Source organism: Phocoena phocoena, chromosome 5 (assembly GCF_963924675.1).
Source record: "Phocoena phocoena chromosome 5, mPhoPho1.1, whole genome shotgun sequence".
NCBI lineage: Eukaryota > Metazoa > Chordata > Mammalia > Artiodactyla > Phocoenidae > Phocoena > Phocoena phocoena.
In genome coordinates, this window is record NC_089223.1 from 36,325,041 (window position 1) to 36,901,756 (window position 576,716).

At 38.2% G+C, this 576,716-nt stretch overlaps 4 protein-coding genes and 2 pseudogenes across 9 annotated transcripts; 3 read left to right on the top strand and 3 right to left on the bottom strand.

The window, feature by feature from the left end:
• The first annotated feature begins 37,898 nt into the window (after positions 1–37,898).
• C5H4orf36 (chromosome 5 C4orf36 homolog) lies at positions 37,899–43,311 on the top strand. Its single transcript, XM_065878311.1, has 3 exons — positions 37,899–37,963; positions 42,610–42,764; positions 43,178–43,311. The coding sequence occupies exons 1-3, from the start codon at positions 37,899–37,901 to the stop codon at positions 43,309–43,311; spliced, it is 354 nt and encodes a 117-aa protein (XP_065734383.1).
• Positions 43,312–69,645: 26,334 nt separating this feature from the next.
• Positions 69,646–70,085, bottom strand: LOC136123434 (ubiquitin-conjugating enzyme E2 D3 pseudogene; annotated as a pseudogene).
• A 6,337-nt stretch (positions 70,086–76,422) lies between these two features.
• On the top strand, positions 76,423–95,481 carry SLC10A6 (solute carrier family 10 member 6). Its single transcript, XM_065877825.1, has 6 exons — positions 76,423–76,799; positions 87,166–87,284; positions 88,855–88,943; positions 91,957–92,132; positions 93,987–94,144; positions 95,264–95,481. Exons 1-6 carry the CDS (start codon positions 76,423–76,425, stop codon positions 95,479–95,481), a joined length of 1,137 nt encoding a protein of 378 aa, XP_065733897.1.
• Positions 95,482–109,885: 14,404 nt separating this feature from the next.
• Positions 109,886–344,280, bottom strand: PTPN13 (protein tyrosine phosphatase non-receptor type 13). 5 transcript variants are annotated; one of them, XM_065877905.1, is made up of 48 exons: positions 343,905–344,280; positions 285,573–285,692; positions 264,245–264,423; positions 250,046–250,111; positions 247,751–247,936; positions 243,655–243,742; positions 232,683–233,249; positions 216,895–216,990; positions 216,427–216,520; positions 209,978–210,197; positions 206,309–206,383; positions 206,013–206,187; positions 203,948–204,101; positions 203,399–203,537; positions 202,380–202,532; positions 199,300–199,482; positions 196,377–196,539; positions 190,235–190,652; positions 189,996–190,093; positions 188,344–188,400; positions 169,660–169,749; positions 169,000–169,107; positions 168,688–168,819; positions 166,852–167,315; positions 165,696–165,827; positions 164,308–164,401; positions 161,533–161,618; positions 160,671–160,833; positions 159,101–159,315; positions 158,888–158,986; positions 157,136–157,503; positions 155,784–155,964; positions 154,361–154,522; positions 153,676–153,847; positions 153,364–153,574; positions 149,933–150,003; positions 147,485–147,546; positions 145,118–145,211; positions 144,265–144,402; positions 144,077–144,165; positions 125,342–125,397; positions 121,906–122,012; positions 120,221–120,369; positions 118,323–118,413; positions 115,504–115,841; positions 113,825–114,040; positions 112,946–113,008; positions 109,886–110,596 (listed from the first exon to the last, which is right to left on the bottom strand). In XM_065877905.1, the coding sequence occupies exons 1-48, from the start codon at positions 343,981–343,983 to the stop codon at positions 110,501–110,503; spliced, it is 7,557 nt and encodes a 2,518-aa protein (XP_065733977.1). In that variant the 5' UTR covers positions 343,984–344,280; the 3' UTR covers positions 109,886–110,500. The 5 variants fall into 5 exon arrangements, with proteins under 5 accessions (XP_065733977.1, XP_065733979.1, XP_065733978.1 ...); XM_065877907.1 differs by lacking the exon at positions 343,905–344,280 and having other exon boundaries at positions 110,501–110,596; positions 154,361–154,519; positions 209,978–210,200; positions 285,573–285,687; XM_065877906.1 differs by lacking the exon at positions 343,905–344,280 and having other exon boundaries at positions 110,501–110,596; positions 154,361–154,519; positions 165,681–165,827; positions 209,978–210,200; positions 285,573–285,687.
• LOC136123914 (transcription initiation factor TFIID subunit 13 pseudogene) lies at positions 127,851–128,224 on the bottom strand (annotated as a pseudogene).
• Positions 140,298–142,280, top strand: LOC136123610 (etoposide-induced protein 2.4 homolog). 2 transcript variants are annotated; one of them, XM_065877939.1, is made up of 2 exons: positions 140,373–141,043; positions 141,156–141,273. In XM_065877939.1, exons 1-2 carry the CDS (start codon positions 140,373–140,375, stop codon positions 141,271–141,273), a joined length of 789 nt encoding a protein of 262 aa, XP_065734011.1. The 2 variants fall into 2 exon arrangements, with proteins under 2 accessions (XP_065734010.1, XP_065734011.1); XM_065877938.1 differs by having other exon boundaries at positions 140,298–142,280.
• Positions 344,281–576,716: the final 232,436 nt, after the last annotated feature.

The following is a 576,716-nucleotide window of genomic DNA, read 5'->3' on the forward strand; positions in this document are numbered from 1 at the left end:
AAGTCATACTTAACTTTCCTTTTGTATATCTCACTACCCTACAAGTTCCCTTCTTATTTTTGTTTTTTTTCTCCATTTCACTGAATAGCTACTAAGTGTCAGGTACTAATTCTGATCAATTACAGGGATATAAAGACAAATATGAGACTCTCCTTGTCCTTGGAAGGTTCACATCTCGAAGGAGAGTGTCGAAGGCAGAATTCTAAGATGGCCCGGAAGATTCCCACTCCTGGTGTGTATTTGCCGTTTAATTTCTTCTCTTTGAGTGTGGGTGAGTCTGACCTAACCAGGTGAGCTCTTTTTTAAAAAGAAGATGTAGGGGTCAAAGAAGGAGGAAGTCAGAGAGATTCAAAGCTACAGCAGATGCTCACCTTTGGCCTTGAAGGAACAAATTACTATCTTGTGTAGAGGGCCATATAACAAGAAACTGAGAGAGGCCTCTGGGAACTGGGAGTGGTTTTGGGCCTCCAGTTGGCAAAAAAATAGGAACCTCAGTCAGACACTGCAAGGAAATGAATTCTGCCAAGGAACTTGGAAACAGATCTTTCCCTAGTTAAGACTCCAAATGAAGATACACCTGGACAGCACCTTGACTTCAGCCTGGTAAGATCCCGAGCAGTGACCCCGGTAAAACATGCTGGCCTTCTGACTTACAGAAGCTGTGAGGTAATAAATGGGTGTTGTTTTAGACTGCTCAGTTTGTGGTAATTCGTTATGCAGCAATAGAAAACTAATACAGAGAGATCAAAGAATAAATAGATCATTGTCACACAGCCTGCTTAGTGCTATGGTACAGGCATGCACAAGTATGCTCTCAGAGCCTAGACAGAGGCATCTAACAAACACTAATGAACTCAGGGAAGGCATCCTGCCAGAGTTAGAACCTAGGATGAATCACAAAGGGAAAGACGGAGTTGGGGGATGTATGACTGGGGAGGGCAGAGTGCTGTGTGTGCAGAGGGAGTTAATATGCACAAGTCCCAGAGTATAGAGCAAGGATAGAGATGTAAGATAGGGTAATAAAAGAATAACACTTACTATTTACTAATTGTATACTATGTAGTAGTTCAGTGTGTAACCTCATCTGAGGTGTTCACAGTAACCTTGTGTGTGCTGGTGAGTCGCCCATTTGCCTCAAATCCAGTCCCTGCTCTTCCTCTACTGTGCTGTGAATCACAAGGGGTTGATTCTTGAAACTACCTTTTCGAGACTTCTTGCTGGGCAACACGATTTTGCCTGGGTTGAGCCAATGGATGGCACGGGGAGGAGACTGGAGGCAGGAAGAGAGGAGACTCCAGGGTGCTTCTCTTCTCTCTCTGCTCTGGGCAATGGCTCTGGCCCAGCGGCTGCACCTCCTCCCTAGGCTAGCTCCCACAGACCCTGAGTGGCTCTGCCTCCTGGGCTCCAGGAATACTATGTCTTCCCCTTAGTCCCAGCCTTGGGTGTGGCTGTTAGTTGCTTCCTGCAGTTGCTTAATCCCTGGGTAGTCTCACCTTCCCCTGTTTGCTCTAACAGCTCTTCAGCCTGTACCTTTTAACGAGTTCCCTTATTAAATTCTCTCTATTGAAATTACCACCTGGCAGGAGGGTTATTTTCCTAAATGCATGTTACTGAATCACCATAGGACAAGTCTGTGACTCTGAAGTATATCACTTTCTAACAAGCTGCCTTGTGTCTCCAAATTTACCATCATCACCATATTGAGTCAGCTCCTTTTCATTTCACTGTTACAGTAGCCTCTGAACCGTTCTCCATCTCTCCTCCCTCCTTTCTCTCTAATGTGTTCTCCACAGTGCTGCCACATGAGTCCTCTTTAAGCATATCTCTGGTCATGTGACATATCTGGCAATTGCAAAGAGAAGTAAGCACCAACTCCCCATTCTAGACTCAAGACTCCCTAGAATAGTTTTTAAATCAGTCTTTTCGGCCTCACTTTTGTTAAATATTTTGCTCTACTGAAAATCTACCCCAGATTTTCACTTCTTTATCTTTCCTTATACTGTTTCTGTTCCCTTTAGCTAGAATGCTCTATTTCTACCTTTTGAAATAATCTCTCTCTGTTCTATCTTTTGAAATATCTGCCCTTCAAGGGTTATTCATCTATTCATTCATTCAACAAACCTGGGCAAGTTACATTCTAGGTCTTCAGGATAAAAAGAAGAACAAAATTATTCCTACCCTCTAGAATAAGTGCTGGCAAATGTTTTCTGCAAGGGGCCAGATGGTAATATATTTTTTTAAATTAATTAATTAATTAACTTATATTTGACTGCGTTGGGTCTTTGTTGCTGCACGTGGGCTTTCTCTAGTTGTGGAGAGCAGGGACTACTCTTCGTGGCGGTGCACAGGCTTTTCATTGCGGTGGCTTCTCTTGTTGTGCAGCCCGGGCTCTAGGCACGCGGGCTTCAGTAGTTGTGGCATGCAGGCTCAGTAGTTGTGGCTCGCGGGCTCTAGAGCACAGGCTCAGTAGTTGCGGTGCACAGGCTTAGTTGCTCTGTGGCGTGTGGGATCTTCCCGGACCACAGCTCAAACCTGTGTCCCCTGCACTGGCAGGTGGATTCTTAACCACTTAGCCACCAGGGAAGCCCCCAGATGATAAATATTTTAAGCTTTGTGGGTCACATGATCTCCTTTGCAACTACTGAACTCTGCCTCTGCCATTGTAGCACAAAGGATAGTACATAAATGAGTATGGCTATACCAGTAAAACTTTATTTACAAAAACAGGTGGCAAGCTGGATTTGGTCTATGGGTTGTAGTTTGCTGACCTCTCCTCTAGAAACTCGCATCAAAGCAAATGGGAAAGCTAGCAGGAAATGATAATGAATAAAAAGTAGAGAAGGGATGTGGAGAAAAGAAGTACAAGTGCCAGCATCTATGTAAGAGGAGTTTCAAATGACAAAATTAAAAAGAATATGGAAGAGGGTGATATATTTGAAGAAAAAATAAAAATTCTCATAACTAATGAAAGATGAATGCTTTCAGATCATAAAATGCCAAAGAGAAGAGATAAGGAAAAACCAGACCAAGACATAAAGAGAAAGCTTTGAAACTTTCTAGAAAGAGAGGGCATATGATCTACAAAGGAACAAGAATCATATTGATATTAGACCTCTCAACAGCACCCTGGCTGCAGGAAGACAAAGGAGTAATATATACTAAATACTGAAAAAAACTTGAGCCTAGAATGTTGTATTCAGCCAAAGTGTCATTCAGAAATAAAAGCATAGGAAAAGTGATACTCAGCCCCAGGCATACAAGTTCTCAGAAAATATACCACACAAAGACCCACATTGAAAATATATTTGAGGAAGTACAGAAATAATAATAAGAAAAAAATCCTTTCTGAACTCCCTGGGTGGGGGTGGGGGGGTGGGGTGGATCTTGATGTGTTTTACAAGGTATCAGAAGTTAAGAATACTATATACTTAAGTAAACTTTTTATAAACTTAAAAAAGAAAAAGCAACTAGGGCCAAAGGAAAGAGAAAGAGAAAATATATCCACTACAACACAAAACTAAAATTCTGGATATTATTGATATGATGGACACTTTGGGAGAAAGTGAAAGGGACAGGAGACCATGCTAATATATATTTCTTTTGTTACAGTAATAATTTGGTTGTGACACATTTAAGAAATAAATAAGGAGAAAATAACTAAGGTTATGGTTGTATCGGTCAAGACACAGAAACCACATCAGTAATTTATCAGGGAACATTTAATGTAATAGTTATGATCTAACAGAGAAGGTGGTTCAACTTTTAACAAAGTTAATAAAACTATTGAGAGAGGTAGCAGACAACTATAGAATAGCAAATGTAAGCAGCACTACTACCACTAAAGTTAAGGAAGAATACCCAAGGGAGGAAAAAACTTGGAAGAGGCCCCATCCCCAAGGCTGAGATTCAGACCTCCTTGGAGAGGGCAAGGAGCTCACTAGATGACAGAATTTCACTGGAGAGCTGCAGCTCCCAGCTGGGGTGCAGCCTGCAGGCCAGAGGTGGCCAGCTGGAAGGCGTCCACTAGGGTGGCGATGAAATTTGCTGGGGAGTGAGTGCCACGGGGTCGCCACAGGAGACGTCACAGAAACCGGAAGATCCAGGAAGGGAAGCCACCTTCTCTGCTCTGCCTTGCAGTGTCCCTCCAGTGCCCTCTGCTGAGAAGGCCTAACATTGTACCAGCTGGCAAATGAGAATGTTCACAGGGTCCAGTTCTAGGTGGCACTGGAGCCGACAAACAAGACATTGATACCTGGCACAGTCCTCCACCATTTTTTTCCCGCTCAGTGCTATATTGTCAATATTCATCTATGTTCTATGTGTATAGTATGCCTTGAGCACGCTTCCTGGTTATCTTTTTCTTCCATTGTTTTTGGACTGTTTTACAGTTCTGTAAGCTGTAGAAAATGAATAATAATGCAAACAATTTTAGCCTGTAGAAATGGAAATGAATTGTGTCCAGTGAAATACAACTGATTATTTTCCTATGGTTAGACCATTTTGTATCTTTTTGTAAATTCATTCTAGCATTCCTAGTGGCCTATATATGTGTGATTGAGTTCTCCTTTGATCTAGTTGTAACATTTTACTGGTTTCCTCATTAATTAATGAGGGAAGTAAAACCTCTGACACATATTTATTTTGTATTTGTATGTGAGTTATGATCTTAACTTTCAAAAAAATTATATCTTAAATAAGCCAGTCCTAGAGTAGTCAAGTTCATCAAGATAGAAAGTAGAATAGTGTTTGCCACACCTGGGGGAAGGAGGGCATGGGGAGTTATTATTTAACTGGTACCAAGTATCAGTTGGAGAAGATGAAAAAGTTCTGCAGATGGATAGTGGTGATGGTTGCACAAAAAATGTGCATGCTTAATGCCACTGAACTGTATGTTTTTAAATGGTTAAAATGGTAAATTTTGTGTTATGTATATTTTACCACAATTTTTAAAATTAAAAATTATACTTTAACATCGGCTATATTAATTGCTTCTCAAATTCACTCACAGTTCTGCTAAATATTCTATTACCTAAAGACTAAATTGTAAAGTTAGCCACCAACAACTTGTATGTGAAATAATGGGAAAAAGAAGAAAATATTTAATATTTACAAATAAACACATACATACAAGCAAAGAGAAAGCTACTATAGTCCTTGTTTTTGTAATGGGTCATGAGCTATAGTTGATATTTATGACCCCCTTCTTTCATTACCTATTTCATATTTCCTTTGCTCTCAGCTAGAAGCTTAGCTGGTCAGTTTCCTAGTAGAGTGACCTAACCTTCATTCTTGAAGCATATCAGTCTTTGAAATCCCTGCCTCTTTTTGGTTACATTTCCTTAATTAATGCTTCCTATTGGGCATGGAAGTATTAAGAGATACCCCAGGAAATGCCCTGGGTTCCAGATATAGTCCTGTTTGTACTCAGTGGTTAGCAGTAATCTAAGTTTCCCCTTGGTAGTTGGGATCAATAACTGCAGCAGTACAGAGACCCCTTTTACTGCCTGTTACTTTGTGACATAATAAGTTCAAGATGGCCAGCTGGCAGCCTCATCTTCCAATTCAGTGCATGCACTGTTGTGTTCCCTGGTGGAAGCATTTCCCCTTTGGGAACAAAGACCTTTAAAGCAGCAAATCTCAGAGTTGCCAGGATGGGAAGCAAAAATTTGTGAGTGGGTTATTTGATACAATAGTGAGAGAAGCCACTCCTACTTACACCCCTTGATTCCTGAACCCATGTGTTCTGGGATATGGAGGTGATACTACTACATATTGATCTCTGATTCAAAGCATATACAGCATCTTGCAGGACAGAACCCTGTCTTTAAAGTTGTCTCATAACTGGCACCATAACTTAGTTTTCAGTAAGCAATTCTACCTTTAAGCTAGAGCAGCCACTTCTAGATGATGGAGTATATGGTAAGATCAGTTAATTCCATAGGTATAAGTTCACTGCTGCATTTCTATTGCTGTGAGATGAGTTTCTTGATCAGAAGCAATGCTGTGGGGAATACCACAATGGTGGATAAGGCATTCTGTGAGTCTGTTGATAAGAGGTCCTGGCAGAATTATTACGAGTAGAGAAGGCATCTGTACTCAGAATATGTGTCTATTCTAATGAGGAAGATTTTTCCACTCTCTCAACAATGGAAAAGTTCCAATGTAATCAGCCTGCTACTAGGTGGCTGCTCATCACCCTGAGAAATGGTACCTTATCAGGGAGGGCCAGTGCTGGTCTCTGCTGTTGGCAGATAAGGCACTCAGCAACAGCATTAGCCAGGTCAGCCTTGGTAAGGAGAATTCTGTGTTGTAGAGTCCATGGCTAGCCTCCATCTCTGACATGACCATTTTGTTCACGGGCCCATCACTGGGTATCTGGAGAAACAGGTTGTTTGACATCCACAGAGCCTATCGTTTCCACTCGATTATTAAGAGCCTCCTCTGCAGTGAATCCCCTTTGGGGAGCATTCAAATATCTTTACAGTCTGTCCTTTCCAAGATCATTGACATTCCTATTCTCTGTATGTCTTCGTTGCCCACCTTTCAATCTGCTCCCTTCCCTAACCATCCAACCAAACTGTTAACAACCACACACGAATTAGTGTACGTACATCTGTCTTCTCACATCAGACAAAGCAGATATATTAGTTTCCTAGGGCTTCCAAAACAAATTACCACAAATCAGGTGCCTTAGAACAACAGAAGTTTATTGTCTCATAGTTCTGGAGGCTAGGAGTCTGAAATCAGAGTGTCAGCAAGGCCGTGCTCTGTCTCTGAAGGCCCTAGGGGAGGATTATTTCTCACCTCTTCCTAGCTTCTGGTGGTTGCTGGCAATCCTTAGCGTTCCTTGACTTGTAGATGCATCACTCCAATCTCTGCATCTGCTGTCCCATGGCGTTTTCCCTGTGTATTGTGTCCAAATTTCCTTCTTATAAGGACACCAGTCACTGGCTTAGGGCTCACCTTAATCCAATATGACCTTATCTTAACTTGACGACATCTGCAAAGATGCCACTTCCAAATAAAGTCACATTCACAGATTCTGGGTGGACATGCATTTTTGGGGAGAACACTACTGAAGCCAGTACAGAGGATAATCCTGCTGGGAAGATTTCCTTTTGCCACTGTCCATTAGGGTCATTTCTGGCCCTAAGCACGTTGCAATGAAGTTAAAATTTAATTACAGGGCTTCCCTGGTGGCACAGTGGTTGAGAGTCTGTCTGCCGATGCAGGGGACACGGGTTCGTGCCCTGGTCTGGGAAGATCCCACATGCAGCTGAGCGGCTGGGCCTGTGAGCCGTGGCCGCTGAGCCTGCGCATCCGGAGCCTGTGCTCCACAACGGGAGAGGCCACAACAGTGAGAAGCCTGCATACTGCAAAAAAAAAAAAAAAAAAAATTAATTACAAAAGGATAGATAAAATTTCACATATTTGAAAATTAAGTTATGTAATACTGAATAACCTTTATGTTAAAAAAGAAAGTGCAAGAAAAAAAGAAAAGAAAAAAAGTGCAAAGTAAGTTGATACTTAGAAATAAATAGCAATGAAAACAATACATGTGAATACATATATTTATTAAGAAACAAGATAGTTTTAAAACAAAGCAGCTAAGCATTTAACTATGGTATTTGAATAAAAGTAATATCCAAAGAAACAAGAAGGAGGCAAAAAATAAAAATAAGCACTAAAAATAAAGGGAAGAAATAAAAGCAACAACATTTTTTAAAAGACGGAAAATAATAATGAAATAATAGATAAGAAAGGCAGATCTATGGCAAGATTGATGAAAAGAGAGAGAGACAGAGAGAAAATGCAAATAAATAACAATGTGAAAGAAGGGAAATTAACCACAGTCTCAACAGAAATTAAAACTTAGCAAACAGTATTATGAATAACTGTGTGTAAATAAATATGAAAACCTGAATTAAATGGACAAAACTCAAGAAGAAATACAAAACTGCAAAAATATTTCAAGGAAAAAGAACTTGAATAGATCAATAAAGATTAAACAAAACAAAATAAAACCTCAAGGCCTAGATGGTTATACAGACAATTTCTACCCAAGTTTTAATGTATAATTAATGTGTAGCATATTCTCAGCAGCAAACATGAAAACAAACGGAGAAATCTTAAATGTATATCTTTGAGATCAGGAAAAGGAAAAATGTGTCCAATACTACTGGTGATATTTAGTATAGAATAACTGGTCTTGGCCAATGGTATTAGGAAATATTTTTTAAAGTTGAAGGGCTAGGGACTTCCCTGGTGGCGCAGTGGTTAAGAATCTGCCTGCCAATGCAGGGGACACAGGTTTGAGCCCTAGTCCGGGAAGATCCCACATGTTGTGGAGCACCTAAGCCCATGTGCCACAACTACTGAGCCCGTGTGCCACAATTACTGAAGCCCACGTGCCTAGAGCCCCTCCTCCGCAACAAGAGAAGCCACTGCAATGAGAAGCCCAAGCCCTGCAATGCAGAGTAGCCGCCGCTCAATGCAACTAGACAAAGCCCGCGTGCAGCAACAAAGACCCAATGCAGCCATAAATAGATAAATAAGTAAATAAATAAATTTATATAAAAAAAGAAAAGACACCATTTAAAATAGCAACAATACATCTGTGAAGAAAAATGTAAAACTGCAATAGAGAGCATAGAGGATGATCTGAACAAATGAGAGGACATTCCTTGTTTGGGGGTGAGATAACTTAATATTACTAAGATATTAATTTTCCCAAATTAGTCTATAAATTCAATATAAGCCCAATCAAGGTTTTTTTTTTTTTTTAATTAATTCATTTATTTATTTATATTTTTGGCTGTGTAGGGTCTTCGTTTCTGTGCGAGGGCTTTCTCTAGTTGCGGCGAGCGGGGGCCACTCTTCATCGCCGTGCACGGGCCTCTCACTGTCGTGGCCTCTCTTGTTGCGGAGCACAGGTTCCAGACACACAGGCTCAGTAGTTGTGGCTCACGGGCCCAGTCGCTCCGTGGCATGTGGGATCTTCCCAGACCAGGGCTCGAACCCGTGTCCCCTGCATTGGCAGGCAGATTCTCAACCACTGCGCCACCAGGGAAGCCCCCAATCAAGGTTTTAGTTGAAAAATTTAAGGAACTTGAGTAACTCACAGAGAGGAGTAAAAGTCTATAAATAGCTAAGTCAACCTTGGAAAAGTAGAATAAAAAGTAGGTCTTGCCCCATCAGATATTAGGGCATATTACGAAAATATAGCAATAAATACTGGATGTTGTTGGCACAGGAATAGACAAATAGATAAATGGGGGAATTCCCTGGCAGTCCAGTGGTTAGGACTCTGCACTTTCACTGACAAGGGCCGGGGTTTGATCCTTGGTCGGGGAACTAAGATCCCACAAGCCACACAGCCACATAAATAAATAAATAAATGGAAAACTGGATCGCCATATGGAGACAATAAAACTGGATCCCTTCCTAATATTATGTACAAAGGTAAACTACAGATGATCTAAGAGCATAAATGTGAATGACAAAACTCTATATTAATAGAAGAAAATGTAGGAGAAGTTTTTTTTTTGAGCAAGGAACTTGGAAGGTGAAAGCTAAACACACACAGTGACAGTAAGGATGAAGGAAGATATTTCCTAAATATCTTCAGATGGAAGATATTTAGGAGGTTAACACTGACAGACTCCTTAACTTTCCCTTGTACTGCTGTCTCAAAGTTTAGAGGAGATAGGTGAAATGGGTATAAAATGCACATATATTGCTTTATATTATGTAGTTACTTACGATAATTTTGTAGCACAGTGTTATAAAGGGGATAAAATAAGGGGATAAAATTTGGAGTCAGAAGACCTGAGTTTAAGTCATGGCTCTTTCACTTACTAAGTGTGACCATGAGCCTTACTGTTCTTATCTCCATAGATCGCATGGTTAAAAAAGATAAAACTTGCAATGTACAGTACTAAATATAGAGCTCAACCCTACCAATACCTGTTTTTCCCACTTGCACAGCCTTCTTCCTGTTATAGTTGGTCTTTGGTCTATGTCTGTATCTGGGAGTATTCTTTAATTCACACATTATAGATAGGCCAGTTCAAACAGGATTAAACCAAACAGCAAAACAAAAAGAGGAGGGGGAATTATTAGCTCTTGTAGATGTAAAGTCCATGGGTAGATAGATCTAACTTCTAGCACGGCTGAATTCAGGTGCTCAAAAAGTGTTTCAGAAAGCTGTCTCTCAGGGCTTCCCTGGTGGCGCAGTGGTTAAGAATCTGTCTGCAAATGCAGGGGACACGGGTTCCAGCCCTGGTCCGGGAAGATTCCCACATGCTGCTGAGCAGCTAAGCCCACGTGCCACAACTACTGAGCCTGCGCTCTAGAGCCCACAAACCACAACTATTGAAGCCCACGCGCCTAGAGCCCGTGCTCCACAACAAGAGAAGCCACTGCAATGAAAAGCCCATGCACTGCAACGAGAAGTCCATGCACTGCAACGAGGAGTAGCCCCCGCTCGCTGCAACTAGAGAAAGCTCACTCACAGCAATGAAGAACCAATGCAGCCCCCCCCCCAAAAAAAAGACTATAAAAAAGAAAGCTGTCTCTCTCCACCTCCTGGCTCGATTCATCATGGATCAGGTGTGCCCTGGCCTGTGTTCCCAGTGGTTTCATACTTGTACCTTCACAGTTTCAAGAAGAGCTTCTTTTGCTGTAAACTCTCACAGAAGTTCCGGATATACATATGCTGGTTGGGTTAAATTTATTCCTTTTTTCATCTTTGAGCCAATCACTGTAGCCAGACAAGTGGCACTTGTTTTGATTAGCTTAAGCCAGTGTCACATGATCATTCTTGGAGTCAGGTGCACCCAAACTATGAGTACTAAAGGTGGGTTGGGGTAGTTTGCCAAGGAAATGGGATTCTGTAATAAAAAGGGAGAGAAGGAGGTGCTTGGCAGAGAAAAACAATAGATATTTATTATATCTCTTCCCTTTCCTTTGTCTTTATTGTTCACTCTGACAAGAGAACACATATATGAAACCATTGCAGGAACCAGAGACCTGGTGATTAGCCCTTAGGGAGGACCTTGACTTGAATTCAAGGATGGCTGGGTATATAAGACACTGGGCTGTGTAGGAAGAGTAACTTGGAAATTGGAAGAGTCACTTCCTCGCCTCCTTATCACACAATCAGAGGGCTTTTTTACTTTTATTGTTTAAATTTTAAATTAATTAATTTATTTTTGGCTGTGTTGGGTCTTCGTTTCTGTGTGAAGGTTTTCTCTAGTTGCGGTGAGCAGGGGCCATTCTTCATCGCGGTGTGCGGGCCTCTCACTATCGCGGCCTCTCTTGTTGCGGAGCACAGGCTCCAGACGCACAGGCTCAGTAGTTGTGGCTCACAGGCCTAGTTGCTCCGTGGCATGTGGAATCCTCCCAGACCAGGGCTCAAACTTGTGTCCCCTACATTGGCAGACAGATTCTCAACCACTGCGCCACCAGGGAAGCCCTACTTTTATTTTTATTTAAAAATTTTTTTTAAAAATGTGGACCAGTTTTAAAGTCTTTATTGAATTTGTTACAATATTACTTCTGTTGTATGTTTTGGTTTTTTGGCTGCAAGGCATGTGGGATCTTAGTTCCCCGACCAGGTATCGAATCCACACCCCCTGCATTGGAAGGCGAAGTCTTAACCACTAGACCACCAGGGAAGTCCCCAGAGGGCTTTTAAATTTTATTTATAAAATTTATTTATTTATTTTTGGCTGTGTTGGGTCTTTGTTGCTGAGCGCGGGCTTTCTCTAGTTGAGGTGAGTGGGGGCTCCTCTTCGTTGTGGAGCATGGGCTCTAGGCATGTGGGCTTCAGTAGCTGTGGTTTCCAGGCTCTAGAGCGCAGGCTCAGTAGTTGTGGTGCTCGGGCTCAGTTGCTCAGCGGCATGTAGGATCTTCCCAGGCCAGGGCTTGAACCCGTGTCTCCTATATTCACAGGCGGATTCTTAACCACTGTGCCACCAGGGAAGTCCCCAGAGGGCTTTTTTAAAAAAAGAACTTTATTGAGATATAGTTCACGCCATACAATTCGTTCATTTACAATGCACAATTCAATAGCTTTTTGTAATTCATAGAGTTGTGCAAATATCATCACAATCAATTTTAGAACATTTCATCATCTATGTACCCTTTAGCTATCATTTCTCCTCCCTTAATTTCCTCATCCCCACCAGCCTTAGCAACCATTAATCTACTTTTTGTCTCTATAGATTCTTCTATTCTGGATATTTAATATAAATGGAATAATATAATATGTGATCTTTTATAACTAGATCTTTCACTCAGTATAATATTTTCAAGGTTCATCTGTATTGTAGCATATATCAATACTTCATTCTTTTTTATGACTGACTATTCCATTATGTAGATATAACATGCTTTTAAAAATCCCATTCTTGGGCTTCCCTGGTGGCGCAGTGGTTGAGAGTCCGCCTGCTGATGAAGGGGACGTGGGTTCGTGCCCCGGTCCGGGAAAATCCCACATGCCGCGGAGCGGCTGGGTCCATGAGCCATGTGAGCCATAGCCGCTGAGCCTGCACGTCCGGAGCCTGTGCTCCGCAGCAGGAGAGGCTGCAACAGTGAGAGGCCCGCATAACGCAAAAAAAAAAAAAAAAAAAAAAAAATCCCATTCTTTAGTTTATGAACATATGGGTTGTTTCCACATTTTGGTATGTTTTTGGGTGGCAATGTATTTTCATTTCTCTTTGGTATATACCTAAGGGTGGAATTTCTGGGTCAAATGGTAACACTATGTTTAACTTTTTGAGGAACTGCTAGACTGTTTTCCAAAGTGGCTGTACCAGACTTCCTTGGTGGTCCAGAGGCTAAGACTCCGCGCTCCCAATACAGGGGGCCCGGGTTCGATCCCTGGTCAGGGAACTAGGTCTCACATGCCACAACTGAGTTCGCATGCCACAACTAAGGATCCTGCATGCTGCAACTTAAGATCCCGCGTGCCGCAACTAAGGCCCGGCACAGCCAAATTAAAAAAAAATTGGCTTGAAAGCAGATTTCAATAATACAAATTATGTTAAAAGAAAAAAAAAGAAAAAGAAGACCAGGACATCCCTGGTGACACAGTGGTTAAGAATCTGCCTGCCAATGCAGGGGACATGGGTTTGAGCCCTGGTCCGGGAAGATCCCACATGCTGTGGAGCAACTAAGCCGGTGCACCACAACTACTGAGTCTATGCTCTAGAGCCCACGGGCCACAACTTCTGAGCCTGAGAGCCACAACTACTGAAGCCTGAATGCCTAGAGCCTGTGCTCCACAAGAGAAGCCATCACAATGAGAAGCCTGTGCACTAAAACGAAGTGTAGCCCCCACTCGCAGCAACTAGAAAAAGCCCACACACAGCAACAAAGACCCAAAGCGGCCAAAAATAAATAAATAAATAAACACATTTATTAGAAATAAAAACCCCACCAAAAACAAAAAACAAGTGGCTGTACCACTTTACACTCACAATAAGCGTATATGAAGGTTCCAATTTCTCCACATCCTAGCTGGATCTTTTTATTATCTGTCTTTTTAAAAATTACAGCCATCCTAGTAAATGTTAGGTAGTGTATCTCATGGTTCTGATTTGTATTTCCCTAATGGCTAATGATGTTGAGCATCTTTTTTTTTTTTTTTTTTTTTTTTTGCGGTACGTGGGCCTCTCACTGTTGTGGCCCCTCCCGCTGCGGAGCACAGGCTCCAGACGCGCAGGCCCAGCGGCCATGGCTCACGGGCCCAGCCGCTCCGCGGCATGTGGGATCCTCCCGGACCGGGGCACGAACCCGTGTCCCCTGCATCGGTAGGTGGGCTCTCAACCACTGCGCCACCAGGGAAGCCCCTGAGTATCTTTTTATGTACTTATTGGCCATTCATAAATCTCCATTGGAAGAAGGTGTTTTCAGATGATATATTATTTGCAAATTTTTTCCCCCATTCTGTGGGTTGTCTTTTTACTTTCTTGATAGTGTCCTTTGAAGCACAAATTTAAAAATTTCGATGAAGTCCAATTTATCCATTTTTTCTTTCATTTTTTGATTTTTTAAAATGCCACCCTTGCTGCTTCTAAACCTGGTACTTTATACAAAAGCTTATCTCTGTTTTATTTTATACATAAAAACCTCACAAGCACTTTAGGCAAATCCTAGGAACGTTTTTGAAAAAAAATGACTCACCAGCATGGGACATCAGAGCCTGAATAAGGTGAGGAGGACATCCACATGGGGGTGATGTGATGTGAAGGATCAGAGCCCACATGGGGCTAGGAGGACGTCCATGCATGAGGATGGCCCAGCTCTGGGTGTTGGAGCCCAAAAAAGGGAGGAAGGGCATCCACCTATGGGAGCAGCCTTGGCTAGGGAGTCAGACTTTGAATGAGCTGTGAGTTCACGCAGGGGACAGCTCTGGGCAAGTGAGAGACCAAATGGAGTGAGAGGGCTTTCATACAGGGGGTGGGGTGGTCAGGCCTAGAGTACTGGGATATAGGTGAGATGGGGAGGGTTTCTGCATGCGGAAGAGGACAGCAGAGGTGATGGGAGATTGATTATATTAGGAGGAATGATCAAATATTAAGGATAATGAGGGCCAGTTTTCTCACTATTGGAGAAAGGATTAAAAGTATAGAAAGGAAGAAAACTAGACTGAACCTTATGGTTGTGAATTAGAATTGGAGGTATTGGTGTGAACTCATGGTTTTTAATATAGAGAGATATAGAAATACAGATGTAACGTATACAGGTATACACACATTTACATATATGTATGCATACACGTGTCCATATAGACATAAATACACATATACACACATGTATTGATTAGATCTGTCCTCTTAAAGAACCTGGGAGTAGTGACATCTCAGAAGCAATGAGCAAAACTGGTACCCAGATATTGATTTCTAAATACCGTTTTGAGGGCTTCCCTGGTGGCGCAGTGGTTGAGAGTCCACCTGCCGGTGCAGGGGACGCGGGTTCGTGCCCCGGTCCAGGAAGATCCCACAGGCCGCGGAGCGGCTGGGCCCGTGAGCCTATGGCCACTGGGCTTGCGCGTCCGGAGCCTGTGCTCCGCGGCGGGAGAGGCCGCGGCAGTGAGAGGCCCGCGTACCGCAAAAAAAAAAAAAAATTTTTTTTTTAAATTTTAAAAATAAATAAATAAATACCATTTTGAGAGCAGGCAAAGAATTTGGCTCATAAATGAAGGTGGGCATGGACTATTGGGAGACCTGTCAATTCCAGGAAGGCAGAGAGTGGAGCCACATACAGTGAGAGTACAGGGACCTGCAGTAGTTTCAGGACCAAGCTTTGGGTCTACGCCAAGAGTGAGTAGGATCCCGGCCCTGGATTTGCTAGCTAAGCGATGTATCAGCATCGGGTTCCTTAACATTTCTGAGCCTCAGCTCTTCATTTGTAAACAGGATAGTACAATGGTAGAAAGGGACAATAAAGTCAAATGCCTGGCATGTTCTGAGCACTCAGAATTCTTGGGAACACCAGGAAGGCATGCTGTAGCAGCAAAAATCAAAGAAATAAAAAGTCTGTGAAAACTTTCCAAAATCTTCATCTTAGCTCAGAAGGCCAGGAACTTGGTGGCATTCCAGGGGCTTTCCAGTCCCATATACCAGCCTTGAAATCAATATGTAACATTTTGATGTTTATTAAGCCTATTAATAAAATTTGTGGTAAGAGATCTGACCTGTGTGTTGGATATTCCCAAGAGTGGGGTGTTGGATGGGGGTGGGATGAGAGGAATTATGCCACTTTGATTTTGTTCCACAGAACTAATGAGCTGGGGAAATTCCTATGAAAATAGACAGCCACTGGGATCTCACTACTGCTCAAACCAGAGTATTCTGAGTTTCCTCCCTCTCCCAGCAGTGCTTACATCCGATGAGTCGCCAAGACATCCTTCCCAATTTCCCACAGTTGTTCTGTTTCTCTTCACCTCCCCTCTTTGGTTCCAGCCCTCAGTTCTGACTTGATTAATTTGTGCAAAAGTTTCTAACTGGCCTTCCTGCCCCTAGTTTTGATGTTCTCCAAACCATTCTCCATCCTGCCATGTAGTTATTTCCCTTTTTCCAAGCATTAATCTGATTATGTCACGCCCACAAAACTCCCCGAATCCTTTCTTCCAGGATAAAATTGTGCACTTCTTAGATGTCATTCAAGGACCTCCTGCCATACAGTCAGCTAAAACCAATAGAGACCATTTATTCCCTGTCCTTTGGGATGGTGTTCTCACATTTCTACCTAAACTTTTTACCTAAGCCTTCCTTTTCCTTTTTGCAATGATAGTTTCTTTTTATATCCTGCTGTTAAAATATTTTTAATCACATTTTAAAATGCCCATAGAAAAACAAAGAGTCTACACAGACTTAGAGAATGAACTTATGGTTACCAAGAGGGAAGGAAGGGGGAAGGATAGTTAGGGAGTTTGGGATTGACATGTACACATTGCTATATTTAAAATGGATAACCAGCAAGGACCTAATATATAGTCCCGGGAACTCTGCTCAATATTTTGTAACAACCTAAATGGGAAAAAATTTTGCAAAAGAACTAGATACATGTAAATGTATAACTGAATCACTTTGTTGCACACCTGAGACTAACACAATATTGCTAATCAACTATACTCTAATATAAAAGTAAAACAAACAAAAAACAAAAAAAAAACAAAGAGTCTAAAAGATTGCTGTGTAAACTTCAGTCCCCTGCCCCTGTGCATCACAACTTCCCTCTCCTCAGAGGTTACAACTTTCACTCGTGTTGATTATTTTCGTATCTTCCTCCATATGGTTGCTACTCAATTTTAAAATTTAAACTTTCTACTACTGAAGATTTTGCTCTTTTATACACACACACACACACACCCTTGCTGTGCACACATCTTGCCAGTAAAATTATATAATAATTTTGCACAAATACATGTTCATGCAAATGCTAATCCAATTTGAGATGTAGTATATTATGACAACTTTTCCTTTTCTGCTTAATTCCCCCATTTCCTGTCAGTTTTATAAAATTCCTCCCACCATATTCAGAAGCATCAATTAAAAGAAAATCATTTCACTTCCTTCTGCTTTATCTCTTGTAGAAGTACCCTTGAAGTTTGTCTACAGTTGTTGTTATGGGACCTCTCTTCACTTCTCATGACGGAGGTCTTGTCTACTGAATCTAGTCTTGTCATCTTCTTTTTTGGTTTACTTCCTCATTTTGGAGAAGCACATTCTTTCTAGTTTCCTAGAGAGAATTCAGTGTACGTATATATTTTTTGAGACCTTGTGTGTACTAAAATATTCTTATTCTATTTCATACTTGAATGATAATTTGGCTGAGCAGAAAATTTTATACTGAAAAAATATTTTCCTTTACAATCTCATCATCTAGCTTTCAGGGTTGTTGCTGAGAAGTCTGATTCCATTCTGACTCTTGATTCTGTACGTAGGATCAATTTACTTGCCTTTAAGGGCTTAATTCCCACCATATCCTCTGCTTTAGTTAGGATGCCTTCAGCAGCAAGTGAGTGGAAATCAACTCCAGGTGGCTTAAAAAATAAGAAAATTTATCTCATATAAGAAGTCCAAAGTAGGATGGCTCCCAGGATACTTAACTCAGTGATAAATGGCTTTATCATTAACCTTAATCTTTCCATTTTCCAGCTTTTCCCCTCTTGTCTTTTTTCCTTACATTAGCTCTCGTTATGGTCACAAGATGGCTGCAGCAATTCTAAGTGTATCAAATATCCAGACACAAGAGGGTGTAAGGGAGAAAAAGATAATTGCTTCATAATGTGTCTTCTCTAGGAGTGAAGAAACCTTTTCTAGAAACTCCTAGTCAATTTTACTTCATGTTTCTTTGGTGAGAATGTATCACCTGCCCAAGCCTAAAAATATCTATAATAAAGGGAATGGTATTACCTTGACTGTTTTAGATTAATCAGGAGCAAGCACATGACCAAGTGGAGGAAGTAGATGCCTGAACAAAACCGGAGCTGTAACAGCAAGGAAGAAGGGGAAATTGTTTTGGAAGGCAATCAACAACATCTACTGCACTCCTGGACATACTTTAATTGATCCTGACTTTATTACAGTTCCTTCAATGCTCATATTTTTAGGCTCTGACTTTGGATTGACTCCTGCTGTTTCTGCCACTGTCTATAGAAAGCTGAAGAGTAGGCTTGATTTTTGGAGTCTTCCTAGGAAATCATTTACCTCTGTGCACTTGACTGTCATTAGATTAACCTTGTATCCTCTATAACTAAAGTTACAGTGTTGATATTGGGTGCTCCCCTATTCCCTGAGATGGGGCCCTGGCTGCAGGTTTGTACTGAAGCTCCCCGCTACTCCCATCATCACCAAGGCTAATTGGTCCAAGGAGAGGACACTGAACCCAAGTTTAACCAATCAGATTCTCTCTGTATTTGGTATCAGAATGGAAAGAAAGTCAGTCTCCATTTGCTTCAAACTCAAGAGAGGCAGCTGTATTTCAACTTGTGCTTTGAGGATGAGAAAAATCAGCTTGCAAAAAATCAGCAAATGCACAGAGAGAAGCAGAAATGAGATGGAGTGGAGTGCTCCTGGCTTCCCACTTCTTGATTTCAGTCCCTGCCTGAGGGCTGGCTGCATTCCTACCATTGGGTCTCATGAGATAAGCCAGTATCCCCATCCCCCTTTCCATTTAAACTATAGTTCCCTGGAAGTTCTGCTATTTTTAACCAAATTACAACTAAGGGGATTATGACCAGTCCTTCTGGACTAAGGCAATAAAACTTCAGAGCTTGTGACTTTATCATGTGGCTCAGGGCCTCTTTCTCTCTGCCTTATCACCAGGTTGTATTTATTGGTGTACCTTGTGGGGAATCTGGTATGGTCGGGAAAGGGATCTGAGGTGTTGTAAACAAGAACTGGTAGAGAGGGTGTGTGTCTGGTTCATGCAGAGACTAGTAGGATATTTCACTTTTCTTTTGAAAAATATTTATTTATTTATTATTTGGCTGAGTCGAGTCTTAGTTGCAGCATGTGCGCTCTTCGTTGTGGTGCAAGGTCTTCTCTCTAGTTGTGGCACACAGGCTCCAGAGCACATGGGCTCAGTAACTGTGGCACATGGGCTCTCTAGTTGTGGCGCGCAGGCTTAGTTGCCCTGCAGCATGTGGGATCTTAGTTCCCCAACAAGGGATCAAACCCAGGTTCCCTGCAATGGAAGGCAGATTCTTTTTTTAAAAAATTAATTAATTAATTAATCAATCACTCTTTGGCTGCGTTGGGTCTTCGTTGCTGCGTGTGGGCTTTCTCTAGTTGCGGTGAGCGGGGGTTACTCTTCATTGTGGTGCACAGGCTTCTCATTGAGGTGGCTTCTCTTTGTTGCAGAGCACGGGCCCTAGGCATGCGGACTCAGTAGTTGTGGCTTGTAGGCTCTAGAGTACAGGCTCAGCAGTTGTGGCGCATGGGCTTGGTTGCTCCACAGCATGTGGGATCTTCCTGGACCAGGGCTGGAACTTGTCTCCTCTGCACTGGCAGGCAGATTCTTAACCACTGCGGGGAGATGGATTCTTAACCACTGGACGTTTCTTTCATGTGGCAGGTATACAGTAAACATTAATAAATATTTGAACAGATGAGCATTCGATACCTCCTAAATCTGAATTTGATAAAAGATTAAATTTTAAACTGATGGTTAATAGCTGTTGCTATTAGACACCATATAAAAACTCAGCAACCATCCTTAATTGTTGCACCTGTGGTCGCTGTGTTGGGGTGTCAGCCTTGCATTTACCAGCTGACTTCCATCTACATGTTATGCAGCCAGTTTGCTGTGGGTAGGACAATTTTAGGGCTGACATAGGAGACCACTGAGAGAAGTCCTGTGGAGTTACCAACAGCTTAGGACCCACTTGAACAAGCACTTTTGCTCAGAATCTTGGCATTGATTGTGTCACCTTGGATATGTGTTTGCCTTCTGGCCAACTTTCATCACTTCTTGACCCAAATCTTCCTATACATGGTGTTTTGGACAAGTTGGAACTACGGTTCCTAGAGTCCCTTTCCTTGTGTGACTTGTGTTAGAGTTGGAGAAAAAGAAGCTGGTATGAGATTTGGTAGGTAGAAGTGAAACAGCAGCCATGCACTGGGAGAAGCATGCAGAGAGGTTGGCATGTCCCAGCTGGTCCCCACTCTCCACCATACTGGTGCAGGTTCCATAGGTCCTTGCTCTCCCCTGCTCCACACCCAGCTCTTCTCTCAAGTGCAGGCCCTGCTGACCACCAGTAACTCCAGGTTAGGTGGTTCCACTCTGATGACTGAAGTGCCTGGCTTTCCAGACGAGTTGACCAGCTCCATCTTGCCCACCTGTGCCAGCACTAAAGGAGGGCTGTTTAGTGACTTTTCTCTGATCCTTCAGCTTCTGCTTTCATACCCTTAATTTCCCAGCTTCTCCAACAATAGTGGGTAGTAACTATGTCTTGTTTGCTATCCCAGAAGTCATCATACCTTCTGGCATATAATGAATCCTCAGTAGACATTTACTAAATGAACGATCTTTAGTTTACAGAAAGAAGGAAAGAAAGAAAAAAAGAAATTATTTATTTTCTTTAAAATTAATTAATTATTTATTTATTTTTGGCTGCATTGGGTCTTCATTGCTGTGCACAGGCTTTCTCTAGTTGCGATGAGCAGGGGCTACTCTTCATTGTGGTGTGTGGGCTTCTCATTGCAGTGGCTTCTCTTGTTGTGGAGCATGGGCTTTAGGTGCACAGACTCAGTAGTTGTGGCTCATGGGCTCTAGAGTTCAGGCTCAGTAGTTGTGGTGCATGGGCTTAGTTGCTCCATGGCATGTGGGATCTTAGTTCCCTGACCAGGGCTCAAACCCGCATCCTCTGCATTGGCAGGCAGATTCTTAACCACTGCGCCACCAGGGAAGCCCAGAAAGAAACTATTTCTGACATTGAACTGGTCCAATTCTCGTCTGCATAATTTTAGCTATGAGGAAAAGGTGCTTTCCAATCTCTTCTTACTTCTTAAAATAATTCCACAGTCATATTCCTTTAAAAAAAATTAAAAAGGCACGGTTGAAATAGAGAAATGAGGGACTCCCCTGGTGGTCCAGTGGTAGAGAACCTGCCTTCCAATGCAAGGAACTTCCAATGCAAGGAACGTGGGTTCGATCCCTGGTCAGGGAACTAAGATCCCACATGCAGTGGGGCCACTAGGACTGTGCCCCGCAACTACTGAGATCGCATGCCTCAACAAGAGAGCCCACATGCCACAAACGACAGAGCCCATGTGCCCTGGAGCCCGCACACCACAACTAGAGAGAGAAAACCCACATGCCTCAACAAGAGAGAAACCCAACCAGACCGCATGCCGTAATGAAAAAGATCCTGCATGCCTCAACAAAGATCCCATGTGCTGCAACTAAGACCCGACGCAGCCAAAAATAAATAAATAAATAAGGAAAATAAATAAAATATTTTTTAAAATCTTAAAAAAAAAAAGAAATAGAGAAATGAAAGTAGCTTGCTTAAGATCCCAGGGCAAGACAGGAAATAAACCAAAATTAGAACTTGTATTGATACTTATGTTCCCCCTAACTACAACTTAAGCCTACTTAGCAACCCACTGAATTTTATCTTCCTTCCTTTGTCCAGTCCACTTTTGTGCACCACCACCTCTTCTGCCCCTTGCCCATATACACATGTATACTTGTCCAAATGCCAGCACTAAAAAATAAACAAAAGTACTGGTTGAAAGTATGGCTCTCCAAAGGGGAATACATTCAAGTCAATTTAATGGGTATTTATTGAGCATCCTGATGTAAGAAAACTTGCTCTACAGGCAAAGTAATGATGAACAAGAGGGCAAATGTGGTGTACTGTTGCTGCTGGGAAACCTGACAAAAAAATCTTTGATGTGGAACCATTGTTGGTTATTACTTAATTCCTATTCTCAGTACTGTGTCTTTTTCTCATTCATCATTTGAGTTTTGGGGTTGTGGTTTCCTCATGAACATACACCCAAAGTAGCTTAATAACATTCAGCAGAAATAGGTCTTCCAGCCCATGGCCCACCTAAGAGAACATTTTGTTATTCCCTAGGCCGGTGGTTCTTAAAACTTACCAGTAAACCTTCACCTGGGTAGCCTCTTTAAAATGCAGACGGCTGGGCTTCCTCGGTGGCACAGGGGTTGAGTGTCCGCCTGCCGATACAGGGGACACGGGTTCGTGCCCCGGTCTGGGAAGATCCCACATACCATGGAGCGGCTAGGCCCGTGAGCCATGGCCGCTGAGCCTGCACGTCCGGAGCCTGTGCTCCGCAACGGGAGAGGCCAGAACAGTGAGAGTCCCGTGTACAGCAAAAAAAAAAAAAAAAAAATGCAGATGGCTGGGCTTCCTTCCTCACTTTCCCCCTCCAACCCTGCCCCTGGAGATTGAAAGTTCAGGATATCCACGAAATTTGTATTTTTCACAAGACACCAGGTGCTCATCTGACACAGTGGTCTTCAGGCCACTTTTGAAGAAATGTGCAAAAACACCTGAAAAGAGAATCACCTGGGAACTTATTTTTGAAAAGCTAATTCTTGATCCCTACCTCCCACACCATCTGAATTAGAATTTTGGCAGCAAGGACTGGGTTATGCATATTAAATTAATTCTCCACTTGATTCTTATGGCTCCACAGATTCCCCCTTTGAGAAGTATTGTTAGATCTCCCAGTCTACATTTAAAGGCCAATTTAGACATAGAATCCTCTGGACGGAGAAACAGAAAAAAAAGGCAAGGCCTTCCTCTCTAATAAACATTGATTTTAGATTCATCCTTTCTTAACTTTTAGAATCTGTTCCCAGCTTATTGCTGATCTGAGCATTTCCTGGGAAATGGCTGGGTTCCCGAGGTCGGGCAGCACTCACACCCTCCGGGGTGGTCAGGACTGCTGAGGGGACCATACTAGCTAGCCCTGATTTGCAGACGAGATATTATCTGCAGGCCCATCAAACAGTAATGGGAACCTCAGAAGCCTAGGGGGTGTTGGGAACTGCCTTCCTGGATAATGGGGGCCGTGATCTTTCTGGGGCCAACCTCCGGTCACCAGTCTGTTTCCCACCCCACCCCCTGGCATCTCCCATTCCCAAAGCCGTGTCTAACCCGTCATACCACATGCCAGTTTTGTAAAAAATAACTCTTATTCAGATCATTTGCAAAGGGCACGATGTGGCTGTGTGGAACAGAACAAGGATCCCGAGGTGGCTGTGGGTTTGAATCTTGACCTCATGCAGTACTAGCCTAAGTTTGGACAAGCTACGGACCCCCAAGGCTAAGTGCAGAGTGCTAACTGCTGGAAGGGGCTGTGTGAATCACGAGAGAGCACGGAAAGCCGCAGGGTGATCGCCTCTCTTCCTGACTCCACACTTCCTTTCGACCTTGTGCTTATCTCTTCAGTCCACTCTTCACTCTCCCGGCTCCCGGACTCATTTGCAAATTTGAGAACGCTTCCTTGCGCCCCCTCCGCCCTCCTCCCCGCTTTGTGGAGGACTCTGCCCCATAAGGCACTACTTTTTCTCACCAACCTCTCATAACCGGGGCCGCCACTTCGTCGTCTTTACCGCTGGAATACCTCCTAGGACTGGAAGGGAACATTTACTGAGCGCTGCGCATGGGCCAAAAGCCAAGGATTAAAGATACTGCAGGAAAAGTGCTTAGGGAAGGGCTTGGCGGCTTTAGTAATTATAGCTATTATTCACCACTGTTTTGCCATTTATTTCTTACAGTGACCCTGGAGAATGGGTCCTGACTGCTGATCTGCTCCTCTTTGCCGGTGAAAAAACTGGGGCTCAGAGAAAGTTAAGTAATTTGCTCCTGATCACATAGCTAGGAAGTGGTGGAACTGGGATTAAAAAAACCCAGTCTAGAGATGGCTCCAAATCCATACTTTTCAACTGCCATTATTAAGACCTCAGTCTGAGTTACATTCAAAATAAATATAGGAAAACTCTTAAAAAATGCTAGTTTTGGAGATATATACACATATTTAATTATTCTGGTGAAATTACAGTGACTTATCAATGACTTCAAAAAAATTACCCAGTATTTACTGGGAAAGTGATAGGTTAAACAAGCTTTGCAGATGTGTTGATAGCTGCTGACACTGGGTAATGGAGATTCAGTATTTGAGTCTCTTTGCTTTTGTATCTGTTTGAAATTTTTTTCACTTAAGGGTTAAGAACTAAATTCATTCTACATCTGCCCAAGATCTACTAATTACAGCAGCAGATTACCTGTAGGCCCTAAATTGGTAGTTGATAGGCTTCACATTTCGTGAGGATTCTCTTGTTTTTCAAGATTTTGAATACGAAGTTTTTACTTTTTAAACTCTCAAAATAATGAGAATTTGTATTATTATATAATATGGGCAAGGCAGTCTTTTAAGTAATGTGTGTTCTCAGTTAATGACCCTGACAGTCCTGTGATGGAAGCATAATTGTCTCCACCTTATGGATGGAAAACGGAGGCACTGACAAGTTACCTTCCTAACTTCAGGGCTCCTTGCTGCTGTGGAAGGAGATTTTGAACACAGTTCGTCTCATGCCCACACATATTATGTTGACCCGCTGGAGGGCACCACCTTTAAGCAAATATTCATCTTAGTGTCAGTTAGGAATGGTTTTACCACAAGTAACAGAAAACCATACTAGTCGTAGCTTGTGTGGTCAGTCATGGCTCCAGGGTTCCAGCCATTTTTTGTCCTGATGCTCAGCCACCTTCTGCGTGATACCTTTCCACCTTTAGGCTTGTCTTCTTGGCACAAGATGGAGGCCTCTTGCAACCTTTCAAGACACCTAAGACAGGAAGAAAAGTCAGGAGCAGTGCTAGCAAATTCTTAAGTATGTTTCTCTCCTCAGCAGAAAACAAAATATTTCCCAGAAACTCCCAGCAGACTTCCTCCCATGTCTCATTGGCCAGAGCTTTGTCTGTGGTCACCCGAGTTATAAGGAAAACTGGGATGTTGAGGATGTAGGATAAAATTATGAGGGTTGACTTAAATAAGTGGTTCATGAGCCTGGGGACACTAAATCACTGGTCAGTGTTAGATTAGTATTATTTATTATTATTATTTAAAATATATAGATCTTTACTTAAAGTTTTTCAGGAACACAGGGGAGAGATTTATACAACATAGCCAAGCAAAATTTCCTAAATATACTTTTTATTTTTTTTTTTGCAGTACGCGGGCCTCTCACTGTTGTGGCCTCTCCCGTTGCGGAGCATAGGCTCCGGATGCGCAGGCTCAGCGGCCATGGCTCACGGGCCTAGCCGCTCCGTGGCATGTGGGATCTTCCCAGACCGGGGCATGAACCCGTGTCCCCTGCATCGGCAGGCAGACTCCCAACCATGGCGCCACCAGGGAAGCCCCCCTCTTTTTTTTTTTTAAATAAATAAATAAATTTATTTATTTTTGGCTGCATTTGGTCTTTATTGCTGTGCACGGGCTTTCTCCAGTTGCGGTGAACGGGGGCTACTCTTCGTTGTACTGCATAGGCTTCTCATTGCAGTGGTTTCTCTTGTTGTGGAGCATGGACTCTAGACGCACAGACTTCAGTAGTTGTGGCTCGTGGGCTCTAGAGTGCAGGCTCAGTAGTTGTGGCGCATGGGCTTAGTTGCTCCGTGGCACATGGGATCTTCCCAGACCAGGTCTTGAACTCATGTCCCCTGCATTGCCAGGCGGATTCTTAACCACTGCTCCACCAGGGAAGTCCCTTCTTTCTCCTCTTAACTCCTCCTCATTTCCAGCTCTTTCCTTCTGTGTTTATTTCTTTTTCATGTAAGAGTAATCTAGTCTATTGTGTTAGTTATCTACTGGAATAACAAATTACTCCAAATTAAAAATAAATAAATAAATAAATTTATTTACTTATTTATATTTTTGGCTGCATTGGGTCTTTGTTGCTGCACATGTGCATTCTCTAGTTGCTGCAAGTGGGGGCTACTCTTCATTGTGGTGCATGGGCTTCTCATTGCAGTGGCTTCTCTTGTTGCGGAGCATGGGCTCTAGGCACATGGGCTTCAGTAGTTGTGGCACACAGGCTCAGTAGTTGTGGCTCGTGGGCTCTAGAGCACAGGCTCAGTAGTTGTGGTACATGGGCTTAGTTGCTCTGCGGCATGTGGGATCTTCCCAGACCAGGACTCAGACCCATGTCCCCTGTATTGCCAGGTGGATTCTTAACCACTGTGCCACCACGGAAGTCCCTACTCCAAATTTAGTGGCTTAAAATTGACATGTTATCTCACAGTTGCTGTGGGTTAGGAATTTGAGAGCAGCTTAGTTGGATGTTTCTGGCCCAGGGTCTCTGATGAGATGGCAGTCAAGATGTTGGCAAGGGCTGTAGTCATCTGAAAGCTTAACTGGGGCCAGAGGATCCACTTCTTAAGATGGCTCACTCATATGGCTGTTGACCTGAGGCCTCAGTTTTTCATTCCATGGTATCTCCATAGGACTGCTCAACAGGGTGGCTGGCTTCCCCCAAAGCAAGTGATCTGAGAAGGACATGCAGGCAGCCACATGTGCCTTTTATGATGGAGTCTCTGAGTCATACACAGTCACTTCTACTGTCTTCTATTTGTTAGAAGAGAGTCACTCAGTCCAGCCCACAGTCAAGGGGATGGAAATTAAGCTCCACATCTATACATATTACCTGCTTTAGATTCCAAAATCCAGGAGGGAGCCAAGAACAGGGTAGAGGATGTGCCCTGACCAATGGGGCCAGAGAGGGAGGAGTTTGGTCTTTTTGTAGTGCAAGGTAAGCCCTATTTCCCCTCAAAACTCATACAGGCACATTCTTCAATAAAGGAAGCAGAGCAGATCTTGGGCAGCCAAAAAATGAAAACTGTCCGCTATTAATTCTGAACGAACATTGTAGTACTTGAAACGGGAAGGGGAAATTTCAACTTAGAATTCTAATAAAAAAATATCAGGGACTTATTAAGACACCATGGGAAAAAGAGAGATCCTCCTGGGCGCCTTGTCTTCTCTGAGGTGTTATAAATTAAGTGACCTTGAATCACACACAGTGACGACCCAACTCTTGGGTTTGCAGTTGCATTCATACCATGTTGGTTTTCTGTGCTGCAAATCAGTACTACAAAACTTTAGCAGTCTAAGAGACCACCCAATTATTATCTCCCAGATCGGACGCTTGGGCTTGGCACAGCTGGTTCTCTGCTTAGAACTTCACAAGGCTGAAATGAAGGTGTCAGCTAGGCCACATTCTATCCTTTCTATCACAGGTTCTTCAGAGCCTCTTCCAAGCTCACAGAGGCTGTTGGCAGAATTGAGTTCCTTGTAGTTTAAGATTGGGGTCCCCGTTATCTTGCTGGCTGTCAGCAGTGGTTACTCTTGACTCTTGGAGGCCAGCCTTATGTTCTAGCCACAACATGGCAGCTCACTTCCATGGCAGCTTATACAGAGTGTGTACATAGGTAGGTGGGAATTTTGGGAGCTGTATTAGTTTGCTAGATCTGCCATAATGAAGTACCGCAGCCTATGTGGCTTAAACAACATAAATTTACTTCCTTGTCATTTCTAGAGGCTAGAATTCTGAGATCAAGCTGTCAGCAGGGCTGGTTTTCATTCTGAGACTATTCTCCTTTGCTTTTATATGGTCATCTTCTCCTCCCTGTGTCCACACATTGTTTTCCCTCTGTGCATGTCTGAGTTCTAATATTCTTTTCTTATAAGGACACTGGTCACATTGGATTAAGGCTGACTCATATAACCTCAATTTACCTTAATTACCTTTTTTAAAGGCCCTATGTCTAAATACAGTCATTCTAAGGTACTAGGTGTTAGAACTTCAACATATATAGTATTGTGTATATGTCAATCCTTAACTCCCAATCTAGCCCTCCCCCACCTTTCCCCCCCCCCCCCGGTAACCATGTTTGTTTTCTATACCTGTGATTCTATTTCTGTTTTGTAAATAAGTTCATTTGTACTATTTTTTTAGATTCCACATAGAAGTGATGTCATATGATATTTGTCTTTCTCTGACTTGCTTTACTTAGTATGATAATCTCTAGGCCCATCCATGTTGCTGCAAATGGTATTATTTTGTTCTTTTTCATGGCCAAGTAATATTCCATTGTATGTATGTGCCACATCTTCTTTATCCATTCATCTGTCGATGGACACTTAGGTTGCTTTCATGTCCTGGCTATCGTAAATAGTGCTGCAGTGAACACTGGGGTGCATGTATCTTTTTGAACTACGGTTTTGCCTGGATATATGCCCAGGAGAGGGATTGCTGGGTCATATGGTAGCTCTATTTTTAGTTTTTAGGGGAACTCCATACTGCTTCCCATAGTGGCTGCACCATTTACATTCCCACCAGCAGCGCAGGAGGGCTCCCTTCTCTCTACACCCAGGGATCATTTTAGAATTCTGCCTCCCATACATTCATTTTGGCTAAAGGTGTAAGGCCAATGTTGGCTCTTATAAACATTACTAGAAAATCATTAATTGTCACTCTGCTGTGGGGTTTCAAGTCTTCTTTGAAAGACTCACAACTTGCAAAGTATAAAGCACCCCCTGGAATATGAAGTATTATTCTGAACATTTCCAATTCCTGAGATTTAGAATAGAATACTTGTTTTAGATATTCAAGGAAACTGTAAAGCTACTTAGATACATTTGAGAGAATTTGCTTAACTTTGGCATAGAAATGAGTTTGTCCTAACATTGTTTTGTCTCTGTTATTTCCTTTCTCAAATATACAATATATATGAAATAAACCTGAAAAAATTAAAAGCATTTTTTAACGTTTTTATTGGAGTATAATTGCTTTACAATGGTGTGTTAGTTTCTGCTTTATAACAAAGTGAATCAGTTTCAATTTCATTTCTTTTTTATGGCTGAGTAATATTCCATTGTATATATGTGCCACATCTTCTTTATCCATTCAACTGTCGATGGACACTTAGGTTGCTTCCATGTCCTGGCTATTGTAAATAGAGCTGCAATGAACATTGTGGTACATGACGGTTTTGGATTATGGTTTTCTCAGGGTATATGCCCAGTAGTGGGATGGCTGGGTCGTTTGGTAGCTCTATTTTTAGTTTTTTAATGAAATTGAGTTATTTGTAGTGAGGTGGATGGACCTAGAGTCTGTCATACAGAGTGAAGTAAGTCAGAAAGAGAAAAACAAATACCGTATGCTAACACATATATATGGAATCTAAAGAAAAAAAATGGTTATGAAGAACCTAGGGGCAGGACAGGAATAAAGACACAGACGTAGAGAATGGACTTGAGGACATGGGGAGGGGGAAGGGTAAGCTGAGACAAAGTGAGAGAGTGGCATGGACTTATATATACTACCAAATGTAAAATAGATAGCTAGTGGGAAGCAGTCGCATAGCACAGGGAGATCAGCTCAGTGCTTTGTGACCACCTAGAAGGGTGGGATAGGGAGGGTGGGAGGGAGACGCAAGAGGGAGGAGATATGGGGATATATGTATATGTATAGCTGATTCACTTTGTTATAAAGCAGAAACTAACACACCATTGTAAAGCAATTATACTCTAATAAAGATTCTTTTTTAAAAAAAAGCATCACGGGGCTTCCCTGGTGGCGCAGTGGTTGAGAGTCCGCCTGCCGATGCAGGGGACACGGGTTCATGCCCCGGTCCGGGAAGATCCCACATGCCACGGAGCGTCTAGGCCCGTGAGCCATGGCCGCTGAGCCTGCGCGTCCGGAGCCTGTGCTCCGCAACGGGAGAGGCTACAACAGTGAGAGGCCCGCGTACCGCAAAAAAAAAAAAAAAAAAAAGAAATCACGTTAGGGTGCAGTGCCTACTAATAAGCTGCAGGGGGTGTCCTTTGACTTATTGTTAGTATATTGAAAGTAGAAATGGAAGCTGAGAAACAATTAAGGATCGGTGACTACAGACATAGAGATCAGACTGGTGGTTGCCAAGTGGGAGGGGGTTGGGGGAAGGATAGAAAGGGAGGTTGGAAAAAAAAAAAAAAAGAAAGGGAGGTTGGGGTTAGCAGATGTAAGCTTTTGTACACAGAATGATAAACAGCAAGGTCCTACTGTTATAGCACAGAGAGCTATATTCAATATTCTATGATAAACCATAATGGAAAAGAATATTTTTAAAAAATGTATATATATGTATAACTGAATTGCTTTCCTGTACAGCAGTAATTAATACATCATTGTAAATCAACTATGCTTCAATAAAAAAATAAATATAAGAATTTGTGACTATAGGGGCTTCCCTGGTGGAGCAGTGGCTGACAGTCCACCTGCCAATGCAGGGGACATAGGTTCGAGCCCTGGTCCAGGAAGATCCCACATGTCGTGGAGCAACTAAGCCCATGTGCCACAACTACTGAGCCTGTGCTCTAGAGCCTGTGAGCCACAACTACTGAGCCCATGTGCCATAACTACTGAAGCATGTGCGCCTAGAGCCCATGTTCTGCAACAAGAGAAGCCACCGCAATGAGAAGCCCGTGCACCATGGCGAGGAGTAGCCCCCGCTCACTGCAACTAGAGAAAAGCCTGCACACAGCAACGAAGACCCAACGCAGCCAAAAATTAAAAAAATAAATAAAGTGAAAAAAAAAAAGATAGGATAATCTGAGCACGTAAAAGCTATTGCAGTGGACTGAAACAGTGATTGTAGGTAAAGCTTCCAAAGTGAAAAAATGAAAAAAAAAGAATTGGTGATTATAGTTAGTAATACAGTATTGTATACTTGAAAGTTGCTGAAAGTAGATCTTAAGCATTCTAAACAAACACACACACACACAGAGTTAATGTGTTCACTATGTGGGGTGATGGATGCATTAATTTTCTTGACCTTGGCAATCATTTTATAATGTATATGCGTATCAAAAGCATCACTTTGTATATCTTAAATACATACAATTATATTTGTCAATTATCCCATGATAAAGTTTAAAAAAAGAGAATTTGTCTTAGAGGTTCAAGCAGATGACAAAAAATTAAGGAGTAAAATTCACAGATAGGTTTAACATTAGGAAGTCAGTGTTTGAGCAAGTATAAGAAATTCTATGCTTTGAAATAATTCCTTTTTTTAAAATCCAGAATTTTAGTAGATTGATATTTATTGCCTATGGGAGCTTATATGCATTCTAATTTTAGATTTTGTCTTAAAAAAGGAATCTTAATTATTTCAAGACAACTTTCACAACTGACAGAAAGAGAGGCAATGATTTCTTTTTTCCATATTTCTCCAAGCTGAGAATGTATCTTTTTCATAACTGACTTAAATCTTCAAGGGAAAAGAGCTTTTCTTCCATGTGGGGGGAGGGAGGAAAGGGAGTACAAAGTTCAAACTGTAGGGGCCAATCACAGAACCCTGCATACAGAAAGTGCTCAATAGATATGTGTTAAATTGCCTTAAGTTTAACTTAATTAAAGCTTAAGATGAAATATGAATCACTGAAATGAATAAAGTTAAAGAGTTTATGGATACGGTAAACCTGGGATATTAGTCTTCAAAAGAAAAAGTTTTAGGACAAACAAAATTTATAACCTTTTACATACTAACTTTAATGAATTCTTTACACAAATATGCCAAAATATAAAATAGGTAAAATTATTGTCCTTTACTAACTTATTAATGACTTAGCACTGAAATATTTATGTGAAGGATTTAGACAAATTCATGGACTCAATCATAAAACTATTTCTGAGAGCTACATATTAGGTTTCATAAATTATACAAAGGCTTAGAAACCATTCATATTTATGAACAGAGTCTACAGTCCAGGTGTTTTGGATTCCTAGTTAGACCCTTTCTATCAGAGCATACCACCTCTTCAGATGGTCTCTACCTCCTCAGGAAAGGAGTTCAATTGATGTGATTTATAATATATTTGAAAAATCAACAAACTGTGAATCATTTTAACAAATATTTAATGAATAATGAGAGATCTCATCTATTGTTTACTGATTGCTTCTAATTTCCTACTTACTCGTAAAGTAACATTATGAATTAGCATGAAATTGAAATGTCAATTGGACTGAAGCAGATAAATTCTTTGTTTTAATTTGAACCTTATAGGGTGATGCTGTATGTAACATCCCAAAGGCCTCATATATTAAGCTGTGCAAATTCTTCCCATTCTTACAACAAATGTTTTATGCTTGTGCAATGGAGGATTTCAAGTGTTGCTGTCAGGGGCTGAGCTCTTCTGGTGTAAACAGCTCCATGGTAGATGCAGTTTCTGGTGCCCTCCTGAGAGCCAGCCAGGGATCCCCACTAGTCCAGATTTTGTCCTGGGGAGAATCCTGGGCTGTAAATCACATGTCATAGTCTTGGATCAGGATAACGGATTCTGATCTGCTTTGACTCCCAAAGAACAGGAGAATTCGGTACCTAGAAAATTGTAATTTCTGCCTCTAAGCAGAGCAAAGAAGACACTAGCTGAGGCTATTATTCTTTGTTCTGGTCAGAAAATCATGTGTTTAAGGTACAGAAACATACTCCATTGACCTCAAATAAAATGGGTGGGTAGTGAATGTTGTAAGGATACAATGATGGACAAAAAGACATAGAGTCCAGTCATAAGATCCGGAGAACTCAAGGAGGTAGGTCAGGAGTGAAACAGACCTGGGTTAAATTTGACTCTGCAACTTACTAGTTGTGTTATTGTAAGCAAGTCATCTTGTAACCCTACAAACTCTTTCCCCCTTTACTGTATAGGGAAACTATTTTCTTCTTCCCTCCTAAGCTGTGAGGATCAGATGTCATGTAAGACGGCCAAGAACGATGGCTGGCATGGACTAGCTACCCAACAATATGCTTTAAAATGGCTTGATGCCCTAAGTGTGGCTCATGGGAGACTCCTGGGGCATCCCCAGAAATAGAAACAGAAGAGATGGTTTAGGGAGTAGGTGATGAATTACATTTTGGATATGCTGAAATTTTCAGCTGAACAGGATATTCAGGTAGGAAGTTCCCACAAACCAGTGGAAATGCAGGATATGAATTCAGAAAGAAGGCAAGGCTGGCTAGAGATCAGATTTGGGGTTCATCCAAAGAGAAGTGATAATTACATTACTGAGAGTAGAGCCACTGAGAGTACTGCGGTAGAACAAATAGAGGAAGAAGGGCATCAAAACTACGGGCATAAGCCAATTTAAGTAGAGGAACAAAGAGGGAAACACGGGAGGGAGTAGCTAGAGAAGTGAGAGAATTAGGAAGGTGATAGTACAGAAGGGTTGAGAACATTTAGGGTTTTCAGTGCTGTTAAGTTCTTTGGTGATTGTAAAGTTTTTGCAGATGAATTACTTTATCACTGTCTTCGAGTTGGTATCATTCCTAGAGAAGTTTTGGGTGTAGCCATGAAAAAAGTGTAGGTTGCATCTATGATTTACATAATGTTAAAAGAAATAAAACATCGCTCTTTGAAAGTAGAACGGATACATATATACTGTATATATGATGAGAAATTAACAGAATGTTCGAAAAGGGCAGTTTCAAAAATATTTACAAGTATATACTCTAACACTTTGCCCTAATTACAATCCTGGGAGGATGTATAGTGCGGTAGAGAGAGCAGAAAATCAGAATCATAGTCTTGGGTCAAATCCTGTGACCTGCTTGAAGGGTCTGTTTTTTCCTTCTCTAATAACCGGAAGATTATATCACTAAATAATAGCATCTATTATTGTGATAATTAAATGAGACAATGTATATGAAGTACCTAGAACAGTGCCCAAAGTACAGTAAATGTTATCACACTAGTATTGTTTTTGTGTTACGATTATTGTCTCCTTTACAGTCCTCCTTGTACTTTAATTTTATCACTAGGTGGCAGCAATGTTCTCTTAACCAGTTTAGTGGCAACTTTCTGGAATAGATGAGATCAGTGAAGGCTTATCCAACAGGAGGATGTGTGTAGGGCACCAGAAAAACAGGGGGAGAGAGGTCATAGATAGAGATAGAGACAGAGTGAGAAAAGGAGGGAGGGGAGGAGGGAGGGAGAGGGAAAGACAGAGAGGGAGAGAGAGACATTGAGAGAGATGTTTAGAAATAATTTGATATTTCAAAAGAAAATACTGAAATAGTGATAATGGGGTGCGGGTAGAACTAGATCTATATTGGATATCCTTCCACATTCTATAGGATTTAGTGTTATTTTTGTTTATAAATCCATGTGGAGGAGTGGTGGTTACCATACACTGTTGACCCTTGAACAATGTGGGCTCAGGGACACTGACCCCTGCACAGTCAAAAACCTGAGTATAACTTATAGTCGGCCCTCCATATCTGTGGTTCCTCTGTTTCCAAAGATTTATCCATCCTTGGATCATGTAGTACTGTAGTATTTACTACTGAAAAAATCCACATATAAGTGGACCTGCACAGTTCAAACCCCTGTTGTTCAAGGGTCAAGTGTATTTTCTCTGCTGATGGTTTTTAAGGATCTATACTGGTCCTAGATGAGATTTAGTAAAATCAGCTGCCTAGTAAATGTCAGTAAAGCATAATGTGTTTTACTGTTCATTTGAATCAAACCATTAATCTCAATTATAAAAATATGGCTATTTTCTTCTATGTAAAATATTCCTTTTACAATAAGATACTTAATGGTACATTAGTTAGCTATTGCTCTGTAACAAATATCCCTAAGGTTGGTGGCTTAAAATGATGAACATTTGTTATCTTGTTTTTTCTCAGGGCCAGGAATCCTGAAGTGGCTTAGTTAAGTGGTTCTGGCTTAGGATCTCCCATGAAGTTTCAGTGAGGACATCAGCTGGGACTAGTCATCTGAAGGCTTGCCTGAGCCTTGGAGGACCTGCTTCCAAGATGTTTCACTCACATGGTTGGTAGCAAGAGGCCTCAGCTCCTCACCAGTTGTTGGTTAGAGGCCTTGATTCCTTTGCATGTCAATAAGCTGAATTGAGTGTTCTCCCAACATGGCAGTCGACCTCTTCCAGGGTTAGTGATCTAAGAGACAGGGCAAGAAGGAAGCCACAATACCTTTTATGAGCTAGTTTGAGAAGTCACGCTCTAACTTCCACCACATTTATTCAAAGTGAGTCATATAGGAAATAACTAAACACAATTTTCAGGAATAATATATGTATACAGGAAATGGAGTTCCCAAATGGAGAAATCACAGACTGATTTCTCTCAGCGTGACCCTGGACCCACCACATTCTCTCCCTGCGTCTTCGTTTCTTCATCTATAAAAAGAAAACAGGCCACGAAACCATGGCCACTTCAGCTGTAAGGTGGCCTATCTCTGCCCCATCCGGGTGTGACCTCAGTTAACACCTTGGTCTCTGTTTTGTCTCTAAAATGAAATGATCCTAGATGGTGGATTTGAAACTTTTTAGATCCACTGAGAGAACTGTATTTTACACTGAAACTTCACATACACACAGGTATGTGTATGAGTACATATGTATAACAGAAATGAAACTTCCACAAAATGATACTTAAAAACACTTATTTGCATGTTATATTCTCATTATCCCTTCCCGTCATTCTACGTTAATCCATTAAAAATATTCGGGTGAAAATCTACTGCTTTGATTTCACAATCCATTAATGGCTTCACCATTCCTTGCGTTAAAATACCAACACCTCCTTTCACTCCTGGCTGCTCCTTTTTCATTGCTACTAGAACAGAAATGTTAAAGAGCAAGGGAGTCCTCATCTTGTTTCTGGGAGGCACAAAAGTATCCTCTACAGGTGGGTCAACACTACCAGCCAGCTCTAATTAGGCAGGAGTTAGTATCAGAAGTAGCTTGTCAGGGTGGAAAGGGTACCACGTTTAGCTTCAAAAGTTGGCCCTGTAACTCACTAGCTATATGACCTTGGGCAGTCCTTTAACCTCTCTAGTTCATTCCTCCTCTCTACAATTGGAATTAGTAATCCCTCGCCTATTGCATAAAGTTGGTACTAGGCTCAAAATTATATAATTGGGCACTTACCCTGTAGCAGAGAATTTACAGACCCGATCTTTGAACCTCACAACAACCCCGTAAGATATAGAATATTACACTTGTTTTATAGGTGAAGAAATTAAGGCTTAGAGAACTTACGTAGGCAAGATCTAAAGTCAGCAAGTGGCAGAACTAGAATTCCAAACCAGTTCTGACTCCAAAACCGTCACACAAAAGAGGTAAACTATTAATATTTTCATTTGATGTTAAGTGGTGGCCACCTGACGTACTAAAATATAGGCTCATCCCGAATCACCACAGTGTAGTGACTTCAGAAACTAGTCCATCAGGCCACGTTTTCAGATCCTATTTCGCCCTTAACACACATGAGGTGTTTCGAGCTTTAGGGTTTAAAGCGGCCCTGACGCACCGGGGCCCGCGGGCACTAACAGCTCTTCCGCTCTTGCAGGGCACCAGTGAGACTCACGCACTGTCAGCACGTTAGAACCGGGCGCGTTTCTACAAGTGCTGCCCCCAAACCAACACCTCAGGTCGCTTCACACAACCTCCTCACACTCATAAGCGTTGTTTTTAGGGAAAGGCCTCGCTTACAGCCCTTTCTGTCGCTGTGGGCTTTGTCCCGTCAAGCGTGAGCCAGCCCTCGGCTGTGGGACGTGGAGCCTCCGCCCCGAGGGGACCCCGCGGGGCGCGTGTCCCAGGCCCGGCGCCCAGGCCTCCTCGCGGTCGGGGCCGGCGCCACAAAGCCCTTTATTGAGGCTGGGGCTTGACACAGGGCCGCCCGCAGCTACCGGCACGAGAAGGAAGGAGGAGCGGGACCGCGGCGTGTGCGCGGCCATGGGCGACTAGATGGGCGCGCGCTCTGCCCTCGATCCCCAGGGGACCGCGACCCTCCCGGACCCCAGAGCGTCGGTAACCGGGCGTCGGCGGACTCTCCCAGGACCCGTCTCGCGAGGCCCGGGCGGAGTGGACGCGCCCGCCGCATGTGTGGTGCGGCTGGGAGGGGGGGTGGTTTGAGGCGCGGGCGGCGAGGGCCTGCCCTCACCTTCTTTTCTCTCTCCCCTCACCTCTCCTCCCCTTCCCCCTCCTTTCCCCATACCCTTAATTCCGCCGCTCCCGGCTCCGGGCCCTGTTGGCCGCGGGTTCCTCCAGGGGTCTCCGCGTCCGGCGAGGGGGAGACTCATCCCGAAGAAGTGTGCGCTGGAAGGGAAGTGGGAGTGGTGCTTGAAGTGGGCCACGTTTTAAGTTCAGAGGATTTATTTATTTATTTTTTTGCGGTACGCGGGCCTCTCACTGCTGTGGCCTCTGCCGTTGCGGAGCGACGCGCAGGCTCAGCGGCCATGGCTTACGGGCCCAGCTGCTCCGCGGCATGTGGGATCTTCCCGGACCGGGCCACGAACCTGTGTTCCCTGCATCGGCAGGCAGATTCTCAACCACTGCGCCACCAGGGAAACCCCTAAGTTCAGATTTTTGAGAAAGGAAAAACCTGGGAAGGTTTGTATCCTTTAAAGGGCTCGGGCGGAGGACGGGAAGTTCCTGTGTCCGCAGAGCTATTTGTCGCTTAACATTGCCACAGTCAGACACCTTTTGGTGATGAGGTATTTGAGTCAGTTTGGTAGACTTAGGCAATGACATTATACCGGGCCGGAATGCCGATGCTGTTCACCTGGCATCTTCTCCTTACATGGGAAGACATGATAAAGTGAGTTCGTGGAAAATAAAAGAACACAGTTCTACATTAGGAATTAAGTTCAGTGAACGTTGATTAGGGACGTTCTTACATTCAGAAAATATTTTTCTGAATCTTTTTTATTATTTGGATATTAAAAATATTCAAGTGAATATTTTATTTTAATATTAATTAGTTGCATTGCAATCATTTCAGACAAAGTGAACAGAATATCTGAGTCATTACATCAGACAATTAGGAAATTGGACTGTAATAATTCACCATGGCTTATGGCTTGCCAAGAAAGAACGCAGTGGAAACCATTTTGAGGTGCAATTGTTATAAAGTGTAAGTATATTTATCCTGGTAAGCGTTGACTTGGGCTGGGGAGTATCCTTGTTAAAATAAAAGTATTGGACACCCTTACGTTCCCCATGAGATACCGGACTATATGAGGCATTCTCAGGTGTCTGGGTACTGATATTTTTAAAAGGAAAATGCTTTTGTAAGGATTTATAAATTTTCTTACTTGGTTTTTAGAACAAAACAACACTGTGAAATGAGGAAACTGAGGTTTGAAGAAGTGGTATGATCCAGGTCCCACAGTCATGTAGTAAGAAAGTGACAGGGTTAGAAGTCTGAGTCTTCTTTACTCCAAAGCAACATTTTCCAATGCAGACAACCACTTTAAAATCCCTCTTTAGATAGTGTAAATCTACCTAAAAACGCCTTGGTGTCAGATATATCTTAACAGAACACTTAATTAGCTGGTACAGAGAGTCAGTTTTGCATCCTGTACATTTTGTCAGGTGATGTGTGGACATCAAGAAGACCTGGGTTCAAAGCCTGGCCCTGCCACTGGCTCCCCATGCTGCCTTGAACAAATTACTTAACTTCTCTGTACCTTGGCTTCCACATCTGTGAAATGGACATATCAATACCTACATATATGGTGTGGAATACAAATGAAGTAATGTATGTAAGGTACTTGCATGTTGCCTGACATAATAGTAAACCCATAATAAACATGTGTTGCTACTACATGGTAATTTCACTCTGTTACCTTTTTAAAAATTTTTGGACTTGTTTTTTTAAACCTCTCTGCCACAATGTATGACCTATTAGCGTGGTGAGTCAATTGAATTTTACTTTTTGACAGTGTTCTAAGAAGTAAATGGAGACACCCCACGGGGTTGTAATACCAGAGATATGGGAAAACCAGAGAGAACTCATCATTGCATTCTATTTAGATTTGTTATTTCAGTATGTATTTAGACATTGAACTATAGATAAATACCACTGTAGTCATTATTGTAAACATAATTTTTATAACAAAGATATTCCTGTATCTGGAGAATGATTTAAAGCACTGATTCTGTGGTTTTGGCTATATAGCATTTTATGTCACGAATAATATCTGCAAAACCAGTATCTTTATCACTCTCACAGAAAGTATTTGATATTCTATTTATAAGAGCAGCTAAATTAAGAGGAATAGAATGGTAGTAGCAGTCTTTGGAGTTCACTAGCTCAGGTAGCTCCTCACCTTGGGCTTTTTTTGGTTAAGTATTTTTAGAAGATTATAAAAAAATACACTAAAAAACATTCAAACAGTATAGAAGCATTTGAAAGGAAGATAAAAATGTTACCTCTCAAAAAAAAAAAAAATGTTACCTCTCACATCCGCATTGCCATCCCTGCCCTACCCACCCAATCCTGCTCAGGTAAAATGTTTTATATATTTTTTAGAATTTCTGTCTGTTACATAAGATACACACACACATATGTATATATACACACATGTTTTTACACATGGGATTATATTGCTCCCTCCGCACCTATATTGTGTGTAGCCTAGTGGTTAAGAGCACAGATTCTACAGTCTGACTTTCTGGGTTGAAATTTCAGACCCAAGCCTTGTGACCTTGAGCAAGTTGGTCTCTGTTCTTGTTTCCTAATCTGTAAAATGAGCATAACAGTAGCATCTGTCTACTTCATAGGGTTACTCTGGTAATTAAATGTGTTTATATATGTATACTGATTAAAACAGTGTCTTGCATGTAGTAGGTGCTAGGTAAGCACTAGCTGTTTTTTTTTTTCTTTCTTTCTTTTTTTTGGCTGCGCCATGTGGGTTGTGGGATCTTAGTTCCCTGACCAGGGATTGAATCCCGGCCCTTGGCAGTGAGAGAGTGGAGTCCTAACCAATCGACCGCCAGGGAATTCCCAGCATTAGCTGTTTTATTGCTCATCTTTCCAAATCAATATATAAGGATAAATCTCATTCTTTCATTACATGTATGTACTACAGTTTGTTTAACCAGGCTGCTCTTTTTTTGGGGGGGGGAGGGGGGTGTAGAATTGCTTTACAGTGCTGTGTTAGTTTCATCCACACAGGGAAGTGAATCAGCCATATGCATACACACATCCCCTCCCTCTTCTATCCCCTCTCATCCCACCCAGCTAGGCCATCACAGAGCACCAAGCTATGCTATACAGCAGGTTCCCACTAGCTATCTATTTTACACATGGTAGTGTATTTATGTCAAACCTAATCTCCCAATTCATCCCACCCTCCCCTTCCCCCACTGTGTCCACAAGTCCGTTCTCTATGTCTGCCTTTCTATACCTGCCCTGCAAATAGGTTCATCTTTACCATTTTGCTAGATTCCACATATATGCATTAATATACGATATTTGTTTTTCTCTTTCTCACTTAATTCACTCTGTATGCAGACTCTAGGTCCGTCCACATCTCTACAAATGACTCAATTTCATTTCTTTTTATGGCTGAGTAATATTCCATTATATATACCTACCACCTCTTCTTTATCCATTCATCTGTCAATGGACATTTAGGTTGTTTCCATGTCCTGGCTATTGTAAATAGTGCTACAATGAACATTGGAGTACATGTGTCTTTTTGAATTATGGTTTTCTCAGGATATATGCCCAGTAGTGGGATTGCTGGGTCATATGTTAGTTCTATTTTTAGTTTTTTAAGGAACCTCCATACTGTTCTCACAGTGGCTTTTATCAATTTACATTCCCACCAACAGTGCAAAGGGTTCCCTTTTCTCCACACCCTCTCCAGCATTTGTTGTTTGTAGATTTTTTGATGTTGCCCATTCTGACCAGTGTGAGGTGATACCTCATTGTAGTTTTGATTTTCGTTTCTCTCATAATTAGTGCTGTTGAGCATCTTTTCATGTGACTCTTGGCCAGCTGTATGTCGTCTTTGGAGAAATGTCTATTTAGGTCTTCCACCCATTTTTTGATTGGGTTGTTTTTTTGATATTGAGCTGCATGAGCTGTTTGTATATTTTGGAGATTAATATTTTGTCTGTTGCTTCATTTGCAAATATTTTCTCCCATTCTGTGGGTTGTCTTTTCATCTTGTTTATGGTTTCCTTTGCTGTGCAAAAGCTTTTAAGTTTAATTAGGTCCCATTTGCTTATTTTTCTTTTTATTTTCATTACTAGGAGGTGGGTCATAAAAGATCTTGCTGTGATTTATGTCAGAGTGTTTTACCTGTATTTTCCTCTAAGAGTTTTATAGTGTTTGGTGTTACATTGAGGTGTTTAATCCATTTTGAGTTTATTTTTGTGTATGGGGTTAGGTAGTGTTCTAATTTCATTCTTTTACATGTAGTTGTCCAGTTTTCCCAGCACCACTTATTGAAGAGGCTGTCTTGTCTCCGTTGTATATTCTTGAACCAGGCTCTTCTTGATAGATATTAAGGTTATTTTGTGGAGTTTTTTTGGGACAAACAATGCTTCAATGAGCATTCTTGTAAATACATCTTTGTGTATTTGTTCAAGTGCATTTATAATAATTATAGACTTCAAGTCACTCCTTAAAGTTAGATGATAAAGTAAGAATTAAGTTGGAGGAGGAAAACAGATGGCATGTGTGTAATACACTCACTTCCCCTACTTGTACCAAAGCAGGTCTTTCATCTTTCCTCATGCATATGAACTCACGTTGACTGTAGATGAGAAACATAGCTGATATTTTAAAGTTCCAAATTAGGATACATAAAACAATCCATTAAAATTTCATTGTGATTATTTTTAAATATTGTAGTTTGGGGTTTCATTCCCTTTTCCAATTTTCTAAGGATTCTCTTGGTACTAGTGCTTCTATATACACCTAGGTTACATCCCAGCTCTGGTTCTCTGTTAACTTCTGAGTCTTTGTTTTCCTTTTCTACCTCCATGGTAGTTGTAAAGATTAAAGTCAGATCACACACTCAAAGCCTTAGTGTGTGCCAAGCTCTCTGCTCAACATGTGAGTATTCCCTTTGTCCCTTCCCTAATGTAATCATATTTTTGATCAACCAAAAAAGACTTGGAGCTTAGTTTTTTTTTTCTTTTTTTAAAAAATTAATTAATTTTTGGCTGTGTTGGGTCTTCGTTGCTGCGCACAGGCTTTCTCTAGTTGCGGCAAGCAGAGGCTACTCTTTGCTGCGTTTCACGGGCTTCTCATTGCAGTGGCTTCTCTTTGTTGTGGAGCATGGGCTCTAGGAACATGGGCTTCAGTAGTTGTGGCTTGCAGGCTCTAGAGCGCAGACTCAGTAGTTGTGGCACTCGTGCTTAGTTGCTCCGCAACATGTGGGATCTTCCCGGACCAGGGCTCGAACCCATGTCCCCTACATTGGCAGGCGGATTCTTAACCACTGTGCCACCAGGGAAGTCCCAAGCTTACAGTTTTTAACTACATCCTCTTTAAGGACATGTAAAGATTGGATTGACTCCAAAGAGGCTGTTTTTTGAGCAAAAATGTCTGTCATCATAATTTATGGTCATTTTCAGTATATCTCTACATTAGTTAATATAAGCCTCCTTTTCCTGGCTAGGTTTGCAACTCTGAAAAATCCTGAATACTCTCCTTTAAACCAAAATGTCTAGTGGAAAATAGAACTGAGAATTCAAATGTCTTCTCTATATCCTGCAGTAGATGTCTATAAATATTTATTGAATGAATTTTTCCCCTAGACAGGAACCGTGGGAACTTGTATTATTCACAAAGACCTGGTACACAAACCTAGCCAACATCAAGTTGCCTTTCTTGGAAGAAATTGCATTTGGTAGTTCTATACACCTCAAAAAATGTAAAACCATTAAGGATGGTGTGCTCCCTTCAGCAGAATGTAAGTTCTGAAGGAACTACTTTATTATACTTTTTAATTTGAATTTTATTTACTTATTTATTTTTATACAGCAGGTTCTTATTAGTTATCTATTTTATACATATTAGTGTATATATATCAATCCCAACCTTTCATCCCATCACCACCTGCCCCCTCCCTCTGGGCTTTCCCCCCTTGGTGTCCCTATGTTTCTGTAGGAAGTGTTTCAATAAATTGCAAACTCTGTGTGTTATTTTAATTATTAGACAAATGTTTAAATCTGATCATTCACACCCATACTCCCTATCTATGTAGCCCTGTCTTGTTTAGTATTCAAGAATGTGAATTTTTCTGTGTGCTAAATATTCAGTTTTGACTAAATTATGCCTGGTGAAAAATGTCAATTGGATTGCATCATGTATTTTATTTTTCAGCCATCCAACTTGAAAGGGAGTATGAAATGAAGCGCTTGAATAACCTGAAATGTGAGGAAAATGTAGCCGAGGAAATTCAGTTTTCCCTAAGGGAAAGGCCAGTTGGTTTGAGAAGACCTCTCCCACCTAAGTGACAGTCATCTACAGTTGAATCTGTACTCTGTGCTTTCTGCATCCAAAGAGGATGAAGGACTCTGACCTTCCACTGTGTGAAGTTTGGTGCAGTCATCTGAATGCCCCCTGGTGGATAAGCCAGCTCCCGTGGGTTAGTTGACAGCTCTGAACAGATCTTCTGGGTCCCAGTCACGTATTTGTACCTTTGTATCACAAGCAACAGTACTGTAAGTAAATGAAAATGTAGCTGGCATCGAGTCATTTGTGCTATTCATTTTGATTTTTGTAAAGTTGCACTAAGGAAAGAAGAAACTCCTTGTCAGAGGCGTCCCCCCACCAAGAGACATTATTTTGAAGAATATTTTGAATTTTCGTCTTTGAGACCCCAAGGAGGTACCAAGGAAGGAGAGAGGGAAATTATTTATAAAATGATTAACTTTGAAAAATTTTGTTTGATTAAGAAAAATTGTAGGTTTCATTTTAGTAACTCTTTAGTTTCCAGTTTTCAATGAAACATCATTTACTATTCTCATGTGGTACTTTATTTTTTTAAAACATCTTTATTGGAGTATAATTGCTTTACAATGTTGTGTTAGTTTCTGCTGTACAACAAAGTGAATCAGCTATATGTATACATATATCCCCATATCCCCTCCCTCTTGAGCCTCCCTCCCACCCTCCCGATCCCACCCCTCTAGGTGGTCACAAAGCACTGAGCTGATCTCCCTGTGCTATGCAGCTGCTTCCCACTAGCTGTGTATATATGTCAATGCTACTCTCTCATTATGTCCTAGCTTCTCCTCCACCCTCTGTGTCCTCAGGTCTGTTTTCAACTCATGTGGTACTTTAAAGTGGCAAGTAGAACTTACTTCATTTTTGTTCTTCTAAAAAACCGTCTTTTTTCCTTTTGCCTAATTTCATATTGTCTTTCTGGGATACCCTCTGGAGCATGTGGAACACACATACATATGTGAAAATGATATGAAAATACAAAGACAGCATCTGTGAGGAAAACTCTTATTTGTACAGAGTGGTTGGAGAATGGGGAATTAACTGGAAAGAACTGGATTTGCATGAACAAATTTTCCTAGAATTCGAATCCAGTAAAGCACGCTTGGATGTGAAAGTTATATTTAAGCACAATTTAGTGTTAGATGACCCAGTAGGCATTTTATGATCTTCTGGTATTTTAACCTCATTATGAAAGGCATTATGGCATAGTATTTAAGAGTACATACTTTAGACCTGGCTGCCTTCTTCAGATCCCAGCTTGGCTACTGCTAGTGGTGTGACCTGGGGTGAGTTACCTTACATCCTGAGCTTCAGTTATCTTACATCATGTAAGATAAGGGTAATACTGGTACTACTTCATAGAATTGTCATGATTAAATGAAAACTGCCTGGTACACAGTGAGAATTACTCTAGTGTTAGCTATTAGTGTGATCAACATTTCCTTTGTACTGCTGTAATCTTAGTATCGAAGATGTGTGACATTGGGCTGACTCTGTTGACCTTTGTGGAGACCAGAAATCTTGAATTTTCAAAAATTTGGTTTTATGCTTGTCAATGTATATGTACTTGCCAGACCGTATGACCTAATTTTTTAAAATTTAATTTTTATTTTATATTGGAGTACAGTTGATTTACAATGTTGTGTTAGTTTTAGGTGTACAGCAAAGTGATTCAGTTATACATCTACATAGATCCATTTTTTTTCGGATTCTTTTCCCATGTAGGTTTTTACAGAGTACTGAATAGAGTTCCCTGTGCTATATAGTAGGTTCTTATTAGTTATATATTTTATATATAGTAGTGTATATATGTCAATCCCAAACTCCCAATTTATCTCTCCCTCCCTTCCCCCTTGGTAACCATAAGTTTGTTTCTATATCTGTGACTCCATTTCTGTTTTGTAAATAGGTTCATTCGTACCATTTTTTTAGATTCCACATATAAGCGACATCATAGGATAATTGTCTTTCTCTGTCTGACTTCACTTAGTGTGATAATCTCTAGGTCCATCCATGTTGTTGCAAGTGGCATTATTTCATTCCAGCCTGACATTTTAGTTCAAAATCTGGCCACTGTACCTATGGCATATCCTGATCTTTCTGTTTATAAACGACAATCTATGATAATCAGCTTGTCACTTATGTCTTTCTCTTAAAAGAAGCATGGAAAATTTGTGTGAAAAAAGCCACTGTGTAACTCAGAAGCATATGTATTGGTTTATGTCTGCTCTTAGGAGCCACCAGGGGACCTTAAGCATCTTACTCCTCACCTCAGAGCCTTACACCCCTAGTTAGAAACATTAATTGGGGGTATGAGTTACATGCTTCCATACTTCTTCAGAGCCGTTGTGAAAATGGATAAATATGTATCTGTTTGCAAAAAGCTTTCTGGAATTAAACATTTTAATATTCCTTAGGAAAAGGTGGGATTTGAGAAAACTTCAGTTTCCCATCATTCTCTTGGGAGAAAAATCTCTGCTTGCAGCTTTAAGATTCTTCTAATTGTGTTTTTAGGTATATATTTCTGAGCCTGCTTTAAACTGTACGTATTTAAGTAAAATTACATCACAAAATATATGTAATATGTGTATGTACATCTCTCTCCTGAAATGACATAAGAAGAGGAACAGTTTCTTACTTATGTTTGTACTCTGGTGCCTTATCTTGATGCCTAACTCATGTAGCCCCTTAATAAACATTTATTGATCATTGATTGAAAATTTCCATATGGTCAAAGTTTCATAATAGAAAGTACTTCATAGTTGTATTTACTTTTTGCAGTAGGATAATTTTTATGGAGAGGTAGCCATGGTGTCATTGAATATGGGCTCAAACAGTTCAAGACAAAGATAAGAATGAACAAATATACAATTTTACATAAAATGTGTTAAAGTTATAAAAATTTGTTTTAAACTGTAACAATTTTATTTGCATACTAAAATTTTGCTCCTTTACATCTCTGACCCCTTCCACTTTGTTATTGATGTCACAAGTTACATATTTTTATATTGTATACCCATTCGTATAGATTTATAGTTACTTTTTATGCTTTGTCTTTTAAATTCTTTACCAGCATTCAAAGAGCACCACCATTACAGTATCACAGTATTTTGTGTTTGTCTATATATTTACTTTCACCAGTGACATTTATACTTTCAGATGCTTTCATGTTACTATCTAGTGTCATTTTGTTTCAACTTGAAGGACTCCCTCTAGCATTTCTTGTAGGGCAGGTCTAGTGGTGATGGACTCCCTTAATTCTGTTTATCTGGGAAAGTCTTAATTTCTCCTTAATTTTTTTCTTTTTTTTGTGGTACGCGGGCCTCTCACTGTTGTGGCCTCTCCCGTTGCGGAGCATAGGCTCAGGACGCGCAGGCTCATGGGCCTAGCCGCTCCACGGCATGTGGTATCTTCCCGAACCAGGGCATGAACCGATGTTCCCTGCATCGGCAGGCGGACTCTCAACCACTGCGCCACCAGGGAAGCCCTGTCCTTAATTTTTTTTTTTTTTTTTTTTGCGGTACCTGGGCCTCTCACTGTTGTGGCCTCTCCCGCTGCGGAGCACAGGCTCCAGACACGCAGGCCCAGCGGCCATGGCTCACGGGCCCAGCCGCTCCGCGGCATGTGGGATCCTCCCGGACCGGGGCACGAACCTGCGTCCCCTGCATTGGTAGGCGGACTCTCAACCACTGCACCACCAGGGAAGCCCCCTCTCCTTAATTTTTGAAGGTCAGTTTTGCCAGATATAGAATTCCCAGCTGGTAGTTTTTTTCTTTTCAGCACTTTGAATATATTATCCCATTCCCTTCTGGCCTGCAAGGTTTCTGCTGAGAAATCTGCTAATAATTTAACAGGAGCTCCTTTATACATGATGAGTTGCTTTTCTCTCACTACTTTCAAGATTCTCTCTTTGTGACTTTTAACAGTTTTTTTTTATAATGCATCTCAATGAAAATCTCTTTGGTTGAGCCTAGATGGCGTTTTTTGAGCTTTTTGAAGTTGAATATCCATTTTCTTTCTCAAAGTTGGGAAGTTTTTGGTCATTATTTCTTCAAGTAGGCTTTCTTCTTCTGGGACTCCCACAATGTATATCAAGTTGGTCTTCCTGGTACCCCACAAAGTCTCTTAGACTCTCTTCACTTTTCTTCATTCTTTTTTCTTTTTACTCCTCTGACTCAGTAATTTCAAATGATCTTTCTTCAAATTCAGTGATTCTTTCTTATGCTTGATCAACTCTGTTGTTGAACCTCTCTAGTGAATTTTTCAGCTCAGTTATTGTATTCTTCAGCTCCAGCATTTGTTTTCTTTCTTTTTGTGTAGTTTTTCTTTGTTGATATTCTCATTTTGTTCATGCATCACTTTCCTAATTTGGTTTAGTTCTCTATCTGTGTTCTCTTTTTAGCTCACTGAACGTCTTTTTTTTTTTTTTTTTTGTGGTACGTGGGCCTCTCACTGCTGTGGTCCCTCCCGCCACAGAGCACAGGCTCCAGACGTGCAGGCTCAGCAGCCATGGCTCATGGGCCCGGCCACTCCGTGGCATGTGGGATCTTCCTGGACCAGGGAACAAACCCGTGTCCCCTGCATTGGCAGGCGGACTCTCAACCACTGCACCACCAGGGAAGCCCAAAATCTGCAATTTTTTTAGGATCAGTTTGAGATTTATTTTGTTTATTTGAATGGGCCATGTTTACTTGTGTCTTTGTAGGCTTTGCGATCTTTGGTGAGATTTTGGCATTTGAAAAGCCAGTCTTTACAGACTGACTTTGTATGGGGGAAGAACTTCAACATATGGGGGAAGAACTTTAACAATCAGCCTGGCTAGAGATTTTGTGGACCTCTCAAACCTTTCTGGAGATACATCTTCTCTGGGTTTGTGTGTATAATTTCCAGGTAAAAGAGGTTTGTCCACTTCCTCACTGGAGCCTGTAATCTCTTGCTCCCACTGTTGTCTGTCTGTGATAGTACACTGTCTCTGGTGCTGTAGCAAACTGCAGTGCTTGTGTTCATTCTCTGTGGCCTCCAACATGGTATCCAAACTGCTGTCCTCATCAGTGTTCTGAGTCAGGTGAGACAGAATCCCTTGAGGAGCCCCTGAAAAGAACACTGGATACACAGTTACTCTTCTCTTTCCTTCCTGAGGGAGAAGCTGGGAGTTGGGATTTTTCTTTTGATCATCCTATACTGTGCCAGGGAGAGGGAGTGGCTAGGGTGGGTAAATGTCATGAGTTCTCCTACTTGCTTTGATGCATCTCTTCTTGGCTTTGTGTTCACCTGAGGTGGTACAACATCTTAACTGGTTTCTGGAGTTCCCACAAGGGCAGTTTGGTCTGTCTATTGTTAAGTCAGTGTCTTCTGAGGGATCAAGAGCCTAGGGCTTCCTATTCTATGATTTTGCTGACATCACTCTACAAATATGCGATTTCTGTTATGTTGATAGTACACCGGGATTTTAGGGTTACGTATAAGGATGAGGTTGCAAACCCATGCATCCCAATATCAAGTAGGTAACATAAATGAACAAAATGGGCCAGTGAAGCCATAAAGGGAATCCAGAGACAGGAGAAGTGGAGAGCATGCATCTCCTTCAAAGGGGCAGCAGCTTCTTAGCTCTTGCCTATTGATGCCATTCTAGAATGGCACCAGGGGGAAAATCTTCCAATTCAATTTTCCCCAGAGGGTAAATCTTCCAATTTTTCAAGAGAAAATGGAAATAAAGATGAAGAAGAGCACAACTTGTTATTGTGGAAAATTTCAAACATACCTAAGTAGTAAGAGTAAGAAAATGAACTTCCATGTTTCCATCATCCAGCAGCACTTATCAGCTCATGGCCAATTTTATTTCACTTATGCTCTCTCACTTTCCACACCATCCCAAGCCCCCATAACTGGGTTATTTTGAAGTAATTTCTAGATATCATATCAGTTCATCTGTAATTACAGAAATGCAGATTTTATAAATGTGAACATTTCCAATTTTATAAAGGATAGACCAATCAAAGCATACATAAGGGGGCCATAATCCACCTGTAGGTCCAGTTTGGTTTCTCATTAGGGAGTTGTATCTGGTGGTTGGTGCTTTAAAATATTTAGAAGCTATTGTCTGAATTAAAATATTTAGAAGCTATTGTCTGAATTATCTTGAGATACTTTCTTCTATCTGTGACATGATGGCTCAAATGGAGATTGTTGCTCTTAAGAGTTTTTATGTGGGTGACCCATTTGACTTGGTGATCCTCAGACCTGGGAAAAGTTGTCAGAAACTTAGGGTCTGTATGCAGCCTTGGTTGTATAACTTTGAGGAGGTGGAACTTCCACATTCCTAGTTCAAGTTTGCCTTTATAAAATTCAGATGTGCTTTGTGTAAGATGTTTATCTGCTGAGACTTCCCTGGCAGTCCAGCCGTTAAGACTCTGTGCTTCCACTGCAGGGGGTGTGGGTTTTGATCCCTGGTTGGGGAACTAAGATCCCACAAGCTGTGAGGTACACGGCCAAAAAAGTTAAAAAAAAAAAAAAAAAAAAGATGCTTATCTGCCAACCAGAACCACTCCCAAAGTTTCTTGGCTGAAAGTCTGGGAGTTGGGACTTTCACTCTGTTACACAATTCTACCTCTTCTTTCCACATCTGTCCCTTCCAATTGTTCTTTCTCCCATTTGACTAGTTTTTTTTTTTCCTCCACCTAGGTTTTAATCATTAATATGGCAGCCAGGTTGTTAACTGCTTAAAATGTGGAAAATACCATTTTATGATTGTACAACCAAAGATCAGTCTTCAGCAAAAATTCAGTGTGTTTCTATTTCTTTAGAAATCAAAACCAATTTGCTGTTTTCTTTAAAAAAAATTTAATCACATCCAGCTGCATCAACATATATTTTGGACAGTAGTGGAATTAATTTTGTGTTTATTTTTGTAGTTCACATCCCACCAAGTAGCTTATACTCTTCCCTTTTAGGGTCATTGTCACTAATCCTCCAACAGTTTCCTTGAGAACTGTAAATATCTTCTTATTTAAAGTCCAGAAATATATTGTACAATGTGTCTAACGCTGTTGTATTAGTAAGTTTTAATTTCTTAAAAATCAGGTATGTAAGACAGTGGTAGAAACAAAACTCTAGGTTTTAGTTAACAGGTCTGAGTTCTAGTCCCCTCCCTCCTTTCCCCAATTCATTATGTATCCTTGAGAAAATTTCTTAATTTCAATGGAACCCAGTTCATTTCTCTTTAAAAAAATTATCAGTTTTAAATGTATTTTAAAGGGTAAAATAAAGATTTGTTTTCAAAAGCAGTAGTTCTGTGTATCCCCAACACTCATTTCCATTTCTCAGAGGCAACTAATTTTACCTGTTTCACCTATTTTGTTTTTTACCTCCATGTCTCTAAATAACACTTTTATTTTGCTACTTCTTGGTTTTTTTCCTTTTTAGGCATAATTATGACTTTTTGGGCATAATCTATTGACTTCCCAATGTTGAAGATAGCATTTTGTTTCTTTTCTTTCCTCCATCCTCACCACACATACATAACATTTCCATCTCCCTCTAAATAGAGATGATAATTTTGCTTAGATCTATCTATCTATATAGATATATATACAAAGATATATAGATCAAAGCAAAATTATTATATATATATATACATATATGGCCGTGGCATGCAGCATGCAGGATCTTAGTTCCCCAACCAGGGATAAAACCTGTGCCCCCTGCATTGGGGGCACAGAGTCTTAAACACTGGACCGCCAGGGAAGTCCCCTAGCTCAATATTAAGTGTTGACATTATTATGTGTAAACTCTTCACAGCTGAACCATGTAGTAAACTATGATTATTTTTCCATTCCTGCCACTTATATATGTGTATGTGTGCAGTATTTAGTAATCAAATTAGTAATTAGTTTTCAATGTATTTATTGCTAAATCAACCCCAAGCTCTTTGCCAGTTGTCAGTGTTCTCAAAACATTTCTATATATTCTATCATTTCATCTTCCTAGGAAGTCCTCTGAGAAGGACTTGCTCTAACCTGAACTGTTTATTTCTTCACTCAGAACTAGCTGTCCTGTGATTTCTACATTACCATCTTGGGAATCCACTTCATACTCTGTAGTGTAGGTACTTCTGTTTCTTGTATGTCTAATCACCCTCTTTCTTGCTTTATTCATTTATCATAGTAGAGCATATCCTCCAATAGTTACCTGAGAAAGGGTATATGTGAGGAAAATTTTTTGAGGTCTTATTGTCCAAAGTCTTTATTTTACTCTCAGACTTCATTGATAGATTGGCTGGGTATGGAATTCTAGGTTGAACATATGTTCCTCTAACATTTTGAAGGCCTTGTTTATTCTTTTTAGTTTTTTGTATTGTTAGTGAACATTCCTAAAGCCATTTTTACTCTGGATCCTTTCCTTGAGACCTGCTTTTTTTTTTTTTTCCCCTCTCTGGAAACTATGGCATACTCTGAGAGTAAAATAAATGTGGTAGCTGAAATGAGAACCTTATAAATGTTAGAAGATAAAACAGAGTTTCTCTCAGAAATTCATGTACCTCAGTTCTGGGAAATTACTTTAAATTATTTCATGGATCTTTCCATCTTTTCATTTTCTATATACTTTTTAGATTACTGTTATTCATATACTATACCTTCTGTACTGGCCTTCTAATTTTTAAATCTTTTTTCTCCTGTTTTTTATCCCTTTGTCTTTTGCTCCAATTTCTGAGAGAAACTCTGGTTTATCTTCTAACCATTATAAGGTTCTCATTTCTGCTATCATATTTTTTTCCCTCTGAAGGCTTGCCTGTCTCCTTTTAAAAAAGTAACCTGGGGCCTTCCCTGGTGGCGCAGTGGTTGAGAGTCCACCTGCCGATGCAGGGGACATGGGTTCGTGCCCCGGTCCGGGAAGATCCCACATGCCGCGGAGCGGCTGGGCCCGTGAGCCATGGCCACTGAGCCTGCACGTCTGGAGCCTGTGCTCCGCAGCGGGAGAGGCCACAACAGTGAGAGGCCCACGTACCGCAAAAAAATAAAAATAAAAAAGTAACCTGTTTTATTCATAATGGCTTATCTTCTCTTATCTCTCTGAGAACACAAAATAGATTTTTTCTCCCAGCATTCTACACATTTCCTCAACACTGTTTTTGTTTGTTTACTTTTATTTCTATCTTTTTATGTTAAAGGCTCTCACAGTAATCCAGGCGTGATGAACAGCATAACTTAAGGAAATAATGGTGGGACAGATAATACAGGTCTGGCTCAGGAGTCATGGAAGAAGTAGAAACCATAGGATAATGTCATCGATTGGATGTGTCTGAGTGAAAGAATATGAGAATTTAGGATGACTTCCAGATTGTGAGCTTGGGAAAGGAAGAATTGTCTTGGGTGTGTAGGAGATACATTTAGTCTTAGATATGTTGGTGTCTGAAGTTCTTGGGAGACATTTGAGTGGAGATTGCCAGTAGTAGTGGGCTTTACAGGTGTGCTGCTCAGGAAGGAGATTGTGTAGAGATGAAAGGTGAAACCATAGATATCTTTAAGCTCATCCACGGGGCGTACGTAGAACAAAAGAGGAGAGGTAGTGAACATTCTGAAACTTTGGTTGGCAGTGCAGAAGAGGCAGAACTTTAGGGGAAAAAATGGACTAGATACCTAAATCCTAAATGAATTGCATACTACATTTTATTTTTAATGAAAAATATTCTGGCATAGAAATTTAATAGTAAATAATTGAAATTTTTGGAGAGAATCTTTATTTTTTTTCAGTTGATGAAGGTTCCTCAATGAAATTTCTTCAGTGAAAACATTTAATCAGGGTCAGAGGAGGAAGACAGAAGGCAGGAGAGGAAAGAGAAAAAAAAATTTAATAAGAACTTAGATGCAAAAATTATTTTAGGTGCTCTATTCATACCCTGTAGTCCTCACAACAGCCCTGCAAGGAAGAAAGGGCAAGAACAGAGCAGAGCAGAGTTCTAGCATCAGGGGAAGAAAGTCTAGGGACAGAACTGGGTCAGGGTTTTGACGAAGCAGATCTTATGCCGACAGTTGACAGGGCAGCAAATATGGAGGAGGAAACAAAGGCTTCTCCTTTCTCTCACAGTCTCTAAGTATCTTAGTCTCTAAGTACGTCTTGTTTTCACTCAGTTTCTCTAACGTCTTTTCATCAGAGTCTTAAGAACAATTATCTTCTTTTCTGTTCCAGTAAACGGCACCATTTCCATTCCTTTGTGTAGTTCAGAAGCCTAGGAATCATCTGTGACTCCTCTGTGTTCCTCATCTCCTCTTCCCTCCCAGTCCAATGCATCAGCAACTCTTGTTGGCTCTACCTTCAGAATATGTTCCAAATGTACTACTTCTTTCTCCACCTCTATCACCCTTGTCTGAAACTCCATTGTCTCTTGTTTGGAATATGGAGAAAGCTGCTTAACTGACCTCGTTGCTTCCATTCTTGCCTTCCTACTGTAGTCTATACTCAGCTGCCATAGCAATCTTTAAAAAATGGCAACCGTGTCGGGCTTCCCTGGTGGTGCAGTGGTTGAGAGTCCGCCTGCCAATGCAGGGGACATGGGTTCGTGCCCTGGTCCAGGAAGATCCCACATGCCGTGGAGCGGCTGGGCCCGTGAGCCCTGACCGCTGAGCCTGCACGTCCGGAGCCTGTGCTCCGCAACGGGAGAGGCCACAACAGTGAGAGGCCCAAGTACCGAAAAAAAAAGGCAACCGTGTCATTGCCAAAAAGATCATGTCCCTCCCCTGAGTAACATCCTTTCCCATGGCCCATGAGGCTCTATATTATCTGACACTTGCCTTCCTCTTTGACCTCATTTCTCCCACTCATCATCCAGCCCTACTGGGTGCAAGCACATTAACCTACTTCTTGTTCTCTGACATATCAGACTTGTTTCTGCCTTGGAACCTTTGACCTTACTGTTTACTTTTCCCCAAATTCTCTTCCCTCAGATTTTCATAGTGATGTCTCCTAGTTTTTTAGGACTTAGCTCAAATGACATCTCCTGAGGGAGGCCTCCTGTGACCACCCTAGATAAATTGGCCTTTCCTTTTACTCATTTACAATGATAGCGTTCTGCTTTAATTCCTTTATAGCACTCAGTATCTGCAATTATTTATTTGCTTACTTATTTATTTGCCTATATTATTTCTCTGTGGTGGCTCTACTGTCTATAATAGTATCTACCCATAGTAGCCACTCTATCAATATTTGTTGAGTGAATGAATGTATTACCTTAAAAATTGTTGAGAAGGTACCATTTCTTTTTTTTTTTTGCCACGCCCCGAATGTGGGATCCTAGTTCCCTGACCAGGGATAGAACCCATGCCCCCTGCATTTGAAGCGTGTACTCTTAACCACTGGACTCAGGGAAGTCCCAAGGTACCACTTTTTAAAATCAGTGTTTCTAATGCTTTAAACAAAATTTTTTTAATTAAAAATTTAAATCGAAGTATAACATACATGAAGTGCACAAATCTTAAGTGATAGATTTTTTTTAAATAAATTTATTTATTTATTATTTTTGGCTGTGTTGGGTCTTCATTGCTGTGTGTGGGCTTTCTCTAGTTGCAACGAGCTGATGGTACTCTGTTGTAGTGCGTGGGTTTCTCATTGCGGTGGCTTCTCTTGTTGTGGAGCGCAGACTGTAGGTGCGTGGGCTTCAGTAGTTGTGGCACATGGGCTCAGTAGTTGTGGTGCATGGGCTTAGTTGCTCCATGGCATGTGGGATCTTCCCGGACCAGGGCTGGAACCCATGTTCCCTGCGTTGGCAGGCATATTCTTAAACACTGTGCCACCAGGGAAGCCCTAGATTTTTACATATGTGTACACTCATGTAACCACCATCCAGATCAAGATATAGAACATTCCCAGCACCTAGCAGTCTCCCTCATGCCCCCTCCCAGTTAATACTTTTTTCCTTCTGAAAATTTAATTTTTTTGTTTTGTGAAAGACTTCAGTGCTGTTGTGTTTTCTAATGTGGTTTTGATATTTTGTGGCGGCTTGAAGTAGGATCTGTTTCCTGACTGGGAATCAAATCCAGGCCTCGGTGGTAAGAGTGCTGAATCCTAGCCACTAGACGAACAGGGACTAGTATAGTTTAACCTGTTTTTGAACTTTATATAAGTGGAGTCATACAGCATGTACTCTTTAGTGTCTCTTTAATTTTGCTCAACAATCGTGTCTGTGAGATGGTTCCACATTGTTGCATGAAGCTGCAATTTGTTCATTTTCACTACTGTGTAGTATTCCATTGTACATCTAGTACAATTTCTTTTTTTAATTGAAGTATAGTTGACTTACAATGTTGTGTTAGTTTCAGGTGTACAGCAAAGTGACTCAGTTATATATATTTTTTTCAGATTATTTTCCATTATAGGTTATTACAAGATATTGAATATAGTTCCCTCTGCTATACTGTAGGTCTTCGTTGTTTATCTGCTTTATATACAGTAGTGTGTATCTGTTAATCCCAAACCCTAATTTATCCCTCCCCTCCTTTCCCCTTTGGTAACCATAAATTTGTTTTCTATGTCTGTGAGTCTGTTTCTGCTTTGTAAATAAGGTCATTTGTAATATTATTTAGATTCCACATATATGTGATATCATATAATATTTGTCTTTGACTTACTTCACTTAATATCATAATCCCTAGGTCCATCCATGTTGCTGCAAATGGCAGTATTTCATTCTTTTTTATGGCTGAGTAATATTCAATGTATATATATACCACATGTTCTTTGTCCATTCTTCTGTTGATGGACACTTAGGTTGCTTTCATTTCTTGGCTATTGTAAATAGTGCTGCTATGAACATTGAGGTGCATGTATCTTTTCAAATTAGTGTTTTCATCTTTTCTGGATATATGGCCAGGAGTGGGATTGCTGGATCATATGGTAACTCTTATTTCTAGTTTTTAAAGGAACCTCCATACTGTTTTCCATAGTGGCTGTACCAATTTACATTCCTACCAACAGTGTAGGAGTGTTCCCTCTTCTCCACACCCTCTCCAGCTTTTGTTATTTGTTGACTTTTTAATGATGGCCTTTGTGACTACAGTGATGGTGATACCTCACTGTAGTTTTGATTTGCATTTCTTTAATAATTAATGATGTTGAGCATCTTTTCATGTGCCTGTTGGCCATCTGTATGTCTTCTTTGGAGAAATGTCTGTTTCGGTCTTCTGCCCATTTTTTTGATTGGGTTGTTTGGGTTTTTTTGTTTTGTTTTGTTTTTGACATTCAGCTGTATGAGCTGTTTGTATATTTTGGAAGTTAATCCATTGTTGGTCACACTGTTGCAAATTTTTTCTCCCAATCCATAGGTTGTCTTTTTGTTTTGTTTATGGTTTCCTTTGCTGTGCAAAAGCTTATAAGTTGGATTAGGTCCCATTTGTTTATTTTTTCTTTTATTTCTTTTGCTTTGGGAGACTGATCTAAGAAAATACTGCTATGATTTATGTCAGAGAATGTTTTGCCTATGTTCTCTTCTAGGAGTTTTATAGAGTCATGTCTTATATTTAAGTCTTTAAGCCATTTCAATTTTATTTTTGGGTATGGTGTGAGGGAGTGTTCTCTCATTGATTTCATGTGGCTATCCAGCTTTCCAAACACCACTTGCTGAAGAGACTGTCTTTTTTCCATTGTATATTCTTGCTTCCTTTGTCAAAGATTAGTTAACCATAGGTGTGTGGGTTTATTTCTGGGCTCTCTATTCTGTTCCATTGATCTATATGTTTGTCATTGTGCCAATACCATGCTTTTTTGATTACTTTAGCTTTGTAGTATTGTCTGAAGTCTGGGAGGGTTATGCCTTCAGTGTTTTTTCTTTTTCCTCAGGATTGCTTTGGCAATTCCGGGTATTTTGTTGTTCCATATAAATTTTACGATTATTTGTTCTAGTTGTGAAAAATGTCATGGGTAATTTGATAGGGATTGCATTAAATCTGTATCTTGCTTTGGATAGTATGGCCATTTTAACAATGTTAATTCTTCCAATCCAAGAGCATGAGATATCTTTCCATTTCTCTGAATCATCTTTAGTTTCACTTATCAGTGTTTTATAATTCTCAGCATATAATTCTTTCAACTCCTTGGTTACATTTATTCTTACGGGTTTTTTTTTTGTGTGTGATTTTTAAATAGGATTTTTAAAACTTTCTCTTTCTGATATTTCATTGTTAGTGTAAAGAAATGCAACAGATTTTTGTATATTAATTTTGTATCCTGCTACCTTTCTGAATTCATTTATCGGTTCTAATAATTTTTGTGTGGAGTCATTAGGGTTTTCTAAATAGAGTATCATGTCATCTGCATATAATGACAATTCTACCTCTTCTCTTCCAACTCAGATACCTTTTATTTCTTTTTCTTACCTGATAACTGTGACTAGGACTTCCAATGTTATGTTGAATAGAAGTGGTGAGAGTGGGCATCCTTGTCTTGTTCCAGAATTTAGTGGGAAGGCTTTCAGCTTTTCACCATTGAGTATTATGTTGGCTGTGGGTTTGTCATAAATGATTTTTTATTTTGTTGAGATATGTTCCTGCTGTACCCACTTTTGTGAGAGTTTTTATTATGAATGGATTTTGAATTTTTTCAAAAGTTTTTTCTACATCTATTGAGATGATCATGTAGTTTTTGTCTTTTCTTTTGTTGATGTGGTATATCACATTGATTGATTTGCATATTTTGAACCATCCTTGTGACCCTGGAATGAATCCAACTTGATCATGGCATGTGATTCTTTTTATGTGTGGTTGGATTCTGCTTGCTAATTTTTTTATTTTTTATTTTTTAACATCTTTATTGGAGTATAATTCTTTACAATGGTGTGTTAGTTTCTGCTTTATAACAAAGTGAATCAGCTATACATATACATATATCCCCATTCTCTTCCCTCTTGCGTCTCCCTCCCTCCCACCCTCCCTATGCTGCCCCTCTAGGTGGTCACAAGGCACTGAGCTGATCTCCCTGTGCTATGCGGCTGCTTCCCACTAGCTATCGGTTTTACATTTGGTAGTGTATATATGTACATGCCACTCTCTCACTTTGTCCCAGCTTACCCTTCCCCCTCCCCATGTCCTCATGTTTACTAATATTTTGTTGAGGATTTTTGCATTGATATTCGTCAAAGATATTGGCGTGTACTTTTCTTTTTTGGTAGTGTCTTTGTCTGGTTTTAGTATTAGGGTGATGATAGCTTCATAAAATGACTTTGGGAGTGCTCCCTCCTCTTCAATCTTTTGGAAGAGTTTGAGAAGGATAGGTGTAAGTTCTTCTCTGTATGTTTGGTAGAATTTGCCTGTGAAGCCATCTGGTCCTGGGCTTTTGTTTGTAGGGAGTTTTTAAATTACAGATTCTATATCACTTCTAATGATTGGTGTGTTCAGATTATCTATTTCTTCTTGATTCAATTTTGGTGGGCTGTATGTTTCTAGAAACCTGTCCATTTCTTCTTGGTTGTCCATTTTGTTGGCATATAACTGTTCATAGTATTTTCTTATGATTTTTTATATTTCTGTGGTATTGATTGTTATTTCTCACCTTTTATTTCTTATTTTATTTGTTTGGGTCCTCTCTCTTTTCTTCTTGGTGAGCCTGGCCAGAGGTTTTTTGATTTAAAAAAAACACATTTTTTTTTTACTGAAGTATAGCTGATTGAAAACGTGCCACTTTTAGGAAGAGTGATTAGGGGATTTGATTCCTGCTGTTTCTTCCCTATATATGCTTTGACACACATTTTTTCCCCCAGTTTTATTGGAGTGTCTTTGGCTATACCATAAACTGCACATATTTAAAGTACAATTTGATGAGCTTTGACACCTGTCGGATCATCATAACAATTAAGATAATGAACATATCCATCCCCTCAAGAGTTTTCTTGTACCCTTCTTAATTCATCCTTTCTCATTGCTCTTCTCGCATCCCCCGCCTCCCCCAGGGAACCACTGATCTAGCTGCTTCCTGGTACTATAGATTGATTTGTAATTTTGAAAATTTTATATAAATGCAAAAATACAATATATACTTTTTTTTTAGTCTGGCTTCTTTTGCTCAGCATAATTATTTTAAGAGTTATCCATGTTGTTGCGTATATGTTCCTTTTTATTGCTGAGTGGTATTCTATTGTATGAATGTACCACTTTGTTTATCCATGAACTCATTGATAAACATGTGCGTTGTTTCCAGTTGAGTGCTTACAAATGAAGCTGCTCTGAGCATTGTATGGACATATGTTTTAATTTCTCTTGGGTGGATACTTCAAGGAGAGGAATGGCTAGGTTGTATATTAGGTGTATGTTTAACTGGCCTATTTTCAAATCCTTATTTTAGTTTTGAAGGAATCGGGGGCTAGATGAAGGATATGTAACTTCCCCAAGATGACACAGCTTTTCAAGGAGTGGAACTGAGATGCGATTTTAGATCTGTGTGAATTCAAAGTACAACCTTTTCCAGAAACCTGTGCTGTTAAGCCATCTGCTTGGTCCAGTTTGGCCTGGCTGCCTGTATGACCTATCGAGAAAGCTCATATCAGAGAATATGGCTGGTATGGGGCAAGTAGGAATTTGGAATGAGACAGATTTCCTCATTTCATTACTGGCAGCCCTGGGCCACAGCAAGCCTTCTGGACAGCAGGGTGATTTCCAATAAGTGTACTGTGTGCCGAGTTAAGAACATATGGTTTCTCTAGGATGTTAGCTTCCAAGGAGAAGAAAGAGTGAAGAAATTGGGCCACATGTGCCCACTTTTTCCCTCCAAACTTATCAGTTAGCTCCTCTTCCCTTGGGGTGGAGTGAATAAGGGGGCAGAAGGAAACACCCAGAATAGAAAAGTGTTCCTTGTCAGCACCTTTATGTGTGATAACATACAAGACAGATAAGATCTTCTTGAGACAGAGTAGGAAAAAAGATGGTCTGAGTCAAGGTGAAATTTAGGAGGTAAGATTGAAGCACATTTCTTTGCCTTCCCTCATTTGGCTCACTCTAGACCCCGTGACTTTTGTTCTGTATATTTGGACAGTTCCCAGGTGGTCTTCTGTATGAAGAACATATTGAGACCATTCTTAAATCCTTTGTGACTTTTAGGAGCGCCACTTCCAGGCGATCTGGCAAGACCCACATCATTTTAGATCTCATATGACTCTGGTAGATAATAAATCCTGAGAGAGCCTCACATTCCATCAGAAAGTGGTGGGAACCAACATTCACTGAATGTATTCTATGAGCCAGGGACTGCAAGGTGCTAGTGCTTCTGAACAGTTTTCATGTCATGGCACATGTAGAAAATTATAATATTTTATCCTGGAGTAAAAGATGAATGAGGTTGCTCAAGGCCAGAGGTGACTGGCCCAGGGGCTCTAGGCAACCCAAAGGCTGAGGGATCACCTCCTTGCCATGTGCATCATTTAGTCACAGTGCAGCATTGCACCCAATGGTTGGGAAGCCCTACACTACATATCCAGGATCCCTTATCCCATTAATCCTCTTATTTATAGACAAGGAAATTGAGGCCCAGGGGTTAAACACCTTGTCCTAGGTTGCACAAGCAGAAGCTTTTTCATAACCTAAAACAGACATTTTTTTGCACCACATTGTGCTTTCTTCTAAAGGATCTGTGAATATTTTGGTCCAGTCCTGCATATCACTCACTGGATAATTTCTGATTGGCAGTTCATTCAACTGTTGTTCATTTCAATAAATATTTATTTGATTCTGATAATCTGTCAGCAGTGCTTGGTGCTAGAATTTAAAGATGAGCAAGACCCAGTCTTGTCCATTTTTAAAATGATAAATCTTTAGCTTGTTTCCAGTTTTCATTATTATAGATAATGCTTCAGTGAACATACTTAAACATGTCTCTTTATGCACATTGTGTGGGAATTTCAATCCAGACTCTATGCCTAGAAATGGAATTTCTGCATCATAGGATACGTATGTTAGTTCTACAACATAATGCCAAATTGCTCTCCAAGTGGCTGTACCAATATATGCTTCTTCTAGTGGTTTATGAATATATTGGACATTTGCCTTTTTGTTTGTTCATTTTTGGACTGCCCAGAATCTAACCTCATTTCTGTGGTTTTGTGAGCTGAAAAGCCAGGTTCTTGCTCTACCTGATCCCAAGAGCCTGGGCATAAGCATGTGGCCAAAATATGCCAACTGGATGCTTCCTCCTGGGATATTGAATCTGGAGTGAGAGAGACACAGAAGCCAGGCTGGTTTGGCATTGATTTCAGTGACAGTGTCATGGATCCAGTGTCCAGAGGCAGAGGTGGAAGTAACATCAACAGTGGTGTCAGGTGCATCTTAACAGACCCTTCCCATGACAAGATTTTAGCTGTGATTCTGGGTTTCCTGAAGTCCTTGGACCTACCTGTTTTCTGAATCTTATTTTCTAGCCTTCTTATTCATACAGTTCATACCGTGAGCTCTCCAATGGCCTTCCAACAAATTCTAATTCTCCTACTAGAATTGAGTGTAGTGTACTGTTTTCATACTGTTAATCACAGTACATTGGAGGGTTATGAAATCAATTTAGTGGGTATGACCAACATTTAAAAAATGAAATAGTATAGAATCGAATAGAAACATTAGTGTTCATTGACTGTGGTAAGGGTAGGGATTGTTTCATGAAACATACACACATGTAACGTGTACAGATATACACATATGTGTACTAAGTTGCTAAGTAAAGTGCTTTTCTTATTTTAGGTTATCATTCAGAGATTTGAAAAGTAGTGATATAGTGTTTAAGATCATGGGCTCTGGAATTATCTGCTTGTGTTCCAGTCCCACTTGCCAGCCATATGGCATTGGGCAAGTTACCTTAGCTCTGTACCTTGCTTTCCTCATTTGTAACATGGTAATATGTAGAGACTGCTAGTTTTCTACCAAAATTATTTCCCCTTCTTTCAAAGCTAGGGTATTTTTTAAGTCAGTTCAAGCTGCTATAACAGAATACCAAAGACTGGGTGGCTTAGACAATGAACGTTTATTTCTCACATTTCTGGAGGCTGGAAGTCCAAGATCAGGGTGCCAGCATTGTCAGATTCTTAGTGAGTGCCCATTTCCTGGTTTACAGATGGTCACCTTTTGCTCTGTCCTCACATGACAGAGAAAGAGATCATCTCTCCTGTTTCTCATAAGGGCACTAATCTCATTCATGAGGGCTCCACCATCATGACCTAAATACCTCCCAAAGGCCCTACCTCCAAATAATATCACAGTAAGGATTAGGGATTCAACATGAATTTTGGGGAACACAAACATTCGATCCACAGTTGTGTTGTAGCTGAGAACATGACAGTGCAGCAAGGCCATATTTGCTGGTTGACTTATAATTAAGTGTGGGGATGCAGCTAAGTTCTTGCCAATGGAATGTATGACAATAATGTGTACCACTTTCACATCTGAACCTTGAAAGGCATTGTGTATACTTCCTCCATTACCTTTTCCTTTTCTTGGTGGGTGGAACCCTGATGTGATGGTCATCCAGCTTTGGCCATGTAGACAATGATAATGTGGACCAAATAGACAACAAAATGGAAGGGGCTTGGGTCCTTAAATGACTGTAGAATTCCACTAACATGTGCTACTTACATCAAGACCATTGAATATGAGAGAAATGTCCTTGTTCTCTAAGCCATTGCATTTTGGGATCTCTTTGTTATATAAACCTTATCTTTACCCTAACTAGTACACGATATCATGGAGCTGCTGAGGATTATTTGAGCAATTCCTCATGTATAATAAATACTAAATCAGGTATACCTGTTATTAATTTTTTTTTTTTCCGGTACGCGGGCCTCTCACTGTTGTGGCCCCTCCCGTTGTGGAGCACAGGCTCCAGACGCGCAGGCTCAGCGGCCATGGCTCACGGGCCCAGCCGCTCTGCGGCATGTGGGATCTTCCTGGACCAGGGCACGAACCTGTGTTCCCTGGATCAGCAGGCGGACTCTCAACGACTGCGCCACCAGGGAAGCCTGATGTTATTAATTTTTTGAAATCAAGAACCCTGATTAGTAAAATGAGGGGTGAGTTTAGCTCAGTGGTTCTCTATGAGGGGTGATTTTTTCCCTCTTCCCTCTCCCCCTCAGGGGACATTTGGCAATGCCTAGAAATATTTTTGGTTATCTTAACTGTAGGGTATCATAAAGGCATCTAGTGGGTGGAGCCCAGTGATACTGCTAAATATTCTACAATACACAGGACAGCCCCCCATAACATAGAGCCCCAAACGTCAGTAGTTCCAAGGCTGAAACCCTGATTTAGCTGATTGGTTTAAGCTACTCGGGGTACATTGCTGAAACAGAAGTTTGAGTCAAACTGCAAGGCCGAGAATCATGAGGTGGGGTATTTCCCCAAAAGAAATGACATGCTATTTCACTATGGCAGGAGGAGAATGAATGCTGGGCAGAATGAATAGATGTCTCCAGTACCTTTTTGACTACTCATGTTCATTCACACCTTCTTTCCATATATAAACCCACTCACTTATTCCTCAAAATCATATCCAGCTACTGCATCAGCTGCAAGTCCAGGATTTCAGGGTGATACACAGTCCTTGTCTTTAGTCTGGATCTTGCAACCAATAGCTAAATAATATGCCATTAACTCTAACACAATTATTATACCATGATGGAGAGAGAACAAGATAACTACATACAAGACCATCTTGTAGATAGATGGTCTTAGATCACAAAGCTACCATTCCTTCCTTGGTATTTGGGGACAGACAGCAGAGGAGTTGCTGAATCTATTCAGACTTCATTGAGCCACCAATCCAATATTATGGAGCCCAAGGTGAAATCCAATTACAATTTTCTTTTGCTTCATTTGGGAGTTAAAGGGGTAGGAAACAAGACAATAAAGGCATTGACAGGGAGGCTTAGAAATGTTTTCATTGTCCCTCAGAACAGATACAACCAATGAAAAGAACCTAGTGACCTTGGCTTACTTTATTTATAATTATGGGCATAATCTATTACTCTTAATTGATCCCTAGAGAAGGAAAATGTTGCCAATGTACCAGGCATCTCAGTCTATTTTGGAATTTTCTACTAATAGGCTCCTACCCTCCATTCATGTGCTCCTTTTAGTTTCAATCCCTCTCCTTCTCTTTAAAGCATCTAGCTCCACTCTAAAGACTTGTTTTTCACTTTGAGACTTTCACAGTATTAGAATGTAGGTGTAACCTCCTTCATGCACTGCAAGTGTAGGTGCCATTTTTCCTACAGCGAATCAGCTCTGTCAAAATAACTTCTTCCGGGCTTCCCTGGTGGCGCAGTGGTTGAGAGTCTGCCTGCCAATGCAGGGGACACGGGTTCAAGCCCTGGTCTGGGAAGATCCCACGTGCCACAGAGCAGCTGGGCCCGTGAGCTACAAATACTGAGCTCTGCGCGTCTGGAGCCTGTGCTCCGCAGCAAGAGAGGCTGCGACAGTGAGAGGCCCGCGCACCGCGATGAAGAGTGGCCCCTGCTTGCCACAACTAGAGAAAGCCCTCACACAGAAACGAAGACCCAACACAGCCAAAAATAAATAAATGAATAAATAAATTTAAAAAAAAAAAAAAAATAAATAACTTCTTCCAAATGCCAAAAACAAACTCCCTCTCTCATTGTTTTAGAGATTGCTCACCATATGGATATTTCCTGTTGGAACTTAGTTTCTTGCTCTCACCACATATGTAGAGCAGCTAAGAAAAGAATAACCTGAACCTAACAAATGACCAAACATTTCCTGGGCTTCATGACCTGTACCACCTCCTTTCCCAGGAGCTCTGTTGCATCAGACCTTGGGTGTTCCCACAAGAGTAATTGTCAGAACTTGATCACTGCAGTTTAACAGTATCAAAATTACTTTACATACATAGTGGAAGTAGCTGACTTCATTTCCTTCAAGAGAAGAGGAGAACTGTTTCATAATGGTGGTCTCCTTTCATTATGGAATTGCATGGCTTTAGCATTTGAAAGAAATCACTAAATTTTACTAACAAAAGTCTTTGAAAAGCAAATCAGAAAATTGGAAGCAGGAGCAAAGAAGAATTTATTTATTTTTGATACTGACAGCTATTTTTTGGGGTTATATGTAACAGATGTTATTAATAATAATAACTAATAATAACACAATAGCTGATATTTGTTGAGCACTTAAATGTCCCAGGCATAGTAGCTAGAAATGGTCAGATCAAAAACCTAGAAATTTGTACCAGATGCTTGAGATTGATCCCTGATTTTCCTATGAAATACCTGAGCTCAGCAGCACTCTTTATTTTGATTAATTTTGGCTATTGTACTAGGTACGTGACCTCCTGGCCTAGGAATTGAGAGTAGAGAAAAAATAGCCATAGCTTTGGGGTTTAACCTCTGTTGAAAGTATATAAAGAAGGGATAAATGGCCACTTTCATCATGACTGTAAAATGTCTGATTTGCCTGGTTCCACCCATGTTTGGTGGTTGATTGTTGAGGTCAAGGATCTATTTTGCTTATGTATTTTTTTAGAGAGGACACTATAAAGTAGCTTATAACCCACAGTGAGTGCTGGGAAATATTCTTTTTATTTAAGATCATGAATGTTTGAATCAGGTAATTATTTCAAAATAAAAGAGTTATTCAGACATGTAAATCAGGATATTACCTTTTTAGCATGGATATTATTCTTTCATAATGTCAGTTAACACATGTTTACTGTGCACCTGTATTCAGCACCTGATAAAGCACATGAGTTAAGGGTTTAGGAAGGTGAATAATAGCGACCAGGATGTGATATTTAGTTTGAGTAGCAAGAAAATATTTTATACAAGGGAAACTTATGAACTTTTATTAATTTTTCATATACAGTATGAGCCCTGGAGTTGATTTCCATCATCTTGCCTTGTCATTTACTAGCTTAGCCCATGACAGGTCGTTTAACCTCTATAAGCCTCTCAACATTCACAGGTAAATGAGGATAATAATGGTACCTGCATGACAGGGTTGTTGGATGGATTAAATATGTGTAGGGGAGAAAAAAATCTTTTTCTCTCTCCGTCTTGGGTTCTCCAGCTGGGACCTTGTAAGTTAGACTACAGACAGATTAATAAGAGAAAGACAAGTTTATTAACATATGCGTCACACATATACATGGGAGCACTCAGAAATGAGTGACTCAAAGAGGTGGTTAGAACTTCACCTTATATACCATCTTAAAAGAACAATACATTTTTAAAAATAATTAATTAATTAATTTTTGGCTACATTGGGTCTTCATTGCTGCGTGTGGGCTTTCTCTAGTTGCAGTGGGGGGGGCTACTCTTTGTTGTGCGTGGGCTTCTCATCGCGGTGGCTTCTCTTGTTGCAGAGCACAGGCTCTATGCGCATGGGCTTCAGTAGTTGTGGCTCGCAAGGTCTAGAGTGCAGTCTCAGTAGTTGTGGCACACGGGCTTAGTTGCTCCGTGGCATGTGGGATCTTCCCAGACCAGGGCTCGAACCCGTGTCCCCTGCATTTGGCAGGCGGATTCTTAACCACTGTGCCACCAGGGAAGTCCAGAACAACACATTTTTAAAGACATGACAAGACAAAGGAAAAGGACTTTGAGTTTCTTAGGGGTGAGAAGGCAAATATATAGGGAAACCAGTGGTAGCAAAGTTTTGTTAGGTAGGTTCCTCTGGACTGGTAAGGGTCTAGAGTTGTCTCCAGTGATTAACTGCTGTCCTTCCTGGTAGAGAGGGGAGAGGAGACACTTTTACATATTTATGTCCTGCTTTTAGGCAAATAGGGGGAGGGTAAGGAACTCTTCTTGTATCTGCTGCTTCTTAATTGCCTTCGTTCAAAATAATCCTTATGCCAAAGTGGCATATTTTGGGGTGGCAAATTCTGTTACCCTTCATATATAAGGGAACTATCACAAGGCCTGGCATTTTTAGGAAGAACTCAGTAAATGGTAGTTGTTGTTACTGTTATTATCACGGAAAATCAGAATCAGACGTTTGCTTTCATGGCTGACAAACCCCATGATCACACTTGTTACAATTTGTGGATGTTCTTCTTATAATTCTAGGATTTAGACAGGCTATGAGAGTTTATGGCTATAATCTTAACTACGTCTGATCTGATGAGCTGAGGCCAGAAAAGGTCATGGGAAAAGGACTGCAAGTACTATTATAAATAGCAAGGTACCAGTGCAGGGTAAACAGGTCTTTCCAGTTGGTTGTGTTGATGAGCTTGCTTCATTTTCCCTTCTGGCTATTTTATTCTGAAGGTGGAGCAGATGCTGTTTCAGTATAACCCCTTTGGGAGTCCATTACCACCCTTCTCTAGATCCTACTCAGCCCATCTCTAGTCCTTCCCATGCCCATGCATTCCATTTTTGCAGGTATCTCTTACCTGGAAGCTTTGGTATTTGTTAGCCTTTCTTATAGAAACCTATGAACAAAGACAATGGTTGAATCATCTCAACAGTCTGGCTCCTCCTGGAGTCATCAGGTTGTTAACTTTTAGGGAGCTGCTTGAAATAACCACAACTTACTCTATCTTTCCTCCTTTTTTTTTCAGTTCCCCTTTTCTTGATTACAAAAATAGTAATTGATAGCCATTTCAAAGATAGTACGAAACATATAAAGAAGGAAAAAATAAATCATCCATAGTCGTACATACAGAAGTAGTCACTATGAGGACTTCGGAGCCTTTCGATTTGGTCTCTTTCTGGGCTATTTTAACATGGCTGGGAGCAGTCTATCTACGCCATTTGATCTTGATTTCTCTTGCTTACACACTTCTAACATAAGCATTTCTCACTGTTAAAATGTTTACATTTCAAAGAACTCCCATATCTCATGGTACCATAATTTACTTAAAATTGGACTCACTTTGGGCATTTAAGTTGTTCCCAGTTTTCTGCTTTTATAAATAATAATGCTGTTATAAATAATAATGTGTTTATAAATAAGAGTGCTATTATAAACAGGAACATTTGTAGTAATAATAAAATTTTTGCAAGTATTGCAGCTTATTTATTATGACAGCTTCTTAGACATATAGTGACAAGGTTATCAGTGCATATTGCCAGACTTTTTCCAGAAAGGTTGTGTGAATTTTCACTCCTACCTGCAGCATATGAGAATGTCTCTTTCACTCGACTCTTATTTACTAACAAGTAATATTCACCTTAAAATTGTTCCGTTCTTATTTATAGGAAACACGTTATCTTAATGTATCTAAAAAATTATTAGTGATGTTGATTACGAGCCTTGTTAACTGTTTTGTGAATTTTCTGTTCAAGTATTGGGTTTTTTCTGTGAGGTGATAGTATTTTTTTTTATCAGTTTGTGCAACTTTAAATCTTTTTTTTTTTTTTTTTTTTTTTGGTGGTACGTGGTCCTCTCACTGCTGTGGCCTCTCCCATTGTGGAGCACAGGCTCTGGACGCACAGGCTCGGTGGCCATGGCTCACCGGCCCAGCCGCTCCGCAGCATGTGGGATCTTCCCAGACCGGGGCACGAACCCATGTCCCCTGCATCGGCAGGCGGACTCCCAACCACTGCGCCGCCAGGGAAGCCCTGTGCAACTTTAATGAAGAAAAATAAATCAATTACCAGCAGAGCTATTAGTTGATCACTTATCCATTGACAACTTGCATCATTTATTCAGGGCTATATTAAACAGTATATTATTGGAAAATAGATTAACTAATAGCTTCAAGCCATCTAACAATTTAAATGAAAATTACAAGATGTTTGAGTCCCCATTTTGGAATATGAAGGGTGTTTGACTTCCAATTTCCATTCTCTGTAGAACAAGAACAGGCCATTCCTTTATTGACATGCATAAAATACATCACATTTTCTGTTCTGCTGATCCTATCAATTCAATACCAATCCTCTAGCCACATCAGTTATGAGCATAAAGTATATCATGTAACCTCAAATCTCTAACAGTGGAAGACTTAAACAAGAATGGATGCTGCTAGAATAATGCTGCTTCCTTTGATGTGACAACTGAGCATCCATCTCCCTCCCCCTCAAATGCTTCTTCAGTATGTTAGAGCTGTGAGTAATGGTTTTAGTCTTATAACCAAATTAGAGTGAAGACTTTGGCCATATAATATACATGCTCCATTTAAAAAAAATTTTTGAATCTTGGCCACTGTTCTCTTGTAACTACTTTACAGTTTCTAAAAGCAGTTATTGTCCAAAGCTGGAAGAGCTTAAGTCTTCTCAGATGAACATGTGAATGAATGGAGGGAGGTAAACAGAAAATAAAATTTAAAAAGACAAGGTCTGATAGGGGAGCAGCTGGATAAGAAAATCAAAAAAGGAACAGTAATTTAAAGTTTGTTCCAGCTGTAATGTGGGCTATTCTGACCTTAAGGCAGCATCACATGACATACTTCTGAGTCCATTCCTGAGATATTCTGTCGTACTTATCTCTGTCTGTCTTATAGATCCATGCAATCTCTGGTATTAGGGGGTCATCTGGGTTTGGATCACACAGCAGTGAACAAATGGATAAAAGAACTTGAAAAATAGTTAAAGCAGGTGACAACTGTGATCTTAGAATATCAAAACAGATGTAGCCATTCCTGTTGATATTTTGATGATAAATTCTTATGGTAAATGCAACCTGGTTTGAAGGGAGAGTAGTCTGTAGGAAGATGAATTGTCAAAAAGAATACACCACCTTGATATGGGTTGTCATTAAGTCCCATAATTGTGACTTGTCAATGAAACATCATCCCCAACTGGACCTGCAGAACATTGTGCTGGGGGGTCATGGGCCAAATCACTAAGTTCCTTATTAATTCGTTTCAGCGCCATAATCTCTGCTTTTCTTCTGGCTCCTCACTATCTTGGTGTCTGCTCAAAGGTCCGGCCCAAACTCTTGATTTTCCGGGCTGCTCAGAAGGGTTGCCTCTTTATCTCACACTGGTTCTGCCAGACATAGACGTAGAGGGGCTGGGGCGTCCCTCACGCTGTGGGCTCAGTCTCTTCCCCGCCCACCTGACAGCTGCTGTATCCCTGACCCTATGGTGCTCATGCACATGACATGAGGTGACAGTATTTTTCAATACTATCAAAAGGTTTCTTTTTGTATTTTGGTTGCACCCGGCCCCTTGTGGGATCTTAGTTCCCCAACCAGGGATTGAACCCGGGCCTTGGGCAGAGTCTTAACCACTGGACCACGAGGGACTTCCCAAGGTTTGATTTTTTTCAAAATATAGAATTAGGGGCTTCCGTGGTGGCGCAGTGGTTGAGAGTCCGCTAGCCGATGCAGGGGACACAGGTTTGTGCCCTGGTCCGGGAAGATCCCACATGCCGCAGAGCGGCTGGGCCTGTGAGCCATGGCCGCTGAGCCTGCGCGTCCGGAGCCTGCGCTCCACAACGGCAGAGGCCACAGCAGTGAGAGGCCCGCGTACCGCAAAAAAAAAAAAAAAAAAAAATATATATATATATATATATATATATAAAATTGGGCTTTTTATCTTGTGTCATGTAACCGTCTATTTCCTTACCACCAATTTATTTTAATTTTGGATTAAATAAATAATTTTCTTTTAATTTTCTTTTGTTTTGGATCTATCTCTCATGAGTTTCCCTAAACTCTTTTGGAACCTATAGGATTTTTTTTTTTTTGGCCACACTGCACCATGGCTTGTGGGATTGCAGTTCCCTGACCAGGGATTGAACCCCGGCCTGGAATCCTAACCACTAGGCCACCAGGGAACTCCCTATAGGATTTTTATTTTATTTATTTTCATTTCATTTCATTTTTTTGGCTGCACTGCACGCAGCATGTGAGATCTTAATTCCCCAACCAGGGATGGAACCCATGCCCCCTGCAGTGGAAGCATGGAGTCTTAACTGGACCACCAGGGAAGTCCCCCAAATTGATTTTATTAAAGTATAGTCGATTTACAATGTTGTGTTGGTCTCTGATGTACAGAAAAATGACTCAGTTATATATATATATAATACATATATTCTTTTTCATATTCTTTTCCATTATGGTTTAATTACAGGATATTGAATATAGTTGCCTGTACTATATAGTAAGACTAATCCCAACTCCCAATCCATCCCTCCCCCATTCCCCCTCCCCCTTGGCAACAACAAGTCTGTTCTCCATGTCTGTGTGTCTGTTTCATAGATAAGTTCATTTGTGTCATATTTTAGATTTCACATATAAGTGATATCATATGGTATTTGTCTTACTCTTTCTGACTGACTTTAATTAGTAGGATAATCTCTAGGGCCATCCATGTTGCTGCATTATTTTATTGTTTTTTTATGGCTGAGTAATATTCCATTGTATATATGTACCACATCTTCTTTATCCATTCATTTGTCAATGGACATTTAGGTTGTTTCCATGTCTTGGCTATTGTAAATAGTACTATTATGAACACAGCGGTGCCTGTATCTTTTCAAATTATGGTTTTGTCCAGATATATGCCCAGGAGTGGGATTGCTGGATCATATGGTAACTCTGTTTTTAGGTTTTTTTAAATTAATCTTTATTGGAGTATAGTTGCTTTACAATGTTGTGTTAGTTTCTTGCTGTGCAGCAAAGTGAATCAGTCATATGTATACATATATCCACTCTTTTTAAATTTATTTTTAATTTATTTTATTATTATTATTTTTTAATGTGGCTGCCATTTCCTCAATTCTGGGAAAGGATCTTTTTTTTTAAAAAAATTATTTATTTTTGGCTGCGCTGGGTCTTTGTTGCTGCACGTGGGCTTTCTCTAGTTGTGGTCAGCGGGGGCTACTCTTCATTGTGGTGCGCGGGCTTCTCCTTGTGGTGGCTTCTCTTGTTGCGGAGCATGGGCTCTAGGCGCACAGGCTTCAGTAGTGGTGCTGCATGGGCTTCGGTAGTTGTGGCTCGTGGGCTCTAGAGCACAGGCTCGGTAGTTGTGGCACACGGGCTTAGTTGCTCCGCAGCATGTGGGATCTTCCCAGACCAGGGCTCGAACCTGCGTCCCCTGCATTGGCAGGAGGATTCTTAACCACTGCACCACCAGGGAAAGCCCCCACTCTTTTTATATTTCCTTCCCATTTAGGTCACCACAGAGCACTGAGTAGAGTTCCCTGTGCTGTACTACAGGTTCTCATTAGTTATCTAGTTTATACATAGCAGTGTATATATGTCAGTCCCAGTCTCCCAATTCATCCCACCCCCTTACCCCCTTGGTAACCATTCATTTGTTCTCTACATCTGTGACTCTACTTCTGCTTTGCAAATAATTTCATCTTTACCATTTTTCTAGATTCCACATGTAAGCAATATTATATGATATTTGTTTTTCTCTTTCTGACTTATCTCACTCTGTATGACAATCTCTTGGTCCATCCACGTCTCTGCAAATGGCACTATTTCGTTCCTTTTTAAGGCTGAGTAATATTCCATTGTATATATGTACCACATCTTCTTTATCCATTCCTCTGTTGATAGACATTTAGGTTGCTTCCATGTCCTGGCTATTGTAAATAGTGCTGCAATAAACATCGGGGTGCATGCATCCTCTTTTTTAAAAAAAATTTTATTTATTTATCTATCTATTTATTTATTTTTGGCTGAGTTTGGTCTTTTGTTGCTGCGCGCAGGCTTTTTCTAGTTGTGGCAAGTGGGGGCTACCCTTTGTTGCGGTGCACAGGCTTCTCATTGCGGTGGCTTCTCTTGTTGCGGAGCACGGGCTCTAGGCGCGTGGGCTTCAGTAGTTGTGGCATGTGGGCTCAGTAGTTGTGGCTCACGGGCTCTAGAGTGCAGGCTCAGTAGTTGTGGCGAATGGGCTCATTTGCTCCGCAGCATATGGGATCCTCCCAGAGCAGGGTCGAACCCTTGTCCCCTGCACTGGCAGGCAGACTCCCAGCCACTGTGCCACCAGGGAAGCCCGCATGCATCCTTTTGAATTATGGTTTTCTCTGGATATATGCCCAGGAGTGGGATTGCTGCGTCATATGGTAGCTCTATTTTTAATTTTTTAAGGAACCTCTGTACTGTTCTCCATAGTGGCTGTACCAATTTACATTCCCATCACTGTATAGGAGGTGGATTTTTTACGTTCTTCAAGCTTCTAGAAGTTTCCTGTTGTGCTAATTCTCAGAGTTTGGCAAACAATTCCTTAGCCATATTTAATCACCTTTCTTTTTGGCACTTTCCCTTCTGCCTTTACATTCTCAGCCTGAAGAAACCAGGCTTTTCCTGAAGAATATCTTTAACCTCTAATTCTATCTGCGGAGAATAGAAATACATTCCTGTGGTTTGTAGAATTGGATCTCAAAATTAAGGTGCATATATGTTGAACATATTCAGGTGCATTTTAAGCTTGTGAGCATATGAGAAAAATTTAGAGATTAGGGATTAACTGGTTTCTTTCTCCATCTTAATGCAAATAGTGGTGTTTCATCCCTGAGCTATGTCTAAGTGTTGCCAGTCTTTTCAGCGTGATCCTGCTGCCAACTACTTTCATTGTTTCCACTTTGCTGTGCTCCAGGGAAATGAGGACAAGCTGAGAATTAGACTGGGATTTAATATCCCAGGGTTACAACTTACTTGCTTAATAACCTTGGACAAATCACAGAGGCCTCACTAGTGCTTTGTTTCCTTATCTGTGAAGTGGGGAATGATAGTACATACCTCTTAGTTTGGATGTGAAGATTCAGTGGGATCTCATGATCCACCTCGCTAGCACGGGGTGTAAGTTTGGCTTTTGAAATTTTCTAATTAATCACTAGAATCTCTACATGTCAATATGTTTGGGATCCCCTATTTAAAATCTCCTTTACAAATTTACTAAGAACTCTAGGTGCTTACTCTTCCGAAGGAGGCTCCTTCTCAACCCCAAATGGAGAGAAACTCAGAAAAGCCCAACCAGTCCACTGGTAGGCCCTGGTCTCAGCTGTTGTTGTTTTGTTGGGACCTGTTGAATAAATTGGTACTACTGAGGCCAGTGGGTCCTCACCCACTGCTGCCATGCCCCTTCTGGTCCAGATCCTTGCACACAACTTGGTGGCGCCCAGGCTTGGCCCCTCAAGGTTACTTCTCTTCTGGTTACATCCACATACTCAGTTGTGTGTCCTGTATCACCCTGTGACATCTGTGCCCAGACAACTGGATCCAGAGGAACTTGTCACCTGTCCAGACATCCCTTCCTTTCTGGATGTGTAATTAGATTTTATTTTCTACCAGTGGACCTCAGTTGTAATCATCCTAATTCATTTGAGAAATTCTGCTAACACTGAGTTTCAAAAGGCAAGTGGCCAAGGACACCTTCCCCTTTGGAGACTCCTTAAGTCCACTTTGCAAATTTAGTCCCCTCCTCCAATCTATTAGAGCTGAGTACCAAGCAAATCACCAAAGTTCCTATCACTGTCATCTATCAGGAATGGCTTACTAAACCTAAATTTGTATAATTAAGAAGGGTCATTCAAGTGATTATTTCAGGAACAAAGAAGGACTGCCAAGGGACTTTTTTTTTTTTTTAGCCAAGGGACTTTTTGACATTACCCAGACAGAAATAATCTGATACCTTCTTACTAAATAAGGTTAAAAAAAAACTTCTGCTTCACCAGACACAGCCACATATGTGTAAAGTACCTAGCATGCCTGTCACTTAGTAGGTGCTCAAAAAATGTTAGTTCTCTCTTTCCTCCATTTCTCCTCAGCTCGACCACCCCTCAGCATCATTTAGCTGGGAACACGTAGCTTTCCAGAGACCTAACCCACTCCTAAATGTTCATTTCTCTGCTTGGCTCTGTATGAACACAATATAGATGGTTCTGGGTTGCCTCCTGACAGGCTCACCAAGCTTGGTGTAGACATTGGCTTGTTCTCGGGCATAAAACAAGAATTGGTGGCAGCAGGTCCTCATGCTGACCTCTGATGACCTCCAGCAAGGTTCTACCTTCAGAGCTGCTTTTGGGGGGTTTGCCTCAGGCAGTTTATACTTTCTGCAAATAGTTAGATTTCATTTTACATTTGTATTCAACTTTTTTTTAATACAGCAAACATGCCTGGAGCATTTTGTCATGGAAAATAATTTGCCAAATCCAAAAATAAACAATGCATAGCTAGTGTCCCTCCTTGTCCCACAAATATACTTCCTGCTTTCTGTGAGAAGGGGTGTGGCATCTGCTGTTTTGGAGCTTCAGTTTCATGGAACTATGTTTTCCTTGTCTGGTTTTGCCAACAAAACACGTGTCCATGTGGTTAAGGCACACAGAGGGGCCCTGGGCCACTGCAGTCAGAGGCTGACCTCAGACTCTGTCTTCAGCCTTCCAGACAAGCTCTTTACTACATTTTTTTTGCTGAATTCCCAGACCTCACTACAAGACCTGGGGTGAGGCATCTCAAAAAGAAAGTGACAGGCTCCCTTGAATTACTTTGTGTTCAGAAGTGAGTTTCCACATGTTTCATGAGGCAAATATCATTATTTTTACAGGTGTTTAATTATTGGCTTCAGACACAAATTCTAATAGAAATAGAAAGAAGAAAAAGTGAGACTAATTCCAAAGCTCTTTTGAAATTATCCTTAGTCCCTCCTGACATTTCCTTAACTGGCCTTTTGTTTTAATGTCTTCAACAGAAGAGTTCTCCTAATGCTGTGAGGTGTGGCTTTGGCTTAGCTGCCTTTCTTTTTTCCAGAGTTAGCCTTTGTCTCTGCAGAACATTGCATCCTAGCTTTTGGAAATCCCCACTGAACTTGGAGAAATTATGCCTTGCCATCCAACCTCTCTCCTGGAACACAATGTGATTTCTGACGGCATACCAGTTGCTCCACTTGACAGTGTTTGCTTGTCTCATTTCACTTGAATATTCACTGGTGAGTAAGAACAGAAGTGGAAAGTAATTACCACAGTTTATTATATGTTATTATATTATTATAAATAATATTATTTATTATATTTATAATATATATTTATAATAATATTATAAATATTATTTATTATATGTTTCATGCCCATGATAATTACTTTTATAATGCCACTTGTGAATAAATTGATCAGATTAGGATGAATCACCTGACTGGCCAACAGCTATTGGAATGGTCCTCCATGTGTGACTTGGAATTATTACAAAACGTGGCAGGATAGACCTGCCCAGCCATCGCGGCAGATGTTCATTTGTAATGCTGCCTTAAGGAATAAGAAGATGAGAGCAAATTGTTCCAGCAGCTCAGCCTGCCCTGCCAACAGTTCAGAGGAGGAGTTGCCAATGGGGCTGGAGGTCTATGGGAACCTGGAACTTGTTTTCACAGTGGTGTCAGCCGTGATGATCGGCCTGCTCATGTTCTCCTTGGGATGCTCTGTGGAGATCCGGAGGCTCTGGTCGCACATCAGGAGACCCTGGGGCATTGCTGTGGGACTGCTCTGCCAGTTTGGGCTCATGCCTCTTACTGCCTATCTCCTGGTCATCAGCTTCTCTCTGAAGCCAGTCCAAGCTATGGCTATCCTCATCATGGGGTGCTGCCCAGGGGGAACCATCTCGAACATTTTCACCTACTGGGTTGATGGAGACATGGATCTCAGGTAAGTTACACTAGGGAAGCTCAGCTGTCTTCCCCTGATAGCACTCTGCCAGGGATGGGGGTGGGGATGGGGGGGGACTGACACCTTCGCGTTAAAAACTCTGCCAATCTAGGTAGACATTCCATTGGGAAACATTTTACACAGACTTGTTCGGTCCCAGAAGGACTTTCCTTTCTGAACTTAAAATTTACTTTGCTGTGATTGTCCTCCGTTTTACTGTCAACTACTTTTCTGAGTAGAGGGGTTGGGTTCATATGCAACAGTGAAAGCAGGTCTCCTTCCTCACCCAATGGCCCTTCCTAGGCGTGAACCCATTCTCACCCACACTGATGGCTTTAACAACAGTCCTGGTTTCACAGTCTCCCAGGACATAGGTTCAGAATCCCAGGAAGCTAAGGATACTGGTTGGTAGCTATTGTAGTGGTGGTGGTGGCAGCAGCATAACCAGAATGAGGGCCTCATGGCTCTAATCAGCAAGTGATGCCCGAGCACCTACTTTATGAGATAAGTATTTTGAGGGACGGGATAAGGGAGCTTTAGGGGTATGTGATAGATGTATCCTGTTTTAAGTGGCTATTGAGCTGACTTGGGGAGCAACACAAAGACTTATGACTAAAACTGTTCTTTCTTGTTGTTTTGCAGATGTTTAACATTCATTACTAGAATCTCATTCCTTTCATTTAAGCCAGTGACCTTATTTCCAATTATGGTGTAGATAAATACCCCAGGAAGCATTAAGCTTTATCATTCATTTACATTTTAATGAGATTGAATTAGTCACAGGTATTTTGGAGTATTGTTTTGATGGGGAAAAGAGCATTTGAGGAAAAAACAGAGGAGTCACAACTGGAGAAAATGACAGGGCTAAAAACAGTGGTCTTTCTAGAATCTTTGCTTACTTCTGAACAAACTGTTTCACCTTTTGCCCAGAGAAAGAACTACTTATAAAATTAAATCTCTGTTCAATGTGTATGTCATTTAGTTGAGATTTATTATACAATGAATGAATCAGAGGTGCTGACTGTGCTGGGAGTTGACGTTAGTGAGTCAGCGGCAGGTATGGGTTTCTAGTTTCCTGCATGTGCTGAATGTTTAGCATATGGAACTTATTTCACCTATAAATTTTAATGGGTTCATGCCAAACAGACCAATAATTAATTTTCATATGGCTATGTTTCTAGTTACCCACTTATCAAAGATTTGAAATGAATCACTTGCATCGCTAATTTAACCCTCCCCCCCATGGAAAGTGGCGGGGGGTGGGGTGGTGGTGGTGTGATGAATTGGGAGATTGGGATTGACATGTATACACTAATATGTCTAAAATGGATAACTAATAAGAACCTGCTGTATGAAAAATAAATAAAATTAAATTAAAAAAAAACCCTAATGTGCACTGCTAATTCAAATTCAATTAAGTTGACCATTAACATAATAATTGGGAAATGATAAATATTCTTTACACAAAGTCCATATAACAGTGATAAATTCCAGGGCCTGAAAGTTTTTGGAAAGAAAAAGGAAACATAGTTATTAAGTACCCTGACAGGCATGGGGTCTATGCTTTCATGTATTTTCTTTCCCTTCTTTCTTGGCTCTCAAAATAACCTTGTAAATGGCCTTTTATTATTCTGAATTTTACAGCTGAGAAAATTGTGTCTCAGATTGGTTAAGTATGTTGCCAAATGCTACAAATGAGTATGGCAGAACTCAGATTTAAAAGCACATCTGTTTCTCATCAGCCTGAAATTTAGGCACTTTCTTCAATGCCATTTATTAACACAACTAGATCTTCTGAGCAGGAACATAAATCGTTAAGCAGTGTTCTCAAGCACTTCTGTTCTGGGAAAGAGAACATTTATTACCTTCATCTCTTATTAGCCAAAATTATAATAAAAACACCAATTAATAGGAAGTCTATAAAAGATAAAGCTCATTTTACTTCCCTTAATTAGCTTTTAACTTTGGTCAAATTATTTAACCTATAAGCGTCATTTGTAAAACATGTTAAAATTGCCTATTCCCCACAAGGATGTATTTTAAGGAGGAAATATGTATGTTGGATGCCAGGCACATAGTAGGTATGTAGTAAATATTAGCTACTTTCCCATTTTTCTTATAAAATTTTGATTTTGAGACTCACAAACAAAACAAAAAACAAGCATAAAATTTAAATTCTAAGAAATGAAAATTTAAAATGGGGACTAAATATTAGATTTTCAAAAGCTTATAGATACAAGAGTAATAAATCTTAATTCTCAGTAAAAATTGCAAATAGGAAATTCAGTATTATCAAGTGAAACAATCTACAAGTTCACTATGTTTTTCTTACTTGATTACCAACAAAAATAACTTAAGCAAAACTCACTAGGCAGTCATTGATAGAAATTTTGTTTTTCATACTGGATAAAATCCAAGAGCATTTAGTACAACATCTTCATTTTACAAACGAGGAGATTTAGATTTAGTGCTCTTGAGATGAGCGCTAAACCTAAATGTGTTTCTCATGCCTTAACTCCGTGCTTCATTCAATTTACTTGCAGTTCTCCATGCGTTCACACCAAACAAGGAGTTTCACAATCAACATGTTTGAACCAGTTTCTGCCTTCTGAGTATCTGATGCTGACACCAGTCATCCTCCCAGTCACCTGGACTCATCATCTTCGCAGTCCCTCCCCACCCCATGACTCCCCTTCATGCTTCACTTTCTTTAGTCAGTCCTCTGGCTAGTACTGTAGCCCACCCTCTTGATGTCACCCATAGCTATTGCTTCCTGTCTGTCCACTGCCATCACCTCAGGTCAGGCACCACAGTTTCTTTCTTGGCCAATTGCAGTATCTTCTCAATGTTCTCTCTACCTTCAGTCTTTCCTTCATGGTTTTGTAGTAAGTGGATAAGGCAGGCTCTGGGGTCAGACTGCCTGTCTTTATATCCTGACTTGGGACCTCTTTCTGTAACTGGAAATCGTAGTACTTCCTTCATGGTATTGTGAGGAGAAAAGGAACATATTATACATGTAAAGGCTTCTCAACACCTGTTAAATTGGATAGAACCTAAGCCGGGTCTAACTGACTCCTGCAGGTTTATTTACCATTAAACCCTTAAGCATAACAGGTCTTTGGTCAAAATGGACTATTAACTGTTTTTTTTTTCAAGATTTTATTTTTATTTATTTATTTATTTAGGCTGTGCTGGGTCTTAGTTGTGGCACGCGGGATCTTTGTTGCAGCATGTGGGATCTAGTTCGCTGAACAGGGATTGAACCCCGGCCCCCTGCATTGGGAGCAGAGAGTCTTACCCACTGGACCACCAGGGAAGTCCCTAGTAACTGTTCTTTAAACATACCCAGCACTTTTCCAACTTTCTTTTGCCCATTGTCTTCACAGGCTGCAACAACAGCTGGCCTGATCTGTCTCCTCCAATCATCCATTATAACTGTTCTGGAAAACAGTTGGCCCACATGTATGAAGAGCCTTAAAATTATCTTGCCCTTGGACTGAGCTCTGCTGATCTTGGCAGGGCTCTCTCACATGTCTGGGGACTGGCTAAATGTGGACTGATCTTGGATGGCCTCAGCTGGGACAATTGGGCTCTCCTCCCTGTGGCCTCTCATTCTCCAGCAGGCTAGCCTAGACCTAACCACATGACAGTGTCTGGGAAGCTTACAAGGTCTCTTGAGGCCTGAGCTTGAAAGCAGTTCACCATCACTTCCACCACATTCCAGTGGCTAATGCAAATTGCAAGGCTAGCCCAGATACAAGGACTGGAGAAGTAGATTCTGCCTCTCAATGGGGTGAGCTGCAAAGTCACAGTGCAGAGGGCATGGAAAAGAGCGGGAGAAAGAACTGGGGACATTTTTGCAATCTACTATACTAAGGATGGACAGAATTCTTGCCTTGGACAGTAGGACATGAAAACTGAGATCTGGCAGTACAGTGTCATAGTTAAGTGCACCAGTCTGGAGCCAGAACGTAGATCCATCCCTTACTATCTGGGTCCTCTTGGCAGGTTATGTAAATTCTCTATGCTTTAGTTTCCTCAGTTCTAAAATAGGGAGAAACATAAGTTACCTCATGGATTGTTGTAAGGATTGAATGAGTTAATATATATAAAGTGCTTAGAGTCTTACTGGCACAAAATGCTGTATGAGTTATTATTATTATTACATGGGTCAGGCAAAAGAGCACTGTGTCAGGGGCCTGTGTTTTAGTCTCTGCTCAAGGAGCTGTGTGTCTTTGAGCATACCTTTCTGGACCTGTTTCCTCATTTGTAAAATCATTGGGTTAGACTTTCTGAGGTCCCTTTTTCTTTTACTTTTCCATTATGGTTTATTACAGGATATTGAATATATTTCCCTGTGCTATACAGTAGGACCTTATTGTTTATCCATTCTACATGTAATAGTTTGCATCTGCTAATCCCAAACTCCCAATCCATCCTTCCCCTGCCTGCTTCCCCCTTGCAATCCCAAGTGTGTTCTCTATGTTTGTGAGTCTGTTCTGTTTCTTAGATAAGTTCATTTGTGTCATGTGTCTTTTTTCTACTGTGGTAAAATATACATAACATAGCATGTACCATCTTAACATTTTTAAGTGTACAGTTCAATGGCATTAAGTACATTCACATTGTTGTACAATCATCACCACCATCCACCTCTAGAACTTTTTCATCTTCCCAAATTGAAACTCTGTATCCCTTAAACAATAATTCCTCCTTCCCTTTAGGCCCTGGCAACCGCCATGCTACTTTCTGTTTCTATGAATTTGACTACTTTAGGTATCTCATATTAGTGAAGTCATAAAACACTTGTCCTTTTGTGTCTGGCCTATTTCACTTAGCATGATGTCTTCAAAGTGCAGCTATGTCGTAGCTTGTGTCAGAATTTCCTTTCTTTTTAAGGCTGAATAATAATCTATTGTATGCATATAAGACATTTTATTTATCCATTTTTCCATTGATGGACACTTGGGTTGCTTCTTCCTTTTGGCTATTGTAAGTAATGCTTCCATGAACGCGGGTGTGCGAACATCTGTTGGAGTCCTTACTTTCAGTTCTTTTGGGTATAATCCAGAAATGGATCTGAGGCTTTTTTAAGTTTTAAGTATTTTGTGACAATAGGAAAAGAAAAGCAAATTATAAAGTCTAAGCATCCCCCTCTCCCACCCCAGTTTTTAGTGTTTCTCTGGAAACTATTTGGCAGAGATGCCTCTCCTCTGTCCCATAGCACTAAATATGCAATGCTTTCTTGTCATCTATCAGAGGACACTGCAGTAGCTGGGCTACTTTCAGCCTCACTAGGTCTCTGAGCTCCTCCAGGGCTTGTTCCTCTGCATGCTTAGAGCCAGCCTGGTGGTGGCAGGGGCTTGATAGATGAGGGTGAATGACTGAAGGAAAGTTTCTGATTGCTCGTGTGTGTCACAAAAACTTCTCTTGAAATGCAATCAGTTTACTGGTACAACTCAGGACAGCTCCCACTGTCTTTAGTTTGATAACTTTTTTTTTTGGCCGTACCATGTGGCTTGTGGGATCTCAGTTCCCTGACCATGGATTGAACCCTGGCCCCAGCATTGAAATCCTGGAATCCTAACCACTAGGCCACCAGGGAATTCTTAGTTTGATAACTTTTGTTATACGAGGTCTAGTCTTCTGAGAGGACGTGTTTGTGTCCTCAGCGGCAGAGAAAGGATTCTGACCACTGGTGGTGGTAGAGCCTGAGGGATTCAGTGGCCAAATTTGACTTTTGAACTTTAAAGGAGCTCCTGATCCTTTAGCAGAAACCCTGAAACTGGGACTTCAGATTCTTCAGATCTGTCTGACAGGGCCTGGTGGAGAACTGAAGATCATCTTGAGAGACAGAACTTAGATTGAATCCATGTGACTTAGTGTGTTTCTATAATGCTATATACCTTAATTTCCTTGTCTATAAAATGAAAATAATACCTACCCATAGGGTTGTTTTATAGACGAAAAGAGAAAATGTATGTAATGAGGTCTGATACTTAGCAGGTGGTGCTCAATAAATGCTGGTTACCGTTCTTGAGAAGCAGCAGACAGGAGTAACATTTATATTTAGGGATAGAAAACCTGGCCTTGAACTCTTCTCTAGGCCCAAGTCTGTTGATCTGATCTTATAGCATATTCCATGTCCATCTGACTGCCTAGATAATTTAAAAGTTTTTTTTCAGTGGGGAAGCAAGTGTGTACTTTCATAGTTTTGAGTGTCAGAGTTCCTGAGTTTATTGGTTTCAAACTAAAACAACAGGCATATAATTTAAACCCCAATTGCAAAATGGTATACTTATCGACACTACATTTTAATATAATGCATATATATGTAATTTCCATGTTTTAAAGGAGGTTCAGGATTTACCTGTTTGTCCAGACTTGCTTAATCTGTCCCATTATTCTCTGTAACAGTTTGCAGATGGTGACACCATTCTTCTTAGTGCAAGTGGAATCTTGTTATACTGAAATCAGATTTTGTCAGCAATTTTCCTATATGTGAACAGCCAAGAGACCCAGTTGACCACATCCTCTGTTTATGCTACATTGGAATTTCATGGCAGTAAAACAAAAGGTGTGACTCTCCAATGCATTCAGACACGTTCACTTGTGCTTTTCCAGCTTGGCAGAGCACCAAGGTCATCTGTTGCCTTCCTTGACCATTACTGTGAACATTATGGGCGTGAAGTTGTATAAAGGGTGGAAGTAGTAACCTATGTAATCAAGGATATAGAATCAGTCTGATATAATCTCACACTTTGCTTCCCACAGTCATGAATCTTACCTTTCTGGTGTTTGAGCCATAGCCATAGAGGAGGAAAATTCTCTGCTAGTTCTCCAGAAGTTCAAGATCAAAGTGATGTAATATGGAATTCCTTTCAGGATGTGGTGATATGAAGAGCCAAGAATGTAGCACTATCATAGACTAGGAATTTGGAAAAGCGTTCCAGACACACACTATTCTTGAATACAAAGTTTTGAGAGCTGTGGCAAGCTGTTTTTCTTCGTTAATCTGCTCTCTAGTTAGGAAGAAGACTTTGCTCAAAGTAAGCATTCTTTATTTGTTTTTTTTTTTGGTACGCGGGCCCCTCACTGCCATGGCCCTTCCCGTTGCGGAGCACAGGCTCCAGACGCGCAGGCCCAGCGGCCACGGCTCACGGGCCTAGCCGCTTCGCGGCATATGGGATCCTCCCGGACCGGGGCACGAACCCATGTCCCCTGCATCGGCAGGCGGACTCCCAACCACTGCGCCACCAGGGAAGCCCAAAGTAAGCATTCTTAATAGAATAAGATGATTTAAAATCTCATATGGAGTGAAATATATGCAAGAACTGCTCAGAAAAGTTTGAAAAGAAAGACTTATGTGGAAGTGTCTGCTCTGTCGTATACAAAAATACACTATGAAAACACCATAATTAAAACAGTCTGAAAAAAAAAAAACCAAAAACAGTCTGATATTTGCTTAGGAAAAAAGGACATTTTGAACACACTTGAACGTATATATAATATATAATGAAGTTGGCACTTCAGTTTAGTGAAAAATTGTTTATTTGGAAAATTTAACACACTTGCCTCTCAATATAGAAGACAATAGATTAGTTTGATACCTTATACAATATAAATTTTAGATAAGTTAAAGATATAAATGTAAAATATAAACCTATGAAAAAGTAAAAAGTGGGGGCAATATTTGAATAACCTCAGGAGAGGGGGAAATCTTTAACAAGGCAAGGAACTTAGAAACCAGGAAAAAAAAAGGACAGATGGACAGATTTGACTATCTCACTGTTATTTATTATGGCAAAAGTCATAAGCGTAGTAAAAATATAGAATAACCTTGGCAAAAATATTTGTATTACATTTGATGATATGTACCCTAATTTTAAAGTAGCTCCTACAGGTTGAGAAAAGAAAAATCAGACAAGAAAGGCTGTTGAGAGGGGATATCCAAGAGGTTAATAAACATGAAAGAAAGCACAACCTTGTAGAGAGTCAGGTGTATAACAAAAGAAGAATGAGATGCAGTTTTCAATGTTCTCATGAGAATTAAAAGGGATTGATTGGGCTTCCCTGGTGGCGCAGTGGTTGAGAGTCCGCCTGCCGATGCAGGGGACGCGGGTTCGTGCCCCGGTCCGGGAGGATCCCGCGTGCCGTGGAGCGGCTGGGCCCGTGAGCCGTGGCCGCTGAGCCTGCGCGTCTGGAGCCTGTGCTCCGCAATGGGAGGGGCCACAGCGGTGAGAGGCCCGCGTACCGCAAAAAGTAAAAAAAAAAAAAAAAAAAAAAAAGGGATTGATTGCCTCCAGTGCAGGCAAGATTGTGAAATGCAACAAGGTCTTCTGAAAATAATCTAGAAGTATCTATGAAAATAAAAAACAAACTTTTGACACAGCGATTCCACTTTGGAGAATCTATTTTACAGAAAGAGAAGAATTATTTCAAGTGAAATATATATAAGAATGTTTAATACATTGCTTATAATGAAAGAAAACTCAAACAATATTTTCAGCATTGATGGAGTGATTGAAGAACTTATGGCATATTTATGTTGTACTCTGCAGTTCTTTTAAAAAAAAATGAGTTTGTTATATCTGTTGCCCTGAAACATGCCTATGATATTAAGTGGAGAAAAAAACAAAAGCAACCAAGCTGCAGAGTAAGTTGCTTTGAAAAGAAAACGACAAAGCCTCTGTTCTCTAAACAGCAGCTATGAAACAGGATTGTTTAAATGAAAACAAAGAGGAGAAGGGATATATACAAATATTTGTGAATTACCTAAGTCTGGTTTTCTGAAAGGGTCACCAATTAGTTAAATATCTGACAGTGCATCTTTGGGCTGGATTCCCAGATGGGAGATTGTTGGGTCAAAGAGTAAACACATGTGTAATTTTGCTAGATATTACCAAACTCCCTCCAGGGGTTGTGCCATTTTGCATTTAAAAAAATAATAAATTTATTTATTTATTTATTTTTGGCTGCGTTGGGTCTTCATTGCTGCACACGGTCTTTCTCTAGTTGTGGCAAGTGGGGGCTACTCTTCGTTGCGGTGTGCGAGCTTCTCATTGCGGTGGCTTCTCTTGTTGCGGCACACACGGGCTTACTTGCTCCGCAGCATGTGGGATCTTCCCAGACCAGGGCTCGAACCCGTGTCCCCTGCACTGGCAGGCAGATTCTTAACCACTGCACCACCAGGGAAATCCTCATTTCACCAGCAGTGATTGAGAGTACAGAAGGAGTATTTTTAATATCATTGAAATATAATGGTTGCTGCTTTGCTGGGTATATAAACATTCTTCTGATAGAAAATGTCAAAGTTATCACAGACAGATTATTTTATAGACAGGGTAATTAGATGGAAACATTGGTGATTCATATTATGAGGAAGAATGATGTGTAACTTGCAGGCCTGATCAAGTGCTGGAGGACCCTTGCTATCTCTGCAGCAGACCTTAGTCCTACGAAGGGTCTCCTTCCCCTCCTCGCTGGGCTGGGAGGTAGTGAGCCTCAGTTTCTAGGCCATTTGTACCGTTAACACAGGTTGGGCATATACTATGTGCAAGGCAGTCTGCTGTGAGAATTTAAACTATGAATATTAAAACCTTCCAAGACTCTTGAAGCCTAGTGTTGAAGGGAATAAACACTTGCTTTACCCCTGGGTTGTGTTGTATAATGTTCCGTGTGCCTCACCTCATCTGTAGAGCAGCATTAATCATGTCTATAAACAGTTTGTATGTGCTTAAACAGATTGTGTAATTTTCCCCAGTGATTTAAACATAAGTATTTTGTTGGCCTGAAGAATATCTCATTTCCATTTACCTTATTTCCCCTAATTTTACTGATTGATTTTGTTGCTGGTTTTATCACCCAGATAGGGACAAAATCCTATAAAGACAGAAAATAGATTCCTGGTTATCAGGGGCTGGGGGGAGAAGGGAATGGGGAGGGACTGCTAATGGGGTGGAGCTTCTTTTTGGGGTGATGAAAATATCCTGGAAATAGAATAGTACAGTCACATATACTAAAGATACTTTAAAATGAATGAATTTTATGGTCCATGAATTATATATCAATAAAGAAGAACTGTACAAGGAAAAAAATGAATCCTTATAGTGACTAGCAGAATGTTTAGGACGAGTAAATGCTCATAAAATATGAGTTAATTGATAGATGGCAAGAACTGCAGGAAATCTTTTTCTAGACCACAAATACAGTCATCATTTGTTGAATAATAAAACAGGAGACAGTTTCAAGTAAGTTACCCTACATAATCTCTAAGAAGTTGTACCCCAGGAGTTGTTTTTGGTAAGGACTAAATTCTTCATTTCAAACTTTCCCTCTTAAGCATCTACTTTAATTTTACTTTCAGCATCAGTATGACAACTTGTTCCACAGTGGTTGCCCTGGGAATGATGCCACTCTGCCTTTATCTCTACACCTTGTCCTGGAATCTTGAGCAGAATCTCACCATTCCATATCAGAACATAGGTCTGTATTGGGCTTGTGACATGAAATAGTAACTGTAATGGTGATGGTAATAATAATAGCTGTTGTTTACTATGTGTCTCCTTTATACAGGGGTTTAAATATGTTATCTAATTTAATTCTCCAAATAACCCTACAGTATAGATTCTATTACCAGTCCCATATCCTGTATTTTCAGAATTAGGGAGGTGAAGTAACTCAACCAAGGTCATGCAGCTGGTAAGTGCAGACTGGAATTCTGACTCGCGAATCTGACTGCAAAGTCCAAGCTCTTAACCCCTACAACGGTTCACTTTTGAAAACAAAGCCAGAAAACTTACTTACTAAAAAAACCAAACAACCGTTATATAATTCACTAGAAAGCAGTTAGACTCATTATGACCCACAGGTGAACTGAATCACAGTGGCTCTAATGAGACCTTAGTTCCCTCAGCCCCACCTTTTATATCACCTGTGGCCTTGACTTCTTTACTGATCAACATAAATGATTCCTATTGAGTATTAAAGCATATCCACATGTCACAACCACACCCATAGCTCTTTCATTATCTCCTTAAACTCTGAGAGCTCTGTGGACTCACTAGGATTGGAAGAAAAACTTGGTGAGATGATATGTCTATTCTGGTTTTATCAGAGTCTTTGGAGAATTGGTAGAAACCATGATTCGTAAACTCCAAAGTGTTAACCTGGAGTCTCAAGTAATCACTTGGAGAGCTTACAACCCATGGCCTATAGTTCAGAACCATGAATAGAGCCATGTCCCGATAACAGGTGAAGCCCACTGAATTTGTAAAATTTGAGTGAAATCTTCATTTAGAAATCATGATTTTATGTGCAACTTTTTCTTATCACTAAATTAGTTAATATATTCTATTTTAATAGTATACTCTAAAAGGCACTTGTAAACAATTAAAGCCCCAAATATGAGCAACTCATACGACTTTGGAGCTAGTATTGCAAGTGAGCAGATTTGGAAAGTAGCACTGGAAAATGTCAGTGTATGGATCCTGTTGGCAAGTAGACCTCTGCTCTGTTGAGCCTGTCTTTAGTCACTTGTGTTAATTAAAAGATGTATTTCTCTACCTGCCTTTGGGTTACCTGGCTACACTTGGAAATATAAGAACTTCCTTTGGTTTCTGTAACAAATGCTGTTTTTGTCTTGTAATAGATATTCTTTACCTTGCGAAGCAAATCACCCATTGGCTTCAAATGGAGAAATAATAGCTATAGTTGTAGAGTGGTGACCCCATACACAGCAACCAAAGAATTTTGCAGACATAAAAGGGTCCTCCTGTTTTCTAATCTTTACATTCTCAGTTGTCTCTAAAATTCCATGTGGTTGTTGAGGGATTCTGAGGGAAATGAGAGACTGTTTGTGACGGCATTCAGTGGTATCATATACCCTTCAAAGATTGTCTTCTAAACATTAACAAACATTTTTTTGGAGGTGGATGCAGAAATAAAATGCATCTTGAATTAAAGCTTTTATCTAATTGAAATAGACATAAACTGTTGAGAAATGGGTGGTCAGGGTGAGAGGGGATACCATCTGACAGATTTTTCTTCTCTTCAGGAATTACCCTTGTGTGCCTGACCATTCCTGTGGCCTTTGGTGTCTATGTGAATTATAGGTGGCCCAAACAATCCAAAATTATTCTTAAGGTAAGCAACTCCATGGGACAGTTAGCACACTTCAGAATCAGAGACTTCACAAATAGACATAGGCAATGACCAGAACAAAGGGGCCAGTCAGACACGGCCCCACACCTAGCAATTTTCTTTATGTATTCTGCATTTTTGGATCCAGCCACCATATTTCCTCCACTCTAAGCCTTGCTTTGTCACTCCCATGGGCCCCTACACTGAGGCGTATGACACCCTGCAAAGCATGGAACTCGTGCTTTAGTGACAGAAAAGCTTAGGCCTGCGTGTGGCCAGAGAGCACCCATTTGTTCATAAGGCTTCACACAGGTGCTCTCAAACAAAGGCTGTTCAAATCTGCATGAAATGGGGCCCACTGTTTATGAGTGTGGCTGGCTTCCTGGAACAGCAGGATGAAGGGCTGTCTTTCAGAAACATTCCTGGGTGAGCCTCTAAAGATGGAGTTTGTACACACAAACAAGGGCTGCTGACCACACGAATAACTGTCAGAATGAAATCCAGAATGCACTGCGGAGTCTGGCCCTGGAATGATGGGAGCTGGAACCCTCTACCTCCTCTTGACTTTCCAGGGTTGTCTTTTGTCTGCTGGGGAAACAAGCCAATGTCCTTGTTAAATGGCTTTTAAAATTATGTGGCTTACACAGCACAGGGAGATCAGCTCCGTGCTTTGTGACCACCTAGAGGGGTGGGATAGGGAGGGTGGGAGGGAGACGCAAGAGGGAGGAGATAGGGGGATATATGTATATGTATAGCTGATTCACTTTGTCATACAGCAGCAACTAACACACCATTGTAAAGCAATTATCCTCCAATAAAGATGTTTAAAAAAATAAATAAATAAAAGAGGTTTTTAAAGACGGAAGAAAAAAGTTATGTGGCTTGAGAGGAGGTGTTCTCAACAATGGTGTCCATCTCCTAGGGTGTTGTCCATTTTTCTGATTATGTATTGTTTTAGAAGATATATACTTTTATTATATACTGCTTTCATGAAGATTTAAAAAATGTTTTAGTTATTTTTTGCATTTGTAAAAAAAGACGTTTGGAGCTGATTGGAGGTTTGGCAAATAAATGTCAGTTCATTTTAGTTTGGGGTTTATGGTTTGGTTCAGTTTAAGCTCTTGATGTTTGGCTCTACCTGACAGAACATGCCACTCCATTTGCCTGCACGAATGGATGCTGCTTCCCCAGTTTGGCACAAGACTGAACAACTCCCCCTAGTCCTCCGATGAGATGGAGAACGAGAAGAGGGGTTGACAAGCAGACAAATTAGCTGGACACAGGGAGCTGGAGGAGGGCTTGGATGCTGTGCGTCCGGATTGCACATGATGACTTTACTGTTATTTCAGTAGGAGAAAATTTCCAGTGTGGCAGCGTGTGGTTATAATTTTGTTTACAAAACAGGAGGAGAGAGTATGATCATGGGAACCTCTTACTTTTCAAGTACTCTATCTTGCAGTACTTTCTTAAAAGGGCATCTAACAAAAAAAATAATGATTTTGGTGTTTCCAGATCCTCTACTAGGCCATCAGTGTCAGTGGAGAAATCAGATACATTTTCTGTATGTCTGTAAAGAGCAAATTAAAAACCATTTGGCTGGACTTCCCTGGTGGCGCAGTGCTTAAGAATCCTCCTGCCAGTGCAGGGGACACGGGTTCGAGCCCTGGTCCAGGAAGATCCCACATGCTGCGGAGCAACTAAGCCCGTGCGCCACAACTACTGAGCCCACATGTGATAACTACTGAAGCCCGTGCACCTAGAGCCCGTGCTCCGTGACAAGAGAAGTCACCGCAATAAGGAGACCGTGCACTGCAACGAAGAGTAGCCCCTGCTCACTGCAACTAGAGAAAAGCCAACATGCAGCAACAAAGACCCAACACAGCCAAAAATAAATAAATAAATAAATACACCCCCCCCCCCAAAGAACTACCCAGCTGAGCCCAGCCCAAATAAAAAAAACAAAAAAAACCCAACAACAACAAAAAAAACCATTTGGCTATTCCAGAGGTGCTGTGGCAGAAAATATTTAATAATATGGTAGAAAGTTGACCGAGGATTTTTACAATCAGAGGCCTTTGTGTGTTCCAGCATCTTCCCATTAGGCAGAGGCCCAGTCTTTCCCTGTATTTGAGCAGTAAAAATGATCCCAGAACACATCTTTGGTACATTGGGTTGTTTTTATTTTGTTTCGGTTCCCCATGACCGTCTTTCTCCACACCCTGAATCACTTCAAATCAAGGTTGATGCTGAACTGGGCACATAGTTTGCTGTTTACATGATGTGAATGGGAGCTTGCCAAGATCCTGACTTTCCCCCACATATTCTGGGTCTTGCTTCCTCTTTATCTGGTTTAAAACTCTGACCACTGGGAAAAATTTTTGTTGAATTTTGTTTGTTTCTATTAAACAACAAAAGCAAGAGACAGTATTCATTTGGGAGAAGATATCAGTATCTTCAATAGTATCTCGTTTTACATTAATATTAGCTCAGGTTGTCTAATGAAGAATGGGTCAATTTCATTTGGAGGAGAGAAGAACAGGGAGCAGAGCAGTCAAGAAGGCATTGGTGGTTGAAGGGGTGGTAGGGAGAGAGTGGTGGATGGTCAGGCAGGGCAGATCTCAGGCAAGAGGTTACCAGCGCGGGGCCTGCAAGGTTGTGTATAGAGGTGTTGGATGCTTATTATCAGAATTTTCACTTATTTCACAAATTTGTCCTATCCACAAAAAACTCCACTACCCAACCCTTCTGGCAGAATCCTCCATTTGAGAGGGAAAGATACTGATCGTAAAATAAGAAGACTTAGATTTGTGTTGAGCTTCATCAAATCTAGCTCAGTCAAGTCACTTGACCACTTTGGACCTCAGGTTTCTTCTCTGTAAAATGAGATTGGATTCGGTGGTCTCTAAGTCCTCTCTTTGTTCTAAAACCTTCTAGGTTCCAAGGCTTTTGGAGCAGTGATGGACTTTGCAAAAAGACTGTGATATTTACCTGTGCCTCTTTTATTGGTTTGCCTTAGGTTGGAGCCATTGTTGGTGGGGTCCTCCTTTTGGTGGTTGCAGTTGCTGGTGTGGTGCTGGCGAAAGGATCTTGGAATTCAGATATCATTCCTCTGACCATCAGCTTCATCTTTCCTTTGATTGGCCATGTCACAGGCTTTCTCCTGGCACTTCTTACCCACCAATCTTGGCAGAGGTACAGTTAAATTATCCATAAACTTTTATAAGGAGGACAAATTGAACACACTGCCATTGACAGGCTTTGCTGCCTGGCTATGTCTGGAAGCACAAAGAGTTTTGACTTACAAGGTGGGTGGTGTTGTCCACTTGGGGAACATTTAGGGTAGTAACCAAGTACTTGGTGAGGCTCTGCCAAGGGTATCTCATTTCCTTCTTACTACAAGTCTGAGGGGCAGATACTCTGGGTATCTCATTCTACATTCTACAGATGAGCAAACCCTTCAGGGAGCTTAAGTAACCTGACCAAGGTCATGGAGCCAGAATGTGGTGGACTTAAGATTTGGGCCTTAGGTCCGTACAGTCATATCCGCAGGGCATTTGTTCCAGAGGCCCCTGCAGATACCAGAATCCAAGGATGCTCAACTCCCTATTATAAAATGGCATAGTATTTGCATATAACCTACATCCTCCATATACTTTAAATCATCTCTAGATTACTTATAATACCTAATGTAATGCTATATAAATAGTTGCCTGCATGGCAAATTTAAGTTTTGCTTTTTGGAACCTTGTAGAATTTTTCTTTTCCCAAATATTTTTGATCCGAGGTTGGTTGAATCTGTGGATATAGAACCTGCAGATACAGAGGGACGACTGTAATTAGGAACACGGACTGCTGAGGAGTTGAAATATAATTGGATCTGGAGAGAAGGTATTCCTATGGCAAAGTGTAGTCAGCAATCCTGTTTTTCCACACCTGATGGCTTGAGAAAGATCAGGACTGAGATGCTGCATTTGCCTTGTGAATGGTCCAGGTGTGAGGTTCAGCTGTGTCACTTAATCTTGTCAGGTTACGGACAGGGCTCTGAAAGAAGTGAGGGTGGTTTGGAGAAAGTGTAGTGTGCAACAGGGTGACTAGAAATAAAATAAGAGGCACTGAATTTGCCCTGTACTAGTGACGATATTTTCACTCCCACATTCCACACCCTTGTTACCTCCACATCCCAGTCCAGTCTGCAAAGAGAAGCCGGTTTATCAAACGTCTCTTTTCCTCTTCTGCCATCTGTAAAAGCCTCAAGATGCCCTTTGTATTCAATAAATTGGAGAAGATGAAACTGCCTAACCCAGCCTCCAAGGTCCTGCCTAGGTTTTCCTTCTTCTCCCTCCTGCTTTTTCTTTTTCAAGTGAGGTTTATTTTTCTTTTCTCTTCTGTTCTTTTCTCTTTTTTTGTAATTAGAAAATGAATAAAATATAGAAAAGGAGAAAGCAGAAAAAACTTATTACTAAACCATTTCACCAAAGAAACCATTTTAGACATTTTGTTTTCATGTAGGGTTTTTATGTTTATTTTCAAGTGTTTATACTGTTTTGTGTCTGACTCAACTTTCCATTCTCATCTCCTTCAATCCTCCACTCCCCGCAGGTTGGCTTAGAGCATAAGCAATGCTTACTGAATAGGCCAAGCTCATACGTGTCCCCAGAACTTTAATTTCAATCACTTCCCCACATTAAATGCCTCTTTCCATTCTTTAGTTTCACCCTTCCTCTGTGAAGCCTTCTCTAACCATTTATGCCACTTTTCTGAATTTCTAAAGCATTTCCCTGACCTTCGATCATACTTTGTCTTGTGCTGTTTCTATGTGTATATCTCTTGTCTTTTCACCCAGATTCTCAGGGCAGAGTTCATAGGGCCCTATTCAGAGGTGCCTCTCAAGAGGCCACCTATAGAGTAGGCACTCAGCAAATAATTATTGAATGGATAAACATTTTTAGTGGTCTCAGCTCATAGCTTGCACTTATCGCTATACGTAAAATTTAAAAATAGTCCTTATTTTTAAAGGACTAGTATGTAAAATTTTTCCATTGGTAGTTGCAGGACGATTTCCTTAGAAACTGGAGCTCAGAATATTCAGATGTGCATCACCATGCTGCACCTATCTTTCACTGCCGAGCAATTAGTCCAGATGCTTAGCTTCCCATTGGCCTATGGACTCTTCCAGCTGTTGGATGGGTTTCTCATTGTTGCAGGTAGGTAAAGCCCCCATTGAGTGGACTTGACTGAAAATTGTTCACCCAGCTTACTAACTCCTTTTTCAATCTGAATATACATGTGCTGCCCTTGTGATACATTTTTAGCCTGACATTTCTGGGGAAAATAAAATGTATAAACAAGATCTTTTGCCACAAGTGGAAGTTTCACAGAAAAATATTTTTAAAAACCTGTGAAAGTGAGCTTATAATTGTAAACAATCTTCACAAAAACAATGCACTATCAGAACTCCCCATGAACAAATTATTTATCTCAAAAATGACATTTGTTATGTTTTATTAAGAGCCTTGAAAGTCTTCCAAATGTTATTTCACAGTACTTATGTGACTAAGAATTGTGCTGAATGTCTGTGAAATGTTTTTTAACTATGAAATATAATACATACAGATATTAAAAAATATATACGCTTATCTATCCCTACAGCCAAAAATACATCATTTTGCAGGCAGTCATTATGTAGGTTCACAGAAGGTAAATTTAAAATATATAGATCGATAGATATGTACACAAACATACGTATATTTTAATCTTGGCCATTGTAAATTTTTTATTGTCTCAGAACGTAAGGCTCAATGATTACTGATATAAATAATTATATACTGATTACAGACAATTAATATAAGGAACACTTGGGGTTTAATTTTCCCACAAGATAAAGTCTAGCAGAATAAAACTCCTGGTCTTAAATCCAGGTTTTAATTCCTTCTCATGGTGAGACTGTGATGGAAGGAGTATGCTTGGCCCATTCCTAGCTACCTCCCAGCACCCGGGGGGGCACCTGACCCATATTAAGCCCTCCACAGGAGTTGCTGACTGACTGGATGGATGGATGGACAGACGGACAGATGGACGGACAAGCTGTCAGCCACCTGATGAATGTCTCAATCACAATAGGTCCATTCCAGACAGAAATAGCCATCTTGATACACTGAATTATTTTGCTCTGTAGTTTTTTCTTTTCCCCTTCTTTTTCCTGTGTGTTTATACATATACGATCCAAAGCAAACAAACCCCCAAAGTATTGACAAGTGCACAATGTCACCAAATTATAGTCTTTGCTAAAGTGATTTTTAATACTGGTATGTTTTAACACCTAGCATATAAGATGTACAAGAGGACACTGAAGATCAAACACAGAATAAAGAACCCCGCTTTAAGGGTAGAAGCCCGCTTTAAGAAGAAATCCACTTCTCCCAAAGAGACCAGTGCTTTCTTGGAGGTGAATGAAGAAGCTGCTCTAACTCCTGGGCCATCAGGGCCCATGGATCTCCACAGGGCTGTCATGCCAACTGGCCAGATCTCATGTGCCAAGTAGGGGTTTGTTGGCTTGACTGGTCCCTGTCTTCCTCAGTGGCCAGTAAAGACAGTGCAGAGCTGATGAGTGAATCTTGTTGGCAGGGCTAATGGGAATGTTTGCGTGTCAGAGGTCAACATATTTATATTTCTGTGTGGACTGTGATTTGTCATAGGATCCCCTTTTGAGAATATGCTCTGCCTATTTCAGGTTCTTTCTTTGGGGGTTTACACAACAGATTTATTAGCTACTTTGTGTGTTCTTGTCTTCCCATACAGTGAAGAGTGATCCCCATTGTTATGTGAAGTCGTCAAGCTGTGAATTTTAACCTCACAAGAGTTAGAACTCTGTGTAGAGGAGATGTCACCTCATACTGCAGGGCAAGGACAGAGTCTGGACCCACTTGACTTCTCGACTTTGGGCAAGTCCTTTGGGGCATTGGGGAGGAAGCATATAGCTCTTATAAAAATGGGGTCTTTTCTCAAATGATTGTTTTTTTTAAGGGCTTGAAAATCTTTTTAGATTTATAGATGTAATCACGAGCCTCAAGGGAATTTAATGAACACTTGAAGTTAATATTTTTACTCCCTAGAGATAGACACAATGTATATTCTTCTAATATACATTTATGCATTATGTCATTTTAAAAACATTGAGGGCTTCCCTGGTGGCGCAGTCGTTGGGAGTCCGCCTGCCGATGCAGGGGACGCGGGTTCGTGCCCCGGTCCGGGAGGATCCCCCATGCCGCGGAGCGTCTGGGCCTGTGGGCCTTGGCCGCTGGGCCTGTGCATCCGGAGCTTGTGCTCCGCGGTGGGAGAGGCCGGGGCAGTGAGAGGCCCGTGTACCGCAAAAAAAAAAAAACCAAACAAAACCCAAAAAACATTAAGATCATTCCACATATACTGTTTCATAAGTCACTTCATGAAATATTGTGGAGCATCTTTACATGGCAGTCTATGTTGACCTACCTCATTCCTTAGAACAGTGGCTTTACAGAAGTATTCCAGTGCATGAAAGGTCTATAATTTATTTAACCATCCCTTAGTCATGGACACTTAGATAGCTTTCAACTTGGTGTTACAGTGCCGCTACACACACTTGTGCCTTCATGCAAGTGTTTCTGTAGGATCATTCTCTAGACTTGAAAATGTGCAACCAGGCTGATGGAACATTAAAATGTTGGGCAGTGAGCTCTCTGGCAACACTGTTCAGCAGTGCCTGAGAGTGTCTGGTTTTTCCACAGTCACACCAGTCTGAAGAATGATCATTCTGCTTTGTGAAAATACCTCATTTAAAGTTGCATTGTTAAAATTATACAATGAAGTGAAGCAGAGTATTTTTCACGGATGCTTGCTTGTTCATGTACTTTGCCTGCTTTTTTTTTTTTTTAAAGAAATGGCCTTTGATTGATTAATTAGTTAATTAATTTTTTGGCTGCCTTGGGTCTTCGTTGCTGCGTGCGGGCTTTCTCTAGTTGCGGCGAGCAGGGGCTGCTTTTCCTTATGGTGTGCGAGCTTCTCATGGCGGTGGCTTCTCTTGTTGCAGAGCACGGGCTCTAAGGCGCATGGGCTTCAGTAGTTGTGGCTCGTGGCTCTAGAGCGCAGGCTCAGTAGTTGTGGCACATGGGCTTAGTTGCTCCATGGCATGTGGGATCTTCCCGGACCAGGGCTCAAACTCATGTCCCCTGCATTGGCAGGCAGATTCTTAACCACTGTGCTACCAGGGAAGTCCCTTTGCCTGCTTTTCTATTGCAGTTTTTCCTTTTTAACTGATAAACCAGACAGTGACCCTTTGTTCTATGTTTTGTCAATATTTTACCTACTCGTTTGTCTTTTTATTTTTGTATAATTTCTTTTGCTGTACGGAAGTTTTATATTTTTTATACATACCACTTTATTAGTCTTTTAAAAAATGTTTTTTGACCTTAATATCTGTCAAATGTTAGACTATTTATAATTTTGTGTGGATTGTGAATTGGAAAAGGACGTACCCCTCTTTGAGAATGTATTTGGCCCCTTTTCAGGGAGTTCTTTTTTGGGGTTAATACACATATTTACTAGCTGCTGTGTATACTGTCAGTAGATAAAACCCATCCTCCTTCTCTATTCTGACATTATTAAAAATATGTCCCATATATTTCTCTATAACTTTGGACTAAATATGTACATGTTTATTCCATTTTGAATTTATTTTTCTCTATGGCGTGTTAAGAATCTAATTGTCCTAACATCATACATTGAATGATTCATCTTTTCTCTACTGATATGAAATGCCACCTTCATCACATAACTTCCTATATAATATGTTTTTGTTGGACTCCATTTGGTTCCATTTTTTCTATTTGTAAATTTTGGAGTGTGAGAAAGTGTATTGTCTGAGATTTAGTGCTTTACAATTTTATTTTGTAAGTATACTCAAGAACTTGTGGGTTATATATATAATGACAATGATTATTATGGTATTTTCACAAGTAAGGACATCTTTGTGGTAGTACAGAAAGAGCCCCATTGGGTGTCACAAGTATATTTATATGGAAAAGAAGTACACACATGTGTGACATGATTGTTAATTCTCAACTGCTGCAGTGAACATAGTAGAATTATATGTTCAGAGAGCCCTAGTTCTAAAATAAGCATTACCATGAGGGAGTTTTAAAGGATCCACAAAAAAGGAATTTCTAAATTGTTCCTCTACATAGGCACCTAACATAAAATGGTAAATTCCAGTGTTCCATTCTGAAGTATTAACTGCATGGTCAGTATTTACCACAATCAGGACAGGTCTGGAGAGAAGTCTACCAAAAGCCATCCCTTAAGACAGAAACAACACAAATCAATGTAAGGGTTTGAAAGTAGTCACATTGGAAGACTGCCATTTCCAGAGATGGTATGTAAATGTGTTACTGAGAAGAACTAGAAATAGCAAGTTGTCCAGGAGGCCACACATTATCTTTAAAAAGAAGAATGTAACTAAACAAAAGCTCTAACTGAATAAATTGTATTCTAACTGATCTCAATAATCATGCTTTCATAAAAGCAGGGCCTATATGAAGCTCAGAGGGGGGGCCAGAGAAATAATGTTAAGCAGAATGAGTCCAGCTCTGTGTCTGGAAAAGAGCCAGGTGGATATTTGAGGTAGCAAGTGTAAAGAACACAGTCTTTGCCAGGGCTACTTGTTGTGATCCACTTAAAGAGCTAGGACGCTTCAGGACTTGTGGGTTGAAGTCACGTAGTCCTAGCATTGAATCCCAGCTCTGTTATTTGGACAACGTTGAGCAAGTGATAATCCCCCTGAACTTCAGTTTCCTTTCTTAAAAAGGATGATATGCTGCCCACTAGCGGGTTGGAACCAGTCCTGCGATGCCCTGGGCTCTGCAGCCAGCTGCTCTGAGACCCTGCCCAGTCTACCAACGGGCTGGCACTGGTTTTGGCAGTCTCTAGGCTCTGCAGCCAACCACACTGGGACCTAACACTGCCCACCAGTGGGCCAGCAGCCACTGCACTAGGCAGGGCCTGGCAGGCAACCAGGCCAGCACCAGCCTCGCCTAACAGCGTGCCCACTGTAGTCAGCCCTGGCATAGAAAAAGGGCCCATGCAGTCAACAGAGGGGGAACCCGTAGAGCATATAGCTCTGGTGAACAGAGAGGAGTGTGCTGCTCAGACCCATAGAATGTCTCCGACATAAGGGCACTTCTCTAAGATTGGGAAACATAACCAACCTACCTAATACATACAAATACATACAAACACAGAGAATTAGGCAAAATGAAGAGACAAAGAAATATGTTCCAAATGAGGAACAAGACAAAATCCCAGAAAAACTAAGTGGAGATAAGCAGTGTACCCAATAAAGTTTAAGGTAACGATCATAAAGATGCTCAACAAACTCAAGAGAAAAATGGATGAACACAGTGAGAAGTTTAACAAAGAGCTAGAAAATATAAAGAACGAAACAGAGCTGAAGAGTACGAGAACAGAAATAAAAAAAATACTAGAAGGAATCAACAGTAGATTAGATGATATGAAAGAATGGATCAGTGAACTGGAAGACAGCAGAGGAAATCACTTAAGCTGAAAAGAAAAAGAAAAACAAACAAACGAAAAAACAGTTTAAGAGACCTCCAGGACAACATCGAGCATGCTAACATTCACATTATGGGGTCACAGAGGAAGAGAGAGAGAGAGAAAGGCGCAGAGAACATATTTGAAGACATAATAGCTGAAAATTTCCCTAAACTGGGAAGAAAAAATCAGGCATTCAGGTTCAGGAATCACAGAGAGTCCCAAACAAGATCAACCTAAAGAGGTCCACATTAAGACACTCTGTAAGTAAAATGACAGAAGTTAAAGTGAGAATCTTAAAAACAGCAAGGGAAAAGCAATTAGTTATGTACAAGGAAATTCCCATAAGACTGTCAGCTGACATTTTAGTAGACACTCTGCAGGCCAGAAGGGAGTGGCATGATATATTCAAAGTGATGGAGAAAACCTACAACCAAGAGTACCCTACCCAGCAAGGCTATCGTTCCGATTTGAAGGAGAGAGAAAGAGTTTTACAGAGAAGTTTTAAAAGCTAAGAGAGTTCAGCACAACTAAATCAGCTGTACAAGAAATGTTAAAGAGATGTCTCTAAGTGGAAAAGAAAAGGCCACAGTAGAAATATGAAAATTACAAAAGGAAAAATCTCATTGGTAAAGGCAAATATACAGTAAAGGTAGTAGATCAACTACTTATAAAGCTAGTAGGAAAGTTAAAAGACAAAAGTATTAAAATCATCCATATCCAAAATAATTAGTTAAGGGATACACAAAACCAAAAGATGTGAAATATGATGTCAAACACATTAAATGTGGGGAGAGGGAGCAAATATGTAGGGCTGTTACAATGCATTTGAACTTGAGATCAACTTAAATTTATATATATGTTTATATATATATGTGTGTGTACAGAGCTTGTTATATTTAAACCTCATGGTAATGACAAAACAAAAAATCCAAAATAGATACACACACAAAAAAGATAAAGGAGTCCAAACATTAAAGATAATCATCAAATTCTAAGGGAAGAGGACAAAAGAAGAAGAAAGGAACAAAAAGGAGCTTCAAAACAACCAGAAAACAATGAACAAAATGCCAGTAAGTATATACCTATTAATAATTACTTTAAATATAAATGGACTAAATGCTTCAATCAAAAGACATAAAGTGGCTGAATGGATTTAAAAAGATAAAAGACACATATATATGCTGCCTACAAGAGACCCACTTCAGATCAAAAGACATACATAGACTGAAAGCGAGGGGACTGAAAAAGGTATTGCATGCAAATAGAAAACGAAAGAAAGTTGGGGTATCAATACTTAGTCAAGATAGACTTTATTTTTATTTTTTTATTTTAAAAATTTTCTTAGTATCTTTATTGGAGTATAATTGCTTTACAATGGTGTGTTAGTTTCTGCTTTATAACAAAGTGAATCAGTTATACATATACATATGTTCCCATATCTCTTCCCTCTTGCATCTCCCTCCCTCCCATCCTCCCTATCCCACCACAAAGCACAGAGCTGATCTCCCTGTGCTATGTGGCTGCATCCCACTAGCTATCTATTTTACATTTGGTAGTGTATATATGTCCATGCCACTCTCTCACCTTGTCACAGCTTACCCTTTCCCCTCCCCGTATCCTCAAGTCCATTCTCTAGTAGGTGTGTGTCTTTATTCCTGTCTTGCCCCTAGGTTCTTCATGACCTTTTTTTTTCCCCCTAAGATTCCATATATATGTGTTAGCATATGGTATTTCTTTTTCTCTTTCTGACTTACTTCACTCTGTATGACAGACTCTAGGTCCATCCACCTCACTACAAATAACTCAATTTTGTTTCTTTTTATGGCTGAGTAATATTCCATTGTATATATGTGCCACATCTTCTTTATCCATTCATCTGTGGATGGACACTTAGGTGGCTTCCATGTCCTGGCTATTGTAAATAGAGCTGCAATGAACATTTTGGTACATGACTCTTTTTGAATTATGGTATTCTCCGGGTATATGCCCAGTAGTGGGATTGCTGGGTCATATGGTACTTCTATTTTTAGTTTTTTAAGGAAAATCCATACTGTTTTCCACAGTGGCTGTATCAATTCACATTCCCACCAACAGTGCAAGAGTGCTCCCTTTTCTCCACACCCTCTCCAGCATTTATTGTTTCTAGATTTTTTGATGATGGCCATTCTGACCAGTGTGAGATGATAGCTCATTGTTGTTTTGATTTGCATTTCTCTAATGATTAATGATGTTGAGCATTCTTTCATGTGTTTGTTGGCAGTCTGTATATCTTCTTTGGAGAAATGTCTGTTTAGGTCTTCTGCCCATTTTTGGATTGGGTTGTTTGTTTTTTTGTTATTGAGCTGCATGAGCTGCTTGTAAATTTTGGAGATTAATCCTTTGTCAGTTGCTTCATTTGCAAATATTTTCTCCCATTCTGAGGGTTGTCTTTTGGTCTTGTTTATGGTTTCCTTTGCTGTGCAAAGGCTTTGAAGTTTCAATAGGTCCCATTTGTTTATTTTTGTTCTTATTTCCATTTCTCTAGGAGGTGGGTCAGAAAGGATCTTGCTGTGATTTATGTCATAGAGTGTTCTGCCTATGTTTTCCTCTAAGAGTTTGATAGTGTCTGGCCTTACATTTAGGTCTTTAATCCATTTTGAGCTTATTTTTGTGTATGGTGTTAGGGAGTGATCTAATCTCATACTTTTACATGTATCTGTCCAGTTTTCCCAGCACCACTTATTGAAGAGGCTGTCCTTTCTCCACTGTACATTCCTGCCACCTTTATCAAAGATAAGGTGTCCATATGTGCGTGGGTTTATCTCTGAGCTTTCTATCCTGTTCCATTGATCTATCTTTCTGTTTTTGTGCCAGTACCATACTATCTTCATTACTGTAGCTTTGTAGTATAGTCTGAAGTCAGGGAGCCTGATTCTTCCAGCTCCTTTTTTTGTTCTCAAGATTGCTTTGGCTATTCGGGGTCTTTTGTGTTTCCGTATAAATTGTGAAATTTTTTGTTTTAGTTCTGTGAAAAATGCCAGTGGTAGTTTGATAGGGATTGCATTGAATCTGTAGATTGCTTTGGGTAGTAGAGTCATTTTCACAATGTTGATTTTTCCAATCCAAGGACATGGTATATCTCTCCACCTATTTGTATCATCTTTAATTTCTTTCATCAGTGTCTTATAATTTTCTGCATACAGGTCTTTTGTCTCCTTAGGTAGGTTTATTCCTAGATATTTTATTCTTTTTGTTGCAATGGTAAATGAGAGTGTTTTCTTAATTTCACTTTCACATTTTTCATCATTAGTTTATAAGAATGCCAGAAATTTCTGTGCATTAATTTTGTATCCTGCTACTTTACCAAATTCATTGATTAGCTCTAGTAGTTTTCTGGTAGCATCTTTAGGATTCTCTATGTATAGTATCATGTCATCTGCAAACAGTGACAGCTTTACTTCTTTTTTCCGATTTGGATTCCTTTTCTTTTTCTTCTCTGATTACTGTGGCTAAAACTTCGAAAACTATGTTGAATAAGAGTGGTGAGAAACAAAAGAAAGTTGGGGTACCAATACTTATATCAGACAAGATAGACTTTAAAACAAAGATTGTAACAAGAGACAAAGAAGGACATTACATAATGATAAAGGGATCCATCCCACAGGAAGATATAAAAATTGTAATTATGTATGCACCCTACATAGGAGCACCTAAATACTTACAGCAAATATTAACAAACATTAAGGGAGAAATTGACAGTTACACAATAATAGTAGGGGACTTTAACACCTTACTTACCTCAATGGATAGATCATCCAGATGGAACATCAGTAAGGAAACACTGGCTTTAAATGATGCATTAGACAAGATGGACTTAATAGATATTTATATAGAACATTCCATCCAAAGGCAGAATACAGTCTTTTCAAGGGCACATACACAGAACATTCTCCAGCATAGATCAAATGCTAGGCCACAAAACAAGTCTCAGTAAATTTAAGAAAACTGAAATCATATCAAATATCTTTTTTGACCACACTGCTATGAGACTAGAAATTAACTACAAGAAAAAAAAACAAAACCTGCAAAACCTACAAATGTGGACATTAAACAATGTGCTACTAAACAGCCAGTGGGTCACTGAAGAAATCAAAGAGGAAATGAAATAATACCTGGAGACAAGTGAAAATAACACAATGATCCAAAATCTTTTAGCAGAAGCAGTTCTAAGAGGGAAGTTTATGGTGATACAAGCCTACCTCAGTAACCAAGTAAAATCTCAAACAACCTAACCTCATTCCTAAAGGAAAAAAAAAAAAAGACCAACATAACCCAAAGTTAGTAGGAGGAAGGAAATAATAAAAATCAGAGCAGATATAAATGAAATAGAGACTTAAAAAAATAGAAAAGTTCAATGAAACTAAAAGCTATTTCTTTGAAAGAATAAACAAAATTGATAAAACTTTAGATTCATCAAGAAAAAAAGAGGGCCCAAATCAGGAATGAAAAAGAAGTTACAACCAACACCACAGAAATACAAAGGATCATAAGTGGGAATTCCCTGGCAGTCGAGTGGTTAGGACTCTGCGCTTCCACTGCAGGGGGCACGAGTTCAATCCCTGGGTGGGGGAACTAAGATCCCACATGCCGTGCAGTGTGGCAAAAAAGAAAAAAAAAAAGAAAAAAAAAAAAAAAAGGGGCTTCCCTGGTGGCGCAGTGGTTGAGAGTCCGCCTTCTGATGCAGGGGACACGGGTTTGTGCCCCAGTCTGGAAAGATCCCACATGCTGTGGAGCGGCTGGGCCCATAAGCCTGCGCATCTGGAGCCTGTGCTCTGCGACGGGAGAGGCCACAGCAGTGAGGGGCCCGCATACCACAAAAAAAAAAAAAAAAAAAAGGATCATAAGAGATTCCTAAGAATAATTACACACCAATAAAATGGACAACCTAGAAGAAACTGACAAAGCCCTAGAAATGCACAATATCTCAAGACTGAATCAGGAAAAAATAGAAAATATGAACGCCCCAATTATCTCAATTATCAATGAAATTGAATCAGTATTTTAAAAATCCCAACAAACAAAAGTCCAGAGCCAGACAGTTTCACAGGTGAGTTCTACTAAACATGTAAAGAAGAGTTAAGGGACTTCCCTGGTGGCACAGTGGTTAAGACTCCACACTCCCAATGCAGGGGGCCTAGGTTCGATCCCTGGTCAGAGAACTAGATCCCACATGTATGCTGCAACTAAGAGTTTGTATGCCACAACTAAGGAGCCCACATGCCACAACTAAGCCCTGGTGCAACCAAATAAATAAATAAATATTTTTTAAAAAAAGAAGAAGAGTTAACACCTATCCTTCTCAAACTCGTCCAAAAAATTACAGAGGAAGGAACACTTCTGAACTTATTCTATAAGGCCAGTGTCCCCTTGTACTAAAACCAGACAAAGATACACCCCCTCCACACACACACAAACACAAACATTACAGGCCACTATTACGGATGACCATAAATGCAAAAATCCTCAACCAAATTCAACAGTACATTAAAGGATCATACACCATGATCAAGTGGGATTTATTCCAGAGATGCAAGGATGGCTCAATATCCACAAATCAATCAATGTGATACACCACATTAACAAACTGAAGAATAAAAATCATATTATCATTTCAATAGATGCAGGAAAAGCTTTTGACAAAATTTAACATCCATTTATGATAAAAACTCTCCAGAAAGTGGGTATAGAGGGAACATACCTCAACATCATAAAGGCCATATATGACAAGCACATGGCTATCATCATTCTCAATGGTAAAAAGCTGAAAGTATTTCCTCTAAGATCAGGAACAAGACAAGGATGCCCACTCTTGCCACTTTCATTCAACATAGTATTGGAAGTCCTAGTCATAAAAATCAGACAAGAAAAAGAAATAAAAGAAATCCAACTTGGAAAGGAAGAAGTAAAACTGTCACTGTTTGCCTATAGCATGATACTATACATAGAAAATCCTAAAGACAACACCAGAAAACTGGTGTTTCTAGAACTAGAGCTCATCAATGAATTCAGTAAAGTTACAGGATACAAAATTAATATATAGAAATCTGTTGTGTTTCTATATGCCAACAACAAACTATCAGAAGCAGAAATTAAGAAAATAATTCCATTTACAATCACATCAAAAAAGAATAAAATACTTAGGTATAGGGCTTCCCTGGTGGCACAGTTGTTGAGAGTCTGCCTGCCGATGCAGGGGACACGGGTTCGTGCCCTGGTTTGGGAAGATCCCACATGCTGTGGAGTGGCTGGGCCCGTGAGCCATGGCCACTGAGCCTGTGTGTCCAGAGCCTGTGCTCCGCAACGGGAGAGGCCACAACAGTGAGAGGCCCGCGTACCGGTAAACAAAAAAACAAAAAAACAAAAAACTTAGGTATAAATCTAAGGAGGTAAAAGACCATTAACTCAGAAAACTGTAAGATACTGATGAAAGAAAGTGAAGATGACACAAACAAATGGAAAGATATACTGTACTCATGGATTGGAAAAATTAATATTGTTAGTGACTGTACTACCCAAAGGCAATCCTTATCAAAATACCAGTGGACTTTTCATTGAGCTAGAACAAATAATTGTAAAATTTGTATTAAACTCAAAAGAACCTGAATAGCCAAAACAATATTGAGAAAGAACAGAGGTGAAAGCATCACACACTTTGATTTCAAACTATTCTACAAAGCTACAGTAATAAAACAGTATGGTACTAGCACAAAAACAGACATAGATAATGGAACAGAATAGAGAGCTCAGAAATGATCCCACACTCATATGTGGCATTAATCTACAACAAATGAGGCAAGAATATACAATGGGAAAAAGACAGCCTCTTCAATAAATGGTGTTGGGAAAACTGGACAGCTAAATGCAAAAGAATCAAGCTAGACTATTTCTCATGCCATATACAAAAATAAACTCAAAATGGATTAAAGACTTAAATATAAGACCTAAAACGATAAAAATTCTAGAAGAAGACATAGGTGGTATGCTCTTTGACATGGGTCTTAGCAATAATGTTTTGGCTATGTCTCCTCAGGAAAGGAAAAAAAAAGCAGAAATAAACAAATGGGACTATATCTGACATTATCGAACTGTAGAATCAATCCCAGCAATTGTCTACTTCTGAACTTGTTTTCTTAAAGAAAGAAACCTCTAATTTGTGTAAGTCTGTAGGGCTAGTTTTTGCTTACTTGCAGTCAACTGTAATTCAAAATTGATATATTAAAATTTAGATTGGCTTTAAAATATTATGTAGGTCAATGCAATATTTGTTACATTTATCTCCTCCATAACAAGGTACCCTGAATTATGTAAAATGGGAACACATTGTCCACCATCAAGACATCTGACTGAAAGACTGCTTTGGTGAGTTGTTCATTTCTTGGATGTATCACATTGCATTTAGATAACTAGACATTTTTTTTTTTTGTGGCTGCCTTTTTTTTTTTTTTTTGTGGCTGTCTTGTATCCTTGTTGCTGTGCGTGGGTTTTCTCTAGTTGTGGCAAGCAGGGGCTACTCTTTGTTGTGGTGTGCGAGTTTCTCATTGTGGTGGCTTTTCTTGTTGTGGAGCACAGGCTCTGGGCACACGGGCTTCAGTAGTTGTAGCCTGTGGGCTCAGTAGTTGCGGCACACAGGCCCTAGCGTGCGCAGGCTTTGGTAGTTGTGCCGTGTGGGCTCAGTAGTTGAGGTACATGGGCTCTAGGGCACATGGGCTTCAGTAGTAGTTGTGGCGTGCAGGCTCAGTAGTTGTGGCTCACAGGCTCTAGAGTTCAGGCTCAGTAGTTGTGGCACATGGGCTTAGTTGCTCCACAGCATGTGGGATCTTCCTGCTCCAGGGACCAAACCTGTGTCCCCTGCATTGGCAGGCAGATTCTTAACCACTGCGCCACCAGGGAAGTCCCAAACAGACTTAAAACCAATAGATCTAGCAGGCTGTTTGGAACCACAGATGTGAATACCTGACCTTTTCTCAATAGCCATTTCTCTTCTTTTTATCATAATACAGAAATATTTCTACTAATGACATATACCAAACTTAGGGACAAAATGATGTATCCAATCTTGCAGTGACTATATTAAGATATTCTTTTAAATTAAGATATTCTTTTAAAATATACTTTAGTTCAGTTTTATAAATAGATTCCATCACGACTTGTGGTTCTTCTATAGCAGAGAGTTGTCTGTCACTGGGAATCAGCTGCTCAGCCAACTCATTTCCCAGCTTCCTTGTGCGTAGGGCCACCATTTGGCCAGTCCTTGCTGATAGAATGAATGGCAGTGATGTGCTTTGTTTCCAGGCCTGCCCAGCTCAAAGAATCCCCCACAGGTGTCCCTAATCTTTCCCCCGTTTCTGGCTGGGGAAGTGGAAACGATTCCCAGGATGACCTTGGAAGCTATGTGTTGATTACAGAAACTCCATCAGCCTGGGTTCCTAACAGTCAGAGGGAGGAGAGCTGCCCTGCTGAGCTGTTCTCTTGCCCAGATCTCTTAGATAAACTTCTATTATGTATGAGCCATTATACGTTTGGGTGTATATTTTATAGTACTTAGCTATCTAATGTGCGTTAGAGCCAAGTAGTATTTATTCATTCATTGGCTATTGGAGTGTCTCCACGTGCCACCCTGGCTCTGTGGCTTCGCCATGCTTTCTAACCAGCGTGGCCCTAGCAAATGGCTCACCTCATTCCATGGTAGTGGAGCCACATCCCAGATGAGGGCAGTAACATTTTTACTGTAATTATGTTTCCAGGGCTTCCCTGTTGGCGCAGTGGTTAAGAATCCGCCTGCCAATGCAGAGGACATGGGTTCAAGCCCTGGTCCAGGAAGATCCCACATGCCATGGAGCGACTAAGCCCATGTGCCACAACTACTGAGCCTATGCTCTAGAGCCCGCAAGCCACAACTACTGAGCCTGAGTGCCACAACTACTGGAGCCCACGTGCCTAGAGCCCGTGCTCCACAACAAGAGAAGCCACTGCAATGAGAAGCCCGTGCACGCAACAAAGACCTAACATGGCCAAAAATAAATAAAATAAATAAATTTATTAAAAAAAAAAGTTTCCATTCAGGGTTTGTAAATCGAAACCCACATTTTCTTCCCACAGTTTCCATTTCCTAGCTACATTCTTTCCAGACAAAGGATCCTTCTCCAGCTTTCCCCCTCTATTTCTGTTGACTTCACATGGTAGCTAATCACCTCCAGCTGTACTGGCTCCTGGACCCTGCTGGCCTTGTTTCCTGTGCTTATGACAGGAAAACAAGGTCTCATGATTCCAACTCACTCAGTAGTTTCTAAAAATCTTTTAAAGCAATAGAAACCTTTTTTCCAAATCTTTAGCTACAACTCAGTCTGTAGAAACTGTTCTGATTGAAGTGGAAGTGATGGTGGTGATACTTCTCTTGCCAGATTCAGAGCCACTTCTGAGGTAGGATTCAAACTTGCTACCCGGCGAGGAGTCATACATATCCCTGTGGGGTTTTGTGCATTTCCTGACACTGTCTTCTGCCCTTAAATAGCCTCAGCTCTTCAGGAGTAGGTCCCAGAAAATCGTTGCACTTGGGTAAGATCAGAAATTCCAGTTAACTAGCTCAGAATTGGTCAATCTGATGAGAAGGAACCAAGCAGTTTCTGGGGTCTTGGGATGGCGTCACTCACGACTGAGTGGAGGAATGCTGTCACAATTAGGAGTTAGCGAAATACATTCAGTACTGAGAATCAGAAGCAGGTTCTTTGAAGCTGATCTCTTCCTTTTAGGCAGAATCAAATATAAACCTCCCAGGTAGTGTGATATTGTTTTGTTTCATGAGATAGTCTGAGTTTTACAACAACTAACACTTGAAAATTCTGACTTATGTACCAGTCAGGCTCACAGGAAGGCAGCAGGAAGGGAGAATGAATTTCTTAGCCACTGTTAGTCAGTACTTGATCCTCACCATCAGAGCCTGGAGAAGATCTACCAGGGGTTCTGACAACACTCCCAGGGCCTGTGGCTGGCACAACCGGCACCCAGTAGGGATATGGAAGTTGGGGTCCAGAAGTTCCTGCCTTCCCAGAGGCCTGGAATGTTGTTAAAAAATAGCGCACTGGGCTTCCCTGGTGGCGCAGTGGTTGAGAGTCCGCCTGCTGATGCAGGGGACACAGGTTCGTGCCCCGGTCCGGGAAGATCCCACATGCCGCGGAGTGGCTAGGCCCGTGAGCCATGGCCGCTGAGCCTGCGCGTCCGGAGCCTGTGCTCCGCAACGGGAGAGGCCACAGCAGTGAGAGGCCCGCGTACCACAAAAAAAAAAAAAAAAGCACACCGAAAATGTTTAACTTGTCTGCACACACTTTTGGCTTGTTCATGTTTTAATGTGTATTTTTATTTACAAAGTGAGATGATGTATAACATGATGCAGTTACAAACATTTGATATGTCCATTTTCATGAAAAAGTATATAAATATATTACAGGAAGTTCTAGATAGTAAACATTAGAAATTGATATAGTAAACATTTGCTACCTTTTTCTCTATGCCAATATTACTGTCATTTAAAGCTTAAATACTGGTTTCAAGTATCCCCTATAAAATAGCTCTAGTTTTTAAAAAATACTGGAAAATAATTTCGCTATAAACAAGATTGGTGCATTAAAAATAGTCTCAGTGTGTCCTTGTAACAATGTCAACTATAGTCAAATGCTGCCTTAATCATCCCTAAGATATGCATTATTCAGTTAGTGTTAAAAAATCTTTGATAATTATCACAGGTTAAAGTAGCTGTAAAAATACAGCATTTACCATTATTTATTGTTATTAAGAATGCCCCTCTAAGGTAGAGGAGAATAAGCATAATGATGTTTTATGGACTTACTGCCCTGTGATCTTTATTTTAAATAGACAGCAGGAGCATCTGCTGGAAGTTAGGAGAGAAGTGGACAGACATCCAGAAGGCTGTTCTTGTCATGTCATTTCAGAGGCTGGGCCTGCTCTTTCTCCTCTTCTTCAGCTTGAAGACGTGTCAGGACATAAAGGATGACTTGATAGCAGAAAATATACTGATCCTATAACACCACCCCCCAAAAAAAAAAAAAGAAAAGAGGAAAAAAAAAAGAGAGGGAGAGAAGACTTTAGATGTATAATGTGAATATATATATATATATATACATACATACATATATATATATATAACTTCACCACTACTGGAAGTGATGCTTGAGTACTTTTGAAAACATGAAAAATTATGTCATAGGGTTGAATGTAAGAAGCAGGACATAGAATTGTGCACTGTCACAAAAATTATAAGAAACAGAAACCAGATTGACAAAATGTGGAGGGAAGAAGCCTTGGGGGTGGGTGGTGAGTGCTAACTGAAGTTGTCTCTGATGGGTGGACCACTTCTATTTTTTTGTGCTTTGGTGATTTTTATGATTTGCTTTTATAATGGAAAAATAAATTTCCTACAAAATTTCCTCTAGACTTATTGAACTCGTCTTGATGTTTTGAAATGTCAAGAAATTAATACCCAAGAAACTACACAAAATAACTGTCTTTAAATATTTTGGAACAAAAGAATATTTTTGATTTCAAAAATTAATGTGTTTTTGAAAATTAACTTTTTCAGTGAAATTAACTCTCTACTAAGTTGATAGTGCAGGGATCTGAGTTTTCCTGTTATTTGGCAAGGAATTAATGAGCCTGAAAATAAATGGGAGAAATTTACAGTATACTAAGTGGAAAGTAACAGTAATAACTACAGTTGAATCTCATTTAAAACAGCTGTGTGCATGTGAGCACACACACTGTGCACTAAAGAATGTTCGGAATGTTGCCTAAAATGTTAACAACTCTGAAGAAGAAGAATACAAGTAACCCTTTTTTTTCCTTTTGCCCATCTGAATTTTAATTTGCCCACATTTTCCACACATTTATCCTTGACTTTCTCTCATGCCACAAACAATCCATTAGCAAACACTTCACATAATGCCCTTTTCTCCCTACATCCACACTCACCACTCCAATCTGGGCCACCACTGCTTGCTACGTAACCAACCTCCTGCTTCTAACCCTGCACCCTCCTTCCTAATTCAATTTGGTCCTGTTTTAACACAGCAGCCAGAGTGGTCCTTTAAAATGGGAGTCAGATCATGTCACTTTATACAGACAGTCCTGCGATGGCCCCATCTCACTCAGAGGAAAGCCCAGGTCCTGGCCCCGTCACCTCCTCTTGCACTTCCCCTCCTGCTGCCTCCACCTCAGACACCCTGGCCATGATTATTCTCGAACACACAAGACCCACTCTCACCTTGGACCTCCTCGCAGGTGGTTCTGTCTGCCTGAAAGGCTCTTACCCCCAGACATCTGTGTGACCACCTGCTTCACGGCCTTCAAATCTTTGCTCAAGGGTTACATCCTCAGTGGTGCCACTCTATTTAAAATAGCACCCCAACCTTCCATGACTCATCCTCTTTACCCTACTTTTTCCCTCTAAAGCACTTATCAATTTCAAAGATCCTATATCGTCTACTCAGTTAATGGGTTTATTGTCTGCCTTCCTCATCACCACCCACTAGAAGATCTCTGTTATTCCATCAGCGATCTTCATCTTATTCATTGATACGCTCCAAGCATCTAGAAAAGTGCCTGGCATATAGTAGGCACTTAATAAACATCTGTTAAACAAGTGAACTTCCTGGGTCTAAAGAACTGCTTATACAGATCAGTATGTTTTTGTTACCTAGAAAAATATGACTGTGAATCAGCTTAATATTTAGGAGACTTAATTTGAATTAAAAAGGTATATGAAGGGAAAGTAGGCAAATTTAAATTTTAAAAATAGTAATAAACTTCTATACTCTTCAAGAGGTAGAGATAAATGAATTTATAGATATATGAAACTAGCTTCCACATCCCTCCCCCAATACAAACAACAAGGATAATGGAACTATGCAGACACTCTAAGTAATGCAGTCCCTGGGAAGGACCCAAGTCTGTAGGTCAGTGGGTGATTTAACCCATGTTTTGTCTTTAGGTAAGAGAAATGAAAATGATCAAAACAGAGGATAAATGAACACTTTCCCAAGAGTGCCTTCTCCAAGCTAAACAACTCCATCCTCCCTTCCTGCCTTCTGGTCAATGCTGTTGAATCCATTCCCTCTCAGGAAATTTCTGTAGCAAGAAGATTACCTTTTATCTCTTTTTTAGGTTGGAAATGGGGAAGGAATGCCACTAATTACCTGCTATTTTGTACCACCCCAAATTTTTGCCCCCAATATACCATCCTATTCTCTGTAATCTATTCATTGTAGATATTGCATTTCCTCATTTTTTAAACTAAAAGGCAGCATTTAAAAAAGATAGTCTAGAAATATTTTCACAAAAATCTTCATTAGAAGGCACCAGCCAACACTAACCTCTGTCTGAACCATTCCATGTCTTTGTAGTCTCATGCATCGCACTAAATCAGAGATGTCAAACTGCCAAAGGAAACAGAATCTGTATGTTAAATAAAAAGGATAACTGAATTTGAACCCCAAAGATTCACTAAGGAGTGGCTTACATAGATTTCTGCACCCCAATCTCCTTCCCCTTCTAGCAGTCTTGAGAAACTGTTCTGGACAAAATTAAGTTGGTGAACTGACTTTGCCATCATTTGATAATTTTATTTATGATTTTTTTAAGAATTAGGACGGTTATTCTATTTGAAAATCCCCAACAGAAATGCTCTTCCCTCTGAAATTTGACTTTCTAATATCTCCATTAAAAAAAAGAAAAGGCAAAGTATTTTTCCTACATTTTGCTGTTCAGAATAAAATTCCTGATCTTTTTATTTTCCCAAGGGAGAAACAGACTATTTCATTTGTCCTACTTAAATTATCATGAGAGTGTGAAGAGCAAGACAGAACTGTTTTTCAGCAAATTCTTCAAGAGGTAATGATTTTAATTACATATTATGTGTACTAAGATATTCTAACATTCTAAGCGTGATTTATACTAATTTAGGTTTTAAGTAAGATTATACTCTTATTAGCTTTGTTTACTTAGTAATAATTTTAAAAATTGGGAGTAATTGTTTAAGATAGACTATTTAGCATCAATCTGCATAACAAAAGTATTTCCTACCTATAGGTAACAATAACAAAAAACCCAGTAAAATAAATATAAGTTTGAAGTATTATTTCTTCTTGATCATGGCCTATGCAGTTTTGAACGTTTACTAAAATACAATTCTATGGAGTAAAAAAATTGTCATTCATACAAACTGATAAATAAAAAAAATTCCAAGTACTCACTTCAAGATCTTGACTGATTAATCCTAGAACCACATCTATGCATATCAGGGTCCCTGAACGTCCAATGCCGGCGCTGCAGTGTGTGGTGATTGGGCCTGATCTATGAATGTGTCTCATGTAAGAGATAAAAGTGAGCAAGTCGTCTGGCTGAGAAGGTGTAGCATGGTCTGGCCAGGCAGTGAAATTCAGATGAGAAATATGTCGCACCTCTCCCGTCTGAAATTGTACAACAGAATAAGTAGATAAAGGCATACTACGTTGTTCACATATAATTAATTCTTATTATTATTTTGTCCTTTTAAATTTTGACTTGGCCATTGGATTAGATACAAGGAAAAGTGAAAGACAGACTCCATCAAACAACACACTGAGGGCCTTTATCAAGGAGGTTACTAGATCCACACTTTAAATACTGGTAAAAACGACTTTTTGGAAACCCTAAAAGCAAATTTACGTTTTGATATGAATAGCAACCTTTTTTTAATGATCCCATTTCAAATTCACCTTAGATAAAAGCCACAGTCATTGCAGTGGCTTAAAAGTGCTACATGATGTGGCCCAGCTACCTCTCAGACCTAACCTCTTGCTCCTGGCCACTTTGCTCCAGCCATAGGGACCTCTCTGGTTCTTTAAAAACACTAGGCATAGTTCAGTCTCAGGGCCTTTGCACTTGCTCTTTCTAACTGAAATGCTTCCCTCCCCTCAGATATCCCTGTGATGATGTTTTTCTCACAGCATCATCAACACCAGTATCTTTTCATTAGAAAGTAAGGTCCATGAGGTCAGGGATTTCCTTTTGTTTGTGTTGTTAACTTCTGAATCCCTATATTCCATAACAGGGCCTAACTAAGCTCTATAAACATGTGTTGATTAAATAAACAAGTCATTTAAGGAATATTGAACAATTGTGCTAGCATAAGTAATGGGTAGGCTGGTGTAAATGAATAAGGAAGTATAATCTTTAATTCTTTGTAAAACCACAAATCAAAAATCATGAAGGAATTTCTCAGGCTATGTTTACATGCCACCAATAACACTGAGTCAGTAAGTTTTGTTTCTATGAAAGTAAAATTATTCTGTTTCTTTAACAAAGTTAAAATGCCAATAGGAAACACATTACTTAAACTGAGTATTACTGGGTGGAGGAAAGAAATAAAGTGAAGGGGTGTGGAGGTGAGGAAACAGTAGCAGCTTTACTTAAGGTATACCCACTTATCTAATTCAAGCTAAATTTATTCAGTGCTTAGGTGGGTGCAATAGGAATTACGTGAATAACAAACATTTATGCTACAATTGTTCCTGTATTACCAAATACATTGTCTTTATGGGGGAATATTTGCTACTTAGAGGGTTTTAAAAAACAGTTTTATTGAGTCTACTTAGAGGTTTGACCTGAAAAATATGTTTCCAGCACATAGCTTCTGAGCCATTCTGTGCTATCTATCACAAAGCAAAGGATGATGGTTGATCCTGTAAAAGTCCTGTATTATCATTTTCATTTAATACAGTACATAATGGAGGAGACTATTTGGCAGAATTCATGAAGAGGGTCACATTTAAGCTTATATTAGATTAAGGATAGTAGATGGAATTAGTTCCACTGAAATGGGACCCAAGAAGTCACTGGCTTTTATTCAGAAACACATTGACGTAATCATGGAAAGAGTTAATCCACGTACCTGAATGTCTTCTAGGGTCATTGCCCTTACTACAAAGCCCTTTAGCTGCTGCACTCTCATAAGAGCCAGTCGAAGCCTGGTGCTGACCATTGTTGTTTTGCCTAGGACATTAGGCCAATAGCGCTGGCATTTGATTTTTTCCCCTTCTACTTCTTGGGTCATCATGGCTATCACTGTGGATTTTTGTTCCCAAATCATCTGCCAGAAATCTCCAACGGTTGTAGGGAGAGGTCCTTGGCAGGCAATGTAGACGAATTCTTCTCTCCCCACTGGTATCTTAATGAAGCTGGCGTTGATATATCCACCTTCATCTCCAAGAGGCACTCTGGTAGCATCGTCTGTGAATTTCCAACCACAAAACAGAGCCATCTATATCATGCATTTTTAAACAAGAGCCCTATAGACAAGGTGAGTCAAAGATTATTAGAATTTCCTAATAACCATAGATGAAATCATAAAAACATTTTAATAAAGGCATATTTTCAAACTGCAGTACAGTCAAATCATTTTGCACATTTCCCTCATGTTATAAGTATATTTAAGATGTCAGCTCAGTTTTGGAAAAAATTAGATATTGTTCACATAGATTTGCTTGGAAAAAATCAAAATTAATAAATTAATGAATGCATTTAGCACTTCTTAATAACTAGGGAAACACAACTTTGCTACTTCTCCATTGTTATTGTAATAATGATGACAATGGTAAATTTAATATGAATAAAAATTTCAAAAATTATTTCATAAGACAAAAATAAGTATTACAGTGAAACTATTAAAGTACTTATTACAAATATAATTGGCACAATTAATTCTTGCTTATCTAATTATAGTCTTTTGAGTAAGCAGCCAAAATAATAAACTAACTCAATAAATAAAAAGGTAGCTCACTTTATTCTCCAGGCATTGTAACTTCATATAGTCAAAATACATTTTCAAACCAAGCTCCCCCAGTAAAAAGTGTATATAAACCACCTCATCCAAGAGAATTAATCTGTATGTACTTATACATTAGAAGTCATTTCAATCTCAAATATAACTGGTTATTTCTGTGATTACCAAATTATGACATTTAGTAATAGATTTCAAAATCCTCCATCAATTGCCCTTCTATTATTTGACTTCTATCTCTCTTTTTTTTTTGTGTGTGTTACGGGGGCCTCTCACTGCCGTGGCCTCTCCCGTTGCGGAGCACAGGCTCCGGACGCGCAGGTTCAGCAGCCATGGCTCACGGGCCCAGCCGCTCCGTGGCATGTGGGATCTTCCCAGACCGGGGCACGAACCCGCGTCCTCTGCATCGGCAGGCGGACTCCCAACCACTGCGCCACCAGGGAAGCCCCCTTGACTTCTATCTCTTGATCCACGGAAACAAATCTACTCAGTAGTTTTGGATTTATGGCTTATCCCATTCTACTTTGAGATACTAGTCTGCCATTTTTTTGCCTGAAACAATTAGCACCTACTTTATGCCAAACCATGATCTATTCCATTTTAAAAATCCTGTCTAAGATTCAATTCTTTTTTTTTTTGCGGTACACGGGCCTCTCACTGTTGTGGCCTCTCCCATTGCGGAGCACAGGCTCCGGACGCGCAGGCTCAGCGGCCATGGCTCACGGGCCCAGCCGCTCCACGGCATGTGGGATCCTCCCAGACTGGGGCACGAACCCGTGTACCCTGCATTGGCAGGCAGACTCCCCAACCACTGCGCCACCAGGGAAGCCCTAAGATTCAATTCTTAAAGGAAGTTTTCTAAAATGAATTTTGTCTTCCACCTTGATTGAAAAAATTCAATTGTATTATTATTTATTGCATGATTTGTCACTATTGGTTATGTTATTTATCTTTGAATTTATGACTTCCTGGCAAAGATAAGGTCAGTATGTCATATCATGTAATCCAACATGATTATATATGTAAATGTGGCTTGTGATTATTATAAGAAGTTGCTAGATGTTAAAATTTTAGCTATATACATATATTCATATATATATATTTTTAAAAAAACACGGTGAAATGGGTGAAATATAGGTAAAAAGAATTGCTATTTTTTTCTTCCTGTTATCTTAAACAATTCAAAGAACAATGTAACTTGGTAGTCCCATGGTGGCCACACACACGTATACAGCTGTTATGTACCACAGACATTCCTCTAAACTTAAAATAGTAGAATAAATAGATTTGATTGTGACACATGAACTAAGAAATTGCTTATCTAGAAGCCAATTCCAATTTTTAAAAAGACTTTAAAAATTCATCAATGTCTGAAGAAATGTTTAAGATGCCTCTAATCAATTTTCAGAATACACAGATAATTTTATAAATTTTATTTATTTATTTTTGGCTGCATTGGGTCTTTGTTGCTGTGCACGGGCTTTCTCTAGTTGCAGTGAGCAGGGGCTACTCTTCATTGCGGTGCGCGGGCTTCTCACTGCGGTGGCTTCTCTTGTTGCAGAGCACTGGCTCTAGGTGCATGGGCTCAGTAATTGTGGTTCGTGGGCTGTAGAGCGCAGGCTCAGTAGTTGTGGCACGCAGGCTTAGCTGCTCTGCAGCATGTGGGATCCTCCCGGACCAGGGCTTGAATCTTTGTCCCCTGCACTGGCAGGCAGATTCTTAACCACTGCACCACCAGGGAAGCCCCACAGATAATTTTAAAAGAATTCAGGTTGTATATATAAATTTATTTGTTACTGATATAAATCTCTGAATGTGTGTGTCTGCGTGTGTGCACACTTACGTGAGAGATAAGGTAAACTAGCACATAAGTTTTAAATGTTTAAATTATATTAAAAATACATTTGATTTGAAGCCAAATTGGAACTTACAGGGAAGTATATTTTTATATCGGTTCTTCCTTCTGTTTTCCTTAGTCTGTCCAATTAGACACTGATCCAGAGGTTTTAATTCTTGAAGATTCTGTAAAGCAAAAGTGGAAATAAAATTAAATTCGTTGAGATAAACAGTAATTCAGTAATGATTGCAAATGCTTTTTTAAAAAATAAATTATTTTATTTATTTTTATTTTTGGCTGCCTTGGTTTTTCATTGCTGTGCGTGGGCTTTCTCTAGTTGCAGCGAGTGGGGGCTACTCTTCGTTGCGGTGTACGGGCTTCTCATTGTGGTGGCTTCTCTTGTTGCGGAGCATGGGCTCTAGGCACGTGGGCTTCAGTAGTTGTGGCTGACGGGCTCTAGAGCACAGGCTCAGTAGTTGTGGCGCACAGGTTTAGTTGTCCCGTGGCATGTGGGATCTCCCGGACCAGGGCTTGAACCTGTGTCCCCTGCATTGGCAGGTGGATTCTTAACCACTGAACCACCAGGGAAGCCCCTGCAAATGCTTTAAATGTGCAGGGTGAAAAACTGACTATTGATCAGGGCAAATTTGACCGTTAAGAAACAGATATGTCCTGTCAAGACAAATAAGCCTGCAATCCCAATACTAATTCAATATATCAGTTGTTGAAATATATTGTTGCAAATATCTTTAACATGTTATAGTCAACTAATTAATTTTAAATTTCAGCTTAAAGATGTGTATAATTTCATTTTAGAAGAAAAAAACACAATTCATGAAAACAATTTTGGCTTAAAGTAATGAGCTGGAGCAGAATTTCTTGCATTATTGTCTCTGGGGTCACAGAATATTCCACGTGGTAGAATTGTGGTAAGATAGTCCTAAATTCTAAAGCCAACTCTTTCTCACTTTTCATTCACTCATTAATTAATCCATCCATCTAGCCATCCAAGTCAACCAATATACATTGAAAATGCCTACTATATACAAGGCACTGTAATAAGTGCTAGGAATACATTAGAGAGAAAGAAGATATGATTTGGGCTGTCCTGGAGACCACAGGCTACTGGGAGAAAGAGGCAGTAAAAGAGTAAACAAACAAATATTGCGATATATGCTTTGAAGAAATTAACAAGCTGCTGTGATACAGAAAAATAAACATCTGCTTTATAAAGGGTTGTGATGGAAAGTCTCTGAGATGGTAACATTTAAACTTAAGACCTTAAAGAAGAAATCACTTCTGCAAAATGGAGAGAAAGAGTATAACTTAACATTGTGAACCTGTTTCCAAATCCATACAATGGGATTTAAAATATTTTGAGCATTATACACAAAGCATCTAGCACACTGTTGAAGCTCTCAGTAGAAGTTAGCTCCTTTCACTTCAGGGTCTACGAAAAGCTCAGGATGTGGGCAAGTAAGCAGATGGTTTGAGGGAGATGGGCAAGGTAGACCCCCAAACCACAGTGGTGCTACATTATTCTTTGGCCTAGTGGTAAGTAATGGATGGGGCCAGCAAGACCACAGGAGCAAGGCCTCTGAAGCACTGCTGTTTTGAACTGGGGGGCACATTCTTGGAGCTGTATTAAAATAAAAACTGTTGCTAACGATGAATCACATCTTTAGTGTATTAACTATGAAGTTTAGTGGATGGTTGGAGTTGATACTTGACTTTTTTAAAAAACTCTTTAGCCTTACATATGAGGATAATCTTCAGGGAGATTTATCAAGCTCCGAAGCTGCTAAAGAGATCCCTTTAAATCAATACTATTAGGATCCTAATTAGAAAAATTAATTTACTGCTAGAAATGACAAGATGGTACTTTTATAGTTGGAAGTTGTAAAGTAATAGACATTTTCAAGATTCTTAAAATTTCTCCTAACCTTGCAGAAAACTTTGTTGGAGAAAGAACAATTGTCAAAAGCCCCTTACCTCTACCTCCTTAGACGGAATTCCTTGATCTAGTAAACCCCGCAACATTCGAATGACTGATTTCAACTCCGTACCGGTGTATTTACTGGAGGGAAGCACTTTGACAATGGGGAGTGTGGTGAGCTCCTCATTTGTCAGAAAGGGATGACCTAACAAGAAGATGGCAGTTGATTAAAAAAAAAAAACAATTCCCCCCAGAATTGATTTAGCCAATAAGAGAGCTAATTTTAGCCAGTAAGAGAACAAATTTTATCCTATTCTCACCTCATCTGTTTTTTACAAAAGTGAGAGTCTTTGACTTAATAAGGCAATAGAACTAACAAGTAGGCAGATAACTACAATCATCAAAGGAAAATCCTGGCCATAGCAAGATCCTTGTACCCAAACCTTAAGGGAACACCTCACTGACTGTTCAGAGTTCTTAAGGCTCTTGGCTGTCAATTACTTATAGCTTCTAAAGGAGTTTAAATCGTTTCTCTTTGCTTCTCTGGACCCAAATGGCACTGTTTACTTGATAAGAATGTATTTAGTCCTGTTTTTATTTTGCATTTAAATTAGCCTCCAAGCACATGGAGAAAAGATGAAGGGAGATGCTTCAGAAATTCCTTACAAGGGGACATGGCACTGGAAACACTGATTTCTCCCCTCTCTACCCACCCTTGGTACTCAGTGCCACTATCTCTGTCATTTGATAGTTTTCTCCATGCAAATGAAATCCTAAGGGTCTTTAGGAGTTTATCAAACAAGTGCTATCAATGTCTAAGAAGAGGTATGTGTCTAATTTAGTACCTGCTCTACCTATGGAAAACGCTGATAACAGAAGGCAACTGTTATCCTGGAAAAAAGTAGGAGAGACTTCTTGCTATAGTCTGCACAAGTGTAGCTTTAATTACATCAATCAGTTGATAAAAGCATTTTGATGATGCAGCTACTATGCACGCAACAGTAATTCCAGACACTGGGGGATCTCAAGAAGCTTAAGTTCTGTCTGGGGCAAAAACTAGCTGTGAATACAAAATCCAATCATATGAAATAACTGTAAACTTTCACAGAACTGAGTGTGAATGCAACAGGAGCTCAGAGGCTGGAGAGATGAACCTGGGTTACAGGATTTGAGCATTTCCATTGACACCAACAATCCAACTAAGTCAAAAAAGTGTTAATTCGACTCCTTTAATTTCTTTCAACAATGACTTCAAATTACAAAACTGTGTTCTTTCACTGCATTAATATAACATTTCTTTATACGAAAAAAAAAGAAATAAAACGCTGGATAGAACTTCATTTATCTACTGGCTCAGTATAAAACAAGAGAGGCAGTAATAGTGAGGACAGACCAACTGACTCCTGCTCTTAAAAATTTTCCTATCTTTGAGCTATTCTTCCTACCTTAAATAAAATGTGCTCCTAGATTTCTTATTCTTGTTTCCATTTAAAGTATTTACACATCTATTTACATATTTTACTCCAAGCCACTGAGAATTTTAGCCTAATAACTGTGCAAATATCTGGTCAATAAATGAATGTTGATGTTTGTCTATGTGATTTAACTTTATGTATAGAACTTAATAATGTAGACATATGGTGAAATAACATATCCATATATTCTGAAAACTGTAATTTTCAAACACTTATTTTTTCTACCTATAGTTTTTGATTTAAAAAGTTGCTAATAAATTTCTTGCCTTTATTGGAATCTTCGTGGTTTGTCACTTCTATTGGCAATTCATCACTTCCCCATGTTATTTCATCATCATCATCAGTCTTCTTTTCTGCTGACTTGTGAATTAAGCTATGACAACAAAACACATTTATATTTTCTTCAGTTCTGTGTCCAAAATAAATTGAAATATTATGTCCTTGAATATTTGGAAATATGTCCTACATATTTCCACTACAATTATTATGGTATTGAAAATAGATTATCTGATTAAAAAAACCTTAAATCCACAATTCCTAAAATTTATTGGTAGATATAAATTAAACTGAGGTACAGAATTGTTTAATATAGTTTAAATTTTATCCTCAAACAAATCCCAAGTCTTTGAACCTTAGGTTGAAGGAGTCATCTTGGGGATGGAGAAAGTAGTGGTTTGTTTCCACCCTTCCACTTGGATGCATGATTACAACTGTGTAAGTATAGCTCTCTTTTTTTTTTTTAACAGCTGTCTACTATTGTACTGTATGAATGATTCTTCATTTAATTACAGAAGTCCCTACTGATGGACATCAGTCTTTCACTACAATTGGGGGTGAAAAGGACACTCCAGTATCTGGGCACTCACTTAATGTAATAAAACTCAGTACAAGTTCTCATTATTCTAGGGGTGCACAGCAGATGCCATCTCTCGGGTAAGGTGGGTGGCTAGAAAAGAGAAACTAGGTAGAAGAATAACATTTAGCGATCAGATGAGATGAAAAAGGAGAATGCAAAGGCCTGAATACATTTTAAACTTTCTGATGCTCAGAAAGTTTAAACTTTCTGATACTCAGAAAGTAGTGAGGGCCACCATAAACTTCGCAGGAGTTCCTTCAAAGGCATTTCTGTTACCCGTACCCTTCTGAGATCTACATGTCCTTTGAGTTCCTTTGAGGCTGTTTTTGTCTGTTTTGTGGCCTTTTCCCCCTTCATCGTTATTTAAAAAATAAAATAGTTTATATATACGTCAGCAAGCAGAAGAGTGTTTAGACTTCTCTTCTTTTTGGCAGATGAAGTATGGGAAGCAAAAGCCTTCTGAGGTTCTAGTCTAGTTATATTATAAAGTTGAGCGTGGCCCTGCGTGCCGGAACTCTTAAACAGGTCAGCTGCCATCACCCCATTTTTTCACACAATGCCCAGGAGACAGGCTCCCAACAGGCCACTCTGAGGCCAACCTTCTTTGGCAGAGAGGGAGTCTGTGAAGTCCCAGGCATTTAGGGCTGCGTGAGTGGGACTAGGGCAAGGTGGTGGTTAGGGGTGGACAAGTGGATGAGTCTCGGGGCCCGGCCCGCCCACCCCCAGCTTTAATCAGAGCAGTCCAGTATTTGTCTGTTTCTAGGTAGTAGCTGTGTAGCCTTGGGCCACAGCACATTCCTGTGTGCCAGATACCACTCTAAATTCTTTTTTTTTTTTTTTGCGGTACGCAGGCCTCTCACTGTTGTGGCCTCTCCTGTTGTGGAGCACAGGCTCCGGACGCACAGGCTCAGCGGCCATGGCTCATGGGCCCAGCCGCTCTGCGGCATGTGGGATCTTCCCGAACCAGGGCACGAACCCGTGTCCCCTGCGTCGGCAGGCGGACTCTCAACCACTGCGCCACCAGGGAAGCCCCACTCTAAATTCTTGAGGTGTATTGGTCATTTAATCCTCACACAATCTAGGAGGTAGACAGATACTATCCCTGTTTTAGAGATGAGCTCAGGTAATTTGCTCAAGATCACAGAGTAAGTGACAAAGCCAGGACACAAACTGGGCAGCCTGATTCCAAGCCCATGTTCTTAATCTCTACCAGTTTGCCTCCCAACTGACATGGGGTTGCTCTCACCCTCTCATTTTCTCTCTTTTCCTTCTACTTATCTCCCATGTTGGCCTCTGCACTTCCCCTCTGGCCCTCTCCAGTTCATTCTCCACAGTACACACCTTATCATGTCAGTCCCCTGCTTCAAAAACTCCATGGCCCCCATTTCTCTCGGGATAAAGGCCAAGGTCCTTACCCTGCTCCCTTCTCATCTCGGGCCCCTCTCCTGTTTGCTCTGCTGTCAGCCACTCTGGTCTAGTTCAGGCCCTCAGGTGCTCTGTGCCCTCTCCCGCCCTGGGGTCTTTGCACACGCTGCTCCTCTGCTTGGACAGCTCCACGCTGTCTTTCCCATACCCCTACCCCTGTCCTAGGCGACTCCTGTTCATGCTTCAGAACGTAAATGTCTCTTCAAGGAGAAACCTCACCTACTACTTACTGTCTGAGAACATTAAGCCCCCAGGTGATATCCTCTCACAGTTCGTCATGACTTTTTACAATAAACAGCATTTTTCATGGTCTATGATGATTTATTTGTGGGATTATTTGATTAATATTTGCCTTTATGCTAGACTGTGAGTTCCTTGGGTTAAGGAGCTTCTTTGTCTTGTTAACAGTGTATTTCAAGCACACTGTCTGGTTTACATTAGGTGCTCAATAAATATCTGGATAATAATAATAATAATAAAAATACACTATTACTTTGCTTACATTAAGAAATAATATCAGACTATAATTTTATGACCCTTCATGAGACGTTAAAAATTGTTTCCAAGAATCAGTAACATGTTAATAAAATCTGTATGTTAATAGTGTTTTCAATTTGCCACCCAAAGAATTTACACTAATTTATTCTTCCTCCCTTCCCCTGTTGACAGGGAAGAGCCTGTATCTTATTACTACTGGTGGCTGGCCCAGATATTTGCTGATCTTTTAAATATAAGACTATGCATTTCTATGTTAACAATATGTACCCCCTGTCTAACTTAGTGAAAAATTCACTGTCAATTTGCTTTTCTAGGAAAATGGAAATAGCTCCCTTTGACTGTTTGGTTATCATTTAATATGAAGCAAAATTTATGTACAACCACTTTGTTGGCCAACAATATATATAAACTCTTCCTGAGACATCATTTAGTGTTACAAAAATATCTTATTTTATATTAGAAACCGTTTTCAAAAAGAAAAACATTTGTGGGGGGTTTAAAATGTTTCTTACCTTCTTTGGTTTTATTTTCTTATTAAAGAATGAAATTTGTGAAGTATAGAAAAATTTAGAGAAACAGAAAAATAGGTTACCTATAATCACACCAGGAGAAGGTACTATCATCATTGTTGGCACATTTCCTTTTAGACTTTTCTTGGATTTTTTCTGATGGTCAAGAGAATACATTGCTTTTTTTGAAGCAATGTCATAACAAACACATTGTCACATGTCCCTAGAACCTCCATGTAACAACATTCAGGAACATTTTTAATATTCAACCATAGTTCCATAATCTACTCAATAAGTCTCATTTGACTGGAAAAGACACATTAATTTAAAAATCAACATCTAAATGGAAATCTTCAGAGCACTTCTAAAAAGAGAATGAAAGTGTTATAAATATTTGAAAAATAGTTTTTTTACCTTTCAGTTTTTACTTTTTCTTCACAATATTCTTCACAGCCATTCATTTTGGTAGACTACAACAAAGAGAAACCAAAATCAAATTAGCCCATTGTACCAAACAAACAAACAAACCAAAAACAATCCTATATAATGTTCAATTTTATTTCCTATATTTACTGTTATTATTCATCATCATGTTACAAAGACACATGACATTCAATCAATGCATGCCAAACTGTGGCTAAGGCATCTGCAGTGGCACAAGAGTTTTGGCTGGCTCCACTTATTCACCTCACACTCATCTTGGCTTTTCATTAATTTCTTTTTTTATATATATAAATTTATTTTATTTATTTATTTTTGGCTGCATTGGGTCTTCATTGCTGCGCGCGGGCTTTCTCTAGTTGTGGCAAGTGGGGGCTACTCTTCCTTGCGGTGCACAGGCTTCTCATTGCGGTGGCTTCTCCTGTTGCAGAGCACGGGCTCTAGGCGCGTGGACTTCAGTAGTTGTGGCTCGTGGGCTCTAGAGCGCAGGCTCAGTAGTTGTGGTGCACGGGCTTAGTTGCTCTGCGGCATGGGGGATCTTCCCAGACCAGGGCTCGAACCCGCATCCCCTGCATCGGCAGGTGGATTCTTAACCACTGCGCCACCAGGGAAGTCCCTTTCATTTCTTATATAAGGGATATGAATGTATAGAGGTAAGGAAAAAGAAAAATCTAAAGTAACAATTATTTAGATGTGCATACATGGCATATGTTTTTACACTACTTCAATTTTTTTTTTTTTTTTTTTTGCCGTACGCAGGCCTCTCACTGTTGTGGCCTCTCCCATTGAGGAGCACAGGCTCTGGATGCACAGGCTCAGTGGCCATGGCTCATGGGCCCAGCCACTCCATGGCATGTGGGATCTTCCTAGACCGGGGCATGAACCCACATCCCCTGCATCGGCAGGCGGACTCTCAACCACTGCGCCACCAGGGAAGCCCACTACTTCAATTTTAAAATCTAAAATTTCCAATGTGTTATCTTGCCCATTTATTTAATTTTTTAAAATTTTAATTAAAGTATAGTTGATTTACAATGTTTTGTTAGTTCCTGGTGTACAGCAAAGTGATTCACATGCACACACACATATATATATACACACACATGTATATTCTTTTTCATGTTCTTTTCCATTATGGTTTATTACAGAATATTGAATATAGTTCCCTGTGCTATACAGTAGGACGTTGTTGTTTATCTGTTTTATATATAGTAGTTTGTATATGCTGATACCAAACTCCTAATTTATCCCTCTCCCACCCCTTTTGCCCTTTGGTAACCATCAAGTTTTCTATATCTGTGAGTCTGTTTCTGTTTTGTAAATAAGTTCATTTGTATCATATATTTTTCTTTTTAATTTTTCATACTTTATTCCTTATACTGATAGGTTAAGAAAGTAAAATTTTCCTAAGTACTAATTCATAGATAATGTTTATAAGCGGGACACAAAACATTCAGTTTCACAAACAGTAATATCCAATGATCCCTTAAATGCAATTTTAATCCTTACTTTAAGCTAAGTGCAAGAATAATACAATAAGCTAAATACGAACAAAACCTGTATATGCTGAACTACAAAAGTGGTTTCCATGGCCACACATGGTCTTAGTCAAGTACACATTTCCACAATGAACAAGTACTAACAAATAAGTTAATAAACACTACCAAATGCTTATCCTGCTACTGAAAGCACTTATTTTTAGAAGCTTTGACCTGGGAAAATGAGTTATCTTAAAAACTGACAAATAGTATAAGCCCTGAAGATTTTAAGTCAAATAAGTCTTCCAACACAGAAGCATTCATAGGGAAGTTTTAGTTTCTCAAAAAATAAAAAATTAAAATGAAAAAATCACTCTTGTTATCTAAAGAGTATTAAAACAAATTATCTTAAGACAAACACTCCTAAAAAAGGTTGTATTTTCTATCATTTTCTCCTTAAAGGTTGTATTTTTTATCATTTTTTCCTTAAAAGTCTTTTAATAACTTAAGACTACTGTAATCTAAAAACTTTAGAATACATGAAGCACATGTCTTCGCTATCAAAGGTACCATTTAGATTTCACATATTAAACAGCTACAGTACAGCCTACAATGGCACAAGTACTCTTGTGGCTCTAGAGCGCAGGCTCAGTAGTTGTGGTGCACGGGCTTAGTTGCTCTGCGGCATGTGGGATCTTCCCAGACCAGGGCTCGACCCCTTTTAGATGGTCAAAAGTCAGAAGGAACTGAATGGTTTGCAAGGTACTTTGACTTACATGTGGTCATTAAAATCCAGTAATTAATTCAAAGTATGGTAATATAATGGCAGGCAATTAAAGGCTCAAATATCACTCTAAAATTGGAGACATGAAAATAAAGACTGAAAACGTTGTGGTTCTCCATTTTTCATTCACATGGCTAGATATCAGAACCTTACTGTGGAAAATAGTTATTAAATATGGTTTCCCCAGAAAATCATGAAGCTTCAGAAAGTACAAAAAGTGTCAAGATCCATAGTTTGCTTCATCAAATGCTTTTCTAGCTCGTTTCAATTCTTCATTCATAGTAAGCAAGTCTTTAACCCTAGCAAACTTTCTTGGGTCCTTTCGAATCAAGAAGACGATATCTTCAACTTGTACCCATCTTGTCTTCCAATTGACATTGCCTTGTGAGTCATTTCGGTGATGAACTCTATGATAAGGTCTTCAAGAATATCTACTGACTCAGTATAAGGATTCTGGTCATCCCCAAACCCATACATCATACACTGTAATGCTTTAGAAAAAAGTCTCTTTCTTTTACCCTGTCCACCTTCTGCACCTCCTCCAATTTCTTCATTTTCTTCCTCAAAGGTGGGGTTTTCTTCTTCATCTGCCATCCCAGCAGCCAGCCACCTCCAGGGCCTGTATCATATTTTAGATTCCACACATAAGGGCTATCATATTTGCCCTTTTATTTTTTAAAGCGAGGGGTGTCTCCCTAGGAAACTGAGATCAATCAGGTCATACTTTAACTGAGTATGGTGTCACAGAGACCCAAGTCCTGCAGAAGCAGTTTGCTACAATCAGGAGATGCCAAGTTGCATTCTTACATGGTTAATCTTACATTTAATTCTTCATTAGGACAAATTATCTTAAATGAGAAATTCCTTCCATTTCAAGATCCTGCATTATCTGGCCTCTGTCTACCTCTACAATCCATCTGGTTTTACTCTCCTCTTCACTAACTAGGATTCAAACTGATGGGCCTTTCTTTTAGCTCTTCAAAATCGCTCTTTTTTCACTTTTTCCTTGTTTAATCTAAGTGTCTTTACCTTCTGAGGATGTTTCCTAACCACCCAGTCTAAAAGTGGGTCTCCTTGGTATTCTCTTTCATAGCACTTTTTTAAACTTCATAGACCGTATCACAACTTGTAATTGCGTGTTTATTTGATCTTTTAGGTACAGACTCTGTAGAGTTAAAAAGTATCTATAATAAAGTGACTCTGATATCATTTTCAGTTTATCTGAGGGAGACACAGAACTTCTATGGTGGAAGAAATAAAGTAGATTGTTCACTGACAACTGAAAAAAAACCTTCTTAGACCTTATCCATTTTTAAAAAAAAATAAATTTGTTTTTCGCTGTGTTCGGTCTTCGTTGCTGCGTGCGGGCTTTCTTTAGTTGCAGCGAGTGGGGGCTGCTCTTCGTTACAGTGCGCAGGCTTCTCATTGTGGTGGCTTCTCTTGTTGTGGAGCATGGGCTCTAGGTGCACGGGCTTCAACAGTTGCGGCATGCGGGCTTAGTTGCTCTGCGGCATGTGGGATCTTCCCAGACCAGGGCTTGAACGCAACAGGCTCCGGACGCACAGGCTCAGTGGCCATGGCCCACGGGCGCAGCCACTCCGCGGCATGTGGGATCTTCCCGGACCGGGGCACGAACCCACGTCCCCTGCATCGGCAGGCGGACTCTCAACCACTGCGCCACCCGGGAAGCCCATGGCAGGCGGATTCTTAACCACTGCGCCACCAGGGAAGCCCTCCTTATCCGTTTTTAGAAGCTGATAATTTTAGTCTGGGTTAAAACTTTTTTCCAAGTAGTCATTTGGATTTCTTATTCCCCATCATAATCCTGATCTAGGAATCACCATGTGTGCAATCATTTTGCAAAGTATACAGCCTTTTATAAAGGTGTTACTGGGCTTCCCTGGTGGCACAGTGGTTAAGAATCTGCCTGCCAATGCAGGGGGCCCAGGTTCGAGCCCTGGGCCTGGAAGATCCCACATGCCATGGAGCAACTAAGCCCGTGCGCCACAACTACTGAGCCTGCGCTCTAGAGCCTGTGAGCCACAACTACTGAAGCCCACGCACCTAGATCCCGTGCTCTGCAACAAGAGAAGCCACCACAATGAGAAGCCCTCAGACCACAACAAAGAGAAAGCCCGCGCACAGCAACGAAGACTCAATGCAGCCAAAAATAAATAAATTTATTAAAAAAGTGTTATTATTAATATTAAAATAATGAGATAAAGCCCAATTGGAAATACACTATAGCAATACTTGTATTAACCAATTTTTCACTATTTTTGCAAAGTTTACCTATGTATGGTTTGGGGGTGGGTCGGTCAGTCTTCTCGTTCTGGATTGTAGGCTCTTTGGAAGAGGAGGAGGCTGTAGTACTGCCTCAAGGAAAAGATTTAAGGTTTTTATCATGGCCAGCCTGTTTGAAGGTTAGTTTGTAATCCTACTGCTCAAAGAATCCAGATCCAGCAACTTGAAGAGTAGAGGAGGTATCTGCTGGATCTAGGACCAGCTACATAATTTGTAGTGCCCAGTGCCAGATGAAAACAAGGGCTCTTTCTTTGGCATGGCATGTAAGTCATCTCATGAACCCATCCCTATCTCTTAAGCCTTAGCTTTCAAGACACCATGTGATACCCTAATAGCAATGATTTAGTGCCCTGAATTTTCCATGTTGATCCAGACCTTTGTACCTTTGCTGAGAAGTTCCTCGGTAAGGAATGCTCTTTCCCATTTTATCTCACCTATCAAAATCTTTAAAATGCTAATTCTCTAGGAGGTTTTAATAACCATACCCACATACTCCTGTATAGCCCCTATATTCCCTAATTCTTTATAATCCTCTCTGAACTCCACATAGACACTCCATAAAAAAGCAGGATATGTTTTTTTACTATAGCTTTTTGTAGAGTTGAAAGTAAAATTAAGTTATTCTGATATTAATTTCAATTTATTTGTGGGAAATCAGAGCTTCCATGGAGAAAGAAAATTTACTTATTTGCATGTGTACATCTCCCAAATTGACTGCTAGATTGCACAAACAAATTTAGGACGGACACCCTGACGTCCCATCTTACCCTGTTATCCCCAAAATAAACAAGTTCAGCAACAGCTGAAGTGAAGAGTTTTGAAACTTTCGGTAGTAATTTACAATAATGTGTATGACTGGCATTCATTCACAAATAACACACAGACATTGGCCTGAAGTACTTCGCTAAGAGGTATAGTAGTACCCCTTTATCTGAGGGGTGATACGTTCCAAGACACCCAGTGAATGCCTGATACCACGGAAAGTGCTGAACTCTGTTTTCTGTTCATGTCTTCCACTCACAAATTGAATGCCTCTTCCATCTTAACTAAGCATTTTTCATGCACTGTGGCCTTAACTTTTGCAGTTTGAGGTGCAACAGCAAAACCAGCACAAATTTCTTTTTCCTTCTTCACAATTTCGCAGATAGATTTGTTCTTACCGTAGATTTTAGCAACTAACCTCAGCATACAATTTTTCTCTTTCCTTATGAAGTAGAGAACTTTCACCTTTTCACTTAAAGGAAGCACTTATGGCTTCTCTTTAGCAACATCCAGATTGCCAGCATCACTACTCTTGTACTGCAGGGCCATCATTGAATAAGAGTTACATGAACACAAACACTTGGATACTGCCATGACCACTCCGATAACCAAGATGCCTACTAAGTGACTAATGGGCAAGATACACTGGACAAAAGGATGATTTATGTCCTGGGTGGGACGGAGTGAGACGGAGCAAGACTTCATCTCACTGCTTAGAATGGCACATCATTTAAAACTTATGAATTGTTTATTTCTGGAATTTCCACTTAACATTTTCCAACTGTGGTTGACCGTAAGTAACTGAAACCCCCGAAAGTGAAACTGTAGATGCGGGGCCGGGGGCTACTATAGTTAAGTATAGAGACAATTAATTGCAGCAGAGGGACAAATGCAACGACTTACACAAGTAGCTAGAGGGATTAATCTTTCTTTTTAAAAAGGACATTCCTCTACTTTTTATAATACCAGTGGATAGCACCTTAACTTCTGGCACATGATAAAACTTTCAGGGTTGCAAAATATACTGTTAAGAACCAATTCAGTAAATAATCATTTGTTTAGGGTGATTCCCAACGTGGCACACTTACAAATTTCTGAATATTTAAAAAAACTCTATGGAACTCTTTAAAACTACTCAAATGTAGGTAATATTCGAGAAACGTTAAGATGAAACAAAACTTTTCTAGAATACTGGTTCAGTCTTTCTTTCAGAGATGAAGATTAGTCATATTTGTCTCTTGAATTTGCCTTCTTATGAATATAATTAACATTGTGACTTTAACACATTTAGATTTTGAAACACATGAAACTTTTTCATGTTTTTATTTCAGTACCTTGTGTCCTCTTTTCCTAAATTTGTTTTCTGCTTTCTTTGTTTTGCTTACCATTAGTCAAAATCTCTTCTAAAGCAGAAGTCTCACCTATTCAAGTGCTAATTTGTTTTTCAGGATCAACTGGCCCGAAATACTTAGTCTTAAACATCTTGAATTCTCAAGACACAAATTTGTGGGCTCTATACTTCGGTGGCAGGACAACTTACGTATTATTTACATAATATTTCCTAATAACTGGTAGGAATATTCTCCCTCCAAGAACCTTAGTTTTTAGATTTGTTCTGGATAGATTTACATCCTAATTCTACTATGTAAACTTTAGAATCATTTCACAAAGCCACCCTGCCTCTTATTAAAACAAACAACAAAACAAAACAGAAACCTCAAAATATTTTATGGGACCATATTTAATTTAGGGGTGAATCTAGGGAGAACTTAAATTTTAGATTTTTTTCTATCAAAGAACAAGGAATGTTTTTGATACTTCTTTTGTGCTTCTCTGTAGAGTTTTAAAGTATTCATAATATAAATATGTACATTCTTGGTTGAATTTATGCCTAGAGCTCTTGTTTTGTAACTATTGTGAATAAAATTTGATTACACATATATAATTAAATTTTCCATATCCACACAAAGACGTGCACATGAGTGTTCTTTTTTCTTCTTTTAAAAATTTTATTTATTTATTTATTTTTGGCTGCATTGGGTCTTCGTTGCTGCGCACGGACTTTCTCCAGTTGTGGCAAGCAGGGACTACTCTTTGTTGTGGTGCACGGGCTTCTCGTTGCGGTGGCTTCTCTTTTTGCAGAGCACAGGCTCTAGGCATGTGGGCTTCAGTAGCTGTGGCATGCAGGCTCAGTACTTGTGGTGCACAGGCTCAGTTGCTCCACGGCATGTGGGATCCTTCCAGACCAGGGATCAAACCTGTGTCCCCTGCATTGGCAGGTGGGTTTTCAACCACTGTGCCACCCAGGAAGCCCTTGATTATATTTTATAAGTGGCTAAGACAAAGACTGTGTTATGAACTGACCTGTGTCCCGCCAAAGTTCACAGGTTGAAGCCCTAACCCCCAATGGGACTGTATTTGGAAATAGGGTCTTTATGGAGATAACTGAGGCTAAATGAGGTCATGAGGATGGGGCTCTAATCCAATAGGATTGGTGTCCTTATAAGAAGAGGAAGAGACACCAGGAGTGTGTGCACACAAAGGAAAGACCATGTGAGGACACAGCTAGAAGAGAGCTGCCTACAAGCCAAGGAGAGAGGTCTTGCCAGAAACCAAACCTTCTAACACCTTGATTGTAGAAGTCCAGCCTCCAGAACTGTGAAAAGATAAATTTTCTCTCTCTTTTTTTAAGCCACTCAGGTTGTGGTGTTTTGTTATGGCAGCCCAAGCAAACTAGAACAGACTACAAACTCAAATGCCTGCAGGAATCAGAAAAATAATATAAACCTTTGAAATGCTCGGGTTGAGGGCATAATTCTGTCTTGTGAGACCTAGAATTTACATTATAAAGAAATAGGAACCTTTGCTGCATTACTGTTTATAATAAATTTAATACTCATAATATATAGTCAACTTAATAAATTATGGTATATCTATGCAAGAGAATAATAGGGAAGCATTAGAAAGTATGAGACAGAGAGGGCAGACAACAGAAGCAAGAACTACAGTCCTGAAGCCTGTGGAACAAAAACCACATTTGCAGAAAGACAGACAAGATGAAAACGCAGAAGGCTATGTACCAGATGAAGGAACAAGATAAAACCCCAGAAAAACAACTAAATGAAGTGGAGATAGGCAACCTTCACAAAAGAATTCAGAATAATGATAGTGAAGATGATCCAGGACCTCGGAAAAAGAATGGAGGCAAAGATCAATAAGGTGCAAGAAATGTTTAACAAAGACCTAGAAGAATTAAAGAACAAACAAACAGACATGAACAATACGATAACTGAAATGAAAACTACACTAGAAGGAATCAACAGCAGAATAACTGAGGCAGAAAAACGGATAAGTGACCTGGAAGACAGAACGGTGGAATGCACTGCTGAACAGAATAAAGAAAAAAGAATGAAAAGAAATGAAGACAGCCTAACAGACCTCTGGGACAACATTAAACGCAACAACATTCGTATTATAGGTGTCCCAGAAGGAGAAGAGAGAGAGAAAGGAGCTGAGAAAATAGATTATAGTCAAAACTTCCCTAACATGGGAAAGGAAATAGCCACTCAAGTCCAGGAAGCCCAGCGAGTCCCATACAGGATAAACCCAAGGAGAAACATGCCGAGACACATAGTAATCAGACTGGCAAAAATTAAAGACAATTCATTGAAAGCTGCAAGGGAAAAATGACAACATACAAGGGAACTCCCATAAGGTTAACAGCTGATTTCTCAACAGAAACTATACAAGCCAGAAGGGAGTGGCACGATATACTTAAAGTGATGAAAGGGAAGAACCTACAACCAAGATTACTCTACCTGGCAAGGATCTCATTCAGATTCGATGGAGAAATCAAAAGCTTTACAGATAAGCAAAAGCTAAGAGAATTCAGCACCACCAAACCAGCTCTACAACAAATGCTAAAGGAACTTCTTGAAGTGGGAAACACAAGAGAAGAAAAGGACCTACAAAAACAAACCCAAAACAATCAAGAAAATGGTTATAGGAACATACATATCAATAATTACCTTAAATGTGAATGGATTAAATGCTCCAACCAAAAGACACAGGCTTGCTGAATGGATAAAAAAATAAGACCCATAGGCTTCCCTCGTGGCGCAGTGGTTGAGAGTCTGCCTGCCGATGCAGGGGACACAGGTTCGTGCCCCGGTGCAGGAGGATCCCACATGCCATGGAGCGGCTAGGCCCATGAGTCACGGCCGCTGAGCCTGCGCATCCGGAGCTCCGCAATGGGAGAGGCCACAACAGTGAGAGGCCTGCGTACCGCAAAAAAAAAAAAAAAAAAAAGACCCATAATACGCTGTCTACAAGAGACCCACTTCAGACCTAGGGACACATAAAGACTGAAAGTGAGGGGATGGAAAAAGATATTCCATGCAAATGGAAATCAAAAGAAAGCTGGAGTAGCAATACTCATATCAGATAAAATAGACTTTAAAATAAAGAATGTTACAAGAGACAAGGAAGGACACTACATAATGATCAAGGGATCAATCCAAGAAGCAGATATAACAATTATAAATATATATGCACCCAACATAGGAGAGCCTCAATACATAAGGCAACTGCTAACAGCTATAAAAGAGGAAATCGACAGTAACACAATAATAGTGGGGGACTTTAACACCTCACTTACACCAATGGACAGATCATCCCAAATGAAAATAAATAAGGAAACAGAAGCTTTAAATGACATAACAGACCAGATAGATTTAATTGATATTATAGGACATTACATCCAAAAACAGCATATTACACTTTCTTCTCAAGTGCGCATGGAACATTCTCCAGGATAGATCACATCTCGGGTCACAAATCAATCCTCAGTAAATTTAAGAAAATTGAAATCATATCAAGCATCTTTTCTGCACAACGCTATGAGATTAGAAATGAATGTAAAAAAACACAAACACATGGAGGCTAAACAATACATTACTAAATAACCAACAGATCACTGAAGAAATCAAAGAGGAAATCAAAAAATACCTAGAGACAATGGATGATGAAAACACGATGATCCAAAACCTATGGGATGCAGCAAAAGCAGTTCTAAGAGGGAAGTTTATAGCTATACAAGCCTACTTCAAGAAACAAGAAAACTCTCAAATAAACAATCTAACCCTACACCTAAAGGAACTGTAGAAAGAAGAACAAACAAAACCCAAAGTTAGCAGAAGGAAAGAAACCATAAAGATCAGAGCAGAAGTAAATGAAATAGAAACAAAGAAAACAACAGCAAAGATCAATAAAACTAAAAGCTGGTTCTCTGACAAGATAAACAAAATTGATAAACCATTAGCCAGACTCATCAAGAAAAAGAGGGACAGGACTCAAGTCAATAAAATTAGAAATGAAAAAGGAAAAGTTACAACAGACACTGCAGAAATACAAAGCATCCTAAGAAACTACTACAAGCAACTCTATGCCAACAAAATGGACAATCTGGAAGAAATGGACAAGTTCTTAGAAAGGTATAATCTTCCAAGACTGAAACCAGAAAGAAATAGGAAATATGAACAGACAAATCACAAGTAATGAAATTGAAACTGTGATTAAAAATCTTCCAACAGGGCTTCCCTCGTGGCGCAGTGGTTGGGAGTCCGCCTGCCGATGCCATGGGACACGAGTTCATAGCCCTGGTCCGGGAAGATCTCACATGCCGCGGAGCGGCTGGGCCCGTGAGCCATGGCCGCTGAGCCTGCGCGTCTGGAGCCTGCTGCTCCGCAACGGGAGAGGCCGCGATAGTGAGAGGCCCGCGCACCGTGATGAAGAGTGGCCCCCGCTTGCCGCAACTAGAGAAAGCCCTTGCACAGAAACGAAGACCCAACACAGCCAAAAATAAATAAATAAATAATAAAAATAAAGGACTTCCCTTAAAAAAATTAAAAAAAAAAAAATCTTCCAACAAATGGAAGTCCAGGACCAGATGGCTTCACAGGTGAATTCTATCAAACATTTAGAGAAGAGCTAACACCCATCCTTCTCAAACTCTTCCAAAAAACTGCAGAGGAAGGAACACTCCCAAACGCATTCTATGAGGCCACCATCACCCTGATACCAAAACCAGACAAAGATACTAAAAAAAAAAGAAAATTACAGACCAATATCACTGATGAATATAGATCCAAAAATCTTCAACAAAATACTAGCAAACAGAATCCAACAACACATTAAAAGGATCATACCCCATGATCAAGTGGGATTTATCCCAGGGATGCAAGGATTCTTCAATATACGCTAATCAATCAATGTGATACACCATATTAACAAATTGAAGATAAAAACCATATGATCATCTCAATAGATGCAGAAAAAGCTTTGACAAAATTGAAGACCCATTTATGATAAAAACTCTCCAGAAAGTGGGCACAGAAGGAACCTACCTCAACATAATAAAGGCCATATATGACAAACCCACAGCAAACATCATTCTCAATGGTGAAAAACTGAAAGCATTTCCTCTAAGATCAGGAACAAGACAAGGATGTCCACTCTCACCACTATTATTCAACAGAGTTTTGGAAGTCCTAGCCACAGCAATCAGAGAAGAAAAAGAAATAAAAGGAATACGAATTGGAAAAGACGAAGTAAAACTGTCACTGTTTGCAGAGGACATGATAGTATACCTAAGAGAATCCTAAAGATGCCACCATAAAACTACTAGAGCTAATCAATGAATTTGGTAAAGTTGCAGGATACAAAATTAATGTACAGAAATCTCTTGCATTCCTATACACTAATGAGGAAAAATCTGAAAGAGAAATTAAGGAAACACTCCCATGTACCATCGCAACAAAAAGAATAAATACCTAGGAATAAACCTACCTAGGGAAACAAAAGACCTGTATGCAGAAAAATATAAGACACTGATGAAAGAAATTAAAGACGATACCAACAGACAGAGAGATATACCATGTTCTTGGATTGGAAGACTCAATATTGTGAAAATGACTATACTACCCAAAGCAATCTACAGATTCAATGCAATCCCTATCAAATTACCAATGGCATTTTTTACGGAACTAGAACAAAAAATCTTAAAATTTGTATGGAAACTCAAAAGACCCTGAATAGCCAAAGCAGTCTTGAGGGAAAAAAACGGAGCTGGAGCAATCAGACTCCCTGACTTCAGATGATACTACAAAGCTACAGTAATCAAGAAAATATGGTACTGGCACAAAAACAGAAACATAGATCAATGGAACAAGATAGAAAGCCCAGAGATAAACCCACGCACCTACGATCAACTAATCTATAACAAAGGAGGCAAGGATATACAATGGAGAAAAGACAGTCTCTTCAATAAGTGATGCTGGGAAAACTGGACAGCTACATGTAAAAGAATAAAATTAGAACACTCCCTAACACCATACACAAAAATAAACTCAAAATGGATTCGAGACCTAAATGTAAGACCGGACACTATAAAACTCTTAGAGGAAAACATAGGAAGAACCCTCTTTGACATATATCACAGCAAGATTTTTTTTGATCCACCTCCTAGGATAATGGAAATAAAAAAAATAAACAAATGGGACCTAATGAAACTTCAAAGCTTTTGCACAGCAAAGGAAACCATAAACAAGATGAAAAGACAACCCTCAGAATGGGAGAGAATATTTGCAAATGAATCAACGGACAAAGGATTAATCTCCAAAATATATAAACAGCTCATGCAGCTCAATATTGAAGAAACAAACAACCCAATCCACAAATGGGCAGAAGACCTAAATAGACATTTCTCCAAAGAAGACATACAGATGGCCAAGACGCATGTGAAAAGCTGCTCAACATCACTAATTATTAGAGCAATGCAAATCAAAACTACAGTGAGGTATCACCTCACACCAGTTAGAATAGGCATCATCAGAAAATCTACAAACAACAAATACTGGAGAGGGTGTGGAGAAAAGGGAACCTTCTTGCACTCTTGGTGGGAATGTAAATTGATACAGCCACTGTGGAGAACAGTATGGAGGTTCCTTAAAAAACTAAAAATAGAATTACCATATGATCCAGCAATCCCACTACTGGGCATATACCCAGAGAAAACCATACTTCAAAAAGACACATGCACCCCAATGTTCACTGCAGCACTATTTACAATAGCCAGGTCATGGAAGCAACCTACATGCCTATTGACAAACGAATGGATAAAGAAGTTGTGGTACATATATACAATGGAATATTACTCAGCCATAAAAAGGAATGAAGTTGAGTCATTTGTTGAGACGTGGATGGATCTAGAGACTATCATACAGAGTGAAGTAAGTCAGAAAGAGAAAAACAAGTATCGTATATTAATGCATGTATGTGGAACCTAGAAAAATGGTACAGATGAACAGGTTTGCACGGCAAAAGTTCAAACACAGATGTAGAGAACAAATGTATGGACACCAAGTGGGGAAAGCCACGGTGGGGTGGGGATGGCGGTGTGCTGAACTGGGCAACTGGGACTGACATGTATACACTGATGTGTATAAAATTGATGACTAATAAGAAGCTGCTGTATAAAAAAATAAAATTCAAAAGTTAGAAAAAACAAACGAATAGTAAACTCTGTTATTTGTATGGAAATATGTTAATATAAATGTTTCAGACACTACATGAAATTTCTAAAAATCTTATAGGTTGTGGTATAATGTTTTAAGTCATAATTCTAGTTTACTTTAAAACATATATCTCAGAAGTAACTAAATTTGCTTGTCAATTGCATTATTATGAACTTTCATCAAATCTTAAACCATGGTCATTTTTAAGTCTTTTGTCATTTACAGACAGTTCTGGGTGTACTCTGATGCTTTTGCAAAAATGTTCCTATAAAAGGGTTTCATCTTCAAGGAATTCATTGAAAAGACTGTGACAAGTACAGGTTTCTGGTAACTGACTATACTGCTGAACTGAATGAATAAGCATTTCCAGAACTCTAATGGAAAACTGATGAATTCATAAAAGTGCTAACAAAAGATCAAGATGAAAAAAAATTAATTACATGGGACTGAGTGAACTGATGAGATTGATTATAAGTTTTGTGACTTTGTTTGAATAAAAAAAGTGTGATGTAAATTTATGTAAAAAGAACTTAATGTAAAACAATGCCACTCTTCTCACATATTTTCTCGTTTTGGAAAATATAGATATTTTCTGTTAAAAACGTGATTTATGCTGACATGTAATAGGTTGATTATTGTTATTATAAATGAATTAATAAATATTTTTAAGTTTCAAAAAGAAAAAGAAAATATGAGACAGATTTTTACATATTAGTGGAAAGAGTGTAATGATCAATTTTAACTGAGAACCAAATTTGGAATCACGTGACAAAAAGTATATTTACATGTTTTCATATGTATAATAGAAGGGTAAAACCCAATATTTTAACAATAGCTATATCAGATGAAGATGAGGAATGGGTAAAAAAAGGAGCTTGCGAGTGTGGGCGCAGCGGCCCCGGCCCTGAGAGCGCCCTGGCGTGAGTGGGTGGCCGGGCGCGAAGGGGTGCGGAGGGGCGTGGAGGAGCCGAGCGGGCCAGCGGTGGGCCAGGGGCCGGGCCGGAGCCGGAGCCGCGGGGGCAAAGCTGCCGGGTGCTTCATGATGAGACATTTGGGAACACTTCTCTCTCCTTTGTGTAGTTGATAGTTTGGGCGGTGAAGAGATGGCTGACAGTGTCAAAACCTTTCTGCAGGACCTTGCCAGAGGAATCAAAGACTCCATTTGGGGAATTTGTACCATCTCAAAGCTAGATGCTCGAATTCAGCAAAAGAGAGAGGAGCAGCGTCGAAGAAGGGCAAGCAGTGTCCTGGCTCAGAGGAGAGCCCAGAGTATAGAGAGGAAGCAAGAGAGTGAACCACGTATTGTTAGTAGAATTTTTCAGTGCTGCGCTTGGAATGGTGGAGTATTCTGGTTCAGTCTCCTTTTGTTTTATCGAGTGTTTATTCCCGTGCTTCAGTCAGTAACGGCCCAAATTATTGGTGATCCGTCACTACATGGGGATGTTTGGTCGTGGCTCGAGTTTTTCCTCACGTCAATTTTCAGTGCTCTTTGGGTGCTCCCCCTGTTTGTGCTTAGCAAAGTTGTGAATGCAATTTGGTTTCAGGATATAGCTGACCTGGCCTTCGAGGTATCAGGGAGGAAGCCTCACCCATTCCCTAGTGTCAGCAAAATAATTGCTGACATGCTCTTCAACCTTTTGCTGCAGGCTCTTTTCCTCCTCCAGGGGATGTTTGTGAGTCTCTTTCCCATCCATCTTGTTGGTCAGCTGGTTAGTCTCCTGCATATGTCTCTTCTCTACTCACTATACTGCTTCGAATATCGTTGGTTCAATAAAGGAATTGAAATGCACCAGCGATTGTCAAACATAGAAAGGAATTGGCCTTACTACTTTGGATTTGGTCTGCCCTTGGCTTTCCTCACAGCAATGCAGTCCTCCTACATTGTCAGTGGCTGCCTATTCTCTATCCTCTTTCCTTTATTCATTATCAGCGCCAATGAAGCAAAGACCCCTGGCAAAGCATACCTTTTCCAATTGCGCCTCTTCTCCTTGGTGGTTTTCTTAAGCAACAGACTCTTCCACAAGACGGTCTACCTGCAGTCTGCCCTGAGTAGTTCAACTTCTGCAGAGAAGTTCCCCTCACCACACCCATCTCCTGCCAAACTGAAGGCTGCTGAGGGCCACTGAGTCGCCTGCCACCCAGAGGGGATGGGTGGGATTGGAAGGATGCCGTGTCAGCTCTTTTTCTTGTTCACCTCCCCGACCAGGGAAGGCAGGACCCACTCTGCCAAGGGCCCTGTGCATATTACCTTCTCTCTGAGGAATCGGGATTTTTGTCTGGTGCACGTAAGGCAGAATCGTCCTGACACCAGTATGGATTTTAAAACACCGGTGAGTCTGAAAGGACCACAGGTTTTTCTGCAGCTCTTTTCTAGCATTTGCCAGCCCCCGTGCCTGGACTGATTTGAATACTTTTTCTCCCTGTGCCATTTATCCTCCCACCTCCCCTTCCTGCCTTCCACCACCCTTGGATGAATGGATTTTTGTAATTCTAGTTGTTGTATTTTGTGGACCTGTTGTTTTGGTTTTTCTGTGAAGCACATATATTGGACGTGGGAAGTAAAGGAGACTCTGCTGCTCCTGGTCACTCCCGTTATAGCCATCACTGTCTTGTTTCTTATAACTCAGGCTAGATTTGGTCTCTTGCTCCAAAAAACAAACAAAACTGCAAAAAAAAAAGCCTGAAGAGATGGGACAGGAGGAAAGACCTCACAGCCAGATCTGCTGGGTTTTGAGGAGTGGTTTTCTTTCTTCCCCTTGAAGGGGAAAAAGCTTTTTTCACTGGTACATTTAAAGCTCCCCCAGCTATAGGGAGGTACCAATTTTGGACAAGTGCCACTGCAACACAGAATGCTCAGAGAACCTGAACTTTTAAACTCTGGAGGTCTGAACTTCATTGTTGGCCACTGCTGGGTCTGTCTGGTATTTCAAAGGAATATTGGGTGCTGCAAATAGGAACTGAAGGGGTAAACTTATTAAACCCATTAAACCTGTGAAAAAAAAAAAAAAAAAAAAAAAGGAGCTTGCATTTTTTTTTTTTTTTTTTTTGTGCGGTATGCGGGCCTCTCATTGCTGTGGCCTCTCCCGTTGCGGAGCACAGGCTCCGGATCCGCAGGCTCAGTGGCCATGGCTCACGGGCTCAGCCGCTCTGTGGCATGTGGGATCTTCCCGGACCGGGGCACGAACCTGTGTCCCCTGCATCGGCAGGCGGACTCTTAACCACTGTGCCAGCAGGGAAGCCCCAAGAGCTTGCATTTTTAAATGATTCTGTTTAAAATATTTTTTTTACAATGAGGATGTAGTGTCTTCGTTATCAAAATAAAAAAAGCAACCTGAATGTAGTTGTCTGCTATAAACTTATGTTATAATAGCTCAGTGTAAAAGAGAATCTATATTATGTTGTTTTTCTTTTTTAAAGAAAAGGCATTGGATTTTGAAATAGATATTAAAGATTTTTATTTACTGTCCTAGTTAAGAGACTTCAGAACATACATTTTAAGGGGTATTTTAAATAGTATTAATAAAAATATGATTAGTATGATTTAAAATGTTCAGAAAATCTTTTTCAAAGAGCTTATTGTTATAATTATTAATATTTAGATAATACAAAAGAACAATAACTTAAGTAAAAACACTACAGCATGATACATTGTGAGCTATTTAATATTTGTGTAATCATTTTTCTGGATTAGGAAATACATACTAAAACAGATATAAGCTTCCTTGTATTTACATACATTAATTATATATAAGTATTTAATGAAAATAATCACGTGTATATGAGATTGTGTGTGGGTACATGCGTGGTAAGAATCCAGACCAGCTTAGTTTTGACAATTTTGAAGATGTTCAATAGGAAGAATCAGAAGCCTTGTGAGGGAAATTATCCTAGAACAATGGGCAAGATCAGATTCATATAAATAGGGTGATGCCTAGTTTGAGCAGGCTTACATATTATTTATCTACTATTTCATGCTTTTTTCTTAGTCAGCTCAATGTCCCAGAAGATCTGAAGTCTTAGTCTTAAATAAGTCTATGATTACATTTTTGAAAATTAATTGTTTCTTTCTCTTCCTTCTTCTTTTTTTTTTTGGCTTGGGGAAACTTGAATAGTAATTCTTTCCCTGGCATAGGATGACTCTTAAATGCAAAAAATAAAATTAATCTCAGATGATTCCAACTTTGGAGTTTGATTTTTTTTAAGATTTTAACAAACATATATACTATATATTAAGCACTAATTCCTGTACAGCTTATTTTTACTAGTTTGCATCCAACTAGTTTAATGTATTATGAATGTCAGCTGTCTAAATCTTTTAAAACATGTCTCAACTGAAACTGCAGAGCAATCAGAGCAAAAGCCGTGGAATAAATGAAAGAATGAGATGTTTCCATGATAATTAAGACCAAGGATCCATGAGGGGCAGAAGAAAACAAGCACTCAAGGATAAAAATTAAGTTTTCTACCTAGGTTAGGTATTAACTGGAACGGGATCTTGGAATTACCAACTTTGATTTGGTGTAATAATAATGAAGATGCAAAAAAACAAACAAAAAAAAAGATTTTTGGGCACTATTTTCCTGAATGGAAACCTTCACCAAAAGAGGTTAAATGATTTAAAAGCAAGTTTTCTCCAAAATGAGTAAATGACATCAGTTCTAATTCTTACTGAGGTTACTAACCAGCCATCAGTATATTATCTTTAATACTTAGAAGGGAAACTGGTAGGTAGGGAGAGGTAAGGCCTCATCAGAGAATTCTAACAAAATATAGCATCACAGAGTGTTTACCTAGGTATTATCCTTACCTCCGTAAACTCTTCAGGTAAAGGTGAACCATCATAGTCTGTATCTTCTGCTCTCTCTTCACATAACTTCCCACTGGTTTTCAATGCACCTGGGAAAGAAAGAAATAGGCCGAGAGGAATTAAAATGCTCTGTAGAGGCCTTCCTGTACTCGTTCCGTGTACCAACTTACTCATTCTGGTTCATCTACCTGGAGCACAGGCATCTCGTGCTGCATTATTTTGGTTTAAAAGATTCTGAGCTTCCTCATCCACAACATCCAGCAGAGACTGGATAACTTCAGCTTCTTGAGGATCATCATAAATATCATCTTCTTGTACATCAGATTCTTGAAAAACAGTAATTTACATGGGATTTTACTTTAAAAAATATTGGTATGAGAAAGAGACAATGTGTCAAATATAATATGCCAGGTCTTTCAAATTTTAAGCATCCACTTTGAAAAAGCAGCCATGACAGGAAAAGTGGTTTACACTAATGGGACCCAGGCATTTTCAGTTCTAGAACTACTTTGGCTGTTATGACAAAAGACCACACAAATGCAACTGAATAAACAAAAATCAATCTCTGTGATACACGTTTTCAAAGGACATTAATAATTTAATGTTTATTTCCCTAACTTAATCCCAAATTGTTAATTTATAAAAGAAACTAAAGAAATTTCAACCAAAGAAGTTATGTTACAAAGATTAAGGATATAATAGGGCAGCCCAAACAACCCCAAGAAAAAATGTCTCAGTTATTAGGTAGCCAGTGAATTGCTGCTTCAAAAAAATACAAGAAACAATTATCAAACAAAACTGCTATCTCTTCAATCATTTAAAAATCATTTTAATCTTAGAGATGAGAATGAATACTGGACATTTGTACAGTAGTGCAGCTAATGTTAATTTTACGCTGTTCTTTTTTTTCTCTGAACAATAATCTTTCCTTTTAAAGCTACAGGAACATGTAAGGCAAATAAGAAAGGCTGCCAACATTTCTTTATTACTTGAATTATTAGGGCATTTAGAGTAACTGGATGACTCGTTTTGGGAAACTACCTTTGGATAGAATCAGGTCTGCTGATTCCTTCATCTGATAAGTAGAACATTTTCTTTCAGGGTACAAAATTTCAATTATTTCTTCCCCATTAACCTAAAGTATAAAACCAAAGCAAATCATTAGTTTTCTATTTTACTAACATCCAGGATTAGGGTGGGACTGCACACTGTCCCTCCATGTCCTTCTCCCCTTCTTTCTCGGTACAAAATCCTTTTTATATCTCCCCACCTTGGATCAGTGCTTCTAGGAGATACCAGTGCAATGAAATATGCAAAGGGTATGGGACTTTCCATCATCAGATATGCCTGGAAACACTAGATTAAGCAACATTAAATCAATATTTTTATTCCAAGAATTCTCACAATGCTTACTAATATAAATTTTGAGTTGTCAAAAGAGAAATGTATTATGTAGTATTTCCTAAATTTATTTGACTGCAGAAATCTCTTTTTAAGGCATATTCTATGGGATCTGTCTTCCATAGAACTTTTTCGAAAAGTTAAATGGACCTACTAAGAAGTTCAGGGAAATGAAAAAAAAGTCAATCTTTTAAGTATTTGTGAAGTTGTTACATGGACATAGTCTTCAGTTTAGCAATCTGATCAACTGTTGGCTATAAAGATTTTCAAATCTAGTCTAAAGCTCATCTCAATTTAAGGAAAATAGCAATGGATTCATAATTATAAAGTACTAATTAAATGGAATGTAACTTTTAAATTCAATGGTTAATTGTGAAGCACTTCATGGCACGTAGCCTATTAAAAGAAAGATGATTAGGGCAAAATGCAATATTAAATGATTACAATAAATTAAAATAATTTTACAAATAAAGTGTGGTTTGCTTTAAAGATTTTACTTTTTTTATTAAGATAAAAGGTAGACCTAGAGTCTGTCATACAGAGTGAAGTCAGAAAGAGAAAAACAAATACCGTATGCCAACACATATATATGGAATCTAAAAAACAACAAAAAAAAAGGTCATGAAGAACCTAGGCGCAAGACGGGAATAAAGATGCAGACCTAATAGATAATGGACTTGAGAATACAGGGAGGGGGAAGGGTAAGATGGGACAAAGTGAGAGAGTGGCATGGACATATATACACTACCAAACGTAAAATAGATAGCTAGTGGGAAGCAGCCGCATAGGACAGGGAGATCAGCTTGGTGCTTTGTGACCGCCTAGAAGGGTGGGATAGGGAGGGTGGGAGGGAGGGAGATGCAAGAGGGAAGAGATATAGGGATATATGTATATGTATAACTGATTCACTTTGTTATAAAGCAGAAACTAACACACCACTGTAAAGTAGTTATACTCCAATTAAGATGTTAAGAAAATAAAAGGTAAAAGGTAGAGATAGTAGATGCAATGAAATTATCTCTTCATAAGTAATGGTTACATAATGTCAAAAAATTTCACTGGATTGTAAAATTCCACTCTTCATGAGAAATTCATAGTACAGACATTAGTATTCAAGGACAGAATATCATTTAGGAGACTTCCTGGAAGATTTTAACTCCAACAAAAAATGTTTACAATCACGAATAACAAAAGTTCTAATTCCAGAAATCTTGTTGAGCTGATAAGATTTTCAGATTACTAGGAGGAAAATGCCTCAGCTCTGGATTTTACATGGAAAGATATTTGAGTAGTGAGGTTCAGAACAGATTGCATGAGATACGTGTGAGATAAAACAGTTCCATGAAATGAAGATCCAGCTGGAAGCTGTGTATATTACATGCCAGAAAGTAAAAAGAAATGTTAGCCAAACAAATGGGTATAAATGGAGCCTTAAATAAAGAGCTTGAAAGTGGAATTTAGTTATGTATTAAAATATTTTTGTTAAAACACCTCCAGATTTCCCTGTGATAATCTTAAATGATTTAGGTTCTTTCATTTTATTATGTAGTAAAGCATTTTCTATGTCTTTAAAAAAGCAAGTAAGCCTATTTCTTTTGCCACTACAGTTTTGCCTCACTAGTAGCAGAGCTCTGTCATCTGAGAGTCACTGCTGGTCAATGTTAACCCACTCTTAATTACATTTTTCTCTTCTGGGTATTTAAGAGACAACCAAAAGAATTGTGCATATTAATAAAAAAATCCCAGCACTAAAGCTATCTATATAAGTAATCAGCCTATTTAAGAGCTGAATGTGTGCCCGATGATGTAGGGTTACTTGTGTGGGGGCTTTTCATTGTGTGTTACTTAGTAAGTCCTATTAGTTCACTAAGTACATGTATCTAAAAATCAATACATGTGTCTAAAAAAGGCAAATATTTAAATATGAAATCAGTTTGGTTCAAAATACAAACAAGCTACTTATTTAGATAAGGAAGTAGGACACAGAGAAGGTGGCTTTTCACTTACCTCGGAGAATGAGTTATTAGGTGGGAGTGCCGGTTTGCCACAAGGCTCCACCATGTGATGACCTGAAGGAAGAACAGAAAGAAAAGGATGAGCCACTCAGAACCACATTAGGGACAACAGAATAGTGAAAGAAAACCCATATTTCTGTGCATGTTCTTATTTTTATTAATACACTAAGAGAGGTCATATCACAAAGTGACTTAAAATCAACTAAATGGAATCAAATATTAGAGAAGGGTTTATTCCAAGGACAAAGCCAATTTCTTAAAAGAAAATAGTTTGCATAAAAGCTCAGTTTGGGCTAAATGTTTCTAGTGTGAGACACTAAATATAGATTTTCCCAACTAAATGGAAGAGACATTACAGGTGCAGAACTATATAGTCACTGGAAAGATAGCAGGTCCTTTATCTCATTTCACAAAGACTATCAATTTAACACAGAAAAATAAGTATGGATACAACTGGAAAGGACTTTTAGTATATTTATAAACCAAATGTGGATTTTAACTCTTAGACATCAGCACAAAAATTCAATATGTATATTAAAAATGATATTGTTTCCCCTACAGTTAAAAATTAGATTCATTATTTCCAGGAGATACCTTATTAAACTACCAGGAAAAATAATTAAAAAGTATACCAAAAATGAACCACTGGTTCAAAAGAATCATACTGGAATAGTATAAAGCACAATAGTTTATTATTTGTAATCTCTCCCACCTGTTCCCCCTGTTACTCTCTCCCCCTCTGTCCCCCTCTCCTCCTCTGTCCCCAAGCAACCACTGATCTCCTTTGTCGCTATAGATTAATTTGCACTTTTTACAATCTTGTATAAATTGAATAATACAATATGGATTCCTTTTTTTTGTCTGGTTTCTTTCATTCAGCATACCTATTTTATTTTAATTATGTTGTCGCATGTATCAACAATCTGTTCATTTTTATTGCTGAGTAGTATTCTGTTGCTTGGATATATTACAAATAGTTATTCATTCAACAGATTTTAGACATTTGAGTGGTTTCAGATTTTGGTTATTACAAAGAAGGCTGCTAAAAAATTCCTGTACAAGTTTTTGTGTATGAATATATGCTTTGTTTTCTCTTTAGTAAACAAACAGGAGTGGAACGGCTGGATCATATGGTGGGCATATGTTTAAATTTTTAAGAAACTGTCAAACTGTTTTCCAAAATGGTTGTACCATTTTACATTTTCATCACTACAAGAGAGTTCCTATAATTGACACTATGTGATTTTCAGAATTCATAAAGAAATGAGGCCTGAGAATCCCATAAAGACAGATTACTAGGCAGTTTCTACAAGGTGGCAGGGCACAGCTACCCTCCTCTGCCTTGAAAGTTACAAACAGGAGTGTTCTCAGAGGTCACTAGAAAAATGCTCTCCTGACTGTTCTGTGAGGTAGTTTGACTCTAATGTGAACCAGAACTATTAGAAAGCAGCAAGAAGGACCCCTAAGGCATTCAGATAACAACAGAGAACAAAGATAATCAAACTACAACCACAATTGGCAGATTTCTTTTAGCTATTTTGGTATTTAGATACTACTGCCTGATAACCTAAAAGTTTAGTTATATAAGAAGTACTAAGAAGTACTGGATTTACATTTCAAATACTCTTTAAGTTCAACCACATTCCCCTGTACCTAACATTCTTATATGAATACTATCAATAAAAGCTACATTTACTGAGCCCGATTATGTAAATGAGAGCGTGGAGTCAGACATCCTAGGTTTAAATTCTGGCTTGACTATTAACCCTGTAGCTTGGGCAAGTTATCAAACTTTTCTGTGCCTTGGTTTCCCCTTCTATAAAAGGAGGATAATAGTAATACTAGTCTCACAGGGTTGCTGTGAGGATTTAAGCACCTAGAAGAATGCTTAGTCCAGAAAAAGCATTAAATTAATGTTTGCTGCCACAACCATTAAGATTACAATTTCTATTACTATGCTAGAATATAAGACAGATACTTTGTTTACTCATTGCTATATTCACAATGCCCAGAACACTGCCTGGCATAGAGAAGAAATTTAGTAACTGTCTGAATAAATTATTATGTGACAATCATTGTGGTAAGTATATTATTGTATTTATGTCTCATTATAACCTTAACAGATAGATACTATTAATGTTCTTATTTTACTGGTAGAAAATAGAGGCTTAGATACAGATCAAGTAACTTGCTAAGGTTACACAGGACTTGTAAACTCAGTTCTATCTGGCTTTAAATGCCATGCTGCTCTACTCTTTCCTATTATGCACAGAATATTAGAGATGCTTTTATTTAAGTGTAATTTTTTCACTCAGATCCTGCAAAACAGTCTGGAAGGGCAATAAAAACATTTTGGTGATAGTATCCAAACTTGCTTTTGGGGAAAAAAATAGTTACCTCTCTATAACTACTTGCTGTCATAAAATGACTATATCCTTACCATTGGCTTTGGCTGACTTTGGAGCTGAAACAGCAGACGTCTTAGAACTGGGAACCACTGGATGACCATTTCTGTGTTGTTTACAAAAAACAAAACAAAACAAAACGCAATTGCAAATTATTTAAGATGTTTGTTTAAATATCCTTCAAGCCATCTGTTAACTATTTAGCCTCAGGAGCTTTATTTTAGATGGGCTTCAGGGGGTCTAGGTACTTCCTGAAGCTGCAGACAAAATTTTATCAGGGTTCATCTATACATGGTTGAGGGAGACATTCTTGACTGAAAAAAGATTAAGAATCACTTCTTTACATAATCTTTCTTGGGTTTCAGTTCAATACATCACCATATTTCCCCTCTCATTTAAAACACTGGTAATATTCATGATCTAATAACTTAGTTCACTGTCACTCAGGTGATAGTTCAAAGATAACTACACTCAGAAGTCACAGATCACTAAGTTTTGCCTATCTAAAGCCCCTGATATGTGTTTTTCTTTGGAATTACTTTAAGTGATAATCTAGACAAAATACATATATTCAAAGCACTATAAGAATAGTACAACCCAACATGAAAAACAGTCAAGAGACAGCACCTTGGAAGAGTATTAGAATGTGATTTTATTGTTGCTAATACTTGAAAGAAAAGGGAGGTTGCCTAAGGTATACAGTGTTGGGAGAGGCAATCAGCCATGGGTCCTAAGCATCCCTGTATGTTCTTGCTGGGTACCTCAGAAATGCAAAGGCTCTAACCACTTTTTATCTGGGCCAATTCTCAAGGCTATGTTCACGGTGAGCAAGCTTGAGGAATTATGTAATCTCTCTACCCAAACAAAATGCAAGCTTTCTTACAGGCTGTCATAAAGTGGTGGGTTCCCTGGCTCTTCTTACAGTACTCTTCTCCTGTACTATACCCCACTGCATGTACAGAAACCCACTGGGCCCACATATGTCATCTCCATGGGACTTGGAGGACATGGGAACCGACACCAATACCATGCACATGCTGCTTGCTGTGCCTTTAGTAATAAGGTTTTTTGTTTCTGATACAGGAGTTTCATATCTTCTACCAGCATTCATAAAACAATAACTGGCTAGTTTATTAGTTTGCAAATAGGGTAAAATTACAGACACTTTACAGCTCTTGACAAATAATTACCACAAGTATACAACCCTCCATTACTGTTACCCTGTAGACTTTATTTTATTATTTCTTTAATTTTAAAATAAATTTATTTATTTTATTTTCGGCTGCATTAGGTCTTTGTTGCTGCGCGCGGGCTTTCTCTAATTGCGGTGAGTGGGGGCTACTTTTCCTTGCGGTGCGCGGGCTTCTCATTGCGGTGGTTTCTCTCGTTGCGGAGCACGGGCTCTAGGCACGCAGCCTTCGGTAGTTGCGGCACATGGGCTCAGCAGTTGTGGCCTGCGGGCTCTAGAGCACAGGCTCACTAATTGTGGCTAGTGGGCTCAGTTGCTCCACGGCATGTGGGACCTTCCCAGACCAGGGCTCAAACCCGTGTCCCCTGTGTTGGCAGGCAGATTCTTAACTGCTGTGCCACGAGGAAAGCCCCCCCTGTGGACTTAAAAGAGGGCAGAAATAAAACTACAGAGGAGAGAGAGCTGGAAAAAGAATGAAGGGTAAGGTAACTATGACTGCTACTACTGCATCTTTAGTGACTTCAGCAAAGATAAAAGTAGAAGGAGAAAAGAAATTGATTTTAGACCTAGGGTAAGGGCTGCTCTAGTGATTTGGAGGCAAAAAATTCACCTAGATCTATGGTTAGCAGAAATGTTTTCATAAAAACATTTTCCAGGTTGTTTGAACACTCTCCTCCGCCACTAATTAACATTCAGGTACACCTATGAAAATAACTGTATGCCAATCTAATTTTTAGAAATATTGAAGAAAACCGGTCAGGGGTTATGTTCAAGGGAAAAAGTATACAGTCTAACTTGAAGGTTCAGAAGGAAAAATGGGTTTATGATCAAATGATTTAATTAACAGTTTCTATATTTTGGAAGACATACTATATAAAACTCACCATGTATCGCAGATACAAATGTGAAGTTTTCTCTTATGTAACATTAAGACTGTAATCTAGAAAGCCCGGGTTCATGTACATGTGGCAGGCGGAGTAATGCCCCCCCCCAAAGATGTCTGCATTATAATCCCCAGAACCTTTGAATATGTTATCTTGCATGGCAAAAGGAATTTTGCAGATGTGAGTAAATTAAGGATCTAGAGATGAGGAGATTATTCTGGATTATCTGGCTGGGCCCAATGTAATCACAGGGGTCCTTATAAGTTAAACAGAGAGGTAGGAATGTCAGAGTCAGAAAGATGTGACGACCAAAGCAGAGAGTGCTGTGATTGCTGGCTTTAAAGATGGCAAAGGGCTATGAACCAAGGAATATGGGCAATGTCTAGAAGTTGGAAAAGCAAGGAAATGGATTTTCTCCTGGAGCCTATGGAAGGGAGCTTGCCAACACCTTGATTTTAGGACAAAGAATTTGTAGTAATTTAATAGTAGTAAGAAACTAATACATAGGGACTTCCCTGGTGGTCCAGTGGTAAAGAATCCACCTTCCAGTGCAGGTGACACGGGTTCAATCACTGGTTGGGGAACTAAGATCCCACATGCCGTGGAGCAACTAAGCCCCTGTGCCATAACTACCGAGCTCGCACACCTCAGCTAGAGAGCCCACCTGCTGCAAACTACAGAGCTCACACACCCTGGAGCCTGTACCACAACTAGAGAAGAGAAAACCCGCATGCCACAACTAGAGAACCCTGGGCGCCGCAACAAAGAGCCCATGCACCGCAATAAGCACCTCAACGAGTGCTGCAACAAAAAGATCCCACATGCCGCAATGAAGACCCGATGCAGCCAAATAAATAAAAACATTAAAAAAAGAGAAAATAATACATATTTTTTTCAATTTATTTCCATTATTAAGTGAAAGAAAAGTTGCTATTAGCATTTTTTATAACGTGAAATTGTCATGAGGTATAGTGAATGTGATGGTCTATGCCCCATTGGTTGTAGACATGACATTCAGGTAGGACTGACCGTGTCCCAGCTCTGGGAATCAGCCAGGACTGGCCTGGGCCAGTCAATATATTCTTATCCCTTTTCCTCATCAGGGCTGGTCTTAATTTAGGTCTAAGGCAATCAGCACACAGCCCTTGCTTTACTACAGTGATTGCTGAGACCTGTTTGAGGATTGCTCTGGATAGTGTGGGATGCAGGTGCGAGGCATGAAAATTGGCACAGACATTTGACTACTATGAAGGAAACACATAAATTACTAACCCCCATTCACTTAGTCTGTGAATTACTAATTCAGGAATATCTTTAAGAAAACCTAGTATCTTTTAATGGCCTGAAATGCATGTGCACACACAAACAAAATCCATGAATAACTGCAGAGTACCTTGTTGCTTTCAGCACCACTGAAGGCAGTGACATGTCTAATGCTCTCTTAGCTTCTTCCAAAGTCATTCCTTGTGTGCTGACTCCGTTCACATAGTGGATGATGTCTAAGAGCTGGAGATTACCCTCAGTGGCTGCAACTGACCTTGGATTGATATCACTAACATATACCACTTGATGAAGGCTGTCGTGACCTCCAGATAAGGAAAAACCTTTAGGGAACAGAAAAATATTTGTTTCGTTAGTCTTAACAGTACTTACTCTTAATCTAGCCAAGAAAAATCACACTGCACAAAGCTTGAATTTGCATTACCCAGCTCCTCTTTGTTGCATGTAAATGTAATGTCAGGTAGCAAATCAGGCAGCATTAGCATCCTGGGTAATTCTAGAACTCGGCCAAGAACTAATCTGACTGTCTTGGGTGCAGCTCGGAGTAGATTCACTGCATCTGTATGAGTCATTTTTGTAACATCTGTATCATTAACCTATAAAAATGAGAATGGGGCAAAGTAGGATTACAATTACTGGAACACAGAAGTTGCCAACAAAATACAGTAATTTCCCTAACTTTTTATATAATTTATTTTAGCCAGTAGGAGATTCACAATAAAGAACGGTCTCTAGTTTATTGGTAATCCCCTCTACTGTGGAAATCATGAACACAATGACCAAGTAATTATAAATGAAACAATAATGTAAAATACCTAACAAATGTCATTACTTTGCTAATACAGAAAATTTATTCTTATAGCAATTTAAGAAACTTTCTCTTCCTGAGACCCAAGATAGCTTGTTTAATGCCTTAACTGAGATTAAGCATTTTCCAAATTATTACTATATAAAGGCCTTTACTTTTAAGAGGTGGAGAAGGAAAACATAAACCAAGCAGTGAAATAGATAGAGTATTATATTAACTCAACCTTCTTGCTTTTCCTTCTTCGGTCCTGGATTGATCTTTGGTCACATTTGCACAAATAGAATCTGTTTAAATGTCTCACCTTTATAAGCCGGTCCCCAGGTCTTAGCCTTCCATCACTTTTGGCTGGATCCTGAATGACATCATGAACATAACAACCAATACTCTGATTGCCTTTGGTTACTGTAAAACCCAGGCTTCCTTTTTCCGACTTAATTAGGGTAATGTGGAGTTCTATCATCTCCTAAGGGAAGAAAACAGTGATTCTTTTAGGTTGTCTATTTTGCTGTAAAGGCAAAGAGAAAGACAAATATTTCCATTGATTAACACAGGAGGACACTACACCTTAAAAGGTTACTTAACTTGCCCAAGTGAAGAAGCCAGGTATGTCCAATTCTAGAAAATGCCTCCCTGCCCATGTAAGAGTTGAGTTTAAATTCAACATTATGTGCTTGTCTAGAGATAGCTGAGACAGAACTTACTCATGCTTCAATTCTTGTATTTTCAGAACAAACAGAGACAAACACCCATGCCAAGAGCAACAAAAGAAAGTTTTTTTTGGAGTAAATACATGAAGTCTGGGTGACTAAATATCACAACTTGAGGTATTTAGTCGTATAATCTTTTTTTTTAAGATTTCAATTGAGATAAGGTTGCTTACAGCTTACAGGCATGATGACAGACTTCTAAGGAAATCGTTCAAAGATTATTTTCACTCTGTTGCTGAGAATGAAGTTGAAGATGTAGATGCTACACACACACACACACACACACACACACACACACAATTATAGGAAAATGAAGTATCTGGAAAGATTAACTCCAAAATGTTTATGGTTTTTGAGTGGTGAGATTATAGGTGGTTTTAATCTGTTTTCTAATTTTCCTATAATAAATATTTATTACTTAGGTAACAAAAAAAAAAACAGTATTGAAAAAGGGTGATTTCGAATCAGTGTTAAGCATATTATTCTTGGAAATTTGGCTGGCTTCCAAACTGAATTTGTAGCTTTAGAAGTTCTAGGGCTATTAGTAAAGAAAAGGATTCCATTTAGGCACCCATAAAACAGTGTGGAGGAGAATAAAATTACATTCAAACTTGATTAAAAATTAAACAGGTAACTCATCAGAATTTGGGAAATAACAGGTACTGTGCTAGGTGCTCTACATATGTTATTTCATTTAATCCTCACCACAATACTATGAGGTTACTAGTCTCATTTTAGAGCTAAAACTACTAAGACTCAGAGGATTAAGTAATTTGTCCATAGGCACCTGCCAAACTACAGCAAGTCAGTGGTAGAGTCAGGATTTATACCCAGGTCTTTTTGCCTTTTCCCCTAATTCTCAGCAGAGAAACATACCAGCCAGATATGTTATCTATTTACTGAACATAGATATGAGGCTAATCTAAAACACAGCCTTTTCCCTAAAGGGAAACTGTGGAGGACTACATTTTACTTGAGAGAATATGGAATTTTCTTCATACAAGGGAAGTAACTCACCAGTTCAAAGTCTTCAAGGTGGTTTTCCAAGTCATTTTTCAAAGACGTCAAGCTTTCCTGTCTAGTTGGCTCAGAAGTGTGACATTTATGATATTTATCCATTGCATTACTGGAAGCAGATTCTGACTGAGATTGACAACTCTGCCCAGGAGTTACATCAGGTGGTCGAGGGGAAGGATTACTACAGAGACAAAGTAAGACTATTTTCAAACACATTGCAATGTCAATATAGTAAGTTTGTGCCACAAACAGAAAATGCTCAACAAATGTTTATGTTTGCTTTTTATTCAGCTCCTAAGCTACTTTTTGTCTGATTCTGGACTATGAATTTATTTCACATCTGTTCTATGCCAACATTACTGATTCTTATTCTCTATCTACCTCTTTAAGCTGCAAAAATCAGTATGAAAAGTTAATAAATAGGTATACTTTTTTTTTGTTGTTTTTTGTGGTATGCGGGCCTCTCACTGTTGTGGCCTCTCCCCTTGCGGAGCACAGGCTCTGGACGCGCAGGCTCAGCAGCCATGGCTCACGGGCCCAGCCGCTCCGCGGCATGTGGGATCTTCCCAGACCGGGGCACGAACCCACGTCCCCTGCATTGGCAGGCGGACTCTCAACCACTGCGCCACCAGGGAAGCCCTAAATAGGTATACTTTTGACTCCTAGTTGTTAATTCAAAGCTGAAGCTAATGTTATCAGAAGCCTAATGTGTGTTTCAACATAAGAAAAAGGAAGAAATAAGAAAACAGTAAGTCTTATTCTTGTAGTTATTTTGGATGACACAACAGGAAAAAAACAACAAAAAAAAAACTTGAACATATAGATAGCTGGACCTGAATATACCCAAAGTTGTAGCTAAACCATAAAATGTCTGAATAACTCTCATAGGTATAGATGTAGTCTTTCCCTTTGTATTCCTCTATGCTTTCGATCATTTCTTCTGTCCCCCTCTTCAGTACTCTTTTATGTCCTACCTTTTGCAAACTCTACCCACTTCCTCCCTACCGCTTCCCTTTATATGTCTACTCCTTACTCTTCTATCCCATCACTATCAAAATAGGTCTGTTCTCCTTCTGGTAAGTAATATGAATGATGGTGAAATACAAAAAACTTTCTTAATTACTAGTTAATATGCTGCTCAAAAGGGCAGCAAGGCTCAGGTCAAATGGGTAGAGAGTGTGCTAACTAAAACTGTCAGACACAATAGCTAGATATCCAATAGAGTCACCTTCTGCCTAACAATTGTGAGGTTCACAGATAGACACATTTCATTCTTAGAGAAATGGAGGTGGCTGCTCTTGTTACTAACACTAACCAGCTGCTTTGAGGGCTACACATAATATTGACAATACCTGTCCTCAAGTTCTGGTTTATTAGGTGTTTTCTGAGGACAGTAAAACATGGTACAAATGGTAGTTTCTTGACTCATGAGTGCGTCGTGTTGACTTTGTGCCTGTGACACCATGTTGCTTAGAGTCTGATGCAAAGCTGAACTCCAGCTCATGTTTGGTATCTTTGCTGGAGCTTTCACTAAGTCGTCTTCTCCACTCCCACTACTGTCACTATAACTGTCTCTCCTGGATGGGGACGTGCACGGTTTCTTGCTTTTGTCAGACATTTCATTTTCATCTGAGCTGGTGCCTTGCTCCACACATGCTGTCTGAAGAGGGTCTTTACTGTTGTTGTTTGGAGGTACTTGTGCTGGAGAGTGCAGTGGGGTCTGTAATGGACACATTTAAAGAGATCAGAGTGTGACAACTTATATTAACTTATATTTTCATTTGGTTGAAAATGAACGTGTTAAACATAAGCACTTCCTATTAAAATATTCATTTTTTTGCTAACAAAAAAATGTTATTTTTTCTCTCATTAGAGAAAAAAATCATATATAAAAGTAACAGCTGTTAATATTGTACAACTTGTACTTTCATTCATAATTAGAGTTACAGTATATATTAATATCATACTTCGTACCCTGCTTTCAAAATTTAGGTTTCTACCATGAGTATCTTCTGAGATCCTTAAATATGCTTTGAAAACAACTGCATAAACCATATAATAATCTTACAGATGGCTATAGCTTTAATTTATTTCAGAATTCTTTTATTGGATACAGAGTTGTTTCTAGCTTTTCACTATAAATAGAAATCTAGAACTTCTTTGTATGTAGATTTTCACCTGAGTTTCTCATTATTTCCTTGTAATTTCCTGTAACAGAAATAGAATTTTCTATATTCAGCATGTAAGATGTTTTTAAAGGCCTTGTTAAATATTTCCAGATTGCTTTCCAGAAAGATCATATCAATTTACATACTCAAGAAATTTCCACTCAGTTCTTCCTATCTGGTTCCCAAAATCAGTGTAGTCTCTTAAAATGCTATTTATAATGCACCTTACAGAAATGTTACTTTCCTGTTAATGTCCTTATAATACTCCCTCCTTCTCCTGGATATAAGGGTTAAAGTTTCTGGGGCCAGACACTCCTGCCTTTCATACACAGGTATCATGTTCATTGGTAACGGAGCACTATTTTAAGTAGACAGGCCAGAGGTTGTTTTTCAATTAGATTATTATTCATCTATGTATAGATTCCCACCTATCAGTATGCAATGTATAAATAACCATCAAAATAGATTTTGGATCCTTTAGCTATTCCTTAACATAAGAAAGGAAATGGACAAACATACTGCCTATATGATTTCTAGTATTAAAAGTTAAGGCAAAAAATCTTAAATAATTCTCATTTTCATCTAAACTAGCTCAGAATGAGGATTACATTTCCAAATTTGATTCAATGAAGAAATGGACAAAAGGTTTTTGTAGCCATTGTTTTATGTCTTTTTGTATTTATGTTTGGAAAATAAATTCCTAAAATCCTAGAATCCTAGAATCTTAGAATTGGAAGGGAGAGAAGAGAAAGTGAACTAAATTACTTTATATTATAAACATAGATTACACTCAGAGATTACACAAGATAATACTCCTATCTAAAGAAGTAACTAGGATGAAACCCAGGAGATCAAACGATGATGAAACCACTACAACTGAATTAATCATTCAATTGATACTCTGTAAATATAGAAATTACTTTTCCTAAGTCTCACCAAAGGAGCAGGGTCGATTTCTGGTAGCACACCAGGTGGTGGTCTACAGAGAAGCAAGGATACTTCTGGAGATGTTCCCCTGAGAGCGGATATGACTTCCTGTGGGTACCATGAGTGAGAAATGAAGATACAGTTAAACCAGCATTATGAAATCATTCTGAAAAGCCAATGCAACTCATTAAAAATGCTGCACTCCACATGCTGGGGGCTCACCTGCTGAGACAGTCCTTTCAAAGAGGCTCCATTCACTTTCAAGATAACATCTCCCACATCAATTTGTCCACTTTCTGCTGCTGGCTGTCCCGGAAAAAGCTTTTTAACCCTTACTATGCTGATGTTCATTTGCTCGGGTATAAGATTATCTTCTCGAGAAAAACTGAACCCTAGGCCTGAGCTATTTTTAAACAATTTCACCTCAAATGTATTCTCTGGAGAAAAAAAAAAAATAAAGAAAGTAAATATTCTTAACAGGCTGTGTATACATATGAACATATAAACATATATACTTTTAGATACATTTTAAAAAGCCCATTTCCACCATATTTACAGCTTTATATGCAATTATTGTATGCTTATTCTATATTTAAATCCTATTTCACACTCTCTATTATTAAGAAAACTTAAGCTGCATGAACTAATATGCTGTTTGAACAGAAAAGTGGGTTCTGAAATAAGGGTTCTGAAAATGAAACTATGTTTTAATTCCATATGTTCTATAAAACTGTACAATGACAGAGAAAAAGAGGGAAAAAAACAAGAAAGGAGAAGAATAAGAGAAATTCAGGTATACAATGGGAAAGAGATGGTAAGAAGAGCAATACAGATGATAGAGAAGGGTTAAGGGCAAGTGAGGTGACCGTCTAATATTTAGGTGAGGTACAATTTAATCCAGAAAACTGCAAAGCATTGTGATAAAATTCTCATCAACAGAAGAAATTAAAGGAACAATAACCGGAAAGCATGAAAAACATATTTAGAGAAAGAGTAATGGAAGAAATAAAGAACGTAAGGCAGTGAGATTAAGTGGATACACTAATTTTATTTTCATAATCAGGAAAAATATATAGGTTGGGCTAATATTTTCTTTTTATTTTGGAGAATAATTCAGAATTGCTAACATTTGTATAATCAAAGAAAAATTTAAAATAAAGACAAAACAATGACCAAATACCACCACCACCATTTATAAAGTAAAGGACATTTATATCCTCAAAAGGAAGATAGATGGACTCAGAGGGCACTTCCGTATTATGAACACATTCAGCCTTATGAAAAACTCACTACTACATTGGTCTTAATTCCCTTATTTTAATTCCAATTAGTGGTATGTCCAAAGGCTAGCAAAGTTTGTAAGAAAAACCAGTATCTGGGAACTGTTAGTGAATTTCTGCCCAGGCTTAGCTTCATAAGTCCATACAATTAAACAGAAATATAAAAAATGTAAGAGTCAAGGTTTCATATGGGTTTGAAGCCATTCTCAGCAATTATTTATCTTTCTCCTGTACAAATTTTATTTAGAATTTGACAACTATTTAAGGCACTATTAAATGACCATAATTTGCTTTGTGCATGATTTCATTATCCAAAGCCTTTCAGACTTCAACAGCTACAAACATGTCTGTTTTTTTTTTTAATTTAGTATAGTGCTGCATCAGATTATTATTTACACTTGACAAGAATAAATAGAGACCCAGGTATGAATTGTGATCCAACATGTAAAAATCACATTTTAAATAATCCAGGAATAAGTTTAATGTGAGGTGACAGTCTCCCAAGGTCTGACCTTCAGTAACAAAGCTGTAGTCTTTTACGTGAGTCATTTTCTTCATCATTTTTTCTGGGGCTTGACTTTGGGCATCTGGATCTGAGAGGGTACACTGTGGGGTTACAGGGACATGTTCTTTGGCTGCTGGAGACTGTCCCTTTTCTAACAACAGATGAACCACCTGGACAAATAGAACAGTACTTCATTAACTTAGAAGAAAGTTTTATAAGAAAGTAGGTAAGTTTTCAGGACTTTGTATAGTTGATGGTATAAAATCATTTTAAGTAACTACCTGGTCTACCAAAATACAAGTAGAGGGAGAAAAAAATAGAGGGAAAAAGCAAGGGACTGAAAATTTCAAAATCAAGGTTTTGAAAACTGTATAAAAAGATAAACGATTAGAAAGAAAAAAATTCTATTATAAAAACAATATAAACATGTTATAGAAAATTCAGGTATTAAAATAAAATCACCACTAACCTAATAACATAAAGATCTTTATAAATGATTTGGTAAACTCCCTGACTCAAAATGTATTAGACCAATGTGAATTTAGCCTCTGGGCTGAAATAACTAGAAGTGAAAATCACTAGATATTTGTACATGTTTATGAAAAAATTTTTAATGCAATTTGCCTCCTTCCTCCTGTCAGATCTCTGGTAATATAAGGGCTAAGTGTGACAGAGAAAGCCAGCTTCGTAAATAAAAATCCTCAACATAATACTTGCTTCCCAGTTTGGAGGGAAAAATACAAGCATGTTTACACGAATCAGGCTTTGTTTCTTGACTAATAAATTTGGAGATCTCAGTAAAATTGGTATTATTCATACAGTATTATGTTTTATGGTATCTAGAAAAGGCTGGTATAATGATCTATTACCTGTCCTGTATTTCTCAGTGTCTCCACAGCTTGCTTATGAGTAGCTCCTTCCAGACTAACTCCATTGACAGCTAGGACACGATCACCTACAAATCAGGCAGTAATGTTGAAAGAAGCAAATCATAAAATAAAGATTCTACATGTTCTTTAATACCTTATGGTCTCGTTTTGTACTAATTTGCTTGAGGAGAGACTCAGACAAATTCTGGACAAAACTGTGTCACAGAGTTTCTTTAACATGTACTTAATTCCTTTCTCAATTCTATGGCTAATCATTTTTTTTCTGGTACGTGGGCCTCTCACTGTTGTGGCCTCTCCCGTTGTGGAGCACAGGCTCCGGATGCGCAGGCTCAGCGGCCATGGCTCACGGGCCTAGCCGCTCCGCGGCATGTGGGATCTTCCCGGACCGGGGCACGAACCTGTGTCCCCTGCATCGGCAGGCGGACTCTCAACCACTGCGCCACCAGGGAAGCCCTATGGCTAATCATTTTAGAACAGGATATTGTATATATTATAAAATCATTTTAAATTAGGGAAAAAAGATAAACTGAACTACAAATGTAGAGAGACTGGAGAGAACAAACCTAGTTAGTTCTTATTAGAAATGCAGATGTCTGTGTTTTTGCAAGGGCACCCTCCCTTTTGCAATCTCTGGCAATTTGCTTCTTAGAAAGTATCAATACAAAACATGAACTAAAACACTGTCAAGATATTTTCTGATACGAGAGAATAAGCTTAAAATAAGAGTTTTTGGCCCACCTCCTAGAGTAACGAAAATAAAAACAAAAATAAATAAATGGGACCTAATTAAACTTAAAAGCTTTTGCATAGCAAAGGAAACCATAAAAAAGACCAAAAGACAACCCTCATAATGGGAGAAAATATTTGCAAACAAAGCAACTGACAAAGGATTAAGCTCCAAAATATACAAGTAGCTCATGCAGCTCAACATCAAAAAAACAAACAACCCAATCCAAAAATGGGCGGAAGACCTAAACAGACATTTCTCCAAAGAAGACACACAGATTGCCAACAAACACATGAAAAGGTGGTCAACATCACTAATTATTAGAGAAATGAAAATCAAAACCACAATGAGGTATCACCTTACAATGGTCAGAATAGCCATCAACAAAAAATCTACAAGCAATAAATGCTGGAGAGGGTGTGGAGAAAAGGGAACCCTCTTGTACTGCTGGTGAGAATGTCATTGGTACAGCTGCTTTGGAGAACAATATGGAGATTCCTTAAAAAACAAAAATAGAACTACCATACGACCCAGCAATCCCACTAATGGGCATATACCCTGAGAAAACCATAATGCAAAAAGTCATGTACCACAATGTTCACTGCAGCTCTATTTACAATAGCCAGGACATGGAAGCAACCTAAGTGTCCATCAACAGATGCAGGGGCAAAGAAGATGTGGCACATATATACAGTGGAATATTACTCAGCTATAAAAAGAAACAAAATTGAGTTATTAGTAGTGAGGTGGATGGACCTATATATGGAATCTAAAAAAAAAAAAAGTTTCTGAAGAACCTAGGGGCAGGACAGGAATAAAGATGCAGACGTAGAGAATGGACTTGAGGACATGGGGAGGGGGAAGGGTAAGCTGGAACGAAGTGAGAGAGCGGCATGGACACATATACACTACCAAATGTAAAACAGATAGCTAGTGGGAAGTAGCTGCATAGCACAGGGAGATCAGCTCGGTGCTTTGTGACCATCCAGAGGGGTGGGATAGGGAGAGTGGGAGGGAGATGCAAGAGGGAGGAGATATGTATACATATAGCTGATTCACTTTGTTATACAGCAAAAACTAACACACCACTGTAAAGCAATTATACTCCTATAAAGGTGTTAAAAAAAACCCAACAAAAAACAAAAACTAAAAATAGAACTACTATATGACCCAGCAATCCCACTACAGGGCATATACCCTGAGAAAAACATAATTTAAAAAGATACATGCACCCCAATGTTCACTGACTGCAGCACTATTTACAATAGCCAGGACATGGAAGCAAGCTAAATGTCCGTCGACAGATGAATGGATAAAGAAGATGTGGTACATATATCCAATGGAGTATTACTCAGCCATAAAAAGGAACAAAACTGGGTCATTTGAAGTGATGTGGATGGACCTAGAGTCAGTCTGTCATACAGAGTGAAGTAAGTCAGAAAGAGAAAAACAAATATCATATATTAACACATACATATGGAATCTAGAAAAATGGTACTGATGAACCTATTTGCAGGGCAGGAAAAGAGACACAGATGTAGAGAACGGACTTGTGGACACAGCGTGGGGAGGGGGGGGTGGGACGAATTGAGAGAGTAGCACTGACATATATACACTACCATGTGTAAAACAGATAGCTAGTGGGAAGCTGCTGCTACAGCTCCGTATAGCAAGGGAGCTCAGCTCAGTGCTCTGTGATGACCTAGAGGGGTGGGATACGGGTGGGGGTGGGGGTTGGTGGTGGAAGGGAGGCTCAAGAGGGAGGGGATATATGCATACATGTAGCTGATTCACTTTGTTCTACAGCAGAAACTAACAAAACATTGTAAAGCAATTATACTCCAAAAAAAAATATATTTTTTTGGAATTATATCAAGGAGTTTTTTAACACTGTAGTCTTAAAATAATTGATATGTTCTTATTTCATATTATGAATAATTTGAACATCTGTATCAACTTTCCAATTACTTCTTTATTTGTCGAAGTGATAATCCTATATGTAATTCCCATACACACAAACAGTCTACCTTTGTGAATTCTGCCATTGGACTCTGCTGCTCCCTTGGGAATAACAGCTTTCACATAAATGCCACCATGTCTGACACTGGTATTCACACCTCCCTAAGCAGAAAAAGACAAATAAAATAGCATTTTGTAATATGAAAAATTTCCCACTCTATCTTTCAAATCTGAGACATAGAAAGCATTCAATTCATCAGCCAAAGCAGCGGCATCACATCAGCACATGCAATTATTTCAATACCCAAGAATATTTCTAGTAAGTTTTCCAAATGTTAAAGCAGTTACTTTTTTAGAAAAATTCTTTATTCAGAAAATAACAACACGCCAGATCTTGACTGTATGAGGAGTTGCTCTTCCTTTTATAAGTCTATACCATGCATTACACACAAGTAGCAAGCAAAAATCCATCCATGCAATATTAGTGTAAGAATATAACTGTCAGAAAAAACAGCATATGGAATAATATACTTCAGATCATATTTGCTAATCTGAAAGCAAATCTCATGCGTCAAGGGAAAATTTCCTTTTCATTTTAAAAGATGTTGGTATAGAAGTTTTGTTACAGTGTAGATAAGATCTAATGAGTAGATTCTCCATCTCTTGTGGATATTCAGCTTTTATTTCCCTTCACAATAGGAAGATAATAAAATTCCAAAGAATTTACGAACAAGGGGGAAAGGGTTAAAGATTAAAACTGAAAGAAAAGTAGGTTTGCTTTTTGATCTCTATATGTTAAGAGTGCTATTTCTACCTTACTTCTAAATGGCTTTTCATAACTAACAATATCCTTCAAGTGTCATAAATGATAATGTTACACTTAGGGTACAGTGTATTCATTAACAGAATTCTAAAGTGATTTCATCAAATAGCCTATGCTCATATTTTACCTACTTTAAAAGTACTACATATATTCTTGGGAACTTCTAATATTAAGATACTAATCATACTTACATGTTAAGATGCATTATGAAGTGAGAGGCCATATAAACATTTATTAGACTTTAATTATTTTAATGTAGGTTAAAATGTATTATTCCATGCTAATGAAGAAGACGTCAAATGTATACAAAACATACTTATTTGTTAATAAGTATGTTACTTATTAACAAACAAAATATAATTTTATATTTTTCAAGTCTTATATTCAGATTAAGCAAGTATGAGATCTATGGGGGAAAACAGCATTTGTCTAATTTCTTTTAAACCACAGGAAAAAGTGAGTAGCACACTCAAGTTTTTTAAAAGAAGTCTTAAGATATAATTCAATTTTTAATTTTGGAAATATTTGACAAGTTTCCCTTTTGAAGCAAAATAATTCAATTAATAAATTGACATACAATAGGCTGCTGGAAATGGAGAAGAGAAAACATTTGAAAACCTTGTCAAACAGTACCGTGACACTTATCCCCAAGCTGTTTTCATTTTTAGCCAGTTCAACCTCAAAGATATCTCCAGGTTTAGGAGGTGATGAAGGAAAAGTTTTAAAATTCATTTTGTTGGATGTATTCATTGAGGAGGAAGATTCCTTAACAAAGAAAAACAAACAGGATTTCTTGTTAGAGTCAAACTGAATTTTTAATGGAAGATCAATATGTGTTTTTTTAAAAAATTAAGAAAAAGTAAGACATTAAGAGACAGAGTAGATCTGAAGATCATGAAGTTTGGAAGAGATCTTAGGGATCATCTAATCCAATGCCTTCATAGTTTATGGTTGAGGAAACTGAGGTCTAGAGATTAAAGGGCTTTCCTCAGGTCAAACAGATATGGCAGAGGGAAGCCCAGAACCCAGTTCAAACCTGGCTTTTTACATAATCCTTATCCAATGCTTTTTATACACTCAAATTTAGAAAGTATTTCCATTTCATTTAAAAAACAATACATATCAAGCAGTAGCTTTTAACTTGGGCCTTTAAGATGAGTAGGCCTCATGTTTACTTTGCTAATGTTTACAAATCCACTATAAACACAGACACAACAGCTCAGCCCAGTTTGTAAGGACATAACTCTCTTACGAGGAATGTTTTTCAGTGAACAAAGGGCTTAAGGTTCTTTTCTGAACCCGCTTGTGAATATGCGTATAAATTTATATCATTTCTAAAATTTCTAGGAAATGAACAATTTTCTATTTTGTTGCTCTTATTATCATACATTCAGAACTTCAGAATAATTTAGGCTATCAATAGTAAAGTCAACTGTCCATTATATGAACTATTTAGGAACTATTTTTTCAGATATTAAATTTTCTTATTAATATAAATAACAAGAGATAAACAATTTATAGAAAACAATCATAATCTGATTATTCATTCCTTTATGTAATCATGTAGCAAGTTCCCAGAATGACAGCCATTTTGGAGTTAGTATTCAAAGCTGCTAATTTCTCTGAAAGTTAGCATCAAATGCAGTAGCAGTTAGTAGCATAATATATAAACTATTTCTCCTTTCCAGAACAATGTACTCAGTTTACAGCAGATTATTCTGCTCTGTAATATATTTGCTGTTGTTTGCTTTGTTAAGTGAAAAAAACAAAGATTCAAATTAAACAATGCCTTTTTTTGTGTTTGATGATCCTGACTGCTGGAATAAGTGGCTTCATCCACGTCTGAATCTCCACGGTCAGAGTAATCTGTTGCATCATAAATGCCTGCTTTTTTAGCTTTGCTTTGGTTATTGTCAGTAGAAGTCCCCTTTTTCTCAGTGGCTTTGGATATCACAGATGGGGAAGGGCTGCCGTGCTGTGATTCCTGCCAGCTTCGGTCACCTACATGGCTGACAAAGAAACCATTGACCTGGCTCTGGGACAAGCTGGCACTCTCAGTCCTGGAATCTTGAGAACTCAGGCTTCCCTCCCGCAGGCCCCCAGACAGCCCAAATGAGCTATCTGAGATGTGCCCTGGGGTGCCACGTGGCCAGCAGTGATCCTCAGAAGAATTTACAGCACTGTCTTGCACATAGGAAGCTTTCTTCATGTAGTTTTTCATGCCAATGCCAATGTGCACAGGAGCAGAAGGCACTGAAAAGTCAAAATCCGTCAATGAGGATAACAGGTTAGTGACACATGTTTGTGCTTACATACATGCACAATGTTCCCTGGTGATTGTTGGGAGGATTTTACACAGGATAACACACGTACGACACATGAACCAGGGCTTGGAACCATGACAAGGACTCAACAAATGTAGCAGATGCTTTCTGTTTCCTTTGCTTCCTCTTTGGGTCTTTCTTTCCGCAGCTTCTATGGAAATGTGGACCCCCTTTGCCTTAACTCCTCATTTCCATTCTCCAAGACCTATTTCTAGTGAGTCTCCCCTGTGAAGACTTTCTCGATTCCCTAACTAGAGGTAACTTGGATCTCCAAAAATCCTTGATCCTTATTTAATGGTTATATATTTACTTGTTTTATATTGTCCTATCAGACTGCATTTTTTGGACTCCAAGTAATTATCAAGGAAGACAACTCCGAATTCCTTACATACATAGTTCTTTCAAAAAGCCACTTACGAAAGCTTTCCTAAGACACAATCCACAGGTGACATGTGTAAAAGAATTACAGATGCAAGTTTATTAGAAATGAAGTCTTACATGGCAAACGAAATAAGGAAAACTTAAATAATATACAAAGAATTCCTAAAAGTCAGTAAGAAGTATACAGTGTTAAGCAGTGAGACAGAATCTGCCCCTGGACTCTGAGCCTTTCTCACTGCTCACTGCACATGCTGTGTGTGCTGCTTTCTAACACTGCCCCACCACTTGATCCTCCTGACAACTCTGTGCAAGACAGACAAGGCAGGGCCAGGTCACTGTATCCGCTTTAAAGAAAGAAAAACAACCATAGCTCAAGAGGACTTAAGTCACACAGCTAATAAGTGGCTCAGGTATGGCTTGAACTCAAGTCATCTGATTTTGTCAAGTGCCTTTTTTGTCACAACATGCTAATGGCAGGGATTATGAGACAAAATGATACGGTCTTGCTTCTACATTTCTGGTGTGTTGGTATCCTTTTCCTTTTATAATCAGGTTCACGACAGGACTTCATAGGTAACTGTTATATAACTATATTAATTAGGCAATTATTAAGAATTTTATTTCTGATTTGGCCTAAGAAGTGATGGAACACACCGAGTACTCAGAATTTAATTAAGTGATATTGATTTTGCACAACAAATCCATTTTTATGCATGTATTACTAAAGAGAAATAAGACAGAAAATCTTAGAAGTGATGAATGAAAAAGTTATACTGATGCATAAAATTAAAGCAATCAGAACTACACATATTACATTTCCAGAAAGGAAATAAGTTTAAATCTAATTTATTGCTCCACGTATTGAAATTTTTGTGGAAAGTGAAACAGAACACGCAGCTAAGAGACATTCACAACATTACCTTTGGATATCTTTTCTTTTGGCTGAGAGATAACAAGTGTCACGTCTTCAGGTGCATTTTGCAAAATTTCAATTGCAGCATGGTGGCTGACCCCCTCCAGACTCACACTATTCACAGATATCAAACGGTCTCCTGTAAAAATAGACGATCCAATATTTTCTATATCAAAGAGAAATTCATGCTAAATCTTAGAAATGCTACCTGCCCCTCATTAGTGTTGTTTTGCCCAAGTTCTACTTTTGCCATCTGTGCAAATTCATGCCTGTCAGTTAAGTACTTAGGAAATTACCTAAATTACCTAAAAATAAATACCTGGCTTTAAGCATCCATCCAAGTCAGCTGGTCCTCCAGGGGTAACTGAACTAATAAATATACCTAGATCCAGTCTTCCCATCTTTTCTCCACCAATAATTTGAAATCCTGTGAAATAGCACATTTTAAAAAGATCTTCATGGGGAGGGGCAAGATAGGGGTAGGGGATTAAGAGGTACAAACTACTATGTATAAAATAAATAAGCTACAAGAATATATTATATAGCACAGGAATATAGCCAATATTTTATAATAACTATAAATGGAGTGTAACCTTTAAAAATTGTGAATCACTATGTTGTACACCTGAAACTTATATGATATTATAAATCAACTATATCTCAATAAAAAATAAGTAGAAATAAAAATAAAAGGATCTTCATGATACTGGTGCTTTCAAGGACTAACGATTAGCCTGCATGACACATAGAAGTGTAGTCTCATATCAAATATGATTTAATAGGTAACACATGTGAGATGGGACTTAAATTTGGTGGAAATATTGCTTGTAAGCATTTCACCTTTGACATTTCCTGACTGGGCAGGTTGGGTAAAGGGGATGCAGGTAGGCAGAAGTGGGCTGGGGCCTCAATGCCAATGCTATGCAACTGACTTTTTCTCTTTGAATTTCACAGACCTTTAAGAATCTCAGTGACTTACCTAAGCCATACTTTGTATCTTTTTTCAGGTTAACCAGGGTGATCTCCCTTTCTGGTGAAGATACTATGCTCCATCTTTTGTGCAGCACATCTATTGGAAATGCACAATTTTAAGATAAAATAAACATAACATGCTTGGGCATTAGACTGCTTGTTCTAATTTAAATAAAGCTCACTAACAGATTGCTCGGTCACTTTAAAATCATATTTTAAATAATATGCCATTATCTTATATGTTGATAGTGAGTTATAGTTTACCAAATGATTATGTTATCACATTTATTCCTTATAAATGGTTCCCTGTGAAGTATGTATTGATATATTTCAGTTACAAATGCATAAATAGATCTCAAGAGGTTAAATGATTTGAGCAGGTTTACTCAGCTAGTACAGGCAAGAGGTGAACCTTAAACTTGGGCTGTCAGACTTCATGTCTTTCTGTTATATGACAGTTGACTTCCTGAATTTGATAATGCTCAATATGTTAAGAATTTCCCACTAATAAGTGGTTGGCATTTCTACTTATAATGTGTAAAACATTCATGTAAGTTCTAGGGTAAAAGAGCAACACGAAGAAACAGGATTTATTCTTTTAAATCCCATTAATAATGACTTGGCTGGCACATTCTCAAAGGACTTCTGTTTCTTATTTTATTTGTGGAACAATCTCATGAGGTAAGCAAAGAGATTTCTAATCATTGTTTTGCAGATGAGGAATAATAGTTCATGACTTGCTCAACATTATCAGCTAGTATCACTGGCCAGCAAAATGCCTTAAGTACTTGATAAATGCTAGCTAAATACATTGAGTGAATGTTGGCATCAGAACTAAAATTTACTTTTTCTTATTTCTACTTGGGTTTTTTTTTAAAGTAAGCTGATCATATACAAATATCTCCTAAATTGAACCAATAAATATACCACTTAATTGTCATCTTAATAAAATTACTTCATTTACTTAATAATCAGAGCATGTGAAAACACACACACATACACACCCTTCTTGCTATGGGCTGAAATGTGTTGCTCCTCCCTTTCCTCCAAATAAATATGTTGAAACCCTAACTCCTAGTACCTCAGAAGTTAACCATATTTGGAGATAGGTTTTTAAAAACATAAGTTAAAATGAGGTCTTTAGGGTGGTCTAATCCAATATGACTGATATCCTTATAAGAAGAGGGAATTTGGATACAGACGTGTGTGTGCACGGAAGGAAGACCATGTGAAGAAAGAGGAATAGCTCCACCGACAAAGCCAAGGAGAGAGGTCTCAGAAGAAATCAATGCTGCTGACACCTTGATCTCAGACTTCTAGCTTCCAGAACTGTGAGAACATACATTTATGTTGTTTAAGGCACCCAATCTGTGGGATCTTGTTATGGCAGCTCTAGCAAATTAATACACTTCTTAACATCTTTAATAGTTTACACTGGTCTGTGTGTGAGGTGGTGGTAAATGAGTTCAACACACTCAGAAAGATATTTGTTTAAACTAAATCTGAAAATTCACCTCTACATTGTTCTTAAGCATATTGAAGCTTTTTGAAAACTAGAGATTATCTGCCAACATATGACTACCCATGGATTTAAAATTGTATTAATATGTTATAAATAGTAACTTTGTTACACAACATATATTAATGTTTAAATGATGAAAATGTGATACTTCATATTCTAGAAATAAACTCCATTAATTTCAGAAAACAGTAACAATCATTTGCTCTCTGGAGTCAATTAACCTTGTCCCTTAAACACCAAGTACTAGTGCAAGTTTGCTAGCTCCCGGTAGTATACACGTCCCTATTCTGTTGTGTCTTTTTGACCAAAACTTAGTTAAAATCAATAGGAGTGGTAGTAGTTCAGTATTCCTAATTAATTAATGAGATTCCAAAAACAGAGATCACTGGACAATGGTGTGAAGAGCCTTATATATTTGGTTTATACAAACAAGCATAAAGTTCATGAATCAGTTATTGCCTAACTTAATATTATCTAGGTATCCAAGATACTTTTAGCCTAAAATAGACAATTAGGCCTAATTTTCAGCTAGAACCAAATAAAAAATACAACAGAATGAACCCATAAAATAAAACAAATAAGGGATGAGGTCGTGTTAGGTATTAAATGTAAACTTGTATCACCATTCTGAAGACAGAGTCCATTTGCTTTAGACAGAGTGTTTCTGCCTTCAATTACAAAAGTGATCAATATTCTGAATGTTCCTAAGGAGTATCTGTTACAAGTCAAAGGTATTGATTCAAAGAATAAAAATGCCATTTCTTTATTTTCATTTCCAACATATGTACGAACAAGATTGGTTATTTATGTTACTTATTTGGCTAATAAATGTACATGTGTGGGTGTGTGTATGGATATTAAAACATTTCCCAGGTAAACAATATTGGAATATGTGTATAGACCCACACATACACAAAATGTACAATGTTTTTATGTTATTTATTTCCCTAACTAGAATAGATTAAGCTCTCTGTTTTCAAGGACTCATCAGTGAGATATGAATATTAATTCATTCAATTATACTTTCACCTTTCAGATGTTTGCTGACTAATTTTCCTGTGAAAGTCCCACATTAGGCAATTGGGGAAAATAAAAAGAGATAATATGAAAGCTGCTAGCATAATAAATGTAAGCGCAATCAGATCAGGCTAGAAGAACAAAGATTTAGTCTGACTGATAAATAGAATGTTAAGACTTCAGAGAAATAGTTGTATTATGAAGGCATGAGTCAGAGCTGTAAGAGAGGAGAGGTTTCTTCTTGCCAGAAATAAAGACTTCAAGGACATGAGGTAGTTTTAATAAGTGGATTACGGAGATGGTTATACACAACAAGTAAGGCATTAACAAAAGCTGAGATGGAAAAAAGGCAGAAAAGTTTCTGCAAAAACGTCACAGATCAGCTTGGCTGGAGTACAAGGTTTGAGTCGGGTGGAGCTGAATATTATTTTAGAAAGGGAAGCTTTGCTAACCTACTCTTTTTAATAGGGAACCCTCCCTTCTGCCGCCATGATATAAAGTGACATTAATGTGGGGATAGAGGAAGCAAGGGTGTTGGTGTAGACCTACATGTTACTAGACACTACTGTGCACATGTTGAGTTTCTATCTATCTGGTATTATATTCACATAGATATTCAAAATACTTTCCCATTGGCTAAAAATAAAAAAAAAGAGAAGGAAGTATCTGAGGATATATAGTACAATAAGAACCCAACTAAATTTAAAGTTATAGAATTCAATGAGGATTAAGTAGAATTTATGAATCACTGAAAGTGATGAGCTAGATATTTCAAGTACCAAGACATTTCTGAGTTATTTTAATTACTGTATGGAAACAAGCATTAATATTCAAGGAATACATATTTTTACATCTTTAAAAGAATTTTCTTTTCCCATTAACATACTTTATGACCACAGCAAATTCTGCAGATATTTTAACGTGTAAAAGAGGCTCAAATAGAAATTTCCATTTCTTTAATTAATACATGCTGGTGTCATTCCCAATAATGTTTACCTGGGAAATATCTTAAGAATAATCGATAAATGTGTAATTTAGAAATTAAATGTACACCCTCTCTGCATTTGAGATTGTTGTTCCAATGTTGCCTTTCTCATCTCTCACAAGGTTCATGTGGATATATTCAGTCCCCAACTAGAATAACTGTGGATACTAATGAGAGATACATCTACGAGTAAACTATTTGAATTTCCCAGTAAAAGCATGTTTCTGATAAGGGCAAAGTCATATAATCAATTTAAGTGTGTCAACAATCTTTTTGCAAGAAAAATTCATTTTCTTGGCTATAGATCTAGACCCTTGTCAACTATCAGGCAGCTCCTCCTGGAGGAACTGGACTGTATAAGTAGAGGAGGCTCTGGATAAATTCATTGCTCACTCTAGGGAAAAAGACCCAATTCAAACTCGGGGATGATGGGTCAGTAACACCACATTGGTATTAAAACAAAGAGAGGTATTTTCCATTGTTATATTACTTAACACACTCACTGTTCCGGTGGTAGGTAAGAAGGATCATAATGGAAATTTTGGTGTTTTATTTCTGTGCTAGCATGAATTAGCTGAGTGAACGTGAGCCATATAACATTTCTGGGACTCATTTAACTCATTCATAGAATGGAAAGGTTTCGTTTAGATAAACTTTTTAGTTCCTTTCAGTTCTCAATTTATTTGACTCTATCTTTTGTTTCTGGTTAATTCTCATATCTGTTGAATCCTTTGTGAGCACTTTGGACTTTTATTTTTTATTATAATTTTCAACTTTGTATGTATTCTAATTAAACTTTAGGTGAAAAAAAAAACCCCTAGCATTTAAAGTTACATTGGTCCTTGACATCTGACTAAAAACTAATCTGTACAACATTTTATTACTAGGAATTAAGAATGTTCATAAAGACAATAATCAGTTCTAACACTGGGGAAAAAGTTTACTTAACTGTCCTTACAAGTTACTTTGCACCAGAATAAGCTTTTTCACATGAGTTTTTTTGCTTTTTGCATTTTGTTTTTGTTAAGAGTTTGGTGTTTGACCCCATTTTGTGGTTTGAACAGGAAGGAAGGTGACAAATTCAGCTAAAAGTTACTTTTCAATTGTACAGTAATCCTGAATTATAATAAAACAAGAAAAACTGCAAACCAATTTTACACAAGCCTTGCATAAGTTCTACACATTTTTAAATGTTTTTACTTTTTGACTTCTTAATAAGGAATATTAGAGGGGTTGATCACGATGGTGGAATAAGAAGACATGGAACTCACCCCCACCCCAACGAATACATCAAAATAAGTCTCCGTGTGGAACAATTCTCACTAGAAACTGGCAGAAAGACTCCTGTACAACCAAGGCTGTAAGAAAGACTCACATGTAGTCAGGTAGGAAGGAAACAAAAATGATCAGGTCAGGACCTGTGCCCCTGGAAGAGGACTCAGAGGAAAAGGGAAAATACACGGGCAGAGACCAGCTTTGGGGAGTAAGTGGTGAGAGCCGCAGACTGGGCGCTCTAGTCCTGGGGTCCTGCAAAGTGGACATGAGCCCCCTTGGATGGTTGGAGGACTTTAATACCCCACTGACATCAATGGACAGATCATCCAGACAGGAAATCAATAAGCCAACAGTAGTCTTACATGATACAACAGGCCAGTTGGATTTAACAGATACCTACAGGAAATTCCATCCCAAAACAGCAAAATACATATGCTTTTCAAGTACACATGGAACGTTCTCCAGGATAAAGTCTTAACAAAACAAGTGCCAACAAATTTAAGATGACAGAAATTATGTCAAGCATTTAGACCTACCAAAACAGTATGAAACCAGAAATCAATTACAGAAAGAAAAATGGGAAAAGAACAAACATGTGGAGACTAAACAACATGCTACTGAAAAAACCAATGGGTCAATGAAGAAATCAAAGAGGAAATCAGAAAATACTTTAAGACAAATGAAAACGGAAACACAATTCTCCAAAATTATGAGATGTAGCAAAAGCAGTTCTAAGAAGGAAGTTTATAGTCATACAGGCCTTCCTCAAGAACAAGAAAAATAACAAATAAGCAACCTAACCTACCAACTAAAGGAAAGAGAAAAAGAACAAAGCCCAAAGTCAGCTGAAGGAAGGAAATAACAAAGATCAGAGAGGAAATTAAAAAAAAATAGAGACCAGAAAAACAATAGAAAAGATCAATGAAACCAAGAGCTAGTTTTTTGAAAGATAAAATTGATAAATCTTTAGCCAACATTAGGACCTTCAAGATGGTGGTGGAGTAAGACATGGAGATCACCTTCCTCCCCACAAATACATCAAAAATACATCAACATGGGGAACAACTCCTACAGAACGCCCACTGAATGCTGGCAGAAGACCTGAGACTGCTGCAAAGGCAAGAAACTCCCCACATACCTGGGTAGGGCAAAAGAAAAAAGAAAAAACAGAGACAAAAGAATAGGGACGGGACCTGCACCCTGGGAGGGAGCTGTGAAGGAGGAAAAGTTTCCACACACTAGGAAGCCCCTTCACTGGTGGAGATGGGGGTGGGAAGCTTCAGAGCCACAGAGGAGAGCGCAGCAACAGGGGTGCAGAGGGCAAAGCGGAGAGATTCCCACACAGAAGATAGGTGCCGACCAGCACTCACCAGCCTGAGAGGCTTGTCTGCTCACCAGCCAGAGCAGGTGGCAGCTGGGAGCTGAGACTCAGGCGTCAGAGGTCAGATCCCAGGGAGAGGACTGGGGTTGGCTGTGTGAACACAGCCTGAAGGGGGCTAGTGCGCCACAGCTAGCCGGAAAGGAGTCTGGGAAAAAGGCTGGAGCTGCCAAAGAGGCAAGAGACGATTGTTTCAGGGTGCGCGACTGGAGGGGATTCCTTCCCTGTCTGCCCACAGAAGGCAGAGCACCGCCTAAACAAGCTCCAGAGATGGGCATGGGCCATGGCTATCAGCTCAGATCCCAGAGACAGGAATGAAACACTAACACTGCTGCTGCAGCCACCGAGAATCCTGTGTGCAAGCACAGGTCGCTATCCACACAGCCCTGGGAGCGTGTGCAACATGCCACGGCCAGGGTCCTGTGATCCAGGGACAAGCTGGCTGGGAGAACACACAGTGCACCTCAGGCTGCTGCAATGCCATGTTGGCTTCTGCTGCCGCAGGCTCGGCCAGCATTCCAATTATAACTACCATACCCTTCCCTCCCCTGGGCATGAGTAAGCCAGAGCTCCCTAATCAGCTGCTGCTTTAACCCTGTCCTGTCTGGGTGGGAAAAGATGCCTGAGGGCGACTGACATGCAGAGGTAGGCCCAAAACCAAAGGTGAACCCCAGGAGCTGTGCAAACAAAGAAGAGAAAGGGAAATTTCTCCGTGCAGCCTCAGCAGCAGCGGATTAAATCCTCACAATCAACTTGATGTACCCTGCATCTGTGGAACACCTGCATAAACAATGAATTATCCCAAAATTGAGACAGTGGACTTTGGGAGCAACTGTAGACTTGGAGTTTGCTGTCTGCAACTGATTTGTTTCTGATTTTTAGGTTTATCTTACAATAGTTTTTAGAGCTTGTTATCATTGGTGGATGTGTTTATTGGTTTGGTTGCTCTCTTCATTTTTTAACATTATTATTTTCTATTTAAAAAAATTTTTTTAATTTATTATTTTTTTCTTTCTTTTATTCTCCCTTTTCTTCTGAGCCGTGTGGCTGACTAGGCCTTGGTGCTTCGGCCTGGTTCAGGCCTGAGCCTCTGAGGTGGGAGATCTGACTTCAGGACACTCGACAACCAGAGACCTCCCAGCCCCACATGATATCAATTAGCGAGAGCTCTCCCAGAGATCTCCGTTGCAACAGTAAGACACAGCTCCACTCAATGGCTAGCAAACTCCAGTGCTGGACGCCCCATGCCAATCAACTAGCAAGACGGGAACACAACCCCACCCCATTAGCAGAGAGTCTGCCTAAAATCATACTAGGTTCACAGACACCCCAAACACACCACCGGACGTAGCCCTGCCCACCAGAAAGACAAGATCCAGCCCCACCCACCAGAACACAGACACCACTACCCTTCACAAGGAAGCCTACACACCCACTGGGGGCAGACACCAAAAAAAATGGGAACTATGAACGTGCAGCCTGTGAAAAGGAGACCTCAAACACAGTAAGTTAAACAAAATGAGAAGACAGAGAAATATGCAGCAGATGAAAGAGCAAGGCAAAAACCCACCAGACCAAACAAATGAAGAGGAAATGGGCAGTCTACCTGAAAAACAATTCAGAGTAATGACAGTAAAGACGATCCAAAATCTTGGAAATAGAATAGAGAAACTACAAAAAATGTTTAACAAGGACCTAGAAGAACTAAAGAGCAAACAAACAATGATGAACAACACAATAAATGAAATGAAAAATTCTCTAGAAGGAATCAATAGCAGAATAACTGAGGCAGAAGAACAGATAAGTGACCTAGAAGATAAAATAGTGGAAATAACTACTGCAGAGCAGAATAAAGAAAAAAGAATGAAAACAATTAAGGACAGTCTCAGAGACCTCTGGGACAACATTAAACACATCAACATTTGAATTATAGGGGTCCTAGAGAAGAAGAGAAAAAGAAAGGGTGTGAGAAAATATTTGAAGGGATTATAGTTGAAAACTTCCCTAACATATGGGAAAGGACATAGTCAATCAAGTCCAGGAAGCACAGAGAGTCCCATTCAGGATAAATCCAAGGAGAAACATGCCAAGATACATATTAATCAAAGTATCAAAAATTAAATACAAAGAAAAAATATTAAAAGCAGCAAGGGAAAAGCAACAAATAACATACAAGGGAATCCTCATAAGGTTAACAGTTGATCTTTCACCAGACACTGCAAGCCAGAAGGGAGTGGCAGGACATACTTAAAGTGATGAACGGGAAAAACCTACAACCAAGATTACTCTACCCAGCAAGGACCTCATTCAGATTAAACAGAGAAATTAAAACCTTTACAGACAACCAAAAACTAAGAGAATTCAGCACCACTAAACCAGCTTTACAACAAATGCTAAAGGAACTTCTCTAGGCAGGAAACAAAAAAGAAAAGGAGCTACAAAAACAAACCCAAAACAATTAAGACAATGGTAATAGGAACATACATATTGATAATTACCTTAAACGTAAATGGACTAAATGCTCCAACCAAAAGACACAGGCTCACTGAATGGATACAAAAAAAAGACCTATATATATGCTGTCTACAAGAGACACACTTCAGACCGAGGGACACATACAGACTGAAAGTGAGGGGACAGAAAAAGATTTTCCATGCAAATGGAAATCAAAAGAAAGCTGGAGTAGCAATCCTCGTATCAGACAAAACATACTTTAAAATAAAAACTATTACAGGAGACAAAGAAGGACACTACAAAATGATTAAGGAATCAATCCAAGAAGAAGATATAACAATTGTAAATATTTATGCACCCAACGTAGGAGCACCTCAAAACATAAGGCAAATATTAACAGCCATAAGAGCGGAAATTGACAGTAATACAATAAGACTAGGGGACTTTTATACCCCACTTTCACCAATGGACAGATCACCCAAAATGAAAATAAATAAGGAAACACAAGCTTTAAATGACACATTAAACAAGATGGAATTAATTGATATTTATAGGACATTCCATCCAAAAACAACACAATACACTTTCTTCTCAAGTGCTCATGGAACATTCTCCAGCACAGACCGTATCTTGGGTCACAAATTGAGCCTTGGTAATTTTAAGAAAATTGAAATTGCATTATGTATCTTTTCCAACCACAACGCTATGAGACTAGATATCAATTACAGGAAAAAAAGTGTAAAAAATACAAACACAAGGAGGTTAAACAATACACTACTCAAAAACAAAGAGATCACTGAGGAAATCAAAGAGAAAATCAAAAAATACCTAGAAACAAATGACAATGAAAATATGATGACCCAAACACTACAGGATGCAGCAAAAGCAGTTCAACAAGGGAAGTCTACAGCAAATACAAGACTATCTCAAGAAACAAGAAACATCTCAAATAAACAACCTAACCTTACACCTAAAGCACTTAGAGAAAAAAGAACAGAAAAACCCAAAGTTAGCAGAAGGAATCATAAAAATCATATCAGAAATAAATGAAAAAGAAATGAAGGAAATGATAGCAAAGATCAATAAAACTAAAAGCTGGTTCTTTGAGAAGATAAACCGAATTGATAAACCATTAACCAGACTCATCAAGAAAATAAGGGAGAAGACTCAAATCAATAGATTTAGAAATGAAAAAGGAGAAATAACAATCGACACTGCAGAAATACAAAAGATCATGAGAGATTACTACAAGCAACTCTATGCCAATAAAATGGACAATCTGGAAGAAATGGACAAATTGTTAGAAATGTACAACCTACCAAGACTGAATCAGGAAGAAATAGAAAATATGAACAGACCAATAACAAGCAATGAAATTGAAACTGCGATTAAAAATCTTCCAACAAACAAAAGCCCAGGACCAGATGGCTTCACAAGCGAATTCCATCAAACATTTAGAGAAGAGCTAACACCTATCCTTGTCAAACTCTTCCAAAATATAGCAGAGGGAGGAACATGCCCAAACTCATTCTACAAGGCCAAAATCACCCTGATACCCAAACCAGACAAAGATGTCACAAAAAAAGAAAACTACAGGCCAGTATCACTGATGAACATAGATGCAAAAATCCTCAACAAAATCCTAGCAAACAGAATCCAACAGCTCATTAAAAGGATCACACACCATGATCAAGTGGGGTTTATCCCAGGAATGCAAGGATTCTTCAATATACACAAATCAATCAATGTGATAAACCATATTAACAAACTGAAGAATAAAAATCATATGATCATCTCAATAAATGCAGAAAAAGCTTCTGACAAAATTCAACACCCATTTCTGATAAAAACTCTCCAGAAAGTAGGCATAGAGGGAAGTTTCCTCAACATAATAAAGGCCATATATGAAAAACCCACCACCAACATTGTTCCCAATGGTGAAAAACTGAAACCATTTCCTCTAAGATCAGGAACAAGACAAGGTTGCTCACTCTCACCACTATTATTCAACATAGTTTTGGAACTTTTAGCCACAGCAATCAGAGAAGTAAAGGAAATAAAAGGAATAGAAATTATAAAAGAAGAAGTAAAACTGTCACTCTTTGCAGATGACATGATACTATACATAGAGAACCCTAAGGATGTTACCAGAAAACCACTAGAGCTAATCAATGAATTTGATAAAGTAGCGGGATACAAAATTAATGCACAGAAATCTCTTGCATTCCTATACACTAATGATGAAAAATCTGAAAGCGAAATTAAGGAAACACTCCCATTTACCACTGCAACAAAAAGGATAAAATACCTAGGAATAAACTAACCTAAGGAGACAAAGACCTGTACACAGAAAACTATGACACTGATGAAAGAAATTAAAGATGATACAAACAGATGGAGAGATATACCATGTTCTTGGATTGGAAGACTCAATATTGTGAAAATGACTATACTACCCAAAGCAATCTACAGTCAATGTGATCCCTATCAAACTACCAATGACATTTTTCAGAGAACCAGAAGAAAAAATTTCACAATTTGTATGGAAACACAAAAGACCCCAAATAGCCAAAGCAATCTTCAGAAAGAAAAACGGAGCTGGAGGAATCAGGCTCCCTGACTTCAGACTATAGTACAAAGCTACAGTAGTCAAGACAGTACGGTTCTGGCACAAAAAGAGAAATATAGATCAATGGAACAGGATAGAAAGCCCAGAGATAAACGCACGCACATATGGTCACCTTTGTTTGATAAAGGAGGCAAGAATATACAGTGGAAAAAAGACAACCTCTTCAACAAGTGGTGATGGGAACACTGGACAGCTACATGTAAAGGAATGAAATTAGAACACTCCCTAACACCATACACAAAAATAAACTCAAAATGGATTAAGGACCTAAATGTAAGGCCTGACACTATAAAACTCTCAGAGGAAAACATAGGCAGAACACTCTATGACATAAATCACAGCAAGATTCTTTTTGACCCACTTCCTAGAGTAAGGGAAATAAAAACAAAAATAAACAAATGGGACCTAATGAAACTTCAAAGCTTTTGCACAGCAAAGGAGACCATAAATAAGAAAAAAAGACAACCGTCAGAATGGGAGAAAATATTTGCAAACAAAGCATCTGACAAAGGATTAATCTCCAAAATATACAAGCAGCTCATGCAGCTCAGTATCAAAAAACAAACATCCAAATCCAAAACTGGGCAGAAGACCTAAACAGACATTTCTCCAAAGCAGATATACAGACTGCCAACAAACACATGAAAGAATGCTCAACATTACTAATCATTAGAGAAATGCAAATCAAAACTACAATGACGTATCACCTCACAGCAGTCAGAATGGCCATTATCAAAAAATCTACAAACAATGAATGCTGGAGAGGGTGTAGAGAAAACGGAACACTCTTGCACTGTTGGTAGGAATATAAATTGATAGAGTGACTTTGGAGAACAGTATGGAGGTTCCTTAAAAAACCAAAAATAGAACTACTATATGACCCAGCTATCCCACTAATGGGCATATACCCTGAGAAAACCATAATTTAAAAATAGTCATGTTGGGACTTCTCTGGTGGCACAGTGGTTAAGAATCTGCCTGCCAATGCAGGGGATACAGGTTTGAGGTCTGGTCCAGGAAGATCCCACATGCCATGAAGCAACTAAGCCCGGTGCCACAGCTACTGAGCGTGCGCTCTAGAGCCCGTGACCCACAACTACTGAGCCCATGCACCGCAACTACTGAAGCCTGTGTGCCTAGAGCCCGTGCTCTACAACAAAGACAAGCCATTGCAATGAGAAGCCCGCGCACCGCAAGAAAGAGTAGCCCCTGCTCTCCGCAACTAAAGAAAACCTGTGTGCAGCAACGACGACCCAACGCAGCCAGTAAAAAGAAGAAAAAGAAAAGAAAGAAAGGAAAAAAAAAGAGTCATGTACCACAATGTTCATTGCAGCACTATTTACAATAGCCGGGACATTGAAGCAACCGAAGTGTCCATCGACAGATGAATGGATAAAGAAGATGTGGCATACATATAAAATGGAATATTACTCAGCCATAAATGATTTGAACTAATTGTAGTGAGGTGGATGTACCTAGAGTCTGTCATACAGAGTGAAATAAATCAGAAAGAGAAAAACAACACATACATATGGAATCTTAAAAAAAAAAAGGTTTTGATGAACCTAGGGGCAGGACAGGAATAAAGACACAGACGTAGAGAATGCACTTGAGAACACAGGGAGGGGGAAGGGTAAGCTGGGATGAAGTGTGAGAGTAGCATGCACATACACACACTACCAAATGTAAAATAGATAGCTAGTGGGAAGCAGCTGCATAGCACAGGGAGATCAGCTTGGTGTTTTGTGACCACCTAGAGAGGTGAGATAGGGAGGATAGGAGGGAGATGCAAGAGGGAGGTGATGTGGGGATATATGTATACATACAGCTAGTTCAATTTGTTATATAGCAGAAAGTAACACAACACTGTAAAGCAATTATACTCCAATAAAGATGTTACAAAAAAAAAAAAAAACAAAAAAACTTTAGCCAGGCTAACCAAGAAGAAAAGAGAGAAGAACCAATAAATAAAATAAGAAATGAAAGAGGAGAAATTATAACCAATACCACAGAGATAGAAAAAATCATAAGAGAATATTATAGTTACATGCCAACAAACTGGACCACCTAGAAGAAATGGACAAACTTCTAGAAACATACAGCCTGCCAAGACTGAGTCAAGAAGAAGTGGATAAATTGAACACATTGATCACTAGTAGAAAAACTGAATTTATAATTAAAACAACAACAACAACAAAATACCTCCCAGCAAACAAAAGTTCAGGACTGGACAGTTCACAGGGAAATTCTACCAAACATATAAAGAAGAACTTATACCTATACTATTCCCCAAAGTTAAAGAGGACAGAACACTCCCAAATTCATTCTATGAGGCCACCATCCATTATACCATTTGTATCTAATACAGATGTAAAAATTCTCAACAAAATATTAGCAAACCAAATGCAAGAATATATAAAAAGGACTGTGCATCATGATCAAGTTGGATTTATTCCAGGGACACAGGGATTGTTCACCTTTCACGAACCAATCAATATGACATATCACATTAGCAGAAGGAAGGATAAAATTCACTTGATCATCTCAATAGACACAGAAAAAGCATTTGACAAAATTCGACATCTTTTCATGATAAAAACTCTCATCAAATTTGGTATAGAGGGAACATATCTCAACATAATAAAAGTCAGTTACGACAAACTCACAGCTAACATCATACTCAACAGTGAAAAGCTGAAAGCCTTTCCTGTAAATTCAGGAACAAGACAAGGATGACCACTCTTGCTGTTTCTATTGAACATAGCAATGAAGTCCTAGCCACAACAATCAGAGAAAAAAGAAATAAAAGGCATCTATATATTGGAAGGGAAGAAGTAAAACTGTCACTATTTACAGATGACATGATACTTTAAATAGAAAATCCTAACGTCTCCACCAAAAAACTAATAAATGAATTCAGTAAAGTTGCAGGACAGAAGATTAATATACAGAAATCGGTTGCTTTTCTATACTCTAATAATGAACTATCAGAAAGAGAAAGTTAAAATTAAAAAAACCCCAAAACCAACGAAACAAACAAAAAATTCTGTTTAAAATCACATCAAAAAGAATAAACTAGGAACAAACTTAACCAAGGAGGTGAATGACCTACACTCTGAAAACTATGAAACACTGATAAAGGAAACTGAAGATGATACAAAGAAATGGAAAGATATCCCGTGCTCTTGGACTGGAAGAATTAATATTGTTAAAATGGCCATACTACCCAAAGCACTTTACAGATTTAATGAAATCCGTAGCAAAATACCCATGACATTTTTCACAGAACTAGAAGAAATAATCCTAGAATTTATATGGAACCACAAAAGACCCTGAATTGCCAAAGCAATTTTGAGAAAAAATAACAAAGCTGGAGACATCATCTTCTCAGACTTCAGATTATACTACAAAGCTATAGTAATCAAAATACCATGATACTGGCACAAAAGCAGACACATAGATCAATGGAACAAAATAGAGAACCCAGAAATAAACCCATGCACCTATGATTAATTACTCTATGGCAAAAGAGGCAAGCATATACAATTAAGAAATGACAAGTCTCTTCAATAAGTGTTGCTGAAAAAACTGGAATGCTACATGTGAAAGAATGAGATTAGAACATTTCCTCATACCATATACAAAAATAAACCCCAAATGGATCAAATATCTAAATGTAAGACCTGGAAACCATAAAACTCCTAGATGAGAACATAGGCAGAACATACTTTGACATAAATTGTAGCAATATTTTTTTGGGTCTGTCTCCTAAGGCAAAAGAAATAAAAGCCAAAATAAACAAATAGGACCTAATTAAACTTAAAAACTTTTGCAAAGCAAAGGAAACCATTGACAAAATGAAAAGACAACCTACTGAATGGGAGAAAATATTTGCAAATGATATGACCAACAAGGGGTAATAGCCAAAATAAATAAATAACACATACAATTCAATATTAAAAAAACCCAACCAAATAAAAAACACAGGCAGAAGATCTAAATAGACATTTAGGCACATGCACATGAAAATATGCTTAAAATCAGTAATCATCAGAAATGCAAATTAAAACCACAATGAGCTATCACCTCACATCTCTCAGAATGGCTACCTACAATCAAAAAGTCTACAAATAATAAATGTTGTTGAGAGTGTGGCAAAAAGGGAATCCTTGTACACTGTTGGTGGGAATGTAAAATGGTGCAGCCACTATGGAAAACAGTATGGATGTTTCTCAAAAAACTAAAAACAGAACTACCATATGACCGAGCAATTCCACTACTGGGTATATATCCAGAAAAAACAAAACCACTAATTCAAAAACATACATGCACCCCAAGGTTCATAGCAACACTATTTACAAGTATCTAAGTTACAGAAGCAACCCAACTGTCCATCAACAGATGAATGGATAAAGAAGATGTGGTATATATATCTATATACAGTGCAGTACTGGTCAGCCATAAAAAAAGAATAAAATTCTGCCATTAGCAGCAACTTGGATGGGCCTAGAGAATATTGTGCTTAGCGAAATAAGTCTGACAGAAAATACAAATACCGTATGATGTCAGTTATACGTGGAATCTAAAAAATAAAACAAATAGGGCTTCCCTAGTGGCACAGTGGTTGAGAGTCCGCCTGCCGATGCAGGGGACACGGGTTCATGTCCCGGTCCGGGAAGATCCCACATGCCGTGGAGCGGCTGGGCCCGTGAGCCATGGCCGCTGAGCCTGCGCGTCCAGAGCCTGTGCTCCGCAACGGGAGAGGCCACAACAGTGAGAGGCCCGTGTATCGCAAAGAAAAAAAACCCACAAAAAAACAAATAAATGTCTATAGCAAAACAAAAACAGACTCATAGATATAGAAAACAAACTACTAGTCACCAGTGGGGAGACGGAAGTGGGGAGGGTCAAGATAGGGGTATGGAAATAAGAGATATAAACTACCATGTATAAAATAGATAAGCAACAAGGATATACTGTACAGCACAGGGAATTATAGCCACTGTAACTTTTAATGGAGTATAAAATACTGAATCACTACGTTGAACACTGGAAGCTAATATAATATTGTAAATCAACTATAATTTTAAAAAAAGAACTGTTAAAACGTGCCATTTTTTGAAAGGTTAAGCAACCTTTATTTCTTTTTGGAAATCACAATTAATCAAAGGATTGGAATCCCTTCCGTATTTGTTTCATGAGATTGGAAGACTCCTGCCTTTCTTCTTTTATCTTCGAAGTTTCACACTCTATGGATCTCTGAAAGTTGTAAAAGGTTAAGACTGAATTTTATTCATTGGTCTTTGTATTAAGTGATAAATAATTCAGTATTAACTAATGCTCATTTCTAATTTTCTCTTAATAACCTTGTTCAGCAACGAAAAACACTGAAATTAGAATAAAAAGTCCTATATTTGACCAACAGGCAAGTAATTTAACTTTTTAATCTTCAGTTACCTTACTTGGAAAAACATGTTTGCCATGCTCTATTATGTCAAAACTCAATTCTCAACACAGCACTAATTCAGGGCTATTTGGACAGACTGAAGGAGAATGTTGAAGAAAATATAAACTTGTCTGTAAGCCAACTGGGGAACACCTCCATGGGAAGGTGGGTTGGCCCCTCTGTAGTGGGCAGGTGGGAAGATGAGTGCCTGGAGGTTTAAACACAGATCCTACCCTGCACATGATGTTCATTTGGTACCCAATGTAAATTCATATTCTTTTCCATTAGAACCTAGGTAAAAACACATTTCAGGCTCTCATCCTTGAATAGATTATTATTCAGCTTATTTCAAAAGTTTATCTGGGAGAAATAATACCTAAAAATAATTAGGCATTATTATACTAGGAGACAGTCTAAAGAGTGGATTAGAGCATAGGCTCTGGAAACAGACATCCTGCATTCAAATCATGGCCCCAGCTTTTGCCAGCTCCATGACCTACTATGCAACTCTACCTTTCTGTGTTTTGGCTTCTCATCTGTGAAAAGGAAGTAGCATTAGTTCTGGCTCATAGGATTGTTGTGGGGATTGAGAGAGAAACATAAAGTGCTTAGAACAGTGTTTGGCACATAGTAAGCACTAAATAACTGTCAGTCAATAAGTACAACCGTTATGGACATGTTAATAACTGACCTATTTTAGGTACAGAGGTATTCTAACTTCAGTCCATGTAAGACATTTGGTCATCAAAAAGCTATATGACAAGGTCTTAGTAACTTAGGTCTAAGTATAAACTGACTTTTTCTTTAATGGTATATGCCCTCAGATTTTTTAAGGATTAATACATTAAAAAATAGGAGATGAAAAAGTCTTTCATTTGCTATGAGTATTTAAGATATTATAAAAGTAAAAAGATTTACTTTTGGACACAATTTTGCTTCCAAGAAAAATGTTCCTCTCTTGAAGAACTGGTATGTGTATTTCTATCAGAGAATGAGAATTATACAAAATAGCTTACTGATGTCTGACTGCTTTGACCTACAAAAACAACAGTTTCATATGGTTCAACTAATTCGCATGCCTTCATTTTTGCCTTGGCTCTCAGGAAAATGAGAGCTAAACTTAAAGCTTCATCAAAGTTTAACTATATTAATATTTGTGATCAGCACATTTGCTTCCTTCTCATCAGGCTTCTGATTATTTCAAATTTAAGAATTTGAGGGTAAAACTTAAACATTTTTGGAGGAAACATGTATATACATAGTGATAATAATATTCTTTATACCCATGAAGGTTGTTAGAAAAACCAAATAATGTACATGAAAGTATTTTGTAACCTAAATTATAAAAATTGTGAACCCACTGACCTTCAAGTCATTGCACAAAGTTTTTTTCCTACAATTTTGTTTCTTCTTAGATTCTTTCTAAACTATTAATCTCAACATTTAAAGTCTTCAAATTCTTCCCAAAAGATTTATGATAAGACTCAAAGCTGGTCGCCATTTAGTTTTTGACCTTCACTCTGGCCCCAGTATAACTCCATACTGAGATTCTTACATCTCTCTGAATCTGTTATCTTCTCACATGTCTGCATGTCTTTGATCACACTATGCCCTTGGTCTGGAATACTTACCCACACCATTCTACCTGAATAAATACTCCTTTTATTTCAAGATTCAGTTGAAACATCCCTCAGTTAAAACGCTTTTCAATCAAAATTATCTCCCACCTAAGCTATCTTAGCTCCCCAATTAGTGTCCTTATCTCGAATTTGTCATTTCTCTAGTTCATCAACAATAGTCTAAATTACAGGTCCCATCACATCACTGAGATGCTGAAAACCACAACTCTCTTCTGACTCCAATGTAAGGCCTAAAATCCTTGACATGGAATTGAAAGCTCTTTATTAGTAGGCCCATGACTATCTTACAAGGTACAAGAGAAAAATTATGATGGAAATGAGGGGAAAAACATTTTGTAAACCTACCATTTTCTTTTAAGGGTACTTGGGATGAAGAATTTCCAGAACTATGCAAAGTCATTCCTGTGGTATAAATTAAATTATTAGTTTAAAAATGGTCAGATACTATATACAGAAGTAATTTCTTCTGATAAATTCATAAAAATCAACAAAACATTAAGACAGCAACAATTTCTTTTATTTACACTCAGAAAAATAACTTGTCTCCCCACAATGGGCTTTTTTTTTTCTTTTTTACTACTTTTAATGTCCAAATTAAGCATATCAACTTGTTTTGCAGAATAAATTTAAACACAAATGTACTGTTTCTGACAATGACATTTTGATGTCATATATGAAATGATGAAACTAAAATGAGTTTTAAAAGTATCTGTTCAAATGTTAAAAGAAAGTTCAATATTTGATAAGAATGAATAATCAATCAAAAACAAATGCAGAAAATAATTTGTTTATGGTTGAATTTTATTTTACTTGTGCTTTTCTATGGAATATTCACTACTCTATATCTGATATGTGATGAATTTTTATGTAGAACAAAGCCTTCCTAATGAAAATAGCTTAGAATCTATAAGAGATCCCATTATATATGAATACACTTCGAAAATTATTTTCTGAAAGATTAAATCAGTGTCTTTTTAGGCTATTTTCAACGCATAGGGTGACCTATAAGATGGAGTCTTGTCTTTTATCTGTTTAAAGTTTTTTTAACCAATTCAATTTAAATTGATGATAGTATAATCTCTGAAAGCTGTGGAAACCTATATTAATAAAGTAATGTGACCTTCCATAAATATTTATCAATTATAGTGTAGTTCTCTTTGACTTCATTTACTCCACATATCCCCAATCCAATTACAGGGTGAGAAAATACTTTTTAACTTTGTATAGTTATGATAACACTTAGTTCCAAGGGAGAGTTAATTAGTATTATTTAGTAAAACAACCATAGAAAAGGGTATCCTTGTTGACTGCTTGTCTGCCCAGCTGTTTCCTACTCTGAGTAGTCATTCAGACCTCTGTGCTTAAATATCTACTTTTCTAAAAGATTGATTCCCATGCAGTTCGCTTTTAAGATGCACAAAACAACAGGAATCCTTCTGTTTATCTTATAAGGTAGTGTGTATTTATAAACACAAACAACTTCTGTCTATACTTAAATAGTTCATAGGCCCCAGTTAGCTGGGAGAAATTGAGAAAACTTAAATCAACTAAGAATTTCTACCTAACAACCATAGCACATTGCATAAAACTATCTCTTTCTAGACACAATTCCATTCTGAAAGTAACCTAAATAAACTTTTCTTAAAAAAAAATATAGCATCAGTGGAGTCTACCCTCACAGACTGTAAGGAAAATCCAAAGGAAGGCTACCCAAAGCCATGGCACCAGACTACCTGGGTTCTCTTGGTAAGAATGTCATGGCCTTTAACTGTGATCAAGAGAAAGCTAACAGTCTGTGCCATGAGGTAATCACTTGTTAAACATCAATTTTTGATATGACTTGGTACTTTTTAAGTAGCTAAAATTTTATATTCACAAAAAGTTTTGGTAATTAGGACATACAACCAAAAATAATTTCCTGGTAATTAACACTGTCTCATTCACTTCATTATGAGCATGAGGTAAGGGAGAAAGAAGGTAAGCTTGTTTATGCTGACCTATAACATATGCTTGACCAGGGTCTTCAAAGGATGAGGAGTCTGATTCCTGTTTCCTCCTTTCAGGACTTCTATTTAAACTTGCAACAGACTTTGAACTAAAGAGGGAAAAGGAAGGTGGGGGGGAAGTGTCAGTGTAAAAAAGTATGATGAAAATAATAAACTGTCAAAACAAAAACAAAAGTAGGAAATGCAGAATTTACAAATATGTAGTTTGGCTTAGTTAAGTATGTTCTTACTTATTAAGTTTTGTGAATCCTGCCAAAGATTCCGTATCAGATCTTGCCATCTGGTGAAACGGTTTTCCTACCAACTCCGCAATGGTTTGTGGTGGGGATTCCATGTTAACAATGACATTTTTCCGATGAGGATAGAGAGAGGCCTGACTCAGATCGTGGTATGATTTACTCATCCCTCTAGGCTTTTCCTCCCAAGAAGCTTTGTCACTCTTCTCTTTTGCACTGTTTTGCAATGGCTGGTAAAGCGACAGCTCTGAGCAGGATAGCCTCTTCAGAATCTCAGCTTGAACTGACAGAGGTCGAACGGCAAGTTTGTTCAGGGTGCTGCTGGCCAGACTACCAGTGCTGATTGCTCGTCCCATATTAAATCCTCTAACGGACTCTGCTTGGAGATTCAGGCTCCTAAATGAAGCTTTCTCTACAAGGAAATAGGATTGCTTTACACGATGAAAACACAATAGAACCGAGAAGAGCTATTTTAATAAATAAAAAACAGCATGCAATTTTTAATCATTTTGATTGCCATCAGAAGTAGGTGGCTTTCAAAGAGTGGCAATCGAGGATTTTAAAAAGGAGGTTGGAAGATTCTGGTTTTCATACCATCTCTCCATCCTTGTAGCTTTCTCACAGCCAGGGCCTGGTCAGCATTGCCTTATTTCATCTAGTGATTTTCCTGGATCTAATAATGTTTGGGTTTCATTCAGGCTTGCTGACCCCAATACAGTTTTCAGTTAGGAAGGAGAATGACACTTGACAGAGAAAATTTTATCGCTAGTAGTGTCTCTGCTAAAATACCAGCAAACCAAGGATGGGGAGAGGGAGAGTTAAAACCTGATAGGCCAATATAGTGAGATCATGCCTGAAAAGAGCTGTGCAGAGGAGAGTTTTGCCCAGAGAAAAAGTTCTTATTATATTTTTAAAAGCTTATGGCAGATTGTGGTGATGTTCGCACAACTCTGTTAACAATGTGGATATACTAAAACTCATTGAATTGTGCACTTTAAGTGGTTAAATTGTATGGTATGTGAATTAGGTCTCAATAAAACTACTACTAAAAAACAAACAGGGCTTCCCTGGTGACGCAGTGGTTGAGAGTCTGCCTGCTGATGCAGGGGACACGGGTTCGTGCCCCGGTCCGGGAAGATCCCACATGCCACGGAACGACTAGGCCCGTGAGCCGTGGCCGCTGGGCCTGCGCGTCCAGAGCCTATGCTCTGCAACGTACCGCAAAACAAACAAACAAACAAACAAAAACAAAAACCCCAAAACCCCAAACCCCCAAACAGAAACAAAAGCCTTTTATGGCCTACTTTCTGCCATTTCATTACTGTGCCAATATCACCTCCCCACCTTGTAGACTTTTCCTGATTTAACTGAGGCCCAGGGGCCACAAGAGAACCTCACATTAGTTGTCTTTTTTGTTTCTGTTAATTAACATGATTACGGAGCTGGGGTTCTCTTTATGCTTAAATTCCTTTCACTCCTAAATACATATCCAAAGTATTCTTTTAGGGGTCAAATTTAGAGATACCTTATAACAAATGATTGGCTATTCTGTTTTGTGAGAACAAATGTCATGTCAGTATTGGAACATTTGAGGCTATAAACGAAAGCACTGCATCACAGAATTTTGGCATCAAAATCCTTTCATGTATTTAAAGGACCAGAAGCATAGAACTTCAAATGGTTTGGCTGTTCATGCATTAGTAATCCACATCACAAGGCACCCCAATTGGTCTCCCCATGGAAAGTACCAATACAGCTTGACCACTATGTAAAACAGCTGCGAAAACTTGTTTTTTAAAAAGAGAATGTCAAATGTTGCTGATTTAGATCTTAAGATTCTGTTTATCTTCTAATTCCTAGGAAGATTAATAATCAATATTTCATCTCAGGTGTAAACAGATAGGAAAACAATGCAACTCTTCCATATTCATGCATCAGAATGAAGTTTAAATAAACATGTCTCTTGAGGACACAGGGAGGGAAGGGGAAGCTGGGAGAAGTGAGAGAGTAGCATGGACATACATACAGTACCAAATGTAAAATGGATGGCTGGTGGGAAGCTGCTGCATAGCACAGGGAGATCAGTTCAATGCTCTGTGACAACCTAGAGGGGTGGGATAGGGAGGGTGGGAGGGAAGCTCAAGTGGGAGGGGATATGGGGATATATGTATACATATAGCTGATTCACTTTGTTGTACAGCAGAAACTAACACAACCCTGTAAAGCAATTATACTCCAATAAAGATATTAAAAAAAAAAAACATGTCTCGGGCTTCCCTGGTGGCGCAGTGGTTGGGAGTCCTCCTGCCGATGCAGGGGACATGGGTTCGTGCCCAGGTCCGGGAAGATCCCACATGCCGCGGAGCGGCTGGGCCTGTGAGCCATGGCCGCTGGGCCTGCTTGTCCGGAGCCTGTGCTCCGCAACGGGAAGGGCCACAACAGTGAGAGGCCCGCGTACAGGGAAAAAAAAAAAAAAAAAAAAAAAGAAATAAGGAAATTTCCTATATAAATGTAAATGTCCTCACAAAAGGGGAAATTAAAAAAAAAAAACATGTCTCATCACCAGGAAAATTCAACATTCTTTCTCTGAAGTACAAGTGGACACCAAGTTAAAACATAACAATTAAAAAAAACCCTTTTGTTTTAAAATTCCCAGTATAATCTTTAGCTTCAAATAAGAGTTTTTATGAGAGCAGATAACATTAATTTTATTTTCTTTTACTTTGAGAGCAGACTTTATTCAAAGACGCAAAAACTGAGTCTTAAACAGATTCAACTACTAGGAAATGCCTCTATACCCAAAAGTTTTCTTCACCCTAAAGGAAAATGTAGACCAAACTTTGGCAGGCATAGGGACCACCAGTTCAGCTTAGGTTATATCTGTTTTGTAAACATACCAAGGATTATGCTATTCAAATCCATTCATAGCTCATTCCCGGGTAGAATTTAAAGCATTGCACATATCCATGGGATGGAATAATAAACCACCCACTTATCTACTGTCCTACTGCCCTTCACCTGGAAAGGATTCCAACATGGACCACCAGGATGGGAAAGGACATTAGAATGAACCTACATCCTATTACTAATGTTTCAAATTTGAACTCAAAGTCTTTGTTAGTTCCACACTCAGTCTGCAATCCACACTGTGCTACTATTCAGTCTCTTGTACTTGTTTTGTATTTCCTTATATCATCAACTAAATTGTATGCTCTTTTGAGGAGAGAGGCTTCATTTATTTTTGTAACCCACAGCACCTAGCATGTAGCAAGTGCTCAGTAAATGATTATTAATCTTAATTCCATGCAAATTAGTTCTTTGGAAACTTATCAAATAGAAAGACTACTGGATTAGGAATTAAGAGATCACGTTCTAGTCTCCTTTGACTTCTAACTATGAGGTTAAGTGAGACACTCTTTTCTCTGAACCTGTTTCCTCATCAGTAAAATTTTGGACTTAATGGCTTCTAAGGTTCTTTCTATCACACATATCCTATGACTCTAAAGAAGCAACATACACTTGTGACCCCATCAAACTCCAATAGATAACACCAGTTATTTTCACTTGTCTAGTACAGACAGTTAAGTAGGCAGGTAGTTACTTCTAAGCTGCTTCCAAGCAGAAAATAATTCCTTTCGAGGCTTAACAAAATCAGGGAATAGATGTAGATAATACCATCTTAAAGTCCTTTTACATATGAATTTAAGGATACATAGTTGTGTTCTTAGGGGGAAAACTGAGATATGTAGAACATTCCCACTTCATGGGTGAAGAAAATGAGACCTCAAAACGTCAGTTCCTTTCCTAAGGTCATCCTACTACTACTATAACTAGTGGTAGTCGTGGTAAAACAATGTTGATGATAAGAAGGATAATGAATATTTATTCAATACTTATTTTGTGCCGGCACTTTTACATGTATGAATTCATTTCGTCTTCACAATAACCTTATAATGTTGGTATTATCATTATGATAATCATTTTACCAGATGCGGAGCTAAGGCAGAGAGTTTGAGTCGCCTGCCCACGGTTTCAGAGCTTGCAAGTAAGAGAGCGTGGTTTGAACACTGGCAGTCTTGCCCCACAGTTCATGTTCTTAACTACCACAATATATCATTGAAATGTTGAGGGCAGAAAGCTGGTTCATAGTTTTGTCTTCTGACTCTTCACTATAGCACCCTATACCACATCTATAATAATGTAACCTTCAATTTTTCAATTCTGACTTGAATAGAATATTAATCTAAGTAGGCATATCAATGACTCTCATGTTTATTTCACTATACTTTTTTAAAAAAATTTATTTATTTTATTTACTTATTTTTGGCTGCGCTGGGTCTTTGTTGCTGCGCGCAGGCTTTCTCTAGTTGCAGCGAGCGGGGGCTACTCCTCCTTGTGGTGCGCAGGCTTCTCATTGCAGTGGTTTCTCTCTCTCTCTCTTTTTTTTTTTAACATCTTTATTGGAGTATAATTGCTTTACAATGGTATGTTAGTTTCTGCTTTATAACAAAGTGAATCAGTTATACCTATACATATATCCCCATCTCTCTTCCCTCTGCGTCTCCCTCCCTCCCACCCTCCCTATCCCACCCCTCTAGGTGGTCACAAAGCACCAAGCTGATCTCCCTGTGCTATGCGGCTGCTTCCCACTAGCTATCTTTTACATTTGGTAGTGTATATATGTCCATGCCACTCTCTCACTTTGTCCCAGCTTACCCTTTCCCCTCCCCGTATCCTCAAGTCCATTCTCTAGTAGGTCTGCGCCTTTATTCCCATCTTGCCCCTAGGTTCTTCATGACCATTTTTTTGTTTTGTTTTTTAGATTCCATATATATGTGTTAGCATACGGTATTTGATTTTCTCTTTCTGACTTACTTCATTCTGTATATTTCACTATACTTTGAAAATATATGAGCATACAAATTTTTTAGCAGAGCAAAGCAGGGAAAGAAAAGGAATAATGAGATTACAGCAACAGTTATCATATTGTAGCATGCATAAAATCACTACTGAGGAAAGCCTGTTAAAATGCAGATTCCAGGGACCCAATGCCCAAAGACTGTGATTCACTAAGTGTCACACAGGTTTCTGGAATCTTCATTTTTAATCAGTATACAGCCCCTACCATCTTGATTCTGAAAGGCTGAGAAACATTTATTCATAGGTTGCCATCACCCCAGTCTGATCCTACGTGGGAAGTTTCGGATAAAGAATTCATAGGGCTCTACTGCACAAAGTCATCAGTGCCATTACATTTAATTTTTTAATCAAATTCTTGATTAAAAAAGTGTTTCACTGAAGTCTATAAGAATTTAATATGCAGAACTAGACTTTCTACAACTTTAATCTCTACATGTGGTCTTGCAGAGTAAGCTTTAAATATTTCAGTTCTGATTGAGATTTTCTTCAGAGCTAAATTGGTTTCTTCTGTTGGTTCCTTTTCAAAAGGAACTGAAACCGCTCTCCTGAGCACTTATATTGGTACTATGGTTACTCACGTCAGTCTCAGAACAGGGACGTGACCAAGTAAAACTGAAATCTGTCACCCCCAAAACTGTTATGGTACATGACTTCCCCATTCTGGGTGCAGAGTCCACCACCTTGTTTCCCATGTTCTTTCCCTTATCTGAAAAGCCCTTCCATTTATCGTCAACCTACTTAATTATTTTTGTCCTGAAAATTCCAATTCAAGTGCCACCACTCACATACTCTATCCTCTGATCTCCTTTTCCTCCTGTAGTGTATATCAGAGACTGTACAATATAACCTGTTATTGAAACCTTGACCCTCTACTGTGTATTACTGTTTCATGTTTGTTGGTCTTATCTCCCAGTGTGTAAGTTTACTACGGGTAGAGAATGTGTCTGAAACTTTTACAATATTTACATCAGCTAGCCTAACAATCAGCACAAAATAGTTCAATAGGTACTCCCTGACTGATGAGGGGTGCTGTTTTCAAAATAAACATGAAGTTGACATCTCAGCTTCATTTATGACACCTTTATGAACTTGACTTAGTCATTTAACATCTACATACCTTGTCATTTTCATCCTAAAAGTGGAAGTTCTTTTAAAGTTTGTGGCAAAAATCATGCATCTACCCTGGAGTCATCTGACACAGTTTGCTTCTCCTTACCGATATCCTGGGCATCTTGGTTGCTCTGTCTTGCTCTCATTTGCAGCTGGAACTTATGCTGGGAAGAGCAGAGGTGCAGCAGGTACTGGCATATCTTACTGTTGTCTGTCTGGAAGGCGTGTTTTATTCCATCTGATGTATTCTGCAATGTGATTTTCTTTTTCTACAGTATTAATCAAGGGTATTTAAAATTAGGATATTTTCCTATCACTTCATTGCATGACCAAATTTTAGAAACAATGAGTAAGTACAGATATATTTTTACTTCACATTAGTAGGCATGAATACTCATTGACCTATATCTAATATAAATATAGAAAAATATAACTGTATTATTAGAAATTTAGGAAATAAATGAAATTAATATTATTTGCCACTTTTAGAAACTGTAGCCTAAATCAGATTGTATAGACTGTATACCAGCCACCAGCAAGGGAAACAGTTTCCTTTAAAGATTACTGATATTTTGAGTTTACTGCAATGTTTACAAACACCAAAACTATTTGAAAAAGAAATTACAAGAAATATATGTTCTACAGTCTTAGATTAAAAAAATGAAGTTCAACAAAAACTGATATTAATATGCAGTAATAAGCGCTGTGATTCAGTCAAGAAAAATCTTGGTGGCATGAAGGCTGGGATGGAAAATGTGGGAAGTTAAGGAAAATGTTGGAATGCAGAAACACCGGATAACATAACTGCTGGGCTGAGAGATGAAACACATCAATATTTAGAGACAGTGATTCTTGCCAAATTCTGGGAAAGGAAAAGAATCATTAATCAGTTTTATCTCCCTGCTTCTTAAAAATGAATGTTTCATATGTAAGAGGACACCCTGAAATATTGCGACCTATGTGGTAAGGCTTGCAGTGATCCATATGCCTTAAAAGACTAGAATTCAACATGTCAGGGATCTAAGACTAATGTCTCTGGAGAATTGCTCAAGCCCAGCTAGATTCTACTGTAGCTCTTGGCTTCTCTACTGTACAAATTATTTCCTCTATATCATGTCCCTTGTCTTGCTGTCAAATGCAGAAATAGGCTCAGACAAGTCAAATTTCATAGACTCACAAAAGATATGATAACAGAGTATTACTCAAACTTCAATCATGCAGGTGCCATCTTCATAATTCCTGGTCTTAAAAACAAAATAAGACTATTAAATTCTTGCTAGATGTTGTTACCAATGAAATCTTGGGGACCCTGTTCTCTCTTTCTTTAGTAAAGGAAACCAGCAAGTATTAGAGAGGAATTAAAGCTATAGTAGCACCAAACTAGTATCCTGACTACCAGTAGCATTCCTAGTAACTCTTCAAATAGTTGGGGAATTTTTCTCCTAACTAACAGTGCATTTAACCACTATCAAGTAATTCCCAAGGATGTTGAACTCCACAGTCGTAAAGCTGTACAGGTTTGAAACAAATCATAAGGATAATTGATCCTAAGTATTAACTGATGGACTGGACAAGAAATGTGCCTAAGGAAATTCAGTTGTAAGAGATGAGAAGGGCGAAGGGTAACTTATCCATCTCCCCAGAGGCCAGTGGAAGAAAAAAGGAGAGTTTAAAAAAGAGAACTCTGTGTTAGAGAAAGAACTACAGGATAAACAAGTTCTGTTAAAGACAGGAATAGTTTGCAGGGAAATGTGGGCTATTCTTTATTACTGGAGATCTTTAAAAATGAGCTAATCACAGCTAGTTCTATTTTTATTGTAGGGCTGATGTGATAGCTGGTAAATGACGGCTGAATGCTGGATGATTATTTGATTTGCTGCCCTTTTAAAACGAGTCCAAATTAGATTTGTATTTAATTCATCAAGGTTTCCTCTAGGCACTTGCTCTGCCAGCATTTTCATTGGGGAAGGTAAGTTAAACCTAGGTAATTTCCTGATCTTGACAATCTTGGGAAGATGAGGATGGTCTGGGATTTCCTGAGAGAATACATTATTATGTGGTAATCTTAGTGGTATCTCTGGGTTTCACGGGAAACCAACCAACTAACCCTCAGGTCTAGAAATGATTCCAAAGGTCTCTAGGTTGAAGATTATCCACAGTCAGTTGGGACTTTGATATTATAACCTTATAAATTTTGTTTGTTCTGGTGAAACCATATTTCAGCCCAAATATAAACTAAAGATAGTCAGTAGTCCCTGAATACTAGTCAGTAGTCCCTGAATACCATTAGGAAAACAAATACCTGAACAGATTTTTGATTTACCTCTGGGGTTTGACAATCACACTTCAATGTTCAGATTTTCCACCTACTTCCAAAATCAAAATATGCCTTTATAGTTCATTATCTTTCATAAACATGATTTTCTAAAAATTGCTTTCCTAACTTTATCTCCAGAGACTACACACTAAAACTTAAAACTGTAGAAAGTCCTGAGGCTAGTTCATAAAAGTCAGTAAATCTCTGGACCACTGAGATTCAAATACAGTTCTGTGAGGGACCTATTACTAAACTAGACAAAGTTCACTGGGGTTAAGATAATTATCAGTCTTAAATACATTAGCGGGTTTTCTCCATGTGAGAAGTATTAGTACCCTAGAATAAGTTCTGAATTAACAGAGAAGTCAACTTGGTTGTAATTTAACTAAAGTTAATTGAGCATATAACCAGCTAAGAATTCTTTTAAAAATCACCTTCTGAGAAAACCAAAACCAAAATCTCAATAATACTTCCCACAACTAAGAAAGAAGAGTTAAATAGTATTAAGACATATAAGCCCTACTAAATGCCAGGGTTTAAAGTTCGCTTAAGAAAAGTCAATTAATACGTTACATTTGAAATCGACAACACCAATTTAAATGTAGAATCCCAGGGTTTAAAGTTCGCTTAAGAAAAGTCAATTAATACGTTACATTTGAAATCGACAACACCAATTTAAATGTAGAATCAAGAGAGGTTAAAATGGACATACGGAAAAAGAAATTTTCTTGGTTTCCCTCCATGGAAAGCGAAGGACCAATGTGCGAACTCCATTGTGAACCTCAAACACAAGGACACCTTTAGAACAGACTCCAAGCAGTATTCCCGTTTGTGACTTTTTCTCAGGGTGCACCCGGTGAAAATGAACTCCATATTCTGTCAGTCTTTGGCAGACCTGTTGGAACAATACCATAACATAAAAATGCACCTTGGAAAAGGTGACTTAAAGATAAAGAAGTTGTACCAATGTCATTTAATATGGAAAGGATAGTCTCTTAAACAAATGTTGCTGGAACAACTGGATATTCACATGCCAAGAAAATAAATCTTGACCCTTACTTTAGCCAATATATGAAAATTATCCCAAAAACGATAACAGACTTAAATACAGGAGCTAAAACTATAAAGTTTAGAAAATATTTGACTGTGGGTTAGACAAAGATATCTTAGATGGGACATAAAAAGCAGGAACCACAGAAGGAAAAATTGGTAAACTGAAGCTTCATTAACATCAGAAACTTCTGCTCTTCAAAAGTCAATGACAGGAAAAACAAAGGCAAGTCACAGACTGGGAGATAAGGAATCGTATCTAGAATAGATAAAGAATACGTACTTCTCAGATACAAAATAGCCAGATACAAAAATGGGCAAAAGATTTTATTAGACACATCAACAAAGAAGACATACGAACAACAAATAAACACGAAAAGATGCTCAAAATAACAGTAATTAGGGAAATACAAATTAAAACTACAATCATAAACCACTGCTTACCTTATTTCAATAGCTAAAATGTAAAAAAAAGAAAACAAAACTAAACATACCAAGTGTTGTTAAGGGTGTAGAGCAACTGGAAATCCCATACATTACTGGTAGTACTGTAAAACTGTACAACCACTTGAGAACAATTTGGCAGTTCTGCAGAAGTAACACATACACTTACCATAGATCCCAGCAAACCTAATGGTAGGTATTTACTCAAGAAAAATAAAAATCATATGTTCATGCAAAAATGTGTATTTGAGTGTTTAAAGCAGCTTTATATCCATCAAATAAAGAAAAAAAACAAATCGTTGCATATCTGTACAACAGAAAACTACTCAGCCATAATAAACAAACTACTATACACACCACACATGGGTGAATCTCAAAAGTATTATTCTAAGTGAAAAGAACCAGACACAGAAGACTGTGCAATATATGATTCTTTAAATGAAATTCTGGAAAAGAAAAAAATTATAGTGATAGAAAGCAGATCAATATTTGCCAGAGTTAGGAATAGGCGGGAAGGGACTGAATGGAAAGGGACATGAGGGAAATTTTTGGTGTTGGAAGTGTGTTATATTTTTGGCAAACTTTTTATTTAAAGGGCTAGATAGGAAACATTTTCGGCTTTGTGGGTCATATGATCTCTGTTGTAACTACTTAACCCTGCTGTTGTAGTGTGAAAGCAGATACAGACAATAGGGAAACAAATGAGCATGGCCAAGTTCCAATAAAAGTTTACTTATAAAATAGGCAGACCACAGTTTGCCAACCCTTGTTCTTTATCATGGTTGTGGAAATGGTTGCTCAACTGTATATATATTTTCAAAACTCACTGAACTGAACATTTAACAGTGGTCAATTTTATTGTATGTAAATTATACCTCAATAAAGCAGATTTACAAAAAGATATAAAAGTTTTTCAGAGGCAATATAATATATAGCAGAAGGGTAAACTTGGAAGGGTATATTAATAAGATTTTAAAAAAAATTCTTAGGTTAGAAGAAAGATGCTCAAGCTGAAGAGAAAAGGAGTAACAGGATACATTATTAGAAGGAGAAGGGCAGCCTACTATGCATTAAGCACACTACTTATATGGGGAAAACTGAAGCTCAGAGAGGTTAAAGTACATTGTCCAAGTTTACCCAGCTGGTTGAAACAAGAATTCAAATGCAAGACTGTCTGAAAATCCCCATGCAAATTCTTTCTGCTGTGTTAATCTGTCTTCTACCTTTATTAATAAAAATATAACATGATATTTACTTCCTACAAGTATAAACATGTAATAACCGAGGAAAAAAATAAGTACATAAGGTAATGCCTTTAAAAGTAGAGTCAACTTAAAACAAACCACCCTGCCTTTCTTACCATAAATCCTAGATTAAAGGTGGTATAAGTCTGTGAATGAAACCCCTTTATAGATATTTGTAGGGTTGGGAAACTTGGCTCCCTTCCCTTATTATGGAGCAGCAAATCTAAGGCATGCTGTTACATCCTGGGGAGCTACAAGAGGAAAATATTCTTTTCTTTTCTTTTTTTGTCGGCCATGCCACAGGGCATATGGGATCTTAGTTCCCTGACTGGAATCGAACCTGCACGTCCTGCAGTGGAAGCAGGGAGTCTTAACCACTGGACCACTGGGGAAGTCCCCCCAAGGGAGAATATTTTGAATTTTCTCTTCTCAATAGATTATCATATATTTGCTGTTCACACTGGAAGTTTGCATAGTACTGTCTTTTCTAATCATAAATGCACTGTTATTCATCTGAGGTCTTATAGGAACATGGTGGCAGAACTGAAACTATAAATCAATTTTTCTAACTCCCTTCCCCCGTGTGAATTAGTTGGCATTAATGGAAAGACTATTTTTAGAAGATATAATTGAATCATAAGCTTTTTAAGAAAAAACAAAGCAAAACAACTCTAGAATTAGTTTCAACTTGCCTTTCTTATCCAGAGTCACAAAATCCAATTGTTTCTTCTTTATAATATATCTTGATTTTGAGAGTATGAAATAGGATAAAAGCATATAATCCATAGCCAGATAGATATGGGTTCAAATCATAGTTTTGCTCCACATATCAGCCACTGGCTTTGGGAACATTACATTTCCTCTCTGAGCCTCAGTTCCCTCTTTTACAAAATGAGAATTAAAATACCATGGTTTTAGTCAGGAATAAATGAGCTGAGATAAAGCATATAGCAACAGTGATTGGCACCTGAGCTTTTAGATGTATGTCTTCCAACACTTCTTCCTTACTTTGAAAAAGATGCAAAGTTTATCATTTGTAATCTTGCACGCTTACCTTTAAAAATTCTAACTCTGTCTCTTTTTCAGAAGCTCCCACATAGGTATTATGCAATTTCGGTAACTCTTCTTTAATATAGGATAAATCAAGTTTCTCCATCACTCTGGGAGGTAAATAATGCTCCAGTCTAAAATAAGACACACCGTGAACCTAAAAGGAGAGTGTTTGTGTAAGAAATTCTGTTTGCCCTCTTCCTCTTATCTTAAAGTTCTTGCCTCAACAAGAGATAAGGTACTCCTATTTATACTTCTCTCTGAGGAATGAGTTTTAGAGAAAGTGCATCTGTCTTTCTCTTTTTATTCAGTGAAGTAGAATGACTGAACTTATCAGCAAGTTTGAGGAGAGACTGACAATCAAAGGCCAAATGTCACTATAGTTAAGGATTAATGTTGTGAAGGATGCCGCTTGAGTGACACAATCTCTTCTTGCTCCCTGCTTCCTCTTAGGTCCACTTGTATTCGGGTGCATTTGGCCTTGAACATGTGCTCTCCATACAGTGAGCTCTGCTGGGTTCTCAGCCTATCACTGCATGGATCCATGTGGAAGATGGAAGACCCCTTTGATCCAGATTTGGCTGGTAACCCTTATGTCTAGTATCTGTTAGTTAGAAATAGGGAGAAGGAAAGGTAAGTGCTAGATATCCCAAAACTCTGAAACAGGATAATTTTTAAACAGAAAAAAAAAGAAAGGAAGGAAGGAAGGGAGGGAGGGAGGAAGAGGGAGGGGGAGAGAGAGAAAGAGAGAGAGAGAGAGAGAGAGAAAGAAAGAAAGAAAGAAAGAAAGAAAGAAAGAAAGAAAGAAAGAAAGAAAAAGAAAAAGAAAAAGAAAGAAATCCCACACTGCATGATTTGAAATAACCAATATACACGGGGAACTCGGTCATTCTGAGGCACCAAACTAGCCTCAAAAATCTCCAGATATAAACAGCAAATGCCTCAACCAGGTTTAGTCTTTATCCATGCTGAGGATAAGAACACCAATGCAAACTTTGTCCTGGAGGAAAAAATAAATCCTACCTCTGGTTGATAATCTCCATACTCAGCTTGTAGAGCCAAGGATGCTAGTAATAAAGAAGTCTCATCATCACAGTGCATCCTCTCCTCCAAGATATCTTTTCGCAGCTGAAGATAATACTGATGACAGGTCAGAGTATGTCTGGGAAAACAAATACATACACAAAACATCTAGGTTTTTGATCTTGAATCTTGGGGTGATTTTTTTTATTGGCATATAAGTTTAGTTGCCCAGATGGCTTATGATTAAGCATAAGAAATTAATAAACTATATTGAAGGAAATACTTCTTTTATGATAAAGAAGACTTTATTATTGATCAGAATAAAATAATTCAGAATAAACTAATAAGCAATGATAAATAAGACTTTATCATTGATCAGAATAAAATAATATCATTGATCAGAATTCAATAATTCAATAATAAAATAATTATTGAAAATAATTATTTCAATAATTATTTGAAATAATTCAGAATAAAATAAATCAGTAAACTAAAGGGTCAAAACACCAGGGGCCAAAAAGAGAAACAGAGAAACTCTTGTGTACTCACTGTATTAGACTAACATCATCCATGAAAAATTTAATTCGAAAAAACAAAGTAAAATTAACAGAGGCTTTGCTCTTTTTCTTTGGTTCTTCTTTCCATCCCTCTGGGGCCACTTTGGTTAATTTTAGATCAGGATCAACAAAGAAATATTCATTATCTAGAACAGAATGAGAAATATTCAGATAAAATAAAAATACTTTCATGTTTTCTTTTAATTTCTTCATTTTTTGGTCAGACTTACACAAAACAGTTTTACACCAGAATAAAACAGGATTGTTAAGAAGTATGACAGGGAATTCTGAGGCACTGCATATGGATGGGAGGCAGTATGGCTCAGTCTTTTATAAATGAGAGCTCTGAAGACAGACAGATGTGGATTCAACTCCTAGCCACATCATTTACTACCTGTGTGATACTGAATAAATTATGTAACCTATCTAGACATCAATTTTCTTGTCTGTAAAATCAGGATAGTGCTAATTGCTGCTTTTTAGGGTTGTTGTAGAGATCAAATGACATAATGGTTATAAAATATTTGGTAGTTTAAAGCATGTGGCACATGGTAAGCATTCAATAAATATTAGCTCTATTTATTATAGTTGAGCTACCATTAAAACCTAGAAGGAACAATAATCATCATTTTATTTTTAGTTTTAATGCATCATTTAATTCTTGATTCTCTCCAAATAAAAGATTAGTCAGTAAGATCTGACTTATCCAGAATGTTTAAGAAATTAGATACAAAATTAGATACAAACTTCTGACTAATTGAATATTTTTATACAGATAGTATTACATGATTAGTCTAAAACTGTAATTAGTAAAGTGATCGAACATCAATAGGCACTAATCGAATATTTATTGGATGACTCTACAAAATGAATTATTAGTGTTTAAGGAACAAGAATTCAATAAACTAAGTTGAAAGATATTTCTTGTATGACAAAGATGGTGTTATCCTGATCTGGCAGGGTTTCAGGGTGATTTGATCCTTCAATTATAATTTATTGTACTTTGTTGTCAAAACTTTTTAAGTTAAATTTTGAGGTAAACAGGAATCTGAAATATTGAAGAGTAATTTATAAATATAGTAATATTAAAGAAATATTTATTTAAACCCAGCTCCAAAGGGTTTCTTTTTGTAAAAAAAAAAAACTAATTCTTTTTTTAAAAATGTATTTATATTTTATTTATTTTTATTTTTGGCTGCATTGGGTCTTTGTTGCTGCGTGTGGGCTTTCTCTAATTGCTGCAAGCAGGGGTTACTCTTCGATGCGGTGCATGGGCCTCTCATTGCGGTGGCTTTTCTTGTTGCAGAGCATGGGCTCTAGGCACATGGGCTTCAGTAGTTGTGGTGCACGGGCTGTAGAGCACAGCCTCGGTAGTTGTGGTGCACGGACTTAGCTGCTCTGCTGCATGTGGGATCTCCCAGACCAGGGCTCAAGCCCATGTCCGCTGCACTGGCAGGCGGATTCTTAACCTCTGTGCCACCAGGGAAGTCCCCAAGGGGTTTCTTATTGCTATGACAATTCTAATTGATAAACAGCAGCAGTTTCTACTGAATCTGTGTTCTGAGACCCCCATGGTTGTGAATGTCACAGGTCAGTGGATGTAATGCTTAAAAAATGTGAAGTGACTTATTTTCCGTCATCAACTGACAACATTTAGGAAGACACTGTTTCTAGGATAGTAAGCTGAAGAAGTTGATATGGAGATTCAGAAATAGGGTCCTGTTATATATTCAAACTCATATTAGCAGAATACTAATTTCTAGAGTACATATGTAGGCAAAATTATGGTCCCCAAAATATAACAATTAAAATCTATGTTTATATAGTCAATGCCAGAGAAAAATCTTCATGATCAGGTACAGAAGATGCTAAAAAGACACGGCTATTAAAACAATGTACCTAGTTAGGAATAGGAAGGGAGTTCCTAACTCCTACTTCTCAATGCTGACATATCCATGTAGTTAATATTTCCCAAAAGAAGGTTAGGCAGAACAGATATAGGAAGTCATTGTTGCCAAGTTTCCATACTATACCCTGAATTTAAAATGCCTTGGTACCTTTGAGGGTAGCTAAAGCGAACAAATGATGTTCCACTAAGCCAATATGGGCCACAAGCATATCAAACACATCTTTACATATAGTTTTGGTATCACAAGTCAGTTCCAGTTTCTGTCCACTCAGAAGCATTATGTTTACTTTTCTTCGGTTATCCTCATTCTTCCCTTTCTTGGTCTACAATTGAAAAAAATGAATGGAAGTTATCAATGTAAACATTATAAGAACTTTACTGTTTTAAAAAAATCATTACTAAAATTATTTTCTAAAAGTGACACCAAGTGGTTTTATTACTTACAAGGATAGACCGCGGCAAATCCAAAGATATAAATGGTTCAATCGTCATTTTCACAAACTCAGGGCCAAAGAAATTCTGTGAATCACAGAAGTAGAATCAATAGTTTTTACCATTTATTCTAGCTCTTTCCTTGAAAGGAAAATAATGTAATAATAATAATAATAATAATAATAAACAACTACATGTAAGGCCACCATATTAGAACTAGTGATTTGAAACAAATGTAAAAACTTTCGATAAAGAAGTATGGTGGAATTTGCCAAGAGCGGGAATGGAATATGCCTTACACTAAGTGTGAATAGAAGTTCTATCAGCTTCATTTTCTACCAGCAACATAAAATATAAAGCCTGGCTTTATATTGTTTTACGTAAATAAAGGTTTTCATTTTTTGGACTCCAGGTAGACTCAAACTCCCCCCCAAAAAAATAGCAGTCTCAATTACTGAAGTAATATAGAGTTGTCAAGTTCACATAAGGATTTGGTTTAATAATGCTAATGTGTAAAGTTATTGAACAGAATTTCATTATTTCAGAGAATGATATTCAATTTGCCCTAAAACAAGTCTTAGTTATTAGACAACATCTATTTTGATATTACAAAAGACACATCCATCTGTAATCAAGTTCTGGGAATCCTGTACTTTTCTGTTCTAATTAGTGACAACTAGGGATATTATAAGTATCACAGTCTCTGCTCCCTACTGCTGCTTCTAGTAAGAAAATAATATCTCAGGAGCTGGGGAGAGTAGAGTCCACATTCTGCATTTACTTCTTTTCAATCTACTCTTTCCCTTTATGTCTTGTATATCCAGGGTTTTCTGCCTAGAGGGGAGAATTGGTTGAAGAGATAACTTAAAACAAGTTATACTCCAGGAGGGAGCAGCATTCAGAATAGGTGGAAAAATTATGTCCAAATGGGCAAAAGGTAGAATGAACACAGGGCTAATTTTTAGGCCAAAGGCAGGTGGTGTGTGCGGGGGGGCGTGCTTTCGTGCATGCATGTGTTTGAACTAATGGGGGGTTACTGGAGTTTTATTTTTGTTGGTTTCTTCTTTGCATTTCACTGTACAGTTCATTTGGTTGCTTGATGTGGGAATTCTATCCAACAGCCAGGTGTGGAACATGTGACAGGTACCATTTAAGTAAAAGTTTAACAGTAAGCATTTGTTAATACTCAACGAACCAGTAGGACACATTTTAAATGAGAATAGAAACAGAGTAGAAGAAATGATAATAGTCTGCCATGGAAAACACAGAATTTGATACAGATCAAATGAGGCAATAGAGTATGAACATTAAAAATTTGTCTGCATCAAAAATAATACAGAAAAAAAAAAAGAACTAAAAACTTATGTTTGGGGAAATAACATTAGTTCAACTGTGAAACTGTTCCTCCTAATACTAGTACTATTTTCAGCCTCAAAAATATAGCCTTCCTACTCTTTTTATTTTATTTACTTATTTATTTATTTGGCTGCACTGCACGGCTCTCAGGATCTTAGTTCCTCCACTAGGGATCAAACCTGGGCCCCCTGCAGTAGAAGCACGGAGTCCCAACCACTGGACCTCTAGGGAATTCCCCTTTCCTGCACTTTTTTTTTTTTTTTTAAGAGAAAACACTGTGTGGTCCTTCAACGACCAACAGTTCAAATTCTCTAGTCATTGATATAGCACGTCTTTGATGAAGAAAGCACACACTGACTGACTGAAAGGAAACACAGGTTTTTAGTGAGATGACACGTAACAGTGGCATACTATAAAGGTAAAAACTCTCTAATGAGCCAAAGTTCTGCATTAGCTCTCTGAAACTATGATTTTAGAAAAAAATGTGTATATATGGTGCCTTTTATGCTTTATGTGGGCCTTTAATCACTGGAAGCCCATGCTATCCTGCCTATTGCTTAATTTTGACAAATGTATTGGTTATAATGATAAATTGATGAAGGCTTATTGAATTTCTTCCCTTCGGCTTGAAATAAATTCAGTTGTATTTCACTGGAATCTAATAACTTTAAAATTAGACACTGTCTGGGCTTCCCTGGTGGCGCAGTGGTTGCGAGTCTGCCTGCCGATGCAGGGGACACGGGTTCGTGCCCTGGTCTGGGAAGATCCCACATGCCACGGAGCGGCTGGGCCTGTGAGCCATGGCTGCTGAGCCTGCGTGTCCAGAGCCTGTGCTCCACAACGGGAGAGGCCACAATAGTGAGAGGCCCGCATACCGCAAAAAAAAAAAAAACAAAAAATTAGACACTGTCTTATAAATTACAACCCAATTCCACATTTTAAAAATTAGCATAATGAGACACAAAGTGGTTTAAAAATGTACATAAAGACATATTATTAGAAATTGAATTATTAGAAACTGAATCCAAGTCTTCTAATTTGTAGTTCAGTGTAATTTTCACCATACAATACTGTTTCTTCTCCTTAGAAGACTATGAGGAAAATTTGAATTCTATCAATTTCAGGGTATACAAATATGCTTTTAGGAAGATTCTTTGAAATAAGCAAGAAAACCCAAAACAGAATAAGATAATATATTTTCTTAGTGTAGGACTAAAAAGAAAAAAGTCATTCTAGATTTTATCACTTTCCTAACATTTATTTTGCTTTTGAAGAATTATTTGTAAAGGAACAATACAAATGAGATACTGCCTCATCTATCAAATTGGTGATAATAATACAAAAAAGAATGATAATATCAGAGTCGGTAAGAATATGGTGAAAACAGACATGATCAGAGGAAACATAAATTGGAAGAAACTTTTAAAGGGCAATTTGACAATATGTGTAAAATATCTTAAAAGGTATTTGCCTTTGACTTGGCTATTCTACTTGGAGGAAGTTATCTGCAAAGATTTAGCTATAAGGATGTTCTATAGCAATTACAAATTAGAAACATTTTAAATGTCCAATAGCTGGAAACTGATTAAATAAATTATGGTACACAGTACGTTCACATAATGGAGTACTTTACAGCCCTTAACGATAGTATTATAAAAGTTGTAAAATGTTCATGATATCTTATATGAGAAAAGACTACGTTCATTTTGAGCTTATGCTTATAAAAATATAGAGGATATATATTGAAAGAAAAATAAAGCAACTAAACACATAAAAGAAAAATTCCCCACAGACATAAGATTTGTTCTTTCTTATCTTTGGTTATTGTAATATGAAGATATGATGCTTGGAGATAATGCAGTCATCCTTTAACTATAAAGAGAATTACTGTCAAAATTCTGAGAATGGCAGAGCAGAAAGATGGAATGCGCTCGATAGCATTCTTGAGCTTCTGAACCACCTCTGAACTCTCTATCTCTGATATTCTTGGTTTGTGGGATAAAAAAATTTCTTAATATTAAAAAATAATCCCCCACAATACTGAATAAAGCCAGTTGACTTTAGGTTCATGAATATATTTTTAAAATATACAGTTAAGATACTCTAACTCCATCTAATGTTTTTTTAAAAATGAAATCATGAAAACAGCTAAATATTTATTTTAGTATCAACCAACAAGATATTTAACACCAATGGAAACTAATATGAGATTTCAATTTTAACTACAGGCAACCTATAGGATACCTATAGAATTTTTTAAAGTACTTTGTATAACATTTCCCTGTGAGACCAAGTTTAGGTGCAGTAACCTGAGAATCAACTTACTCTTAGTTTTCTTTGGGTCATGGCTGTTTCTAGGGCCATTTCTCTTAAGGGATCCCTGGTGATGTCAAGCATGGAAGCTTTGAGTGTGTCTCCTGGATACAGGTTCAGTCGAGACTGTCTAAGGGCCATTCTGGCTTGCAGCTGCATCATTTCTTCTTCTTGCCGTTTTAGCATAATCTCTTGATTAATTAAGTTGCCTTCAAGGGGTGATTCATATTGTCTACTATATAGAAGAGAAAAGTAAGGGTTGGGAAGAAAACAATTACTTTAAGTCTAAACAATAAAAAGTCATGTTAAGTAAGGTATCAAGAACGTAAACGAATTTTATTTTTTCATTTCAGAAGAACCATTGCAGTAATATTTCAGTCCTATTTTTAATATATTAATATAGTATGGTGTCCCACTTGTAGGTAGATCTACATCCTTCACCTCTTCTCTTAACATCCCAGCATCTTCTGAAAACTGCTTCCCCTGCAGTTCTCTCAGATTGGGGCTGTTTTATTCTCATAATCTTGCACCAGTGGGCCGGGACATGCGATAGAAATTCCCCGTGATTTTTATTTCAGCTTCCAGATCATTACTGACCCGTCCTCCAAGAGCCCCCAGCTTCTCTGAAGTACATGCTATGAACTCACACCATCCACTGCTCTGCTTTGCTCTAGACATTGTCCTGTGGTCAACTCCCCCTTATTCATGAAAGATTTAAGTGGCTGACTCAGCGGTCTTCACCACTACTGCTGTCATCATTCGTGGTGGTGTGACAGAGATCGAAGAGTGCTCCAACACCCTGGCCTCCTCCACCTCAGCCAGCAATCTACACCCATGGTTATGCTGGCTATTACCAATAACTGCACCACCTCTAAAATTTCCTGTTTCTATCTTTCAATACCCTCTCTATCTAATCTCCTTATTTTTTCTAGCTTACTTCCTCTTACACTCCCCTTGAAATAATTCACCAACTCTATCAGGAATTGTAGTCCATTGACTCTACCACTTTCTCTCTATTAACCCTCTCTTGCCCTTACACTGCTTGAATTCTAAGGCCCATCATTAAAATCATTCTTTTGCATTCAACCTCAACTCTCATGAAACTGCAGAACCATGCTGACTGATCTCAGTGGATTCTTAGTACTGCCTGGTGATTAATTTTCTTAGGGAACTATTTCATATTTTCTTCTTTGTCTTTTCTTTTCAAAACTCCAATACTTTCTCCCTCGTCTCCTCTCAATTGATGAATTTCCCTCAGTTTTCTTGGTGAAATAAGGAGCAATCAGGAAGTAACTTCCTTATCCTTCTACCACTGGACTTTCTAAATCTACATCCATATGTTCTGCTGTCTTTTTCTGTTACAACGGATGGATCTCCTGCACACTTATACAGGCGTCAAACCTCTACTGTGCATGGGATTCCAGACCTCTCCCCCACCCAAAGACTTCGCTCCTGCAATTACCCTCTCACATGCATCACTAGTCTCATGCACTAGGTTATTCTCATTAGCATACAAACATGCTGTACTATTTTCTACTTAGAACAAAAAAATCCTCCTTTGGTTCCACATCCCCTTTCAGATTCTGTCTCATTTTTCTGCTGTCTTTTAGAGTAAATTTCTTCAAAACTGTCCTTTAAATTTTATCTCCATTTCATCTCCCACTCTCTCTTGGACTCAGACCAATAGTTTGAGTCCTTACCATTTCACCAAAACTAGTCACAAAAATGACTACCTTCTGTGTTACCAAAGCCAAAGGATAATTCTTAGTTTGCATCTTACTTGACCTCTAAGCATCATATAACATACAGCTGCTTAATCATTCGTCTTCTTAAACATCTGACTTCTGGGAAACCATGCTCTTTTTATTTTCCTTCTACTTCACTGGCTCCTCCCTCTCAGTCTCTTTTGCTGGATCCTCCTTCATTTCTAATCTCTTAATGTTAGACTGCAACAGTGCTCAGACCTCCAGAGTTTTCTAGTCTCCACAGTCTTCATACCTACCTGATCTCATGTAGTCACCTAGTCTTAATTATCTTATATTCCCATAACTCCAGGCTCTCCCCTGAATTCTAATTCTACTCACCTGCCTAAGTGAGTGTTCTACTTGGATGTTAACATGCATCTTTAACCTAACATGTCTAAAACCAAATTCTTGATACTTTTTCCTTACGTGCAGCCTTCTCTCAATCACTCACTGGTTGCTTAGGACACAACTTGGAGTCATTCTTGATTCCTCTTACAAATCCCACATCTGAATGACCAGCAAATCCTGCAGGGCACAACCTTGAAGAAATCTGTATTTGAATCTTCTTTACCACTAGCAACCTAATCTGTGCTGTATGCAGCTCAAATGGAGTACTGTAATTGCCTCCTAACTGGTCTTTTACTCCTGCAAACTGTTCTTCACAGAACAGATCAATTCCATTAAAATGTAAATTAGATCATGGCTCTCTATGCTCTCAACCATCCAATGGCTTCCCATTACACTTAGAATAACATCTGAAGTGCTCACCTTAGCTTTTGAGGTCTGATATGATTTGGGTCCTGGTTACCATCCACTCTGCCCTTCACTCATTCTGCTGCCTTCTGTGTTATGCTGCCCTTCCTGCTATCCCCCTAACATGGACATATCTCCCCTACCTCAGGGCCTCTGCTCTTGCTGTTCCTTTTGTCTGGAACTCTCTTCCCCCTGATATCTGCATATTTTACTTCCTTGTTGCAAATAGTTTTCTTTTCAAATGTTGCCCCTTGGGAGAGGCCTCCTCTGATCACCCTACCCTATGAAAACTAGAATTTGGACATCACACACCTGTAGTTTCTAACCCTTTAGCCTGATTTATTTTTCTTCCAAGCACCATCACATTCTGATGGTGCATTACTTACTTGTTTTTTCAGTGGTTTACTGGCTATCCCTCAGCACTAGAAAATCTCTTTAGGGACTTCTTGATCTTGTTCATGACTCCATCTCCAGTACCTATAAGTACCCAGTACATGGCAGGTACTCAATAATCATTTGTTGCGCAAATGATTGAACATGATTTTATGGCTCACTCTCACTTAATGGGGTCAAGGAAAATGGTAAGAATTTGAATCTTTACATTTTAACTCACACCTGTCATTTTCATCAAATATATTAGCCTTCTTGTTCAAATTATTTTATACCAGAGCTACAAACAGGTAGCAAAAAATGACTGATCATCACTTTAGCTGGCCCAACACAATATCTGGTAGAAATTCCTATAAAGACTGAAATGTTTGAGAGGCAAAAAACAAACAAACTAAACAGACAAAACAAATGAACAGGGACTTCCTTGGTGGCGCAGTGGTTAAGAATTCCCCTGCCAATGCAGGGGACACAGGTTCGAGCTCTGGTCCGGGAAGATCCCACACGCTGCAGAACTAGGCCCATGCACCACAACTACTGAGCCTGCGCTCTAGAGCCTGTGCTCCACAACAAGAGAAGCCACTGCAATGAGAAGCCCACGCACCACAAGGAAGAGTAGTCACCGCTCACTGCAACTAGAGAAAGCCTGCGTGCAGCAATGAAATCCCAATGAAGGAAGTAAGGAAGGGAGGGAAGGAGGGAGCGAGGAAGGAAGGAAGGAAGGAAGGAAGGAAGGAAGGAAGGAAGGAAGGAAGGAAGGAAGGAAAGAAAAAGAAAAAAGAACAAAAAACTCAGAAAACCTAGATGATTTAGGAATGAATAAATAGGTTCTTTTGAGACAGAAAAAATGGCTACATCATTAAGCAGATAGGCACAGAAGCAGTGGGAATTGCACTATGTATAAATTGTACTTCAAAAGTTAACACAGAAAAAAAACTTAGAGTTGCTCTTTGGAAAACAGCTTTGAATATCTTTTTTGGTCACTGAAAGACACTTTTGATAGCTCAAAATCCAAAAATTACTCATTCTTCTGGATCTGACTCGTAATTTCCTGTTAATCTCCCCCCACCCACTATGATTCAAATCAATAGCACTGTCTCGATCTGTTTTTCCATTTCATTCTAGCTAAAGAAATGGAAATTTTATAAAGCAGGCAACATGTCTAAATACAGAACTATTAATAGATCTCACAAATATGTGACCTAAAGAACAAACAGAACCTCCCGATTAAGTACCAGCATGTTAAGGATATTATCAGAAGCCTTTGTACACATATAGAAAACTCTGCACTTGAATAAGGAATCTAGACAATATTTTAGTTAATGTGTTTTTCCTTGCACAGAAAGAAGAGATGGGGTACTCTAAAAGAAGTAGAGTTTAGCACCTTACATTAAATGTAATAAATACACAGACCTGACAATCTACTTCTCCTTGAAATATTTTTTTTTCACCTATAACTTTATCTAATACAGATGCTATGAACACTATGTTGTGTTTTTTACCCTCTTAAAGTGTGAAATAAAAGGTAGCTTATCACTAAATTACGATTTGATGAGCTAAGGCCTCGATGTTAATGTTTCCTAAAATTAAACCGGAAACAGTCAAAACTAAGATTCTTTTATAATGCTGACGCTTTTAGGTACCTAATCTAGAAAATTGAAATAAGACTCACAAAATGATTCAATTTTGTTTGGAGGAATATGTATTTTAAATAACTAGCAAACTGACTATAAAATCAATCAATCAGATTGGGAGTTTGGGATTGACATGTACTCACTGCTATATTTAAAATGGATAACCAACAAGGACCTACTGTAAAGAAAAAAACAGAAAAAAAAATAAATCAATCAACACATAATCCCAACAATTCTTCCAGTTGTTATCTTTACTCCTATTTCTGATTAAGTTAAAAGGGCATCATATTAACTATTTATAAGTTTTCTCCAAATTACATATATAGAGAAGAGTGACTTCCTCAATTCAACACAGAGCTTAGTGCAATTCAACATTTGCTCCATATGGCTGGTCATCCCAAAACAGTTTTGCTTCTTTAACAAAATTATGTAATATCAAGCATAGATCTGTCTTTGTCTCTTACCTCTTTGGTCAAAATTACCAAAATAGTAATCACAAATACTATTACCACAATGGGGTCATAAAAATAGAAAATGCTATTATGCAAAGATCATACCACTTTAGGTAAATGAATACTTATTAGAGCTTTCCTCAAAGAAAGTATCATAGACTACTTTATTTTTTTTTAAGATTTTTTTTTTGATGTGGACCATTTTTAAAGTCTTTATTGAATTTGTTACAATGTTGCTTCGATTTTATGTTTATGTTTATGTTATGGAGGTTTTCTGGCCTCCAGGCATGTGGGATCTTAGCTCCCCAACCAGGGATTGAACCTGTACCCCCTGTGTTGGAAGGCAAAGTCTTAACCATTGGACTGCCAGGGAAGTCCCTCATAGACTATTTTAAAAGGAACAAGAGGGAAGAGAAAAACACACAAGTTTCATAAAAACTGGAATATTAAGGAATAATTTTAGTGCAATGTAATTACTTGGAGTCTAAACCCTGGATAAATTGTCTGCTTTAGTCACATGGCTAGGGTTACCTGGTCTATTAATAGTTTACAGGTATGAAACAGTGTCTGCCAGAATTAATCAACTAAGGGGCAAGTTTTTGTTAATTTTCAAATGATTCTTTTGTGTATAATGGCACTTGAACTAAATGAACTGATATCAAATTTAAGAGGATTCCTGTCGTTTGGGAGTAAATTTGGAAGCAACCTCTTGTTCTCTAATATCACATTATGAATTTCAAATTAATGCTTAACATTAATAACATGCTTCTGTTCACGTAAGGGACCTGTACACACCTGCAAAAGATACACATTAATATATTCACTACTGATTTGACACTTTTCAGTTCAAACAAAGTAAATCAATCCATGCCTATAATACCACCATTCTAACCCTAGCACAAGAATAATACACACCTTCTAAGAAACCTGAGTATTTCAGTATGAAAATGAACTCTAAACAGCCCGAAGTGGGCTTTAAAAAATACAAGATGACCTCTTTTAAGCCAGGAAAGATGTAGTGAAAAATTAACTTTTTACATAATAGGTTATTCAGTAGTAACCTATTAATTATTCATTCAAAAAATAATACTCACTGAAAGCCTGCTTGTTGAGCCCATTCAACCTCGAAAGAATATTATTCTCTTAGAAATCAAAGTTTACTATCTTCTCACAGATGTTTAATGCCGTGCCTTCAGAACTTCCTTACTGTTAATAAGTTATTTTATATTCATGTTAATTTAAAAATCAAGCACAAACTATAAATAATCAGGGCCAATTCTAATTTTAAAAGATTCCAATAACTCAAACTACTGTAACATCTTTTACATAATTGAATGAATTTGCAAGAACTTAAAGAGGAGGAAAAGGAAAAGGAAAATGGAGAAAACAGAGGAAAAAGAATAATTTTTAAAAATTCTCCTTGATTCTAACAAAGAAAAAAAAACACACCAGCAACAGGAAATATATTATCATTTTTTCATATTACATACCTTGGTCTCTGTGACTGGCCTTGACTTGGGGTTTCATCCACCCCTGGGAGACCACTGTTGGACTCAAATCTCTTTGACACTTCACTTTTTCTCACTAATTGTGAATGAAACAAAAATAGTACAAGTGATAAAAATATCAAGTAATCTTATTTAAAACTCAAGCATTCAGCAGACACATAAGATAACTTTTACAAATCATATTCATGTAATCAAATTAGTGACATAATGTCAATAAACTCTTTAAAGGTAAGTCATGTTATTTTGAAAACAATTATTTTCTCTACTATGAAAATGACTACACTGCTATTAAGTTCCTATAATACTGTTAAAATGAGTAACTGGAAGTTTTCTACAATTAAAAAATTTTATATAGAATTATTCTTTTGACACCTTATATCTCAACACTACTGAAAGAGAAGAACGATCATGGTTTCTTAAGAACATTTTGCTTGTTCAGATCCCTCTCACCTTTTCTGAAATCTGATTCAGAGGAAACAATAGATGGACTTTCACTGGAGGTGCTAAAGATATCACTGTGGTAAGTTTTGTATCTTCGAATTGGTTCTGAAAGGATTAAAACATAAACATTAGAAAGCGAACTCATTAGCTGTTCCCCACAAATCAAATACGGCACTAAATTAATTCTTGTGAGACTAGTACATTTTTATATATTGCTTTAAATTTAATAATGGATAGGTGGTATTCAAAAATGTGACTACAGTTTTGAGGCAGTTTGGCATACGGGTTAAGAGCCTGGACTCTGAAGCTAGATTTGCTAGGGTTTGAATCTCAGCTCCAGTACTTACCAGGTGCATGACTTTAGGAAGGTATTTAACCTTCCTGTGACTCTTCTTCAACTGAAAAGAGGGTATAATAGTAGTGTGCATCTCATAGGGTTGTTGTGAGCATTAAATGAATTAATATATGCAGAGCTCTTAGAATACAGTGTATGCTACAGAAACATCATTCTTTGCACTAGGTGCTATGAGGATGGAAAATCCAAAGACACAGTCCCAAGTTCAAATAATTTAAAAGGCAGAAGTACAAAATACTTAAGACGGGACATGTGGGGACGGGGGGGGGGCGGGGGGAGCTGTGTAGGGATGTACGGTGTGTTCTCTGTATCAGGGGGGCAGAACTCCATTAAATCTAAATCCTACCTTCTAAATGTTTCTGACTCACCCCTCTTCTTTGTACTCATGATCACTATCATAGATGACTATTCAGCTCAAGCCTGGACTACTTCACGTGTCCTAGATTGCCCTCTCTGCAGTCTTGCTTTCTTGCTTGTCTCGTATTATAATGCACATTACAAAGAATGAACTTTCCAGAAATGAAAATCTGAGCATAATACTGTATTTCTTAAACTTCTTCAAACTAGAGTTTTCAAGATACAGTTTAGTATCTCCTTAACTTAGTATTCAAAGCCTTTCCATAAGGTGGTCCCTGACTACATTTATAGCAGTAGCTCTTCATATTCTGAAGTCATAGGTTCTTACTTGCTAGAATCAGATGAAAAGCACAGACCTCTCTTCTCTGCCTGCCCGCCCAAAGCACACTGAAATACACAAACATTGAAACAGAACTTTAAAAACTCAATCCAGGTAGAACCCTTGTTCCAGGGCATCATCACCATCCACTTCTCCAAATTTTGCACTTGTGTTACTGAATTTACAGATAACCAAAAGCATATAAACTTTTAGATTCTCTCCTGAAAGATACTTTCCCTGCTAGAAATGCCTTTCCTCCCCTTTTCTTTTGAATACTTTTTCTTTTTCCTTTAAGAGAAGCCTTAAAGGAAAAAAATCTTTCATGTCCACAAAAGCTTTCATGACCACCTCAAGGCTGAGTTAGATATTGCTTCTTGTACTTTCATATTGCCTTATGCTTAAAAAATTGTGACTCTTCCACTGCCTAATATTGATAGTTCTTCCTCTACTTGTTTCCTCTACCAAAATTATAAACTCTGACAAAAAGGATTGTGTCTTTTTCAGATATACCTCTAGTATCTAGCAAGTGTCTGATGCATAGCAAGCACAAAATAAATATTTTCTGAGTAAATATGAACGAATGAATGAAAAGATGAATATATGTGATACACAAAGGTCACTGATGACCTTTAAGAGGACTATTTCCATTGCACAGACAGGTGAGAGACCAAATCAGACTAAATGATAGTAAATTGAGAAAATGAGTAACACTATTCTTTCAAGAAGTTTGAGGGTTTGAGAAAGAAAAAAGATTTAAAAAAATAAACTAAATGAGACTAGATGAGTTATTAGGGTCTTTCTGGAAGAGTGAAATGTCTGAGGATGTTTTTAGGCAGTGGATAATAAATGTGTAGATTGGAGGAGATTGCAAAGGATAGTGGGGAAAACTGATGGAAAATGTGAAGGAACCAGGAGGAGGAGATGGGAAAAAACCAACATACATGGGATGGTTAATTTAGCAGGGAGGAAGAACCTTTCCTTCTTAAGAGAAGGAAATAATGAACAAAGGAAAGAGTGAAAATACAGAGGGAATCCCAAGATACTCATCAGAAATTTGCCATACTCCTGGTAATAAAAGTAAATCACGGGCCTCCCTGGAGGTGCAGTGGTTGAGAGTCCGCCTGCCGATGCAGGGGACACGGGTTCATGCCCCGGTTCGGGAGGATCCCACATGCCACGGAGCGGCTGGGCCCGTGAGCCATGGCCGCTGAGCCTGCGCGTCCAGAGCCTGTGCTCCGCAATGGGAGAGGCTGCAACAGTGAGAGGCCCGCGTACCCCCCCCCAAAAAAAAAAAAATAAATCACTTCCTGAGAAGAGTAAAGAAATTCTGCTGTGAAGAAAGTGTTGAGTCAGCAAAAACAAACAAACAAAAAAAACCATGAAAGCTTTTACGTTACAGTGAGAGTTTAGATTAGGCTAGAATGCATGAATTTTATTGGAACCAATCAGAATGGTTTTGTGGCTTTTTCTAGGCACTAGAGAAAGCAGGCTGTGGGAAATACCTAGAACTGAGGAGTGATATGGGATTCATGGTAGCAGATAATCAAGGTATGTGACGGTTTCTTTTTTACTAGTTTGCAAACTTGAGGATGGGTACTTCACAAAATGAATTATTCCCTTGTGCTAGGAGGTGTTTAACAGAGATTGTTAAAAGAAAAAGAGATGAATAAATGAATGAAATAGTTAAATGGCACCACAGAAACCAGGCTGGAAACCAGGATGGAAATGATGGGCTGGAAAAATTGGGAGCTCATGCTGAGGCAAAGGATAGGAGTAATGCTGGGAAGAGTTGAAGGATAAATGACTGGCCATGGACTTGATGGAGAGGAAGTTGTGTATTGTTCTTATAACAATGTTTACCAGGAGAAGCATGCACAATATAGAAGACTCCTACTTTGTCCAGTTTTGTATACAGTGAACGTAAGTATCAAATAATACTATAATTAATAAAAAGTTTTGGAATTGAAAATCCAAGTATGTACCAGAACTTTAAAAAAAATGATTCCATTCTACCACAGGGAAGTCTCATGGTAAAATAAATGATTAAAAAAAAATTCCTCTCTGGGACTTCCCTGGTGCCGCAGCCTGCCAATGCAGGGGACACGGGTTTGAGCCCTGGTCCGGGAAGATTCCACATGCCACGGAGCAACTAAGCCTGTGCGCCACAACTACTGAACCTGCTCTCTACAGCCCGTGAGCCACAACTACTGACCCCACACGCCACAACTACTGAGGCTTGCGCACCACAACTACTGAGCCCATGTGCCTAGAGCCTGTGCTTTGCAAAAAGAGAAGCCACCGCAATGAGAAGCCTGTGCACTGCAGGGAAGAGTAGCCCCCGCTCGCTGCAGCTACAGAAAAGCTCAAGTGCAGCAACAAAGACCTGACGTAGCCAAAAAAAAAAAATGTGGGCTTCCCTGGTGGCACAGTAGTTAAGAACCCGCCTGCCAATGCAGGGCACACAGGTTCAAGCCCTGGTCTGGGAAGATCCCACATGCCACAGAGCAACTAAGCCCGTGAGCCACAACTACTGAGCCTGCACTCTAGAGCCTGCGAGCCACAACTACTGAAGCCCACATGCATAGAGCCCATGCTCCACAACAAGAGAAGCCACCGCAATGAGAAGTCTGTGCACTGAAACGAAGAGTGGCCTCCGCTCGCCATGACTAAAGAAAAGCCTATGCACAGTAACAAAGACCCAACGCAGCCAAAAGTAAAAAAAAAAAAAAAAAAAAAACATAAAAAAAATTCCTCTGGTTTAAGATGAACGTGATTTGAAAGGACTGTAGAAGATGTCAAACAACAGTTTTATCTAATTTATTTATTAGTTTTATCTAATTTAAATGTAATGAACATAGTTAAATGGTTATGTAAGAAGAACTGCTATCTTCCAGGGGCACCAAAGAACTTTTTGTTTTATTGTACAGAAACTCCACGCTCAAGTTTTGAGGAATCTTCCTAAGGTAACTTGACCAAATGACAAACCTGGCATTGTAACAAATAGGACAGTAAAACCAACAAGGCCAAGGGAAAGACCCAAATGTATGGAGGCAATATGGTTTTACCTCACAATGAAAAGTAGGAAGTTGCAACAAACCTATTCAGTGGACAGAGGAGAGAACTTCAGTCACTTGGATGTTAAGCCTGCAATAACAATTTCACACCCCATATTAATTGAATTTACTGTTTCATAACTATTTCTGCAAAGTGGCTGTATGAGAGTAAATAAATTTTAATTTCCATTCTCTGGTGGTGCTTTATAACTATTCATACGTTATTTCACAGTGTCCACATTCCCTGTCTTTTGCTCACCTATGTTTTGTTTCCTATACTCTGACAACACTAGTAAACTTTTTTCAATCCTTGATTTCCTCTGTAAGACAAATTAATGTAACTTTGACAAACTCTTCTTAAAAATATAACACCAGGACTTCCCCTGTGGCACAGTGGTTGAGAATCCACCTGCCAATGCAGGGGACATGGGTTCAAGCCCTGGTCTGGGAAGATCCCACATGCCGTGGAGCAACTAAGCCTGTGCGCCACAACTACTGAGCCTGCGCTCTAGAGCCTGCAAGCTACAACTACTGAGCCCACGTGCCACAACTACTGAAGCCCGCACACCTAGAGCCCATGCTCCACAAGAAGAGAAGCCACCCGCAATGAGAAGCCTGCGCACCACAATGAAGAGTAGCCCCCGCTCACCGCAACTAGAGAAAGCCTGTGTGCAGCAATGAAGACCCACCACAGCCTAAATAAACAAATAAATAAATTTACACACACAAAAATATATATAACAATAAATCATCTTCCCGTGATGAACTACTGGTCTGTAAATGTTCTCAGTACCACACCCGGGGGGAGGACATTGCCTTATGATGCTTTACTGCTTCAGAGTAATAGGGCACAAACACTCTGGAAACACAAACTAGATGACTAGCTTAGCAGGACAATTAAGGGGCAGGAAGAACTTTTCCCTTCTAAGGCTGGGGTAGGGGTGGGGTGTTTATGTTAATTAAAGTGGTAGGAATCTTTTGTGAGCTTCTTGTATTCCGGAATGCATCTTTTAAAAAAAAACGTTGTTAACCATGTTCCTTTCACTTAATGGCATGGCAGATATAACCAGAGTCGAGTTCCCAGGCAATATTTACTACACAATCATGGTTATAAAAAGGTTAGAATCAGATTAAAGTTCTCAGCCAAAATTTACTACTCAGTTCTGCTTACAAGAAAGTTTAGCTCTTATAAGCTTTCCATTTCTGAATTAAATAATAAATGTAACAGTTTCAGGAATTACTATAAAATTACATGTCTTATACCAAGAGAATCTGCATTGGTGTATAATAGAGGCATATTTTCCATGCTGACAGATAGAAACACTTCTTGGCTTTCTGATGACCCACATAAAAGGCACCCAGTAGACACTAACTAGATAGGTAGTAGCTTTCTTCCTCTGTTCTGGTCTGCAAAAGAAGGGTAATCCCTAATTTTCCACAAGGTGTCCTACCGTTATTGACGAGTTTTTTTGGAGGATCCAGACAACAGATATGTTTTCTATCTATATTTAAATGTATACTATTAGCACTTTAGATTTGGTCCAGATCCCAGGAATGTGGTATTAACTGAGTGATTAAAAAAACACACACAACTTTTTATTATGAAAACTTCTAAACAGACACAAAAACGGAGAGTACAAGTCCTCATATGTACCCATCTCCCCGCATCAACAAAACCTAGTGATTTTTATTTTAATTAGAAAGTGTCAGACTTTTTTTTTTAAACAAAGAGATGCTTTTAAGTATTTATAGAATATTACAAAGTTTCCTGAATGCCAAAATTTTTGAATCATGTGTAATGGACCTATTAAGAATGTTCAAATACACATTTTATAAAATACACATGTGGCTACTTTCATTGCAATGTTAAAACTGCAACAGCAAAATTTTAAGCTGTCACCATTACAATTGGAGAACTGAATTTATCTGCCTTTTGTGGGATAAAATTAGACTCAGTATCTAATTAGTTGGTTTGCAAATTTCTTTTCTCAGCTAGTAAATATTTAAATGAAACCTACATTGTGTAAATCAGTGTACTAGAGTTCATTTAGGATCATGAATATTCCTCATTTCACTAGATGATTTTCTTCTTTTTGACTTCCTATATGTATTTAGTTTTCAGACATGGAAAATAAAGTTGTAGTTAACAATCTTAGCATAGAAATAATAATGAGTGCAAAAGTAAAAATGGGAGAATAAAATTAGCCTGAACACGTTACCAAAAAAGCAGTACATCAAATTGAGTGTGTGAATATACGTATGAAAAACACATAAAACACATAGGAATACAGTCTCTCCAAAAAACATTTTGTAGAATAGTGGTGAGAGAATGAGAAGAATAGGGACTAGAGAATAATGGCTTAAAGAATTAACATCTGGATAGAAGTCTAGTTATAGAGATTCTGTAATCATACATACTCTGACAATTAAAGATATATTTTAATTTCTAGTATTACTTTACTATAATTAAGAGTGTACTATTTTATTGGTCAGATTACAAGGTATAAAAATCTGACAGGACTTCCCTGGTGGCACAGTGGTTAAGAATCTGCCTGCCAATGCAGGGGACACGGGTTTGAGCTCTGGTCCGGGAAGATCCCACATGTCGCGAAGCAACTAAGCCCGTGCACCCGTGCACCACAACTACTGAGCCTGTGCTCTAGAGCCTGCGAGCCACAACTACTGAGCCCCCGCATCACAACTACTGAGGCTCGTGCACCTAGAGCCCGTGCTCTGCAACAAGAGAAGCTACCTCAATGAGAAGCCCGTGCACTGCAATGAAGAGTAGTCACTGCTCACCACAGCTAGAGAAAGCCCAGGCGCAGCAATGAAGACCCAATGCAGACAAAAAAAAAAGAAAAAAAAAAAAAAAAAAAAACTGACAAATATTTTATTATTCTTTAACTGTAAGCTGATCCTCTAAACTGCAGCTCTAACATGGTTTTGACTCCACATTTATATAGCAACATTAAAAGGCAGCTTTTCAATAGGCTAGTGTTTTGTCATAAATTCTTGACAACTGAGAGTCATAATTTCCACCAACACTTAACACACTTAACACTTTAAACATATGAAACTGTGGCATGTGGTCATGAACACTATACTTTTAATGGTTAGGGAATTATGAAGACTTGCATGATATTCTGAGCTTATGCAGAGCTATTTTAGATGAAAAGTTCACATCTACAATCTTCACATTAAAATGTATCTAAGCCAGTGCAAACTGTAATCTAAAAACACGTTTTACAAGTGACACATATTCAAGCTCAGACACGTAACACGAAGGAACTGAGACTCAGGCAATTGCAACATCAGGAATTAAATAACCACTTTTAGCTTGGCATTTCTTTACCTTTAATACATGACCCAAATTACAGATAAACGTTTCAAAGAGAAATGCACTAAAATGACGGGTTTTGTAGTTCAGAACTATAAAAAAATATTTAAAACCCTGCATTTTATAGTTATAGGTCCTAACAAATAAAATATTTCAACCTTCAAATAAAGCAGAGAAACAAAAGTAATAACATTATGTATTCATGCATGAAGTGTCTTCCTCTATGCTTTCTTTTGAGGGGGTTAATTTCTGGAGATTAGAGATTGTACCTTGTTTATGATCACTAGAGTCCACTGTATTCTATATTACACCATGCTGCATGATACATGAATAGAATATATTCTAAAATCCTTTGAGAGCTAGATGTGATCAGTAGAATTTTTAACCAAGAGAAACGGAACACATGCAAGTATGAATATATATAAATGAGGAAAGGTATATGGAGAAATACTCTGTGAAATATAAATTACTTTATAGATGTAAAATTTGTGCAGAGTAGGAATGCAACAAGAGTGAACAGTTCCTCTATGATGGTCTTGTGTAATGCAGTAGCCATAAATCTGGGCCAGCTGTACCACTCTTCTAGCATCCTCCAGGATCCTTTGTTGTTATGACTTCAACTGCCCCTTCTAAAGCTTTCAAACAGTACAGAGTTCTAAAGGAAAGTGACTGCATTTGCTGTTGGTTGGTCAGGCTGTGACTGACAAGCATGTGATTTTCTCTTAGAGTTGGACAAAACAGAGGAGAAGGAAGTGGGATTTCTCCTCACTATATAGCATAATTCATCAGAGAATATTGTTGTATTCCATATCTGAAATAGCACCACTGAATATACTAAACATTTAATATTAATAGCCATGTTGCAATATTCAGTTTAGATTAACAAACACTTAACTATTATATGTCAGGCATAGTCGTAGATACTAAGGATGTAGCCATGAATTAGACCAGGGCAAATTTCTGGTGTCTGCGAGAGGAGAAAAAAGCTCTTCAAAACAAATAATTTCAATGAAAAATATAGGCCAGCATCTGGAAGTGGGAAGATGAGAGAAAGCTTCCTGAGCTACGCAATGCCTGAAAGCTTAGACAGTCTTTTAAGGCAGAAAGCTGCATGAATAAAAGCATGAAAATATAAAATAGCCTGTATGGAGGGAGGGAAGTTGGTGAGGGAGGGTAAGAGGAGTGGGAGGGGAGGAGAGAGAGAGAGCGCGCGAATACACGTGGTGTTGGAATGACTTGTGAGACGGGAAATGCTAAAGGGTGAGACTGGAGAGACACAATAATGGAAAGCCTTAAATACCATAATCTAAGAAGCCTGAATTTTATCCTGCTCAGCTGATAAAAAGTTATTAAATGGCTGAAGGCAGAGAAGAAATGTATTCAAATTTGCATGGCAGGTAAACAGAGGACAAACTATAGCTGAGAGAGATCAATTTAGAAAGCTAGTTCTATAGTCCATGGGCAACAGAAGGAATTGAGAGACTGGAATGAAATGAAGAAATATTTTGGAGGCTAAAACTGTTGGGTCTTAAACCTTGTGATGATACTCATTACTTGTAAGATCCATTTAAAATCTTTCTTAAAACATATCGATCCATGCTTTTCAGAAGGTTTCTATATCAAAGCCAAACTGGGTCTATGTTAACTATGTATGAGTTAGATTTAAATTAGGTCCCTAATTTCTGATAAAGTACCCTCTGATTTCTGTGGACTCCAAAACCAGTATTATATTACTATGATTATAGACACTGGAAAGCTCATTTTGGTTTCACTTGTAACTTTCCTTAGCATTTAAAAATGCAACTTCATTTTTTTTCACTTGGATAAATCAAAGAAGAGAAGTAAATGTCTATGCTCAGTTGTTTTTAAGCTAAAGAATGACTTACTGCATACTTCTTCTCAAATGCTTTTCAAACCAATCTTTGGTTATTTTTTTACTGGACTAACTGTGTGAGAATGGTTTGAAGCTGCACTCAATGGCTAGGTAATTTTAAGTAAAATATTGTTCATTAGTTGCACTAGCTACAATGCAAGTGCTCAACAGTCACATGTGGCTTGTAACTACAGAGCTGGACTTTGTAGATATAGGACATTTCCTCCATTGAAGTTCCATTGGACAATGCTGGTCTAAAACATAAATCTCTTTAAATTTCAGCCCTGGAAACATAGTAGGCACTTGATTCTTTCTGGTTAAGATGTTGAATCCATCTATAATAGTGTGCTCTTCAGAGCTACAAAATATTTTGTATCTTAGTAGTATAATAATAAAGTTATTAATACTTAAGTACATGTGATACTTAACAAATATCACATAAAATCCCTGCTTATTCATATTTACTTCTGTGGAAACTGATTATTTAAATTATTTAAGTTCATGGAGTAATCCAAATAATGACTCAATCTTTTTTTTTTTCTTTTTTGTGGGGGGGGTTGCTATTCAAAGGGAAATAAGGTAAAAATAAAAACTGAGTAGTTCATCTTTACCAGTTTTGGCTCTTAGAAAAGAAAGATAAGTTTTGAAAATATTTCTCTCTCTCCATAAAATGTCACTAGTAGCATCCCCTATGATGAACTGTAACATTTATGATTCCATCCTCCTACTCTTCAGAAATGTTACTATAAAAGTATATGTGGGCTTCCCTGGTGGTGCAGTGGTTGAGAATCTGCCTGCCAATGCAGGGGACACAGGTTCGAGCCCTGGTCTGGGAAGATCCCACGTACCGCGGAGCAACTAAGCCCGTGCGCCACAACTACTTAGCCTGTGTGTCTGGAGCCTGTGGTCCGCAACGAGAGGCCGCGACAGTGAGTGGCCCCCGCTTGCCACAACTAGAGAAAGCCCTCACACAGAAACGAAGACCCAACACAGCCAAAAAAAAAAAGTATATGCACTTTCAAGTTCAATGGAATGAACGTGAATGGAAATGAAACATTAAGGTGCCTTAATAATGAGAACAAGCTCACATATTTGAGTGCTTACATACTCTAGCTGCACAACAGAGTTTAAGCTGTATTCACACAACAGTCACAGAACAGCAAAAACTAGGCTAGACCAGAGGCCACAGCACTGAAAGAAAGGAAACGATACTTAATTTAGACATAAAGTAGATTGACTGTTGGAAGCAAAATTCTATTCATAGTCCCCACCCAGGGTGTGGAGTGCTGTTCATACTATACTCACAGTACTGGTTCCAACTCAATCTCTCATAATCAGGAATGTACTGCCAACCCACAGAGCAATGGATAGGGAGTGTGTGGTGATTACACCACAAATGACATGACAACAGATACTCTCATTAGAAAACAGACAATTTCTCAGATCTTGAGATGGAGTAGAGACAGGTGGAAAAGAAAATACTGGGAACAGGGAAGAAAGGAAAAGAGTATAACAGTACAGTCCTATGCTGAGGTGAAGAGTGAAATGAAAAGAATAAAGCAAAAAAAGGGAATGACATCAAATTTAAAAACTAGTTTCCATGAGAGAAAGCTGTTATGTTTCTTCCTGCCCCTCCCTCAATGCTTTATGAATGCAGAAAACTATTAATAATCATCATAATAATCTTATAATGTTTAAACTTCAACTACAATTTCTTTCTTGGGATCTTTTTTTTTTTGGTGGTACGCGGGCCTCTCACTGTTGTGGCCTCTCCCGTTGTGGACCACAGGCTCCGGACGCAACGGCTCAGTGGCCACAGCTCACGGGCCCAGCCACTCCACGGCATGTGGGATCTTCCCGGACCGGGGCACGAACCCGTGTCCCCTGCATCGGCAGGCGGACTCTCAACCACTGCGCCACCAGGGAAGCCCTCTTGGGAGCTTTTTTGTTCCCAACTTTATTTTGTTCCCAAAGAAATTAGAGCACTCAATACCAGCCACTGCTTTTTGATAGTTTACTCTCTTATGCCATCAGGTACAGGATAACCGTCTTACAGATCTACTGCAGTAAAGCCCCATCAAAACACTATCCAAAACAAAGCAAAACAAATCCCACTATCTGCCACAATAGAGGATATGACACAATGGAGCTCCATCTTAACCCATATCCAGCGTGGTTTATTGAAGGAAAAACCAAATGAGCCTCTATATCTTGTTTTACTGTATTAAAAATTATACAATTTTACTAGGAAGAAACCTAAGGGGTTTGTTTAGGTGGTTAGTTGAATGTCCAACTTCCCAGGCAGTAAAATATTTTCCCAACAATATATCTGAAATGTTTCTAGTTTCTGCTTGAAATCAGAATGGCAGAATAGAAAAAATCTTATTCTGGGGCTTCAGAGACCTGGATTCTAAATTCAGCTCTGTTATGATTTATGAATTATGTCTTTCCTTTGGCAAACTAGTCTACTCTGGGTCTCTGAAAATGAGATGTTTGATTTAAATGATATCCAAATTCCTTCCAACACCAAACTCCGTGATTTTAAAGTCTGATTTCCCCTGTGCTAGTTGGCTGGTTGATGCTGTCAACTGAGGAGATGCTATGAAGGTGATTTAGGTACAGGCTCCTTTCAAGAGGATGGGGCCTGGGCTAAGGTAAGGGCTATACATTTGAGGTTGAAGGAGACAACAGTCTTTCCCATTAGTTCAATGAATCTCCTCATGTGCCCCAAAGAACAAACTGCAATTTAGCAATGTCTTTTTTCTGACTGTTGTATTATCCCAGTGAACACTGTAACACATCCTTTTTTAAAAATTAAGAGGTAACATGTAGTGGGAAATTCTTAGACGGAATGCTGAAATCTCTCATGGAAATCTACAATTTCCCATAACAATGGAAACTATCATTAACCAGTTATGTGATCTTGGGTACATTATTAAATCTTCACAAGCCCAAGCACATGTGCTTTAAGACCTCTTCTAATTCTAAAATTACTGATACCCAGTAGCAATTTCCAATTGTAAAGATCACAAAAACTGTACAGAGTTTTTTTTTTTTTTTTTTTTTTGCAGTATGTGGGCCTCTCACTGTTGTGGCCTCTCCCTCTGCGGAGCACAGGCTCCAGACGCGCAGGCTCAGCGGCCATGGCTCACGGGCCCAGCTGCTCTGCGGCATGTGGGATCCTCCTGGACCAGGGCACGAACCCGTGTCCCCTGCATTGGCAGGCGGACTCTCAACCACTGCGCCACCAGGGAAGCCCCCAGAGTATTAATATTTTTAAATGCTTTAGTCCACAGAAAAGGGATCTATGAAGCCTACTATTCATAAGAATTAAATGAGATAAATGGGTTTATATTATTTTCCATTCTTTTTTCTTCTTTGTATACTAGCTGAAATCTTCATATTGGCAATCTGTACTTTGCTCGGCTAACATAAATTATCTTACCTTTAGAAAAAGACAGCACAGCATAAAACCAGTAAATTATTCAACTAAATAACTAATAAAATTATTGCTTTTGAATTCCAAACCTCAAACATTCCTTTCAAACAATGCTTTTAGTCTAAAGCAAATATAATTTGTTACTACTTGCAAGTTACTATATAATAATGGAGTTTATTTAAGGTGCTATATTTCCATAATAAACCAACATTTTCAAGGTGTTCTGTTTTCCTTAACTTGGTTATAAAATATACTCTGGGGGGAAAATGGGTAGGTTCTTTGTGGGAGCAAATGCTTTTGAAAACTCTTCAATACCAAAGAAAGATTTCAGGATAGAAATTGTCCTATATCAAATAATTGAAAGCATATTTATTTTAAAAAAGAAATCTTTTCCTTTTCTTTTATCTCTTATAATAAACCTAAAATTTCTAAATCTGGAAATTTTTTTTTGTAACAAGTTACCATTTTGAAAAAATAAGAGTTTACAGAGATTATATATCATCTTTGCAGATATATATATGCATATCTGAAAACAAGTTGGTCTATTTGAGTTTCCATAGTACACTTACACACACATGCATGCACATGTTTCCCAAGAAGATAAAAGACTTCTATGCAAACTAGGACATAATTTGACTTAATACTCACTTTATAGGAAATCCCCATAAATCACCTATTCAAACAAAACATGTTAAACAGACTATTTATTGTAGCATAATTTAACAAATTAAAAATATTTTCACTAAAGTTTTGATGTTTTACTATTTGACTCTCAACCAAGGTTCAAGGGTAAAAAACACTTTCCTCACTTCACTAATCCAAATTACTATTAATTTACCAAATAGTAAGTCAGATAATCTTTTGAAATGTACACCTGAAAACATTATAAATTAATATTTTAATATTTACATGTTAAGAAAATATACCAGTCAACCTTTTAAATGTTAGAAATAGTCATCTAAACTGGTGTGTATCTTCACTATTTATATTCTGAGACAATCATGGTTTTATCTATTTGAATCATTGAGGGATTTTTTTTTTCCCACAATGGGCAGTATTTCTTTACATAAATGTCTCCATGAGGGAATGCTCATAAGAATGTCAGGCTAAATTATATTCATATGTTAGCAGTTGTGCAACACTAAATAGTCATGAAATACAACTTCTGAAAGGAAAGACTTTATTTTAAGCTACAAAGTCACTGCTTTTTGCCGTCACAACTCTAAAAGTTTACTTATCAGAGTTAAACAGTGAAATCATGCATAAAACAAATTTCTACGTTTTTATTTTCGTTGAAAAATAAAAGTCTTTTTAAGTCTTTGAAAGTTTTTAGATCTAGATTATATTTGACCATCTCATAATGCTGGCTAATGTTTTTAAAAATGCAATTATATACAAACCCATAATATTAATTAAGTGTTCAATAATTTCCTCCATAATTTCAATTTCCCCACTTATTTGCAACTCCTGAATTGAAAAAAAAAGTGCAAAACTTCATTTATGAGAAGTAAAGCACAATGTGGGGTCTATTTTCAGTCCTAGAACTATGCTTAAAACTTAAGTAACAGACCAAACCTTTAGCAGAGTACTGTAAAGGCAACCTATGAATCAAAAATATTCACTAGGACATGATCTTAAAAATGAATATGACCCTTGATTATGTTACCACTCTCACTGAACTAGAAGCACCTTAAAGCTCCCTTTAATCACCTATGTTCCAGGGGTCTAGAAGCGGCAGTTACAAAACTTTAATCTTCAAAAATGTAGAGGATTAGGGACTTCCCTGGTAGTCCAGTGGTAAAGAATCCGCCTTCTAATGCAGGGGACACAGGTTCAACCCCTGGTGAGGGAACTAGGATCCCACATGCCACAGGGCAACTAAGCCCTCGTGCCACAACTACTGAGCTTGTGCGCCTTTACTAGAGAGCCCACGTGTGCAGAGCCCACATACTCTGGAACCTGCGTGCCACAACTACAGAGCCCACATGCCCCGGAGCCTGCACACCACAACTAGAGAGAAGCCCGCGCACCGCAAGGAAAAGCCCGCACACCTCAACAAAGATTCCGCGTGTTGCAACTAAGACCCGATGCAGCCAAAAATAAATAAAATAAATAAATAAATCTTTTAAAAAATGGAGAGGATTAGATTGAAAATTCTTATTTTGCCCTCTCTTCTACTTATCTATACTAAAAACAGCCTCTATCCATGTCTAGAACATAATTTTATTCTGTTCAATATATTGTACTTTGTGTGTGAATAGGTACTTTTGAAACAGAGCTTTCCCTTGTAAATAATAACTGATAATTTATGAAGTTATTTTATGCCCCCATACTAGGATTGTAATAATTTGACTTATTAATCACTTTACATTCACTACCCAATTAATTTATTTGTGTTAAGCCCATTTTACACATAGGGTAACTTAAGACGGAGTGATTAAGCCCAGCTGCTGAACTAAGGTTCACATAGCTGAGTTGGGTAAATAATTCAAACCTAGGCTGTCTGAATCTAAATCTATACACCTAAACACTATGATTTTAAAAATGTAGATTTAAAACTTCATTCCAGACCAAAGAAATTATAATCTCCAGGAGTCGTGTCCCAAAATGTGTTTTTTGAAGCTGGTGGTTTGGGAACCACTGTACTGTCACCAGTCTACGCTGCCTCCCTGGGATTGCTGATTTTGATTAACTGCATCTAACTTCCACGAACCAGTCCTTTACAGAAGACTCCCACAAGATAGTGCATGATAGCCGGTGCTGTGGAGGATTAAAAAGAAGTAGAAAACATGGCTCCTGCCTACCTAAAATACTGAGAGACTTATACAGTGGCTGGACTGGGTGTATTTAGTAGGGATGACTTTGTGGTAGCACTGTACTTTGATTAGGGTTTTTGTGGAAGGAAGAACAGAAATTGATAGAGAAGAAAGAGCCTAATTTGGCTACAAAGGTTTGGCAGTGGAAATAAGACTTATGGAATCGTTTACTAACCCTTCTTTATTTCAAAACACAATTTTAAATACTTCAATTCAATTCTCTCTCAAACACACACGAAATTACTAACCTTCTTCATTCATGGCTTCTCTCAGAACCTGAAGTTTCTTTTGTCTTTCTCGGATTCGGTCCAAAGCACTTGATATTGCTGAGGAGGTGGGCAATTCTCGTGTGTGAAACACTGGATCCATTTTCTGAGGGCCAAAGATATCCAAGGCCATGCTTCCATCTGAGTATCTTGCCTCCTTTTTCCTAGGAGTAGTTGAAGTCCGTACTGTTACCGCCTCAGGCAGACAGTGTTGGTGTCTGTCAGTCTCCCCAGAAGAGATGTCTCTGTCACCTGTGCAAAGCAAGTCCATGGATGAAGCCCAAATCTTCTTCTTGGGAAGCGCATCAATGCCAGGGATAGCTTTTTTTTCTGGGCCACTAGTTTTGAACTGGTAAGGGGAGCAAGAATTTTCAGAATCTTCATGTCCAGAGTTATTATCTGATGAAATGTCCTTGAAATAAACTTCTTCATATTGTGTGTCTCTGATGGACAGAAATCCCATAGATTTACTAAGCCCTTTGTTAAGAAAGGTCTGATGAGAGAACGGAGACTTGTATGTGTCTAGTACATCAGAAGTAGAGCTTCTTCCTGGAATGATAAGAATCTATCATGTATGCACAGAATTTTTAGAAAATAACTGGAATGTAACCTTACTATTGACAATGAAAGTGGTGGCAATTTCCTAATTCTCCGAATGGAGGAAGAGAGATGAAATGGGATGGTGGTGATGATAAGGGAAGTGGAAAGAGATGTTATGTTTGTATAACTTTTCATAGTTCAATGTTTCTAACCTAATGATATCAATAATATATTGAACTTACTTCTTAAAGTAGCATTATTTTATATTCAAAGGTGAATGATTTGGTTTTAAAAAATAGATAAGAGTTTCTGATACTAACCAGTTTGGTAGAATATTAATTATTCGTGAAACGATTTGGGGTAATAATAGAATATGTAGTATATTCCTTTAACTTCTAAAGATATAATTCAAATAGGTATTATTTCAATATAAAGCCCTGCCATTTTCTGGTCATTTAAATAAACATGTTCAAAGAAGAAACAAAGAATTCTTGCTATATTCTGGATGGAAAAGAGATTGTAGTATTTGGAATTCTTAAGTATCAAAGTTTTATTATGATTAGATATGTTTTCAGAAAATTTGATTATGTTTGAAATCCACACAACTTGACTGTGTTTAAATTATGTAAGAAACAATTTTTCCACGGCAGACCATCATGTACTGAAATCGTTTTTCCTCTCGAACACAACGTATCAATATTTGTCAACTAGAAGAAATTACCCATTCTTATTTATGCTTTAGTCTTTGATGTAGTTAAAACCAGTATGCCATTCTAATTTTTTTTAAGGCAGCAGTCTAAATGCATTGAGGCGCAGCAAAAATGTCCAACAAGAAAGTTTTTGAATTCATAGATTCAACAACAAAAATCACACATATATATGGCTCCACTATTAAAAAGAGAAATGTAGAAAAATATAGTTACTAACCCAATAGCCCATAAACACTGAAGATTTCCTGCATGACCTTCTGTGATCCCTCTTTGATAACCTATTTGCTATGGATACAATGTAAAATGATGACTAAAACCTTCCTGATAATAATAAATTGCTTATTGACTCATTTGAAGAAGTCAATTGCTTCTTCAGGGTAACAACTATAAGCTCTAATTCCCTGACCACAAATTTTACCTTAATAACCATAGAAAAGTAAATTAATTTCAGAATGGCAACACATAATTGCTTGAAAATTAGATTCAAATGTTTTCTTGGAACTCATTTTCCCCCTGAACATGGATCCACTCAAGTGCAAATAAGGATAACATCGCCTATTTGGGGGCACATCATCTATAGCATTGGTCCCCAACCTTTTTGGCACCAGGGACTGGTTTCACGGAAGACAATTTTTCCACATACTGGGGGAGGGGGATGATGGTTCAGGGGGTAATGTGAGCGCTGGGGAGCAAAGGCGAGCGGCACATGAAACTTTGCTTGCTTGCCCACCACTCACCTCCTGCTGTGCAGCCCAGTTCCTAACAGGCCATGGACCGGTACCTGTCCGTGGCCCCGGGGGTTGGGGACCCCTGATCTACAGAATACTGGGAAATATACCACACCACATCTAGACACATAGATTGCCACAGACTTTAGATTCTAATATAAAATAATTTTAAACTGATAAATATGTCTATCTTACAGTATTTCAGTGGTGAATTACATTCTTAAACCACATATTGACTCATTAATTTAAAATTGTATTAAATATAAAGAACAAAGATACTCTTAAAACTGATAGAATACAATAGATAAAAAATAAGAATTGAAAGGATTTACAGATCATAGAATCACAGATGAACTCAACAATCTGCCTTCTTTTACTATCTTGACTACCAACAAGTAGTCAAAACTTGGAGAAAATCAAACAAGTGGGTATTTTGGCAGCACCATAAATTCACGGTCAACCACTTCGGACACTCAACATCATGTGCTAAGAGTAAGTTCACTCAGTTTCCACAACTGATTCATTTTTCCTCATTCTTCAGATTTCCCACCTTAACTCTCATCTCTCTTTGCCTGATGAGCTGGTCTCATATTCCACCAAGAAAATAGTTGTCAGAAGACAACTCATTTTTCCATGACTAATTCTACACATCCACCCATGTCTGCAATCTTTTCCCTACTGTCTCAAAGGATGAAATTTCTTACCAAAGGCCAATTCCCGATATGTGTTCAATTCCTCCCTCCTCTTAGTTTATCAAAGATTTTATTTCTTTGGTTAATTAACTTCTACCCTCTCTGCTTCCATCTTCATTATCCCCCATTTCTACTGAGTCATTCCCATTAGTACACAAAACGTGCTCTAATATCTCTAAAACAAAACCAAACTAAACAAAACCTCTCCCCTATTACCACATTTCCCCTCTAGCTACTGCTGTCTCCAATTTCTCACTTCCCATTCATTATTCTACCCACTTTAGTCAACTTCCCATTCCTCTACACCTTGGCAACTCTCATCATGTATCACTGATGATACCCATATTACCAAATCCAATGGACACTTCTGCATCCATTTCTTACCTACCTCTCAGCAGCAACTAATAGTGATGACAATCCCCTAACGAATCATTTTCCTCTCCGTACAAGCTTGGTTTCTTCCTACTTCTCAGACTGCTCATTCTAAGTCTGCTTTTCCTCCTCTACTGGATATCCAAATGTTGGCTTTCCTCCGATGTCAGTTTTAGAACCTTATCTTTTCACTCTTTGCTTATACAATTTCACCTATTAACAAGGCTTTAAATATTATCTACATACTGACAACTCCCCAATTTATTTTCTTGGCACTGATCTCTTCTGGGCGCTCCAGTCTGAAACAACTGGACCTTCTACTAGTATATCTCAGAAGCACCACAAACTGAACATGCTTAAAACTAATCTTTTGCTTCCCATACCCAGAGATGTCCATTTACCCTGGTCTTTCCAACCTGAATGAGTGGCACCATTATCCAACTGATGGCTCAAAACAGAAATACGGGCGCCCTCCTGAAACCCTTCATCTTCCTAATTCCCCATATCAAACCCATCAGAAAGTGCTGGCTATCTAAATTCTCAAAGATATGTTACTCCGTTATTTCCAATTCCACTGGCATCACCCTATTCCCAATTAACACTATCACTTGACTATATAACTGCAATGGCCTCCCTGCTTCTTTTTTCATCCGACTACCCTCTACCCAGCAGCCAGAACTAACTTTTAAAAACACATTCCATGACGTCACCATCCTGCTTAATAAGTCTCAAAGGCATACTATTGCACTCCAAATAAAATCTAGACTCCTTTTGGGCATGCCACTTGAATCCTTTTTAGTCTCATCTCCACTTTCCTTATTCCATCCAGGCCACAGGTTCTTCTCTGTTAAGGTCTCTTAAATGTTAGGACCTTTCTTATGGTTAGTTGTTTCTTATTCTATAGTTTTATTTTAAATATGACTTCTTCAGTGAAGCTGACCACTATTGAAATAGATCACTTTCCAAAGGTATCACGAGTCTATTACATTCGTAATGGTATATTATCCTCTTTTAGGTCATTAGTATTTACCAGCTATCTATTACTGGGCCATGGTATCCTAAAAGAGCCATGTCTTCTCACTTGTCATATGAAGCTTAAAACTAATTGCTAATAAGGTGGCTCTTGGACAACTACGGCTTTATAAATGCTAGGTTTTTATTGTCTTTATAAAAATTAATAGATATAAAATATTTCAGTTCATGGTTATTAAAAACTTCAGAAAGTTATTTTAAATTCTGCAGGGTAGAACAAAATTATAATGAAAATAATTCATTTAAAGGTTTATATTAACTTCCTACTCTGTTTCTACAAAATATGGCTCATTTTGCTTTATATGTTTGGAAATCACATTGTGATAGCTAACTTAAAATCTCATGACTATTACTTATAAAGTAATGATTTTGAACCACAATTCTCTTCTAGTAGCCAACAGGACAAAGAAAGGCATGGTGACATAGGAAGAGAAGTGAGAAAGTAAGATGGCGGGGGAGGGAAGGGAGAGGGCAGTGATACTCTTCAGGAAAACAGCAAAAAAACTGTGGAAGTATGAAACAAGGCTCAAAGTGGTACGTATATACTTGTTACAAATGCTCTAAAGTAAAATTGTAAGAGCTATGAGCTACAAAAGCATTAAAGGGAGAAACTGAGTGTAGATGACCTTTTGAAGGAAAAGAAAGGAAGTGGTAGGAAAGAGATGTTTTGAGCTAAGTGGTTTCTCCAGTGGATCTTCTAGCCTAGGACTGCTTTTCTTTGATTTGGGGGGAAAAAAGGGGACATATCTTTAGGTAGAGACACAGAAAGGTGGATTTCAGCTGGTTATAAACATACTATTCTTAAATCACATATTCCTAACTGGCTGGAGTCTCAATGCGTTTTGTCATGTCAATGATGCTCACTATCTTCAACTACACAACAAGATATGTAATTGCCTGATTAACACTTCACAGGTGGATAAAATACATATGGCATCATACACAGCAATATAGTATCATGGTTGCTTTGTGCTGCTAAAGCACTAGGGAAAAAATTTCACTAATCTGGGAACTCAAAATTAGAGTTCAAATATAGCATCTGGACATATAAATGAGGAAAAACATGGAATTTCAGGCCCTCTTATTAGATGCTTCAGTCTAGTAAACAAGTGAAAACCATCTACTGTTAATACCAGTGTCACCTCAAATAACTATATTTGAGACTAGACAAAATGCAATTTCTTCAGATGCTTTCCAGATCTTTCCAAACATGTGCCCAGGCTATTATAATTACTTTATTAAACAAGCAAAAAGCAGCACTGAAATCATTAATTAAGTTCACCTAATAGCTATGCTCACTACTCATTTTGATCACAGGAAATTAAACTAATGGTATTTCTGAAAGCAATGCCATTGTAGCTACTTTTTAAAAGATTTCAGGTGGAGCTTTCTGTGGTATTTTCCTATCCTGGCAGAGTTAGAAGCTCCTTCATCAGAGCATGCTGGACCTCTATGAAGACATTCTCTCACTGTATTAAAATTAACCATTTTATTACATATCTGTCATCACTCCTACTCATTTCCTCACCCCCACCCCCAACTGGAACAATAACATAAGGGATCATGTCTTACTTGTTTTTGTATTTACTGTTCCTGATAAAAGAAATTCCAAAAAAAATGCTTGCAGAATGGACTGGTTATATAACTTTTGAAACCTTTTAAAGTCAATTTAGGTAGCATAATCTACCAGAAAGATTACTGTCAAAAGATGGGGTTTTAACTAGCTTTGTCATTCAATCTCTGAGCTGGGGCAGGCCACTTAATTTGTTTCTCACTTCCTTCATCTACAAAAATGTGGATATAATTTGTTACGTCTTCTTCTTAGAGGTGACAGGATAAACAAACTAACCCATTTGAACTATTATGAGCTCTTCTGAACAAGTAGCAACATAAAGTTCTAAATTTTGTTTCTATTTTATTTTTCTCAGCATATAATTATCTGAGGGAGAATTTATTTTGAGAGAAAGTCATAAAACCAGAAATCAAAAGATCTCCTGGAAAAGTTTTAGGTTCTATAATTTAAAAAATCAAGTTATTCAGAACAGAACAATTAGTGACTATAGGTAGATTTTTCCACCTTTAAAGATGCTCTGAGTTCAGAAACAGTTTATAGACAACATTAGATTATATACAATTATAAGTATTCAAATTTAAAATGAAACCACAAACATTTTCTTTCAGAGGGTGTGTAGTTTGCTAAAAAGTAAATGGCAAACAATAAATAAATGTTGAAGAGCTATGAATAAAAGATTTTAAGATCATAAAGAGTATTCATAATATAACATTCCAGTTATTAAATTAAATTGAAAAAATCTTCCTTGTAAAGTACATTGTGTTTTAACTATTTTTGTTATTTATGATGAACATTATCCTTAATGGGATATCATCATTCATCTTTCTCCTCACACTGAGTCTCAAAAAATTCACAGCATCTCTTAGAAGCTAACTTCAAAATGACATTTCAGTATTAAAAGAGGCTCCCCAATTCCCCATCTGTCTTCACAAATGTGTTCAGGTACATAAAAAAAGAAACATGATATTATCAATACACCCAAGTTCTGAAGCACTATCATGCTGATCTGATCAAGGTGTAGGTTTCCACCTTAAGCTTTCTTGGCAGGAAATGTTTGATTTCTTTCTGCTTAGTGAAGCTTTTATCAGCATTGACAGTATTATATAACAGAGTGGAGGCACACAGCCCACTAGTTTAGGCCTTAGCTTCTGTAACAGATCTCAGAGGTAAGATGTAAGGAGAGACCTTTTATGGTCATTTACTCATAAATGAAAATTTTTATTGTTAAGTTTTAGTTGAACAATCAGATCACTTAGATATGAGGCATTATGTCTAAAATTGCTTACTTCTTTTAGTCTAATTCTGTATCTCACTGCCCATCTTGACATTTTATTTATTGAGAACAGTAGTCAGGAATGTAATAAACTAAGTTATCACTACATAAAGGCTTTAGGTTGGTCTGCATCAAAGAGAATGCCTTACTACTAATGTAATACGACAACGTTGCGTTGCTGCAAGTGACCACTGACAGTTAAGAACTGACACTGCCCAAAGGTAACACCAGTGTCCTGAAGAATATTTCTTCTTCATGAGTTAATTTTTTTAATCTTAAGAGTTATATTAATAAGTGTGTGCCACTGACTATTAGTTCCTAATTGCTTCTGTCTGGTAATGTCTGTAATTAGTATACTGTGTGGATTCTGTCCTTGAGATGTGGTTTTACAAATTTATTAAAGATAAATTAAAAGAGACTTTGAGCAGTAATATTTTCCTTACTGCTTAGCAGTAAGCAACGGCTAAGACAGGCTGAGGATCCAAAAGGCTATTGTTTCTTTAAGTATAAGGACCTCTAGTTCTACCCCAACTACAGGAACTAATTTAGGTTTATCCTGAGTGACACATTGTAATTCCTTACAAATTCTCTTGAGTTTAGATATTGGTGAGATTGTACTCTCCAATAAGAAGATAGGATTATTAGAGAATTAAAATCTATGGACAGTCTATTTACAGATTTCTCTGTTAATTTTCTTAAGTTACTACAGTCACTTCTAGATTATCTGCATTTGGACAGTCTATTAGTCATAAGAATTCTAGAGCACTATTAGACAGTAATACTAAGTCTTAATATTACAAAAACAAAGTCATAGATAAAAGGCATTAATACTTTGGTTTAAAACTTCTGATACATTTGTTGTTATAATAAAATAGTCTAATAACATGAGCCAAGATGGTGAACTAAACTACCAGTTTATTTTTTACTCTGCACACAACTTAATGCTTAAAATAGGCTATCTAAAAAATTAAATCATAGTCTCATATATTTCTTTTCAGAACCATTAACATTTTATTACAAATGTATTACTATATCTAATATTTTTATAAAACTTTTTCTCATACTCATTCAATCAACAAACATTCATTTAACATGTACAAAAACTAACATGCTTAATAGTGGATTGTCCCCATCTCTAGCATCTATGTGTCCAGGAAGCTTAATTTTGTATATGGTTTTCACAAATATATGTATATATGTAAATGACAAGTAAATAACCTGCTATTTAAAATATGCTATAGATAAAATGTATAACCAACAAGGAATTACTGTATATCACAGGGAACTCTGCTCAATACTCTGTAATAACCTAAATGGGAAAAGAATTTGAAAAAGAATAGACACATGTGTATGTATTGATATAACTGAATCACTTTGCTGTACACCTGAAACTAACACAACACTGTTAATCAACTATACTCCAATACAAAATTAAAAAAATAAAACAAAATAACTTACCAGTAAAAAAAAAAAGTATGTTATAGAGTTGGCATAGATTCATTTCAATCTCTATTGCTACCTCTAAAATGTTACATAACAATTGATGTCTGAAACAATAAGACTCTGAATCATTGAAAGTAATATAATCTAAACTATGTTAACACTTGTGAGTCTTTAAAATTTGATAAACTAAATCTGGCGGGGTGATCTTTTTCTGCAGATTCTGTAGATTCATGATGAAGAGGGATAGAATGGGGGGGTCTCATATATTTGGGAACATTTTTTATTCTTAGAAAAAACAAACTATCTTTAAAAATTTATAATAGTATAACATATTTACTAAATCAACAAGTAACAACCAAGCATACAAACTTCAATTTCATATCCTGGCCACTTAATGACAGCAGGAGATGACAGAAGGGAACTACAAAAAGAGAGAAAGAACAGGAAAGAGAAATAAGGAAGCAAGGAGGAGGGGAGAAAGGGAGATAAGAGGAGAATAAGAAGGGAGGAAGAAATATAAAGATGATAAATAAGAGAAACAAATAATTTCTTTTAAATCTAATGTTTACTTATTAAAGTATTCACTGTGGACCTCCCTGGTGGCGCAGTGGTTAAGAATCTGCCTGCCAATGCAGAGGACATGGGTTCGATCCCTGGTCCGGGAAGATCCTACATGCCGTGGAGCAACTAAGTCCATGTGCCACAACTACTGAGGCTGTGCTCTAGAGCCTGAGTACCGCAACTACTGAGCCCATGTGCCGCAACTACTGAAGCCCTCATGCTCTAGGGCTCATGTGCTGCAACTACTGAGCCTGCGTGCTGCAACTACTGAAGCCCACGTGCCTAGAGCCCGTGCTCCACAACAAGAGAAGCCACGGCAATGAGAAGCCCGAGCACCGCAACAAAGAGTAGCCCCCACTCTCTGCAACTAGAGAAAGCCTGCACACAGCAACGAAGACCCAACGCAGCCAAAAAAAAAAAATTCATTGTGTCTCCTTGAAAAAGACTCATTCTATTCTAAAACAGGGAACTGATTCAAAATTTGATAGATTAACAAAGTGCTGCTATTCTTAGCACCAAGGTTTACATGATATCTTACCTCAAATCCTAGTATTGTTTTAAGATAAAAGAAAACAGATTTTTACCTATGAGAGGAAGGTGTCTATATATATAAGGACGTAAGTATAGTAAGAAAACACAAGGAAGGGTTAAAAATACTTTTTTTTAAATTGCCATCAAAGCATTGTAAAAACTAAGTTAAGCAAAGTCTGCCTTCTTTTTTGACCCATGCATAAACTAATAATATATGTATTAGAAACAACTTTATGTAACCCGAAGTAAATTGACTATATTGATGATATGAAAGCTAAGTACCTTTTCAGAAAAACAATCCTTATTCTCAATAAATAAAATGAAAGTACCAAAACAGACACAGAACTAACTGCATTATTACAGAATCACTCCATTAGAAATGATTTCATTTCTTTTCTTTGACTTCTTAAGATAAGCAGTACACTTGCTTAGGGCATATCCTTCCCTCTCAGACATGAGTTCTGAATTCTGCAAAACTTTTAGTCCGGATAATCAAATGTCTATATTTAGTTTTCACAATGAGAGTTTCTCATAGGTTTTAAATAAGATAGCTGTGCTCTGATTATCTAATTAAGCAGTTAAACATCTTAACATTTTAATCTGACTATATCAATTAGAATGTTTTATTAGAATATATTTAAGCAATATTTACATTTACTTTAACCCCAGCTTCAAGACTTAAGACAATAAAATATTTCACCCACAAAATATTTTTGTTAATGTTTAAGTTATAATTATCAATATTGCTTGATGAAAAGAGAACAAAGATAATCAACAAAAACAAAAGTTCATTTTATAAATAAGCCAAGCTTGAAACTTACCACTGAAAAATAAGCTTTCAGATAAAAATTTAGTTTTTCTACTTCCATTTCTTGTGTTTTGAATTTCTATTCATTTCCTTAAAAAATCAATTTAATAACTATGTAGAACCTATAATTATCTAATGCTACTGGCAAATAGCAAAACCACTCTTCATCAGTCTCTACTTAGTCAGCATCATATAACCTAAGTTAGTATTTGGTAACTCTAAGTCATGAAATTCGTTGGTCATAAAATCAATTTAGTGGGGTGCGATTAGCATTAAAAAAAGAAACAGATTAGAAAATAACAGTATGCAACAAGAATAATGTTGCTTTCTGAAACCTTTGTTTTAGTAGCATTTATGTTCATAAATATGTGTTTTGTCGTACTTTAAAATGTATTTTTAATACAAAATACCATGATAAAGTAAAAAATGATATTATTGCTACAATAACAATACTGGGAAAGAAATTATTTACCATGGTGTCCTGATTGTATTAACATTTTCTGCATAACTATTGTGGATTTATATATTAATACACATAGCATTCCTTATCTGTACGGTGCCTCCACTTTGCACACTTATGTTATGATTATGGTCACAATTACCAGATTTCCAAGCTAGGTTAAGTATGATTTTGTAAAGGAAACAATAACTAAGGTTAAAGCCTAAAAGTTTCCTATTAATATACTCTTACCTGTTGGTAATCCTTTTCCTCTCAATCGGTCTCGGATAGTCTGGCTTCGATCAGGCTTTTGCTCACTGTTACGGGAAAGCTGATCCGTCTGTACATAGGTAATCAAAAGTCAAGTTTGACAATAGAATCTCCCTTTTATTTTCATGGTAATTGTCTACAGAATGACACCAGTTAGATAATTTTTGGAGAGGATAACATTTAAGTAAAAACACTCCAAGTCTGCTATTGTTAATATATATTCCTTGGATAAGATTTATGTAGCTTAGTTTTGGCCAATTCATCTTCAGGAAATAAAAGCCAAGAAACATCTGTCAAAGACGAATCTGCTAACTAGGGAACAAAATTAGCCAAATTAAAGTAGTTAAAATGAGTTCCATTTCAAAACAACACACTTGAAGTATTCTTTTTTTTTCCAAACTGATAACCACTTTCACCTCTCAAGTGTGACTATAATTTTAAAACCATATTAATTCTGGTATGATAAAGCTCTCTCCTAATTGCAACTATGCACTGAGGGTGCTGATTTAAATTATTTTCGAAAATAATTTTCTAGATTTTGCCTGCCAGAAATTACATTTGAGAAATATTTTAAACTAAATAGACATATTGAGGGATGACAAATTTAAATCAATGCTCTTTTGAGACACTTTAGAACAAAACGTTTAAGTAGTCTTAAACTTTAATAACTTCAACCGAGGGCACTTGTTTAAAACAAAGCACATCAAATTCCACATTACAAGGGGTGAAATGTTAGAATACTGAGTTTATTCAGCTGATCAATTAGAGTAGAAACTTCAAGAAATAAATGTAAGGAGAGAGAATGGTGAAGAGAAATTACTTAACTCTGGCACCAAGAACATGCACACTTATCTGTTTACACACACACACACACACACACACACACACATTTTAATATTCCTCCATGAGTGAAACTTATTTAAGTATGCATTAAAAATCCATTTAAGGTAGTATTCGAGGTATTATGCTTCCTACCTATAAGAAGACTTAAATGGAACTATTTCTGAAATGATGTTATCATTTAAGTTATATAAATAATACTGGTCCACATTGCACTATATTGGCAGTAACTGAAGAGATAAAATCCTGTATCATCTTTGTGAATTCCTGCATTGACACTACTATTAATAATAGTTGTCATTTACTGAGCAATTACTATAAAGCAGGCACTACCTTAAGGGCTTTACAATACTTTATGTTAATTATCCAAAAACCTCGTGTGGTATATATTATTATTATCTTCATATTACAATAAAGGGAGAAATAGCAAGGAAAAATTCTAAGGACCTTGAAGCAGCTCATCAACATTGAAATAATTATTTTCAAAACTGTTCAGTAATATGGGTGGATGGTATGTACCATTATTCCTATTTTACAGGTAAGTAAAATTGAGGTCAAACATGCTATATAAATCAGTGGAAAACCCAGGACAACTAAGCTGGACTACTGACTTTTACTCTATGCTAATTAATTTTAAGTAAGTAAGTAAGAATTATAGTCACTTGTAGTGAATTTCACACTGAGTGAAAGACTAACTCGTTCTGTCAGCGACTGGAGGCAATGACAGCTTCCAAGGAGCATAATGGCTGACAGCTAATGGCTTTGGGGTCAGAGAGATCCAGATTCCAATTGTGTCTCTGTCATTTACCATGTGTGTGGCCATGGGCAAGTTATTTAATCTATTTGAGCCCCAGTTTCATTATCTCTAAAATGAGGATGAAATTATCTCTTGCAACCTGGGGTTGTGATGAATAAATGTGAAAAAGCACATAAGTCATTCAGCACAGTGCCTGGCACAAAGTAAACACTTAAAAAATGGTAGCTGTGGGCTTCCCTGGTGGCGCAGTGGTTGAGAGTCCGCCTGCTGATGCAGGGGACGCAGGTTTGTGCCCCAGTCCGGGAAGATCCCACATGCCACAGAGCGGCTGGGCCCGTAAGCCATGGTTGCTGAGCCTGCGCGTCGGGAGCCTGTGCTCTGCAACAGGAGAGGCCACAACAGTGACAGGCCCGCGTACCGCAAAAAAAAAAAAAAAAAAAAAGGTAGCTGTGAGAGTTACTTCTGCCCAGTGATGTCCAGGAGACTGGCAAGAGCAATGGATGAAGGGAGTGTTATTATTTCTACTTAGAAAGGCAGGCTCTCTACATGCTGATTCCAACTGACCTTTCTATTCTTCTCTCCCACTAAACAACCCCACAGCACACCCCATATCAGACTTATTACTGTTCCTCAAACATCCTGCTCTTTCCCATCTCACAGCATTTGTGCAAGTTTACTTCCCTCTGCCTGGATTACCCTTTCTATCTAGTCTACAGGATCCAGCTCAAAGTGCTATCTTTCAACCCAGTCATTACTTGTATCCTTTCCCCTCAAAATCTCATAGCTTTTAAATCCCTGGCTGATTAATAGGAAACATAAGTCCCATAAAGTGAAGGAGTTAGTACAGATCAACGTTCCTCAGAGCGAGTTTTTACAGAATATCAGTATTATGAGAAGATCTGTGAAAAAAGGCCAATGTAAGTTTGGGAAATGTTTCACCTGTGTGCCTATCCCTCTTGAGGGTTAGTAATACAACTTAGTGTATTAAAGGCTCTGGGAAGTTCTACGGTGAAAATATGCTTAATTTTCCTAAAATAGTTTTTCCTCAACTTTATTTGACCATAGAGAAAATTTTTTTTTTTTTTTTTTTTTTTTTTTATGCGTTACGCGGACCTCTCACTGTTGTGGCCTCTCCCGTTGCGGAGGACAGGCTCCGGACGCGCAGGCTCAGCGGCCATGGCTCACGGGCCCAGCCGCTCCGCGGCATGTGGGATCTTCCCAGACCGGGGCACGAACCCGTGTCCCCTGCATCGGCAGGCGGACTCTCAACCACTGCGCCACCAGGGAAGGCCGAGAAAATTTTTTAAACAAAAATATATTTCAAAATATCTGGGAAACTTTGGTCTGAATAGAAGATCAAAGTTTTAGTAGCTTTATCTTTGTTCCAAAAAAAAAAAAATCACATACAGGAATATAAACAAATAAATCAGCTCTAGTTAAGGAGGGGAAATAAACAGCCGAGAACTCTCTTCACTTAGCCTCTACTACCTCCCTTCCTCTGACTACAGAATCGCAAAGGCTCCTTGGGGTACAGTTTACAAACCATCTGCCTAGAAGACTTTATGAGCCTGTTTCTTATCAACTGGCAAAGCATGTGGAATTTGGATATACCCCTGACAGCCATACGACATCCTGGTTAAGACGGCAGAACTAAACCCTTAGGGATGAGGAATTAAGAGGAAGCCAGCAAGAACCCTGTGTGACAGCGGTAAATCTATCCAAAGCCTACATAAAGGAGGGGGACTCAGGCACCATAACCTAAAGGGTCAGAGCAGATAAAGTTTAGACCTACATCAAATATCAAAAACCAAGGGGGCGGGTCCCAAACTGGAGCAAATGGGATAGAATATAGCTTAAGAAATGCAGCAATGGGACTATTAGATATAGAGATTGTTAGTCCTGGGATTCTTCATATCTAAGACAAGAGAGAAAATAAAGGAGTCCCAGTTTTGGGACAATCTAGTAGGGATCCAAGCATGCATCCCTCTTACATACCAGGTGCCAATGTCCAAAGAAGGTAGGGAGGGTTTGAGAATACCTAAGAGGTCCAGACTAATAAGTGAGCAAGAAAGAGGTATAAAGCAACAGAAAGTGCACTTAAATAATTCTAAAACCCATTTTGCACGTCCATACGACTTTCACAGTAGGTAGAATCACTTACTGAAAGCTCCATAGGAAAAGATGTAAGAAAAGAGTAAAGAAGACTTCTCAGTTCTAACATGCTGTGATTCTATAATACCTGCTAGAATAAAGTTCTAAAAACAGACTAACTCCCATAAAATGTAGGAGACTAAATTATTGCAATGGGCTTCTAGATTTTTAAGTACTGTTTCAAATAAACAATTAACATTAGAACCTGAAATTCAATCTCCTGTTCCTAGTCTTCACTGAGAAAATGCTATCCATATTTAAAGAAAATTTTGTGAAATGCTACTAAATTTTAAAGTATGACTATAGGAACCAATTGGAACTGTGGCTTACCCCAGAAAGATTTCCCAGAACCAGTTTTACCAACTGCTTCACGTAGGAAAATGAAGGTGCACAATTGCTATTCCTAATGTGGGCACTGCAAGCGTCCAGGACAGTCCGAACAGAAACCCGAGCATAAATAACATCCTCACACATTCCAAGCAGTATACTGTTGAGATGATCTCCAAGCTTGATAGGCTGCATACAAAGAAAGAAAAGGTAATGTTGGCAAGTGTGAGTAAATCTAACTAACATGAGAGAAACCATTCCAAGAGTCACAGGAACCACACCAAACACACCTGGAGGAAATAAATTTCTTACCTAGTAGCATGTACATTTGACTGCATTTTACATTTTTATAATCCAAAAATTTTATTAGCAGAAGTTGGTTAACAGACATCTCCTAAGGTAGGAGGTATTACAGAAAAACTCTGAGGTGTTTTGGTATGATTAAGAAATGGAATGTTTTGGTTATCCAAGTATTTTGGTAAGCAGTTTATATATATACACTACTTGGGGGGAATAAACAATTTCCTAACATTTCAAAAAAGGAATATATTTGATATAAATTTAATGTAATTTGACACTCATGATAACTTAGAAGAGATTTCAAATACTGCAATGACTCAAGGTCATTTAAATATAAGTTGTCATTATGCTGGTGAAACAGAAGCCAAAATGTGAGGTTTTTTTTTAATTAGTTGACATAATTTATAGAATATTATATCTAAATGTCCAATAATACCAAGAAATGCAAATTAAAACCACAGAAAGAAGCCACTATATATATATACTCAGTAGAATGGTTAAAATAAAAGACTGATAATACGAAGTAGTGGTGAGGAGAAAAGCATTGCTTATGGGAGTTTGAACTGGTACATCCACTTTGGTTTAAACATATGCTTTACCTGTGACCCTTCCCTTCCACTTCTCATCCATTTGGGTATTATATTTCATATTTTAGAGCTCAGCTTAGCAGCAATGTCCTTTAATAAACCTATTCTAACCCTCCAAGTCTAGTTAGAGGCTCCAATGCTTGGTCTTCCATAGCACCCTCCATTTTCCCTAACATAGCATTTGTCACATTGCATTGTAATTGGTTATTTTGGTTGTCTGTACCTGTGATAGGACTCCACAGACTTGGGACATTATATTCCTAGTGTCTGGTACAGTGTCTGACATAAGGTAGGTGCTTAATAAATACTTCTGAATTAATATTAAATATTTCCAAAACAGTTATGATATCTGACAGTAAAATAGAAGTAAATGTTTGTACTTCCCATCCAATTTACACATTATAGATATATTGACTTTATTTTCAGTTACCAGAAAAGAGAAAGTGTTAAATTATAGGCTGTGATCACATTTTACATGTAAGTTAGGTTCTATAAAATGACCCTATTATTTCCAGTAATAATTTAAGTTTCTCATTTATATTTATAGAATTGAAACTGAGGAAAGTAAATATACAGTATTTTTCATGATGTAAAATGAAACCAAACCAAGTTGAAGACTATCATTCATTTTTCATGGATCTTAAGATGTCTGAATTTTAGAATAAAAGCCTAAAATACTTACTGTTTCTTAATTTGATAAACAAAAAACAAAAAACAAAAACACACTTAGTTACTTTTGTTTGGAGTCCTAAATGCCTAAAATGACACAATTCTGTATGCTACATCTTTGATGAAATAGTTATTTTTAAATTTTTGATTATATTTATTACTATGTTTACTATTGTGTCTTCAGGAAAACAGTTATTTTAGAAAATAAAGACTAGAAGCAGCCCAATGATCATCAGAGCCTAAGACCCCACAAGTTACTTTAATATCTGTGTCTGCTGCTGCAGGAGTAGTGAAGTATGATTTTGAAGTGACAAGAGAAAAAGTAATGAAGTATAAACTCTGAGACATAGTTAGAGCTACTATTATTCCTACAGTTTTTGCATCAAAAAAGGTTATCACTTCCTGTTCAAGAATGAATCATCAAAGAAATTTACAATCCCCCTTTATCAGTCATTAAATTAAAAGAAATAAAGTGGACTCCCATTTCTCTCGCTATAATTTTGAAGACGCTACTATATTTCGCAGAGTGAACTGTTGAAACAGGTAGTGACTGCTATAATTCTAAGAACAGTCTAAGAAAAATAATTTAGTACTTTATTATTTCATTCTGAGAGTGTGACATTATTAATGTGAACAACCAGTATAGAAACACTGGTGTGCCTGACAACACACTGTAGAACACATAAATACACAGAACTTCTTAAAAAGTGTAAAGTTGTACAAATGTGACAACTTGACTTACTTGGCTCTGAGGTACTTCATGATCAGCCCCCCAATACAATGCCATTCCAAGAGAATAAATATGGATCTAGGAACAGAATTTAAAAAAAAAATCATTTTATGTAAAAACTTAATTTAGCAAGTACTATATATTCATGACTTTGCTCCAAAGAGAGTGCAACACATGATTTGAGAAAATCATCATTTCATATTTTGCATTAAAGTATGTGAGAGCTTAAAACAGAAAATAAGACTGGAAATGATCAGAACAGACTTTTTTTTTTCCCCGCAACTTTCTAGACTGTCTGCTATGAGTAATCAATTTTATTAGTTCTTACTTAAAGTTTCTTTATGAAAGCTCAAGCAAATATGAATAGTCTTACTTTCCCCTTCTTTTACAAAAGGTCAGAAATTTAAAAAATTACGACACCTTGCAGTTTTAATTTAACAAGACAGCCATTTCCATATCAATGTTTAGAGATCTCATTCTTTTTACTGCTGCATAGAACTCCATTTTGTGGCTATAGCATTGTTTACTTAACTGATCTGTTATTAATGGGCAATTAGAATTTTCCTAAACTTTTGCTATTATAAATAATGTTTTAGCAAACAGCCTTGTGATGTCATTTTGTACGTGCAGGTATTCCTCTTGAATTGACTCTCTTAGATTATGAATAAAAGAGTAAATCATCTATAGTTTTGATACATTTTGTCAGATTTTCCCCACAGACGTTTTATCATTTTGCATTTCTACCAGCAACATATGATTTTTTCACAAGCCTTATTCATAGAATGTGTTATGAAGATTTGGATTTTTACCAAACTGAAAAGAGAAAAAAAATCTCATTGCAGTTTTGATTAGCATTTTTCTTACTAAGAATGGATGGGGTAGCAGTAGATAAGAGAAAAAAGTTGGGTCAGAAAAGATTCCTTTTTCATTGTTTGTTTGCTTCTTAAAGACTGAAGAAAGGACAACATAATTTTATGCTGGTAGGAATGATCCAACAGGGAAAACTGGAACCGCAGAAGAGAGAGGAGACTGTTGGGAGAACATTGCTGAGTAAGCGGGAGGAAGTGGAAGCTACTGCACAAATGAAGGAGTTGGCTTGACACCTCTGTCACAGTTCTTCTGAAGTAGGGAAGCAAAGAATATGAAAATTTATGTAGGTAGTCCAGTTGTGGTATCTTGGGAGAAGTCTCCTGATTGCTTCTACTTTTTTTCCCCTGTGAAACAGGGAGCAAGATTATCAGCCTGAAGTGAGGACAGTTAATCCTTATAAGTAATCATTCTCCAGTTCCCCTGTTAAGCGATTTCAGAGCTAGACTTTTAGCCCATCTCCACCAGTACTGAATAATCTTACCACGAGCATTTTTTTGCACCAATCTTACTCCAGGGCCATCTTATTTTCTTGTCTTTATTTTTTCTTTTCATTTTGCCCTTATTTTCTCACCTGTATTTTTTAATTATACAAACTGTCTCAAATCCTCTTTAGATATAGGTGAGGTAAATACAAATAAAACTGGGTATCCTTACAATCTCACAGCATTTTAATCTATTCCTAGTATTGCCTCCTAAATTATTCCTAAATTACAGATTAGTTTTTCCTCTTTTCAAATATTTTCATGGCTCCCAATTTTCAAAAATCCAAATTCTTTTTTTGTGTGTGTGTGTGTGGTATGCGGGCCTCTCACTGTTGTGGCCTCTCCCGTTGCGGGGCACAGGCTCCGGACGTGCAGGCCCAGCGGCCATGGCTCACGGGCCTAGCCGCTCCGCGGCATGTGGGATCTTCCCAGACTGGGGCACGAAGCCATGCCCCCTGCATCGGCAGGCGGACTCTCAACCACTGTGCCACCAGGGAAGCCCCCAAAATCCAAATTCTTTATGATGATATGCAAGGCTCACTCTGACCTGCCTCTAGCTCCATTTCCAGGTTTTTAAGTTTTCCTTCAATTATCACTCCTTCCTCTATCACACTTCAAAACTACTATATAATTCTCTGTTGACAAAATAAATCTTTCTCTTTCCCAGTGTTTCTTGAGCAGTTCTTCCTACCAAGAATTTCTTTTTTCATCTGTCAATAAAAGTTCCACCCATTATTAATAGTCCAGAGATGATGTTATCTATTATGTATGTTATATAAATCTTCTCAAACAGGATAAAGCATTCCCTTATAAGATGGTTATTATTTAATTTGTATCTCTAATGAAACAGTTAACTAATACTACCTGTAACATAGTTAAGATGTGTCCTTGAGAAAGCCTTTTTAACACATCTTAATAACCCTCTTAGCAGTTAACACAGAACTTGTACATAATAGATATTCAATACATGCCTACTGAATTCAATTAAATGTGCATAAAGTTCAAGGCAGCATGATGTAGGCTATTTGTATCATATTTCTGTTTAGAATTCAAAGAACCTCACATGGGAACACCTTTTCAAAGAGTCTCATATATGAAAAACATTTTTCATACCTTTAGCAAAAATGACTAATTGCATACTCAAATATATTTCTCTTAATATATTAATTTTGATTTGTGATCCTTTGAGATACTGGTAGTATTTTAAGATTCTTTACTACATTTACTTGTCAGGAGGCTAATTAAGTTATTTTATTTTAATAATTTTTATACAAGACTATATAAAATTATTAACATCATTTTTAAAACTAGGTTATAAAATTATACATCTGTTGATCATTTATGTATATCGTATAATGATTAATTTTATGTGTCAACTTGACTGGACCATGGGATGCGTAGATATTTGGTCAAACATTATTCTGGGTGTTTCTGTGAGAGTGTTTTTGGATGCAGACTGCTCTCCCCAATATAGGTGGTCCTCATCCAATTATTTGAAGGCCTGAAGAGAACAAAATAGCTTACCCACCCCCAGGTAAGAAAGAACTTTCTGTCCGACTGCCTTCAAACTAGGACATCAACTTTTTGTTGCCCTTGGATTTGATCCGAAATACCAGCTCTTCCTGGGTCCTGAGCCTGTTGGCCTTCATTGTGGAACTACACCCTCAGTTCACCTCGTTCTCAGACCAGAACTACATCATTGGCTCTCCTGGGTCTCCAGCTTGCTGGCTCACCTTGGAGACCTTGGGACTTGTCTGCCTCCATAATTACATGAGCTAATAAGAGTCTCTTTATATACACACACACACAAACACACATATCCTATTGATCCGGTTTCTCTGGAGACCCCTGCTTGATACATATAGATATGAAATATCTATATATAGAAAAAACATGCAGAAATGATAGTTGCTATTTTATTAGGATAGTGCTTTATGGGTTCAAAATTTTTAATATTTTAAAAATCATTTAAAATTTTGTTAAATAAATAACTCCAGGTACATCAGATCTTTGTTAATGTATAACAATATCTGGTATCTAATATTAGAGAAATATTATTAATATTTGAGAAAAAGTTTGTACAGTATACAAAGAAAAATGCTTTACTTTTACATTTATTCCAAAATAATCTATAAAGTAAATATGGATAATACTTCCATATACATTATTCATAAGCTAAGAGTTTTTACTGTTGATGCAACCTGAAAGATACAGGCAGAAAGAAGATCAGTGATACTACGGTGTAACTAAATTAACACAGTAACGCTGCAATACCACTGAGAGCACTTAGTTCACCTGGTTGATAAATAGCAATGAATGGGTTATAGTTTAGTTACAGTCATATGGAAAGGAGAAGGTCATACAAGGAGTGATTATTCAAAAACAGGCAAGTATTTGGCCTTCATATGTTTCTTTGGTTTTTTACATAAACAGAAAAAAAGGAGAATACGATGGCCCATATTAAAAGAAGTCAGGCATTAGAAGTTTTTTGAAAAAAGGTTTTGATCTGCCTCTCACTTCTACTGCATATTTATTTAGCTTCCAAGGGAATTTTTTGCTTTGTGATCTTTGCCAAGGCCCTATTTGTATCAAAGATCTCAGTACCTATCTGTTCCTGATGGATAGTACAGAGAAAATCTATTCCTTTCCCTTAGTGTAACAGCAAGCCAGGATGGTTTCTTGTAGAAGTGGCTGCTTTTGATAATGATGATTCATACACAGGGTTAAACGATAAAGGAACTGGTTCTAGAAGATACCATTTATAGAAGAGCTAATTAACTATCCATTTAGTCGTTCAACATCTTTTCTGAAAGTCACTAAACTTGGGATTGTGGTAAAATATAAATATCTCATTCTGGATCAATAATACTACTATATACTAATACATAAGAATATCAACAGCAAGCATGTACATAACGTTTACTGTGTGTCAACCTTACAGTTTATACTCCAGCTTATTCAATAACTACAGAGACAGAAAGTAACTTTTGTCCAAGGTCACACAGGTAGTTAAGTGCTAGGGGTGGGATTCAAATTCTGGCTCCAGAGCCATATTCTTGACCTCTAAACCAGGGCTTATACTCCTCTGTACTACTGACATTTGGGATCTTTTCTGCGGACAGCAGTCTGTGGATATTTATCCTGTGTAGGATAACAGTAGTACCCCTGGCCTCTACTCACTAGATGCCAGTAGAACTACCTTCCTCCTCTTCCCCCTGCCCTCCCACCGGTTATGACAACTAAAAATGTCTCAAGACATTGCCAACTGTCCACTGGAAGATAAAGCAGCCTCTGATTCAAAACCACGGCTTTAATCTGTTGTACTTTTCCTAGAATCAGAACTCTAAGAAGAAAGCTATATGAATATATATGTATGCATCTATTAAACAAAGTAGAAGTGGTACATTTGTGCTAAGGAAATTCAAAAGGACAAGATTATTTCTGATTATAGAAGAAATTTAAAGCAGGGGGAGTTTAAGCTGAGGTTTGAATGTAGGTTATGTGTCCCCTCTCCGTGTTCTCTTAATATTTTGTACAGATCCACTATTACTGTATATATTTCCATTACTATTATTACTATCATTAATTTCCTTTTTTTCTATCTGTCCATTACACTGCTGGCCCTTTGAGGTTAAGAACTATTTCTTTTTTTTTTTAATGTATTTATTTATTTTTGGCTGCATTGGGTCTTCAATGCTGCATGCAGGCGGCGAGGAGGGGCTACAGTTTGTTGCGGTGTGCGGGCTTCTCATTGCGGTGGCTTCTCTTGCTGAGGAACGTGGGCTCTAGAGCTCAGGCTCAGTAGTTGTGGCACACGGGCTTAGTTGCTCCGCAGCATGTAGGATCTTCCCGGACCAGGGTTCGAACCTGTGTCCCCTGCACTGGCAGGCAGATTCTTAACCACTGTACCACCAAGGAAGTCCCAGGACTATTTCTTATTCATCTTTGTAACCCTATGGCCTAATATACTGTAGAATATATAAGTTCTCAATAGATGCAGATTGAAATGGTTGGTACATAGGATGTGGACATGTAGAAATGCAGAAGAGCATTGTTATACAAAAGAGTGAAGCCAGCTTCCCTCTTTGTTTCCTGGTGCATGAGGAGAGGAGATTAAGAGCTCTGCTTAAAGGAGCTCCAGAGACGGGCGCGAGCCGCAGCTAGAGACAGGCACGAGACGCTAAGGCTGCTGCTGCCACCACCAAGAAGCCTGTGTGCGAGCACAGGTCACTATCAACACCTCCCTTCTGGGGAGCCTGTGCAGCCCGCCACTGCCAGGGTCCCGGGATCCAGGGACAACTTCCTCGGGAGAACGCACGCGCCTCAGGCTGGTGCAACGTCACGCTGGCCTCTGCCGCACAGGCTCACCCCGCACTCCGTACCCCTCCCTCCTCCCAGCCTGAGTGAGCCACAGCCCCCGAATCAGCGGCTCCTTTAACCCCGTCCTATCTGAGCAAAGAACAGATGCCCTCCAGCAACCTACACTCAGAGGCAGGGCCAAATCCAAAGCTGAGCTCCTGTGAGCTGTGCGAACAAAGAAGAGAAAGGGAAATCTCTCCCAGCAGCCTCAGGAGCAGCAGATTAAATCTCCACAATCAACTTGATGTACCCTGCATCTGTGGAATACCTGAATAGACAACGAATCATCCCAAATTAAGGAGATGGACTTTGAGAACAAGATTTATTATTTTTTCCCCTTTTCCTCTTTTTGTGAGCGTGCATGTGTATGCTTCTGTGTGAGAGTTTGTCAGTATAGCTTCGCTTTCACCATTTGTCCTAGGGTTCTATCCATCCATTGTTTTTTTTTTTAACTTAAGAAAACATTTTTTTCTTAATAATAATTTTTTATTTTGATAACTTTATTTTATTTTTTTTTATCCTCTTTCTTTCATTCATTCTACTTTATCTCCCTTTTATTCTGAGCCCTGTGGATGAAACGCTCTTGATGCTGCAGACAGGAGTCAGTGCTGTGCCTCTGAGGTGGGAGATCCAACTTCAGGACACTGGTCCACAAGAGACCTCCCAGCTCCACATAATATGAAGCTGCAAAAATCTCCCAGAGATCTCCATCTCAACACCAACACCAAGCTTCACTCAACGACCAGCAAGCTAAAGTGCTGGACACCCTATGCCAAACAACAAGCAAGACAGGAACACAACCCCACCCATTAGGAGACAGGCTGCCTAAAATCATAATAAGTCCACAGACACCCCAAAACACACCACCAGATGTGGACCTGCCCACCAGAAAGACAAGATCCAGCCTCATCCACCACACACAGGCACTAGTCCCCTCCACCAGGATGCTTACACAACCCACTGAACCAACTTTAGCCACTGGGGGCAGACACCAAAAACAACGGGAACTATGAACCTGCGGCCTGCAAAAAGGAGACCCCAAACACAGTAAGATAAGCAAAATGAGAAGACAGAAAAACACACAGCAGATGAAAGAGCAAGATAAAAACCCACCAGACCTAACAAATGAAGAGGAAATAGGCAGTCTACCTGAAAAAGAATTCAGAATAATGATAGTAAAGATGATCTAAAATCTTGGAAATAGAATAGAGAAAATGCAAGAAATATTTAACAAGGACCTAGAAGAACTAAAGATGAAACAAGCAACGACGAACAACACAGTAAATGAAATTAAAAATACTCTAGAAGGGATCAATAGCAGAATAACTGAGGCAGAAGAACGGATAAGTGACCTGGAAGATAAAATAGTGGAAATAACTACTGCAGAGCAGAATAAAGAAAAAAGAATGAAAAGAACTGAGGACACTCTGAGACCTGTGGGACAACATTAAACACACCAACATTCGAATTATAGGGGTTCCAGAAGAAGAAGAGAAAAAGAAAGGGACTGAGAAAATATTTGAAGATATTATAGTTGAAACTTCCCTAATATGGGAAAGGAAATAGTTAATCAAGTCCAGGAAGCACAGAGAGTCCCATACAGGATAAATCCAAGGAGAAACATGCCAAGACACATATTAATCAAACAGTCAAAAATTAAATACAAAGAAAACATATTAAAAGCACCAAGGAAAAAACAACAAATAACACACAAGGGAATCCCCATAAGGTTAACCGCTGATCTCTCAGCAGAAACTCTGCAAGCCAGAAGGGGCTGGCAGGACGTATTTAAAGTGATGAAGGAGAAAAACCTACAACCAAGATTACTCTACCCAGCAAGGATCTCATTCAGATTTGATGGAGAAATCAAAACCTTTACAGACAAGCAAAAGCTGAGAGAGTTCAGCACCACCAAACCAGCTTTACAACAAATGCTAAAGAAACTTCTCTAGGCAAGAAACACAAGAGAAGGAAAAGACCTACAATAACGAACCCAAAACAATTAAGAAAATGGGAATAGGAACATACATATCGATAATTACCTTAAATGTAAATGGACTAAATGCTCACATCAAAAGACACAGACTGGCTGAATAAATACAAAAACAAGACCCATATATATGCTGTCTACAAGAGACCCACTTCAGACCTAGAGACACATACATACTGAATGTGAGGGGATGGAAAAAGATATTCCATGCAAATGGAAACCAAAAGAAAGTTGGAGTAGCAATTCTCTTATCAGATAAAAGAGACTTTAAAATAAAGACTATTAGGAGAGACAAAGAAGGACACTACATAATGATCAAGAGATCGATCCAAGAAGAAGATATAACAATTGTAAATATTTATGCACCCAACATAGGAGCACCTCAATACATAAGGCAAATACTAACAGCCATAACAGGGGAAAACGACAGTAACTCATTCATGGTAGGGGACTTTAACACCCCACTTTCACCAATGGACAGATCATCCAAAATGAAAATAAATAAGGAAACACAAGCTTTAAATGATACATTAAACAAGATGGACTTAATTGATATTTATAAGACATTCCATTCAAAAACAACAGAATACACATTTTTCTCAACTGCTCATGGAACATTCTCCAGGATAGATCATTTCTTGGGTCACAAGTCAAGCCTTGGTAAATTTAAGAAAATTGAAATTGTTTCAAGTATCTTTCCTGACCACAACGTTATGAGACTAGATACCAATGACAGGAAAAGATCTGTAAAAAATACAAACACATGGAGACTAAACAATACACTACTTAATAACAAAGTGATCACTGAAGAATTCAAAGAGGAAATTAAAAAATAAGTAGAAACAAATGACAATGGAGACACGACAACCCAAAACCTATGGGATGCAGCAAAAGCAGTTCTAAGATGGAAGTTTATAGCAATACAATCCTACCTTAAGAAACAAGAAACATCTCGAATAAACAACCTAACCCTGCACCTAAAGCAATTAAGAGAAAGAAGAACAAAAAAACGCCAAAGTTAGCAAAAGGAAAGAAATCAGAAAGATCAGATCAGAAATAAATGAAAAAGAAATAAAGGAAACAATAGCAGAGATCAATAAAACTAAAAGCTGGTTCTTTGAGAAGATAAACCGAATTGATAAACCATTAACCAGACTCATCAAGAAAATAAGGGAGAAGACTCAAATCAATAGATTTAGAAATGAAAAAGGAGAAATAACAATTGACACTGCAGAAATACAAAAGATCATGAGAGATTACTACAAGCAACTCTATGCCAATAAAATGGACAATCTGGAAGAAATGGACAAATTCTTAGAAATGTACAACCTGCCAAGACTGAATCAGGAAGAAATAGAAAATATGAACAGACCAATAACAAGCAATGAAATTGAAACTGCGGTTAAAAATCTTCCAACAAACAAAAGCCCAGGACCAGATGGCTTCACAGGCGAATTCTATCAAACATTTAGAGAAGAGCTAACACCTATCCTTGTCAAACTCTTCCAAAATATAGCAGAGGGAGGAACACTCCCAAACTCATTCAACAAGGCCACGATCACCCTGATACCAAAACCAGAGAAGGATGTCACAAAGAAAGAAAACTATAGGCCAATATCACTGATGAACACAGATGCAAAAATCCTCAACAAATACTAGCAAACAGAATCCAACAGCACATTAAAAGGATCATACACCATGATCAAGTGGGTTTTATTCCATGAATGCAAGGATTCTTCAATATACGCAAATCAATCAATGTGATACACCATATTAACAAATTGAAGGAAAAAAACCATATGGTCATCTCAATAGATGCAGTGAAAACTTTCAACAAAATTCAACACCCATTTATGATAAATACCCTGCAGAAAGTAGGCACAGAGGGAACTTTCCTCAACATAATAAAGGCCGTATATGAAAAACCCACAGCCAACATCGTCCTCATTGGTGAAAAACTGAAAGCATTTCCACTAAGATCAGGAATAAGACAAGGTTGCCCACTCTCACCACTCTTATTCATCATAGTTTTGGAAGTTTTAGCCACAGCAATCAGAGAAGAAAAGGAAATAAAAGGAATCCAAATTGGAAAAGAAGAAGTAAAGCTGTCACTGTTTGCAGATGACATGATACTATACATAGAGAATCCTAAAGATGCTACCAGAAAACTACTAGAGCTAATCAATGAATTTGGTAAAGTAGCAGGATACAAAATTAATGCATAGAAATCTCTGGCATTCCTATACACTAATGATGAAACATCTGAAAGTGAAATCAAGAAAACACTCCCATTTACCATTGCAACAAAAAGAATAAAATAACTAGGAATAAACCTACCTAAGGAGACAAAAGACCTCTATGCAGAAAATTACAAGACACTGATGAAAGAAATTAAAGATGACACAAATAGATGGAGAGATATACCGTGTTCTTGGATTGGAAGAATCAACATTGTGAAAATGACTCTACTACCCAAAGCAATCTACAGATTCAATGTAATCCCTATCAAATTACCACTGGCATTTTTCACAGAACTAGAACAAAAAATTTCACAATTTGTATGGAAACACAAAAGACCCCGAATAGCCAAAGCAATCCTGAGAAAGAAAAACGGAGCTGAAGGAATCAGGCTCCCTGACTTCAGACTATACTACAAAGCTACAGTAATCAAGACAGTATGGTACTGGCACAAAAACAGAAAGACAGATAAATGGAACAAGATAGAAAGCCCAGAGATAAACCCACACACATATGGACACCTTATCTTTGATAAAGGTGGTAGGAATGTACAGTGGAGAAAGGACAGCCCTTCAATAAGTGGTGCTGGGAACACTGGACAGATACATGTAAAAGTATGAGATTAGATCACTCCCTAACACCATACACAAAAATAAGCTAAAAATGGATTAAAGACCTAAATGTAAGGCCAGAAACTATCAAACTCTTAGAGGAAAACATAGGCAGAACACTCTGTGACATAAATCACAGCAAGATCCTTTCTGACCCACCTCCTAGAGACATGGAAATAAAAACAAAAATAAACAAATGGGACCTAATGAAACTTCAAACTTTTGCACAGCAAAGGAAACCATAAACAAGACCAAAAGACAACCCTCAGAATGGGAGAAAATATTTGCAAATGAAGCAACTGACAAAGGATTAATCTCCAAAATTTACAAGCAGCTCATGCAGCTCAATAACAAAAAAACAATCAACCCAATCCAAAAATGGACAGAAGACCTAAACAGACCTCCCTACAAAGAAGATATACAGACTGCCAACAAGCACATGAAAGAATGCTCAACATCATTAATCATCAGAGAAATACAAATCAAAACTACAATGAGATATCATCTCACACCAGTCAGAATGGCCATCATCAAAAAATCTAGAAACAATAAATGCTGGAGAGGGTGTGGAGAAAAGGGAACCCTCTTGCACTGCTGCTGGGAATGTGAATTGGTTCAGCCACTATGGAGAACAGTATGGAGGTTCCTTAAAAAACCAGAAATAGAAGTACCATATGACCAAGCAATCCCACTACTGGGCATATACCCTGATAAAACCATAATTCATAAAAAGTCATGTACCAAAATGTTCACTGGGGCTCTATTTACAAAAGCCAGGAGATGGAAACAGCCTAAGTGTCCATCATCGGATGAATGGATATAGATGTGGCACATATATACAATGGAATATTACTCAGCCATAAAAAGAAACGAAATTGAGCTATTTGTAATGAGGTAGAGTCTGTCATACAGAGTGAAGTAAGTCAGAAAGAGAAAGACAAATACAGTATGCTAACACATATATCTGGAATTTAAGGGAAAAAATGTCATGAATAACCTAGGGGTAAGACAGGAATAAAGACACAGACCGGGCTTCCCTGGTGGCGCAGTGGTTGAGAGTCCGCCTGCCGATGCAGGCGATGCAGGCGATACAGGTTCGTACCCTGGTCCGGGAGGATCCCACATGCCGCGGAGCGGCTGGGCCCGTGAGCCATGGCCGCTGAGCCTGCGCGTCCGGAGCCTGTGCTCCGCAGAGGGAGAGGCCACAACAGTGAGAGGCCCGCGTACCGCAAAAAAAAAAAAAAAAAAAAAAAAAAAAAAAAAAAAAAAAAAAAAAGACACAGACCTACTAGAGAATGGACTTGAGGATATGGGGAGAGGGAAGGGTAAGCTGTGACAAAGTGAGAGAGTGGCATGGACATATATACACTACCAAACGTAAAACAGATAGCTAGTGGGAAGCAGCCGCATAGCACAGGGAGATCAACTTGGTGATTTGTGACCACCTAGAGAGATGGGATAGGGAGGGTTGGAGGGAGGGAGATGCAAGAGGGAAGAGATATGGGAACATATGTATATGTATAACTGATTCACTTTGTTATAAATCAGAAACTAACACACCATTGTAAAGCAAATATACTCCAATAAAGATGTAAAAAAAAAGGAGTGAAGCCACAAAGCGTAAGACCTGTTTAATAATAACTGACTACAGCTTGTGACTCTGAAAGAGAGGAGTTGAAGTATGGTTGGAATCAGACTCTGGAGAGGTTGTCTATGTTTTGTTAAGGAATCTGTACTTAACTGAGTAAGTGGGCCCATGCAGTTCAAACTGGCGTTGTTCAAGGGTCAACCATATGTCAAAAATTTAAATTCACATACTTTTTGATTTCACAATTTTACTATTAGGAAAGTATTAGTTTCATTTTTAAAACTATATGCATTGATTATGGGAAATGATATTCATAGCAAATTCTGAATTCTCCAAAGTTCCCTATCTAAATTATCACAGCTTGCTACACACAATATATATATGTTCCAAAATTTCTTTTCATAGCCTTGACAATGAAATTAGATCTTCTGATGTTAATGGCATTTCCATCCTCAGACTGGATATTTCTATCATAAACATTTCCATCTCATTGTTTCATCAAATCAACTGTCGAAACTCTGTCAGGTTTGCTTCCACTATAACCCCATTATCCTCACCTCTATAGTTCCAAGGCATTGCACGATATTTAGATCTTTCCCCCAGATTATTAAAGTGTCCCAGTTAGATTCTTACATAATCTTTTATCTCACCTAGTTATCCACTTTCATCAAACTTACCCTCTGAAATAACAAATTATATCATATCACTCTCTTAAAAATATGCCCCAGAAGAAAGTCTCAAGTTCTGGCATTCAAAGTGTTCTTCATTCTGACCTATAGTCTCCCTTTAACCACAGCCTTCCAGGTAGCTAATGCTACAGCCCAGCCAGTCTGACCAAACATTCCTCTATCACAGTGGACAATTTCCTACCCCTTAGCATTACACATCATAGCAACACTGAGGGGAATCCCCATTTCTACCTATCTTCAATTTTCTAAATTCTACTCACTCTTCGTAGCTCAACACAAATGCTACCTTCTCTGCGGTACCATTCTAAATTAGAAATTGCTTCTCTTCGAAATTTCCAAACTACTTTATCTCTCTATATAGCATTCATTTCAATTTGCCTTATATTATGGATATACATATATGTATATACATGTATAATCATTAACAAATTTAAAAAATATTTTCCACACATGAGAAAGTGTTGACATAAAATACAAAGACTGAAAAATAAATCTTAAAATTCTTTAAGCATCTTAGAAAAACTCACAAAAAAGGTTATAAATATATTAGAACATCTATTTAATTAATAAAAAACATTAACCAGATCATTGCTACTGTAAAAACATCAAGTCGACAAATAATGAGAGAGAAAGAAAAAAAGAGAAGGAAAGAGAGAAGGAAGGAGGGAAGTATGAAAGAAGTGAGGGAGGGAGGGAAAGGAGGGAGGGATGGAGGGAAGGAAGGAAGGAAGGAAGGAAGGAAAGAAGGAAAGAAGGAAGGAGGGGGGGGGAGGAAGGAAGGAAGGAAGGTCCAGTTATTTTTGTATCTTCCTCCCAAGCACAGTGTTTTAAACAGAGCAGGCATTTAATAAGTATTTTAAAACATGAATTAATAATGGCTTACATTTTTTTCATATTTTTTCTTAGATCCATACATTTTTATAAAACTAGTTTGAATTTTTAAATATGAACCTCTTGGAATACATGATCATTTTATTTTTTAATTGAAGTATAATTACTGTACAATATTACATAAGTTACAGGTGTACAATACAGTGATTCACAATTTTCAAAGGTTAGGCTCCATTTATAGTTATTATAAAATATCTGGCTATATTCCTCATGTTGTAGCCTATTTATACGTAATAGTTTGCACCTCTTACTCCCCTCTCCCTTTCCCTCTCCCCACTGGTAACTACCAATTTGTTCTCTATATCTGTGAGTTTGATTCTTTTTTGTTATATTCACTAATTTGTTGTATTTTTTAGATTCCACACATAAGTGATTACGTGATCATTTTAAATTCAATGGATGTTTTTCAGAGGGTTGAAGGTAGCCCAGTGTCTACTTTTCCTACCCCCACCAAAACAAAAAACAAAATAAAGCAAAAAAGACTTAATGTTACCTTTTCAACATCGGAGAGAGAAGTTAGTGATTGATTTTGAAGAACCTCTGGTGCAGTGAATGCTCGAAGATCCTGACTGGAAATATTTTCATCTGTAAATGACACGCTACCAGATGGCAGCAATAGCAGAGACCATGGAGAAATGATGAAGCCAAGGGCAGCAGGATCAGCTATGCTTACTGGTTTGTAACCATATAGAATGAAAAGAAAAAAGAAAGATAAATGCTTAAAATTAAGTGATTACAGATCACATAAATGAATACCCCAGCATATTCATATATATGTGCAGTTACATACACCAAATCAACATGCTACAAAATGAGAGTGGGTTTCATACACCTAATACTGCTAGCATTATTAACAACAATGCCTTGATTTGGCTTAGTCTTTCAAACTTAGACTAGATGGCAGATCTTAGAAACCAGAAATAGAGAACTTTCATTGTCAGTCATGAGACTATACTTGGTTCAAATACTTATCACAGTGATAAAGAGATATGAATAAGAATCAATAGTTCTTACATTTTGCTGGGTGGAGTGTGGTTCATGGATTCCTTTGAGAATTTGGTAAAAACTATGGTTGAGAGACCATTTCAAGAAAACTGCCCATAAATATAAAACCCTGTAAACAAAACGTGTTTGGGGACTTCCCTGGTGGTGCAGTGGTTAAGAATCTGCCTGCCAATGCAGGGGACATGGGTTCGAGCCCTGGTCCGGGAAGATCCCACATGCCATGGAGCAACTAAGCCACAACTACTGAGCCTGCACTCTAGGGCCTGCAAGCCACAACTACTGAGCCCGTGTGCCCAGAGTCCATGCTCCACAATAGTAGAAGCCACTGCAATGAGAAGCCCATGCACCGCAACGAAGAGTAGCCCCCACTCGCTGCAACTAGAGAAAGCCCGCGTGCAGCAATGAAGACCCAACACAGCCAAAAATAAAAATAAAATAAAATTTAAAAATTTACAAATACCAAAGAATCCAGCCAGAGAAGAACTCAAACAAGGCAGAAGAATATTTTCTTTGCCAAAAGATGCTATTCAAAATATTGAGATTTCACATGTCATGGACACAATAAAATAGTCTATAATCAATTCTTTTCAAATTAGTAACTAAACGGAACAAACACCAGGAGACCAATTCAGAAGGCAATGCACTAATATCTGTTATGAGATGATGATGGCCTGGAAACCACAGTGGTAGTGAGAACCTGTTGGAATGCAAGTGTATCTAGAGGTAGTGACAACAAAATTTCCTGACAGACTGGATGTGGAGTGAGAGAAAGAGGGGAATCAGGATGACTCCAAGAGTTTGGTCTCAGGAACAGGAAGGATGGAGTGTCATCAACTGAGAGTAAGAAGACTGTAGGAATAGCATAGGTTGCTGAGGTAGGGGCTGGGAGATAGTGGTAGTAATTAGAACTGTACTTTGGGACCTATTAAGTTTAAGATATCTGTTAGATATTCAAATGGAGGTGTCAAATAGGCAGTTGGATCTCAAGTTAGGGAGAAAGGCCTGAACTGGGGAGTTACTGGTCTAATAGATGGTACTGAAAGCCTTATAACTGGATGAGATGACCAAAAAGTGAGTTAAGATAGAAAAGAAATCAAGAACATTGGACAGTGCTGTGGGGTACTCCAACTTTAAGACCAATTGCTCCTTCTCAGTCTTTTCTTCCAGCTCGCTGAACTTAAAGAGAGGAGGATGGGATTCTAACTCTCATGCCTAATTCCTGTCATCCTTATTTGGGGACAGAATTATGATTTCTGGTATATCTGTTACCATTTGAATTTATAAATTATTAGGGATCACAGCTAACACAGAAGCATGAATGCCATTCAGAAGTCTAAATGCTATGTCTTGTCCTGCCATTCTTGGTATTGCTATCCACTCAGACCTGAAAAGAGGTTGCTGCACTCCTCCTCCTTATCCCAGGCGACAGACTGACCCTACCCTCTCCTTGACAGGGTAGCACAGAACAGAAACTGTTGAAGGTGAAACTAATCTGTAATTGCTTATCACTTTGAAATTAAGAGGTTTACTCACTTATCAGCACAATGAAGATCAGCAAAACTAATACTCTGACAAGAACTGTATCTTTCAACTTTTACTTTATACAATAGGTTTTTGTTTCTTTGTTTTTTACTGAACATCTAAAGTATACTCGTATTTTAAGTACTATATAAACATAATATTCTCAAAATTACAAGTCATTTGCCCATAGAGTCCATAGTTTTATTGGGGAGATAAAATGTATTCATAAATAAATACAAGATAAAAAGTATAAGGTATTTAAAAGACAATACAAAAGGAAATTCAGAGGAAATTACTTCAGTTACAATGGAGAATTAATTTTTTAAATATATGTGGTCCTTTAAGACGAGTAAGATTTGACCATGGTTAAGAGGGAGATTCCAAAGAGAAGAAACAGCCAAAGCAAAGGCATATGGTCAGGAAATTATTAACTTTGTACAAGGAATAAACTCCAAGAATTTGGAGCACAAGAATGGTAGAGAGCAGTGAGAAACAGAATTACCAATGTGGGTCATATTTTTACTTGTTAAAAAACACACATACAAATAAATGACACAAATATTTTCGTTGTTTTCAAATGTGATTTTTAAATGTCTTGTAATAAAGCTAAAGCAGCTGTGACAACAAACTACATTGTTGTCAAATTCCCAAAGCACACACACAACATTTAAGTGCTCCATTCTTCAGAAAACAAACCACAAAATATATTTTTCAATAACTGTAAAGGGTCGTGCAAACCTTCAAGTGAGGAAATTTAGAGTCATGGCTACAATCAGTCTAATTCACCCTCCTTCTCTAACTAAAAGAAAGGAATTTAAAGCAAATGGATTCAAAGAATGCTAACAAAAGGATATTTAAAAATGGAATTCCAGAAGCTTGCAATTTGGTGTCCCATAATGTTTTAGTTGTGTGATGACTGTTCTCAAGAATGCTATTATTGTTTAAAAGTAAATCTGATGTGAACTGATTCCAGGACTCAAATGATTCTATTTAAAGACTTTTTCCAAACATTCCACAGAGAAAGTTGCTTAATCAAAATTTCAAGCAGTTAGAGGCAAAGTTATAAATAAGCAGAAATTTGATATGCAAAGAAACATCTTAGAGCTTCTTTCCAATGTTCCCCCCCACTGAGGGGTCTTACCATTTCCTTTAGATTGTCCCCTTCATTTAATTTTCTTGGCCTTCCAGTTACAGTATAAAAATTAGAGAAATGATCATAACTGGGTAACAAACATGATGAGGCAAAACAATCGAAAGTATCAGCAAATCATCTAAAACACTTAGAACAACAACAAAACCATTTTGACCTGAAAAGTCCCTTTGCCTATCTAAGCACATACATGTTCTATTATAGTACTTGGCAAAAATCTATGCAGAGGCCACTGTTTCAAACTCTGAAGGATCTGATGAAGTCATTCTATGATACGGAATTCTCTCAAAAATTCAGTTCATGTGTGCATAAAAATACACACACAAACACACACAGTGTTAAATCAATCATCTGGTGTAACAATGCACAAACAGAAAAAAATATGGTTTAGAATATTTCCCCTATATTTTAACATTTTCTTGATAGTAAAGCTTTGTGATAAACTGTTTAAGGTTCACTGCAACTCACCAAGAAAAAAACGGAGAGAACTCAAATCAACAAAATTAGAAATGAAAAAGGAGAAGTTACAACGGACACCACAGAAATACAAAGGATCATAAGAGACTGCTACAAACAACTATATGCCAATAAAATGGACAACCAAGAAGAAATGGACAAATTCTTAGAAAGATACAACCTTCTAAGACCAGACTAGGAATAAATAGAAAATATGAACAGACTAATCACAAGTACTGAAATTGAAACTGTAATTTAAAAACTCCCAACAAACAAAAGTCCAGGACCAGATGGTTTCACAGGTGAATTCTATCAAACATTTACAGAAGCGCTAACAGCTATCCTTCTCAAACTCTTTCAAAAAATTGCAGAGGAAGGAACACTCCCAGGCCCATTCTATGAGGCCACCATCACCATGATACCAAAACCAGACAAAGATACCACAAAAAAAGAAAATTACAGGCCAATATCACTGATGAACATAGATGCAAAAATACTCAACAAAATACTAGCAAACCAAATCCAACAATACATTAAAAGGATCATACACCATGATCAAGTAGGATTTATCCTAGAGATGCAAGGATTCTTCAAAGCCTGCAAATCAGTGTGATACACCACATTAACAAACTGAAGAATAAAAACCAAATGATCATCTCAATACATACAGAAAAAGCTTCTAACAAAATTCAACACCGATTTATGATAAAAGGTCTCCAGAAAGTGGGAATAGAGGGAACTTACTTCAACATAATAAAAGGCATATATGACAAACCCACAGCTAACATCATTCTCAACAGTGAAAAGCTGAAAGCATTCCCTCTAAGATCAGGAACAAGGCAAGGACGTCCACTGTCACCACTTTTATTCAACACAGTTTTGGAAGTCCTTGCCACGGCAATCAGAGAAGGAAAAGAAATAAAAGGAGGACTTGCCTGGTGTTGCAGTGGTTAAAAATCCGCCTGCCAATGCAGGGGACACAGGTTCGAGCCCTGGTCCAGGAAGCTCCCACATGCTCTGGAGCAACTAAGCCCATGTGCCATAACTACTGAGCCTGCGCTCTAGAGCCTGTGAGCCACAACTACTGAAGTCCGCATGCTTAGAGCCCGTGCTCCGCAACAAGAGAAGCCATTGCAATGAGAAGTCTGTGCACTGCAACAAAGAGTAGCCCTCGCTCGCCGCAACTAGAGAAAGCTTGCATGCAGAAAGAAATAAAAGAAAGAAAGAAAAGGAATACAAATTGGAAGTAAAACTGTCAAATATTTGCAGATGACATGGTACTATACAAAGAAAATCCTAAAGATGCTACCAGAAAACTACTAGAGCTCATCAATAAATTCAGTAAAGCTGCAGGATACAAAATTAATACACAAAAATCTCTTGTATTCCTACATACTAATAACAAAAGGTCAGAAAGAGAAATTAAGGAAATAATCCCATTTACCATGGCATCAACAAGAATAAAATACTGAGGAATAAACCTACCTATGGAGACAAAAGACTTCTACTCTGAAAACTATAAAATGCTGATGAAAGAAATTGGAGATGACATCAACAGATGCAAGGATATACCATGTTCTTGTATTGGAAGACCCAATATTGTCAAAATGACTATACTATCTAAGGCAATCTACAGATTCAATGCAATCCGTATCAAATTACCAATGGCATTTTTCACACAACTAGAAAAAAAATTCTAAAATTTATATGGAAACACAAAGACCTCAAATAGCCAAAGCAATCCTCAGAAAGAAAAACAGAGTTGGAGAAATCAGACTCCCTGACTTCAGACTATACTACAAAGCTACAGGAATCAAAACATCATGATACAGATGATACAAAAGCAGAAATACAGATCAATGGAACAGGATAGAAAGCCCAGAAATAAACTCACATACCCATTGTCAATTAATCTATGACAAAGGGGGCAAGAATACATAATGGAGAAAAAACAGTCTCTTCAATAAGTGGTGCTGGGAAAACTGGAAAGCTACATGTAAAAGAATGGAATTAGAATTCTAACACCACACACAAAAATAAACTCCAAATGGATCAAAGAGCTAAATGTAAGGCCAGTTACTGTAAAACTCTTAGAGGAAAACATAGGCAGAACACTTTTTGACACAGACCACAGCAATATCTTTTGTGATCCACCTCCTACAGTAATGAATATAAAAATAAACAAATGGGACCTAATTAAACTTAAATGCTTCTGCACAGCAAAGGAAACCATAAATAAAACGAAAAGATGGCCCACAGAATGGGAGTAAATAGTTGCAAATTAAGCAAGTGACAAGGGATTAGTCTCCAAAATATACAAACAGCTCATGCAGATCTGTGTCAAAAAAACAAACCCAATCAAAAAAAGAAAAAAATGGGCAGAAGATCTAAATAGACATTTCTCCAAAGAAAACATACAGATGGCCAAAAAGCACATGAAAAGATGCTTAACATCACTAATTATCAGAGTAATGCAAATCAAAACTACAGTGAGGCATCACCTCACACTGGTCAGAATGGCCATCATCAAAGAATCTATAGACAGAGGCTTCCCTGGTGGCACAGTGGTTGAGAATCCGCCTGCCAGTGCAGGGAACACGGGTTCAATCCCTGGTCCGGGAAGATCCCACATGCCACGGAGCAACTAAGCCCGTGTGCCACAACTACTTAGCCTGTGCTCTAGAGCCCGTGAGACACAACTACTGAGCCCGCGTGCTGCAATGAAGAGTAGCCCCCGCTTGACGCAACTAGAGAAAGCCCGTGTGCAGCAACAAGGACCCAACACAGCCAAAATAAATAAATTAAATAAATAAAAATTTTTTAAAAGTCTATAGACAATAAATGCTGGAGAGGGTGTGGAGAAAAGGAAATCCTCCTACACTGTTGGTGGGACTGTCAATTGGTACAACCACTATGGAGAACAGTATGGAGGTTCCTTAAAAAACTAAAAATAGAACTACCATATGATCCAGCAATCCCACTCCTGGGCATATATCTGGAGAAAACCATAATCTGAAAGGATGCATGCACCCCAGTGTTCACTGCAGCACTATTTACAATAGCGAAGACATGGAAGCAACCTAAATGTCCTTGGACAGAGGAATGGATAAAGAAGATGTAGTACATATATACAAAGTAATATTAGTCAACCATAAAAAAGAATGAAATAATGCCATTCACAGCAACATGGATGGGCCTAGAGATTCTCATACTAAGTGAAGTAACTCAGACAGAGAAAGACAAATACCAAATGATATCACTTGTGTGGAATCTAATTTTAAAAAAAGAAACAAACAAACAAATGAACTTATTTACAAAACAGAAACAGACTTAGAGATATCTAAAAGAAACATATGGTTACTGAAGGGGAAACATGGTGGGGAGGGATAAATCAGAAGCCTGGGTTGAGCACACACACACACACACACACACACACACACTACTATATATGATAGATAACCAACAAGGGCCTACTGTATAGCACAGGGGACTCTACTCAATATTTTGTGGTAACCTATATGACAAAGGAATCTAAAAAAGAATGAATATATGTGCATGTATAACTGAATCACTTTGCTGTACACCTGAAACTAACACAAGATTAGTAAATCAACTATACTCCAAAAAAAAAAAAAAAAAGATTCATGGGAAATTACAGTCTATGCTCCAAATTGATTCCCAATTAAAAATTTATTATTTCCTCATAAATTTTGTTACTAACTTTTAAAAACTTCAGTTTCTCTAATATGAAACAACAGAATAGCAACCCCTTTTTGAAAATAAAATTATGCATTACAATTGGAATTAAGACATCTGTATAGGGACTTCCCTGGTGGTGCAGTGGTTAAGAATCCACCTGCCAATGCAGGGGACACGGGTTCGATCCCTGGTGCCGGAAGATCCCACATGCCGCGGCGTAACTTAAGCCCATGCACCACAACTACTGAGCCTGCACTCTACAGCCCGTGAGCCACAATTATTGAGCCTGTGTGCCACAACTACTGAAGCCTGTGTGCCCTAAAGCCCACATGCTGCAACTACTGAAGCCCGCATGCTCTAGGGCCCGTGTGCTGCAACTACTGAAGCCCACGTGCCTAGAGCCTGTGCTCTGCAACAAGAAAAGCCACAATGAGAAGCCTGCACACCACAACGAAAAGTAGCCCCTGCTTGCAGCAACCAGAGAAAGCCCACACGTAGCAATGAATATCCAACACAGCTAAAAATAAAATAAAATAATAAATTTAAAAACATTAATAAAAAAAGACATCTGTATAATATAAATTGATAATGATCATCTCTTCAAAGACATTTTACATCATGTAAATTTTCTTCATGTAGCCAATCATTCAACAGCATTTAATAAACTCCTATAAGCCTTTGGTCCTCAAGAACTTATGTTCTGATATAGTATGTCTCAGACTTTGCTAAGCATCCAAATCTCTAAAGTCCCCTAAGAGATTTAAAAACATATAAGACAAACTGTCAGCTTCATATCATTCCTTTTATTATCTGACATCATTAATTTAGTATATAGTCTCATTTAATAAGAGAGGCAGTAGGGTGTAATCGTTAGGACTAAAGCCAGAGTCCCTGGGTTCAGATCCTAGGTCTGACATTTGTAGCTTACATTGCGATCTTAAATAAGTTACTTGGCCTCTCTGTGCCTCAATTTCCTTATCTGAATAGACAAGGCTGCTGTGGGGATTAATGCAAAAAGCACTTAGAAATGTTTCTCGCACACAGAAAATGCAATACAAAAGTAGTAGCTATTATTATTTAATAAAACTCTGAAGATACCAGATGCAGACAGTATATCTAAGAAAAGTCTCTACTTAAGTTCATCTTCAATCACCTATTTAGCCTTTTCCCCCACAATGGAAGACAAGGAACATACCATACATAACAAGTATTGTTTCAGAATAACAAACTTCTCAAATTGCTCTATTTTAGATCTTTGGGGATTTGGGGGGTATTTCTTACCTAAAATTCATACTAGAAATACAGATGATTTATTTAGATACAAAGTATCCTAAAATACTGTTTTTTCCTTTAATTCCTTGGGGAATATATCTTCTATAAGTGTTCTATTTATTGCATGGCATTTCTAGTTAGCATAGATCCCAAATTTAGAAAAATCAGTTTAAAATTTTACAAGCAAGGAAATTTGTACTTGCTGAGTAACTAATCACACAGGTGAAATTGGTTTTACTGTACCTAGTCATTATCTTCAGTCATTATATTATCTGAATGTACACATATCAACTATAGTAAGAACATACAGTTTTAGAAATTTTTATTTGTAATAGAATTTACAGCATTCTGATAACACAAAATTATGCAAACTCATCAGTGTAAATTGATATATATGAGCTTTTCTTCACTAGAATAGGAAAAGACATTTTTATCTCTTACTGATGCCATTTAATCACACAAACACACACATTCTTTTCTTTTTCTTCTTCTTTTTTTTTTTTTTTTTTTTTTACGGTAGGCGGGCCTCTCACTGCTGTGGCCTCTCCTGTTGTGCAGCACAGGCTCCGGATGCCCAGGCTCAGCAGCCATGGCTCACAGGCCTGGCCGCTCCGCAGCATGTGGGATCCTCCTGGACCGGAGCACAAACCCGTGTCCCCTGCATCGGCAGGCGGACTCAACCACTGCGCAACCAGGGAAGCCCCTTTTTCTTTTTTTTTAAACACTAAACACAAGCAAGCCACCTATCCAAACCACAACCACTGGAATCTTGGTATGACTTAACGCATCAATTAGGCTTTTAGTAGTTTTGTTTTGTTATGTACTTGCAAGACTCTTGAGGTAATTCCAAACCACGCATCTTCATAACACAACACTAATGAGATCTGAGTTTAACAAAAGTGATATATGTATGTAATCTATATTAGTAAAACTAAATTGGTTATGATTATTAAAAGCAATAGGGTTTAAATACCTGGATAGAAGGCAGCAGGTCTCTTAGCCTTTGCCCTCCTTTTCAGCAAACCTCCTTGGCCACCTGATCAGCATTAAAGAAACAGTTGTAGAAATATTTCTTCCTTCCGTTCTTATCATATTCTGAAGAAACTGCCCACTTTGTTGCTTTAGCATATTAAGTTCCTCCTCTCTGATTTTTCTTTAGTGTTCACCTTTCCCACCAATGTTCTTTACCCACATCAATAAAAACTGCACACCTCAAAATTATATGACAAAATACTGAACAAAATGCTTCTGTAACTCTGTTTTCACACATTTCTTCTAGAATATAAGTGGTTTAAGAATAGGAAATATGAATTTCCTAAAGATCAAGTACAACACCATTATGATAAGGTAATTGCAATACTTGAAAAAAATGAATTTGTTTACAATGCTAACTCTAGACCACCAGTCCACACCTTTTAAAGGTGTCCTCTGCCCTGATCTACGACAATAACTTATCAATTTACATTCTGCTGGTCACAAAAGAAATTTTATTTTGAATCTCTATTATGAAGAAAAAGTTTTCTTTCAACTTTCGAACACCAAGAACTCTAAATTATTCACTGAGGGAATATTCTGGATCTTCATTTTATTCACCAATCTTTATTACTTGTAGTTACATTTTCAAGTATGATTCAAAGAAGTGTCAGTTTTTTTAACTGGAATATGAAAACAAACTTATTTACAAAGTATCTGATTTTCAGGACTTAGGGGTAATTGAGAAAGCAGAGTCCTCCTGTCTCCTAACTCACAGAATTTTTGTGTGAATTCTGGAGACAGGGCACAGGATTCTATACAGTATTTTCTAAAAGCTTCCTGGGGGACTTCCCTGGTGGTTCAGTGGTTAAGAATCCGCCTGCCAATGCAGGGGACACGGGCTTGATCTCTGGTCCGGGAAGATCCCACATACCACGGGGCAACTAAGCCCATGTGCCGCAACTACTGAGCCCACGTGCTGCAACTACTGAAGCCCGCACACTCTGGGGCCTGCATGCTGCAACTACTGAAGCCCACACCTAGAGCCCATGCTCCACAACAAGAGAAGCCACCACAATGAGAAGCCCTCACACCACAACAAAGTGCAGCAATGAAGACCCAGCACAGTCAAATTAATTAAATTAATTAATTAAAGAAAGACTTATCAAATTGCATATTTAAAAAAAAAAAGCTTCCTGGGGATTCAGATGGGCACACCAATCTACCCGACACACAAACAGGAACCAATGCCCTTATCAGGGGCAATAAAATAGTATCATAGCTCAATTAAGTTGCGTCTTGACCTTGTACTTGCTCCATCTCTATGTCAATTAACTAATACCAAGGATATCATGAGATGGAATATGTATGGCTTTAAATCCTTCCTTAAAGCTCAAAAAAATTTTTTCACTTTATAAAGTCATGAATGAGGCATTTAATAAGAGATATGGTAAGCCGGAAAGTGTTACAAGAAACTATTTTATCAAATTATAATAAAGTCATTTTGTATTAGAAAGACAGAATGACTACCAGAAATAATTTTAGACTAGAAGGGAGACCTAAACAGCTTTTCTCTATAAGAGGGAAGCTGAATAAATGGCACCAAACTGAGGATATCATTGACTATGCATTTAGAAATGAATTCCCTTATGCAGCTCATAAAATTATCTTTATTTGGTTTTTTTTCTATCTTGTTCCCAAAGGAAAGCAAACTGCAAATGAACTTCCAATGCACTTTGCTTCTTTTCTGACACTTTCTTAAATCCAATGAATATCTACATTGTATCTCTTCAAACTTTGAGGTGAGCACCTTTGATCTCTTCTACCCTGATATGTCAATGTGGTATTAAGCATACAACCAGTATGCGGAAAACATCCTGGGATTAATACCAATTTTTTATTTCCCCAAGGAGGGCCTAAACTTTGAGAGCAAAACTGTTTCTTACGTCTATCATATTTTAGGCTGTAGACTTCCAATAGACAAATTTGCTTGAAGGTGGTTTCTTTCTTAAAATGCACAAATCATATCTTATCTGAGCATTCCATTCACGCAGTTGCAAAAATGTTAATCTTGAATGGTAAAGTCTATTTAAAAACTTGATTTTATTGCTAGTTTAACAATTTTGTCTAAGCAATCTTGGAACCAAGTGCTAAGCTTCTTAAAGCACTGGCATTTCTGTTGCCACTTAACAACTTCATGACAGCCCCTGTAGATCACACAACTGCCACATTATAGTTTGCCAGACAAAATAAATTACAACTGAGGTAATTAGCAATAGAAATAACTTTTATAGTAAAGGCCCTTTATAAAGCAGCGGGTTTGGGGTTCCCCCCACCCAGTACAGAAAAGTTTCAGGTTAAAGGAGATCTTCTTCCACCCTTGCTACCTGCATAAAGCTGGGGAAAAAAAGAAAACAAAATTTTAAAAGTGAACTCACCAACTTCTCTTTACGTTGAAGGACCTGGAATTTATACAAAGACTGAAAAACCAATAATATCAAGGGTGACTGTCATTTATTTCATTTTTGAGGAACTAGATGCAAAGGTCAATGAAGATTAGTGTATATTTTCAGTTTGCAGAGGAAGGAAATAGTATTCCAGAAAGAAAATGGCTTGATTTATGATGACATGCTTCCACATAACCATGATCTGTAGCTGCTTATGAAAAACATTTTTGTGCTCACTAATGCTATTCTCTGCTGCTCTTCAGATTACCATCCTCCTATTTTACATTTTAAAGAAATTTTCCTTCTCAAAGGGAAAAGGAGGGAGGGGGCTTATTTGAATGGTAAACTATTCTATTTTTCAAAAAGAAATATAACGATATATTTCTTGTAAAAATGTTAACCATGACTGACACACATCACCCTAAGAAAAATCTTAACTTATTACTAAATGATACAAAGCATAAAGCCCCCTTCTAACTTCTATATTTGAGAAAAGAAACATGAGAATTGCAAAACGTTTTCTTTAAAAAGCTGAGTTACATAATATGGAAAAATCTCGGTCAGAATGTTGAATAAAAGAAGTCAGACAGGGCTTCCCTGGTGGCACAGTGGTTGCAAGTCCGCCTGCCGATGCAGGGGACACAGGTTCGTGCCCCGGTCTGGGAGGATCCCACATGCCGCGGAGCGGCTGGGCCCGTGAGCCATGGCCACTGGGCCTGCACGTCCAGAGCCTTTGCTCCGCAACGGGAGAGATCACAACAGTGAGAGGCCCGCGTACCGCAGAAAAAAAAAAAAAAGAAGTCAGACACAAAAGAGTTCACATTGTATGATTCTATTTATACGATGTTTAAAGATTGTTTAAAAACTTATTTATGTGATATCTCATAATAATGATTATTCTTGGTAACCAAGAATTGATTAGGAGGAAGCAGGAGAGAAGCCTTCCCAGGTGTTAGAAATGATCTAGGCAGTGGTTATATGAGTGTGTACATTTATAAAATTTATCAGGCAGTACAATTAATAATGCTCTTTACTATATATATTATATCTCATTTTTAAAAATTCCTGTATTAAATTAAAACAATAAATACAGTAAAATTACATTTTGTCAGCAAAGATGGGGCTAGAGAGCATGACCTGTAGCTACTTTCCCCTCTAAACATTATGAATCTTTAAATTTATAAAATGGCCTATTTGTCACATCTAGAGCCAAAAGAATTTCACATCAAAACACGGTAGACAGGGCTTCCCTGGTGGCGCGGTGGTTGAGAGTCCGCCTGCCGATGCAGGAGACACGGGTTCATGCCCCGGTCCGGGAAGATCCCACATGCCGCAGAGCAGCTGGGCCCGTGAGCCATGGCCGCTGAGCCTGTGAGTCCGGAGCCTGTGCTCCGCAACGGGAGAGGCCACAGCAGTGAGCGGCCCGGGTACCGCAAAAAAAAAAAAAAAAAAAAAACAAAAACACGGTAGACAATAGTTGTAGGGGAGGGGTGGTTTACTACAAGTGCTTCATACACTTGTTAAACAACCCACATTATTCATTTTAAGAATGTTAGATATTAAATTAATTTCATGTTTTATAGTTTGTTTCCAGGGAACATATGGGGTAACTTTACCTGGCTCAAACACATTTAACTTGAAGGACCTGTTAATTCTGGCCTTATGTAGGCAGGGCAAGATGTAGCATGTCGAAGACAACTAATACACCCTGTTAATCAAAAAAATTACTATTGTAAATAATTAGGAATTAATATAAAGAGACTAGTTAGGATTTGGTCTTTAAAAGCTGCATAGACTATACAAAGATTTACTCAAAAGGTTTTAATCCACAAAAACTTTCCATATTTCTTATAAAGGTTTAAAACAAAACAAAACAACCAGTAAGTCAATTTGAAGTTCAGTGCTTTGTCTCCTTTTTCGTGCATTGAGTTACTTACTCTCCTTTGGTTCCACCAGATTGGAAGTTTTACATTTTCTCTCTTTTTGTTTTCTGATTACTATTACAAACTTTAAGGATATTTGACTACGCAAATTCTAAAGTCAAGAAACCTACCATTCTCATGAATGGAATCAAACCCTTAAATTGTTTTACTCCTGTCATCTATCCCAGTCTAAGTCTTATTATTTTATTTATAATTTTAAATTTGACATCATTATTATCAATATTTTATACAGCCAATGCTTATTTAGATTTACCATCAAGATGACTAATTCTTTTGCTTTCATTCCTTTTTGAAGGTTTCTTCTTCCTTCTGAGTTAAATTTCCTTCTTCCAGAAATACATCTTTCAGTAATTTCCTCAATAAGGGTTTGTTGATGGTAAATACACTGAATATGTATTTTTCATCCAAAACTGATGTTTTTCTTGAACCACAGTTTAGGACAGTAAATTCTAACTGAACATTTTAGTAGCCACTAGCCACATATGGCTTTTAAGAAAGAACTTGAAATATGGCTAAGATAAGTGAGGAACTGAATTTTAAATTTATTGTATTTTATTTTATTTATTTTTTAATGAAGTATAGTTGATTTACAATGTTATGTTAGTTTCTGGGGTACCACATACCATATATATATGGTTTATTATAAGACAGTTCCCTGTGCTATACAGTAGGACCTTGTTTATCCATTCTATATATAATAGTTGGCATCTGCTAGTCCCAAACTCCCCATCCAACCCTCCCCTTTGGCAACTACAAGTCTGTTCCCTATGTCTGTGAGTCTGTTCTGTTTTGTAGATACGTTTGTGTCATATTTTAGATTCCACATATAAGTGATATCATATGGTATTTGTCTTTCTCTTTCTGACTTACTTCACTTAGTATGATAATCTCTAGATCCATCCACGTAGCTGCAAATGGCATTATTTCATTCTTTTTTATAGCTGAGTAATATTCCATTGTTTATATGTACCACATCTTCTTTATCTATTACTCTGTCCAAGGACATTTAGGTTGCTTCCATGTCTTGGCTATTGTAAATAATGCTGCAACGAACATTGGAGTGCATGTATCTTTTTGAATTAGAGTTTTCTCCAGACATATGCTTAGGAGTAGGATTGCTGGATTATATGACAACTCTCTTTTTAGTTTTTTAAGGAACCTCCATACTGTTTTCCATAGTGACTGTACCAATTTACATTCCCACCAACAGTGTAGAGGGTTCCCTGCTCTCCACACCCTTTCCAGCATTTGTTATTTACAGAGTTTTTGATGATGGTCATTCTGACCGGTGTGAGGTGGTACCTCATTGTAGTTTTGATTTGCATTTCTCTAATAATTAGCAATGTTGAGCATCTTTTCATGTGTCTGTTGGCTATCTGTATGTCTTCTTTGGAGAAATGTCTATTTAGGTCTTCTGCCCATTTTTTGATTGGGTTGTCTGTTTTTTTGATATTGAGCTGTATAAGCTGTTTGTACATTTTGGAAATTAAGCCATTGTTGGTCACATCTTTTGCAAATATTTTCTCTCAGTCTGTAGGTTGTCTTTTCACTTTGTTTATGGTTTCCTTTGCTGTGCAAAAGCTTATAATTATTTGATTAGGCCCCATTTGTTTATTTTTGCTTTTACTTCTTTATTTCTTTATTTTTTTATTACATACTAAAGAAGCAAAACCATATGTTCATTTCAGTAGATGCAGAAAAAAAAAATTGATTCCTTAAATGTGTAAAAGTTCTAGAAGAAAGCATAGGAGACAATCATTGTAACCCTGAGCTACAAAGATTTCTTAGATATGATATTGAATGAATGGTTTATAAAATAAAAAATGATAAAGTAGTCTTCATCAGAGTTTAAAACATCTACTGCTCTTAACACATTATTAGGAGAATGAAAGGAGAAGTCACAGGTGGGAAAAAAATATTTGCAAATCATGTAAATATGGTGAATTATAATGATTGATTTCTGAATGTTAAACCAATCTTGTATTCCTGAGGTCTACTTGATCATGATGTATTATAGTTTTTATATACTGTTAGACTCAATTTGTTAAAATTTTGTTAAGAATTTTTGCATCTATGTGCATAAAGTATATTGATTTATTGTTTTATCTTCTCTAGTGTCTTTGTCTGGTTTTAATATTACAGTAATTTTAGCTTCACCGAAAGAGTTGGGAAGTATTTCCTCCTCTTCAATTTTCTTCAAATGTTTGGTATAGTATTGTTATTATTTCTTCCTTAAAATTTCAAAATTCCCTAGTGAAGCAATATGGGCCTGAAGTTTTCTTTGTGGCACATTAAAAAATATATATTCAATCATCTTAGTAGATATAGGGCCATTTAGGTACTCTACTTTTTCTTGAACGAGCTTTGGTAGTTTGTGTCTTTTAAAGTGTCCATGTAAATGGTTGAATTTTTTCAAGAACTTTGTTCACAATTTTCCCTTATTACTCTTAATATGTGTAGAATCTGAAGCAATGTCACTTTCGTCACCTGATACTGGTTTTTTAAACATCTTGTTGCTATGCTCATAGGAGAGCAATCAATTTTAAAACTTTATTGTCCTGTATATATAAAGTGATTCTATAGCTCTAAAAAGGTACTGCTCATGACTTTAAAAAGTTATAGTATTTCTGCTCTGCTAACATTAATTCTTATAAGTCACTTAAGTTGGGCCTTGTTTCCTTATCTCTAAAAATGATTAGTTCGGTGAAATGGATTAAGATCTTTCCAGCTCGAGGAGTTTGATTCCATAAATGAAAACATATGTGTGTGTGGGGTTCTGAGGTTATATATTTCTTATATATATTTTCCTTTCAGTAGCAAGGGAATTTCCCTGAAAGTATTTATTCAATGAAAGCAATTCTACAAAACAAAAAAAGAACTTACTCTTTCATTCAATTTTGCTGATTAAAATAATAGATCATTCATTCTCTAGTAAGATTGTTTTCTTAAACAGGTATCTACAAATTCTAATTTTTAAACACTTTTCAAGGAGGGAAGAGCAGAGAAGTTTATTTGATATTTACCCAGCTATCTGTAGTAATTTGTTTTTTTCACTCATGCATAGAATAAGCAAGTGTCTATAATAAAATACAGATTCTATATGCCCTGCTCTCTGCAACCTTATACGAATCTGTTTTCCAAAAACATTAAGAAATGCAACGTCTTCTCAATTTTCCAAGGCCACTTGCTAGTAACTCTTTGAATGTTTTTATTTTGACAATGAATCTTGATTGTTTTTTAGCACTTCTATTTATCAAAATGCTTTATTCTATTATTTTTTTAACTGTTTAATTTACTAATTTCATTAACTATTGCTTTATTTATTAAACAGGGAATCAGAAATGAGTATACATAAAGGGATTTTTATGGAATTTATATCCTTACCTAAGTAAGGAAGATTGGGTCTTTTCCTCTGATTAGTTATGAAGGGGCAATTTTAGCAACAACCAATCAACCATTCTAATACCTTAAAATCCCACAGAGTCAAAAGATCTGTTTTCTGCCAAGAGCAACAGTTTCATAACTTAAAAAAAGAAATCACTGCTTTGGGCAACTAATATAATTGTAAGCTAAATTTTCCAAGGCAGCAATAATTTCATTTCTGAAGATTATCCAGAATGCACGTGAGAATAGCATTGTTTTTTTATTATCCAGGACCACTGAGCCCCTGCATGAGTTCATCCACGATGTAAAAGCTAAAATCTTAAGTGTGTATACATTTTTGGACATCAGCTACGCTTTCCCAATCAGTTAATAAGAGGAACTGAGAAACATATAGTTAGAAGTCATGATATGAGAGGACCCTTAATGAAATTCCTCCAGAACTTTTATTTCAGTGGCCACGTTTAATTCCCTAATTAAAGAATATCCATCTTAGTGAGGCAAAAAAGTAAAATCCAGCTATCTATTACTTAAAAGAGATATCTAAATTACAATACAGATGATTTGAAAATTAAGGAAGGATAAAAAATATACTAGGTAAATGGCAAGGAAGCAGAGGTGGCAATATTAAGAGCAGGGGGACAGAATTTAAGGCAATGAGTAGTTAAAAAGTGGGGGGAAGGGCTTACTTTATAGTAATAGAAGATCCAGTCCATTTAAATTAGTCATTAGCCGTGTCATAAAATAGCACAAACACATGACAGTAGTAAGAAGACAGACAAAGACATCATTATAGTAAAAAATTTAAACTATTCCTAAGAATCTGACAGAGCAAGTATACAAAGTAATAAGGATATAGAAAAAAAATTAAAAGCACAAACATTAACAAGCTTAAGTTATACCTTAGAAATAGAAAAAAAGACACATTCTTTTCAAATTCCCACAGAATATTACAAAACTAAACCATGTGCAAGACCACGACAAAAATCTCAAAAATTCTAAAAAGTAATCACACCAATCGTGTTTTAATATTCACAAGACAGTAACACTAAGGAACTTATAACAAAAGGAGAATGACGTATCATCATCACCATCATCTAAATGTTTGGAAACATATTTTTTTAAACTTTTATTTTTCTTCTTCTCTGAAGAGAAATTCATTTGAAAATGATGTCTTTCAACAAGGTCATGCTTAGGTATCATTATTCTATGAATACTAACCACAACAATTTTGTCTTTAAAAAGGACTTAAATTACTAGGAGGCTCAAAAAGATGAAAAAATAGATAATTTTCTTGATCTGTGCTCAATAATCCCCTAGTAGAAATGCTTACTTCCAGCCTTCTATTTATAGGAATGTCAATTTGCACTGAAAAAGACACAGGAACAACATACAAGTTCAAGAAGATAAGGGAAAAAAAAACATCCATAAGAACTAGAAGATTTTTGTAACAGACACAGAAAGACAAAGAAAATCACTGTATTTTACCTGCTGTTTCCCCCATAACACTCCTAGTGTTATTCATAAGGGTATGTACTAGAGAACAAAGACCAACACCTTTCACCCACAAAATAAGCAAACAAAATAGTTATTTTATTTATTTGTTTTATTTATTTATTTATTTGTTTTATTTATTTGTTTATTTATTTGTTAAAATAGGAGAAGAACTTGTGGCAAAAAGACATTGTGCTATCAAATAAAAGGAATGAAAAACCATAGATTTTAGGTAAACTAAATAAAATAAGCCTGAGTTTCCTCCAAATAAATAGAAATTTCCAATTGGCAATCACGATAGTTGGTAATCTCAACTGCCAAAGAAGCCAGATTCAATCTCTCTATATTACTGATGTTAGGCTGTGAACTGGACTGAAGGTCTATGGTAACCAGCTCCTACTGGACAGTGTTTAAGATATACCTGCCTCACAATTATTTTATGAACACATCCAGGAAATCTCTTTATTGTAATGTGCCAATATGTTATGCAATAATTCCATCTCAATGATAGGGACTTAACATTCAGACATTCGATCTCTGTTAACATTACAAAATTTGAAAGAAGGAAAACACTTAGGTACTCACAGTGTGCGAAACACTTTATATTCTATGAGTCATGGCCAGGGCAGTGACTTCGCTATTAGCATAATGAAAAAAGGTATTATCTCTCCCTCCTCTGAACATCCCTAGCACTTACTGTTTCTCTCACACACCTGGCACACTGTTTTGAAGTAGTAAACTTTTCATATGTATCTGACTGATCTGAGTGTATCCCTTAAGGGCAAGCAACCATGACACCTTCTACTTACTGGCGTCTTCCACACAACACCTCACAAGAAGGAGATGCTTTTTAAATATTGACTGTTGTTAATTAACTGAGTAATAATGCCACCAACATATCCTTCCTTCAACAACACCTCTGCAGCATGGTTACCTGCTCTGTACTCCAGAGAGCCTATACTTTCTGAAAATTCTCTGAAAAATTAAAATGAAGCAAACAAAACAACAAGGTCTACTTAAAATAACTAGATTTTAGTTAAGTGGCATTAGATAAAATGAGTAAGTTTTCTTTAAATTAATCCTAACTCTAATCAAAGATCTTCAAATATCTAGGTTTCTCCCTCTGGATTAGAAAACAGCAGCAACACCAAAACACTACCATCTATTCCCACTCTTCCCCTGTGCTCTAGACTTTGCTTCATCAGTGGTCACCTCTACACCTTCCAAAAGGTTCCCATGGCTCCTGGTCTTCAGCAATTCAATTGTATAATGGTTCTCAAGCTTTAAAATGCATCAGAATATCCTTAAAGACTTGCTAAAACACAAATTGCTGCTCTACTCCTAGGGTTTCTTATTCAGTGGGTCTAGGGTGGGCCTAAGTGTCTGCATTTCTAACAAGGTTTTAGGTGATACTGGTGCTTCTCATCCAGGGACCCACTTTTTTTTTTTTCTTTTTTTTGCGGTACGCGGGCCTCTCACTGTAGTGGTCTCTCCCATTGTGGAGCACAGGCTCCGGACGTGCAGGCTCAGCGGCCATGGCTCACAGGCCCAGCCGCTCCGCGGCAGCATGTGGGATCTTCCCAGACCAGGGCATGAACCCGCGTCCCCTGCATCGGCAGGCGGACTCTCAACCACTGCGCCACCAGGGAAGCCTGAAGGACCCACTTTGAGAACTCTTACTACCCTCAAATCCTCCCCTATTTCTGTCATGCTTATTGTGCTTGATTAATTAATTCAAATCAATTTTAAAGTTTAATTCTTCCTTTAGATGAAGCATGGTTTCTTCACTACGCTAAATAGGTGTTGGACATGTGGTGTGAATAGCAAACACCATCTTCATGTGGAGCTTTTCAGCATAATAGCAAATGTTTTTAGACAACCAAAGGGTGACTGATTCTCTAACTTTTCTAGCTCCAAAATGCTACACAACCATTTGGACCACGTAACCACCTTTGCAGGGAAGCATCAAACTAGTTATTCAGTTTGCATTATCCCAGGGATGTGCATATAATTCTCTCTGCCAGGAATGTTTTTCCCTCCCTCTTACCTGGTTAACTTCTCTTCTTTTTCAGGTCTTAGCTCAGGGGAGATTTAGACAGGGAAGACTTTGTTTCCGTCCTCTTCACCAGATCAAATCCTCCTACTATGGGTTCTCACAGAGTCAACTGATTCCCGTCCCTGGTAGCCCTTGTCATGATTGCATTTTTTACATTTGTTTACATAAATCTTTTATTAATAGCTATCTTCCACGCTAGACTGTAAGCTCCAGAAAGACAGGGAACGTTTTTGCTTTTGATCACCATTATATTTTCAGGGCCTAGCACAATATTAGACACACAGAAGATGTTCCAATGAAGGCAGACAAGATCAGAGCTTTTTCAGCCCTAAGAGAGATAAGAGAAAGCATTCCTTTCTATAGTCTGCCACCCTAGCTGCTTTTCAGCTACCCCCACCTCCCCATACACACGCAAAAGGCCTTACCTTTTCTGAATAATTCTTGAAGACTTTCGGCACTTTGATTTAATACAGCCCATATCTCTTCCTCCTGCAGTGGTCCACCCCGAACCTCCAGGGCCTCAGCTAGTGTCACATGCATATTACCTAGGAAACAAGGGTAACAGATGGTCTACACATCAGCCACTTTACTGCACTTGCAGTAGTGAAAGTTCTGCATCAGTAATGAGACTATGAGGTCCCTGTCCACCTGAGTTCTCAATATGGCCTTCAATGTAAATATAATATAGTCCTACAGCTTAAAGTCACAGAAGGTAAAGGAGTTAAAGAACTCTCAAAACAACCACTTGCTCTAGCCCAATAGGGTCAACTTCAGAGATAGAACTGGAGAATAGCCATAGTGGTGGTGACTACTTCATGGGAGAAGACAGAGACCTCAGGTACCAGAGACACCAAAGTGCAGGTAATTAAATCAAAGCAGCCAGACTGAAGTTCCAGGTTTCATGCTATTCATCCTAGGTAAAAAGAATAGAGAGGAGACCCTACAGCCATGGTGGAAGAAGTTGGGAATAAGATGGAACACATTTTTTCCATTCACTAATTCATTTCTACATTTCTAATATATACACTATAACTATAAATTTTGCACTGAATGAAATTAACTATTTCTAGACCCAGCTTTGCTGCCAACTTACCATTTGCCCCTGGGAAAGTCATTTTACCTCTGAACTTCAATTTCCCATCTGTGACACAGGAATAATAATAATAGTAACAATAATGCCATTTTGAGGTGGCTATGACAAAGAAAGATGTTATGCATGTAAGTATGCTTTGTAATCTAAGACGTTATTGAAGTTGAATTAATAAAAAGTCAGGGTACTTCCCTGGTGGCGCAGTGGTTAAGAATCCACCTGCCAATGCGGGGGACACGGGTTCAAGCCCTGGTCTGGGAAGATCCCACATGCCGCGGAGCAACTAAGCCTGCAAGCCACAACTACGGAGCCCGTGTGCCAAAACTACTGAAGCCTGCACGCCCTAGAGCTCGTGCTCCACAACAAGAGAAGCCACCGCAATGAGAAGCCTGTGCACCGCAACGAAGAGTAGCCTCCGCCCCACCCCCGCAACTAGAGAAAGCCCGCGTGCAGCAACAAAGACCCAACGCAGCCAAAAATAAATAAATTTATTAAATAATAATAATAATAATAATAAATAAAAAGTCAGAAAGGTGCCTCTGTGGTGACATTTCTGTAGGGTCAGTTTTTTTTTTTTTTTTAAAGCATTCAATTAAGTAGGTGATATATTGATAAATTAAGACTTTCTATGGGGCTCAATAATCCTATTTACATTTTGGAAGAGGGAAATGCAGCTAGTCAAAATCCTCTTATATAAATTTTACTAAATTGACCCTCCTTGAAAAGAAAGTTGCTCTTTGTAGTGATTACTAAGATTTTTACACTAACCAAACTAATTTAAGAATAATGTATATCTGGGCTTCCCTGGTGGCGCAGTGGTTGGGGGTCCGCCTGCCGATGCAGGGGACACGGGTTCGTGCCCTGGTCCGGGAGGATCCCACATGCCACAGAGCGGCTGGGCCCATGGGCCCGCTAAGCCTGTGCGTCCGGAGCCTGTGCTCCGCAACGGGAGAGGCCACAACAGTGAGAGGCCCGCGTACCGCAAAAAAAAAAAAAAAAAAAGAATAATGTATATCTATTGATAGGCAGAAGCAGTGGGTTTGGAAGAGAAACTAGAAGGGGAAGAAAATATTAAATACTTATTTTCTGTAATTATATCCTTCCTTAAATTTTAAAATTAACCTATAAAAACATCTCCTTCAGATAAAAGTTGACTTTGTTTAGTCAGCTAACAATATTTAATTAAAAGAAAAGCTAATATTTTCTTTTAATTTACATTTATGGTACTTTAACACAGATGGAAAAAAAAAGCAACTACAGCTCTACAAATGAGGCCAGGCTTGTCCTGTTACTTTCCTTTTCAAATGTTTACTATAGCATTTTATTCTTAGAGTCTGCCTTGAGGGGTGTCTACTTAAATGCAGAATGTGGTAGTTAAAAGGGAAGATATAAGATATTGCTTTGAAAAAGCCAAAGGGGTTTTTATTTAGCTTGTACAAGAAGAGATTATTATTCAGACCGCTCCCCCCCCAACTCTCTAAGTTTCTCATGTACTTTATTATAATGATAACACTGTAATAGCCCAGTTATTAAATTAAAAAAAAAATAGAAGCTTCATTCCTTTCTGAAAGATATCTGAGTAATCTACACAAAACACTACGTTAAATTGGAAGTTTTAACAGAAGATACTATTAGCAATCAGATACCAAAGTGACTTGTGAGAAAGACTACTCTGTAGCAAATTTCCGAAGTAATATGAATGAGATGAGAACCGGTTAGACAGCTCTAAAGCCTACACACAGGGTATAAAGAGTAGGGAGAAAATTCCATCAGGAGAATTTCTTTGAAGAGAGTTGTACTGATTTTCATGCCTCCTCCAAAGCAGGAGGGGTGTGGGAAGGTGCCTTAGAGTGCTTGGTATATGTTCCCTGGAATTTAGGGAGGACACCACAGACTCATGTCTGATACTTTAGGGATCTAAAGTCTTTGACCATCACTGAGGCAGTAGCCAAAGGGAGGAGAGGGTAAACAGAGAGTTGCAGTGAGGAAGCATGCTGTATTGGGAGCTAGCTACTCTTCCACTGGTTGGGCAGGGGCAGAGGGTAAGGTGGACAAGGAGCTGGGCCACACAGCCTCGAGTTAATGAAATCCCACCCCGAAGGTGAAAATGTCCCCAAATTTAGATTGTGGTGATGGTAGCAAAACCCTAAAGCAGTGGTCCCCAACCTTTTTGGCACCAGGGACCAGTTTTGTGGAAGACAGGTTTTCCACGGACCGGGGGTGGGGGTGGGGGGTGGTTCGGGACGATTCAAGTGCATTACATTTATTGTGTACTTTATCTCTATTATTATACTGTAATATATAATGAAATCATTATACAACTCACCATAATGCAGAATCAGTGGGAGCCCTGAGCTTGTTTTCCTGCAACTAGATGGTCCCATCTGGGGTCTGATGGGAGACAGTGACACCCGAAGTCTGTTGCTTATGTCCAGTCTACTCTGTAAGATGCAGCTTAATTGTCACTTGCCACTCACTGATAGGGCTTTTGTTTGTTTGTTTGTTCCTTTGCGGTACACGGGGCCTCTCACTGTTGTGGCCTCTCCCATTGCGGAGCACAGGCTCCGGACGTGCAGGCTCAGCGGCCATGGCTCACGGGCCCAGCTGCTCCACGGCATGTGGGATCTTCCCGGACCAGGGCACGAACCCGTGTCCCCTGCATTGGCAGGCAGACTCTCAACCACTGCGCCACCAGGGAAGCCCACTGATAGGGTTTTGATACGAGTCTTCAAGTGACTGATTTATTATGGTTTCTGTGCAGTCAAACCTCTCTGCTACTGATAATCTGTATTTGCAGCTGCTCCCCAGCACTAGCATTACCCCCTCAGCTCATCAGGCATTAGATTCTCATAAGGAGCACACAACCTAGATCCCTCACACGTGCAGTTCACAGTAGGGTTTGTGCTCCTCTGAGAATCTAACGCTGCCGCTGATCTGACAGGAGGCGGATCTCAGGCGGTAATGAGAGCGATGGGGAGCGGCTGTAAATACAGATGGAGCTTCACTCGCTTGCCCAGCTGCTCACTTCCTGCTGTGTGGCCCGCTTCCTAACAGGCCATGGACCGCTACCGTGGCCAGGGTTGGGAACCCCTGCTCTAAAGGGTTTTTTTTGCGGTATGCGGGCCTCTCACTGTTATGGCCTCTCCCGTTGCAGAGCACAGGCTCCAGACGCGCAGGCTCAGCGGCCGTGGCCCACGGGCCCAGCCGCTCCGCGGCATGTAGGATCCTCCCAGACCGGGGCACGAACCCGTATCCCCTGCATCGGCAGGCAGACTCTCTACCACTGCGCCATCGGGGAAGCCCCTAAAGGTATATTTTAAAAGGGTAAATTTTATGGTATGTCAAGTATATCTCAATAAAGCTGTTAAAAAAATTCTCCCCAGAGTACCACCTGAGGTTCCCACAGTACTAACCAGAAGGAGGAGGAAGTGAGGGGAGGTGGAGGGGGAAGAAGAGGAAGTACGAGGGGAGGGAGAAGAGGAGGAGGAGGAAGAATAATTAGGTGTTGGCTAGTGGGAGGAAAATTTTTTTGAAGCATCACAGGAAGTATATAGTTCCAGTGAAGGACTCTGAAGAACCCAAAAACATACACACAAAAGGGTCAGCCTTAAGCATATAACAAGCTCAAAGACAGTGAAGCCATGTTATAACGAGTCAGGTAAACAATTGTTTGCTTCTCTACCTTTCTTCCTGCCACCAGTTTAAATCCTGAAGCAGTCAAATATAGCAACTTGCAAATGGAAGAGGTAAGCAATAAAAAGAGAAGCCAACCACACTGCCTCCTACTTACTGTTAATCCTAGCTGGGGAAGGGAAGCGTTTTAGTTTTGAATGAAGACTGAAATGGTGCTTAATGTATTGACTAGGCACTTTTATTTATGGAATTGACATTGTATTTGAAACGTGATTGTAGTTATTACTATCAAAGAATAAGGAGAGAATTATGGACTTGAGTTTCCTTATAGAGGCAAGAGCATAACTTCCGCACATGAAGGAGAAAGAAGGAAAAGAGAAAGAGAGGAAGGAGGGAGGGAAGGGGGAGGGAAAGAAGGAGGGCAGAAAGAAAGAAAAGTGATGGGCACAGTAAGATGCTTATGATTATCTACTATAAAGCAAATGCTACATTCACACACACAAAGTGTTAAATCTTAAGATACTGGTTTTTCACTTATTTTTAAAGAGATTGGTTTTTAAAATAAATTTTTCCTATAAGAAAATATAAAAGTAACTTCAACACAACAGAGTTTTTTCCACACTTGATTGTTCTGTCTACAAAGATTACTAATTACACCTCTATTTCTTGATTCAGTCAGGTCTGATTTATGTTATTAATCCTCTTTTGATTTTTATTTAAAACATTTTTTGCCTACTTAGTGTAGGATCTCTATGCATCTCTGGTTGGAACTTGTTAGACCACCAAAACATAGATGGAACATCTGTTTTTAAAAGCAATATTATCTAGCTAACAGAAGAGATTAGACATTTTATATGTATAACTTTGCTAGAAAAGAGGTTTAAGATTTTTAAAAACTGCCTCAACCCCCTAATCACCCAATCTCAAGACAATGTAATGTTAAAGCAGCTTTCTAAAATTCAAACAAGTAACAACATACCTATACCTTATAAATTGTCTACCTTATAAATTACCAAGTTTGGTAATTGCCTATCATCATCATCTCTCTCTCTGTTATTTTTATTCACCTTTACTATAGCTCTCCAGATCAGGAGATCTGAAAGGAAAGAGAAGGGAACAAAAGAAATGCAGAAGTGGAAGAGAGATGCAACAAAAAGGAAGAAAAAGGAGAAAAAAATTTAAAAGCTTGAATTCAACCATTAGATGAGGGAACAGTTATGAAAATTCTAAAGAGTTTATTACTTCAGTTGTTTCCTTTAGACACAGTACTAGATAACTTGGAGTGTAGATATATGACTGGCATTATTTTACTGTCAATAAGGTCCTGCTTTACAATAAACATAACCATATTATTCACTTTTATTTCCTTGAAAGTGGTAGGGTACATGATAACTATGCTTTTGGAAAGACTTTCAAATAAGAATAATTATATTACATAATCAGAATCATTATTATGTTTTTGGTTAACATAGGTATTGTTGTCATGACCTTAAAACTGTGCCCACAGAATCAGATAAAAACACAAAAGGATTCTAACAGATGTCATTTTAATCCTGAAGGATTTGTGGCACTCGCAAATAGGAAGCACATAAAAATGATTCCAAAAAGAATGAAACAGTAAACAGTTTAACTGAATCCAATCAAGTGATATCATGACCCATCTGGGGGTAGACTAACAAATTAGGAATGTTAAAATAGATTCTAAAGAAATAGGACCATAAGAGTACTCTGTTTCAAGAACAAAGCAACTATAAAATAGAGCTCTATGTGTGCCACGAGTCTGGGGCAAAGACACACTCATCATCCTGGCTAAAGACATCTCTGGTCATTAAGAAATCATAATGAGTTGAGAAAGCAATCCCCAAAATTACAAGCATCTTTAACCCGGGATGATTTACAATGAATTTTATAAAAGTTTAAGAGAAGCAAGCCCATATATTAGTCTTTTTTTAAGTTAAAGAATCTGTACATATTTGGTATTTTAGCTGTTTATAAAGTTTAAGAGAAATAGGTCAGTTAGAATAACTGATTTGCCTTGTGATTCCAATTTAAATAATGTAATTGAGAAAATGAGTTCAGGCTTGTATGAAATACCACTGGAACATATAAGAGAACTTAAGTCGTAGCATACTTACAAGTTTTCATTAATTAGAGACTTATTTAAGTACTCAGGAAGATTTTTTTTGGCCATACCGCACAGCATGTGGGATCCTAGTTCCCCTGACCAGGGATTGAACCTGTGCCCCCTGCAGTGGAAGCACAGAGAAGTTAACTTTTAATTGTATGAATGCAGTTTGAAACAGTTAAACGATTTTAATTAATAAAGTTTGAACAATGGGATTATACACTCAATCAAAAGGTCCCTTAGAAGTGACTATCAATCTTTTCTACAAGTAAAATAAAATAATTGACCTTAGAAACTTAAGAACTAGGTTTTAGAATTTGTAATTTAATAAGAATACTCATTTTAAAATAATTTTCAGTAAGCTTTTCTATATACAGGAATACCTTGGATACCATTTATTTTTAAGTTAGGAGAAAATCATTGTGATCCTGGATGAGACAAATTTTTCTTAGATACAACATCAATGTGTGAACCATGAAATAAAAACATGGTTAAGACTTCATCAAAATTAAAACCTCTGCTCTTTGAAAATAACTGCTCAAAGAATAAAAAGAAAAGCCACAAATTAAAGGAAAAATATTTACAGATCACATAACTGATAAAGGATTTATATCCAGAATATATAAAGTACTGTCAAAACTCAGTAATAGGAAAACAAAGCAAATTTTTTTTATCAAATGGGCAAAAGATTTGAATAGGTATTTCATTAAAGAAAACACATGGATAGCAAATGAGCACGTGAAAAGATGTTCAACAGTCATTAGGAAAATAAAAATTAAAATGAGGGCTTCCCTGGTGGCGCAGTGGTTGAGAGTCTGCCTGCCGATGCAGGGGACACGGGTTCGTGCCCCGGTCCGGGAGGATCCCACATGCCACGGAGCGGCTGGGCCTGTGAGCCATGGCCGCTGAGCTTGTGCGACCGGAGCCTGTGCTCCACAATGGGAGAGGCCACGACAGTGAGAGGCCCGCATACCGCAAAAAAAAAAAAAAAAAAAAAAATTAAAATGAGATACTGCCACATAGCTATCAGAATTACTAAAATGTAAAAGACTGACCATAAGTATAGTCAAGGATGTGAAGGAACTAAAACGCTCATACATTACTAATGGGAATGTAAAATGGTACTCTTTGGGAAACTGACAGTTTCATAAAAAGTTAAATATAAGCCTACCAGATGATCTGGCCATTCCACTTCTAAGTATTTACCCAAAAGAAATTAAATCTTATTTCTACACAAAGACTCATACAGGGAACACTTCTCAGAGCTTTCTGAGATGCTCCTCCCAGGTTATAATCCTCAAATTTGGCTCAAATAAAATTTTCCATTTCTTAAAAAAAAAAAAAAGACATATACAGATGTTCGTATCAGCTTTATCTGTAACGCCCGAAAACTGGAAACAAGCAAATGTCTATCAACAAGTGAATGGATAAACTGATTTTAGTATATTCTCACAATGAAATATTAGTCAGCAATAAAAGGAATGAACTATTATTGATACATGCAACAACATGAATCTCAAAATAATTATACTGAGTAAAGGAAGCTAGATCAAAAAAAAAGAGAGAGAGAGAGGAATTATATACTTTATGATTACATTTGTACAAAATTATAAAAAATGCCAACTACAGTTACAAAAAATAGCTCAGTTGCCTGAGGATGGCATTGACCTATGGAGAGGCAGATGGAAGTTGATTACAAGGGAGCATGAGAAAGCATTTGGGGATAATGGATATGTTCGTTATCTTGATTGTGATGATGGTTCGCAGGTGCATACATATGTCAAAACTCATCCAGTTGTACACAATATGTACAGCTTATTATATGTCAATTATTCCTCAATGAAGCTGTTAAAAAGAGAAAACAAACAAACTAACTAAACCTCATGAAAGCCAGGACAGCATTCCTTTTCTTTGTCCTGTGAAGCCCCAACATGAGGTAACATATGCTTTAAAAAGAAAAAAAGTGGGCTTCCCTGGTGGCGCAGTGGTTGGGAGTCCGCCTGCCGATGCAGGGGATGCGGGTTCTTGCCCCGGTCCGGGAAGATCCCACGTGCCGCGGAGCGGCTGGGCCCGTGAGTCATGGCCGCTGGGCCTGCGCGTCCGGAGCCTGTGCTCCGCAACGGGAGAGGCCACAACAGAGAGAGGCCCACGTACGGCAAAAAAAAAAAAAAAAAAAAAAAAAAAAAAAGAAAAAAAGTTTTCTAAAAGTTAATTTCTCCCATTAAAATAAAAATCTATAAGACTAAAGAAATCAAAATCCACGGCAAAGGTCTGAGATCTTCCCTCCTTAAACAGCCAAAGCATATCTAAGATGCCATGTAACTTATGTTACTAAAGTTAGAATGTGTAGCTTGATAACGCAATCATTTTTTAAAAACCATTATTCAAGATAGCCATGTCTTGTTTTTCTCTTAACTTCTAATTTCCTAAAGCACTTCAAACTGAAATGATAATTACAATAATTACAGGACATTTTAATTAATGTGAAATTATTTCTACCTTTTATCTGTTGATCCAAAAATGGTCAACATCAAGATAGATGTATACAAAGTAGAAATAAAAGCACTATTAGAGCTCTTGAAGACTAAAAGCTAATCTCTCTAATTAAAAAACAAAACACTAATATTTCTTTTCCATTAGGAAGGTAGGTACAGATAAGTAGTAGAGAAAAAATATTATTGCCTAGTATAGTTAGAAAAGCCTAAGAAAGAATTGGGATTTTAAGGAAAAAAAGAGATAAAAGTCTGTGAGATTTTAATTGAACGTTGTCTCAAGGTAGAAAATAGCATGTGACCAAATATCTTTATTGAAGTTGGAGCAATGCTTAATATTTGTCAACTTTTCTGTTATACCTTTCCCAGTGAGAGAAGAGAAACTAAAACAAACACAAGTCTAAATTGCCTTTCTGGGCCGCTGGCTCAGGTCAACTACTTATCTAAATAGAAGTCATATATGCCTATTCCCTGCTTTTCAAAGGACAGCTTCAAAAAACCAGAAGAAAAATTCTGGAATTCTTTAATCTTTCTCTGTAACATTTAAACTTAGGAGAAAAGTAAATGGAGGGGAAAATCCCTTATTTCACATGTGTTATATTTTTCCTCACCAACTATAAGGTACTAACAGAAAACAATGTAATGGTATTGACAGAACTTTGGTTTCCAGTATTGTCTTTCTACGTCACTCCTCCTCCCCACCCACTGACTTTTGTTAAGATCACTGCTTTAGAATACTTATGATTGGTCTTCAAGAAATCTAGATTAAAATGTCTCAGAGTGGGCTTCCCTGGTGGCGCAGTGGTTGAGAATCTGCCTGCCAATGCAGGGGACACGGGTTTGAGCCCTGGTCTGGAAAGATCCCACATGCCGCGGAGCAACTGGGCCCGTGAGCCACAACTACTGAGCCTGCGCATCTGGAGGCTGCGCTCCGCAACAAGAGAGGCCACAGCAGTGAGAGGCCCGAGCACCGCAATGAAGAGTGGCCCCCGCTTGCCGCAACTAGAGAAAGCCCACACACAGAAACGAAGACCCAACACAGCCAAAAAGAAATAAATAAATAAGCTTTCATTAAAAAAAAAAAAAAAGTCTCAGAGTAAGCAGCCACTAAAGGAAACAAATATGTACAAAGCACAAAAGTCCAAGAAAATAATCTTATTTGTCCTTTACATTGTAATAAAAAAATTAATGTGGTAGGCAGAATTCTGAGATTACCCTTAACATCCCTTTCATGTTGTGAACTGACTATACAGAGGGATACATGACAAGGACCTGAGGGTGGCCTCTAGGTGCTGATGGTGTACCCCAGCCGACTACCAGCAAGAAAATGGTCCTACAACCACGAGGCACGTTCTACCAACAACCAGTGAACTTTGGCACAGGACGCTGAGCCTCAGATGATATCATATTCCCAGTTGACACCCTGATTTAAGTCTGGTGATATCCTGAAAAGGGGAACCAGATAATCTGTACCCAGAATCCTGACAAACAAGAAGTACAAGATAATAAATGTGTGTTGCTTTAAGGCGCTAAATTTGTGGTAAGTGAAAGTGGGATTCGGCTATAACAAGAACTAAAAATGTGGGAGCAGCTTTGGAATTGGATAGTGCGCAGAAGCTGAAAGAATTCTGAGAACGCCTAACTTGCCTTGAACAGATTCTTAATAGATATCTGGACTTTGAATACTGTTGGTGAGGGCTCAGAAGGAAACAAGGAACATGTTATTGGAAACTGGAGGAAGGGGAATCCTTGTTAAATAGTGGAAGAAAACTTGGTGACATTGTATCCTGCAGTTATATGGAAAGCAGAACTTACAAGTGGCAAAACTGGGCATATGGGAAGGAGATTTCCAGGTGAGGTGTTAAATGTGTTGTCTGGTTTACTCTTACTCCTCATAGTAAAATGCAAGGAGAGATAAATTGAGGAAAGTCCTATTAAAGAGGAAGGAACCAGGACTAGATGATTCTGAAGATGCCTCTCCAGATAGCAAAAGATGCTAAAAGTCAGAAATGGTTGCCAAAAATATAATAGACAAAAAAAAAGAAAAAAGACCCTCCGCTAAAATTTCAGAAAGATCAAAAGGTCAAAGGATTCAGTCACATAAACGGCCCTTTCAAGATTTTAAGGGTCTCTGGTAAGCTCTAGAGTTGTTCCTTAGCCATCTCAGCAGGAGGCAAAGACAGAAAAAGCATTATTTTGAAAAAAAAAATTTGCAGGTGTAGCTTTCGTCTAATATAGTGAATCCCTGTGAAACCCACATAAAACCCAGAGTTCCTGAGAAAATTGTTTCAGCATAAACACTGCCAGGTTGAACTAAAAGAGGAAGAATATAAAATTGAAAGAGGCTGCTGGAGGTGCCCTCGATTCTATAGTCAGGAATAAGCCTGGTTAATACCACTTAGCTGGGGCTTCCCTGATGGCACAGTGGTTGAGAGTCAGCCTGCCGATGCAGGGGACACGGGTTTGTGCACCGGTCTGGGAAGCTCCCACGTGCTGCGGAGAGGCTAGGCCCGTGAGCCATGGCTGCTGAGCCTGCGCGTCCGGAGCCTGTGCTCCACAGCGGGAGGGGCCACAGCAAAAAAAAAAAAAAAAAAACCACTCAGCTGCAAACATATGCTACCATCCTAGAAAAAGGAAGAATGACTCAGAAGGCAGAATGGAGACTCAGAGGGCAGAGTTGAGAGCCATGAAGGATTATTCCCAGGCTTTGAAACCTAACCAAAAAACCTCCACCTGACATCTGCCAATCTGAATCTCAAACTGTGATGGACCAAGTGACTCCTTTTTGACTTTCCATTCTGCCCTTCTCCTTTTCGAACGAGAATGTCTACAATAGTTATTCCATGCTTGTCCCACCATTTTATGTTGGGAATGTTGGGATAGTCTCCTTAGTTTTACAGGTTCACAGGTAAATAACACATAGGAGCCTCATCTAAACCTAATGTAGATGATTTAGATGTGCCCTTGGACTTTGAGCTGATGCTTTAATAGGATGAGAACTCTGGGAACCGTGGGAGGGGATGTATTTTGCTTGTGTGTGTATGGGGTCAGAGGGCATGAATATCTGAGGGCCAGAGGGAAGACTATGGTAGGCAGAATCCTGATATAGCTCCCGAAATTCGTGCCTCCCCCCCACCCCACCGGTATACCAGACCTGTATAATCTTTCCTTGCGTATGGGTGGGACCAACAAATAACAAGAGATAGCAGCCGACTTGATTAGGTTATGATATAGAAGACTCTGTTGGGGCAGACTGGAAAGAGATTCAAAGACAGGGAGATTTCCCCTGCTGGCCTTGATGATGCAAACAACCATGCTGTCAACTGCCGATGGAGGGGACCACATAGCAATGACCTCATGGTAACACTGTTGAGCAGAAAGCAGACCCCAGCTGACAGCCAGCAAGAAAATGATAAATTTAGACCTACAGCTACAAGGAACTGAATCCTACCAAACAACCAGTGGGCTTAGAAGACCTCCAAGCTTCAGATGAGATTTCAGCCTGGTGTGACCCTGAGCAGGGGATCCACAGGAACTGTAAGAAAATAAATGCATTGTCTGAAGCTACTAACCTTGTGGTAATTTATTATACAACAATAGAAAACTAATACAACCTGGGTATAGATTCTGAAGAAAATGTAACAAAGTAAGTCCCCTTATTATACTTCTGAAGATTTGAGGATAATGCTTTCAGACCATTAAAGTGTATCTTGTAAGAGACGGAACATTCTCAGTAAATTAATCTTGTCTTTCTAGACATCAAGTTTTTTACAAACTTCTTACTTCATGTTTTAATTGACAAAGCTATCTGCACTGAGCTGCCTGTATCATATACTGTTTGGGATGTAATGTTAGATGGTCCAGAAAAGTTGACCAAAGCTCACTCAACTCAGAAGTGAAGTAACTAGCATAAGCAAGACAAACAGTGACAGTCCATTAAAGAGGCTCTTGCTACTTTCCTGATTTTCTACCATTTAGCATTCTCAAGATCAGGCAATACTTCTACAGTTATGATCTAACTGAGAAGCGAGAAGCAAGAAGCCAGCTATTAGAGGTGTTAGAAGGCAGAAGGCAACAAACACTACCCACCTGGCAAATACTGGGTTGGCCAAAAAGTTCATTCAGGTTTTTCGGTAAGATGTTATGGGAAAACATGAACAAACTTTGTGGCCAACCCAATACTAAAAGTTGAATATTGAAGGAGAAAGTGATGTTTGTCTTCTTCTCTTGTCCTTTCTTACAAATCTATACAAATCTTCTAAACCTAAAAATTTGGGGGTAAATTTATAGTGTAGTAAAATAAGGTAGTAGGTGTCATTCTGTATTAATGTGGACAAATCAACTCTGACTCTAGACAAAAATCAATGAAAAGAGTAAGCCCCAATAACTTCACAAGTCACAGCTGAAGCATAACAAACCTAGGCATGCTCCAGTAATTACAAGAGTAATTTCAACTTGATATTTGGAGACAGCCAAAATTCTACTCAAACTGCTCTGTTCTAAAAGTGATTTTGATATTACCAATTTCCATTCTGAAATTTTTTTTTTTTTTTTTTTTTGGCGGTACGCGGGCCTCTCACTGCCGTGGCCTCTCCCGTTGTGGAGCACAGGCTCAGCGGCCATGGCTCACAGGCCCAGCTGCTCCACGGCACGTGGGATCCTCCCGGACTGGGGCATGAACCTGCGTCCCCTGCATCGGCAGGCGGACTCTCAACCACTGCGCCACCAGGGAAGCCCCCTGAAATATTTTAAAAATGGAAATGTTGTGTAAAACATCTACTTTTTATACCTAAACAATAAATTGAATACATCTAAAACCAAAATCTAAAAATACTAAGCAGTGACACAAGAGATATTCATACTGAATATTGCTGTTCATTTTGCCATTTTTATTTTATCTAATATAATTGTGACAACTAAATTAGATTATTGCTTGTAATTTAAATAATGACATGACTTGCAAGAACTCTTGAACCCAATTTCAAACCATGTGGTTTGGGCCACTCCCTTATTTTGTGACAATCCAACTAAATCTATAAAGATGTGTTTTTCAAAGTATAGTATTCATATCTAATTTTTATTTTAATTAACTATAAGGTACTCTTGTGCAACTGTTATAAATAAGAATGATTAATATGCAAAAGCAAAGGAGCCCTTTTTACATGAGAAGATAAAAGAATTCTGGCTTATAGACAAATAATGGTAAAATCACTTTGGATAAATCATTCAAATTGAATATTAATATATTACAGATTAGAACAACTGGAATAATGCACTCACTCCCCTCTACAATTCACTTGACAAAATTCTGAGTTTAATTTCAGATTACATCACATTATCTCTTTTAGCTCTAATCAATGCCACTCAACATCAAAGTTAATTTTAACTCATACAATCTCCATCTACTCTCATAAAGCTAGAAGTGTTCTCTATATCCAGTTTTTATTGGAGAATGCATCCACTGCCAAGACTTCACCTAATCACCTTAGCGCAGATTATTCCTAAATCTATCTCCAGCCTTGAGAAAGCTTTGTTCCAAATTCTAGATTTTTAAATTTAACTACCTACTGTACTTTTTTGCCTGGGTAGATACTGTCCTCTTGTATCAAATTCAATACATCTAGGGAGCTTCCTGGTGGCGTAGTGGTTAGGATTCTGGGCTTTCACTGCCATAACCCGGGTTCAATCCCTGGTCAGGAAACTGAGATCCCGCAAGTCGCGTGGCCAAAAAAAAAAAAAACAACATTTTCCTCCAAATCAGCCACTCTCACCATTCCAAACAGATTAATGCAACTACCATTCCTATAGCTATCAGGCTCAAAGTCCCTCTTCTTTGACTTCTTTTTTCCTTTCTTTTGCCTTAGTCTTGTCAATAAGAACTGTTGCTTATTCATTCTTAATCTCTCAAATTAATACTTGTTTCAAGTCTCAAAAAGAGGAGGAAGAAAAAAAAAAAAAAAGAGGAGGAAGGCAGATGAAGAGGATACAGAAGAGTTAGAGTTAAGGTCTTCCAGGCAAAGGAATACCTGTAAACCTGAAAACTGAGATATGAAACAGTAGGAGGTGTTCAAATTCTGTAGATTATCAAGAGAAAGGGGAGGGGAGACAAGAGATGAGGCTATAGCAGTGAGTAGGTGCCAGATCATGTAAGGTGTTTTTGTGATTTGCTAAGTAGTTTGAATTTTATACTGAAACCCATGAAGAGGCACTGACAAATTTCAGGGTGAGGCATAAAGTGTCAAGAGTTTGGATAAAGTCACTCAGGAAGAGCATATAAAGAAAAAAAGTCAAGTGCAGAGACCTAGAGGCACTAAAAAAGCATTTAAAAGTTAGAGGAGGGAAAAGAGCCTGCAAAGCCACCTGCAAAGGAATAGCCAGAGAAATAAGAAGAAAACCATAAGATTATTATGTTAGAGAGGATGAAAGAGACGTTTCAAACAGGAGATTGGTAGAATGCAAGATTAAGAATATGGAGTTTTGTGCCACGTTGCCCAGGTTCAGATCACTAACTCTGTGACTTTTGGCAAATTAATATTTCTAGGCTCAGTTTTCTTCTTAAAGCAAGTTATTAACAGTTTCTATCTTATGGGAAATTGGCAAGAATTAAAAGAGATACATACGGTTCAGGACCTTGATAAGAGAATATCAATAACTGTTATTCATCTTTATCATTCTTAAACAACATAGAGAAGTCATGCAGTATGACAGCATACATATTTGGCTCTCTGGATGTCATAGGTAACTTTATGCAAAGAAACTTTAGTCAAGTAGGAGAGGAAGCAAATTGATGCTGAATTGTAAGTGCTGATTAATTTTTGAAACTTGGTTGGTAACAGAAGGAGTAAAGTTAGGAGGATAAATTTGAAGGTGAGGGTGGATAATGTTTACTTTGATTTTAAGTATATAAGGGACTCTGTATATGCTGAGGGAAAGAGCCAGTAAAGAGGTTGAAGGTACAGGAGGAGGTGGGCGATCAGTAGGCAAGGTCACAAAGGAACTGATTACCCTTCAGATGTTTCATCAGGTCCACTGAAGTCAAAGGGAAAGAAGCATGTGAGCAGATGGAGAAAAGTCAGGAAGAGGAGTTCATGCCTAAAGCCCTCATTGGCTGAATGATGTAGTCCCCGTGACGTGTTTCAAAACGATTGGTACACATGTCCATTTGCTTACATAGTGCAAAAACTGACTTTCTTTCAGTGTATATTCAGGAATCCACGGCTCCCCTGGTAATTCTCATACACAATAATGTTAAAGAATTATTACTCTAAACATCTTCGGATAAAACTTTACCTCTCAATTCCAATAACTCCTATGATCATCTTGATATTAATCAATTCTAAAAGAGGAGCAATCAATGTCAGACTTTCCTTATGAATCAGAGATCAGCCAGTTGAGTACTTCCTTATGCTCATCCTTGATTTCTAGCAATTAGAGGCTCTTAAACTAACTGATGATAAAGGGCTATTTTAAGTGGTACCCTTACAGTATAGAAAACTAGAAAACCAAAGCAAAGAGACTACTGGAGCAGCATATAACTATAGAATTATACATCATATCATAATGAGAATACAGGTCCCCAGTTGGTCTATTTCATGGTTGCCCCTGGAGTCGGACGGAAGTCAGTTCCTCAACAAACTAGTGAATATAACAAAAAAGAAACACACTCACGGATACAGAGAACAAACTAGTGGTTACCAGTGGGGCGAGGGAGGGGGGAAGGGGCACGATAGGGGTAGGAGATTAAGAGGTACAAACTACTATGTATAAAATAATTAGCTACCAAGAGGTATTATATAACACAGGGACTATAGCCAATAATTTATAATAACTACAAATGGAGTATAAGTTTTAAAAATTGTGAATCACTATGCTGTGTACCTGAAACTTATATATGTCGACAAACTTCAATTTAAAACAAAAAAAAAAAGAAAGCTAGAAGAGAGTCAAAGAGATTGGGAGAGAATAAGATGATCCATCAACTGTATTATTTAACCACTCATTCATTCATTCATTTAAATATTTATTAAAATTCTATTGTGTGCTTGGCATTGATAGGTACTAGATTTTTATTCATTAAATCAACAAATATTTAGTACCCACTATAAGCCAGACAATCTTTTAGACACTGAAGATACAGCAGTGAACTAACCAGACAAAAACACCAAGTCCCACAGAGTTTACATTCTATTAGAAGAGAAAAACAAAAAATAAATATGTAAATATAAGGTCACATGGTTATAAAAGCTATAGAGGAAAATAACTCCACAAGGATGGCTAATGAATACCCAGCAGGTTAGAGAGTACACGTTTAAAATAAAATAGTCAAGAAAAGTCCTTAGTGAGAATTTGTCATTTGAGCAAAGATCTAAAGGAGGTAAGAGGGTAAGTAGAGCAGAGATATCTGGGAAAGAACATTCTGTGCAGAAACTGAAAAATCCCTGAGGCAAGAGGATGTCCCAGGAACACCAAGGAGAAACAAACTGAGTGAGAGGAAGAAAAAATTGAAGATAAACTATATAGGGTCTTCCAGGCCACTGAAGAAACTCTAACGTGTGCACTGAAATGGAAAGCTTATGGGAAGGTTTTGAGAGATGTGATCTGAGCTGTTTTAAAAGGATCACTCTGGCTGCTATTTTGAGAACTGACTATAGAAGGGCAAGGGTAGAAGCAAGGAGACAATTAGGAGGCTGTGGCAATAATCCAGGCAAGAAATATTGGTAGCTTAACCCAAGATGGTAGCTGCGAGACATCTAGGAAGTGATCAAATTTTGGAAATATTTTGAAGGAAGGGCCAAAAGAATGTCCTGATATGGATGCTCTGTGCCCTGAGAAAGTGGCAAGATGAAGTTGTTATTAAGATAGAGAAGATTGTCAGGAGTTGGTCTGGAAGCAGTTTCAGAGTTCAATTTGTACATGTTAATTCTGCAGTGCTGATTAGACATTCCAGTGAAGATGCCAAGTAGAAAGCTGCATACATGAGTCAGGAGCTTATGGGAGAAGTCTGGGATGAAGATACACATGTAGAGATTATCAGCATACAGATGGTATTCTAAAGCCGTGAAATTTCATGTGATCTCTAAGGCAGTACATGCAGACAGAAGAGATACCCAAGGACAGAAGAATGAGAATAAGAAAAGGAGACTGAGTAGGATTGTGTCTCTTTAATCTAAAACAGTAATCCCTTACACCATTAATTTGTGTAACAAATTGGTTATACTTTTAAAGTCCAATTTTCTTCTCTCATCTTAAACCCTAGAAGTAAGTGAATTAAATGGACAGCAAGTAGGTAAGTTTTTTCTAGCCTTCATTTGCTTACTTTATTTTTTTTTAATTAATTTATTTATTTTTGGCTGTGTTGGGTCTTTGTTCCCGCCTGCAGGCTTTCTCCAGTTGTGGCAAGTGGGGGCTACTCTTCGTTGTGCTGCACAGGCTTCTCATTGCGGTTGCTTCTCTTTTTGTGGAGCACAGGCTCTAGGCACGTGGGCTTCAGTAGTTGTAGCACATAGACTCAGTAGTTGTGGCTCACGGGCTCTAGAGCACAGACTCAGTAGTTGTGCTGCACGGGCTCAGTTGCTCTGCAGCATATGGGATCTTCCCAGACCAGGGATTGAACCCATGTCCCCAGCATTGGCAGGCGGATTCTCAACCACTGCGCGCCACCAGGGAAGCCCCATTTCCTTACTTTAAAAAGGATTTTATGTATTTATTTTGATATTACCAAAGAATCTCCATAAGCCTACATTACGTATTTGGCAATTATCCCTTTCAAAACTACAGTATCTGTTTTTGAAGAATTAGTCTTTATTAACATTAGCAAAAAATCTAAGCTGAAATACATGATAAAAAGTAAAACTCATAATTAATGTTCAGACGGGTACATAGGGCATGGAATAGAGCAATGGTCCTATTTTCTATACTATACTAGTCTGAAGATAAATGCAATAGAATTTTACAAAACCTGTGCAATTACTTAATGTGCAATCTGAAGACAGAAAATAAAATGACCAAATGACAGGGTTGCAATATTAACTCAAATGACCTTTTGGAAGCACAAAACAGAGAGGATTTTAAGAAAGAATAGTGTTGAGGGCAGAGTCAAGATGGCAGCGTGGGAAGATGCGGAGTTCGCCAAGGGCACCACACATGGCTTTTAGGATCCTGGTTCACAAGCCAGGGGTTTGGCCAAAGCTCCTGCAGTGGGAGCTCTGAGTCTGAACCACTGGATTAACAGAGAACCTCAGACCCCAGTGAATATTCATCAGAGTGAGGTCTCCCAGAGGTCCTCATCTCAGCACCAAGACCCAGCTCTACCCAACAACCTACAAACTCTACTGTTGGAAGCCTCAGGCCAAACAACCAGTAAGACAGGAACACAATCCTACCCATAAAAAAAAAAAAAAAAAGAGATGGCAAAAAAATATGTCACAGATGAAGGAGCAAGGTAAAAACCTACAAGACCAAATAAATGAAGAGGAAATAGGCAACCTACCTGAAAAAGAATTGAGTAATGATAGTAAACATGATCCAGAATCTCGGAAATAGAATGGAGACACAGATTGAGAAAATACAAGAAATGTTTAACAAAGGTCTAGAAGAACTAAAGAACAAACAAACAGAGATGAACAACACAATAACTGAAATGAAAAATACACTAGAAGAAATCAATAACAGAATAACTGAGGCAGAAGAACGAATAAGTGAGCTGGAAGACAGAATGGTGGAAATAACTGCTGAGGAGCAGAATAAAGAAAAAATTATGAAAAGAACTGAAGACAATTGCAGACTTCTGGGACAACACTAAACGCACCAACATTCAAACTATAGGGGTCCCAGAAGAAGAAGAGAAAAAGAAAGTGTCTGAGAAAATATCTGAAGAGATTATAGTGGAAAACTTCCCTAGCAAGGGAAAGGAAATAGTCACCCAAGCCAGGAAGTGAAGAGAGTGCCATGCAGGATAAACCCTAGGAGAAACACACCAAGACACATATTAATCAAACTAACAAAAATTAAATCCAAAGGAAAAATATTAAAAGCAGCAAAGGAAAAGCAAAAAATAACATACAAAGGAATCCCCATAAAGTTCTCAGCTGATTTTTCAGCAGAAATTCTGCAGTCCAGAAGGGAGTGGCAGTGATGAAAGAGAAAAACCTACAACCAAGATTACTCTACCCAGCAAGAATCTCATTCAGATACTGCAGAAAAATCAAAAGCTTTTCAGACAAGCAAAAGCTAAGAGAATTCAGCACCACCAAAACAGCTCTACAACAAATGCTAAGGAACTTCTTTAAGTGGGAAACACAAGAGAATAAAAGGACCTATGAAAACAAACCCAAAACAATTAAGAATATGGTCATAGGAACATACATATTGATAATTACCTTAAATGTGAATGGATTAAATGCTCCAAACAAAAGACACAGCCTTGCTGAATGGATACAAAAACAAGACCCATATATATGCTGTGTTCAAGAGACCCACTTCAGACTTAGGGACACATACAGACTGAAAGTGACGGGATGGAAAAAGATATTCCATGCAAATGGAAATCAAAAGAAAGCTGGAGTAGCAATACTCATATCAGATAAAATAGACTTTAAAATAAAGACTGTTACAAGAAATAAGGAAGGACACTACATAATGCTCAAGGAATCAATCCAAGAAGAAGATATAACAATTAGAAATGTTTATGCACCCAACATAGGAGCACCTTAATATGTAAGGCAAATGCTAATGACCATGAAAGGGAAAATCGACAATAACACAATAATAGTAGGGGACTTTAACATCCCACTTACACCAATGGACAGATCATCGAAACAGAAAATAAATAAGGAAACACAACTTTAAATGACACAACACCAGATAGATTTAATTGATATTTATAGAACATTCTACCTGACAGTGGCAGAATACACTTTCTTCTCAAGTGCACATGAAACATTCTCCGGGACAGATCACATCTTGGGTCATAAATCAAGCGTTGGAAAATTTCAGAAAATTGAAATCATATCAATCATCTTTTCTGACCACACGCTATGAGACTGGAAATCAATTACAGGAAAAAAACAAATACATGGAGGCTAAACAGTGTGCTACTAAATAACCAAGAGATCACTGAAGAAATCAAAGAAGAAATTTAAAAAAGAAAAGAAAACCTAGGGGCTTCCCTGGTGGCACAGTGGTTGAGAGTCCGTCTGCCGATGCAGGGGACGCAGGTTCGTGCCCCAGTCCAGGAGGATCCCACATGCCACGGAGCAGCTGGGCCCGTGAGCCATGGCCGCTGAGCCTGCACGTCCGGAGCCTGTGTTCCTCAACGGGAGACGCCACAGCAGTGAGAGGCCCGTGTACCGCAAAAACAAACAAACAAACAAACAAAAAATATCTAAAAACAAATGACAATGAAAACACGACGACCCAAAACCTATGGGATGCAGCAAAAGCAGTTCTAAGAGGGAATTTTACAGCAATACAATCCTACCACAAGAAACAAGAAAAATCTCAAATAAACAACCTAACCCTACACTTAAAACAACTAGAGAGGGCTTCCCTGGTGGCGCAGTGGTTGAGAGTCCGCCTGCCGATGCAGGGGACAGGGGTTCGTGCCCTGGTGTGGGAGGATCCCACATGCCGCGGAGCGGCTGGGCCCGTGAGCCATGGCCACTGAGCCTGCGCGTCCGGAGCCTGTTGCTCCGCAACGGGAGAGGCCACAACAGTGAGAGGCCCGCGTACCGCAAAAAAAAAAAAAAAACAAAAAACAACTAGAGAAAGAAGAACCAAAAAACCCCAAAGTTAGCAGAAGGAAAGAGATCAAACAGATGAGATCAGAAATAAATGAAAAAGAAATGATGGAAACAATAGCAAAGATCAATAAAACTAAAAGCTGTTTCTTTGAGAAGATAAACAAAATTGATAAACCACTAGCCAGACTCATCAAAAAAAAAAAATGGAAAAGACTCAAATCATCAGAACTAGAAATGAAAAAGAAGTAACAATTGACACTGCAGAAATACAAAGAATCATGAGAGATTACTACAAGCACCTTTTGCCAATAAAAGGGACAACCATGATGAAATGAACAAATGCTTGGAAAGGTACAATTTTCCATGACTGAAACAGAAAGAATTAGAAAATATAAACAGACCTATCACAAGTAATGAAATTGAAACTGTAATTAAAAAACTTCCAACAAACAGAAGTCCAGGACCAGATGGTTTCACAGGCAAATACTATCAAACATTTAGAGAAGAGCTAACACCCATCCTGCTCAAACTCTTCCCAAAAATTGCAGAGGAAGGAACACTGCCAAATTCATTCTATGAAGCCACCATCACCCTGATACCAAAACCAGAAAAAGATATCACAAAAAAAGAAAATTATGAACCAATATCACTGATGAACATAGATGTAAAAATCCTGACCAAAATACTAGCAAGCAGAATCCAACAACACATTAAAAGGATCATACACCATGATCCAGTGGGATTTATCCCAGGGATACAAGGATTCTTCAATATATGCAAATCAATCAATGTGATACACCATATTAACAAAATAAGGAATAAAAACCATATGATCATCTCAAGATGCAGAAAAAGCATTTGACAAAATGCAATACCCATTTATGTTAAAAACCCTCAGGAAAATGCACATAGAGGGAACCTACCTCAACATAATAAAGACCATATATGACAAACCCACAGCAAACATCATACTCAATGGTGAAACACTGAAAGCATTTCCACTAAGATCAGGAACAAGACAAGGATGTCCACTCTCACCACTCTTATTCAGCATAGTTTTGGAAGTTCTAGCCATGGCAATCAGAGAAGAAAAAGAAATAAAGGAATACAAATTGAAAAAGAAGAAGTAAAGCCGTCACTGCTTGCAGATGACATGATACTATAAATAAAAAATCCTAAAGATGCCACCAGAAAACTACTAGAACTAATCAATGAGTTTGGTAAGGTTGCAGGATACAAAATTAATGCACAAAAATCTCTGGCATTCCTATACACTAACAATGAAAAATCAGAAACAGAAATTAAGAAACAATCCCATTTACCATTGCAACAAAAAGAATAAAATACCTAGGAATAAACCTACCTAAGGAGGTGAAAGACTTGTACTCAGAAAACTATAAAACACTGATGAAAGAAATCAAAGATAACATAAACAGATGGAGAAATATACCATTTTCTTGGATTGAAAGAACCAATATTATGAAAATGAATACTACCCAAAGCAGTCTACAGATTCAATGCAATCCCTATCAAACTACCAGTGGTATTCTTCACAGAATCAGGACAAAAAAATTTTAAATTTGTACGGAAACACAAAAGATCGCAAATAGCCAAAGCAATCTTGAGAATGAAAAATGGAGCTGGAGAAATCAGGCTCCCTGAATTCAAACTATACTGCAAAGCTACAGTAATCAAGACAGTATGGTACTGGCACAAAAACAGAAATATACATCAATGGTACAGGATAGAATGCCCAGAGATAAACCCACACACATATGGGCACCTAATTTATGACAAAGGAGGCAAGAACATACAATGGAGAAAAGACAGCCTCTTCAATAAGTGGTGCTGGGAAAACTGGACAGCTACATGTAAAAGAATGAAATTAGAACACTACCTAACACCATACACAAAAATAAACTCCAAACCAATTAAAGACTTAAATGTAAGACCAGACACTATAAAACTTTTAGAGAAAAACATAGGAAAAACACTCTTTGATATAAACCACAGCAAGATCTTTTTTGACTCACCTCCTAGAGTCACAGAAATAAAAACAAAAATAAACAAATGGAGACTTCCCTGGTGGCTCAGTGGTTAAGAATCCGCCTGTCAATGCAGGGAACACGGGTTCGAGCCCTGCTCCAGCAAGATTCCACGTGCTGCAGAGCAACTAAGCCTGTGTGCCACAAATACTGAGCCTCTGCTCCGGAGCCCACAAACCACAACTGCTGAGCCCATGTGCCACAACTACTGAAGCCCTGTGCCTAGAGCCTGTGCTCCGCAACAAGAGAAGCCACCACAGTGAGAAGCCTGAGCACCGCAATGAAGAGTAGCCCCCGCTCATCTCAACTAGAGAAAGCCCATGAACAGCAACAAATACCCAACGCAGCCAAATAAATAAATAAATAAATAATTTTTTAAAAAAGCACAACCAAGTAGATATTTTTAAAAAATAAAATAAAAAATAAATAAACAAATGGGACTTAAATTTAAAAGCTTTTGCACAGCAAAGGAAACCATAAACAAGACAAAAAGACAACCTTCAGAATGGGAGAAAATATTTGCAAATGAAACGACAGAGGATTAATCTCCAAAATACACAAACAGCTTATGGAACTCAATATCCAAAAAACAAACAATCCAGTTAAAAAATGTGTGGAAGACCTAAATAGACAATTCACCAAGGTAGATATACAGATGGCCAAGAGGCACATGAAAAGATGCTCAACATCACTAAGTATTAGAGAAATGCAAATCAAAGCTACAGTGAGGTATCACCTCACGATGGTCAGAATGGCCATTATCTGGCCATTATCAAAAAAGCTAGAAACAGTAAATGCTGGGGAGGGTGTGGTGAAAAGGGAACCCTCCTACACCATTGGTGGCAATGTAAATTGATACAACCACTATGGAGAACAGTATGGAGGTTCCTTAAAAAACAAAAAATAGAATTACCATATGACCCAGCAATCCCACTGCTGGGCATATAACTTGAGAAAACCATAATTCAAAAAGAGATATGCACCACAGTGTTCATTGCAGCACTATTTACAATAGCCAGGACATGGAACCAACCTATGTCCATCGACAGGTGAATGGATGAAGAAGATGTGGCACATATATCCAGTGGAATATAACTCAGCCATAAAAAGAAACGAAATTGAACTATTTGTAGTGAGGTGGATGGACCTAGAGTCTGTCATACAGAGTGAAGTTAGTCAGAAAGAGAAAAACAAATACCGTATGCTAACACATATATATGGAATCTAAAAAAAAATGGTACTGATGAACCTAGTGGCAGGGCTGGAATAAAAACATAGACATATAGAATGGACTTGAGGACATGGGGTGGGGGGGAAGCTGGGGCGAAGTACGAGTGGCATGGACATATATATAGTACTAAATGTAAAATAGATAGCTAGTGGGAAGCAGCTGCATAGCACAAGGAGATCAGCTCGGTGCTTTGTGACCACCTAGAGGGATAGGATAGGGAGGGTGGGAGGGAGGCTCAAGAGGGAGGGGATACGGGGATATATGTATGCATATGGCTGATTCAGTTTGTTGTAAAACAGAAACTAACACAGTATTGTGAAGGAATTATACTCCAATAAAGATGTATAAGATAAAAAATTAAAAAAAGAAAGAACAGTGTTTGTTTAAGGTTCTGTCCGTTATTGATTCTATTACAAATGATGAATAACAGAACTTATTAAGGTCAATTGGAATGTTTTAAGGAAAAAGTCTTAGTACATCTGATATTGCTAGTTGGGTCATAGCTACTGATGTTAGGAAGGAGGAAGAGGAGAGGCAGAAGGACAGCAAGAGAGGGAAAGGGAAAGATGAATGACAACAGAGCAGCAGCACAAGTGCACTCCTGCCCAGGCTTTGTTTGCCTTCTGAGTGTAAGGAATTCAATGTGCCAGTGAGAAACTGGAAACACAAGACCCAGTTAGAGGTAGTGGGTAGCCTCTGTGACAGAGGATTACATTGTAAATCTGTGTTTTAGGGAGAAACAGGAAAGGATTCAAGAGAAACATAGGAGAGGCTTCCAAAGACGATAGATACCTAAACGAAAATAGGGGAATCTTCAGCAGTAATCAGTTAGTTGTAAACACTCAGGTAACGAGAGGGAAAGAGCTGGAACTGCAAAGTAAAGTTATTTGACATTTATTTCTAAAATTACCTCCAGAGTAGAGACTATCTATTGGACAATATCTAAGAGTAAATGCAGACGGTTAGCACCCCAGTAATCTGGATTGCACAAACAAGACTGAAAAATTGGCATCTGATTAATGAGCACAGTAGTGAGTTAATTATGTTCTGTGTTCGTTACTCAAGGAGAATGTGACCCAGTATATATGAACATTATGATTCAGAGAATATGATGCATAACATCTTGTTTTCTGTTATTTATATTATATTATATGTAATGTTAATGACATAGCCTATATGGATTGAACACTCTCAAAAACACCTCTGTTGTACTCATGTAAACAAAAGATTTCATGTATCTACACGGATGAAATCTCTGATCATGTTCTCAACTTTCAGTACCCTCCCAGAACAGTTCCATTTTTACTTTTTTTTTTTTTTTTTAAAAAGCTAACTTTTAAATTAGGGGTACTACACAAATACCATAAGAGATCATTCCACTACAGGGCTCAAGAGGTATCATTTTCTTTTTTCTCTTTAGAGTTCTTAATTTCCAAACACCTCATTTGAAACTGGGCTTTGGTTAAAGAGACTTAATTTTATGAAATGGTTTATCTAAGAACACACACTAAATTACTGACACTGTTAAAAAAATATGTATCAACTCAAATTTCAAATATTATATACTCATAAGAAAACCATCACTAAATTTTGGTTCTTTCTACTCATAACTTTACAGAATAAGGAACTTGTCAAAATGGCCAATAAGGAAACCTTTTTCAGTATCTCCAAGAACAGGAAAGAGAAGTATCTTTATTCCTGTTAGTCCTGTTGTAAGAACTTTACAAGTTTTAGAATATCTTTTTTTCTCTAATGCCAAACTACAAACAAACAAAACAAAAAACAAAAAAACCCACAAAACAAACAAAAAACAAACCAAGAAAGATTTGGCTTCTGAAATGAGTTAATGGGCAGACTGAGTATATTAAGCAAGAGACTCTTAGCCCTTTAACAAATCTGTTGGGTAGCACAGGAAATTACTGTGTTATTGCAACAATTCCATGAGGTAGATACTATGATTATTCCATGTTACAAATGAGGAGCTGAGGCACAGAGATTAAATAAATTGCCCAAGATCAGACAGTGAGTAAATTGTGGAGCTGGGATGTGAATTCAAGCACTGTGAATTTCTTCATCTAAAAAATGGGGACTTCTGAGTTAATACATGCAACAGTCTTTGAACATGTGCCTGGCACATAATTACTTAATAAATGTTAACTATTATTATTAAAAATTAGATTAGTGAGAGATTTCAATGAAGAAATACAAAATGAAGAAATACAAAAAACAAACTGTATTTTTCAGTCTTTCTGGCAGCTCACAGATGGAAACTTGATAAAGAAAAGGAGAATGTAGATTACATTTGCACACTAGCCTGAGATGGGCTTAACCTACAGATGAAGAAAGAAAATTCAAGTTCTTTGATCTTCTAAATATCTAGTACAAAGGAAAAATTTAACTTAAAAGAGGAAAAGGCATTACTTGCTTTTTTAGTAAGCAAATGCTGAAACTGCATTAAAATCCAGATAGGGAAGAGAGACAATTCTGGAAGCCTTCCATAGCCTGAGGTCTTTCATTTCTTAGGAGAAGTGGAAAGGGGCTGTAGGAAGAGACCCAAAATTTAACTCCTATCACCACAACACATTTCTATATCTCTAAATGTCTTTTCTAACATCCCTGATTATTACATTTGGCTTAAGGTGAAGCTTTTCTAAGAGTAATGCTAGTGGTGAGAGAGAATTTCTGCAGCTAAATTTTAGAAAACTGAATTTCATAATAAGCAAGTTACTCTGTTTTAAATTCTCTTTCAATACTCCTGATTAGGTCATGGAGAAAGTTCCAGTTTAGTGCTAGTTAGTTTTATTTGCTAATGCTCCCCTTTCAACAAATAGAGACATGTCCTAAGCTTGGAGCACTGCTGCACAGGTAGGCCACTCTATCATAGCTCGCATTTAATAACAATATTATGTTTTTATGTTTCAAAATGATACTGACTTTTGCATTTACCTTCTACTTACAGAACACTACTGGTTTTCCATATAAGAAAATAATCCTGAGGTAAGACTTCCTTTTTAAATAAATAAACATAAAAATGAGATATTTAAAAATATTAAGTAAATAGCATTAGGATATGGCAAAGATTATGATGGTAGTACTCATGAATAAAGTATAGGAAACACAAGCTTAAGGAAATTCTATTCTTAAGGAAAAATGGATGACTTAGCAAGATGGTTCAATTAATGGACTCATTAACACTTACGGGTTATTTGCGCAGGAGAACAGAGCAAAAACATTCTAGAACCTCTTCTTCCAAAGTTCACGACTCATCACGAAACCTCAGAACCTCCCGTCTAAATAGCCAACATTGCTAAAACAATGAAACATACAGTATACCTCAATTAAATTTAATATTCCAGTTATATCACAAAATGTATTTATTTATATACATTTATAAGTAAATCCCTATTTAACAAAAGAAACAGTATTTTTACAAGATGGTTTTCCCTAAATCAGTGCATAACTCTCTCCTCTTTCTAACAGGTCTAAATTCAGGTACAGCAGTTTCACTTCTGGGAATTACAGAGAGAACTGGGGCGGGGCGCACAAGAGTGAGGCGGTGGATTTAATTGTATTGAATTTGCCCTATCATGTAGCTAAGAGGTAATTCTTCCTAATTCCCCCTTGTTTCTGAGGCAAAGGGAAAGAAATGGGAGAGGAAGAACCTGAAAATGGGTCTTTCATATTTAATATTCCACTGTAATTCCCTCCACTCGATTCTAATTATGTGAGACATGTATCTGGGTTTTCCCTCTCAAAATTAAAGATAAATAGGGGTTCAGCATACAAGGAGTACACGGTCAAGGCATGGAGTGTCTTGAATTTTGTTTAATGCTTTGAAAAATATAAACAGAAAAAATGATATACTGTGTACACTTTGAATCCTCATTGATTGATTTTAAATATTCCTTAAAATACTAATAATTTAATAGAATTTTAGAAACTGAAACACTAATAATACATATTAAATATTTCAGTTCACATCTTTGTCTCCATAGCACATTGCACTCCTGTTCCCCTTCATATCTAATGTTTCTGAGTCTTAGGTCTCTCCAGGGTTCAGTGGGACAAAAATGGGTCCACCCTTTTCTATCCTGTTCTTCATTTTCTGTGCTTGATTTCTTCCACTTTGCTTCCTCAGGTACCTTTGCTCCTATGATCATTTAAAAATTTTTGAATTTTTTTCTAGAAACAGATGGCCACTCATCTGTTCTCTTCTTTATTGTGAGTTTTTAGCATTTTTATTCCTTTACTATCATTTAAGCAGAGACTTAAGGAATTAAGTTGAAAAATCTGTTAACCTTCTGAAATTGGAAGTTTGAATACTTTTCTGATGTTAACACCCTAACATCCTCATTTATAGGAAAAGTACATAGTACTCAGACCTAAGAATCACAGGGCAAATAATGAAAATAGAAAAATGAGTATTTTGAAAAAAATTTTAAAGAGCAGTAATGTCCATGTTGTCAAATTCAGTGATTCAGTCTCTTATATTCAGTCTCTCTAATAGGCATGTCATTTATCAAATCAAAAACTGTGTTTCAACTACTAAATCTCTCCTCCAGCATTCCCCATTTTGAAATGGAACTGAGCTATTTATTCATGCAACAAGCTTTGGAGTCACCTGATTTCTTTCCTTCCCTAATATCCCACATCCAATCAGTTAGAAAATCCTGTTAGCTCTTCTTTCAAAATATATCTTGAATATATCTGATAAGTTTCAAGACCTCTATTGTCTACTTTATATCGTCTAGAACAGTGCTCTCCAACAGAACTTTCTGTGATGATGGATATATCTTACATTTGTGCTGCCCAGTATGGTTAAAGTCAATAGCCACACATGACTACTGAGCCCTTGAAATGTGGCCAGTGCAAGAGAGGAAATGAATTTTTAAATTTTATTTAATTTTAACTAACTTAAATTTAAATGGTCACCTGTAACTTGTGGCTACCATAATGGACAGGGAAAGTCTAGAAACCTATAACAATATGGTTGTAACTGGTCTTTTTGCTTCCTCTCTTGCCCCCTTGTAGTCTATTCGCAATACAGTTGCTGTAATGATTCTTTTCAAATGTAGACCTAATCATGTCACTTTTCTGCTTCATGGTTTCCTACCACTAGGACTGAAATCTCAGATCCCTACTCAGGCTTACAGTTCCTTATATGATTTTTCTCCAGGCTACCTCTACACCTTAACTACTCACTTTTCCCTTCAGTCCTGACACACTCAACTCCAGCCACAGTGACTCAAGCCCTTGCAGTTGCCTACACCATTCCTGCCTCAAATAACCACATGGATAAACCTCTTTATTAAGCTCTTGACCTCACAGAAAGGTTTTACTTGATCACCCAGTCCCTAACTTTCTCTCACATCCTTATCCAATTTTATAATACCTCATAGCATTTACAATACCTGACAATATATTATAATTTAATTTTTATTGAATGCCTCTCACACACAAATACAAAACTGATGAGGACAGAAATTTGTCTCTTTTATTAACTGGTGTATCCCCAAATGTCTAGGATAGTGCCTGGCACAAAGTAGATTCTCAATAAGTATTTATTGAATAATTGAATAAACTTAAATTCCATTTATCCTCTCAGTCTCACATTTAAATAATAAACATTTATTTAGTGTTCGTTATTTATAAGGCACTGTATCAGACAATGTGGGGAATTCAAACTGACAACACCCAGACCTTGTAAATCGGATAATCAGTGGAATTATCCTCTAAGTTCCTTAAATCTTAAAATTTTGAGTTGATGACCTCAGCTGGAAATAGTTGAGATTGTTTCTCTTGGGGATGAGAGTAGGAATATAGAGCATGCCTATCCTCTAATGTTAAAACATTTGCCATCTGGAAGGAGTAGTCTTTTTAGAGTATTCCTTACAGAATGCAGAATTGAAACCAATGAGTTAAAATTAGGTAGTTTACAGTTCAAAATATAGACTTTCTAACAATACAGAAAAACTTTTGAGGTAATGTCTTAAAGTGGTCAAGCAGAGGGAAATAACTACATATAGGGCTGTCAAATCTTACTATATTAGGTGAGTGGGGTGGCCTTAGGTGACCTCTAACATGTTTTCCAAGTCTAACATTATATTGTCTATAAAATGCTATAATGAATGCAAGTTAATACATCCGTCATTTTCTGACAAGTTGCTTCCTGCTTGTTACAAGCAGTAAGTCTCAAGTTTGATAGACAGCAAGGAATGAAAATGAGAATCAAAGCAGAGTTACACAAATATTTCACTGAATAATTAAAAACACTTTGTACCTGTATTATAGAAATATACCCAATTATCTGGATGAATCATAAGAAATTGACAGTATTTGACGTCAACACTTTTGTGGTTCAACTTAAAAAATGACTTGCCAGAGTTTATTAGCATAGTTACTATGTAATTTCTGCATCTGCACTATTAGGAAGTCAGTCAAGTCATAACTTTTAGAAGTATTCAGATAAGGAAAACAAAATCAACTCAATAGCATATGCCTTCCAAAATTTCACTTAGACTAACAAAACATAAGTTCTTAGTTCCAATCAGTAGACCATTTAATCCTTAAGATCTTAGGGGGAAAAGCTAAAAACAAACTGTGTACTAAAACATATGTTAGCACTAACATGTAGTTCAGTAGCATATTCAAACTTGTTAGTGAAAAATCAGAACCTGGATGACGATCTCTTACTTCCAATAATAATTAAATCTTAAGTAAGCGGAGCAATTATATTCCTAACAGGTTTTTTTCTTCATTCAAAAATGAAGCATAATTTTTAAGTCTGTTTTATGAAGGGCATTTCAGCTTTCTTAAACCCTCCTCTACATGTTAGCAGTCTAATGTCAGAGGTATTTCCAAAATCAACAATACCTTATTGGGGACTTCCCTGGTGGCGCAGTGGTTAAGAATCCGCCTGCCAATGCAGCGGACATGGGTTCGATCCCGGGTCCGGGAAGATCCCACATGCCACAGAGCAACTAAGCCCGCGCGCCGCAACTACTGAGCCCGCATGCTACAACTACTGAAGCCATGCACCTAGAGCCCATGCTCCACAACAAGAGAAGCCCCACTGCAGTGAGAAGCTCCCGCTTGCTGCAACTACAAAAAGCCCGCACACAGCAACGAAGACCCAACAGAGCCAAAAATTAAAAAACAAAACCCAAAAAATACCTTATTGGAATTGGTACCATTCTTTTAAGTATGGAGATTTTTAGATAAACAAGTTTTACATTCTTCATTACAGGACTGTTCTGTTTTAATCCATGGCCAATTTAGCACAACTTTCGAATCAGGAAATGAATTCTGATGGCTTTTGTTCCACTGTAAAAGCCCAAAGTGATAACATTTATCTGATAATTCCAACCGGTTTTTTACTTGGATTGACAATTTAATTGACTATGATAAAAGCATTCTGTCAAACGTAAAGGAAATTCTTAAAAGTCAAACCAAAAAATAATAACTTCATTGAGAAATGATGAAAGTTCTTATGATAAATAAGGTGATCCTTTTTGAAAAATATCTCATCAATTTGGAAAATCAACCATATAATAGTGTAGACAAAGACTCCTGTGTGAAAATAAATTTGCAATATTACAATAAAGAGCAATTCCTAATGAATCCTATGTGATTCCCTTGGGAGAGGGCTCTTAGAAATTTACTCCTGGTTTCCTCCAGGCTTTGCCACACTGTCTTTTTCCCCTCTGTGGATTTTGCTTTGCACCCTTTTGTTGTAATAACTCTATTGTGAAGAGTCCTGTGAGTCCTCCTAGCAAATCATGGAACCTGGGTTGATCTTGGCAACGCCCAACACATTAGCCAGTGAAGTGTCTATAGGCGATATCTAGAACTGTGGCAGCTATATGTATTGCAACAACTAGAGTAAAAGCCTAAGGATTCAAGATAATATTCAGAAGAACAGTAGGCCAAAAAAAAAAGAAAAAAGAAAGAAAAGAAAACCTTATAAAATGCATGACTGAGCTGCTGAACAAACATTTGAACCTTCTACCTCTAGGCTATGTTCAGTATTTTAAAATAAAAAAATTTTATCATTCGTAACGGAAAGAATCTTTGTAAGTGCTTTTCCAAGCCTTCTAAAGAATTGATTATGTAGGGCTTCCCTGGTGGCACAGTGGTTGAGAGTCTGCCTGCCGATGCAGGGGACACGGGTTCGTGCCCCGGTCTGGGAGGATCCCACGTGCCGCGGAGCGGCTGGGCCCGTGAGCCATGGCCGCTGAGCCTGCGCGTCCGGAGCCTGTGCTCCGCAACGGGAGAGGCCACAACAGTGAGAGGCCCGCGTACCGCAAAAAAAAAAAAAAAAAAAAAAGAATTGATTATGTAAAAGTAAAATAGAGTTATCTGAAGACTCTTTGGGGTTTTATAATTTTAATTTCTCCAGAAAAGCAAAAAATAAACAAAACATGGTACGAAGATTTTTCATTTCCTAACAGAAGATACAGTAATATCTAAGTTGGAGAGTGCCTATATTTTGGTAGATCTCATTGTCTATTTCATTTTAAGTTGTTGAATTTTTTGGCATAAAATCACTGATATTATTCCCTTACTATTCTTTCAATAAGTGCAGAATCTGTTGCAGAATCTGTCTCTCATTCCTTATATTGGTACTTAATGTCTTCTATTTTTCCTGATCAGTCTGGCTAGGGGTTTATACATTTACTTGCTCTTCTCAAAAAATCAACTTTAGGTTTCATTGCTTTTTTTTTTTTTTTCCTGTTTTCTGTTTGATTTCTCCTCTGATCTTCATTCTTTCCTTTCTTCCACTTACTTTTCTACTACTTATTACTTTGCTTCTTTTTCTAAGAGAGAGCTGGCTGGAGACATATTTTCTTTTCTGTTATTGGTATTTAGTGCTATAAATTTTCCCCCAAGTCTTACATCCCACACATTTTTATATACTGTGTTTTCATTTGTATCCCAAACAATATACTTTCTCATTTCCTTTTTGAGCCATGGGTTATTTAGAAGTGTGTTAGTTTTCAACTTTTTGAGAATTTCCCAGAGACACTTTACATGACTTGAATACATTTAAATGCATTAAAACTTGTTTTGTGGCCCAGAACATGAACTATCTTGGTAATTATCCTGTGTCCACTAGAAAAGAATGTGCATTCTGTTGTTGTTGGGTGGTGTGTTCTATAAATGTTAAGTGAGTTGATTATGTTGTTAAACTCTTCTATACCTTACTGATTTTCTACAGGCATACATTGTTTTATTGAGCTTCGCTTTATTACACTTCACAGATTTTGAGTTTTTACAAATTGAAGGTTTGTGGCAACCCTGCATCAAGCAAGCTGATTATTTTTTTTTTTTTTTTTTTTTTTGGCGGTACGCGGGCCTCTCACTGTTGTGGCCTCTCCCGTTGCGGAGCACAGGCTCCGGACGCGCAGGCTCAGCGGCCATGGCTCACGCGCCCAGCCGCTCCGCGGCATGCGGGATCCTCCCGGACCGGGGCACGAACCCTGTCCCCTGCATCGGCAGGCGGACTCTCAACCACTGCGCCACCAGGGAAGCCCTGATTATTTTTTAATTAAGATAAGTACATTGTTTTTCTAGATATAATACTACTGCATACTTAATAGGCTACAGTATAGTGTTAACATAACTTTTATACGCACTGGGAAATCAAAATATTTGTAAGGATCGCTTTATCGTGGTGGTCTGAAACTGAACCCACAATATCTCCAAGGTATGACTGTATGTTTTGTCAGCTCCTAAGAGGCATATTGAAATCTGTAGCTACAATTGTGGATTTGTCCATTTTTACTTGCAGTTCTGTTTTTGTTTTGCATTTTGAGCCTCTGTTATTAGGTGCATAAATGTTTAGAACTCTTACATCTTCTTAATGAATGGACTCTGTTGTCATTATGAAATGATATTTTTTCACCCTGGTCACATTCTTCATTCTGAAATCTACTTTGTCTCATACTAATTTAGTCAATTTTCTTTTAATTAGTATTAACATGGTATATCTTTTCCATGCTTTTACTTTCTTTTCTTTTTCTTCTTTTTTTTGGCCATGCTGTGCAGCTTGCAGGATCTTAGTTCCCCAATCAGGGATTGAACCTGGGCCACAGCAGTGAAAGTGCCAAGTCTTAACCACTGGACTGCCAGGGAATTCCCATTCCTTTACTTTCAATTAAGATTGGATTTAAAAATCAAGATCAAACTGTAAGCAATCTGACAAACTCTGCCTTTTAATTGAGGTGTTTAAGCCATTTACATTAAATGTGATTACTAATATAGTTGGATTTACTGTTTTGCTTTTCTTTTTTTTTTTTTATTTGTCCCATCTGTTTTTCCTTTCACCTCTTTTTTTCTTTTCCTGACTTTGGATTAACAATATTTTTCATGATTCCATTTTATATCTTTCGTTAGCTTTTAGCTGTAACTCTTTTTGTTATTTTAGTCATTGCTATACAGTTTATAGTACACATCTTTAAATTATCCCAGTCTACCTTGATATGATATTATACCATTTCATATAAGAACCCACAATTGTATATAGTTAACCCTTGAACAACACAGGGATTAGGGGAACTGACCTTCTGTGCAGTTGAAAATCTGTGTATAACTTAGAGTCATCCCTCCATATACATGGTTCCCCCATATCTACAGATTCAACCAACCACGGATCACAAAGTGCTATAGTATTTACTGTTGAAAAAACTGGCATATAAGTAGACCCATGCAGTTCAAACCAGTGTTATTCAAGGGTCAACTGTACTTTCATTGCTCTACTCCCAACTTTTGTGCCAATGCCATGCATTTTATTTTTACATGTGTTGTAACCTCCATACTACATTGTATTTTTTTGTTTAAAATAAATTATCGTTTAAAACAAGAAAACGTTTATTAAACATAAGAAAATACAAGCACATTAAAAAGTACCAATTTTTATCCATAGGTATTTTTAAACCATTCCCATGTGACTTCAACACTTATTATTAGTACAAGTCAAATTACTTTTTCTTCTGGCTAGCTGATCTTGTAAGTAAAGTTGTAAAATGTTACAATTGTTATTTAAAAATGAAAGAGAGGGCTTCCCTGGTGGCGCAGTGGTTGAGAGTCTGCCCAGCGATGCAGGGGACACAGGTTCGTGCCCTGGTCCAGGAAGATCCCACATGCTGTGTAATGGTTAGGCCCGTGGGCCATGACCGCTGAGCCTGTGCGTCCGGAGCCTGTGCTCCGCAACGGGAGAGGCCACAACAGTGAGAGGCTCACATACCGGGAAAAAAAAAAAAATATGAAAGAGAAAAATATTTAATAACGTAGGCCTGCAGTCCACCCAGTTGATGAACAGAGAGGTTCATCACCTCCCTGGACAGACAAGGGTATGTTTCTCTCCCTTCCGTAAGTCCACAGAGCACATTCTGAACTATGTGAAGCTAAAAACAAGATATCTGAACTCACTGGCTCCCACATCTGTGTAAATTTTATATTTTAAATACTATTAGAGGGGACTTCCCTGGTGGTGCAGTGGTTAAGAATTCACCTGCCAATCTCCAAAATTTACAAGCAGCTCATGAAGCTCAATATCAAAAAAGCAAACAACTCAATCCCAAAATGGGCAGAAGACATAAATAGACACTTCTCCAAAGAAGATATACAGATTACCAACAAACACATGAAAGAATGTTCAATATCACTAATCATTAGAGAAATGTAAATCAAAACTACAATGAGGTATCACCTCACACCAGTAAGAATGGCCATCATCAAAAAATCTACAAACAATAAATGCTGGAGAGGATGTGGAGAAAAGGGAACCCTCTTGCCCTGGTGGTGGGAATGTAAATTGATAAAGCCACTATGGAGAACAGTATGGAGCTTCCTTAAAAAACTAAAAATAGAACTACCATAGGAACCAGCAATCCCCCTACTGGGCATATACCCTGAGAAAACCATAATTCAAGAAGAGTCATGTACCACAATGTTCACTACAGCTCTATTTACAATAGCCAGGACATGGAAGCAACCTAAGTGTCCACTGACAGATGAATGGATAAATAATATGTGGCACATATATACAATGGAATATTACTTAGCCATAAAAAGAAACAAAATTGACTTATTTGTAGTGAGGTGGATGGAACTAGAGTCTGTCATACAGAGTGAAGTAAGTCAGAAAGAGAAAAACAAATACTGTATGCTAACACATACATATGGAATCTTAAAAAAAAAAAAAAAAAGGTTCTGATGAACCTAGGGGCAAGACAGGAATAAAGATGCAGATGTAGAGAATGGACCTGAGGACATGGGAAGGGAAACAGTAAGCTGGGACGAAGTGTGAAAGTAGCATTCACATACATACACTACCAAATGTAAAATAGCTAGTGGGAAGCAGCTGCGTCGCATGGGGAGATCAGCTCAGTGCTCTGTGACCACCTAGAGGGGTGGAATAGGGAGGATGGGAGAGAGACACAAGAGGGAGGAGATATGGGGATATATGTATATGTATAGCTGATTTACTTTGTTATAAAGCAGAAATTAACACACATTGTAAAGCAATTATACTCCAATAAAGATGTTAAAAAAAGAATACCTTAAAAAAAAAAATCCACCTGCCAATGCCTGGGACACGGGTTCGAGCTCTGGTCTGGGAAGATCCCACATGCCGTGAGCAACTAAGCCCGTGCGCCACAACTACTGAGCCTGTGCGTCACAACTACTGAGGCCGTCTGCTCCAACTAATGAAGCCCGCACGCCTAGAGCCCGTGCTCCACAATAAGAGATGCCATTGCAGTGAGAAGCCCGTGCACCGCAATGAAGAGTAGCAAATGGAGAAAGCCTACGCGCAGCGAAGACCCAACACAGCCAAAAATAAATTAATTAATTAATTTTTAAAAATTAGAGTTAAAAGTGTCATCTTGAGTGGCCTTTACCATCCAAGTAGAAATAATCGGTGATGATAGGAACTGATGATATCTGCCAAGCTGTCTGCCAGCTCCTCTTTATTCCTTCCCCCTTGACTCTTTCCTTGATCCTCTTTGAACTTTGATCACATGTTCTATACTATTTGCTCCTTCCCTGGGAAGGCAGTGTAGAAAAATGGTAAAGTATCTAAGCTTTAGAGTCAGAATGAGTTTAAGTCCTTGCTCATCCATTTAATAGTTGTGCAATCTTGGACAAGTTATTGCACCCTCGTATAGCTTACTTTCCTCAAAGTAACAACAATGGTACTTAAAGGACTGTTAGATGGATTAAATCGAATGATACAGGTAAAACTCCTTGCCCATAGTAAGTGGTCAAAATGTTAGCCATTATTATTTCATTACTGCATTTTGGGATTTTTATAGAGTGAATCTATGAATTCTACTTTTCTCAGCTTTTGATAGATTACCTTTTAAAGACATTTAAATAACAAGAAAAATATCATATATATTTTATCAGTGTAGTTAGCATTTTATTAGCTATCCATTTGGTAGCACTTGCCTTCTGCCTGAAGGACTTCAACATTTCTTGGTCTGCTGGTGATGGATTCTTTTAGCTATTGTATCTCTGAAAAAGTCTTTTTTTCACCTCATTTTTTAAAACGATTTTCATTGGGTAGAGAACTCTAGGTTGACAGTTTCTTTTAGTACTTTAAAGATGCTGCTGCACTGTCTTCTTGTTTGCACTGTTTCTGACAAGAAACATAATGTTATCCTTATTTTTATTCCTCTTTTTTTCTTTGGCTGCCTTTAAGGTTGTCTCTTTATTATACATTTTGAACAGTTTGAATATGATGTGCCTTGGAGTAATTTTCTTCATGTTCCTTATGCTTGGGGTTCATTAAGATTCTGAACTGGGTGTTTATAGTTTCCATCAAATTTGCAAAAGTTTCAGCCATTATTTATTCAAGTATTTTTTCATCATGGCCTCCTTTCTCCTCTACTTTAGGGACTCTAATTCCATGTATATTAGGCCGCCTGAAGTTATCTCACAACTCACTGATGCTCTGTTCATTTTTAAAAATTATTTTCCTTTCTGTGTTTCACTTTGAATAATTTATATCGGCATGTCTTCAAGTTTACTAATCTTTTCTTCTATAACGTTTAACCTGCCATTAATCCCATCCCATGTATCTTTCATCTCAGACATTATAGTTTTCATATTTAGAATTTCAATGTGTTCCTACTAACTTCTGCACATACGGAGTACAGTTATAAAAACTACTTTAGGGGCCTCCCTGGTGGCGCAGTGGTTGAGAGTCCGCCTGCCGATGCAGGGGACACGGGTTCGGGCCCTGGTCCGGGAAGATACCACATCCTGCGGAGTGGCTGGGCCCGTAAGCCATGGCCGCTGAGCCTGTGCGTCCGGAGCCTGTGCTCCGCAACAGGAGAGGCCACAACAGTGAGAGGCCTGCGTACCGCAAAAAACAACAACAACAACAAAAACTACTTTAATGCACTTATCTGCTAATTCTAACCTCTGTGTCAGTTCTGAGTTAGTTTGATCAATTTATCTTCTCATTATAGGTCATATTTTCCTGTTTCTTTGCATGTCTGGACATTTTTGATTAGATGCCATATACTGTGAATTTTATCTTGTTGGATGCTGAATATGTTTATACATATTTTTGAGTTTTGCCTGGGGATGAAGTTAAATTACTTGAAAACTTGTAAATTTGACCCTTTTGGGTCTAGCTCTGAAGATCTGTTAGTTTGGCCCAGAGCAATGCTTAATCTAGGGCTCATTGGTGGGGCAAGATTCTTCTGTGAATCTTGAGGTTCTCCAATCTGGTCTGTGGGAACAGGCACTATTCCCAGCCCTGCCAGCGTATACAAATACTGTCTCTTCTAACCCTTTTGTATGGTTCCCCTCCAGCTCAGCAAGTTTCCTTACATGCATGTACGTATTGAGTACTCAGGTGAATACTCGAAGGGGACCCTCTGTAGACCTCTGCGGTTCTTTCTGTGTGCTATTCTCACCTCTCTACTATTCTGTCCTGTTAACTCTAGCTGTCTTAATCTTCCCAGACTTTCAGCAGTATGTCCTGAATTCAGGGTTCTGTACCATTTTCCACCTGGTTTCCCACACATTGCACCACCGTCTAGAAACTCTCTCAAGTTAGCAAGCTGAGCAGTCATAAGGCTCATCTTATTTCCGTCACTCAGAGATATCACTGTCTTTTACTGCCTGATGTCCAGTGGCTTGAGAACTGCTGTTTTCAATATTTTGTCCATTTTTTAGCTGTTGTGGACAGAAGGATAAATCTTGTCCCTGTTATTCCATCTTGGCTAGAAGAGGAAGTTTTGCTAGTTTATTATGTTTATTTCTCTGTACTGAGCCACTGTAAATGGCATCTCAGTTCAATCATCCCTCCTGATGGATTGGGGTCGAATCTTACATGGTTATGAGGCTGCCTCCTTAGATTATTTCTGTGTGAGTCTTTTCACTAACTGCTTTAAAGGCAGTCATTCTTCTGTTTAGAAAGCACATTTGAAAGAAATAGTACTAGGGCTAAGGAATTTTAATGCTATGGTGAAGAATGTCTCAACGTTTGTGCAGCTAAGTCAGTCACAAAGTGATTTTCATTCTATAGAGTTTCTGTACAAAAGATTTTTCTTTCATAACTCTTGCAAATGAAAAGAACATTCATGGGAAGAGCATGGAGATACTGAATGTGCAGGCAGGAAAAAGGAAGAATGACAGACTTTGAGAAAGAAAGGGATTGAGAACAAAATTTCTCTAAGAAAAATCATGGAACCAAGTCTCTGATACATTTACACATCAGACATTATCCTCTATATATTTTAGAAAATAGTCCTATTCTTTTCTTTCCGCCTACACAAAAATCCAATGTTTATACAACTAATATGCTAAAGTGAAATATTAATCAAGGCAGACGGCTGGAAGCATCATCATTATTATCCCTTAATAAATGTCAAAACAAAATATGTCAAGTTCATACAAGTGTAAGGTAGTTCATACAAGTGTAAGGTAGTTCAGGGCATGGGTTGTGTACTGGTGGCCCATGGGCTTTATCTGGCCTGCAGACATGTGTTTGGCTTACAGAGCAATGGCCCACACCATATTTTACAAAAGTGTGAATTTTTGCCAATATTTATAAATTGAAAGATTTCACATATAAAAGAGATTTCACATAAAAATCTTGGGAAAAAAGGAGATGTGGCAGCACTCAAGGTGGGTAGCAGATGTCCACTTTAGCTACAGTCTGAGCCCTTTAGTTCTTTACAATATCCATTATTCATTATTGTTTTCCTCTACCCTCAACTATCTTTGGCCCTTCTTGTCCCTAAAGGTACTGAGGCTAGTGACACCTACTCAAGGGTATGTATAATATTATCCCAACAAATTAACTTATATTTTTTAAATTTATAGAACAAATTTATAAAAGCATGACCGAAATATCTATATTTTTAAAAGGAGAGATAGGATTCCTAGAAAGATACAATAAAAAGTGTACTTATTTTCTACCAATTTTAGGAAAGCTGCATGTGGGGCACATTTTAAAACTATAAATTCCTGGGCTTCCCTGGTGGCACAGTGGTTGAGAGTCCGCCTGCCGATGCAGGGGACACGGGTTCGTGCCCCGGTATGAGAAGATCCCACGTGCCGCGGAGCGGCTGGGCCAGTGAGCCATGGCCGCTGAGCCTGCCCGTCCGGAGACTGTGCTCCGCAACGGGAAACGCCACAACAGTGAGAGGCTCGCGTATCGCAAACAAAACAAAACAAAACAAAACTATAAATCCCTGAGGGTCTAGGAATTATCCCAAAATGTTTATTTTTAATCAATTCATAGATAATTCAGCTACAGCTCATGTTTGGAACCTCCAACCTACCCTACCTTTTGCTTACATTTCAAAAGGTACACATAAAAGGAAGCACAATTACAAAGAGTTAAAACAATGTAATTAGAAAAGTATGCTCTGGCATAGTTTTCCTCCCAATGCACTCTATTTAAGCAGGAAATAAATCTGAACTTTGGGTATACAGTAAGAGTAACTCCATACATAGTCTTCAGTTTTCATGCTTCAACAAGAAAAGCAGAAGAGCAAGCACATTAAAAAAAACTGTTATATACCGAATTTCTATATACCAAAAATTTCTATATATTGGAGTTTCTTTGTAACTCAATGCTCTTTAAGAGAAATGAAATAGATCTAAGTTCCCCTTTCAACTGTAAAATGATCCAAGTTCAGCTGTACCAAATATTTATCAACTTCAGTTAAAAGAAAATGTTCAACCTAACAAACAAAACAGTATATTAATGGTGAGACATTCAAGTTTGCTTTTACTAACAGATTTCTAACTGGTAACAAAAGAATGGGGGTTAACAGGTCAAAAGTGTGAGAAATGTCTGACTAATGAGGTAATTTGAGGAGGGGAGAAAAAGAAAACCAGAAAAATAAAGATGTATTGTTTAATATATAAAAAAGGAAGATTTTGTATAAATTATTTTGAATAGCAAAGAGCTTTTTAGCATACTAAGAGGGTACATGTAAAGTTTCCTGTTAAGGAAGACTAAAACATCAGTTTGGTACATTGTTCATTCATGTTCATGTTTTCTCCTGGCTCTGGTGACATTACTGAAAATGAAGGCTACAGAATAGCACCCCTGGAGGGGACCTGGAGATACGAATGAAAAGACAACTTCAATTTTTGTACTTTTCAATCTTGTACAGTACACATGTTTTATCTATTCTAAAATATAAGATACTTCAAAATAATAAAACAAATTTTACCTGCTATAAGAATTAAAGTCTGTGGGCAAGAAAATTGTTCACTTAATAAAAGATCATCTAACTACTTGCATAAGAATAGTATACAATTCTTAAGTAGAAAAGAAAAAAGGACGTGAAGACAGTTAAGGGAAAGGGTTAATAGAGATTTTTATGTTTCAAAGAACTCCAGGATATAATTCCACTTCTCCAAATAAGAGCAAATGTCAGTCAATTTATATTGTGAATGAGTTTTAAAACCGCATGATAAACTAAAATTTAGAAACTTTTGGAGTTCTCCTATCAGACACTTTCTACACCACCACATACAAAGCATGTAAGCCTACTGAAAGAGTTGATTCAAAGGAGAAGAAAAGAAACTTTGTTATCAGTCACCAACAGTTTGGGGCTCTGTAAATACAGCTGTCAACCAAACCAAAGGACAATTTTTAAATGCACTAAGAATGGAATGGAGAGTTGGTCATAAACTGTTCTTAATGACCGCACCTTAATAAGATCATTACTTCTAACCCTGAACTAAAAGTTACAAATGATTTTCACTATTAAAATTATCTAGTGTGTAGCAATTAAGTGCACAGGCATTGGGACCAGACTACCTAGATTCAAAATGCTGGCTCTTCTGCTTAATTACTCTGAGCAAATGAATCTAACTCTACCTCGGTTTCCTTACCTGAAAAAATGGAGATTTTAGTAGTATCTACCTTAAGATTGTTTAGAGGAATTAATTTTTTACTAAACAGTACATTTTATAAGTGTGTATTATCATTATTATCTAAACATCCTTATAAAAAGTAACCCAGGCTCAACTACATCTGCTAGTTTGCCTAAAGCATTAGCTAAGATAATTCGATGTATTAAAATCAGTAAGCCCCTTCCATATTAGAAAAAAAATCACCAGGCAAAATATCTATTTCTCAACTCAACAGAACAAATTTTATATATTTTTAATTCTTCACATTCTAATCTTTCTACTTCTAAAACAGGTTGGTTTTCCTTTACATATCACTATTTGGGGCATTTTGGGTTTTTTTTCTGGCCTTTTTAACATTGAAAGTTTTCATAAAAAGTAAAGAAAATGAAAACTATGTCTATAATCATGCTTTGTTTACTAAATTTTTATCTTTTTTCTATTTAACATTATATTTTCATGTTAAAAACCTCTTATCAACCTAATTTTTGATGATCATAAAATTCCATTATAAGGATTTAGAACAGTACTTTAAACCATGCCTCCTCTGTAAGCTATTTATGTTGTTTCCAATTTTATACCATTACAAATAATACTGTGATGAGCATGTAAACATTTTAAAAAGCTTTTCAAAAGGACACATTTTAGTCTTTATTTAACAGTTTATAGGAACTTGATGCTAGGAAAACCACAGGATAGTAGGGAGAAGACCTTGGGGGTAAAACAAGCTGAAAGTAAAATACACTACCAATGCAAGAACAACTGTTTGAAAGCTCCTGAACGACTGCATAAACTCAGATTCCAGACTATGGAGTTCTCTTTCACACTTTCTATGTAAATTGAGGTAATTTTTTGCCTCTCCTTGATTCTGCTTGTTTTAAAATATACAATCAGGGCTTCCCTGGTGGCGCAGTGGTTGAGAGTTTGCCTGCCGATGCAGGGGACGCGGGTTGGTGCCCCGGTCCGGAAAGATCCCACATGCCGCGGAGCGGCTAGGCTCGTGAGCCATGGCCACTGAGCCTGCGCGTCCGGAGCCTGTGCGCCGCAACGGGAGAAACCACAACGGTGAGAGGCCCGTGTACCAAAAAAAAAATATATATATATATACAATCAATCAATCAATAACTAAATAACTAAATAAAAGATACTATTCACATGAGAAGTTATGGTTAAGACAATTGACTGGAGTCAGACAGACATGGATTCAAAATCCCTACTCCACTACCAACCAACTGTGTGACCTATGGCAACTCATCGAGCCTCTCTAAGATTCAGTTTTCTCATCTGTAAAATAAGAATAATAACATCTATCTCACAGATTTGTTGTAAAAATAAATAATATCCTATTTTAAATTCTTATAGTAAATACACAAATAGTATCTCATCATTGTAATCATTTTCACTGTTCCTTTAGGTGATCTGAAAGATATCATAAACATACATGTGTGGTTTGTGTATAAATTTTTGGCTTAATCTACAGATTATAATGGCACAGGTGCATATTTACAAACTGCTGCATCATATAATTAGCTTTTAAAGTATTACTCAGTCTAAAAAGCTAATTGTCACAATATAGAGAAATGAAAACCTTTACAATGGCCCTCATTAGGGTAGTAAAAGAGGATTTAAATAACTTCTTAAAAGATTAGTAGTTTTAAAGGTATCATAAACATGAATTTTGCTGTTTATAGCATATACCATTGAAACTGTTTCTCTTGAGACAATAAATTCCTGATTAGGTCTTTTTCACACGATTAGGAGGTCAAATATATTTTTAAAGATGCTGTCTAAGTGAACCAAGAGTAATTTATAAGCTAGAGTAACATTATTTCCTCTAGATTTTTTTTTTCTTACAACTATTTGGTAATACAAAAAGCAGAAAAGGAAAATGCACCAGCCACCATTATATACACTTTATTAATCAAAGCAATGGCAATTAATCCTTTAGATGATTTGGCCAGCTAAGACACTATTTGTAGAGGCCTACACTGAATTTTGCTGTTACTTAACAATCAACTAGGTGACTTCAGGCAATAACCAAGTATTTGTAGATAGCCAAGAAGTTTTGTAATATGTTGTTTCAGGAATTTAAAAATAAATCAAGTCCTGAGTTGATAAAATACTGAATATATTTTTGAATTTTACTTTTTACATCACATTTGGTATAGCAGATAAAACATTTATCTGAATTAAAAATGGAAAAATGAGTTTCAAAACTTTTTTAGGAGTTGGTCTATCTGCCAAGTATAATGCTAACATCTAAGAAAAGGATAGAAAATTTTTTTGTAGCCAAAGCAATTTGCAGAAGAGATTCCCAATTAATTTACAATTTTGAATCCTAGTGATAACTATCATAATAATAAATAAGTACAAAGACTGACAGTAAAGTCATACTAGTGGCACATAAAAAACCCAACTACTATAGCACAATATTAAACAACAGGATGAGGTTTTTATTTAAACACTTTTTCTGAATTTATGGTTTATATGGCCCCTTTTAAATACAATCCCCAACTGCAGGTTAAGTGACTCAAGCAGTAACTAATCCACATAAACTGAACAAACATCATACACACTTTACTCGGAGTCAAGATCCTTTGTCAGCTTGCTCTAACAAGTGGCAGATAGCAGCAAATGATAAATATCTTTGATTCAGTCAGTAGTTGGCTTATTGAGCAAATTCAGAAAGTGCTGAGTAAAATCACTTTCTATTTCAACCAATCTTCCCAGCCTCACTGAGTTTCCTCATTACTCTAGGCCCCATATTTCACTTGACCACTGCAGATTGCAATAACCCCTATACCTTACCCTTCATTTTCTGCAGATGTGGATTTAGGCCATCAATGTTCAAATTTTCAACTTCAAAGTGATAAAGCCTATAAATCATTTATCGATCTCCCATTACTCTCCCAACAGTGATTATTTCTAACCTTTACATCTCTCTTCAAACTTCCAATTTTTCATCACTACCGAATCATAGTTAAAAGCAGACAAGCTTGCCTCTTCTGACGGCACTTTCTGAAGATAACTGCATTAAGTGTAAATTTTCTTACAGAATTCTCTTATTTTCATTTCTGTTCTTCAACAGGCCCACATATATCTTTGTAACATTCCCTTCAATCTTACAGAAAAAGCTGCTCTCCTCCTGACCAAAGCTAACAACTCTACCTACAGTTCACTCCTTCCCATCCAGACAAAGCCTCATAAAAAGAGAGTATTCTTTTTCACTCTTTCTGGAACTTTAAATCTCTTAATCTCATAGAATCTGTTCTTTCACCATCTTCAATTTTACAAAGAAATTTTTTCTGACTCATGAAATCATTCAGATCATCTGAATCTGATCTATTTTGCCACCAAATACCATCTTCCATTTCAACTTCCTTCCTATTCCTCTCCTTATCAGTATAGTAAAATGGTGTTGAAGGTAATAACACTCAACTGATCACACTGTTCTTTTTCTTCTACTTTTCTTCCATCATCTTTTGTTGGCTCCCTATGGCATCTGTTGCTACTGGTCACATACTCCTTGACAGACTCTCCTAATGCATCATCTTTAACATTACACTTTCCTAGTTCTCTTACTCTTTAGGTACTTCCTTCTCTGTCCCCCTACTCTTCTCATTTTCACATGCCACCTTCAGCACTTCTTAACACTTCCTCTCTCCTGAATTGACTCACTCATATCTTTTACTCTGCCCTGTGATACACCATGCTCTTTCCCAGACATTAATAACATCTTCAAGACAGCTCAAGCTCTACCCAAGTGAATCCTGTGACTAAGCCACACTTTCTTCCTCAAAATTTTAGAGCATTTATTCATTGTTTTCTAATATATAATGGCTTCCTATCTTTCCTATCTGTGTTTTTTTTAAACCTAGATTTTAAGTTTTTTGGTAGGAACCTTTTCCTTTTATTTTAAAATATTTCTCAATATACTGAAAACAATTCTGAACACAGAGCAGTCAGTCACATACTTTACAGCTGTATAATTAGTTTATCTCAGAAACAAAAGACATTACAACAAAAATTAATTTATATTACTTATAAAATATTTATAATTGTTGCTATTTTAACTGTAGTCAAATAATCCTGTGGGTATTTTTTCCTACCAATTTCCACATTTTTCACATATTCACGGGGGCATGGCCGATTTGCCCATTTTATTTCTTTTAAGATGTCAATTTTAGTTTTAAAGTAAATATGTAGCTACTATGTCTAAAAAGATCTTACATGTAAAACATCTGATAACCTAAGCATAGTCAGTGACCTAATCAAAACATACTAGAGAGGCTAAAATCTGGGAGGATGAAGAGATAAGCCAAGCTTTTTTCTCAGTATAATTAATCATATTTCTTAGGTTGCTGTTTTGCCCAGTATATATAGATGAAAAGGGAAGTGAAAGGTAAAGAATTCTTGTAAACTGAATCCGTGGGCTGTGCCCAATCATTTTATATATGTAATGACTCAGGAATAAAGCTCATGCAACTTTCTGAGGTAGACATTATTATTTCCATTTTACAGATCAGACACAGAGAGATTAAATTACTTATCCAAAATGACTCTAATTACTAAAAGAGCTAAAACGCAAACCGAGGACTACCTAAATTCAAAATCTGTGCTCTTTCTACTATACTATACTTCCAAATTTATGTTTGAATGTTAATAAATTATAACACCACCTAGATTTAGTTTTCACAAAAGCTAAACATTTAAGAACAGACATAAATATATTAATTTTGTCTTGTTAAAGGTTAATAATAATTTAATATTTCAACGGTAGGTTAAATACTGATTTTTAAAAATTATATGAATGATACGTACTTACTACAAGGAATTAACTATGAAACAATGCAAAGTATAAAGTACTAAACAATCTTAATGGCTGTGAACCAGCCTCCACAGAAAGTAAATCTAGTTTCTTAATTATCTTCTAGGTCAAGGCACTTTAATTAGCATAATGTATGTGTTAGCTATCAAGTGATAAGTCAGTAAAACCAAGCCTCCTATCCCCCCAAAAACCTAGCATAGGATCTATAATTTATTCAGAGGTACTACAACCAAATCCCATTAACCTGGAAACAAACAGCGATCAGATGTTAGGCAGTCTGGAGAAAATAATAATTGGATCCCCAATATCTACTCTCTTCAGTTTGTTTTGGGACAGCCAAGTGCCCAGCAAAAAACTACAATTCCCAGCATCCCTTTATGTACAGATGGCCAATATAATAAAGTCATTGGGTAAGACTTTCAAGAAAATTCTTTAAAAGGATCTGACTCAGCTGGAAGGCATACCCTTTCTTGCCATTTCCCCCATTTCTTCCATATATTCTGACTAGAAGGAGATTTTTATAGAATGCTAGCAGCCATTTTGTAACCAAGAGGGCATCTTGAGGATGACAGCCATTCAGTAAGGAGGTAGAGAAGAAAAAAAAGATGTCTGGGTTCATTGCCATGTCTTAAAACAGCCAGAGCAGCTCTGGAGTCGTATGCCTGGACTTTATATTAGAGGAAAGGAAATCCCTATCTTCTTAGGTCATTGTTATGCCAGGGTCTCTTGTACTAGCAACCCAAAGCAACTTCTCATTGGAAGAAGCAAAACAAATAATTCATTGCAGTGGTCTTGGATAGCGCAAACACAAAGAATATTTCCCAAATCAGTGCTCCTATTAAGAAAGATGCTAAGGGCTTCCCTGGTGGCACAGTGGTTGAGAGTCCGCCTGCCGATGCAGGGGACACTGGTTCATGCCCTGGTCTGAGAAGATCCCACATGCCACGGAGCGTCTGGGCCCGTGAGCCATGGCCGCTGAGGCTGTGCGTCTGGAGCCTGTGCTCCGTAACAGGAGAGGCCACAGCAGTGAGAGGCCCGCATACCGCAAAAAAAAAAAAGAAAGAAAGATGCTAAGAGATGTACTGTGGATTCTATAGTTAAATTGTCAAATAAATTAAAATGATAAACAGTTGGCCATCTGTAACCACAGGTTCCACAACCACAGATTCAACCAACCTCAGATGGAAATTATTTGGGAAAAAAAAAATTACAGAAAGTTCCAAAAAGCAAAACTTGAATTTGCTGCATGCTGGCAACTATTTGCATTGTATTTACAATGATTTACACAGTATCTACACTGTATTAGATAGTATAAATAATTTGAAGATGATTTAAAGTATATGGGAGGATTTGTGTAGGTAATATGCAAATACTATGCCATTTTTATATAAGGGACTTGAGTATCCACAGCTTTTATATCCATGGGGGGTCTTGGAATCAATCCCATGGAGAATATGGAGGGACGACTGTATACATAATCATCTTGGAGATTCATAAGGTATATTAGTATATTAAAGGTTCTAAAAGGGTGCGCAAAATCAGTCAGGATAAACGTCTACAAAAACTTACTAAAGAATTTTAGGTTATAGGCTTCCCTGGTGGCGCAGAGGTTGAGAATCCTCCTGCCAATGCAGGGGACACGGGTTCGAGCCCTGGTCCGGGAAGATCCCACATGCCGCAGAGCAACTAAGCCCGTGTGCCGCAACTACTAAGCCTGCGCTCTAGAGCCCGCGAGCCACAACTACTGAGCCCATGCTCCTAGAGCCTGTGTTCTGCAACAAGAGAAGCCACGGCAATGAGAAGCCTGCGCACTGCAATGAAGAGTAGCCCCTGCTCACTTCAACTAAAAGCCCGCACGCAGCAACAAAGATCCAATGCAGCCAAAAATTAATTAATTAATTAAATTAAAAAACAAAAACACATACCCTTTAAAAGAAAAAGAGAACAATTTTATGTTATGTTACACAACACTCCTAGGGGCATAGCAACATAAGATTCACAAATATTAAGTAATGTATCTGTGTGACCGTGAACAATGTACATTTAAACATACTAGAATTTATGTACCTGATAGTGTTAACTTTCAAAATAGACACTTTGGGAGGATAGATACCTTTGTCCTCAAACACTATATTATCAGAGATATTTCTGGGACTGTCTTTCTAATCATGTTTACAGTCCTACTTTAAAAATCACTCCTTTTACTTTATAATCATTTTTCATTTTAATTGAAATTATTAAATCCTCCTAAATCATTCACCTTTCTAGATCATGAATATATTATTTAATTGAATCAAATCTATTCTCAAAGAAGAGATGTGCCACTACAAAGGATCTTCAAAAACAACATGCCATATGCTCTAAAAAGTAACTCCAAAACAGGAGATGTGTAGGGTTCTAAAAATGAGTAGTTTTGGGAATTCCCTGGAGGTCCAGTGGTTAGGACTTGGCACTTTCACTGCCATGGCCCACATTCAATCCCTGGTCAGGGAACTAAGATACCACAAGCCACGCAGCATGGCCAAAACAAAAAAAAGGGTAGTCTGAAGAGGATGACATTTATTTTCACAAGTTCCACGAAGTGTGTGAAAATTAGGCACAGGTTACATATATCAACAAGCCCAAGTAATGAGTGGAAGAAACAGAAACATGCAGCCCAAGAAACAAAGTACGGCCATAAACTTTGAAACAAAAAAACATAAAAAGTTCATATATTACCTTTACCCAGGGTATTAAATAAATAAATAAAAAACTGTTATAAATAAGAGTATACCAAAAATAATAATAGCTAATATTTATTAAATACTTAGTATGCATTAGGCACTGCTCCAATTGCTTACATGTTTTAGTGAATTAATCATTTAGTCCTTACAACAATCCCATAAAAGAGGCCTGGTAATTATCCTTATTTTGTAGATGAAATATCCACAAGGGTTTTCCACAGGGAAAATTTCCACAAGGTCACAGAGCTTATATATCAGAGTCAGAAATTAAAACTCAGGCAGCCTGGCTCCAAAGTCTAGGGTCTAAATCCCATGCTATACTGTTGTCTCTAAATCAAAGAGGAATGGTCAACACAATGCACAGCTGCATCTAAAACAATTCATATATATTCAGATCAGTACCCACGTTTGTAAAGTTTTACATATGATTTAATTTTTACCTTTACAGCTGTTCTGTGCCAATATATCCTGTCAATAGATTGGCTTACTTGGCTTGAACTCAGATGATTAAATATATGTGGCCACAGACTAATCCATTTATCTGCTATCTTGGAAATGTGCCCTCTCTGTGTATCACCAGTGCCTAGTACAGCGCCCCGGCAGAAAACAGGAATTCAATGTACGTTTACTGAATACAGAACAATTAAAAAGGGGGCTGGCCAGGGCTGCCCTGGTGGCAGCAGTTGTTAAGAATCCGCCTGCCAATGCAGGGGACAAGGGTTCAAGCCCTGGTCCGGGAAGTTCCCACACGCCGCGGAGCAACAAAGCCTGTGCGCCACAACTACTGAGCCTGCACTCTAGAGCCCGCGAGCCACAACTACGGATGCCTGTGTGCCCAGAGCCCGTGCTCCGCAACAAGAGAAGCCAATGCAATGAGAAGCCAACGCGATGAGAAGCCCATGCACCGCAACGAAGAGTAGCCTCCCGCTCGCCGCAACTAGAGAAAGCACGCACGCAGCAAGGAAGACCCAACGCAGCCAAAAATAAATAAATAAATAAAATAAAATAAAAATATTTTTTTTAAAAAGGGGGCTGGCCATCAGAATATGGTTAGATCAGTCCATATTCATCATTACGGCTACTAGAAAAACACTCAACTGGCTTGGTTTACCAACAGTGATTCTTTAATATCCCTTTAGGTGGAAGGACAATATCATCTATTTTTTAATTAAATCTCAGTACAATCTTAAAACACCCTTGAAGTTAGATGAAGTCTTGATGTACACACATAAACATTGAGAAAGATTAAGATGAAATCTTATTTTTAAAATGTAGCTCTGGGGCTTCTCTGGTGGCGCAGTGGTTGAGAGTCCGCCTGCCGATGCAGGGGACACAGGTTCGTGCCCCGGTCAGGGGACACAGGTTCGTGCCCCGGTCCGGGAAGATCCCACATGCCGCGGAGCGGCTGGGCCAGTGAGCCATGGCCGCTAAGCCTGCGCGTCCAGAGCCTGTGCTCTGCAACGGGAGAGGCCACAACAGTGAGAGGCCCGCATAACGCAAAAAAAAAAATGTAGCTCTGTTTGGTCTTCAGCTATATAATGAGTATGATATATTATGTGATAACATTAAAATAGTTTCTTTTATTTAAAAATTGAAGGAAATTCCCATTAAATTTTAATAATGGAAAATAATATAGTCTAGATTTTTTCTTTGTAAGTGTAAGAATTATATAACTATGAACACTGAAGGATATGTTGGCTTGAATTACAAATAAAACAGCAATACTGCCAGGTACTGTGTAATAACACATATACTATCTGTTATTTATTTCTGTATACCTCAAAGCAGTGCCAGAATTTCAAAGTTCTGATTGAATTCAACTGACTGGTACATATCCACAATATAGTTTTAGCTGGTTTCGATCTGATAATTGAATATTCCTAAACTAAATTATATTTATTGTATATTTTAAAAAATTATAAGTTATTTTGCTTTTTCTAATCTAAGAGTTGTTTTTTATTTTATTTATTTATTTAATTTGGTTGCACTGGGTGTTATTTGTGGCATGCAAACTCTTAGTTGAGGCATGCATGTGGGATCTAGTTTTCTGACCAGGGATCGAACCCAGGGCCCCTGCACTGGGAGCTCGCAGTTTAAACACTGTACCACCAGGGAAGTCCCTAAGAGTTGTTTTTTAATTGAAGTATAGTTGATCATTTTTTTAAAAAAATGAAATACCTATTTCAGCTTTCATGAAGTACAGCCATCAGGATACATTTTAGCTTTTGTAAATTTTCACACAGTACTTAGAAAACTGGTATATGTTGCATCTGAATCATCGTGTGAAGCTCATTCCTTCACTTCTAGAAACTAGCATCAGAGTCAAATCAAAATAGACTGTGTGAAGAATGAATTTAATCAATATTACGTTCAAATAATCCTACGAAATTACATCTCAGCAAAGTCAAGAATATGAAAGACATTGAGAGAATGAATTTGTCATTCAAAACATTACAAATAAGGGAAACTCCTGTGTCAAAACACTGATTATTTCTTTTTACTTCAACATTATATTTTCCAGAAGAGATATCTGACTACACTAAGACCTAAAATAAATAATCCCTTAATAGTTTAAATGTTTATTTTAAAAATTACACTTTTCTAGAGAAAGTGCTTAAGTAATACTTAAGCAGTTCTAAGAGTAACTAAGTTTCTTAAAAGGGTTCTCTTCTTTTAAAAAATTCTCAGGCTCTATCTTTCTTCCTAAAAAAAAAAAAATACACCAACTTAGAATATTTTTAACACATTCTCAGATTATATAATCATTCTAACCTTAATTTAAGTTATTCAACAAGAATGTTTCATTTTTGTTCCACAACTACATGAGAAATAAGAGGAAAAGCATTAAAATATGAAAATGATACAGAATACAAAACATTCCATCAGACATCCTTTCAACAAAATAACTCTCAACATCTTGGATGCAAATTTTTCTGAACTGAGTAGTTAAAAAAGCATGTGTTTATGTTAAAAGAAATGAACAATCTACCAATAAGGAAAAAAAGAAGGAACGCTTTTAATTAAAAATAATGTTTCCATTTCTACCCACTTTAGTTTCTACTCACAACACAATAAACCAATAAAGAAAACTTTGATTTTTTTTTTTTAAGGTGCTAAGGGGGGTGGTGCAGCTGAGATGAACTACATGTAGAGTTTCTTCGAAGCTGTGCATCAGTAGTTAACAAGTGACAAACACCATTAAAATTCACGACATAGTGTTAGTTTTCAACCATCTCAAACTGCTTAGGAACCTCATTTTTGTTGAAGGGAATGCTTTCTTGTGGGAAGAAATAGTCTCAGGACTTCCTTGGTGGCGCAGTGGTTAAGAATCTGCCTGCCAACACAGGGGACACGGGTTGGAGCCCAGGTCCGGGAAGATCCTACATGCCGCGGAGCAACTAAGTCTGTGCACCACAACTACTGAGCCTGCGCTCTAGAGCCCGATAGCCACAACTACTGAGCCCGTGTCCCACAACTACTGAAGCCCGCGCGCCTGGAGCCCATGCTCCGCGACAAGAGAAGCCATCTCGATGAGAAGCCAGTGCACTGCAACGAAGAGTAGCCCCCGCTCGCCGCAACTAGAGAAAGCCCACACGCAGCAACAAAGACCCAACGCAGCCAAAAATAAATAAATAAATAAAAATATTTTTTTAAAAAAGGAAAGAAATAAAGTCCCTCATGCAACTCTATGTTCAAGTTAAAACCAATAAGACGGTTTTCTGTTGGAAAATTCAATTGTACCATATGGCAACTAAGAGTCTCCATTTGTAAAAGAAAAAAAAAAGCTTCCCCAGATAGGAAAACCTTGAATCAAATTCCAACACTTAAGTTGAAATGATGACTTTCTCTATTTCCTGAAACTGTTGTAGTACACAAGAGCAATTAAGCCGTTGGTTGGATTCAGAGCATACTGATATAAATGATAAACATAAGGACACTCAAGTTCCTCCTCTCAGTTAACTTTGAAAAGGAAAACCTCACAACTAGGTACAAAGAATTGAGGAAAGCATTAAAAATGTGATATTTCTCCTCACTTAAAAAAAACTATCAAAAATAATATATTTTAAATTATAAATCTAAAGGAAATGACTATATATATCATATTTACCTCATTTCAGATGATGGGAAATTGTAATACAAATTTCCAAACCTTTAGGTAATACAGAAGTTTCTGTGATGATAGAAATATTCCATATCTGAGCTGTTCAAAACAGGGGCTACTAGCCACAAGTGGCTACTGAGCACTTAAAATTTGGCTAGTGGGGGGAGGGAAGGACTGGGAATTTGGGATTAGCAGATGCAAACTATTATATATAGGATGGATAAACAACAAGGTCATACTGTTTAGCACAGGAAACTATATTCAATATCCTGTGATAAACAATAACGGAAAAGAATATGAAAAAGAATATATGTATAACTGAGTCATTTTGTTATAGAGCAGAAATTAAACACAACATTGTAAATCAACTATACTTCAATAAAAATTTTTTTTTTAATTTGGCTAGTGGGAATAAGGAACTGAATTTTAAGTGATAGCTAATTAAATTAATTTAAATTTAACCACATGTGCAGCTCTAAGGAACTGGAGGGAAATATTTATACCTTAAATTCTGATTCAAATAGTAAAAATCCTGTAGATGGGCATATACATAGTTGCTTCTGAAACATATTTATTTTTTTTAATTCTTGTGATTTATGTAGAGGAAAATACCAAAACACAACATAAAAATGTTGCTGCATTTGTGGGAATCAAATTTTCTACACTCACCTTCTAGAGAGGACTAGAATACTGGTTTGTAAGTTGGCTCCATGTTGTAATTTCTTAGGGCGCTTCCAAAAATAAGGATGTGTGGGTCTTACCCCCAAAGATTCTGGTTTAATTGGTCTGAATTGAGTCCTGGGCATAAAGATTTTTAAAACCTACCCAGGTGACTCTAACATGCAGCCAGAGTATCACTAAACTAGAAAGAAAATAAGAAACTGTTAAGTATAGATGCAGTGTGCAACCAAAGACATTTCTTTGCTGGTAGGCAAAGAGGGCCTTCCAACAACACAGATTCAAGTCAAAACCCCTGAGGGCTATGGTGTGTTACATGTTCAGGAATGATTTGGGTGTACAATCATAAGTTTTTGCTATTATTGAATGTTATTCAATTATGTAAACGAGATTAGAAAGGAAGGAAGTAAACTAAATATTGAGTGTCAATTTGCACTTGCCACTTTTGCATATATTATTTAATTTCATCCCCAACATACCTTGGGAAGTAGATATTATTAAATTATTTAAAGATGTGGAAAGTAAATTTAAAGATGTTCTCTAGGATTTGGACACATGTTTCTCTGACAGTAAAGTCCACATTCTATATACTACAGCAGAATTCTCTCTGAGGAAGTTTGTTTCAATAAATTTTCATACTGGAATCAAAGAAAAATAAAGAAAAAGCAGGATTCAGTGGTGGAGCACAGGATAAGGCAAACATGCTTAAACAGGTGCTTAAACCAGTTCCTGTATTTCCTAAGCACCTGATAGCAAACCCGGGGGAAAACATGTTCATCTGTGGTTCAAATCTACAGCAGCCTCAACACTAGACCATTTAGAAGTTGTTGCCTTTCTATCCTAAGAAGTTAAGTAATTGGTCTCCTACTGTCTCACAAGCTATTAGCTACAGTCATACATTCTTCATACAGGATAGAACAGGATGCTTATTCACTGTGACTGACACTAAACAAGAATAAGACAGGGGTCTTAAAGATATTTTCATTTTGCCCCCTACACTCACAGGATTACTGGGATTACTCCTCGTGGAGCAGTTTACAGACCACAGTTTTGATGTGACATGCTTACAGTGACTATGTAACTTTAACTTAGATCATTGATGTTCTATATTAATTACTCATTAAAAGCTTTTTAAATCCAGTTCCTGGGTTGTTCAACCTATCTTAATTTTCAAATTAAGAAAAGTTGACAGTGGAAAAAATTGGAAATCCAGAGCAACAGACCCTCACCCTTCCCCTCAGCACTAATCCTTCTATTCTGAGACCCAATATCCTTTCTCCTTTTTCAGGCTCCAGCAGTGTAAAGGGACATTAACTCAAATGAGTCACACTTGGTTACATCAGAGGCCTGCGAGGAGAAAACCTTCAATTCTCTATTCTAATTAATGGCATAGACTTCTCCCAAAGCATATTCCAAAATAAGAAAATGTTGACAGGAGTAACTCCTAAAATGCACAGGCTTGGAGTATGGCAGTGTTTCCTTTCGATTTCAATTGGTATTAATTACAATTTAATTATACCACAAAAAATGTTTTGTAGTTTATTTAATAATGTCGAACTCTTGTCAAAAAAAGAGACCATTGTAAAGCAATTATACTCCAATAAAGATGTTAAAAAAAAAAAGAGGAAGAAGCTGCAGCAGCTTATTCTCAGGAGTCCCTTTCTCTAGCTCATTTGGAATGGGTAATAAGATGAGCTGGAAAAATACATACTCAATTGATATAGGGGAAGTTACAATGCCCCTCATCCAATCCCTGACTTATTAAAAGCAGAATAAAGCAAGGATTTGACCTGTTTTTCTTAATAAAAAAACACATAAATTCCATTCATTTCAAGATTGATACCTATCATCTACCAAAAACAATTAGCCAATTCTCACATTCACTTCCTGCATTTGAGGCATGCCTCCAGAAAAACATAATGTAAGTTTTACAACTTTTGATCCCACCATAGTATCAAAATCCATCTTTGCAATTGACACTGGTTTTAATGGTTTGTGTATGTGTGTTTATTGTGACATGAAAAGCTATTTATAAATATTTTCAGATGCTGGTAATCACCCTCCAAAAAACAGCAGGCTTTACACGCAAGTAAAAGTTGTGGTGGAACAAATGTAAATTCAAACCTACATAATAGATTTTTTTAAAAAGTTCTTGTATCAACTATACTCCAATAAAAATTAAATAAATAAAAAAATTTTTAAAGTTCATGTAAAAGTGAAACACACTTCAAATTAGTTCCTTTTCTTAATAACTAACCCTAGATATTTTTTCTATTTTTAATTCCACCTTCCATCCTACCATCTCCCCAACACATACTTCCACAAGGCCTCTAGAACATCAAAGTTAGAATACAAAGTTATTATGAAAAAACTATAATAAACTTAAGATTGGACAATAAAGCAGTCAACTCGTCTCTGTACGAATTTACTGAATCAATACATGCATGAACTTAATTAATAATGCTAATGATATTAACATAAGAAATAATTTGTATCATAGCACCAACACAAACAGCCAATGAACAGGAAGCAAGTTTTCACGTTGACCCTCCCAACCCAGCCAACAAGAATTTGGGAAAATACCAACGCTTGTTTCATAATACAACGACTTCCATTTTTTCCCTATCCTTTAGTAAACTCTGTAGATCTAAATTTTAAAATCTTTCTAATTAGTTACCTGCACTCTTCAACCCACAGATCAGGTGTCCTACATTTCGTTTAGGTCCCCGCCTTGAAAACAAACCCGATTGCCCCATTTTCTGAGAGGTAAACTCAGCTCCAGGCAGCTCCCCATGAAGTCACAGCGTTTGTTATTTCAAAGATGCAATTAAACGAAAATGACACAAGGCTGTCCAAGAGATTAGTTGGAAGTGTCTATCATATATGTGTAAGGCCATTGAAAACTGTATTGCTGTTAACCTATTTTAGTGGTAATATTTCTCCCCATTCCCCCTTCTCCAGTGTATTCATAACAGAGGGAAATTAAACTTTGTAAAAACTTTCTTGCTTCTACCAAACTTTAGCTTTCCAGCTTTCGGTACTACAGTATCTTGTAATGAGTAAAGGAGAGAGGGAGAGGGGTGGTTAGCTCCACTCAGAGAAAAGCAATAAAAGAGCTTGCATCAGGCAGTGTCTCTCCCTCTGCCCCCTCTTCCCTACCACCCAACCCCCTCTTCTCCAAGCCCTTACATATACACATTCTTCTCGGCGGCCTCTAACCACACCATGTCCACAATCATTTACAGAAATTAGAAACAGACTCTGGGAGCCCTTCCCTTAGCACGCACAGAGCAGAGATGTAGTAGCAAGATGGGGCAATGTCACTCTCTATTACCCCACAATCTCTTACCCCCTGTGGGGTTTAATTCCCGAGAATCCGACTTTCCTCCGCGGAGAAGGTGAATCTACCTAATTCACAATAAAACATCATCTCATCCCTCCCCACCCCAGTAACCCCACCCCCACCTAACACACCAAAACACTCCAACCAAAAAAAGTTCCTTCCACCAGGGCAACAGGGTTGATTTTAGGGGCTGGGGCAAAAGCAGAGAGAGGAGGAAAAGAGCGAGCGCGGTACACTTTGTTGGGCACTTTCCGCACACGCAGTCCAGAGCCCAAGGCAGCTCTCGTCCTTACCCGCTCTTCCGGAGACCCGGTCCTACTACTGGAGCGCGGGACGAGGGCTGCGGGAACGCGGCGTCGGGGTGGGCAGCCGGCAGCCCCCGCGGGCGCCCAGAGCCTCCACCTCTTCTTCCCCAAGCGGCTGCGAGCGTGGGCCGAAGGAGCTGGAGAAGGAGCCTGGGGAGGGGGAAAAGAGGAGCAGCATCTCCTCCTCCTCCACGCCTCCGAAACGCCCCTCCAGCCGCGACCCCGGCCGACCGCCTGACCTTCGAGCGCTCGCGCACCCTTCCCGGCCCTCTGCTGCCCGGTACGCCTCCAAGGGCTTCGCCAAACCCTCTGGTGCGGAACGGCTCAACTTCTGCAGCCGGCTCCGAGCGGTGCCGAGGCGGCAGAGGCGGACCGGGAAGCCAGGCAGTGCTGCTCGCCAGCAAGACGGTCTCTAGGGGATGTAATCATGGTGTGTCACCCTCGCCGCGCCGCGGCTGCCGGAGCTACTCGCTTCACTCAGGCTACACCTCACGCGCCCGCACCGGCTCCGCCCAGTTCATGTCAATCAACCCTCCCCGGATTCCCGGAGCACAGCGGATCTCCGACCCCGCCGTCCCCTCGGCCTCATTGGCCCGACAGCCCTCCAGCCCCGCCCCCTCCCTAGGGACAAGGTCGCCGGGGAGACGGGCGCCCAGGTTCCCATGACAACCGGAGTCTCGGGCCTGGCTTTTCGCGTTCTTCTGGCTTGCCAGACGCTCAGGTTGATGGCCTGGCAACGAAGTTCTTAGCCCCTGCGGGGTGGGCTCTTAATTTATGGCCAAGTTGAAAATGCAGCTGACCGCCCCCACACTTCCAACTTCAGAAACAGAACTTTGTGGCCCAGCAGAGTGCCAGGGAGAGTGAAAAATGCCCTGCTCCTGCCCTGTCAATCGAAATAACCCCTCCCCCCTTGCCCTCCCTTGCCTCCAGCCTTGTTTCCATATTCCCACCGGGCGGATTTGGGCTTTGAAAGGGTGAGGAGAAGAAGAATGAGAGAAAGAGCAGGGCTGTGCCAGCTCCCTGCAGCAATATAGCGACTTGGAAATGGCGGGGTCAATGAAAACATCTCGGTGAGTATTCCCACAGTTGTAAAATGATCTTCAAAGGTATGGTGGCAACACTTGGTAAACCCCAAATGCCCTCAGGAAAACTCACATTCTCATATTTGTAAAAAAAAAAAAAAAAAAAAAGTGTATAAATTCTTGTAATTTTCCTTCTGAAGCTCAGATAATCCTAAATTTAAAAAAAAAAAGTAAAATGTTTGACAAAATGGAATAAAATAAAGGCATCCATTTTTCTATAGGACTACACATTACAACTTAGCAGAAGTATGTCCTAGCAGCTATGACCCTCCTGCAAGCTAAAAGATTTGGGTTACAACAATTTACAAGGAAGTCTTACTGAATTCATGAGCGAATGGTATCTTGTCATTTGAGTTTCAAAAGTTTGGGTTTATTCTCAGAAGTATGAGGTAAATCTGGTACAAGGGGACCTGGGAGTTAATTTAGTCTTGGGCCCCTAATGTTGAGCCCTAGGTGAAACTTAACTTTATGGCTGGTTCCAAAATGGAGAGATCTGAAGCAAAGTTAGAGCTGCAACCCTAGCCCCTGAGGCTGCTGTACACGTATGATGAATGAGGGGATTAATAGTAATGGTTTACCTTTGGCAAGCCTTGAGTTTTCATTATCTCATTTACTAAATGAATATCTGTGATGGATGTGTTCAGTCAAATATGCCTTGCAAATGTGCACTGAATGTGATTACTCACAGCGCTAAACAATAGAAAATGCACAGCAGAATTTTAAGATAAGGGTCCTGCCCTCAAGGAGATAACCACAGAGCCTAAGGAAGAAAACTAGCATTCTTGAAACAATTTGAGATTATAGTTAGAATGTGCAGCCAAACACTGAGTGCAGTAGTCAATGAGAGAAAGTCTGTGTTCTGTAGAAAGGGCTGGATTAGTCAGATTAAGGAGGAAAAGAATTTAAACTGGGCTTTGTAGGGTAGGGAGTGGGATGAAAGAAGCAAAGATGAAGAAAGACATTTGAAGGAAACAAAGTAAAACCAAAGTGCAACAGCAGGAATAGAGTGGTGAAAGTAAATAACAGTAAGATCAGCCAAGTTGAACTAGAGACAGAAATGAAGGATTGGAGCCCTTTTCCCAGGCTTTCCCCCATTTTCTGAAGTAGTTTTTAAATGTTCTGGTTGAAGTATCAGGGTGGTAAGGTAGAGAGGGAGAGATAGTTTCATGAGAATAAAAACCTTCATGGAACATCAGCCGCTGTTTGCCACTGAGAGAAAGTTCATGTATTTATTAGAAAGAAAAGCAACATCCATAATACTTGGAATAACTTGTGAATTCATGTCAGAAAGAAAGTATAAAGAGCATAGTGTTGGAAATTTTCACAAAAGTAGCCAAACCACAGTGTTATGAGCAGTTTTCCTTTTTTTTTTGTTTTTGCATTAAGACCATTTCAGGTGATTGCCCTCAAGGCTCTGTCACCAGTAATCCTTCTGTTTTGTATGAGCTGAAAGGCTGGTTTTAAAATAAATGGCTGTGATACCAAAATCTGATAAAGTGTACACAAAAGAGAAATCTATAGGTTAATCTCCTTTTGGATATAATATAAAATTAAAATACAATATTAACAATAGAAACTAGAACTACATTACAAATGACATGCCAAAGTTAAGAGGAATTATGCCAGGTATATAAGAATAATTCAATAATATAAAACTTATTCATATAGTTGACTATATTAATAAGTCAAAGGAGAAAAGCGGTGTCTCAATTGATATTGAAAAGGATTTTGTAAAATCCAGCATCATTCCTTAATAAAAATTTTTAAAGAATATATTTTTATATCAAAGCCAGAAACTTGCTGAATAATGAAACACTGTACTTATTCCTGCTGAAGTCAGGAACAAGGCCAAGAATGCCCACCATCACACCATGTAAGGCAATGACAGCCCATGAAATTAGATATGGAATAGAAACAAGAAATTAAAATACTGAAAATGTTAGGATTGTCATCTGTTTGCAAATTATATGAAAACTCCAGGGATCAACAGAAAACCTTTTAGAAGCAATAAAAGGTGAGTTAGAGTAACATTTTACATTTTGGTAGACAAAACCAAGAAGTGGTACAAGTTACAGTCATCCTAATACAGATGGAAAGTTTGATAATGTGCTCTGTTTCTTCACACCCTCACCAACACAGTATCATCAAACTCTCTGATCTTTGCCAGTCTAATAGATACAAAATGCTACCACATTACAGCTATAATTTCCATTCTCTTATGAGCATCTTTTTATATGCTTACAAGCCATTCTATTTTCTGTTATCAAAAATATTATCCCATGTTTTCTTCTAGAACTTTTATAGCCTTCACAGTTTATTCTTTGATCCATATGGAATTTATTTTGGTGGCAGCAGCAGCTATCCATTTGTCCCCCAAAACCTTAAAAGAATTTGTAAATTTTACTACATAACATGTAAAGCTTCTATAGAGTAATAAAATGACAATGAATAAGAAATTTACAAAAGAAGAAATTCAGAAAAGCAATGAATATTTAAAAATAAAACAAATGTATAAATAAAAATTAAAACAAAATGAGGTATTTATAACTATCAAATTAGAAAAATACTATCAAAATAGAAAAATACTTTTAAAGACATATCTGATATTGGTGAAAATATGTGAAATAGATATTGTCTCATCACTGTTCGTAGGATTATAAGTTGGCTTATTCCATTTGGGAGTGCAACTGCAGTGTCTTTCATAATTTATAATGTTTATATCCTTTAACTTACTCCATTTTGGAAATTTATCCTATAGAAATATTTATACACATGACCACAGATATAATCAAGAATATTCTTTGCAGTATTGTTGCTAGTCATAAAATTAAAAACAGCTGGAGAGGGTGTGGAGCAAAGAGAACCCTCTTGCACTGTTGGTGAGAATGTAAATTGATACAACCACTATGGAGAACAGTATGGAGGTTCCTTAAAAAACTAAAAATAGAACTACCATATGACCCAGTAATCCCACTACTGGGCATATACCCTGAGAAAACCATAATTCAAAAAGACACATGTGGGCTTCCCTGGTGGCGCAGTGGTTGGGAGTCCACCTGCCGATGCGGGGAACACAGGTTCGTGCCCCGGTCTGGGAGGATCCCACATGCCGCGGAGCGGCTGGGCCCGTGGGCCGTGGCCGCTGAGCCTGCGCGTCCGGAGCCTGTGCTCTGCAATGGGAGAGGCCACGACAGTGAGAGGCCCGCATACAGCAAAAAAAAAAAAAAGACACATGCACCCCAATGTTCATTGCAGCACTATTTACAATAGCCAGGACATGGAAGCAACCTAAATGCCTATCAACAGAAGAATGGATAAAGAAGATGTGGTACATATATATAATGGAATATTACTCAGCCATAAAAAGGAGTGAAATTGGGTTATTTGTAGAGACGTGGATGGACCTAGAGACTATCATACAGAGTGAAGTAAGTCTGAAAGAGTAAAACAAATATTGTATATTAACACATATATGTGGAATCTAGAAAAATGGTACAGATGAACCAGTTGGCAAGGCAGAAATATAGACACAGATGTAAAGAACAAACGTATGGACACTAAGTGGAGAGAGTGGGTTGGGGGGTGGTGGTGGGATGAATTGGGAGATTGGGATTGATGTGTATGCACTAATATGTATAAAATAGATTAATAAGAACCTGCTGTATAAAAAATAAATAAATAAAACTAAAAACAAAGTAAATGTCCATAATGGTGGATTGCTTAAATTAACTATGGTCACCCACATATACTACCTATTGACAAAATCAAGTGGCCGTACAGAATGATCTGATTTCTGTTCAAAAGTACTTATATCTATGTATATGGCAATATTTATACTGTTAACAGTGGTTTCTATGAGGATTTTTATTTAAAATCTTCACAAAAAGCATGTTTACTTTTGTTTTTTTAAATTCACACTCCATTACTTTTATTTATTTATTTGTTTCTTTGTTTATTTATTTATGGCTGTGTTGGGTCTTCGTTGCTGCACACGGGCTTTCTCTAGTTGCGGCGAGCGGGAGCTACTCTTCGTTGCAGTGTGCAGGCTTCTCATTGCAGTGGCTTCTCTTGTTGTGGAGCACGGGCTCTAGTTGTGTGGGCTTCAGTAGTTGTGGCACGCGGGCTCAGTAGTTGTGGCTTGCAGGCTCTAGACTGCAGGCTCAGTAGTTGTGGTGCACGGGCTTAGTTGCTCCACAGCATTTGGGATCTTCCCAGACCAGGGCTCGAACCCATGTCCACTACATTGGCAGGTGGATTCTTAACCACTGTGCTACCAGGGAAGTCCCATGTTTACTTTTCTATAAAAAGCCAAGGGGATTAAAAGGCAAACTGCCAGCTGGAAAATAAATTAGTCATGGGGCTGTAGCGTACAGCAAAGGGACTATAGTTGGTAATACTCCATTGTACATTTGAAAGTTGCTAAGAGAGTAGATCTTAAAAGTTTTCATCATGAGAAAAAAATTTTTGTAAATTAATTAAATTTAAATTAAATTAAAAATTCAGGGACTTCCCTGGGGGTGCCTCAAAGGTTGAAATGAATTCTAGGCTAATCTAAATCTGTAAATAGCAGTCTTTTTCCAGCTGGCTTCTTATGTTCATCTCAATATAAAATATTTGTATTCTGGCTTGTACTAACTATTCTAGTGTTTTTTTCCACCTTTAAGCCCAGAAACATATTATCCTTTCTTGCTTACAGAGTAAGGACTGTGATGGGAACTTTGCCCAGGTGAGAATCAGAAGCAAGATAAGTAATCCACCAAAACATGAGCAGGTAATTGGAGCACAAACTCTGACAGTGCTTAAGGAAGACTTTGTGAGGCAGTACTGACACTTCCAAGTGAACCAAGAATTAGCTAGGGAAAAAATGCAGCAATGGAAACCAGATAGGACTACAGTTACCCTCAGGTCCGTTGAATAGGCAGGTTATTTTCTTTTGGTGGTAGCTGAACTCTCTTTAAAATGTGAGAATTCCCCTAGGATGTAGAGTTACATGACAGCAATGGCAAAGATAACTCTAAACATTGGGAGGCAGCCTTGTAGCTCAGTACACTGAAAGAGCACAGCATTTGCACTCAGAAGACCTAAGTACAAATCTTGGCAAGTCACCTAACTTCTTTGAGCATCATTTTCCTCTTTTATAAAGTGAAGGAAATAAGAATAGCTGATATGTTCCACATATAATAACCTGTAATGTTCTTTCAGTATTCAGTAGGATTACATGAAATACGTGTATGAAAACGATTTGTGAACTTTAAAGCACTGTTTTAAAAAATCAAATAACAGCAATAACCAAAGCTGTACAGATTTTTGGAATTAGTGTTTTAGTGTAAATGAGAAAGAAATTTTACATAATCTCTTTCATTCTGAAGACGAACTTTAGAAAATATTTACTAGGTGCCAGGGCTAGCCAGTCCTATGAAAGGTTAAGTCAGAAAAATTTAATTGTGGTGCTTCTGTATCTTCTGCTTTTCTCTGCCAGCCAGATTCTTGGCTCTTTTCCAATTTCCCCCTACTGGCCCCAAACTGACCAGGGCTTATTAGTTACTCTGATTAGGGCTGGCACCCTGTTAGGTTAAAAGCATTCACCCTACTCCTGCTTGATTTGCCAAGTGCTCTACCTGACTCAAAATATTTCTCTCCCCTGAATGCCTCAGCTGGTAATTCTCACTTTTAGTCACTAATGAGTTAAACTACAAGGTGTTAACTTTAAAAGTTTGAAGTTTTACCATCAAAAGTTTGAGGCTTTACCTTCCAGCTTTCTCTCTTTGCATATTAGCATGATTGATTTATCAGATTAGGTAGTTGTCACTTTAAACCTGGAGGGTGAGACATACTGGAGAGGTAAATTTTAATTAATGAAGGGGAAGGAGGAATGAGGGGAAGCTAGTTTCATTATGAGTGGAAGAGAAAGAATGAGAGAAAGGAATTTGGTGGGGAAGAGGTATGTGGTATGAGGGTGGCCCTTAGGGCTGATGATACCAAGGGAGGGGATCAGAGAAGTATATGTAGTACTAAAGGGGTGTGGCACTGAAGTCAAACTGCCTAATTCACAATTTTTTCTAGGGCTGGTCCTATCTGACTCATTTCTACTACTTGCCCTGGCAAGTTATATAACTGCCTCTTCACTTTGGTTGAAGGGAGTATGGCAAATAAGCACAGCCCTTCTGCTTTTTGAAACTTAGCCATGTCTCAACACACACAAAGTAATTTAATGTGAATATGCTGTCATCCAAATCTGACCTACTGGGACTTGCCTTAGGATTCATGACTGTTAATCTTGATTTTTTTGTGTGTTCCCAGAAATGGAAACCAAATCAGAAGTTAAGCTTTCTAGTTTATGTTTTGTCTTAAAGAGGGTGATTTTACACTGTTTGATGAGAGCGAGCTGCTGCACAAGAAAAGGCTTTGTTAGGTGGAATTGGAATGTTTAATAAAATAAAGGATCACTTTGTAAAAAATTTCTCAAAAGTTGATTGCCTTGATTTTTTCATTCTCCCCTGTAATGTCTAAAAGAAAACTTAGGAGGAAAAATGGTCTTATTTATGGAAACTGGTTATCAGTTTAGGGCCAAATCCAGGCTTATGATATCATATAAATGGGAGAAATATTGAACCTGCCATACTTTACAACCACATGAAGAGAGGAAATTTGTCTTGGAGAACTGAAGCTAAGCAGTCCTTTGGTTCATCTAAAAAGTTAAAGTAGGGAACTGTAAAAAATTATACATATATAACTTAGGCATTTTACTTTTACTAAAAACCTATCATTATGCATTCATTAGCAAATCTTTTGATGCTGGGTCAAGGCCTTTCTGACCATGAATCTGCTATTTAGAGTTCCAGGTTGTCTTTTTTACATAAACCCTTCTCAAATGCAAAATCTACAATTTTCTGTTTTGTTTTTTGTTAAAGGAAACACAGAACCTAAGGATACTCATGAAATAATATGACAGAGTATTTCTATATTTGTATAATATATTCCAGTTTTCTTGCTTCCGGTAATTTGTGGCAGTAATTTGTCTTTCTTTTTTTTTTATTATTTATAATTATTTCTTTTTGTTTTGTTTTATTATATTTTTTACCTTATTTTAAGGATGGGTATTCTTATTTCTGTAAACATGTCATTTCAATTTTCATAGGATTTGCATCAAATCTGTAGACTGCTTTGAATAGTATGGACATTTTAATTTTTTAATGCCTTCCAATCCATGAACATGAGATGTCTTTCCACTTATTTGAATCTTCTTTATTTCTTTCAGCAATGTTTCAGCCTCCTTTCTGTAGCATTCAACTTTTAAAAATTGTTGTAAAATATACATAACATAAAATTAACCACTTTCAACTTCATTTGCAATAGGAAAAATATCTTTTACACTTGTACTTAATAAAGTATATAAAATTTAAATTACCTAATTACATTAGCAAGAATAACTAACATTAAGAGTTTGGAAAACTAAAACAATTGATTTTTATGTAAGCTTCATAAGGGCAGGATATTTGTCTGTTTTATTCACTCCTGTGTCCCTAACTGCTAGAATGATGCCTGTCACATAGTAGGTACTCAGACACTATTAAGGGAATGAATGGATGGCTCTTGGTAGTTAACAGCTGGAGGAAGGATAAATGTGAGTATACAATGATATAGCCCATTAATAAACCTTCAAAGGCCACAGACCTCAGTCTGTGTGTCTTACAGAGGGAATAGAGAACATTAATCTCGTGGTTTGACTAAGTGAAGGTCATTTCATAGCGCTTCTATTTTACCTTGAAAAATTCCCGTGTAATGCTGAGCACAGTATCTTATACACAATGTCTTCAGAAAATAATCTTTGTAATTTTTGTTGTAATAATCTTTGTAATCTTTGTTGATTGTCGGTTGATATCACTCTACTGAGGGAGGGAGGCACAAGAGGCCTGTTTTGGGGGGGAAAACAAAGAGCCAGGGTAGTTAATTTGATATTATCATGAATGAAGTTAAAGTTTGTATAGTTTTGGTAAAACCAAAGTCTTGATAATATTTGCACTATATGTGCAAAAACTGTTGCTTAATTTTGTCTGTTTCATACGACTATTGTAAATCATATATTGAAAATCCTATGTTTATATTAGTAATATGGCATCTAGCCCTTGAAAATAATATAATTTTATAATGTACTTCTAACAACATAAACAAATATGTATTAGCTATTTTGCCTTGGACATTTAAGTTTGTTCTTCCCAATAGGGATTGTTTTTGACTTTGAAAGAGCTAGAGATTACTTTTGGTTTATTTTTCTATTTTTTCATAAATGGATTGGATATTTGTTATTACTTTCACTTTCACAGTTGATAAATATTTCTTGTACTTTTGAAGAGAAAGGAAAAAACTTTCAGATTTACTACGATGCTCCTAAGAATTCCTATTATACTTGACACCTGATTAATGATATTTTAACAGAAAATTAATTTCTATTTAGGCATCAGTTCTGCATATCTTTTGTTTCACACGCCACTTCAGGGTTTGAAGAGCGATTTACCATGTTTTCATAATTTCTAGAAATTTATCAGTGCCAACTAGTAACATATAAGAACATTCAGTTCAACTGTTATGTTATGCTTTTATTCCTATTAATAATGATTTTAAAAATTGATAGTCTCTTCAAAGCTACAGATATAGATTGTATAAAGAATTTCAAATTCTTACATCTCAATCTTCACCAAAATAGCACACATACACATGATGACAAACAACTCAAAGAAAGATAAGTTGGCTACACAAAACTGAACAAGAGTGAACATACAAATTTGTTCAGACAGAACACCCATTTGGGGGGATTTCATGTGACTGAAGTATCATTGATGGAGTTTTGATAAAGTGCTTGCTGTTTTTCTTTGTTTTTAATTTCCTGCCTGTGAATATACATAATTTTCATGGAATAATCTTGATTTAATTTTCATAATTAGAGAGCTGATAAAATCTATATTTTACAGTTCTTATCTTTTTTTTTTTTTTTACAGACTTCAGAATGAATCTCGGGACTTCCCTGGTGGTGCCGTGGTAAAGAATCCACCTGCCAATGCTTGGGACACGGGTTTGAGCCCTGGTCCAGGAAGATCCCACATGCCGCGGAGCAACTAAGCCTGTGCGCCACAACTACTGAGCCTGTGCGCCTGCAGCCTGCGCTCTGCAACAAGAGAAGCCACCGCAGTGAGAAGCCCGCTCAACACAATGAATGAGTAGCCCCGCTGTGCGCAGCAACGAAGACCCAATGCAGCCAAAAATAAATAAATTAAATAAATTAAAAAAGAAAAAATGAATCTCTTTATTCACGCATTTTGAAAGTGGTTATTTTGTGATTCACATGCTAAAAATATGACAACAGTTGTTATATACAAACCATTCTTATGGTGTTCATATATATAGGCATAACAACTCAATATCATCTCTTTACTTTTTTTTTTTTTATTTATTTATGGCTACGTTGGGTCTTCGTTGCTGCGCGGGGGATTTCTCTAGTTGTGGAGGCGGCTATTCTTCGTTGCGGTGCGTGGGCTTCTCATTGCGCATCCTCTCTTGTTGTGGAGCACAGGCTCCAGGCACATGGCTCGCCGGCTCTACAGCGCAGGCTTAGTAGTTGTGATGCATGGGCTTAGTTGTTCCGTGGCATGTGGGATCTTCCTGGACCAGGGCTCAAACCGGTGTACCCTGCATTGGCAGGCGGATTCCTAACCACTGTGCCACCAGGGAAGCCCATCATCTCTTTACTTTAAATATACTTTTTTTTCTGGAATTTTTGAATTTTATTTTATTTATTTTTTTATACAGCAAGTTCTTATTACTCATCAATTTTATACACATCAGTGTATACATGTCAATCCCAATCACCCAATTCATCCCACCACGACCCCCACGCCCCACAGCTTTCAAAGCTTGGTGTCCATACGTTTGTTCTCTACATCTGAGTCTCAATTTCTGCCCTACAAACCGGTTCATCTGTACCATTTTTCTAGGTTCCACATACATTCATTAATATACAATATTTGTTTTTCTCTATCTAACTTACTTCACTCTGTGTGACAGTCTCTAGATCCATCAACGTCTCAACAAATGACCCAATTTCATTCCTTTTCATGGCTGAGTAATATTCCATTGTATATAGGTACCACATCTTCTTTATCCATTCGTCTGTAGATGGGCATTTAGGTTGCTTCCATGACCTGGCTATTGTAAATAGTGCTGCAATGAACATTGAGGTGCATGTGTCTTTTTGAATTATGGTTTTCTCTGGGTATATGCCCAGTAGTGGGATTGCTGGATCATATGGTAATTCTATTTTTAGTATTTTAAGGAGCCTCCATACTGTTCTGCATAGTGGCTGTATCAATTTACATTCCCACCAACAGTGCAAGAGGGTTGCCTTTCCTCCACACCCTCTCCCGCATTTGTTGTTTGTAGATTTTCTGATGATGCCCATTCTAACTGGTGTGAGGTGATACCACATTGTAGTTTTGATTTGCATTTCTCTAATAATTAGTGATGTAGAGGAGCTTTTCATGTGCTTCTTGGCCATCTGTACGTCTTCTTTGGAGAAATGTCTATTTAGGTCTTCTGCCCATTTTTGGATTGTGGTGTTTGTTTTTTAAATATTGAGCTGCATGAGCTGTTTATATATTTTGGAGATTAATCCTTTATCCGTTGATTCATTTGCAAATATTTTCTCCCATTCTGAGGGTTGTCTTTTCATCTTGTTTATGGTTTCCTTTGCTGTGCAAAAGCTTTGAAGATTCATTAGGTCCCATTTGTTTATTTTTGTTTTTATTTCCATTACTCTAGGAGGTAGATCAAAAAAGTTCTTGCTGTGATTTATATCAAAGAGTGTTCTGCCTATGTTTTCCTCTAAGAGTTTTATAGTGTCCGGTCTTACAGTTAGGTCTCAAATCCATTTTGAGTTTATTTTTGTGTATGGTGTTAAGGAGTGTTCTAATTTCATTCTTTTACATGTAGCTGTCCAGTTTTCCCAGCACCACTTATGGAAGAGACTGTCTTGTCTCCATTGTATGTCCTTGCCTCCTTTGTCATAGGTTAGTTGACCATAGGTGCGTGGGTTTATCTCTGGGCTTTCTATCTTGTTCCATTGATCTATGTTTCTGTTTTTCTGCCAGTACCATATTGTCTTCATTACTGTATCTTTGTAGTATCGTCTGAAGTCAGGGAGTCTGATTCCTCCAGCTCCGTTTTTTTCCCTCAAGACTGCTTTGGCTATTCAGGGTCTTTTGTGTCTCCGTACAAACTTTAAGATTTTTTTTGTTTTAGTTCCATAAAAAATGCCATTGGTGGGCTTCCCTGGTGGCGGAGTGGTTGAGAGTCTGCCTGCTGATGCAGGGAACATGGGTTCGTGCCCTGGTCCGGGAAGATACCACATGCCGCAGAGCGGCTGGGCCCGTGAGCCATGGCTGCTGAGCCGGTGCGTCCAGAGCCTATGCTCCGCAATGGGAGAGGCCACAACAGTGAGAGGCCCGTGTACAACAACAAAAAAAATTGCCATTGGTAATTTGATAGGGATTGCATTGAATCTGTACATTGCTTTGGGTAGTATAGCCATTTTCACAATATTGGTTCTTCCAACCCAAGAACATGGTATATCTCTCCATATGTTTGTGTCATCTTAATTTCTTTCATCAGTGTCTTACAGTTTTCTGCATGCAGCTCTTTTGTCTCCCTAGGTAGGTTCATTCCTAGGTATTTTATTATCTTTGTTGCAATAGTAAATGGGAGTGTTTCCTTAATTTCTCTTTCAGATTTTTCACCATTAGTGTATAGGAATGCCAGAGATTTCTGTGCATTAATTTTGTATCCTGCAACTTTACCAAATTCATTGATTAGCTCTAGTAGTTTTCTGGTGGCATCTTTAGGATTCTCAATGTATAGTATCATGTCATCTGCAAACAGTGACAGTTTTACTTCTTCTTTTCCAATTTGTATTTATTTTATTTCTTTTCCTTCTCTGATTGCCGTGGCTAGGACTTCCAAATCTATGTTGAAAAATAGTGGTGAGACTGGACATCCTTGTCTTATTCCTGATCTTAGAGGAAATGCTTTCAGTTTTTCACCATTGAGAATGATATTTGCTGTGGGTTTGTCATATATGGCCTTTATTATGTTGAGGTAGGTTCCCTCTATGCTCACTTTCTGGAGAGTTTTTATCATAAATGGGTCTTGAATTTTGTCAAAAGCTTTTTCTACATCTATTGAGATGATCACAAGGTTTTTATTCTTCAATTTGTTAATATTGTGTATCACATTGATTCATTTGCGTATATTGAAGAATCCTTGCATCCCTGGGATAAATCCCACTGGATCATGGTGTATGATCCTTTTAATGTGTTGTTGGATTCTGTTTCCTAGTATTTTTTGAGAATTTTTGCATCTATATTCATCAGTGATATTGGTCTGTAATTTTCTTTCTTTGTAGTATCTTTATCTGCTTTTGCTATCAGGGTGATGGTGGCCTCATAGAATGAGTTTGGGAGTGTTCCTTCCTCTGCAGTTTTTTGGAAGAGTTTGAGAAGGATGGGTGTTAGCTCTTCTCTAAATGTTTGATAGAATTCACCTGTGAAGACCTCTGGTCCTGGACTTTTGTTTGTTGGAAATTTCATTTCAATTTCATTACTTGTGATTGGTCTGTTCATATTTTCTATTTCTTTCTGGTTCAGTCTTGGAAAGTGATACCTTTCTAACAATTTGTCCATTTCTTCCAGGTTGTCCATTTTTTTGGCATAGAGTTGCTTGTAGTAGTCTCTTGGGGTGCTTTGTATTTCTGCGGTGTCTGTTGTAACTTCTCCTTTTTCATTTTTAATTTTATTGATTTGAGTCCTCTCCCTCTTTTTCTTAATGAGTCTGGCTAGTGGTTTATCAATTTTTTTTTATCTTCTCAAAGAACCAGGTTTTAGTTTTATTAATCTTTGCTATTGTTTTCTTTGTTTCTGTTTCATTTATTTCTGCTCTGGTCTTTATGGTTTCTTTCCTTCTGCTAACTTTGGGTTTTGTTTTTTCTTCTTTCTCTAGTTCCTTTAGGTGTAAGGTTAGATTGTTTAATTGAGATTTTTCTTGTTTCTTGAGGTAGGCTTGTATAGCTATAAACTTCCCTCTTAGAACTGCTTTTGCTGCATCCCATAGGTTTTGGATCATTGTGTTTTCATTGTTATTTGTCTCTAGGTATATTTTGATTTCCTTTTGGTTTTTTCAGTGATCTCTTGGTTATTTAGTAACGTATTGTTTGGCCTCCATATATTTGTGTTTTTTGCATTCTTTTCCCTGTAATTCATTTCTAATCTCCTAGTGTTGTGGTCAGAAAAGAGGTTTGATATGATTTCAATTTTCTTAAATTTACTGAGGCTTGATTTGTGAACCAAGATGTGATCTATCCTGGAGAATGTTCCATGTTCACTTGAGAAGAAAGTGTAATCTGCTGTTTTTGAATGGAATATCCTATAAATATCAATTAAATCTATCTGGTCTATTGTGTCATTTAAAGCTTCTGTTTCCTTATTTATTTTCATTTTGGATGATCTGTCCATTGGTGTAAGTGAGGTTTTAAAGTCCCTCACTATTATTGTGTTACTGTTGATTTCCTCTTTTATAGCTGTTAGCAGTTGCCTTATGTATTGAGGTGCTCCTATGTTGGGTGCATATATATTTATAATTGTTATATCTTCTTCTTGGATTGATCCCTTGATCATTACATAGTGTCCTTCCTTGTCTCTTGTAACATTCTTTATTTATTTATTTATTTTTAATTTTTATTATTTTTTTTAAAATTTTTTTTCTTGTAACATTCTTTATTTTAAAGTCTACTTTATCTGATATGAGTATTGCTACTCCAGCTTTCTTTTGATTTCCATTTGCATGGAATATCTTTTTCCATCCCCTCAGTTTCAGTCTGTGTATCCCTAGGTCTGAAGTAGGTCTCATGTAGACAGCATATATATGGGTCTTGTTTTTGTGTCATTTAGCGAGCCCTGTGTCTTTTTGTTGGAGCATTTAATCCATTCACGTTTAAGGTAATTATCGATATGTGTGTTCCTATGACCATTTTCTTAATTGTTTTCTGTTTGTTTTTGCAGGTCCTTTTCTTCTGTTGTGTTTCCCACTTAGAGAAGTTCCTTTAGCATTTGTTGTAGAGCTGGTTTGGTAGTGTTGAATTCTCTTAGCTTTTGTATGTCTGTAAAGCTTCTGATTTCTCCATCGAATCTGAATGAGATCCTTGCTGGGTAGAGTAACGTTGGTTGTAGCTTCTTCCCTTTCATCACTTTAAGTATATCATGGCACTCCCTTCTCGTTTTGTAGAGTTTCTGCTGAGAAATCAGCTGTTAAGCTTTTGGGAGTTCCCTTGTATGTTATTTGTCATTTTTCCCTGCTGCTTTCAATAATTTTTCTTTGTCTTTAATTTTTGCCAATTTGATTACTATGTGTCTCCGTGTGTTTCTCCTTTGGTTTATGCTGTATGGGGCTCTCTGTGCTTCCTGGACTTGGGTGTCTATTTCCTTTCCTATGTTAGGGAAGTTTTTGACTATAATCTGTTGAAATATTTTCTCGGGTCCTTTCTTTCTCTCTTCTCCTTCTAGGACCCCTATAATGCCAATGTTGTTGCATTTAATGTCGTCCTGGAGGTCTCTTAGGGTGTCTTCATTTCATTTTATTCTTTTTTCTTTATTTTGTTCTGCAGCAGTGAATTCCAGCATTCTGTCTTCCAGGTCTCTTATCCGTTCTTCTGCCTCATTTATTCTGCTATAGATTCCTTCTAGTGTAGTTTTCATTTCAGTTATTGTATTGTTCATCTCTGTTTGTTTGTTCTTTAATTCTTCTAGGTCTTTGTTAAACATTTCTTGCATCTTCTTGATCTTTGCCCCCATTCTTTTCTGAGGTCCTGGGTCATTTTCAGTATCATTATACTGAATTCTTTTTCTGGAAGGTTGCCTCTCCCCACTTCATTTAGTTGTTTTTCTGAGATTTTATCTTGTTCCTTCATCTGGTACATAGCCCTCTGCCTTTTCATCTTGTCTATCTTTCTGTGAATGTGGTCTATCATATTTTTGATAGAATGTTATTCTTTTTTAACCTCTGGAAAGTTGTAAGGGGCAAATGCCTTCTTTGCTTATTTAGTTTCTGTTTTAATTTCTTCCAATTATTTTATATATGTTTAAATTTTTTCTTTCCCTGTTTTCTGGGTTTTTTTTTTTTTTGTGGCTGCACCGAGCAGCATGCGGGATCTTAGTTCCCTGACCAGGGATGGAACCCTCGCCCCCTGCAGTGTCTTCATGACTGGACTGCCAAGGAAGTCACATCGTTCCCTGTTTTAAGGCGTTCAGCTGATCCTCTCCTTTCTTTCAGTAGTCTTTTATTTGAGACAAGGGTATGCCTATATGCCTTAAAAAAATTCAAGCAGACGTGGTGCAATGACTTGTGACTATCTGCTGGGTCATCTATTTTCAAAGTAATTTCTTTTCTTACCTGAAATAAAAGGCACTCATGAATTTAATATATATCCCAAAGATAGTATTAATTTGCGTTGGAATAGAAAACCATTCATTCAAATACTATTGGCCGTAGAATAGTGGTTTTACTGAGAGTATAAAATAGGCTTTGGTCTTGGGAAGAATCTTGGAAGGGCCACAGAGGAACTCACTCTCCTTTGATTTCACAGCTCCAGGCCAAATCAGCCTTACTGGAGCAGTGTGAAGAGTAGTATTCCCGAGTTAACTTGGTGGATGGTTCTTATGTGCTGCATTTTTCTTTCTCTCCTCTACCAAGTCCCCATTCTGAGCTCCACTCAAAGAAATATGTTTCCAACTGAGCCGTCCAGGTTGCATGGGGTTGGGGGATGGGAAATAGTAGAAAGAAGGTGGGAGTTTTTAATTATTTACACAGTTCTAAGCCCCTTAATTTCCCATTAAAATCTTGTTGAAAAACATTTGAATTCAATGTGTTTACTTAAGCTTTTAGCATTTGTTTTATGAGCTTTGACTATATCAAGAATGATTTTTTAATATGAGATTAAAATCTTTGATAAAGAAGCATATTATTGAAATTTTAAGTAATTACTATTTAGCAGTACAGAAAATGATAAAAAATTTAGCCAATTTTTAAAACCACTGATTTATTTTTATCTAGTACAAGGGATATTGTTAGGTCTAATTGTGACTTTGTTTCCAAACATACGATTTGTTTAGGTACAAATTTTTATTGAGTTGGCTTAACTAGTAAGTTTTTTTTTTTTTTTTGGCTGTGTTGGGTCTTCATTGCTACACGCAGGCTTTTCTCTGGTTGCAGTGAGCTGGGACTACTGTTTGTTGCAGTGCACGGGCTTCTCTTGTTGTGCAGCACGGGCTCTAGGCACGCAGGCTTCAGTAGTTGTAGCACACAGGCAGTAGTTGTGGCTCATGGGCTCTAGAGTGCAGGCTCAGTAGTTGTGGCACACAGGCTTAGTTGCTCTGTGGCATGTGGGATCTTCCCAGACCAGGGCTCAATCCCATGTCCCCTGCATTGGCAGGCGGATTCTTAACCACTGTACCACCAATGAAGCCCCCCTAGTAACTTCTAAAAACATAGAAAGTGTACACTTGATTTTAAAAATATTTTTCTTTTAGTATACCTGAGAACTGAAAAACTTTTTTAAATTGTTAAGTAATTATTTAATAGTTGTTAAATAATTGTTAAATAATAATTACATCTCTTTAATAGAGACATATTCTCCCTGGACTGAAATTTTCTCATTTGTTATACAATGAGTGTCTCTAAGATGGCCAGACTTTAGCTACCATAATTAAATTTTATTCAAAGTATTTTTATGTGAAATAAAGCAAGAAATAGAGCAGTACATATGGGAAATTTAAGGAAATATATATATATGTACATATCTCGATTTGCTTGTATTTACATGAAGAAATACTAAGAGAATCCATGCTGTTACAAATGGTTACCTCTAGGGGACAGGGAGGAATGGACTGAGTGTGGACAGCAGCAGAAGCAAGACTAATTACTGTATACACTTTGATGTCTTTTTTGCTTTTTGAAAATGTGAAATTACATAGTCAGGGAGAAAAACAGGCACACATACAGAACCTTAAACAGAGATAGCCAAAGGAAGAAAATAGAGTTGTGGGGGAGGAAATAGAGATGGGGAAGATTCTTGCAGATGGCTTTTGTTTTCTCTGAGAATAAAGAGTGAGATAATCTATTGATCCAATCTGTTGCTCTAGTAGTGACATGAACTTGGCATCTTCCTTTTCTCTGCAGTATATCCTGTTAAGTTAAAGATGTATTGTTACTGGTACAAGATATTGGGGGTTTGGTGAGCTTCCAAGTTAGATTTGTATTTTCTATATGGATTTTTAAAGATTACATGATATTTATGAATTTAAAAATAGTTATTAAAGATAAGTCATCCCTCAGTGCTTTCACTGCCGGGCCCTGGGTTTGATCCTGCAAGCCACGTGTCATGGCCAAAAAAAAAAAAAAAAAGGAATAATAACAGTCATCATTATTTCACTTGCTTTCAATGCTTGTTTGTTTTTTTGTAAATAACTTCATTGTTCCTCTATTATGGATGCTTTTATATATGTAATGATAGAGTTGGTAATCTATCATTATCTGGTAAAGCTGTTTATTCTTGTTTGCTTATAATTAGGTTTGAAATAGCTTTTCCATTAGGAATCTGGATCTTCAGGATTTTCTGTCAGAAATGCTTCATTATGTTGCAAGTTAGAACTTGATATGCAAGATGTCAATCAAGATGAAAGTTCTCTTTTTGTGTATTCTGTCCTTCATGAATATTTTTCCTTCTTTTCATTTATTCAAACAAAATTTACTGAGAGACAGCTCTTATAAACTGCGTATTACTAAACACTTCGAAAATATGAGAAAAAATATTAAGTTAAAATTAGTTTATGATTTGAATGTTCATAATCATTTTAACATTTAAAAATAAATATAATTCACGTAGTTCTTCAGACCTTCTACAAGAACAACAAAACCCAATAACCAACAACTAACAACACACACAAAAATATTCTATTGGCCTTTATTCCCCACCCAGGTTTATCTCTCCATACAGGCAACTACTTTCAACTTTTCCAGCTCTTTCTTCTCATATTACCTTCATGTTTCTAAATAACATGTTTGGGCTGCTATTGACAGGCAACGTAGTAAGGTGGAAAGAGCTGCTGGGATTCACATTGCAGCTCTGCTACTCACCATTTCTGTTCATCTTGTCAGTGTCTCTTAACAGACACAATTGACATTTTGTGCCAGATAACTTTTTGTTGTGTGGAGCTATCCTGTGCATTGTAGGATGTGTAGCAGTATCCCTGGTCTCTACCCACTAGATGCCAGTAGCACCCTCACCCCACCTATAATGACTAAAAATGTCTTCAGGCATTGCCACATGTAACCCCCAGCTGAGAACCACTGGTCTTGGGGAAGTTAACTAAGTTTTCTGTGACTTTGTTCCCTCATCAGCAAATTGGAATTAATGATAGTACCAACCTGGTAATTCCCTGGCAGTACAGTGGTTAGGACTCTACGCTCTCACTGCCGAGCATCCAGGTTCAATCCCTGGTCAGGGAACTAAGATCCCACAAGCTGTGGTGTAGTGCAGCAAAAAAAAAAAAAAAGTAATAGTACCAACTCATAGAGCCAATATGAGGATTAAATAAATAGCATTTGTGAAGCATTTACTGCCTAGCACATTTGCTAAATAAATGCAATTACAGTAAAAATTTTTCAGCTTTATGTTTCATCTATTAGACTTCTATTCCTCCCATTTTGCCTGTACAATTATCATTATTTTTGCTTATGTTAATATTCAACCTTTATGGGTCTTCTCTGGTCGTCTAGTGGTTAAGAATCCACCTTCCAATGCAGGGGTTGCGGGTTCGATCCCTGGTCGGGGAACTAAGATCCCACATGCTGCGGGGCAACTAAGCCTACACCGCAACTACTGAGCCCATGCGCTCTAGAGCCTGTGCACCACAACTGAAGAGAAGCCCTTGCACCACAACGAAGATCCGAGGGCTGCAACTAAGACCTGACGCAGCCAAATAAATAAATATTAAACAAAATGAAGCTTGGGTGTTACAGTATCAGACATGCATTTAAAAAAAATATTCCACCTTTATAATGATTATGACCATGTCATTGCTCAAAACTGAGCCACATAGTGTATTAGTATATTCATTTATATTCAGAATATTCCTTTTCTTGTACTATTTTCTTTTCCTCTTAGAGTAAATAATTGCCTCTTTTTTGTTTATCTGCCCAGTTTTCTATGTAGCTAAATATCTCTAAATTGTCTATTAGAAACACAAATCTGCTCTCAGTAAGATTGGACATATTAGGCAAATTAATTTTCTGGAGAGCTACCTGATATGATTGCAGAGGTAGGGAAAGAAGAACCCACTGGATACATTTGACTCAAAAGATTTCTTCCGGTGATGACTGAAGTACTACTGGAAAGAAGATACAGACCAATTCCAAAAGATATCGTACTTCAAGCTTTTGAGGTATTAGATCCAGCTAAATATGGGTTTCTAAGGAATAACTGATCAAGTATATGACTGCAGAAGGTGAGCCTTTTTCTCAGGAGGAAATGGAAGAAATGTTGTCTGCTGCAATTGATCCAGAATCGAATTCAGTTCACTTCAAGGACTATATAACAATGATGGTGATGAAAATTGAACACTCTAAAGACTTTTAATTTCTAGTTGAAATGATAATTTTAAAAATTGTCCTTGTTAATTTCACATTTTATCTTGTAATTCCTACATATGCTAATTAATACCTTGTGACAACTATTCCAAGGTATTCTGTTTTTTTGTTTTATGTTTTTTAAAATTATTTATTTATTTGTTTATTTGGCTGTGCCAGGTCTTAGTTGCGGCATGTAGGATCTTTTTTTTTTAGTTGCAGCATGTGGTCTTCTTTAGTTGTGGCATGCAGGATCTAGTTCTCTGACCAGGGATTGAACCTGGGCCCTCTGCATTGGGAGCACAGAGTCTTAACCACTGGACCATCAGGGAAGTCCCTCAAAATATTTTGTTTTTTAAAGATGACCACAACAATTTAAAACATAAGTTATTTAGTATGTCTGGCCTATGGAATGACAAATTGCTATATATTTCTAAACTATTCTTAAAAACATTATCCATGGATTGTTGTTAATTTTCTACAGTAAAACCCAGGTTACCTTCAAATTAAAAAAAAAAAAAATCCCACCCCGAAACATTCTTCCTAGAGCTTTCCATTCTTCTGTTCCAGTATGGACTTTCTGCTTTCTAGGCCTGCTGTGTAGATAGCATCTGCACTTTGCAACATTGTCTTGGGATTCCTCTTATCTTTATTGTGTGTTTGATCTCCTATTTTTGGATCTTACACCTTTTTCTTTCTAGTTTACTCTTTTAATTTAATGGAATACATCCTCCAGTAGACCCTTGAATGTCTAAAAATATATTTGTTCTAAATATAATGTTGGAAAGTATTTCCCATCAAATATTAAAGGCACTGTTCCATTGTCTCTTACTTTCAGGGTTATAGTTGTAAAGTTTGAGACCATTCCAATTTCTGAGTCATTGTATGTAAATTGTTTCCTCAGTGGAACATTTGGGATCTTTGTCCATTTTGTCCATGGTGCTCTGAAATTTCACAATGATGAGCATAATATAAGTCTTTTTAATATCATTCTGCTGGGAACTGGAAATTCTGGCTTTTTAGTTTAGGGAAATTTTCTTGTAATGTCACTATTAATTCATCTGCCTATCCGCCCCCACTGCCCCATATCTCTGCTCTCTCTTTGTGGAACTACCATCAATCACATGCTGATCCTCTAATTTTCTTATGTTCTCCCCCGACCCCCTTCTTAATTTTCTGCTCTTTTTTCCTCTATTTCCTGGAAAATTTTTTAATGTCATTAAAAAAAAAATTTAATTACAGGAACTCTTTTAAGTTCTTTGTATCATTCTTTTAAAAATATACAGTGTTGTGTTATTTTTCCTAGGGTAGTTTATTTCACTGTAGGTACCAGTGCTACTTTTGAATATTTTCTCTGTTCATTGTACTCTCTTTTTTCCGCGTGCCTTTTTTTTTTCCTGTTTATTTTGGTCTTATCTTTCATGTTAGAGTCTCCTCTCAAATGTCTTGCAATCCTTGTCTATAGTTTTATGTTTGAATGAATTACTACACCATAACCAAGTGGGGATTATTCCAGAAATGCAGAGTTTGCAATTTGAAAAGCAATCAATGTCATTCACCACATTAACAAGCAAAAAAAGAAGAAAACATATGATCATCTTAGTATGTGAAAAAGAGTTTGAAAAAACTTTGTCATTCATGATTTAAAAAAAACCCACTCAGCAAATTATGAAGATAATGTCCTCAACCTGATACACTAGAAAAAAACCAGAGCTAACGTCATACTTAATGGTGAAAGATGTTTAGTTCTAAGATCAGGAATAGCAAATAGGTCTCAGCTCAAACTACTTATGTTAAATATTGTATTGGACACGCTGGTCAGAGCAATAAGGCAAGAAAATAAATAAAATGCATACAAAACAGAAAGGAAGAAATAAAACTCATATTTTCAGATAGCATTATTGTCTCCCTCAAAACCCAAAAAGCCACAAAAAAAATCTACCAAAATTAATGAGTGTATTTAGGCGGTTCACTGGATACAAAATCAGTTATATTTCTGTATATTTGCCATAAGCAATTAGAAATTGGAACATTAAAAGTATCACAACAGCATCAAAACATGAATATTATGGAATAAATCTAAGAAAAATGTGGAAGATTTATACACTGAAAACTATAAAACATTGGTGAGAGAAATGAAAGAAGACCTAATAAATTGAGAGATATGCCATGTTCATAGATTGAAAGACTTGCTCTTTTTTAAGATGTAAATTTATCTCACGTTTGTCATAGAATCAGTGCAATTCAAATAAAAATTGAGGCAACTTTTCAGGCAGAAATTGACAGGCATACTCTAAAATTTGTTTGGAAATGCAAAGGATCTAGTACAGGAAAAATTATTTTGAAATAGAAAAAGTGAAAAGTCTCACACTACCTGATTTCGATACTTATAAAGCTACAGTATTCAAGACAGTGCAGTTTTAGAGTAAGGGTAGACATACAGATAAAGAGAACACAGGGACTTCCCTGGTGGTCCAGTGGGTAAGACTCTGTGCTCTCAATGCAGGGGGCCCGGGTTTGATCCCTGGTCAGGGAAATAGATCCCACATGCATGCTGCAACTAAAAAAACGTGCCGCAACCAAGATCCTGTGTGCCACAACTAAGACCCGGCACAGCCAAAATAAATAAATAAATAAATAAATAAACACAAAAAGATGCCCACATAACCATGGTCAAATGGTTTCAACAAAGATGACAGGGTGATTCAATGGTGTAACAGATTTTCAACAAATGATGCTGACACAATTGAACATCATATGCAAAAAGTTGAACCTGAAACTTACCTCTATTATATAAAAAAATAACTTGAAATGGATCATAGACCAAAATGTGAAACCTATAAAAATTTTAGAAGAAAACATAGAAGAAAATTCTTGTGACCTTTGGTTAGCAGAGATTTCTTAGGACATAAAAAGCATGATTCATAAAAGAAAAAAATTGATAAATTTTATCAAAATTAAAACCTTGTGTTCTTCAAAAGACCCCCTTGCAAAAATGAAAAAAACAAGCCACAGATCAGGAGAAAATAGTTGTTAAAAAGACATCTGATTAAGAATTTATATCCAGAATATATAAAGAACTCTTAAAACTCAATAATGAGAAGACAAACAACTTTTAAAAATGAGCAAAAGTTTTTAACAAACATTTCACTAAGGAAGATATGCAGAAGGCAAAGTATATAATTATTCATGACTTATGAATGAATAATTCATTGATTAGTGAATAATTAATACAATTGTTCACTTGGTTTAATGTTCTGTTGCTATCTTGAAATGCTTTTTATTTTTATTTTAAATAAATTTATTTATTTATTTTTGGCTGTGTTGGGTCTTTCTTGCTGTGTGCGGGCTTTCTCTAGTTGCAGTGAGTGGGGGCTATTCTTCGTTGTGGTGCGTGCGCTTCTCATTGTCGTGGCCTCTCTTGTTGTGGAGCAACGCGCTGTAGGCGCGTGGGCTTCAGTAGTTGTGGCACGTGGGCTTAGTTGTTGTGGCTTGCAGGCTCTGGAGCTCAGGCTCAGTAGTTGCAGTGCATGGGCCTAGTTGCTCCGTGGCATGTGGGATCTTCCCAGGCCAGGGCTCGAACCTGTGTCCCTTGCATTGGCAGGCAGATTTCTAACCACTGCACCACCAGGGAAGCCCTGTCTTGAAATCTTAATAATTTAAAAAATTAATTTATTAATTTTTGGCTGTGTTAGGTCTTCGTTGCTGTGCTTGGGCTTTCTCTAGTTGCAGCAAGCAGGGGCTACTCTTTGCTGCGGTGTGCAGACTTCTTATTGCGGTGGCTTCTCTTGTTGTGGAGCATGGGCTCTAGGCACGCGGGCTTCAGTAGTTGTGGCACTCGGGCTCAGTAGTTGTAGCTCGCAGGCTCTAGAGTGCAAGCTCAGTAGTTGTGGTGCACAGGCTTAGTGGCTCCACGGCATGTGGGATCTTCCCGGGCCAGGGCTTGAACCCACGTCCCCTGCATTGGCAGGTGGATTCTTAACCACTGTGCCACCAGGAAAGTCTCCAAAATTCTTAATAATTTTATCTCTGAACTTTGTATTATAGTTAAAGTCTGTTGAAACACTGGAATATGTGCAATATATCTGCCATTACTTGCTGCCCATTCACATACAGTGTTCAAGATGCCCCATAAACACATAATTCCAGTGCGTGAGAATTTAGTGAGACTCAAATGTGGTAGAAGTAAGCAAGTTAGTGTCTATGACCAAGTGGGGACAGACAACCCCTAGAAGCCACATTTTCTGTTTGAACCAGAATTGTTTCTAATGCAGAAAGAAGGCAGTGACATTCTAAGTAACACAAATGAGCATGGAACCCTGTCATAGTCTTTCTTACTCCTGTTACTTTGCAGTATTTGTAAAACACTTATGGTGAAAGTGATGATACCAATAAGCCAGGAGTAGAGAGTATTGGTAGAATGTATGCATATCAAGACTTGAAATAAATAATTGAGTTAGTTTTATGTATCGGTTCCACTGTTTTGGTAAGAACAAAATACATATGCATGTATGAGCTACAAAATACAAATTGGATAATTTTGGTGATTCTGTATATGAATTAAATGTTCTCATATTTACATTTAAAACTGGTACTGTACAATACAAAGATGAATGGTGAAAATCAAGGTAATAATTTAAATTAAAAATTTTTCTTTCCTTAGAAAGTGTTAAATAGCAAATAAAAACACCATAACAAGTTGAAAGAGAGACTGAGAAAGATAGGAAAAAACTTTATATTTTAACATTTTTAGTGACTCTTTTTTTGTTCCTGCTTTTTGAATAGGGGGCCTGACACATGGCATAGCTGACCATGTAAAAATTACACATTTAAATTGTACATTTAAAAATTTATGAATTAAATTATACATTTACTATATGCTCAAGAAATCATTTGTTGGGCTTCAACAAACAGTTATCAGAAGATATCCAGCCAGATATCCCAGAATGCTACAGACAGTGTTCTCAGAGCTACATAGGAGAACAGCTTAATTCTTTTTATTCAGAATACAGATTTTTAATTAATTCACCTGATTTTAGTATGGCATTCTAGCCCTTATCTGTGCTTAGTAACTTCAAGTCCAGAGTCCCTCTGGTTCAAAATCTACAAAGGAAAAACGTCTAGTCATCTTTTGAGTTGGGGAAGGTGGTCACCTTGCTTCACGCGGTTGTTAGGAGCTGGGGGGGATAGAGGGGAGGTGCCTGTTTCTTATTTGAACTTTTAACCAAGCCTCCTATTTGTGACTCCCACTGGCACCTCCAATTCCTGAAGCTTTCCAAGGTTTTGCCAAATGAATGAGTCTGCTTCTTGATGTTCCCAGCTATAGGCACTTACTTTTCAGCTTCCTCTGGTCTGCTAAAAAGTCGGTTACTACTTACGTGATCATATGCTTTCCAGATACTAACATTTATTTTTTGAATTTTCTTTTTTTATACAGTAGGTTCTTATTAGTTATCTATTTTATACATATTAGTGTATACATATCAATCCCAATCTCCCAATTCATCCCACCACCACTTTCCTGCCTTGGTGCCCATACATTTGTTCTCTACATCTGTGTCTCTATTTCTGACTTGCTAACCCGTTCATCTGTACCATTTTTCTAGGTTCCACATATATGCGTTAATATACAATATTTGTTATTCTCTTTCTGACTTACTTCACTCTGTATGACAGTCTCTAGGTCCATCCATGTCACCACAAATGACGCAATGTCGTTCATTTTTATGGCTGAATAATATTCCATTGTATATATGTACCACACTTCTTTATCCATTCGTCTGTTGATGGGCATTCATTGAGGTTGCTTCCATGTCCTGGCTATTATAAATAGTGCTGCAATGAACATTGGGGTGCATGTGTCTTTTTGAATTATGGTTTTCTCTGGGTATATACCCAGTAGTGGGATTGCTGGGTCATATGGTAATTCTACTTTTAGTTTTTTTTTTTTTGCGGTATGCAAGCATGTGGGATCTTCCTGGACCGGGGCATGAACCCGTGTCCCCTGCATCGGCAGGCAGACTCTCAATCACTGCGCCACCAGGGAAGCCCTACTTTTAGTTTTTTAAGAAACCTACATACTGTTCTCCTTAGTGGCTGAATCAATTTACATTCCAACCAACAGTGCAAGAGGGTTCCCTTTTCTCCACAGTCTCTCCAGCATTTGTTGTTTGTAGATTTTCTGATGATGCCCATTCTAATTGATGTAAGGTGATACCTCATTGTAGTTTTGATTTACATTTCTCTAATAATTAGTGATGTTGAGCAGCTTTTCATGTGCTTCTTGGCCATCTGTATGTCTTCCTTGGAGAAATGTCTATTTAGGTCTTCTGCCCATTTTTGGATTGGGTTGTTTGTGTTTTTAATATTGAGCTGCATGAGCTGTTTATATATTTTGGTGATTAATCCTTTGTCCGTTGATTTGTTTGCAAATATTTTCTCCCATTCTGAGGGTTGTCTTTTCAGCTTGTTTGTAGTATCCTTTGCTTTGCAAAAGCTTTGAAGTTTCATTAGGTCCCATTTGTTTATTTTTGTTTTTATTTCCATTACTCTAGGAGGTGGATCAAAAAAGATCTTGCTGTGATTTAAGTCAAAGAGTATTCTTCCTGTGTTTTCCTCTAAGAGTTGTATAGTGTCCAGTCTTAGATTTAGGTCTGTAATCCATTATGAGTTTATTTTTGTGTATGGTGTTAGGGAGTGTTCTAATTTCATTCTTTTACATGTAGCTGTCCAGTTTTCCCAGCACCACTTATAAAAGAGACTGTATTTTCTCCATTGTATATCCTTGACTCCTTTGTCGTAGATTACTTGACTATAGGTGTGTGGGTTTATCTCTGGGCTTTCTATCCTCTTCCGTTGATCTATATTTCTGTTTTTGGGCCATTACCATATTGTCTTGATTACTGTAGTTTTGTAGTACAGTCTGAAGTCGGGCGTCTGATTCCTCTAGTTCCATTGTTTTCCCTCAAGACTGCTTTGGCTATTTGGGGTCTTTTGTGTCTCCATACAAATTTTAAGATATTTTGTTTTAGTTCTGTAAAAAATGCCAAGGGTAATTTGATAGGGATTGCACACTGTATCTGTAGATTGCTTTGGGTAGTATAGTCATTTTCACAATATTGATTCTTCCAATCGAAGAACATGGTATATCTCTCCATCTGTTTGTGTCATCTTTTATTTCTTTCTTCAGTGTCTTATAGTTTTCTGAGTACAGCTGTTTTACCTCCTTAGGTAGGTTTATTCCTAGGTATTTTATTCTTTTTGTTGCAATGGTTAATGGAATTGTTTTCTTAATTTCTCTTTCTGATCTTTCATTGTTAGTATATAGGAATGCAAGAGATTTCTGTGCATTAATTTGGTATCCTGCAACTTTACCAGATTCACTGATTACCTCTAGTAGTTTTCTGGCATCTTTAGGACTCTCTATGTATAGTATCATGTCATCTGCAAACAGTGACAGTTTTACTTCTTCTTTTCCAATTTGTATTCATTTTATTTCTTTTTCTTCTCTGATTGCCATAGCTAGGACTTCCAAAACTATGTTGAATAATAGTGGCGAGAGTGGACATCCTTGTCTTGTTCCTGATCTTAGAGGAAATGCTTTCAGTTTTTCACCATTGAGAATGATGTTTGCTGTGGGTTTGTCATATATGGTCTTTATTATATTGAGGTAGCTTCCCTCTATGCCCATTTTTTGAACAGTTTTTATCATACACTGGTGTTGAATTTTGTCAAAATCTCTTTTAGCATCTGTTGAGATGATCATATGGTTTTCCTTCTTCAGTTTGTTAATGTGGTCTATCACATTGATCGATTTGTGTATATTGAAGAATCCTTGCATCCCTGGGATAAATCCCATTTGATCATGGTGTATGATCCTTTTAATGTGTTGTTGGATTCTGTTTGCTAGTATTTTGTTGAGGATTTTTGCATCTATATTCATCAGTGATATTGGTCTGTAATTTTCTTTTTTTGTAGTACCTATGTCTGCTTTTGGTATCAGGGTGATGGTGGCCTCATAGAATGAGTTTGGGAGTGTTCTTTCCTCTCCAATATTTTGGAAGAGTTTGAGAAGGATGGGTGTTAGCTCGTCTCTAAATGTTTGATAGAATTCACCTGTGAAGCCATCTGGTCCTGGACTTTTGTTTGTTGGATAAATTTTAATCACAGTTTCAATTTCATTACTTGTGATTTGTCTGTTCATATTTTCAATTTCTTCCTGGTTCAGTCTTGGAAGGCTATACCTTTCTAAGAATTTGTCCATTCTAGGTTGTCCATTTTTTTCACATAGAGTTGCTTGTAGTAGTCTCTTATGATGCTTTGTATTTCTGTGGTGTCCATTGTAACTTCTTTTACATTTCTCATTTTATTGATTTGAGTCTTCTCCCTCTTTTTCTTGATGAGTCTGGTTAAAGGTTTATCAATTTTGTTTATCTTCGCAAAGAACCACGTTTTAGTTTTATTGATATTTGCTATTGTTTTCTTTGTTTCTATTTCATTTATTTCTGATCTTTATGATTTCTTTCATTTATTTCTGATCTTTATGATTTCTTTCCTTCTACTAACTTTGGGGTTTTTTTTGTTCTTCTTTCTCTACTTCCTTTAGGTGTATGGTTAGAATGTTTATTGAGACTTTTCTTGTTTCTTGAGTTAGGCTTGTATTGCTATAAACTTCCCTCTTAGAACTGTTTTTGCTGCATCCCATAGGTTTTGGATTGTTGTGTTTTCATTGTCATTTGTCTCTAGGTATTTTTTGATTTCCTCTATGATTTCCTCAGTGATCTCTTGGTTATTTAGTAACGTATTGTTTAGCATCCATGTGTTTGTGTTTTTTACATTTTTCTCCCTGTAATTCATTTGTAATCTCATAGCGTTGTGGTCAGAAAAGAGGTTTGATATGATTTCAATTTTCTTATATTTACTTAGGCTTGATTTGTGACCCTAGATGTGATCTATCCTGGGGAATGTTCCATGTTCACTTGAGAAGAAAGTGTAATCTGCTGTTTTGGGATGGAATGTCCTATAAATATCAATTAAATCTATCTGGTCTGTTGTGTCATTTAAAGCTTCTGTTTCCTTATTTATTTTCTGTCTGAATGATCAGTCCATTGGTGTAAGTGAGGTGTTAAAGTTCTCCACTCTTATTGTGTTACTGTCGATTTCCTCTTTTATAGCTGTTAGCACTTGCCATATGTATTGAAGTGCTGTGTGTTGGGTGCATATATATTTATAATTGTTTTATCTTCTTCTTGAATTGATCCCTTGATCATTATGTAGTATCCTTCCTTGTCTCTTGTAATGTTCTTTATTTTAAAGTGTATTTCATCTGATATGAGTATTGCTACTCCACCTTTCTGATTTCCATTTGCATTGAACATCTTTTTCCATCCCCTCACTTTCAGTCTGTATGTGTCCCTAGGTCTGAAGTGGGTCTCATGTAGACAGCATATACATGGGTCTTGTCATTCAGCAAGCCTGTGTTTTGGTTGGAGCATTTAATCCATTCACGTTTAAGGTAGTTATTAATACGTATGTTCCTATTAACATTCTTAATAGTTTTGGGTTTGTTTTTGTAGGTCCTTTTCTTCTGTTGTGTTTCCCACTTAGAGAAGTTTCTCTAGCATTTGTTGTAGAGGTGGTTTGGTGGTACAGAATTCTCTTAGCTTTTGTATGTCTGTAAAGCTTTTGATTTCTCCATCGAATCTGAATGGGATCCTTGCTGGGTAGAGTAATGTTGGTTGTAGGTTCTTCCCTTTCACACTTTAAGTATATCATGCCACTCCCTTCTGGCTTGTAGAGTTTCTGCTGAGAAATCAGCTGTTAACCTTATGGGAGTTTCCTTGTATGTTATTTGTTGTTTTTCCCTTGTTGCTTTCAATAATTTTTCTTTGTCTTTAATTTTTGCCAATTTAATTACTATGTGTCTTGGCGTGTTTCTCCTTGGGTTTATGCTGTATGGGACTCTCTGTGCTTCCTGGACTTGGGTGGCTATTTCCTTTCCCATGTTAGGGAATTTTTTGACTATAATCTCTTTAAATATTTTCTCGGGTCCTTTCTCTTTCTCTTTTCCTTCTGGGACCCCTATAATGCAAATGTTGTTGTATTTAATGTTGTCCCAGAGGTCTCTTAGCCTGTCCTCATTTCTCTTCATTCTTTTTTCTTTATTCTGGTCTGTGGCAGTGAATTCCAGCATTCTGTTTTCCAGGTCACTTATCTGTTCTTCTCCCTCAGTTATTCTGCTGTTGATTCTTTCTAGTGTATTTTTCATTTCAGTTATTGTATTGTTCATCTCTGTTTGTTTGTTCTTTAATTCTTTTAGTTGTTTGTTCTTTAATTCTTCTAGGTCTTTGTTAAACGTTTCTTGCATCTTCTCGATTGTTGCCTCCATTCTTCTTCCGAGGTCCTTGATCATCTTCAGTATCATTATTCTGAATTCTTTTTTGGGAAGGTTGCCTATCTCCACTTCATTTAGTTGCTTTTCTGGGGTTTTATCTTGTTTCTTCATCTGGTACAGAGTCCTATGCCTTTTCATTTTGTCTGTCTTTCTGTGAATGTGGTTTTCCTTCCACAGACTGCTTAATTGCAGTTCTTCTTGCTTCTGCGGTCTGCCTTGTGCTAACTTATTTTTGACAGTTCTCTCTGCTATTTTCTCTCCAGCTCTTCTTTTCTTTGAGGTTTTATATCTTTAAACACTCCTCTTCTGCCACTATTTTTGTGATGTTTTGTGAGAGAGAGGGATAAATATATACATGTGTTCTATTCACTATCTGTTACTGAAGGTATTTAAAATTTGGAGGTCACTGCAAAGGCTTTATTTTTTTTTTTTTTGCAGTATGCGGGCCTCTCACTGTTGTGGCCTCTCCCATTGAGGAGCACAGGCTCCGGTCGCGCAGGCTCAGCGGCCATGGCTCACGGGTCCATCTGCTCCGCGGCACGTGGGATCTTCCCGGACCAGGGCACGAACCCGTGTCCCCTGCATCGGCAGGCTGACTCTCAACCACTGCGCCACCAGGGAAGCCCAATACTTTATTTTTTTAAATTCATTTTATTTTCTACAGACTTTTCTCCATAAAAAAAAAATTATCTTACTTTTTGTATAAAACAATGCAACTTTAAAAAATGAACAGTGAACACACTGATAAGAGAACATGTAACAAGGACCATGTCCATAGGAGTAATAGAGATTACGGTGTCTTCTCAGTAGAGATCCCTACTCCCACTCACAGAGCTCTTCCACAACTGGTTATACACACCATCAGGTAGCTGGTTATAATTGGAATCTAGTCCATGGTAGGAATATCCAGTTAAACATCCTCACCTCTTAAATAATCACATTGAATTGCATCTGGGCATCTGTTTACCTGAGGACCTGAACTAACCCACCAACTATCCTTGATGATCCTTCTGCCCATCATCCCTTTTGTTTTGTTTGCTCCTACTTAGTTTTTCAGACTCAGTCCGATGTTCTTCTCCCAGAAGTCTACCCTGAAACCATGACACCAGACTGATTTGGGTGTTCCTTCCCAAAGTTTTCACAATAATTTAAATTCTCAAGTTATATTCTCTATCACTGTATTTACCACATTATATGTTTAATTATTTCAGGATTCAGCACACTTTTTCTGTAAAGTCTACAGTTGTAAATATTTTAAGCCTTCAGGCCAAGAGGTAAACCCAAAGATATTATGTAGGTACTTATATAATAAGAGAGAAAACAAATTTTAATCATTTTCATTGACAAAAATGAAAACAATTGAATACACTTGTTTTTGTAATACAGATAAACTTACCGGAAGAATGGAATTCTTTTGGAGGGGATAACATTTCTCTTAATTGTGGTTCAAAGTTAGTGTTCTCATTTATCAAATTGATTTCAAATGTTTATCTGTAAAAACCATTCTTAACTCAAAAGCCTTGTGAAAACAGGCTGTGAGGTTTCCTGACCTCTGTTCTATTTATTTAACTCCTTGTCTGTACTGTATTTTGAGATCTAGAACCTGTCCTTGGTCTTATTTATCTTTCAGTTCCCAGGCAACGACTGCCTGGCACATTATATACTTTTTCTGACAGTGAAGAGATCTGACTTTTATCTTGATGGATAATACTTTGACTTTATGTATTACCGTTCCTGTAAGGATTTTCAGATCTGTTATCTCATATCTGTTATCTAATATGCAATAAGAAAAGGATTGCTATTATTATTCACATTTTACTGATAGAAAAGTGACACAGTAGTATAGCCAAGACTAGAATTAACAATTCTGATTCTCAGTTATAGAAAGTTTTCAGAGGATTACAGTACATTCTCAGGTATATATGTCTCTTGTCTATTTCATGAATTATCAACTATCAGAAAATTCAGAGGTGTAAGTAAACCAGAATGGGCTGGTATAGATAAAGGAATTACTATAGCACTTAGGGGGAGAAACACTAAAAATCCAACTACAAGTTAAATAAAATCTCTAGAAATAATATTCTGTACTGAGTTTTCAAGTGTGAGACATCATACTTTTGAATAATATTTTTATATATAGTATGTAATTTTAAAATGCAGTCCTGAAAGAGGTATACCAAAATGAATATAATTACCATAAAGAAATGAGGAAATAGGTGATTATTGTCAAAACATGGTATAAGTTACTTTTATATCTAGAGAATTTAGCAAAGGAACAGGATGTTTTCATGTTTTTGTGGCCAATAATTTCCTAAGAGATCCCAGGCTAGTCTTTGTTTGTCATATGTCCATTATCATCACATCAACATTATTATCTGTGACAGTATTATTGAGTACTTTTTAGTTCCAGTTTCTGTGCATAAAAATAGACAGTAGACCCGATCCTTGACCTTGGGATGAGGGAATAAATATAGGCAGTATGAAGGCATGAAATAAAGACCAAAAGGCAGTCCTGATAATACTTGTCAGAGTACAGGAAAGAGGGTGTTCCACAAGGGTGTGAATGTCTGCGGCTCTGTTGGTAGGGAGAGAGTTGGGAAAGGCTTCCTGGAAGAGGTAGCACTTAAACTGCATCTTCAACAAAGGTAATAGAGAAGGGATAAAAAACATGCGAAAGTGTTGAGCGGAAACCATGAAGGTAGAAAGAATGTGAATGATGTGTTCAGGAAACAGTAAATAGACCAGTTTGTCTTGATCAGGATTTTTATGTAAGGAAGTAGTTGGAGTACATCTGAAGTGTTAGGGAGGAATGTGAGGAGAAAGGCCAAACAAAGGAGTTTGAAAGTTTAATGTAGGAAATGGTCAGCTGTCAATGAAATTTAAACAGGAAGATGGGGTTGGCATAGGTAACAAGCATTGTAAGCAAGCTGAATCTTATCTGATCCTGGGCTAAAGCACTGAATACTGGATTATTTTTGCTGCATAAGCATGTGCTACATAAAAATGCTACATCCATGTCTTTATTTTTCATGTGCTTTATATCTGAGTTGCTTTCAAAAAGCTAAACACAATTTTATCTGCAACCATTCAAAAGGAACTTGAAGGTCTTTCAGTGCTTCAACTATGTGTCCCATTTGGGGATCAGTTATGATATTGTGGATGAGCTGAAGTGCTAGCTTTCAAGAAAATTTGTGTGCCTGAAAGCATCTTAATAGTCTATCATAGTGTTAGGAAATACTTAACATCTTATACATTTAAGATTTTTATATCCTGTCTACTTTTTTTTTTTAATATCATTACAAAGTAATAGAAATGCTGGGAATTAAAACTTTTAGTTTATTTTAATATGGATTTATTCTTCTGAGCAAAGTGAGAAACGGGTTATATGTGTAATTTGAAAATATACTCTGGATTGATCGATAAAAATGTTGCTCTGAGCTATTAAAAAACAAAGTTGTACATAGATGAGCTTGATTTGTTGAATGTGTTGTTGGTGTACAGTAAGAGGCCGACCCATCTTCCCTTTGTCCTGTTGACTCCTCACCACCTCATATTCTGAGTGAACTGGGGAGCCATCTGGTTACCACATGTGCGGACAGTTGCATTCTCAACAGGAGTGGGAAATGAAAGAAGAATTCTCACAGAAGCACATCTGTAGAGTTAGACTTCCTCCCGCTAGTCTGGATAAGTTCTCAGGATGCCAAATCATTAAGCACACTTTCCAGTGTGGGAGGCCCGTGAACCTCCCCCACTATCTTTGGCTTGAATGAATGCAGATTGTTCTGCAAGCCTAGGCAAATACTCTATTGTGTTATTCTCCAGAGTAGTTTGACCTTGTATGTTTGAAGAATTCCTCCCCAAGACTATCTTGCCCTACCGGAAATTCACCCTTTTCAGAGCTTTGAGGTCTAAATCCAGCCTGAAGAACATTTGCCTGTTTCATCTCTTTAAAATAGTAGTGGAAGAGAGGAAATGATACCTCCCGACAGCTCCTTGCCTGCGTGGGATCACTCAGAGTGGGGAGAATGGGTTCATTTGGTGGTGTCTCAGCGTTTCTTCATCCATAGGCAAATAAACGCTTTACACAACTATTTTTCATCTTCTTTCTGTAGTCAGCTAGCATTCCTTTTGAATCAAGTACTATATCTTAAGGGAGAGAAGGGTGAAAGACTGCAGTGGAGAAGCAAGCAGGGGGCTCTGAAACCAGTGGCTTTGAGGGGAGGCATCTCCTGTGCTACTTCTAACGGTTGCAATCCCTTTCCTCTTTTCTCCTTGTGTTCCTTTTTCAAAACATTACACATCCAAAACCTTTTAGTGGTCAGGAGGCTGTTCACCTTAAAGCTATGTGAGCCAGAAGGAAGTAGGTTATATGTATCAAATAATCAGAAAAGTTACTCCTATCCCAGATGGGCCTACTTACCATGATGACACCATAAATATAGAGAGGACAAAAGTAAATAGATATTTTAGGACATAAAATCTGGTCATCTAAATCGCTTGGGCTATAAATAATTCTGCTACCATGAACAAGTTCTCTTTTAGATATTTTGAATTTCCTCTCTTTTCTGAAATTTTTATGATGATTTCACCTATTGACTTCAACACTTTTTTGTACCTCCCCCATATTATATAAATGAATGAAATGCTTATGTGAGAAATTGGAGCTTTCTTGTAAGGAAACTATAAATCAACACACAATTGTGACTAAAATTCCTTTCTTCAATATTAAATTTAAGCTCCACTTCTTTTATTCTTTACAAAGCTTTCCATGACATTTATCTCCACCAAAGTATTTGCTCTCATTTCTGCACACTTGTTCCTCTCACTGTATTCATTCAACACCTCACAAATATTTACTAAGCGCTCAATGTATATGACGTATGCCAAGAGTTATGTGGGCGTTTTTAATATGCTTGTAAGGAAGAAAGAAATAAACATAACAATACAAGGTAGTATTTGATTGGTGCCATAAGAGTGATACAAAGAAGTGGAAGCATTTAGATGAGAGAGAGAGAGAGAGAGAGAGAGAGAGAGAGAGAGAGAGAGAGAGAGAGGGAGGAAGGGTGTGGGAGTGCCTGTGAGTAGTTTCGGCTGGAGGAATTCTAGGTAGGTTTTACGGAAGAAGTGGCACATGACCTTGACCTTAGATGTGTAGGATTTTAACAGAGGGAATTCTAAACAAAGGAACAGTGTTATCCAAGATAGAAATATGGAAATATGGGAAAGTATGGGTCATATATAGGGAGTGGTTTGATATACTGTATAGTTTAACTTATAGTATGTATAGGGATATTGCAGCAGTTAAAATTGATGAGTAGATTGGCATCTGATTTTAGAAGCACTGAGGCTAGACTAAGAAATTAAAACTTTATTCCAAAGGCATTAGTTCTTAAGCTTTTTGAGCAGGATTACACAAACCTGCATGAATATAATCAAAGTAGAAGGTAGAATGAATAGTCAATCCAGAAAGGATCAAGTGGGGGGGATTTACCAGAGGCTAAATCATTTTAGCCTCTTTTTAGAGGAGACCATTGCAGTGATCTAAGCAGGAAGTGATAAGTGCCCAAACTAAGATGATAAATATTTGAATGGGGGAAAAATGAAAGATTCATCATGAATTGCAAAGAAAGAAACAGTTTCTATTTAATCTAACTAAATTGTCAGTTTCTGAGAGCAAAGCTGTTTCTGCATCTTGTCTCCCCAGTGCCTGGTACATTGCTTGACACAGAGAAATGTTTTATGATGAATAAATATCCTCCTTTATTATCTACTTCATCCACTTTCATATTGTTTACTTTCAAATAATTATGTCTTGCATAGGCTACTAATTAATACATATGTATTTTTTTCAGCACAGCTAATTTTCTATAAAAAACAGACCTCAATAATATTAGAGCAGTTTTTCATTCACTGTAAATCAAAAGGGAAGCAACAATGAAGAGTTGATTCTGGAAAAGAGGGAGGAGGTTTTGGTCAGTTGCTCTCAGTGAAAAATAAAAGAGCTTTTGAAACTTAACTCATATGCCTGGAGCACATGTGAGTCTGGTTTATTAAGGCATGATAGAACGATTATTGGAAAGACTACCACTACTACTAATAAGCATCATATTATTCACATTATATCATAAAAATTCATGATATACAGCAACAGGCAGTAATGTAGGAAATCGAACAGGGCTTTTACTACAATGAGAGAAGAATTTAATGTGCTTTGCTCTATTTCTGACATGAAGTCTATAAGAGCAAAAAGGCTTCATTCCTTGTACAGTTCATTAAATATATTCCATGATGTCTTAGTCCTGCACAGGAAAGAATCCACCAACTGTGTGAAAATGGTTTTAAGTTTCTTTATTTTGAATTTAAAATAGTTTACCAAGCTTTCTACCGCCAAATCAGCAAGGATTATTGCACAGTTCTTTTTTGTTTGTTTGTTTTGTTTTGTTCTGTATGCTTGCTGCCTCAGTTAAAAAGAGGAATGCCAGTATATTACTACTTAACTACTTACGATTAGCTGTTAGAGAGATAAGGGTGCTGAATGGTGCTTAGCTCCAAATGGTGAAATTGACCTAGTTTAAGCTACCAGATAGAACAGGCAGCTTTATCAACTACTCCCTAAAATAAATATTTGGGAGTATTTGACAAGCAAGTATAACTGATTCTATCCAAACCTTAGAGTAAGAATTCCATTATAAGTTGCAATAAATATTGAAAGAAGATGTGTCCGTCTTTTGAAAGCTCTCCGAGGAAATAGAACATATTTCTATTTTAAGAGGAAAAGATTATTTTATAACGTATCCAAACTATATGGGCACATACTGGTGGACTTTGGAAAATATTTAAAATATCCAGCAATTGAGATTTGCTAACAACAGGGTTCTATCAAACGTGAGACTTAAATTATTCATTTATATTGAAAAGTCTTGTGATTTTCCTTAATAAAAAAAAATATATATATATATATATATAATATATATGTATACGCAATATGGAAAACTTTAATTTACTATGATTTCATATAGCAGAATTTTTTTTACTCTTTTTAACTTTTACTTTATACTGGAGTAAAATTGATTAACAATGTTGTGTTAGTTTCAGGTGTATGGCGAAGTGATTCAGTTATACATATACCTGTATCTATTCTTTTTAAAATTCTTTTCCCATTTAGGTTATTACAGAATATTAAGCAGAGTTCCCTGTGTATTACAGCAGAATTTTAAAACAATATGTTTACTACTAAAATTATATGATTAATAATATCCTAAACTTAAAAATTGGTGGTTTTATGTAAGAAAAGTAAGTGGGCGTGAAAGGTAAAGCATAAAATATTTGAATAGTGTAGTTTCAAAAATTTCAGAAATAAAATGGTGGGTTTTTTTCCTTCAAATATTATAGTCCAAAATCTTACAAAATGATTTGGTAATTAAAATAAGGGAAAATTTTAAAAAAATGGTGTGTTTTTGCCATTTCTCTCTTTTTCCTCAACAATAATCATTGCGTTGTATTTTATACAAATTATCCAAAGTTGAGCAGGGGAAGAAGAAAGAGTTCAATGTGAAGAGAGACCATTTGTTGGTGGCATGATCTGACATGATTTAATGGGGTAGTAGGACATCACAAGAAAACCAAACAGCATAAACAAACCAAACTTGGAATGAATCTAATAATAGAGATATCTCCCAATAAGCATTTCTACCTAGACAAGATATTTTTGTTTTGAAAGGATGGGCATTATCTCTCTTAATAAGAGATGCTAGTCATGTAAGGGATAGAAAAGCAAAGCTATTAGATTTGGTTAAGCCTGAAGATAAACTTTTTGGAATGTCTCAACAAAAAAAGGAAGGAAAAAGTGTCAGTTTTCTTTTTTCATTTCTCTTCAGTAGCAGACATTTGCTATTGAACTCTAATAGAAAAATGGATACACAGATTTTACTTTCACAGTCAATGTGAGGCATAATGCAGTAGGCAGAGAAACTAGTCATAACTGGGTTTATGGCAGGTCTTCAGTTCACAAAGAGCACAAGCCTGAACAAGCCAACGTGAGTCACTTCATGTGGTTGTATCATAATAATATTACATAAAGATTTCTGATGAATGGCCTCTGTGGACTCTAAAATATCCCTATAAATGATCCAAACTGTATGCTAGACATTTCCTGAAAGTTTTATATCTCATTGTAAGTAAGACATACTGTAATTTTCTCAGGGTACCAAGTTGTACATTTAGTTGCAAAATGTCAATACACTTGGTAGCAAAAAGAAAGCAATAAAATAAATCTTCAAAGAGGCAATGTAAATTTTTCAGAATAAGAAAGCAATTCAACTTAACTGTGTTGCTAAGTGAGAAACTTTTTCTGTGGAGAATGTTAAAACATTGATACTGATAGGAAGGAGAAATGGAGAGGCCAACAACATGGTTATCTGCGAGGAGTTCTGTAGTCACACTGAATGAGTTCCTGATTTATTCTATGTCACTAGGCAAATCTCATACTAATCTCTTTTTGTCTTCATTTCCTCAACTATAAAAAGGGGATAATAATATCAACCTGTCTCAAGGGGTGTGGTGAGAATTCATTAAGGCCCATAAAGTGTTTTGAAGGCCAAAAATGAAAGACACCATACTAAGTACAAACCCTCATTATTGGCCTTGCAGTTGATGGAATATAAAAACTCATTTATTGTTGGCAAAATTCTGAAGCATCAAATTTTCAAATAAGAATTCTGAAATAAGAATGCACTTTCCTAGATTTATGTGACTTAAATTTATGAACTGATTCATAAGTGTCTTTTATTTAGGTGCTTTATATTTAATTTTTCAACCTAGACTAATCAAATAATAGAAGAGAATACTAGTTTGAAAATAGTAATTACAACCAGTTAGAATTTTAAAAATATATTTTATTTACTTTTTGCTTCACCTCTGTATGTTTATCAATAAGCTAATCAGGTGTTTGTTTCCAAAGAATGACTGAGTCTAGAAGATCTTCTTGGGGGGTAAACGAAAGAATGAAACATTTAATCTGTTGCTACCATTTAGCATCAAGGTAACAACGATTCAGCTTAGAATAAAGTTGTTTTTAAATTCTGCCTGACTCACCATATGCTAACACATATATATGGAATCTAAAAAAACAAAAAAAGGTTCTGATGCACCTAGAGGCAGGACGGGAATAAAGACTTGAGGACACGGGGAGGGGGAAGGGTAAGCTGGGACGAAGTGAGAGAGTGGCATTGACATATATACACAACCAAATGTAAAATAGATAGCTAGTGGGAAGCAGCTGCATAACACAGGGAGATCAGCTCGGTGCTTTGTGATGACCTAGAGGGGTGGGATAGGGAGGGTGGAAGGGAGATGCAAGAGGGAGGGGATATGGGGATATATGTATACATACAGCTGATTCACTTAGTTTTACAGCAGAAATTAACACAACATTGTAAAGCAATTATACTCCAATAAAGATGTTTAAAAAAAAAAGATGTTAAATAAAAAAATAAAATAAAATAAATTCTGCCTGAGTCAGGACATTTAACTAAGGGAAATATGTTTCTCTAAGTGCCTGAATTTAGAAGCCAACAGCAAGAGTATATGAAAATAGCATTTTCATTTTCAGAAATATGACTCCAATTGCACCCCCTTCCCATGATGTACTGAGTTTCTTGGATGCCAAATGACTAATATGAAAAAACAAAACAAAACATGATGAATCAGTTACCTCTGTGTTTTGTAATAAGAAAACATATTTATCCCCTACTTTTATTTATTTTATTTTTTTTTTTTTGCGGTACGCAGGCCTCTCACTGTTGTGGCCTCTCCCGTTGCGGAGCACAGGCTCCGGACGCGCAGGCCCAGCGGCCATGGCTCACGGGCCCAGCCGCTCCGCGGCATGTGGGATCCTCCCGGACCAGGGCACGAACCCATGTCCCCTAGCATCGGCAGGCGGACTCTCAACCACTGCGCCACCAGGGAAGCCCTGTCCCCTACTTTTAGATGAAACAAATCAGCATTTTGGTTTCATTAAATTTCAACAGGTAGCACTAAGTAAATGAACAGTTTTACCCTTTGAAATATCATTAAGTTTATCAGTAGTTTGTAAATGATTACAACTAGAGCCAATAAGATTCTTGAGATATTATTTCCTAATTAAATAATTGCTTAATTAGATGAAATCTGGGATGCCATAAATTAGCAATGAAACTGTCATACCTCAGAGTTCGACTTTTCTTAGGCTTTTAAAAATGTAGTATGAGTCTTTAGTGACAGTCTTTCCTTAGGTCAATTCATGGGAACAATTCATTACTGATGTTTATTTTGCTTTGGGTTGGGCTGTAAAACTACTCTACAATAACATAACTTAGGAGGTTGTTATTTTAGAATTATTATATCCTATGCTGGTTGTGGTCAAGAAAAAGACAGGCTGAAAAACAAGTAATATATCTTTTAAAACATTTACTACTGCTGTTAAAAAAACAAAAACAAAAAAAGTTAACTATATACTACTGCCAAAAAAAAAAATTATTTAGTTTCTCTCCAGTTAGAGTTTCATTAATGGTCCACTTCATATAATTTTTGTTGTTGTTAAAAACTCATTTATCCTTTACCCTAAATTTTGAATGTAAACATTAAATGTCAAGGTTGATAGCCATGCAATTAACCAGCTTAATTTTGGCTAGAAGATGAATGATTCACTTGCTTGTGTCTGATGAGTGGGCAGAGCACTGTATTTTAAATGGCTCTGTCCCAGAGGGCAAATCTTATGGGTTTCACTGCCCAGCCCACTCAGAAAAAAATACAGCTGAGTACTGACTGAGCATGAAATTGTAAGGGTATCTTATAACTTGATTATCTTGCCAGTGTTATAAGAATGGTTTTCATTTTTCACATTGTTAACTTTAAAATTTTAAGGATTTTCAGGCATTAGGAAATATTGTCCAAGTTATCTTTTGGTTTAGTTATTTGTTTTGCATCTCAAGACTTAAAAGTCTCCATAATAAGTGAACACCATATTTTTGCTTTGCTCAGTATCTAATTTTTTTTTTTTTTTGCAATCACAGTCCTGTATTCTGTGAAAAAAAATATTTCTCCTTTTCCTGGGCCTATTATGTACTATCTGTTTTAGTTGACAGAAATAAACTGTTTTCATCTCCAGTGACTGAGTCAGCAATTACTTTTCAGTTTCCTCTGCCCAAAGAGTGTTTAAAAATATTTCTCTATTTCTGCTAAATATTACACAAGAGTAAAAGCAAGTCTTTTTATTCTTTTTGATGCACATGTGTTCTATTCTATCAGATAATAGATGAGTACGCTTTATTAGAATATCATCTAGAATTTTGTAAAGAAAGACTAAAGCATTCCATTTAATACAATTCAGCAAAGGTGTACACAGAATGTTTTACCTGGAGAGGAGGAGGGATAAGTATAAGCTCTCTGTCCTTAAGGAACTTGACGTGTTTCTGAGATAGTACAGGAGGAGTTTGATCAGTTTGATAAAATGACCAGCTATAATGCAATAGCCTGTAAAATGCTATAGCCCAAACCAATGAAATCCACACTCTGAAGAGAATATAATTTTAGTAGCTGGAATAATCTCTTGGGATCTTCAAATTAAACTCTTTTATCTTATTAATGAAATTCTGGATATTACAAGGAATGATGTGATTAGTAATATTTGTATCTAGTCAAATTGTCACATTCTTGATTTTTCATGACCCAAAGGGATGCAAGGATAATTCATAGATGCTAATTTAGCTAATAGTTTCTATATTTTCCTTTACCAAACTTCTTAAACTTTTAATAAGGAATAAAATTTAAATGTGTTTTTTCCCCTATGTGATAGTTCATTTTGTTTATTTAAATAACCTAAATGAAGTTAGTCAAGGAATGAAGGGTTCAAAGAATAAAATTTATGTAATATAGAATATGTAAAATATGTAAAATACCAGCATTTGGCTGCTCAAGAATTGATTCCAGGCTAAGGCATTCATTGGATCCTGATTTGACATAAGAAATTGTTATTAAGCCAATAAGCATTTATTCAGCCATATTCAAGACATTCTGCATAGGCATTCAGGACTCAAAAATGAAAAACAAACCTATGATTCTTACTCTTAAAGAATTCAGTCTAGTGGAAGAGGCGATTGCATGAGGAAATAGATTGAATACACAGAAATAAGTGCTATGGAAGATGCTAGGAACATCAGGGATGGCTTGAGAGAAGAGGTGACCTCTCATTACTCTTGAAGACAATGGGAATTTGCTACATAGAGAAGAGGAAGAAAGGGCATTTCAGGCAAAGAGAACAAAATGTGCAAAGGCATCGAGTTTTGAAAAGATATGTGAGAAGTTCATTGTGGTTTGGAGCTTGAGGTTGTGGTGGGGAGTGGAAGGAAATGAAATTGGAACAGTGTATTGGGGTTACATCATGAAGGGCATCATACCCAGACAAAAGAATTTGGCTTTTATAGAGAAGCTAGTGGGAAATCAGGGGAAATTGTTAAACAAAGGGAAGGGTGTAATCATATTTGGTAAGAAGATAATTATGGCAGGAGTGTAAAAATGCAGCATAGGAGAGATTGATGGAGGAGAGGCCAGATAGGGCACCATGTCATTAGTCTAGGATAGAAATCAGAAAAGCCTGAATTAATTAGTGGCAGTAGAAAAGGGGGATAATGGTCCTACCGTGAATATATTTCTGAAAGAAAATAGATAGGATTTGGGTGTAGATGGTTAAGAAGAGGAGGGACTCAGAGTCAGTTTTTTACTTAAGAGACTTGAGGATGTTGATTCCATTAACCATGATAGGAAAGGAGAGAACGTTTAAAGAGATATAATTATTTCAGTTTTTTTAATGTATTAGGTTGAAGCACCTGTTGGGATAGCCAAGTTGACAAGCATTTGAAAAAGCTGGTCTGGATCTTCAAGATAGGATAGAACTGACATGGGAACCATGAACATATAACAAAGCTTCTAGAATGTGGTTGAAAGCATATATCTAAGTGTAGAATGAAAGGCCACCAAAGTTGAAACTGTGGAAAACATCAGTGCTTAAGACAGTGTTCCACATTCATTTTCAACCATTCCTCCCTTTGAAAGTGTACAATTATCAGCTTACCTCTAACCATGGCAATTCAGATATTTCCCCTTAAAGGCCCATGATAGTCCCTGATTCCTTGTACTCTCCTCTCCTCTATTTCTTTTAAGAATTTCTAGTTGAAGAATTTCTTTTAAGAATTTCTAGTTGAAGAATTAGAGCAGAAGGGCCCATTGAAGAAAGCTGAGGGGTTCTTAGAGACGTAGAGGGAAAATCAGGAGTGGTGGTGACTTAGGAGACAAGGTCACATTAGCGTCACATCCCTACTTGCAAACCCTGGCCAAACTGTGTAAATCAAATCTGGGCACTGCCTTCCCTCAGGGAACTGCATAGAATGGATGACTTAGGTGTCTGTGTCCAACAGAGCAGAGTCATAGAAGTCTGAGTCCTTCAGTTCCCTTAAGTTCTCCAGCATACTTGGAAGCGTGCATCTAGTTTTTGTTCCCCCTTGGGGACAGGGAGACTTCACCCCCACCTCCAATTACCTTGCTCTTGAAAGCAGCTGAGTTAGGAGTAGAAGGGATGGAAGGAGAAATCTGGAGGTGTGTAGGAAGAGAGTGGCTCTTCCAGTAAGCAAAGCACATTTGCTTTCCATTTGGAATGACCAGTGACTACTCATGGCTCAACCAAAACTAAGTTCTGGAGACAAATACTGTATGTTATCAATTATATCTAAATCTGGAATCTAAAAATTAAAACAAATGAATAAATATAATGAAACAGAAACAGACTCACACACATAGATAGAGAACAAACTAGTGGTTACCAGTGGGTAGAGGGAAGTGGGTGGGGCAAGATAGGCATAGGGAACTTAGAGATACAAACTACTATGTATAAAATACCTAAACTACAGGGATATATTGTATAGCACAAGGAACATAGCCAATATTTTATAATAACTTTAAATAGAGTGTAATCTATAAAAATATTGAATCACTATGTTGTACACCTGAAACTAATATAATATTGTAAATCAACTATGTTCAGTAAAAAACTAATTAATTAAATTAATAAATCAACTTTTAAAATGAGTGTAAGCACAAAAATAAGCTCAAAATGGATTAAAGACCTAAATGTAAGGCCAGAAACTATCAAATTCTTAGAGGAAAACATAGGCAGAACACTCTATGACATAAATCACAGCAAGATCCTTTTTGACCCACCTCCTAGAGAAATGGAAATAAAAACAAAAATAAACAAATGGGACCTAATGAAACTTCAAAGCTTTTGCACAGCAAAGAAAACCATAAACAAGACCAAAAGACAACCCTCAGAATGGGAGAAAATATTTGCAAATGAAGCAACTGACAAAGGATTAATCTCCAAAATTTACAAGCAGCTCATGCAGCTCAATAACAAAAAAACAAACAACCCCATCCAAAAATGGGCAGAAGACCTAAATAGACATTTCTCCAAAGAAGATATACAGATTGCCAACAAACACATGAAAGAACGTTCAACATCACTAATCATTAGAGAAATGCAAATCAAAACCACAATGAGGTATCACCTCACACAGGTCAGAATGGCCATCATCGAAAAATCTAGAAACAATAAATGCTGGAGAGGGTGTGGAGAAAAGGGAACACTCTTGCACTGCTGGTGGGAATGTGAATTGGTTCAGCCACTATGGAGAACAGTATGGAGGTTCCTTAAAAAACTACAAATAGAACTACCATATGACCCAGCAATCCCACTACTGGGCATATACCCTGAGAAAACCATAATTCAAACAGAGTCATGTACCAAAATGTTCATTGCAGCTCTATTTACAATAGCCAGGAGATGGAAGCAACCTAAGTGTCCATCATCGGATGAATGGATAAAGAAGATATGGCACACATATACAATGGAATGTTACTCAGCCATAAAAAGAAATGAAATTGAGTTATTTGTAATGAGGTGGATGGACCTAGAGTCTGTCATACAGAGTGAAGTAAGTCAGAAAGAGAAAGACAAATACCGTATGCTAACACATATATATGGAATCTAAGAAAAAAAAAATGTCATGAAGAACCTAGGGGTAAGACGGGAATAAAGACACAGACCTACTAGAGAATGGACTTGAGGATATGGGGAGGGGGAAGGGTAAGCTGTGACAAAGTGAGAGAGTGGCATGGACATATATACACTACCAAACGTAAAATAGATAGCTAGTGGGAAGCAGCTGCATAGCACAGGGAGATCAGCTCAGTGCTTTGTGACCACCTAGAGGGGTGGGATAGGGAGGGTGGGAGGGAGATGCAAGAGGGAGGGGATATGGGGATATATGTATAACTGATTCACTTTGTTATAAAGCAGAAACTAACACACCATTGTAAAGCAATTATACTCCACTAAAGATGTAAAAAAATAAAAATAAATAAAATAAATAAAATGTGTGTATGTAATAGGTGTAAAAGTCTGCCATGCAGTAGATGCTCAAGTGTACTTGTTAAGGTTATTGCTGTAGTTGATTTGTATTATTGTGACACTTTAATTCATTTCCAATAATAAAAGGAGTGTTACAATAAATAAAAAATAAAATCACAACAGAAGTATTTTACCTGTTTTTACGTAGTTAGAAAATTCATAGGCAAAAGCAAAACAAAAAAAAATTACTACTGCATTTAGCATATGTGATATGATCATTAAATAGTAGAAAACATACATTTCTATAAGATAATATCACTGAAGTAGCTTCATTTGATGGACTCACACACACACAGACACACACATATTTAATTTTTACTGTAAATGTTAGAAGATTGGGGTCAAACTATACAAACTGCCACAAATCTGGATGACTGTAATACACTATGGATAGCATTATTTCTGTTCACTTAGTTCTTCTTCCCCTCTATTTTAAGGCAAACAAGAAGATTGCACTTACCTGCCTCCTTGAAATGAGGTATAGCCATGTGGCGAACTTTGGCTTACGTAATGTGTGTAGAAGCAATGTATGTCACTTTCAGGAGGCGACATTTATTACCAATGTTGTGGAAGCATGTGCTGATAAGGAGGTGTCGTAATACCAAAGCAGAGTCTAGAAAGTGGACCACAAAGGAAAGCAAGTCTCAAAGGACTTCATGTGGGCAAGAATTAAACTTTAATTCAATTAAACCCCTGACATCTGAAGTTTTGCTTTTCTTTCTTCTTAATTGAACCTCTGCTTTACAATGTTGCTACTGCATCTTTTTTATTCTGAATTCTGATGCATATTGAATGCTGCATGAGCCTTGTAGATCTAACACATCCACGCCCATCCCCATCCCACCCCAGATTGTCCATTGTCATACTTTAATGCCATTGGATCTCACTGTGAGATCCAGACTCAGTGGTATGGATAGTAGTTCTGTATGTGTGTGCTCTTGCGTCCTGAATGAACTAGTTCACTTTGGGCCAAACTCAGAATGTTTGTGAGAAAGATGTCTCTTAGTATATACTTACATGGCGAAGTTTTTGTCCTTGAAGTAGATGGTAAATCTCTATATCAGGCAGTTGTGGTGAAAACTATCCTTGAAAGGTACTGATAATAATACATAATAACTTATAGATTACTTGTGAGATTTATTTACTTTCTGCCCTGAGAAGTTTTGATAGGCCTGCCTTTTAGGGTATAATATGTCTTATGTCTTTTTTTTTTTTTTTTAATGTGCTCTTCCTTGATAGGATATAGTTTTTGAGGAAACTATTTTATTTAAATGAACTTAAGTGAACTTAAAATGCCGTGTTATAATGCTTCTGGTTCTTTTTTTTTTTTTAACATCTCTATTGGAGTATAATTGCTTTACAATGGTGTGTTAGTTTCTGCTTTATAACAAAGTGAATCAGTTATACATATACATATGTTCCCATATCTCTTCCCTCTTGCGTCTCCCTCCCTCCAACCCTCCCTATCCCATCCCTCTAGGTGGTCACAAAGCACCGAGCTGATCTCCCTGTGCTATGCGGCTGCTTCCCACTAGCTGTCTATTTTACGTTTGGTAGTGTATATATGTCCATGCCTCTCTCTCACTTTGTCACAGCTTACCCTTCCCCCTCCCCATATCCTCAAGTCCATTCTCTAGTAGGTCTGTGTCCAACTTGCCCCTAGGTTCTTCATGACTTTTTTTTTTTTCTTAGATTCCATATACATGTGTTAGCATACGGTATTTGTCTTTCTCTTTCTGACTTACTTCACTCTGTATGACAGACTCTAGGTCCATCCACCTCAATATAAATAACTCAGTTTCATTTCTTTTTATGGCTGAGTAATATTCCATGGTATATATGTGCCACATCTTCTTTATCCATTCATCTGATGATGGACACTAAGGTTGCTTCCATGTCCTGGCAATTGTAAATAGAGCTGCAATGAACATTTTGGTACATGACTCTTTTTGAATTATGGTTTTCTCAGGGTATATGCCCAGTAGTGGGATTGCTGGGTCGTATAGTAGTTCTATTTTTAGTGTTTTAAGGATCCTCCATAATGTTCTCCATAGTGGCTGTATCAATTTACATTCCCACCAGCAGTGCAAGAGTGTTCCCTTTTCTCCACACCCTCTCCAGCATTTACTGTTTCTAAATTTTTTGATGATGGCCGTTCTGACCGGTGTGAGGTGATACCTCATTGTGGTTTTGATTTGCATTTCTCTAATGATTAGTGATGTTGAACGTTCTTTCATGTGTTTGTTGGCAATCTGTATATCTTCTTTGGAGAAATATCTATTTAGGTCTTCTGCCCCTTTTTGGATTGGGTTGTTTGTTTTTTTGGTATTGAGCTGCATGAGCTGCTTTTAAATTTTGGAGATGAATCCTTTGTCAGTTGCTTCATTTGCAAATATTTTCTCCCATTCTGAGGGTTGTCTTTTGGTCTTCTTGTGGTTTCCTTTGCTGTGCAAAAGCTTTAAAGTTTCATTAGGTCCCATTTGTTTATTTTTGTTTTTATTTCCATTTCTCTAGGAGGTGGGTCAAAAAGGATGTTGCTGTGATTTATGTCGTAGAGTGTTCTGCCTATGTTTTCCTCTAAGAATTTGATAGTTTCTGGCCTTACATTTAGGTCTTTAATCCATTTTGAGTTTATTTTTGTGTATGGTGTTAGGGAGCTGATTCTTTCTGTATCCTAAGTATTTAAAATAAAATATTTACAAATGAAAAAAAAAAAACAAATTCATTAACTCTTCACCAATCTCTACTGAGTGCCTATTTTCAGCCAAAAATTGTGCTAAGCACTGAGAATACAACAGAGAACAAAAGGAGGCACAGTTGCAATTTTCATAGTCAGACATAAATAAATAAAGTGAATATATAGTTATAAACTAAGATTGTAGTCTGAGATATATATAATTCTGTGAGAACATATAATGAAAACTAACCTATACTGGAGGTCGGAAAAAGTTTTCCTGATTTTCCAAGTATGAATGGGAGTCAACTAGGCAAATAGAGGTTGAAGGGAAGGCACTGAAGCACGTTCTAGATGGGGAGGACAGCATAAGCAAAGGCTCTCTGACATGAGGGAGCATGGACATTCCCTACGGCAGTAATACAGAGAGTAAGGGAAGAGCTATCAGATGATGTAGTTTTATGGTCCTTTTAATGGAGATTGGTCTTTACCTTAAGGGCAATAAGAAGCCATCAAGAGATTTTAAACCTGAGGCTTATGTGACCAGATTAAGATTTTGAAAAGAACACTCTGGTGGCAGTATGAAAAATGTATTGGAAGGAGGCCAGGCTGGATGAGACTGTCATAGTAGCCCAGAGAAGAAAGGAAGGTAGTTAAGACTGGAGTAGTGGCCATGGTGGTGGAGTAAAGTGGCTACTAGAGAGATACTTTGGATTCAGTTTCTAGGACTTCATGATGGATTGGGTATGCTGGGTGAGGGAAAGATGGATGTCAAGGAATAGTACATCTAGTTCCCTGGCTTGCGTAACTGGATGGTGTGATTTCATTGAGATTACAGTGGAAGAGAAACTGGTTTGAATGTGGGTGTATGTATGAAAGGATCATGAATTTGGTATGAGACTGGTAGGTTTGAAATGCCTTTGAGATAGCCAAGGGGAAATTTTAAGTAGACATTTGAGACTATATATCTGGAATTCAGATAAGAAGTCTGAGACTTGAGATAGAATTTTAAAAAGTGTATTTGTAGATAATTTGTTAAGATTAAGTTCAACTGTGAGTGACAGAAAATCCAAAATAACAAGGGCTTAAGAAAGAAGATTTTTCCTACATAAAAGTTTAGTACAGGGCTGTTCAATAGAAATACAATGCAAGTCATGTATGCAATTAAAATTTCTCTAGTAGCCATGTTAAAAAGGCAAAAAGAAACGGTTGTAATTAATTTTAATAATACTCATCCAGTATATCCAAAATGTTGTAATTAGACATGTAATCAATATAAAATTATCAAAATACACTATATCTTACATTCTTTTTTTTATACTGTCTTCAAAGACGGATACGTATTTTATACTTACAGCTCAGTTTGGGCTAGCTATATTTCGAATGCTCAGTAACCACATATGGCTAAGGAGTAGTGTATGGAACAATGCAGGTCTAGAGGTAGGAGGTCCGGAGATGATATAACACTTTACAGTGTCAGAGACCCAGGCTTCTTCTGCATGACCTCCATTTACAAGGTCACCACTTAGTCCAGAAGAGGTGATGTAGCTCCATTCGTCAGGTCTGCATTCCACTAATAGGGAGGAAGACAAGGAAAGAGAAAAGCATGTCTTTTCCCTTTAAGGTTACTTCTTGGAAATGTGTATACCGCTTTTATCTACATCCTTTTTGTCAAAATTTTGTCACATGACTTGAAGGCCATGTACTTAACTACAGGGAAGTCTGGAAAATGTAGCTTTTTTTCAGGTGGCCACATGACTAGATACAAATCAAGATTCTATTGCTACAGAACCTATTGGGGAACAATCATCAGTCTTTGCCAGTGTCTTCTCTGTACACCCTTCCTCCCATGTAAATAATGCATTTGCTGCTGTCTTGCTAAGAGAGACAATTTCAAAGTCTCCGTCAGATCAAAGTCATGAAGTCTAGGATCTGAATGATGTACAGTCTTTTCCACCAGGTCTAAGTTTGGCTCCTCTTGGTTCAGTGATCCATTAAACTAAAGGATAAGTTATTTGCTTCTCTTTTCCTGTACTATGGTGGTATAGGAGCAGGGTAGCTAAAATAGAAACACCCATTTGGGAAAGGGGAGAATGGGCAACACTAAAATCCTAATATACAGGAATAAGAAAGATTGTCTTCTCTGGGAGAAGGGTAAGTTCTGGGTTAGCCCTTCCTCTCCAGGACTTTGGAAGTCCTGGTTCTCCTCCCCTGGAAGAAGTCCCTTGCTCATCATCTTCTGTAGCCCTGTCACTGCCCTCTGGGAGATTCTGCACTATATCCATTACTTACTGCTGGTTCAGATTTAGGTGTCCAGTGTGTTATAGGACTTAAATAATCACAGCCTTTTATAGGCTAGACTTGTAGGAATTCTTTGGCAATAAAATGCTCAATAATTTAGTAGACTTCCAGTCTATTTGCTACTGGTCAGTTTCATATGTAAGTAACTACAGCCAAAATACTTGCCTAGACATAATTTTTTTTTTACATGAAAACTCTGGTCTTTCTTGGTAGCCTTTGAGTTCTGCTCATTCCCATCACTCAGCTTAATGGTGGCTATGAAGTCAACTAAAGCAATGGGCTGGTTGGAAAAGGCAAAAATCTTAAATCCATCTCTTTAAGCAGCTTTGGTAAGATAGGGCATATGTACTGTTAAGATTGCAGTTTCTAAGACATTGCTTAAAACTATTTCAGCTGGGGGAGAGAAGGCTTGGCTTTTTAAATCTTGGGGGGCTCTAATTTATCAGATTTTCAGTTTCTTCTGTTTGCAGGCTGTCGGCGGAGTAGCTCTTTCTCAGCAGAGCTGAAGTTCTTTCCGCCTTTGCTTGAAGTCTGGCTAGCTCTAGCTCAAGCTTGTAAGAATTTGACACGGCCAACAAGTATTCTGATTTTTTCTAACCATTTTCCCAGTACTGCATTCTTAATTAGCAAGTGGTCTACATTCTGAGTTATCACAGGTAACAGTTTTATTAAATATTTTCTAAGACATATGAAGGGTTGCTAACTTTCCAGCGCATAGGAAAGTATTCCAAGTACTTTCACTGAGACAGTGCCACATATTTCAGGAGCTGTATTTGGAGCAGCCCACTTTGTACACAGAATTTTATATTAATAAGTATTAGTTTGACGCTGAGTGGCAGAAAATCTCAAATAATAATGACTTAGAAAATGTTTTATCTCTCTTGTAAATGTCTTGAAGTAGTTAATATAAGGCTGGTTTGGCACTCCACTGTGTCAGGGATCCAGGGTCCTTCTATCTTGTTCTATTGTGTTGAACCTCCATTCCCAAAGTTACCTCATAACCCAAGCTGGCTGCTGTCAAAGAATGAAAAATAAATTGATGATGGAGATGTTATGTTGATGATGTTATGCTTTGTCATACTGTGCCTGTCTTTTTTTTTTTTTTGGCTGCGCTGGGTCTTCGTTGCTGTGTGCGGGCTTTCTCTAACTGCGGCGAGTGGGGGCTACTCTTCATGGTGGTGCGCGGGCTTCTCATTGTGATGGTTTCTTTTGTTGCGGAGCATGAGCTCTAGGTGCATGGGCTTCAGTAGTTGTGGCACATGTGCTCAGTAGTTGTGGTTCGCGGGGTCTAGAGCACAGGCTCAGTAGTTGTGGTGCACAGGTTTAGTTGCTCCATGGCATGTGGGATCTTCCCGGACCAGGGCTCGAACCCATGTCCTCTGCATTGGCAGGTGGTTTCTTAACCACTGCGCCACCCTGTGCCTGTCTTAAAATGGAAATATTTATTAATTGTTCATTGATCTGAAATTTCATTACGATAATTCTAACCTCAGGTTTTTGATACTATAGCATATTTCTACTTTTCTCAAGGATAACCTTGAAATTCTCAAAATAAAATTAACTTTTATATATATGTGAGGGATTGGATTACAAAAGCAAATGAACCATAACAATGATGGCAAAACTGGTGTTTGGTAACTGCTACTTTTCTATGCAGTGATATTTGCAACCCCCTACATACTGATATTTTTGTTCATGTAATACCATTATTTCACTGTTTTAAAAAAATGAATGTCTGAATCATTTATCATTTGAGATCAAGAACAATGACCCCAAAACTTAATTTATACAGAAAGATAACTACTGCAGACAGGTTTATGTTTATGAGAGTCTCAGTAAGCAACCATACTGTGGTAGTGGAAAGCTTCTACTGCAAAATTAATTTTTACTCCAGTGCAAAGATTTTCTGTACAGGTGGAATATAAGAATAATACTTTTGAAAGTGATACAGTTAACTCTGTTTGGGAGTCTTCACTTCTACATAATGAAATTAAAGAAATTGAAAATGCACTTAAAATTCTTCTCTTTAAAATATCAGTAAAACAAGACAATCATTATCAATCAAAACATTGTAGTCCCTGAAAAAAGTTCCTTCTAAAGTTTATCTCAAAGTTATCAAATAATAAATATTATTAATTGAAAGTTAAGGGCCAATTATTTGGAGTTGGCACATGTAATTATTCTTCCCCATTCTTCCAACTAATATATAGTCAGAGCACTTTTGCAGCAACTGAAAAAAATTGTAGAAAACTTTGCTCAAGAATTAATCATGACATAATAATTGATGCCTTTGTTTTTATACTGCATTTTATTAAAAGTGTATGCTTTATTTCTGACTTTTCATGGTTAATTCAATTATCTTAATTCAAACATAGTGTTTAATACAGTTAGAAATATTTTGAATAATTTATGGAAAATTTTTATCACATTGACAATGAATGGTTAACATTAATATTTTTATAAATTTTAATTTTTGATTATATTTATAAACTTTTATATTTTAAATGTATTAAATATTTAGTTTCACTAATTTTTAAACTTTAAACTAAAATGCTAGCATTTATACTGGTATGTTAGCATTACATGAAATAAACAGTGAATTACCAGTAGTGTTTTCACTTTGCTCCAGAGCTGAAACCACTAACCCGTAACAATGAAAGCATTAGATTTAGTTCAGCCTCACGGTGTTACAAGAGTCTAAAGGTACTTAGAGAACTAAAACTATGCAGAACATGTTTTCAGCCTTTTCCATATCTGAGAGCTGTATATGATGTCCTTCTGAGTTCTCATTGTTCATAGTGAGCAGGTTGTGGTCCAGTGGAGTAGTAAAATACTACTATTGGGAAGTAGCATTGAGGGCACCTAGACCTACTACAGCTCAGAGAAAAGCAGAGGGTAACTGATCTGATTTCAATAATCAAGCTTTCCCTCTTGAATTTTTACAGAGGGAGTTTACGTCTGGGATTTTTTTCTCCCCAAATGCTTTATTGAACCTGTCCAAATCTGATCTTAACTGTTGGGTAGGGCTGGCTTCTTGGGTGTATATCCTGGGCAGTCACACAGGACCTGTGCTCAGAAGGGCCCCTTGTCTGGTTTAATACTCTGCTCTTGCCCTCTTGGAATGAGCTCTGCATTTTCATTCTGCCCTGGACCTTGCAAATTATATAACCAGTTCTGTTGCAATGATTTGCTTTTATTTTCAAAGGAAGAATGATGTAGTTACTTTCTAATGTATGACTAACTTCTTTTTTTAAATCTGAAGTTGGTGTTTATTCTATTTGGGTATATTTAGGCTCTAAGGCAAAATGTCCCTTGTCAGAGTTGAAGTTGAATAAATATTTAAAGTACTAAACTCTAATTCCTTCTTCCCATTAACACCTCTCTTCTCTTTCCGGTCCATCAGGGCCTTTATGTTCCTTCCTGGACTTCCCTCAGGTCTTCTTCCTGATGTCCCACCATGAAAAATGCAACAAGCATATATATTTTTCATTTAGAGACATACCTATCAAGACATACTTCCTTTCTCTTCCAGTACCACACAGATCTAGACTGTGCCATTGGAACGCAGCCTCAGATGATATTTTAGTAATTCCTCTGAGGTCTTTTCATCATGGCCTAAACCACGACGGGAAAGGGGTCTGTTACGGAGAAAGTGCTCAGGGGAGAGCACACCTGCTTTAGGACTTCCCTGATCCTCACAGAAGTGGCCCCTTTTATTCTGTCTTACCAGTGATGCACTCCACACCAAGGACAAAGGGAGAGAAATGAAGGACATGAGGGAGAAAGTATCCTATTTTTTCATGCATTCATTCCCAAGACTCAGCCTTTTAACCTGAAACATCGATTCTACTCTTTAAAAAGTCTTCAGGTAAACAAATCCAAGCACTCATTTCAAAACCCTGCATGCTTGGCCCTGTGGGCTTTGCCTGTATTCTCAGCCTTAAGATGATACCCACGTGGGCTTTGAAACATTTGTAAGTTAGGAAGCAAGTCTAAAGATTTTGTTACCTCTTGAAATAGTGAAATTAAAACAACAACATCAACAACTTTCACTTTTTTTTTTTTTTTTTCTGACTCAAGAGCTGAGCTCTCAGTCATTATGCTAGCTATGGTCCTTTACCCTGCCTCTAAGAAGATACTGCCTAGTGGAGTATGTGCATGCACAAGTAATCGGTTTGATTTGGTAAGTGCCAATGAGAAAGGTCTTTTTTTTCTCCTCTCCTCACTCCAAGTATTTTTTTAAAAATCTATTTTCTAACTCACTTTTGAGTTTTACTAGATTCTGACTTTTGAGAATTACATCAGTAAATGGACATAGAAAAGGGAAAAGGAAGCCCTAAACTAATGAATATGAAATGTATTTTTATTTCAAATCAGTATAAATTTCTATATCAATAGGTATAGCCTCCACCACCCCCCTACAACAAAGCACCAGAATTTGTGTACTTTCAATAGTCTTTCCAGTATATTTTTCACTTGATTCAGTGCAGACTTCCTATCCAATACACCACCCTCACTAGATAATACTGTACACTGCAGTCAGAAGAAATTCCTACTATGGCTTCTAGGGCTCCAAGCCATAATAAAACTAAATGGTTTCCCCCCGCTGACAATTAGGCCAGTCGTATCTTCTGCTGCAAGACCCAGACTTGTGATCATGTATGAAGTGCCACGCATCATTTGAAGAATCCAACTCACTCGCGGATGTGCAAATTTGGGGAAGAGCTCAATGTTGTTAGCACCGGGAGTGCCTTGCTCCTGTAGAGGGATGAATGAAGGGAGGGAGAACAAAGGACACGGGTTCTACACTAGATAGTGCCACTTACTATACAAGTGGAAACAAATCACTTCTGAGCCCCAGGTTTCTTGCCTATAAATGTGAAAGGATTTGACGAGATGAACTGTTAAGACTGCTCCCACCTCTTGAAGTTGGGCTCACCAACGCAGAATCAGATGATCTGTGTCCAAATCCTGGTTATGCTACTTGTGAACTACTGCGCACAGCTTTGGGCCAGTTGCACAATCTCCCTGATTTAATCCCTCATTTGATGATAGTATCTATTAGCCCCCCTTTCCCTTTTTAATGAAGCCTAAATGAGATAATGCCTATAAGCATCCAACACAGAACCTGGCGTCTCAATCAACGCTCAAAAAATATCGGTGTTATTACTCTGAGACTATGACTTACCCGGCCCCACAGCCCCACGTCCTCCTTCCCTTGTCACCTTGAGTTTAGCTCGTCTCAACAACTTTCACTTTTGAAGGACAAAATTTGCAGGCTTGTCTCTGTAACCATGAAGTTGCCATGTCAGCAAAAGCCCTTTGTTCACCACAGGAAGCAATCTGGTCATAACAACTTCCTTTCTAACAGTTCAATAGAACTATTGTCTCTGAAGCTTATCAGATAGACCCACTACCAGAAATCCCCACTGGCAACAAAATAGAAGTGATCCTTTTTTATAATCAAGGAACTCTAGTTCTCTCAAAGTGGCTCCATTTTATTTTATTTTGTTTATTAAATTAGCTTAATTTTGGTGATAGATTTGAAAGTGGAGAACGTAAGTAGGTGACACTGATTCACTGAATTAAAACTACGTTTGTGACTTGAAGCAGACTTACGAGAGAGGGATAAAGGACTATTTAGAAGATGTTTGTGGCTTCCTATCCTACTGCATTTTCACTAAGAATAGTAGGTAGGCAGTTAACTATGATGCAGTCTGTAATGTCAGCCTTGTCTGCAGAGTCAGAAGTTTTTCTCCGAAAAACTTTTTTTTTTTTTTTTTTTGCGGTACGCGGGCCTCTCACTGTTGTGGCCTCTCCCGTTGCGGAGCACAGGCTCCGGACGCGCAGGCTCAGTGGCCATGGCTCACGGGCCCAGCCGCTCCGCGGCATGCGGGATCTTCCCGGACCGGGGCACGAACCCGTGTCCCCTGCATCGGCAGGCAGACTCTCAACCGCTGCGCCACCAGGGAAGGCCCGAAAAACATTTTTTTAAACCATAAACCATTGAAGTGCCTCCTTATTTTTAGTTTGAGGGATTTTTATCCTTTGTGTTACCTCCTGCTCCCCTACTTCATATTAGATTTTTTTTCTGCTCAGCTATTATACTGGTAAGCCCCAGAAAGTCAATGCATGACCTCTTGGGTTATTTAAGAATAATGACTTAATCTCTTGTGGAAAAAAAAACCCTTCTCAGGCATTCTTTGAGGGAGATAACCTTCTTATTGGAATTCCTCAATCCCTCCCACATTCCTCAGTCTTTTCCTTCTGCATCAGCAACACTGAACTGGCAAAGAGACAAATTGCTATTTCTCCCTCTTTGCTTTTCTTCAGTTTTAGTTTAAATAACATTTCTACCCTCTAAACTTCCTCATTGCTGGTTACAGTGTTTCTTTCACTGGAATGACTGTGTCTTCTGGTGTTTTATGTACTTTCCCTTCTTCACTCAGTGACTCAGTCCATCTCTTTAGATCCCATCTTGCAGCATTCCCGCGCCTGTTTTCTTTGGACTGAACCTGACTCCCACACAGTCAAATTCCCTTTACACTCCCCTTAATGTACTTGCCAAGGTTGCAAGTGTGCTTAATTGTATCTTTTCTGCATTGAAATTTTACTTCTTCTCCTTTTAGTGTTTAAAAAAATTCAAGTTTTTCTTAGAAAAGATTACCCAGTCCAGTTCCAGTCTATTTTCTTCTCTTAGATTGGAAATTAAGATGTACAGAAAAAAGGACAGTAGGTTTTTACTATACAGAATTAAAGGTTTCGGGGCTTCTATTTTTCTTAGAGCCCTGAGAGTTTGGTGTCCCCTGAGACATGGTGGAGAGTCTCAGGTCATGCATCACTGTGGTGCATGGGAAGTTCATCCCCAGCAAGCCAAAGAGGACTTTGAGATGTGTATAAAAAGAGGAAGCAGATTCCCAGAGGAAGTTGCAAGACATGGATATAAGAATGGAAGAAGAAAATAATAGCTGAGAAATTAGTTAAATGAAGTCATGGTTAGTTTAGAACAGGGGTAAAATTTGGTAGTTTGGTCTTTGTTATTCCTACAGCTTCATCCTTGCTGCACTCTTCTGTGTGCATCTACTTCATCTGGGCTTCACTTAGGTACCCTGCCTGGTCAGACCCCCACTAACCGAGGATGTGGTGTGAGATATGGCACCACATCGCTGTGGGCTTCCTACGCTTCGTGATTTCCCAGATTGAAGCAGCAGTAGCAAATCTGCCTCTCCCTAGATCCCTCCATGAGCCCTTCCCTGCTGCCTGTGCCTCTGATAACTGACTGCATGATAAGGCAGTGTGCCAAGCGTAGGGAGAGATATGGCACCATCCGGGTTCTTAGGCTGAGCTGGGGCTGACGTCAGGGCCAAGCGCTAGCTGCATTCTCATTCTGGTGGCAGGCAATGCTGGGTTGTAAGGGTTCCTTCTGATAGATAGCATGAAAACAAGATGGAAACCATCAAAGTGATATTGTTAGGTTTTGCTCTCAGAAGCAAAACAAGTGGGGTCTGTAGAGCTCTCTTGTAAGTATTCTGAAAGTCTGAACTTCCAGGACTTCCAGTCCTTTCTGGCAGTGTCTTGCCTTGTGTAAATTTTGCCTGTGGGCCCCTGGCCTCACTGATCTGCTGAGTATGTAGCACATCCTTTATGTTCTGGCCATCGGTAGTACAGTACAGAGCAATTGCTGCCAGGAGTTTTAGCATCTTCCCCTGCTGCTGCTGAAAGCTGATTGCCCCTGGCTCTAGTATGGGGACTCCTTATCCTCTTCTGTGTTCATTCCCTACCCCCCACTCACTGGCTGTCTTATTATCCCCAGCTCCCTTCCATTTTCCTCTCCAGGAACGATAGGGCTTATTCGGGTCACTGGCTCTCTTAGGCCGCCTCTGTCTCTAGTCCTGACGTGCTGCCATTTATACCCCTCTGCAGCCACCCTATGTTGTCAGTGGGTATTCTGAAAGTGGCTTCCCCCTGATTTCATGGAGGAAGTAGAACAAAAGTACCTTTTTTCCCCCTCAGATCCTGAAACTTATTTGGAGCATAAGTGTCCATCCTGAATTTCTACCCAAGAAGGGGGACAGTCCCCTCAGTGACTGCAGGGCTCCTGCAACTGGACACCACCAAGTTGACTCCCTTTTCACCTACCCAGTCTCCAATACCCTGAGCCAGGCACCCTCATGCATGGGCATTTTCCTCACCCTGCTCAGTCTCCAACATCCATGCTAGGTCTTCCTTCTATGCAGATAGATGCTCCTGTTACCTCATTCAAGGTCACCATGGCTTTCCCTATCCTGGTGCAAATGGGTATCCTGCTTGTCTCCACCTAATGGCTTTTTGACTTAGTTGTTTTGGAAAAGAAGAGAAGAGGAAGTGGAAAGGAAGAGCTCTCTCTAGATCTCTATATTTATCTCTTTAATCTATGGGAATATGGTATGATTTAAAGATAATTTTACTTAAGCTGTTATTTATTAAATAATTATTTATATTCCCATAAAAATATTTTTGATTAGTATAATATACAGAGTTGAAATAAATGACAATTTTTATTTTCGAATTAAGTGGTAGAAAGACAACCCTGGGAACAAGAAAGCAGATTTGAGATTTCATCTACAACTTAAAGAAGAAGAATAAAGTTGAATTTTAGCAAGGCTGAATATTTCATTTAAGAAGACAGTATGTAAAGTACAACTCAGGGAGGTTTTGTTTTGTTTTTTTTGTTTTTTTTTCATAAATTTCTTTATTTTTTATTCTACTTTAAAATTTTTTGGCTGCATTGGGTCTTCATTGCTGCACATGGGCTTTCTCTAGTTGTGGCGAGCAGGGGCTACTCTTCGTTGCAGTGTGCAGGCTTCTCATTGCAGTGGCTTCTCTTGTTGTGGAGGATGGGCTCTAGGTGTGTGGGCTGCAGTAGTTGTGGCATGTGGGCTCAGTAGTTGTGGCTCACAGGCTTATTTGCTGTGGGATCTTCCCGGACCAAGGCTAGAACCCATGTCCCCTGCATTGGCAGGCAGATTCTTAACCACTGCACCACCAGGGAAGTCCCCTCAGGAAAGTTTTAAAATTAAAATTAAATAGAAAAAGCTATTCCTTAAAATGTGAAACCTCAGGATGAATAGATGTAATATGTCTGGGCTCTGTGACTGCAGTACATTTGTTACTCATAAGGGATTGTTCTGTAATACACATCTGTTTCTATCTAGAAAAACAAACAAAAAAGCCCTTTCTTACCCTTGGCTCCACTTCTTTGAATTATGTCAAGTAAAATTAAACACTGAAAACCAAAAACTATCCAAAGAAAGCATGGATTTATATAAGCATATTTACAATTATAGGTATTACTGTAAAAAATTGCCTGTTGAGTGTTTTTGCTGTAGATTGTGCTCTTCTTTTTACCACTAAATTCTTTAGTAGATACTGTTATTGCCTCAGTTTTGCCTCGAGACAGACTATCTTTTCTACTATTCCTCTATCAATTTTCAATTGACTAGAACCTAAATATCTGGGGACACAGGGAAATAAAATGTCCCCATTACATTTCTTCCTTATATTACTATAGACTCACTGTGAACTTCCTCTGTGATACTTCCCATAATTCTCTTGGGCCTACTTAATCCCCAAGAGTACAATGGACATAGACTTCATAGAAATTTTGTGGGATTATTTGCATCACAGTTGATAACATGTTTTGAAGTAGCCTCCTGTACTATATTACAGCAGTCAAACAAACGTTTCAAAATTTTAGTCGTGGAATTTTGGTAGATCAAATTGTTTTAACTCAGCTTTGTTTTGCATTTTTCCCTTTGAGAATTTTTTAACTACCAAAGTAGATTAAAGAGTTTATGACGACATAGCTATCTCATAGCATAAAGAGTACATACATTTAAATATATTCTTATATTAATTAAGTATATTAAGTAAGGGATTGAACCTGGGCTCTCAGCAGTGAGAGCGTGGAGTCCTAACTACTGGACCACCGGGGAATTCCCCCTAATTAAGTATATTGTTGATAGAAAAGAATATAGTTAATTTAAGCTGTGTCTTCATGTGATTCTTGGGTTGTCCATTTTATTTTTGTTTTATTTTTTGGGTTGTCCATTTTAAATAAATTGTTTACTCTGTTTTGGCAGTAGTTAACTTGAATTGTTTTCTAGTAAATTTTAGAATTTTGTAAACTTATTCTGGAACTTGTTGGCTTTGGCAGAAGAATCTCGGGTGCTCACTTGTCAGAAACAGAGTTCAAGGAGCCATTTCTTTCTTGTCGCCAACAAAACCCAAAATGGAAATAAGACCCCAAAATCCAGTTATGACAAGGTTGAGAGAAAGTATTAAGCCATATATACAGATGGACATGAGTCTATAGTATTGATTTCTTTAAGTCCCAGGATAGAAAAGGGGCCTCTTCCATGAGCAGGGGAATATTTTTCCATCTGCTTCTAAAGATGACTGGAGAAAGTATTAATGGATTTTTAAAAATTAGCTTTTTTTTTTGGAATAATTTTAATTCACAGAAAGTTGCAAAGGTAGTGCATTTTCTATATACTCCTCATCAGTTTCCCTTAATGATATCCTTACAATACCATTGTACGTTTGTCATAACTAAGAAGCCAGCATTGGTACATTGCTATTCACTGACCTTCATACTTTATTTGGATTTCACTAGTTTTTCCACTAATGTCTGTTCCAGGATCCAATCTGGGATACCACGTTAACATTTAGTCATCACATCTTGTTAATCTCCTCTAGTTTGTGACAGTTTCTCAATATTTCCTTGTTTTTCATGACATGGACAGTTTTGTGGTGTACTGGTCAGGTATTTTGTAGAATATTCCTTAACTTTGGTTTGTCCAATGTTTTTCTCATGATTAGAGTGAGGTTACAGGTTTTTGGAAAGAATATCACAGGGCTGAAGCGCCCTTCTCATCACACCATATCAGGAGTACATGCTATCAACATGACTAATCCTGGGGTTGTTAACCATATCAGTTTTTGTTTGCCAGCTTTCCCCATTGGAAAGTTACTATTATTCCATTTCCAAACCCTATTCTTTGGAAGCAAGTCCCTAAGTCTAGCTCACACCCAAGAGGGAGAGGGCGTGTGGGGAATTAATTTTCACTTCCTGGAAAGGGAAGTATCTACATACATATATTTTTGGAAGTCATCTGTAAGAAAATTTTATTTGCTCTCCCTTATTTGTTTGTTTATTTATTCACTCATTCATTTATATTAGTATGGACTCGTGTATTTCTTTTGTACTTTGGATTGTAATTCCGTGCCACATTTTTTATTTTGTTGCTTAAATTTTTCTAGCTTTGGCCATTGGGAACTCTTTCAGGTTGGCTTCTGAGTACCTTTGACATGCCTCTATTTGTGTTTTGAGCTTTCTGGCACAAGATGCTCTGGGCTCCTCATATATTTGTCCCACTCTAGCCCTAGAATCAGCATTTCTCTAAGAAGTCCTCATTCCTTTATTGGAGAGTGATATTTGGGTGAAATTTTATAGCCTAGGTTATAGCCTAGGTAGACTTAGATAGAACTCAGACAGTTTTCACAATAGTGATCAAAGGCATCATCCAAAGTCTAGGAATTTTACCGGAAACCACCCTACTGAAGAATTTTATGAAAATTCCACCAAAGGCATTTAAGTGAATTATAGGATTGAAGAACAGTACTCATATTATATCATCTTGGAAATTTTCATTAGAGTGAGCAGGATTTATTAAACTGACAGTATATTAAATCTCTATGATTCATACCTGAGGGGCGTTGCAGTGGAATTCAGTGGACTCTGAGAACAGCTTGCATGAACTTCGTTGGAACTTAGGTAAACAGGAGCAAAATCTAAAAGTAATACATAGATTCATGCTTAAAAGAAATTCTATGGTTAATTTTAAAACTTTTTTTTCCTGGATTAATATGTGATATTAATTGTGATATGATTGTGACATTGTGATATGATTCCTAAAAGTGTCTGACATTCTAGTTATATTTCAAAAAAATGTGGCTTGCATAGTCAAAGTCACTACAAAGAGTATAAAGACATATGAGAAAGTACTTCTGCCTTCCAGGGAGGTAAATAATACAAGCAAACACTATGTGGTGGAAAAGACAATTATTAATGAAGAGCCTTGGGAGCTGTATGGTAAATAAATTCAGTGGCTATGGCAATGGGATCCCTGTGAAGGCAGTAGAGGGCTGTATCTTTAGAGGCACCAAGAGCCCATGATTCTAGGCAGATGGTTGTGTATCTGTGAGAGTGGGAGGGAAACTGAGATAGTGAAAGAGATTGGTTCCTCTCTTTCTCATGGGAGAAATATACTCACTAGTCAGGGAGCAAATGAGGTTGAGTCCATGGGACATGAAGTCCGAAGAGGGTGGGAAAATCAAACAGCAGGGCCATGAGCAGGAAGCAATACTTTGGTGAAATATATTTGCTTAGAAATCCTTGGCTCTAAATCGCTCACACACTTTATTTTAAAATATATTATTCAGAGTCAGGCCACAAAGTGGCTTAGAAGAAACTAGAGCCAAGAACTAGAAAGAACAAAGGTATATCCAGAGCAAATATTCAGTCTTATGAAATCTTAGTAGGGGAGATATTTAGCCAGCTAGTTAGGAATCTCAACAAAATGAGTGCTGATGGAGAGTTCTGTATTTTGATTTTCCACTAAACTCTCAGTGCCTTACTTTTTTTTCATGTGGTGAATAATTCATTTAAAAATTTTATTTTATCATGATAAAAAATGCATAACATAAAAGTTACCATTTTAATCGTTTTTAAGTATACATTTGAGTGGCACTAAGTACATTCATATTATTGTGCAACCGTCACCACTATTCATATCTAGAACTTACTCTTCATTCCATACTGAAACCTGCACCCAATAAACAATTACCTCCCATGCCTCTCTCCCTCCAGCCCTTGGTAACCACCATTCTGCCTTCTGTCTCTATGTATCTGACTGCTTTAGGTACCTCATCAAAGCAGAATAATATATGTCCTTTAGTGTAAAGCTTATTTCACTTAGCATAATGTCTTTCAAGTTTCATCCGTGTTGTGATGCTGTACTTTAATTCCTAGAGTAGTCATAGTCAAATTCTGCTGAGTTTTTGCTTTTTTCCTGAGGCAATTTCATAGCCTGAGGTAAATAGGAAGACACATGAAACACACATTGGAGGGCAAGAGTGTGAGGCATCAATAGTCAGGGCAGGATATTGAGGCCCCAGATCCCTTAGCTACCAGAGATAGAGTTGGAGATTGAGGACCAGGCATAGCACTAGGGATGTGGGCAATGAAAGACCAAATCACAAGGCTGAGGCTGGTGATATGAGGCTAGGATGCTGGATTGGGGCAGAGATATTAGATGAGAAGAACCTGGAATCCTGTGAGTCCTGGAGTTGTAGTGCATGTGGAGGTGACTCCACAGTCACTAAAGGTGAAGGAAAAGACTCCAGTGAGTGACTCAGATACTGAGGACGGGGAGGCCACTCTGGCTGGTTGATGCAGGAAAGTTTTTATAGAAAAGTTGGTATATAAAGTGGGTAGAATTTGGACAGGCAGAGAGGCCTGGGATGATGATCTACTCAGAAGAAGTAGCATTAGGAGAGGTAGGGGAGGAGGACACTGCCAGATGCTTTCGGAGCTGAATAGCCCAATTCGACCCAGTCTGCAGAGGGTTTGTAAGGAATGAAGAAGATAGGAGTAGGTTGATGGCGCTGGCTTATGAAGTACACTAGATAAATGAGTCGGATTCTTTTGTAAGCAATGGGCATCATCAGAAAATGAACCAAATTTATCCTTTCCTTTGCCTTGACTGCCATAGCCTTAATCTTGACCTTAATTAGAATACATTAGCCTTATAGTAGGTTAGCATACTTTGCCTTATACTAGGTTGGGAAATGTCTACATCTCCTATGAGAATATAAACTGCCTGAAGGCAGAGCTGTTTTATGTAAGTTCATGTCTCTCAGAGTATTAAGCACAGTGTCTTAAACTTCCTAGTTCCTCAGTAAGCATTCTCTGAATGGAATGGTATTAAATTATGGGGTTTTGATGGGAGAATGGGGTAAAATGGTCAAGGCTCTAATTTAGGAAGATTAATCTGATGAGAATTTATAGAGAAATTGGAGAGATTGACTGCTGGGGAAGCTTTTACAACAGTGAAGTGGTGAGGTAACTGAAGGCATTTCTCTTCTAGGCCTGGACAAGAAGGGAAGGATTGAAGAGAAATTTAATATCAGTTAACCCAATCTTTACATGCCAGTAGCCTTATAGTGGCAGCTCAAAACAGAGGTTAGGAAGAAAGAAAGAAAGAAAGCTGAGGAATGAATCATCAGTTACTCCTGCTGTATATTTTCTTCTGTGGAATCCTGAACAAGTTATTTAACATAAGGCCAACAAGTATCATTTCTTTTTCTCAGAAATCACAGAAGCTGGTACTTCCGTAGAAAACTCCGTCTCTATTAGTCAGAAAGTAAAATTAATCTAGGTGATCTCATTTTCTATTTGGACTTGTCTGACTAGTTGGTGACCTTGTGGGTTCTTTGCCTCATTTTTTTTGTTTTGGCTGCACCGTGCAGCTTGTAGGATCTTAGTTCCCTGACCAGGGATCGAACCTGAGCCCCTGCAGTGGAAGCGCAATATCCTAACCACTGGGCCACCAGGGAAGTCCCTAGTGGGTTTTTTATAAGTGCGTTTCCTCCTGTCTGTGAACAGTAGAAAAAAATATTATATTTGGCAAGATTTTTGTTGGCACATGGAAGCACAGTGAAGTGTTTCCTAGTTATATAGAAATAAGATTATTTGCTGAGAGTTAAGCCTATAAAATTCACCCACAAGCAGATTAGCCACCTGTACAAGTAAACCGATGAGAGGTTGTCTGTAAATCTGGATCTAAAGAGTCTGGACAAACTTTAGAGCATACAAATTTCTCTGCAATGCTTTGACACAAGAAAAATCACAGTACTTCATTTTCCAAATCTAATGAAGTCTGGCTCCAAGCCCCCTCTTATGAGGGGGACTGGTGGTGAGATGCCAAATGTCAATCAGTGTTGAGGGCTCCTCCCCATTCCTAAGGGTTTATCTTCAGTAACTGCCCAGAAGCTTGTTATCTAAGCCCCAGGGATCCATTTTGAAGATGTGTCTCCTCTCACTCTTTCTCACTGGTCAGTGGGATCCTGGCCTGGTGTCGAGCCTCCTTCTTGTGCCATGCAGCTGCAGCCTCCCCCAACCCTGGGTGCTTTGTGCTGGGAGAGCCCATGGCTTGGCATTTGTGACAACTCCAGATCCTGTCCCCATTCCGTGTTGGAGATGCTTCCCCCTCCCTGGTGGCAACTTCTACCATCTCTCCTCCACACCACTGCCTCTAGGGAATTAAGCTGAATCTCTTCCAACCTACCTCAAACACAAGCTGTTTACTTCCTTCCTGGTGAGGGAAGCAAGGAGCTAAACTTTTAGAAGCCAGTGCTTCCTCTTTCCTGCAGTGGGGTTGGGAAAAGAGATTACTATCTCTCCTTGGTGAGTCTATAGCAATGATAACAATATCAACAACTGCAGTAAAATAACGTATAATAGCAACCACCACCTCAAAACAATCCCCAAAAGTATGTTATTTTCTCATTTTAACTCATCTGATTACACACCACACACTGTAATCAAGGGGATCTGAGTGTATTCTCAGAGTAAGGGGTCTTAAACATGACTATAATGTAATAGGCTCAAGTAGAATCAATTTCTTTGTAACTTGCTTAGACAAAGACTGGTTAACCTCTGAATCTGATAAACAGAATGGAATCTGGAGAAAAGGTAGCCAGTGAGGGAGAATTGTTTTGTAAATTTTCAGCACTTTTTAAAAAAAATAGATCTTTATTGGAGTATAATTGCTTTACAATGTTAGTTTCTGTTTTACAGCAAACTGAATCAGCCATATGCATACATATATCCCCATATCCCTTCTCTCTTGAGCCTCTTTCCCACCCTCCCTATCCTAGAGGACCCTCTAGGTCCTCACAAAGCACAGAGCTGATCTCCCTGTGCTATGCTGCTGCTTCCCACTAGCTATCTATTTTACGTTTGGTAGTGTATATATGTCCATGCTACTCTTACTTCGCCCCAGCTTCCCCCCCACCCCATGTCCTCAAGTCCGTTCTCAATGTCTGCATCTTTATTCCTGCCCTGCCACTAGGTTCATCAGTACCATTTTCTTTAGATTCCATATACTTGTGTTAGCATACAGTATTTGTTTTTCTCTTTCTGACTGACTTCACTGTATGACAGACTCTAGGTCCATCCACCTCGCTACAACGAGTTCAACTTCATTTCTTTCTTTGATTGAGTTATATTCCGTTGTATATATGTGTCACATCTTCATCCATTCACCTGTCGATGCACAGAGGTTGGATCCATGTCCTGGCTATTGTAAATAGTGCTGCAGTGAACATTTTGGTGCATGTCTCTTTGTGAATTATGGTTTTCTCAGGGTATGTGCCCAGCAGTGGGATTGCTGTGTCATATGGTAATTCTATTTTTAGTTTTTTAAGGAACTTTCATACTGTTCTCCATAGTGGTTGTATCATATTACATTCCCACCAACGGTGTAGGAGGGTTCCCTTTTAACCACACCCTTTCCAGCATTTATTGTTTCTAGCTTTTTTGATAATGGCCATTCTGACTGGGGTGAGGAGATACTTCATTATAGTTTTGATTTGCATTTCTCTAATAATTAGTGATGTTGAGCATCTTTTCATATGCCTCTTGGCCATCTGTATGTCTTCCTTGGTGAAATGTCTATTTAGGTCTTCTACCCATTTTTTAACTGGATTGTTTTTTTCATACTGAGCTCCATAAGCTATTTGTATATTTTGGAGATTAATCCTTTGTCTGTTGTTTCATTTGCAAATATTTTCTCCCATTCTGAGGGTTGTCTTTTTGTCTTGTTTATGGTTTCCTTTGCTGTGCAAATGCTTTTAAGTTTAATTAAGTCCTATTTGTTTATATTTCTGTTACTCTAGGAGGTAGGTCAAAAAAGATCTTGCTGTGGTTTATGTCAAAGAGTGTTTTTCTTATGTTTTCCTCTAAAAGTTTTATAGTATCTGGTCTTACATTTAAGTCTTTAATGCATTTGGCATTTATTTTTGTGTATGGTGTCAGGTAGTGTTTTAATTTCATTCTTTTACGTATAGCTGTCCAGTTTTCCCAGCACCACTTATTGAAGAGACTGTCTTTTCTCCATTGTATATCCTTGCCTCCTTTGTCATAAATTAGGTGCCCATATGTCCGTGGGTTTATCTCTGGGCGTTCTATCCTGTACCATTGATCTATATTTCTGTTTTAGTGCCAGTACCATACTGTCTATAGCTATAGCTTTGTGGTATAGTTTGAAGTTGGGGAGCATGATTCCTCCAACTCCACTTTTCTTTCTCAAGTTTGCTTTGGCTATTCGGGGTCTTTTGTGTTTCCATACGAATTGTAAGATTTTTTGTTCTAATTCTGTGAAGAATGCCATTGGTAGTTTGATAGGGATTACATTGAATCTGTAGATTGCTTTGGGAAGTATAGTCATTTTCATAGTATTGATTCTTCCAATCCAAGTACATGGTATATTTCTCCATCTGTTTATGTCATTTTCGATTTCTTTCATCAGTGTTTTATAGTTTTCTGAGTACAAGTCTTTTGCCTCCTTAGGCAGGTTTATTCCTAGGTATTTTATTATTTTTGTTGCAATGGTAAATGGGACTATTTCCTTAATTTCTCTTACTGATTTTTCGTTGTTGGTGTATAGGAATGCAAAAGATTTCTGTATATTAATTTTGTATCCTGCAACCTTACCAAATTCATTGATTAGTTCTAGTGGTTTTCTGGTGGCATCTTTAGGATTTTCTATGTATAGTATCATGTCATCGGCAAATAGTGACAGTTTTATTTCTTATTTTCCAATTTGTATTCCTTTTCTTTTTTTTCTCTGATTGCTGTGGCTATGACTTCCAAAACTATGTTGAATAAGAGTGGTGAGAGTGGACATCCTTGTCTTGTTCCTGATTCTAGTGGAAATGCTTTCAGTATTTCACCATTGAGTGTGATGCTCACTGTGGGTTTGTCATATATGGCCTTTATTATGTTGAGGTAGATTCCCTCTGTTCCCACTTTCTGGAGAGTTTTTATCATAAATGGGAGTTGAATTTTGTCAAAAGCTTTTTCTGCATCTATTAAGATGATATTATGGTTTTTATTCCTTAATTTGTTAATGTGGTATATCACATTGATTGATTTGATTATATTGAAGAATCCTTGCATCCCTGGGATGAATCCCACTTGATCATGGTGTATGATCCTTTCAATGTGCTGTTGGATTCTGTTTGCTAGTATTTTGTTCAGTAATTTTTTTTTTTTTTTTTGGCAGTACGCGGGCCCCTCACTGCTGTGGCCTCTCCTGTTGCGGAGCACAGGCTCCGGACGCGCAGGCTCAGTGGCCATGGCTCACAGGCCAGCCGCTCCGTGGCACGTGGGATCTTCCCGGACGGGGGCACGAACCCGTGTCCCCCGCACAAGCAGGCAGACTCTCAACCACTGCGCCACCAGGGAAGCCCTTGTTCAGTAATTTTGTGTGTATGTTCATCAGTGATATTGGTCTATAATTTTCTCTTTTTGTGATATCTTTTTCTGGTTTTGGTATCAGGGTGATGGTGGCTTTGTAGACGAATTTGGGAGTGTTTCTACGTCTGCAATTTTTTGGAAGACTTTGAGAAGGATCAGTGTTAGCTCTCCTCTAAATGTTTGATAGTATTAGCCTGTGACGCCATCTGGTCCTGGACTTTTGTTTGTTGGAAGATTTTTAATTATGGTTTCAATTTCATTACTTGTGATAGGTCTGTTTATATTTTCTAATTCTTCCTGGTTCAGTCTTGGAAAATTGTACCTTTCCAAGAATTTGTCCATTTCTTTGTGATTGTCCATCTTATTGGCATATAGTTGTTTGTAGTAGTCTCTTATAATCCTTCATATATCTGCAGTGTCTGTTGTGATTTCTCCTTTTTCATTTCTAATTTTATTGATTTGCATCCTCTCCCTCTTTTTCTTGATGAGTCTGGCTAATGGTTTATCAATTTTGTTCATCTTCTCAAAGAACCAGATTTTAGATTTATTGATCTTTGCTATTGTCTTCTTCATTTCTATTTCATTTATTTCTGCCCTGATCTTTATGATTTCTTTCCTTCTACTGACTTTGGGTTTTCTTTTTTCTTCTTTCTCTAGTTGTTTTAAGTGTAGGGTTTGGTTGTTTATTTGAGATATTTCTTGTTTCTTGAGATGAGACTGAATTGCTATAAACTTCCCTCTTAGAACTGCTTTTGCTGCATCCCACAGGTTTTGGGTCATCGTTGTCATTTGTTTCTATGTATTTTTTTTTAATTTCTTCTTTGACTTCTACAGGGATTTCTTGGTTACTTAGTAGTGCACTGTTTAGCCTTCATGTATTTCTGTTTTTTACAGTTTTTTTTTTTCCTGTAATTGATATCTAGTCTCATAGCATTGTGGTCAGAAAAGATGCTTGATACAATTTCAATTTTCTTAAATTTTCCAAGACTTGATTTTGACCCAAGATGTGATCTATCCTGGAGAATGTTCCATGTGCACTTGAGAAGAAAGTTTATTCTGCCACTTTTGGGTGGAATGTTCTATAAATATCAATTAGATCTATCTGGTCTATTGTGTCATTTAAAGCTTGTGTTTCCTTATTTATTTTCTGTTTGGATGATCTGTCCATTTGTGTAATTGGGGTGTTAAAGTCCCCTACTATTATTGTGTTACTGTCGACTTCTCCTTTCATTGTTGTTAGCATTTGACTTATGTATTGGGATGCTTCTATGTTGGGTGCATAAACATTTATAATTGTTATATCTTCTTCTTGGATTGATCCTTTGATCATTACGTAGTGTCCCTCCTTATCTCTTGTAACAGTCTTTATTGTAAAGTCTGTTTTATCTGATATGAATATTGCTACTCCAGCTTTCTTTTGATTTCCATTTACATGGAATATCTTTTTCCACCCCTTCACTTTCAGTCTGTATGTGTCCCTAGGTCTGAAGTGGGTCTCTTTTAGACAGCCTATATAAGGGTCTTGTTTTTGTATCCATTCAGCCAGTCTGCGTCTTTTGGTTGGGGCATTTAATCCATTTACATTCAAGGTTATTATGGGTATGTATGTTCCTATTACCATTTTCTGAATTGTTTTGGGTTTGTTTTTGAGGGTCTTTTTCTTCTCTTGTGTTTCCCTGTTAGAGAAGTTTCTTTAGCGTTTGTTGTAAAGCTGGTTTGGTGGTGCTGAATTCTCTTAGCTTTTGCTTGTCTGAAAAGCTTTCGACTTCTCCATCAAATGTGAGTGAGATCGTTGCTGGGAAGAGTAATCTTGGTTGTAGATTTTTCTCTTTCATCACTTTAAGTATATCCTGCCACTCCCTTCTGGCCTGCAGAGTTTCCACTGAAAAATCAGCTGATAACCTTATGGGGATTTCTTTGTATGTTATTTTTTGTTTTTCTCTTGCTGCTTTTAATATTTTTTCTTTGAATTTAATTTTTTTTAGTTTGATTAATATGTGTCTTGGTGTGTTTTTCCTAGAGTTTATCCTGTATGGGACTCTCTGTGCTTCCTGGACTTGGGTGACTATTTCCTTTCCCATGTTAGGGAAGTTTTCCATTATATTCTCTTCAAATATCTTCTCAGACCCTTTCTTTTTTTCTTCTTCTTCTGGGACCCCTATAGTTCAAATGTTGGTGCGTTTAGTTTTGTCCCAGGAGTCTTGGAGATTGTCTTCAATTCTTTTCATTCTTTTTTCTTTATTCTGCTCCTTGGCAGTTATTTCCACCATTTTGTCTTCCAGCTCACTTATTCATTCTTCTGCCTCCATTATTCTGTTTTTTATTTCTTCTGTTGTATTTTTCATTTCAGTTATTGTGTTGTTCATCTCTGTTTGTTTGTTCTTTAATTCTTCTAGACCTTTGTTAAACATTTCTTGTATTTTCTCAATCTGTGCTTCCATTCTATTTCTGAGATTCTGAATCATCTTTACTATCATTACTCTGAATTCTTTTTTGGGTAGATTGACTATTTCATCTCATTGATTTGGTCCTGTAGGTTTTTACCTTGCTCCTTCATCTGTGACATATTTTTTGCTGTCTCATTTTTTTTTTTTTTTTTTTTTTATGAGTGGGATTGTGTTCTTGTTTTACTGGTTGTCTGGCCTGAGGCTTCCAACACTGGAATTTGTAGGCTATTGGGTAGAGCTGGGTCTTGGTGCTGAGATGCAGAACTCTGTGACACCTCACTCCAGTGAATATTCCGTGGGGTCTGAGGTTCTCTGTTAGTCCAGTGGCTCGAACTCAGAGCTCCCACTGCAGAAGCTTCCCCCCTGACCCCGGGCTCGTGAATCAAGATCCTGCAAGCCACGTGGGCTGGCAAAAAAAAAAGAGAGAAAAATAACAAAGTAAAAAATAAAATTAGACTAGGAAACTAACAGATATGTTAGAAAGAATGTAAAAATAAAAATATAGTTGAATCAACAACCAGAAGATACACCAGTACCACAATAATAAGAAAGAGGAGAAGGGAAAAAGGAAAAAAGGAAAAGGGTGGGGAAGGCCTTGGCTGTGGAGAGCAGGGCCTAAGCAGGGGTGAGGTTTGGGTGGTGGGCGGGGCCAATGCTCAGGACCCACAGGGCTGGAAAAGGCCCTGGGGGCTGTGGGGAGTGGGACTTAGGCTCAAGGAACAGAAGGGGCCCAGGCGTGCCCCCACCCTGGTCTCAGAGGGCAGGGCACCTCACCTGGGAGCCTAGGAGGCTTCCTGGGCTTGAGTGGACAGGGCAAACACCCTCCTCTCCTTTCCAGCTCCTCCGGTCTGGGGTCTGGGGGGGCCCCTCCCACCTGCCTCTCCTGATCTCCTCAGCCTCCCTCCTATACCCCCAGGACGATTGCGGCCGGGGGGGTGGAGCGGGGGGTAAGGGGGGGCCTTGTAGGGCAGGGGACCTGCTTGGGAGCTCAGCAGACTCCCTGTGCCCGAGTGAGTGGGGCAATCACCCTCCCCTCCTCTCCCGCTCCTCACACAGGGCCCCTCCGCCCTGCCTCTCCTAATCTCCACAGCCTCTCTCCTGTGTGCCCACGGACCCACGTGGCCTGGAGTGGGTTTTGGAGGGCGGGGGATTGGCCTGGGAGCTCAGAAGGCTCCTAGTGCAGCACTCTTTTTTCTTTTTTTTTTGCGGTACACGGGCCTCTCACTGTTGTGGCCTCTCCCGTTGTGGAGCACAGGCTCCGGACGCGCAGGCTCAGCGGCCATGGCTCACGGGCCTAGCCGCTCCGCGGCATGTGGGAGCCTCCTAGACCGGGGCACGAGCCCGTGTCCCCTGCATCGGCAGGTGGACTATCAAGCACTGCGCCACCAGCGAAGCCCCAGCTCTCTTTAATTTAAACGGTTTGATCATGTTGGCAGGTTACATTACATATTCATTTTGTTATGGTGGAAAAGGAGGCACCAATTGTTAGCTTGGCAGTTATGGAGCTCTTCCAACTCCCTACCTTTGTTCTGATTTCCTCCCTCCTGGTCAGTTCCGGATCCTGCATGGCTGAGATCTTTCCATGGTGGTGAGGCAGCCCTGAGAAGTCTCACCCCAGTGGCCAGTCAGCCTGAGTAGCATTTCTCATTTCACCTAGTTTAGCTACATCCAAGTTCAAAAAAGATCTCTTTATTTCTATTATGATCATTACAGAAAAAAAAATACATATACTTTTGCTAGATTCTTGGTTTCCCACTGGGTGTTGTGGTACACATTGGTGAGATTGATAGTTGTTTTTCCCATAAAATGGAAATGTTCCACTCATCCATTCATTCATGCAACAAATATTTACTGAAAGTCTAGTATGTGCTAGGCACTGCTCTAAGTGTTGGAGCTACAAAAATGAATCAGGTAGATATGGTTCCTGTCCATGGGGCTTATAAATTAACCCAAATCGTTTTTTGACCTTTTGTCTAAATCTCTTTCCCTCTTTTTTTTTTTTGAGTTCTCACCCAGAAGTTTCTAAACATTGGGCTGCTTGTATTTGAATCAATTGCAGATTCCCTGACCCTAGCCCTGGACATTCTGATCAAGTGGATCTAGAATGGATATCTGTATTAAAAAAAAAAAAAACCTTCTTGGTAGTTTGATGTGAGCTTGGTTTGAGAAATGTTATTATCAAAAACATTCTCGGAGCTTCCCTGGTGGCGCAGTGGTTGAGAGTCCGCCTGCTGATGCAGGGGACACGGGTTTGTGCTCCGGTCTGGGAAGATCCCACATGCCGTGGAGCGGCTAGGCCCATGAGCCATGGCCGCTGAGCCTGCGCGTCTGGAGCCTGTGCTCCGCAGCGGGAGAGGCCACAACAGTGAGAGGTCCACGTACCGCAAAAATAAAATAAAATTAAATTAAATTTAAAAAACATTCTAATCATTTAGATTTGAAATTGTGGTGGTGTCTGAACCAAATATGGATGATGTATTGACAAGTATTATAGGATGTCAAGTAGGAGCTTTCTTTTGTGCGGCATAACTACTGTTAAGACCCAAAGTGAAGACAGAAGGCACAATGTGGTCCATATCCTAAATTTATAGAGTCACTAGCAGTTGGGGTCAGCCACCCTTCTGTAGAACTCACTGAGAGGCCCACAGTTAGAGAATGGGCTCAACCACCTGTGACTCCCAGGGGACTTTGGGAGAGAGGAAGACAGCCTTTTAGGGGGTAGAGGTACAGAGTCATTCCTTCTCTCAAGTCAAGTGTGTGAGGGAGGGGAGCTCAAGTAAATCACTTGAGAAGAAAAGTAAACAGACATTTTGTTCCCTGGCTGTATGACCTTCTTAAGTAGCAGACTTGCTGATGCACCTCGTGTGCTATGGGAATGTGGGGAAAGAGAGCTGAGTGGAAATGGCATGAGTGGAACAAAATCCAGGTGGAGAGGTGGTCTCTGTCTTCCAAGTGGAGATGAGGAAGTCCTTACATGCCTGCAGACCTGAGAACTGGCTCTGAGAAGTATATGAGACTGGGAGCCACAGATGCCCCAAGATTGATGCAGTGTGGGGGCAAAGAGGGACCCATATATGGGGGAAGGCCACCAGGGCAGCGTCTGCTAAAGGAGGTAACCAAATCTCTCTGCAGAGGGGAATCTTGGAGCCACCACTGGTTCTCCCTGAGCCCATAGACGATAGTCCAGGCTAGTAGTTAGAGTCAACCGAGGAGAGGGATGAGAGTTTGCTCAATCACAAGAGGAGATGCTCCTGCTTCCTCCCTGACCCAATTCCAAAGGAGCTCACACCTAGAAAAAGGAGGGGGTGGAGGTGACAAAGAGCCAGAACTCATTGTCCCTGTACTACCTGAAGCCCATCTCTACTCTGCCCCACCAAACTCCCTCAGCTTTTAGTCCAAAACTGAAAGTCTGAACTCTTCTGGGTCATGGGACAAGTAGAGTTTTGATAGAAAATACAGTTGAAGTGTTTAAGTGAACAGGACTGAATCTGAAATAGCTGAATGAGATTGTTGTAGTAACCAGATTTTTTTGAAAAGCACATAAATAGGCAAGATATATTTGGGGAGCTGCTGTTCAGCAGCAAAATGGTGTGTGTTTGGGAAATTTATTGGAAAACTAAAACAATTATATATCCATAATAAGCTGATATTCTTTAATAAACAAAAAGTTTTTGTTTAATGTTTTTTGAATAATTATATATGCCCATGTTACAGAATTCAAAAGATATAAAAAGGTAAAAGTAGAAGATAAGTTTTTTTCCCCTTTCCTCTCCCCCAGTCTTGTAGTTCTTATGTTTCTTTCTTAAAATATCACAGAATTGCTTTATATTAAAGTTTCCAAAAATAGTCATATAACTCTATATTGATTCTATAGCACTGATGAACGTATATAAGAAATATATAGGCTAGATACATTTCCACATTCTAGGGTTATTTTTTGGAAGCTATTGCCAGACAGCATCATCTTGTCCTCATTATTTCTTTGTGACCCAGTGGATCTCAGTGTTTGAAATTCTCCAGAAACAGATGTTTAGAATATCCTCAAGTTTTTGCTTTTTAATTTTGAATCTTTGAAATAGCTATTCCTATATTAATTATGTCTTATTGATTTGCTTATTCCTATATCACTGTCTATATTTTGCTTATTCAAATGAAATCGCTTTATTCATCAAAGGTTTTAAGTCTTATTTAGCTTCAGAAGGAATGCTAATTGTTCCTTCCATTTTTGCCTCCTCTAATCATTCAGGATTCTAAGTCATGAAACCTCTATACTTGGTTTTCTCAGCTATGGAACTCAGTAAAGAGAGCTTGCTTTCTTCTGCTTTATATGGTGGGGAAAAGCTTCATTAGCCAGGACTGGCTTTGTCACGGGCCAAGCGTGAATGTCAAGAAGTTGACTTGTTTTAGTGAGTGGTTTTTAGAACTAGGGTGTGGGTGGGGTTAAAAAAAACTTTCATTGGCCTAAGGCCAAATTAAGATCTAGGTAACAAGATTATAAACCTGGAAACCTCCTCAACTCTCATCCCTCAAACTAAATTGGATTTAACCACTCTATGTTTGCTTTTTCTTCATGTCAATGATCATTCTTTAGCGTGTAAGCTCCTTAAGGACAGAGACTGTAAATTATTTATTTTGCGTACTTTACAACACAAATCGGAGTGTCTTGTGCATCGTGGGTGATTAATAAAATATTTGTAGAGTGATGGGCTAAGGAGTTTTGCTTTAATTCAGTAATGGATAGGAAACTAAAACAACAACAAAAACCAAAAACTAAAATAACTAATTCAGTTATAGAAAGGGGGGAGAGTTTAAATAGGAGCATTACATGACCAGAAATGTGTTTAGAAAGGTGAGTATGGTACAGGGCTACTAGATTTAGCAAATAAAAATACAGAGGTACCTGTATTTATCTGGTACTTCTGGTATGGTGTTAATATAACCCTTTTAGAAACAGACTCACAGACATAGAGAATAGACTTGTGGTTGCCAAAGGGGAACAGGGAGGGGAGGAGGGAAAGGGATAGACTGGAAGTTTGGGGTTAGCAGATGCAAACTGTTATATTTGGAATGGATAAACAACAAGGTCCTACTGTATATCACAGGGAACTATATCCAATCTTCTGGGATAAACCATAATGGAAAAGAATATGAAAAAAAGAATGTATATATGTGTAAAAATTATACATATTTCCTGAATAGATTGAGTAGAAACAGAGTAGAGATAGCTAGGGGACTACTGAAATTATTGTGGGAGAGAAGGTTGCTGACAATGGATATATGCAAGTACTGGATTTGGGGCACACTGTGGAAGTAGAACGGACAGGACTTGCTGACTGTATGTGGGAGGTGAGGGAGAAATGAAATCCAAAGTGATTTCTGCAAGGTTTTAAATTTAGACTACTAAGTTGATGAATGCAGAAAAGTGATCTCCAGAAAGCTGAAAGGAGACCAGGTTTTTATGGGGAGAGGAAAAGGACTGAGAAAGAAAATAAGTTCAATTTAAACCTTTTTGAATTTACAATTGAAAATGACCAGAAGATATTTAGAAATGCTCGTTTAGAACCAGGGAGAAGTTTGGTAGGTACAGACACAAGAGCCTTTCAAGAAGGATTTTGGGAAGCAGTGAGTAGAAAGATTTTTACTGTAGTATACCTGGTTGTGGACCAGCGGAAGACATGTATCTCTGATGCTGAATTTAGATCAAGAAACAGAGCAACCAAATGTATATAAACATTCCATTAAACGATGCTGTATATATTGTTAGTTTTTTGTTTTGTTTTGTTTTCAAAATAGCTATGTAAGCCTGAGTATAACAGGGCAATTGGTGAAGCAAGACATTTTTCTTGCAGACCCTTACCAGAGTCCCTGACAGTTTTGCCCTCAGGGTAAGGAACAAAAGGCAAGGAAAAATCTTAATAGGTGATGCTGCTCCTGCTTGAGTCTCTCCTGGCTTTCTTAGATTGTGTATTCTTGGATAAATACACTGAGGACTTAGAGTAGGGGGTGTGTGTGCATGTGCATGTGTGTCCTACCATAACCCTTCTGCAATTTTTTTTTTTTTTTTGCAGTACGCGGGCCTCTCACTGTTGTGGCCTCTTCGTTGTGGAGCACAGGCTCCGGACGTGCAGGCTCAGCGGCCATGACTCACAGGCCCAGCCGCTCCGCGGCATGTGGGATCTTCCCGGACTGGGGCACGAACCTGTGTCCCCTGCATCGGCAGGCGGACTCTCAACCACTGCGCCACCAGGGAAACCCACCCTTCTGCAATTTTGCAGTGGTGATCAATAAATATCTACTGAAAAAAAAAGAGTGAACAAATGAATGAATCTTCAATAAATAGCTAGAGATACAGCTGTATTAATAACATCAAAATAATGGTAATAGAGTAGATATTATGGAAATTTAGAAAATTCATTATTTCCCATGAGTCTTTAGAGGTCTCAAGGAAGAATTCTGTGGAATTATGTTAGAAAAACATAGAAACTGGAGAACAGTCCATAGTATCTATTCCAGCCCTGCCAGGTTCTCTTCCCTCAATGCACAAGTTCCTGGCTGCACACAGTGACAAAGTCTTTGTGTAGCAGGATTGGAATTTTCCGTCCCATGAGGACAGCATGGGATGTCAGCACCTGTTTAGAGTGGGCTTTTCCATTTTGAGGAGTTCCAAATGGGAACAGTTGGATAAAAAAATGTATGAACTAGTGCCTGAAACAAAGAAGTCCCCAGAGGTAGGAAAATCAAACTAAAGGGTGAGCTTCCCTTATAGGTTACTCCTCCCATCTGCTCTCTGTCAGCAATTGGATTTTGATAATCTGAGAACTAAATACAGATGGAAGGGTTTAAATGGGAACCAGAATTAAAGAAACAAAACCACAACCTCTATGAAGACTCCAACAAAACAAGAGAAAAGAGAAAAAAGAAAAAAGAAGAAAAAAAAAAGGTTTAAATGCTTGGAGCTCCATCTTCTGGTCATGAAACAGGATAGAACTGAAATGTGATGTTAATCATAAAAGCTAAAATGTATCAACAGAAACTGTGTTAAATGTATTATCTCATTTAATTAATCTGTTGTCTCAAACAAATTACAAGCTCTTGAGCTCAGAAATTAAGGATCTTCATGATCTGGCTCCAACCACCTGTTTCATCCCTATACATTCACCCATTTTAACAAGCATGTACTTGAGCCTACCAGGTAAACAGTACTGGCTGGGCTCCTTGGGAAGTGCAAAGCCATTAGTCTTGGCACCTGCTTAAGGGATGACTCTTTTATTTGCATGCCATCAGCAAACACTTTGGTTATTTTACATTTAGTAAAGTACACAAATAGTATATGGATAATGCTACACAAATAGTTCATGGATAATGCTTCTCTCCCCAAATTAAAACTTGACAGAAATGGATAAATTTTCCTTTGACTGGCACCCCAGCCATAATCCTCTCTTCCTCTCACCAGTAACCACAGTTGTAGGTTTGTGGATGTTATTTAAACTGTGATATATATGTAAATGCACACATAGAAGTTGTTTGGTACTTCTTGTGAACTTGAATAGGGGCATATGTATGTATGAGTGTGTTTTACAAAAATGGTAAAATACTGTAGTACCACTGTATGCAGTTGCCTTTTACCCCAAGATGCAACACATCTTGGGGGATTTACCTGTGATATTACATACATATCTAGTTTATTCTTTTTAATAGCGATATAATATTTCATAATACTTAGCCTGTCTCCTTTTTAGGCTTGTTTGCAGAGTTATAAGCAATGCTTATAAAGATTCTTATGCACATGGGTATTTGTCTAGAGGAGATACTGAGAAGTGGGATTATTGGGCCGTGCGGTATGTGTATTTTTGGTTTGATACACACTAATTATTGCCCTCTGAAGGGGCCAATGTAATGAAAGGGCTGTTTTTCCACATTTCCTTGTCTGCATGTCTGCCAACACTTGATATAATCAAACTCTTTATTTTTTTGGTCATTCTGATAGCTAAGAACTGGTATTTTATTATTGTTTTTACTTTCATTTTCTGCTTGTTCATCCTTTTATGCTTATTGACCATTTTATCTTTTCTTTTGGGAACTGCCTCTTATTCTTTCTGTGCTTCTATCCTTTACCCATTTTTATTGGGTTGTTTTGTTTATTATTGGATATGTAGGAATTCTTGGTATATTAAGGATAATAATGTTATATATATGGAAAATATTCTTTCTGGATTATTGCTCCTTTTATTTTATTTTACTTTATTTTTTATTATAGTTGACATACAATATTACATTAGTTTCAGGTGTGCAACATAGTGGCTCGACACTTACATTATGAAATGATCACCACTATGAGTCTAGTTACCATCTGTCACCATAGAAAGTTATTACAGTATTATCAGCTATATTCTCTATGCTGTGTATTACATCCCCATGACTTATTTATTTTATGACTGGAAGTTTGTACCCTTAAATCCCCTTCAGCTATTTTGTCCATTCCCCCAGCCTCCCTTCCCTCTGGCAACCACCAGTTTGCTCTCTGTATGTATGTTTCTGTTTTGTTTGTTCATTTGTTTTGTTTTTTAGATTCCACATATAAATTAAACATATGATTTTTCTCTTTTTCTTTTTTTTTAATAAATTTATTTATTTAGGCTGCATTGGGTCCTTGTTGCTGCACATGGGCTTTCTTTTAGTTGCAGCAAGAGGGGGCTACTCTTTTTTTTTTTTTTTAACATCTTTATTGGGGTATAATTGCTTTACAATGGTGTGTTTGTTTCTGCTTTATAACAAAGTGAATCAGTTACACATATACATATGTTCCCATATGTCTTCCCTCTTTCGTCTCCCTCCCTCCCACTCTCCCTATCCCACCCCTCCAGGCTGTCACAAAGCACCGAGCTAATATCCCTGTGCCATGCGGCTGCTTCCCACTAGCTGTCTACCTTACTACGTTTGTTAGTGTGTATATGTCCATGACTCTCTCTCGCCCTTTCAAAGCTCACCCTTCCCCCTCCCCATATCCTCAAGTCCGTTCTCCAGTAGGTCTGCGTCTTTATTCCTGTCTTACCCCTAGGTTCTTCATGACATTTTTTTTTTAAATTCCATATATATGTGTTAGCATACGGTATTTGAGGGGGCTACTCTTCGTTGTGGTATGCGGGCTTCTCATTTTGGTGTGCAGGCTTCTTATTGTGGTGGCTTCTCTTTGTTGCGAAGCACGGGTTCTAGGCACGCGGGCACATGGGCTTAGTTGCTCTGCGGCACGTGGGATCTTCCCAGAACAGGTCTCGAACCCATGTCCCCTGCATTGGCAGGTGGATTCTTAACCACTGTGCCACCAGGCAAACCTTGGTTTTTGTCTTTTTCTGTCTGACTTTTTTCACTTAGCGTAGTACCCTCTAGCTCTATCCAATATTGTTGCAAATGGCAAGATTTCATTCTTTTTTATGGCTAATATTTCATTGTGCTCCTTTTAAAAACATTGCCAGTGATATTATTTATAATGCATAAGTTTTTATTTATCAATCTAAATTATCAGTCTTTTCCTGATATATATTTGTCATATATTCTCTTGCATACAGGTTCTCATATTTTTATGTATATTGTAGCAAGTGTGGTCAGGTCCTCAACCATATCCCCTTGGACCTTACAGTTTATACGCAGGTGTCTAAACTGTGTGTGCAAACAAACACACATACATACATTATATTTTTTTCTTTCAGTCTGTTGATACTTTAAAACTTTGCCCATGTTTGTTATAGAAAAACTTTTAGTGGAACAGTGGGTTCACAGCATAGTTTTCAATATCTCTTCTGTACTAGTATAGTACTAGGCACTATGGTATAATGGGAAGAGACCTATGAAAGAAAAGAAATTTATGAGGCACTTATATCTCAGGCAGGAATTCACATTTAAGAGAACAAATGATAAAAAGGAAACTGTTACAAAAGAAGTTACCAGAGTAGAAAATTTACTTGAAAATTATTCATTGTTGAAGACCATAGAGGAATGAGAAGAACGTGGTGTTGGTTAACCAGGAAAGCTTACAGAAATATGTGACGGTTGAATCAAAATGAGGATGTGGTAGGAGATATTTGGCAGAGAGCAGTGGGCAGAGAACTTTGGTTGGTATGAAAAAATAGTGCAGGGTCAAGAATTAGCATGTTGTGTCATGGGGGAACGCTGAGTGGATGGGCTTTGCTGGTGGGAAGGCTCTGTTTGGGACATTTAATCAGGGGGGACTCTAGACAAACTAGCACTTCCTTCCTACCCATCCCTCACCACAGGCAGTCATCATGGGTCTCATTGCCAGCTCTCACTGAGGAACATGCTCATTCAGAAGTAAATAATGACGATTTAAGATTTGGGGACTTCCCTGGTGGCACAGTGGTGGGGAGTCCGCCTGCTGATGCGGGGGGCGCGGGTTCGTGCCCCGCTCGGGGAGGTTCCCGCGTGCCGCGGAGCGGCTAGGCCGTGAGCCATGGCTGCTGGGCCTGCGCGTCTGGGGCCTGTGCTCCGCGGCGGGAGGGGCCACGGCAGTGAGAGGCCTGCGTACCGCAAAAAAAAAAAAAAAAAAAAAAAAGATTTGTGAAGGCAAAGCAATTAAAGGGTGGGGTGGGAAGAGGAGGAAGAGAGGAAAAGGTTTTTCTAGTTAAGATACAAATGTGAGCAAAGGCACAGGTGTGAAGGTTAATGGACAACCTGGAGAAAAGACAGGGGTTTCATTTGGCCAGCACAGTAGGGTTCCTAATGCTTTTGAGTATGAAAATTTCCTTTTAATAAGAAATAAATCAATAGGCCCTACGTAACAGTGACTGCATTGTTAGTGCCTTTGATTGGGAAAATACACGATGATAAAATATACTTTTTAACAATTGTTTTTAAGTTAACATATATACATAGCAGAAATTTGTTTAGTTTACAGAGAATAATTGAACTTATGTGAATTCTCAGACCCCTTTACATTATTCCAATACCTCCCAGGTACTTGGCCAACAGGTTGGGCTCCACAGTGCTAGCATGGGGTTTCTGTTGGAAGGGTCTTTCTGTGACAGATTCATTCATTCATTCAGCATATATTTATTGGATATCTACTAAGTACAAGGTACTCTTTTACTCTCAGGGACTACAACTGTAAAGGAAACAAAGATCTTCCTGTCACGAAGCTTATATTCTAGTGGGAAGAAACAGACAATATAGAATATTACACAAATATAATACTGCAAATGGTGCTAAGTGTTATGGAGAATAGGGAATGCCTGCGTAGGCTGTGGGAATGTTAAACAGAGGGGAGAGAGAAGTGATATTTGAATAGACATTTGAGTGAGTCAGAGAGAGCATGTGGCACTCAGGTCAAGGGAACTGCTATTGCAAAGCCCCAGAGGTGAGAGCATTTTGTTGTCCTTTAGTAAGACTACAGGTATGGCTGGAATTAGAGTTAAAAAAAGATGGAAGGTTGTGGTAAGATGATGAGGCAGAGAGGTAGTGAGTAGCCAACCACATCATATAGGGTCTTGCAGACCATTGTAAGTGCTTTGAATTTCACCCTAAGTGAGATAGAAATAAGCCATTGGAGGACTTTATTAGAATAGTGACATCATCTGACTTATGTTTTAAAGTATCACCATAGCTGTTTATGAAATAAATTATTAAGTAAGGATTGAAACAGGAGACCAATTGCAGAAGTCCAAATTAGAGATTAATTGTCAAATGGTTTTGACTGGTTGAATAAAATAAAGACTGAGAATCGACCCTTGGATTTGGCAACAGGGAGTTTACTATGGAGTGTGTACAAGAACCTTCGAAGATTTTATAGGGAAGTGGTATCATAAGCATTGTACTTTATGAAAATCTGTTTACTGGTAGCAGTAGATGGGAAGGATTGGATTAAATGAAAAAAGAAATCTGAGGAAAGAGAGAAATTTTAGGTGCCCATTTTATTGAAAGATTATGAGGTAGCAAAGGGAAAGGACATTTTAGAGTCTGAAGTGAAAGAACTAGACAATTGAAGGAATATAGGCTAAGATCAAGACAGAAGAGTCAAAGCTAAATTTTTTGAAATTGTGTGACCAGAAAAATAAGAGTTCCATTAACAGAAATGGAAAAGTCAGGAACAGAAGATGATGCCTTTAATTTTGTGTATCATGACTTTGAAGTTGTAGACATCTAGGTTGATTTCAATACTCACCTTTAAATTACTGTTCTACAATCCTCTATCAGCAGTCCCTGCTTTGAGACTTCAGAGGCATCTGATAAACCATGATCTTTTGACTGGCAGAAAGTCACTTCACATCCTTGGGGGCCTTGACACCTGGATCCCAGTCTTCTTCCTAGAGTAAACCTTTGTTACTTTACTCTGTAGTCCATATTGATGATCCACATGGAATAAGAGCCTCACAAAACATTCCTTATTTTCCTTTGATTATGTGCTGACTTTGAGGTCTGTGTGGTAAGTTTTGGTGAAGATATCCTTCGAATGGAGATGTAAGTCCAGAATATGAAAGAGAAAAAAAAGTTGAAGATTGAAAGGTGGGAGCCATTTGCTATCCAACTGGGTAAGGATCCCAAGGGAAAGAATGTAAAAAGAGAAGAATATTAATTACAGGTGCGGGAAGAAATCTATGTAGTAAGAAAGTTAATTTGAAAAATTGATGGGGTGGTGGGAGGACATGTACATTTAAAAGCTATTGAGATCTTAAATGTTCTCACAAGAAAGAAATGGTAATTACTTGATGTGATAAAGGTGTTAGCTAATGCTGTGGTGGTAATCATCTTGCAATATATAAATTTATCAAGTCAGCATGTTATATACCTTAAACTTATACAATGTTACATGTCAATTATATCTCAATTTAAAACATTTTTAAAAATTGTAAAAAGGGAAAGCAAAGAGGAAAATAAAATCTATCAAGAAAATTTCTCAAAAAGAAAACTTTTCCGGGCTCTCTGGTGGCGCAGTGGTTGAGAGTCCGCCTGCCGATGGAGAGGACGCGAGTTTGTGCCCCGGTCTGGGAAGATCCCACATGCCGCAGAGCGGCTGGGCCCGTGAGCCATGGCCGCTGAGCCTGCGCGTCCGGAGCCTGTGGTCCGCAACGGGAGAGGCCACAACAGTGAGAGGCCCGCGTACCGCAAAAAAAAAAAAAGAAAAGAAAAGAAAAGAAAACTTTTCCTTTCGTCAGTCACCTTGATGGGCCATATTGTACTGGAAAATAAAATTCAGAGCATAAAAGTGGTCTAGGGGAGACAGAAAGACAAGTAAGCAAGAACGTTTGTGAGGCTTACAGGAGCAATCTGGAGGAAGAGGGTGAAGACCTCTAAGAACTGGGAAAACCTGGGAGATAGGAAAAAATGAGAGGGGATGGAGTGGAGCGAGGATCCCAAACGAGATGATCAGTGAGAAGTTTCTGATTCTGGGTATGGCTTTGGACTTTTAAGGACACAGGTGCTTTTTTTTTTTTTTGATCAGATCCCTTTGATTTTAGGATACTATGGATAATGTAATAGACTGTCAATTTAATAATTTTTTTCAAGAGAAAATATGACAATACTTTAATTTTACAGATTTATTGTAAGATATATCAAAATTCCAAGCACATTAAAATGGGGACAATTTGTCTTTGAATAGCAGGAATACTGAATTCAATTTTAAATCTTTTGTTATGTTGTGCTGTGATATAGTACATTCTCTTACCTCATGTTGTTACTGAAACTTCAGTAAAGATGTATGATCACAGCTATAGTGTGATTAGATCTTATGGGATTAGTGTTTTGGGGAAATTAGTGTTTTGGGATGTATTCTATGTTGTATCAATATGGAGTAAACTTAAGGAAAGACAAAGATGACAGTTGATAATTCAGCAGAAGCAAGAAATCTGAGGAAGTGACTCAGAATAATGTTAAGTTCCTTTAGAGTTCATGAAGATATTAGGGATGAGATGGGAGATACTGGTTTTCCATCATATGCAGGATAGGGATTCTTTCCATTTTAATTCACATAATATATGCAAAAATATGTGGCCATAGAAGGGGGTGGTGACTATTTTGGGGACATCCAGCTTGTAAACATATGGGTCACAACACATTTAAGGAAGAAAAGAAGAAATGGAGTTGAGAAAAGCAGTAATCGAAGAGGTAGAAGCAAATAATTTCAGATTATTTCTAACACTTGGGTGACTTTATATCTGGACTGGTTAAGATGTCATCAAATCCTCTGACCTTTAAAAGTTGTTCCTGTCCTGTAATGCAATTACCTACTCTCTCTCTCTTTCTTTCTCTCTTAAAATTTTTTTTTCTTATAAGGGGTTAAGCGACTCCAAAAAGTTTTTACTTTCAACTCAGGAGAATATTAACTTTGTGCTTTTTGGGGGATGAAATGGATGTGCCATGCACCATGTGGGATCTTAGTTCCCAGATCAGGAATCCAACCCGTGCCCCCTGCATTGAGAGCATGGAGTCTTAACCACTGGACTGCCAGAGAAGCCCCAGATGTGAGTCTTTTTACCTTCCATGTAAACCTAACTAGATCATAAGTTTCCAAACTGAACAAATTTTGTGGAAGTTGGAAGAAAAGTTCAACTATGTACTTTCTGAGTGAAAGACAGTCATTTAATTCTCTGACACAATATAATGATGAATCCTGTTGCAATGTCTTTCAGAACCAAATGGAGTTCATTCTTTGCACAGTAATATATGTGTACATGCGCATGTGTGTGTGTGTGTTTGTGTGGTGTTTTCTCTCTTAAGACTATTAGTTCTCTTTGAAACTGTACACCCAGGGTAAGCTATGGATGGATAGTATGGATTTACCCCAAATAATTGTAGGAGAATGAACCTTTCTTATCATCTTATCATAGTGCTCTTCCTATTTCCTAATTCTCTTTCTGCTGCACAGCAAGGGGGCATTAGGATATAGAGCTTGAAAAAGAGCCCCATGTCACACAATAAAATATTTTAGTTTTATATGCCAAAACAGAGTATATAGTGTAAATGATTCCTTGGTTCGGAAATATGTAAAATCTTAGTATGTACTTATTATATATAGCTGTATATTTAGTTGAAAATTGTTGAGACTATATAAAATAGCATGCACCTCAACAGTGCACATTTGAACTCAAGAAACGTCGGTTGTACTAAACTTTCAAGGTTATCATTTTATTGTTTAAATTTTCTGTGAAATTCAGAGTATTCTTGCTAGTTTCTTTTTTTTTTTTTATTCTTGCTAGTTTCAATTGCAGAAGAATCAAAAGTTTTTCCAAGTTGTATAGAGTTTCACATAACTTCAGACTGAACCTTTATATTCATATTAAGGTATAAAGAACTTCAGATCTTTACCAAAGATATTGTATTTTCATCATTACCCTAACCTAATCAGTTTCTATTCTTAAAAGTTAAGGGGTTTCAAGTGTTAGAGAAAAAAAGCACAGTGCTCTAATAATAAGGAGCTTCAGGTACTTGCTTTTTCGATGTGGTATATAGATTTAAGTTTCTCTGGGACTTATATTTCACCTAATATGTATTTATAACTATTTTAGTTGTAGCAACATGACTTTCATTTTGCATACTTAATACAGGTAACTGATGAGTCAGACCAATGACACTACTTTATGGTTCATTAGCATCTTTCACCTGCAGCTTACTACATACTTTGTAAACATTAATTAAACATCACAACACACCTTGGAGGAAAGGTAAGTATTATTATCCTCCTATGGGGAAACAGGTATAGAGGGCTTAGATAAGGCAAATATTAAATGTATAGAACTGAGTTCTATAGGATAAGGTGCCAATAATGCTTCTCCCTGGGTACAGAGGGAGAAACATAGGTGTAATTACTATAAAATTACCAAGGTTTATGGGGGGATGTGAGTTTCAGGAGCCCCAGAACCCTTTGTGAAATTACTTTTGGAGATTATGTGTTAAACTGAAGCTCCTGGTTAAAATAGTGTGTATCACCCAGTACCCAAACTTATCTTTTTCCTGATGAAGTGGAAAATCAGGTCAGGATTACTGCAACACGCTTGAACTTAATAACTCAAGTAGAATCATATGATCTGAGTGTTCTAGCACAGCCCTGATTTCAAATGAGCTGATGATCTGCTTCTTCCATAAGTAGATGCAAACTGTTCTTATTGTGTGACCTAGTTTTTGGTTTGCGAATCAAATCACCGTAACTATCATGGTTAGTTTTAAAGCTTTTTTTCTGTATCCCAAAATGAAATGGATATTGAGCAGTTTTCAGGTAACTTGGGTGATTTGTAGAGCTGGCATATTAGCTGTAAATTTCATTCAGTTGCTGGTTAACGCAGATAGGAAATTAACAAGATGGACTTTTATTTTTTTCTTTCATAAAGGAAGGCTGAAGAGATAATACCCCAGGCTTTAGATGGGGCATCTAAAGTGGCATCAAGGACCCAGGCTCTTTCTCTTATTTCTCCACCATCCATAGCATGTGGTTTCCATCCCCAAGGTTATCTTATGGTCTAAGATAGTTGCTAGGATTTGAGACATCATATGCATGTTCCATGCAGGAAGCAGGAAGGACAAAAAGGCATACTCCAGCTGTCTGTCTTAAGGAGTTTTCTCTAAAGGCCCACTTACTGTTCTTCAACCATCCCTAACTGCAGGAGATGTTAGTGAATGCAGTCATTTGGTGGACACACCACTGCTTGGAATAAAATCAAAGTTCTGTTATTAAGGAAAAAGAAGAGACTATATGCTAGATAGGTGACTAGTGGTTTATAGCAAGAAACCAAAATCAATTATTAAAGCAAAAAAAAAAATCATCTTTGGACAGTGAATTATATGGGTGGCCTTTTGTCTTGCTGATATTGACTGAACAACTGACACATTTCCACTGCATTTCATGATCTGGAGGCACCGCCTATGGGTGTGTATGTGTGGCCCTGGCAAGAAAGTAACCGAACCAAGTGCATCAGCAGAATTGTTTGGAAATGTTCTTGCTGAATTCCTCCCCACCCTGCCTTTGGTCATGAACTTAAGTCTGGTTTCCTGGTGCACTTACAACTCAGCCGCTGCTGACCATAGTTAGGCAGAGCCAGGATAGAATAAATCTCCCCTTTAATGATTGATTACAATAATCTGGGACACAGAGCCACTCTTTTGTGCAACTTTCTGCCCTGTGCCTTCTATAAGTGTGTCTGTCTCTGTGTGTGTTACCCTGAGGTCCCGCTACTCCACACTCTCCAGACATTGATTGGGAGGAGTTCAAAAGCATAGGTGGCAGCTAACTTGCTTGAAAGGAATATTTCACTTAAAATTCTAATTGCAAAAGGGTGTGGACACCCAGTAGTAATTTCTTTCTCTGTTTCTTCTTTCTTTCTTCCTCCCTCCCTCCTTCCCCTCTTCTTCCCTCCCTCTCTCCCTCCCTCCCTTCTTTCCTTCCTTTCTCCCTCCCTCTGTTTTTCTTTCTCTCTCCCTTCCACCCTCCCTCTTTCCTTCCTTCCTTGCTACCTTTCTGAGAAAGCCTCAGGACTACTTTCTTAGCAAATTTCCATTATATAATACAGTATTATTGACTATAGTCACCATGCTGTACTTAGAACATGAAACTGAAAGTTTGTACTCTTTTACCAATTTCTCCCCATCTCTCCTACTTCCCTCAGCTCCTGGCAACTACTGTTCTACTCTTTGTTTATATGAGTTTGACCTTTCTTAAAAAAGATTCCACATATAAGTGATATCATGCTGTTTGGCTTGATTCACTTTGTCTTTCTCTAACTTATTTTACTTAGCATAATGCCTTCCAGGTCCATCCATGTTGTTGCAAATGGCAGGATTTCCTTTGATTTTTTTTCTTTTAAGGTCAAATGCTACTCCAGTATGTGTGTGTGTGTGTGTGTGTGTGTGTGTGTGTGTGTGTGTGTGTGTGTGTGTATCTTACATCTGATTTATCCATTCATCAGTGGATGGACACTTAATTTGTTTCCATATCTTGGCGCCATTGTGAATAATGCTGCAATGAACATGGGAATACAGATATCTCTTTGATATTCTGTTCTCATTTCCTTTGTATATACATTCACAAGTGGGATTGCTGGGTCGAGTGGTAGTTCTATTTTTAGTTTTTTGAGGAACCTCCATACTGTTCTCCATAGTGGCTGTATCAATTTACATTCCCACCAACAGTGCAAGAGGGTTCCCTTTTCTCCACACCCTCAGCAATACTGGTTATTTGTGTCTTCTTGATATGGCCATTCTGACAGGTGTGAGGTGATATCTCATTGTGGTTTTCATTTGCATTTCCCTGATGATTAGTGAGCATCTTTCTATGTATCTGTTGGCCATTTGTGTATCTTCTTTGGAAAATGTCTATTCAGTTCCTCTGCCCATCTTAAAATGGAATTGTCTTTTTTTTTTTTTGCCATGGAGTTGTGTGAGACCTTTATATATTTTGAATATTAACCCTTTATCAGATATGTCATTTGCAAATATTTCTTCCCATTCCATAGATTATCTTTTCATTTTGTTGATGGTTTTTTTTGCTGTGCAGAAGCTTTTTAGTTTGATACAGTCCCACTTGTTCATTTTTGCTTTTGTAGCCTTTGCTTTTGGTGTCAAGTCCAAAAAAATCATTGCCTAGACCCATGTTGAGGAGATTACCCTCTGTGTTTTCTTTAGGAGTTTTACAATTTCAGGTCTTAAATTTAAGTCTTTAATCCATTTTGAGTTTATTTTAGTGTATGGTGTAAGGTAGTGGTCCAGTTTCATTCTCTTGCATGTGGTTGTCCAGTTTTCCCAACACCATTTATTGAAGAGATTATCCTTTGCCCTTTGTATAGTCTTGCCTCCTTTGTCATAAGTTAATTGACCATATATGCATGGGTTTACTTCTGGGCTCTCGATTCTGTTCCATTGATCTATGTGTCTATTTTTTTGCCAGTACTATACTGTTATGATTACTATAGCTCTGTAATACAGTTTGAAATCAGTAAGTGTGATGCCTCCAGCTTTGTTCTTCTGCCTCAAGATTGCTTTGTCTATCTGGGGTCTTTTGTGCTTCCATACAAATTTTAGCATTATTTTTCCTTTTTCTGAAAAATGACATTGGAATTTTCATAGGGATTGCATTGAATCTGTAGATCACTTTGGGTGGGTAGGGATATTAAAAAAAAATTAATTCTTTCAATCCATGAGCATAGAATATCTTTCCATTTGTGTCTTCTTTGATTTCTTTCATCAACATCTTACAGATTTCAGCATACAGATCTTTCATACCCTCGGTTAAGTTTATACCTAAGTATTTTATTCTTTTTAATGCAATTGTAAATAAGGTTTTTTTCTTATTTCTCTTTATGATAGCTCATTATTCATAATGTGAGTATGAATATGTTAATGTTCATTATCTCTTTATGATCGTTCATTATTTCTCTTTACGATAGTTCATTACTCATAATGCATTTTCTATGATAGTTCATTATTAGTGTATGATAGTAGTTCATTAAAAAAATAAACTTGTTTTTGTTTCTTTTCTTTTATTATTTCTTTTCTTTTCTTTTTTTGGCTGCGTTGGATCTTACTTGCAACATGTGGGATCTTCGTTGAGTATTGCGGGATCTTTTTTTTTTTTTTTTTTTGTGGTACGCAGGCCTCTCACTGTTGTGGCCTCTCCCGTTGTGGAGCACAGGCTCCAGACATGCAGGCTCAGCAGCCGTGGCTCACGGGCCTAGCCGCTCCATGGCACGTGGGATCTTCCTAGACCAGGGCATGAACCCGTGTCCCCTGCATCGGCAGGCGGACTCTCAACCACTGTGCCACCAGGGAAGTCTGCGGGATTTTTTTTGTTGCGGTGCGTGGGCTCTTCGTTGCGGCACACAGGCCTCTCTAGTTGTGGTGTGCGGGTTTTCTCTCTCTAGGGTGTGTGGGCTCTGTAGTTGTGGTGTGTGGGCTCCAGAGCGAGTGGGCTCTGTAGTTTGCAGCACACGGGCTTTTTCATTGAGGCGTGAGAGCTCAGTAGTTGTGGTGCATGGGCTTAGTTGCCCCTTGGCATGTGGGATCTTAGTTCCCCAACCAAGGATCGAACCTGAGTCCCCTGCATTAGAAGGCAGATTCTTTACCACTGGACCACTGAGGAAGTCCCTGTAACTGACTTTTGTATGCTGCAACTTTACTGAAAATTTTTTATTAGTTTTAAAACGATGATAGACATCCTAACAGGTATGAGGTGATATCTCATTGTGATTTTGATTTGCACTTCCCTGATGATTAGTGATGTTGAGCACCTTTTCATATACCTGTTGGCCATTCATATATCTTTTTGGGAAAAATGTTTAGTCAGGTTGTTCATTTTTTAATTGGGGTATTTGGGGTTTATGCTATTGAGCTGTATGAGTCGGTTGTGATTCTTTGTAATTGGGTGTGACCTTTAAAAAGTAAATGATCAATTCCATGTTTGCTCTAAATATATGGTCAGGTGGTCTTTGATTTAAGATGAGAAGGTAGTTTAGGGATACATTGTGAAATAGTACAATTTAAGTGCTTCACAAGTATTAAAAGCTTTGTAATTTTACTCTGAGTGCCACTTGGGTGTTCCACAGATTCATCTATGTAGCTACATAGATGGGGGGCTGAAGAAAGTGGAGTTTATTTGTAGGGCAAAAAGGCAGCTAAGGTTGGGAAAAAATGATATTTGGAGATCAGCAGGTCCCTCTAACGGTAGCTAGCATAAATCCACTTAGGCAACGACAAAGAGTATGATGTGTCCTACATATCTGTGGTTGTGACTTATACCTTAGAAAGTCACCCCTATATAATTCTAAACTTCTAATGTAGCAGTGTTGTTGATGGGTAAGTTCTCACTAAAACTTCTTACCTTTTGTTTACTTAATGTAGATATGGGAGCTTGTGGGTCCTTGTTGAGGGAACCTGGTCTCCTTTCTATCTATGTGTGTGGACTTCTTTTTTTTGCGGTATGCAGGCCTCTCACTGTGGTGGCTTCTCCCGTTGCCGAGCACAGGCTCTGGACGCGCAGGCCCAGCGGACATGGCTCACGGACCCAGCTGCTCCGCAGCATGTGGGATCCTCCCGGACCGGGGCATGAACCCGCATCCCCTGCATCGGCAAGTGGACTCTTAACCACTGCGCCAGCAGGGAAGTCCTGGACTTCATTCTTGTCTAGGAGCCACAGCCAGTCAATTTTCAGGGCACTCAGTTTGTTAATGTTTTAAAAATCTCCCCAAATAATGCCTGTTGTTACTTCCTTGGTTTGAAATATAATTAGCGCTAGAGAATAGTGTCAAGAAGATGGTAATAAAAATGTGGCTCAATTTTATGGTAACAAAGGGTTTCCTAGGACTGCACCCAGAAATGGGTAACCTTTCTCCAGGCCTTGCTCTTCAGGGGCAGTCCCTTTTACCTCAGGTGACATAATTTATATTCCAAACCAAGACACTTTTGAGAGTTAAAGGAGGAGCTAGTAGGATGAAACGCCAGGACTGTTCTGGGCAAACTATGACATAAGGTCACTGACTTTTATCTCACGACGGCAAAGCAGAAAGCACACTGTCTTCAGGCAGGCAGATCCGAGAGAAGGGGAAGAAGACCAGCACACTGAGTTTCTTCTCCCCAGTGCCCCAATTAGGTAAATCAGCTCTTCACCACCCACGAGAAGGGAGGGATGGCCCAGGAAGCCAGTTGTGCTCATAGAAAAGCCATCCTCATAGAATCCATAGGAGTAAATGAGGTTTTTCCCATCAGGCCTGGCTCTAATATTTACACAACCAGAGGAAGGCCAGAGTGGGTGCTCTAAGCATAGGGGTTGAGGAGTGGTGTGCAGAGCTGATTGTTAGCATTGCTTCTCAACTCCATATTCAGTGATGCTTGGTAGATTGAAATTGGCCGTAATGGGAGTACTTACACCACAGGAAATGGCAAACTATAAATTAGGGCCTTTCTTTCCTCTCCTCTGGTAGAGCTGGTTGTTAAAAATCCATCAGCACACCACTTGGCCCTGGACTGGAGTTTTAATTCCATGGGTTTATGGTTGATATTTCTCTCTGCCCCCATCGTCTAGTGTAGATGTTCATGATCAGTGATTAAAGGCACATTTATGATTGCCAGGAAAAAACTCCAGCTTTTGCACCATGTGTTTGCCTCTCAGAGATGTACTCCATTGGGCATGCCCCCAGGTCAGTCTGTGCTTTGAGTCTTCTGTCTTGAAAGAGCCAAGGAGCCGGGGATGTGTCTTCCATTGGCACTAAGACTGGTCATTCAGTGCAGGCTTCTATAGTCCCTTGCCAAGTGTATTGAGGTGGAAAGCATAAGAGTCACTTTGATGCTTTTAAGAGTCTTACAGGCATTAGTATCAGGACACAGGCTACTTCATGGGGGAACTGAAATTGTTAGCAATCGTTTTCTCAGTGGAGTCCCAAAGTACCTGAGTTTTAGAAGTTAGAAGTTCCGGATTTGAGTCCTGTTTATGCAGATTACAGTTGTTGAACTTTGCAAAAAATATTTCACTGCCTGCAGTGTTGGTTTCTTTTAAAGTGGGATTAATAATCTTCAATTATAAAGTTTTGAGGATAAGTGAAATAGCATGTGAAAATGAGTTATAAATCAAAGAGCTATGTCAATGTAAGCATTATTGTGGCAAAAGGAGAGGTTAGTTAGTTCTGACATTTTAGCTAATTATTTGGAGGACAGGAAGCAGAGCTGGATTATCCCAAAGTTAATGAAGCATGTGCTTAGCCCTACAGCAAAGGAGTATTGACTTACTTTTTGGAGGGAAAGAATTTGATGTATCTACCTCAATCCCTCCAAAATAAATTAATCATCATTGGAAAAATAGAAATTTATTGGATTTCTTTATGCTTCTTTTACAGTTTGTTTTAAAATTATAATTTAGAAGGGAGTTTATTATAATAATTAAAATTATAATTTGAAAGGGGTATTGCATTCTTTAAAAATACTTAAATTTCTTAAAAACACCTTAATTCAGCCACCATGAAATAATTTTTACTTAGGTTCTTATACTTTTCCTTGTCTTTAAAAGGACTGGGGTGAAGGAAGCCTTCAGAGGTATGTTTTGTGTCACATATAATGCTTTGTACAGAACACATAAGGCTGTTTTTTTTCTCCACACCATATATAGGCAGAGCTCAGATATGAAACTACTTTAGTATAAAGTTTCCTTGTAAAATGCAAAATAAATAATTTTTAATATTGAATTTTGATATGTTAAAGAAACAAAGAAAATTTACATCTTTCAGGTTTGAGTGCTGTTTTTAAAAGTGGGTTTTTTAGATGTATCTTGGCTTCCCTCTAGTGGTAGCTGAGGCAAACTGAACCAAAACCTGGGGGATAAAAGCTCAGTTCTTTGAATATAAAATAAGGTATTGAATATTTAAGCCTTCAATTTAAAGGGCATGTAATTAATTCAGGTTTTAATTAATTCAGGTTTGGCATTTCTTAGATACTAAGTGTTGTTGTTGTTACTTGAATTTTTCTTGTGTTTATTTTTGGTGGTGTTTATTTTGGTTTATTTTGTGTGTGTGTGTGTGTGTGTGTGTGTGTGTATTCTTTCCCACAGAATCCAGAGTCTGGTGTCTAGTTATAAATTCTAAACTTTTTGATGCTTTGTGCAATATCTTCTAGTACAAATTCTAGAAAAATTAATTTGTCTGTAAGCTTTTGGCCAAAACTGAGATTATTCTGGTGAACTTTTTTTTTTTGGTAGAAATTAATATATTACAAAAAAAATACTAAACTTGAATCTGATCAAACCTTTAGATCCAACTACTGATTTACAGGGAATCCATGGGACAGAAGAACATGTTAGACTATACTGAGGAGATGTAATCAAACTCAGGCTGAGAAATTCTACAGGACATAAAAGCACAAATCTTCAACAAATAAATTGCAAGAGAAAAAAAAAAGATGAAAGCAGAATCTCAAAATTAAAAGAAACTCAAAAGACTACCATCATTTTACCATAGGTGGCTCTAGTTTCACGCCTGATTAAAATAAGCAAGGGGAAGAAAACCTATCTGTAAAATTTATGAGACAAATAGTTGAAAGTACATGTTTGATATTAACTAATTATTTTTAGGTGTGATAATGGTATTTTAGTTACATTTAAAGGCAAGTTATTATCTTTAGGGTTTCACACTGAAGTATTTATAGATGAAATCATATGATATCTGGGATCTGCTTCAATATAGTGGAGGGGAAGGAACAGATGGAGGTGAGGATATAGCACAATTGGCCATGGGCTTATGGTTATTGGCACCGGATGGATACCTGGGAATTCAGTATATCATTTTATCTGCTTTTGAGTATATTTGAAATTCTCCATAATAAAACAATAATATCAGTACATTTGTTACAGTTCTTTTAGTAACAGCTATGTAAATGAATACAGGCTGTCGGACTACTAAAACAATTCCCTTCACCCTCCTTAACCCAAGATAAGCTCACTTTTTTTTCCTTGTTCCCTTAATTCTTTTTTTTTTAATTAATTTATTTTTGGCTGCGTTGGGTCTTCGGTGCTGCATGTGGGCTTTCTCTAGTTCCAGCGAGTGGGGGCTACTCTTTGTTGCGGTGCACAGGCTTCTCATCGCGGTGGTTTCTCTTGCTGTGGAGCAGGCTTCAGTAGTTGTGGTGCAAGGGCTTAGTTGCTCCGTTGCATGTGGCATCTTCCCAGAGCAGGGCTGGAGCCCCTGTCCCCTGTACTGGCAAGCGGATTCTTAACCACTGCGCCACCAGGGAAGTCCTAAAATAAGCTCACTTTGAACTTCATTTTGTATTGGAGGCACATCCTAAAGTTGTTAGAGCAGCCCTGAGAAGTCTGGCTCAGACCAAAGTGAACCTTGATTTCTTGGACCGCTAAGAAATTAGGTTAGTTTTATCTGGACTCTTAACTCCAAATTAAATCAAAGGGGATCGTAGACTAAAGATCAGGGGTAAGGACTTCTTTGGGAAGAGACAATGTAATAAGCTCAAATTACCCAAAGAGTAAGACATTGACTGACCCTGTTGTTCAAATTCCACTTGTCTTCAGGGTTTGAGACTTGCTCATATACCCCTTCCCTAACTATCTTCCCTCTTCCACCCACCTGACCCTAACTTCAGTGCATGTGGAAAACCACACCCCTACTTGTTCTAAGGAGGCTGAGTACTGCTTTCCTACCTAGTGCTTCCCGGGATTCTTGCTCTGAACACACTGTCCATGCAGACCCAGGATGCTGCCATCCTGCCAGGCTTCCATCACTGCCTCTTCTGATATAATATAATGTTCCTTCTCTCTACTCATGAACACACAAGATCGAGCCTCCCTGCACCTGATATCAGTCTGAAATAAGGCATGACCCTTTGCAAATGTTAAGTTAAATTATTTCCCCCTGGAAGCCCCAAGATAAGCCCAGACCACTTCCTAATCTCCTACATAGCTATGTCATCATTCATTCAACAGATAGCTATTGAGTGCCTGATATATGCTAGGCTCAGGGCTAGGCAATGCAGATAGAAAGGTAAGCAAAAAATACCATGGTCCTTTCCTTCACTGAGTTTGTAGACTAATGGGTTTTAATGATCCAAGATAAGAGTGTTATTTGTAACAAGTCTTTACTGAAGGTAGAAAGATAAAGGAAAGAGAGCAGTACACAGAAAATACCTTCTGCACCAGTCCAGGCTGGCTTCCCGCCTTGGCCTCTCTTGGTCTAATTCCATTTGTGTAGGGACAGTTTTTTCTCCACCACTGGAAGTATTATGGACCATTACATGACTCAGAACCCAGGACAAACTCCAGGGACCCAGAGAGAGAATATTTTTCTACAAACTCTTTCTTTTTTTCTAAGCACAGCATTTATAGAATGACACATATGATATAGATAATTGCATTCCAAGCTTTTCCCAAGTTCCACATCTCTAATATCCTGAATACTTAATTCTCTAGTTCTACAAGTGAGAAAACAAGTATGAGAGCAAAGCCTTATACATAACATTTTCATATACTTCAACTAGACATCCTTCCATCACTGTCATTTATCAGTCATCTACATATTTTTTGAACTGTTAAAAATTACAACAAATATTCAGAAAAGTGCATAAATGTATATCTGTGTTAACTTTCCCAAAATGACCAAATTGCTTTACAAACTCTTTTAAATCTACTTCCTTAAATCCTCATTTCTTGCCAGGATTAACCTTTCCCCAGGAAACTTAGAAAAAAATAGAATTTCAAGACAGAATGATCAAAACTTTAAAAGTTAGAATAAAAGAAAAGCATGTAGAGGCAAGTTTCAACCTTCTATAAAGAATAATTTTCTAACAATTTTTGATGTTCAAAATGAAGGAAGTCACCTTGTGATGTTGTCCTTGTGTTCCCGGTGAATTTAAGGTTCTTTCTTTGTCGTGAAAGAATTTAGAGATGAAGGGATAGGTAAGAATCAGATTTATTTAGAGAGAAACACACTCCACTGACAGAGCATCGGCCATCTCAGAAGGCAAGAAGCAAGAAACTTCGAAATATGGCGTGGTTAATCTTTATGGACTGGGTAATTTCATAGGCTAATGAGTGGGAGGATTATTCCAATTATTTGGGGGAAGGGGCAGGGATTTCCAGGAATTGGGCCACCACCCACTTTTTTACCTTTTATGGTTGGCCTCAAAACTGTCATGGCACTGGTGGGTGTGTCATTTAACATGCTAATGTAGTACAGTGAGCATATAATGAGGCACAAACTCTACTGGAAGTTGAATCTTCCGCCATCTTGGACCTAGCTGGTTCTCACTACTTTTTGTCGTGTACTGTGGCTATGTCATTCTTTTAAAGGTTGTGCTCTGCCCCCTTCCCTCCTGTGTCACTTGGAAATGTAAACAGGTAGGATGACTATTTTGTCAAGGCTGTGAAAAATCCTATTTAAGGACTAACACTTGATTCTTTGAACAATGAAAGTGGGAATATTAAAGGCACTGTAACATCTGGGAAGGAGAGTAATATCAGGGCAGAGATGTTTTCCATTTACAGCTTATATGTAAGATGGGTGTAGACAAAAGTTTAGGCATCAGAATTATCGTATGTGTCAGTAGATGGGGCACTGGCCCTAGATTGTGGGAGCAGTGGTGAACCCATTTGCTGCAGGCCTTCCATTCTCAGAAGAGACTTGAGCAGAATCTTTGAAGAAAGCAGTTTTTGCTGCAGCTTCCAAAGTGCTAGTATCTGCTAGGAGGCCTGAAGACATCTAGGATAGTTTGAGTCATATCTTAGGCCATTCTCAAGGGGATGATACTGGCTATGTTGCCAATTATAGAGTTTAACACACCAAATTTGATGTGCCACTTAGGTCTGGATCCTCCTGAAATACAACCAACACCACCACTACCACCACCACCATCAATCACCATGTTAAATTATGCTGGATAACAAACAACTGAAATCCTTGTGGTCTGTGACAACAAAATTTGCTTCTCACTTTACGCTACATGTCTACCATGGATTGGCTGAAGTTCTGCTCAAGTCCCCTCCCTCTGGAATCCATGTTGATGGAATAGCCACCATCTGAAACTTTGCCAATTACCATGGTTGAGGAAATAAGAGAATATAAACATTGTACACCAGCTCTTAAAATTTCTTCTTGAAATAAGGTATTTGGTTTCTGTGTTGTGATTACGATGGCATTTTGATCATATTAGATCTGGGATCCAGGAATAACTGGATCCAGCCTCTCACTAGCAATCTTCTTTACCAGATCCCCAAAAAAAAAGTGTGTGGAGAAAATAGTAAGAATTCAGACTCACAGACATAGAAAGCAAATTTGTGGTTACCAAAGGGGAGAGGGGCTGGGGGAGGGATAAATTAGAAGTTTGGGATTAGCAGATATAAACTACGATACACAAACTAGATAAACAACCAGATCCTACTGAATAGCACAGGGAACTACATTCAATATCCTGTAATAAACCATAATGGAAAAGAATAAAAAAAAATAGTAAGAAAACACACCATGTTTCTCTGATGTGTGTGTATCCCCAGTGAAGAATTTCAGTGAGCTAGAAAGGACCCCACCAGGAACTCTTTACATAAGCCTGAGAAGCTAGGGACTAAAAGAGATTAAATACCTGCTCTGCTTACTTCTACTCCACAGCCTGGATCTGAATCTTAAAAAAAAAAAAAAATATTATTATTGTTTATTTATTTATGGCTGCATTGGGTCTTCACTGCTGTGCGCGGGCTTTCTCTAGTTGTGGCAAGCGGGGACTACTCTTCGTTGGGGTGCATGGGCCTCTCATTGCGATGGCTTCTTGTTGTGGCGCATGGGCTCTAGGCACACGGGCTTCAGTAGTTATGGCATGCAGTCTCAGTAGATGTGGCTTGTGGGCTCTAGAGCGCAGGCTCAGTAGTTGTGGTGCACGGGCTTAGTTGCTCCACAGCATGTGGGATCTTCCCGGATCAGGGATCGAACCCGAGTCCCCTGCATTGGCAGGCAGATTCTTAACCACTGCACCACCAGGGAAATCCCTGGATCAGAGTCTTATTCTTGTTACTCCACATCTGCCAACAAGAGGCTGAAGTGAGCACAAGATGGAAGGGAAGGAACTAGAGAGAATTTGTCTCAGAACCTAGTGGGGAGCTGGTCTAGGTTGCATGTCCATTACCAAGTCCCATGGGGAAAGAAGCCAGAGAACCCAGAGAGAGAAACAGAGAGCATGAGCCTGCCAGTGGAAAGCATGTGGAGTGGGAGGTGGTGGGCTGTCTCAGGAAGGACAGGCTGGGGACCATACCTTCATTTCTCTTGGGTTTTGAGGAAGAGAGGTAGAAGGGACTACAAACACATATATCAAGACATGGCCCCTTTTCAACAATTTCAAAATCTCCAGTTAAGCAGGGTGGCCCATAAAACTGTATCTTCATAAATCCATAGCAACCAACCATTATAGGTAGATACTTAGTACTGAAGAGAAGGTCACGAGGAGATGCCGTGTCCTAACCATGGTTTCCTTCTGGGCAGGGTTGGAGTGAAGGGGGAGAGTGAGCAGGACTTTAATATGGGATTCTTTCCCCTTAGGCCTTATTATCTGGCAAGAATGACCCTAAATTGAAGCATGTAGATGCATGTAGGGGATCAGTTAATAATCTGTTTTTATTTCTCGGTAGGAAGGTATGTCACTTTAATGCTTAGACTTTAAAAAGCTTTTTGTAGGTTGTTTATGTCGATTCCTTATAATTTTATTCTATATTTTTCAAGCACATACAGTATTTTTACTTTTTCTTAAACGTGAGAAGTGGTCTATTATTTACCTTACACATAGAGTGTGGCTAGGGACTGTGACTAGGTGTGAATGTCCTCTCCAGCTTCTAATTTGGGACTCTAACTGCTTCCTTTCCAGCAAGGATTCTTAACCCAAAAGAAAACAAAGTAATGTAGTCCCAGTGAGTTATTCTATTTTTTGCACATAGTGGTTTGTTAATGGCAGGCACCTCTCTTTTTTCTTAATAATAGAGAAGTTTTATTTAGATTTTCAGATATGAAATTGATGGAATTGATTCATGAAGTCATGGTATGTGAGCTTATTTCTGAGGGTAAGAGTAGTAAGAATACTTCAGCAGACTCTAGGTGTGCCAATTACCCTTCAGTAGGTCCTGAGAAGAAACAATGAGGGTTGGGATCTTGCGACATCAGCAGGCAGTGCAGTGTTATGGAGAGCAGAGTTATAAGGAAACACTTAACATCAGGAGCTGTGGCCAACTCTTTCTCTTCTCCCCTTCTATTCCCTAAGTAAGTACCTGATTCCCAAGCATCCTCTATGGGCAGAATACTCTTCCCTCTTCCCCTGGCCAAATAAAAATACTTTTCTACCCTTGTTAGCTCTGTGGTGAGGTGGTGTAGTTCAGTGTGTAGACTTTGGACCCAGATTTCACAAGTTCAGATTCTTGTACCACCATACACATGACTTTGGCAAGTCACTGGATTTCAGTATTTTTCTTCCTTGGGTGAGGATTGAATGAGATAATTAATGTAAAGTACTTAACAAAATGCTGGGAACTTTAGAGGTGCTCAGTAAAGGTATGTGCTCTCTATATATCTAAAATTATCATGGTAGTCAAATTTCCCAAGGTGACTTGATTTTTAAGCAATTTGGATACACTGTAAGATCATATGTTTTGTTTTTTTGGTTCAGGAAATATATCACAATATCTGTTACTTCTAAGATGTCCCTTTCCCCATTCATTGTTCCCAGATTTTAGTTGGGCTCCCTTTTGCCTGGCCCTGGATTCTAGGATTTGGCATCACTTTGAAATTTGCTTCTGTCTGTTTCCGATTTGATAACCTTTGAGACACAGCCTTTCTGTCATTTTGGGTCTTAACACACCCACCATGTCTCAGCTCTTCTCATCCTGTTGGTTATAGGGTCTCCCTGCTAATTGCAGGAGTAGACCTTGGCTGCCCTAAGCCAGAGCTGCTGGGAGACACTCTCCTGGGACACGGACCTTTGGTTCACCCAGCCTGGCACTAAGCAGCAGTGTCTCATAGGTTATCAGTTAGCAGTGTCTGGGGTTTTCCTCATGATCCCACCCCAGTTCCAGAGACTCTAAGAATCTGCCTGCCCACCAGGGTTTCAAATCTTTTTCCACGGCAGTGGCAGAAAAGGAGCTTCCTGAGGGACACAGCAGATCTTTACCTGAGCAGGTGCTTAGCTATCATCAACCAGGTGGGTTCCTCCGTCTGGCAGGGATGTGTGCCCCTCACTTTGGTTGTGCCACTGTCTGTCCTGCCCTGAATCGCTGTTAGTGTGTAAGGTAAACTTTGTCATGCACCTGCATTTGAGGGACTTGTATTCTTTGCTTGTGTCCATTTTCATCAATCACAGTACTGTCACCCTTGTGGCCACTGTACCCCCTTCCAGTCCCTGGTTCATACAACTCAATTCATGCCTGAGAGATCCCTCAAGACCCTGAGAGGGGAGCCAAGAATGCAGACATTCACAGGGCTGGTCTACACCGGGTTGTAGATTTTTCTCTATATACAAAAACAAATACTTGTTTTGAGAACCTAGGGAATTTAGCTAGACAGTGAGCTTTTTGAAGTCAAGGACTCTATCTTACTTATGTTCTCCCCCCACTCCTCCAATGCCTAGCACAATATCTGGTACGTAGTAGTGTGAATTTTAGGAGCTAAATTAATTACACTTCTTGCTTTCCTTCTTAAGTTGGGAACCACCTGAGAAATAGAGGAGTCAGGCAGCTGGAAATCAACAGGCTGCTGTTAGCACATAAGTTGCCTTTGTTCAGAGTAGAAAAAGGCATCTTTTTCTTCCTTTGGACATACGAATTAGAAGAAAACACCCACTCCTGCCTTTGGGTGGATAAGTTAGAAGAAAGGTGTGGGGAACTGGCTTGGTGTGCGGAAGCTGGGCTGGATTTAGTGCCTGCTTGTCCCCAGGACCAGTGCCTTTGTGCAGGTGCCTCTGGAGATCAAAGCAGGAGGATGTTTTATATTTTTGTTTTGTTTTTTAATAGTATAAGTTGAATTAGAGCATATTGCATAGATACACCACCACGATGGGCTTTCTAATAATCTATCATTGGAAATTCCTTGGTGGTCCAGTGGTTAGAACTCAGTGCTTTCACTGCCGAGCGCCCAGTTTCAATCCCTGATTGGGGAACTAAGATCTCACAAGCCTCATGGTCAAAATGAAACAAAAATTTAAAAATCTATCATTAATTGAATTTACCATTCAAAATAGTAGGGTTCTCCTTTTAGGAATAGAACCTGGCCCACTATACTAATCGCATAGCGGAGGGCCAACCAGGCTCTGCCCTCCCTACACTGGTATATATAAACCTGAGGCTCAGAAGAGGCTCTGCCAAGTTTGCTCAGGGCTTTTGAAACCAGCCCTGCAGGTTGGGCTCTGCAGGGCCTTCCTGGGGACAGACTCCTTGTGCCTTCCACCTCTTGTTTGCAGAAAAGCTTTAGCCTCCTAGGCTGTCCCTGAGTTTCAAAGAGCAAATTTAATCAGAGAAGTGAGAAAATGCAGAAAAAAAGGAAAACAGTCAAGTAGGACAAAATAATAAGTTTACCCGTAAAGCAAAGTCAAGAACCTTTAGTTCCTCCTCAACGGCCATTTCCTTGAGTTGTTTTGCAGATACTAAAACCCCCTCAAGTGGAAGAAGTTAACTGCATGCTGACCACCAGCATGGAGACCTCATGGTGGTTTGGAACCAGAGAGTTGGTGAGTGAGATTACCCAAAACATCAGCATGTTACCTCACCATCAACCAGTCACAGAATTGAGTACAAGCTGATGACATACCCTCACACTGTCTTTAGAAACCCTTCCCTCAAGGTCATCGGGGAGTTTGGGTCTTTTGAGCATGAGCAGCCTGTTCTCCTTGCAATAAATGCTGTACTTTCCTTCCTCACAACCTGGTGTCAGTAGATGGGCTTTGCTGTGCATCAGGCAAGTGGCCCCACGTTTGGTTTGGAAACACTTTCTCCAAAGTCCACAATAGTATACTTCCTTTTTTTCCATGGGTGGAACGAGTGAGGAGGTGGGAAGGAAGCCATGGGAATTATTGTTGCAGAAGTTCTTACTCATGGAATCATGAGACCAGGAGAAAGGAGGTTCTCAGGAACATAGTACTCAGAATAATGTTTCCTGAATGAGTGGATACATTTTAAGAAGAGGCAGATATGAAGTTTATTGCATAAATGTAGTTAAGAAAGAACAATGGTAGAATAGTTAGGAGGCAAATTTGTGGCTTAAATGAATTTTTTTTTGCGGGGTGGTGGTGGTGCGTGCTGTGCAGCACGCCGGGTCTTAGTTCCCTGACCAGGGATCGAACTCATGCCCCCTGCAGGGGATGCAGTGGAAGCACAGAGTCTTAACCACTGGACTGCCACGGAAGTCCCTTAAATGAATGTTTTGTGACTTGCTAATATATCAGGAGTATGTAAACCATACTTGGCTTGTTATCTGGAGGGTTTCTGTTAACCCTTGACGTTGGAGGTGGGGGGATTGACTACTGATAAAGGAACAGAAAAAGGGCCTTTTGAAGGACTTAACTGTTCACAGAGTGAGTTGGAAAGTGATTTTGGTGGAGAAAGATTAATCAACTCATTTGGAAACCATTCAATTTTTTTTTTTTTTGCGGTACGGGGGCCTCTCACTGTTGTGGCCTCTCCCGTTGTGGAGCACAGGCTCCAGACGCGCAGGCTCAGCGGCCATGGCTCACGGGCCCAGCCGCTCCGCGGCATGTGGGATCTTCCCGGACCGGGGCATGAACCCGTGTCCCCTGCATCGGCAGGCAGACTCTCAACCACTGTGCCACCAGGGAAGCCCGAAACCATTGAAATTTGACTAGAGGGAGAGGAGATAAGGAGTAAGAGCAACAGTTTCTCAACTTGGGTACCTTTGAAAAGACTCTATCTCTAGTGGGTATAATGAGAGTTAACTTTTATTCCTTGGAAGGGAAAAAAGAGATACCCCTATGAATTCTCAAGTTGCTGCTTCAGAAGGAGATACCAGTCAGAATGTTACACAAGAGAATGATAGAAGAAGTGAGAAGGCTTATTTTTGGGCCTTTTTTGGGGACTCTGTGTGTGTGTGTTATCTTATTTCTTATACTCTAATTACATTAATTAGGGTTAATTCATATTTATAAATTAATTAATTCATATTAGTTTATCAACTTAGTCAAGGATTTTGAGGTCCTAAAACACATGAAACAAATGAATTTTGATGGTGGAGGAAAAGATCAGCTGTTGGGTTGGTAGTAGGTGACAGTGGAGTAAAGATAGGGAGCCAGGAGGCAGGGGGACTGCAGTACCTTCTTGGAGGTATTTGAGCTTAAATTAGTAATCTATTGCCCCATAAACAACTAGCCCAAGATTTAGTGGCTTAAAACAACAGTTGTTATTTAGCTCATGGTTAGGGTATGGGTTCAGCTTGGTAGTTTTCTTGCTTGTCTTAGCTGGGCTTACTCATGAATCTCTGGTCACCTGCTGCTTGTAGATAAGATGGTGGGTCAGCTGGGGAATTGGCTGTTCTCAGTTGGCCTCCCTCACATGTGTGGTAGTTGGCTGGCTGTTAGCTAGGGTATCTCAGTTCTCCTCCAGTGGCCTCTTATCCTCTAGCAGGTAACAACAGGCCTGTAAAGAGATGGTTTCAGGTTTCCAGGTGCAGCAAGGGAGCAAGCACCAGCACTTTTAAGCGTCTGCTGTACCTCATGTTTGTTAATGTCCCACTTGGCAGGTCACGTGGCCAAACTCAATTCAAAGAGTAAAGAAATAGACTCTCTCTCGTGTGGTGTGGCAGGGGAGGGATTTGATGCCATTTTTACCATCTACTATAAGATTTTAAGTTGCTGTGAAGGCTGCAGATTGGAGAGGAAGGAAGAGAGGGGTCTGGAGAAGGGGAAGGGTAAAGATGATCTTTGTCTACTTCAAAGCTTTTCCTGGGACTGCCCCTAACTTGGGCTAAATGCCATTGTGTGGTAAAAAGAAATCTGGCAGACTCGGAAATTAAAGTTCATACCAGAAATTATTGGGAAAGGGAAAACTAGTAGAGGAAAGTAGTGTGGTTGATTACAGGATACATATTGCAAAAACATTTTAAAATTAAATGTTGCACAGGACTCAGCCTTAGATATTATTAGGTATTACTTAGATATTAGATATTACTTAGATAATACTTAGATAGTACTCAGTCCAGTAATCTAGATCTTGTATTACTCTCCCTTTATCTGGATAGGAAAACTGGGTTATGGGATGTTACCAAACTCATAAAATTGTGTGCAAGAAGCTTGAAAAAACCAGGAATCATACTTATTAAAGCTGAAACTAGACATTGATTAAAGAGTATCATTTTCCTTATTGTTATGGAAAACTGAGGTAAGGGTAGACACCTTACAATAGTTTCTTTACTATCAGCTGTGTCAAGAAAATAAAAGGACAGTGTTTGTGGCGTTACTGAATTGTGCATGCTGGAGCCTTAATGAGACGATTAATGATCTGAGCAGCGCATCATTTCAGAAATGGGAGGAGGTGGGGAATGGTGTGAGGGAGCTGCTTTTCCTTCAGTGAGCTCATCTATCAAGGGACTAAATTAAGACAGCAAGTGGAGCCAAGGGAAGAACGTGGCTCATTTTCTCCTCATCTGGGCCTTATGTTCTCTAGGTAGCCTCAGATCTTGAGGCCTCTAAGTCCCAACTTCCTCTCAGTAAATTGAGGATGTATTCCTGAGTAGTCTTACTCAGGAATCTACCATAAAATCAAGGCTGGGAATTTGCATCATCCAAAACTCCTCTACCTCTTTTGTCTTTATGCTTGTTCATCTGATTTTCTTTAATTGATTTTTTTTTTAGAGAAGTTTGAGATCCACAACAAAATTGAGGGGGAGGTATAGAGATTTCCTGTATAACACCAGACTTCACTCATGCATAGCCTCTCTCATTATCAATATCCCCCACCAGAGTGTACGTTTGTTTGATTTTTTTAAAAAAGCTTTATTTTGAAATAATTTCAAACTTATAGAAAGGTGGAAAGGATAATAGAGGGGTCCCATATACCCTTTATACAGATTTAACAATTCTTAATGTTTTGCCACATTTGCTTTTTTGTATTCTCTCTTTCCCTCTGTGTGTGTGTGTGTGTGTATGTGTGTGTGTGTATACATATATATATACACACACACACACACACACATATATATATATAATCATTTGAGAGCAGGTTGTATTATTATTCCCTCTGACCTCAATACTTTATTATGTGTTTCCTAAGAAAAATGATATTTTCTTAACATTTTCATAGTATAGTTGTCACATTTAGGACATTTAACATTGAAACAATACTTTTTCCAGTCTATAGTTCATAATCCAATTTGTCAGTTATCCCAATAATGTCTTTTTTCTCTCCAAGATCCAATTCAAGATCCTGTATTGCAATTGGTTGTCCTATCTCTGTAGTGTCCAAATAGATTTCCTCAGCTTTAAAAGAAATCTTTAATAAAAAATTGATATTTTCAAAGAATACAAGATAGCTGTTTTACAGACGGTTCATCACTTTGGGTTTGTCTGGTGTTTCCTGATGATTAGACTTAGATCATGTGTTCCTACCTGTACCGAGAATCAATGCGTTGATCCTCTCAAAGTACATCTGGTGGCATACAGTGTGCATCTGCCCTTACTGGTGATGTTAATTCAATCACATAATAAAGGTGTTTTCTGGTTTCTCCACTGTGTAGTTACTATTTTTCTCTTTCAATGCTAAGCGATCTGTGGAGAGACACTTTGGGACTATGCACATATCCTGCTCCTCATTGAGCTTTTCCCCCTTGGATGCAATGCTAATTCTTGTTCGAATGAGTCTTTATTATGATAGTTGCAGGGTTTTCCTTTCTTACCTCATTCCATAACTTTATCTTTCTTTTCCACAGTTGAAACTTGGTTCTCAACATTATCATCAAATTATTTATTTTCTCAGTCTTACATTACCCACAAAACAGTTTTAGAATAGCTACACTGATATCTTGATGAAAAACAAACCCACCAGAAAAACCTCAAGACTTTTTGTAGTTCTTTTATTCCCTAGATTGTGGGTATAATGTCAAAATGCTGTGCTCAGAGGTTATTTGGATTGGTTCCCTTTTTTCCCCCTTCTATGTGGTATTTATCCTTCCCTAACTCCCGCCCCCCCACAACCATCATGGTTATTAATTTAAACTACAGTGTGTTAATTTGTTTCTGTGTCTATTAAGTTTTAGTTTTCTTTCCCATCTCCACTCCATCCTTTCAAACCTAAAATCTATAGCCTACTGTTTTAGTCTCCCAGGGATGCCATAACAGAATACCATAGACTGGGTAGCTTGAACGACAGAAATTAATTTTCTCACACTTCTGGAGGCTGGGAGTCGAAAATCATGGTGCTGGTAGGGTTGGTTTCTCCTCCTGGTTTACAGATGGCCACCTTCTCCCTGTGTCCTTGCATGACCTTTCCTCTGTACTTAAGCACCTCTGGGGTCTCTTCCTCTTATAATGACTCTGGTTCTATTGGATTAGCATCTCATCCTTTGACCTCATTTAAACTTGGTTACATCCTAAAAGTCCCTTCCACAAGTGATATTGAGGACTAGGGGTGCAACATATGAATTTTGGAGGGTACACAATTCAGTCTGTTATACCCACTAGACTTTGGCTCTCCCATGAAGCTCTTGATACTGCTTTTGAAATTCATTGAGGCTGCTGACTTCTTTTGATTCAGTTCCTTCCTTGTTCACCTGTTTATATGCTTCCTTATTCTTTTAACAATTCATCCAATCACTCATTTTTTGAATAATTTACTCATCCAAAAACTATTTATTGAACACCTATTAAGCATAAGGCACTTTGCTAGACATAGGAGATATAATGGTGAGGAAGAAAACCGAACAAAGATAAGTCCCAAGAGTTTATAGCCAACTGGGGGAGTCTGACATGATCAAAGAGTCATCCAAATAACTATTGTATTTTTAATTTCTTAAACATGTAAGATTACAATGCAATTGTGCTCCAAAGAATATATAAGAAAGTTTAAAAGGAGGGAATTGGTGTATTTGGTGTAGTCAGAGAAGGCATCTCCAGTAAAATGATATTCATGCTAGATTTAATGAAATGCCAAGAGTTAACTGGAGAAAAAGAAATAAAGGAGAAGGGGAGGTGGTATAATAGGGAACTGATGGTTCCTGGCAAGGGAACAAAATACCCTAAGGACTATCATTTTAATAATCTGCACCAATACCATCAGATCCTTTGCCAATAGTCCTGCATTGTTCACTTTTCCCATCTCCAGCAGGATATTAGTTCAACCACCTATAGAATAGTGTTGCTGTAAGTCACACCTTTATGTGGATTAGCTCCACTGCAGATTCATTATCTCCAGTAATGAATGTGTGCTGTTTCTGTGTCTCTGGGCAATTCTCTTTCTATCATTGCTGCTCAAAAGCTAATTCAAACCTGGCCAAGTTTCCTTGAGCAACCTTGCCCATTACCTCCTATGAATGAATTTTCCTAACACATAGCAAATAGAAGCTATTATGTGAGAATACCCTACATACTAATTGCCCCATATGCTGGTGAGTTCGGTGCTATCTCTCCAGCTCCCTTACTTCCCAACATACAATTTGCCATCACTCTTGTTCATTCAACCTTGTCGATATCTTTTAACTGACTTTTTTTTTTTACTCCATTTAACTACTTATTTCAGACTCTTGACATCTCTCTCTTAGATTTCTACAAAAACCTCTTTAAATATTCTACCCTCTGCCTCCTGTCTTATCTCCTTTTAATTTATCCTCTATAGTGCACCAGAGACAGTCTCTGGTATACTATATTCTGCATTAACAAAAAGAGTGTGGGCTTTGGAGCAGAACAAGCTCTGCCATACAATTATATGTCTTTCTGCAAGTGACTTAATTTCTTTAAGTTTCAGCATTAAAAAAAACCCTGTAAAATGAAGATAATAATACCCATACTTGGTTCTTGTATGTAAAATGTGCTCAAGCATTACCTAGTATCATACTACTAACGGTTAGCATTAAACCAAGGGCCGGGCATTGTACTAACTGCTTTATGTGCACTACCGCATTTATATTTTCCAGATGATGAAATAAGGCACAATTTGCACAAAGTCACACAGCAAATAAAGTGGTGAGGAATTCATGCTCAGTCAGTTAGCCTCCAAAACACCTGCTCTTAACCACACAACTACAGCTATTATGAGAGATAGGGTGGGAAAGTGAGAACATTGTGAAACTTAGCTTCGGTTCTTAGCTGCTAGATGAACTTGGACAAGTTTCTTAAAGATTTTGAGCATCAGTTATTTTATCTGTGAAATGAGAATATATACCTACAACATTGTAAAGAGAGTTAAGTAAGATTGAATTATATAAAGTAAATTGCATGTAATATCACTCAATAAAGAATATCTATGATTATCATTATTTCTAGCTTAAAAATACAGTTATTTAGCTACTCTGTTTAAAAATCGTGTTGCTCTCCCTCTGTGTCGTCAGGATAAAGTCTTCTGTCTTCAGCATGGGCCACTAAGCCGTGCATTAATGCCTCTTTCCCTCATCTTCCACCCCGGGGTTTAATAATGATCACTTGCTGTTCTCCCAAACATGCATTGCTTTCGTATAACTCGCTGCCTTTTTTAAGGCTGCCTTCTTGGCCTGGAAAACTGCCCCTCCCTCTCTTGCTCCCACCCCAATATGTTATCTTTTGTCTAACTCTCATTCTTCAATACTTGGATGACCTCCACCCCTTTTTTCACAAAGCCATATTTGGTTAACATCTTCAACTCCCCCAATTATACTTGAATGACCTTTCTCAGATGCCTTTGTAAGTGGGCATCCATTGAATCTCATTTCACAATTGTTTACTGGTCATTTTTCCTCACTAGACTGTGAGCTATCAGAGGGCAAAGATTGTGTCTTTCTCATCAGTATTCTAAGACTTAGCACAGTGTGACTGCTCAGTGAATGCCTGATGGGTGTGGATTAAATGCCATAATCAGAAGTATAGAGGGCAGGTATTTAATAATAAATATTTTCAACATTTTAATAATTTTATACATTTATTACCCAATATATTCTATTAATAATATTTATTTAATTATTTATAATACGAGGGTGATGCTTGTGCCTTTGTTCCCTTGTACACATTTCAGAATTTAAGCAACATGTTTAGTGAAGTCTCTCTGCTACAGTTTATTCTATTACCAGTTGAAGTAATTTTAAAGTGATTCTGTAGACTGCTCATTTTCCTCATTGTCCAGACACAGTGAAAGTCTCCAATTATTATTATTACTTTTTAAGCATGTTCATTAACCAAATGTAATGTCTTTCGTTAGGCTGTTAACTGACCTAAAATAAGGGCATTTCCATTAAATAAAACTGAAAAGAGTCAGCAAGGCTTAATGAAAAAATGACATAAAGAAATAAACATGACAAGCAACACAAAGAAGGTTGGAGATCCTTTTAGAAAGATACAGTTTGCTAATCTGACTCTTCTCTTTTGATGAAGATTCAGCGCTCAACCCCCTGCTGGGGAGAAGGTGGAGGAGGGAGGGAGGAATGACAGGGACACAATTTAAATGTTTTGACAGCTAGTCAAAGAGAGTGAATTGCTGCAGGCATTTGCACATTTTAACCCCCGTTTTAACAGCTAGAATTCTTTCTTGCACTATCTAAATCCAAGAATCAGCTCTTTGGAAAACTGTCTCCTGCCTGCCTGTCACCAAAAAAAAAAAAAAAAAAGTGAAAAATATCAGGTAAGCAAGAAATTGAGTACACTTGTCTCTGTTAGATGGCAGTAATTTATTGTATTTTAATTTTCTTATTTTCATCTTTCATTAGATTGCTATCCCAGATATAACCAAGAGTGCTAGAGCACTGTGCCTTATTCTCTTGGGCCCCATGTGTAAAATTTCAACAACACATTCTGGCAGGATGAGCAGATTTAATGGTAAGGAATTAAAAAGTCCACTAAGATTTAGTTCCAAAGTTGACTGAATTAGTCCTTTGAAATTCGCAATTGCTTCAGGTCATTTCTTTTGTCAAAACAATGCTTATTGGAAGAGGCAAGTCAATCAACAATGAGCTTCTCACTGTTGGGAGGAGGTGTGGTCTTTTAGGATGGCAGAAACTTTCTATTCTCCATCTCCCTCTTTTTCCTCTCTCTCTCTCTCTCTCTCTCTCTCTCATCATGGCGCATAACTCGGAATTGGTGTCAGTGAGAAAGTGTTGCCTCTGCCGTATCAGGAAACAAGAGATGTTGCAGCCATCCAGCCACTACAACCAGCACAGACGGTGCGCCCGGAGGCTGCCCGCTGCCAAGCCCTCAGTCACCGCATCCACCCGCAGCGATGCATCCTGAGGAGACTGGATGAAAAAGCACAAGGATACTGGCCCCAGATAGCTGAGGTACATATCAAAGGAATGATTTCAGTGAGCTCAGACTCTTGCATCTTCCCGCATATACAAGAGCGCTAAATTCTTTAACTTGAGATGTCTGGTTTTCTTTAATTAACAGGAATCTTTTATGTTCTGACTGCCTGGTCTTTGTTGCAAAACCTCCTGTATATCCTGGCTCCTTCCGTACCTCTTCAGAGCAGTCCCTTAGGGCTATCTTACGTTCTCAGTTTGTCTGCTGAATAAAACATACCTCTCAGCTTTTACATTGTGCATTTCTTTTTTTTTTTTTTCAGTTGACTTGGGGGAAGAGGAGTAAAGGAAAAGAGGAATGTGGTATTTGGGACATGGCTTCATATAGCATTTCATTCTACAAGCAGAATTTATGTTGTTGGACTGACTACTGTTTGAAATGAGATCCAGTAGCACTAGGCTTTGGGTAGTGTTATTAAATTTCAACTCACAATTCACAATCACCTGCCGCTGTGTTAGGCACGTTGGAGAATTTAAGAGCAATAAAACGATGTCCGTCTGCCCTCTATCCCTATAAATGAGCTAGGCAGGAGTGTGTAATTCATCAAACAAAAATGTCTATTTTATAATTTATTAAGCTAGTAAGAGTTTTTGTGAATAAACAAGGCCAGAGTTAAATCATTTAAAATGAATTTTCTCCTAGATTGAAACATTGTACTGTGAAATAAATTTTAAATTTTGGGAAAAGTTTGATTTCTAATAAACTGCAGTATTTCCCCCTTCTCTTTCATTACTGTTTTTCTTTCCTGTGGCTTTTCATTTAGAATTACTAAAACTTCATGATTTACTTCCTTATTACTTTGATGTAGTAAAAGAAAATAACTGAAAGTGCCAAGAACCTAGAGAATCAAGCAGTCCAGAGTTGGACAGAAGTTGCTTATTGCTTTGCTTGTCAGAGTGGTAGTTTCCAACAGAAGGCTTCATGGGATTAATTTGAATTTCTTGCCTTCTTACGCTTGTAAGACAGCCACATTTTTAGGCACCTGTTTCTAGCGGTACATACTTGCCTTGAAATCGCTCTTTCCATTGTAATGGACTAAATGGTCGCTCAGCCTTGAGAATAAACAAGCCTCCTTAAGCACTTAACTCCCTCCTGGGGAGAGACTTCCGGAAAAGTTCATTTTGTGTCACAGCTAGGGACAACATTCATAATGGGCGAGAACAACAGCAATTTTTTTTTTTTTCCTGTACGCGGGCCTCTCACTGCTGTGGCCTCTCCCGCCGCGGAGCACAGGCTCCGGACGCGCAGGCCCAGTGGCCATGGCTCACGGGCCCAGCCGCTCCGCGGCATGTGGGATCCTCCCGGACCAGGGCAGGAACCCGCGTCCGCCGCATCGGCAGGTGGACTCTCAACCACTACACTACCAGTGAAGACCCCCATTTTTTTTTTTTTTTTTTGACTGTGCGTCATGTGGGATCTTACTTCTCCAACCAGGGTTCAAACCCACGCCCCCTGCATTGGAAGGGCGGCGTCTTAACCACTGGACCTCCAGGGAAGTCCCTACACCAAATATTTTTAAAGGAGACTAATTAGGCGATAAGCAAGAGGAACTTTAGCTGCAAGTTGTAGAAATAGAATTTTAGAGGTGGGAATAATAGTGTAAAGGTTTTTATTCCTCCATTTCCATAACTTTCATAAGTAAAAATTCTCTGGCTTCAAAGCTGTTGCCAACAAATTGAACTCAGTCAGGGATTATGGCGACTGGATGTTAATGCCCATGGCTATAAATTTGATCACTTTCATTTCCAAATGTTTGTTTTCTTCATCCTGTGCCAGAGTAGGAGGGAGTATTTGCAGACAAAGGTTCCTGAATAACTGTCAAAATGTGTTCACTCACTTATTTATTCCTTCATTTATATGTCCGGTCAGGCTTTTTTGGAATATTCACTTGGTGTCAAGTACTGTATTAGTCAATACTTTGCCTTCAGCACACTTTCTAGCTTTGTGAACTGAACTGGGGTGCAGTGAGGTGAGGTGGTCAAGGGTGATGATGAAAGAAGAGAAGAAATAGTTTCAAGGACGAGTATGACATTTGGTACAAGAAAATATTCTCAGTATATTCTGCTAGAGACAATAGATAATAGAAATTGCTGAATAACATTTAGACATATCTACACTTTTGAAGGACAACTGTTGAGTCTCTGTTAATAATAACTCCAATTTAAATATTTTGTTTGGGTTTCATTTCATTATATAATAATAGCTAAATTAATTTGTATTGTTTTTAAAAGCTGTATATTGATTTCAACATTATGGATTCAGCCTCGGGATGTCTCAATTATTGTATATACAAGCTATTTTAACACTGATTAACCTCTGCCAGAGATTACGCTCCAACAATCTGTAGGACTTTCCATATTAACCAGAAAAATAACCAAATGTAGTGTTAAATTGGTTAAACAAGGGACCATTCTACTGCGGAGGCGCTAATGCCATGGTGGCTTACATAAGCAAAACACAATCTAAGCCTGCAGATGCCTCAAGGTTACAAAATCAAAAATCTAAGGACAACAATCACAAACCAGCCAACTAGGCTTTAAGCTACAGGCAATCAAATAATTTCCTTTTTTTATTTCTGTACTTTATATAAGTCTTTCCCTTGGCTCCTGTCTGCCGAGTACTCTTAACCATTTTCCATTTGGTGCTGCCTCATTTGAGTCAATTTTTGCTCAAACTCAACATTTAAAGACATGGGGAGGGGGAAGCGTAAGCTGGGACGAAGTGAGAGAGTGGCATGGACATATATACACTACCAAGTGTAAAATAGATAGCTAGTGGAAAGCAGCCACATAGCACAGGGAGATCAGCTTGGTGCTTTGTGACTACCTAGAGGGGTGGGATACGGAGGGTAGGAGGGAGATACAAGAGGGAGGAGATATGGGGATATATGTATACGTATAGCTGATTCACTCTGTTATACAACAGAAACTAACACACCACTGTACAGCAATTATACCTCAATAAAGATGTTAAAAAATAAATAAATTTTTTAAAAAAGAAATGAATGAATGAGATTTGACTAAATTTAAAAAAATAATAAAAAAATAAAATATACCTCAGTTTATCTTTTAACAGTTTGTGGTTACTTCATTCATCTCTAACAAATAATAATTGAACGTCTGTGATATGCCAAAAGCATTCAGAGATGAATGAAATTGAATTCCTGATGGAAATATACACAAGGTACACTATAAAGTTAAACCTATGTAGGAACAAGTAGTTAATTGTTCTTAGCTCTGGAGAATAGCAAATCACCTCAAATCACTTCACTTCTCTGGAAATTTCCTTTCCCAAACAGAGGATGAGTTCCTACAGTTTTATAATGGGCAGGGGGTGGACATCAGCGCCAAGGAGAGCCAAAGCAGTGCCTGACTGAACCCCTTTAGAGCTCTCTAATGGGGATTTGTAACTGGGAAACAGAAATGCAGATGAGTTGATAAATTTGCTGGAGTTGGCAGGGTGTGGCTGTGTTTGGGTCATGGGTGTGAAGGAGCAGGGAGTGGAGGAAGAGAGAGAGTTTATTTCCTGATCGCTTTCCAATTCTAAGATTCAGCTATGTGATTCTGAGTGTACTTTCTGCCTTTGAGGCCCTTGAGATACCTCGGATATATATTTTTTCTTTTTAAATAAAAAACCTCTCTATACTTATCCAGTTTGAGTGGAATTCTTGGCAAACCTTCACGGAATTCACACATTTACTCTTTTTGAAAAACTCCCACTGCTCTAAGGTAGCATCTCCTAAGGTTGATATGTGGTATCTATTCAAATATGGCTGGTTTTGACCCTCTCCAAATAGAAACACATTTGTGGTTTCAACATATTTTAAGACTGTTATTTCTAAGCAAAAATTTTTAGAGAGATTTCAAAGTTTTCACATGTCCTGGACAGAACTTCTAAAGAAACAGCACTTTCATTGCCAAATATAAGTGAATCAGAAATGACATTATTTCCCCTGAAAAATGCCAGGGAATATTTTCTCCCTATATGGTTGTCTGTATAATGCTTTAACATATTTCTGAATCTTACCCTGTGTATTCAGTCTGCAACTTTATCTTTCATCTGCAGTAGTCTATAATTTTTTTTTTGCCTCGCATAAGTAAAATGTCAAACCATTCCTCTCTGATGTTTGCAAATGTATAATTGAATAAACCCGTTAAGCCATAAGTACTTGAAGATATCTTAACAAGATCCATAAATATCATTTAGAATTGTTTTTTACTAGAATAAAAACATTGTGAGAAAACAAAATTGTAGAAGACATATTAGTTTACTGAAAAAATGTATTTAAATGAACCAAAGTAAACTTCTATTAACAAGATAAGTTTGTGTACTTCTCAGAGTTCTATTTTTTCTAAAAAGGATAACTCTTGAACTTGGAACATTCATCAATTTAAAGATTAAAAACAGCTGAAATTAGAATTTGATATATGATTCACTCAGCCTGCTGTACTGTAACTCACTTCGATACATACAAGTTTATTATGACAATTGGTTTATTTCTGATGAATGTTGCTATGAAAATTTCTCAATGACCACAACAATCCCCCTAAACTCTTTTTTAAAATAATTAATTAATTAATTATATTTTGGCTGCATTGGGTCTTCGTTGCTGTGCGTGGGCTTTCTCTAGTTGCTGCAAGCGGGAGCTACTCTTAGTTGCGGCACGCGGGTTTCTCATTGCGGTGGCATCTCGTTGTGGAGCACGGGCTCTAGGCATGCGGGCTCAGTAGTTGTGGCTTGCGGGCTCTAGAGCGCAGGCTCAGTAGTTGTGGCGCATGGGCTTAGTTGCTCAGTGGCATGTGGGATCTTCCAGGACCAGGGCTTGAACCCGTGTCCCCTACACTGGCAGGTGGATTCCTAACCACTGTGCCACCAAGGAAGTGCCCCCCCCAAACTCTTAAAAAGCAAATGACTGTCATTTTATTCAAAGGCAAGATTCTTGAATTACTCTGAGGTCCACATATTTTATTTACACTTCATTTTCTACAGTTATCCCTCTTGATTCATATTAGAGTTACCCAGAAATCACCTGGGTTCATCTTTGTTAAAAAAAAAAAAAAGTGAAAACATAGCAGATGCATTATAGTAATTATATGACAATTTCTGCTGCAGGCAAAAAGCATCTTTCAGGCATTTTAATTAAGCCAGTGGTGTTTCAGCATGCTAACTAATATTCTGCATTCGATCTTCACAAAATACATATTATAACATACATAATCATGAATAATGTGGTAAAATGCTTTACATTTTGAGAAAACAACCCTGTTCATATAATCTTATTTTATTTATTTTATTTTTTATTTATTTATTTTTTTGCGGTACGCGGGCCTCTCACTGCCGCGGCCTCTCCTATTGCGGAACACAGGCTCCGGACGCGCAGGCTCAGTGGCCATGGCTCATGGGCCCAGCCGTTCTGTGGCATGTGGGATCTTCCCGCACCGGGGCACGAACCCGTGTCCCCTGCATCGGCAGGCGGACTCTCAACCACTGCGCCACCAGGGAAGCCCTATAATCTTATTTTAAATTGTAAATTTCTACTTTTCAAATAAACTCAGGAATAACTATATAATTTAAAGAAGACACGAGAGGCCAGTTGTTTTGAGAAGAGATGGATTTGGGTGCAGGCTTCCACTAAATTCAGTTTTCATGGATTTATTTTTTTTTATTTTGCAGGAATAGATCAGTAGAATATTTATGAAATAAAAATTTTTCTTAATGATAAAGCCTTTATAGTATCAAATTTTATTGCAGTTGTACTATAAGGACTAAATTATTAATTTTTAGTTAGCAATAAAATGTCAATACATATTTTAGTAGAAATTGAACTTATAACTGGCTTTGTTCTGATAACTGTGATAGCCACTAATCTTAATTTCTAGATTTTGAGTAGTCTGACTTTTGGTTTATTTTGGCATTCTTTTATTATTTTTTCACTTCACATTTTACTATCTTCTATGATAACATTCTTTTAGAGGTGTCTTTCTATAGGAGGGTCTTCTATATGCAAAGTAATTCCTCCCATTAGCATTCACTTCTTTCCTTTGGTACTGAACAGTTATGAATCCTTTTGGTTGCAAAGGTAGAATAAAGAAGGAATAAGATATAGGAAGAGAGAAAAGGAAAGGAGTGGTAAAATAAAGGAGATAAAATGGGAACAGGTGAAGAATTTTATTTAACAGAAGGATGTATAAGTAAAAACGTTAACTTTGGAGAAAATGAATGGATGGAATAAATGAATGAGTAAATAAGTATTAAAAAGATAGCATAGAGCTTCCCTGGTGGTGCAGTGGTTGAGAGTCCGCCTGCCGATGCAGGTGACATGGGTTCGTGCCCCGGTCCGGAAAGATCCCACATGCTGCGGAGCGGCTAGGCCCATGAGCCATGGCCGCTGAGCCTGCGCGTCCGGAGCCTGTGCTCCGCAACGGGAGAGGCCACAACAGTGAGAGGCCCGCGTACCGCTGGAAAAAAAAAAAAAAAGTTGCTATCCTATCTATAGCATAGGATAAAGCAAATATCCTATGTTATTCATTTTAGTTAAAGGAAATATAATCTCATGAATAAAAAGAAGTTATATTCTCCTGGAATATATTAATGTCAAAATATCTATTCAGGCTTGTCATACTTTAGATAAAAGTATAATCTTGCACCATGAAAATATTCTGCTATCTTTCTTTTGTAAACAGTTTTCTGGGACAGGCAACTCCATCAACTTCGTGTTTCAATTACAAACCAAATTAAAATTATTTTAGAATAAAAATGGGATGCATCTTCATTTAGAAGCCAGATGTCTTATTAAATATAATTTCCTCTGTTGGCTGCTTTATATTAGGGTCCTATTTAAAACAAGAACAGCTTCTGTGAAATATAATTATCCCCCTTGTGTGGCTTTCATGGTCATGGAGGCTGGAATATGAAAGTAATTGACAAACAAATATGCAAAGCAGTTTTTTTTTCCCTAAAGCAGTTGCTTAAATCCAATCAGCTATCATTTTCACTGGCTGTTCCAGAACCTTGTACTGTGTAGATTATGTTGGATTGATTGATATACCCATTCAGAGTTTCCTGTATGGCTTTTAGAAAAGTGTCTCATTGCTCTATCCAACTTTCAGCCATCAAATACTTATTTGGTGGAGAATTTACATGTTTTACAATTTTCTTAGTCTCATATTTAAAATGGATGCAGTACCATTAAAGTCAGAAGCATAAGCTACATCTGGTGTTTGGGGGTTAGAGTTCTTTTTGTTTCTTTCTAATGTGCACATTCTGGTTAAAGAATGACTTCTTTTGCTTATTGATTATTCTGATTTTACTCTTTCCTCTCTTTTTTTTTAAAAAAAATCTTAAAGTTGTATCTCCCAGTGGGTGGTATTTACTGTCTTTTTTTCAGTTGCTTATGACTAATGAAGTTGGAAATTATTGGCAATGGGAAAACCTTGGCAGTAAGTGATTGCCTGCTTATTAAAGTTTACTCAGGTTCTCTCTGCATTATCCAGTGATCAGAACCATGGAATCCAGAAGCTGACTGGTTAGCTGGTCCAACAACCTGTCTAATGCTCTTGGTCTAGGGGTTCATACACATCATGTCTGGACACTGGCACAGGTGAGGAGCCCATTCCTCCTTTGAACCACTCTGTCAGACAATTCTTCATTAGATTGTGCTGAAGTCTTCCTGAAACTTCCATTTATTGATCATAATTCTACCTAATAGCAACATATAGAAAGTTTCTTCCATTTCTCACATAACAACCCATCAGCTGTTTTGCCCATTTGAGTCTTTTCTTTCCTAGTTCCTTCACTTGTATTTCATAGGGGTCCCCTGACCAGCCTGGTCAATCAGAAACTCTAATCCGATCTCTGCTAGAAAGTTGATATGACTTGAGTTCTGTTGCTGTTTTTTTTTTTTTTAATTAATTTATTTTTGCGTGTGTTGGGTCTTCGTTGCTGTGCGAAGGCTTTCTCTAGTTGCAGCGAGCAGGGGCTACTCTTCGTTGCGGCGCCGGGCTTCTCATTGCGGTGGCTTCTCTTGTTGAAGAGCACAGGCTCTAGGCGCGTGGGCTCCAGTAGTTGTGGCTCGCGGGCTTCAGTAGTTGTGGCTCGCGGGCTCTAGAGCGCAGGCTCAGCAGTTGTGGCACACGGGCTCAGTTGCTCCGCGGCATGTGGGATCTTCCCGGACCAGGGCTCGAACCAGTGTCCCCTTAATTGGCAGGTGGATTCTTAACCACTGCGCCACCAGGGAAGCCCTCTATTGCTGTTTTTATCAAGACATTTTGAAAACTATTCTAACTTTTTAAACAACTATTTATTTTTCTGTTTAATAAGACCCTCTTTAAAATCTATTTTATATTATGAAATATTCAAAATGCAAAAAAGTGAAACTATCTGGTTTTCAAATAAAAAAGCAAATCCATATTAGTAAAGAAAGACTTTATTTGAGGGAATTATTGCACGATGGGGAAAGGGACTATTGCAGTTAGGTGGAACACTTTGACCATAAGATCTACAAGCATCTCAAGCATTATGCAAAAAGGAATTTTCTTTAATAGAAAGAGTAACAAGGCTAGAGAGAGTGGTGTAGGGAATTGGGATGAAAGGGTAGCAAGATGGGATAATAGATTAGAGAATGTTCTACCCTAAGGCTAGTCTATTCTCCACAGGGCTTATAAAGGAGGAGCTGTCTGCTGGCCAGAGAGACCTGGGGGTAGGAGAGAAGTTAACCATAGTTTAACAAGCACTTTGTCCTGACAAATTGGTAGGGACAAGCAGTTCAGCTAATCATACATGAGGCAAAGAATGGGAATTTGGTCTGTACCTGGTCATGCTTAAGGTAAACAAGGGTGGTATCAATGAATCTTATCTAATTTACATGGGGACTAGTGGTTCTTTGCAGTAAGCCATTTTCCGGAACACAAAAGAGTGAGTGGGGGGAGTTCTTTAAACATTGCTGTTTTGCAGGATCTCAGGGCTCTAATAAAGCTCAACATTGTTACTATTCACCACTTGACTTCACAAAAGTCAAAATTTTGGGTCATATTTGCTCCAAAAACATTTTTTAAAGAAATACATACTACAGATGTAGTGAACCTATGCAACCTATTTCATTTCCTTATTTTTCTCCCCAGAGTTAACCAGTACACCAAGATACATATATATCTCTTTTATAGACTTGGCTGCTTATATATGATCCATCAAACACACACACACACACACACACACACACAGAGTATTGTTTGTTGTGCTCTCAGTTTACTAAGTGGTATCATACAATATATCCATACGTATCTATCTCTAACCTATCCTCAATCTCTATCATTCTATCTATATCTATATCTCACTTTTTTTCACTCAATATTTTTGTGTGTATCTTTGAACTTGCATCCATGTAAAAAAGTTTTTTTAGGGTGTATACCTGGAAGTGGAGTTTCTGAAACTTTACTAAATACCGTCAAAATTTTCTCTAAAGCAGTTGTACAAATTTGTACCCACCTCTCTCTAGCAGTCTATGACAACTCCTTGTACTCCACATTCATATAGTATTTTGTAGTGTCAGAATAAAATTCTTGCCATATTGTTAAGCATGAACTGTTATATCTTTTTGTGTTAATTTTTAGTTCCTGATTAGTAATGAGGTTGGGCTTATTTTTATAGATCATTTGGTTTTTAATTTTTGCAATATAGCTATTTGTATTCTTTGCCCACTTTCCTCGAATTGTTTTTCTTTTCTTATTGATTTGTAGATATTCTTCATGGTTTCTATATACCAATTTCTTTGTTGATCATATACATCAAAAAGACCTGTACCTAATCTGTTTGCTTTCATAGTTTTTATATTTGAATGTAGCTAAGTGTTTCAGTTAGCTTAAGGTAGATCATGCCATGGTAACAGAACTCCCAAATCTCAGGATTTACAGCAACAGAAGTTTATTTTTTACTCACATTCACACGGGTTGACAGGCCCTGCTCCAAATATTTTTCACTCCAGGGATCATAGCTGAAGAAGCAGCTCTTATCTTAGACATGCCAGTTTTGTAGCAGAGAGAAGAGAGAGATTACAGACCCACAGGAAGGCTCATAAAGCTTCTGTTTGCAAGTGGCACATATCACTTTATAGCCACATTTTATTGGCCAAAGCAAGTGACATGAGGTGAGAGTATATAATCTCCCATAGGTGAAACAGGTAGGGAGGGGTAGCAAATCTGTTCAGAGTGATACAGTCTGCCGCGACACGTTCCCCAATCCCTTTGTGGTTTGTGCTCTTCATGCCCTGTTGAAAGAATTCCCTACCTAATGTCATAAAAATATTCTCCTATATAGTCTTTGGAAGACTTGATTTTTACATTTGTGTTTTTGATCTATCTGGAATTTATTTGGGGTATGGTGTGAGATAGATATCTAAGTTTAGTTTATTTTTATAGATAATCAAATATGCCTACAAGCATTCATCAGCCATTCCTTCCCTTTTCCTCTGATATTTTTAATGTGATCTGTGCCATATATCCAGTTCCCAGGTATATGCGGTCTCTTTCCGGTGTCTCCAGATAGGTTCTATTTGTTTATTTGTGTATGCCTATGCTAATTACTCTTTTTCTGTCAGTCTTTCTCCATATATATATGTATATATATACATATATTAAAAATATATGTATATATATAAATATATATATTTTAAAAATATATATATATATAAATTTAGAAATATATCCAAGCATCGTTCAGCCATGGGGCTTTACTTACTCAAGGAAGACTTCCTCCATGTCAGGTGGAGTTTTTTTTACCACTTAGGTTTCCTATCTTGGAGACAGCCTGTTCCAGGACTTGGTTTTCTTGCCTTCTTTCCTGGCCCTACCCTCCAGATCCATGACATTGGCTGCTTTTGTCACATCTCTGGCTTTGAGTTCCTGCTTCATTCCTGACACTTGAGATTTGCCTTTCTGATTTATTATTATTTCTCAGCTTTGTAAACTACTTTGGGGGTTATATTTTATCCAGCATTTTGTTATTTTGGTAACATGAGGGGAGTCTATACAGCTCAGTCTGTCCTGTTGCTGAAACCCATAGGAGAATTTTTAAAAGTTGAAAATCTACAATATTCAAATGAGGGAAGATCTAATGGTAGATTTAACAATAACTTGGTTGACAAAAGAAATATATTATGGATCACAAGCCTTCCCAGGGAGTCTCAAATTATGTATTGAAGCAACGAGCTTTCTTTTCTTTTCTTTTTTTTTTCTCTTTGCAACGAGCTTTTAAAATTAATTAAAAAGCTGTCTGTTACCCAAGCCATTTTGATAGCCAAGCTTACCTTATGGGAAATTCTCTGACTTTGTTCCTTGCTATAGTGTGTTGAATTTAATGTCTCTGCCAATTATCTCTATTTTCAATAAATATCAGCACACTGAAAGAAGCTTTCAGATTTCAGTGTGTGTATTTGTGTGTGTGTGTGTGTGTGTACATGCGCATGTGCATGAGAGTGTGTGCAGAAGGGAAGGAAAAAGTGGGAATTAGAGAGGGAAAGGGAAGAGGGAGGGAAAATTTTCTTTTGTTCCTTCCCTCTCCCCACAACTACTTTCCTGCCTGCAACAATTTCTCTCCCCTGCAAGCTTAGAGTGAAAGTGAATGTTATGTGTAACCCAAGTGTCTGGTGCCTGTATAGGCTTTAACCATGTAACAGTAAGATCTTATTACCCACCCTTCTCAAACGAGGATCACCTTGCTCTCACATATTTGGGCTGCATCTTAGTCATTCCTGGTTCTGCCTGTTCTCTATTACTGCTTAGTTCCTAACCATGGTTTTGTTCTGCCTTTGGCCCCTGCATGCCATGCTCTAGCACTTGACTTAATAATATAATGCATAAGCGTGACACACATAACCATCAGACACACTGGGTGACATAACTCTGAGTTACGTTTTACATCAGAGCTGCTGTGGGATTGAGTTATCCTCCCTCTGACATGGCTCACATCTTTGCTTGGCCTCCTTCACTTTCTGGTCCCACTTCACCACTGCCACTTCTCCTGAAAACACTTTTATTAAATCACTTGTACACAAATCCTTGCCTCAGAGTCTGGTTGAGGGGAAGGCAACTTAAAGCAGTTTATTTGACATACTATTTACATAGGGTGCTTTGCACATAGGATGTCACATAAGTGTTAGCTTTATTATTCATGCTATTACTATGCTGGTCTAATGCAGGATGGTTTGTTGAAGGTCCCCTTTTCCTCACTGCCTTATCCCTAGAATACATATCTTATTATGCTTAGTAATTCACAAGAGGACTGCTAAGATTATGCAAGGCTGTTATGTACCAGCTTTCCAGAAGGTTTGGGAATAACAGTAAAGACATGAAAAGTTAAAACTGGATGATGAATACAACTTATTTGTTAAGAGAACTCTACAAATAGAGTCTAGCCTTGCCTTCTTCACCGGTGGTCTATACTTCTCTCTGATCCTGAGCCGGGGGGCGGGGCGGGGGGGGGCGGCAAGCTCCTTTAAGTCTTTGTGATGTAAAGCCCCATCCTCTTCAGAAAACTCTATCTACTCACAGGATCTTTCTAAACTGTGACTTTGGATATGATCCTTTTTTTTGAGTGACTGATATATGAATAATATACCAGGATTTATATCCATATAACATGTGAATAATATACCAGAATTTACATCCATATAACATGTCAGACACTAATTTTGTAGCCTTTTACAATATTGGGAGAAGAAAAAGAAAAAACTTTTAATGAAAAAAAACAGTTTTGAATTCAAGGACTGAAAGCATTAAAAGGGTTTGGTCAGCCAATGTATTGTTTTGTAAGCCAACATTTTAATGTTCTTTTTGAAAGAGATGGAACAGTTTGTTTTAAGACATGAGACAGTAAATGTCAAGTCTGGACCCATATGCTGGATTGTAAGTGTTCAAATAGCTGTATTATGTGAAATTCTAGAAAATTGTGTTTGCCATGGAAATGTTATTATAGCTGTAACCATGGGTAGGCTATTGTGGTTTTGTTTCTGACCATAAAAAATGTACTGAAATTTATACCCCAGGGGTAACTGAAGAGGCAAAGATAAATGAAGCATTTCAGTTATTCTAAAATAAGACTCTGTTTCCGCCCCCCCGTTGTCAGTTATAAATTAATATAATACTTTAATTTTCAAATAGACTTTTGCACTTATAAGAGATTACAATTTAAACAAGTTCTGAATGCTGTTGAATAATATTTAGCTTAGGTTTTGAAGTATGTGGTATGAAGGAGCTATGTCAAAGTTTTGAGCTTTGGAGCATCTGGGGTTATTCTGGAATTCCTTACAGAATGGTAAATTTAGAGAGAGAATGAAACTATACTGTACTGATTTTTCACTCAGAACTAACCTCACCATAAATTTGCTAAACTATAAGAGATATTTACTGTTTGTAGCTGTATTGTTTGGGGACAGGATTTGACATGGTGTATTAGTTTTCTATTGCTGCTGTAACAAATTACCACAAACATAGAGGCTTAAAACAACATCGTTTATTGTCTCACAGTTTCCATAGATTAGGAGTTCAGGTACAATTTAGCTAGGTCCTTTTCTCAGGGCTTCACAAGATTGCAAAGTGTCAGCTGGGCTGCATTTCTTTCTGAAACTCAGGGTCCTTTTTCAAGCTCCTGTGACTGATGGCAGAATTCAGGTCTCTGAGACGAGAGGACTGAGGACCTCAGTTTCTTGCTGGCAATTAGTCAGGGTAATTTTAGCTCCTAGAGGTCTCACATAGTGTTTGGCACGTGGCCTTCTTAACATGACTGCATACCTCTTCAAGGCCGGCAGGAGAATCTCTTCCTCCAGCCTGAAAGACATTCTTATATAATGTAACATAATCACAGGAGTGGTTATGCTATCATTTTTGCCATATAATGTAACCTAACCAAGGGAGTCATTATCCTATTACCCTTGCTGTATTCTGTTGACTAAGAAGCAGGTCATAGTTTCTTCTCCACTGAAGGGAATTATGTAAAGTTGTGCATTACTCACTGAAGGTCATGTTAGGGAGAGCCCACTGTTCTTGGTATACCCAAATCTATGTAAATAAGTCATATATCACATTAAAGTTGAACTAGTGTCTGGTAGTTTTTCCATTTCATGTCATAGTATGGTAAATTAAGATATAATTTAAAAATTATTACATTATGGAAACACATGAGTAACTGAAATCACTGATGGTCTTGAATAAAGCATTCTTTGTCTTAAATTTGTTTTCTAAGTTCATAAAATAAATAAGAGGTATATGTTACCCTCATGACCGTGATGACATTTGTACTTTTGATTAGTACTTCTTGGTCAGCCCAGAGCTTCAGAAGATTTTGATGGATTACAGGGGTAGAAAAATCTCATAGAGGATTAGATCTGGCAATAACAAAATGATACTCCAAGAACAATAAACAACAGCCAGTTAGAAGATGCAGTACAAAAATGCTCATTTATAATAGTGATAAAAGGTGAAATACCTAGAAATAAAATTAACAAAAATTCACAATATCTACATAAAAAAATTAAAATATTACTAAAGAACACAAAGAAGACTGGGACAAATGTTGAGACATATCATGTTCATGGAAAGGAAGATTTAATATTATAAAGCTGATATTTCTCTCTTAGTTAATCTATAAATCTAAGCTAAAATACTAACAGAATTTTTGTTTTGTTTTGTCTTAACTACACAAGTTTACTCTGAAATTCATATGGAAAAATGATCAAGAAACTGTAGCGTGGAAAATTCTAGCTACACTAAAAGAGAAAGAGATGATTTAGGCAGGACTTGCCAATCACATATTAATATGTATATGCTACAATAAAGCTACATTATTTAAGTGTAGTACTGGTATATGAATAGAAAGAATACAAAGTTGTGAAATAGACTCAAATATATATGGAATTTTAATGTAAAAGTGGTATTTCAAATCAATGGAGAAAAGATGCTTTATTCATTAAATTCTCATGGGGCAATTGGATAGCTTTTTGAAAGAAAGCATAAAGCATGACCCCTATTTCCCCCCAACCCCCAAGTAAATCCAGATGGGTCAAAGGCATAAATATTAAAATATTAGAATAATTATGTAGCAGAGGAATTGTGCAAGATGGTTTTATAAACTTGGTGTTTGGAAGGCCTTTTTACAAATGACACAACCCTTCTGAAATCCATTACAATGATTTAATTTACTTTCATAAAAATAAATATGATAAAAATATTGTAAACAGAAAAATTATAAAACTGGAAAAATATACTATATAAAAATACTGTTTTTAGTATGTAAAATAACCTATAAATCAATAAAGAAAAAGACTGTGGGCTAACAGAAAAGTGAGGAAATTTTACTAAGAAAGGAAATAAAAATGACTCAAACAGATAAAACACTTCATTCAAGATAAAGACAAATATATAACCGTAATAATATACCACTTATTTTCACTATATTAAGTTGGCGAAAAGTTTGATAATACATGGTTAGCCAGACATAGGGAAACTTATTCTCTTACATTACTGGTGAGAGTGTAATTTTTAAAAATAAATGGGAGTGATTTCTTTGTCTTTGACAGAAGGACTTTATTTATTTAATATTTATTTATTTTCTTGGTTGTGCCGGGTCTTAGTTGCATCATGTGTGATCTTTCCTTGTGGCGCGAGGGCTTCTCTCTAGTTGTGGCGCATGGGCTTCTTTCTAGTTGTGAGGTGTGGACTCCAGGGCGCTTGGGCTCTATAGTTTGTGGCACGTGGGCCCTCTCGCTGAGGCGCGTGAGCTCAGTAGTTGTGGCGTGCAGGCTTAGTTGCCCAGCGGCATGTGGGAATCTTGGTTCCCTGACCAGGGATCGAATCTGTGTCCCCTGCATTGGAAGGCAGATTCTGGACCACCAGGGAAGTCCTGTGAGCGTGTAATTTGATACAGACTCTTTGGAGGATAACTTAACAATATGTAGCTAACTGAGAAATTCAGATAGTCTTTGATCCTGCTATATATTTTCTATGTATTGATCCTAAAGTATACTCATACATGAGCAAAATGAATGTGTATAGATATTCATGATAGTATCATTTATAATAGAAACATTTGGAAGTGACCTAAATGGCCTTTAATAGAATGTTTAAATAAAATACGGTTCGTGAGGATAATAAGAGCTTTCTTTGAATATTAGTGTGTGCCAAGTACTATAGTATTCACTTTACATATACAATCTAACTCTCACAACAAATATATGAGGTAGGAATAATTATTATCCTCTTTTTACAAAATGGGAAACTGACACACAGAGAGGACAACTAACTTGCTCCTAATGAATAGAGGAGCTGGGACTCAAACTGAGGCTTTTGAGTTGACATAGTCTTACTAGGCTACAGTTTCTCCCATACATGTGGAATTCTAATTCTAGGAAGGTTTGAAAAAGAAGGAAGCCACTCTATGTACTGTACTGTTATCCTAGACTGTCTAGAGATACAAATATTTGTGTATTTCTAAGATACATATTTTATAAGAAAACTGCAAGGAATGGAATGGTGTAGCATATTATCATTTTGTGGAAAAAAAGACTATATTGATAAATGTTTATAAATACATGGTCTGTCTTCACAGATACAAAAAAATTAACACTAGTGTTTGCATCAGAGGAGAGGAACTAAGTATCTTGGGGAACAGAGGAAGGAAGACAAATTATTGTTTATGTTTATCATTTTGTGTATTTTGAATTTTGTGCTATGCACACATACTATTTATTAAAGAAAAATAAAATAATAATAACAAAAGCAGTAAACACAGGAAAGAGTAATTCAGAGGCCTGGTTTATATAGCATGTTGTTGTAAGTATCTTACTTCCACTTATAAGGACAGTTTATGTTATAAAAATTTAACATGCACCATAAGTAAGTGGAAAGATGAGTTCTAAGAACTGAGAAGAGATATTTAGTTATAACACATAGAACCAACAAAGGATTATTATCTAAGACATATAAAGGAATCTTACACTTCAGTAAGAAAAAGAAAAACAAACTAATAGAAAAAATGAACAAAGATATGAACAGGTAATTCATAGAAAAGCAAGTTTATGCTAACGAACACATGAAAAGACGATCAACCGCATTTAATAAATATGGGAATGCAAATTAAAATGAGGTATATCATTTCACACTCCCAAATTTAAACATTTGACAGTAAGAAGTATCAACAAGGATGGAGAACAATAGCAAGAACTGCTGGTGGAGTACAAATTGGTACAGCCACTTTGGGGATAATGTGGTAATGCCTAGAAGAGTGGAAGATGCCCCTAAAGACCATGTGACTCAGCAGTTCCATCCATATCTGCTCAGGGAGAACCATGCAAGGATGTTCACAGTAGCATTTTTTTTTAAAATAAAGTTTTATTGGATATGTTAGGTAATGTAATTCTCATATACTTTATCTTAGAATTTCTAAAGCATTTGGCAAATACTACCCATGGCATCTATGAAATTGGCATTGCTACCGTGTTTTTACTTTTTTTAGTGGTGGCTCTAGAATTTGCAATGCACATTGACAACCAAGCCAAATAACACTGTACCACTTCATGGGTACCGCAAGTACTTTATAATAACCAAGCATGATGGTAAATTTTGTGTCAGCTTGATTGGCCAAGAGGTGGTCAGACTAAACATTTTTTCTGAGTGTGTCTGTGAGGGTGTTTCTGGATGAGATTAATATTTGATTGGTATCTCAATAAAGTAATTGCCCTCCCCAATACAAGTGGGCATCATTCAATCCGTTGAGTGCTTGAACTGAACAAAAGGCAGAAGAACGAGGAATTCACCCCTTTTTTCCCTGCTTCACTAATTGAGCTAGGACAACTTATCATATTTTCTTCTGCCTTTGACTGGGATTTACACAAGCAACTTCCCTAATTCTCCGGCCTTAAGGACTCAGACTGAATTGTACCACTGGTTCTCCTGAGTCTCCAGCTTACAGATAACATCTTGGGATTTCTCAATCTCCATAAATGGATATGCCAATTCCTCATTATACACACACACACATACACACAAACACACACACTACTGGTTCTGTTTCTGGAGAACCCTAATACATCAAGTAATCCTAATTCCTCTCTCCCATCCCTTGTATCATTGCTGTCATTCATTTCACTTATACATAAGCAATAATCATCAAATATATTGTTGCTATTATTATTTTGAACAAACTGTAATCTGTTAGATCAACTAAGAATAAGAAAAATAAAAGTTTTTATATACCTTCACTTATTCATTCTCTCTAATCTTCTCCCTTTCTTTATATAGATCTGAGTTTCAGACGTTATATTATTTTCCTTCTCTCTGAAGAACTTTTTAAAAAATTTCTTGCAAAGCAGATCTACTGGGAACAAATTTCCTTAATTTTTGTTTGTCTAAGAAAGTCTTTATTTCACCTTTACTTTTGAAGGATAATTTCAGAGGATACAGAATTCTATTTTGGTGGGTTTTTTTTCTCTCAATACTTGAAATATTTTAATCCACTTTCTTCTTGCTTGCATGGTTTCTGAAGAGAAGTCAGATGTAATTCTTATCTTTGATCCTCTATAGCTGAGGTATTTTTTCCCTCTGGCTTCTTTCCAGATTTTTTCTTTTTCTTTTCTTTATTAAAAAAATTGAGACATAATTGACACATAACAAGATTTTTTTCAAAAATATATTTATTTATTTATTTGGCTGTGCTGGGTCTTAGTTGTGGCATGCAGGATCTTCATTGCTATGTACAGGATCTTCTTTGCAGCATGTGGGCTCTTTTAGTTGCAGCATGTGGACTCTTAGTTGTGGCATGTGGGATCTAGTTCCCTGACTAAGGATTGAACCTGGGCCCCCTGTGTTGGGAGTGCAGAGTCTTAACCACTGGACCACCAGCGAAGTCCCAAGATTTTTTCTTTATCTTTGATTTTCTGTAGTTTGAATATGATATGCCTAGGCATAGTGGATTTTTTTGTTTGTTTTTTTTGGCATTTATCTTGCTTGGTGTTTTATGAACTTCTTGGATCTGTGCTTTGGTGTCAGACATTAATTTGGGGGAAATTCTCAGTCATCATTGTTTCAGATATTGCTTTTGTTCCCCTCTCTCTTTGTTTTCCTTCTGGTATTCCATTGTATGTATGTTACACCTTTTGTAGTTGTCCCACAGTACTTGGATATTCTGTTTTTTTCAGTGTTTTTTAAAAAATAAATTTGTTTATTTATTTATTCTTTGGCTGTGTTGGGTCTTTGTTGCAGTGCGCAGGCTTTCTCTAGTTGCAGCGAGTGGGGGCTACTCTTCATTGCAGTGCACGGGCTTCTCATTGCAGCAGCTTCTCTGTTGCAGAGCATGGGCTCTAGGCACGTGAGCTTCAGTAGTTGTGGCACATGCGCTCAGTAGTTGTGGCTCACGGGCTCTAGGGCACAGGCTCAGTAGTTGTGGTATAAGGGCTTAGTTGCTCCAGGGCTCGAACCTGTGTCACCTGTGTTGGCAGGTGGATTCTTTTTTTTTTTTTTTTTTTTTTCTGTATGCAGGCCTCTCACTGTTGTGGCCTCTCCTGTTGCGGAGCACAGGCTCCGAACACGCAGGCCCAGCGGCCATGGCTCACAGGCCCAGCCACTCTGTGGCATGCGGGATCCTCCTGGACAGGGGCATGAACCCGTGTCCCCTGCATCAACAGGCAGACTCTCAACCACTGCACCACCAAGGAAGCCCCTGGCAGGTGGATTCTTAACCACTGTGCCACTAGGGAAGTCCCTTTTTCAGTATTTTTATTTTTGCTTTCAGTTTCTACTGACATATCTTCAAGCTCGGAGATACTTTTCACAGCTGTGTCTAGTCTACTAATGAGCCTAGTGAAGACATTATTTTTGTTATAGTGTTTTTGATTTCTAGCACTTCTTTTTGACACTATCTTAGAATTTCCATCTCTGCTTATATTGCCTGTTTGTTCTTTCATGTGTCTACTTTTCCCATTAGAGCTCTTAGCACATTAATCATAGTTGTTTTAAATTCGTGGTCTGATAATTGCAGCTTTCCTGCCGTATCTGAATCTGGTTCTGATTCTAATTCATTCTCTTCAAGCTGTGGTTTTTGCCTTTTAGTACGCCTTGTAATTTTCTGTTAAAAGCCAGATATGATGTATGGGGTAAAAGGAACTTATGTAAATAGGCCTTTAGGGGTGTGGTGGTAGGGTGTTGGGGGAGGGGACATGTTCTGTAGTCCTATGATTTGGTCTCAGTTGTCTAGTGAGTCTGCACCCCTGCTCTGTGAACTTCACAAGTGCTTCTCAGTTTTTTCCCCTGCCTTAGGTGGGGGACAGGATGGCTAAAGGAGGCTGGAGTTGGGGTTGAATGGCTGGAGTTCCTTTCCACCAAGTAGATTAGGCTCTGATAAAACCCCAGTAGTTTAGGGTCTTATAAAATAGATTCTTGAAGGGCAAGCTTTGTTAAGAACAGAATGCTTGGGGCTTCCCTGGTGGTGCAGTGGTTAAGAATCCGCCTGCCAATGCAGGGGACACGGGTTCGGCCCTGGTCTGGGAAGATCCCATATGCCACGGAGCAACTAAGCCCGTGTGCCACAACTACTGAGCCTGTGTTCTAGAGCCTGTGAGCCACAACTAATGAAGCCCGTGTGCCACAACTACTGAAGCCCGCATGCCTAGAGCCTGTGCTCTGCAACAACAGAAGCCATTGTAATGAGAAGCCCATGAACTGCAAGGAAGAGTAGCCCCCACTCACCGCAACTAGAGAAAGCCCGCACACAGCTACGAAGACCCAAAGTAGCCAAAAATAAATAAATAAATTAAAAAAAACCCCTCAAAACAGAATGCTCTAGTGATTTAAAAATTGTTACTTTTCTTCTTCCTCCTGCCAGAAGCACAAGGGGATTTTTCCTTCATTCTTCACTGTGAGAACTTGGTAGAGGTCCTGATGGTAAAACTCACAAAAGTGTGGGGAACCCAAAGGGAGGCCCCCTGCAATTTTTAACTCTTGGGCTTGTCCACACTGAGCCTCCAGCAATTCTTCAATTACAGTTCAGGTTTTCCTACCCAGCATGGGTTCTCATGGAATTTTCTGCTCATGGATTTCTGCTCTGGTAAATTGTAATTCTCTGTATGCATTTCTCCAATTTTGGGAGCAGCAGTTTGCCCTTTGACCTCACTTATTTGATGGATCTCAGAAGAGTTGTTGATTTTCAACTTTTTACCTGTTGTTAGGGTGGATTTTCAAATTCCAAGCTCACTGGAAGGACTGACTGAAAATGAGAAGTCTGCTCAGTGGCATTGCTTTTAGTATTGAAAAATTTGAAACATCCTAAATATCTGTCAATAGGAGAAAGAATAACTTGACTGTGGAACATTTATATAATGGACTACTATAATGCAGCTAAATGAATGCATTGGATTTATATGATTTAAAGTGGCTATGTCACAGAAACATAGAGTAAAAAAAAGCAGATGCAGAATTATACACAGAAAACAATTCTATATATTGTTTATGAATACATATGTGTGTAATAAAAGTACAGTAATGTAACAGAAAGGTACATAGCTTTAGGATAGTGATTTTTTCTGGGATGCAAGGAGGAATAGATTCACTGAGGAATAAAACAGGGACTTCAGCTATGTGTGTAATATTTTATTTGTGAAAAGAACAAAAGATTTAAAGCAAATGCAGCAAAAGGTGTTAACACCTGTTAATTATGTGTGACCTTAGGAAAGCTCATTAACCTCCCAGTACTTTAGTTTTCTTTCTTTGACATAGAGACAGTTGTGAGGGTTGAATTGATTATGTACATATATTTCTAATACATTAAAATTTTTATAATAAAAATGTAAAGATAAGTTACTACGAAAGAAGACTGAAATATTAAGAATTTGGATAAACTTAAAAAATGACATTGTGTGGGTTATTACTGTAACAAGTTCTACTGTATTTGACTCAAATTAGAACAAATATTATCTGTTAGCACTCCTTACTCTAGCTGTCGTTTTATTTGAAAAATGCCACTGATGCTTCTGCTTTTGGTGATATACTGATCAAGGGTAAAATGGAAAAACAAAGCATTAGTTTTATTTGTTTTGGAGCAGTCAGAGACTGATGTGGTTTCCATCATCATTTCCTGGGGAATGAGAAAATTTTTGCTGAGCTTGTTTGATTTTTGTCTCCATACTTCAATAACTCACAAGGAGACCTCCTTTTGTGCCCCTAGAATGAAATAAAAATGTTTTCGAGCTCATAGTGGAATTTACTACTGTTTTATTCATTAACAAAGTACCAGAAAGCAGCAGGAGAGCCTTCAATGGGGGCAATAGAGGGAACCAGAATCATCCTAGAATATGCTGCTTGTATGTCTTCTTCTTTGTCCTCTATTGTGGGTGGTGTCTCTGATCTGATTGACACCTTGGTCCATGTTTTCTAAATCACTAGAGCTTCATAACGTATCAGATTACTGTGACTTTCACTAAGACTGCTTTGAAAAGTGCAGTGTTTTCGAACAACTTGGAAACTACCTTCTGTTTAGAAAAATGCTTGTGTTCTGGGTGTCAGTAAGGCTGAGATTATTAAAAAAAAGGTAACGAAGATAAAGTATTCTAGGAATCATCTTTCTAGCTTTAAGTGAAAAGAAATCTACACAACCATATGAGCTATGAAAGCCACAGTTCGAAGCCTGAAATTTCTGTCGTGACTATCATGTCTTTGAGACACATGCTTTGTGGCTAAAAGGTTCATATGGTTTCTGTAACTATGTAATGCAAAAGTAGGTCTCTTTGACTCAAACTGAGGGAAACTATTGAAGTACGAGTTCCTCTGTGAATTCAATGCTTGTAGCAAAATAAGAATAAAGAAATTTTACCAATGCTGATGCAGGCTTTGGGATGAATCAGAACATTGCCTTCTGTGTCAAATATTCTCTATGACTATGTGAAAAAGGCAAGGGAGTCCCAGGTTTACTATGTAGAATACACAGACAGGCACGAACACATTCATGGCATATGCATGCAAATATGCACACACAGACATACCTCATCTCCTTTTTCTTCATAGGAATGAGGTTTTCTCTATACAAATGAAACTTACTAAACTAAGGTGGATGGACCTAGAGTCTGTCATACAGAGTGAAGTAAGTCAGAAATAGAAAAACAAATACCGTATGCTAACACATATATATGGAATTAAACAAAAAATGGTTATGAAGAACCTAGGGGCAGGACAGGAATAAAGACGCAGATGTAGAGAATGGACTTGAGGACATGGGGAGAGGGAAGGATAAGCTGGGACGAAATGAGAGAGTGGCATGGACATATATACACTACCAAATTAAAATACATAGCTAGTGGGAAGCAGCCACATAGCACAGGGAAATCAGCTCTGTGCTTTGTGACCACCTAGAGAGGTGGGATAGGGAGGGTGAGAGGGAGGGAGACGCAAGAGGGAGGAGATATGGGGATATATGTAAATGTATAGCTGATTCACTATGTTACAAAGCAGAAACTAACACACCATTGTAAAGCAATTATACTCCAATAAAGAAAAAAAACTTTAATATTTAATATGAATCTGCCTTCTTTAATAAGTATACCAAACACATTTAAACTTTTTCTTGATGATTCATCCATCACTATTAATAATTAAATATGATGTTTTTATTTCTCTGTAATGCTTTGCTTTTATTCCCTCCCCTTCCCCATTACGGAAGCAATACTCATTACAGAAAATCAGAAATACATAGAGGAAAACATCAGTTATTACATTTATACAGAGATAACCAATGCTAACTCTTCATGTATTTTCAAATGCACACTTATAGGCACACATATACTAAAACAAAAAGGAACATACAATAACATATTTTGTGATCTGCCTTCTTCTCATAGTGATTTGTCATGAATACTTTTTTTTATATCTATGGATCTATACCTGAAACATCATTTTAAATGACCACATGATACTCCACTATATGGACTTATTATATTTTATTTCAACAATCCCATATTGTTGAAGTTATATTATTTTCAACATTCTTATATCACAGACAACACTGTATTGAATGTACATGTGCTTGTTGGTATGTATATGTATACAAATATATATATTTATACATATCCTTATGATAAATTATTAGAATTACGTATTCTTTGAATTTATAGTTCAAAGAATACATACCTTCCTTCAGGAAGAGGAGTTGTTTCTCTGAAATGGTTTCTCAGGTTTTTCAGCCTTTAGCCTATTCTTTTGGAAGACTTCTGTCTTCTGGAGACTGGCTAAAAAAAAGCTTTCAGCCTGGATCCTCCAGGACCAAGCTGCCTCCTTATGACCAGCTGCAATTGGCTTGAAAGCTGTTTGAATCGAGCCATTGTGCTGTACATTGTTTGAGCTTTTGAAAATTGTTCTTTACTCTAGAGGAAAAACCTCTAGAAAATGGGATCCCAGTTATCTAGGTATTTTGAGGGTGCTCCTACCCCCAGAGGACTCTGGCTGATTTTATGTTTAAAAACCATGGTTCTTCCTCATGTGCATTTCTAACTAAATGGACCATTAAAAGTCTGGCAAACGGATTCTTTTATCTAGTGGGTATAAATATGTTTTAGTCATAGTCTGTATGTTTTCACACTGGACTGAAGTCTTCCCTTGCAGACAGGCTGCTACTGCTTCTTCTATGGCTAAAGTCCTTTTGGGAAAGATTACTCCTACCTGGAGAACTCCTCTCAAACTTCATGGTATTTGAGGAAACAATTTTACTGGCCCAGTGTTTCAACAAGTCTGTGTTGTTTGGCTCGTTTTACAACACTTTCACTGTGCTTACCACCCTCAAACCTCTGGTTTAGTCAAATGCAGTAATGGCATTATTAAGACTCAATTGGCAAAATTTATAGAGGCCCTTCAAATAATGTGGCCAAAAACATTGCTATTTGTCCCTCTAAGTCTCAGATCCACCCCTTTTGGAACTCATAAGCTCTCATCCTTTGAGACAGTCACTGGATGCCCAGTTCACTTGACTCCTTCTTCTTTTGACTCACAACTGATGAAAGGAGAGATACTCCAATTGGTAGAGCAGTCTTTTCCCGGTGTGCTTTTGGGAGGCAAAGACCTTAAGCATTACACCTTGCAACCTGGAGATTTCACCTATTGGAAAAGACAACACGTGAAGAAATCTCTTCAGCCTCACTGGAAAGACCCAATCAGGTACTGCTAACCAACTCTTGTGCTGACAAACTCCAAGGAATAGACTCTTGGCTCCATGTGACACAGCTAAAAAAAATGTCAAATCCTGTCTGAACCTGCACATTATCTGATAACCTGAAAATAAATATTTCCTGGAATTGAAGTAGATAACATCTGATGAGACGGCATTCCCAAGACATCCTGACCAGGCCTGTTGGGAATTTGTTGCTAAATCTTTGATGTTGACATAATGCTTCAGATGATCATAAAGTCTATGACCTTGATAAAAATGTAGATAAAAAGTACCTGAGAGTTCTCCCTCCTACCCCTCATTGTTACTTGAATGTGACATTAATAGGTTTCTAATTTGTGCATTTTCCCTCCAGCGTGTGACACAACAACCAGGAAAGGTCTTTCCTGACAATTGAGGGGAAAACCTTCTGAAACTAGAAAGCCTGACTCTTCATCAGTGATGCTTTCAGAGAAAGATCTTGATCAAAAGGGGGAAATATAACAATTAATAAACAGAAACCTCAATTAAATAGAGTTGGGAAACCAGAAGAAGGAGTGCTCACACTCTGTGATGATAGCAGAACCCAACAGGAAAAAGAAAGACTCCTTTCATGGCAAGGACTCAACTAATGAAAAATCATGGTTGCTTTGTTTACTGTAGCCCTCCCAACTTCATTTTCCTCCTTATAAAAACATTCTCCTTTCCTTGTAGTGCAGGGACTTGCATGTAGCTTGCCATGGTTGTAGACCGGAAACTGCAATTCTCTGCTGATCCCCAATAAACTCATCTTCGCTAGGGAAATAGCAGTCTATTTGTTTCCGGTCAACAATTCATATTTTAAAGGGAGATGAGGTGATTTCCCTTAAAGGTTTTGTTTTTATTCTCATATAAAAATAAACACTTGAACCTCAGAAAATGTTTGGGCATAGAAAATTTGGGGCTGGAAGGCAGATTTTTTTCCCATGGATTAAAATATGCAATACTTGAAAAGATTTAAGCAGACATTCACCAAAGATATGTGAATAGTAACTAAAGACATGAGAAGGTGCTCCACATCATTAGTCACCTGAGAAATATAAATTAAATCCAAGATGAGATAGTACCACACACCTGTTAGAATTGCTAAAACAAAACATAAAAAACAAAAAACCCGACAAATACCAAGTGATGATAAGAATGTGGAACAACATTGTGCATGGAAATGTAAAAATAATATAGCCACTTGGAAAACTGTTTGACAGTTCTTTTAATATTAAACATACACTTACTCTATGACCCTGAAATTCTATTTCTAGGTATTTACCTAAGAGAGAAAAAAACTCTGTTTACACAAAAACATATATGAAAATACTTACAGTGGCTTATCCGTAATTGCCCCAAATGGGAAACAAACTAAATATTCACAACTGATGGATTGATACAAATTGTGCATCAGTGTAGTGGAATACTGCTCAGAAATAAAAAAGATGTAAAAAAGAAATAAAAAAGAGAGTATTGATGCATGTAAGAATATGAATTAGTTTCAAAAGCATTGACTCAATAGGCTACATAACATATAATTTCACTTATAATTTAGAAAAGGAAAAATTATAGGGACAGAAAACAGATCAGTTGTTGCCAGGGCCTGGGGATGGGATGAGAAGGTCACTTTAAAGTTATACCATGAGGGAATTTTTAGGCTGAGGGAACTGATAAATTTCTTAACAGTGGTTGTGGCTATATGACTGTATGCATTTGTCAAAGCTCATAGAACTGTCCCTAAAAATGAGTTAATTTTACTGTAGGTAAATTTAAAAAGTGAATAAAAATTTAGAAACTAAAAACATTCTATTTTAATAAAAAAAAGAAAATACCTTGCCAAAGTGTCTGTAGTGGCCATAAAAGTAGGCATTGCATACATCCAACACAAAGAGCTTGACCAAAGGGTCAGCTTCTGTGCTTGAAATTCTTTGCTACATTTGCCAGTGACTGAGCATGCCAGGGATATTAAGGCAGGCACATTCCTGGGGGTCATGGGTCTCTCCAATGGCCTTGTTGAACCTTCCTTAGGCTACACCGCAGTGTAGGACACTTCCACCCAACCTCCTTTCCTCCTTCACTCAAGACAGAATGCATGGTGGTTATGGCTCTCCCAGACTCACTGGCTCTCTTCTCAAGGTCTCCCACACAAGCATTTCCCTGAATAAAATCCTTACATATTTAATCTTGTCTTGCCAGCGGCTTTTTGTGGGACCCGAACCAACACAACTTCCAATTTTATGCTCTATAATATGATTGCCACAGAGATAAAATGCATAATCACATTTTTAACTTACTTTTACCTAATCACCTCTTTTATAAATAATTTATTGACTACAGTATACATAAAGAAAAATATACAAAATGTAAGTGTACAGGTCTATGAATTTTCACAAAGTGAAAATATTACCCAGATCAAGAATAAGAACATTACTAGTAATCCAGAAGCACCCCCCACCAACCCAGCTTATGCCCTCTCCCACACTGACTCCATCTCAAAGGTAATCCATGGCCTGAATTCCTAACACCATAGATCTGTTTTGCCTATCTTTTAATTTTAAATAAGTGACATCACTCAGCATATACTTTTATTTTGGTCTGGTTCCTTTCAATTATTATTATGTTTGTGAGAATCATTCATGATGGTATGTATGTAGGCTAGATATGTAAGGCTACATTGGTGCTTATACTAAATGACCATACACTGCTATGCTTTTGGTGTCCTCTTATCAGAGTTTTGACAATTTTCCTATCTCTCAACTTAGTGGGTTGTTAGCTACCATTTCTGTTGCTATCACTATGCTTATCTATCTAACTGCAACTTCTTTTCGTAATTTTTTGCCTTAAGTGTGCTATAATTGGAAAATCAATAAAAATGTAAAATAGGTAAAAATTATTTAATAAACTGAAAGGATTTTAGCACGTAGATTTTGTGACTTTTATTTTGGCCATCTAGAAGTTACCTGGAGCCTTTACATTTATATCTAGGGTCTAGTTTTGCTTAAAGTGACTGAGATTGCCAGAAGTGCAAGCTCCAGGGAAGAGGGGTATTATTCCGTATCCATATCTCTTTAGATGGTAGAAGGGACTGATGAATTCCCTAGTTCCTTACTTAAATAGGACCGTTTTTTCCATGTTCTATGGGATTATTTCATCTTGAAAGGTAAAGAAAAAGGAAAGTTGGTTTCAGCTTCTGTACAGGAATTTTAAACAAAATATTTTGATTATTTCCCTTAAGGTAAGAATTTAGTATAAATCTTATCACTAAGTTTGAGGTTAGTTATTGACTCTGATGTGATTTAAAAAGCACAATGACTCTTAGATAATGTTGCACTGGCTTTAAGAAGGCTTTGTTTCTAATATTAGTTGAATTTGGCTCAGCATAGTAAGTAAGATTATAACCAAATAAATACTATTAACCAAATAAGCCAATATATCATCAGGACCCCACTCCAAAAGTTGGGTTTTAGAAGGATGTAATCCAATAAACATTGAATCTCTGTAGTAATCTAAAGATGGAGCAAAAAGGACTAGTGAAGAGCTAGTCTTTTCTGGTTGACAGGAGCTGGTGGGACTGGCTACATAATTAAATATTTGAGCTCTAGTCATAGCCGGTGGGTGCTGTGGTGACATTACAGATAGTTTCTATTCTATTGTAATTTGTTCATTTCATTTAAGAAATACTAGTGGTAGCTCCCTAAATTGATTTCATTGCTCATTTATATGATTTGAAAAACACTAATTTATATGACACCAAGATCAATCTTATTCCTTCGATGCTCCTTGAACTGGAGCCTTGGCACTGGGCCCAGACCAGCCCAGTCATGGTCTAGTGGTAATCAATCCTCAGTTCCACCCGCTATACATCCTGACAATAGAAGCCTCAGACTTTGAGAATATTTTCACCCTGGACCACAGATGGGAAAATGAGATGATGTGTAATTAGTGGTGCATCTGTCTTTGTTCACAAAGCTCTATTTATTAGTCTGCTTTCTACTTTTAAAGTGGTAAATGTAGGGACTTCCCTGGTGGCGCAGTGGTTGAGAATCTGCCTGCCAATGCAGGGGAACACGGATTTGAGCCCTGGTCTGGGAAGATACTACATGCGGCGGAGCAACTAAGCCTGTGCACCACAACTGGTGAGCCTGTGCTCTAGAGCTCGCGAGCCACAACTACTGAGCCCACGCACCACAGCTACTGAAGCCCACGCACCTAGAGCCCATGCTCTGCAACAAGAGAAGCTACCACAGTGAGAAGCCTGCGCACCGCAATGAAAGATTAGCCCCCGCTCACCACAACTAGAGAAAGCCTGCGTGCAACAACGAAGACCCAAGGCAAACTAAAAAAAAAAGGTGGTTGAAATGATATTGTGGTGCTTCTGTGCTTAGGCAACAGGAGGCCATGAGTTTTTGTTCTTATCTTCTTGAAACTCCTTTACTTCCATGTGAAGAAGTCTTCTTGAGAATGAGAGACCAGGTAGAGAGAGGCCCTATAGCCCATACCAATCACCAGATATAGGAGGAAGGCCATGCTAGCCCAACCAGCCCAGTTGCTATAGACCAAATTTTGTGTCCCTCCTGCCCAATTCATATGTTAAATCCCAATACCCAATATAGTATAATGGTATTTGGAGGTGGGTCTTTAGGAGGTGATTAGGTTGTGAGGTTGGAACCTTAATGAATAGGATTGGTGCCCTGGTTCCAAAGAGATCCCTTGTCTCTTCTGCTGTGTGAGGACACAGAAGACAGCCCATCCATGAATCAGGAAGTAAGTTCTCACCAGATAGCATATCTGCAGGTGTCCTGATCTTGGACTTCCAGACTCCAGAACTGTGAGAAATGTGTGTTGTTCAAGTCACCCAGCCTATGATGTTTTGTTATAGCAGCTCAAATAAATTAAGACTCCAGTCAAACCTGTCTATTCCTGTAGCTGTAGAGTAATTCCATGTGATACCAGTGAAGAATCACCCAGCTGAACCCAGCACAAACTGTTGATCCACAGAAACATAAACAAAAAAAGCTGCGTGTTATTTTAAGCTACTCTGATTTGGAATAGTTTATGACACAGGTTAGATAAATGATAGATTTGTCATGAGTGTTCAATAAATGGACATAAACCCTCACCTCTTGAGGGAAGGGTAAATTTAATTTTGAAGTACAATTTCAAAGGTAATCCTTTTAAAGTACTGAGATTTATTTCTTAGGATTAGGTGGACAACATTTTAGAAAGTTATTGGGCTTATTATTGTTCTCTCTTTGTGTTTATCTCATTTCCAGATCACTATACATATATACCCAAGACAAAACTATTTAAGACAAAATTGAGTTTGTTGAAAGTTTGTAAATCAGGAGGAATCTTTGCCCTTGATTAATGAGGGTCCCTTACATAGAACTACATTTTGGATAAGTGAGACACAAATATCATAGCTAGTACTTGGGGGTAGGTCTGTATTGTACAGTGCAAAGGACCTGTGGATGAGCAATTTTTAAATTTCTCTTTATGAGAAAACAATAAGGTAGATAATTTCTTTCTTTGAGCCTGATAGGGGATTATGACTCTAATTTGTCATAATGGAGCAAACTAAATTTTGCAAGTGCATATTGTTTTTTCAAAAGGTTTGCAGAGTATGAGTAATAGTTAACACTTATTGAACATTTAATGTGTCAGGCATGTTCTAAGCATTTTTAAAAGGATTTTATAATTACACCTCAGTTTCCTTCTCTGTAACAAAGGGTCAATAGTAGTAGATATGGGTGAGGAAGCTGAGGTGTAGTGACTTGGTTTGGGCTCCCTAGGAGCCCAAGGTGGCGATTCTTATGCAAGTGATTTATTATGGGAACACTCTCAGGAGAAAGGGGGTGATGGAATCAGGATAGGAGAAGGGAAAAAAGCTAAGCCAGAATATGCTCTCAGCTGAAGTCTAGCTTCAACCTGATCCTATGGGGAGTTCTAGAGTATTCGTTGCACCAAAAGGTTAGTCCTACCTTGAGGAAAGGAGTCCAGACTTTTGTATTCCTATATTAGGCAGTTATTAGCTGTGGATTGGCTGCAGCTGGGGTTTCTGGAGTACCTAACATCCTGTGGGGGAGGAGCTCCTGTTGCTAAAGGGCAATTCTCATGGGAAAGGGGCAAATGTGAGCCAGTAAGAGCAATTACAACAGCTGAGGGCTGGGGGCACCAATGGAGTAAAGAGATCTGGGTGGGCATCAACAGTGTCTGATACAGTCCGCTCCTTGCAGTGATGAAATCCACTTGCTTCTCACATTAAGCTCACTCTGTACAAGTGTTGCTTCCCTGGGATTCTGGTTGGTCACAATTTCTGGAAAACCTAAGAGGAGAATTAGTAGGAAAAACGACAGCCCCTGTTGCTACAGTAGATCCTGAGATCATAACTTTCACTCATTATCTTCTGCTTTTACCTTCCATCCATCTTCTCTCCCTGCTGGTTAGCACTTCTCCAGTTCTAATAGCCTGCGTGCTAGAGTGATCAAGACTCTCAGTCCTGGAAAGTCTAGGCCCCTGATTACCACGTCTTTATCAGACCAAAGTTCCTGAATTTACCCATTTAGAGTTGAAACTGGCATAGGAATACTAAGAGATATCAATTATGATTGGTATCTGAGTATCAATCATAATTCTACTGCCCCCACTATGTAGCAATAGTCCTTTATCCTCCTGATGTTATTATCTCTGCCAGTATATTAACTTCCTTTTGCTAGTCTACTAGAACAAGGCATACAAAGTGACCAGACAGCCACTATAGCTTTAAGTTCAGTGGGACTCAATGTACCCCCTGGTGGGAGTGAGTACTTACTGAGAGTCAGGATATCTAGACCCACGGGTCCAAAAGATTCAAGGATAGGAAGCAAAAATTCCTCAAGTGTGTTACTGGAATGATCATGAGCAGGAAAACTCCTACTTCTACTCCTTTGTTCCCATATATTCTACCTTTTGGAGACACGGCACCAAATAAAGGGTATTGGTTTAATGAGTATATTACATCCTAAAGGATAGTGTTCTGTCCTCACAGGGTGTCATCTCCAAACTGGCCCTTAGCTGTATCTTCAAGAAGCCATTTCACGGTTCTATCAGCTCAGCAGCTTTGGATGGTGAGGTGTGTGTTAGACCAGTGGATTTTATTATCATGGGCTTACTACTAAACCTCCTTTGCTAAAAATTGGGTCCCTTGATCTGTTATCAAACAATGTTATGAGGGAGATCAACCCATATTGGGAATATTTGTCAATCCTGATGAAAATAAATCATTGCCCTTTTATCAATGTCACATCAATAGGCTTGTTGGTGTCTATGAGGGATGGTCCTGTATTGGAGGCTTCGATTTGTCTCTGCTGCTAACATACTGCACAGTCCACAGTGATAGCAGCTAGATCAGCTTTGGTTAGAGGGAGGCTCTGATCAACAGCTAAGCAATTTGCCTCACACAGACTGTGTGTATTCTTACACTGGTCACTCCTCTCTCCATGCAAAACAGATGGCCAGATGTACTGCCTAGAGCTCTACCTACTGGGGGCGTTTCCTCTCACTGCTGTCTTTTAGAATCAACTTGAGTAGCACTGTAAGTTAGCAACTGTCTCTTATCAGCTTGCACCAACATACTGAGCTGACCCATCTGTGAATTAAGTTTAGTTTTTGTTCTTCACTAGCTGATCACGGGGAAAACTACCCCCACTCAAGCCCCAGTTAGGTCCTAGGTGTGAGCTGAGGGAGAGGCCTTGGAACAACAGTGGTGAATGACACGGGGATCTGGGCCACATATTTGTGCAGCTTTCTTGTGCCCTCGGAACCAGATAGATACATCACTTCAATTTTATAAGTATTTTCAGGATTGGTTCTCTGGAAGCAGACTCTAGGAAAATTTTGGGGTACAAGATCTTTTTAAAGAATCTGCATTTGGGACTTCCCTGGTGGTCTAGTGGCTAAGATTCTGTGCTCCCAGTGCAGGCGGCCTGGGTTTGATCCCTGGTCAGGGAACTAGATCTCACACACCACAACTAAGAGTTCACGTGCTGCAACTAAAAGATCCCTCACGCTGCTACTAAAGGTCTCACGAGCTGCAGTGAAGATCCTGCTTGCCACAACTAAGACCCGGCACAGCCAAATAAATAGTTAAAAAAAAAAAAAAAGAATTGTGTTTGTGAAACGAAGTGGAAGGAAGCAAGACTGGGCAGAGGAGGAAGTCAAACTTCCACCCTGTCCACCAAGGCCTGGACTGACCTGGTTGGGAGCTCTGCAGCAAATGGTGTCTGTTGGGGTGTCCTGCAACAGGCTACAAGAGCCAGGCCTTGGCTCCCTTGTCTCTCTCAGTCACTAGGTGTGGGCACTGGGAATGGTATAACCTTGGGTTGAGTGTCTCTCTGCTGCTGAGGCAGACCCTGAAGGAGCAGACAGTTGGAAGTTGTCTGTACTTCCTACTATTGGTTGGCAAGTCTTCCTTTGAGGGGCTCCATATCTATCTCAGCCAGCCTAACCTAATGACCCAAGGTCTGACCGTATCCAGCTCATCATCTGCAGTTACGACTTCATGTCCCATGATCAGATGCTCAGACTCCACCAGAGCTCAGGAACATGCCAGAAATTGTTTGTAAATGGTGCCTAATTCTATGCTACAGACAATATACTCTTACTCTAGAAGCCCAAGGCTCTGTGCTGCAATTCCCCTACGGGGGGCTTGCCACAAATTCTGCTTGGTGTCTTTCTTTACCAAAGATACCTCTACTGCCACAAGATTTGCTAGGTTATCTGGCCCAAACTGAAGAACTGCTTATACCACAGCTTGGGCCTTCAATAAAAACCTTTTTATTTTTTACTCTGGGATCAACTTTAATCTAGCAGTCTCTCTTATCACCCAATAAATGGGTTGGTGCTATATTCCAAACAAAATATGCTACATTAAAATTCTAAATTGGCCTACCTCATGTTGTGATTCTTCTTTCTACTAAGATATACAAGGTGAATAACTTGCTCTTTAATTTGAAGAGGATGGTTGAGCATGACCCAGATCAGTGAGGCCCTTGAATCTTTGTAAGGTTTATCTCCTACCCTCTGGAGCACATTAATTTCACTATGGCACTCAGAATACTAGCTACTTCTTGTTAATCAGGTCTGATTTACATGATATCATCAATATAGTGAATTAATGTGATGCTCTATAGAATGTCCAGATGGTCCAAGTGCCTTCATTATAACAGGGAGCAGGAGGTTTATAGCGCTACATCAAGACCATGAATTAATATTTTTGTCCATGTGAATGAAAACCATGAGACAGATTTGGCCAGAACTCTGTTTATTATCTCATTTCCATAATGACACCAAGTATCAGCATCAACTCAGACCCTGTATACCACAGCCCTCAGAAGATCTGGGTATCCTCTTTTTCCAGTGTATCGTGAACTGAGTGAATTGCTATGGTCCCCTGGGGGAAAGATTGGGGAATTACTACATACATTTTCCATGGTCTTTTACAGCCCTTCCTAATGTAATCCCAGCCGCTACTTAAGTGAGTGGGTTCTGGGTCTGAGAATGCCTCAGGTCTGGAGATTGGGCAAAGGATCATGACTTTCCTGTTGGAGGTCTGATTTCAGCCTTCTGTTCATCCATTTATGATCTCCTTGACTATATAAACTAAGGATTATCCTAATTGGCTGTCCATTTGTTTCCCCCTAGGAACCCTATGTTTTATTTGCTATCTCCATTGATCCCTGTGGGTCAAAGCCATTCTGTCCTTGCATCTGAGGGTTAAGTGCCACCCTCAGACATTAGCTCTTCTGGGATCCTATCATCCCACTGCAAGAGTGAGTGCAGTTCTGTAGCAGTGCCTCCTGTTATCAGCTGTAGCTCTCAGAAGACGACCAGTTCCCAGTAAGCTTCCTAAGAGAGTTTGCTCTCTGAAGACTCAGCCAGCCTGCAACACTGGGTTAAGGCAAATTAAATGTAATTTCTTTACTGAAGGGTTTTTAAATGTCTTTTATGTGAGAGTGGAATGTGAATTTCCACGAACAGTATATAACATTTTGAGTAAAAACCCTGTTTAACAATTTTGTCATGCGACACTTCTTAAACTCCCAAACTGACATTCAATGTTACTGATGTTACTCAATGTTACTAATATTATAGATGAAAAAATCTCAAAATATTATTTTAACTTTTAATTCTCTAATTGTGAGGATGTTTTCATATCATTTTTATAATACTTGTATTTTCTTTTTTATAAACTGTCCATTGTTCATTTTAAAAATTGAGTTGTTGGTCTTTTATTGATTTGTAGAAGTTCTGTATATGTGGTGGGAATTAGTTTTTTGCTTAATATGATAGAAAATATTTTTTCTTTACTATTACTTGACATTTGAAGTTAAGAGTTTACTTTTTTCTTTTCTCTCTCTTTCCTTTCTCTTCTCCTCTCGCACTCCCTCCTTTTATTCCTCCTTTCCTTCTTTATTTCCTATCATCTTTTCTATCCTAAGCCACTGCAATAACCTTCTAACTATAATAGCCTAGCTTTTGCTCCTGTCCCTGTCAGTTTTTTCTTCATACAACAGCCAGAATGATTTTTTTAAAAAGCACACTTGTGAATATTTCACACCTACTACTTCAAATACGTCAGCAGTTTCTCATTGCTCTTAAAATAGGGTTCTAAGTTGGTTACAAGTATTCTCTAATCTGGGCCCTCACCTACTCCTGTAGCCCCATCTCTAGCCACTTCCTTTCTTTTCCTCTAGTGTGTTAGGCCTCGTTCCCCTCAGAGCCTTCATACTGTCAGCTGCCCCTCTTCATGTCCCTGCAACTTTGCCTGGATAATTTCTTGTTCTTCAGACCTTAGCTTAAATGACATTTCTGTAGGAACAATTTTTCTACCCCTCAGATTAGGTCTCTATCATAAGCCCTTGTGGCATCCTGTAATAACCTTTGTAGTCCCTGACCCAACTACACAGCATATACAATTAACCATTTGTTTAGTTAACTTTTTGTATCTCCTGCTAGAGTCTTATCTCTGTGCTGTCAGGAATTCTCTCTCTCTCCCCCTCGCCCTCTTTTTGTATTCCCAACACTTAACAAAGAGCCTGGCACAGAGTACATGCTCAGTAAATAACTATTTAAAAACTATTGAAGGCAAGAATGATTGAGGTTTGAGAATTAGGCAGTAGGGAATATGATGAAGATTTTAGTACTGTGCTGATAAAGTTTTAGTTTATGCTATGGAAAATGAAGAGTCATTGAAACATTTAATAACAGATCAGTTTTATGTTTGTTCTGTTCTTCCCTCTCTTCTTACAGAATGTTAACTTTTCAATCAATAATTATTTCTTGGTTTTTTTTTTTTTAATATGACCAGGAATCTGCATGGGTAGATAGTAGGACATCTGTAATTCTTTAATTAAAATGGAATGTATTTTTTCTCCATTGGTTTAGGGAATGGATTTTAAAGTTATTGCAATATCTATATATATTTGACTTCTAAATTTTATTTTATTTTAAGCAAGTAATTTTTAAAAGAGACTTGTTATTTCTTCTCAATGCTCTCCCAACCCAAAAAAAATAAAAATTGCAGTGGTCCAAGCCATATAACAATGTTTTATGAAGCAGGTCAACATCACTGTACTAGGGAATCACTGATTTACGTGGTAATAGCATGTTCAATGCTACTTTTGTGAAAGAAGGAAAATACCTATGTGAGTGTCAGGTCATAAAGAAAAAAGATCTATTTGTTGTCTTATATTTTTAAATCCAGAAATTATTAGATAATGATCTAATAATACACATGACAATAATAATAAGCAGAAAATATATGTCTGTGCTTTTTACAGAATGGCTTAGTAATTTCTGTTTTAATATTAGTACTTACTTTCATTTATGTAATGCTTTTCATGTTCAAATTACTTATCCAAAATTAGTAATTAATCCTAATACTAAACCATGCAAGGCAGATAAGAATTATCTTCATTTTACAGATTAAGTCAAATGTACCGTATTCCAAGTGATTACTGTTTTAAAATCTCCAATACCAAATGGTCTGTGTTCCTCTGGAAGCATGTGGAAATCCAAATTTACATAGCAATTATGTGTTCAATTGTGCTGAGGAAGCAAGTGGCAGGCCCAGATAATCTTCCAAAAAAACAAAAAAGAATACTGGTAATATACAAAACAGAGGAAAGCAGTTTTTCTTTCTTGTTGAATGATAATATTATTATTCACATATAGTGTTTTTCTCCTCAGAAGTTCTCTAAAGCTAAAACAAAAACAAAACCACAAAATGCTGTTCAATGTACAGAATCAATGCAATAAGTTGGTTGAATTTGCATCTTGACAAATGAAAAAGAAGCCACAGTCTCTTTGGAGATAAAAATAATGCACAGCCATTTCCTAATCATTTGGTACATACATAGTAGTATTGGGCTGCATTCTGGCTACTATTAATATACCTTCTTCATGAAGAAATTTTTTGTGAGGAGAATTTGTGTTAAAAAATAAATTATAAAATATTGTTAGGAAGTAACTCCTTAGCCTTACATTGTGGAAGGACTCATAAATATGCCATTTCTATTTTTGAAAAATCACAGTACTTTTTTCTCTTTTTTCATGGCAGAGAGACAAGTCATAATTGTTACTGAAAAAGTGAGAAAAGTTTATCTATTGATCTATCTATTATCTCCTCAATACTGTGTTCCAGTGTTCAGAAGAAAAGCCATCCCCATTCAAAAATAAAAAAAGGAGGGTGCCTGGTTGATGGTATTTTAGTTCAGTGAGAACAGTTCATTCTACACTGTCTGATATTGTGCAAAAGTGCCAGAAAAACCACTATTTATAGATTCAGGAACTTCTTTTTCTGATAAAATGGTGTACCAGATATCTGGAGTAACTCTTCTTGTAAAGAACATCTATAAATCCAGTATAAAATTTTTTTAAATTAATGATTAGATGATCCATTAGGAAAATAAGGGAAATTATTGGAGAAATGACAAGAAGGCATGAGTCAGAAGGCAAGGGAGAGTCAGAGACACTTTAATGAGCTATGAAAGGGCTATGGGAGACCAATCTTTGGACTTATGCAAAGTGAAAGATTGGGCCATAAAGCTAGATCCACCATATCCTCAGTGGATAGACCAGAAAAATTTCTCTCCTGGCGGGTATGTAGGGATTCTTGCCTATGTCTGCAATGGCTCTTGGAAAAGCAGGAGAAAACATGTCTCCTGAGAAGTCTCCGTGAGGCCTGCCCTAACATAGTTTTTTTTTTTTTTTTTTTTGCGGGGGGCTGCCCAAATCCATATTATTGAGGATTGAAGAACCTTTGGCTGAAAACTTAAGTGCTCTCAGGCTTTGGGTATTCCTACGCCCTAAGCAAAATCAAAGGCAAATCTCTCTGGAGGAATTCATTGTAAACTCAAGCTTCAGTGCTGTCCTTCAGATAAAATTCCTATGCGTATAAGCAGGCAATAAAAATCATAAAATGTACGTGGAACCATGAGCAAAGACCAGTAAAAATATCAAACTACAGAATCAGACCAGCAAAGACTGGGTATTGGAAGTTATCAGATACTAAATGCAAGTATGAATATTTAATATTTTTAAAGAAGATGAAGGATACTATCATAAATACCATAGAAAACAATAGTCTACCAAAACTAACCATTTAGATTTAAAAAAAAAAACAAGAAGGGCTTCTGGAAATGAAGTATATATAAAAGTTTGTGAGAAACCCAAAAGGCTGTTTACACAGCAGATTTGACATGATAAGGAAAGGAATAATGAAGTATAACATGTCTTGAAGAATAGACCTGTAAAGTTAGAAACTATGAAAAAGAGGTACATGATATGTAAGATAGAGTAAGATGGCATAATATATATCTAATTGGAGTACCAGAGAGAGACTAGAGAAAATGGGGAAGAGACAATATTTTAAAGAGATAATAGAGAGGATTATACAAAATGATGAAGGGTTTGAAACTCAAATTCTAGAATGAACCCCTAGAAGAATCTTTAAAGATGAATCCACACTGAGATCTATCCTACTGCAAATGTAGAACCTCAAAGACAAGTGAAGATCTTAAAAGCTGAATGATAATTACTTACAGTTAATTTCTACACAGCAACAATAGGAGCCAGAAGACATTGTAATACAACTTTTAAGCAGCTGAGATAAAATTCTTATTAATCTAGAATTCTATGCCATGTAAAACTCTCTCAATAACAATTGTATACTAAATGCTCATGAGAGGAAATTCTAGAAGATTTACTTCAAGAAGAAGCAAAATAATTTCAGAAGGAAGAGCTGAGAAGAAAACGTGAGCAAAGAAACTGTAAACATGTACATAAATTTAAATAACCATTGAGCATGTTAGACATCAAGAACGATACCTAATTTGTGGCATAAAAAAGAAGAAGGTAAGTTAAAATACTGGAAAACAGTAGCTTTCAAGATGAGAAGGTATAGCTTGAGTTAAAGTGTTCATAGTCCTTATAATAATTGAGAGGAAGGGAAGAGTGTTATATCATCTGATATTAAGATAAACATCCATTTTATATTTTAGGGTAATCACTAAAATAACGAATTAGAGTATAAAATTTTCAACATATTCAAGGGAGAAATATAAAATGAGAGCTATATTTATGTGAATTAGTTCAACTTATTTAAGCTGTCAATATATGCTAGAGAACTTTGTGCAATCTGTTTTTCACATATTAAGGCAAAATATTTTAACCCTCTTTCTTTTCTCCTTTTTCTCTCTCCTTTTCTTTTTTCTCTCCTTAATTATTCCTTGGATATCTTATATGTAATAGGACTTAGGTAGGTGCTGTGGATTCAGAGATAAATAAGACAAAGCCTTTGTTTTTAGCAGTTCAAAGACCACCTACTCTCTGAAGGAAGGAATATCCTGATGAAACAAAGAAGAAGTAATTTTGATCCATGGGAATATGAGTGTAGCTACAAGGAGGGCAACTATGAGAAACAAGAGATCAGGAGGGTACAAGACCCTGAGCTACCAACACAACTCTGAGTTGCAGAGTTACGAGGGTGACATAGACAGTGTTTATTGACTTGGAAACCACATTTGATCAGTTAATGTAACTTTAATATTTTCCTTGACAAAAGTGATCAAGTTGAAAAAATGAAAAAAACTAGGTACCAACTTTCTGCAGATTTTTCCCCTCCTTAGCATTTTTAGGATACTTATTATGTGCTAAGTACTTTATATACATTGAACTATTTCATGCTCTCAAAAAATATATGAAATAGGTACTGTTACTATCTCTATTTCCAAGATGGGGAAATCCAGGCTGAACTGAGCAAAGTGACTTGCACAAGAACTGATTCTAGAACCTAGATTGTAAGTGAACAGAAAGGGATCCATGCTCAAACAAGTTTGGGATATACAGGTTTAAGAAAGCTAAGCATGCAACTTTCCTGATATGTTTTTCAGATACTTTATGTGTCCCTAAAGGGGAGCTGTAGTATGCAACATTTCCCAGACTTGTGGAGCTGGTATGTTTGACCAGCACAATCTGTGGGATGCAATACAAATGCAAATTTATTTTTGTCTCCCACTATCTCTTTACAATTTTTTCAGTGGGGAATGTGCTTCCCTAGCTCCTGGATGAAAACTGGACAGAGCTAGATTTTCTGGTTACTCAGTAGTAAAGTAATTGATTTACTTTAAGTTGGAAACAGCATCTTAGGTCAGTTATTAAAATCTTTTTCCCTCCTCTAGCTCGGGCTAGCTGTGGGGAAGTATCTCTCTCTCTCTAGCTACCTGCTTTTACAAGATCTTCAGTCGGAGTAGGAGGAGGGAAGGAGGGAAGGAAAGGGGGACTGAAAATTGTTAATTTACCTTGCCATAGCATGGCTTTATGCTTTCTAGGTTTGGCAGATGTCTGATGCTGGGTCTTTCTCCCCTGAGTGATTTGGAAGTTTCCTTGCATCTTTTCTGACACAGGCAGTGATGCTCTATTTTTCCTGCTGAAGTTTTCCTCTCAGCCTTGGTTTTCTGCTGATCTGCTTTATATATACTCACTCTGTTGAGCCCTATGACTCTTCCAGCTGGTCCTCCTGCCAAGTTTAATTGGCTGCAGGCCACTTTTTTTTTCAGGTGGCCCACTTCCGGGATTCATCTATACCTTGGAGTGTATCAACATATCTCTTGGCCTGACAAGCTCAAGGTCTTGAGGCCAAGCCAAGGTAGCCACTTTTCCCTCTTTCCTGCCACAGCAGCCAAGCATAGTTTCATGCTTACTGGCTCTTCAAGTGGGAATCACCCTCCGGTTCACTTTGTGTGCCCAACTGCAGTAGTTACATGCACTCTGACTAGTACTATTAAAACCCCTTTCATAGGTATGAAATGAAGGACAAGCATCTCTCCACCCTTCTCAGTTCTCTTTGGTGATGATGCTACCCCATCATCTGGGGTAGCAGATGGGGCTGGACTGGGACTGGACTCACAGTACTCTTAAGGTCTCTCTAAATAAATCCCTCCCACAAATCTTCTTTATTCTATTTCATTGAATCTAAGAGACTATCTCTATTAATTATCTATTGCTGCATAACAAATGATTCCCCAAATTAGCAGACATTTATTAATACACACAGTGTCTAAGGGTCAGGAAACCTGGAGCAACATAAGGTAGTTCTCGTTCAGGGTCTGTCATGAGGTGGTGGTCAATGTGTCAGCCATGCAGCAGTTACTTCCTTTTTACCTGATGCTTTCACCAGGGCTGGAAGATCTGCTTCCAAGATGGCTTACTCATTAGGTTGTTGGCAAGAGGCTTCAGCTCCTTGCTGGCTGTTAACAAAAGGTCTCAGTTCCTTGCCATGTGAACTCTCCAAGGCAGTGTTCATGACATAGCAGCGGACTTCCTCAAAGTGCAAAGTGACTGATGAGAGGAGATACCAAGACAAAAGCAGCAGTGTCTTTTATAACTTAATCTTGGAAGTGACATACTATCACTTCTACTGTATTCTATTGGTTACATAGATCGCCCTGGTACGGTGTCTACCTGAGGTTGTGAATGCCAGGAGGTAGGCGTCACTGGGAGCCATTTTGGATGCTGGCTACCATACTATCTATTGTAAATGTACCATTTATTTTATGCACCACTAGGAAAGAAAAAAAAAAAAACGTTGAGGATTATGATTGAAGTCAAGTGTAAGACATATCTAATTTCAGAAATGTTGAAAGGTAAAAGAAATGAGTCCTAGAATTGATGACCTGCAGAAAAATCTCCTTTGTGGGTAAGAATATTTTGAAATCATAAAATTGATTCCTGATTATTTTCAGTGAAAATGAATCCTGGTCCATCCATCCTCCATCTTTTTTCTTGGACCATTCTCATGCACTAATTTTCTGCTGAATGCTTTTAGGTAATGTTGTTCTAGTTTGAGAACTAGTTAGTTCTCTCTGCTTGTTTCTGTGGTTTAAATCCCTTTATTAGTAAATATTAACAGTATGCCAACATTGAGCAGAATATCATGCAGATTACAGTAGGACATAGTCTTTAAGTGACTTTGTAATCTCATTTCATAGAGAGGATAAGTTACAGCAAACATAATGAAAATATCTGCTTAACTGGATGGTAGAGCAAATTTTTTGTTTTAAATAAACAATTGAAAAATTAGTTCAGATACTTAAATTGCATCTTTGAGGGTCTTATGAACTATACAATTTTTAAATTTTCGGTACGCGAGCCTCCCACTGCTGTGCCCCTCCTGCTGCAGAGCACAGGCTCCGGACACGCAGGCTCAGCGGCCATGGCTCACGGGCCCAGCCGCTCCGCGGCACGCGGGATCCTCCCAGACCGGGGCACGAACCCGCGCCCCCTGCATCGGCAGACAGACTCTCAACCACTGCGCCACCAGGGAAGCCCTGAACTATACAATTTTTAATGCAGCTTTAAAAAATTGTTTACTTAGGTGAATTCAGGTTAATAATCATTGCCATTTTAGTATCATCCACCAATATAATTTGGTACTTAAAACTACAACAGAGTTCAAACACATTTACATTGGAAAACTACAACAAAGTTCAAACACATTTACCTTGGATATTTATAACCGTTTTTCAAATTTTAGGATGATTTTCAGGGGAGGGCATGTGTATATTTGAAAGCATGCACTCTGAAGTCGGGCAAAGCTAGGTTGAATATAGATTCCAATATAGATTCTCAACTATAGTGATATAATTGGGCTCGCGTTAACATCTTTGAGCTTCAGCTACTTTTTCTGCATAAGGATGATGTTACCCACTCTATTAAGAAGTAGTGAGGATTAAATAAAACAGTGTATGTAAAGCCTTTGCCTATTGCCTGGCACATAGTGACCTCCAACAAATGGTAATTATTCTTGTTATTTACCATGAGACAGTGTCGAATTTGATGTGTTCTGGCTTCGTGTCTGTCTAAGGTTTTAAGAGCATTTAAAGAGAAAGTCGGAATTTGGGTGTTGGGCAAAGTTCATACTGTCCCTGCACTTTTATTTTGAAAAAGACTTAAAAATCCAGTCTATAGTGGCTGACCAATTATTCTGAATACAAGTCCTTTAATCATAATAAAAATAAACATTTAAAGACAAGGGAGGGGACTTCCCCGGTGGCACAGTGGTTAAGAATCCACCTGCTAATGCAGGGGACACAGGTTTGAGCCCTGGCCTGGGAAGATCCCACATGCCACGGAGCAACTAAGCCCGAGCACCACAACTACTGAGCCTGCACTCTAGAGCCCGTGAGCCACAACTACTGAGCCCACGCCACAGCTGCTGAAGCCTGCGTGCCTAGAGCCCGTGCTCCGCAACAAGAGAAGCCACCACAATGAGAAGCCCACGCACCACAGTAAAGAGTAGCCCCCAGGACTTCCCTGGTGGCGCAGTGGTTGAGAGTCCGCCTGCCGATGTAGGGGATGCGGGTTCGTGCCCCGGTCTGGGAGGATCCCACATGCCATGGAGCGACTGGGCCCGTGAGCCATGGCCGCTGAGCCTGCACGTCCGGAGCCTGTGCTCCACAATGGGAGAGGCCACAACAGTGAGAGGCTCGTGTACCGAAAAAAAAAAAAAAAAAGAGTAGCCCCCGCTCACTGCAGCTAGAGAGAGCCTGCGTGCAGCAACAAAGACCCAACACAGCCAAAAATAAAAAATAAAATAAAATAAATTAATTAAAAAACAATAATAAAGAAAAGGGAGGGAATTCCCTAGCTGTCCAGTGGTGGCCGACCAGTGGTTAAGACTACATGCTTCCACTGCAGGGGGTGTGGGTTTGATCCCTGGTTCGGGAACTAAGATCCCACATGCAGCGTGGCCAAAATAAATTAAAAAAGAGAAGGGAATGTAAGTACATTGCATTTAGAGAAAAGGGAAATTTTAGGATTATATTTGATAAATAGTATAGAAGGCAAACTTGACAGTAATATACCATAAATAAGAATAACTAAAATTGATTTATTCTTTTAGATTAAACCACAAGAGGCTAAAATACTGAAAAGGAAAGATATACAAAGACTCTTTGAAAGAAATATTTGAAATGCAGGAATTTTTAGCATGGCTTAGTTTAGACTGAGTCTAGGAAAAAAATCTTTATTTGTGACATATTTAACCTATAGCTCTCTGTGACATTGCTGTGGAAGAAATGAGTTCAAGAAGAGAAAGGAAGCCATAGGTTAGGCAGGGTGCTTAAGTCGCAAAACTGGGTCGTTTGCAGAAAGATCTTAGAAACACTGAAATCTCCAACAGACAAAAGAGATATATTTTTAGTAGTTTAGTGAAAATACTAAAGTGTAAATTTCTTTTTATTTGGAAAATAGAAAAATAGTTGGAGTCATTTTGTGTATATATATATATATATATATATATATATATATATATATATAAGCTTTTAAAAATGAGCTAAACTAACACATATCGCTTCCAGTAGAGACACATTTCAATATTAGAAGTAATGTTGGAACTGATAGTCATTTTATTTTAAGATTACTACTTGTATTATCTACTGTTAACACAGCAAGCAATGTTTGGGGAAATTAAACTCTATTAGGAAAAAAAGGGATTCTATCAGTCCTTCTTATTGGCCTCTTTGTGGTTTTCAGTGCCTCTAAGTGTTGATTCTTTCTTTTCTTGGCTTTCACTATCTAAATGCTTCTTGTCTTTGTCAATCCTCTGTCTTCTTGCTGGTTATGCTTCTTCCTCCTCACCCTGAATGTGGGCTTAGTCCTTGACACCTTGCCATTTCCTCACAAGAGTCTTTCCTCAGGAGGCTGACTGAGATGCTCCTCAATCTTCTACCCTGGCTGTGACACTTTTCCCTGAGATTTATTTCTTCCCCTCAGTCTGCCAGCTGGACATATTTCTTATGGCCAGTTATGCTGAGTCACTGAAGTCAGCTTTAGTTTTTCTCTCTCCATTTCTCCAAATCAAGTTAGTCACAATTTCTCTTTTCGGATTCATCTTCTCTGGATTCAGGCAGGTTTTTTAAACAGAAAGATAAAATGGCTGGTGCAGGTAGGTAGCTTCCAGTGGTGAGACCCAAAGTGAGAGCAGGCAGCCAACCTGACGAGGACTCCTTCACAAAGATGCTAGACAGAGTGTGAGGCTATAAAGTAGAGACAAAGCAGTGGAAACAGGGGACGTAAGACCTGAAGAAATGGTTCTAAAGTGGAGGGTGGGAAGTGAAGTTTGGTGGAATTCCACAAGCTGTCAGAATATCACCATAGGTAATTTAAAAAATTTTAATTAGTTAATTAATTTATTTTTGGCCACATTGGGTCTTTGTTGCTGTGCGTGGGCTTTTCTAGTTGCGGTGAGGGAGGGCTACTCTTCATTGCAGTGCACGGGTTTCTCATTGTGGGTGGCTTCTCTCACTGTGGCGCACAGGCTCTAGGCATGTGGCTTCAGGCTTCAGTAGTTGTGGCACACAAGCTTAGTTACTCCGCAACATGTGGCATCTTCCCGGACCAGGGCTTGAACCCATGTCCCCTACATTGGCAGGTGAATTCTTTACCACTGGGCCACCAGGGAAGTCCCACCATAGGTATTTTTATAAGGCATCTTCAGCCTCATAAAGGGAAAGTAGTCTTAGATGCACTTCCTTTATATGAATATTACAACAGCATCCTAATTTGTTTGTGGATCTCTCAAGTCTTCACCATTTTAATACATCTTGTATACTACATTTAGGTGACTTTCCTTAAAATGATCTCTTTACCCATGGCTCTCCCCTGCGCAAAATTTTGTTGACTCTCTTTTCCCCATGGGAGAGAATGCTTTGCCTGGCAATGGAAGTCTCCCACACTTTTACCCACTTCTTATATGGGTCTGCATTCCAGGAAAACCAGGCTACTTAATACTTATACTCCACAACAGGTGAAGCCCCACACCATTCTCACTCTCCCTGTATGATTCCCTTCACACAAGATAACATCTGCAATTTTTTTTCATGAATATAAGTCTCCAGATTTTCCTTTTTTAAACTAGAGACACAAACACTTGTATTATTGAATAAGTGTTAAACCAGAATGTGATGTGAATCACAAGCAATATGCTAAGACATTGCAAAACAGAAAAAAAATTTCTCCTTTCTATGTAGCCAAGCAAATATAACCCATTACATACAAGTTATCAAAATAAACGACTACTCCTCAAGAGGACTTGATAGTACCAATTGTCACACATAGTTCATCCTAACTTCACCTGGTAATTAGGGTGACTATCTGTTAGCTTATGGGCTCCATCCAGAGGAATAACAAACTTCTCATATCTTTATGACAGGAGTGAGTTTTGCAAATTGGAACAAGGTGCCCACTGAGGTTAGACTCCTACCGGCCCGTGGGACCTGTTAGGGGGAGGAGCTATTTCCTTGATGTGTACATTTGAAAAAGATGGCTTCCAGGTACTTGAGAAAGACATTCCTGGGTCATAAGACTGAAAAAAAAAAAAAAGACAAAAAAGAAGAAAAAAAAAAGGTCAGCAGAAAAAGGCCTATCTAGTCTTCAGTGAGATACATTTTATTTTTTTTTATATTTTATTTTTTAACACCTTTATTGGAGTATAACTAGTATAATTGCTTGACAATGTTGTGTTGGTTTCTGCTGTATAACAAAATGAATCAGCTATATGTATACATATATCCCCATATCCCCTCTCTCTTGTGCCTCTCTCCCACCTTCCCTATCCCACCCCTCTAGGTGGACACAAAGCACCAAGCTGATCTCCCTGTGCTATGCGGCTGCTTCCCACTAGCTATCTATTTTACATTTGGTAGTGTATATATGTCCATGCCACTCTCTCACTTCGTCCCAACTTACCCTTCCCCCTCCCTGTGTCCTGAAGTCCATTCTCTATGTCTGCGGCTCTATTCTTGTCATCCCCCTAGGTTCATCAGAACCTTTTATTTTTTTTAGATTCCATATGTGTATGTTAGCTTATGGTATTTGTTTTTCTCTTTCTGACTTCACTCTGTGTGACAGACTCTAGGTCCATTCACCTCACTACAAATAACTCAATGTCATTTCTTTTTATGGCTGAGTAATATTCTATTGTATATATGTGTAGCATCTTCTTTATCCATTCATGTGTCCATGGATACTTAGATTGCTTCCATGTCCTGACTATTGTAAGTAGTGCTGCAATGAACATTGTGGTATATGTCTGTATTTGAATTATGGTTTTCTCAGGGTATATGCCGAGTAGTGGGATTGCTGGGTCATATGGTAGTTCTATTTTTAGGTTTTTAAGGAACTTCCATACTGTTCTCCATAGTGGCTGTATCAATTTACATTCCCACCAACAGTGCAAGAGGGTTCCCTTTTCTCCACACCCTCTCCAGCATTTATTGTTTGTAGGTTTTTTGATGATGGCCATTCTGACTGGTGTGACGTGATAACTCATTGTAGTTTTGATTTGCATTTCTCTAATGATTAGTGATGTTGAGCATTTTTTCATGTGTTTGTTGGCAATCTGTATATCTTCTTTGGAGAAATGTCTATTTAGGTCTTCCACCCATTTTTGCATTGGGTTGTTTTTTTTTTTGATAGAGCTGCTTGTATATTTTGGAGATTAATCCTTTGCCAGTTGCTTCATTTGCAAATATTTTCTCCCATTCTGAGGGTTGTATTTTCATCTTGTTTATGGTTTGCTTTGCTGTTCAAAAGCTTTTAAATTTCATTATGTCCCATTTCTTTATTTTTGTTTTTATTTCCATTTCTCTAGGAGGTGTGTCCAAAAGGAACTTGCTGTGATTTATGTCACAGAGTGTTCTGCCTATGTTTTCCTCTAAGAGTTTGATAGTTTCTGGCCTTACATTTGGATCTTTAATCCATTTTGAGCTTATTTTTGTGTATGGTGTTAGGAAGTGATCTAATTTCATTCTTTTACATGTAGCTGTGCAGATTTTCCAGCACCACTTATTGAAGAGACTGCCTTTTCTCCATTGTATATTCTTGCCTCCTTTAGCAAAGATAAGGTGACCATATGTGCTTGGGTTTATTTCTGGGCTTTCCATCCTGTTCCATTGATCTATATTTCTGTTTTTGTGGCAGCACCATACTGTCATGATTACTGTAGCTTTGTAGTATAGTCTGAAGTCAGGGAACCTGATTCCTCCAGCTCCATTTTTCTCTCTGAAGATTGCTTTAGCTATTCAGGGTCTTTTGTGTTTCCATACAAATTGTGAAACTTTTTGTTCTAGTTCTGTGAAAAATGCCATGGGTAGTTTGACACGGATTGCATTGAATCTCTAGATTGCTTTGGGTAGTAGAGTCATTTTCACAATGTTGATTCTTCCAGTCCAAGAACATGGTATATCTCTCCATCTATTTGTATCATCTTTAATTTCTTTCTTCAGTGTCTTATAGTTTTCTGCATACAGACCTTTTGTCTTCTTAGGTAGCTTTATTCCTAGGTATTTTATTCTTTTTTGTTGCAAGGGTAAATGGGAGTGTTTCCTTAATTTCTCCTTCAGATTTTTCGTCATTAGTGTATAGGAATGCAAGAGATTTCTGTGCATTAATTTTGCATCCTGAAACTTTACCAAATTCATTGATTAACTCTAGTAGTTTTTTGGTAGTATCTTTAGAATTCTCTATGTATAGTATCATGTCATCTGCAAACGGTGACAGTTTACTTCTTCTTTTCTGATTTGGATTCCTTTTATTTCTTTTTCTTCTCTGATTACCATGGCTAAAACTTCCAAAACTATGTTGAATAATATTGATGAGAGTGTTCAACCTTGTCTTGTTCCTGATCTTAGTGGAAATGGTTTCAGTTTTTTACCGTTGAGAACAAGCTTGGCTGGTAAAATATGACCTTTATTATGTTGAGATAGGTTCCCTCTATGCCTACTTTCTGAAGAGTTTTTATCATAAATTGGTGTTGAATTTTGTCGAAAGCTTTTTCTGCATCTATTGAGATTATCATATGGTTTTTATCCTTTAGTTTGTTAATATGGTGTATCACATTGATTGATTTGTGTATATTGAAGAATCCTTGCGTTCCTAGGTTAAACCCCATTTGATCATGGTGTATGATCCTTTTAATGTCATGTTGGATTCTGTTTGCTAATATTTTGTTGAGGATATTTGCATCTATGTTCATTAGTGATATTGGCCTGTAGTTTTCTTTTTTTGTGACATCTTTGTCTGGTTTTAGTATCAGGGTGATGGTGGCCTTGTAGAATGAATTTGAGAGTGTTCCTCCCTCTGCTATATTTTGGAAGAGTTTGAGAAGGATAGGCGTTAGCTCTTCTCTAAATGTTTGATAGAATTCACCTGTGAAGCCATCTGGTCCTGGACTTTTGTTTGTTGGAAGATTTTTAATCACAGTTTCAATTTCAGTGCCTGCGATTGGTCTGTTCATATTTTCTATTTCTTCCAGGTTCAGTCTTGGAAAGTTGTGCTTTTCTAAGAATTTGTCCATTTCTTCCAGGTAATCCATTTTATTGGCATATAGCTACTTATATTAATCTCTCATGATCCTTTGTATTTATGCAGTGTCAGTTGTTACTTCTCCTTTTTCATTTCTAATTCTGTTGGTTTGAGTCTTCTTCCTTTTATTCTTGATGAGCCTGGCTAGTGGTTTATCAATTTTGTTATCTTCTCCAAGAACTGGCTTTTAGTTCTACTGATCTTTGCTATTGTTTCCTTCATTTCTTTTTCATTTATTTTTGTTCTGATCTTTATGATTTCTTTCCTTCTGCTAACTTTGGGTTTTTTGTTTTCGTTCTCCTTTCTCTAATTGCTTTAGGTGTAAGATTAGGTTGTTTATTTGAGATTTTTCTTGTTTCTTGAGGTAGGATTGTATTGCTATAAACTTGCTTCTTAGAACAGCTTTTGCTGCATCCCATAGGTTTTGGGTTGTCATGTTTTCATTGTCATTTGTTTCTAGGTATTTTTTGATTTCCTCTTTGATTTCTTCAGTGATCTCTTGGTTATTTAGTAGTGTATTGTTTAACCTCCATGTGTTTGTAGTTTTTACAGGTTTTTTTCCCTGTAATTGATATCTAGTCTCATAGCATTGTGGTCAGAAAGATACTTGATATGATTTCAATTTTCTTAAATTTACCAAGGCTTGATTTGTGACCCAAGATATGATCTATCCTGGAGAATGTTCCATGAGCATGTAAGAAGAAAGTTTATTGTGTTGTTTTTGAATGGAATGTCCTATAAATATGCATTAAGCCCATCCTGTTTAATGTGCCATTGAAAGCTTGTGTTTCCATATTTATTTTCATTTTGGATGAACTGTCCATTGGTGAAAGTGGTGTGTTAATGTCCCCTACTATGATTGTGTCACTGTTGATTTCCTCTTTTATGGCTGTTAGCATTTGCCTTATATATTGTGGTGCTCCTATGTTGGTTGCATAAATTTCTACAATTGTTATTTCTTCTTCCTGGATTGATCCCTTGATCATTATGTAGTGTCCTTCTTTGTCTCTTGTATAGTCTTTATTTTAAAGTCTATTTTGTCTGTTATGAGAATTGCTACTCCAACTTTCTTTTGATTTCCATTTGCATGGAATATCTTCTTTCATCCCTTCACTTTCAGTCTGTATGTGTCCCTAGGTCTGAAGTGGGTCTCTTGCAGATAGCATATATATGGGCCTTGTTTTTGTATCCATTCAGCGAGTGTATGTCTTTTGGTTGGAGCATTTAATCCATTTACGTTTAAGGTAATTATTGATATGCATGTTCCTATTACCATTTTCTTAATTGTTTTGGAATTGTTTTTTTAGGTCTTTTCCTTCTCTTGTGTTTCCTGCCTAGAGAAGTTCCTTCAGCATTTGTTGTAAAGCTGGTTTGGTGGTGCTGAATTCTCTTAAGTTTTGCTTGTCTGTAAAGATTTAAATTTCTCTGTTGAATCTGAGTGAGATCCTTGCTGGATAGAGTAATCTTGGTTGTAGGTTTTTCCCTTTCATCACTTTAAATATGTCCTGCCACTTACTCCTGGCTTGTAGAGTTTCTGCTGAAAAATCAGCTGTTAACCTTATGGGGATTCCCTTGTATGTTATTTGTTGCTTTTTCCTTGCTGCTTTTAATATTTTTTCTTTGTCTTTAATTTTTGATAGCTTGATTAATATGTGTCTTGGCATGTTTCTCCTTGGATTTATCCTGTATGGGACTCTCTGCACTTCCTGGACTTGATTGTCTATTTCCTTTCCCACATTAGGGAAGTTTTCAACTATAATCTCTTCAAATATTTTCTCAGACCCTTCCTTTTTCTCTTCTTATATTTTGACCCCTATAATTTGAATGTTGGTGCATTTAACGTTTTCCCAGAGGTCTCTGAGACTGTCCTCAATTCTTCTCATTCTTTTCTTTTTTATTCTGCTCTGTTGCAGTTATTTACACTACTTTATCTTCCAGGTCACTTATCCATTCTTCTGCCTCAGTTATTCTGCTTGATTCTTTTTAGAGACTTTTAAATTTCATTTATTGTGTTGTTCATCATTGTTTGTTTGCTCTTTAGTTCTTCTAGGTCCTTGTTAAGCGTTTCTTATATTTTCTTCATTCTATTTCCAAGATTTTGGATCATTTTTACTATTGTTATTCTGAATTCTTTTTCGGGTAGACTGGTTATTTCCTCTTCATTTGTTTGGTCTGGTGGGTTTATTACCTTATTCCTTCTTCTGCTGTGTGTTTTTCTGTCTTCTCATTTTGCTTAACTTACTGTGTTTGGAGTCTCCTTTTCACAGGCTGCAGGTTTGTAGTTCCCATTGTTTTTGGTGTCTGCCCTTAGTGGGTGACGTTGTTTCAGTGGGTTGTGTAGGCTTCCTGGTGGAGGGGACTAGTGCCTGTGTTCTGGTGGATGAACCTGGATCTTGTCTTTCTGGTGGGCAGGACCATGTCCAGTGGTGTGTTTTGGGGTGTCTGTGAACTTATTATTTTAGGCAGCCTCTCTGCTTATGGGTGGGGATGTGTTCCTGTCTTCTTAGTTGCTTGGCATGGGGTGTCTAGCACTGGAGCTTGCTGGCCATTGGGTGGAGCTGGGTCTCAGTGTTGAGACAAAGGTCTCTGGGAGAGCTCTTGCTGATTGATATTATGTGGGGGTGGGAGGTTTTTGGTGGACCAATGTCCTGGACTTTGCTCCCCCACCTTGGAGACTCAGGCCTGATACCCTGCCAGAGCACCAAGGCTCTGTCTGCCACATGGCTCAGATGAAAAGGAAGTAAAAAAAGGAAGAAAAGAAATTTAAAAATATAGAAAAATGTAATAAAAAAATAAAGAGTAACCAAACCAAAGAACAAATCCCCCAATCATAACAAGCACTAAAAACTAAACTAAGATAAACATAAAAATCAGATACAAATCACTCGCAGACAGCAAACCCCAAGTCTACAGTTGCTCCCCAAATCCACTGCCTCAATTTTGGGATGATTTGTTGTCTCTTCAGGTATTCCACAGATGCAGAGCTCATCAAGTTGATTGTGAGGAATTAATCCAGTGCTCCTGAGGCTGCATGGAGAAATTTCCCTTTCTTTTCTTTGTTCCCACAGCTCCTGGGTTTTAGCTTTGGTTTAGGCCCCACCTGTGCATGTAGGTTGCCCTCAGGTGTCTGTTCCCTGCCCAGACAGGAGGAGGTTAAAGCAGCGGCTGATAAGGGCCCTCTTGCTCTCTCAGTCCGGCGAGAGGGAGGGGTATGGTAGTCATAACTGGAATGCGGGGTAAGCCTGCAGTGGCAGAGACTTGTGTGACATTGCAACAGCCTGAGTTGCAGCATGTGTTCTCCCAGGGAAGTTGTCCCTGGATCTCGGGGCCCTGGAAGTGTCATGCTACACAGGCTCTTGGTGGGGTGTGTGGGTAGTGACCTGTGCTTGCATACAGGATTCTTGGTGACAGTGGCAGCAGTGCTAGCATTTCATGCCCATCTCTGGGGTCTGAGCTGATAGCTGCAGCTAATGCCCATCTCTGGAGCTTGTTTAGGTGGTGCTCTGAATACCCTCTCCTCATGCACCCTGAAACCATGGTCTCTTGGCTCTTCAGCAGGTCCAGACATTTTTCCTGACTCCCCCCTGGCTAGTTGTTGGGCACTAGCCCCCTTCAGGCTGTCTTCACGCAGCCAACCCCAGTCCTTTCCCTGGGGTCTGACCTCTGAAGCCCAAGCCTCAGTTCCCAGCCCCCACCCACCCCGGTGGGTGAGCAGACAAGCCTCTCAGACTGGTGAGTGTTGATCAGCACTGATCCTCTGTGTGGGAAACTCTCCACTTTGCCCACTGCTCCCCTGTTGTTGCACTCTCCTCCATGGCTCCGAAGCTTGTCCCCTTACCACCCCCCGTCTCCCCCAGTGAAGGGGCTTCCTAGTGTGTGGAAACTTTTTCTCCTTCACAGCTGCCTCCCCAAGGTGCAAATTCCATCCCTATTCTTTTGTCTGTGTTTTTTCTTTTGCCCTACCCAGGTATGTGGGGGTTTTCATGCCTTTTGGGAAGTCTGAGGTCCTCTGCCAGCGCTCAGTAGGTGTTCTGTAGGAGTTGTTCCTCATGTAGATTTTTTTAAAATAAATAAATAAATAAATTTATTTATTTTTGGCTGAGTTGGGTCTTTGTTGCTGGGCGCGGCTTTTTCTAGTTGTGGTGAGTAGGGGCTACTCTTCGTTGCAGTGAGTGGACTTCTCATTGTGGTGGCTTCTCCTGTTGTGGAGCATGGGCTCTAGGTAGGCGAGCTCAGTAATTGTGTCTTGAGGGCTCTAGAGTGCAGGCTCAGTAGTTGTGGCTCACGGACTCAGATGCTCCGCGGCATGTGAGATCTTCCTGGACCAGGGCTTGAACCCATGTCCCCTGCATTGGCAGGTGGATTCTTAACGACTGCACCACCACGGAAGCCCCATACATGTATTTTTGATGTATTTTGTGGGGAGGAAGGTGACCTCCACGTCTTACTCCTCCACCATCTTGAAGGTTCCTCTCTAGTGGGCTACATTTTAAAGAGATAAGAAAGCATTTAGAGGTCTTCTAAGGCATATATTCTGATAAAACAGAGGGAGAGATCTGTTTCCTCATTTTCAACAGGGAGAATGAAGCCTCTTTTTAAGAAATTTGTATTCGACTCACCTGGAAACTCACCTTGTGACTGAGTTTTCATAGCACACAGCCATACAGCCTAAAAACATATTTCAGGGTGCCTGATGATGACACTCCAGCAAGGGGAGACACACATGTGCAGACCTGGGGAGCCTTGTGTGACATGTGTGTGATGCTGACACATTTCATCACAGCCTGGGGACACCTCACATACACCCTGGGGACCTAGTGTGACAGGTGTGGGATGCTGTCATTATGTCAGATGTGACAGGTGTGAGGACTCCAGATTTTCTAGGCAATGTTACAAACTATCTACACCTTCTGTAACCTACCACCTAACTGCCATAACTGTTAGCAGTGACATCCACTACCCCTACAAGAGCCACTGCCAACATTTGTTGATTTTTATTATATGCTAAATATTTTATATAGATTAATTGGTTTAATTCTTATTTAATCCTTGTTTATTATTACTTACTAACATTTTATTAATAAGGGGTAAGTAACCTATCCAAGCTCATCCCACTAGCAAAACCAATGTCTTCTTGCCCTCACTCTTTCCTTTTATGCCTCAATTCCTTTATCATCTAAATTTTGTGGTTGATTTGTTGTTGATTGCAGGCACATGTATGTTCTGTGTACCTACCTGGATATTTTCCTCATCATATAGCAAGGCCCTTGCCTAAAATTCTTTGTATCCTCAGAGCGTAAAGATAGTGTCAAAGATGTTTAGTCATTATTCATTGCTGTTTATGTTGGTGCTCCAGAATAAAAAAACAATCAAAGCTTGACTATTTAAATTATTTTGTTCCACCTGAATTTTTTAAATAGAAAGATCTATATGATAATAATGAAGAAAATTCTTAGAACACAACTATCCCAGAATGCTTTTCTCTTTACAATTGCTTCTGTAGGTAATATACATTTTACCCTAAGCTATTTTGATTTCATTGTGATACTAATGAATATGTAAGTACTAAAAGGGGAAATATATACCATATTCATTTTAGATCTATTTATTTCTGAAGCGAGGGTCCAGGAAAAGAGTTGATATCTGCCTGTGGAAAAGAATGAAGCTAACAAGAAAATAAACTTTAGTTTTCAACCTTCACAAAGTACATTAGCAAATAACAACAAGGGCTGGGGAGAGAATTAAAAAAAAGTCATTACAAAAAGTCTCTTATGCTTTCCTTAATGTGTTTCTCTTCCTAATATAATTCCTGTTTGCTAATATTTTCCAATTTTCATTATCTTAACAGGCTGTTCTCATTTTTATAACACTCCCAGTTGTTTCATATAACCTGCCGTGTATCATATACCCTTAAAAACTTCTCACCTTTTTGTTTATATGTCTGCGAGTCTCTTTTGAATTTACTTTAGTGAGTGTTAAAAAAAAATCCTACCTTAAAGTACACTAAAGATAACTATGTCCTTATTAGTTTACCAAGAGTGCCAATGAAATTAATATATGTAATGTTTAAAAATGTGTAATATTTACTTTGCAAAAGAGAAATAAGCTATTCTGATTTTCTATTCTATTCTCTTAGGTACACTAGGAAACAGATAGGTAGTCATTATTTTCAGTATTTAGGCCCTTGCTTAGTATAATGGAGTGAAGGGACAAGGAAGGTATCACTACCCTAAAGCAAATAAAAAATTAACTAATAATGTATGTAAGGTACTTGGCATATAATATAATTCAACAGATAGTGACAGTGATTGTAGTAGCTGTTGTGAGTGTCCTTAATAATGGCTATGGCAATTAAGTGGTTGGCAGAATTGAATATATTGTCAGGTAAAGATTGAAGTATTTAGAAGAGTCTCTTTCCCACATACGCCTTCAAATTTAACATTAGAGTGTTATTCCCATATGTTAGACATTGCCTTCTGTTTTCATCTTCTTTAAAAATACAAGGACTCTTGGGGTGTAGTACACTCAGTATAGTACCTTGTCAACCAAAACATAAGGTAGGAGGCTGCAAATAAGAAAAGAGTTTATTTGGGGTCTTAAGAATTGCAATTTGAGAGGCACAGATTCGGGTAACCTTGAAAGAGTGTTCAGGGGAAGAAAAAGAGTCAGGGATTCATAAACACAAAAAGCCACAAGGTTGTTAAAAGTTGCCTGGCGAGAACTGTGGTTGACTCTGATGCGAGTAAGAACATATGTGTCCTTAAGGAATCACGAGTTGTTTTAGGGTAGGGTCTGATAAGTGGATAGACTATTATGAGTTATTTTAAGGTCTGATAAGTATCTTGAGCTTCTGGCAGATGTTCTGGATGCCTTTGTTAAGACAGTAAGTGATCAAAGGCCGGATTCCATCCAGGGTGAGATGTGCATAAGCCACACTTCCTCAGTGTCCTCCCTGCTCCATCTTCCAGAGCCCTCTTAGCAATGCCGACTCTGTTTTGATTTTTCTTTCACACCTAACACTTCATTCATTTAGTTATAATTCATAAAACATCTGTATGTTGCAGGTCGCTTTGCTGGCAAGAGCAATATATCAATTCCTGAGAACATGACAGTTAAGGCTCTTACCTTTGATGGTTGACATTCTAATGTCAGAGCCAGATGACCAATAAATACACAACATATATACTCAAAATAGTTAACTGATGGAATGAAGCTATAAGGGACCTAAGCAGGGTGCTGGGATAGATAATTCAGTGGAGCTGGGTGTGGGGAGGACTACTTTAGGCAGGAAAGTTCCTCTCTGAGGAGTTGGGAAATCATGTGAAAGCTTGAAGTTGGCCGTAGAGGAGAGAGTGATGCTGGAGCACAGTGAGCACGGGGTTGGAGACAGGGGCAAAGCTGATCCTGTGGGGCTTTGTAGGTCATGGTAAGGACTTCAGGCTTTATTCTAAGAGTAATGGGAGGCCACTGACAAGATTTTGTCAGAGGACTGGCACAGTATCATTTGTTTTTGAAAGCTTCCTCTAGCTGTGGTGTAGGGAATATTTGCAGCTAGTTAGTGGTGGGCTGAGGTCTGTCCCCAGGCCTTCTACTCCAGCACTGAGGCCCTTCCTTCCTGAGCTGTACTCCACTTCCTTACCTTGGTGTTTTGTATTCCCTTTGCCTGGAGCAGTCTCCTTCTTCCCTGAACCACCCATTCTCCAGCTGGAAAATTCCCATTTGCTTTTTAATTTTTATTATTTTTAATTTTTTAGGCCATGTCACATGGCATGTAGGATCTTAGTTCCCCGACCAGGAATCAAACCTGTGCCTCCTGCATTGCAAGTGCAGATTCTTAATCACTGGACCACCAGGGAAGCCCCTGCTTTTTTAAATGTAAGCTCAAATGCAACCTCCTTTATGAATAGGACGACCATACAATTATCATCCTCATGAGACTTTTTGAGGGGCACTATTAAAAATGATCCTAGGAAAACATGAGTAAAATAAACTGTCCCAACCAAACAGGAATGTATGGCCATCTCTGCTCCCTTGTTGGTTTTACCTGCATCTTCATGACATTCTATAGTATTATTCCTCCTCTTGGATGCAGTATACCCAATGGTTAAGGCCACGGGCCCTGAAGTCAGGCCACCAGAATTCACATCTCAGCTCGTCCTCTACTCATGTTGAGCTGTGTGACTTTGATCGAGTCACACAAACTCTCTAGGCTTCTGTGTCTTCATCTGTTTAATGCAAGTAATGATGGTGTTTCCTTAATGACTATTTTATTGTGAAGAAAAAAATTAAATACTACATGCCGAATACTTAGCACAGAACCTGGCACATACTTAAGATTCATTAAATATTAACTATTATTGTCTTTTTCAAATCGGACTACAATTATGTTCATAGTTCTCTCTCCCCTAATAGGCTCTGAACCCTTTAGGGTGGAGACCATGTATTATTTATTCACCTTTGTATTCTTTTTTTTTTTTTTTTTCACCTTTGTATTCTTAATTTACAGCCCAGTGCCTAGGGTACAAAGAATTTTAAAAAAATGACTAAAAATGCAGAAAAGATGAAAGGTGACTTAGAGATTTAAAAAAATTTCCCCACTCCACTTTTTACATATGAAAGGAGAAAGTTTTAAGTGTATTTCTTGAGTCACAGAGAGAGAGAATCAGAATCTAGTTCTCTCAGTTATCTGGCTATTTATGCAAAGGTGTCCAATTTGATCATGGTGAGAATAAATAGATATCTATATACTATTAGGTAAATATTGAAGTAATTAGAAGAATCTGTTTCTCAAAATCTGAAACAAGTGCAAACCTTTATTCAGTTACTACTTAGGAGCACTAATATTTTTAGATAAAATTAAATAGCAACTTTTTTTTTTTTTTTTTGCTTAGCGCTCTTTTGCTTATAAACTTACAATCATACAAAGAGCTAAAATTAAAATAAAACTTAGTATCCCCAGAATTGTTCAAAATATAATGAAGGTTAGAATAGGCCAAGATAAAAAAGTCAGAGAGGCTTATCTTGTTACACATTTTTCTTTAAACTTGAGCAATTTAAAATATTTTCAAGAGAATTAATAATTTATTGCTCTTAAACATAAGAAAACAAATGTAATTAGAGTCACAGTACTGCCTAATCCAGAACAATATGAATCAGTTGCTCAATACTATTATTAGTCAGCGTACCAAGAAGCAAAAAAGGGCAATAGAACTTGGTGAAATGACCCAGAAGTTGGGAACTCCTATTGCATATTTAAATTAAACAGATGCACACACATACATGCACACGTGTACACGCTAGTTTACTTCATCCAAAAGTAGACTTTGTATACTTAAAAACTGGATTTTGGGCTTCCCTGGTGGCGCAGTGGTTGAGAGTCCGCCTGCCGATGCAGGGGACACGGGTTCGTGCCCCGGTATGAGAAGATCCCACATGCCACGGAGCGGCTGGGCCTGTGAGCCATGGCCGCTGAGCCTGCGCATCTGGAGCCTGTGCTCTGCAATGGGAGAGGCCACACAGTGAGGGCCCGCATACACAAAAACAAAAAAACAAAAAAAAAACTGGATTTTTTTTGGCAGTTATCTTAATTAAGTTTTTCATGAGTCCTTTAGGGAACCATCACTCCCTGGATTTGTGGATTAATGATGGGGCCATCAGCAGACGTGCTTGTAGTTAATATAAAAGTTTTAACAACAGGAGAACTAGTTCCTTAATAATCAAAAACAAATGTTTAGTTTTACATTTGGCTCATTTCTGAGTAAGCTGTTATTTTATATTGTGTTCCAACACAGAGAAAAATGGAATTAGAGTTGGCCTTACAAGCAGGTGAAACAGGTGACAGCACTGCACAGATATTTGTTGCCTTACCTGACTCATTCCCTCTCAAGTGAATTGCAGTCCCTTGCCAAACATTTATGGTAAATTTATTGTAATTCCCTTTATGATCCATATGGAGGTAGACTCTCACCTCCTTAGGAGAAGGAACCAGGTCTTATTCGTTGTTTACCCCAGTGGTTGGTGCAGAACTGGGCACATATTTGCTGGCATTCAGAATATCTGTGATGGAAAGAGTGAGGGAGTGAAATTCCATTGAGAACATCATGTTGTTAGGAGCTACAGGAGCTACAGTGATGACTAAGATACAGTAAGAAGTTCTTCCTTGGGTCCTTACATCTTTGTTTTCAAGACTTTCTGTAAAAATTCAATGCTAATTTCTTATCATGGATATTAGTTTGATGCCATTGAGCAAGACAGATTTCTAAGATGGGGTACAAGAGGAAATAAACCAGAAAATGGAACACAAGTGATTCAAAGTTTTATGGGTTATTCTCAAATTTCAATGAGTATTCTCTTATGAAATATTATTTAATTTTCATTAAAAAATTACTCATCAAAATCCATGAATTTGAAATTCAAACAGGTATATTAAAAAAATACTAAGTGATTATTAAAGCAGTTCAGTTTTATTACTTAATGGCTACATAAATTTTATGGAAATGAATTGGTTTAAAATGTGGTCTCCAATCTGATGGTATAGTTTATTTGATTTGAGTCCTATGGAGTACTTAGATAAGATCATGTTGTATGATAAATTGGTATATATGTAATTTTTGTGTTCATTAATGTATGTGCTATAGAGATCAGTTATTAAATATGTATGCATACTGGTATTTTTCATATTGTATTTAATTTGCAGAATTGATATTTCAATTATTTTACCTCTGTCAAAGGGAGAAGGAGAGCAAAATCAGTAAAACTGATAAAAACACATAGATTACGATGAAGAATAATTTTTCATTTAGAAAAAGACACATTTTATAATCAGGGCTATTCTTCAAAGCCAGTAAAAGAGATATGTTTTTAAATTTGTGAAAACTTCTTAGATGTAGATCCATGCAGATATTCTGCCATTGCTGTTTTGTGATAAATAGGATTAAATGATCTAGCCTTAGAAAAGATTGTTAAACGAAAGGAGTATTTTATACTAAAATGTTTTGAGTAGTCTGCGTTTGCTAATTTAATTTATAATTTATTAAGTCTTCTTGATGAATTTCAAGTTACTGCTTTAATGCATTTCACAACAAATGATTTTGCCATAAGTCTATAATAATTTGTTATTTTAATAATAATCTCTAACTGATGTGTGAAAGTAGAACATTTGCTATGACAGTGGATAAAAGTATACAGTTTTTTAAAATGTAGGGTTTGAAGTGAAAACACATTTTAGATGGTGATTTAGAAATGGCAAACACCACCCACTGATAAAACAACTCCAGATTAAAAAAAACAACTCATTTTTTCTTAGCTAAACACTCTCAATTTGCTGTTAAATCAAGTTATTCAACAAGTATTTATTGACTACTGTGTGCCTTTAATGTTCACACTATTAATCATAATCTCCAATAACATTTATTGAGTGTGTACTGTGTGTAGACTACTGTACTAAAGGGAGCTAGTAGTTTGAAATGATTAATAGTTTGTTTATTTGCAGTAAAGCCAGACTCTGCTCTGTGTTGTTTGGGGCTTGATGGTTCACTGAGGGAAGCTGTAGTATGTTCAGAGAAAAAGGTTGCTTCAAGGTCATCTGAAGCAAGGAAATAGCTTTGGAATGAAGAAAAATTTCTACATTTTAAGCCAAATTTTGGGGAAGATATCTTATGCATTTTTCTCTAGAATTCTTCATTCTACCTCACATATGCCTACTGTGTACCATATATACATATGCAATGTATTATATGAGTAAAAAATCAATAAAACATAGCATCCATATACAAAATGCATTTATTACTTATCTTCCATTGGGATAATTCATACCTTACAGTATGAATGGTTTTACCATTTCTTCAGGAAAGTTAGAACTTTGTAGGATAAGACCCAAACAAGGAAAGTCTTGAAAGGAGAGAAGTGGATTTGGGAAAGATGGGAGAGTAGAGACTGTCTGGATGGGGCAGCAGGAAGAGCCTTGGGCATGCTGGAAATCCAGGAAGATCTCACAGGGATAGGAGGCTCTCAAGGAGGATCTCCAGATTAATTAAAACAATCTCAGAAATCATCTGTAAGTGGATATTAAACATAATACCTTAAACCATCCTTATTCAACTCCATCAAAATTCAGTTTCTGTCATTAAGTGACTCATGCTGAAATAACTAGACCTGGGGCTATAGCTTTAAACATATTGTTCAAGGATAATTTTGAATTACAAGCAGAAAAACTGAAGAAGAGATACATTTAGGAAATGGTTTATTTAAGAATTTAAGAATCTGGGACTTCCCTGGTGGCACAGTGGTTAAGAATTCATCTGTCAGTGCAGGGGACATGGGTTCGAGCCCTGGTCGAGAAGATCCCACATGTCGCAGAGCAACTAAGCCTTATGTGCCATAACTACTGAGCCCATGTGCCACAGTTACTGAAGCTCGTGCTCCACAACAGGAGAATCCACCTCAATGAGAAGCCCACGCACCGCAACAAAGAGTAGCTCCTGCTTGCCGCAACTAGAGAAAGCCAGTGTGCAGCAACGAAGATGCAACACAGCCAAAAATAAATAAATAAAAAGAAAAAGTAAAAAGAATTTAAGAACCTAAGTTTAAAAAACTGAATCTACACACAGAAACTTCCATGGAGAATCAAAACAACTTTTTTGGGATAATTAAATGCAAATAAACGACAATAATAAAAAACTTCCACTACAATTCCTTAGTTAGTCAAATGATCAACATCAAAGGGTTTTTTTTTCAGGAGAATATGATTTTTTTAAAAATAAAAACTGTAGGATTTTAAAATTCTACTTTTAAAAATAATGCAGATAGCACACATTTATCATACAAAATTAACAGATATAAATGTACAGAAAAGAAGAAAAATTTAAAAAGAAGCTTTAATAATTCTTTAAGTGCTGGGAAGCTATTGTTAATATTTTGATGTGTTTATGTACTTATTTCTATGTGTGCATATAGACATAAGTAGATGATGCAGGTTTTCCCTCAGTCAGAGAAATGAAGAGGAGGGGAGTGGTTGGGCAATGTAGAGGTGGACAGTTTATCCCACATATAACCCACCCATAAGAGCAATTCCACTAGAAGGTTCTTAAGAGAGAGATCCTTAATACAGTGGGGGGAAAAAAGCAACGACTCCACCCTTGGTTTCAACTTTCCATTCTTCCCATGTTTCCAGGACTGGATATTTCTAGCTGTCAGATATTTGTTTCTTCAGAAGAATGTGACTGATGGTGGATTAATATAGGGGACACCCTCTGGATCATGGTTTTATGCTGCTGGACCCTCATATTTGTTGCATGTGTTGGAAAATGAGGAATCTGAAAAAGGAAGATGTGCATGGAATAGCTTCTTGTTGTGGACCAGTTTACCTCTCGTAAAAGTTGCCCAACTCAGCCTTTAACATCAAAAGCAGGGGCTTAATCTGCCCTGGCTAATTTCCCAAGGAATTTTGGGACAGATGATGAGGGATGTAGAAAGTATCCTTCCACCCTTTTCCACATGGTCTCTGTTTATGAATTAATAAAAATGACAGGAACAAACATTCATGAGCTTTTCCATGTTCTAGGCACTATACTCATTAACTCACTTTGTTCTGACAAGAGACGATGAGGGTGGCTGTATTTGTTTGTTAGGGTTGCTATAATAAAATACCACAGATCAAGTGACTTGAAAAACAGAAAATTATTTCTCACACTTCTGGAACCAAGATCAAGGTGTCAGCAGGGCTGGTTTCTCCTGAGACCTCTCTCCTTGACTCGGAGATGGCTGACTTCTCACTGTGTTCCCACATGACCTTTTATCTGAATGTTCATCCCCTGGGATTGCTTCTTCTTCTTCTCTTTTTAAAATTGAAGTATAGCTGACTTACAAAGTTATATTAGTCTCAGGTGTACAACATAGCGATTCAATATTTTTATAGATTATACTTCATTTAAAGTTATTACAAAATAATGGATACTGTACTGTACAATTTATCCATGTTACTTATCTATTTTATACATAGCAGTTTGTATCTCTTAATCTCATAACCCTATCTTGCCTCTCCCCATTTCCCTCTCCCCACTGGTGACCATAAATTTGTTCTCTATATCTGTGAGTCTGTTTCTGTTTTATTATATACATTCGTTTGTTTTATTTTTAGATTCCACATATAAGAGGTAACAGAATATTTGTCTTTCTCTGTCTGATTTATATCACTAAGCATAGTACCCTCTAGGTCCATCCATGATCACGCAAATGGCAGAATTTCATTCTTTTTTATGATTGAGTAATATTCCATTATATATATACCATATCTTCTTTATCCGTTCATCTGTTGATGGACACTTAGGTTGCTTCTACATCTTGGCTATTGTAAATTATGCTGCTATGAACATTGGGGTGCATGTATCTTTTTTTTTTTTAAAAAATTTTAAAATTTACTTCTTGGCTACATGCGGGGATCTTAGTTCCCTGACCAGGGTTCAAATCCGTGCCCTCTGCAGTGGAAGCATGGGACCTTAACCACTGAACCACTAGGGAATTCCCAACAAACATTTATTATTTCAGTTTTATTTTTTTTAACATCTTTATTGGGGTATAATTGCTTTACAATGTTGTGTTAGTTTCTGCTTTATAACAAAGTGAATCAGTTATACACATACATATATTCCCATATCTCTTCCCTCTTGCGTCTCCCTCCCTCCCACCCTCCCTATCCCACCCCTCCAGGCGGTCACAAAGCACCGAGCTGATACCCCTGTGCCATGCGGCTGCTTCCCACTAGCTATCTACCTTACGTTTGTTAGTGTATATATGTCCATGACTCTCTCTCGCCCTGTCACAGCTCACCCTTCCCCCTCCCCATATCCTCAAGTCCGTTCTCCAGTAGGTCTGTGTCTTTATTCCTGTCTTGCCCCTAGGTTCTTCATGACATTTTTTCCCTTAAATTCCATATATATGTGTTATCATACGGTATTTGTCTTTTTCTTTCTGACTTACTTCACTCCGTATGACAGACTCTTGGTCTATCCACCTCATTACAAATAGCTCAATTTCTTTTCTTTTTATGGCTGAGTAATATTCCATTGTATATATGTGCGACATCTTTATCCATTCATCTGATGATGGGCACTTAGGTTACTTCCATCTCTGGGCTATTGTAAATAGAGCTGCAATGAACATTTTGGTACATGACTCTTTTTGAATTTTGGTTTTCTCAGGGTATATGCCCAGTAGTGGGATTGCTGGGTCATATGGTAGTTCTATTTGTAGTTTTTTAAGGAACCTCCATACTGTTCTCCATAGTGGCTGAACCAATTCACATTCCCACCAGCAGTGCAAGAGTGTTCCCTTTTCTCCACACCCTCTCCAGCATTTATTGTTTCTAGATTTTTTGATGATGGCCATTCTGACTGGTGTGAGATGATATCTCATTGTAGTTTTGGTTTGCATTTCTCTAATAATTACTGGTGTTGAGCATTCTTTCATGTGTTTGTTGGCAGTCTGTATATCTTCTTTGGAGAAATGTCTATTTAGGTCTTCTGCCCATTTTTGGATTGGGTTGTTTGTTTTTTTGTTATTGAGCTGCATGAGCTGCTTGAAAATTTTGGAGATTAATCCTTTGTCAGTTGCTTCATTTGCAAATATTTTCTCCCATTCTGAGGGTTGTCTTTTGGTCTTGTTTATGGTTTCCTTTGCTGTGCAAAAGCTTTGAAGTTTCATTAGGTCCCATTTGTTTATTTTTATTTTTATTTCCATTTCTCTAGGAGGTGGGTCAGAAAGGATCTTGCTGTGATTTATGTCATAGAGTGTTCTGCCTATGTTTTCCTCTAAGAGTTTGAGAGTTTCTGGCCTTACATTTAGGTCTTTAATCCATTTTGAGCTTATTTTTGTGTATGGTGTTAGGGAGTGATCTAATCTCATACTTTTACATGTATCTGTCCAGTTTTCCCAGCACCACTTATTGAAGAGGCTGTCCTTTCTCCACTGTACATTCCTGCCACCTTTATCAAAGATAAGGTGTCCATATGTGCGTGGGTTTATCTCTGGGCTTTCTATCCTGTTCCATTCATCTATCTTTCTGTTTTTGTGCCAGGACCATACTGTCTTGATTACTGTAGCTTTGTAGTATAGTCCGAAGTCAGGGAGCCTGATTCCTCCAGCTCCGTTTTTTGTTCTCAAGATTGCTTTGGCTATTCGGGATCTTTTGTGTTTCCACACAAATTGTGAAATTTTTTGTTCTAGTTCTGTGAAAAATGCCAGTGGTAGTTTGATAGGGACTGCATTGTATCTATAGATTGCTTTGGGTAGTAGAGTCATTTTCACAATGTTGATTCTTCCAATCCAAGAACATGGTATATCTCTCCATCCATTTGTATCATATTTAATTTCTTTCATCAGTGTCTTACAGCTTTCTGCATACGGGTCTTTTGTCTCCTTAGGTAGGTTTATTCCTAGATATTTTATTCTTTTTGTTACAATGGTAAATGGCAGTGTTTTCTTAATTTCACTTTCAGATTTTTCATCATTAGTATATAGGAATGCCAGAGATTTCTGTGCATTAATTTTGTATCCTGCTGCTTTACCAAATTCATTGATTAGCTCTAGTAGTTTTCTGGTAGCATCTTTAGGATTCTCTATGTATAGTATCATGTCATCTGCAAACAGTGACAGCTTTACTTCTTCTTTTCTGATTTGGATTCCTTTTATTTCCTTTTCTTCTCTGATTTCTGTGGCTAAAACTTCCAAAACTATGTTGAATAAGAGTGGTGAGAGTGGGCAACCTTGTCTTCTTCCTGATCTTAGTGGAAATAGTTTCAGTTTTTCACCATTGAGGATGATGTTTGCTGTGGGCTTGTCATATATGGCCTTTATTATGTTGAGGAAAGTTCCCTCTATGCCTACTTTCTGGAGGGTTTTTATCATAAATGGGTGTTGAATTTTGTCGAAAGCTTTCTCTGCATCTATTGAGATGATCATATGGTTTTTCTCCTTCACTTTGTTAATATGGTTTATCACATTGATAGATTTGCGTATATTGAAGAATCCTTGCATTCCTGGAATAAACCCCACTTGATGATGGTGTATGATCCTTTTAATGTGCTGTTGGATTCTGTTTGCTAGTATTTTGTTGAGGATTTTTGCATCTATGTTCATCAGTGATATTGGCCTGTAGTTTTCTTTCTTTGTGACATCCTTGTCTGGTTTTGGTATCAAGGTGATGGTGGCCTCGTAGAAGGAATTTGGGAGTGTTCCTCCCTCTGCCATATTTTGGAAGAGTTCGAGAAGGATAGGTGTTAGCTCTTCTCTAAACGTTTGATAGAATTCACCTGTGAAGCCATCTGGTCCTGGGCTTTTGTTTGTTGGAAGATTTTTAATCACAGTTTCTATTTCACTGCTTGTGATTGGTCTGTTCATATTTTCTATTTCTTCCTGCTTCAGTCTTGGCAGGTTGTGCATTTCTAAGAATTTGTCCATTTCTTCCAGATTGTCCGTTTTATTGGCATAGAGTTGCTTGTAGTAATCTCTCATGATTTTTTTTATTTCTGCAGTGTCAGTTGTTACTTCTCCTTTCTCATTTCTAATTCTATTGATTTGAGTCTTCTCTCTTTTTTACTTGATGAGTCTGGCTAGTGGTTTATCTAGTTTGTTTATCTTCTCAAAGAACCAGCTTTTAGTTTTATTGATCTCTGCTATCGTTTCCTTCATTTCTTTTTCATTTATTTCTGATCTGATTTTTATGATTTCTTTCCTTCTGCTAGCTTTGGGGTTTTTTTGTTCTTCTTTCTCTAATTGCTTGAGGTGCAAGCTTAGGTTGTTTATTCGAGATGTTTCCTGCTTCTTAAGGTGGGCTTGTATTGCTATAAACTTCCCCTTTAGAACTGCTTTTGCTTCATCCCATAGGTTTTGGGTCGTTGTGTCTCCATTGTCATTTGTTTCTAGGTATTTTTTTATTTCCTCTTTGATTTCTTCAGTGATCACTTCATTATTAAGTAGTGTATTGTTTAGCCTCCATGTGTTTGTATTTTTTACAGATCTTTTCCTGTAATTGATATCTAGTCTCATGGCGTTGTGGTCAGAAAAGATACTTGATACAATTTCAATTTTCTTAAATTTACCAAGGCTTGATTTGTGACCCAAGATATGATCTATCCTGGAGAATGTTGCATGAGCACTTGAGGAAAATGGGTATTCTGTTGTTTTTGGATGGAGTGTCCAATAAATATCAATTAATTCCATCTTGTTTAATGTATCATTTAAAGCTCATGTTTCCTTATTTATTTTCATTTTGGATGATCTGTCCATGGGTGCAAGTGGGGTGTTAAAGTCCCCTACTATGAATGTGTTACTGTCGATCTCCCCTTTTATGGCTGTTAGTATTTGCCTTATGTATTGAGGTGCTCCTATGTTGGGTGCATAAATATTTACAATTGTTATATCTTCTTCTTGGATCGATCCCTTGATCATTATGTAGTGTCCTTCTTTGTCTCTTTTAATAGTCCTTATTTTAAAGTCTATTTTGTCTGATATGAGAATTGTTACTCCAGCTTTCTTTTGGTTTCCATTTGCATGGAATATCTTTTTCCATCCCCTTACTTTCAGTCTGTATGTGTCTCTAGGTCTGAAGTGGGTCTCTTGTAGACAGCATATATAAGGGTCTTGTTTTTGTATCCATTCAGCCAATCTGTGTCTTTTGGTGGGAGCATTTAGTCCATTTACATTTAAGGTATTTATCGATATGTATGTGCCTATTCCCATTTTCTATATTGTTTTGGGTTCGTTATTGTAGGTCTTTTCCTTCTCTTGTGTTTCTTGTCTAGAGAAGTTCCTTTAGCATTTGTTGTAAAGCTGGTTTGGTGGTGCTGAACTCTCTCAGCTTTTGCTTGTCTGTAAAGGTTTTAATTTCTCCATCAAATCTGAATGAGATCCTTGCTGGGTAGAGCAGTCTTGGTTGCAGGTTTTTCTCCTTCATCACTTTCAGTATGTCCTGCCACTCCCTTCTGGCTTGTAGCGTTTCTGCTGAGAGATCAGCTGTTAACCTTATGGGGATTCCCTTGTGTGTTATTTGTTGTTTTTCCCTTGCTGCTTTTAATATGCTTTCTTTGTATTTAATTTTTGACAGTTTGATTAATATGTGTCTTGGCGTATTTCTCCTTGTATTTATCCTGTATGGGACTCTCTGTGCTTCCTGGACTTGATTAACTATTTCCTTTCCCATATTAGGGAAGTTGTCAACTATAATCTCTTCAAATATTTTCTCAGTCCCTTTCTTTTTCTCTTCTTCTTCTGGAACCCCTATAATTCGAATGTTGGTGTGTTTAATGTTGTCCCACAGGTCTCTGAGACTGTCCTCAGTTCTTTTCATTCTTTTTTCTTTATTCTGCTCTGCAGTAGTTATTTCCACTATTTTATCTTCCAGGTCACTTATCCGTTCTTCTGCCTCAGTTATTCTGCTATTGATCCCATCTAGAGTACTTTTAATGTCATTTATTGCATTGTTCATCGTTGCTGGTTTCATCTTTATTTCTTCTAGGTCCTTGTTATCTGTTTCTTGCATTTTGTCCATTCTACTTCCAAGATTTCGGATCATCCTTACTAACATTATTCTGAATTCTTTTTCAGGTAGACTGCCTATTTCCTCTTCATTTGTTAGGTCTGGTGCATTTTTATCTTGCTCCTTCATCTGCTGTGTGTTTTTCTGTCTTCTCATTTTGCTTATCTTACTGTGTTTGGGGTCTCCTTTTTGCAGGCTGCATGTTTGTAGTTCCCGTTGTTTTTGATGTCTGTCTCCAGTGGCTAAGGTTGTTTCAGTGGGTTGTGTAGGCTTCCTGGTGGAGGGGACTAGTGCCTGTGTTGTGGTGGATGAGGCTGGATCTTGTCTCTCTAGTGGGCAGTTTCACGTCTGGTGGTGTGTTTTGGGGTGTCTGTGGTCTTATTATGATTTTAGGCAGCCTCTCTGCTAATGGGTGGGGTTGTGTTCCTGTTTTGCTAGTTGTTTGGCATAGGTTGTCCAGCACTGTGGCTTGCTGGTTGTTGAGTGAAGCTGGGTGCTGGTGTTAAGATGGAGGTCTCTGGGAGATTTCCGCCGTTTAATATTATGTGGAGCTGGGAGGTCTCTTGTTGACCAGTGTCCTGAAGTTGGCTCTCCTACCTCAGAGGCAGAGCCCTGACTCCTGGCTGGAGCACCAAGAGACTTTCATCCACAAGGCTCAGAATAAAAGGGAGAAAAAGTAGAGAGAATTAGTAGAAGTATGAGGAAAGAAAGAAGGAAAGGAGGAAAGGAAGGAAGGAAGAAAGAAGCAAAGAAGGAAAGAAAGGAGGGAGGGAGGGAGGAAGGAAGGAAGGAAGGAGGGAAAGAAGGAAAAAAGACAAAGAAAGAAGATACAGTAAAAATAAAATAAAGTATAATATAGTTATTGAATTAAAAAATATTTAGGAAAAAAAAAAAGGGACGGATAGAACCTTAGGACAAATGTTGGAAGCAAAGCTATACAGAGAAAATCTTACACAGAAGCATACACATACACCTTCACAAAAAGAGGTAAAGGGGGAAAAATCATAAATCTTGCTCTCAGAGACCACCTCCTCAATTTGGGTTCATTCATTGCCTAAAGGAGGGAAGGAAGGAAGGAAAGAAAGAAAGAAAGAACGAAGGTAAAGTATAATAAAATTATTACAATTAAAATTAATTATTAAGAAAAAAAAAAAAAAAAAACCATGGACGGATAGAGCCCTAGGACAAATGGTGGAAGCAAGAGTATACAGACAAGATCTCACACAGAAGCATACATGTACACATTCACAAAAAGAGGAAAAGGGAAAAAAAATCATAGATCTCGCTCCTAAATTCCACCTCTTCAATTTGGGATCATTCCTTGTCTATTCAGGTATTCCACAGATGCAGGGTATATCAAGTTGATTGTGGAGCTTTAATCCGCTGCTTCTGAGGCTGCTGGGAGAGATTTCCCTTTCTCTTCTTTGTTCTCACAGCTCACAGGAGCTCAGCTTTGGATTTGGCCCTGCCTCTGCGTGTAGGTCGCTGGAGGGCGTCTGTTTTTTCGCTCAGACAGGACGGGGTTAAAGGAGCCCCTGATTCGGGGGCTCCGGCTCACTCAGGCCGGGGGTGGGGGGGAGAAGGAGGGGCACTGCGTGCGGGGCGGGCCTGTGGCGTCAGAGGCGGCGTGACGTTGCGGCAGAGGCCGGCGTGACGTTGCACCAGCCTGAGGCCCGCCGTGCGTTCTCCCGGGGAAGTTGTCCCTGGATCCTGGGAACCTGGCAGTGGCGGGCTGCACAGGCTCCGCGGAAGAGGGGCGCGGAGAGTGACCTATGCTCGCACACAGGCCCCTTGGTGGCGGCAGCAGCATCCTTAGCGTCTCCCGCCCGTCTCTGGGGTCCGCGCTTTTAGCCGCGGCTCGCGCCCATCTCTGGGGTTCGCGCTTTTAGCTGCGGCTCGCGCCCGTCTCTGGAGTTCCTTTAAGCAGCGCTCTTAAACTCCTCTCCTCGCGCACCAGGAAACAAAGAGGGACGAAAAAGTCTCTTGCCTCTTCGGCAGGTGCAGGCTTTTCCCCGAACTCCCTCCTGGCTAGCGGTGGTGCACTAACCCCTTCAGGCTATGTTCAAGCCGCCAACCCCAGTCCTCTCCCTGTGCTCCGTCCAAAACCGAAACCAGAGTCTCAGCTCGCAGCCCCGCCCGCCCTGGCGGGTGAGCAGACAAGCCTCTCGGGCTGGTGAGTGCCGGTCGGCACTGATCCTCTGTGTGGGAATCTCCCCGCTTTGCCCTCCGCACCTGTCGCTGTGCACTACTCCGTGGTCCCAAAGCTCCCCCCTCCGCCTCCCGCAGTCTTCGCCCGCGGAGGGGTTTCCTAGTGTGTGGAAACTTTTCCTCCTTCACAGCTCCCTCCCACTGGTGCAGGTGCCGTCTTTATTCTTTTGTCTCTGTTTTTTCTTTTTTTCTTTTGCCCTACCCAGGTACGTGGGGAGTTTCTTGCCTTTTGGGAGGTCTGAGGTCTTCTGCCAGCCTTCAGTAGGTGTTCTGTAGGAGTTGTTCCACGTGTAGATGTATTTCTGGTGTATCCGTGGGGAGGAAGGCGATCTCCGCGTCTTACTCTTCCGCCATCTTCCTAAAGCCGTTTTTAACGCTTGCTTTCTCTCCAACCCTAAGTGCGTCCCCCTACTCACCTTAATTACTTCTTTAAAGACACTGTCTTCAAGTACAGTCACATTGGGGTTATGGCTTCAACATATGATTTTGGGGGGGGTCACAATTCAGTCCCCAATAGTGATACTATTGTTCCCATTTTATAGAAAAGAAAATTTTATAGATTTTAATTTACCAGGTTCAACTAGCTGGGTAATGATGAAATTCAATCCACCTTTGTGTGATCTGGAGTGCATATTTTTGACCACTATGCGATACTGCCATGAGATGCAATTTAGGTACATTTTCCTCTGTGTAGTTCCATTCTACACTCTATCTAATTTAAGATTCTGGCACTAGGCCTTAAGTTTTAGTTTTCAAGGTTGTTTTAAATTTTATCTCTCTTTTCTGTCTCCTGAGCATTTTCACGAGAAGATGAGAGAAATTGCATTAGTGACTAGTAAATGATTTGGAGCCATTTGGACTAGCTAACTCCTGATCTCAGCTATATTTTGTATGGTTAGAAATAATTGACTCTGGAATGGTATCAAATCTATAGCTTTTCTTATCAGATTATAGTTAGGTATATTCTGCCCCAAATAAAATACCTGCTTATTAACTGTTTCCTATTGATTATAGATAGAAAGATTAAGAAAACAAGGCATCAGAGATTCAGTTGTCAGAAAGGGTAGAAGGTTTCAGATTTGGGCACTAGTTTGGAGGTGGACAAGCAACAATGACTCGTCCTGGGTCTTAAGAGGTTGGGGTTAAGGTAGTGAAATTTCTACTGTTTAATATCAAGTTTTCTAGGGTTCATAGAAGGTCTAAGCCATTAGGTAACATACATATGGTTCTAATTGTTGAAAGACAAAGGATGCAGAAAATGGAATCTATTAAGTGTTCTGTTAAAATCAGTTGGGAAATGTTAGCTTGCATCAAAGGAGAAAAACAGCACAGACTGGCCAAAATAATAGGAAACTTACTAAAAATTGAGAAACTGAGCAGTAATAATGGACTTCAAGTAAAGTTTGATCAGGACAGTTGTAATGCAGTTATTTTGGTTCTACTCTCCTTTGTGTATCTGCTTCTACCTCAGGTTGCTTTTTTCATGATAGTAAAGCAACAACAACAATTCCAGTTATTGTACCTGTACATCACATACTTCTGAGAAATAGAGATTATCTGTATACCAGAATTTTCAGCATAAAATCTGAGATTTTCTCTGGTTGTATTAGCCTAGATCACATGCTCGTGAATGAGGCAATAATAGTGCTCAGAGTGTGGAATGCAATGATTAGCTTACACTAGATTTTGTACTCCATTCATGGGGCTGAAGGTAAATCCAGCTTTTCTAGAACTACATGGATGTAACATCATGGATGAGGGGTAGAATGGTTGTTAGGATGATAACCAAATGTCTATTATATTCACAAACATTCTTTTTAGTGGACCCAAACCAAAATGTAAAAACTAAAGGGATTCCTTTAGAATGAATTATGTTTACCATCATTTATTTATTCATTTATTCACAATTTTCAAAAAAATTAATTGAGTGCCTATTATGTACAGGACCCTGGCTGGGATTCAGAGAATAAAGAGCTCCCTCATCTAATGAGGGGTGGCAGACAAATAAAAAGACAATATTAATTCAATATGGTAAGAGTAATTAAAAGTAAAATGGAAATGGGGCTGGAAAAAGTTGCTGCCACAGGCAGCTGACATTAGAAAGACCAGGTTGTTATTTGTCAGGAGATGAAAGAGAAAGGAGATACTGGAATTCCTGTAACAACCAGGCATGTGGCTGACAGGGCCTTGGTGCTCTGGCCAGGTGTCAGGCCTGAGTCTCTGAGGTGGGAGAGCCAAGTTCAGGACATTGGAACACTAGAGACTTCCCAGCCCCATGTAATATCAATCAGTGAAAGCTCTCCCAGAGATCTCTGTCTCAACACCAAGGCCCAGCTCCACTCAATGACCAGAAAGTTCCAGTGCTGGACACCCCATGACAAACAACTAGCAAGACAGGAACACAACCCCAGCCATAAGCAGAGAGGCTGCCTAAAATCATAATAAGTTCACGGACACTCCAAAACACACCACTGGACGTGGTCCTGCCCACCAGAAAGACAAGATCCAGCCACATCCACAAGAACACAGGCACCAGTCCCCTCCACCAGGAAGCCTACACAACCCACTGAACCAACCTTGCCCACTGGGAGCAGACTCCAAAAACAATGGGAACTACGGACCTGCAGCCTGTGAAAAGGAGACCCCAAACACAGTAAGTTAAGCAAAATGAGAAGACAGAGAAATACACAACAGATGAAAGAGCAAGGTAAAAACCCACCAGACCAAACAAATGAAGAGGAAATAGGCAGTCTACCTGAAAAAGAATTCAGAATAACGATAGTAAAGATGATACAAAATCTTGGAAATAGAATGGAGGAAATACAAGAAACTCTTAACAAGGACCTAGAAGAACTAAAGAGCAAACAAACAATGATGAACAACCCAATAAATGAAATTTTAAATTCTCTAGAAGGAATCAATAGCAGAATAACTGAGGCAGAAGAAAGGATAAGTGACCTGGAAGATAAAATAGTGGAAATACCTGCCGCAGAGCAGAATAAAGAAAAAAAGAATGAAAAGAATTGAGGACAGTCTCAGAGACCTCTGGGACAACATTAAATGCACCACATTTGAATTATAGGGGTCCCATAAGAAGAAGAAAAGGAAAAGGACTGAGAAAATATTTGAAAAGATTACAGTTGAATACTTCTCTAATATGGGAAAGCAAATAGTCAAGTTGAGGAAGTGCAGAGAGTCCCATACAGGATAAATCCAAGGAGAAACATGCCAAGACACATATTGATCAAACTATCAAAAATTAAATACAAAGAAAAAATATTAAAAGCAGTAAGGGAAAAGCAACAAATAATATAAAAGGGAAATCCCATAAGGTTAACAGCTGATCTTTCAGCAGAAACTCTGCAATCCAGAAGGGAGGTGGCAGGACATATTTAAAGTGATGAAAGGGAAAAACCTACAACCAAGATTACTCTGCCCAGCAAAGATCGCATTCAGGTTCGATGGAGAAATTAAAAACTTTACAGACAAGCAAAAGCTAAGAGAATTCTGCACCACCAAGCCAGCTTTACAACAAATGCTAAAGGAACTTCTCTAGGCAGAAAACACAAGAGGAGAAAAAGACCTACAAAAACAAACCCAAAACAATTAAGAGAATGGTAATAGGAACATACGTACCAATAATTACCTTAAATGTAAATGGATTAAATGCTCAAACCAAAAGACATAGATTGACTGAATGGATACAAAAACAAGACCCACATATATGCTGTCAACAAGAGACCCACTTCAGACCTAGGGACACATACAGACTGAAAGTGAGGGTATGGAAAAAGATATTCTATGCAAATGGAAATCAAAAGAAAGCTGGAGTAGCCATTCTCATATCAGACAAAATAGAGTTTAAATTAAAGACTATTACAAGAGACAAAGAAGGACAGTACATAATGATCAAGGGATCAATTCAAGAAGAAGATATAACAATTGTAAATATTTATGCACCCAACATAGGAGCACCTCCATACATAAGGCAAATGCTAACAGCCATAAGAGGGGAAATTTACAGTAACACAATAGTAGTAGGGGACTTTAACATCCTGCTATCACCAATAGAGAGATCAACCAAAATGAAAATAAATAAGGAAACACAAGATTTAAATGACACATTAAACAAGATGGACTTAATTGAAATTTATAGGACATTCCAACCAAAAACATCAGAATACACTTTCTTCTCAAACACTCATGGAACATTCTCCAGGATAGATCATATCTTGTGTCACAAATCAAACCTTGGTAAATTTAAGAAAATTGAAATTGTATCAAGTATTTTTTCTGACTACAATGCTATGAGATGAGATATCAATTATAGGAAAAAAAAAACTGTAAAAGATACAAACACATAGAGGCTAAACAATACACTACTAAATAACCAAGAGATCACTGAAGAAACCAAAGAGAAAATAAAAAAATACCTAGAAACAAATGACAAGGAAACATGACCACCCATAACCTATGGGATGCAGCAAAAGCAGTTCTAAGAGGGAAGTTTATAGCAGTACAATCCTACCTCAAGAAACAAGAAAAATCTCAAATAAACCCTTAAACTTACACCTAAAGCAATTAGAGAAAGAAGAACAAAAAACCCCCAAGGTTAGCAGAAGGAAAGAAACCATAAAAAATCAGATCAGAAATAAATCAAAAAGAAATGAAGGAAACAATAGCAAAGATCCATAAACTAAAAGCTGTTCTTTCAGATGATAAACAAAATTGATAGACCATTAGCCAGACTAATCAAGAAAAAAAGGGAGAAGTCTCAAATCAGTAGAATTAGAAATGAAAAAGGAGAAGTAACAACAGACACTGCAGAAATACAAAAGATCATGAGATATTACTACAAGCAACTCTATGCCAATAAAATGGACAATCTGGAAGAAATGGACAAATTCTTAGAAAAGCACAACTTTCTGAGACTGAACCAGGAAGAAATACAAAATATAAACAGACCAATCGCAAGCACTGAATTGAAACTGTGATAAAAATCTTCCAACAAACAAAATCCCGGGACCAGATGGCTTCACAGGCAAATTCTATCAAATATTTAGAGAAGAGCCAACACCTATCCTTCTCAAACTCTCCAAAAACATAGCAGAGGGAGGAACAGTCCCAAACTCATTCTACGAGACCACCATCACCCTGATACCAAAACCAGATACAGATGTCACAAAAAAAGAAAACCACAGGCCAATAACACTGATGAACATAGATGCAATAGTCATCAACAAAATACTAGCAAACAGAATCCAATAGCACATTAAAAGGATCATATACCATGATCAAGTGGGATTTATTCCAGGAATGCAAGGATTCTTCAATATACGCAAATCAATCAATGTTATACACCATATTAATAAACTGAAGGATAAAAACCATATGGTCATCTCAATAGATGCAGAAAAACCTTTCTACAAAATTCAACACCCACTTTTGATAAAAACTCTCCAGAAAGTAGGCATAGAGGGAACATACCGCAACATATTAAAGGCCATATATGACCAGCCAACATCGTTCTCAATGGTAAAAAACTGAAACCATTTCCACTAAGATCAGGATCAAGACAAGGTTCCCCACTCTCACTACTATTATTCAACATAGTTTTGGAAGTTTTAGCCACAGCAATCAGAGAAGAAAAAGAAGTAAAATGAATTCAAATCAGAAAAGAAGAAGTAAAAGTGTCACTGTTTGCTGATGACATGATACTATACATAGAGAATCCTAAAGATGCTACCAGAAAACTACTAGAGCTAATCAATGTGTTTGCTATAGTAGCAGGAAACAAAATGTACAGAAATCTCTTGCATTCCTATACACTAATGATGGAAGGTCTGAAAGAGAAATTAAGGAACACTCCCATTTACCATTGCAACAAAAAGAATAAAATATGTAAGAATAAACCTAGCTAAGGTGACAAAAGACATGTATGCAGAAAACTATAAGACACTGATGAAAGAAATTAAAGATGATACAAACTGTTGGAGAGATATATCATGTTCTTGAATTGGAAGAATCAACATTGTGGAAATGACTATAGTACCCAATGCAATCTGCAGTTCAGTGCAATCCCTATCAAACTACCAATGGAAATTTTCACAGAACTAGAACAAAAAATTTCATAATTTGTATGGAAATACAAAAGACCCCGAATAGGAAAAACAATCTTGAGAAAGAAAAACAGAGCTGGAGGTATCAGGCTCCTGGACTTCACACTCTACTACAAAGCTATAGTAATCAAGACAGTATGGTACTGGCACAAAAACAGAAATATAGATCAATGGAACAGGATAGAAAGCCCAGAGAGAAACCCATGCACATATGGTCATCTTATCTTTTATAAAGGAGGCAAGAGTATGCAAGAGTACACAGGTGCTAGGACAACCGGGCAGCTACATGTAAAAATGAAATTAGAACACTCCCTAATACCATACACAAAGATAAACTCAAAATGGATTAAAGACCTAAGTGTAAGTCTAGACACAATAAAACTCTTAGAGGAAAACATAGGCAGAACACTGTATGACATAAATCACAGCAAGTTCCTTTTTGACCCACCTGCTAAAGAAATGGAAACAAAACCAAAAATAAACAAATAGAACCTAATGAAACTTAAAAGCTTTTTCACAGCAAAGCAAACCATAAACAAGACGAAAAGACAACCCTCAGAATGGGAGAAAATATTTGCAAATGAAGCAACTGACAAAGGATTAATCTCCAAAATATACAAGTAGCTCATGCAGCTCAATAGCAAAAAAACAAACACCACAATCCAAAAATGGGCAGAAGACCTAAGTAGACATTCTTTCAAAGAAGATATACAGATTGCTAACAAACACATGAAATGATGCTCAACACCACTAATCATTAGAGAAATATAAATCAAAACTACCATGAGGTATCACCTCACATCTGTCAGAATGGCCATCATCAAAAAATCTACAGGCATTAAATTCTGGAGAAGGTGTGGAGAAAAGGGAACCCTCTTGCACTGTTGGTGGGAATGTAAATTGATACAGCCACTATGGAGAGCAGTATGGAAGCTCCTTAAATAACTAAAAATAGAACTACCATACGACCCAGCCATCACACTACTGAGCATATACCGTGAAGAAACCACAATTCAAAAAGAGTCGTGTACCACAATGTTCATTGCAGCTCTATTTACATTAGCCAGGAATGGAAGCAACCTAAGTGTCCATCGACAGATGAATGGATAAAGAAGATGTGGCACATATATACAATGGAATATTACTCGGCCATTAAAAGAAACGAAATTGAGTATTTGTAGTGAGGAGGATGGACTTGGAATCTGTCATACAAAGTGAAGTAATCAGAAGGAGAAAAACAATTACCATAACCTAACACATATATATAGAATCTAAAAAGAAAAAAAAAAGGTTCTGAAAAACATAGGGGCAATTCAGGAATAAAGACGCAGATGTAGAGAATGGACTTGAGGACACGTGGTGGGGGAAGGGTAAGCTGGGACGAAGTGAGAGAGTGGCTTTGACATATATACACAACCAAATGTAAAATAGATAGCTAGTGGAAGCAGCCACGTAGCACAGGGAGATTAGCTCGGTGCTTTGTGACCACCTAGGAGGGTGGGATAGGGAGGGTGGGAGGGAGACACAAAAGGGAGGGGATATGGGGATATATGTATATGTATAGCTGATTCACTTTGTTATACAGCAGAAACTAACACAACAATGTAAAGCAATTATTCTCCAATAAAGATGTTTAAAAAAAAAAAAGGAAAATGGAATGGTTAGCATCGTGGACTCTGCTGCCGTACTGACTGGGCTCCAGTCATTGCTTTTTACTCAGTAGATGATATTTGTAGACAAAATCTATGAACCTATCCATTCCGCATGCATCTTTTCTCCTTCTATGACTATAGGGAGGTCTACCTCCTCCCACAAAAAAAGCAAAACCCTCCATATGTAGTCTTGATCACATTTTCCTGCCCATCTTTTCAGGAATATTTACTTTATAAACCTTAGTTTCCTTTCAACAAAGTAGGGAGAATAGTGCTACTTTTCTTATAAGGGATGTCCTAAGTATTAAATATAATAATGTATGTAAAGGGTTTAAAATAACTCCAGCCAAATAAGAAATGCTAAACAAATATAACTATAACTATTTATGGTAGAACTCTGTTCAGTGTTCTATGGAAGTACAGAGATCTGGACTCTAAGCCAGTCCTTTATTCGTCCTTTAGCTGAATGATTCACATAAATATTTGAAGGTTTACCTCATACTTACCTCCTATTCTGGATTGGAGTAAGTTATCCCCCCGGTTCGCCCCAGTAGTTCCCTGGGAATAACACCATTGTACAGAGTACTTATCACAGAGGGTTGTTTCTTCCTGTTTACTTCTCTGTTTTTCTGAGTTTTTTGTAAGCTAGTGGTTCTCAGACTTTAGCTTGCAGGAGAATGACTGAATTTAATCTCAGAGTTTCAGGGATAAAGCCTGAGAGCTTGTATTTTTTTTACAAATTGCAGGTAAAGGTGAGGTTGCTGGTCCAGAGACCACATTTTGAGAGTTGCTACTATAAGCTTCTGCAGGCCTTCTCCAACCAGGCTTAGCACAGTGAAAGGCCAAGGGTCTCTACTTGCTTCTTTGTTGGCAGCAAAATCATGTTCCATATATAGTTCTCCCCTTCACTTTTATTCTACTGAAAGGTCTAGTACTCATATGTTCTCTTGCTTCTCTTAAGGGATAGTCTTATATTAATGATTTGCACCTTTATGAAATTATATAAAGCAGTGCTGCCAGAGAGAAAACCCATCTCCTAAAATGCTCTCTAGCTTAAAAAAAAAAAAAAAAAGACAAACATTTAAGTAGCTTTTGGTTTCTTAATTTGCCTAAATTCTTTCCAGCCATAGGCACTGATTATTTTGCTTAGGTGATTGCAGGTTTGTTTTTTTCACCTCACTATTTCTTCTATTTTGTCAGTTAAAAGGTATTACATAGATATGAGTTACTGAGGTGTTTGGAAGAAGAAGAAGATGATTATGATGAATGCTAACATTTGTCCTTCCAGGTACTGGGCTAAGGACCATTAACTCGTTCAATTCTCACAACATGTATATGAATAGAGATTCTATTATTTGCTTGTTATTGATGAGGAAACCAACACTTGCCTAAAGTCACATGGCTGGTAACCCAGAAATCTACCAAGGATTTTATTACTAGGACTAAGTAAATGAGCATGATTAGATCTGTAAATAAAATCATATGCCCACATATTCTCTGGTTCTAAAAGTTGTTAGGAGGGTAAATAGCTATAATATATTATAAAAATTATCTTTAATTTGCTGAAATAATTGTGTATTCGTTTCCTATATTGAATATTGGGGACAATTATATGTGTGCTGTGTCGATATGCAAATTTTCCTTTTGTTCCTTTAAGGCTTTGAATTTTCAAAGTCAAATTATGTTGGCACCTCTTTGGACTAAAGTCCAATATTCAGTTAAAAGACTAAGATGTAAATATTAATGTTCAAAAGAACATAGCCAATTTTTGCCTTAAGTGTTATTTGAAGTGTATAGCCAATTGTTACATCAGTCTATCATTATATATATTGAACAGTCAGTTCTTTTAACACCATATAATAGCCCATGGCTATATAAAACTATATGAAATATGAGAAATGGTCTTATCTATCATGATTATTGAACTCATAATTGGTTAGGCCACACTCAGACACCAGGAACACCAGCCAGATTGATTCAGATTGATTCAGATTGGTTCACCAGCTGGATTGACTCAGAAGAGAACAATGCAGTCAGAATGTTGTGCTCAGTGTTTGGACACCATGGTAGCAGGTAATAAGAGACTGAGTACAGCTGCTACTAGTGCAAACATTTATTGAGTGCCAGGCACTTTTTAAAGTTCTAAGCACTTTGAAATATTAAACCATTCAATTGTCATACAAATTATGCCTGTTATCACCCCCATTTTACAAATGAAGAAACTGAATCTCAAAAATGTTAAATAATTTGTTTATGGCCACACAGTAACTGGTGACACTGGCAATTGACTCCAGATAGGTTGGCTTCAGAATAAGCATGTGGAAGGTTCATAATGAAATAGAGTGTAGCTGGTACATCATGCAGTGAATCCTAAAGTTAGGTGTGAGGAAAATAAAGAAATCCTGATGAGCCTTGGGGAACATAGGTTTTTAGTTAACTGTTGAAGTTCAGATGCAGGCTCCAGTTTTGGGGAGAATTGGTAAGGCTAAGCCAAAGCCCCAGATTCAGGTTTCCTAAGATTTCTAATTCTCCCTCTTCATTAGGTAAGTGCTATGGTAGGGAGTGACACTGCTGATTTTTCCAGTATTTATTCCAGAATTTATTTATATAGTGGCATTAAGACCCATAATATGGAGTGTGGTTCTCTCTAAGAGGGAAGTTATTAAAAGGTTTTCCTGAAAGTAGTATCCAGTTCTTCATTGCTCTGAGAAAATTCCTGATTTCAAATTATATCAGGGAGTTAGCTGAAGAAATTTAGAAACTTACTAAGACAAAATGGCAACAGATGAGACAAGATTAGGGCCAGAAAAACATGTAGGGGGAATTCCCTGGTGGTCCGGTGGTTAGGACCCTGCACTTTCACTGCTGGGGCCCGGGTTTGATACCTGCTCGGGGAATTAAGATCCCACAAGGCTAGTGGCATGGCTAAAAATAAAACAAACAAAAAAACCATGTAAGCGTTTAGGATTCATGGCCATCCTTGCATATAAAGCATTTTGTGCAAATTAGAAAAAGTTACTCCTTCTTCCCAGAGGTAGCCTGATGAGTACACTATAGGAGGGATTCAACTCCACCTGCTCCACTGGCTGGGGCCCCAGGCCCATGGGGTCCTTTAATTAACTTTGCATTGAAAACTGTTTCTTTGTGGGGCTTCCCTGGTGGCGCAGTGGTTGAGAGTCTGCCTGCTGATGGAGGGGACACGGGTTCATGCCCCGGTCTGGGAAGATCCCACATGCCGTGGAGCGGCTGGGCCTGTGAGCCATGGCCGCTGAACCTGCGCGTCCAGAGCCTGTGCTCTGCAACAGGAGAGGCCACAACAGTGAGAGGCCCGCATACTGGAAAAAAAAAATTGTTTATTTGTATAGATTTAATGTAGTCCCTATAAAATTAAAAATTTTAATGCATTTTCCACAGAAATACAAAAAAAAAAAATTCTAAAATTTGTATGGAGCCACAAAAGACCCAAAATAGCCAAAGCAATCCTGAGAAAGAAATAGCTGGAGATGTCATACTTACTGATTTGAAACTATACTACAAAAGTAATCAAAAAAGTATGGTACTGGCATAAAAATAGACACACAGACAAATGAAACAGAATCAAGAGCCCAGAAATAAACCCCTGAATATAGGTCAACTAATATTTGACAAAGGAGCCAAGAATATTCAATAGGGAAAGGATAGTGTCTTCAATAAAAGATGCTGAGAAAACTGAAACTGGATAATCACATGCAGAAGAATAAAATTGGACCCCTATCTTACACTACTCACAACAATGAACTCAAAGTGGTTAAAGACTTAAATATGAGACCTGAAACTGTAAAACTCCTGGAAGAAAACCTAGGGAAAAACCTCCTTGACATTGGTCTTGGTAATGATTTTTTTTATATGACACGAAAAACACAGTAACAAAAGCAAAAATCAACAAATGGAACTATATCAAACTAAAAACCTTCTGCCCAACAAAAGAAACAATCAACAAAATGAAAAGGTAATCCATGAAATGGGAGAAAATATTTTCAAGTCACATATCTGATATGGGATTAATATGAAAATATATAAGGAACTCATACAACTCAATAGCAAAACCACGAACAATCCTATTAAAAAATGGGCAGAGCAGATGACATGATACTATACATAGACAATCCTAAAGACGCTACCAGAAAACTACTAGAGCTAATCAATAAATTTGGTAAAGTAGCAGGATACAAAATTAATGCACAGAAATCTCTGGCATTCCTATATACTAATGATGAAAAATCTGAAAGTGAAATCAAGAAAACACTCCCATTTACCATTGCAACAAAAAGAATAAAATATCTGGGAATAAACCTACCTAAGGAGACAAAAGACCTGTATGCAGAAAATTATAAGACACTGATGAAAGAAATTAAAGATGATACAAATAGATGGAGAGATATACCATGTTCTTGGATGGGAAGAATCAACATTGTGAAAATGACTCTACTACCCAAAGCAATCTATAGATTCAATGCAATCCCTATCAAACTACCACTGGCATTTTTCACAGAACTAGAACAAAAAATTTCACAATTTGTATGGAAACACAAAAGACCCCGAATAGCCAAAGCAATCTTGAGAATGAAAAAAGGAGCTGGAGGAATCAGGCTTCCTGACTTCAGACTATACTACAAAGCTACAGTAATCAAGACAGTATGGTCCTGGCACAAAAACAGAAAGATAGATGAATGGAACAAGATAGAAAGCCCAGAGATAAACCCACGCACATATGGACACCTTATCTTTGATAAAGGTGGTAGGAATGTACAGTGGAGAAAGGACAGCCTCTTCAATAAGTGGTGCTGGGAAAACTGGACAGATACATGTAAAAGTATGAGATTAGATCACTCCCTAACACCATACACAAAAATAAGCTCAAAATGGATTAAAGACCTAAATGTAAGGCCAGAAACTCTCAAACTCTTAGAGGAAAACATAGGCAGAACACTCTATGACATAAATCACAGCAAGATCCTTTCTGACCCACCTCCTATAGAAATGGAAATAAAAACAAAAATAAACAAATGGGACCTATTGAAACTTCAGAGCCTTTGCACAGCAAAGGAAACCATAAACAAGACCAAAAGACAACCCTCAGAATGGGAGAAAATATTTGCAAATGAAGCAACTGACAAAGGATTAATCTCCAAAATTTACAAGCAGCTCATGCAGCTCAATAACAAAAAAAGAAACAACCCAATCCAAAAATGGGCAGAAGACCTAAATAGACATTTCTCCAAAGAAGATATACAGACTGCCAACAAACACATGAAAGAATGCTCAACACCAGTAATTATTAGAGAAATGCAAATCAAAACTACAATGAGATATCATCTCACACCAGTCAGAATGGCCATCATCAAAAAATCTAGAAACAATAAATGCTGGAGAGGGTGTGGAGAAAAGGGAACACTCTTGCACTGCTGGTGGGAATGTGAATTGGTTCAGCCACTATGGAGAACAGTAGGGAGGTTGCTTAAAAATCTACAAATAGAACTACCATATGACCCAGCAATCCCACTACTGGGCATATACCCTGAGAAAACCATAATTCAAAAAGAGTCATGTACCAAAATGTTCATTGCAGCTCTATTTACAATAGCCCGGAGATGGAAACAACCTAAGCGTCCATCATCGGATGAATGGATAAAGAAGATGTGGCACATATACACAATGGAATATTACTCAGCCATAAAAAGAAATGAAATTGAGCTATTTGTAGTGAGGTGGATAGACCTAGAGTCTGTCATAGAGAGTGAAGTAAGTCAGAAAGAAAAAGACAAATACCGTATGATAACACATATATATGGAATTTAAGAAGAAAAAAAATGTCATGAAGAACCTAGGGGTAAGACAGGAATAAAGACACAGACCTACTGGAGAACGGACTTGAGGATATGGGGAGGGGGAAGGGTGAGCTGTGACAGGGCGAGAGAGAGTCATGGACATATACACACTCAAAAACGTAAGGTAGATAGCTAGTGGGAAGCAGCCGCATGGCACAGGGATATCAGCTTGGTGCTTTGTGACCGCCTGGAGGGGTGGGATAGGGAGGGTGGGAGGGAGGGAGAAGAAAGAGGGAAGAGATATGAGAACATATGTATATGTATAACTGATTCACTTTGTTATAAAGCAGAAACTAACACACCATTGTAAAGCAATTATACCCCAATAAAGATGTTAAAAAAAAAAATGGGCAGAGGAATGGAATAGATAGTTTTCCAAAGAAGACATATGAATGGGTAATAGGCACATGAAAAGGAGTTCAACATCACTAATCATCAGGGAAATTCAGGTCAAAAACACAATGAGAGATCACCTGACACCTGTTAGAATGACTATTATCTAGAGAAAACAAGTGTTGATGAGGGTGTGGAGAAAAGGGATCCTTTGTGTACTGTTAGTGGGAATGTAAATTGGTGCAGCCACTATGGAAAACAGTATGGAGATTCCTTAAAATATTAAAAATACAACTACCATATGACCCAGAAATCCCACTTCTGGGCATGTATTCAAAGGGATTAAAATCAGGATCTTGTAGAGATATCTGTCCTCCCATGTTAATTGCAGCATTTTTCACAATAGCCAAGATATGACAACAACCTAAGTGTCAATGGATGAATGGATAAAGAAAATGTGATATATATATATATATATATATATATATATAATAAATACTATTTAGCCACGAGAAAGAAAGAAATCCTGCCATTTGTGACAACTTGGATAAAACTTGAGGGCATTATGCTAAGTGAAATAAGTCAGACAGACAGAAACAAATACTGTATATAGCACTTATATGTGGAATTTAAAAAAGCTGAACTAAGCAAAATAAAGAGAAGAGTGGTGATTATCAGGGGCTAGAGCTGGGCAAAATGAAGAGAGATTGGTTAAAGGGTACAAACTTCCAGTTATAAGATGAATAATTTCTGGGGATCTAATGTGTAACATTGTGATTATAGCTAATAATACTGAATTATATACTTGAAAGTTGCTGCGAATGTAGATCTTACATGTTCTCACCACAAAAAAGAAATGGTAGGTATGTGATGGGATGGAGATGTTAGCTAATGCTATGGTGGTAATCATTTATAATATATAAATGTATCAAACCCACACATTGTGCACCTTCAACTTACACAATTTTATGTCAATTATATCTCAATAAGGCTGGAAAAAAACAAAGTGCAAAAGAGCAAAAAGAATGTTTCCTTCTCATCAACTTTTCCCAGTAAGAGAAGTCTGAGTATTTCCAGCCTAATCAGGAAAAAAATAAAAGAAAAGAAAAGACATTAAACTGCCTACCTCTCTTCAGGCTCAAATTTCCACAGTATTTCTTCTGCTTCTCATGGTTTTCCTGGCCTTTTGGCAGTAGGGGGAAGAAAAGGGAAACTCCTTTTTCATGATATAGTTAGCTCAGCCCCTGGCACTGTTTCCTAAATTTCTGCAAGTTAATCCATCATGGGGTATCTGTTAGATCCTTGCTTCTGCACCTAATGGAGCCCCTTATTAACCAGTTCTAATTGATAGATGACAATGAATGGTTGGATTAGATCTTCAAAAATGACTTAATATGGAGACTATAATTTTATAATCTCCCAAATCAGCAAATATGACAACTACACATGTTCTCATTGGAACAATAATAGCTACCTTCCATTAAATTCTGTAGCTCACATACTGTGCAGTGCTTTATAAGAAAACAACAACAAATGAGCATCGAATAAAATGTGCTAGGATCATGCCAAATTCCTGAATAGGATTTTCTTATTTAATTCACATAAACCATTCTAGGAAGTAGGTAATATCACTATCTCTGTTTTCTTGTTCAAGATCATAAGGTTAGCAATCTATTCATGCGGATTTGAACTCAGCCTGTCTCCAGAGCAGGAACCCTTAACCACTGTAGTACTCTTACTGTCTGGATACCGAGAGAGAATTTGAAAGCAGGACTTTCAACATCTGGCATATATTTTGTAGCTTCAAGATTCCTTCCAATGCTGTGAAATAAGATTTCTATGGATTTGCCCTTCTCTGCTTACAGATTATATTCCTTTGAAATGTTTTTGCTCCTTTTATTTTTAAATGGGGCTTAAAATGGCAGGATCAAACTGCCATAACTCAACTTTAAAATTGAATTTAAAGGGATCATAATAAAAGTTTTAAGCAGTGATAAAATGCTTTCTCCCTGATAAATAACAATAAGAAAGCATCACACCCAATGGATAATATGGCAACAGTAGGCACTGATGAATGCATTAACATAAAAAGAGTCAATGAATCAAGAATCAAGAGTAATGGAAGTCTGGAGTTCAAGGAAACAGTCCTAGAATCTGTGCACTCAGGTTTAGGGTGCAATTTTCACAGGGACAGTTAATTACAAGAGGAGATTTGAGAGCATTCATTGATTTCATAGCTTTCCTGCCTTAAATGTTGCACTGATCTCTCCCATATCCATCAGATAGTATAGTTATTAAGTACACCCTGTGTGAAGATCATTTCACAAGAACGGAACAGGATAATGTTCGGGCTCTGGACTTAGATTCCTATACCTTGGCTGGGAACTCAGGGGAGTTATAAAAGAAATAGCTACTGTGTGCTCCACTTTGGGGATTTAACAATAGAAGATTATGCCTGAGAGTTACAAGTTTGGACCTGATATCATGACAACATGATTATTACCTTGGCTTTTGTTATTATACATGTCATAGAGACTCTTTTTACCTTGCAAATGTAAACAGACACAATTAAAGTATTGGCATGGGAGAAGGTTGCATCCAAAAAGTTAGACAAATGCTGTAAGTCTCATAACCAATTGAGCCATACAGCCCAGAGCCAAGAATCCATATAAAGCCATCTATATTCCTTATTTCTGAATTATAAGAAAAAAATTAACTTAGTTTCTGCCATTCTTTTTTTCTTTTTTTTTTCAGTACGCGGGCCTCTCACTGTCGTGGCCTCTCCTGTTGCGGAGCACAGACGCACAGGCTCCAGACGCGCAGGCTCAGCGGCCATGGCTCACGGGCCCAGCCGCTCCGCGGCATGTGGGATCTTCGTGGGCCGGCACGCGAACCCGTGTCCCCTGCATCGGCAGGCGGACTCTCAACCATTGCGCCACCAGGGAAGCCCAGTTTCTGGCATTCTTCCCCTAATTCAATGTTTTTCACTTGACACCATATTTAACTGCTTCCTTAGCCTTAGTTGTATCATCTGTGCCATCGATCTCACTGTAGGTGTCAGCCATAAGAATGTGCCTCACAGGCTTCTAACCATGGGAGTGTAATTGACCAAGTGCCTTGGCCACTCTCTTTGAAATCCACTGAGCCCAGGCCATGCTTTCCATGATTGCTTGTAGTCAATGACTAACTGTGGCAGGGATACTAAGGCAAGCCTGTTCCTGGGAGACTGGCCAGCTTTGGGCTTGAGGTCTCCCCCGCAGTCTTGCCAAACCTTCTAAACTGCACTGCCATCTACAATGGCATCCAACTTTCCTCCCTTTCTTTTTCAATCAGGGTCAGACTTACATCACAAATGACTAACTTTTTCCAGTTCCCTCCCAGTTTTCTCCCACATAGGAGTTTATCTTAATGAAATCCTTGAACTGTTAAATCCCATCTTGGCATCTACTTTTCAGAAAATCTGGATTAAAATACTGCAGTTTATAGAGGATTTTCCCTCTCACAGTCTCCAGCTTTTTGCTCATAGGTTTGGAAGTTGATTTTTAAAATATCCTGGCCAGTGAGTTTGTTTATATTTTCTGTACTGATTGGACATATTTTAATACAGCATTATAGGATGATCAAGTAGGTTTCCCTTGCTCTGTGAATTTGCCTGAATTAAAATTGTGAATTAGAGAGACAATGATGATAACTCATAAGATGCTATGTTTGGAGGTGCGGATGGCTTTAGACATGGTTGGATCAAGGGACTCAAACTTTGTGGTCAGAGCACCATCTCTATCTCGCTCAATTCTGCTTTCCTTTGCATTGGTTTGATTTTGTTCTAAGGTATACTCTCCCTGTAAAGTGAGAAAAATGTCCTCTTAGCAGCTGTAGACTTGGATCATCTCACTGTGGACAATTTCAGTGAAATGAGAATACCAGTTTCCCTATGCTTCATCAAATCTCAGGTATGACTTTATTCCAGCTTGGGTCATGTGCCCATCTGGATCTAGTGACTATGGCCAGGGACACGGCATGCTTTTTAGCCAGATCTGAGTCATGTGTTCCCCTCTGGAGCTGGGCAATGAGGGAGGAGGAGGAATAGTTTTCCAAAAGACTCCAAAACTGTAGCAGATACCCAATATCGAGTTTACAGACCTAATGCAAATTTCAGTGCTGCTCTCTTTGGCAATACAGTAAGCCATAATATTTGTAAAATGACCCTTAAATACTGTTATAAATAATCTATTTTGAGTTTTACAACATCTTGTATTACCTTTATTTTAAAAATGTGGAAATAGTAATTTAGAGATTAAAGGATTTGTTCAGGGTCTTACTGGTTTATATGATTATTTATACTCCTTTTTTTTTTTTTTTTTTTTTGCGGTACGCGGACCTCTCACTGTTGTGGCCTCTCCAGAGCACAGGCTCCGGACGTGCAGGCTCAGCGGCCATGGCTTACGGGCCCAGCCACTCCATGACATGTGGGATTTTCCTGGACAGGGACACGAACCCGTGTCCCCTGCATCGGCAGGCGGACTCTCAACCACTGCGCCACCAGGGAAGCCCTATACTCCATTTTTAAGACATATAGTTTTAAATTTAAAAAAATTTTAAAAATATAAATGAGTAAAATTAAAAAGTGAGGCAAAAAATTGTTATACTAGGAGGTGTAGAGTACAACATGGTGAATGTAATCCTCTAGGTAATGAATTTGAGTCACACACTTAGGTGTTAGCTTCCAGGTAACCAAAGTGAAAGGAGGAATATGATTAATAAGACTAAAACATATCAACTCCTAATGGGAGTAAAGCTTTTCTAGCTAATAAATATAAAAGACATTTATCATGTGGCACTTTATATAGGATGCTCTAGTGGGTAACAATTTCACAAGCACCTCTCTAGCTATTGCAATTTTTAATGCTGTTTCTTATCTTGCTTTTCAACGGAAGCCAACGATCTAGTGCCAAAGTGAAAATCAGTAAAAGTTATTGTTAAAGGATAGGATAATGCATACTTACATACCACATCATATATTACAGACATAAAGGATGTACAAAACGTGTTGCATTCTGCTCTAATGTATAGGAGGCTAATGTTCACTTTCTTTGTTCACTTCAGTATTTCGTATTCATCTTTGACTTGAACTTTAGTGCCTTTCCTGCAGTATATCACTTTAAATATATTTTTAATCCTGTTAAAGAAATAGAGACAAATCAAATAAAAATTCCATTAATAAAGCATGAAGCCAGATATACTAAGTCCATTAATTTATAATTCTGTAAATTATAACTTATTAACTCTGAGGGAATTGACCTAGTGACCCACATTTGATTTTGTAATCTATGTTCACTATCCATGTATATGTAAGCACATAATCAAATCTTCTTATATTTACTGGATCTGACAAAACTCTTTAAAAAATAAAGTAATAATGGCTAATTATAACTTACGGAGGAATTAGTTTATAAGTACATTTACGGTGAAGCCTCTGAACTTTTTGCCTCTAAAATTTCATTGAATTAGAAGTAAATGGCTTCCAAAGAAACTGCAAGGGAGCAAATCCCACCGTTAAACTCTTCTTTCAGAGAGTAGCATCTGTTACATGTTGAGTAACATCTTATACAATTAGAAAGCTTATTGTAATTTTTTTTCATGAAAAATGTGAATTGATTCAACCAAATTTATTAAAGAAATTAAGTCAACTGTTAACAATATCCTGGTACATTAATATGGGCTTTGGCACTAAAACGTATTTCCTGTTGTGCTGTCATATCTTTGTGGTAACTTGCTATTCCCAGTAAGTTAAGTCTCTCTACTACTTGAAAGAAAGAAAGAAAGGAAGAAAGAAAAAAAGAAAGGAAGGAAGGAAGGAGAGAAAGAGAGAGAAAGAGGGAGGGAGGGAGGGAGGAAATCACTAATATCCCTTGCTTATTTTCCCTATGCATTTACTGTAGTAATGTTCTCAGGGCTTGAAAGGTGTCTGTTCCCTCTTAATATGACATTTTGTCATAAGAAACTGTGCTAAACATTGATGTGGGAAAGAAATACATTAGTAGAAGGGCAATATAAATAACACTCAATAAGTAAGAGAAAAAAATCGGTAAATAATGTCAGAGAAGAGGTGAGTTTTTGTCAGAAACTTATCTAACCCTACGGCACATCATTAAAATGTCTAACACAGTGGCAAAATAATGATAGTTTAGCAGGAACTTTGTACATGATGTGATTGTAAGATGTGAAAAATATATGTCTGTATAAGAGTGTATTATTTATATATTATGTATTAGCAGTATATGCCACAAAAGAATGCTTTAGCTGCATCAAGTTTTTCAATGGTATAGTTTCTGATGTTCATTTACATCTCATCTAAGTGATTTTTTGGGTAGAAACGATAACATTTATAAGTACTATGGAACTTTTAAAATAAATGTCTTTTTAGTTTATTATCAAGTTTTCATTGTTTTCTAATATTGCTAAGCAGAATTAACTGTTTTCCTTCTCTGTATCCTCATTGCACTAGGTTCATACCGCTCGGACAGCATTTGTTAAAATATATTACAACTAAGGAACCACCTCAGACTGTGAGAACATTAAGGACAGAGACTGTCTTGCTCATTTTACACTCCCAGCACCTAATACATATTGGGTGCTCAGTATTGGATTTGTTGAATGACTGAATTGGTAAAGCCATATTAGGTGCAGGTTGAAGCTGCAAGTGATTCTTGCCCTCAGACTACTCATAATATAAAAGTGGAGATTGTATATTACTTATTAATAATAAGGGACATTAATATTGGGAGAAAAACTGTGTGCTCAGTAAGAATCTTGACTTACATTTGAATTCATCTTTAAAAGAGGAAGAACTGTGCAGTGACTGGGAGCATGGATTCTACAGACATTATTTGAGTTCAGTCTCAGCTCTACTATTTGTTAACAGCCTGATTGTTGGCAAGTGAATTAACTTTCTGAGCTTCAGTCTCCTCATCTTAAAGGGAGGTGTTGATAATAATACTACCCACTGCACAGAGTTGTTATGAATTTAAAAGAGTTAGTCCTCCTAGAGTGGAAAACAGCATCTGGCATATAATAAATAGTCATAGTTAGCCACAAGATCTTTGGGCTTTTTAAAAAAAGTCTTCACAAGTAATATACTATGGGCATTTTTATTTCAAATTGAATTTCAGTGTTTCTTCATTACTTGAAGAGCACAGTTTTTGTTGATTTACTTATCTATCTATCTAACTACTATCTGTCTGTCTTTCTATCTATCTAACTACCTACCTACCTACCATCAATCTCTCTGGAACTGAATTGAAGACTAGTGTTAGGGATGATGCTAATTGGGGATATGGAAAAAGAGTGGAAAGTAGATAATTCTTTATGCCCACTTCTTGAAAAACAATCATTTTCTCTACATGATGGTTAATTGAAACAGGAAAAGCCTGAAAATATATTTATTTTGGCATAGCAGATTCAGAGCTTATGTAACTGTATGTGAAATCCATTTGGAAAACTGAAGTCACAGATTATTTCCATCTTTTCTTCCCTTATCTTTAGCTATCAGAATAAATTTAAACAGATTGCAACTGAAGGCAAGGGCTAAGTGTCAAATGAATGGCCATTGATAATACAGATCTTTAAGAAAAGAAATGAGAGTATTACACAGGGAGGGTGATTGTAGGTGTAGCTGATCCACGGGGTAAAGAACTTATCTCATACCTGGGAGTCCAGGAGAGAAAGACAACCACTCCTGAAAGTTCTTAATATCTTGAGAAGGGGTGAAGATGCCAAAGACCCTACTCTCTTCTAAAATGTTTGGAGATCTTTAAAACAGGAAAGTTAACCATCTGTCTTAAGTAATGATTTATTCACTTTCCCTGAAAACATAGTTGATGTAGCTGGCTTTCTATACCTTGGAAAATCTACATGAAGTATACAGTTGTAATGTAGCCTAGTCTTCTATTTTTTTTTAAAACATCTTTATTGGAGTATAATTACTTTACAATGGTGTGTTAGTTTCTGTTATATAACAAAGTGAATCAGCTATACATATACATACATCCTCATATCTCCTCCCTCTTGTAACTCCCTCCCACCCTCCCTATCCCACCACTCTAGCTAGTCACAAAGCACCGAGCTAATCTCCCTGTGCTATGCGGCTGATTCCCACTAGCTATCTATTTTACATTTGGTAGTGTATATATGTCCATGCCACTCTCTTACTTCGTCCCAGCTTACCCTTCCCCCTCCCCATATCCTCAAGTCCATTCTCTAGGTCTGCATCTTTATTCCTGTCCTGCCCCTAGGTTCTTCATAACCTTTTTTTTCCTTAGATTCCACATATATGTGTAAGCATACAGTATTTGTTTTTCTCTTTCTGACTTACTTCACTCTGTATGACAGACTCCAAGTCCATCCACCTCCCTACAAATGACTCAATCTTGTTTCTTTTTATGGCTGAGTAATATTCCATTGTATATATGTACCACAACTTCTTTATCCATTCATCTGTCAGTGGACACTTGGGTTGCTTCCATGTCCTGGCTATTGTAAGTAGAGCTGCAACGAATATTGTGGTACATGACTCTTTTCAAATTATGGTTTTCTCAGGGTATATGCCCAGTAGTAGGATTGCTGGGTCATATGGTAGTTCTATTTGTAATTTTTTAAGAAAGCTCCATACTGTCCTCCCTAGTGGCTGTATCAACTTACATTCCTAACAACAGTGCAATAGGGTTCCCTTTCCTCCACACTCTCCAGAATTTATTATTTGTAGATTTTTGGATGATGGCCATTCTGACTGGTGTGAGGTAATACCTCATTGTACTATTGATTTGCATTTCTCTCATGATTAGTGATGTTGAGCATTCTTTCATGTGTTTGTTGGCTCTCTGTATATCTTCTTTGGAGAAATGTCTATTTAGGTATTCTGCCCATTTTTGGATTGGGTTGTTTGTTTTTCTGATATTGAGCTGCATGAGCTGCTTGTAAATTTTGGAGATTAGTCCTTTGTCAGTTGCTTCATTTGCAAATATTTTCTCCCATTCTGAGGGTTGTCTTTTGGTCTTGTTTATGGTTTCCTTTGCTGTGCAAAAACTTTTAAGTTTCATTAGGTCCCATTTGTTTATTTTTTAAATTTCCATTTCTCTAGGAGGTGGGTCAAAAAGGATCTTGCTGTGATTTATGTCATAGAGTGTTCTGCCTATGTTTTCCTCTAAGGATTTTATAGTGTCTGGCCTTACATTTAGGTCTTTAATCCATTTTGAGTTTATTTTTGTGTATGGGGTTAGGAAGTGTTCTAATTTCATTCTTTTACATGTAGCTGTCCAGTTTTCCCAGCACCACTTATTGAAGAGGCTGTCTTTTCTCCATTGTATATTCTTGCCTCCTTTATCAAGAATAAGGTGACCATATGTGTGTGGGTTTCTCTCTGAGCTTTCTATCCTGTTCCATTGATCTATATTTCTGTTTTTGTGGCAGTACCATACTGCCTTGATTACTGTAGTTTTGTAGTATTGTCTGAAGTCAGAGAGCATGATTCCACCAGCTCTGCTTTTCTTTCTCAACATTGCTTTGGCTCTTTGGGGTCTTTTGTATTTCCATACAAATTGTGAAATTTTTGGTTCTAATTCTGTGAAAAATGCCATTGGTAGTTTGATAGGGATTGCATTGAACTGCAGATTGCTTTGGGTACTATAGTCATTTTCACAATGTTGATTTTTCCAATCCAAGAGCATGGTATATCTCTGCATCTGTTTGTGTCATCTTTAATGTCTTTCATCAGTATCTTATAGTTTTCTGCATACAGGTCTTTTTTCTCCCTCTGTAGGTTTGTTCCTAGGTATTTTATTCTTTTTGTTGCAATGGTAAATGGGAGTGTTTCCATAATTTCTCTTTCAGATTTTTCATCATTAGTGTATAGGAATGCAAGAGATTTCTGTGCATTAATTTTGTTTCCTGCTACTTTAGCAAAATCATTGATCAGCTCTAGTAGTTTTCTGGTAGTGTCTTTAGGAATCTCTAATGTATAGTATCATGTCATCAGCAAACAGTGACAGCTTTACTTCTTCTTTTCCTATTTGGAATCTTTATATTTCTTTTTCTTCTCTGATTGCTGTGGCTAAAACTTCCAAAACCATGTTAAATAATAGCGGTGAGGGTGGGCAACCTTGTCTTCTTCCTGATCTTAGTGGAAATGGTTTCAGTTTTTCACCATTAAGAAAGATGTTGGCTGTGGGTTTGTCATGTATGGCCTTTATTATGTTGAGGTAAGTTCCCTCTATGCCTACCTTCTGGAGGGTTTTATCATAAATGGGTGTTGAATTTTGTCAAAACCTTTTCTGCATCTACTGAGATGATCATATGGTTTTTATTCCTTAATTTGTTAATATGGTGTATCACATTGATTAATTTGCATATATTGAAGAATGCGTGCATCCCTGGCATAAATCTCACTTGATCATGGTGAATGATCCTTTTAATTTGCTGTTGGATTCTCTTTTCTAGTATTTTGTTGAGGGTTTTTGCATCTGTATTCATCAGTGATATTGGTCTGTAATTTTCTTTTTTTGTATTATCTTTGTCTGGTTCTGGTATCAAGGTGATTGATGATAGCCTTGAAGAATGAGTTTGGGAGTGTTCCTTCCTCTTCAATTTTTTGGAAGAGTTTGAGAAGGATGCGTGTTAGCTCTTCTCTAAATGTTTGGTATAATTCACCTGTGAAGCCATCTGGTCCTGGGTTTTTGTTTGTTAGAAGGTTTTTAATCACATTCTTAATTTTTGTGCTTGTGATTCGTCTGTTCATATTTTCTAGTTCTTCCTGGTTCAGTGTTGGAAGGTTATACCTTTCTAAGAGTTTGTCCATTTCTTCCAGGTTGTCCATTTTAATGTCATAGGGTTGCTTGTAGTAGTCTCTTATGATGCTCTGTATTTTTGCAGTGTTCATTATAACTTCCCCTTTTCCATTTCTAACGTTATAGATTTGAGTCCTCTCCCTCTTTTTCTTGATGAGTCTGGCTAATGGTTTATCAATTTTGCTTATCTTCTCAAAGAAGCAGCTTTTAGTCTTATTGATCTTTGCTATTGTTTTCTTTGTTTCTATTTCATTTATTTCTGCTCTGATCTTTATGATTTCTTTCCTTCTACTACCTTTGGGTTTTCTTTGTTTTTCTTTCTCTGCTTCCCTTAGGTGTAAGGTTAGATTGTTTATTTGACATTTTTCTTGTTTCTTGAGGTTGGATTGTGTTGCTATAAACTTCCCTCTTAGAACTGCTTTTGCTGCATCCCATAGGTTTTGGGTCATCGTGTTTTCATTGTCATTTGTTTCTAGGTATTTTTTGATATCCTCTTTGATTTCTTTGGTGATCTCTTGGTTATTAAGAAGCATATTGTTTAGCCTCCATGTATTTGTATTTTTTACAGATTTTTTCCTGTAATTGATATCTAGTCTCATAACGTTGTGGTCAGAAAAGATACTTGATACGATCTTAATTTTCTTAAATTTACCAAGGTTTGATTTGTGACCCAAGATATGATCTGTCCTGGAGATTGTTCCATGAGCACTTGAGATGAAAATGTGTTCTGTCGTATAGGTTGGAATGTCCATTAAGCTCATCTTGTTTAATGTGTCATTTAAATCTTGTGTTTCCTTACTTATTTTCATTTTGGATGGTCTGTCCTTTGGTGAAAGTGGGGTGTTAAAGTCCCCTACTATGATTGTGTGACTGTCGATTTCCCCTTTTCTGGCTGTTAGCATTTGCCTTATGTATTGAGGTGCTCCTGTGTTGGGCGCATAAATATTTACAATTGTTATATATACCTCGTGGAATGATTCCTTGTTCATTATGTAGTGTCCTTTGTCTCCTGTAATAGGCTTTATTTTGAAGTCTATTTTGTCTGATATGAGAATTGCTACTTCAGCTTTCTTTTGAGTTCCATTTGCATGGAATATCTTTTTCCATCCCCTCAGTTTCAGTCTGTATGTGTCTCTAGGTCTGAAGTGGGTCTCTTGTAGACAGCATATATATGGGTCTTCTCTTTGCATCCATTCAGCCATACTATGTCTTTTGGTTTGAGCATTTAATCCATTTACATTTAAGGTAATTATCGAAATGTATCTTCCTATTACCGTTTTTGTAATTGTTTTGGGTTTATTATTGTAGGTCTTTTCCTTCTCTTGTGTTTCCTGCCTAGAGAAGTTCCTTTAGCATTTGTTGTAAAGCTGGTTTGGTGGTGCTGTACTCTCTCAGATTTTGCTTGTCTGTAAAGGTTTTAATTTCTCCATGAAATCTGAATGAGATACTTGCTGGGTAGGGTAACCTTGGTGTAGGTTCCCCCCTTTCATCACTTTAAATATGTCCTGCCACTCGCTTCTGGCTTGCAGAGTTTCTGTTGAAAGATCAGCTGTTAACCTTATGGGGATTCCTTTGTATGTTATTTGCTGTTTTTCCCTTGCTGCTTTTAATATTTTTTCTTTGTATTTAATTTTTGATAGTTTGATTAATATGTGTCTTGGCATGTTTCTCCTTGTATTTATCCTGTATGGGACTCTCTGTGCTTCCTGGACTTGATTAACTATTTCCTTTCCCATGTTAGGGAAGTTTTCAACTATAATCTCTGCAAATATTTTCTCAGTCCCTTTCTTTTACTCTTCTTCTTATGGGACCCCTATAATTTGAATGTTGGTGCATTTAATGTTGTCCCAGAGGTCTCTGAGACTGTCCTCAATTCTTTTCATTCTTTTTTTTCTTTATTCTGCTCTGTGGCAGTTATTTCCACTATTTTATCTTCTAGGTCACTTATCCATTCTTCTTCCTCAGTTACTCTGCTATTGATTCCTTCTAGAGAATTTAGAATTTAATTTATTGTGTTGTTCATCATTGTTTGTTTGCTCTTTAGTTCTTCTAGGTCCTTGTTAAAAGTTTCTTGTATTTCCTCCATTCTATTTCCAAGATTTTGGATCATCTTTAGCATCATTACTCTGAATTCTTTTTCAGGTACACTGCCTATTTCCTCTTCATTTGTTTGGTCTGATGGGTGTTTACCTTGCTCCTTCACCTGCTGTGTGCTTTTCTGGCCTCTCATTTTGCTTAACTTACTGCGTTTGGGGTCTCCTTTTCGCAGGCTGCAGGTTTATAGTTCCCATTGTTTGTTTGTTTGTTTTTTTTTTTTTTTGCGGTATGTGGGCCTCTCACTGTTGTGGCCTCTCCCGTTGCAGAGCACAGGCTCTGGACACACAGGCTTAGCGGCCATGGCTCACGAGCCCAGCAACTCCGCAGCACGTGGGATCTTCCCAGACTGGGGTGTGAACCCGTGTCCCCTGCATCAGCAGGCAGACTCTCAACCACTGCACCACCAGGGAAGCCCAGTTCCCATTGTTTTTGATGTGTGCCCCCAGTGGCTAAGGTTTGTTCAGTTGGTTGTGTAGGCTTCCGGGTGGAGGGGACTGGTGCCTCTGTTGTGGTGGATGAGGCTGGATCTCGTCTTTCTGGTGGGCAGGACTGCATTGGGTGGTGTGTTTTGGGGTGTCTGTGACCTTATTATGATTTTAGGCTGCCTGTCTGCTACTGGGTGGTGTTGCGTTCCTGTCTTGCTAGTGGTTTGGCATAGGTTGTCCAGCACTGTAGCTTGCCAGTTGTTGAGTGGAGCTGAGTCTTAGCCTTGAGGTGGAAGTCTCTGGGAGAGCTTTTGCTGTTTAATATTACATGGAGCTGGGAGGTCTCTGGTGGACCAATGTCCTGAAGTCGGCTTTACCACCTCAGAGGCTCAGGTCTTACACCTGGCTGAAGCACCAAGACCCTGTCAGCTACACGGCTCAGAAGAAAATGGAGAAAAACAGGAAGAAAGAAGGAAAAAAGATAGTAAAATATAGTTATAAAAATAGAAAATAATTATTAAAAATAAAAAAGTAAAAAAGGAAGAAGAGAGCAACCAAACCAAAAAGCAAATCCACAAGCACTAAAAAAAAAGGACTGACAGAACCCAGGAGAAATGGTAAAAGCAAAGCTATACAGGCAAAATCACACTAAGAAGCATACGCATACATCCTCACAAAAAGAGAAAAAGAAAAAAATATATATATCGTTGCCCCCAAAGTCCACTGCCTCAATTTGGGATGATTCGTTGCCTATTCAGGTATTCCAGAGATGCAGGGTACATCAAGTTGACTGTGGAGATTTAATCTGCTGCTCCTGAGGCAGCGGAGAGACAGATTTTCCTTTCTCTTTGCACAGCTTCTGGGGTTCAGCTTTGGATTTGGCCCTGCCTCTGCGTGTAGGTCACGTGAGGGCATCTGTTCTTTGCTCAGGCAGGACGGCGTTAAAGTAGCAGCTGATGAGGGGGCTCTGGCTCACTCAGGCCGAGGGCAGGGAGTGGTACGGAATGTGGGGCGAGCCTGCAGTGGCAGAAGCCAGCGTGACGTTGCAACATCCTGAGGCGCGATGTGTGTTCTCTAGGGGAAGTTGTCCCTGGATCACGGACCCCTGGTAGTGGCGGGCTGCACAGGCTTCCGGGACGGGAAGTGTGGATAGTGACCTGTGCTCGCATACAGGCTTCTTGGTGGCGGCAGCAGCAGCCTTAACGTTTCATGCCCATCTCTGGTGTCTGCACTGATAGCTGCGGCTCACACCTGTCTCTGGAGCTTGTTTAGGCGGTGCTCTGAATCCCCCCTCCTCGCGCACCCTGAAACAATGGTCTCTTGCCTCTTTGGCAGGTCCAGACTTTTCTCCAGACTCCCTCCCGGCCAGCCGTGGTACACTAGCCCCCTTCAGGCTGTGTTCACGCTGCCAGTCCTCTTCCTTTGCTCCGACCGAAGCCCGAGCCTCAGCTCCCAGCCCCGCCCACCCCGGTGGGTGAGCAGACAAGCCTCCTGGGCTGGTGAGTGCTGGTCGGCACCGATCCTCCATGCGGGAATCTCTCTGCTTTGCCCTCTGCACCCCTGTTGCTGCGCTCTCCTCCGCGGCTCAGAAGCTCCCCACCTCCGACACCCGCAGTCTCTGCCTGCAAAGGGGCTTCCTAGTGTGTGGAAACCTTTCCTCCTTCACAGCTCCCTCCCACTGGTGCAGGTCCCGTCCCTATTCTTTTGTCTCTGTTTTTTCTTTTTTCTTTTGCCCTACACAGGTACGTGGGGAGTTTCTTGCCTTTTGGGAAGTCTGAGGTCTTCTGCCACCGTTCAGTAGGTGTTCTGTAGGAGTTGTTCCACACGTAGATGTATTTGTGGGGAGGAAGGCAATCTGCACGTCTCACTCCTCCGCCATTTTGAAGGTCTCCAAGTCTAACCTTTTTTCCCCTTCTCTTTTCCTTTGTGATTAGTCTGGTGTCACTTGCTCAAAGGGTGCCTCAAGCAGAGGCCTCTCACCTGGCACTTCAGACAGAGTTCCCGTGGCCAGGGGCTGTGCCTGACATCTCAGCTCTGCGGGCCATGTGCAGACCGTGCACATGATACTCAGTCTAAGATGGCAGCAGTGGGCCATGTGCCTAGCCTAGTTTTCTTCACCAGAATCTTTTTTGCGATTGCCAGTTTGTCTCCATGGAGTAGAGATCTATCTATCTTTATCTATCTATCTATCTATCTATCTATCTATCTATCTATCTATCTATGTATCTATCTATCTACCTATCTATCATCTATCATCTAAATGTCTATCACAATACTTAAAGGAGGAATTTATAAAAGTGACAACAAAAGATTTCATTTAGAATGACTAAATCCACATTACAGAAGGAGAACCACACACAGTTAAGTTAGGCCAACCAGAGTGGGCATCCTAATTTATAATTCCTTCTTGCTGAGGAATTACTAGAAACTCTTTAGGTGTGTTTATTGGAAGTGTCTCTTTCTTGATCTATTCCAGAGCATCTTCTTTTTCTTTGTGTGCTCATTTCATCTTTTTCTTCTCTTACATAGTTTATGCTCTAGACCAGCACTGTCCAGTACAAGTATAATATGAGCCACATCTATAATTTTAAATTTTCTTGAAGCCATGTTAAAAAATAAAGAGGTAAAATTAATTTTAATAGTATAGTTTATTTAACTCAGTATATCCAAAATATTTTAATTTCAGTATGTAATCAATATAAAAATTACTGTTGAGATCCTTGATATTTTGGGGCACTAGGTCTTTAAAATACAATGCATATTGTACACTTACATAGTTCATCACAATTTGGTCTAAACACATTTCAGCCTACCGTATTGGGATGAAGAGCTCCAGGCCTTCCATGTTGGAAGGATTGCTTACCTAGGTTTGCCCTAAAAATGCTTGCAATGTAGAGATATAAAGAATATAATGCATACAGTGAAACATTAACTCCACTCTGAGGCAACTTCATCTCTCTCCAGCTATACCTCCTCCAACCTCTGCAACTACCATTTTATGGGGGTTTAATGTCTAACCATCTTCTTCTTCATCTTGTATTCTTTTGTTCCTCCTCCTGGCATTTTTTTTGATATTAACACTTCTTACTTCTTGGTTGCTACATGAGAGTAGGCTCTTAGAAAATGTTGACACATGTGAGCTAATAATTACATTATTCAAAATGGCTAACTAAAAAATGGAAGTGATAAGGAGAAAGCATCTGCTTTATAGCTAGAGATTAATTTTGGTTAATTGTCCAAATATAAGATAGTTGAATTTTAAATACTATGGATATTAACAAAAAGATATGGATTTAGACTTTGGCTGTAATATTGAGTGCTTCTTTTTTGGTATGATTATAAAATGAAGGTAACAGCCCTTGTTTTTAGCTTGTATAGAATGCTTAATGTTGCAATAATGTAGTGGATTTTTACTGACTCATTATTGTGAATGGGTGCACTTTGAGCTGTTTTCCAGAAGTTGTGGAAGATTTATATGCCATTTCATTTTGGAGAGCAGAGTTTCCCCACAGATCACACAACAGTGGACACAGATGTGTGGAGATATTAATCCCGTCAGCCACTAGAGCAGCTGGGTTGTGCCTGAGGTAACCCAGAGCCTTTGGCTTCATCTCAGTTTGGAGCAACCTCATCCATTATCCCAGAGTACTGTGTAAATATTGTTTTCTATGTGAGCCAAGATTTGGTAAAGTTTGGGAAACTCTGTCATAGTAGATCCAAATTTCACTTCCCTTTTTAAAATACATGAGATTCTACTCAAGGTAGAAAATGTGTTAGAATGTCAAAAAATTATAGTATTTTCCCCCAATATCCCTTTCCATAGGTAATTGTGTTTCCTGAGTTTGCAAGTTTCCAAGTAAAGTTTGCTTTATCTTGTGATTCTCCTTAAACCTACTAAGCTTGTTTTCCCAACTTGTAAAAATCATACACTGTTAATAATTACAAATCTTTTAAAATATTATTTGAGATAAAAAACATTTTAAATGTAAAAAAATCAGTCAAAACAAAGGGTAAATAGTTATTTATTTTCAAAATATACATGTTTTCCAATTTTGATATATTCCTTTGGGATATATCCTCTCTAAAAAAATAAATCACTAAAAAATATTTTAGTTTTGAAATATTGATAAAGCAAGTAGAACAAATGGCATATTATTATTTGCTCAAAGAGAAATACTCCAAATATCATCAAATCCTACTTCTTCTTAGTTATCTGATGTTCTCATTTTTCACTCACATGTTTTTAAGTGTTATGCTCTTAATGTTGAAATAATAGAGTGGATCTTTAATACTCTTAAAGAGGTCCTTCACCTATGTGACTTAGTGAGACATAAAGAGGGTAAAAAGACATTTAAGGTCACATAGAGAGTTACTATGGAACTTAGAGTCATGTTTCTATTGTTGTCTTTGGTGTCATGGAGCGCCTTCAAATTTGTTTTCATTTTCCATCATTCTGCTTAAAATCTTTGAGTATGACCAGACCCACAGATTTAATGATAGTGTCTCACAGAGATTAAATAAAGGATGCTCCTATTAGCATCACAACATAGATAGGTTCTTTTTAAAGAAATTAAAAATATTTCTTGATTCCTTCAGAAAAAAGTTTTTACTTAATGGAACAAAAGCTATAATGGCAGTATTTAAAATACTCAGCTTGTTAATGTTTGCCTGGTAGTAGTTCTATTAGAAACATTACTTTCTTTATTTTTGATCATAAAAATTATTTAGTTATAGATAATCATGAATATTTTTCTCAATTATAAAAATTGTAGCACTGTTAAAGTCAATTTACATAATAATACAATTTCTTGATTCTCTAATTTACCTCTTTTTCTTATTTGCAAAGGTTAGTAAATTATTCCTTTAAGAAAAGAAGCAAATTTGATATAAAAGAGGAACCTATAAGAAATGAACTTAGATGGCCAAAAATTTGAGTTGAATTTATTGAAGTAAATAACCATAGGCTTATTGGGTAAACATTTTGAATTATCTTGTTAAATGATCTTAACTTTCCAATCAAAGTTGTTCTTGAAGGGGAAAAAGTTTCTTTTATTTTTTTCTCTTGATGAAAGATCAAAATATGCCTATTTTTCTCACTACATTTGAATTTGATTTCTACTTAAAGAATTTGAATACATATGGGTAATCCTCACTAAACCTGGCATGTGTGCTGTCTTGAAGTCAGCCTCTGCAAGAACTCACGGTCAAAGATATAAGTCTAACTCCAAAAGCCTTGAACAATGGACTACAGAAACTTAGGTTATATTTTCTTTGTATAGGAATCTTATATGTAGCCTATCATAGAGCATAACTTCCTAAAAGTTCTCTTTATACCTCCCTCCATGTCCCCAATTTTCAGACTCATGTTAGCTGAAAACTGGGTTTGCTTCTTGGTGGGTGTTGAGCCAAATGATACAACAAAGTCAAAGAGCAGGAGAAGGAAGGATTTTATTACTTGCAACAAGAAAGGAGAACATGAGAGATATTTCCCAAAGCAATGTCTCTCCGAAAAACAAAATTAGGGAAGTTTTAAGCTAAGGGTGCCTTCATATTCATGAAGGGGCTTGTGCAAAGGAGAATTCAGCATAGAATTGGGGCAAAAGTCATCACAGGTTGACAAAACCCAGGTCCTAGTTGATTGGAATGACGGGGACCAGTAAGGGTCAGCATTATCAATTTTCTGGCTCCAGGTAGTTTGGTGGTTGAGTGCTCAAGAGGGTTTGAATCCTGCAAAACAGCTCAAGTATGTGCATTAGACTAATCTTGACCTTTGAAACAGTTAAGACTTGGAGACTTAACTGATTTTCTGTCTCCAATATGGTTATTTCCCTAGTCTGGTAATAACTGTTTGTTCTTACATTCTATTGTTCTCTTAAAATCATTAATTACTGAGACCTGCTCTTCTGCATGGGCAAGCATTGTGGCCAGGCTTAGATCACAAAATGGCTTAGGCCTAAAATGGCTTCTCTTATGTCAAGAAAGCTATGTCTGGTTGTCTTCCTCTGAGAACCCCCTATTCTATCTGCCTACAATAATAACTGCTAGAAACCACTCCTGTCCTTCTATACAATCTCCTCACCAACATATTGTCACTGTCCACTTCTTTTTCAGCCCTCTTCTTTTCTGAGCCAAACTCTGGTCCTTCCTGCTGCCCAGGGAATTTGTTCATTCATTCAGCAGATATTTATTGAGCACCTCCTGTGTGTCTGACACCATCCTTAGTACTAGGACAGAGTAGAGAATTATAATCACCATTTTATCTGTTAAACTTTTCTTTTTCTAGATTATGAAAGATCCAACTCCAATAGACAAAGAAGACTTTAATGATTTATATAACCAAACAGACATGATTCAGAACCCAAAAGATATCCTAAGAGTCCACTTTTCTACTCTGCTTCCCCTCTAGATTGGCTCCATTTTCAGGCTCTGCTGGCTGGCCTTGCAGAGCTTCTGTCTCACAGCATGATAATACTCATTCCAGCATAAGAGATACTCCACTTTCCTGATGCTGCAAAGAAAATTTTAGAATTGAGCTTATTGGTCCTGACTGGCCAATTTGTATCTGGTGCCCACTCTAAAAAATCACCAATGTGACCAAGAGATGGACTGTGCTGCTTGGCTCAGCCTACGGCTGTTTTGTTCCTGGACCCCAGAAGTAGAGTTAGTTTTAGTTGAAGCAAATTGGGCTGAGAATGTGAAAGGGATGGTTGCCCTGGAAGGAAATGAATATGAATGCATTCAGGGTATTCAAAAGACAATGGTCCATGCCACAGCTCTTATTGCTTTCCCCTGGAGAACCCAATCTCCCCTCCCCATGTTAATAAGCAGTGCCATCTATCTTGTTCCATATGAATTTTAAGCTTCATCCAGTCCGATTTCACATCCAATTCAGGAATTTCTTCTATATCCCTAAGAAATTCAAACCTTCATTTGAGGATCACCAAAGAGAGAGTTCATTGCCTAGAGAGTTGGCCTGATTCTCTAAGCTATAGAATTGGGCCTCTGCTCATGTTCTACTCCATACTTGGCTTGATGTGGAGTTACAAAAAAAAGTTGTGAATGCTTAGAGTATTCTTCAATCATAATATACTTGAAAAACTTGCATGTAGACATATGCATGGTATTACTAAAGGTTGAACTACTCTGGCTAATATAACCAGAAGATAAAAATCTAAATTGTTTCCATTTGCTCTTATTTGAAAGGATAATTATTCAAGCAGAGCTTTTTATTACAATCAGAGTGGTGATCTATGATAATATTTATAGAGCCTTGCATTCTGATGACATGCAAGTTTGAGAAATTTAAATATAACTTTATGTACTAAAATTGTGCTTCAGGACGAAGCCACTAAATATACAAATAGTCATGAATGTAAATTATACATGTCTAGTTTCATCTTCCTCAATTTCATATCTGATTTGTATATAGGCTTTCATGTCTGAGAATGAAGCCAAAAGTGGAAAAAAGGGGTCTTTCCTAAACAATATTGTAATCGTTTCAAAAAGGTTGCACTGGTAACACAAATAGATAAAGTAATGAAACTTCTCAGATAGCAATTGTGTGGCACATGCTCTGAGAGTCAGTGTCTCAAAGAGTCACAGTGACAGAGATTGGTAACTTGATTTTCTGGCCCTACATGTTTTGGAAGGCACTAAATGTTGGACTGCTTGGGAAGGGCCTTAACACACATACAGCACCTGCTATTCATGTACATCAAACAATGCTGAGTTGCCAGTGCTTTTGGATAACAAAGCTAAAGTAGTACAATCACTAGTTCCAGATGGAACTAAGAGATTAAATGATTTCCCTAGGGTTATACTGAAGTCAGAGTTGGAATTAGAGGACTAGGCCCAGGGATAACTCTGCAGGAAGCACTGTTTTAACCCTTGCCTTCATACTGCAGGAAATTTATGTAAGGGCAGAGATTAGGTTTTATCTGTTCACCCATAATGAAGCTTCTTGAAAAATAGCTCACAGTAGCCGATTGTCAGAGAGAGGAAGCCTGTTAAGAGACATATATCTACTTGCCTTATAATGTGCTTCTAAGGTTATGCTGCAATATATATTTCTGTTTCTATTTCAAGTCAAACCATTCATCCCTTAAACTTTGGTTTTCTGAATTGCATAAAACAGGTACACAAAGGGGTATGTTTTTTCTCTTCTAACAGTGAGTACCGCTCTTTATAAATATGCTTTCAGCTTTAAGCACCTGTCTAGGCATTTCATCTACATGATGAAAGCTAATACTGGAAATCGGCCAAGAAAAATATTAATATCTGAAAATCAATAGCACAGACATTATTAACTCAGATATTTAGCATTTTTGGTCACATTAGGTTGTAGAGAAATGTTATAAAAGAATCACTTTATATATATTTTTTAAAGTTGCTTTTTCTCATCAACCTAATCAGCACCCTCTATCCTTTGGAAACCAAGTGTTTAAACAAAGTTTAAGTAAGATGTCAGGTATATGCTAAGTGAGAGGAAAATTATCTTGATTTAGCTGAAAACTGGTGGTAGCATTTAGTCACAGTTAACTATACAAAGTTGTTCTCTGGGTCAAGACGTTTTCTTCCTTTACTCTCCTCAAAGGATTTTATACTTCCTTTTTCTCGCATCAGGATGTAAGAGATGTAACATTTAAGTTTTGTTCTAGGCTTCATGAGACAACAGATTAGTGAATTTTTTTTTTTTTTTTTTTTTTTGCGGTACGCGGGCCTCTCACTGTTGTGACCTCTCCCATTGCAGAGCACAGGCTCGGGACGCGCAGGCTCAGCGGCCATGGCTCACGGGCCTAGCCGCTCCACGGCATGTGGAATCTTCCCGGACCGGGGCATGAACCCGTGTCCCCTGCATCGGCAGGCGGACTCTCAACCACTGCGCCACCAGGGAAGCCCAGATTAGTGATTTTTAATGGGAGAAGATATGCCACCCTTCCCCAGGAGAAGTTATGGAGGTTTTGGATTTTTTTGTCTTTGTTGGTTGTTACAATGATTGGGGGTCCAATTGGCCTTTAATTCTTTGGGAAGAAGAGGGCTAGGTGTTTGGCAGTGTGGGAGACAGCCCTACACCATAAGAATTGTCCCATATTCTGTGAGACTTTCCAATTTCTCACAAGGGACAAACGTTTATATTTTGTCATGATTTTCATATATACTGAATTTTCTAGGAATGCAATTACTGTGTAAGTAGAGGAAAGATTTTATACAATCTTTTTATGTTTTCAGAGTTCCTAAGAGTTGGTAAGGAATTCAAAATATGTTACTGAAGGCCATGTCACATGTGGAATTCGAATTGTTAAAACAGATCATTCTGCATTTATAGCTGTTGAACCCATGTTGAAAGAACCTTTCTCATCTATCCAACTCTGAATATATTTATTTATCCCGTATTTTAAAATGACAAATACAGGAAGAAATGTTGACAATATTCAATTGAACATTGCCTTTTCTTAAATCTGAGTTTATTCGTTAAAGTGAGGGCAAACATCTGGCTTCTTCCTTTTCTTTTCTAGTGGAGCCATGCCTGAACATTTAAATACTGAAATGTATATTATTTTAGTATTTGTATACATAAAAGATTATTCCTTTTTTATTCCATAGTTGATACATTGTATTGATTCTTTGAAATTATATATGTAGGTAGCTTGTGTTATTTATAAATTTTACTCCATGTTAATAAAGGAAGGAGATAAAAAGATTTGTTATTAAAAGTGTGTATTAGGTTGGATAGGATTGAAAACTTCTGCGATAATCTGCCTATCAAAGTGATAAGCCAAAATATGCAGAATTTTCAAAGAAAAAAAGAAGATTTGCAATACTTTTTGACACCTTTGTTGTTGCAAATATTTGAAAGGAATCAGAATGTGGAGAGAGGAGAGTGAATTTATTTTAAAAAAAGATGTCTTTGAAGAGAACTATAGCCTTTAGGTCCCCACTCCCCAATCCCTTTCCCTGGGTGACTTGGGTAGGATGCTACCTCCACTTTGGGTCCAGGGTAGGAAGCTTCCATGAGGCCACTTATAGTGCTTGAAACATGTTCCCTACAGTTGGAGACATGTATCCTTCCTCAGGTCTGAGAACACTCGAGGAATTGGAGACTGTCAGCAGGACAGAAGTGCCTGTGTTTTCATTGACTTGCATTCTCATGGTTGGTGAGGTTAATGGATACATGCACAGATATGGGCATACAGGGAGAGAGAGCCAACATAGCATCCTTTCATGTCCTACCTCAGCCTAGAGGATCACCAAGGAGGACATCGGGATTCCAGCAGGTGAGGGTCTGTGTGGAGTGGATCGTGAATGGTGTCTAAGGGCTAGGGGGAGGGTGGGGAATTGTGAGCCAAAAGCAATGGATTTGTCTCTGTCAAAGAAGCTCCATGTAGCCCACAACTGTGCCCAAGAGAGAGTCAGCCTTAAAGAACTGGCAAGCCCAGGGTTTGGGTTGCCAATCAGCAGGTAATGTCCTAACTCCTTTATTTATCTCCCTCCTCTATTCTAATGTGGGGCTTGAGAGTGAGGGAGGAAGTAAGTGGGGACAGAGGACAGAAGCCAACCCATACTTCTTCCCTTAGACAGTCAACCATAGGCCTGTGCTGGGGGAGGATTAAGAGAACTGTCTTTTTGGAGTGAAGACTCAAGCATGGATGATTATACCGGGTTGGACCTTCTAATTCTGAATCGAGACTTTCTTTACTGAAAAGTACTATACTGACCATTGATTATGTAGGAGTGAGTCAATAAGCAATGAGAGCTAATTGAGATGTAGATTTCACCTAGGTGCAAAGAAGAAACTTCTCCCACTGAGCACATTTTAAGGGGAGTCTCAGGGCACAAATGCTTGGTAACTTGCCACAAGTTGTGTAATAAGTTAGGTAAAATCATGCTTGAGACGCAAGGAGGAAGAGATATGGGAACATATGTATATGTATAACTGATTCACTTTGTTATAAGGCAGAAATTAGCACATCATTGTAAAGAAATTATACTCCAATAAAGATGTTAAAAAATATATACATAAAAATATCATGCTTGAGGTATAGTTCTTCCCTTTACCCTTATTCTTCTGAAAGGGCTCATACGTGCTGTCTCTGTCTCCTCTCAGATGATGTCCTTGTATTTGTCATTTACACTGTACTTGTGTGAAATTGTGTCAGCTTTTTTGTGCTTCCAGTCTCTTCTGTAACTATAGAAGAAAAAACCTGCCTCATGTTAAAGGATTTTTAGTCTCCTTTTCAGAAAGTAGAAGAGCTGTTTGAAAATAGACTTATTCCATCAATATACAAGCAAGGCCATAATGATGAAAAATTATATTCTACTGCAAAGAAATAACACCCTGCTCTGTGTCCCCTCTACTCTCAATGCTCTGCCACATCACTACTTCACTTCTGATACCAGACGTGTGGGTTTTCCACACATCAAGCAATTCTGCGACACTAGCTGGGTGTTCTACAATTTAAGTCAACCTGACACTTTCTGGAGATAGCATCAGATCCCACAGGGTAAGGACTCAGTCCCACAACACTGTCCCCCATTCCCCCCAAACATATTTCAGACATAACTCCAAATACAGGTTGTTACCCCTGCTTCCAACCCACTAACTATAAGTTGGAGGTTCCCATGACCCCTTTCTGGGTTCGATTGATTTGTTAAAGCAGCTCATGGAACTCAGGAAGATAGTTTACTTACTAGATTACTATTTATTATAAAATGATATAATTAAGGAACAGCCAGTTGGAAGAGATGGATAGAGCAAGGTGTGGGGGAAGAAGCACGGAGCCTGCACACCCTCCCTGGGCACACCACTCTCCCTGAACCTCCACATATTCATCAGCCTGGAAGCTCTCAGAACTCTGTTATTATTATTATTATTTTTTAAATGGAGGCTTCATTACTTAGGTGTGGTTGATTAAATCATTAGCCATTGATGATTTAGCTCTACCTCCAGCCCCTCTCCCCTTGTAGGAGGTTGGGGAGCTTGAGGATGGGGCTGAAAGTTCCATCGCTCAAATAAAGGTTGTTTCCCCTGGCAACTTTCCACAGGAAGAACTTGTTTACTTGGTTAAGCCTAGGAAATCTAGGGTTATATTTTCAGAGTGCTTTCTTGTCTCTTCTTGTAATACTTTCAATATTTCTTGTTTGTTTCACTGTTGTTCCATATCTCTTAGAACCTTAAATGCTTCTATGCAACCACTGTCTTCTTAAATGATTAAAAGATTAAACAAAAAGAAATCATGCTGATTCACTCTCAAACTGAAAACCACATCTCTATCAACAAAATGTTGTCTTTACGGTGCATGAACAACAGTGATGAAGATCTGGACAATTCTTGACGGTTTCTTCTGCAGCTTTGGCTGAGGGAGGACTGAAAGGGAGGTTTTAAAATTATAGTTCCCATGCTTCTAGCAAAAGACTAGCTCTTTTTTTAGACATGGTAACAAGTAACCACCAGAACTGGTTTTAAACCTGTTTAATCAATCAATGACAACTCACCTGGGTGAATATACTTCTATGGGCCAACCAACAAGTGACAGCTCCTTACTTCTAAAAATCAGCCAGACTCATTCCAATGAACATGCTTTTGAAGATCAAACTATCAGCAACAGTGTAACCCAAGTAGCCATGCTTCCACAATTGTCAACCCACTTCCACTGCTGTAAATTTGCAAGTCTGTGAACTCCACGCTTTCTGAAAATCTGTGCAGTATCAGCAGTCTATTCTGCTTGGGGAGCTTGTATGAAGGCAGCATAGCTCTCCTTAAGCAATAAATTTAGCTTTGAGGTTTTGTTTCAGATTCTGCATAGTGGTATCATCCTTTGTCTCTCACTATCATATCACCAGAATCTCATCTGCCACTGAGATGTAGAATAGCATAACAGTTATGAACCTGAATTTGAGGCTGATTCTGCTGCATTCTGGCTGTGTGATCTTGAGCAATTTGCCCTGATTTTTTTCATTTGTAAAATCAGGAGAATTAATAGCATCTACCTGACAGTGTTAAATTAAATATGAGTCACTTTACGTGCTTTATAAACATTAGCTAGTGGGCTTCCCTGGTGGCACAGTGGTTGAGTCCGCCTGCCGATGCAGGCGACACGGGTTCGTGCCCCGGTCCGGGAAGATCCCACATGCCGTGGAGCGGCTGGGCCTGTAAGCCATGGCCGCTGAGCCTGCTTGTCCGGAGCCTGTGCTCCGCAACGGGACAGGCCACAACAGTGAGAGGCCTGCATACCGCAGAAACAAACAAACAAACACAAAACATTCGCTAGTGTTACTATTTCTTGCTTTTAGAAATACCTAGCATAAGTTCAAAGTTAAAAGGAAGTAAAGGGTTTCACTCTACCTTTACAATTCAAAGCTTTGCTTGTACTTTTCCAACATTAATATTTTTTTTTTTTTTAAACATCTTTATTGGGGTATAATTGCTTTACAATGGTGTGTTAGTTTCTGCTTTACAACAAAGTGAATCAGCTATACATATACATATGTTCCCATATGTCTTCCCTCTTGCGTCTCCCTCCCTCCCACTCTCCCCATCCCACCCTTCCAGGCTGTCACAAAGCACCGAGCTAATATCCCTGTGCCTTGCGGCTGCTTCTCCCCAGCTATCTACCTTACTACGTTTGTTAGTGTGTCCAACATTAATATTTTAAAAGTATGACCTTAATACTTTTAAAACTTGGAGGAATTGTGCTTGTGTGTGTGTGTATGCTATATGTGTACATACAGACATACATATGTCTCTGTCAATTTTGAAACTATTCTCATTGTTTGAAGAATAGCCCATCTTCAGACTGCATTCATAGGAGAAAAAATATCTATTTAATATAGTGCATACTAACAACAATGTAGTATTATTAATAAATAGTTGGATGTTTGTTGCTAAGGGCTAGCATATTGAATTCTATATTTTAATTTTTGCACTAAGAATATCACATATATTTTATCACTTAAGAAAAATATATTATGTGTCTACTTTGTGCCAGACAGTGTTCTTGGGGCTAGAAGTAAAATGGTGAGCCATTGTACTGAATACACTTCATTCATCTATGTTTCCTTTTGAAAACAGAAATGTCATGGGTATAATTTGTATTATTTATTACTATTTATCTGTGTTTATGTTTGTACTTACATTAAGGCTACATAATGAAAAATCATTTGAATGTTTTGTTACACTGATTTTGTTGCCATCATTTGATTGACTTATTAAACAATAACATTGGAAATGCAAAGAAAACTAGGCAAGTTTTTGTGACATCAAGTCAGTGGTCAGGATTTCCGTGGGGCAGTAAGTCACAGACACTATGTTTCTTTTTTTTTTTTAAGCTTTTAATTTAATTTTATTTACTTTTTTTTTGTACAACAGGTTCTTATTAGTTATGCATTTTATACATATTAGTGTATATATGTTAATCCCAATCTCCCAATTCATCACACCACCACCATCCCCCTACTACTTTCCCCCTTGGTGTCCATACATTTGTTCTCTACATCTGTGTCTCTATTTCTGCCCCACAAACCAGTTCATCTATACCATTTTTCTAGGTTCCACATATATGCATTAATATACGATATTTGTTTTTCTCTTTCTGACTTACTTCACTCTGTATGACAGTCTCAAGATCCATCCACGTCTCTACAAATGACCCAGTTTCTTTCCTTTTCATGGCTGAGTAATATTCCATTGTATATATGTACCACACTTCTTTATCCATTCGTCTGTCGATGGGCATTTAGGTGGCTTACATGACCTGGCTATTGTAACTAGTGCTGCAATGAACATTGGGGTGCATGTGTCTTTTTGAATTATGGTTTTTCTCCGGGTATATGCCCAGTCGTGGGATTGCTGGGTCATATGGTAATTTTATTTTTAGTTTTTTAAGGAACCTCCATACTGTTCTCCAATGTGACCATATCAATTTACATTCCCACCAACAGTGCAAGAGGGTTCCCTTTTCTCCACACCCTCTCCAGCATTTGTTGCTTGTAGATTTTCGGATGATGCCCATTCTAACTGGTTGAGGTGATACCTCATTGTAGTTTTGATTTGCATTTCTCTAATGATTAGTGATGTTGAGCAGTTTTTCATGTGCTTCTTGGCCATCTGTATGTCTTCTTTGGAGAAATGTCTATTTAGGTCTTCTGCCTATTTTTGGATTGGGTTGTTTGTTTTTTTAATATTGAGCTGCATGAACTGTTTATCTATTTTGGTGATTAATTCTTTGTTGATTCGTTTGCAAATATTTTCTTCCATTCTGAGGGTTGTCTTTTCATCTTGTTTATGGTTTCCTTGCTGTGCAAAAACTTTTAAGTTTCATTAGTTCCCATTTGTTTATTTTTGTTTTAATTTCCATTACTCTAGGAGGTGGATCAAAAAAGATCTTGCTGTGGTTTATGTCAAAGAGTGTTCTTCCTATGTTTTCCTCTAAGAGTTTTATAGTGTCCAGTCTTACATTTAGGTCTCTAATCCGTTTTGAGTTTATTTATGTGTATGGTGTTATGGAGTCTTCTAATTTCATTCTTTTACATGTAGCTGTCCATTTTTCACAGCACCACTTATTGCCTTTTCTCCATTGAATATCCTTGCCTCCTTTGTCATAGATTAGTTGACCATAGGTGTGTGGGCTTATCTCTGGGCTTTCTATCCTGTTCCATTGATCTATATTTCTGTTTTTGTGTCAGTACCATATTGTCCTGATTACTGTAGCTTTGTAGTATAGTCTGAAATCCAGGAGTCTGATTCCTCCAGCTCCATTTTTCTCCCTCAAGACCACTTTAGCTATTCGGGGTCTTTTGTGTCTCCATATAAATTTTAAGATTTTTTGTTCTACTTCTGTAAAAAATGCTGTTGGTAATTTGCTAGTGATTGCATTGCATCTGTAGATTGCTTTGGGTAGTAGAGTCATTTTCACAGTATTGCTTCTTCCATTCCAACACCATGGTATATCTCTCCATCTGTTGGTATCATCTTTAATTTCTTTCATCAGTGTCTTATGGTTTTCTGCATACAGGTCTTTTGTCTCCTTAGGTAGGTTTATTCCTAGGTATTTTATTCTTTTTGTTACAATGGTAAATGGGAGTGTTTACTTAATTTCTTTTTCAGATTTTTCATCATTAGTGTATAGGAATGCAAGAGATTTCTGTGCATTCATTTTGTCTCCTGCAACTTTACCAAATTCATTGATTAGCTCTAGTAGTTTTCTGGTGGCATCTTTAGGATTCTCTATGTATAGTATCATGTCATCTACCGACAGTGACAGCTTTACTTCTTCTTTTCCAATTTGTATCCCTTTTTCTTCTCTGATTGCCATGGCTAGGACTTCCAAAGCTATGTTGAATGATAGTGGTGGGAGTGGACATCCTTGTCTTGTTCCTGATCTTAGAAGAAATGCTTTCAGTTTTCACCATTGAGAATGATGTTTGCTGTGTGTTTGTTATATATGGCCTTTATTATGTTGAGGTAGGCTCCCTCTATGCTCACTTTCTGGAGAGTTTTTATCATACATAGGTGTTGAATTTTGTCAAAAGTTTTTCTGCATCTATTGAGATGATCATATGGTTTTTATTCTTCAATATGTTAATATGGTGTATCACATTCATTGATTTGCATATATTGAAGAATCCGTGCATCCCTGGGGTAAACACCACTTGATCATGGTGTATGATCCTTTTAATGTGCTGTTGGATTCTGTTTGCTAGTATTTGGTTGAGGATTTTTGCATCTATATTCATCAGTGATATTGGTCTGTAATTTTCTTTTTTTGTAGTATCTTTGGTTTTGGTATCAGGGTGATGGTGACCTCATAGAATGAGTTTGGGATTGTCCCTTCATCTGCAATTTTTTGGAAGAGTTTGAGAAGGATAGGTGTTAGCTCTTCTCTTAATGTTTGGTAGAATTCACCTGTGAATCCATCTGGTCCTGGACTTTTGTTTATTGGAAGATTTTTTTTTTTCGGTATGCAAGCCTCTCACTGTTGTGGCCTCTCCCATTGTGGAACACAGGGTCCAGACGCCCAGGCTCAGCTGCCATGGCTCACGGGCCCAGCCGCTCCGCTGCATGTGGGATCTTCCTGGACCAGGGCATGAACCCATGTCCCCTGCATCGGCAGACGGACTCTCAACCACTGCGCCACCAGGGAAGCCCCATTTCTAATTTTATGATTTGAGTCCTCTCCCTCTTTTTCTTAATGAGTCTGGCTAATGGTTTATCAATTTTGTTTATTTGCTCAAAGAACCAGCTTTTAGTTTTATTGATCTTTGCTATTGTTTTCTTTGTTTCTATTTCATTTATTTCTGCTCTGATCTTTATGATTTCTTTCCTTCAACTAACTTTGGGTTTTGTTTGTTCTTCTTCCTCTAGTTCCTTTAGGTGTAATGTTAGATTGCTTAATTGAGATTTTTCTTTTTTCTTGAGGTAGGCTTTTATTGCTATAAACTTCCCTCTTAGAACTGCTTTTGCTGCATCTCATAGGTTTTAGATCATCGTGTTTTCATTGTAATTTGTCTCTAGGTAATTTTTGATTTCCTCTTTGATTTCTTCAGTGATCTCTTAGTTATTTAGTAACATATTGTTTAGCCTCCATGTGTTCATGTTTTTTACATTTTTTTCCTGTAATTGATTTCTAATCTCATAGCATTGTGTTCTGAAAAGATGCTTGATATGACTTCAATTTTCTTAAATTTACTGAGGCTTGATTTGTGACCCAAGATGTGATCTATCCTGGAGAATTTTCCATGCACACTTGAGAAAAAAGCATAATCTGCTGTTTTTGGATGGAATGTCCTGTAAATATCAATTAAACGTATCTGGTCTATTGAGTCATTTAAAGCTTGCATTTCCGTATTAATTTTCTGTTTGGATGATCTGTCCATTGGTGTAAGTGAGGTGTTAGAGTCTCCCACTCTTATTGTGTCACTGTCGATTTCCTCTTTTATAGCTGTTAGCAGTTGCCTTATGTATTGAGGTGCTCCTATGTTGGGTGCATATATATTTATAATTGTTATCTCTTCTTCTTGGATTGATCCCTTGATCATTATGTAGTGTCCTTCCTTGTCTCTTGTAACATTATTTATTTTAGTCTATTTTATCTGATATGAGTATAGCTACTCCAGCTTTCTTTTGATTTCCATTTGCATGGAATATCTTTTTCCATCCCCTCACTTTCAGTCTGTATGTATCCCTAGGTCTGAAGTGGGTCTCTTGTAGACAGCATATATATGGGTCTTGTTTTTGTATCCATTCAGCAAGCCTGTGTTTTTTGGTTGGAGCATTTAATCTATTCACGTTTAAGGGAATTATCGCTATGTATGTTCCTATGACCATTTTCTTAATTGTTTTCGGTTTGTTTTTGTAGGTCCTTTTCTTCTCTTGTGTTTCACACTTAGAGAAGTTCCTTTTGCATTTGTTGTAGAGGTGGTTTGGTGGTGCTGAATTCTCTTAGCTTTTGCTTGTCTGTAAAGCTTTTGATTTCTCCATCGAATCTGAATGAGATCCTTGTCGGGTAGAGTAATCTTGGTTGTAGGTTCTTCCCTTTGCTCACTTTAATTATATCATGCCACTCCCTTCTGGCTTGTAGAGTTTCTGCTGAGAAATCAGCTGTTAACCTTATGGTTATGTTATTTGACGTTGTTATTTGATGTTTTTCCTTTGCTGCTTTCAATAATTTTTCTTTGTCTTTAATTTTTGCCAATTTGATTACTGTGCATCTCAGCGTGTTTCTCCTTGCGTTTATCCTGTATGGGACTCACTGTGCTTCCTGGAATTGGGTGGTTATTTCCTTTTCCATGTTAGAGAAGTTTTCGACTCTAATCTCTTCAAATATTTTCTCTGGTCCTTTCTCTCTCTCTTTTCCTTCTGGGACCCCTATAATGTGAATGTTGTTGTGTTTAATGCTGTCCCAGAGATCTCTTAGGCTGTCTTCATTTCTTTTCATTCTTTTTTCTTTATTCTGTTCCACAGCAGTGAATTCCACCATTCTGTCTTCCAGATCTCTTATCCATTCTTCTGCCTCAGTTATTCTGCTATTGATTCCTTCTAGTGCAGTTTTCATTTCAGTTATT

What these genes read in the sequence shown, in the direction of transcription:
- C5H4orf36 (XM_065878311.1), top strand. Translation starts at nt 37,899, where the DNA reads ATGGCTTATGGCTTGCCAAGAAAGAACGCAGTGGAAACCATTTTGAGG. An exon ending in AGGTGCAATTGTTATAAAGT is followed by an intron (nt 37,964 to 42,609) that starts GTAAGTATATTT and finishes TTTTTCCCCTAG; the next exon opens with ACAGGAACCGTGGGAACTTG. An exon ending in TGTGCTCCCTTCAGCAGAAT is followed by an intron (nt 42,765 to 43,177) that starts GTAAGTTCTGAA and finishes TTTATTTTTCAG; the next exon opens with CCATCCAACTTGAAAGGGAG.
- SLC10A6 (XM_065877825.1), top strand. Translation starts at nt 76,423, where the DNA reads ATGAGAGCAAATTGTTCCAGCAGCTCAGCCTGCCCTGCCAACAGTTCA. An exon ending in CATTCCATATCAGAACATAG is followed by an intron (nt 87,285 to 88,854) that starts GTCTGTATTGGG and finishes TCTTCTCTTCAG; the next exon opens with GAATTACCCTTGTGTGCCTG. An exon ending in TGGGTTTCTCATTGTTGCAG is followed by an intron (nt 94,145 to 95,263) that starts GTAGGTAAAGCC and finishes TTTAACACCTAG; the next exon opens with CATATAAGATGTACAAGAGG.
- LOC136123610 (XM_065877938.1), top strand. Translation starts at nt 140,373, where the DNA reads ATGGCTGACAGTGTCAAAACCTTTCTGCAGGACCTTGCCAGAGGAATC.
- PTPN13 (XM_065877905.1), bottom strand. Translation starts at nt 343,983, where the DNA reads ATGGGGCAATCGGGTTTGTTTTCAAGGCGGGGACCTAAACGAAATGTA. An exon ending in AAAAGAAAAGATATCCAAAG is followed by an intron (nt 167,316 to 168,687) that starts GTAATGTTGTGA and finishes TTGACTTTTCAG; the next exon opens with TGCCTTCTGCTCCTGTGCAC. An exon ending in TGACCCTAGAAGACATTCAG is followed by an intron (nt 114,041 to 115,503) that starts GTACGTGGATTA and finishes GTACAATTTCAG; the next exon opens with ACGGGAGAGGTGCGACATAT.